Raw genomic sequence first — 512,012 nt, forward strand, 5'->3', positions numbered from 1 at the left:
GCCCCAGCCTGTCCTGGTGCCTGGGGTTGCTCCTCCCCAGGTGCAGGACCCTGCCCTTGCCCTGGCTGAACCTCATCAGGTTCCTCTCTGCCCAACTTGAACCCTTCCCCTGCACTCGGGATCGGGGTGGGACGGTGGAAACGCCCTGTGGCCAAGCATGGGGGGGACCCCACCACTGGCAGATTCAGCTCAGCGCCCCTTGGAAATGATCCCCCAAGAGCAGAGGCGCCGGCCGTTGACGCTTCCCTGTCTGGGTGCTCCCAGCCAGCTCCCCACCCTGCGTCCGGCCGCGGCAGACACGGCCACAGGCGAAAGCCCTCGGTGGAGAGGACGGAGGAGGGCGACGCGCCAGCCCCCCGCCCGCTCACACCATTTTCCAGGCGGCTCTGCCCACCGGACACCAGCGTTTCCCTCGCACGCCCACCCCACCCCGCTCGAAAGCGGGGACACACAGACCCCGGCTCCCGGTCACAGCTCCGACGCTCCCGGCCGCACAGCCCCGCGTCCCCTGCCCGGAGCAGGACCGGAGCACCCCAGCGCCCGCTGCCCCAAACAGCGTTGGGACGGGCCGTGAGCCCGGCCGTGGTCCCCGAGGGCACGTGCCAGCTCCGGGGACAGCCGAGCCGGTGCTGCCGCGGCCAGGACGGCCCCGAGCCAGGCGGGTTCGGGGAGCAGGGAGGATTCACCCGCTGACTGCAGGGTCCCCACCGGGGCCTGACCCCCACCGCCCCGGCAGCGCCGACGCCGAGCCGGGAGCGGGGAAGGGCTTCGCCCCCGGTCCAGCCGCGCGTCTCTGCGCCAGGCAGGGAGTCAGGGACCGTGTTCGTGGCACCCAGCGGGACGTGACTGATGGCGGCTCCGGCGTGGGCAGCGGGAGCCGGGAGCGAGCGCGGTGAGCCGGGGGAGGAGGAGAAGGCTGCTCCCGGCAGAACCGGGTAACGAGCGGCGATGGGAAACGAGAGAGGCAGGTGAGGGGCTCCGAGCCGAGGCTGCAGCAGGGGGACCCTGCGGGGACTGGGCCGCAGCGGGGAGCAGTGAGAGCCTGGGAACGCCCCCCCCACCGCCCCGCGTCCCCAAACCGCGGGGCAGGGCGAGGGGGGCTGCAGTGCCAGCGTCCCCCCCGGAGCTGGCAGCAGGCAGTGGGAAGAGCTGGCGGGAGGACGCTGACGGAGACACTTTTTTCCCATCCTAAAAATAGCAGCTGGCCGTTTCCCCAGCTTCCCGGCCTCGCCAACGCTCTTCCATTAGACGGAAAAAAACGCAGCCACCTTCCGTCGGAAAGCGCGCGGCGGCTGAGTGGAGAGAGGCGCACGCACGCCGCAAATGGGAACCGGGCACGGAGCAGAGCGAGAGCGGGCGGAAGAGGGAGCGAAGCCGGCCGTCCCCAGCTATTCCCCGAGACGTTTTAATTAGCACTCGCTCTGACTTTGAGGCTTCGCTTTCTGCGCCGCGCAACGCCTGACCTTTAGCGAAAAAAAAAAAGGGAATAGAGGGGAAGGGAAGAAAAAGGCACTGGAGCAGCTCGGAAACTGGGAAGTTGGCTGAGCTTCAAATAGGCTCAGCGTCAGGCACTCAGTGGCTTTTAATAAGCTACAGAGTGAGAAATATAACACCACAGGCACTATTTTTGATCACTTGTGGAGGGGGGGAGAGAAAGACAGAGCGAGCAAGAGGAGGGGGAGGAGGTGGTGGTGAGAAGAAGAGGAGGCAGCCAAGATTAGATCCCGGGTGGCAGTGCCGAAAATAGCCGTGCCCCGCTCCGGGGAGCCGAGCTCGCGGCCCGCAGGGAGGGCAGGCAGGAGGCCGAGCCCGCTGCCCACGCAGGCAAGCCAACGTGCGTTCCCAGGCTGGAGACGCAGGGAAAAGGGGACTGGGGGAAGGCAGAGGGCCTGCAGCCCCCTGCGAGCCCGCGCCGGGGGGGCTGCGCCGCAGAGGGAACCCGAAATCCCTCTGGGGAGGCCGGCACCGAGCGCAGAGCCCGGCAGCAGACGGTGCCGCTGGCGAGACACGCGTCCTCGGGTGTCTGGCACAGGCAGAACCGACCCCTCGCCGAACCCCCTCCGTCCCCGCGGTGCTGCTGCTGCCGCCCGAGGCGTGTGGGGACCGGCGAGCTCGCCGCAGACCGGCCAGCGGCTCCCGCTTCGTCCCGGCTGCGAGGAGCCCGGGCAGCCGCCTCGGACGGGGCCGCGGAGCAGCGAGCCCCAGGCAAGCGGCAGCTTCAGAGCAGCATCGTCCGCCGCCGCAGCACACGGGTTCGGGAAAGGCTCCCACCGCGGGCGGCATCGGCCTCCCGCTCCGCACCGAGCCCGTCTCCAGGAGCAGGGGGAGGTTTCCCGGCTCTGTGCGGATGAAACGCAGCGGCAGGGGCACGGCCCAAAGCCCGGGCGGCCGCTGCCCGGCTGCGGGGAGCACCGGGAAGGAGCAGCCCAGCCGACCTGAATTCCTGCGGCCGCGGGGCTGGGGGCTGAGCGAAGGCCAGCGCCGGCCGGGGCGGGGGAGCCGGGACAGGAAGCCTCTGGTACCGACCTGCGCTGCCCGCAGACGCCGCCTCCCGCGCTGCCGCAATCCTGCTGTCCAGGCGGATTATTCGAGGCGGAGGCGGCTGACAGCACAGGCGGAGGGTTATAAAACGCACCCGATAAGCCTCCCGTAGGTGAATCTCCCACGGGAATCCCCGGCCGAACCCCAGGGCAGTGCCGGAGGTACGCCCTCCCGAGCGCTGCGCCCCGCAGACCCCGGGCACCCAGCCACCGGCGCGGCACAGGCTGCGATTTGCTGCCTCCGGAGAAGGTGACAGGCTACGAGATGGGATTACGTTTCCTTTTAATTGATCGGAGCGTTTTCTCCGCCTCCGTTTGCCCCGCGCCATCTGTACAACCGGGGAAGCCAGGACACGCAGGACAGCCCGGGGTTTCTCTGCAGCGCGGCGGGATTCCTGCAACACACCGAAGCGGAACCGGTGTCAGCGCGGGGTGGGCTCTGCAGAGCGGCGGATTCCGACCCGAGGGCTTGGCCCCGGCGCAGGCTGTTAAACGGCGGCAACAACGAGAGCCACCGGCTCTCTGGGACCTGACCTCACGGGCCAAAGGGCGCGGGGAGGCAGCGGGGGGGCCGCTGCCCTGCTGTGCCTGCTCCAGGCAGAGCCCTGCGGGGACTCGCCGGCCCGGCACCGCGCGCACGCTGCGGCAGAGCGAGCCTCCCGCCGCCGGCGTGCAGGAAGCAGGGGCACGAGGCAGAGCCTCAGCAGGGTAAAGGGGCCCCAGGTACGCAGCCCGGCCTCGCCCCCCCGAGACAGACACTGTTTGGTTTCAGTGGAAGGGAGCGCACTCGGAGCAGAGGCCACGCACCGCCCTCCTGCCGGGGCACCCAGCCCGCTCCCGAGCTGCCCGCCGGCGTGGCCTGGCCCGCGGGGACCCACCAGCGACCGCAGGCTCCCAGCCTGTCCCGGCGTCTGGCTGAGCCCCGCGGCACGGCGCGGCACCGGGCCCTGCTGCCATCTAGAGGCTCCGGGCAGGGGCCCCCCACGAACCCCCCCGAGCTGACGCCTGGCCACAGAAAGGGACATCTCTCGTGTCACCGCTCCCCGAAACCCGGGCACAAACGCGTGCCCACCCCCGGGCAGCCCGGCAGGCCCGGCTGCTGCGAGAGGAGGCTCCCGACGGGCAGCACGGAGCAGGGACTCGTCTCCGGGTCTGGAAGTCGCGGCCAGGAGACAGGCGACGCTCACCTTCATTACTCCAGGGCTTTTACCAGGGCTTCGTTAGCTTCCACCTTAATCTGAGCTTCTGCTTTCGCTGCTTCATCGGATGCTGCGGCCATCTCGGAAACAGCCTTCTCCAGGTTTGATTTTGCAGTCTGAACACCAGAGCACAAGGAATGTGTCATCGAGAGACCTCCGCAGGACAGGTGACTTGTCCTACAGCCCTCGAGCCACCCCTCCCTGCCCCCTCCCCGCACCACGGTCCTGAGCCCCGCACACAGGCCCCACAGCCCTGCTCCCACGGCTGCACCGGCAGCAGCCGCCGCACCAACAGGCGCTGCCGGGGAAAAGCTGTTCCCGAGACCGGGAGGGGCGGGAAGGGGGAGATCAGCAGGGAGAGAAGCGGCCTGGAGAAGGGTTAACGGCTGCGCGGCTTCCTCTCCCCGCCGCCGGCGGAGGGTTCACCCAGCTCCGAGCCTTTGACCCCATCGGTGGGCGACGGGGAAGCTCGGGGCGAAGGCCCGGCCCCTGGTCCGGGCACGCTGCGGCTCCCGGGACAGCCCCCCGCCACGAGAGGAGAGCGAGCAAAGCCCGCTGCGGAGGGAGCGCGGCTCCCGGCCGGCCCGCGGGGACCGGGGTGCTCACCGCCAGGTCCAGCATGTCCATCGTCACCGCCTCCTCCGCCAGCACCTGCACGGTGGAGTCCGCGTGCACCGTGACGGAGCCGCTGCTCACTGCCAAGGGACAACAGCGGGGCCGCGTCAGCAGCGCAGGCAGCGCCTCGCCCGCGGCCCCAGGCACGGGACGGCGCTGCCGAGCTGAACCCCGGACCCTCCACGGCCCCGTCGCCGAAACAAAACCTCGACGCCCTCCCGGACCACTTCCCAGGCCCCCCAGGGACTCGTTTCCTGCCAGAAGGGAGGCAAAAGCAGGGGATGCTCCCAGAGGGCCTGAGCAGGACCAAGACCACCCGGCCCTCACACAGGGCCCCATCTTCCCGCGCAGCCCCCGGCCCCGCAGCGCAGCCGCCCCCCGGGAGAGCAGAAATCCCCGGGAGCACCGCGCTCGGCAGAGCCTCCCTTGTGCGAGCCCTGAGGAGGTCCCCCAAGCCCCCTCCTCCCCCCCCCCAGCTCCGTCCCCTCTACTCACCGAAGTACTTGGTGGCCGTCCCGTCCTCAGCGTGCACCGTCACCACCCCCGGCTTGAGGACCTGCAGGGTGGGGACGTGCGAGGCCAGGATGCCGAAGGAGCCGGTCAGCGTGGGCACGTCCACCTGCTTCACGCTGGCACCGTTGTAGAACACCTGCGCGGAGGGGAGGGGGCCGTCAGCGGGGGGCTGGGGAGGGGGGCGGCGGGCGCGGGGAGCGGGAGCAGGCGTCGAGCCCCCAGAGCGGTGCCGCGTGCCGTGGCGGGGAGGCGGCACACCAAGGCACGAAGCCGGGCGCGGGGCAGCGGGCGCGGGGCGGTGGGTGGTGGGCTCCGCCAGGAGACCCCGTCGGGAGACCCCGCCGCCAGCCCCAGCCGGGCCCGCATCCCGCCCCGGGCCGTGCCCCGCAGCCACCTCCCTCCGCCCCGCTCCCGGCTGCGGGGCAGACCCGCACTCCCGCAGAGGGGCCGGGCCCGGCGAGGGATGGCGGGGGGGGGGCGGCGGGCTCGGGGCCGCGGTCGGGGCCAAGGTCAGGCAGCGCACCCCCGCCACCCCCCCCCCGCCCCTCCCGGCCCCGCACCGCCCCGGGGCCTACCTGCGTGGGCGAGGCGAAGGTGAAGGCCATGGCGGGCGGGCCGGCGGCGGGCTCGGCATAGCGGCGGGCGGGGGGCGGCGGCAGCGGCGGGCGGGCGAGGCGGAGGAGGAGGCGGCGGGCGCGGAACATGGCGGCGGGCGGCGGCAAGGGCGAGCGGGCGGCGCGGGGGAGGGCGGGACGGCGCCGGGACTACAACTCCCAGCCTGCCCCGCGCAGCGCGACTACAGGACCCGTGGGGCGCCGGGCGGCGGGCCGGAAGTGGCGCGCTGGGGCGGAGCCGCGGGGGCGCATGGGAGTTGTAGTTCCAGCAGCCCCGCCCGCCGTTCGTCCTGCGGGGGAGTGGGGGGGGGCACACAGGGACGCGGCCCTGTACCCCCGGCCTGGGGGTCCGGTCCCGCCCCGCGCCCGGCTGCGGGGTCCGGGGGAGGCTCAAGCAGCGGCCGGGGGCGGGGGCGGTGGGGCGGGACGCGCTGCGGGATGCGCTGCTCGGGGCGGGGAGGGCTCGCGGCAGCCCCTGGCCCCACGTGACGCCCGCGCCGCGCGCGGGGGCGGCTCCGGTTCATTCATAAATCCCGGGGCCGCCCCGCCGCACCGAGCGCAGCGGCGGCGATGGAGCCCCGGCCCCGGCTGTAGGTGAGTGCCCGGCCCCGCCGCCTGGCGACAGCGCCTATCGCGACAGCCGGGGCCGGCTCGGCCGAGGGGAGCCCACCGCGCCCCGACGCGCGCGGGGGTCCCGGGGGCTCCCGCATCCCTCCCCGCACCGGCCCGGGGGGGGCAGCCGCGGGGAGCGGAGCGGGTCCCCCCGCCCCAGGGGCCACACGCCCGCCTGGGGCGCAGACCCGCACCGGGACCCCAGAGCCCCCCGGCCCGTGCCCCCACCCGCGGGGACCGGTTCCCACCCCCCCCGGCAATGGCCGTGCTGTTCCCGCCGGGTCGCCATGGAGACGGGGTTCCTCCATGATGGGGAGCGGGAGGGACCCGCTTCACCCCGGCCCCCCGCCTCGGGCCGGGGGTGCCCCGCAGGGACCCCACCCGCGGGGGGCCCGTCCCGCGCGGAGCCGCAACCCCAGCCCGCTCCCCGGGCCTGGGGACCCCAGAGGGGCCCCCCCCTGCTCCCGCCCCGGGGCTGCGTCACCCCGCTCGCCCCAGCAGCGTGGAGGTGCCCGAGGGGGGCTCTGGCCGGGGGGTCCCCAGGACCCCGCTGCCCCCGTCCCGCGGCCGCCCCCGCGCTGGCCCCCCCCGCCGGCTCCATTCACGTTTTTCGCTGACCCGATTCTGAGCAGTTTCTGAGCACCCCGGCCAGCGCAGCCCCCACCCCTGCCCCCCACCCCGGGGGTCCCCCGACCCCGCCGTCGCCCACCCCAGCTCAGCCCCAGCCCCCCCGGCAGCCCGGGACAGACGGACGGGGACAGACGGACGCGCAGCGGGAGCCGGAGCCCGGCAGCCCCCCAGGGCCGCGCTGGGTGGCTCGGGAGGGACAAGGAGGTCTCGGCCGGGGGGCCGCAGGGGTGTCCGTCCGTCTGTCCGTCCATCTGTCTGTCTGTCCGTCCGTCTGTCTGTGGCTCTCGCTCCTCGGGAGCTCGGCCCTGCTCCGTCACCCCGGGCCCCTCAGCAGCCGGCCGAGGCCCTGTCCCCTCCCGCGTGGGGACAGCTGGGGACGGGGCTCGGGGCGTCACCGGCCACGCTCCGGTGACCCCCACGCCCGTGCCGATCCCACGCGGCGTGGGGCCGCCATCTCCCCCCCCTCCCTGCCGGGGGTCCCGGGCCCTGCTCCCCGCAGCGGGGGCTGCGTTTTGGCCCCGTGCCCCCCGGGGATGGCAGCGCGATGTCACCTCCTCCCCCGCGCCCCCCCCCCCTGCGTGGGACCCCGGGGCAGGCTCAGCCCCCCCGGACCCCACCCCCCCCCGGGAGCTCCGGCCCCCAGCCCGGCGCGGGGTCCCGCGGGGTCTGTGCCCCCCCCCCAGCCCCGGGGCTGGGCGCAGGGGGGTGGCAGCGCCCGTCCCACCCCCGGGGCCGTGACCGGCGGGGGCGAGGGGGGGTCCCTGGGGGTGGGGGGCAGCGATCCTGGCCTCCCCATCCCTGCATCCATCCCTGCATCCCTCCCTCCGGAGCCGCCTTCCCTCCATCCCTCCCGACCGCACCCGCCGCCCCTCCCTTCCCCCCCCCCCCGTCCTCCCCCCTCCCTCCTGACCACACCCACCCTCCATCCCGGCCCCTCCCCCCCTCCATCCCTCCCTCCCGGTCCCTCCCGGTACCCCCGGCAGCTCCGCACCGCGGTGCCGGGCAGGGCCCGGGGCCGGGCCGGCCCCGCCGCCCCCCCCCCCGCCCGGCCCCGGCGCCTCCCGCTGCCCCCCCCGTCCCCCCCCAGGACGCGCTCGGGCCGCGCCGGACCATGAGCGATGCCCCGACGCCCTGGGACAACGCGACGGCGAGCACGGCGGTGAGGGGGCCGCGCCGGGGGTCCCGGGGGGGGGGGGGGGATGCCGTGGGGCTGGGGGCCGCGCCGGGGGTCCCGGGGGGGGGATGCCGTGGGGCTGGGGGTGGGGGCCACCCCTCGGTGCCCTGCGCAGCCCCCCCGGGGTGCTGGGGGTCCAGCGGGGCCGGGGTGCTGCCGGGGGGTGCGAGCACGGCCCCCCACGCGTGGGTAGGGCTGGGGTCCCAGCGCGGGGGCCGCTGTCTCTGCCCCCCCCTCCCCCCCCCGCACCCCCCCGCCGTTGCCGTGGTGCGGGTGGCTCCCGCAGCAGGCCCGGGGGCGGCCGGGGAGCAGCGCTGGACGCGGGGGGGGGGGCCCGGGGGGGCTGCACGGCTGCGGGGGGGCTGGGTCAGGGACTGGGTCAGGGGCTGGGGCTGGGTCCCCCCCCCGGCTCAGCCCCCCCCCGGCTCAGCCCCCCGCCCCGCGCAGGCACCCGGCGAGGGGCCCCCCCCGGGATGGCTACGTCCTGCTCCTGGCCCTGCTCTCCCTCTTCATCGGGGGCACCCTGGTCCTGCTCGCCGGCACCCTGATCCTCTGCCGCCGGTGCTGCCAGGCCGGCCGCCGGCGCTCCAGGTGGGCACGGGGTGCCTTGGGGGGGGCTGGGGGGGGGGCACGGGGCACCACTGACCGCCCTCCCCCCGCAGAGCCAGCGATGACCCCGAGAAAACCAACACCACGTACCTGGACGACTCGCAGCCAGCCCAGGGTGAGCGCCATGGGGGCTGCCCCCCTGCCAGGACCCCCGCCGGGACCCCCAGCTGCACCCCCAGCTCCCGGGGGGGAAGGCAGCTCCTGGGCCCTCCCCTCCCCCGGCTTCAGCCCCCAGCCCTGGGGCAGCGATGGCCGAGCCCCCCCTGCACCCCCTGCCATCCACCCCGGCGGTGCCTGGCTCCGAGCGGGAGCGGGGCTGGCGTCGAGGCCCCGGGTGCAGCGAGTTTGCCAGGGCTCAGCGTTGAAGCTGGCACGCACCGCGGGGGGGGGACGACTGCTGACCCCCCCCCCCCCCTTCTCCACAGACATCACCATCAAAGTGGAGGACCCCGACTGCCTGTCGTCCTCCAGCTACCGGGATGCGGAGAGCGAGCGGTTCCTGTCCTCCAGCTCCTCCGCCGCCCGCCGCGTCTCCTTCAACGAGGCCGCGCTCTTCGAGCAGAGCAAGAAGACCCAGGAGAAGGGGAGGAGGTGACGCTCCGGGCCGGGGGGGGGCCGGGGGGGCCGGAGCTGCTCCCCCTAACCCGGCGTGCCCGGCAGGTACACGCTGACGGAGGGGGACTTCCACCACCTGAAGAACGCCCGCCTGACCCACCTGCACCTCCCGCCGCCCGCCCTCAAGATCGTCACCATCCACGAGTGCGAGTCCAGCGAGAACAGCCTGGCCATGACCCCCCGCCTGCCCCCGCCCAAGCCCGGCCTCGCCATCTTCCAGGTGAGCCCCCAGCACCCGGGGGGACGGCAGGGACTGGGGGACAGGGGGGCCCTGCAGCACCCCAGGGGGGGACGAGGGGTCCTGCAGCACCCCGGGGAGGCACCGCTGGACCGGGGCTGGGGGTCTCGGGGCACTGCTAGATGCGGGGATGGGCGTTCCCGGGGCGTGGGGGTCCCCAACCCTCGTGAAAGCCCCCTGAGCGCGCTCTGCCCTGCAGCCCCCCGCGGGGGCCCTGCCCCGGCCGGCGCTCCCCAGCCACGCCGTCTGCCCCAGCTCGGCCCTGCCCGGGGACACCTTCAACTCCTCCGCCGACACCAGCTTCGCCGCGGGGAGCCCCTCCGCCTCCTCCGACTCCGGCGAGGGCCCCTCGGTGAGTGCCGGGGCGGGGGGCAGCGGAAGGGGGGCTCCAGCCCGATCTCCCGCTCCCCCAGTGCAGGGATGGCCCCGCACCCCGGGGGGGCTGCCCGTGCCCCCCGCCCCGTGCAGGGCTCGGGGGGGGGGATGGGGGCACCCAGCTAGAAACGGGCTCTGCCCCCCGCCCCGTCCCCTGCCCCCGGGGACATTCATGCATCTGCTGCAGCCGCGTGTGGCGGGAGCCGGACAAAGCAGTGGAGCTGGGGCTGGGGGGGTCATGCCTGGGGCCGAGCGGGCACTCACGGCCCCCCCGTCCCCCCCAGTTCGCAGCAGCGCCCAGGAGCGGGAGGGCGGCTGGGGCGGGCGGTGCCGGGCCTGGGGACCCCCCCCCGGCCCCCACGCAGGGCCCGGTGCTGCAGTTCCTGACCCGGCTGCGCCGGCACGCCAGCCTGGACGGGGCCAGCCCCTACTTCAGGATCAAGAAGTGGAAGCTGGAGAGCACCCAGCGGGCGTCCAGCCTGGACACGCGAGGTGGGGGCCGCCGCAGGGCTGCGCGGCGTGGGTGGGCACATGTGGGTGGGGGTCTCGCCGCGTCCCGTGGGCTGGTGGTCCCCCAGCCCTGCCCTGTGGCCCCCCCAGGGTCCCCCAAGCGGCGGCAGTTCCAGCGGCAGCGAGCGGCCAGCGAGAGCATGGACCAGGAGGACCGGGACCCTCACCAGACCGACATCATCCAGTACATCGCCCGCACGGACGACGTGGCCTTCCACCCCGCCGGCGGCCCCCTCCTGCCCCCCCCCGCCAGCCCCCCCCCCTCTCTCGGCAGGTATTTTTCAGTAGATAGCGGGGACAGGGTGGGCACCGGGAAGGCACCGAGGGACCCCACGCTGCCCCGGGCATGGGAGCTCCCGCCTTCCCGTGGCTGTGCTGGGGCGAGGGGGTCTGGGGGGAGCCGGTGACGGTGGGTCGGGGCACGGGCAGGGCGGTGGGGACAGCGCGGGGGGAGCGGGTGGCACCGCGGCAGCCGCTGCAAAGCCCCCGGGGCCGGGCTGGCGCTCCCCCTGCTGGCCGGGCGCGTCCCCGTCCCGCCGTGACCCCCGCGCGGTGCCCGCAGGGTAGAGCCGGGCGAGGGGGGCGCGGGCAGCCCCGGCGAGGCCGGCGTGGCGGAGCAGCCCAGCGCCTACCGCGACATCTGGAGCCTGCGCGCCTCGCTGGAGCTCTGCGCCTCCGAGCGCAGCAACGACCAGGACTCGGTGCGCAGCGACGGCGGTGACAGCGGCTCCTCGGCCGGCGGCGCGCCCCTCTGCCCCTCCTCCTCCCTGGACGAGGCCGAAGGCCCCGAGGAGAAGCTCTGGGGTCGGCCCAAGGCGGAGGAGTCGGAGCCCGGCACGCGCAAGCTGCTGCAGATGGACAGCGGCTACGCCTCCATCGAGGCGCCCAGCCGGGGGGGCGAGGAGGGGCCCCCCCAGGACCAGACGGCCTCTGAGAAGCGCATTTGCTTCACCAGCGCCGGGCGGAAAGGCACCATCTTTGAGAGCTTCGAGGGCCGGGAGCCGGAGGAGGAAGAGGAGGAAGAGGAGGAGGAGGAGGAGGAGGAGGAGGGGAGCACGGCCCAGGGTGCAGCAGGGGGGGGACCCCCCCGTCCCCACAGCCCCCTGGCCTGGTCCCCGTACGGGCAGATGTTCCCGGGGCGCGACGCGCTGCCCCGGCGGGACTACAGCATCGACGAGAAGACGGACGCCCTGTTCAACGCCTTCGTGCGCCACGACCCCCAGTTCGACGAGTCGCCGCTGCGGGGGAAGCACCGCTCCCGCGCCCACCTGCGCAAGCAGTGGCAGCACGCCAAGCAGTACAGCGACCCGGGCGTGCGCTACCCCGCGCTGGAGCGGCACCGCACGCCCCTGCGCCGCGGCGACAGCGCCAACTCGCCCTTGGACGCCCGCTTCCACGGCCCCCTGCCCCGCATCGTCAGCGCCGGCGACGAGGAGGCGGCCGAGGCGGCCGATGGGGTCCCTGCCGCCCCGGCGCTGCCCGACCCCGAGATCCAGGTGATCGTGGAGGAGCCCGGGGAAGCGGCCCCCGAGGCCAGGGTGGGCTTCGAGCCCCCCGGGGATGCCACCTGCCCCGGCCCTGGCAGGTGCCTGGCGCTGGGCTCCGGCTCGGAGCTGCTGGACAAGATCGCCGGCGGCCTCGAGGAGCGGCTCTATGGGCACCTGCGGCAGGCGGGCGAGCCCCCCGAGCGCGCGGTGGCCGTGGCGGCCAGCGATGCCCCCCCCGACCACAGCCCGGTGTAGGCCCAGCGCGGGGGGCAGCGACCCCAGCGCGGGGGTTCGGGGCTCCGTCCCCTCCTGCCGCCAGCGCGGGGCCGGCCGGTGCCCGGGGTGCCGTGGGCAGGGTGGCCCCAGCACGGGGAGGCCAGGAGGGCGCGTGGGGGCCCCTGGCTGAGTCCCCCCCACCGTGGGGGTCCGGCAGCGTGGGGTGGCCGAGCCCCCTCACTCCCGGGAGCGAGGTGCCAGGTGGCGGCAGAGGGCCCGGGCCAGGGGTGCCCGGGGGGATCGGGGCACAGAGGCGGAGGGGAGCGTTGGCGGGGGGGGGGGGGTCAGCGCTGAGGGACGTGGCTGACAAACCCCCCCGGCCCGACCCCGCGGCAGAGCTGCGTCGCGCGTTCCGCTCTCCCCGGGTGTTCACAAGCAATAATGGCTCCGGTCCGGCCGGGGCAGGGGGGCAGTGAGCTGGGGAGGGGGCAGTTATCTGGGGAGGGGGCAGCCGCCTCCTGGTGCCTGCGACCCCCCCAGCTCTGCGGGGAGCCCGGGGTCGCCCTGCGAGCAGGGGTCGGGGGCTGCCATGCTGGGGTGGGAGGATGCTCGAGGGGCTCAGATGAGCCATGGCCCCCGTAGCAGGGTCCGGGGGGGGCTGCAAAGGCACGACCGGCCCCAGGACCCCCCCCGCAAACCCTCCCGATGGGGTGGGGGCTGCCCAGTGCCTGCCCCCGGGCATTGGGGGGGCGAGAGCAGAGCACGGGGCTGGGCCAGCTCGTGCCGTGGGTGACCCCCAAGTGGTCCCCCCACCCTGCAGCCCACCATCTGGGGGGGTCACCGGTTGATCTTGCAGAGGTGGACGCTGCTGCTCCGGGGGGGCACTGGCTCTGTGTTGGGGTTTTAGTTGTGTTTCGAAGGATGGGTGAAAAAAGGGGACAAAAAAAAAAAAAAAAAAGATCCTAAGACGTCTTACGTGGGCGACTCGGCAGAGGGGCGGGCGGGGGGCAGGCAGGGCCCAGCCGGGGGTCCCCGTGCCCCCCACCCCCCAATTGCATGCGCGTACCGAGGCCGGGTCGCCCCCTCCCCTGCCAGGCTCCGGCCGAAGCAACCTGGCGCCGGGGTTTTTAAATCTATAAACAACGAGAAAAAACCCAACTGTGACTCCTCTGCGCCTGCTTCTTCCCTCCCGCCCCGGGACCGCGGCCCCCCCCGTCCCGTCCTGTCCCCCCCGATCGCCCCGCGGCCGCTCCCGGAGCAGCAGGGCTTGCCGGGGGTCCGCAGCCCCCGGGACAGGGGCTACGAGAGCCGGCCCCGCGCCCCCCGCCCCGCTCGCTGCACCAGGAAGGACACGAAACCCACCGCGCTGTTTGCACTTTATTTTTTTTTCTTTAAAAAAAAAAAGAAAAGAAAAGAAAAAAGACGACGAACGCCCCCTTCCCTTTTCCGAGCCCTTTTACAGCATGCAGGTTTATAGAGTTTCGCTTTGTCGTAATACCTGGTTTTTTTCCTCATCTGGTTTATTTAAACACATCACGATGTGTAGGAATCTCTAAATATACCGCAAATATAAACAAAACAAAAAAAAAAAAAGAGGAAAATATATAATATATAACAGTAGTCTAAAACATAAAGTGCACGGCAATGGCTTTGCACGACTTCTACAGCGCCCGGGCCGGGGCTCCCGCCGCCCCCCGGCCCCGCTCAGCCCCCCCCTCCCCATCGCAAAATTAAAACCCGAATCAGTGTCTTGATTGGCAAAGAGTGACTGGGGGCAGGGGCAGCATCTCCGCGGCGGCCGTCACCGCGTCCCCGGCGGCGAGCGGGGTCCGGCCGCCAGCTCCCGGGTCCCGGCGCTGCCCGGAGCGGGGGTCGCGGGGGTCGGCTCCTGGGGTGCGGGTGGGATCGCAAGCACGGGGCGCTCCCGGGAGAGAGGCAGAGCCGGGGCGAGGACGGGGGCCGCTGTTTGCGGGAGACGAGAGAAGGGAGTCAGGGAGGGCAGGGTGGGTGCCACACCGGGGGCGCAAGCCCCTGCGCAGCCCCCGGCCCCCGCCGCGGCCACGGGGAGGTCGCACCCCGCTCCCACCCTCCCTGCCCCGGAGCGGGAGGGCCGGGGTCCCGCTCCGTCCCGGGGAGGGGGGGCTTGCGCAGCCACCGAGCAGGCGATTTCCCACCCGGGGGTCCCTCGCAGGAGGGGAGCAGGGGCAGCCCCCAGGGACCTTCCCCATCGCGGTCCCGCGGACCCCCGCGCCGACACCCCGAGCCCCCAGCAGCCCCCCGCTCCCCGCCGTGGCTCCCAGATGGGAGCTGGCACCGAGCGGGGCCGGCGGCTGCGGGGGGAGGAAGGCGCTGTCATTCCCGGCCTCCTTCGCCCCAGAAGCTGGGGGTGCTCCAGGCCGGCAGCGCAGCGCGAGCCCCCCCGGCGCGGGGACGAGCCGAGGCCGGGGGCGGCCGAGCAGCGAGCGTGAGTCACTGCTGGCTCACTGCTGAATGGGGGGGAAGCAGGGGGGGCACCGAGCTTCCCCCCGGAGAGGAAGGGGCTCGGGCACGGTGGTGGTCCGGCCATGGGTGACATGGCCACATCCCGGGGTGGGGGACAGCGCTGGGAGCCCCCCCGGTGCTCAGCCCCCCGGTGCAGGCCCCCCCAGCTGGGAGCAGGGCAGGGGAGCAAGCAGGGGGCTGCGGTGCCGGGGGGGGGCTGTCCCAACAGGCAGCAGGGAGCACTGGGGGGGTCCCCACCGGGCTCCGCACCCCCCAACCATCACAGAGGGGGCTCTGGGGGCCAGGGCCAGGCGCAGAGGGATGCTGAGCCCACTCCCCTCCGCCCACCCAGGACTGCAGAACGCCCTTCCCAGCTCCCCCCCGCTGCCCGGGGCGGGGGCAGGCTCCGATGCCCCCCCGGCAGCGACCGGGCTGTCAGTACCTGTGCGGGTGGGGGGCTGCAGTACCTGTGTGGGCGGGGGGCTGCGGTACCTGTGCGGGCAGGGGGCTGCGGTACCTTGGGGGGGGGCTGCGGTACCCATGCAGGTGGGGGGCTGCGGTACCCGTGCAGGGGGGCTGCGGTACCCGTGTGTGGGGGGCTGCGGTACCCATGCGGGGGGGGCTGCGGTACCTGGGGGGAGGGGGTGGGGGGCTGCGGTACCCGTGTGGGGGGGCTGCGGTACCCGTGCAGGTGGGGGGCTGCGGTACCTGGAGGGGGGGGTGGGGGGGCTGCGGTACCTGGGGGAGGGGGTGGGGGGGGCTGCGGTACCTGTGCGGGTGGGGGGCTGCGGTACCTGGGGGAGGGGGTGGGGGGGCTGCGGTACCTGTGGGGGGGGGCTGCAGTACCCGTGCAGGGGGGGGCTGCGGTACCTGGGGGAGGGGGTGGGGGGGCTGCGGTACCTGTGCGGGCGGGGGGCTCCTCACTGCTGCTTGCAGGTGGAGAGCTTGCGGATCTTGCTGCTGGCCGAGCAGGCCTTGCGGGAGGGGTTGGACGAGGCGCTCGCCCGCCGCTCCCCCCTGGCCCTGGCGCCCAGCTGCCCGCTCTCGGTCCCGTTCATGCAGACGGCCTTGGGCAGCGCCGGGCCGCGGCTCTGCCCGTTGCGCCCGGGCTCCTCCTCAGGCACCTGTCCTGCAAGGCAAGGGGAGCGTGAGGAGGAGGAAGGGCCGAGGAAGAGCGGACGCTTCCCCTGGCGCGGGCCGCTGGCTGCTCCCAGGGACACCGGCCCGTTTCTGCGCCTTCGAGGAGCGCGGGAGATGCAGCCCGCGGGGTGATGAGCCGGGGAGCCCCAGACCGGACCCCCCTCCCGCTCCCGCCAGGGACGGGCTTCCCCCCGTCTCCCCGGCACAGAGCAGCCGGGGGTCCCAGCACGCCGGAGCAGAGAGAACGCGAGGCAGCGAGCAGGGCCCTGGCCGGGCAGACCCCCCGACCGCCGTGGCCCCGCTCCCCGAGCCGGCCGGGCAGCCACCGTGCCCCCCCGCAGCCCAGGCAGCCGCCCCGCTCCTGGCCAGGGAGCAGGAAGCAGCAGTGGAGGAAGGCACTCCTCCTCCTCCTCCCGATGCCTTCTCTGGAGGAGGGTGCGAGCCCAGCCCCGGGCACCCAGGGTCCCCAGGCGTGTGCATGGCGAAGGCGCTTCCCCGCAGCAGCAGGGGCCGGGGGTCCCTGGGGTGTGCCCTGTCCCTTAAAGGGGACACACGGAGGGGGAACGGCTCCTGCCGAGCCCCTCTGCCCTGCTCCACGTGCCCGGGCCCGGCTCACACCCACCCACCCACCCGGGGCGCGACGGAGGGTCCCGGCGCAGGAGGGGACACGGCCGCCGACACAGCCCAGCGCGCCCGGGCAGATGCTGCGAGAGGGTCCGGGGGGTCCCCGGCTCCCCCCGCCGGATCCAGCCGAGGCAATTTCCTTCCAGCAGGAACGTCACGCTCCAGGGCCCTTCAGTTATGACTCAGAGCTCTGAGTGGAAGCGAAGGCTGCAAGACGATTATGGATAATTTTCTTTAAAGGATGCTCAATCCTTTCTCCGCCAAGGCCGAATGGCACGTCATCTCTGTACGTGCGCCAGCGATCACCCCACCGCCGCCGAGCTCGGGGAGGGGGGCACGCGGGCAGGATGGGGGCGGTGGGAGATCAGTGGGGACCCAGCCCGGAGCCCTGCGCTCCCCCCATCCCTCCCCGGGGTTGCTGCGGGCTCTGCTCCCGTCCTCGTCCCGGGAACCCGGCCCGTCCTCCCTGGGGAGAGAGGCACTGGGGAAACGAACGTGGTCACCCTGCTCAGACACCGTCACCCTCAGCACCCACCTTCCTCCCCCCGGAGCTGGGCAGAGGGCTCGGCCTCGCTGGATGCTCAGCGGGACCCGAAGCAGCACAGGCGGCCGGAGCCCGGAGCCGGCAGAGCCCCCAGCCCCAGCAGAGCCCCCGGCTGCGGGAAGCCCCCCCAGCGCCGCGATGGGGAGCAGAGCGCAGGCTGCAGCCGGGCGATGCCCAGCAGCTGGGTGATGCCCAGCAGCAGCCCGAGCGCTGGCAGGGCCGGCCAGGAGCCAGGGCACTCGCTGGGGAGGGGTCTTCCCCGCTAAGGGCCGGCGGAGCTGTGAGGGGGGCTCCGGGGGGATCACCACGAGGAAGGACCCCGGGAATCGATCCGTAGCTCCAAGCAGGCGGCTCCTCCCGCGGGACTCCTGGCTGGCCCAGGGCTGGGGAGCACCGTCCCAGCGGGATCCCCCCGGTACAGGGAAAGGGGGGGGTCCAGGCGCCGTGATTCAGGGAGCTGCCCCGGCCCCCCTGCCCCAGGGCTCCCCCAAGCCCGGGCGCAGCTCCCAGATCGCTGCTGCTCACCCGACGGCTGCCTCCTTGCCCCAGGAAGAGCTTGGGAGCGGGGGGGCCGGGGCAGCCCCTGCCCTGCTGGGGGGGCTGCCCAGCCTCCCACCCCCCGGGACACACCGAGCCAGCTCCTCGCCCGGGATGGGGGCACCTCGGAGTCTGCCGCTGCCTCCAACACCTCCCGCAAGCCCCGGCGCGGGGGGGAGGCCCAGCACGCGGCTGGGCGCTCCTGGAGCTGCCAGCTCCCGAGCCCCTTGGAGGGGTGACCTGCACGGAGGGACCCCCGCAGACGGGAGAGGCCAGCCCCAGAGCCCCCCGGGCTGGGGGTCTCCCTGGGACTCGGGGCAGAGCACCTCGCCGGGGGTCAGGCTGCAGCCCCCGATCAGCGCAGCCCGGCCGTGCCCCCCACCCGCAGCTCGGGGTTCCTCCTCTCCCCCCAGCACCCCAACCCCAGCCTGCAGAGCCTCAGATAACCCTGCCCAGAGCCGAGCGAAGGCTTCTCCCTCCCCTCCCGCGGCTGAACCCAGGCCAAGTCAGTCACCATTTCTGACTGGGGAGGGGAGAAAAAAAAAAAAAAAAAAATATCCAAACAGTTCATTTGTCTTTTGTGTGACTCTTCCCTCCGCCCCCTCCCACCCGGCTCCAAAAGCAGAGCCCCAGGAGTCTATTATGGGTACCGAGGAGGGCGGGCGAGCTGCAAGCTAATTTTACCTCCTTCACCAATGACAGTTGCTGACGTTCAAATTAATGAAAATAAAAATTCAACACGGGATGAAGTCTTGGCAACTGTCTGCCCACGCGGAAGCCGGTGACCCAGTGCTGTGTCTGTTCGAACCGCTACAGCCTACCTTCCCCTACCTTCCCCTCAGCGGCTGAGCAGCGCCGAGAAGAAAATAACAGGAGGGCTGGGAGAGGCACTGAGAAGGTGCGTGTTCGTCCTTGCCCCCTCTCACATTTCTTAATGGCTTCACCCAGCTCATTCAGGCACAGAAACGGTTTCAAAATAAAACCGTGAAGAGCTTTTGAATTGCTGTGGTTGTCAGCCACGAGCACGCGGCCCGGCTCTGCAGCTGCAAACGCACCTTCAAGCCCCAGGCACCACGCAGAGGGGACTCCAGCCCCGGCTCCATTTTCCAGCCTCAGACTGAGCGCTAAGGGAGCGACACGAAGAGCCCCAGCACCAAGTCCCTTGGAGCAGGACTGGGCTGCAGGGGAGGAAGGGGTTAATGGCAGGGGAGTGAAAAGCAGAGCACAGCCTTTGAAACGCAGCACAACAGCAAGATGCTCGCGTCCATCTCTCGCGGGCGCTGCGCTCCCCAGACAAGGCGGCAGCCGCTCCTGGCGCGGATGCTGTCACCGCTCGGTGCCACAGCTACGCCCTGCGCAGCCCCTCGCGCCGAGGCGATGCCTAACGCCGATCGAACCAGGGCCACGGAACAGTTCAGGCTCTCCACAGAGCTGCGTAAATCTTTAAATAACCCTTTGAAAAGAAAAGCACGTTCTCCAAGCCCCTTCTTCCTCTGAAGAAGGCAAGATTAATGAGGTTCCCTCTTCCCCCCTCCCACCCTGCACACCCACTCCCACCGATGAGTCACTGCCGCTCCCGCTGCCCCGCGGAACCACAACTGCATTGATCAGTCACTTACAAGGGGGGGGTTTATTTTTTATTTTCGTATGGCGTCACTGTTAGAAACGCAACGCTCGCATGGAGCTCGGCAAGTGCCAACAGACCCTGCAGGAAGACTCGTGTAGAACAACATCCCCCCTCCTCCTCTGTGCAAGCTGCCCCCCGCCTCGGCCAACGCCACGCGACCCCCACGCCGGGCTCCCTCCGCGCCCCATTCCCCCACGGGCTCATCACCAGCGCCGCGCTTCGGCCAGGGGACTGCTGCCCGTCACAAACACTGAACCTGTACACGGGCCACCGCACCCCCACAGCCCCTCTAGCCCGTTCTTTCGTGAACAGCCTGATTTTCAAGGACTCTACAAGCCCTGCGAACAGCCTGACCCCCGTCACAGCCTGACCAGAAGTTGCAGGGTGACGTCGAGAGAAGGACCCATCGCAGGGGACCAGCTCCCAGCTGTCCAGTGCTGAAGTCCAGACTGGATCTTTTCCTGCCAGGTTTGGGGGCACACAGGACTACGCTTCCTGTCCTCTCCAGGGCAAGCCAAGCCAGAGGTGGTAAGTTTGAGGCAGAAGGATTTGTTCCATGCTCAAATACGTTCCCAAGTCAAGGGTGGTGAAGAGCCACACGTGTTCAGACTCCACGACCTACCTAAGGCAGGGCCCTGCCCGACTCGACGGCTGCCCGGGAGCAGCACGGGAACAGCCAGCACAGGGACCCCTCCTGCTGCTCCACGTGGCTCCCTGGGGACTTCCCGAGCTCTGGCGCACAGCTGGACTGCGGTGTTTGATACCCCCACAGAATCCACCCTTCGGGGACACATCCAGCGCGGTCACCAACGCTACGAAAGCGTAACACCCAGGTGCTGGGAAGAGGACAGTCACACCGGCTGGAAACAACGCTTTATTTCAGTGTCTACCTAAGCAATTAAGCAATAACTCTTGAAATAACTGAAAGGTTGAAACCTGTCACCATTCACCAGCTAAACCAAACCCACACCCAGCCCACCCCCCTGGCTAACACGGGAAGCGCTGCTCCACGGGGCCACAATTAACCTCCGGGTCTCCAACCCCTCTGAAGCAGCACAAGTTACACACAAGAACTTAAAAAAAATCTCCCAGTAACTTGCCTGTCGTCTTCCGCAGCGAGAGCTCTTCCCTGGGTCTGAGCGCTGCTGTCTGCAGCGCGCGCAGCAGCCGCATCGCTGCTGCGGAGATGCCCTGCCTGTGTGCGGGGCACGGCCCCCCGCGCCGGCCGGGGAAGCGCCCGCGCCGGCTCAGCCCGGGCTCTGTCACGCACGGGGCCACCACGGCGCCCGTGGGACGCAGCCGCAGCCACCCACGGCAGCAGCAGGCCTGGGAGTGGACATCAAGGTGTGCACGAGCTGGCACCACGCTTCGCACGCTCGCTGCTGAGGGCCTGGCACCAGCCCTCGGCTGATCGCGAAGAGGCTCTCGCTCTGCTGCTCTTCCTCGGAGGAAGGCCGAGCGCGGTGTTTTGCCAGAGGCAGAGGAGGAGGTGCGATGCCCAGCTGAGTGCCCCAGCCAGGGACCCTCAGCAGCACCCAGGGCAGACAGCTCTGTCCCGGCTGGACACACAGCCACTCCAACGCCGCAAGGCTGCCTAAGCTGCCGCTTTTTAATCATGCTGAAGTGCAGAAACCAGACGGGGACGCAGGCTGAACTCCACTGGAGAGGTTGAAAAGAACCAAAACATTTTAACCAGAGTGAGAACAGCCAGGAACGGGTCTTCTGTAGCAAACCACTCGCAGGGCAGGCCTGCAGGAACGGGCTGCGTTTCCCAAGCCCAGTAACCCACCACCTTCCTCTGCAGCGTGCTGCACCCCTGCAGCTACCCTTTGCTTAAAAACACAAAGTCAAAAACCAACAAATGATTCCCTTGCAGAACAAAGTTATCTGCTTTTGAAATAACACAACTGTCCTGGAGACAGGCAGGGTCCTGCTGCAGCCTGGGGGAAGCAAGGAGATGATCCCGCTCTCTCCAGCCACTGCCCTAGCTCAGGCCAGGGGAGGCCCAAGAGGGCAGTGGCTTTGGGCCTAGGCTAACCTTCACGCTCCTCTTCTGCGCCCGCGGCCGATGGGAGCACGGCTTCCTCTCCGAACAGCTCGTCACCACCGCTCAGTGCTCCGCTCTGTCCTCTAAGCCCTGCCTCAGCTTCCTGCTCTGCAGCTGGGAACGCACAGGGAAGCAACACAGCACCGTTAGAGACACGCACACACTTCTTCTCTAGCCTGGCACCAAAAAGGCAGCGACAGGCTGTGCCGCGGGCTCTCGGGCTGGCTGCGAGGCCGGCAGGCACGAAGAGCCACAGAGCTGCTCTGGGAGGTGACCAGCCTGGGAGGCTGGCCCTCCGCGGGAGGCTACGGGCAGACGCAGACCAACCACACCTTCCCGCTGCCTCTCGAGACCAGTTCAGAAAGGAAAATGTAAAATTAGAAAGAGAACCAAATGATGCTGGTGACGGATTTTCCAGCCTGGCAGCCTCATCACTGCGCTCAGGACCCAGGCGTGCTGGTGCTTCCAGCCCCAGTGCTTGTGCAGAATGAAGTCTCGGGGGCTCAGCACGGGCTGCTGCCAGCGAGAGCTCTTGCAGAGGAAAATGGCTAACCTCTGGCAACAGGGAAAGCATCCGGCAAGTCCTCTTCTCTCCTGCTCCAGTACTTAGAAAGGCCCTAGCAATCAAGTGTGTGCTTCAGCGAGCCTATCATCGCATCTTGAAGAGGATCCCTCCTTTTTAGGAGCCTCCACTGAGCTGTGAGGAAAGGCCTGGCCCTGGCCAGGTTCTAGCACAAAAGTCTTCAGGATGTAAGAAGGGAGCACAGGACAGAGCTCTGCAGGTCACCCAGCTGGCACTGGGACACCAGTTCTATTAGAAACGGTTATAAATTACCCGACTGCCACCCGTGAATCAGCACTTGGAAACAGATCTGCTCCACTTCACAGAGACTCCCCCCACCTTGGCAGCCCCCAGCTCCGACCCACCGACGTCCCCGCCTGGCCGGGCACCCACAGCCGCCCCACGGGGACCGCTCCCCAGGGCCGTCCCACCGCACGCCTTGGCGGGCTGGGCTCCGAGCAGCCTCGCCCCTTCTCCCCGGGGAAGGCGCAGCCCGGGAAGCCCATCCTGGTTCAGGTTGCTGCCCAAAGAAATTTTGAGCATTGGGTACAACTCGAGGCTTACGACAATTCAAGGCCTGACACTTGGTTCTTCCATTACAGCGCTTCAGAAAAGCAATTTCCACCTAACCAGGAAACCAAGAGAAAAACAAGGTCTTTGGGTGCAAGATTTGGTAAAACCAGACCTTGCTTTTGCTCAGCTCCACGGAAGCCCACCAGCCCACCATTACGGAAAAACTAAAGCTGTTTGGTCAGCGTTGAGCTACAGAAACTAGGGCTTTCCTTACCACCAGGAAAGGTCAGTCACAGGTACCTCTCATCACACTGCGGTGAAATAAATCAGCATCCCTACAAACAGTGCTTGAAACCTTCCCTCTGAAACCACCAGATGAGGCTGGAGCTATTGATCTAGAAACTTCTGTTGGGTTGATGTAGGCAGTGAGAACACAGGCAGCAGGACAGAGACGGCTGCCTCGATCACACAGTCCCACTGCAACGCTGAGCAGTCCTCATCTCGAGCCTCAGCACAGACCTGGCCTTCGGCCTCCTGCTCACCAGCGACCAGGCTCACAGGTACAGCGAGGCCGAAGGAGCAAAGCTCCTTGATTACCACCGCTTTGTGAGAGCTGCGTGGTGAAACCCACACAGGCCCCTGCACTTACTGGTCAGCTTACCTTCAAACAACAGGAAGCCCCTAATAAAGAACGAAACAATGCTGTGACCAGACAGTTACCAAGACCGGAGCAGAAAAAAGTCTCAGGGCCCTTCTCCCCTCAGCTACAAGCACCCTTCTTCCCCAGATGTGCCACCTACTCTGAACACTGAGTCATTTTAGGGCTCTGCTCCAAAACAACTCAGCCTAGCAAAACTGGCCAAAAGAATTAAATGTGCTCAATGACGGAGTCCAGCAGGAGCAAGCTGTTACCGGACGGAGGAAGGAAACTGGCACACGGGTGGCACGCGGGAAGGGGCACCCGGGTTGATCAAATAAAGGACCAAGGCATCCGGAGCATCAGGGCTCGCTCACTGTGCGTCACTCACACCACTTGATAATCAATAGTCTCCTCCACTGTTGAAAGGATTATTCAGACCTTGAGGCCTTTCCTAAAAAGCTTTAAATAGACAAAAAAAAAAAAAAAAAAAAAAAAAAAGCAGCCACTTCTGCCCTACCCATCCCAGCATCATTCTCTCCTACCTGGTACTGTGAAGTCCTGAGTGTAGATGATATCATCTTCAATGTCATACAAGTCATCATCTTCTTCCTCGTTGTAGCGATGCAGATCTTCCAGATAAGGCACCGCCGTCATACTTCTCCACCTGTCCTTTGTTTCTGGGCTGGGAGGTATGGGCACCAGAGCCTCTGCCTGAGCATGTTTCTTACGAAACCAGCTGCAAAGAGTCCAAGAGCAGAGTTTCATCAGTACAGCTTCACGTTTCACAAGGCACGGAGAAGTCCTTGACATTATGAGATGGTCCCATTCCTCTCCAGTACCCAAAGGTACGTGCAGTTTGTTTGTGGAAAACTTCCTAGCCAGTTTTAGGCCACTGGAGGTTTTTTAAAGTGCAGTAACCAGGAGAGGCAAGTGTCAAGAAAGGCAAGTCTGTCCTGCTGACAACTCTGCCGGGACATCAGCAGCCGCACACACCACTCCACGAGCTGCTTCATCCCCTGGGTGCTTTGTCAGCCAAGGACAAACTAACAGGTCTGCCCAGCCGCCAGCGTGTCGACGTCCGCTGCGAGACACACGGGAGCGTGGCCATCTACAGCAGGGCAGCTCAGGGCCTGGCAACGGAGCGCAGCAACACTTTCTCCACCACCACCTCAAGCCCAAACTACTTACCTATAAATCAAAACATGTTGTTAGAGCTGCAAGAGCTCCTGAGTCGCACTGCCAAAGCAAGCAGAGCAGGAGGAACTGCTGTCCTAAAGCTGAGGCGAATCCAGCAAAAGATGACAAAGAAAGTTTGCAGAACGTAAGGCAAAGGAGAGTGGTACTTACTTGCGAGTTCCTTTAATAAGCAGTTTGCAGCAAGTCCCCAGTAAAAATCTTGTGCTTTATCTTTTTATTCCACCTCTATCTCAGGGGACTTCTGTTACCACTAAAACCAGTAGCCATAGTGCTACCATCTGCCCAGTAAAGGATCTCAGCTCTGAAAGCTGTTCTGAGCCAGATCAGGAATCCAAGAGGCCTGCATCACACCAGCACCTCAGAAGCTGTAGGGGCAGCCTTCTACATTTTTATGGTACTTTCATCGCAGGGTTCCAACACCAGACTGTCTCTGGGACATCCATCAGCGCTGCACGTGGGCACTGAAAGCTTCCCAGAAGCACTGCTGGGGCCCCCACACCCGCAGCGACCCTCTCCGGAACGCGGGTGGGAACAGAAGCTGCTCCAGACCCAGGTCCTTCTAACACGCCGTGCCAGCCCACGCACCTCCTGCCACTCCGCGCTGCCCTGCAACACAGCTCGCGGCAGGGAGAGCCGGCTGCCCGTGGCAGCAGCCGCAGCGGTCGGGCGACGGCCGTCCCGTCGCTCCCTCCCCGCGGAAGGCGTCGTGCCGAGCAGCTGGCCGGCCCCGCTGCCAGGGAGGCTGTCCTGGAGAGGCACCTCACCAGGCTGCTTCCTGCCTCATTCTACACGAAGGGTGGGTCAGAAGGCATCAAAACCTCCCCCGTGCAGGACCACCTCCTGAACCGCAGCCTGCTTTCCTGAGCAGCTTTGCACTGGCACCGATACCAGCCGCCCTGTTCCTGCGCTGCGGGCTGGATGGCAGCTACGGGGACCTGCTGCTCCTGGTCTCTGCACAGAGGAAAGCCAAGCCTCACAGGACGCTCTGCACCCTTTGTGCTCACCTTGCTAAGTGTTACGGAGATGCCACTCACCCACACAAAGGGACGCTCCGGTCTTTCGCAGCAGGAGGCAGCCTAGAAAGCCTGAGCTTTTCTCCTGGCTTTCCAAGTTTCCTTTAGGCTACAAAAGGGTGCTGCTTCAGGAAGCAGCTGAAGGTCTCTCTGAACACACACCTCCAGAGCAGAGCAAGGTCTAAAACCACCCCCTCACGGCCTATTCGCTTCTCAGCCCGACAACTGCTGCCCTAGACGAGCCTGACATGACACGAGAGCCTCCCCCTCCCCAGCTCGCTTCTGGCTAGCAACACCGAGGAGGGCCTGATGCCAGTCACCAGAGAGCTCTTATAAACCTGAGCCATCTGGTTTTTATCACTCCTGTTCCAAAATCATTTTAGGAAGTAAGGCTTGGATGCACCTCCTGCACAGAAGAATTGTCATTATAATTTTGTTCTAGTCTTACATTGCTTTGACAGCAGGCCTAAAAAAAAGCAGCATTCTAACAAAACTATCCAGCAAACGCAAGGGGTTAGGAGATAAACAGATGAAAATGTAGCTACTGGGACAAATCAGCTAAGATTCAAAGGAGGAGGGAACCCTAATCCAGAAACCTTGCTTCACAATTAGCATCTTTAAACTGTTTTCTCTGTAGAGATTGAGTTTTGAAGTCAGTCTACTGCTCTGCGAGGAAGACAGCATCTTGCTGTTGGCAGTCAGGAGTGAAGCCGTCCCCACAGCCCGGCGTTTTAAAGGGAAATGTCTTCTGCTGAATCACAGAGCACGTCAGCGTCACGCAAGAACTCATGCTCCGTCCCCCCGTGCTGACAGTCTGAGCGGGCGGCCACCACCCCAGACAGCGGCGAGGCTGGCCCGCTCGAGACACCCTGGTGCCGGTCCACCGGCATCTCGCCCACGGTCACACCACCACCGTGCTGGAAGCCACGGTGAAAGCAGCACATTTTAGGGAAGCAACAGAGAACTGAATGTAGATCTAATTTGTCAAGTACGACTGCTGGGTCACGAAGCAGCATCCCAGGAGCTCAGGAAAAGGCCATCCCAGCTGCTGCACTAGCAGGACGTGAGCAGGGCCGGCAGAACTGGATTCTGCTCAACAGTTTCAGCAAACCCTGCTGACGGCTCCCTTGGAGATGTGCACGGCACACAGCAGTCCTAGGCTGATCGCTCGATTTCCTTTCCTGGGGAGACTGCTTTCATCAAGGAAGGGGCTGCCAAGAAGCACGCTCAGCCCAGGATGACCCAGCCTGGCAGGACCATCCAGCACAGGACGAAGAGACCCAGCACAGCCACCAGCTATTTCTGCTGGGGGCACTGGAGCTAGCGGGATCCAAACTAAACACCAGAGACCTACGGAGAATGGAATACACAGGGCAAGTGAGCTCACAATGACTGCCATTAGAAGGAGTATTTTAAAGGGAGAAAGCCTAGAAGCCTACAGCAACTAGTGTTTTTGTTTTGCTGTATTTCAGCTCTGCCTCTTTCTTTCCTTCTGTCCTACTTACCAGGAGAGTAAAAATAGGTTTTTATTAACAGCAGAAACCTGAATCACTGTACTCTAGTCATAATGACTCCATCCTCTGGGAGGTGATTTCAAATACTTGCATATGCATATATGGTAATGAGGATACAGAGCGAGAAGAGAAATTCATTGAAGTTCTAAGAAAATCAAAGCCCTCTTGGAAGAAGCCTCAAGCAATTCTGTATGGAGCAGCAGAGTATTTCCTGGCAAGCAATTTTCCAGCAGGGACAGAGCTTCTGCTTTCTGCGCTGGTGCTACACGTTCTTAGTGAAGACCTGCTCTTCAGCCAAGGACCACTGGCCCCGGCAAATGCCCAAGTCTGGCTCAGGAAGCTACTGGCCACTGACTAAGCCAAGCAGCAGCTGCTCTCCCACAGCGCAACTCTGCCTCCCCTCAGCCCGCGATGCAGATGAGAAAATCCCTCCCTGCCCTGCCTCCCCCACTGACCCTAAAACACAGGCTGCACCGGAGTACTGCGGACAGAGCGCCCTGTTTCACCAGTTGTTCCCAGTTGCACCGACGTTTTTGAGGCAGCCACCCTGGCACACACACAGCCGTTTACCTGGTGCTCAGACTGCCGCTTTAACACTACGGCAAAGGAGAAGCTTCTGCGGACCTCGAAAGCGCCCCGTGTCCACAACACCCCCTGAAGGGGCAGATTCCTCTCTGCTCTGTGAAACACTTCTCTGCCGCTCCCAGCCCTTTGGAAGGGAGGGAAGGGAGCAGCTGTAAGGGGATTATTTCTTGCTACTTTGCAACCTTGCTGAGAATGCCCACGAAGCACAAGCTCCGGACAGCAGCGGCACAAGTATTAGCTGCCAGTTAAGAAGTGGTGTCCAGACGGGTTGGGTTGCTGTAATCTACAGGGAGATAAGACAGCAAGGGTCAAGGACTGAATGAATAAAGGAATCTGGGTCGACCAATGCTTAATGAGCCTGTCTGGTTTGCAGCTTCCAAGCTCAAATTTTACATCAGAAGTCAGCACTCTGCTCTTTTCAAGTTCTGGTACAAGCAAGGTTAAAATAAGAATCAGTAAGCACAGCTGCAGCTTCCAAACACTTACAGCTCATTCACTTCCCATTCTAGGTCACAAACGTTGCAGCTTGCTTCTTTTGTGTTATAGACAATTTTCTCTGCAACCAGCTGCCAAGCTGCAGCTCACCACCCTGCCAGCGAGGACTGGCTGTGAACCATTCGCCACCTCCCGTGACACCATGTCGGGGCTTCAGGCTGACCAGAAGATCACCGTCACCACGCACACCCACAAAGGGCATTCCAGTTTCATTCAGTCCTCTCGCAGACGAACGGGGAGGCACACAACAGTATGCCCTGGGGAAAGGCAACACACACCAGCAATAAATCGATAGCGGCCTCCCTGCAATCACTGCTCCAACCCCTACAACGTCAAGAGATGGCCAAGTTCTGAAGCCAGGTTCATAAAAAGAAACAAACTAGAAACGAGCAAGAGAGCAGCAGTTTTCCCCAGCTGACGCCGGGGCCAAGGGTGGCGGCGCAGACTCCTGCGAGGAGGGGTGTTCTGTGCACAGATGGAGACTCGCACTCCTCCAACACACCACAGCGCTGCGTTATGAAACCGCCTCGCAGAACGTGGGCAGAAGCACCAAAGCTTCCTTCCATGTGCCTGCCACGGGGAAGGCAGGCAGACCCAGGTGCCTCGGAAAGGAGGAGAGCTTCAGTGTGTGTCCCACCAAGGGGAGATGGCTGCACGACACCACGGACAAGGGGTGGGAACAGCCCACGAGTACTCACACTGCAGAGCTAAAGGGAAACCCCTCTCGCTCCCTCAAATTCAGGCACAGAAGTCAAGGAGCACACTCAGCACCTGCAAAGGAATCTACAGTGGCAACACACAGAGATTCCCAAGGGCTTCAGCAGCCGGGGTTCGGCACGGCAGAGCACCCGACAGCCACCCTCCTACCCTCTCAGGGAGGACGCTGGGGTGAGGAAAGGCGCCCAGGCAGGCGGTGCGGCAGCCTCCAGGTCAGGGGGAGACACTGGCCCGGCAGGTTAGCTTGCACCTCCACTAATGGAAGGGCCTTCCCTTTCCTGCTATAAACTCTTGCAACCGTATCTATGACTGAACAAATTAAGTGTGACACTTCTGGAGAAGGAAGGCAAGATGGTTGCCTTGGAAACAAGGGACAGAGGTAGAATTCTGCATCCACTTCATCACTTTAAGTGCTGCAGCAGGGTCAGTGAATTAGTTACAAAATGCAGTGTACGAGCATTAAGCCCTTCAGCAAAAGCATGGGGTAGAGAGGAGACAGCGAGTAATCCATCGAAGCAGGCTGCTAACTCCCTGGCTCTTGGCAGCTTGTCTTCACTGCCCCGCACCCCCACCCCAAGAGCACCAAATATTCACAGAGGTGAACTAAAAGTGTCAGTTTTCCACTGAACACCATCCTACCCAGATCCTGCTGGGAAGAGCAGGTTTCAAGGCTCTTTCGCTGTTATTGAGGGGTCAGCTTCTGGCAGTTCATAAACTCCTCGACGACAGGCTGCGAGCGCTTTAATTCATTTCAATTTACAACTCGTAGGTCTGCACTGCACAGCTTGACTAGGTTTGAAAAGCCTCTGAAAGCAAAAAGGAGAATTCAGCTTTGTCCTGCTGAATTAAAACAAAAGTGCAGAAACGTGAGTTTGATGCAAGAGTTTCGCTCCAGAAACGAGGAGAGGAGGAAGGCAGCTGGCAGGTATAAACCTCAGCCGCCTCTTCTACCACGTTCTTCAGACAGGGCTGCCACTGCAGGGGGGCAGCGCTCGGAGGAGCTGGCAGGAATAAAGGGAGGAACGACAGAACTGCTGTCACTGGGCAATACACACGGGCCTGGCTGCCTCCTCTGCCTCCTGCAGCTCTGCTGCTTCACGGAGCGATGCTCAGCTCTTCCTCAGCGTTTCCCTGACCCGCTGATTAAGCCTTTCATCCTTGACCCCACTCCAGGAAGCATCCCCTCACGGAAGGTGAAGCGGGAGCTGTTTATCCAGCACGCGTGCAGCACAGCGCTGCACGGATCCTGAGCGCCCGGCCCCACGGCCGCAGGACCCCTGCTCCGAGACGCTTCCCGGGGGACCCCCCTTCCCCACCGGACAGGGGAGCACAGCCCCTCCCCGCCGAGCCGACAGGAGCCTGCTCAGGCAGCGTTTGGCTGCAACGCAAACCACGCTGCCCAGGAGGTGGGGGCTGACCCTGCTGCCTGCCAGGGCCCTTCGATAACCTCGACTGTCCCCATGAGCGAGTCACCAGTGGCTTCAGCTCAAAGACATAAAAGGAGACTTCCAGCAGCACGGAAAAGCACCGGGTAATTCTGGTTTGAGCCAGTATCCATCTCAGCAGGGCAGCCTGAGTAAGTCGCCTGACGTTTCTGTAGTCTAGTTCCTGTGCCGTAACACGTGCTTTTGTGGGAGGAGTGTAGAGAAACCCAAAATCATTAATGACTATTACTCCCCCATGCACTAGAAATCTAACGATTCTAGAAATCAAGGCTTTTCTTACTAAAATGCTTTCCAAAAACCCTCCAACAATATCTGAATGGCTACCTGCTGTCCTTCCGATTGCTTTGTTCAATTTAAAAATAAAAAAAAAATCAGGGCCAGGTTAAGCAGAAGGGCTAAGCTTCTCTTCTATTTAAAGCAAAGCCAAGAGAACCAAACGCTGGATTCTTTAGCACAATGCTGCTCCACAAAAAGGAGATGGACAGACACGTCCAAAGCCCAAGGCTGCAAGCTCTGCTGTGCTTGATGTAATTATTCGGATGCCACAGCAGGAGGAAGGAGGCAATTACTAACGGGGGAGAAAAGCCTGTTAAGAAGCACTGGCTAAGCTCACAGCAAACTAATAAGAGACTAAGCCCTGGAAATGCTCCTGTGTTTGCAGGTAGAGTCTTTCTTCAGCCCCTCTCAGTGGGTGAGATGAAAGCCCCACCGCCAGCGGCCGTGCCCAACTGGAGGGCAGGCTGTGCCCACGGCGGACGGGAGATCTGCCGCTGCCCTCCGTGCCAGAAGCGTGCTCTAGTTTCTCCTGCTTCCTAACTACAGGCAGGGTCTCTACAGAAACCTCCTTGCTTCCAGCTGGGCAAAGCTGACGCAAAGAACTCGCTGCCACAGGGGAGAAGTATCACATCAAGTACACAGAGCTGGAGAACTCGCTCAAATTCCCAGCAGATAGTGATGCACGAGAACCGACCACGCTGCCCGAGCTCAGGGGCAGTTCACTGCCGCCCTTGGACCCACTGCCTCGACAGGAAAGAAATTCCTTCCTGTGCTTTTCCCAACACCTCCTATATACTCTGTAGACTTCATTCCTGCCATGCTTCTTTACAGTGCGTGCTGACAAAGCATGGGTCTGCCTGTGTGGCAAGCTGACCACCACCCTGCCACGGGCTGTAACCAACAGGGGAACCACTGCACTGGGAAGCACAGAAGCCTACCGCGCTCCGCAGCGATGGGAGGACAGTCGGCGACAGCAGGAGCGCTTGTTTCCAAGACCAGCTCTACACGGTGCCTTCGATGCCACGTGGCATTGCAGAGGCCAGCCCCAAGCAGTCTCTTTTACGGCTCCCTGTTATTGGGAGGCACCTGCGTGGGGAAAGGCAGTCCTGAAAAGCAAATGCCTGCTCCCATCATCTCCCAGACCCGGTGAAACAGCCAATGCACAGTGCTTGGCTACTGTTAAAAGAGGCAGCCTGACTGCTTAATTAATGAACCAGGCAGCTGCACAAGACCTACCCCCAGCCTCTTTGATCTTCGTCAGGGGTAGGTCGTCCTTGCTCCTCTGCAGAACGCCGGTGCAGTTCAAGCCTGTCAGGTTTTGTTCTGCGGCTCCTGCAGATGCCTCCCATGCCGTAACATCGGCCAGGGATCATCATCGGACAGCACATGGCTACCACTGCCTTTATTTTTTTTTGGAGACAACAAGAAAAGAGTGCTCTTCCTGCCTGCAGGCAGCACGGAGCAGGCTCATCACCTTCCAGAATCAGAGCCTTGTTTTCACCAGGTTCCCCAAAGCTTTCTGGGCAAGCTTGCAGGCAGGGCCGCTGGCGAGCAGCTGCGGTCCAGCAGGCAGCTCTGCGTGTCCTCAGAAGCACTTCCTAGTCAAATAGGAGATAAGCTAATGCAGCCTCCGCGAGGATGCCTTGCGATGCTTTTTGTTCTTGTACTTTTATCCGCCCAGGAAATCTCTGCTCAGAGGCAGCATGTTCAAACAGATCCTTTAAAAAAAACCACTCCTCAGAGATAACGGGGCCTTCCCCCCCCCTCAGACAATGGCAAGGATAAAGGGGGAGGATATGGAGGAAGGAGGAGTAGGACATTAAAGAGAAAGAAAAAAAAAAAACCTATTGTCCTGGAACACTTCTCCACATACTGATTCCATATGGAGCAAATACCAAGGGATGCTTCTGTCACCAGGCTGTCCAGAAAACCAGAACTAACACACGTTACTAAGCAGTCCTAGTTCAATAACCCAGCTTTAAAGAACCCCTGGTCTTCTGCTCCATTAGTCCTAGCTGACCCCTGAAAAAAATTATCCAGAACCCTTAGTTACCAAGAACCAGTCACAGCAGAAATGTATTTTCAACATATTCATTATTTGCCGGTTAGCAATTCAAATGCTTTAACCGGATGCTCTAATAGGAGGGAAAAAAGCCAAGTAGAGGTTGCCAGAGCTCCAGCAGAGCTGGAGGAAGGATATCTAGCGACTTCCATGTGTCTGCTGTCAAAAGGAAAAATGAGTTGAGAGCAATAGCACAGGTACATTAGCATAAGAAGCAGAAAGAGAATGACTAATAGGAAGAAGCTGAACACTCACTTGTGCTGCCTTATCTGCTGTATTGAAAATCTCTTGGCTGGGTCGTATTCAAGCATCCCTGAAAAGAAGGAAAAAAAGTCCAGGTGTGATCACAGATGCTCTCAGCCAAGTCGAAGGCAGGAAGCACAAAGCTCTACCCTTCCCCCCCACCTCCCGCCCCAGCAGTGACTGGTGTGTCCAGTCCTCCGGGCAGCCTGGGGAGCCTTTACCTCCAGGAAGAATCCGCTGCATCGGTCACAGGAAGCTCAGCACAAAATCCCAAATCCATTGCTGGCTACCTGATCAAGTCTGCTCCTCAGCCTCCCCACCTGAAAAGTGGATATTGCCTTTTCCTCCTTCACACTGTGGGGACAGAGGCTTGTACAGCCCCGGATCATATGTCCCAGCATGTCTCTCAAGCATGTCTCCAGGCAAAGAACAGCACGACTTTGCATTTCACAGATAATGCTATTGAACTTTCTCTGTGGAAGAGCCAAAGCCTTAGGCACAGCATATACCCAGCTGCTCAGCATCCCAGGAACTCTAGTCTAGCGAAATTCTATTCCAGAGAGAACTGACAAAAAAAAAAAATCCTACTGTCCATCCTTTTGCCCTAGCCAGGAGTTTGATTTCTGGCATCATCTGCTAAGATAACTGGGGTGGGGAGAGGAGAAGTAGCTCTAAGAGAGAGGGAGGTGGATTCCTTAAACAGACTCCGAGATGCCCACTCCACTCCACTGCCTTTCAAAAGCTTCACAATTCAGCAGAAGGGAAGTAGCAAGTTTTGCCATATTCTTCAGAACCCAACCAATGGGACCAGACGAGTCTCACGCGGCAGCATCCAAGATACTCTCCAATGAAGGTTCCAAGAATATATTCATCTAATGAACATCAGAGTCTCACCGCTGTACGTTACAAGGAGTTTTGCTTTCAGTGGAAGATACCCCCGTGTTGCTCTTGAAGCACTAGCACTGTTGAGTCTTGCAGAGGTAGCACGAAGAGTAAGGTTTTGGAAAGAGGTGAGAGAACAGGAGGACCCCACCTCCAGCAACCAGAAGAAAAGAAAGGCTAGGAAGCAGAACAGACCATCAAACAGGAGTTCAGAAAGACAGGACACAGAGAAAACAGTGCAGAGCGCTGGGGAGACCAGCTCAAGGACACAGTGAAAAGACAGGGATGGGAGCTGTCGTGGGATGGACGCTCAGAAAGGGAGGGCTGGGAAGAGACTTTGTAGTTCAAGTGAGAAGCTGTAAGGGCCTTGCAGATGAGCTTCTGCAGCACTGTTGAACAAAGGTAATGGCAGAGAGAAATCACCAACAGCACAGGAGATAACAAAGGCTGGTGCAGAACACCTTCCTTGTCAGGTCAGTTTGCACCACATTACAACCAGTAATGCATATGGGCAAAGGAAAGGCCCAGCGTGGAAGGACTGAAGTTATTTGCCCCCCAGAACCCAAAACACAGTTTGCCATAGCAATTCGTAGAGATCTATCAGTGCTGCTGACAGCACTCACAGCTTTAAGGCAGACAGGGCCACTACTGATCCACATTATACCACTACGAAGTAGGCTAAAGAAACACGGGAAGACCTCTCCAGGCTAGAGAGGGTCGAGTGCACCATAAGCATCTGGCCTCCCAAACTCAGGGCACCAACGCCTTCACAGCTCTTCAGACAGAGCACACTGGAAATTCCTGCTTCCCTTGCCGAGACCATGAAACGCACCACACGGCTACGTTAGAGCTACTTGGCTGAGAGCTACAGCTCCAGCTCCCTGCTCAAGAGCTCTAAGCCTCAAAAGCAGGTCCTTCTCCTGGGCATCTGTCCCCACAGACAAGCAACCAGCAGCCCAGGCTGCAGCTACAGACCTTTAAAACCGTACGTGGCAGGAGGTGATTAACGCCAGCGACAGTGCCAACAGCGGAACGGCTCAGCTGCTGGCCTGCTACTGAGGAAACCACGGAAAGCGTGTCTGGAGATGGCCTCACAGTAAGGGTGAGAGAAGGGAAGATCTGGTTGAAGCATCTTCAGCACAGAAGGGATTTGGTTCTCAATCTTGCTGTCCTGCAAAGGGCTGCAACACTTGCAATATGACATTTAGCTCTTGCAGGGCTAATTCCAAGTTGTCCCCTCCCCTCAGACACTGCTAGTGAATGGATCCTGGAGAAAGCCCTCCTTTTTTCTGCGAGTACTACGGAACAAACTCCCTTGCAGTTAAAATAAAAAAAGTATCCAGTTAACACTGAACACAGCCTTTATCAGGGCCTTTCTCCACAACAACGGTCCTCGCAAGGCGCGTTCCTCCTTTCTTCCGCACTCCAGCAGGTGCCCAGAGCAGTCCCTGCCGCCTTCTCGGAATCCCAGCAGAGCCGAGCTTGGTAGGGACCTCAGGAGATCACCTCCTGCTCCAGGCAGGGTCAGCCTGCCCAGGGCTGTGTCCAGCTGGGTTTCGAGTGTCTGAGGATGGAAACTGCCCAGCCCCGCTGTGCAGCCCCTCCAGTGCTCAGCCACACCTGCAGTAAGGGAGCTTTCTCACATTCGCATGGAATTTCTCCTCACCTTACAAGAAAAGAAATAACAATTGGAAAACAAGATGGGAAGGTGGTTCAGAGATAAAAATCCCACACCTAATTAAATAACCTATTAAAAAGATTATTAGACAGTGTTTCACAGCTGAGCTGCCCAAATGCATTGGCTTTTTTTTTTTTAAAAAAAAAAAAAAGAAATAGGACTGCAAAGAGATCTCGTACAAAGTCCAGGGGACACCAAGGCAAGTACCAGCTCGGTTCTCTTATTAACATAATCAGAAACAGGCAAGTCAGGACACCACCCCACCCCTCCAATTTATCTATTCAAAGACCCCACTTCCAGCTGTTTCTGGAACCCAGGTTGTTCTCAAGTTCAGGATAAACTTCTACACATCCAAGCAGATACAACTGGAACCTCTTGACAGAAATCTGAAGTACAGTGGGACGGTCTCAAGGCTCTCGCGCTTTCCATTTGGGACCGATTTCACGAGGGTGCTGCGGAAGAGGAGCTGGAGCACCCTTATAAGCTGCTCACTTTGACCAAGGGAAAAAAATACCCGCGCAGCAATCCACATACTGCTGAAGGAATGACAGGGCGAACAGATTTAAGGCCCCCACCAGATGGAACCGGTACAAGCAGAGGATAAAGTGCTGAGGTAAATTATTAAAAGAGGCCTAACAGCACCAGTTACAAATAGCTGTGGTGCAGAGAGCTGTATTGTTCAGCCTGGAGAAGAGAAGGCTGAGAGGGGACCTTATAAATGCCTACAAATATCTGAAGGGTGGGTGTCAGGAGGATGGGGCCAAGCTCTTTTCAGTGGTGCCCAGTGACAGGACAAGGGGCAACGGGCACAAACTGGGGCACAGGAAGTTCCGTCTGAACCCGAGGAAGAACTTCTTCCCTCTGAGGGTGACGGAGCCCTGGCCCAGGCTGCCCAGGGAGGTTGTGGAGTCTCCTTCTCTGGAGATATTCAAGACCCGCCTGGACAAGGTCCTGTGCAGCCTGCTCTGGGTGACCCTGCTTGGGCAGGGGGGTTGGACTAGATGACCCACAGAGGTCCCTTCCAACCCCTACTATTCTGTGATTCTGTTTCCAAGCAATTCAAAAGGCATAAAGAAGATAATTAACCAAAACGAATATTTACTTTAAAAGAACCATATTTTGGGCAATGTTTGAAAGAAAATGGAAAGTCCAAGCATCGAACGTGTACATTCACGCGTTCAGCTCTGAGTCACTCACAGCAGCTCTGTGGCTGAGGTCCTGCCCCAAGCCCAAACATCATGTGCTGCTCACCAGTCCAGGCATCGGAGAGCGCCTGCCCACAGCAGCCACACACACTCGCTGCCATTTACGGTAAAGCTCCCCATGCAGCTCATCTGCCAGCAGAGATGAGACGCCGTGTAACAGGGCGATTCTTCAGAAGGACGCCTCACTCGCAAACCCCTGCTCCCGTGGTATTTCAGCAGGATTTGCTGTGCCCATACGTGGGATGTCGTGCCCACCACAGCACGCCGGCAGTCTCAGATCCCCTTCAAGTTACATCAAGTGGCAATCCGGAAACTGGAGACCACGAACCTGCATGAGCTGCTCACACGCTCCAGCCCACACACTTCAATACTCCTGCAGAAGCGCAGCGTTACATCACGCGGCAGAACATCTCGTTTCGAGCAGACAGCACAGCCTTAGGTAGGTTGTTTGAGAAGCAGGAAGAAATCCAGCAGCAAGAGTTAACGCACTCAACCTGAACGTCACTTCAGAGTCTCCAGCTTCGATCGACATTGCAAACCACCAATACAAAAGCAGTGTAAGTCCAGTCTATAAAACGAGAGAGGATTTTTTCCCCTCTCCTTCATGCTCCACAAGCACAGCCAAGCATTCTGACCAGAAACTCCCTCTGCAGGCAAACCTGGAGGCTTTGCTCAGACACACGCGGAGGACTCGCCCCTGGCTGGGTTACAGACCCCAGCCTGCCTGACCGCTGGCTCCGGGCACTCCCTGCTCTACAGAGTTCAAGCACCCCGCTGTCCTCAGAACGCACATCCTCTCCCCACCCCTGTAAGGAAAGGTCACGGCCGTTACGCAGAAGTGAGAAAACAAAACGCTGAGCAACTACTCAGCTTGTCCCTGGTCACAAAGTCTGTGGCAGAGCCTGGAAGCAAACCCAGGCGCTTAATGCAGAGACTGCACTCTCCAAGCTTTTGCTTTCAGTACAAGTGTATTAGAAGAGGAGGAAGAAAAGCTGACCTTGTGCATTTTTCTTGTCCAGAAGCAAACTGCATCAAGTTGATAAGCCACACGCGCATGGTGACAGAAGGACCTTAAGGCTATTTAAGATCTGACACATCCGTACTGGCTGTACACACAGAAGCCAGAACAGTACTAGCCCTTCTCTTTTCCAGCAGTGAAGAGTATAAATAAAGCTTCACCCCCGATTAGGGAGACAAAAAGAGGCGCAGCATCCCAACTAATCTGCTGAAACACACTGCCCACAAGTCTCGTTACAAGTCAAATACCATAGAAGCTTTAAGTCCTCTAAATTCTGCTTTCTTTGGAAAGAAGAACAAAGAAATAAAAACAAGCTCAAGAGGGAGGAAAACAAAGCAAAAAAAACCACTGAAAAAGCAGTCAACAGAAGAACAGAAAAAAACCCGTAAAAAGTGTACTCTCGCCTTTGCTTCAGAGCCAGCCTGGTGCTGTGGGCAGCGCAGCACTCGCGGCCGGAGAGGAAACGGGCACTTCGCAGCAGACCGAGCTCTTCCTCACAGTAACACCAGAACAAATGCTTGCAGCACTGCGGAGTGCTGTAAGTGTCTTCTAAAAGCAACGCAAAGGCGAACCAGAGTCTCCAGTGAGACAGAGCCGAGCTCATCGCACAGCACCAGCCAGCCCCTGACAGTATCTGACCCGCAGGCTTTGATTCAGCTTCAGCCTGCCGCAGAAGTAGCAGGCACCTACCAGGAAACGCAGATGTCCCGGAGGAAAAGCATGAACTAAACACAGCATTCGGGCTCTGTCACCACAGCTACGCAGCACGCCCGCTGCAAGGCTCAGCCCTCGTCTCCAGCAGCTGCCTTGCCGTCGGCGGAGCGAGCCGGGGCAATCCCGCTCCGTAGTTCAGCCACCTCGGGTCTGCTGGGCACTAACCACCAGACGAAGCAAAGCGTGTCAAGCCACACGAGGACAATACCCGGGGTCTTCACCAGCTTTTGCTGCGTAACAGGTGCATGAGACAGGATGAGGGCTGGGAGAGCGTTCTCGGGTGGGACGGAGGGAGGACAGCAAAGGGAACCCTCAGGGCTTCCCACCACCCTGGAAGCAGGGTCAGGTCGGCAGGGACACACTGACATCTCCTCCCAGGCACGCTCCCCTGCCCACCGACCGCACCCGACCTGCACCTCGGCGTGCGGACGCGGGGGGATGAAGCCAGGCGGCAGCCAGGATGGAGGCGGCAACGCGGACGGGCTGCGGGAGATGGACAACGGGCACCAGGCGCCAGGCTCCTGCTTAAAGTGAGGCCGAAGGAAGAGTGGGAGGCTGACTCCAGGTCTCATACAGCGGATGGAAAGGGAACTAAAAGGGAGCTGTTCTGCTAATGAAGCATGAGACTTGGAGCTATCGATATCCTCGGGACAAGGAAAGAGAAACAACTACCACACTCATTTTCCCGGGGGGACAGACTAAGGGCAGCCGAGAGGCTGATCACAAACCTCAGGCGGCTGCTGCCGGTGCCGCTCCAGCAGGCCCACGGCACGCGCTCCACTGGGGCAATTCCCAAGCTCGGAAAGAAACGCCGCATTTCGGGTCAGCATTCAGAAATCAAATGCCACATGCAGATCAGGACGCCGTTCCCTGGGGCACGCGGACACGACGCGGAGCACGCCGCAGCCAGAGGTGCGGGGCCACGCCAGCCTGGGCAGCACGGCCGAGACGCCAGCTGTGCCGAGAGCGGGCCGACGCGACGCCTCCTGTAAGGCTTCTTTTCTAGTTAATGGTTTTTGAAACACACAGAAATAACTTCTTTCCTAATCTGCATGGGGCCAGAGAAGCTAAAATAGTCTCCCGCGAGTGGGATGGCAGGGGGCTTGCCCTGTCCCCTGTGGCGGGGGGCAGTGGGGAGCCCAGCCGGAGGCAGGGGTGGGCAGAGCTCGGACAGACAGCCTGGACAGACAGCCAGCACCACCTGCTGCCACCCAGCACCCACCGAGGACGCCCACGTCCCCAGCAGCAGGGAGAGGTGCTGCAGCCCTCACAGCTGCCCCGCAGCGCAGCCTTTCCTGCAGAAACACAGCCGTTTGCAGCATGAAGCGCAGCTGTAAAACACCTCGAGCCTGTTCACCTTCTGGCTGGCCACAAGCTGCGGCAGCACCACGAGCAGGCAGCGGACACGGCGCAGCACGCAGCCCCCGGCTGGGCCGCATTACGGGCTGACTGACGAGGCTGCTGACAGGAGGAAGGGAAGCTGACTCAGTCTGCTCAGCGCCCCACAGCCCTGCGCCCACACTAACCTCCTGACCCCATGCAGCACAAGCACCAGAAAAATAAACTTCAAACAGGATAGTGTCATATTTGAGGTCTGATCTTTCAGAAACAGATGAAGACTAAGAAAAGAGAGCAAGCCTGTGCTGAGGGCTGGGGAGCACCACGCGCACGGCTGCTTCACTGCCAAGGAGGCAGCCGGAGCTCTGGTCAGGGGAGTTCTCTCCTCTCCCCTCTTCTCCCACGTGTTGGAATCACATCCCACCTGCTGCCAGACGGGCACCGCCAAGCTGGCTGCGACGCACAGCGTAACTGCTGCCTTGACTATTCAGCTTTCAAAAGTAGAGACTGTTCAACACTAAACCTCAAACTATTCCAGTAAGCGACGGAACAAAAACCACACAAACAAAACCCACAACTCTCTCCCCTTCTCCCCAGAAAGCGCCACTCCTGTTCCTACTGCAGCCCTGGTGTGAAAGTGGGCACCAGTCACTTCGCTCCGATATCCTTGCAACTCTAAATTTGGGGGCAACTGGGTCTGAAGCAAATAAATTCAGAGCAGAGGCTGACGAGGACAGACAGCAGAACCCGAGTAGTCAGTACTTCACTGAGAAAGCTTGGGAAGGAATTTAATTGAGTGTTCTAACTTGCAAAACCTGCAGCAATGCTACGATGCCATTTTAAATCTAACCTCGTGGGCTTTGTCTTCAGATTTAAAAGCTTCTCAGAGCAAAGAAACATAATGCAAGAACCAACTCTTTAAAGAGTGGTGACTGCAACCCATGCAGGGTTTAGTGTATCTCAGGAAAATGCCAGTGCTAAATACCTTTCAAAGCCTTATAAGGTTCATAAGCACAACCTTCCTTTCTGACAGGATCCTACATCTTCACAGGACACTGGGAACGAAGCTCTCCCCCGGCGCTATGCAAGCTGAGCGTTTGGTGCATCGATAAACTTTACCCGTTTAGAGTCAGTTGGGAGACTCACCTCTCAATAAGTCTGAGAGTGGAGGACCACAATCCTCTGGAATTGTGTAGTCACCTTTCCCGATGTTTTCAAATAATTTATAGATATTATCCCCTTCAAAGGGGTATAGACCCGTCGTAATGTTGTATCTGTAAGGGGAGAAGGAGACAGAACAGGTGTTCAGTTCTTCTGTGACTACAGAAACCAAAAGCAGCCACGGGGAAACCAACAGATGAATATTTGACAGTATTTGGAATGCCTCTTTAAACTTCGTCTTCCTTTATCACAGCCTCTTCATTCACATGAGTCAAAACCACCAAGACATCTCCCTGACAGGCTGGGATGGAAGAAACTTAAATACTAGAGATATTTGTGGTTTCTGTTATTACAGCAGCTGTGCATCTTGGATGCTGAGAAATGGCTGGCAGAGTTACTCACTGAGAGTAAAGATTATTTTCTTCAGAACTACAAGTAGTTCGGGGAACATGAGCCCGTCCAAAGAAGGGACCACCACACATACTCCCTCCCTGCCCCCCCAGCAATGTACAGCAGACTGCACAAGACTGAGCTATCTGGGGGCTTGTAATTCTTTACTGCAATTCCCGGATGCTGCGCTGGCACTTACAGCGTGACCCCCGCGGACCAGATGTCTACTTTAAAGCCTGAAAAGGTGTCAAGGCCATTGGCAATTTCTGGTGGCTGGAATGCTGGCGACCCTTGGCTCGTTCTGCACGTGTCGTCCTCTGCGAATGGATGCAACGCCTGCAGCAGAAGAGACCCTTTACTTTCAAGCTTCCAAGGCACACAAATTGTAACTTAGAAAAGTTCCACCCAGGGAAAAAAGAGGACAACTCTGCTACTGCACAACCACTTACACACCACGAGAACATGCCACTCCAGCAACTACGTGCCGACAGTGACAATTCCCGCAGCCCTCCGGCCTAGCTAAGACGGTCTTCACAGAACAGGCAGGATAAGGTTATGCACCTTACCGCCATTTCACCACCCTTTTGGGTTTCTCCAAGACTGATGTCTTCCCCTACACGCTTCCCCAATGGAAGTTTTGTGCTGTTCTCAACAAAAGTGTTTTGCCAATTGCAATAAATATTCAGAGTCACTCGAGAGCACTCTGCAAGTTTAACAGAACAAAAGCCTAAATGCGTAATAAATCAAGGGACACAACAAAGGTGACCTAAATCTAGAACGTCACGCTTCCCACATTCTTCACCTTGCTGCACTTTCTCACATACCTCTGCTACGCCTAAATCCGATATTTTTAGTGTCCCATTGGTTGTTAGCAGGAGGTTCCCCGGTTTTATATCCTTGTGGACGATCCCTTGGCTGTGCAAGTATTCTAAGCCGTCTATGAGCTGACAAAAGTACCTGCAGAAAGAGTCAGAGGAGAAAAGTCAAGCACTTCCATAGACTGAGACTCTGTGAACTACCGATGATACTAAAGCAAAGGGTGCTGTTACTGGAACCAAGTCGGAAATACATTCACGTCTGATGAGGAACTTGAGATTGGACTGTGGTGGGTAAGAAAGGGCACTTAACCTTCCGACAAAGTCAGAAGTTACCTGCCAGAGCTCTGCAGCAGCGTGCTAACCACTGCAGAGCCCGGGCTCCTCCACACCAAAGCCCCCTTCACGAGCCCGCGTATTTTGTAGGTGCTGAGCACCACGCTGGCACAGACCTGACAGTCAGTTCCGACGCCTGCTTTAGTCTAGGCTAAGTTAAGCTAGCAAAAGGCGCCCTTTCAACGGCACAGCGTGCTCTGACTGGGGGTGGGGAAAAAAGTTCCCTTTAGCCAGCAGAAAGGAGCACTTTGCTGTACTTGCAGTCAGAGACTACGGGCAGGCCATCACTGTAACGTAACAAACATTGCGCATCGACAGCCTGGCAACAGTTGTGCACGCAAGTTTTCATCTCATAATATCCAGAAATAATACTTGACTTCATGTGCCTGTCTTTCACTTAGGCTATCTGTAATCTCAGACACCTGTTTAAACAAAATGAAAATACAACCACAAAATGATGTGGTCCCCACAGATTCGACACACTTGACAATCTCCTTGCATTTATTTCCAGAATTCTAAGGTTCCTTTCCTTGCAGAGTGAAAGGGCCTTCAGATTAGCTTGTCTGCTAACTAAACAAGCCAACAGATCATGCTGGATATTGCCAATCCTTAATCCACCCGAAGACCTTTAATCTCTTTCCTGACACCGAACCGTATGGCCTGGCCCCGTTTAGACAGAGCACGTCCTCACGGATTCCTCTGCTGCTCCCAGCTTTGCTGAAGGGCTCAGCTGTAGGAAACGGGCCAGGAAGGGTCGTCACGTGTCTTGCGAAGCAGTAACAGAAAATTCAATAGAAAGATGGGTTTTCTTCCAAGAATCTAAGGGCTGTCCCTGCCACCACATCATTAGTTTTTCATTTTTTCCATGGGTGTAAAAGATGCAGTTATTATACAAAGCCAGTTTTACTTTAAAGTGCAGCCAACAGCCTCAGCAGAGTAGAACGCGCTCTTGAACTGAAGGGAGCACAGTGGTGAGAGGCCAGTGCAGCTACGGAACAAAACCATACTTACCCGTGAGCCTGAAAAACTGGAAACCTCTTTTCTGGGACACTGTCCAGCATCTCCTGCATCCCACACACACAGTACTCCATCACCATATACGTGAAGGCAGAGTTAAGGAAGCTTCAAGGTTAAACACTTCTTGGGCAAACGCTGTGTGAGGGCTGCAGGCCGTTCCAGCACAAGGGGCAGCCCCGTTACCTGCTACACACACACGCAGCAGGGCTGAAAGCAGCCACCCTCCTCCAACTGCCCAACAGGAGCTACGCAAAGAACCCACCAGAAAATTCTTCTGCTTCACGACCTGCTGCAACCCCGCGATCAGACCTGAAACAGGATACAAACTCCACAGAAATTAAGCTGGAGCCCTCAGCAGCACGACAGAAATAGGACAAGGCTCTGCAGGGGCGGCGCAGGAGGCCAGGGAACCCCGGGCAGCAGAGCCGTCGGCTGCAGCGTTTTCTCCCCATAGCCTGGCTGCTCCGCACTTGACAGAACAGTGAGCTCCCATCACCTCCCCCCAAAGTTTGTTATTCTTCATCTCGTGCTTCGAAACGATACAGCTGTATGCGCTGCTTACCCCCATCCCGATGGCAGTGCTTCCGCAGCAGGAGAAAGGATCCCTGGAGAGCTGGGAAGCTTTTTGGAAACCGCATGGATAAAAAAGGTTACAGCAGAACGCCAAGCACCGGTGGCACTTTTTAGCGCTTGTTCCCTTGCAGCGAATTCTCGTTTTCATCTCCTTAAGCTTTAATGTTGGGGCCATACAATGGGAACTACACAGCCACCTAAAGCAAGAATCGCCCCCGTTTGCTCCTCTCGCACGGCTCTCGTGGCCGGCGGCGCGCTGAGAGGGGCTCCCGAGCACAGACCCCGAGACGCCCGGCAGCGCTGCCACGGGAGCGCACGCTCCAGGTAAGAGCGGAGGAAAGCACGGCTGCAGGCAGCCCGCGTAACAGCAACACTGAGCATTGCTTCGGTCACCGATTATTCCTGGCAGATGCTTTCCTAACCTAAGCCTAAAATAAACTGCTTACGCCCCAGGATGCCATCTTAACTCCTGAGGCAGGAGAGGCTAAAGAGATGACCTGCGCTTTAAGTGGGATCTGTGCTAAAGACCGCGTTGCTCTTTTGTAGCACGTTTATCGAGGAGCTCAAGACACTGTCCAAACCCATTACACTTGTGCTACATCTCCCACGGGAGCCGCTCTTCCGAGGGACACCACAGCACTACAGGGTTCTGCGATGGGCCCAGTGCCACCCAGTAAATCAGCAGAAGCAACAACAGCAGCAAGGCAGAAAGAGCTCCCAAAATTCCTCCCTACCATTTCTGACTGGAAGAAATCTGTGAACTGCTTACATCACAGCGATGTGGAAGGCATCAACCCCCCGACCTCCGAGAGAACAACACTGACAGTGGCTTATCCAGACTAGCGTCCGGGAAGCAAAACCCAGGCCCCGTTCTCACCTACAAAGAACGGTCCGACTTGGGTTGTGCTTGCTGCCGGGCTGCTTTCAGCCCTGCTGCTGTCACTGAGCCATCGCTGGCCGACCAGCCAGATCACAGCACAGACTTCCAGGCTGGAGCAGATCCATTACAGGTGCCCCAACACGCCTGAGGCTGGCCGCTCCTCTCACCGATGGGGTTCTGCTCCCACGCACAGCCGCGCGCACTGGTAACAGACGCTGTCGAGAGAGGGGGCCAGCTGGGACGCTGCTTATCGAACTGGGTTTATTTTCTGCCTGGATTAGTTCTCCATTCATCGCCAGCTCTGCGTTCCCAGCCACAGCAGGTCATCAAAGCAGCCCATTAAACACAAAATGTAGCTGATAGTTTTAATCCAGTCATCACAGCTTTCCCCCTACCAAAGAAAATCATTGAAGGCTTTGACTAGGCAGGCACGTTGTTAAAACACTATCTGCCCAAGTATAACCACTGCTGGAGCCTGCAGTTCCCTTCTATCAGCAGCCAAAAAGCCAGGTCAGAACAGACTCCTTCCCTCTTCTGCAGGCCCGGTTTCAAATGCCACAACGGTCATTCTGAAACGAGGACTTTGTTTTTCATTAGCAAGGGGGAGGCTGACATCTCCCCTCCACACCCCATGCACCTTTCAGCTGCACTGCTTCCTGCGAGGCACTGCTGCAGACGTCGGCAGGACCCCGCAGGGACGCGGGCAGGGGAGCTGACCTACGGAGACGCCCGCCCACAGAGCGGGTTCCCTTTCAGCCGCGTCTGCTCCCAAGCCCGTTCACCGTGCGGCTGCACAAGCGTTCGTGCTGCCACATCCTCAGACGTGCTGGCAGCGCCAGCGAGACGCTGGGGAAAGGTCACGCACGAAGGTGATCGTGGATGAACTCCCGCTCCCAGCCCCAGCGAAAACACCGCCTTTCTCCAGCTGTTGCCCCCCACGTGCACAGAATAAGCAGGTACAGAAACAAACTTTCTAAGAGTGGGGAATCGGACAAAGATGAAAATAGTGAAGTTCATCTGTACTTGCAAGGGAAAAGTATTGGGAAACGATGTGTCGCTTTTCAAACGCTGCGGTTCGGAACGTGGAGCGAGACAGGACCCTGCGGGGAGAGGCGCCCGCTCCGGGTGCCATTGCCGCTTGCCAACACACGGGGTCTCTCTCGGGCTCTGTTTCCCGGCTCCTCCTTCATGAACCGGCGTCTTCCTCCGGGCGGCGGCGGAACCGCAGCCCCTGCGCTCTGCGAAGGCCACGGAACACAAGCAAAAAGTTGTCACACTTTTTTTATGCTAATAATTTGGTGGCAGAATATTTGATCTAATTAAAGCCCACAATTAAATTACTCGTTTTCTCAAGCACTGTAATTGGAAGACAGTATTTAGAAAACACTGTCAAAAATAAAAGCAGCCATTTATAACATGTACTACAACAGACCAGCTCAACGAACCTACAGACTGGTTCAAGTCAAAGTGCACTAAGCACGGCAGACTCCTGAGAAATCCAGCTACTCACCTGCAAGTTAAGGCACGTAATCACTCTGGGTGGTGCCTACGTGTCCCTGGGGAACGTGGCGCGCTGGAATAACGTCCCAAGCCCGAGAACTGCACGGAGGTCACGAGCCACAGCTTTGACTCAAGAACTGAAGAGTTTCGTCTCAAAAAGCCAGGCTGCAGGTCTTGCAGGAACAAGACGCTTTCCATCTCTCACAACTGTGAGGTGCTTTAGGTCACTTACAGCACCATCACAAGGGACTTTCACACAAAGCAGACCGCGGAGGCTTGGGCAGGTTCGGGAGCTTGTCTTACCTTGCTAGGGATAACCAGCATACCAGCTGCCCAGGGAGAGGAAGCACTGCAGCAGTACAGACCTTCCAAACCAAGGGAGAGAGCTGCAGGCATCTGGATGCCAATGAACGAGTAGATTTTTAATTCTTTTGAGGGAAAGAAAAAAAACCTAAACCATTGCCAAGGACTTAAAAGGAAAAAGCATTAAAAAAATTGATTTCAGACAGCATAGACAATAAAAGGTCCATCTTCAGGGAAAGCAAGCACTAACATACACCACAGCTAGGACAGGAGGTTGGCAATGCAGAGCCACAGCTTTTGGCATCTCCGAGTTGCTGAAGGTCACCCCATAAAACACAGATTTGAGGGTCAGTTCTCCCCTACCCCAGCCCCGCACCTGTAGGCTGGGGACAATACATCATTTCCTAACTGGGAAACTTAAGAAAACGTATTTGGGTGGAAAGTATTCCAGACCTGCAGTATGTTTAGCACCAATGAAAGCAGTTTCAAGCTTAAGAAACATTCAAAAGGGCCTTAACAAAAGCAGAACTGTGACAATTCATCACTGTAGCAGAGAACAACAGGAACTCAAACCTTATCAACAACCGCATGAAAAAAGGATATATTTTCTGCTTCTCTTCATTGTACAATACATCTACCAACTGGATAACATTTTTGTGCCGTAATCGTCGCAGGAGCTGAATTTCCCTGCAGGAAGAGAAAAGGAGAAAAAGTTATGTTTAAAAAGCTTATTTCCTTACTATGGAATGAAATTAATAATCTCTAAATCACACGGTTTTAAAGACACTTCAAACCATATTAGTGCCAGCCGCTTCACCTAGGACTACCCACGCACGCTGCTCGGCAGAAGGTCTTGTGTGCTCTTGAGCTCCTTAGTCCGAGCCTGGACGAGGGGAACACTCCCCGGCACAAAGAAGCGCCCTTCGCGTCAGCGCTACGCAGCCAGTCAGCGCGCTCTGGGCAGGAGCTGTGGGCCACTGGCAGATAAGAGCAGGAGAACTGTTCTCCAGAAGCAACCTGCCTTCGTGCCAGCCTTGCAGTTGGTGATAAGCGTGCCCTGTGCCAACGCTTCGGTGCCACTCGACACCGGCTGTGTTGCTCCTGCTAATACAAAGTTTTGTTCTGCACTCCAGCGTCAGCTTTAGTCTGGTGTTAGCCAAAGGCCTGGTGGCTATTTGACTGGTCAGCAGTAGGACACTGACAGCCAGACAGCCCCGTCCAAGGCAGCAGGAACAGGACAAGCGTGACCAGAAGTTCCTCACGCTGAGCCAAGCCACAGAAGCCAGCTCCCGGTGAGATCCAGCTGGACCCTCAGCCACCAGGCTGCGCGGCAGGGGAAAGCAGCCCGAGGCCACGCACTCCGCAAGCGGCACTGCCAGCAAGGGCCCGGTGCCGCAGTCAAGCCTCCTCCTCCCACCCACACGAGAGGGGCCCGCAGTGTCCCCCTCGGTCCCCTTCTCAGCTCACGCCCTTCCCTACGGCCCCAGGCACACACCTTGCCCTTCCCAGTTAACACCAGTGCTGACTACAGGAAAGGGCTTTCTCCTGCTGGAGAACTCTCATCAGAGCCACAGCCCACCCCGACTTGCTCCGCACGCCCAGGGTGCGGCTTTCAGCTTCCCTCCAACTGAAGCTTTTCGGACAACGCCGGCCTGCTGGGAGCTCAGCTCGCTGTCGCTGCCCCGTCACCCCCCACAGAGGCACCACGGTTGTCTTTGCCACTTCCAAGACAAAGCTTTTGTGTTTGCACTTCGTGCTTCTTTACACACAGGTCTCATGTGTGGTTACAAGAGCTGAAATAAATTCGCTTGGGCTTCCGGTCTTCACACTTCAGAGCACGTTTTTAATCGGCATCGTGAGCAGGAACAACCCCCCCGGTGCCAGTGCAAGGCAGGGCCCTGCAGCTGGGTCCTCCTGCTGCCACGGGCCGGCAGCGCCCGGTGCCGGACGCGGCACGGCAGCCAACGGGCTACAGCCCATTTCAGCACAAATTCTGTCATTCGGCTGGGAAGCAATCTGAACGTTAGTTACTTGCCAAAAAAAGAAATTAAAAGTTTCTATAGCTAACAAGCAATTCCCGCTGACAGTTGTACTGTGAATGGATAGAAGTCATTTAAACATACATATAAGAGCATCAGAAACTGGCTAATCTACTGAAGACGTGAACAAATGAAACTAAATCTTTTATAATACCACATGAAATTCATCTGAAAGGGGCTGTTCAGCAGAACACGATTTTCTACAGAACACAAACCACAGAACCACCAGGAGCCGCACCCCCCCAGCAAGGAGAGACAAGCGCGTCCCCGGCAGCTCGCTCGACGCACGAGGCATCAAAGGGAAGACGGCCACGGCGCCGGGGCTGCCGAAGGGGCAGCAAGCTCCCGACGGTCCCGACCCGAGGAGCCCGGCACCAACAGCTTCCCGTGCCTGGGAGACGCGGGCTGTCAGAGCTGTGGGATGGAGGAACTCCAGAGGTGACAACGGCCTCGCGGCAGTGCCATCAACCCCAGCTGGGTCCCAGCACCCCAAACGCTGCCTCAGCACCCCTTGGGCTCACCTCCGCGCTCCCGATGCGAGCCGTCCAGAGACTGACCGCAACACAGCCCTGCTCCCCGCCGCCCACCACGCTGCCTGGAAGCCCGGCACCGGCCGGCAGCCACGGCTGCCCGCCCGAGCACCACCAAACACAACGAGCTGCCCAGCGGCGGGCGCGCCAGCCAAGCCCGGAGCTGGGCAGCCCATCAGTCCTGCTGTGTGACCAGGCCAAGCGTCTTTACAGCAGTTAGCACAGAACTCGTCCTGAAGACACATCAGACTGCTCAGGTGCAGCAGCCAGCTGTGGAGGCAGCTCCACAGTGCCCTTTGTTAGGGCTGTAGCTTCCAGGAGAACTCCGCAATGAAGCAACCACTGTAAGAATTGCAACATTCGCCTCAAGAATGAGTCAAAAAAAGGAGTTCCCGCTAATTAACTAAATTTCTTCCAAACTTTAGTCCTAACTTAACCTGACTGAACAGTTCAGAGATCTGAACCGGATCCTCTGTTTGTGGAGAATAAATAAAGTAAAACTGAGTGAGGAGACATCTTCCCTGGGCTATGAAAACGGCCCCTTGTACATCATCTCGTATCAGCTGTTCTGATCTTTGTCTCTCGGGATTTTGTACTGTGCCCCAAACCACAATTTAGTATCTTTTGCATGAAACTCAGCCTGCAGAATCCCAAGGGATGCCGGCTGCGAGGAAGAGAAGCAGGAGGATCAGGACGGTCAGGTCCGGGCGGTTCCAGCAGTGTCTGGAAGCGCAGCTCCTGCTCTTCACTTTGCTGCTCCGCTGCTCGGTCCCCGGCTGCAGCTCGCTGTAACCTCTTCTCGCCAGCTCCTTGCTCCTGCCACTCGGAAAGCTGCTTTAAGAAACATGGTTACATTCCAACAGCTCGGACTCTTGGAAGCAGCACTACAGGGAATTCCGAGCACCGCCTCGGAAGCAAGAGCCTCTGCCCCAACACGACACAGCGGCTCAGAGCTCTCAGCCCCGGCCTGCGCAATCAGCCAGCCTCTGACAACCAGCTGTGGCCAGTACCAAGGCTGCTCCACGCATCCCAACTGGCTAACAAACCAGTAACTGCTCCTTCGAAGGGCTCCGGACGTGCAGGAATGCAAGCAGGGTTTTTACAGATCTTTTAAGGATCCCTGCGCAGTGGCATTAATTATTTCGCTGCCGAAGTGCAGGCCGGGCGCTTTTCCTCTGTCATATACGGCTTTACGAAAAAATCACAACAGCTGAGCAGAAACCTCGGACAAGAAGGCACAGCCCAGAAGTGTTTGGTTTAACAGCAGACAGATTTGCAAAGCGATGCAGCCACTCTAATTATAGTAATGACCAAAAGGCTGAAGTGGATTAAATTAGCATAGAAACTGCAGCCAGCACTAGGGCAGGTCTGAGAAGTCTCCGTGTACCGGAGGGAGACGGGCCGAGCGCTCGGGCCAAGGCAAGCCGGCGAGAGAGGGAGTGACCACACGCGTTTCTTTAAATAAGGCTACTGCGCTGTGAAGGCAAAGAAAGCTTCCAATATTAGGAACACATTTTAAATCCCGATCCCAACAGCTCATTCACTGTAATACAGCTTGAAAGCACAAATACTAATTCCTTCCACCTTTAACAGAACAATAAATATTTCATATTTCTATAACATTGGGGTTTTTTTTCCAGGACGACTTTGTGAACCAATCTCAAACGCCAGTGAAGTGCACCCACCTCCGGGGCAGAGGCCGAGCAGCCCATTTCCCAGAGGAAAGATTACTTCTATTTTTAACTACTCTTGCGTTCTAGAACGACCGAGGAACAGAGGCAGCCAGACCGCAGGCACCGCCGATCCCATTTTGGTTTTCAAACTTCACTCAGTGAACGCAGGCGCTCACCTCGTCAGAAGGTCCCCAAATTTACTTTTTTCAAAATCAGCAACAAAAAGCCAGCCCAGCCCACGGCTCGCTTTGGGCTTTGCCTGCAGTTTGTTTCAGCCGACAGCACTGGGAAGGACTCACGTGCCGACGGGCTGCTGCCTCCCCTCGCACCCGAGGCAAGGCGGCCTCCTGCCTGTCCCGCACCAGGCATGGGGATCTGCTCAGATTTTCAGGGTGCCTTCCAGGCTGCTGCAACTTTCCCCCCTTTCTCCTCGCTACCTCCACAACTTAAGGTGAAACGCAAACCACAGCAGTCGCTTTTGAGCCCAGCGCCCGCCCCAGCGCAGAGCCCCGGCGAGGCCGTGCTCTCCGCCGCGTGGTAACCGCTTCCACACCGCTGTTCTGCGGCCAGCGTAGTCTCCATTACGGAATTCCATTCCTAGATTTCCAGGCTAGAAAGCCCCCCAGTGTGCAACAAGACAGACCGTCAGAGTTTGGGGCCTGTTTCAAAGCATGACCACCTTCCGGGCAGAAGAGAAGAGAAAAAGCTCCGCTGCCTTGACGGTTTCCGTGTGGCTCTGCCAGACCCAGCAGGCTCGTCCTCACGCCTGAAGGCTTCTCCCCAGCAAGCAGCGGGGTGCTGCTGCTTGGAACTGTCCATAGCAAAGCTGCCTGCTTGCACCACGTGCTACGTGATTTTGGAAGATGCCAGGGACAGCCTGGGAAGACAACATTCCTTCCTGGACCGTTCCAGTAAGGGCACAGCTTCACCTTCAGATCTGGCTTGCTTTCTACAGTTTCTTTCAAGCCACAGTTTCACCAGAGCCATTCCTGCCTAAATAAAAGTGAGCAACAGAGCCAAAAGATCCCTTCCTTTAGTGGACAAGGCTCTTCCACAGGTCTAAGCCGTTAGGATCTCAGAGACACACGACAGCGAATCCTTCCCACGCTCCCCGCCAGGTCAGATCCCACGCCAGGCACCGGGTTGGCAGCAGGTCTGCAGTGGAGCCTCCAGCCCACGAGCTCGCCCTCGCCCACCCCCTGTGCCCCTCCCCAGCTCCCGGCACACAGCCCGTGGCTCTGCGGAACCAGGCACGGGGAACCCACACAGCTCCACGACGGCGCCGGGGCCACGGCGAAGGGCTGGAGACGTGCACAGAGAACGGCTCCAGATGTGCATTTTCCAGATGTACCCACTCACACCACTCCTGCTGATTGCTACTGAGGACTCAAGAATCACCCCTTCGGTCTTTACGCAACTGAACAACTACATTATGTATTTATTTAGATCGATTTTGTAACCCTGTATAGCTAAGCCAAATATAATTACAAGTCAGTATCCCCAAAATGCACAAAGCAAAGTAACTTCTTTCAGGCCTAGCCTGCGAACAGCTTTTCCCTGTTTATCTCACCTAAAAACCAGCCCTCCGCTTGCCACTGCCACCCCCACGAGAAGCTGCACCTCTTCGCTCTCGCCAGCACCAGGGACACTGCAGATAAGAGACTGAGCAGAGCTCTTCACTGTTTCCTCTTCACACGAAGCTTCACACACCTGAGCTCGCACCCGACGCGGGAGGGGGTGCCAGCATTGCGTGCGGAAGATCCCGGCGCTGACCGACAGCTTTCAGGTTTCGGTGTCCAAATGGCTCATCTCCAGCCGTCACCCCAAATCATGCTGTGAGCCCTCCGGCACCTCCACTGCGCTCCCTCCCGCAGGGCCACACCACGCTGAGACACAGGGACCCCCGCAGCGGCCCCGGCACCGCTCGACACGCACCCAGAAGCCCCCAAGACATTCAACGCCGCGGGCGCGGATCAGAGCGCATCCCTGCCACCAAACCCGGTGCTGCGAACGCCCGCAGCTCTCACCCTGCAGAAGCTGACCGCAGCGGGCCGGCCCCTGCTCCAGAACCGCGTCGGTGAGCCCGAGGGGCTGCCGAGGGAGGTGCCTGCCGCAGCACTGCTCCTGCTCTTCGCTCTGTCCAGGCCTCCATCCACAGCACGCTCTTCGCAGGGACGCCTGACATCACCAGCCCTACATCCACCAGATGCTCTTCCGCGGATCCCAGTTTCTAGCATCGCACCACTTCACCCCAGCAAGCACCCAGCTTCCCAAAGGCAGTACCAGAGCCCCCGGTGAGGTTCGGCACACCTTCCCAGCTGAGGGACAGAGATCGGACGAGTCGGCTCCAGCCCATCCCCGCCTCCAGCACTTGCCTCGGCCGCTCCCAACAAGCCCTGCCCTTCGGCAGAACTCTCCGTGTTGCGAGGTGCAAGACTTCAGCTGCAGAGCCAAGGAGCAAATTGTCCACGCACAAGCCTATTACGTATTTTAAACCTCTGAGGAATTCTAATGAGCATATATTCAAATCTAAGTAATCACTGAGCATGGTAAGTACAGTACAAGACACTTGGGATATGCACAGAAAGTCCCAAACACTTAATTAAAATGTGAGGCTATTAGCACACAGTTTTATTAAACTTGTGCTGCTAGAGACAAATAGTCTTCCAAATTTTCTTTCATCTTTTTGGCCATCCTACTAAACTCATTTTTTGCAATAACTGAAAGCAGTAATTAGCCATAGTACTGTCTGGTTGACTAAGCCACCCCCACTTTTCTCTGAAGTGACTGAAGAGCAGCGCAGGTTCCCTCGACTGATTCAGGGAAACGTGCATCTTCTAAGTCGAGACCCTCAGCATCCTCACCAGGACTCACAGATCCCTTAAGGGCTCATTTTCCGGGGGGCAGAACTGGAGTATTTTGAGGTAGAAGAGAATCATTCAATTTTATACAGTAAAAGTCTCAAACATACTTCAGTCACAATTTCCAGGTGCCCAGAACTCTGCTCCTGCACGGCAAGGCCGGGCTGGGGCGACCAGCCCGCGCGTGCAGGAGGCGGCCGCAGCCCACAGCGAGCGAGGAGCAGCGCAGCCACGGCCCCGGAGCCGTGGCCCCACGCACCCGGGGTCCCCAGGCACGGCACAGACCCGGGCCATCCTCCGCGGCTCGCCGCGCTCCCCCCGCTGTCGTTACTCCCTGTAGAGCACTTGCTCATGTCATTACCCGAGGGCCAACATCTAGGAACTGTTTTCTAGGGAACTCCTTTGCTGACACACTCTCAGCGCAGGTCTCGTCGTCACCCCGGCAGCAGCAACGCCGAGGCACCCTCTGCTAATTAACGGCAGAGGCACAAGCTCATCGTCATAATTCAACTGCATCTGTCACACAAACCGACTCACACGCGTAGCTTTTGCCGGCACGGTAAGAAACGCCGGAGGTCACTTTAGTAGGAACAGGCACTGTCTTTGCAGCTAAGAGAAAACTGTGCAACGAAGTATTTTGAGACTGAAACAGTAAACGGGCGCTTCCCAGAGATCAGCACTTGTAAACCAAGCCTGGACACACGCCCCACTTGCCCAGACCTGCGGCCGGGGCACTGCTCACCACGTTTGCAGCGCTGGACGAAGACATTAAGCGCCAGAGAGCAGACCAAGAGTTAAGACACGCAGCGATTCCACAGCAGAGAAAACAATTCATTAGGGATTCGGAAGACTCTCGCTCCTGACCATTTGCCACGAAAGCAAACGCCTTGGAAGAGCCTTCTGCTGGCACACACCCCTGGGGCGCTGGCAGGGAGCGCGAGCACCAAGCTGTGGTCTAGTTCTGGTCGCAGACGAGAGATTTTTAATCTCAAAGGGCACCAACTGAAGTTGGGATGCTGATGAAGATTAGACAACTAATCACACTCATCTCTCACACAGAATCACAGAATCACAGAATAGTAGGGGTTGGAAGGGACCTCTGTGGGTCATCTAGTCCAACCCTCCTGCCGAAGCAGGGTCACCTACAGCAGGCTGCACAGGACCTTGTCCAGGCGGGTCTGGAATATCTCCAGAGAAGGAGACTCCACAACCTCCCTGGGCAGCCTGTTCCAGTGCTCCGTCACCCTCAGAGGGAAGAAGTTCTTCCTCATGTTCAGACGGAACTTCCTGTGCCTCAGTTTGTGCCCGTTGCCCCTTGTCCTGTCACTGGGCACCACTGAAAAGAGCTTGGCCCCATCCTCCTGACACCCACCCTGCAGATATTTAGAGGCATTTATAAGGTCCCCTCGCAGCCTTCTCTTCTTCAGGCTGAACAAGCCCAGTTCCCTCAACCTCTCCTCGTAGTGGAGATGCTCCAGTCCCCTCACCATCCTTGTAGCCCTCCGCTGGACTCTCTCCAGTAGCTCTTCATCCTTCTTGAACTGGGGAGCCCAGAACTGGACACAGTACTCCAGATGAGGCCTCACCAGGGTAGTGTAGAGGGGAAGGAGAACCTCCCTTGTCCTGCTGGCCACACTCTTCTTGATGCACCCCAGGATCCCATTGGCCTTCTTGGCAGCCAGGGCACACTGCTGGCTCATGGTTAACCTGTCGTCCACCAGGACACCCAGGTCCCTCTCCGCAGAGGACATCCAGGTCCCTCTCCTCACACGCACCGAGCTGCGGAGGTCCTTGCACAGACCAGGGCAGGCGGGCCGGGAAGCGGGCTCACCGCCCCAGGAATCACGTACCCGCTCCTCGCTTCACGCAGCGGCGGCTTTCGGGGAGGTACAACCCAACAGCGCGAGTCCGTCCGCAGCCCGATGTTCTGCTGTGCTGTTACAGGCGAGCAGTTTGCTGGGTATAAACCACTCGGAGCTGCTCAAATGCAGTTGCAGAAAGTGAAATTTCAGTGGAGTCTGACCAAGCAATGTGACATTAAAAAAACCCACGTTAGCAGAGCACTTTCCTGCGCCACCTGGAAATCCAGCACTGGTTTGCTCCCCGTCCCTACTGACCAGTCAAACCATACAGGTTTGGTGACATAGCTCACCACAACAGGTTTATTCAGAGCCGAGACAGCTTTCGCTGCCTGCTGCAGTCGTGCCAAAGGGTGTTGGTTACGTCAGATCTCCATGGGTACCACAAAAATACGACATTTTGCCTTAAAAAAAACAAAAAAAAGATCATCACGGAAGTAGATAAAGCAAACCAACAGGTGGGCAAAGGGAAAAGGACACGGCGACAAAAACAGGAACTTGGACTAAAGTAAACCCTCGTTACAAGACAACATCTCAAATCTGCCTCAGTGTTTTGCAGCAGGCAGGGCTGAGCCAGAGAAACCTCCACAGCAAAGCGGAGCGGTGCCTGGCCCAGCTGCTGTCATAACCAACCTCAACGAGACCAACCCAGACCCTCACAGACCCTCACAGACCCTCTGCGCATTAATACAGCTTCTCCAGAGTTCGCTTCAGGACACAGGACCACTACCACGGCTCCGACACCAGGAAACTCTCCTGGTACCCATCGAGTCTCCTTCTCTGGAGATATTCCAGCCCCGCCTGGACAAGGTCCTGTGCAGCCTGCTGTAGGTGACCCTGCTTCGGCAGGGGGTTGAACTAGATGATCCACAGAGGTCCCTGCCAACCCCTGCCATGCTGGGATTCTGTGAGTCCTTTGCACTAAGAGGGAGGAAAAACTCACATTTTCACTCAGGAGGAAACAATCTCCTCCTCCTCAGGTAGAAGCTCTTGATGCAACTGAAGGAGGGGGCAAGGGTGGAAAGCGGCACTCAGGCCTTTACCAGAAAAACAAGAAACATTTTATTACATATTAACCAGCAGTTTACTCTGATTCTGAACTTGAGCCAGCAAAGGAGAGAAAGGGAGGTCCCAGCCCCAGGATTTGTGCTCAGCCTGCCACTGAAGGTTGAAGGCAAACGGGAACCGCTCGCTGACAGGAGCCCCGGTACAGGATGTGAAATATCTCGCAGCTGAGCCCAGAAACTCCAACCAGAGAAGCAGAAACAAGACCCTGTGAGGTCAGGGCTCTACGCTCAGCACGCTGCAGCTCACAACGCAACGCAAGAGTCTTCCAAACATCTCACCAGTCTCCCCTCCCCCTCCGAGATAAACCCCTCACAGAGCTTGTTTTGGCTGCAGCAGGCTCCCCTCCACAGCAGATAAACAACTCTGGCACAGGGCTGTGACAAACCGCTTGCTGCGGAAGGCGCAGCCGGCCACGAAGTCCCCGCACGCAGAGCACGGCCCCGGGAAAAGGGAAAGTTTCACACACCCAGCCCTGCAGATGAAGCATAACACCAGGCTTCTCCCACAGCTAATTTTAATTAGTTACTTCTGCCCTGACTAATCAGCATGTAACTGGCACTTCGAAAGCTTCCAAGCACAGATCTTGAGTCACTGAAACAAAAGAGGTTGACAACCCTTGTCCCCATTTTGCAGCTGCAGAAATCAGCCAAGGAGCACCTTCAGTTACCTCCCAAACTCGCTGGTTGGAAGCGCAGCCAAGAGCAAACCCCAGGACCCCTACGCCCGTTGGGTGCCCAACGCAGGGGATCCCACCCCAGGCACCGACTGCGCGGGTGGGAGCCGGAGCTGCGTCCCAAAGCGCCCCGGAGCCACCCCCCCCGGGGGTACACACGCAGCACAGGCTGCGGCCGCACCACGGCCACCTCTGCCCTCCCGGCCACACCACCTCCCGCCCTCCCAGCCGGCGGCACCACCGCTCACCTCTTCAACGCGAGATCTTCACGAGGGACTCCTTTACGAACCACTATTTTACTCCTGAAGCAACACTTACAGGAGCGGTGCGCGTTGCGGCTGCCTGCTCCGACAGACGGGCCGGCCTGCCCGGCCCTCGGGAACCGGCTCCCGTCCCGGCTCCCAACCCAACACCAGCGCTGGCTGCAGCTCAAGGGAAAGACTTTCCCGAATACCCACGGCCAGGGAAGCACTTCCCCAGCAGAAAGCCATGTTGCTACTGAAAACGACACAGAACTCCAGCTGGAAAACAAAGTTCAACCCCTCAGCTCCCAGCCACGGGGATCAGTTACTCACTTTTTCACATTTGCCTCCCCATTGGGAATTCTGCGTAGCTTCTTCTTCTTCAGAATTTTCACAGCTCTCCTACAGAGGGTTTCAGAGTCCAACATCTCCTTGACTTTGCCGTACGACCCTTCTCCAAGTAAGTCTCCCATCAGGTATTTGCCAATGAGCTTGGCCCTCTTCCGCCGCGGCTGGTAGATGACCTCCGTAGAGTCAATGCGATGGATGAACGTGTCCATCCCCACAGACATCAGCTCGCTCTCTGCAAACATGCCCAGCTGCTGTGGCTCCTGCATATCCATCCTGGATTAAGTTCCTCAACCTGTTTTCCTTAAGCGCTCGGGGTTTTAATCCTGTTTGTTAGTTTCCAACACTCCCTTTTACTCCTTCTTGAAAAAAAATATCCAGAAGATTGTACAAACATGAATAAAAAAAAAACAACACAAAACCAAAACAAACCTATGAGCTGCTTCCAGCTCAGCTGGATGCTAAAAGATCCAGGCCTGGCTCCAGTAACACAGTGTCTTTTAAAAAGAATATCTATCTTTGACCAGATACGCTCAGCTTGGGACTTGCTTTGCTTCCAACCTGGTCCCACCGTCTGGGTTCTTCCAAGTCAGCTCGGCCTTTCAGGAGGCCCAGTTTGATGTGTAAGTGCTAGGTCATCCTCTGGGAGTTCAGGCCACCACACAAAGCCAGACAATCGCCGAGTCTCTTTCGTGGCCTTCCATTCCGAGCAGCTCAGTCACCAGCTCCAAGGCGGGCGGGCAGGGGAAGCGTCTCTGCCCCGAGCGCAGACGGCGTTTGGTTTTCTCAGCCGTTCGGAAGCTGGAACCAAGTTTCTTTGAAGGAGGTTTCAGAAACAACTCTAACGTCTCCGCTTTTGACACCGACAAAAGTTTGAGTCCCCGGGTGCCTACGGAGATGTGCCAGGGGCATCCTTCAGCTGCCCGGCCGGCGCCCGGCGCATGGTGGGTCCCGCCGCGGGTCTGGGTGCAGCCGGGCTCAGAGGATGCCGAGGCCACCGGCGCTCCGCTGCCCACCCTCGCTGGGGACTTCAGGGGGACGCAGCGCTCCCCGCCAGGCACCCAGAGCCCGCCATGCCTGGCCCAGCCAGGGCAGAAGCAGGGGAGGCGGTGGCCGGGCCCTGGCTCCCCCCTTCAGCCCCTTCCCCGGGGGCCACCGGGGCGGGGAGGGAGCCCAGCAGCACCGAGCCCCCCGGGGAAGGCAGGGACGGGGCGAACAGGGGCTAAGACACGTGAAGTGCAACCAGACTGCGCCGGCGCCGGGCGGGAAGGGCCCGCCGGTGCCCAGAGGCCACCGGTCCCTCCCCAGCCGCAGCCCAGCTCCCCGCTCCCCCGGTGCGGCAGGGGGGGGCCGGCCCGGGACGGGCCCTGTCCCCGTGGGCAGCTCCGGCCGCTCCGCCGGCCCCGGGCCTCCACGCCCCTCTGTCGAGTCGGGGGAGGGGGGCGGGCAGCCGCGTCCCCCCTCCCCGCCGCCGGGCTCGGGCACCCGACCAGGCCCCGGCGCCGCGCCTCAGGCGGAGCCCCGCCGGTCTCTGCCCCCACGGCCCTGCCCACGGCCCAGCTCCAGCCGCCCGCGAGCCCTCCGCCCGCCGCCGCCGCCCCTTTACCGCCGCCGCCAGCCCCGCCGCAGAGCGCGCGCCGCCGCCATTTTGTTTACCGCCCGCCCCCGCCCGGCCCCGCCGCGCTCCCGCCGCGGCCCGCTCCAGGCCCCGCACCCCTCCGGCGAGCGACGTGCGCTCCCATTGGCCGCGGCGCCGGCCCCGCCCCCGCGCGCTCGCCCGCTGGTTGGCTACGGCGGCGCCATGAGGGGGCGGAGCCGCCGGTGAGGCTTTCGCTTCCGGTTGGCTCGCCGCTTTTCCAGCCCGCCCACGCACTCTGGAGGGCGACGGGGCGCTGTGATAGGCCGCGGGAGCTGTCCGTCATCGGCGGGGGGAGGGGGGCGCGGCTGACGACGGCGGGGCGGTGGAGGGCAAAGGGCAAAGGGCGGAGGGCGAAGGGGAAGTGGCTGCCATGGAGACGGGGCGCGGGGCCTGCCCCGCCGGGAGCCCGCGCCGCGGCAGCTCCGGGGCTGGACCGAGCGCGGGGCCGTCCCGCTGCCCCGTGCTCCCGCTCCCGGTGCGGCCGGCGGTGCTGAGCGGCCGCGGGGGGTCTTGCGGCGCGGCCCGGCCCAGCACCGCTGCCCACGCAGCCCCTCGCCCCACTGACCCCCTCCCGCCGCCGGCTGCGGCCCGCTCGGCCGTCCCGGTGAGGACGTTCAGCCCCAGGCCGCGTTTCCGTGCTCGGACAGCAGCCCCCGGGCGCGTGGTGTCCGCAGCCTCGGCCGCCGTGGGAGCCCCGGGACGCCGCGGCGGCCTCTGAGACGACGCCAGCGCCGGGCGGGGAGGCGGCCTCTGTTTTCCCTCCGCCGTGCGACGTGGACGTGGCACCGAAGCCTTCTGCTCCCGGCCAAAGACGCGATGGGGAAGGATTCCGTTGAGGCAGACGCGGCGTCCGAGCCTCGTGGCCCGTCTCCGGCAGCGCTGGCGGTTTCCGTCCGCTCGTTGCCCTCCGGCCCCCTCACCCTGCTCCGTTCTCACACCTGTGTGTTCGCCTTCCGCTGCGCTTCAGCAGCGGCGCCCGGGATGGCCCCGGGAGGCACACGGCGCCGTCAGAGGTGGTGCTGCCCAGCGGCTGCGCTCCCCAGCAGGCAGGACCGGCAGGGACAGGCAGGACCAGCAGGGACAGGCAGGACCGGCAGGGATGCTCCTCCCTGCACAGCCAGGCCTGGAAACGCAGGGACGAAGCGCGCTGCCGGGATCCCTCTGGTCCCGCCGCAGCAGCCTCCAGCACCGACCGCCTCCAGCACACGCTTTGAAGCCACCGCTGCCGGGGCGAGGGTTTGCCTTGCGAGAGCCGGTCCCGGCGTGCAGGCTGCCGGCGCCGTGCCGTGCCGGGGAGCTGCTGGCCGCAGATGCTGGCACACTCAGCCCGGGCAGCCACCAGCTGCGCACCCGCTTCCAGACACGCAGAGGAACCAAGACGTTCGCAGCCGCAGCTTCCTCCCCGGCCCCAAGGCGCTGGACATTAAAAACCCCCTCAGCCAAGGGCTCGAGCCAGGCTCAGCTGGGAATCACACATGGGGCACCAGCTCCAAACCTGGAGCCATTGTTTGGAGGCAGGATGGGACAAACCCACGAGCTCTGCCTTTTCACCAGAGCTGCTGCCACCGCACGGGATGACAGAGCCCAGCCAGGAGAGCCCCACACCTCTTTGGGGGGGGCCTGAGCCGTGCCCCAGCACATCCCCCCACCCCGGGATGCCCAGAGGCTCTGCGGGTCCCCAGGGACGGGGATCGGCGCACGGTGATGCGCCAGGGCTCGCCCCAGCTCCGCTGCTGGTTTGTCCGGGGTGCCCAGCCCCGCCACCGCAGGAGGAGACGGGGGGGCCTCAGGGCTGCGGAAGGGGGGTGCGCAGGAGCGGACTGCCGAGCCCCCAGGCCCCTGCCAGCACCGCATTTCCGTCCCACTCCCTCGCAGGCTCCTCTCATGGTAGCGCCCGGGCACGTGTGATTTGCTTCGATCTTGGCACCGAGTCCAGAGTGCTGGAAAGCGATCACCCAAATTCTGGTAAGCGCCGTGCTTCCCCTTCCCGAGAGGGACGGTTCCCAGCAGCGGGAGGGCAGGATCGATCGGAAACCGGCCCCAGCAGAGCAGCCCGGGCGGGAGGCAGCGCCCGTCGCTTCGGCTGCAGCTCCGGGTCGCCGTTGCATCAGCCGCACTCTGCTCCCTGCCGCTCCCGCTGCCCGCCCTGCCGGGAGAACAGGCTCCCGGGAGGCAAAATCCTGCCCGAGCCTCCAGGAAGGGGCAGCTGGAGTGGAACAAGCCAGGGCCTCACTGCAGGGCCCCCCAGCACAAGTGGGGTGTCCCCAGGCACCCTCGGATGCCCCAGCCCTGTCCCCCATCGTGTGGTGGTGGCTGCATCGGCCTTCCCACGCGTCTGCACCTCCAGCTGGAGGTCAGCCTGCCCAGCAGCCAAGGGGAATCCAGCTGAGACCTGCCAAGCTCATTGCATGGGGGCCACTGCAGTCCCCTCACCCCCCCACCGCATGGGGCAGAGCCCAGAGCCCTCGGCCCCGCTTCCCAGCCGGGGGCAGGGAAGGGTCTGCCCAAACAGGAGATGGCTTTGCAGGGCTCTGCCACCCGGGATGGCCCCCGTCCCTGCACAGCCCAGCCCCACACCCAGCGCAGCTGGGAGCCCCGGTTCCCTGGGGTCTGGGGCTCTGTGCCCGCGGCCGCCTCTTCCCGAAGCCGCGGGGCCCCTCGCTCCTCACCCCGGCAGAAAGTCAGGGGATTTCCAGGCTGTGGGAAAAAACAGGAACTGGCTGCGTGTGACAGCGGCCGGGCTCACCCCGACACGGCCACGCTGCCGGGAGCTGCTCCGTGCGCGAGCAGAGCCTGCAGGATCAGGGCCCTAAACCTCCCATCTCCGACCCCGTTTCCCGCGGACCGGGTGCCCCCCGGGACCCAGCTGCCCAGGAAGGGCTGTTTCTGGGGAAGGCAGGCTGCTTCCCAGGGGCATCCCTCCCCTGCTAGGGCCAAGGCAGCAGCGCGCAGCACAGCCGGGGCCCCGCAGACCACGTTTCTGCGCCTCGCATCCCACCAGTGCGGGCACAGCGCAGCCCCAGTGCCCCCGGTCGCAGCCCCCAGCCCAGCATCGCTTCTGCTTCACCCCCTCCTCGGGGTTTCCCTCCAGCCCATCGCAGCTGCCCGCCAGGGAGGTGTGGGGTCACCCCGGGGGTGCCACCCACGCAGGGGGGCCAGGGATGGCAGAGCCTCCATGGAGCATCCCTACTGTAGGCGACCCTGCTTGGGCAGGGGGTTGGACTGGGTGACCCACAGAGGTCCCTTCCAACCCCGACCATTCTGTGATTCTGTGATCCCTGCCTGCACCCCGACGCAGGGGGCTGCAGCTGGAGGCAGCCAAACCACGGCCGATTGCTGCCGACGGCAGGGGCTGTGCTGCAGCCACCCGGCTTTGGGTGCTGGGAGATGCCCGTCTCGCGTCCCAGCAGCAATGGGTTCAACAAGAAAAGTTGTGCTGGTGTCCCTGCCGAGATGCTGCCTTCTCCTCGCGCTGCTGGAGCAGCGCGCTTGGCAGGAGGAGGTGTCCCCCATCACCAGCCTGCACCCCACAAGCCCCATCTCTCTCCCTGCTCTCCCCCAGGCTGAGCCTCCCCACCCCTGCACCCCCCCAAGCCCCGCTGCCAACACAGCCCAGGGATGCTCCTACAGAAGCACCTGCAAGCCCTCCCCTCCCTTATTAAGAGCTGCCAATTAGCGCAGAGCCTTTATCTACAGCCAGGGAGCTGCTGTGGAAGCAGAGGGTGGGTTGAGGGGTGGCTCGCTCTGTGGGGCTCAGGGGTGGCTCTGTGGGGCTCAGGGGTGGCTCTGTGGGGCTCAGGGGTGGCTCTGTGGGGCTCAGGGGTGGCTCTGTGGGGCTCAGGGGTGGCTCTGTGGGGCTGGGTGCCCACCCCTCTGATGCGTGGCAGCACCTTGCAGGCTGTGCCCTGGTGAGGGGAGTGCAGGGGGCAGAGCCCACACCTTGGGGCTGCTGGTTTTGCGGGGGTCCCTTGGTGGGGACCCTGGGATGGGGGTGGTGGGGCTGGCGGGTTCGTGTCTGAAATGGGAACTGGGCCGGGCTGGGGAGGAGGTGATGGTGGCAGCAGCTGCAGGGGTGTTGGTGGCTACGGGAGGAGGCTGGCTCGTTGCTGAGTGGATCAGCACGCGTTCTTCCAGCGCATCTACTTATTCACAGCTGTATTGTACTAAATAAACAGCTTTAGGGGATTTTAGGCCCTTAAAATGCACGGCTGGCTGGGCTCCAGCTCTCGGAGAAGGTGGCCGGTAGCCTGGAGGGGCCGAGGACAGCCCTGCCCCTGCGGGAACGCTGCTCCCCCCCAGCGTGCCCCCCGAGTCGGAGCAGGGCGATCCGTTACCAGGGTGCGACTGAGCAGAGCCAGAGCCTCTGGTGTTCAGCTCTGGAGAAAGGAGATTTCAGAAAGTACAACACAATTGCTGTGATTAATTAACGCGTGCAAATGAATGAAGTCTTCTGGGAGCAGCGCTCCTTGATGGGATTAAAAGCCCAAACGTGACAAACTCTGTGCTTGGGTCTGAGCGGGAGCGAGCGAACCTTCCCCTCGGGGCTGGGCAGGGGCTGGGGGAGGCAGAGCCTGCGGGCCCCGGGGTGCTCCGGCCGGTGGGAAGGGGGGGCTGCCTTGTTCCCCAGGTCCCCGGCTGGTCTGGGGGCCGCGGCTGGGCTTTGGGCTCAGGCAGGCTGTCTGCTGACGGCAGCCGGTTGCGGGTGAGCGGAGGGGGCCTGGGGGGCTGGGGTTTCGCTGCTGTTGGCTCTGGAGCTCCCCGAGGTGGGCGTTTGGCTCCTGGAAGAGGTGGCGGGCCCAGCCGAGAGTCCCTGTGCCCGACCGAGCGCATGCCCGGGACGTCCCGGCTGCCTCCCTCCAGGGCCGCTGCCAGAAGCCCCCGCCCGTTTGTCCCCTCTGTCCTTTGCTGGCAGCTCCCGCGGTGGGCACGAGCTGCGTTTGATGCAAACCCCGTCAGGGCTGGGGTCCTGGCTCCTCGAGCCCCTTCGGTGGGGACTCCCCTCGTGGGAGCGGGACTCGGGGCCACCCAGCTCCCGAGCGGGCCTTGGCCTTGTCAGACTGCCAAGAAACCCAGTGGGATCCTGGGGTGCATGAGGAGGAGTGTGGGCAGCAGGTCAGGGAGGTTCTCCTGCCCCTCTGCTCTGCCCTGCTGAGGCCCCATCTGCAGTGCTGGGTCCAGTGCTGGGCTCCCCAGTTCAAGAAAGATGAGGAGCTACTGGAGAGAGTCCAGCACAGGGCTACGAGGATGAGGAGGGGACTGGAGCATCTCTGCTACGAGGAGAGGCTGAGGGAGCTGGGCTTGTTCAGCCTGGAGAAGAGAAGGCTGAGAGGGGACCTTAGAAATGCCTCTAAATATCTGCAGGGTGGGGGGTCAGGAGGACGGGGCCAGACTCTTTCCAGTGGTGCCCAGCGACAGGACAAGGGGCACCGGGCACAAACTGGAGCAGAGGAAGCTCCAGCTGAACCCGAGGAAGAACTTCTTCCCTCTGAGGGTGCCGGAGCCCTGGCCCAGGCTGCCCAGGGAGGCTGTGGAGTCTCCTTCTCTGGAGATATTCCAGCCCCGCCTGGCCGCGGTGCTGTGCCCCCTGCTCTGGGTGACCCTGCTTGGGCAGGGGGCTGGGCTGGGGGACCCCAGAGGGCCCTGCCAGCGCCTGCCATGCTGGGATTCTGTGAGACGAGGGCTCCCAGACGCCCCTAATCCAGGCTGCCCGTGCCGGCCCGCGCCTCTCTGCGGCTGCTTGTTGGGTGCTTCACCGCGGGCGCAGAGCCTGGGCCGTCTCCCGTGAGCCCACTGGGCTCCCCGTTACCAACGGGACCGTCCCCGTCCCGGAGCAGAGCGGCCGGAGACTGAAGCGGAGCACTGAGCCCGTGTGCTGGCGGCAGAGCTCCTGGGTGCACCGGAGCTGCGAGCTGGCCCGGCCGCGGTGTCACCGGCGAAGGGCCCTGTTCCCCCCGCCGGCGCCCGGTGCCTCGCAGGCCGAGCTGGCAGCCGCGGTTCAGTGGGATTCCAGCGCCATCCCAGCCCTGTCCCGTGTGACCCCAGCCCTGTCCCAGTGTGACCCCAGTGCTATCCCAGCCCTGTCCCGGTGTGACCCCAGCCCGATCCCAGCCCTCTCCCGGTGTGACCCCAGCCCCATCCCAGCCCTGTCCCGTGTGACCCCAGCCCTGTCCCGTGTGACCCCAGCCCCATCCCAGCCCTGTCCCGTGTGACCCCAGCCCCATCCCAGCCCTCTCCCGGTGTGACCCCAGCGCTATCCCAGCACTGTCCCGGTGTGACCCCAGCACTACCCCAGCGCTATCCCAGCCCTGTCCCATGTGACCCCAGCCCCATCCCAGCCCTGTCCCGTGTGACCCCAGCCCCATCCCAGCCCTGTCCCGGTGTGACCCCAGCCCCACCCCAGCCCTGTCCCGTGTGACCCCAGCCCGATCCCAGCCCTGTCCCGTGTGACCCCAGCCCGATCCCAGCCCTCTCCCGGTGTGACCCCAGCGCTATCCCAGCCCTGTCCCGGTGTGACCCCAGCGCTACCCCAGCCCGATCCCAACCCTGTCCCGGTGTGACCCCAGCCCCATCCCAGCCCTGTCCCGGTGTGACCCCAGCCCGACTCCAGCCGCTCGCCCCGGCCCCGGGGCCGCAGACCCAGGGCCCTCCCGTCCCGCGCTCGGCCCCCTCGCTCCGTCCCGGTGTGCGCGGCCGGGGCTGCTCGAGGGCGCCGGGTCCCGGCTCCGGGCCGGGAGGGGCCGGGGCAGAGGGGCGGGGGGGCTCCCGCAGCCCCGGCGGTCCCCGCAGCGCCAGGCCCCGCCCCCCGTTCCACCCGGCACCGCCCCCCGCCCACTTCCGGCCCGGAAGTCCGTGTCCCCCCAAGATGGCGGCCGCGCAGAACCCGGAAGTGCGGAGAGGCGGCGGCCGCCGGGCGGGAGCCTGAGCTCCCCGGACGCAGGTAAGGGCCGTCCGCGGCCCGCTCACCCCCCGGAGCCCGCCACGGTCCCCCTGCGCCGGCTGCCCCGGCTGCCGGGCTGCGGGACTTCCCCGGGGCCGCGGGCTCGGTCCCTCCGGGCCGCCGCCGCCTCCCGTCCCGGGCCCCTCCGCGGGCAGAGGGCCCCGGGCCCCGCTCCGTGCGGCCAGGCCGGGCTGAGGGGTGCGGCGGGGGGAGCCTGCCCGGGGGCGGCGGGCGCCGGGCCCCACGCGTGTCTGTCTCGGGGGGTCCCGCGGGTGGGGCCGGGGCGGTCGCCGGGGTCCGGCCCGTTGGGTGTGCGGGGGTCGGGGCCGCTTCTCCCGGTCCCGGCTTCAGAGCAAGGCCTGGGCCTGGCCCCGGGGCAGCCGGCGAGCTCCGGCCCGTCTGCCCGCCGCCTCCAGCCGGCCCGGCCGCCGGGGCCCTGCCCGCCGGGGCCCTGCCCGCCGGCTGCTCCCCTGACGGCCGGTGGCGAGCCCCGGAGAGGGCGGGTTGGGCGACAGGCGCCAGCGCTGGGAGCCGGCACCGCTGTGCTCGCTCCTCGACATCGTTAAATCCTGACGCGAGGCTCAGGAGCGAGCTCCATTCTCAGAAGTCGGCAGAAGCCCCGGCGCGAGAGCCGTGCCCTCCGGCTGCCGTGCTCCGCTCACAGCTGAGGTCGGGCGGCCCTGGGAAGGGCGGGCTCGGCGCTGGCACCCAGGAGCCTGTCAGGGTTTTTCTGGTTCGTGCGCTGTTACCGTTGTGAATTTGGTGGGCAGAGCCATCGGCCGTGCCTGCGCGGTGCCGCTGTCTGCTTCAGATGATCTGCGTGTCGTCCGAACGCCGGGCTCGCTCTGACCTCCGCGGGTGCCTCCGCGCGGCAGCGCAGCGGGTGATGGGGACGTGTCTGAGGGGAGAACCGCGTGCTGATCCTTCGGCTTGGCGCTCAGGGAGCGCTGCGCGTCCCGCAAAGCACTGAACGGTTTCGCAGGGTGCGTTAGGAAGGATGCCAGCTGGGGACTGCGGAAGCCCGAGTGCTGTTCTTGTCTCTGCTTGTTTTTTGATGGAGGCCTGTTCGCTTGACATTTGCACCCTTGCTTTCCCAAAATACGACTTGCACGAGTCGCAGCTCGGCTGAGCGAAGTCTCGTTCAGACGCTGGTGTGAGGACGCTTCAAGGGAAGAATACTTGGCTTGTCCAAAGAACTTTTTCAGTCCTTGCCTGAGTAGCAGCCTAAAACCGCCTGACATCTCCGTGCTTAGCACTGGTGTAGTGCGAAGCTGGCGTTACCCCGGAGCGCCTGAAGTCACCGTACTCTGTCTGCCAGCTTGCCCAGTGTTGGATGCTGGAGTTAACAGAGCCGTGATGGGCATTAGAGGGTCTTTGTCTAATTAGTCAGTGGCATTGTTCGTCTGGGGCAGTGTCACGCAGGAGCTAGGATGGCTGATGAAAGTGCGAAGAGAGAGGTGCGTTTCCCCTACCTGCTTCCCTCGAGAGTGTTTTTCCTGTGGTGGAATCGTGCTTGTGCTTCGGCTGGGCTTTCAGACCAGCTGAAAGAGAAGATCTTTCTTCTTTAGGAAGGAAAATGTCGTGGTAAGCCTGTGGAACCCGACAGGAGATGGCACAGCCAGTGCATTTCACAACTTTTTTTTTCTTTAATGATTAGATCTCAGGTTTGATTCTTTTAAAAGTGTTCTGAAAGATTTTGCTGTGTTCCACGTGTGGATTTTTCTTTTCTTATGTATGAGCTCACGTCTTTTAAAGAACCCCTAGAAATTCTCGATGTTTTGCTATACGCAGTTTCCTTCTGTACTTTGCCTTTTCCAGGGTCTGACACCCTCGGACGGGGACAGACCTGTGGAGAGTCGTGTGTCCCCCCCTCTGGCTGCCTGGCTGCTGGCTGCCGAGCGTCGCTGTCTTGCTTGGTGCTTGCTGAGCTCCCCGGGCCGTGGATCCCCCCACTAATCCCCGCCAGCTTCGGAACAAAACCAGCAGGCCCGAGCGTCACGTTCCGTCGTGTGCCAGACATGGGGCGGGCTGCGTCTGCCGGGCCGGACACTCTTTGGAAAGCTGCAGCTACTTTCGTCGCAGGTGTTTTTAACACAGAAGTATACATAGACAGGAATTTTTAATTTTGTTTTTTTTGTTTAGAGTAGTGAGTGCGTGGTGTGTTTGAGGGTTGTGTTTCCTGACCGAATAGGCCTTTTTAATGGTTAAGTTATAGGTCCCTGAAATGGAGGGTCTGTGATAAAAACGCTGACGTGGATTTAAAGCTTTTGGAACAGTGATGCAGTAATAAGGAGCTAACTGCGTAGTCACTGAATGCTGAGCTGTGATTTTTCATTGCGAGAGTCTGGTTGTCTCGGGAAAGCCTTCTAGGCTTGATTAGGAGGTTTACATTCTCCTGAAACATTTTTACACCTTAAAACTTCAAACTCTTCAGTCTATTTTGGTAACACGATCAAGGTCTGCAAACAAGTAGCTATGAAAGAGGCGAATACGTGCCGCTGTCGCAGAGAAGGTGTAGGCTGAGCATGCCCGAAGGGTGGCTGGCTTGAAGCGGTGTTTATGTGCTCGTGATCAGTGGGGAGGCAGGCTTTGATGTCCTGGAGGGGTTTTTCTGCCGTGAGTGGCTGTGTGACCTGCTCCGCTCCCGTGGAGAGTGTTTCTTCCGCCACGGCGCTCGCGATCGAGTGTCTCGGAGACTGGGGGTAGAGGCAGAGTGTAAAGAGTCTGTGACCCGTGGTTTCTTGGCTTCTGACCGTAGTCACCCAAGCTCTTTGTGCTCTTCTCTTTCCCTTTAATTAAATAGTGTGATAACGCACTTCTGCCTTGCAGGTGTGCTTCTGAGGGTGACTCCGTGAGTGCTCGAGCCGGGCCGTGTTAGAGCTCCGTCCGGGTCTGCCTCGCTGCGGCCGGACCCTGCCCGTGCTGTGCGCCGTGGCTGCCCCGTTAGCTGGCAGCCGGCACCGTCCTGCTCTCCCCGTGGCTTGTTGCCTTCCAGGACCCTACTTGTGGCAGGGTGGGAAGGGGAGCGGCCCCAGTGCTCCCAGTGCCCTGCCCGGGCTCTGCCCCGCTGGCGGGGGCTGCTCGAGCTGCTGCTTTGGGAGCCGTTCCTGCATCCGTTGCCTGAGCCGCGGGGCTCAGCCTGAGCTCTGCCTGACGGGCCTGGCGCGTTTACGCCGTGGAAGTTTCGGTGCGTGGTTGTGCGACGTGGTGCTCTGTAGATTTATGTAAAAGTGAGCAGAGTGTTTCTCGGCAGAAGCGTCTGTAGTGTGCGGGGAGGCACTTTTGCTCTGTCCAGAAGTAGTCATATCTGTTCTCCCAGGTGGAAGAGCAGCACAGATGGAATCTGTCTCTGCCCTACGAGCTTTGCTTCGAGTCTGGGTCCCTGCGGAGCAATGTTTTGTTGCTTGGAGCAGAACGTTTGCATTTGGAGACAGAGCATCAGGGTGAGAGCAGCCTGCGAGCGGAGGGGACGCCGTCTGCTTGATGGCCGCTTCATTGTGGGGAGGTAACGTGGAACTCGGAACGGTGAAGGGGGGACCTGACGGTGCAGAAGCAGCGTCCGGGGAAGCAGGAGGGGTGATGTTCTGGAGTCACCGTGAGTCTGCCTGTGTGGGACAGCTAATATTTTCTTGTGAAGAGGACTTTTCCCTCCAAAAAGCTGTCTTTGATTCTGCCCCCTCCCCATATGCTCTGAGCCTCAAATGAGGAGGGGCTAGCACTGCTTGAAAGGTAAAGCTTTCCCTTTTTATTCTTGAACCACCGCTGCCTTTGGAGGGCAAGTTTGCTCTTTTGCCTGCACCACCGTATATCTTGCATCGGTCTGGCAAGAAGCGTTGGAATGATCTCAGGTCTCCTTCCCGTTGCTCACGGACCGTCTCATTCCAGCAGTTAATGTGTCAGACCGCTTGTTTCACTCTGCCGTTCCGTGTTGACTTGCGTAGCCCAGGTAAGCAGCCAGGTTTGCCCCGTTTCTGTTGCAGTGCTGCTCCCGAGCCGGGCCAACGCGTTGCAGCTCGGAGTCTGTGGGATGGACACGCTCCCAAGTGCCTCCTTCCTCGCTAAGAGCATTCGGGAGATGAGGGTGGCTTCAAGTGCTGGGGTTAGGATGCCCGAAAGCGACTCCGTTTTCAGCGCAGAATAAGAAGTGTCCTTTAGCTTGGCGTTATCCTGTGTGCTTGTAGCTGGACAGAGCCACATTCCTCGTCTGCCTAAGGTTAGATTTTTCTCCCCTCTTTTCTGTAACTGTTTCCAACGTTGCTTTGAAGTTGTCTGCCTTAGGCTCGTTTTTTTCCATGTTTTCTAATATGCAAAGTTGGAGATGTGTTCTTCCTTTCCATGTTTTCACTGAGGTAAATGGGTGCAATCAGTAGAACTCTCTCTGCTGAGATTGTTCCTTAGCAGGAACAGACTTGGGATTCTTTGGCTTTCAAGAATAAATTCACCAGTCTCTTGCTTAAGAATAGCAGAGAGCTAGAGTGAGTCACCCACGGCATTTTCTGTTTCTGCCTTAACTTCTGCCTTCTCTGTAAATTAACGTAGAATTCCTTTTCCAGCAGTGTTTCACATACTTAAGCAGTCCTGTGTTTAGTTTTGCTCTGCAAAGAACTGGGTTCGCCTGATGAAAAAGAGCTAGGTTGCAGTTAGAGGAGAGAATGAAAAAATGGTCTTTCCGTTCATATTTTGACTTATCCAGAGGGCAAAGATCGGGTGCTTCTGTCTGTGTTGAACTTTTGTACTCAGATGCTGTCTTTTGTCTGCTAGTCCCTGTTGTAAATGCGATGGAGCCTCCTGGTAGCTCTGCGCGGGGCCCACGGCTGTACCGGGAGGGGGGATCCCAGCTTCTCTCCCTTGGCTTTCCTGCTGCTCGGAGTGAGTCCCTGCCACTGGCCGTGATGGGGGCTCGGAGTTGAACCCTTCCCTCCTCATCCCTCAAGGCAAAGTGTTGTTTGGTCCAAACTGTCCAAAAATATGGCAAGAAGAAACATTAAAGAGGAACTTGAAGCTAGCTTGGTGCTTGAGACACAAAAAATGGCTTTTAAGAGTTCCGTGGTATGAAGTTCCCGTTTCTTTGGGCGGTTCCGCACTGCCTGTATTCCCAGGGATTCCTCCCGCCGCAGCTCCCGTGGTGCCCGTGCCGATGGCTCACCCACACCTCGGTGGAAGGAGCGGGTGGGGGCTTGGGGCTCCTTTCTGCTCAGCGGGTGAGGAGGGGGGTTAATCTGCAGGCGGGAGGAGGAGCTGGGTCAGACTTCTGAGGTCTCTCTCTCATTATCGAGTGTGTGGTCATTTGCGATCAGCAAGTCTAGCTCTGACTGTTCCGTGCATGCCTGTGGTTTCCGAGCTGTCTTCATTTAGTGGAGACAATTTAAAATACGCTTGTAAAGACTGAAGCAGGACAGGAGGAAGTGCTTGATTTATGGAGGGCACAGTGGGTTGTTTTCCCCTCCCTTGATCGCAGAGCCCTGTGAACTGAGCACTTCCCCACAGCTCTGCCGATCCCGAGGATTGCGGGGCAGTTCATTATGTTTTTTGAAATTGTCTGCTACAGTGCTTGTCCATCAATTTCTAGAAAGCTCAAGCTGTTAAAAACTGAATTTTCCTCCGTAACCTTTAGGCGTGATGAATTCCACAGGAATTCCAGGCTGGAGCTGCCCCTTCCCACCTGGGCTGAAGAGCAAACCTTGAAGCCAACGGTTATTAAGATCGAAACTCTTCCTATAGCTTCATCGGAGTGACTCGTGACATAACCGAACTGCTCAGGGGCTTTATCACACTGCGCAGGGAGCCGGTGTCATTATGAAGCGTGGGCTGCTCAGCTGGGACGGAGCAAGTCCGAGGCTTGGTTTTCCAGGGTCGTGTGGTCGCTGCTTGAGTGCCAGCAGTCTGAATCTGGGGGATCGCTCGGCTCTGCTAGTGATGCTCGCGGAAGAAAGCTACTGAAGTTCTTGAAGTTAGGAGCCTGATCCTCATGTTGTTGGGGTTCACCTTGTGTTCTGCTGGGCTGCAAAGCTGGTGTTCTCCTGTCCCAGCCGTTACCCTTTACGTCATCTTTAACGTAACTACTGGTTATGGGAGCCTCAGCTCTGGTGGTTCTAGAAAATGTCTCTGCTCCGTTGTAAGCAGGCAGCTTCACAGATGCTGCTTTGAGGTCATTCGTTGTGGTTGTACTGCTTTTGTAGCAGGGAAATGAAAAACTCTGTTCCGGTGATTTTTAGGGAATTTATCCTTGCACTGTTTGGTGGTGTGGATTTTGTTGTTTGTGCGGTGGTTTGGGGTCGGCTTTTTTTGTGGATTCGTTCTTTTTGATCATATTGCTCCCTGAATAGTTATCATGGCACTGGAGTGCTTCAATCAATTAATTCGATGTGACAAAGAACCCATCTATAAAATCAGTCTAATTACTTTGCAGTTATATTTTGAAGCATAATCCACTTGGGAAGCTCTTTGAAATTCCTCGTTAGTGTTCGGTCCCTCCCAGTACTGACGACCGCCTCCTGCGCTCACGGGGATGTGACGCTGGCCGCGCGCCGCGGCTCGTTTCGCTAGGATGTCCTAATGTGGCTTCTGTCATTGAGTTCAAGGTCGCTGGTTTCTGTGATTGTACGTTCTTGATTTTCTAGCGCTAGGAAAATCTTGAGTCAATTCTCTGTTCTTGAATTCGGTGGTAGCACTCTGCTTGTTTAGGTTTTTTCTTTTTCCCCAAGTAGAAATTCTGAAAGTGAATAATCAGCAAACATCCCAGGTCTGGTAGTCAAAGGCCAACAGGACAGGGGAGAGGTTTTTTTAAAAAAGGTTTTTCGCCTGTGACTCAGGAAAGAGAGTTCTAACTCTGTGGTTTGAATCTTAGATGATACTAGAGGTTACTCTCAAACTTCAGAAAAAACAAGTATTAAGCTATGTAACTAGAGCCTTTTTTGACTGTTGAGATCAAAAGCTGGTTTCAGGACTTGAATTTCTGTTCACTGCTGACCCTGGAGATTCCAATACTCCCAAATCAAATTAGTTCATAGTGCCCTAGGGGTTTTTTATAATTTTTTATTTCAGATAAATCCTGGTGGATCACTTGCGTGCTTCCGTAATAGAAATGATCTCAAACTAGAGAGCTCTGATTTGCCTTAACGGTCATGACTGTCACTTTGTTGGCGTATATTTGGTAAGAGAAGTGGAAAAATGCTTGAGAAGAGGTTTGCTGTAACAGTTCACTTGCCAACCGTGGGCCTCTGTGCTTGTCAGTTTTTATTGTTACAGGGCAGGATGGGATGTGGAAATGAGAGCGCTTTGGCTTGCAAGGAACTTGCTGATTTTCATGGTTTTCCGAGCCGAGGCTGCCTGGAGGCTGGCGAGATGAGCGCGCTCCGGAGGCCGTTTCCACTTCTGTTCTCATGGCGGGTATCGCCCTGCCGTCCGCGGGCCGACGCTGGTCGCTGCAACGGGCCTTCGTCAGTTCTGCTGTATTTTTCTTAGAATTTGAGTGCAGAAGCCTGACAGCAGCCCCCTCGTGTCAGAGCAAGAGCTTACAGTGAGAGCTGTTACGAGCCCCACGTTTGTCGGGAATTCCGATGCCGCTGGCTTCCCGCTGCTGGCCGTGCTGGGACCCCCCCGTCGGCCGTGCTGGGACCCCCCCGTCGGCCGTGCTGGGACCCCCCCGTCGGCCGTGCTGGGACCCCCCCGTCGGCCGTGCTGGGACCCCCCCGTCGGCCGTGCTGGGACCCCCGTCCGCCGAGGCGACGGAGCAGGCCAGCTTTCTTGTGTCCGCGTTGGTGTTCACACTTCAGGGGTCTGCTCTGTACAAGCGCATGCTGACGGGGCGCGATGGCGTCCATCAGAACTGGCAAGGAGCTGGCGTGGGCGGGCAGCTCGTAGCGGCCTTGGGGTGGTGTTAGCTGCTGTGTGACGTTCGCTGGCGTGAAGGTCGCGTTTCCTCAGCCGGGCGCTGCTTTGTTTCGGGTTAACTAGAAAACACGGAGGGAATTTGTCCTCCTGTGGCGTGGCCGAGGGGACAGGAATGGGAGCGCAGGACATCTGGGTTTCATCCTTAACCGTGTTTGACTTGCTTGGTGTCCCCAGACAGAAGGTCTCTGGTTCTGGGCTGCCCGTCTGCCAGGCTGGGCTGCTCTTCACTTTACTCTCTGCAGAGATGTCCTGCAAATTCAAGGTGTTGTCTTGTACCGCCGGACCGTTGCTCAAGCGTAGAAGTTTGCAGTTCCTTAAGCAGTTTCCCCTCATTCTGCCAGCTGATCGTGTTCTGTTGTGCAGGAGTTTTCCTAAGGAACTGGTGCTGTTTTAGAGAAAGGCACTGCTCTGCGGAGAATCCAGCCAGTGAAATCCAGCGTTGCCAAGACCCGAGGCAATGTAGAGCAGGCAGGCAGAAATTCTGATATTGATTTTTACCCTTCATAAGTTACTTTGGATGTGTAAGTAAAGCTGTGTATTTGCTACAGCTGTTCCGGGAATAACTGCTGCCGATTTCCTATCGAGCGCTGTTACAAATAGGGGGAAGGAAAAAAGCAGCGAAGCCCCCTGAAGTCCCCAGTGAAAAGAACAGGCGCAGTGTTGTGAAGGCACCGGAGGACGTCGATGTCTCTAAAGCAGTCTGTGACATTGACCCTGAGGTCAGCAAACCTCACCACCTCTGTTCAGGAACGGCTGAGCAGTATTTAAAGGCAATCTGTCACAAACCAAAACCACCCCCAACCAACCAACCCCCCGAAACTCCCACCTTCAATGTCATGTGTTTTGTGCACTGGGGAGGAGTGGAGTCCTGATAAACCTTTGTCTTGCCTCTGATTACTTTCTTCCTCAGCTGTGCCTTACCATTTCATCGGCTCTCTCGTGGAGCACCCCGTGGCGCCGGAGGACGGTGTGAAGGAAGAGAAGGAAGCAGCCCCGAAGCCCCGCGCGGGAAGCGTCCACCAGGCCGGCTGCGCAGCCGTCGAGCTGAGGCACGGGCTGTTTCCTCACTCACTGGTGGAGCTTTTTACTGCATCTCCTCACGATGGGCTTGGGGTCAAAGTCTGCATTTCTGCAGCCCCGTTTGCGAGTTCTGTTGCAATAGATCACGGGGCGTGGGAGGAAGGATTCCTTGAATATTTTAATGTCTTCAGTCTTTTGTGTGCAGAGCTGCTTGGTAGGTGGGACGTCAGTGTTGGGCTGCCTGGGGAAGCTCATCTGCAGTCCTTCCTCTGCAGATGTCACATCAAGCAGGTTTTGCTGAAATGACATGCCTTCAGCATCAACAGTTAATTCGTGCGTGAGTGGGGCCGGAGCGCCCACCGGCAGTGCTGGTCCTGCGGCCAGGCTGGCCAGCTGACTGGTGTCAGGGAAGGCTGTGATTAAGCAGCTGCTAATGAGGCTTCCAGCCTACAAGTGGTCGACAGACTGTGTGTTGGGAACCCTGGTGCTAACGTTTGGCTAATAAATCAAGAGGCCTGAGGCCAGTGTAACAATATTAATTAGGATGCTGGGGTGCTCGCTGGGTGTTTTTTAGCTATTTTTTGCTCCTGGGCTTATGGACTATAAAGCCTGAGTGTGGATTTTATAGTGTAATAAAAAGAAACACTTCTGCTTGTAAAAGAATGAGACTGCAGTAAATCTCTGGTGAAATCAGGCCAGCGAAAAGGATCTAGGTGATCCCAGGCCTTTGTAAAGAGTATTTATCATGTTAGCAGTTAATTGAAATGGTCTGAGATTTTTGTAGCGTAATGATCTTTTCAGGTAGCCTGGTGTTACTGCCAGTGTATGAACTTCATTCTCGGAGGTGATGTTCCAGTGTGCTTTCCTAGGGACCACGCTTGCATCTTGCTCGGTCTCTTCTGGTTTTTTTACGGTTTGTCGGGCTGTGGGAAGCGGCAAGGGTGGCTGCGTTAGCAAACTGCCTCCTGCTTCAGCCCGCGGCTGCCAGGGCACCGGCCGCGCTGCTCCTGGGGAAGCTGCTGCCGCTCTGCAGCCGCACCCCGAGGAGCCGCAGCGTCCGTCCAGCACGGGCTTGTGAGCTGACGTAAACCGGGCGCACCCCCCGTGACTCCTCCGCAGCTGAGATTACCGGGGAGTGCTGTTTTACACCGCAAAGCGCTTGGCCTCTGGCGAATGGTTGAGTTCAGTCTGGGTGCCTGCGTCTTGTGAAGGCGTCTGTGCGCCCGCGGTTTGTTGGGGGAGCAGAGGCAGCGGGACCCTCGGACTCTGCTCTTCTCCCGGAAAGCCCCCTGAAAGCGAGGGCTGTGCCCGGTGCCTTCAGCAGGGCGTCGGTGTGGGGCTGGGCTCGGCGGGGATGTGGCCGCTGCCCTGCGGGTTCGGCAGCCCACACGCGCCAGCCCTGCGTGGGGCTCTCCTGGCACGGCTGCTGCCACCAGAGAAAGAGAGAGAGAGTCACTTTAATTTCACTTTCCATTACAAATGCAGAAATAATTTTATCCACTGAAAGGTCACTTATTTTTAAAGGGACTCTGACTCAGAAATGACTTTTCAAAAATACTACTTGTAGCAAATAGTATCTTCTAAATGATCAAAGCTGGCCTATTTTAAACTGCAGCTTCAGTTTGTGCTCCTTCGTTTCTCTGCTTGGCTAGCTGGCTCGATGGGAGTGCATCGGCCAGTTCCACTCCCTGGGCTGCCACGCCGCCGGCTGCTGGTGGCAGACAGGGTCATGGGAGGCAGAGGAGGGGCAAAGAGATGCAGTGGAAGTAAGGACATCACGGATGCTTTGCTCTTGCTCCTCTGGTTGTATAGGTTGCTTTCACCATCTTTTCTAATCCATTAAATCCAGTTGGAAATAGGTGTCCTTTGGGGTTATGGAGAATTTAGTGTGGGGGGGAAATAAGAACTTTGGAGGTTTTGACTGCGAGGCAGTGTCTTGTCATGAGGCTAATCCCTGCGTAATAATACTCTTGCTGTAGCAAGCAGGATTCGGAAATCTCATTTGCTAGCAACAGGGAAAACACAAAACAGCTGATAAATTCTTACATTTGTTAGATTAAAAGCATTAATGCTAAAAGCACGCTCTCCGGTTTGACCTTTGTGCACGGCAGTGGGGAGCAGCGTTAGTGCACGCTGAACATCTGCTGTGAAACTGGGGAGAGATCACGGCAGAGTGAGGCGAGAGGTGCGAGTGCGCTGGGACCCGGCGCGGTGACTCGCCCGTGGCTCGGCACGGCCCTGTGGAGCGGTGTGCCACCTACGTAGCGTATTTTCATGAAAACTAGGAATTTGGGGGAAATGACCATCATGAGTTTGCACAGTAGTGCAGAATCTTTTTGTATATTAGACAAGAAAGTTCCTCAGACTAAAAACCAGCTGTGTGTCTGCTGCCAAAATCGCAGGTGATGGTGACGATCTGCCAGACTTCCGCAGCATTTGCAGTAGGGCAGGAGAGGTATGTTTAATGTAAGTTCACAGGTCTGGGTGAATTCCAGGTGTGGTGATATTTGAGACCTCTGTTTCCCTGTAAAAAACTCTCTTTTATAAAGAGGCAGCAGGCATTTCACAGGCTGACGTCTGTTTACTGATCTCTTAGCTACATTTGGTCTTAGAAATGTGTGGGTTTTTTTGTCCTCCCCTTTCATAAAATTGAAATGCGTGTTTCTTTTCCACCCTAGGACATGGTGCAGGGCGAAGAGCACAGATAAAGAACTGTCCACCGCTGCCCAGCCTGTTCACCTGCCCTGAGGACTTCATGCGGCAGGACGCAGGCTGATGCCCTCAGCACACCCTGCCATGGACGGGGGGAAGAGCTACCCGCAGCACGAGCACCAGCAGCCAGGCAATGCACTCTACAGCATCCCCGGGCTCCGCTCGCAGCTCGCCATGCCGGCCATGCAGGTGAGGCTCCGGCAGCTCTCGGCGAGGCGTGGGGCCGGGCTGTTTGCACGGCGTCAGCAGGAGGGCTCTGAGCAGAGCCAGAGGTCCTGGGATCCTTGGGCGTGTTTGCGGGAGCTAGATGCCGGACTTCCTAGGCAGCTGTCCAGGGGCACGAGGTGTCAGTTGGGAATGATGCTGGGGGCTTGAGGTGACAGCTGTCTGGTGCCTTTGGAGTGGGAGGAGGAAAACAAGGCTGTGATTAAAGCAATGCCTCTCCCAAAGCTGGCAGGTGCCAGGCTCCTGGGGAAGGGACTAAAGAGTTTACGCAGAATTGCAAACTTCGTTGCTGCCCCAGCTTGTCTCTCTGAGACATACCAAATCTATTGCTGGGTCCAGCTGCGCCTTTTCTGAGAGTGGCAGAGATGAATAGGGTTGTACTTGTCCTGGTACGACTGCTAAAACAAGACCACATCCCTGATGCGTTTGTTCTCCACAGAGCAGAAAGCAAACCTCTATCCCAAAATAGCTTACGTGTTCCTGCAGCTTTCCGTTTCTAACGCTTGTCTGAGTTCTGTCGCGTATGGGAATGCTGAGGTTGAGAGGAGAGGCCCGTTTCACCAGTGCGTGAGGTATCGTTGCTTTGGACACAAAGAAGGACGGGTGAAAGACTGGTCTGTAGCTGAGTGACGAGATGCTGTGTTCTTTCCGTGTTTATTTGTAGGTTCTGAGCTGAAAGCTTCCCGGTAATGGTGGAGGCTGTTTAGGGAGGTGGGAAGACAGAAAGAAAAGAATGGTGTTTTCAGGTGCTTATCTGTGCAAGCCAGTTTCGAGTTAATGGATTGGTGCTCGCTTTCCACAGAGACTGAGGTTAAAGGGCCGGGAAAGGGGCCTGAGCCTTGTGTCCTTCTGGGGACGGTAACCAGACAGAGGGTTCGAAAGCTGAAAGTGGGGTGCAGCACTCGATTTCTCCTACCGTGAGAGGTTGAGCCGTCTCTGCTTGCGGCAGGCACTGCAGGGGAGAAGTCGTAAGCCCGGCCTCGGAGCTGCAGGTAACCGTGCCAGAGCTCTGCTGCTGTAACTGTTCTTGTTTCTCCTTTCAGAATTCCATGCTGGCTGCCGATTCATGGAGTAGCTGCTACCCTGCCTCCTTCCCAGCCTCATCTTTCCCAAGTGAAAACCAGTGAGTGCTCTTCTCCTTTGTATAATTCCCCTCTGCTCTTGCACACCCTGTGATTCAACTGTTTCTCTACAGCTTTCCTTGTTTACTTTATTTCACTAACTGATGGGGAAATAATTGCATCACACGCTGATCTTGTGGCATTTCATAAACTGCTACATCTTGGAAAAAGCAGCAAACAGCTTTTTTTAAAAAAATAAAAGAGAAAAACTTTGATTTCTGGTAAACCTGGAGGCTGCTCTAAGGGAGGAACAGCCTTGTTTTAGCCTGGATTTGTTACGCTAATGCAGTTGTTGAAACAGCCGTTAGCAAGATCTGGCTGAACAAAGAGATGGTGCAGTCTCTAGCTTCGTAGGGTGGTGCAGACAAGAAGGAGCAGGAGGTCTTACGGTACCAGGTGGCAGGCTTACGCAGCCAGCGAGGTGCTGTGTAGGTGCCTGGAGGCTGACTGACTGCTACCATCTCATCTCTGTATTGAAAAACCGTGCACAGCCCCTAACTGCGCAACCCAGAGTTCGTCAAGAGCCGTGACTCTTTCCCCTGGCTGCAGCTGATGTTCTTCACTGATAACCTCATCCTGCAAGGTGTGAGGGGGTGAGAATGGGCTTGTGTGAGAAATGGTGACTTACTTCTGAGTGAAGCTGCCTAGTAGACAGCACGGTTTAGTGCTGTAAAGTGGAGTCGCGATGGATTTCAGTGGCCCTGTCTGATGGGAAGAACGTCAGCCGTGTGCCTTCTAGATTCAGTGCAAAACCTTTTGTAGATTACGTGCCTAAAATTTTTGAGGGATCTTTGCATAGCAGTAAACGTTGTCCTTCCTTCTCCCCCTTTGTGATGAACCTCCATCCTTTATTGGAATGTAGGATATGACGGGAGGTGTTTGGGACAACATAAAGTGGCCTTGTGCCACCACCAAGTGACTTGGTTTAAGGGTCTGTTGGGACTGGGAGATGCGGACTGGGAGGGTTTGAAGGCTGAGGCGGCTGCTTTGGTCTCTGTGAATACAGGGAGTGGCACAGATACACAGGATGTGTTTTTATTTAGGTCAGAGGTGGGGGGAAGGAAAAATAAAAGGAACAGAGCTTGATATCATGTGCTCATAACTGTGTTCCAGGTGCCTGAGGATTTGGTTTAAGCCCCTTCCTAAAGGGATTTTAGCATCTTCATGGAAAACAGAGAGCTCCATCCTCTGGAGTGTCCCAAGTCCCAGCCTGGCTGTCAGCAGTGAGGATCAGCTCCTCTCCAGGGGCACGAGACGTGCTTTGTCTCTCTGTTAGTTCTGCTTGCTTCCCGTATCCCTGGTCCACCTCCGTCTGCGGAGTGAGCTGGCCAGCAGCGCCGGGCTGGGTGGAACAGGGCAGCTCTTGACGTCGGGTTAGCAGGAAGCTGTCCCACAGGTGCTGGAGGGAGCTCTGCCTTGCTGTTACTCCCCAAAGTGAGAGTTTGAGAGGAGTTATCTGATAAGCTCAGTATCTGAGCTCTTAGCTAGCCTGTCTCTGATTGGAAGAGGGTGTACTTTTTGAGTATGATTCCTGTAAATTACACTTGGTGAATCCTCGAGAGAGCTATAACAGAATTTCTGTTTTGCTGTATTGAACCGCAAGATTAGATTGTGTTTGTCTATTGAGTTGGGTTTTTTTTCTTTGACCATTTGTTCTGGTTTTGTCCCTCGCTTTTTTCCTCCTCAGTACTGCTCTGCTGCTCGTGTCAGCTCTGCTGGAAACGTTAGAGCCTTGGTCCTGCAAAGACATGCCTGCATTTAACCCAAATGCAAACTTGTTGACTTTGCTGTAGTTACTTTTGGAAATGAGGCTTGTTGTAGCAATTACTTGCTAGAGAATGCTTTAGCCAAGGCTGCACTTTTGGCTTCCTGTTCTCTAGATCCTGGTAATTGTAAAAATTGCTTTTCAGGTGAAACTTTCCCTATCTGTATTTCACGAAAAGCAGAGAAGTCTGTCCTTTTGTATTTGAAAGCTGCAACTGAGTCTTTTTTAGATGGATTTATAATTAGGAAGTTACAGGTAGGAATCCTGAAAGGGATGGAAATATTGAAAAATGGGATTTAAAGGCAGTTGTAATTAAAGCCCATGTTGTAAAACAGAAAAATGCGAATGGCGTTAGAGTTGGTACAAGTTTCTCTTCAAAATCCTTGCAGAAGAAATCTCATTTGCAAGTGGCTGTGTTTGGACATGGCTTTATTCTCATAGCAACAGCTTTGTACTGAAGCAGGTTTTTCCTGTTTCTTTTCAGTAGTCAACTTTCATGCTAGAGAATTTCTTTAAAAGACACCGAAGCTTGCCTCTTTGATTCAGATTTTCTTAACCTGAAAAATGTAAACAGTGTATTAAACCTTGCTGAAAGAACAAACGAGGTTCAGGTCCCTGCAGGGAGGAGCTGCAGCTCGGTTCATTTCGAAGGCGGTTATCCCTGAGGAGCTGGGCTTGCTTTGCAGCTGCGGGCTCAAGACGTTCCGTGCTTCAGGGAAGTCTGGGTCAGTCCAGTTGTGCTGTTGGAAGTGGTGTCACACATCTGCAAAAAGGTGCTTCTCAAAACCTGGAGTAAAGCTTTCTTTCCCCGTTTCCAAAACACACAACACCCTCTTCTGCTGTTTTCATGCCCTTTTCTACTTTGCCGCCTGTGCGTGGAGTATTGCTTACTGCAATAGTAAAGTAGGCTGTGAGAAACATAAATTGGTCTAATGACGGGGAAGAAGAGTGCCAGACTGGCACTGAAGCAGCCTGTGACCTCGCCAGCTCATCTCTGATCTTCTGCTGGACGTGGCGTTTGCGTCTCTGCACGGAGGGCTGTAACGTCAGAGCGTGAAGTCAGGCCAAAATACAGCCGGGAGCTCTCCAGTGGAATCGCAGCGTGGCCCCAGAAGGGCTGCAGATGCAGCGGCTGCGTGGCTGAGCAGCAGGCGTGAAGCACGCGAGGCAGGCGCGAGATCACAGCAGTCTGAAGAAGTGGTGTCGTAGCAAGGTCAAGCTGTCGGGTATGGAGACCCGTCCCCCGGGAGGAAGGGCATTGCATTGCTCGCCTCCGACATGAGGATTCCTGTCCCCAGGGTGTTCCTCTAGGTCCTGCTGTTGAAAGTCCCTAGCCTCAGGAAGAGTGAAGGAAGTTATCAAATTCTTTACAAATAAAATAACAAACCCCAAACCAAAAACAAACCAAAGCAATCCAACAAAAAAACCGCCCCCAACAACATTCTGTGGGAGCACGTGGATAGCCCTACCCTGAGACCCGCTGGCTGGACTGACCCCGAAAGGTTCGGGGAGTCAGACGGCAGCTCAGCTTTGCCTCGCACCAAACTGTTCCACTGCTGCTATGTGTAGAGTGGGTGGCAGCAAAAAAAAAGCACTCTTGCTCTTGAAAGCAATTGTCTGAACTTGATACCATCCAAAGATGCTCCCCAGCCGGCTCGTACCGGCCCGGGACTCGGGCGGAAGAGTGTCTCTGGGCCAGCCGCTTGGTTGCGCAAGGAAGGGTAGGAAGCGTCTCTGCAGTCGGACTGCTGGTGCCCGGTGGGTCGGAGCGTGCCCACCTTCGTGTCCCTCCCTTCACGTGGGCGTGGGGGTGCGACACGTTCACCGGAGCCTGGCTCTTCGTGGGCAGGTGGAGCATCTCCGCGACAGGACAGGGACTGGCGGTGCTGGAGCTGATGAACGCAGACGTTGTTCTCTATTGTCCAGGCCACACGTTCCTGCTTTAGTGCTGCAGCTGGAAGTCAGCTCTTAGGATAAGGTTGCAAATAGGCAGTCTTTTGTAAATCCAGTGTGATTAAAGCCAGTATAAATTTCCTTTCTAAACTGATTCTTAGTTACCCAGTGAAACACCCTCAGCCTCTGAGGGGAAGGCGTTGACCCAGTGCAGCTTCTGTGGAGCAGTTACCAGTGCCTGAGTCCTGGGAGGGTGAGCAGGTTTGTGCAGGATGGTCTTGCCATGAGGCTGCTTCACGTCCTTGCTATGGCAATGCAGCAAGGTTTCCAGACTTGATTCTTCCACTTGACAGGTTTTTTTTTGCAGTTTAATTCAAGCTAATGTGTCAGTGGCTTGATGCCAGCTCCTCAGATGAGGGTGAATGTGAAGTTCTTAGTGAAAGAAAGGTAAAGCACAGCACCAGAGGTACTAACGGGACTTGGCACGTGCTGTGTGTTTGGTGGCTTTCCTGAGAGGATCTCAAAGCAGCGCACTGAGTTGCTGTTGGCTCTTATTTCAGGCTGGGAGAAGAAAGTGCATCTCGCATTCGCAGAGTTGAAAACCAAGATTAAAGGAAGCAAAATAACATACCAAAGCTGGTCATTCCACAGCAGGCCAGGCCAGGGAGGCTGGGGCTGCCTTGGTCTCCTTCCCGCTACCTCAGCTGACTTGTCCGGGCCCGCGAGGTGCTGGTGAAATAGGAGGCGGCGCTCACTTTTCCGGTAAAAATAGTTTTCCCCTTCCCTGGTTAGTTCATTAGCGCTGTCCGAGCTCTGTCCTGGTGCAAGAGAGACGGTGAGAACGCAGCAGTTTCAACTTAAAAGCAGCTTAAACAAGCCTTTCCCTGTATGTAAATACATTAATTTCCAGAATTTATGCGCAGGTTTAATTTGCCTGACGAGAAGAGGACTCGAGTGTCAGCGCCGGACGGTCTGGTCTGCGGCCGTGCTCGCTCCACCGCTGCGGCCGCGCGGGCAGGGTCCCTGTGGCCGTGTGTCTCTGCAGTGGGTAAAAGCGTGCCAGCACTGGAGAGAGGGCGAGGGAGCTGTTTATTTTTGGGGGTGTTATCTTTAATGATGACAAAAAAGCAGGAAAAATGTATTTAGCAGAGCGAGAGAACTGTGTTTGCACATAAATCCATATGTATTTGTTAAGCATGGTGTATTAATGAGCTGCTAGCCACACATGGCATTTTAATTGCTCACTAATAGTTTGGCAGCGCAGTCATTCCCTAGCTCTGCTCCTGGGTAAGGTTCCTTTTTCAGTTTTGCTTCTCTCTCCCCCCGCCGGTGCCTTGTTAAAGTTTATTGCTGTGGGTTCTGTAACTCTGGCATTACGAAGAACGTACAGCTTGCCACGAGAGGAAACCAGTCGGATCGGGTGAAGCGTTGTAATGGTTCCAGCACGCAAACGTGTTGGGTGGCGATTGCCCAAGCAGCGTGAGTGCGCAGCCCTTACGGGAAAGATGACGAAGCACATTCCGTGCTCCTGCGGGAGGGAGCGGGCTGGCCGCTGTGATAGCAGAGCCGGGAGCCGGGCTGGCCCGCAAGGCAGGCCAGAGGCTGCTCCTGGGGAGCACGAAGGGAATGGTCGGGGCAGCTCTCGCCTCCTCTCTGCTGGCAGGAGGCTGGGGCTGGGGGAAGGGAGGCAGGAGGAAGCGCTGGCATCAGCCCTGCCCCGGAGGGAGCAGTCGCAAGACCTTGGCTTTTTTCACTTGTTAGTTCAGCAGAGATCTTGCTTTGTGACTGGGTATGGTTGGTGGCATCCATAATTCATCTCCGTCTGGGCTAACGGTTCTGTCTAGGGTTGCACGTCCCTAACGCTTCCCTTCTTGCCTGTCGTTACGCTCAGGTCTGTGAGCGCTGACGCTCCCTGTCAGGGCTGGGCGAGGAGGGTGGTTTCGTGCCCTGTCTGTGCTGGTTTGCAGGGCAGTTTCAGTTCTACAGCCCCAGCTGGCGCTCGGGTGTGCAGCTTGATGCCTGTCCTTATGTAGCGTGATTGTCAGGTTCCATCACACCCAGCAAACGCTTGGCGCTGGGGCATCGCAGAGCCTTAATTTTGCTTTGCTGTCAGGACTGAAATATTATTTGGTTCTGCAGACAATTTTTCTCTGTTAAATCCTTCCCAGTTTACTCAAATTGCTGAAAATTGAACTGTTAGTACAGCTTTCCAGACTCTTACACTGGTGAGTTTGGGAAGTAGGACGTAACTGATGGGTGTCGTTATTTTGCCTAGATATCTGCTGTGAAGAAACACATCTTTTTTAATATCAGCCTCCTGTATGTGTCATCCCACAGTTGCAGCTTCGCTGCTGCTGCTGGAGTCTGAAGCAACCTGAGAAATGCTCAGGACTGCCAGGAAATAACTGCTTTTCCCATTTCCTTACAGGCAATGTTTTAATTCCCCTCACGATTTTTATATGAATTCCATCAGCAGACCATATTTCTTGGATACAAACTATGCATCTGTGGACCCCACTGACTTCTTACCAAAAAATGGTGATTTTCCTCAGGTAAGTACATAGCTACTGGTGGCTTGGGGGGAGAATGGTGCTTAATCATGATGGCTTTTACTTTTCAGTGTTGCCTTATTGAGGGGAAAGGAAGAGATGGGCAATATCTTAAAAATTTGCCCGGTACCTGATAGCAATTGTGTGCAACTGGGATGGCTTCTGAATTGCTGTTGTCGGAGAAGCCGTCCCTCGGCGTGGTAGGAGCGTATCTGTGGTGCAATGGCTGCTGGCTGTGAGCGTGTGGTTACCCTAAACAGTGAAGGTGCGTGGGGGAATCCTGTTTGCAGGAGGGTGGGTGAGTGCCCATCTGACCGTGCCTCAGTCGGGTCAGTCGCTTGCCTGCCGACGCTCTCCTGGCTCCGGTGTGTTGCGCCTGCCGTCCCGCTGACTGCAGGCGGTGGATTCCTGAACGGTGAAGGCTTCGGGGTTACATCAGCGCAGTGCCTCGCAAACTGAGTCTGGAGCCAGTGCGTTTGCTGCAGAGCTGCAGTATGGGAGGACTGGATAGTCGCTCTGGTTCATTTGGCATCTCCAGGGACCAGCAGGCCTCCTGCCCTCGGGGAGCTCTGGGGGGGAAGGAGCTCTTTCCATGGCGTTTGAGATGATGCACTGGCTTTTGGCAGAGCAGATGGATCAGTAGAGACTGGAAAGCAGCTGATACGACAGAGCTGACGTGGAATGAAGGGACTCGCTAGATGCTTTCTAGGAGTTGATAGAGATGTTATCAGTGTCTGGCTGTGTATGTTCTTTGCATTAGGGTTTCCCCCAGCATCTGAAGATACACGGTGAGTAAAACTGCGGAATGTTACCCTGCTTTGACCTATCGAGGCCACAGCCAAGCTGAGTGAACTCCTCCTGTCTCAGTAAGTCACCGTTGTGGTTGCCTGGGAAGCGTGCGGGTGCCAGATGCGGTCCAGAGGGCACAGCCCGCCTGCGGGAAGCAGCTGGGGAGCGCAGGCAGAGCACCCCTTTGCTTCGGGCTGGTGTCCCGAGCCGTTGTTTGAGCACGACGCTCCCATCAGACGGGAAACACGAGGAGGAGCAGGGCTGTGGCAGTGCTCTGGGACGGGCATATGCTTCGAGCCACGTGCAGAATAGCTTTTTCGGCTAGACAGTGCTACAGGGAACTTATAGAGAAATTAGTGGTTTATTTTATTTTTTTTTTTAGCATGCTTGAGGTCTTCTAATGAGACCTGATTAAGCGGTTGCTTGGGGGCTCATTGGTTGATGATAGGTTGGACCTTCAAGCCTCAGGGGTGCTTGGAGGGTCTCAAAGGAACCTTTAAGATGTGCAAACTCTCTTCAAAATCTTCATCTATGTCATCTAGAAGTCAAACGTCTTTCACTAAAAGGATTGGGTTTTTTTCTGGTCACAAAGCACTTGCCAACAGAGCCAGGCTTCCTCTGAGTGTGGGAACGAGCTAATCTGAACATCACAGTTGGCTGCTTCAGGTTTGTGACTCGGTGCGATAGATGAGCGCAGGAGCACAGCTGAGCGTTGTGCGAGACGGAGCTGTGTGTGTTTTCCCCTTTTCTGTGTGCAGGTTTCACTGCTCATTTGAAGCACGCCTTACCACGGAGCCCCACGCCTTACCACGGAGCCCCACGCCTTACCACGGAGCCCCACCTTGCTGAAAACAGCACAGGGGAGACACGAGGATAGACTGGGGCAGTGCGGGTGGACTTTGTGCCAACGTCATGCTTTGCCACACCAAGAAATGCTTCAGTGGGCCCCGTTAAGCTGCTGTGTGCCTTTGAATGTGTTTTATTTTCAGTGGCTGCTGATTGTCAAGACACATGTGTAAACAGAAACTTTTTCCTTTGTAATCTTGTCTCTTCTTCCTGCATGATTAATTGATGCATCAGCAAATTGATGCGTTTTCCCATCTTCTTGAGGAGCACGTCTAAATTGTGCTTTTATTTTCTTGGCATGGCTAAGGAGAGGCTTTGCAGCTCCTCGGGGCTCTGGTTTCTGCAGGTGTGGGTGTGCGTGTGCTGGGATCTCGAGGTGAGCTGCTGGTGGGGCAGTCCACGTGCAGCTCCCCAGCAGCGCTGCTGGGAGTGCCTCCCGTCGGTGGCTCGCCCGATGCAGCGGGTCTGGTCGCTCAGCAGTAGCTGTTGACCAGTCTGCTAACTGGATAAAACCAGATAAGTAAATGAATTGTAATAGCATTGACCTTTGCCTCCCGCAGAATGAATTGCGGGAGGACTGAGACAGAAATGTGATCTCACCAACTTGTGGAAGCCATTTAACAGGCTGCGATGGGAAGAGGGAGAGGGGTCTGCTCCGTAGGTCTCAGCTTGCAGGTCTGGGGTAGTTTGGCTGATGGGTTTAACGGGAAAAGGGCTTAATTATTTCTTTAACTTATGTATTTTCTAGTATCTAAGTGGTCGATCAGCTTCCTTCCCCTGCTGCATCACAGAAATTGATCTCAGCTAGCGTGGAAGAGCAGGTTTTTGGAGATTCTTTGTGAAAAGGAGATGCTGCTTTGTGTCGGCTAGGTGATAATAAAGCAGGAGGGCTTAGAGACAAACCAGGCATAAAAGACCTCAAATGATTTCCAGAACAAGAAACAATTCTTGTGCCGCTCTCATCCTTGCAGAGAGGAAGTGACGGGTGGGAGCGAGGTGGTTGGGGGCAGTTAGGCTGTTGCTTGGACTGTTTCTTTCCAAGCCAACTGTTGTGAGACTGCACCTATTACAGTGTGCTTGCAAGTGTTCTGCTTCAAGTGTGGACAGAATAGAGTGTCCTTATCTGAATCTAACGCAGCCAAGCCAGTTCTTCTGCTTGGGTGTTGTACCAGATAACAGCAGGTAGTGCCACGAACGTTCCGTGAGGAACCAGAGCGTTGTTATGGGTGCTTTTCTGTCCTGTTTGGTGGTTGTCTGGGAGCCTTTGCACTGAGCACTGCTGCTTGGGGCTTTCTGGAGATTCCCACAGGTAACCCAAGGCCGTGATGTCTCACCCTGTGTGCTCTGAAACTGAGAAACACTGAATAAGACCTTGGTTACAGCTTTGTTTTCCAGTCACACTGATCTGATCGAGTTTGTACCTCAGAGGGATGGTGTCTGTCTGGGGCTGCCACAGGGCAGACGGACGCGAGTGCTCGCCAGATACCTGGCGTGACAGCGCCCGTGAGTGCGAGATAACGCTAGAGTTGTGCTCCGCTGTCTCTCAGAGACGCTTCCATCTTTAGTCACCCTCCAGCTCAAACGGCTTGTTCTGCCCAAGTGCGGAGCCAAATCAGCCTTTCTGAGCACCGGGCTTTTGGCTTTTGAGCTTGCTACAAGGTTTGCTCCTAGTGCTCTCGCGTGTTAGAATGCAGTGAGCACTAACATGGAAATCCATTGGTAAAACCTGGGGCTTTCTGAGCTACTGGTCGGTGCTCGTCTGAGGGAGAGCTGATGATTTTTTTCACAGGAGCCAGAATTGGAGCCTGGGTCTGGCAGAACAGCAGCTCTTAACTGGAGGCAGTGGCATCAGTCGGGAGTCATCCGGGAGCGTCCTGGAGCTTTTCCATCCCTTGCTTCAGCAATATTTTCCACTTCACTGATTTCCTGCTGTCCCAGATGCCAAACAGTTAAATATTAACGGTCTGCCTGGGAAGCTGAAGCATGCTGCTCAGAAGGTGTGGGAGCAGCTTGGGTGTTACGGCTTTCCAGGTGACTGTCTTGGAAAGCACCTATCTTTTCCACACTTGCCAAGCGCGGTGGTAGGAGTGGCAAGTCCCGCCAAACTCTGTGCCGTCACGACCATGCCAAGCAGAGGAGTGAAACCAAAGAGACAACATGAGGAGCTTGCTGCATGCTTGGGTAAGAGATTCTTGATTCAATCCGTGATCACTGGGCTGGCAAGGCAGATTGGGTGCTTATCTGGGAACTTGTGCTGCCTTCGTACGTGAGCACAGACCGTTCTCCTGCCTTTGCTCAGGTACCAAAACCCCGTCTGTGGTAGTTCAGCCCCACAGGAGGGCTCACAAACCCCGTGGGTTACAGCCCTTGGTGCATCTCAGCAGCCTGCCGGTGCTCGGCTTCTGCACGCTGTCCAGGGGACAGATGAGGGGGATGGGAGTGTTGTCTCTGACCTGGAGCCGTGGTTTGTGATCCCTGGGTGGCATCTGACACGGGCTGGTGAACGCCGCCTCCCTGGAACGTACCTGCAGCCGGTCTGGGCTGCCGGTCTGGGCTGCAGCGGGACTCCAGCCTGCCCGTGGACTGCGTAGCCTGCAGGCAGCTTGTCTGCTTAAAGAGTTTTCCAGGAATCCTGAAAACAGATTTAAAAGGTCTAAAGAGCAAATGAGGAATGCTTCCGAGGTGTTTGTGCAGTAAACGCTTTGTCGGTGGCGACGATTGGAGGAGCGTTCGTGTGGTCTGGGGGACTCGAGGTCCGGAGGGTGGGAGGGCTGGCGCGTTTTCCTCCAGCGCTGGCGTTTGCACGCCCCGTCTTCCCTACGTATTTTTGTTTCGAAGATCCTCAGCTGGACGTCAGTGTTAAAGCCGTTGCTGGTCTGAGGATGCCGTGAGTGGGAGTTGCCACATTTCTTAATCGCTCCGGGAATTTCTTTGTAGTTGAATCTTTCACCGCTGCCGCTTGGGTCTGGTGAAGAGCGATTTCTGCGTGTATCGCAGCAGCCTCGCTGGACACCGCCTGCAGACTGGAAAAGGTGCTTCACTTGCACGGTCAGAACAGCCTAATGTGAACTTGTTTCCTCCACAGTATTTTTGGGTTTTGGCTTGCTGTTGGGTGATTCATCCTTGCCGGTCTGCTGGCATTCTTCATATAAACAAGTGGCTCCAGCTGAGGTTTTGAACATAGTTCTGCGAGGCCGTGTTGGGGTCTGATAGCGTTTCTTCATCTTGGGAACTGTTGTCTAAAGCCAAAGTCTCGCCCATGCCCTGTGGTGTCGTCTCCTGGTGTAAAAAGCCTGACTGCAAACAAGTCCTTAGAAATCCAGGTCCAGAGGAGAGGCAGGGTTTGGTTTCCATTGCTTCCCTCGCTTTCTGCTGTTTATTCCTCAGGCCTCGGGTGCCGGTGGGCTGGAATCCAGTGCTTGTGCGCAGTAATTCTGCTGCAAAGGCATGTTTATGAGGTCAGTGCTATCTTGTGTCACTGGTGGTAAGAGCTGTTAATTGCCACAACAAAACCCTACATCCAGAGGCTTTAACTTCCCTTCTGGCACCGGCTGTCCCTGGCAGGGGTGTGTGGTGAGCTGTACCCACAGCCTGGTCTCAAAAGCAGAGCAGCCTGTTCTAGAAAAGCATACCTGTCACGTAAATACTTGCTGTTCTTAGCCACCACAGATTTTTTTGTCTTTAAACTTCACTGTTCTGTCCTGTTTAGAATTACTTAAAGCATAAGACGCTGCCCATTTCCTCCTTCCTTTTGTTACCTAAAATGATCCTGCCTGTTTCTGATACTCAGTCTGCGTTGCCCTTTGCTTGACTTCGTTTGCCGTGTTCCCTGTGGCTATCCAGAACAGGACTTTTCTGAACACACAGGAATCTCCTCCTCAGGCTTTGTTTGCCAGAAGTTACACGGAAGAATAAACCTGCTCTTCCTGGCGCGAGGGCGAGCAGCTCCTGTGGAGCGTGGACGTGTGGCAGCGCGGGCGTGCAGGGGGCTCAGCAGCAGCGCCCGCCTCTCCCCGGTGAAGCAGCTCTGCGTGTGAACGCCTCGGCGGGCAGCTCGGGTGCCCTTTGCAGAGCTGGAGTTGTGCTTGGACTGGAGGAAGGAGGTCAGTCCAGACGGAGCTGGCTTGTGGGCGCAGGGAGGAGCTGCCTGCTCTTGGTAGTCGTTTGCAGTAATGCTGTAGAGATGCAGTTACAGCCTTGTTTGATCTGCTGGTGGTGTGGGGGGGCTCGACCACACGTGTTAATCATAAACCAGCCCTCTTTTTGTTACCAGCCCCTTGCAGGCTCCTATTAATCTTTCCTGGTAAGGGGAGGGGGGGAGAAATTAACCTACGCTTTAAACAAGTATTAATTCTTGACAGCGCTGCAGTGCACACAGCAGTAGTGATTTAAGAGAAATCAATGTAACAGTTATTAAATTACATGAAAGACTTGGTTCTGACTGAAATGAAGAGTTTCCTGGAATAAGAAACGTCCTGGAACTTCGTATCGCTGTCCTGCAGTTATGTCTACGGGGAATACAGGTATTAAAATCAATTGGAGACGATTAACGGGCTCTGGTGCCTTTGAAGCGTTTTACGAACAAGTTGCTTTACATGCTCACGTCTTTGTTTTTGCACCCCAGGGTTGGGGTTTTGGCTGGCTTACTGGCACTGTATAAACACTTTCGGTGAGGTGCCTAACTCTTACTTCAGGCCTTCCTTTAGAAAAATGAAGGCTGTGCTTGTAGCGGCTCATCTGGCCCCGTTGCAGTAAGTACGGTGAAAGTGTCTGTGATGCCGGCGTGTGCTCCCCGGCAGGACGGCCGCCAGCGCGGGGTTTGTCTCTCTGCCCCTGCCCTGCTCTTGGCGTGGGCTCCTGCCTCGCCGTGGGTCACCGCCGGTGGGTGCCTGGGGGACGATGCATCCGATAACGCTCTTGGGATGACCCACCAGGAAACATGGCCGTGCTCCCAACTTGGAGCTGGGCAAGGACTGGTTTAGGTAGTCCCGCGAGGACCAGGGCGTTGGACTCGATGATCCTTGGGGGTCCCTTCCAACTTGAGATACTCTGTGGTTGCCATCGGTGGACGAGGAGACGGTGGCATCAGCCTGGGCTGTCGGCACGTGGAAGGGGTTTGGCTGCCTCGGCCGTGAGCTGTGCTGGAGCCGGGCGCACCGGTCGCTGGCCGGTGTCTGCGCTGGGCTCGCAGCGAAGGGCCAGACCAGGCAGGCGGGTGCTGCAGCCCTGTCCTGAGCGGCTCGGACACCAGCACAGGACTCACCGGCTGGGTGCTCGGTTTGCTCTGAGCCTCCGATTCAGCCACCCCGAGCTGGTTACCGAGGAGGAGGGGATGCAGCTGACTTCAGAATAAAGTAGCATCTCCTTTTGGCTGGATGAACCGTGCTTTAGGTGTAAATCTTCCTCTTCCATGTATACAAGGAACTCTTGGGAGTAACTCAGGTGGAGATAGCTGTGGTTAAATGAGAGTAATTCTGCTTTTGAGGCGTAATTTGTGGTCAGTTGTCCTGTGTGGATTGCAGGAGCCAGCTGAGACACCCGGGGCCCTAGGGAGGGTGTGTGAGGGCTGGGAGGACTCTGGCATCTTCCCTGTTCCAGAATTGCTGGTGTTCATCTGACAATGGTGCCCACCTCTGGGCAGGAGAGAAGGCCCGGGAGGCGGTGGAGAGCTGCCTCTGAGGTTCTTGGCAAGCACTGTGCCCTGCCTCCTCCCTTCGTAAAGCTAACAAAAGCGGGAAAAGTACTGGTCTGAAACAGAGTGCACTTGAAAAATGCTGGTAATATAATTCAATAGCAGACCACTGGGAGATGTTTTAAAATAGACGCTTTAATTCAAAGCAGCATCAGTCTGAGTCAGTCTGATGGAGTGAGTTTTCCCGTCACCAGTTCTGCTGGTGGTCACTGCATGCCCTGATCTGTAATGTCCTCAGGGTCCTGTTCCGAGGGGCTGTCTTCAAAATGCGCTTCCCAATGCCCCTGGCTCTGCAAAGTGACCCAAACACCAGTGGTCCTGCCCCAGCAGACGCCGCGAGCAGCACTGCCTCTGGCACGAACACCTTCTGCAGTCAGGTTTCTGGCCCTGGCCCCTGCCAGGGTTGTTCCCTGAGTCACAGCATCTCGCTGCTGCTGCCCTCCAGCTTTCAGGGTCACCTGAGAGTTTACTCTCTTGTTGACTTTCCTTTATGCTTCTCAAGTTTACCTGGTTTCTCCTTGTTTTAAGGAGGAGCAGCAGCCGGGGAGTTCCCCTCTGCGCTTGCTCCGTGGCAGGCCTGCTCCAGGTCCTCTCCCTGTTCCTGGACGAGCAGCGATCGCCTCCCAGATTTCCAGTCCTCCAGGGAGCCGTGTGCTGGCAGGACTTGCTGATCCACACACCCCCCTCATGCATGCTGAATTTCAGCTCTGGGTATAAGATACCTACCAGCTGCTTCGTTATCCTTGTTCTTAGTGTCTATTTTAAAAATAAACCATTTGTGGTCTCAGCTTGTCAAAGCCTCTCAGTGCAGTCACCACGCACCTTGCTTCCTCTCGCTCGCTTTTGAAACCAGAGCAGAGGCTGCCCTGTGTGTGGCACGAAGGGCTCTTGGTTCCCACAGCAGCCAGCGTGCGACGCGAAGCCTCGCACCCAGCTGTGGCGGGGGAAGAGGAAAAGCCAGGCTGGGTCTGTACGGTGCCGACGCTGCCATCTTTCATCCCTCTGAAAAAACCCCAACCCTGCTGGGACAAGCTGTGGTCAGATATTCAGTACTCTGCCACCCTTTAGCTTCTCCTAGACTTGTTTTTAGCTGTGGTCTGGTTGTATATCCCAGGCACTGCTCGGGTGTCCCTCCCGCATGTGCAGCTGCCTGCTCCGTGGGATGGCTGCGCAGCAGTTGGCCTGCAGGGACGTTCAGGGGCCTGATGGCTTTTTTCACACAGGTCTCACCAGGTTGGGAAGCCAAGCCTGGAGTGTCCTTGGACACGCCTGAAATCCCCGTCTTTTGGCAGCAGAGTATTTCAGGAAATCTAGTCTCGAGCTCTTTGGTTGCGTGAGGGTGACCAGCTGCCAGGTCTTCTCCTGTACAGGTGTTATTGATTTGCGTCTGTGCTTTCCTGGAAGTTCAGCGCCTGCTTTCAAGAAACCACGAGCGCGTTCAGGAAGCTGTCCGGTAGGTCAGTCGGCAGAGGATGCTGTGAAGGTTACCCAGCGAAGCACCTAGCCAGGCTGTACACTGCAGGTTTTGCTGGAAGACGGTAAGTGAAATGAATGTGAATGCTGGAATAGCTCTGCTTTCCTGTCGCTGTCAGCATGCGTGCTCGTGCGTTAACTGCGGAGAGCAGAAGTGCTGTGGCCTGCCTGCTCCCCTAGGACAGGCTGTTAAAATTCCCGCTGGCGGTTACTCCGTGGGTTATCTTATCTGCTGCCATTGTATCGCTGTGGTCTTGCAAAATGAGTTCAGCAGTCCTGGCTGTCTATACAATCTCATACATCGTGCTTCCTTTTGGTGGCCGTGTTGTTGCCTACGTTTTGCCCTGTTTGTCCACCAGCAGAAAAGGAAGAGGAAATAAACCACCTGCTTTGTAAAGGTTGCGTAAGTAGCAACACCTTGGTAGTAGACCTCTGGAGGTCCCTTCCAACCCAAAGCATTCTATGATTCTGAGTCTTAGGCATGAGTTGGTGGTTTAATCAAAGTCACACAGCAAGGCAGTCACCAGCAAGTCACTAATTAAGACATTTCAGAAATGTATTTGGTTTCTTCACTTCAATCATATCATTAAAGCACCTATCCCAAGCTCCAGGGCACTACCAGCTCGTTAAACACAATAGAGTTCAGATAAAAGCAGCAGTGAAAACCCACTGCGTTTCTCCACCCCAAACCAGCTGCCCACAGAAAGCAAACGCTTGGTTTGCACCATGGTTCCTGCGGATGCCTCTTCTGCAGCGGCACTCGTGCAGCTGCTGCTCGCAGCCTTCGCCGGGAGGCGAGAGGTGCTCTCACCGCAGGAGCCCAGCAGCGACGCTCCGGCTCCTCCCGGGCCGAGGGCTGCTGGGGCTGCCCTGTCCTCGCTTTCCCTGGCTGCAACCTGGCTGCCTGGGCAAAGGCATTTATTTTTTTCCCATTTGCTTATTGAAAAAACTCTTCTGGACTAGGTGTTTCACAGTACAGAACATGGATCCTCATTGTTAGGGGCTATTAACGTATTAATCCCCGTGGAGCCGCCGTGCCGCGGTGGGTCGGGCCATGCACCCGGCTGCCCTTGGCAGTGAGCCCGCGGTGGGCTGACGTCCTGCGGGTGCTTCTCCAGCCCCGGGACCCGGCGTGTCCTTGCAGGGGCCGGTGCTCCCTCCTCACCCCCTGTCGTAGAGCAAAGCGGTCCTGCTCTGGTTCGCCTCCCCTGATTCTCAGAGGGGTTGGAGAGCACCTTGCGTTCCGCTCTGGCCATCTCTTGCAGGCCTGCTAGGGGCTTTGCTGTCGCCTGTCGCTCCGTGGCTGTTGAGAAGTGCCTTGCAGCGTGGGATTTTCCAGCAGCTCTCGGCACAGGCCCCAGGAGCCCTTGCAGCAGCAGTGACAGCAGGTGCCAAGCGCCGGCTGTAGCGCAGAGCAGCGATGAGCTGCGTCTCGCTGGAAGCCGTGCCGTGGTTGTGTGGAAAGCCTCGGCGCAGGAACGGAGAGCGCTGCAGCCAGCGCTGCTCTCCCGGTCCTCGGCACGTGCGTCTGCGCCGTTGGACTTGTGCTCCGCCGGGGTCACCGGCCGGGTGCAGCGTCCCTCTCCCTGCCCTGCTCCCGTGGCATGGCTGCCCGCGAGCGTGCTGCGTCCCAAGGCTGCCGGACACGGAGCGGGGCAGCGTCCAGCCCGGGGCCGAGCTCATGGGAGCTGGGGGGACCAACCCCCCGGGCAGAGCCCAGCGCGGGCGCTGCCGCCGGCTCTGCTGGGGGGGGCAAACAGAAACCTCTTGTGCCCCAAGCAAACAGAAAAGTTCTCATGGTTTTTCTGCAGGGTGGGGGGGACTCTGGCAAATTCGCTTCCCCTCGGGCTGTGTTGGAGCTGGCTTTCCTTTGGCTTGCGATGACCAAACCCCTCTCAGATGTCCCGGTTCTGGGCCTGTTTGTCTCCCCCCTAAGAAATGTTGCTTGTTTCTGTTAACAAAACTGTTAAATAAAGTCAAAAGGGAAGGTCTTGGAAAAAGAAGGCAATGTTCCTGGACACAGAAAAATCCTAATGATCCAGAAAAAGTTCAGAAAATGGCTACTCCTCGTTATTTTCTAGTTGCAGTGTTTGGGGTGGGGCAGACCCTGAAGACAAAGGAAAGCACATGGCTGGTGGGGCTGGGGAGGAAGGCCGCGGGTGCTTGTTCGCAGTCTGTTTCGGTCTGATCACTTCATCGAGCCCCTGAAGTCGGGGGGCAGGACCCCAGCCCCAAAGCTGGAGCTGCGGGGGGAAGCGGCGGTGTCGCTTGGGTGGCCGGGGAGGGGACGAGCCGAGGGGAGCCGGGCTCCTGCCTGGACCCCTGCGGCCCCGAGCGCGGCCGCTGCGCAGCGCAGCTTTGTTTACAGTGTATCTGTGGTTGAGTTACACCACATACAGTAATTCTCATCGCATTGCCAGTAATTTTACTGACTTACCAAGCAGGCATCATTTCCTGAAAGTCAGCCCTGGTGCTTAGAGGAAGTAAGAGCACTCTGCGTGTGACTAAACACTCTATGCAAATTTCCCCAGGCTTAGGACAGCCGCGCTGTATGGCTGTCCTTTCTCCTCCATTTCCACTCCTTTCTTCTGCATGTTATTTTAAAAAAAAACCCTTGATGAGCTCTCTTCCTGGCTGTTGCTGCTGTCGCGGTCATGAATGAAGACCTTTCTCCATTGTACACTGAAAAATCTCACCTCGCCGCTTCGTCCACGTCCTGCTCTGCCGACAGCAAGCTGAATGCTCTTGTAAAATGTCCCAAATGCAGTTCTGGCTAAAGTTCCCGTCTCTTTACAAGGTAATGCCTGATTTTTCTTTTTTCCCTCCTGCTTGGGAGTCCTGGCTTGCTGTGCTTGTGAGGGTCCCCAGCCGCCCCCTGGCCCCCCGGCATGCTTGTGGAGATTTAGGGGCGATGAGTCCTGAGCGAGGCAGCGGGAGCGGACGGGGTCTGCGTTTTGCTGAAGCGTGTGGCACTTGGAGACTGCTCCTGTCAGCTCGAACTTGGTCACTGACTGCAGAACTTGGAGGAAAAGGAGCCGTGTGGAGAATTGATCGGTGTGTTTGTGTAGTTGTAGTGGCTTTCAGGGGGGTTATTTTTAAACCAGATGCTGTGTACAGAAACGCGAGGGAAATGCTTGCCAGCCAGAGCACCAAGCCCGTAAGACTGCAAGTTTATTGCCCCATATTCAGAAAGACTTTGGGTTTTGGCAGCTGAAAGATTTTTCTTTTGGTGATCGACTGCTTACATTGCAGCTGTTCATTCTTGTTTCTGCCTTTCCTAAAACATAATTTGCTTAATCCGTGATTTTTGAGACACCAGATCTTTCTCGTCTGGCAGCGTAGCTTCGTTCACGTGTGTATATTTATGTGTGCCTGTGCACGTGTATGGTTTTGTTGCTTGATTTTTTTAAAAACCCCTGTCAACTGTGTGCTGTGTAGAGGAGTAATCGATAGCTGCTGTGCAGAAGGAGTATTTGTTTCCTCTGTGTCTGGATTGTGAGCAAATAAACCATTTATATTGATGGCTTGATGGCCAAAAATATTTTTAGGATGCATACTCCTTCTGTATTTAGACTTCACCTGTTCTTTCATTATTTTTAACAAAGACTTTGTTTTGACTAGAGGAACCGAGCTGGTTCCAGTGGCTGGGAGAAGGAGGTGTAGTGTTGGGGTTGGTTTACCCTGATTCTTTTTCTGATCTTTTCTAGGGAGTTAATTCTTGGTTTTGTTAATTTTCTGTTTTGGGATAGCGATAGAAATGCTGTGTGCCACAGCAGCGTCGACTGCACTCACAGTCTAGAAGTCCAGCAGATGATTATTATTGATTTATCAAGTTACTCACTAGAGCATCTTCTGAGATGAAGACCAGACGGTGGTTTGTGACCTCTGTCTCCTGTTGTAGTGCGTTGCTGTTATTCCAGCTGCAATGTGAAAAAAGAACGTGGTGGTGAGACCCCGGCCCGCAGCTGCGCGCAGCCTCCGCAGCGCCGGGCTGTTGACCCCGTATGAAACCCTCCGTTCAGCGGTCACCCTGTGTCAGGGAATCGCCCTTTCACCAGTTTGTAACGGGCTGCTCCAAACTTCATCTCCAGTTTGCGCAGTCAGTTTGGACCGCGTTTTCACAGCAGGCTTCAGGGTCTCTGTTTGGGTCCGTCCGTCTGTAATGGGAGAAACTGGGAGAGATCTGTGCTGCGAGTTGCAGCGCTTGGGGTTGAGAGCTTCGAGCTGTGCCCCAGGCAGGTGCTCGCTGTCGGGGTGCAGGGGGCTGTTGAATGGAGCAGCTGAAGAGGTGGAGGCCGAGCAGGGCTGCCAGCTCCCTGCGCTAAAACTCTGCGACCAGTCGTGATCTGCAGTGTGCTCTCTGGCTTTTGGTTGCAGGCTGTGCTGAACTGGAGGCGGGAAAAAGCCTCAGAAAATCATCCCGCTCCCCCCCCAGCAAATAGTCTAATTCCAGAAAGAAGATCTACGTAGAGAGTGTTTGCAGAGCAGCATTTGGAATAAAGATCCTGCCTTGTGGGATAACTTTCATCTGTTGCAGAAATCTGACTTCCACTGAGACATAAAAAAAGTGCTATTACTGTAAAGCCCTCTTATTTCCAATGAGAAAATTTAAAAGTTCTTATTAATCAGTCTTAAACAGGGACAAAATATCTTGCTTCGGATCCTGCTGACGGAGACAGGGGACCCCTCTGCAGAGGTTTCACTGAGCGGCTTCTCGGGCACGTCGGACCCCAGCCGGGGCAGCTGGCTTGGCAGTCCCCCCGCGCGGCTCGTCGCCCTGCCCAGCGCTCGCTGCACCTGTAACCTTCTCGCTCTTCGTGGTTTCTTGGGCCACCTCCTGCACCCCTAACACCGTCAGCTCCTTTCCAGCTGCTGCTCTCTGTGTGTCGGGGCTCGGCACCTTTCGGCTGAGGGTCTCTGCTGGCTGGGGTCAGCGGCAGCCGCTGTCAGTGGGTCTGACAGTGCCGTTATCCCGTTGGGGAGTCCTTTAGCTCACCCTGGTATTTCATGAACCGATGTTTTAGGCGATGATCCTTTCCCTGGAGGAGACCAAGGTAGCTGCTCCTGTTTGCTCCATATAAACCAGTGGAATAATTAGTCAAGGCATGGTTCACGATGACACAGGTTGTAGTTATCAGTATGGCCTTGTATTAAACAATTACACTTCAATTTGTATATAAGCAAGTCTAATTTACTGGGGTTGCCCTGTAAGCCCTTCAGGGTGGGGCTCTAGCATGTTACTAGTTTTAGTGCTCTTTACATAGTGTAATTAGGCAAGACAAACGGGAGACTGAGGTTTGTGACTAATGCCTCGTAATGCTGCCGGAGGATGGGCTCACTGAAGTCATTTCCAGGACTGACATTGTCCTCCCTCCGCCTTGGAGCCTGATTTCCTCTTCCCCGCGTCAGCCCAGGGCCCTGCGCAGCGGGAGCGGTGGTGGAGGTGGTGGGGCTGGAGCCTTCGCTGGGGGATTCCGGGGCTGGGCTCAGGAAGGCGGCGGGCGCGTGCCGGGGTGTCGCGGGCTGCGTTACGGTGCTTTCACCCGTCCCGTTGCTGTTCCAGCCCGGCGCGTTCCTCTCTCCGGGACCCTGATGTGCAGCGGCCGCTCCAGTCTGCTCTGCAGCCTTCTTGCTGCCGTGCCCGTGTGCTTGCAGACATTTCCTCCGAGTCGCCTTCTGCCAGTGGTGTTTGCACGTGAGGAAAACCTGCGCAGAAGTGTCTCGGTGTGAGGAGAACCTGCGCAGAAGTGTCTCGGCGTAGCTCAGCGGTGAGACCGGCCGGGGAGCTGAGACCGTCCAGCTCCCTGCGATGCTGCTGCCGGTTAAAGGCCAAAACGCATCTGTGTAACGAAGTTTTTCGTAATTAAACAAAAAAAACAAAGAACCCCTGGCTAAACAAAGCTGGGTTTGCCTTGCAACTCCGGCCTTCTGGTTTAGCTCTTGCTTATCTGCAGCACAGCACCTCCCAGGCCTGCCCGTCCTTGAGAGAGGAAAGACGCACTTCTCCTCTCGGCATGCAGATAGTAGTAAACGCCTTTCATCTTTTAGATTTAAACTCAAGGATGATGATGTCTTGTTTGTTGTGAACAGGAGCTTGTTCTTGGACCTCGCCATGTGAGCTGAGCTCTGAGGGCTTGCTGCGAGCGAGCGTCTGCTCTTCCTCCTGCCCGCCAGGCGAGGTGGCCGGGCCCCAGGAGTGCTGTGCGGAGGTTTGCGTGCAGGATCTCCCCGGCACGCCTGTGTCTGGGGACCGGCCGCTCCACCAGCCGTTGGCACCGCGCGTGGACAAAGCTCTTGCACCGTCATGGGTTGCGGGTGGGAGCGTTGTAGCTCCAGGTCCATCTTGGGAGTTGTTTGTGTCGCTGCGTGGTGGTGGGTCCTTGAAGAAGATAATAGCTGTTTCTTCTGGTGCTGGGCTTTGAAAGCAACTTCTTCAAAGCAATTGTTATGAGCCTCTTGATGCCAGTCTATATTTATCCTCTCTGTAGCATCTGGACCCAAAGTGGAGTTTGCAGCTGCTTCGGGTCCTCTGGCTGCTGCGCAAGTCCAATGTGTCAGGTGCCAGAGCAGGCAGGCAAAGGAGCAGTCAGTCTTCTGTCCAGCTCCCTCTCCCTCCTGTCTGGGAATGGCCGGAAGAGCTGCTACAAAATTGATCTAAACTGTTTTACACCAGGTGTAACACGAGAGAGTAGTACTAGGTGACTTGTTACACTCTCCTCCTAAGGCCGGGTGTCAGTGCTCTCCGCTGTACCCCTGTCCCGGTTGGATCTGAAGAGGTGTGGTGGCACAGGGGTGTCGATGGCGGTGACAGTCCAGAGGCCGTTGAACTCCCAGGGTCCTGAGGCCCGAGGGAGCAGCAGAACGGTGGTGAGGACAGCAAGGGGAGACGATGCCCTGTGTCAGCAGCGCAGCGCTTTGAGGCGATCGGCAAGTGTCTCTGCAGAGGACTGGGAGGTTGAGAGAGGCTGCAGACCTTGGGGGTGGGAGTTAATAGGAAAAAAAAAATCTCAGTAGCGTGAACAATGTTAGCCTGAATTCCACACACCCACCACCCGTACGGTGCTCTAGGTCAGGAGCCTGAGCTGTGGAGGCAGGCAGGCAGGCTGCTGCAGGGTGCGCAAGGCACTTGCTCTGGCCAAGAAATGCCACAGTTACCCAAGTGTTTTCCTGCTTTCTGGAGTGTGAAACAGAGCCCCGTTTCCAGAGATCACTTAATTCTGAGATGATAAATCTAGGTGCCTGCCTCGGTCTCTGAAAAGCCTTGATTTCTGGGTAGTCCCAAAATAGCCGCAGAAGTGTCAAGAGCGAAGCTGCGCAGGAAGCGCTGCCCAGCAGCGGTGTCGCACACCGGCACCAGCACCCGGCGCTGGCAGGGGGGGTCCGCAGAGCCCGGCCCCGGCAGCAGCGCCTGCCAGCTGCCCGTGCTGCCCGCGCCATGGGTCCCCCCGCCTGGTTTTTGACGAGTGCGGGCTGTGCACGTCACGGCTGCCATCCCTGCCTCGGCTCGCCTGCGCTTCGGAGTCGGGGCTCTTGCACAGCTGCCAGCACCGGCACCTGTGGCTTCGGAGCAGCGACTGTCTGCTTGGGTGCCAAACGAGACATGGCTGGGAAGAAGGTGAAGGGATCACATCCCAGTGGTTTTAAACACTGCAAAACCATCGCTTCCGATAGGAGTCACAGAATCACAGAATGGTAGGGGTTGGAAGGGACCTCTGTGGGTCGTCTAGTCCAACCCTCCTGCCGAAGCAGGGTCACCCACAGCAGGCTGCACAGGACCTTGTCCAGGCGGGTCTTGAATATCTCCAGAGAAGGAGACTCCACAACCTCCCTGGGCAGCCTGGGCCAGGGCTCCGTCACCCTCAGTCGGGGGGTGGTCTGACCCAGCTCCTGGCCTGAAGCCCTTGGGATAGCGCGAGCAGGCTCAGCTGCTCGAGATTTTATGTCAGGCAGGGGCTAAGTGACTTTTAAAAAACCTTTGGCTGCCTTTCTGCCTTGTAGTAGGAAATTGGCCCTTAACTGGAAATGAACAGCGATTTGTGCTCGTATCAGACGCTGCAGCTCTCCTGGCAGCCGCGCTGCGGTAGGATTGCCCTCGTTTGGTTGTCTGCCTAGCGGAGAGCTCAGGCTGGCTGCGTGCTGACAAACCCACCGCGTGCGAGGAACCGCAGACCTGCTCTGTGTTGGCAGAGCCCTGCGGGGCACCGGAGGGTCCTGCTGGTCTGTCTGCCTGTCCCTCCGGGGCAGCGGCTCCGCTCCTGCAGGACCTGTGCGCGGGAGCCGGGCGCTTGGCCGTACGCTGCTCTGCAGGAAACAGCAGACAAAGTTTGTCTGCTGCGAAAAAGTTCGGAAGTGGCATTTGGTGTGGAAGGAGAGCTGGGGTGGTGTGAGGGGTCAGGGAAGGTGCAGTGGTCTGTGCCAGAGCTGAGCATGGAGAGTAAGAAGTGCTTTTCAGCTACTGGTTCTTGCCACCTGAAGTTTGAAAAACCAGATACGGAACTGATGGTAGGGAGGGGATTGAGGGCTCTTTCTGAGCTAGAGTCGTGTGACTCAAACCAACCTCATCGCTGGGTTGGCACTAAATAAAACAATTGTAAGCCGTCTCAGCAGAGGCACCAGAAAAAGAGCAAGGGCAGAGCCCGATCCTCGTCACTGCAGCACGTTCCCGTCCTGTCCAGACGGAGGCATGCCCTGGGGAGAGGGTTGGTAGATTTGCCAGGATTTATCTGGACGCAAATCCAGATGACACTAATGCGCCTTCCCCACTGCTCCTGGCAGCTCGTTTGTGTGGAAGCTGGCATGAGGAGGGTGATTTTTCTGGAACCTCCGGGTATTGCTGTGCTGTGGACTGCAGTGAAGCAGCTGTGTCGTTCTGGGCTGTGGCTGGTACTCTGTGGGCTTCTGTGCACGGGTGATATAGTTGAGGCCTTTGGGTGTTCGGCTGAGGACCCCTCGGCCGTCTTTTCAATCAAATGCAAAGCTGAGGTGACTGGTGTCTTACTGAACGCTTCTCTTTCTTCCACTTCTGTGTGTGAAGATGTGTGCAGTCTGAGTTAGTCCTGAATGTGTACCGGCACTTCTGTCCAGTCAATGTTTTTTCCTCTGTTTTCAAGAAACTGAGATTTTAAAACAGCTGCTTAGAGCACGTCCTCGTTTACAAGTTAATTTCTAAGTTTGGTGGAGCATGAAGTAACAGAGCTGCTCATTTAATAGCAAGAAGTTAAAACTTCCAGGATACGTAGGTGCGCAATGACTGTGGTCGTTTCTCCATTTCAGGATTCTTCTTACCTCGATGAGCTCTCCAACAACAACTCCCTCTTCTCCTCCCCTGCGGATTCCCTCTCTGATATCGCGGATCCGAAGGACTTCTTGTCTGCCGATAGTCTGAACCACGTGCCAACACTATGGGATGTAAACATGCCGCAGCAGAACCAAATAGAGGTATGGGCTGCTCCTCTTCCATCCTCCCCATCAGGCAGTCACTACCTCAGGCTTCATCTGGTGGCGTTTTCACCCAGGAATTAAGAGTCCAACCCAGTTCCCTTCAGGGGTGAAGCTGCAGTGTGATGATGTTATTTCACTAATGCCAAGTTCCCCTGACGAGGGAAGGGGTGAGGTAATTGCACACACTTTAGTCTCCTGGAAGCAGGAGCGATCCTGGACATCCTCAGAGGGATACGTGCGCTCCTTCAGAGTGTGGTGCAGGCACCAGCTCCTCTGAGAGCTGTGGCAGGTAGGTGTGTCAGGAGGGAGATGTCCCTAAGACATTCAGCAGGTCCAGGTGGCCTGTGACAGGGCGCTCAGGAGTGCTGAAGAGATGGACTCAAGGAAGAGCACCGTGACATAGATCATTAACGGTCCCCAGCAGCAGCCACCACCGTTTGTTTATTCTCCATGGCAAATATTTTAGTAACAATGACTAAAAAACAAACCCTGTCTCAACTTGAGACTAACCATTTGTGTTTACTTTGTGAGTCCAAGTCCCTGCAAGCTTTTACATCTCTGAATTTCCTGGGTGTGTGATCTCCCGGCAGTCCCGCAGCAACCTGTGGTTCTGTGCGGTTTGCCAGCCTGCTGCCATCTGTTTTCCCTCCTCTGCTGGGACCGATTACTCACTCTTGCACAACCTGGTATCATCACCACGGGCAGCCACCGGCTTCGCTTGTTGGTGGAACCGATGTCAGAGGCATCCGCTGAATCCCTGGACCTCGGCTCTCGCAGCGAGCGCCCAGCCGTGCAGTAGGTTTCCTTTGCAGGTCGATGCCTTATGAAGATCGTGGGGGAAACCCGTTCAACGTGAAGGCCGCAGAAGGCAGTCTGGCATGCTCCTGCCTTAGTCACTGTTGTATTGGGAGGTTCTGTCGTGTTTTTAGAGGCCACGTTTTGCAGTTAGTAGTGTGTCTGACTGTATTTCCATGATGAACGCTGGCTGTTTGTCACAGCTTGGAAGTAAGGAGTCTTGGCAGCAGTTCTGCTTTGAAATGCTGCTGGGTGGCTCAGCGACAGGTTGGGCGTTGAAGGAACGTGGCTTGGCGGCGAGGGTCCCGGCCTGGGGCTCAGGAAATGAAAGCTCGTGTCTGCCTTAGACCTTCTGTGAGATCTTGGGTCAGTCACGCAGATCCTCACATCAGACACCTGAGCTCGTGCTGAAATCAGTGAGATTTGGTCACCCTTATAGACCTTTTCAGTGTCTGCTTGGCCCTCTGCGTGTCCGTTGTCGGAGACAGAGAGCAGCACTGCGCTCCTTCCCGTGGATAGATGTGTTAGGGACCGAGGGCCGTGCCGCTGCGCTGGCAGCGTGGGTGTGCAGGCGAGCCACACGCAGCTGGTAGCCTTGGAGCAGCTTGAACTTGAGGGCTGAGACGGTTAGCAGGAGGAGAGCCGAGCTGTTCGAACCAAAGAGGGGGCTGAAGGCATCTCAGGCTTGTAAACCGGGTGATTAAAAAAGCTAGAAAACAGATCCATCCCTCGAGACAGAAAAGGCACGGGCCTTACTGCCCCGAGTCGCCTGTTGTGGTGGTTTTTCCGTAGTAGCCTAAAGCACTGCAGAAATAGTCGTGTGGTGTCCTGTTTCTGACCGCCTGAACCCTGGTCCAGATACTCAGTGCCTGAAAAAGCTGGTAGTTTCGTATCTGTGGAGTACACAGGAAAAAACATAGTGGGAAAAGCTGTTCTAAGGCCAGTGTAACGAATGCAAGTGCAAAAGGAAGGTGTGTCCTGTGAGTGTGAGGCTGACGGGTCTGACCGGAGCGGAGCCGCCGGCTCTGGCCTTGCTGCACGCTGTGCTTCACGTCCTCCCCTCGCCTCTTGTCCTGCAGAGCACTTGGGTTCAGACAAGGCCAATTAACTTCTTGGAATTCCATTTATAAACTATTTCCTTTTGGAAAGAATCCCTGGCTATTTTAGAAGTTGTCTTATCTGTGTTTTCTGAGTGCAGAGGTGGTTGGGATTTGGTTTGGGATTTTTTCCCTTTGCCGAGTTTGATGTTTCCTGACGAGGTGTCACTGAAGTACGACGTAGTCAGGAGATTTTGGTTTCGTTTTCGCGTGGGAGGTTGTAACTCGCAGGATACGAGGTAAATGGATTGACAGATTGACTGATGATTGGCAGCTGGTTTATTACCTGAATTTCAAACGTGCTTTTTTTTGTTGTTGTAAAGGAGCCAAACAAGTGATCCGTTGCCAAATCTCCAGGCAGTGTCAAAGTAAAGGTTCCTTACTGTAACCTGCAGCGCAGGATGGAGGCTGTGCAGATATCCTGCACCAATATACACCAGTTTTGATAAAGTTTCCCTGTCCCTTCCCACATCATCACACCACCATCATTTTCCATAAAATTGCAGGAATTTCGGCTTTTGAGTAGCCAGAGCAGTTACTCAGCTACAGGAGAAGCTACAGATTGTCGGTCCCGTTGCACCGTACGTCAGCCGGGCGCGTTCAGTCCTGTGGGTCCGGCACGTCCGGTCAGTTGGAGCCGTGTGGGCAGCTTTTACCCAGGAGCGGGGGTTGTCAGGACGGTAGCGAATTGCCCGGGACAGAGTCCGAGGCTCGGAGGTTCAGGCGGCGCAGAGCAGCGATCGCTGAGCAGCTCTGACACGTGGGACGTCTCGTAGGCGATGCTGGATGCGTCCTCGGTGTGAGACCCGCCTGCAGATCCCGGCTGCAAGAACGGCCTCGTGCCTGGTTCTCTCTAAACAAAGCAAAAAAAGAACTCCTGTCGTGCAGCAATTTGAAGATACGGCGTGGAAAAGGCGATGTCCGTGCCTTGCCTTCCCCCCTGCCTCCTCTCCGCTGTCACCAGCACCAGGGAAATGGGTTTACAGCGAGGGGGGCAGAGCGAAGCTGGGGAGAAGCGTGGCGGTGAGACGCGCCGTGCTGAGCAGCTCCAGCTCACCAGGAAACCCTGAGCGGAGGTGCCCGGTGCGGAGCTTTCCGTGGAGTCTGTGTGACTGGGGAGGACAGGGCTGGGCGCAGAGCTGCCTGCCCGGGGCGGGGGAGAGCTGGTGGCCGTAAAGAATGAGGCGTCTGTGGCGTGCTGGCTCTGTTTATCGTTTCAGGAATGGGCACGGAGGGAGGGAAGAGCTATGGCACTGTTAAATATTTGCAGGAGTTAGCAGACAAAACATGCTTGCTTCATTTGTAATCAAGTTGTGAAATACTTTTTAAAAATAGTTCATGTAATCCACTTGATAGTGGTGTGTTTTCTCACAAGTTTACAGAGTGTTTAAGACTGGGGAAGCAAAGCCCTGCCTCTGAAGCCTGTGGCTGGAATTTCTGTGAGCTGCTGATGCAGTTTTTTCTAACTCATTCACAGCACTTTAAAAATGTGAGCACCCTTCTCCTAGCTCAGTACATAGGGAAGGAATTCCTGCAGAGCGGGGCTGGCTTCTCAGCCAGAGGTGACTGTGTCTTTTCCCACGGGAGTCACAGCAGGATGGGGCAAAACGGAGAATAATGCGAAGGGGGGGAAAAATGGAAGCAGATCGAGTCTTTGATCGCGCAGTTGCCAGCGGCGTTGCTGAAGGAGTCTCCTGTGTACCTCCAGTGTTCTCCTGCGTGCTGTGTGTGCCTCTGCTGTCAGTGTTTTCAGACGTGTAGCACAGACGAAGGAGAAAATCAGACTGGGAGGTGAGCGAGAGTGGAGAAAGGAAGGAGCTGTACAAGCTCGGCCTGGGGCAAGATGGTGCATCGCCCGCTGTAGCTCCTGCTCCCACCTGGACTGGCCCTCGCGGCAGATCCTCGGCCGCGTGGCCGGTTTCTCAGTGCTCCAGACAGCCAAGGTGTCTGTCGCCGAGGGGAAGCGCTCCGTGCCAAAGCCCCGCTGCGGGAGCGGGGGAGCAGGGATTTCTGCTCTGAAGACTGTGATGCAAAACCGGAGCTGCCTTAGCTGCCCGCTGCCAGAACCGAGAGAAGCAAGTCCGGCCGTTCCAGCAGATCTGGGCCTTTCTCTTGCCTGAGGAGAAACTCTTCTACTGAGCTCAGATTTGTAGGTGGAGATGTTTCACCTGCTCTCCAGATTTGTTGGCACTGAAAATAGCTCTTCCGTCCAGATTCCTTCTGGTAATTCTGACTCAGGCTTCCAGTAATGGAGGGTGTTTTTTTCTTTTCTTTCCTTTTTTTTTTGAATATAATTTTGAAAAAAGGAAATAATTGAAGTGTTTATGCTTAAGAACTTCCCATCTTTCACTTCTGCTGGTGGAGCATAGGTCTCTTTGTAAGCCTGGCACTCTTTGCAGGCTATAGGCTTGAGGTAGTGCTGCTTCTGGAGTTGCCGATGGCTTTGGATGCCGTGAGCTGCTGGCTTGACCTTGCTGGCTGTTGGGAAATTGCAGCGTGGTTTTGTTTGTGTGGGGGCAGACAAAGGATCCCTCGATTGTGCCTTCCCGGCTAGGAGTGTCGTGGGAGCTCTCCTGGCTGCCTGCGGTGCAGCGGGCTGGGTGGTCCGAAGCCATCGTTAGCTGTGACGCAGCCGTGGGCGCCTGGCGAGACCCGGCCGGCCGTACGGCACCCTGACCCCCACTGACGCCGGCCTGGTGCGGGTCTCGGCGCGGTTTGAGCTCCTGGGCCTCGTGGCTGGTCTCCGTCGTGGAGGTCCTCACCTCCTGGTCTCTGCAAGGGGAGGTGCAGCTGGAAGCCTGCAGGCTTTGGTGGTCTCGGGCAAGGGGCAGCGGTCCTTAGCCTCGGGACAGGCGTTAGCTGGTGCTGAGCTGGGTCGTGTTCTGGTGCAGTTATGGGATTGCTCTGAGCAGCGGGTTTACTGCTGAAAACAACATTGCAGAATCGTTAAGTAAATGCCTGCCCCGAGGGCAGTTTGTAAGACGATGTGAGGTGTCGGGGTTCCGATTTAATGCGTGGTCCCTTCCCAGCGGTGGCTTTGGGGTGCAGTTCTGTTCAGCCTTTCCCATTCCCCCCGTCTGGATCTCCTCGGCTGCGCTCCGCTCTCCCCTCCCGAAGGCACGCCGTTTCTCTTCCGTTGGCAAATCCAGCCCAGAGCTCTCAGCTGGACTCGCCCGTTCAGAATAAAACGCGTGATCCCACCGTGAGAATCCACACAGCTCCTTTTCACGAGGACCTGCCTGGTCGGGAGCGGCAGAGCAGTTTGTACAGAGCTCCCTTCGAAGCAACTGGGAAGACTGGGTGGCTAATGGAGCTGCTCCAGTGCACAGCGGGTCCAGTGTCCTCGTAATAAACTTCTGCCAGGTCTTGACAGGCACTGCTGGCTGGTGAGAGTCCTTCGAGAGGGGCAGCGTCTGCAGAGGTAATCCACTCGTGCTGAGGGGAGAGGTGTGAAAGGCGGGCCTGCGCCGGGGATCCCACCGGGCAAGGCAAAAGGTGGCGTTTTGGGGTGACCCGGCTTGGTGCTGTGGAGTCCGGCAGAAAGCCTCCGTCCCGCGGGCGCGGGAGGACGAGTGTCCCTGCGGGCTGGCGTCACGCGCGGGCACCCGCGCAAAACGCGCACGCTTCTTGCAGGAGTGAGTTTACCTTGGCCAGTTCCTCCCTGTGTGTGTCAGCTGACAAAGGCATGTGCGGCATTTGCAAGATTTATTGGTTTCCAGAATTATTGCCCAGGGCGTTTCATTCACAAACCAAGGACTGAAGTCCACTGAGAACATCAAAGTGCAGGATCTGAGTACAGAGCACAGGAATCTGCACCGCTGTCGTGCTTTTGTGCTGCTGGGGTTGGAGGGCTGAGGGTTAAGGCTGCGTTCTCACCCGCGCCCTTTCTGTTCCAGCTGTTCTCACCCAGCAGATCCTTCACTGGCTTAAACAGCCCGAACGACCACGTTCCTGCTGTCCCCAGCACCCCGCTCCTCACAAGCTACCAGGTGAGAACGGCGGTCGGCTTCGGTGGGATCAGACACCGGGCTCTTGGTGAGGTCGCAGCGCGGAGGGGAGCAGTTCTGACCGTTTTCCCTTCAGAGGGAGCGAGGCAAGAAAATCAGCCGGATCGCAGTCCCTGCCCGTTCCCAGCAGTGTCGGACGTTTCCCTCGGTGGAACCTCGCTGTGCTGAGGAACGATTTGGGCTTTCTTTACAGCTGAACCAGCACAGACTGCAGAGGCTGCCCTTCCTGGGACTGCGTGACTTTGCTTTATGGTGCTGAGCACCATGCTGAGTTTAGAGCTGGTCTCGGTCCTGTACTCTGGGCCAGATTAGAGCACAGCTGGGCAGGATTCGCGCTAGCCCACAGCCCAGCTGAGAAGTGATGGAAACAGCTTTCCCTAATGTGGTGGGGACTGGGCGTTGGAAGTAGCTCTGAAAGCACTTGCTGCGCCCCCGGGCAGGTGGTTTTCCTTGTGTTGCTGTAGTCTATAATGAGATTAATTGTATTTGAAGGGTTTGTGAATTTGCATAGGGATGGTTTAAATGGTCGTTTCTGGCACTGTGGAGCACTGTGTGTGTCCAGGGTTGGAGGAGAACATTAACGTCTGGTTAATGCTGTGTTTCTTTTCAGTCTCAGGCTCCTGCAGACGAGGAGGATGAAGGTGAGGAGGAAGAAACGGAAGAGTTGGGGCAAACGGAGACCTATGCAGAATATATACCTTCAAAGTGTGAGTGTCTTGCCATGGCATGAGCGTGGGAAGTTCTGTTGACTCCATTGTGGACCTACTTAATTAACTGCTCCCTTATTTTCCTGCAAGCGGTGTGTGGTGTTTGCTGTGGCACATCCCAAGCTTGTGGTTTTCTAGAAGAACTTTACTGGGGTATTGATCCTCTGTTGGTGCTACGCTGATTTAACAGAACGCTTTTCTGTTGCTTGCTTTTGGGGGAGGCAAGACTTGGTTTTGGCAATCTGAAATTTCAATGGAATGAAAGAATGAATAGCAGACGTCGGCCTCATCTCTTCTGTTCCTGAGCAGAGGGCTATGGACCATTAGTGTGAGGTCTGCAGTGCTTTTGGGGGTGCCTGGTGGGAGTGAAGATCTCTAGTTATCTGTTTTCTGTGTTGCTGTTTAGCCAAGATTGGGAAGCACCACCCTGACCTCGTCGTTGAAACGAGCACGCTGTCCAGCGTCCCCCCGCCCGACATCACCTACAGCCTGTCCCTGCCGCGCTCCGTTGCCGACAAAGGGTCGCTCTCTGCACTACAGCTGGAAGCCATCATTTATGCCTGCCAGGTACGCGGCTCCACCTTGCCCAGCTTGCGTGTCTGACGCTAGAAGGAAACTGCTTTTTGTATGGACAGATGTTCAAGTGTGTTTTAAACCAACCGGTAATGTCGGTGCTGAAACTCGGGAAGCTTTGGCATGTGGCATTTTAAATGCATTTTGAAAGGATTGTGTGAAGCTGGGGCTGCTGTGGGGTCTGTTTCCCAAAGAGGCCAGAACCCTTGACTTCTGTTGCAGAGCTGAGTGCTTTACCTTTCAGGGGCCTAGGGGCCTTCTCCGTGAGCTGCCACTTGTGAGCCGGGCCGTGACACTTGGCTGTTCCTGCTGTGCTTTATCTGAGCAGGGCACGCACTTACATCGACGGGATATGTGAGAGGGTTAACTGGCACTCTTATAAGCTCACATCAAAGCTGCTGGCAAAGGCAAATCTAGTTTAATTTCCAGTTCTGTTCTTGATTTTGCAGCAACATGAAGTTTTATTACCCAATGGGCAGCGAGCTGGTTTCCTCATTGGGGACGGTGCTGGAGTTGGAAAGGGCAGGACAGTTGCAGGCATCATCTTTGAAAATTATCTTAAAGGGAGGAAAAAAGCTCTGTGGTAAGTTGTTGTGGTTTTTTTTCTCTTTTCCCGTAAGACCTTGGAGTTAGTTTGGATCTGGGAGTAAGGAATTCCTTAGTGCTGATGTTGGCTTCGTAGTTGACTCATGCTGTGGCCTTGGGTAAGTCGTTTCCACCTCTTTGTGCCTGTTTGCTCTCTGTGAAACGGGAATATTTCCCCTGCAGCGGTGATGGAGAATGAGTCACTGCGAAATAGCAGATTATGTGTACTTGGAGTGCAATGTCAAGCCTGTCCCCGCGCTCTCGTCGGCAGAGTTGGCAAAGGGGTGTTCATGGACTTCCCGGGTGCAGGCTCAAGCCCCTGGAGCGTGGGGCTTTGCTGCAGAATACACGCAGCGTGTCATAAGTGGCAGACTGGAGTCTGCTGTAGGATCTTGTGCTGAGGTGTGTGGGCAGTTGGCAGCGTGACAGTTTTGCACACCTACTCTTGCTTTAGTCAGAGCTATTAATCACTGTGCATGCCCTGACTCCTGAGGAGATAACCAGACCCACGTCTTGCTTTGCAGGTTCAGCGTCTCCAATGATCTCAAGTATGATGCTGAGAGAGACCTGAAGGACATTGAAGCCTCCCACATTCCTGTGCATGCTTTGAATAAGGTAGGGAGAGAAGCTGTAAAGGCGGTGTGGAAAATCAGCCTGCAGCAGCAGTTAGATGGGGCTGCCTTAGCGTGTAAAGCAGCAGTCGCTTCTGCCTCCGCGTGGCTGGTGGCACAGGCAGCAGCAGGCAGCAAGCTGCTCGCTCTTCCCTTCTCTCAGATGGCTCTCGCTATTTTTATACGCTCCGCAGAGCTGCACGGTGAGCTCAGAGCTGTTTCCTGCAGGGAGCGAGAGGTGTCTCCAGGCGAGTGCAAACTACAGCGGACTTGAGCCTTGCTCGCCAGTCCTGGAGAGTCCTGCAGAGGGAACAGCTCCTGCTAGATGAGGCCGTGCTTTGCTCTCCCGGGCTAGCGTGTCCCAGCTGTGCCCGCTTTTCACGGAACGGCTTTTCAGGGCATGCGAGTACGGGCGCACGTTTAAACGCCCAGATTGGTGCCTGGCAGGGGGCTGCAGACGCAGGGTGCCGTGGCTGAGCACGTGGGCTTTGCCCCCCAGCTGAGCGAATCGGAGAATTGTCAGACTCTTTTCCATTTGTTCAGTGATGAGGATGAAGTATTTCTCAAAAGAACCGACCGGCAGTTGTGTGGTGGTGGTTATTCGCGGGGTTCTTTGTAGCCTGTGCTGCAGCCTCTTGTCCAGTGCCTCGGCCTCGTCCAGGGTTGTGTTTGCCACGCCACTGCCCGCTCACTGAAACTGCTCTGGGTTTTACTGGTATTGAGCAACCAGCTCTTACGAAGTCAGTGGAAACCATGTGTGTTTGACACCTCTGAATGCTCTCCATTAAGAGCCTGAGAGGAATGCTTGGTGTCAGACCAAAAAGGCTTTAAATGGAACTTTCTTCAGATTGAGACCATGGGGTTTTTGCCCTACCATTTATTGCATTGCAGGTGGGACCATGACAGTAAGAGAGGCAGCAATCCCACCTGGTCAAAGCGAGAATTATTTTATAGAAGTAACTAAAACAGATGGGAGGGTTCAGAACAATTAAACGTTCTAAACTGTTGCTTAAATAAATGAAGCGACTTCAGTTGGCCAGAAAATTGAAGTCCTAGCGTGGTCTCCACATCTCACTGCATGCATCCAGATGTGCTGACACATTGGCTGGTGGAACTTACCCAGACATTTAAAGTCCCTGTCATCGCCGTAGCTCCATGCCAAAGAGCAGAGCTACAGACGTCAGCTACCAACAGTCTTTTGTCTGTTCTGCTCTCAGACTGGGGTTTGTTCTTGGAGGCAGGAGCGTGTGTCCTGCACAGGCACAGCACAATCGGCGGTGTTGATCGTGGGCAAAGGATGGGCGCGACGTACTGGGGACCAGCGTCACGAATGTGTGCGCTCTTGTTCTTCCTCTTTCTGCAGATTAAATACGGTGACACAGCTACCTCAGAAGGAGTCCTCTTTGCCACTTATTCTGCACTGATTGGTGAAAGCCAGGCAGGCGGACAGCACAGGACACGCTTGAAACAAATTTTGGAGTGGTGCAGGGAAAACTTTGATGGAGTTGTATCCTTTTAAAAAAAAAAAAACCAGCATCAAAACTGGAGAGAGAATTGCATGCTTGTGATTGTGCTTCACCAAGGAACAAAGAGCTTGGGGCCATCTGAAGTCGCTGGCAGCAGCTGTGCCGAGCAGCCTGGTGCCTGCGGTGGATATTTAAAAGCTGTAAGCACATACATCCCCCCACGCTGCGCTCTCCTCCTCCCCAGGCTGCAGCGTTAGTGGGAGGAGAGGAGGAACGCAGCTGGGATTAACCTTTTCAGCATTCATCTCCCTCAGCGCTGCAAGACAAGACACACCTTGGAAGTGAAGGGAGAGGGAGGGGGAAATGGCTTCAGGCTCTGAGGAGCAGAGGACTTGGCAAAACCAGCACATTTCATGCAGTGCAGGGAACAAGTCGGTCCTGTTGATATTGGGACTGGTTGTTCAGCTGAGTGGAGGAGGCTGGGTTGTATTTTCTGTCTGCTCCCATCCTCGTGATGAAAATAGATCCTGTCTCCTTAACTGATGTTCCCTTCCAGATTGTCTTTGATGAATGCCACAAAGCCAAAAATGCCAGCTCTACTAAAATGGGCAAAGCAGTGCTGGACCTTCAGAACAAGCTGCCTCAAGCAAGGGTTGTGTATGCCAGTGCCACAGGTGAGCTTCTCTTGGCACTGTGTGGGTGCCGTGCGTAAGCTGTCACCAGTCACCTCTGGGGCTGAAGGACGCCCTTGAGGTGTGGGCACGTACGCTCGGAGTACACGGTTGTGCAAGAGGTGAACGGTGCTGCAGTGCTAGAGGGGAGCCCAGGGCGCTAAGTTCTGCCCCGAGCCCCATCGCTGCCCATTAGTCATGACTTTTTGGCAAATCAGACTAATTTCTCTCCAGTTTAACTTGTTCCTGGCCAGCTGCTCAGCTGTATGGTGATGCTTGCCCGCTTCGTGTATGGAGGGCAGTGTCTGGAAGGGTCCTTGGGTCTCCTGAGGAGGCACGATGGCACACGACCATCCCCTTGAGTTCACTTTATGTGAGTCGAAACTATTCACAACTGCTGTGGTCTTGCTGACAGCGAATTCTGTTTGAACAGGTGCCTCTGAGCCAAAAAACATGATTTACATGAGCCGCCTGGGGATCTGGGGGGAGGGCACCCCGTTCAGAGCGTTTGATGAGTTCCTGCATGCAATTGAGAAGAGGTGAGTCAAGTCCAGCGTCCCTCTTCATGTAGCTTGCATTTTGTGGCAGCCTTTGGCTGGGAAGTGGTGCGGTGCCTGAGGACAGTGTCTGAGGGCTTGGGCCGGGAGGGGTGGTGGTTCTGCAGAGGCACCTACCTCCGGCTGCCCCGTGGCACAGGAAGGGCTCTCACAGCTGTCTGCCTCTCCCAGGGGGGTCGGTGCAATGGAGATCGTGGCGATGGACATGAAGGTCAGTGGAATGTACATCGCCAGGCAGCTCAGTTTCACTGGGGTGACCTTCAGAATCGAGGAGATCCCGCTGGATCAGCAGTACAAGATTGTCTACGACAAGGCGGCGAAGTTGGTGAGCTGGTCCCACTGCCGCGGGGAGACTTGGTGTTTCATCGTGCTTTGGGCACGGCCACTTGGTATGTGGGAGGGTTTGAGGACCCTAAACGTGGTGATGACCACAAACTTAATTTGTTTATAAGAAAGAAAAGGGGTACACACTCTCAGCTTATGTAAAAAAAAAAATCATCTTACGCTTTTTTGCTTCTGTTTGCAAGTTCCATATTTGCAAACCAGAGCTTGCAACATCATGCTAGTGCAGAAAGGAGAGAATGACCAGGCTGTTCATTCAGCCTGACACAGTGACACAAACACTGACGTTAAATCAGATTATCACACTGTGCTAATAACCTCCTGCGCAGCAGGAACGAAAAAGAACACTCAGATGTTAACTCAGGCTTTCTCGGTATTGTCTGCAGTGGGCAGAGGCCTTGATGGTGTTCCAGCAGGCAGCCGACTGGATCGGCCTGGAGTCTCGGAAATCCTTGTGGGGTCAGTTCTGGTCAGCTCACCAGCGCTTCTTCAAGTACCTCTGCATTGCTGCTAAGGTCCGGCGACTCGTTGAGCTTGCTAAGGAAGAGCTGACGAAGGATAAGGTGTGGTACCAGGGCCCCGCTCCCGTGGCAGCGGCCGTCAGTCTTACATTACAAGTGATTCTTTTTGTAGTCTGCAACCAAAGGGAGTTATTTATTGTTCAGCTTGGCTTGAAAGCAATTCCAAACCTCTTTAAGGCTGAATTTTTCTCCAGATTAACCAGAATAAAGTGCAGCGTCCAGGTTTCTGAGAGCATTCACAGTAAATGATACTGGGGAGTTAGCATGGCCTCACCTTCCGAGGCATTACCTGCTGCTGGTTTATGTTAGATGTGGACAAGCTGATCTGAAAGGGCGTTTTGAGTCATGTTCAAGCTAGAAGAGGTACCAGATCCTTCACCTCGAGCACAGCTCTGTCCTTTCATCCCTCTTGATGCAACTTGGAAATCTCAGGCAGAACCTACCTAGCAAAGCCAGTTAGCTTCTGTAACCAGTCCTCTCTGCGGTGTGAGCAGAGGTCCGGTTTGGATGCAGGAGGATTTGAGAGGCGGTTCTTCGTCAGGAGCCCTGCTGCAGGCCCAACGTGTATTTGGGACAGGGTCCAAGGGAAGTGTGCCTGGAGCTGTGAAATCCGGCCTCTGGAGCCTGTAGCTGTTTGCCCGATGCCGGCTGCGGTACGCCCTCCCTGACGCTGTGCCGTCCCTCGTGTTTCCCCGCAGTGTATCGTCATCGGCCTGCAGTCCACCGGGGAGGCTCGCACCAGAGAAGTCCTCGACGAGAACGATGGGCATCTAAATTGTTTTGTCTCTGCTGCAGAGTGAGTTAAAAATCCCTGGTTTCTTTCTGGGGGGACGCATGGGAGGCTGGAGGCGTGCTAGGGAAAAGCCCTGCTCTGCGGCCACTGGTCACTGGCCATTCTCGACATGCGGTTTCGTGACGCCTCGCCCTGCGCAGGCTGTGAGTGGAGAGGACGCTTAGCTGGGTCCTGGAGGTGCGATTTCCTCACTGCCACTTTGTGAGCTAGGTCCTGGATTTTGAAGCCCTCTGTGGTCCGAACTTGCGTGAACAGCCTGATGCGGCTCTGCACGCGTGAAGGAATTGGCGGGTGTAGGGGAGCCAGAAGTATGAGCTCAGCGGTAGTTTGTGTGGGTCTGACCCTGGAAAACGGGGCTGCTGACACTGAAGAAATGAGCAAGAGAGTCTGCCGTAGTGGCAGAGGCTGGGATGACAATGTGAGGCGGCACCGCTGGAGCAGCGGCAGGAAGGAGCGGTCCGAGGAGTTTAGATTCGCCAGTGCTGGCTTTCAGCACGTGGACGAGGCAGGACCAGTGTCCTGGTTGTGTTGCCTTCATTCCTAGCTATGAGGAGGGGTGGTTGTGCCTGCAGTGAAGCCAGCAGCAGGACTCGTGCCACCCTCTGAGCAGAGAATGAGGCTTGTGCTCCCCTCGTTTCTGCAGGGTGCAGAATACCAGCCTGTCCCACAACGGTGGCTGTTCCTGCGTGGTGGGTGATGAAAACCTGGGACGTTGGGCTGTTACTGTTTTCTTTTGAAGTGACTGCTAATGCAGAGCGATGCCGGAGACAGCCCGTGTCCAGTTTGGGCCGAGCTTTCCTCCCTTACTGGTGGGGTTTGCGTTGGTCTGTGTCACTCTGCTGTCTCCAGTCCGTTCCTGGAAAACGAATGACAGTTTGGTGACGGTGCGCAGGGCACGTCTGACAACTGCTTGGATTGGGTTGGTCTCTTGGGTTGGTTTTCATGTCCCAGAATTCAGGAACTCGGTCTAGAGGACTGCGTGGTCCCTCTGGGCCTTGTTCGGCTCTCCAGGGAGGAAGGGTCTGCTGGTGATCACACGCGCTGCGCGACTGCCCCCAGCTCTAGAGGCAAGAGCTCTTTGCTCAGCAGCATTGGCCAGAGCGCCGAGCGTCTTCTGGCATCTGCTGAGCCTCCAGATGCGGCGTCCTGATTTTACAGCGCTTCAGGGGATTTCTGGAGGGGATTGTGCTGGGAAGAAGCAGTTTAAAAGATGACGAGAAACGGGGTTAAAAATAACTGGACTGTTCAGTGCGTGAACCCCAGGCCAACCCTTTGTTTGCAGGCGAGCCGAGGAGTGCGAGTGTCAGGAAGGTGAGCGAGGTTTCAGGGCAGGGAGGCTCCAGGCCCAAGAATGAATTTTTGCCGTTGGAGCGCAGGGTCACCCCCACTCACCCTGCCTGGTGCCGTGGCGTTGCCATCGCGTGAGAGCCAGCGCAGGGCTCTGCCCCTTCAGGGAGCTGTGCTGTCTCTGCCTCCCTCAGCCCCGCACACCAGGGCCCTTAGGTCTCCCGCCCTGGTTCCCAGCACTCCTTTTTGCTCACACAGGCGAGGTGTCATGTCCATACCTCTCAGCTGTCGCTTTCAGTGTTTTTTGTTTGTTGTTTTTTTTTTTTCTTCAACCAGAGCTCATTCAGCACTGCCTTCTCATTGCACTGGGGGTTCATCCCCGCCCAACATGATCAGCATTTAAGCATTTGCTCTTTGGTTTGCAGAACAGCCCACAGAAACATTTGGTTTCCACCTCTTCTGATTTTTCCCATTCACCTGAAACCACTACGTATCTGTCTTTTGTCGCTTGGCTCTGTTCCGTCGGCGAGCGAGCCCACGTCCGGTTGATCAGAGGACTTGGTGGAGCACGTTTGTTGGACAGCCTGGTGGTGGTCTCTGCTGTCGGAGTGTGGAGAGGGGCTGGGACACTGGGACTTACTGGATTTTTCAGTAGTGATGTAACAGCTTCCCAGTATAGCGTTTCCCATTTAAAACTCCCTCTTGGTTGCTATATAAAGGTCTTCCAACTTTGGCGTGCCACGTGGTAGCGCAGAGCCCAGGGTCTGCTCTGCCTTTGTGGCAGTGTCTCCGTGGAACGGCCGTGGCGGAGCACGTTTTTCCTGGCGTTACAGCACTTTGGCTTCCCCAGCACGCCCGTCTGACGGCCGGGGGTCTGCTGGCGCGGCCACGCTCCCGCCGCAGAACCCTTTGGTGAAACGCCCGCTCCGAGTCGCTGCTGTTCTGGAGAGCCACGCTGTAGCAGCCGCTGGCTGATCACGCGCTGGTAGTCGTGGTGCAGGATTTACCCCCCTTTCATGAAATGTGGTGCTGTCTCAAATACGCATTGCTACATGATAACCAGCAGATGTTCCTGTTCCTGGTAGCTAGAATAAATTTTGCATCTTACTTTCAGAGGCGTCTTTCTATCACTAATTCAGAAGCACTTTCCTTCAACCAAAAGAAAGAGAGAAAAAGGAACTGGCATTAAAAGAAAACGTAAGAGCACACTCCACTGCCCAGCGTCTGACCTCCTGCCTTGCTGCTTCACCCCAGCCACTCAGCTTTTTCTTTTCCTTTTTCCCTTTTCCCTACTTCATGCTTTTAGCTGCTCTGCCCTGGTTTCAGTTTGCCCTCCCGCACATCTCCATCACCTTCTCTCATCTGGAGGACGGCAGCTCTAGGTCATCCACCCTTTCCTCCCTCTAACCCACTTCCCTGCCACAGCGTAGGTCCTCGCCTCCGCCACTTGCCCAGTAGCTCTGCCCCTCTCCCCAGCTGCTTGCCCGCCTAGGCTGGTGGGCAGGTTGCACAGGAGTCCTGCCTGCATGTCTGCAGCCCCCTTGCAGCAAGGGGGGTTTCTCCACTGCCCCGTAGAGCGTGGCAGGTGTCCTGGGGAAAAAAAAATCGCTTCCCTGCCAAATTACTGGCTGCGGCTGCAGGTAAGAAGAGTTTTGGGATTTGTCCTCTGGTGGGATGTGGGAAAGGGAAGAGGGGTCAGCAGCGCTGGCAGATGATGGAGGGTATCCTGGCTGGCTGCTGTTGCAGAGCAGCCTGTGCCAGCTGGTTTGTGAAACTCTCACGTAGCAGGGCCATGTCTTGCTGTGCTTGGGAGTAAACAGCGTCCTGAAACACTGGCACCTTCCCGTGCCCTGCACGTTCCTCCGGAGGCAGTCAGACCTGCGGACTCCTTGCCCCGAGGAGCTTGCACTGCTTAGAGCCGGCTGCGTCTTCGTCCTGACGTGTGCAACTAGCTTCAGCCCTGACAAAGATTGCCTTGTTCTTCCTTTCTCTCTCTTCTTTTCTGTTTCTCTCCCTGCCCCCCACCCCACCCAGAAGGCTCTGTCTTTGCAAGATTAGCCTTTCATTTGGGGCAATCTCAGCTATTTTGTGATTTCTCCTCCTCCTCCTCCTCTTTCTGAGCTGGCACTTGCTGTTCTGCATTGATGCACATGGCTGGGGACTCTGCCTTGACACCGCTCGCTCTCCTCTGCAGGGAAGCCGAGGGGCCGCTGTGCCAAGGCTCTGAAGGGCGTGTGTGACCCCGCGGGCGTGATCAAGATCAGCGATGACAGCAGCACCGACTCCGACATGGGGCTCGACAGTGACTTCAGCTCCTCCCCAGAGTCCATGTTTGAGACGGACGACGTCATCTTCGTGGAGCACACCTACAACGGCTTCGCAGCTGAGGGCAGAAGTAAGCACAGCAGCAGCTCGGGGTTCGCCGCTTCCTCGCTGTGGGGAGCTGGGAGCCAGCGTCACTGCGTTACAGTGCGTGGCTGGAGACGGGCACCCACCCAGCGCCCACAAGCACCGGCAGATCAGACGTGACCCTGTTGGGGAGGATCTGGCTAAGGGGACTGCAGAGTCAGTGAGCTGATGTGAGGAGGCTCTTGGTGTCTGCTTGGAATGGTGAAGCTGCTTCTGTGCTTGCGGCAGCCTTATGACCTTGGCTAGATTTTATCCTGTGATGATCAAAGTTGGGCTTGTGAGGTTGAGTCACGTCAGCCTGCTGTGATCAGTGAGCAGGAAGAATTTGCCCTGTGTGCTCCTTTCCCCACCGAAACAAGAGGAAGCACAGAGGGAATTCACTCTGTGCTCAGCAGCGTTTATTGCAAGTCAGGGTGTCTTTGCCTGCTCCTCAGATCGTGCCCCCAGGAGCCCTTTCCCCTCTCTGATTTGCAGCTACCCGGTAACTCCAGACTTTTGCATTTGCATTGCAGGTCATTTTCACATGCTGCCTGCTCAGAAGAAGATGCATGGCCTGAGAGAACTAGAACACGTGGAAAAGATGAAGCAGGACCTCCTAGCAAAAGTAAAAGCACTGGGCAAAGAGCTACCTCTCAATACCTTGGATGAACTGATCAATCACTTTGGGGGCCCGGAGCATGTGGCTGAGGTACTCCTCACAATCCAGAGTGTATTTTGGTGGCACTGGGTGGCAGGAAAAGGGGCCAGCAAAGAAGGTTCCCCCTGGAGGAGCGCTACCTCTGCTTCTTTGCAATCTGAAAAAGCAGTTGAGAATCACAGAATCACAGAATAGTAGAGGTTGGAAGGGACCTCTGTGGGTCATCTAGTCCAGCCCCGCTGCTGAAGCAGGGTCACCTACAGCAGGCTGCACAGGACCTTGTCCAGGCGGGGCTGGAATATCTCCAGAGAAGGAGACTCCACAACCTCCCTGGGCAGCCTGGGCCAGGGCTCCGTCACCCTCAGAGGGAAGAAGTTCTTCCTCGGGTTCAGCTGGAGCTTCCTCTGCTTCAGTTTGTGCCGTTGCCCCTTGTCCTGTCGCTGGGCACCACTGAAAAGAGCTTGGCCCCATCCTCCTGACACCCACCCTGCAGATATTTGTAGGCATTTATAAGGTCCCCTCGCAGCCTTCGCTTCTTCAGGCTGAACAAGCCCAGCTCCCTCAACCTCTCCTCGTAGGGGAGATGCTCCAGTCCCCTCACCATCCTCATAGCCCTCCGTTGGACTCCCTCCAGTAGCTCCTCATCTTTCTTGATCTGGGGAGCCCAGCACTGGACACAGCACTCTAGATGAGGCCTCCCCAGGGCAGTGTAGAGGGGAAGGAGAACCTCCCTCGTCCTGCTGGCCACACTCTTCTTGATGCACCCGAGGATCCCATTGGCTTTCTTGGCAGCCAGGGCACACTGCTGGCTCATGGTTAACCTGTCGTCCCCCAGGACACCCAGGTCCCTCTCCGCAGAGCTGCTCTCCAGCAGGTCCACCCCAAGCCTGTACTGGTGCATTGACTGTCTGAATTGACTTGCTGCGCCGTGCAGGTCTCTCCCCTCTGCTAACGGCCTCTCTCTCCCGCGCGGTGTGTGCAGATGACGGGACGGAAGGGCCGGGTGGTTTGCAGACCGGACGGCTCCGTCATGTTCGAGTCTCGTGCAGAGCAAGGCCTCTCTATAGACCACGTCAACCTGAAGGAGAAGGAGCGTTTTATGAAAGGGGAAAAGGTGAGTTGCGTTCGAGCTAAGGAAACCCCCAACCATCTGCCCGGGAGCGAGCGCACTGCGAGGGGAAGGAAAGGGAGGGTGCCTTTGCGTGCTGCTGCCTTGCCAGCCTGGCGCCAACAAGGCCCTGCAGCTTTCTGTTTGACAGAAGGTGGCTGGAAGGTGACAAGGAGTCCTGGGCCCCTTCGTGGGCTGGGGCTACCGCTGTGCTTTGGGCAGTTTCTTGAAGCACTGTGGCAGATGGCCGGGAGCCTCACTCTCCTTTCTCACTGGTTGTCTCTCTCCCTTAGCTTGTAGCAATAATCTCCGAGGCCTCCAGCTCAGGTATCTCTCTCCAAGCAGACAGACGGGTGAAAAACCAGAAGCGCCGGGTCCACATGACGCTGGAGCTGCCCTGGAGCGCAGACCGAGCCATACAGCAGTTCGGTGAGGGCTGGGGTCTTGATCGCTGTCCCCTTCCCCCAGCGTGGTGCAGCCCGGGGAAGGAGAGGCGTGCGTGGCCAGTGAGCCAGGCTGGTGCTGCAGCTGGGCCAGGCGTATTCTGCCCGCTGAGGTACAAGGTGCTCCTGTCTTTTGCCGGGATGGAAACGCAGCCACAAAGCAGTTGTGACTGATTTGTCTGGCCGGGAGGGTTTGTGTGGACTTCAGGAGTGATTTGCAGTGGGGGAAGGGGGAGCCCTCCCGTGCCTTTTAGCAGCGTCTCCGCATGAAACAGGGGGTGCCTGGGGGTTTCTGTTCCACCCTGCGAGGCTCTGTAGGATGGGGGGGCCCAGGTCCTCAGTATGTGAGCACCAAAAAAACAACGCACATCCTAGCTCAAGCCGGGGAGTCACTCCTCAGCCCAGGGGTCGAGGCTGTAAACTCAGCTCTGCCCCGGCAGCACCGGGGTGGTGAGTGCGCCCGTGCCTCTGTCCCTTTCCCCCAGGAAGATCTCTCCTTTGAAAGCCAGCCATGACATGGAAAGTTGTTTTGGTGCTCTCACCTCGTGCTCAGCTTCCCTTCCCGCAGCAGACAGGCTGTTCCAAGCTCTCCTTTCACCTCTGCTGTGTCCCCGCAGGTCGAACGCACCGATCGAACCAGGTTTCTGCGCCAGAGTATGTCTTCCTTATCTCTGAGCTGGCAGGGGAGAGGAGGTTTGCATCCATCGTGGCAAAACGCCTGGAGAGCCTTGTAAGTGCCCTGCAGCAGAGAGGTTAACGTGTCGGTTCCAGTTCTCGCTGAAGAGCTTCCGTTTCGGTGTTCCCGCTCGCGTGGCCGGTGTAACTAGGACGGGGGATTGCATCACCCCCGGCTGAAGGCGTCGCAGTTGTGGACGCAGAAGGCTTTTAGCATCCTGAGATTTGGGAAAGGAAGTGAAGAATACGTAACAAGGCATCAGGAGGAATTTCAGGGAAGCAGAACCCAGTTCCAGATGCTGGAATTCCCCCGCTGTTACTGGAGCATACACCCATCTGTTTCCAGAAAGCTGATGAAATAATTAATGGAATAATTAACTTGTCTCTATTTCATATTTCTTCACTTCTGATAAATTCCCAAATGCTTCTGCGAAGTCTCCATACTCCAGGGGAGCACTGCCTCCCCACAGCTCGTTCTTATCCCGCCCTCTTCCGAGAGGTGGCTTTGGCCATGCTTCTCTGGTGCGTTGCAACAGCTGAAAGTGGGAACTGTTTTGTTTCATCTGTCTTCCTAGGGTGCCTTAACTCACGGAGACCGCCGGGCCACTGAGTCCCGAGACCTCAGCAAGTACAACTTTGAGAACAAGGTAACTTCTGGCTGTTCGTAGGCTAGCTCAGCCAAGGAGGGCTTGAAGTAGGTAGTTGGCAAGTGCCTTTGGTGGGAGCCGGAGCCAGGAAGATCATTGCTGGCATCTGCAGGCAGGATCTGGCCTAGCAGCATCGGCACCGTGCTGCTGGCCCGTGGCCCTGGGCTGGTATCGGTACAGAACTGAGCTAATGTCAGCGCCGTGGATCAGAGCACCACGCTGGCGTGGGCCTTGTGCTCCCACGGGGAGCCGGGAAGGGTGCTGGAGCCTCTGCGCCCCAGGGAGCCGGTGCTGGGTGCGGACGTGCGGGTTGCTGAGCCCTGCTCCCCCGGGGACAGAGCAGGGCCCTGACACGCGGCTTCCCCCTGGGCACAGCCGCCAGGTCGGTGGCCTTCCTGGAAGCGGTGGCTTTCTCTGCAGTGCCAGGCAGCGAGTTGTGACACACCGAGTCCACTGCTGGGCTGCCAGCGTCGGTTCGTCCGTGCCTGACTCTCGTCTCCTTTCGCAGTACGGGGCTAAAGCACTGGACAGGGTCCTCTCCACTATCCTCAGCAACACGGAGAGCAGAGTTCCCGTGCCCAAGAGCTACGACGGAGGGGAGGCTGCGTTTTTCCATGGTAAGAGCGTGACCAGTTCTGGGGTTTCGTGCTGGCTGGGTGGGTCTCGGGTCTGGGATGCCTGAAGAGCTGAGCAGAAGAGCGGAGAGGGGGAACAGTGCACCGGGCTGCGCAGCTCGCTGGAGAGTGGGGCGACTGGCCACCCAGGTGCACGTCGCCCTGCCAGCCGTGGGGGAAAGCGGGCCTGGGACAGGCTTAGCTGTGGAACTGCGGGCACAGCTGGAGGGGAAAGCTGGGGGAGGCTTAGCCCGAAAATCCACGAGCCGTTTTCTGCCGTTCCAGAAATGAAGCAAGGTCTCATCTCTGTGGGGATCTGCTGCAATCAGATGAAGTATGGCACAGTGGCAGTGGAGAAAGGTGCGTCTCAAACTTGTCCTGCCCAACACAGGGGAGAACTGAAAGAGGCGGGGGTGTCACAGCCCGCCCGGTCCACCTGCACCGGCGCACAGCCTCGAGGGGTTTGCTGTGCAGCCGGGGCAGGGTGTTTGCTCCGGGGAGAGGGTCCTGTGGGGAGCAGCCCCCAGTGCAGGCCGCGTTCCCCCGCAGCAGCCGGGCAGCTGACCGCAGCCGGGAGCAGCAGCCCAAGGGCTGCTCTCTTGTGCCTTAGCGCTGGGCTGCTGCCGGAGGGCCCGACGGGTGGCTTGGTGGGTGGCTCTTTGAGAGCGTGCTGGGGGTGCCATGCCCAGCTGCGCGGTGTGCCCTGACCCGCCGCGCTCTTGCAGACTGCTCCATCACCAAGTTCCTGAACCGCATCCTGGGGCTGGAGGTGGACAAGCAGAACATGCTCTTCCAGTATTTTTCTGACACCTTTGACTATCTGATTGAAAAGGACAAGAAGGAGGGCAAATACGACATGGGCATCCTCGGTAAGGAGAAAGAGAGGTGGCCAGATCTCTCCCGACTGCAGCTCTGACGTTCCCTGCTCCTCCCTGTGCTGACTGACGGCTGTTCCAGCCTGCACCGACACTGTGGCTGTCTCGGGCACTGCGGTGTCCCCGCGCAGCGCAGATCCCAAGGCTCTTACAGGGAGAGGCGGTGGTACAGGAAGATGGATCTTACAGCTGCCGTGTGTTTTGGTCTTTCCTCCTGCTATAGATTTAGCTCCAGGAGTGGATGAGATCTATGAGGAGAGCAAGGAGGTCTTCCTGACCCCTGGGCACCCGCAGGATGGGCAGGTCGTGTTTTATAAGGTAGGCAGCCTGCACAGCTATCTCTGCGGTTCAGTCTTCTCCAGGGCTTCCCAGCCTGGGGCTGCGAGCTGCTGGGTCCCTGCCCCGTGGCCTTGTGTCATCTTTGTGTCATGGAGTTGCACAGAGGTGGCAAGGAGAGGCCCCGGGGGCTTGGGGCTGCCGTACCCGGGTGGGCAATCTGACAGTGCCTCTTCCAGGCTGCAGCAGCACCGAGTGTGTTGAGGGTGGGATCTGTGAGACAGACACTGATGCACGTGTCCTGCCCCGTGACATTACAGAATCCTCTTTGTCCCTGTTCAGATCAGTGTCGACAGAGGCTTAAAGTGGGAGGAAGCTTATGAGAAGTCTCTCAAACTGACAGGATCCTTCGATGGGTTCTACCTCTCCTACAAGGTAGGTCCCTGGGCTCTGCCAGGGTGGCATCTCAGCTTGGAGGGTGACTCCTAGGGAAGAAGATCTGCCACAGCTGTAAGAGGTCTGTGTCTGACCTCTTGCTGGGGACTAGGAGATGCCTCCAAGACCCTCCATCCTGGAAGGAAGAGGGTTAGTTTAGAGAAATAAGGGCTTGAGGAGAGAGGCTGTGACTGTAACCGTCAGCTCTACCCCAACAGATGCGAGGCTGCAAGCACACCTGTCTGCTGGCAGAGCAGAGCCGCGGGAAGAACTTCATCCTCTACAAGCCCAACATCGGGAAGCAAAGCCAGCCTGAGAGCCTGGACAGTCTGCAGAAGAAGTACCGGCGGGTAGGCGGGGGCCGCAGCCTTCCAGTGCGGGGAGAGGGAAAAGCCTCTTTAGGCGGGGGTGGCTGTGGAAGGACGTTTGCTGTAACCCCTTCACACCTCCCATAGCCCTGTTGTGGCCTGGGCAGAGCCAGCGGTAGCACCCGGGTGTCCTGGCTCCCAGCCCTGGATTTGAAGCCTCAGGTGCGTGTTGGACAGTGGAAGATCTCGATTGCTGTGTGTTTCTTCTGCAGGTGCTGCCCGAGGAAGCCAAGGAGCACTGGGAGAGCAGCTACCAGTTCTCCTTGAAGAACTGTAACCATGCCATCTGGTAAGGCACCCGCAGCCCCGACCTGTCCTGCCCTTCCCAGGGCAGAGCTGGCGCTGGGGAGGGGTCCCTGGCTGTGGTGGTGGGGAAGGACCGCGCCGGGTGGCTGTGGTGGGGGATCCCGCTCTGCTGGGGGAGCCTGTGCTGAGTCGGGTGGTTTTCTCGTGTCTGAACTGCAGGAACAGGACCTGCAAGCTGGTGCACGAGGGGAAGGAGTGCTTCCAGGGCATGCGCCTGCGGCACTACTACATGCTGTGTGGGGCCCTGCTGCGGGTCTGGAGCAAGATCGCCAGCATCATGGCGGACATCACCAGCACCAGCTACCTGCAGATCGTCCGCCTCAAGACCAAGGAGAAGAAGAAACAAGTCGGTGGGTGCAGTGCCGGGAGGGGGAGGAGGATGTTTTAGGAGGAGGAGGAAGGGGTCCCGCTGCCCAGTGCCAAGATTCCCTTCCCAAAAAGCGCCCGCTGCTTCGGTGGCCCCGTGGGAAGGAGGGGAGCTGGGGCTGCCCTGTGTGTTTGGGCCCCCAGCGGGGGTGAGCCGGGCCGGAGCTGTGCCCGCCGTGCCCGGGTGCAGCGGGGCTGCGGCTGCCTGCTGCGAGCCTGCCGCGTGCTGCCGCGGCTCCGGGTGCAGCTCCCTGCGCTGCAGCCCAGCCGAGGGGCGAAGCGGGCTGGGACTGTGCCGGGCAAGCGGGCCCAGCGCTGCCGCCCACCCCTCTGTCCCCACAGTGCCCCGTCCCTCCCCGCAGCGCTGCGGGCACTGATGCACGCTTCGCCCCTAGGGATAAAGATCCCCGAGAGCTGTGTCCGTAAGGTGCTGGAGGAGCTGAAGCGGATGGACGAGAACGTGAAGCGAAAGCACAGCCGACTCCTCCAGGCCCAAGAGCAGAGCCCGCAGTTCCCCCTGCCGCTGCCCATCCTGCCGCAGCCCCTGGACCTCGCGCCGACGGGGCCCGGGGTCCCCCTGCCCAGGCACCCCCTGCGCCCGGACGACATCCTGGACTTGACCTACAGCCCTCCCAGCAACAGCATTCCCGAGGTGGTGATGAACCCGGAGCCCGCTGTGCTCTGCTTCCCCTCGGAGCCCGTGCTCCAGCCACACCAGCAGCACCGGTTGCCCTTCGGCTTCAGCCACCCTGCTGCCTTCAAGAGCCCGGCCCCCGGCCTGGAGGGGAGCGTGCCCCCTCGCCCCGCGCTGCACAACTGCCTGCCCCTGCCTCCCCCGGGACCCTTGCAGACGCTGCCGCAGCAGCAGGAAGATTTTGTCCAACAGGATGGGAATATTAATTTCAGAGAGATCCTGGAGGACATGCTGAGGACGTTAAATGGGGCCCCCCAGGAGAACATGCTCCCCCAGGAGCGCCAGAGCGTGATCCAGTTCAGCGGGCCCTTCCCGGACTTCTGAGAGCCAGCGGGGCACGCCAGGCGAGGCTCGGCCGCGGCGGAGCCGGCTCCTTTGGCGCAGAGGTGAGAGCGGGGGAGCCCCGGCTTTTCTACTGGTTTGGACTGACCCTCTTCTGTTTTCGAGGGAAGAAAGAAGCCCCTATAGTTCCTTAAAGCAAAGTTTATTTATATATAACATACAGTCAGGCATGTATAGATTTGTATATAACAGGCGCTGGGGGGAGCGGGGTGCTGCCAAGTTCAGCTGATCTGGACGGGCCGTCCCTGCTGTGTTCGAGTCCTGCTCGAAGCCCAGAGCCCGTGCAGGACCGAGGCGAGACCCCCGCTCCTCCGTGCCCGTCCCTGCAGACTACTGAGCTCCCCAGCCCTCCGGCGCAGAGCTGCTCCCCGAGAGCTGGCTGGCCGAGCTGCCGGTCCTCCGCGCTGCGCCGGAGGCCGGGGGAAGGGAAGGGAAGGAAGGGAAGGGAAGGGATGGGATGGCTGCCCCGGGAGCCGCGGAGCTCGAGCGTCGCTCTGTGCGGGGCTGGGCAGGCGGAGGTCGAACGCCTGCGCCTGCTCGGCCCTTCCCGGGCAGGGACCCCGGCACCTCTGGGGCTGCCTGAGCTCCGCGGGAGAGGGCAGGAGCTGGCTGCACCCCCGCCTCGGCCGTCGGTGTCGTGGCAGAGCTCGGGAGTTTGTCGGAGCTCGGCCACGCCGGGACCACGGGGGGGTTCCCGGAGCGGAACGGCCGCGTCCCATCAGCCTGTCCTGCACTTTAGCCTCGCGCTGCGCCCGGCTGCTCGCTGTCGCCTGCTGTCCTTTCGCCCGGCCGTCGCCCCCGTCCTGTTCCGCGGGGCTCGTCCTTGGGTGACGCAGCCCTGCCCGGCCGCAGTGGGAGCTGCTCCCAGGCCCCCCAGGGAGCACCAGGGACGTGCGGTGTCGCCGCTCATGCTGCAAATCCAACCTCCAAAACCAAAGAGCTTTTTTTTTGCTTTGCAAAGCACTGCCCCAGACAAGCCCCTGCCCCTCGGCCCGCAGCGGCGGGGCGAGCTGCCCCCTCCCCAGGCCCGAGGCAGCCCCCAGCCCCTCTGCCCCTGTCCCAGCAGCGTCTCGCCTCGGCGGGTCCCGGGGAATCTGTCGCCGGTTTTCTCCCTGCAATCTGAGGAGCCTGGCAGGAAGCTGCCTGCGGGCAGGAGCGCTCCAGGCCCGGCAGCTCCTCCGCAGGCCTCCCCTGGGCTGCGTTCCTTTGCTCTGCCCTGAGAAGCGGCACCGGGATGTTTCCAGCGGAAGGACGCGAGACCCTCCCGGCTGGCCCGACCCTTCCTCGGAGAGGACCTGGGCAAGGAGGTCCAGCGGGAGCGGCCGCTGCTGGGGTCCCCCCTGCCCTGCCCGGTCAGTCTGGAGGGAGCTGGAGCTTACAGTGCCTGGTGGGGGAGTCCCCCCGTGTCCCCCCGGGAGCCTCGACACCCCCGTGTGCCCCTGTTTGCTGTTGGGAGGTGCCGTGGGTCAGCGCCCGCAGTGGTCGCGCTCTCCCTGACACATCCGGACCACGGACCAGCCCCGCGTGACGCGTGCGTGGCCTCGTCCTCGAGGTTGCTCTGGTCCCTGCCCTGTGCTGTGGGGGCTCGTCCTTGCCCCCCCCCTCCCCAGCCTCCCCCCAGCCCTCCCGGCCGGGCTCAGCCCCGCAGCTGGGACCGCGTTTTACGGCGTTGGAGGAAACCTCCCTACCTCAGCGCGAGCACCAAAGACGGGGAGCGCTTGCGTGCCCCCGCGCCGGGGCCCTGCCGCTGCCCGCAGAGGCTCTGCTTTTCCCCAGCTCTGCCCGTGGCAGCCGCGCTCGCCCCTCGCTGCGGGGCCGACCGGGGGTCCCCACATTCGCGGGGTGCTGCAGCAGCCGGTCCCCAGCCCCCGGCAGAGCAGGGCTCTCCCTCCCCCAGCCCCTCCGCTATTTAAAGTACGTCCCGGTCCGCACCGCTCGTGGGAGCCCCCGGCTTCGCCCGGGTCCTGGTTCTCAGCGAGGAGAGAAAGGGACCCCCAGAAAACCCGTTTCAGAGAGGCTTAAACTCAGGAATAGCGAGGAGGAATTCTCCCGCTCGGCCCCGCCGCCGGCCACTGCTCCACCGTCACCCGGAGCCTCCCCCGGGGCCTTTGATGTTGGTTTTCAGATATATGCAATCCTCCCTCCCCGACCTCCGGAGAGACCGAGAGCACCTTCGAGGAAGCCCTTCCCTGCCCCGATCCTGTGTTTTTGTCAGGGTTAATAATATGTAACAATATCTTTTAACTAAATTATTATGCAGTTGTCCTACTGATTGTATGTATTTTTAAATGAGTCCTTTTTTTTTTTTCTTACCTTACACCTTTTTGTTAGCACTTTTTAATCTGCTTGTTGTTTGCCTTTGTTTTTCTATGTGTATTTATAATTAATTGAGATGTATATATGTAAAGAGATTTTTTTAGAATATGTGCCTTTGACTAATAATTCCTGAATTTTCTACTTGCCTCAGAAGGATAATTTTTCATTCTGCTCAGTAAAAATGGAAAGGAAGCCAGCTACGAGATTTCTGTAAGTCCCAGCTCTGTCTGTCCGTCTGTCCGGAGCGTAGGCCTGCCCCAGGACCCCGTCTGGGCTGCGCTGGGGAGAGCGCAGATACTGGAGCCGCTGTTGGGCGCGACGGCCCAGCGCGAGCCGCTGCTGCCGGGACATCGCGCCCGGGCCCGGCTCTGTCCCGGCGGGACATGGGACCGGGCGAGCCACCGGCGACCGTAACGGAGGAGCAATCCGCTCCTCGCCTTCGCGGCGCTGCGAGGGTCCATGGTGAGAGCGCGGGGGGCTGCGGGGCAGCTCCGGCCCCGGGGTCTGAGCGGCCGGAGGGGCTGGGGCAGGATCCCCCAGCACCCTGACATGGCGGGGCCAGGCTCCCAGGGGCACCCAGCGAGGACGCGGGGGCTCCTCACCCTTTGTCCCGCAGCGAGGAGAGGGCTCCCCGTGGGGGCTGGGGCTGTGGACACCCAGCACCTCCCCCAGACCCTGGGGAAGAGGCAGAGCCGTGCTGCCACGCACACAGGGCCTGCGCGACGCGCGCTCCCCCTGCCCACGGGAGCCGCCCGGGGGGATGGAGGCACCCGGGGTCCCAAGGCACCCGGGGTCCCGCACGCTGCGGCCAGATGCGTCCCCAGTACCTGAGGTGCTTCACCGTGCCCCAACAGGGCTTGGTGTGGGTGTGCAGGGATCGCTGCTGGCCGTGGGTGCTGCTCAGCACCCAGACCGTGCCCACGCGCCCTCAGCCCTCGGCTGTGTTCACAGCACAGCCCCCCTGCCTCCTCGGGGCAGCCGCCCTTGGCGTGGGGCGAGGAGGGAGCTCAGCTGCGGTCCCGGAGGGGCCTTGCCCCCTCCCCCTGCTTGGCTTTGCCCGCGCCAGCACCGGCTGACCAGGATTTGGGTGCTGTTCCCCGCTCAGCACTAATGAGGATTATCCCTGCCGGGCTCCGGCGTTGTGTAAGCTCCTGGCTCCCCTGCAAAGCTCCACGTTCGCCCTGGGCGCGGCGCAGCAGACCCAGCCCCGGCTCCGGCCCCCACGCCCCGACACAGCCGCCCGTTTCTAACACGTTTATTGCAGGGGACCCCAGGGGCTGCTCGGGGCCCCTCGAGAAGGGGCTGCGCGGCCGCCGGCCCGTGGAGCCTTCTCCCAGCAGGTGCACGCCGGGTCTTCAGGGCTGCCTCACCAGCGAGCTGGCTTGAAGGCAGACCGTCATGGGGCTGGGCGAGAAGACCCCCGGGCAGGAGGCCGGCGCTGGGGCGGGGGGACAGCGCGGGGCGAGGTGAGCTCAGCTACAGGTAGGCAGGCAGGTCCTTCTCGATCACCTGCGAGAACGGGGGAGTGTCGTGCCACGAGACCACCGCTACCCCAAAAACATGCCCCGTGCCCCAAGCCCCCTCCGCCCCACCCCAGAGGGACTGCTCGGAGCCACCCACCCACCCTGGGCTGGGCGCCCGCCCGCCCTGGTGCCAGAGCCATCCCCCCAGCCCGGGGGGCCGTTCTGCCCCCCACCAAAGGAGCAGTGGAGCCGAGACACGGCAGCGGCGCGTGCTCGGCCCCAGCACCGCCGCGTTTCCCCGCAGAGAGCTGCGGGCACGGCCCCTTCCCCCCCCTCCCGCGGGTGGGTGACGGCAGCGGACTCACGTAGGGGTCCTCCATCGGGCTGTACCTCTTCACCACCTGCCCCTCCCGGCTGATAAGGAACTGCGGGGGGAAGCGGCACCCAGGTGAGCGAGCGCAGGGGCTCTGCAGGGGGCTGCGCGTGGCAGGGGCAGACCCTGCTCCCCCCAGGTCACAGCCTCCCCGGGACGGGGCTGGGGGGAGCCGGCAGGGGCTCCTGGGGGGGTCCCACCCCGACATCCAGGGACACGGCGCAGAGCCTGCACCTGCGGATTCCCCCACCCTGTGACACCCCCCAGCCCCCCAGGCCCTGCGACACCCCGGGGACTCCCCACAGCCCCCCAGGCTCTGCAACACCCCCCAGCCCCCCAGGCCCTGCGACACCGCGGGGACTCCCCACAGCCCCCCACGCCCTGCAACACCCCGGGGACTCCCCACAGACCCCAGGCTCTGCAACACCCCAGGGACTCCCCCCAGCCCCCCAGGCCCTGCGACACCCCGGGGACTCCCCCCAGCCCCCCAGGCCCTGCGACACCCCAGGGACTCCCCACAGCCCCCCAGCGAGTGAGGGCGCTGCCCAGGCAGGTCCGGGAGCCGACAGCCGTGTCCTACCTTAGTGAAATTCCATTTTATTGCACTAGGAGAAAAAAGAAAACAGCGGTGGGATTTTGGCAGAAAAAAAACCCCCTTCCTCCTGCTGCAGCCAGGGCAGCCGCTTGGGCAGAGCACCCCGGGGCTGCCCCCCCCCGCCTGCCCCCCCCGCCCCCACGCACTTGCCCAGGGTGCCCCGGCCTTTGGGCTGCTCCTTCATCCACTTCCAGAGCGGGTGGGCATTGTCCCCGTTCACGTCGATCTTCCCGTACATGTCGAACTTCACGCCGTAGCTCTCAGCGAACGCCTTAATCTGAGCGTTGTCCCCGGGCTCCTGGGGAAGGCAGCAGCGGGGGGGCTCGGGGGGGCTCTGGGGGGCCCGGCCGCCCCGCGCAGCCCTCGCCCCCCCCCCGCACCTGCTTCCCGAACTGGTTGCAGGGGAAGCCGAGGACGCGCAGCCCCCTCTCAGCGTAGCGGGCGTGCAGGTCGGCCAGCTGAGTGTAGTTCACCGGGGTCTTCCCTCATTTGGAAGCGACGTTGGTGACGATGCAGACGCAGCCCCTGCACGGGGGGAGGGGGTCAGCGCCTCTGCCGGGCCCCTCCCACCCCCGCACCGCTGCCCGGTTACACAACGCGCGGCCCCGCGCCCGCCTACCGGTACTTCTCTAGGGAGACGTCGTTGCCATCGATGTCCCGGGCGTGGAAGTCGTAGATGGCCTTGGCCGAGCGCCAGTCCTGGGCCTGGGCGCACTGCGGGTGGGGGGGGGGGGGCGGGGGCGATGGGCACCGTCAGCACCGGCCGCGCCCCCCCACCCCTCCCGATCCCCGGGACTGGCTCCGCGCCCTCGGCCCCCCCAAGCCCCGCGGGCCGCCCAGGGCGGGGGTTCTCTCCCGGCCCGGCCCGGCCCGACCCCCCCACCCCGCACTCACCATGCTCCGCACCGGGCCCCGCACTGCCGCAACACCCCGCAGCACCCGCCGCGCCGCCCGGCCCCATCCCATCGCGCCCCACTGCCCCCTGCCCCTCAGCCAATCGACGGCCCCGTGCGACAGGAGGCACCGCCCCCCGCGCCCGCTCAGCCAGTCAACGCGCTGAGAGGGCACGTCTGACAGGATGATGGATGGTAATCCTGATCAATGGAAGAGCGAGGTGGGCGGGGTGGTCGCGGGGATGTTGATTGGCGGGGTGGGCGAGACCACGGGGCGGGGCGAGGCGGGGCGGGGGGAAGGTCACGGGGCTGGGGGGTGGTTTCGGGGCCCTGCGGGCCAGGCCCTTCCCCCCGCGGCGGAGCTTTCCCGCCGGCCGGGCGCGCGCCCCGCGGCCTGTCCCGGGCTGGGCCGCTGAGAGCGGCGGAACCGTCCCGGTCGCGACAGAGCACCCCCCGACCCCCCCCAGCGAGCGGCGGTGGGCGGCCCCCGGCGCACTACAGCTCCCAGGAGCCCCCGCGGCTGAGGCCCCCCCGCGGCCGCCTCGGCGCCGCCTGTCTCCGCGCGGGCAGGCAAGAGCGCGGGCAGCCCGCGGGGGCCTCGGGCAAGATGGACGACGAGGAGGAGACGTATCGGCTGTGGAAGATCCGCAAGACCATCATGCAGGTGCGGGGGCCGCGGCGGGGCCTGCGGGGCCGGGAGAGACGGGGCCCCGGGCGCGGGGCGGGCCCCGGCGGGGTGCGGGGCGGCGTGGGCGGCGTGGGCTGCGCGGGCTGCGGGGCGGGCGGCGCGGCCTAGCTCGGCCTAGTTCGGCCCGGCGCGGCCCCGGGCCCCGGCGGCGCGGGGAGCGCGGCTCGGCTGACCCGCGGGTGCTCTCGGCAGCTCTGCCACGACCGCGGGTACCTGGTGACGCAGGACGAGCTGGACCAGACGCTGGAGGAGTTCAAGGCGCAGTTCGGGGACAAACCCAGCGAGGGCCGGCCCCGGCGCACCGACCTGACCGTGCTGGTGGCCCACAACGACGACCCCACCGACCAGATGTTCGTCTTCTTCCCGGGTGAGCGGGGCAGCGGGGGCCGGCGCTGGCGCTGGGGGGTCGGCGGGGCGGGGGAGGGCTCCCCGTTAACCCCGGGGCCGGCTCCTTTCGTGAACGGGGCAGCGGGGCCGGCCCTGGCGCCGGGGGGGGTCGGCGGGGTAGGGCTCCCCGTTAACCCCGGGCCCGGCTCCCTTCGCAGAGGAGCCCAAGGTGGGGATCAAGACGATCAAGATGTACTGCCAGCGGATGCAGGAGGAGAACATCACCAGGGCGCTGATCGTGGTGCAGCAGGGCATGACGCCCTCGGCCAAGCAGGTGCGGAGCCCCGCGGGGGGCGGCTGTCGCGGGGTTGGGGTCACTGTGGGCCGCGGGTGCTTCGCTGCTCCATTTTTCAGTGCCGCTGTAGGTAAATAAAAGCCAAGAATTTCCTCCCGGATCAAACCTTCCGCTAAACCCGGCTGTAGCTCAGCGCAGGCTCTTGCTCGGCGTACCGGCGCGTTTAACCTGAGCAACGTGCTCTGGTGCCGCCGGTGTCCGGGGGAGAAGGGGACGTTTGCCAGCGGTGCGGAGCTCTGTGTGCTCGCTGCCTGCGTTGGCTGTCTCTGCGTGAGCAGGCGCGCAGCCATCCCGTGCTCGCAGCGGCTGCGCTCGGCGAGGAGCAGGGCCGGGGGAGGCAGGGCCGTCCCGGAGCGGCGCGGCGGCTGACAGCGCTCTCCCTTTGCAGTCCCTGGTAGACATGGCTCCCAAATACATCCTGGAGCAGTTCCTGCAGCAGGAGCTCCTGATCAACATCACGGAGCACGAGGTGAGCGGCAGCGCAGCGAGGGGGCCGATCTTCCCGGGGAGCCGCGGCTCGGCTGCTCCGGCTGGGCCCCGTGGCGCGGTCATGGGTTTCGTCCTCGCGGATGAGTTGCTTCTCCCGCCGCCGCGCGGAGCCGGCACTGGCTGGTCCCGCAGTCGCTCCCGCTCTGTTCGCAGCTGGTCCCGGAGCACGTTGTCATGACGAAGGAAGAAGTCACCGAGCTGCTGGCCCGATAGTATCCTTCCCTTGTTCCCTCCCTTCCCGCCCAGGCGCGGGGCACCCTTGCTTTGGGCTGAGGATGAATACGGCCGCGCGCGGCAGTGAGTTGCTTTGTTCTGTGAGCCGGGCTGACAAAGGGGCATCAGGGCCGGGTATGGGTTCTGCTGCTTCTCCTTGACTCCCCGCACAGCAAGCTGAGGGAGAACCAGCTCCCGAGGATACAGGCCGGGGATCCCGTGGCCCGGTACTTCGGCATAAAGCGCGGTCAGGTAAGAGAGGAGCAGCCTCGGGCGGCAGCTCCTGTGTGCAGGGCGGGGAGGACAGATCCTCCCCAGCGCCTCGGAGCTCGCGGAGGCGGGAGGTGTCTCTCTGAAACGTGGAAGCTGCGGTAGGTTGGGTGCAGGCGCGTGGAAGCAGAGCAGCGGTCTGGGCTGCTGGCAGGCAGCAGATGCGGCCGCAGCCCTGCGCGCCGGGCTCGGCGCCGGCCGTCTCCAGCCGCTGAGCGCCGCAGCCACGCTGCCCGGGGCCGAGCGCGCCCGTGCCGGGCAGGGCAGCCCTGCAGGGAGATGCTACCAGCTTCTCCCCCTCCTGAGCCCCGTCCGTCGGCCTTGCAGGTCGTGAAGATCATCAGACCGAGCGAGACAGCGGGCCGCTACATCACCTACAGACTGGTGCAGTGAGGCGGGGCTGCCGGGTAAGGGGGTGCGAAGCCCTCGGGGCAGCGGGGGGCTTTGGGCAGGGCCCCAGGCTTGCGCCGGGGCGCTCCGGGGTTGAGTTGGAGGGAGCTGCCTACGGGGGAAGATTGTCCCAGAACTTGAAGTTGTTTGTGGAGGGAACTGCGCATGGGGGGACAGACAGAGCGGGGCTTGCCTGGCCTCGTGCCCGGTGTCCCCCTGGGTCGGGGTGTTCTGGGGGCTCCCGCCTGCCGAGCGAGGCGCGGGGCCATTCCCACCCCGCCTGCTCTTCCTGCCCGGCGTGGGAGGGTTGTGCAGCACCGCCCGACCTGCCCTCCCCCCAACACCCTGCGCCCTTCCTGCAGATGGCCCGAAGACCCCCAGTCCGTGCTGGCGCCCGTCGTGCTGCGTGGCCTCACACCCCGTTCTCCAGCCCAGACCTCGCTGCAGTTCCTGACTCCTCGTTAAGGACTCGAGCCCTGGAAGTGACCTGAAGCACCCGCAGCGTGCAGGGACGAAGCGAGTGGAAAAAGGCTTCTGCCTTCCTATCTTATTTATAGGATCTAATTTTTAATAAAGCTGTGTACTCACGCTGTCCCTCACGGGTGGTGCATTTCTCGGCCTCCCCCTCTCCCAAAGCCTTCCAGACTTTGCGAGTCCCCGTGGTTTTCGTTCTGCTCGGGGTAACGCGCTGCTGAGGCCCCTCCACCGCCGCTGGGCCGAGGGCTCGCCCCGCAGAGCTCGCTCCGGCTGTCGTCGGCAGTTTGGGCGGCGCCGTTCACGCTTACCTCGGTGCTTTCCTCATCAGTTCTGCCCTTGTGCTGAGACCTCGGCGGTCAGACACTGCCATGGAGAGCTGCTTATCACCCCCTTGCTTTCCCTTTAATCTTTTCCAGGTCTCCCGAGGGTTTCTAAACTTCCGTTCACTTGCTAGCAACCCGTGGAGCGCTTCCTTGCCGTGCTCAGCCTCCCGCGGCCTCGGGCGGACGCATCCGGAAGGCCCCGATCCCCAGGACAGACGCAGGCTGGAACACACCGACTTTATTATTTTTTTGGAAGCGTATCAGCCTGAGCGCAGCAGAACACGCGACGCAGCTTCGTACAGCGGCACCGGCACCTCGTAACAACGCGCTTTGCTCCTCCCACGCTGAACTGACGCGCAGGTAGAGGGGGGCCCGTCACCACGCGCAGCTCAAGCGCAGATTTTGTCCCTTCCCCCTCGCGTCGCCCGTCCTCGGGTACCGGCAGCGGGAGAGGCAGCCGGCCGGTGGTCCTGCCGCCGCGGCACGGCCTCGGGGAAGCCAGCAGCTTGCTGAAGAGCCGCGGCGCAGGGCGACCCGCAGGTCTCTGGCTCAGTGACCAGCGTTCGGCTGTGGGTTAGCCATGGGTTTTGTACCTTTAACCTGGTTTGCCGAGACGCGTTCCGCTGTCGCGGGGGGCTCTGGGAGCGGTGAGGCCCAGGCTCTCCCCTGTGCCGGAGGCTGCTCCTCGCAGGGGCCAAGCGCCCGGCTGGCGGCCCCGTCCCGCCGTACCGGGGTGCGCGCAGCCGGAGCACCGCTCCCGCCGGGCTCCCTCGGCCGGGGGTCTGCCCCCGCCTTGGCCCTCGGGCTGGGTGCTCCTCGGAGCTGGTGCGGCGAGGTCCGACGCGCGAGCAGCCGGGGCGGGAGATGGTCCCGTGGCCAGCACCCCGCGGAGGGAGGGTCGGGGTGATTATCAGAACGCAGCTTCGGATTTGTGCAATTTCTTCAATGTCCCGGCCGGGAGCTCTTGGCCTGTGCTGGCCGTGTGCCCTCCCGGGCCGGGGGGCCGGGGCACGCTCAGCGGCGACCGCAGGAGCACAGCCCACACACAAGCAGGGTAATGGAAGGAAGCAGCTTTCGGCTCTTTCTAAGCTGAAGATCTACTCGTTTCTCTATGCTTCAGTGCAGAAAAGTCTCGTAGCTTTAAAAAAAAATACTTTGGCTGGTCTTGTTTGACCCTTGAAGTTCCTTTGCCAGCAGAGGTAGTGGATTCGTGTCAAAGGGCGGTCTCTTTACAAAACAAAAAGCCTCGTACGCTGGCAGGGGCTGTGACTCGGCGCGGGCCGTGGGCCCTGGGGAGGGGGCAGCTCCCCTGGGGACCTGCTCGCTGCCCAGCTCCTGCTCGGGGCCAGCGGGAGGGGCGGAGGCGGCGTCCTGGCCTCGCAGCTTAGATTGCTGGAGACCAAATGTCTTATCAAGAAAAAACAAAAACCCTGAGAGATGAGACAACGCTCCAGACGCCGTCCCCTGAGCTGGCTCGCAGCTGGCGGGCTGCCAAGTGGAAAAATGCCCATAAATACCAGCAGCACCGCGGACCGCGCCAGCCGAGCCGGGGAGGGCACGTCGCGGCGGGAGTCCTGCGTCGCGCCGAGGCGCTGAGGCAGGAAATTCGTCGCTGGACTTTGGGTGCCCGGAACAGTCGGAAGTGATAAATGTACCTCGCGGGGCCTGGCAGACGGCGCGGCTCTGTGCGAGATGGTGCGGGGGGCTTCCCCCCGCTGCGCCAACCCAGCGCTGCTCTGGCCGTGGCCCCTTCCCGGCGCGCTGTTCCCAGGCCGGCACAACCAGCCCGCGTGTGCTGTGCTCGGTGCTGTCCGTCTGTCCAGGCTGTGCCCGTGCCAGGCTGCAGTGCCCTGCTCCTGCCCGCTGCGGGGGACGCTCCCTGTGTCACCTCCTGGCAGCCTCAGCTCCCTCTGCAGCCACAGCCAGCGAGCACGGTCGGCTGCTTGGACTCTTCGCATCGCAGTTGCTGCAGCAGAGGCGCAGGATTAGGGAGCGGGGCAAGAATTAAGCCCGTGACCTGGCACGGGCACGGCAAAGCCCTGGGCTCCTTCCCAGCCTGGAGGGTCTGCCCTGCTTCAGCTCCTTCCCAAGAGCCGATCATCGCAGGCTGCGGGGCCGAGCCGGGGCTCCCAGCAGCCGGGGCGGCCCGACCCGCTTTTCCCCGTCGGGGGCTGAGGGGTTTTGTGTGAGCGCTCCAGCCGCGGGCCAGCGAGGTCTTGCCTGCAGCCCACACACCAAACCCCCCGCGCCGCCTCTCCCCACCCCTCGACACCGCAGCGTCGCGGTCGCTGCGCCCGGGGACCTGCTGGGTTCTGCCCCTTTGCCCCATCCCAGCGTCCGCGGCGTTTTTGTGCGGTGGCTCAGATAAAGCGGGGCTGCTGCTCGCGGCCGCGCTGGCGCCAGGCAGCGGCCAGCACGGCCGTGTTGTTGGACTGGTTTGTGTTGTAGTCCGGGTCGGCAGCGAGGAGGCGGCTCTCGGGGGGCTCTTCTGCGTCGCTTTGCTCTTCTCCCGGGGGGCTGCGGCAGCGGGGAGCGCTGCCCTCCGTGTCCGACTGGCCCATGCTGCAGCTCCGGCTCCGCTGGCCCTCGCTCCCGTCGTCGCAGAACTGGGCTTCGTCCGTGCTGGTCTCGCTCTCCTGTTTGGTCAGCTGAGTCCGTGAGCCCTCGTCTGCGGCAGCCAGCAGCTCCCCGCTGTCCTCCAGCTCCGAGTCGGAGTCAACGGAGCGGTCACCAGGCTCTGCGGGACAGAGGGAGCCCGGCGTCACGCTCTCGCCCGGCACCGTGGCATCAGCGGGAGCTTTGTTCAGCAAACTTGTGGTCTTCGGGGGAGGGGAAGGGGTTCGTGGCCCTGCCACTGGTGCCCCCCTCGTACCTCCCGAGGGAGCTGTGCCCACCGCGGAGGAGGGCCGGGTCCCTTTCACTTACCTGCGAAAGAGTCGGCGCCGTAACCCAAACTCCCCTTCCCTGACTCGAGGTAGGGGACGCTGCCGGGAGCTGCGGGCTGGGAGCCTGTGCTGGCCTGGAGGGAGAGGTGCAGTGGTGAGGGCACGGAGGGGAGGGAAACTCCTTCACGGAGACGTGGTTCCAGAAAACGTTCAGGGGAGAAATGCCATCGTTCTGCCCCTGTGTAACAGTGCCCAGGCTCCGTCCTCCCACCCCCGCCCGTCTCGCCCGCTGGGACTCTTCCTTGGGGCAGGAAATGGCTCGAGGCCGCAGCGAAGCGAGGTGGGTTGCCAGCAGAGGCAGGGTCCGTCCTGGCTCCGCGCCCCGAGGCTGCTCCCTCCCCGAGACTCCTACCAGGTCCGGGCAGCCGGCTGCCTCCTCCTGGCCGCCTGTGCCGTATTTGCCGGAGTCACCCAGCACCGCGCTCTCCTTGGTCTCAAAGATGGTCGAGTAGAAGATGATGAGCGCCTCGATGATGCGAGCTTGGTGGGGGTAATCCACCAGCGAGGACAAGGAAATGGTGGCGTCCGTGGGCCTGGGGCGCATCAGTGTTGGCCCAAAGACGATGCCCAGGTTGCTTGAGGTCATCTTGTTGTCCTGTTCCACTTCCACGATCCTGGGGAGGAGGAGGAGGAGGAAGAACGCGTGAGAGGGTCCATGGGGAGGCTGCGCCCACCTCTCGCTCCAGGGACGCCAGGGAAGGTGCCCCAGCACCCGCCCGGGCTCTGGACCTGCCCTCCTCACCTTCTCAGGTGCTGCAGGAGGTACTGGAGCGTGGCCATGTTCTCCCAGGGAAGCTCCTGCAGCAGCTCCTTCAGCTTCAGCACCAGGTTCACCACCACCTTGTCCGTGTCGGCTCCTTTGTCCACCAGCTCAGGGCCCCCCTTCCCGCTCTTGCCCTTGGCCTCGCCGCCCTGCAAGCTCTCCTTGGCCAGGCCCATCAGCTCGTTGTAGATGCGGAAGGGCATGATGGGCTCCGGCAGCTGCACGCAAGAACAGGAGCGCCGGGTGCTGGAGAGCCGTGCCTCCCGCTCCGGGGGCACCTCACCCTCCCCGAGCCCCAGACCTGCCCCGTGCCACCCAGCTGAGGAGACCTGGGACCTGCCCACAGCACGGAACCAGCCCCGGTGCTGCCGAGGCACGCTGCCCAGAGGTAAGGCTTATTCATCCGCCGCCTGGAGCGCGTAAATCCAGCCTCGTTTGTCCTAGCTAATTAGTACCTGTGAAGTTCAAGCAAAAAGCCGCGTTTGGCCACCCCGTGGGCGCTCTGCTCGTCGGGAACCTCCAGGCCACGGGTAAGGGGTTCCCGCTTCTCCCTAGCAGAGCCCTGGGGTGGGCACGGCGGCAGCTCGAGGCGGCTGGAAAGGGGACAGGGATGGAGGAGGACAGGGCGGATTGTTCCGGGGCGGAGAAGGCCGGGCACAGCCCGCAGCAGGGGTGGGGATGTGCTTAGGTGGAAGCTCCTGCTCTGAAGGTTGTAGGAAGCAGCCAGTGCCGTGCGTTAACGAACTGGTGGGTGTGCATTAACGAACTGGTGGGTGTGCATTAACGAACTGGTGGGTGTGCGTTAACGAACTGGTGGGTCTGCATTAATGAACTGGTGGGTGTGCGTTAACGAACTGGTGGGTCTGCATTAATGAACTGGTGGGTGTGCATTAACGAACTGGTGGGTCTGCGTGGCAGGCGATGCTTTCGGAGCGGCTTAAACAGCCGCGTTCAGGCCCTGGCTGCCTCTCACGGCAGAGCCGCTGCCGCCAGCCCAGCGCTCGGCAGAGGGACGCGGGGGCCGTTTCTCTACAGTGTTGGATCACGGCTCAGGACTGATTCTGCTTTTCTCCTCTGGAGAAACCGCGGAGGCAGCTCCGAGCCCTCCTCTCTGTGCAGGGGATGCCCAGGAGCCCTTCTGCGGCGCGACCCAGCCCTCCAAGCGAGGCGGCACCAAAGGGTTAAGCGGGGAGGCTGCAGCGCGGAGGAGAAGCCGCTTCCTCTGCTCCTGCCTTGCGGTGGCTGGGGAGGATGTGGGTGCTGCCTTCGCGCTGGTTGTGCTGCCAGTTCTCCAGTTTGTGTAGGGGCGTTTGCCGGGGGTGGAGAACGGCCACGAGCAGTGCACAGCCCCCCGTGAGCCCACCCAGGGCGACCTGAGGGGCACAGCCCCCCGTGAGCCCACCCAGGGCGACCTGAGGGGCACAGCCTCCCACTGAGCCCACCCAGAGTGACCCAAGGGGCACAGCCCCCCGTGAGCCCACCCAGGGTGGCCCGAGGAGCACAGCCTCCCACTGAGCCCACCCAGAGTGACCCGAGGGGCACAGCCCCCCGTGAGCCCACCCAGGGCGACCCGAGGGGCACAGCCCCCCGTGAGCCCACCGCAGGGGACCCGAGGGGCACAGCCCCCCTGTGAGCCCACCCAGGGTGACCTGAGGGGCACAGCCTCCCACTGAGCCCACCCAGAGTGACCCAAGGGGCACAGCCCCCCGTGAGCCCACCCAGGGTGGCCCGAGGAGCACAGCCTCCCACTGAGCCCACCCAGAGTGACCTAAGGGGCACAGCCCCCCGTGAGCCCACCCAGAGTGACCAGAGGGGTACAGCCCCCCGTGAGCCCACCCAGGGCGACCTGAGGGGCACAGCCTCCCACTGAGCCCACCCAGAGTGACCCAAGGGGCACAGCACCCCGTGAGCCCACCCAGGGTGGCCCGAGGGGCACAGCCCCCCATGAGCCCACCCAGAGTGACCCGAGGGGCACAGCCCCCCGTGAGCCCACCCAGGGCGACCCGAGGGGCACAGCCCCCCTGTGAGCCCACCCAGGGTGACCTGAGGGGTACAGCCTCCCACTGAGCCCACCCAGAGTGACCCAAGGGGCACAGCCCCCCATGAGCCCACCCAGGGCGACCCGAGGGGCACAGCCCCCCGTGAGCCCACCGCAGGGGACCCGAGGGGCACAGCCCTGCTCGGGGATGTGAGCCGAGCCCCGGCTGCGCCGTGCGGAGCGACCTTGGCTGGGTCACTTCCCTGTTCGTGTGCCTGGTTCCCCAGCTGCAGAGGGCAGGGAGGGTTCGGGGCGCCTGCACGTGGTTGCGCTGCGGCTGCGAACGCCGGACGGGGCGATGGCGGCCGCGTTGCGCGGGGGCTCGCCGGGAGCAGGGGGCCCGCGGTCGGCTCAGGGGAGGCAGCGTGTGGGTGCCTGCACACGGTCGCATCTCCACTGCCAACCCCCTCCCCACGGAAGGGACCCCTCACCACCCACGCTGCCGCCGAAGGGACCCCTCACCACCCACGCTGCCGCCAAAGGGACCCCTCACCACCCACGCCGCCGCCAAAGGGACCCCTCACCACCCACGCCGCCGCCAAAGGGACCCCTCGCCGCCCACGCCGCCGTGCCGTGACTCAGCCCAGCTCGGGCACCGTTCCTCCTGCCAGGGCCGGCTCGGTGGAGCCGCGTTCGGTGCTGGGAAGGTCGTTCCTCCCACCGCCTCCCCCTCCCCGCAGGAGGCATCCCCGGCCCCTGACCTGTCTCAGGTAGAGCTTCAGGACGTTGCTGATATCATGAGGCGAGGCCTGGGACAGCTCCACCAGCTCCTTCCCGTTCTCAAATGCCTGGCAGAGCTTCTCCACGCGGGTCTTGACGCCGTTGACTCGGTAGATGCCCTGTGAGGGAGAGAAGAGAGGGGCCGAAGTGAGGAGAGCTGCTTCTTTGCGTGTTTGCGTGAGACGGCGAGCTGCTAGCTCCCACCCGCTCCTCTCGGGGCTGGAAACCCCCCCTCAGACACCGTTCTGGGACATCCCCTCCCAGCTCAGACGTGACGGCCGTTCCTGCTGCGTAGGAAAGAGGGAGGCAAGAGAAGTGAGTTTCCACGGTCAGAGTTTGGGGTATCAGGGCCACGTTTATCACCCGGGACTTTCTGGTTTCCTCCCTCCAGTAACCTGAAAACAGCGCCCGCTGGTCTCCGCGCCGAGGCGGGTCGTTTCCGGAGCAGGCACCCGAGCCAGCTCAGCTGGAGAAGGGGGAAGAGAGCGCGCGTCACCTTGGTTTTCAGCGCCCGCTTCTCAATCTCCGAAACGCACTTCTTGATGATGAAGGGGATGCCGTCCGAGCTGCTCTGAGAAGCCTTCGTGAAGTCTTGCCCGAAAAGCTGCAGCTTCCCTTGGAGCTTCTTGTGGCCGCACTGGATGGCCAAGGTCTCCAGGCACTTCTTGTGGCAGGCCAGGTAGCACTGGAAGAGACGGGGGAGTGGGTGGCGGTGGGAGACAGCACCCCGGGGGAGGGGAAGGGCAGCCATGGAGGCATCGCTCGGAGCACGAGGAGCTCGTGGAGCCGGGCAGCAGACAGGAAAAACGCCTTTCTTGGAGACAGCGCGGGGCCAAGCAAAGCACACGGACCCCTCCCCAGGGGAGGAACGTCTTCCCAAGCACGGTCAGAGCGGGGCTAACGCGGTCCTGCCCCAGGTGCCTGCTGGCACCGCTGCTGCCGCGGGAGCTCGGCCCTCCTGGCCACGGTTACGGCCGTGGGTTTGCCCACGCGTGGGCCGGGGCTCCTGGCTGCGCTTCTGCCGCCCGCGTGAAAAGCCGCACTGCGATGCGCCGCTGCCACGCGTGCGGGGACGCGGGGGACGGGCGGTCACAGGACCGTGGGCAGGTGGAGGGGGAGGTCACCCCGGTCCTGGGACGCATCCTCCACCTCCTCCACCCTCCGAGCTCTCTTCCCACCTCTGCCAGCTTTACCTCCTCGCACTCCGCGCCCTGGAAGTAGACGTAGCTGTTGCACTCGCGACACTTGGAGGGGGCGCGGAGCTTCCTCAGCCGGTGCGTCTGCGCGGCCCTGGACAGGCCGATGTTTCGGAAGGGCCCCGTTGGGGCCGTCATCTCGGGGCTGATCCCGTTGATGCCTACGAGCAGAGCAGAGCGCGGCTGCAGCCTGGCCCCTGCGGAGGGGAGGCTGGCAGAGCTGGAGCAGCGGGACCGCTGGCACGGAGCGGGCAAGCAGCCGGGTGCCCCCGTTCTCTGGCAGCACCGCAGGCAGCCCGCACGCCGGGGTGCTCGGCCCCAGCTCGCCTGTTCCCACCGCTCCGAGCCGAGCTCAGCCCCCGGTAAAGGCAATGCTGTCGGGCTCCTCGTGGGTCGCCATCAGGTACCCTCCCAGCAATCATTCCGTTTACCTCCAGAGCTACCGAATTCGGGGAAAGTCAACCTGCAGGGAGCTTTGCCCCGGTGGGGCAGGAGCCCTCTCACGTACCCTGCTCGAAGGGGGTGGCATTTTCCTCCTTCTCCTCCAGCTCCTCGCTGGAGGACATGGTGCCGTTGGAAGACAGCCGCTGGAGTTTGTGGCTGAATTCACCTGTCAGGAGAAAACCCACAAGCCGGTGAGATGATCGGCAAAGCCGTTTCTCTCCCAAGCGCTCTGACGCTCGTGGCTGAGTCCCACAGCGAGCAGCCGCATGCCCTGTGCGGCTGGGGCAGCTCTGGAGAAAATGGGAAACTGGGAGCTGTCAGGGGCTGTGTGTGCCCACAGAGAGCCTCGCCGGGGACTGCAGCCGGAACAGCGGGAAGGTTCAGTGGTCCCCTGTCCCGTCCCATCCCACCCTGTTGGAGACTGGGATCAGAGCAGTTATTTACAACACAGTGTGATTACAAGGCAGATAACAAAAAGAAGAGCCAGGTCGCGCCTGACTCCGACGCTCTGGGTTTGGGCTGGCTGACAGCAGCGGAAGGACTCCCTGCCCCGGGCTCTTCTCGGCGCCTACCTGCGCTTGAATCCAGGCTGCTGTCAGCTTCGGTGACGGAGGTTGGCCAGGATTTATGGACCTGGTGTCCCCTCCCACCTGCAGAGGAAAACACAGAGTCCGTCGGAGATTGCTTCCTGCGTTCAGGAGAGAAACACGGGAGAAGGGCCTGGGCTCTGGGAGACACCGCAGTCGCTGACGGAAGCTGCTGCGGGGCTGGGGAAGGGGCTGGGGGGGGCTGTGGTGCCTTCACCCAGCAAGCAGAAGAAGAGATGGGAAGGTGGAGGAGGGACTGCTAGGTAGCACCACACAGCAAAAGCGAAAAACCTGCAGCTCTGATTGCGTGTCCTTCAGGAAATTCAGCTCGCAAGGCTTGCTCTGCCAGCCCGCCCTGCAGAACCCCCACGGCTCCGGGCCGGGGGGCCGCAGCCTGCTCCGGCGCTGCGGGGGCTCGGCTGGGGCTCACCTCTCCGCTCGGCCGCCGCAGCCCCGCTCTGCTGCTCCCTGGCTCCCGCGTCCGAGCCGGCCCCGTCGGAGCCGGCGTTCGCTGAGAGCTCGCCGGCGTTGAAGCTGCCCTTCCGCGTCCGAGTAAAGGGGGACCTGGCGGGCGGAACGAGGGAGAGAAGGGAAGGTCTGAGTGCGTGGGGAGGATGGGTGCTTGAAAACCTTATCCATGGCCGCTGTCCCCCTGCCTCAGGATTTATGGTCCTCTCCCCCAGACACCAAGCAGCCTGCCCCATCCACCGGAGGCTCTGAGGGCGATTCCCAGCCCATCCAGCCCCGCTTTCCCAGCAGGAGCTGCCTTCGGGCGCGCTGGGCGCAGCCGGGTGCTGCGGGGATGCCCAGCGCCAGCGGCAGAGGAGCGGAGCATAGAGCAGCAGCGCCTTCCCCTCCCCTCTCCTACCAGGCGTTGTGTGACACGTAGGGCTCGAAGTCGTACTGGATGTCCGGTTCGTCGCCTCGCTGCAGCTGCTTGACGTGAGAGGCGTATTGCTGCCCGGGGTCGTAGAGCTTGCTGCTCTCGCAGAGCGTCTGGAAGTTGACGGGCAGTGGAGCCGTCTGCATGTGCATGATCTGGTAGAAGGAGATGGTGGCCTGAAAATGACGTAGAGAAAATGAGACGTGAGCTTTGTGAGGTGACATACACGAACGAGAGAGACAAGGAGCTTGGTCTGCAGCCTTGAGCCTTGGCTTTTCGGAGCACAAAGGAGCGAGGAGAGCTCTACGTCCACCTGCGCCTCATCTGAGATAGCAGCAGCTCAGCCGGGTCTGCTGGGGCGGCAGCTCTGAACCTCTCCTGAGCAGGACACGGCCACCCCCTGCCCCGGGGCCACCCCAAGCACGCCCCACTCACCGTCTTCATGACCTGGTCGCTCTGTTTGATCACTTCGTGGATCTGCCGCAAGGAGTTCACCTTGGTATCCTCCAACTCCTGCTTCTGGGTATTTGCATCCGCAACGCAGGTCCGGTACGTGGCCATCGCCTCTTCTGCCTGAGTTGGGAGAGCAGGAGAAGCAGTTCGTGGCTAAGGAGGACGTGGAGAACCACTCTCTGCGCTTGGACCGCGCTCCTCTAGGCATTCCTGCGCCGTGCCCGAGGATCCGTGGGGAGCTCGGTTCGGTCCCCATAGCTCAGGGCTGTCCCTGCGCTCGGGCAGCAAGGAGTGAGAAGGTTCTGGCCAGGCAGATGCTCAGCCCGAGTCCAGAGCTGTTGTGCTCCCACCTTGTTCTTGGCTTCCTCTTCCAGCCGCCTCTTCTTGTCCAGGGTTTTGGTGGTGATGCTGCTGGCGGTGCTCTGCTGCTCTTCCTCCGCCTTCACGGCCATGTACTTGGCCTTGTCGTGCTCCTCGCTGCGCTGCATGTAGGTCTGCTTGGCCTTGCGCAGGTTCACCTCTGCCTCTTGCTGCCGGGGAAAGCAGCGACCGGGGTGAGGACTGGACCCATCGCTTCCCCCGCCGGCTCCCCAGGGCCCCCTTCCTGGCCCCCGTGCCCCGTTTCTCCAGCGTCCCCCAGCACAGCAGAGGACAAAGCTCCAAACGCTGCTGGAGGGGGGCAAGGGGCCCGGCACCCTCAGAGGGGCACAAGCCCCGGGGGCACTCAGACCGGGCTCGGGCGCGCAAACCCAGCCGGGGCTGCGGGTCTGTTACTCACCAGCTTCCTCTGCGCCCGGTGCCACTGCTCCTTGATCTCCTTCCGCCGCTTCTCGTGCTCCAGGCGTCTCACTGTTAGCGGCTGCGTGGGGAGGGGGGGGACAGCCCCCACGGCGGTCTGAGCCAGACGCTCACCGCTCCTCCCTTTGCAGAAGGCTTTGCAAGGAGAAGTTCCCCGCGGCGGCTGTTATCGCTCCCAGCGCCGCTGGGCTCGGTTACGGCCAGGGTTTGTGCCACGGACAGAAGTTGGCAGCCTCCCTCCAGCCTGAGCTGAGCAAGAGCAGGGACAGGAGACGGGGTCCCCGCTCCCAGGCAAACAGCTCCGGAGAGCAGCTCGAGACGGGAGCGGCTTGGCGGGGGCTGGCGGGGAATGTGGGCACGCAGAGCCCTCGGACGAGGTGAGAGCGGTGAGGAGGTGCTGTTTGCTTTGCCAGACTTGGGGGTTTCTCCTAGACCCTGCGTCCGACCCATCCCCAAGGACCTGAAGCGGCTGAGCCCCTGGGCTCAATCCGCCGAGGCCAGCGCAAAGCCGGGGAACGCCGAGCCCGAGCGGGGCTGAGCCGAGCAGAGCCCGTTTGTGGAGGAGCTGCCTGGGGCAGCAGGACTGAGCAGATCAGTGGCCTCCTCACTGCCTGGCTGCCCGGGGAGGACCCTTCGAGACAGACGGACGGCCCTCCGTCCGCTCACCTGGAGGAAGGTCTGGTGCTGCAGCGTGTTGGCAGCCTGCAGAACCGACGTCCCGTGCTCCATGTCCTGCTCCAGGGCCAGCAGGTAGATGGACAGGAAGGGCATGTTGGTCTGAGAAAGGAGAAAACACACGGCCCTGAGCCCGGCACCGCAGCGTGAGCCGACGGAGACGCGTCCTGGGGGGACGGAGACTGCTGGGGGGAGGTTGGAGCATCGCCTGCCCAGTGCCCGGGCTGGAGAGCAGGGGCTGGGGCGCGTCCGGCGTGCGAGCCTGCCCGGGCTCTCCCTGCCGGCACAGCCGGGCAGAAGCACCAGCTACCGATGGAGGAGCTTTCGCAGGGTCTCGGCATCGTCCTTTGCTTTGGTTAGGACGTGGGAATTCTGCCAGGGAAGGAGCTTTGGAGAACTGCACGCCCGCTCTCCGGGGCCGGGCAAGAGAAGCTCTCCAGGGCCGCTGGAGCAGCCCGGATGGCCGGTGCCGTCGGGGACGCGGGGACTTGCCTCCTGGCTGATGGTTTGCTTGCAGCTGTTCGCCATCTTCTGCAGCCCTTTGGCGAACTCCATCTCTGGAAGAGAAAGGCTGAGATTGGAAGGACGTCCGAGCCGCAAGGGTGTCCCTGCTGACCGGGTTCCTTTTTCCAAATAAATCGGGAACTGCGGGGCTGGAGTTCACTGCAGCCCTTGCAGTGCCTGGCTCCCTCGGCCTCGTGCATGGGAGGACCTCGACCTGTGCTGGTGCTGCCGTAGGGGCTCAGCCCCACTCCGGAGAGGACCCACCCGCCGTCCTCCCCGCCTCACCCAGCATGGTCCTTTTCTCCAGGTATCCGATCAGGTCCTTCATGTACTTGGAGATGTTTTTGGCGTACTGGAGGGCAGCATCCACCCCTCCCTCGCAGCGCTGCAGCATCACGTCCACTTCCTCGGCCGGAGGGCGGCCTGCGGTGGGACGAGGGAGAGGGTGGGGAGAGAAAGAGGAGACCCACGCCGAATGTCTCAGCCCGAAATGCGCTCTCCAAGCGCCTTCGAGTTCCCAGGAGCACTGGAACAGCTGGGAAAACCCTAGGACAGCCTGGCGAGCCCCTGCGAGCCCCGTGAGCTTTCAGCGCAAAGCTCCCCGTTCCTGCGCCAGCATCGTGCTGTGCTGGGGTCCTGCCAGCCCCCCCGTGCCAGCAGCTCTGCTGCCGTGTCTCAGCCAAGCAGCCCTGCGTGGCTCAGAACCGCAGCAGCGGCGGGGAAGACGCCGGTTGGTGCCGGCCGGGCTGCTCAGCCGGGCACCCCACGACCCCAAACCGCGCGCCCAGACCCTGCCTGCTCACCTGTGTCGTAGCTTTGCACGCCTGGAGGCACGCTGGCCCCTCCGGCCCCGGCGATCCCCCCGCAGAGGCTCTCCATGGTCTTTGGGAACCGGGAGAGGAAAGGGACTGATCAGAGCCGGGGAAGGGGAGCAGCTGGAGGGGCTGGCGGCTGACGGGGACGCAGAAACCCGGTGCTGCCGGAGCCTTTCTGCTGCTGCTGGAAGCTGCTGTGCCCGGCCCGCGGCTCCGGAGGAAGGCCAGGAGCTAACGGGAGCGTTGCTGGAGAGGTGCCTTGCTCTGGGCACACACCAGACCGGGGCAGAGCCACGGAGAGCAACCAGAGCCGCTTTCTGCCCCTGCTGAGAGCTGCTCCGTCCCCTCCCGGCCACCCTGCCCTCTTGGTCGGGCTGCCAAGCGGCTTCTCCCCTCCTGGGGACGATGGTGAGGGCAGGAGCAAGCAGGCAAAGCCGACACGCAGCCCCGACAGGCTTGGAGGTGAGCTGGGGATCCCCAGGCGGGGGCGGGGGGCTCAGCCCCTTCCCGAGCCGGGTCTGAGCGCCCGGCACATCCCGAGCCCGGCGCGATGGGACCGGGCATCACTCACCTGGTTCTGGTCGCTGGGTGGGATGGAGAGGATGGTGCTGCTGTCCACCTCCCCCATGAGGAACTCGGACACGCTGTGAGGAGAGGAACGCGACCGGGCTCAGCGCAGGGAGGACGGGCAGTGACAAGCAGGGCTGTCACCCAGCAGCACCCGACCCGCGACCGAGGGACCGGGCCAGGGCCAGGGCGGTCAGGGCTGCAGCACTGGTGTCGGCGGGGATCAGCTCAGCTCCACGGGACCTGGTCTTGGTCACTCAGCTGGAGGAGCAGAGCTTGGCCCAGCACTGAACAGGGGCCGGGAGACAGAGCCTGTGGGCTCGAGCAGGCTTTGGGGTCCCTCCCCAGGGCTGGAGGAATCGCCGGTGAGAGCGGGAGGAGTCGTCTGCCCTCCCCGTGGGGTCTCCCCGTGGGGTCTCCCCGGTCCCCAGAGCAGTGGGGCTGTGTGGGGCTGTGCGTGGGCGAGGGGATGGGGTGAGGGGTGGAGGTGTGTCCTGGCCAGCGGGGATAACGCGGTCCCTCAGGGGACCTTCTCTGGGGGATCGCTGGCCAGAAGTCCCTTACGTGCTGCTGAAGGACACTGCGATGGTCTCCACGGCCTTCTCGAACTCCCGCTTGTCCGTCTCATTGTTGGATTCGTAATGGAAACCTGGAAACGAGGAAGCGAGGCAGCCCTGTCGCCACGAGTGCCTGTCTCGGGGAGAAGGAGCTGCCGGCTCCCGCCGGTCTCAGCCCTGCCGTGGGGCTGGGGCTGGGTCCGGGGAGGTGAGGACCATCCCTGCGGACGATGGACCTTCTCTAGGGCAGCGCAGTGCCTCTGCCCCCCTGTTTCTCCCGGGAATGACTCCCCTGCCAGCATCACTTGGCTCCCATTTCTGCTCACTGCCGTTACCCAGGGCTGCCGGGAAAGCGCTGCTGACTGCGGACCCGTCCTGCTGCCCCCCATCCAGACCCCTGCCCCACGGCGGGACGGCTTCCTCCGGCAGGGCTCTCGCCACGGCCGAAAGAGGAACCGCCGGCGGCAGCAGGGACCGGCGTAGACAGGCGCCCGGGCCGAGGGACACTCGCAGCACCCCGGTGCCTTTCTGCTGGCTCCTCTGCCCCGGTGGGTGCCGGGGACGGTGAGCCGAGCCCCCGGGCTGCGGTGAGGGGCTGGGATCAGCCCCCACCCCTCTGCCCAGGGACGTGGGCAGCTGGAGCTCACGCCAGCCCACCCAGCGTGGGCCAGACCTCCTGCCCCCCACCACGAGGCTTCCTCTCCCCTCGCGGTTGCTGCTCGGTGTCCAGGAAGCGGCGCGGTGACGCAAAATGTTGTGCTGTGCCTGCGGTTAGCACAGCCGTCCCGCTCCCCGCTGGTGTAGCTGCGGGCAGGGGGTGGTGCCCCGGCCGGGATCCGGGCTCCGCAGACCCCGCTCCGACAAACACGAGGTGCTGCCGGGAGCAGGATCCCATGATTTCAGCGTTTCTCCTGCGGCGGGGCTTGGAAGCCCCCAGGCAAGGATCTGGGCTCCGGGATTTCTGACACTGCATCGTCCTTAAAACTAAAACACCCCAGCAGGCAGCCGATGCTTTCGCCCTCTCCGGTGTCCGTGGGGCAGCTCCCGTCCCAGCAGCCCCCCCACGGGCTCCCCGCACCCCACACGTCCCAGCACAGGGCAGGAGGGGAGCGGGACAGAGCTGCCAGCCCCACCGTCTCACCCTTGACTTTGGAGATGAGGGTGCCGGCGGCCGTCAGGGTCTCCAGGGTGTTGAGCAGGGGGTACTTGTTGATGACCTGGCGCAGGATGCGCAGGGTTTCACCCAGGCACTCGTGGGCCAGCGGCCGCTGGGGCTCCTGGGGGTCTGCAAGAGAGGGGGGCTGAGCCGCTGCCACACATCCCTGCCCCGTGTCCCTGACCCACATCCCTGCCCCGTGTCCCTGCTCCGTGTCCCTGCCCCGTATCCCTGCCCCGTGTCCCTGCTCCACGTCCCTGCCCCACATCCCTGCCCCATATCCCTGCCCTGTGTCCCTGCTCCGTGTCCCTGCTCCGTGTCCCTGCCCCACATCCCTGCCCCGTGTCCCTGCCCCGTGTCCCTGCCCCGTGTCCCTGCTCCGTGTCCCTGCCCCACATCCCTGCCCCGTGTCCCTGCTCTGTGTCCCTGCCCCGTGTCCCTGCCCTGTGTCCCTGCCCCGTGTTCCTGCCCTGTGTCCCTGCCCCATATCTCTGCCCCGTGTCCCTGCCCCATGTCCCTGCTCCGTGTCCCTGCCCCACATCCCTGCTCCGTGTCCCTGCCCCGTGTCCCTGCCCCGTGTCCCTGCCCCACGTCCCTGCCCCGTGTCCCTGCCCCGTGTCCCTGCTCCGTGTCCCTGCCCTGTGTCCCTGCCCCATATCCCTGCCCTGTGTCCCTGCCCCGTGTCCCTGCCCCACGTCCCTGCCCCGTGTCCCTGCCCCGTGTCCCTGCCCCGTGTCCCTGCTCCGTGTCCCTGCCCTGCGGAGCCTCCCCGGGGCAGCCCGACCTTTCAGGCATTTTTTCCTCAGTAGTAACTTTTTCCCTTGAAAGCAGTTTGGGAATTTCCTCCTCATTTCCTCCCCTCCCTCCCCACCGGACTGGTGCTCCCAGCTGCCCAGAGGGATGTGGAAAGCCTGTCCAGCCGGGCTCACCGCGTCCCACAGGGTCCTTCCCCAGAACCGTCCCCTCCGCGGGCTCCAGCCCCCAGCCCGGGGTCCGGCCCCGCTCCCCGCCAGCCCGGTGCCGGGGCTGGGGCACGGGGCTGGGCGCTGGCAGCCTCCTGGGGTGCAGACCCTGCTGCAGGGGAGCGCTGGGGTGGGAGCCTGGCACCCGCTGCCCGCCCGGGCAAACCCTCCTCCAGCCCAGCCCCAGCTGGGGACCGGGAAGGGGTTTCCTCTGCTCCCTCTCCCATTCCAGGCCCCTTCGGAGTGGGAAGCGGGGATTGGGGCTGGGAATGGGGCTGGCTGGGCACGGGGGAGAGCCGGATCCTCCAGAATCACGGCAGGGCCCCGCGGGTCACCCCAGCCTCTCCCCGTCTCTCTGCCGCATCGGGGGTGGCACCGTCCCGCGGTCCCAAACCCACGGCAGTGGGGGGGTCACTGCCAGCCCCAGGCACTTTCCTCCTCACGCCTCAACGCCCAAACCCTCCCAGGGACCTGGAGGCATCGCGACCCCGGCTGCCATCCCACTGCCCCCCGGCAGCGCAGACCCCGGCCGCGCTCCCACCGCCCCAGCCGAGGATCCGGGCACTGCCCAGGCTGGGCGCAGCCGCTCCCCACGGCGAGCGGGGATGCGTCAACATCTTTGCAAAGCCAGCGCCGAAAACACGGCATCATGTGACCCCCCCCACCCCCCCACCGCAGCCCCACCTCGCCGCGGGGACCACGAGGTCCCCACTGCTGCCCTCGCCTCCTCGGGCAGGGACACCCACCCACGGCCCCGCAGCCCACCCGGCCCCGCGCCCACGCCAAGCCATCGGCCCCATCCCGCTGGCCGCCCCGTGGAGGCTGCGCTGGTGGGTCGGGGGGCCGGGGGGCCATGCCCGGTGCCCCGCGGGGCTCTGGGGGCCCTGGCAGGCAGCTGGCACCACCGCGCTGTAAACAGGAAAGCGGGTGGATGAAAATAGCTCGCAGGCAGGAAGCCACGTTATCCCGGCTCCGAGCTCCCGGCAGCCACCCACCACCCCTCTGCCCACGGCTGCCACGGCTCCACACGGCCCCCTGGGTGTCCCGGTCCCCTCCCGGCCCGGGCAGAGACCCCCACCCACGGGTGCGGACTGTCCCCAGGGAGGGGACGCTCCCGCGCTGTCCCCGCGGCGGTGGGCGGCAGCGGGGCGGCGGGAGCGGGGGGCACGGCGGAACTCACCGTCGCGCAGCACCACGTCGCGCAGGTTCTCCAGCGCGTCGGCGAAGCGGGCCACGTCCGTCAGCAGCTGGGAGATGTCCTCGGTGTCGATGAAGGGGCCCTCCCCGCCCTCCATCGGGCTGTAGGACGTGGGGGTCTTGTGGCCCTTGGGCACAGCCCTGGGGGCCGCCGCGGTGAGGGGGAAGCCGGCGGCGCTGGCATGGCGGCTGAGGCTCGTGGGGCGCTTGAGGGTGCCCACGGCGCTGGGGCTGGTGCTGAGCTTGGAGCTGGCAGGGGGCAGCTCCCCCAGGCCCGAGCCCGGCGCCTCCAGGCAGTCCTTGCGGGAGAGGTCCTGGGGAGCAGAGGCGAGCGTGAGGGCACGGCCGCTGCCACGGGGCTCGGCGGGGACCCCGGCCTGGGCAGCACCCCGGGACCCCCGTGCCACCAGCCTGGAGGGACGGGCTGCTGTCTGCGAGGCTGGCACCAGCCCCTGCCGCTGTGCCGTGCCTCAGTTTCCCCAGCCAGGTATCCTGGCAGAGCCCGAGGATCCAGCCCAGCCATGGCACGGGGGTGAGGCATCCCCCTCCCCAGCATTCCCAGCCCTTCGGGGATTTGGGGTGGGGGCTGGTGGGGACGGTCTCGGGGGGCAAAGGCAGCAAAGGGAGCAGCGGAGCAGCAGCTGGCAGGGGCTGGGTGCTCCCTGTCCCTGCCATGCGCGCCATGCCGTGCCATGCGTGCTGTGCCATGCCATGCTGTGCCATGCGCGCCATGCCGTGCCGTGCCATGCGCGCCATGCCGTGCCGTGCCACGGGCAGCCCCCGCAGCCGGCACTTCCCAAGGGTCCCGGGGACCAACTGCCCCAGCATGGGGCTTCCGCAGGCGGCCTCGGCTCCGAAACCACAGGCCAGAGCGGGCTCGGGCACCCCGTCTGCCCCCACCAGCCCCTCTGGGTCCGCTTTGTCATGGGGGGCACAGAGTGAGGGTGGGGTGACGCTGCCTTGTCCCCGGCAGCACCCCGACCCCGCGCTCGGGGTCCCGGGCACAGCCCAGCAGCAGCAGGATCGGGCCCCACGCGTCCCTTCCTCTTTCTCAGCCCGTCCCCGGGGGGGGGGCAGGGACGGGGACACCTCCCGCGCCGCGGGCTGGAGACTTCGCAGGCATTTTATGGCTGGGGGGACCCCCAAGTTCTAGGGGTAAAACTGCCCCGAGGGAGGGGCTGGGGCTGGCACCGATGGGGCGAACCCCCCGCGTCCTCCCCCCGGGAGCACCCACGAGGCTGCCGTGGGCGCGGGGCAGCCCTACACCGCGAGACCACCGCGGGGCTGCCCAAAGCCCCCCCGCCCCGACAGGGCCGCGGCCACCCGGCCCCCAGAACCTGTCCCCGGTCCCCCCGATCCCGTCCCCCCGTCCCCCCGACCCCCCCACCCCCCGGGGCCGTACCGTCAGCCGCACGGCGGGTGCGTGGGGCAGCGAGTCCACGGAGCGCGGGGCCGAGCGGGGCCCCCCCCCCCCGCCGGCGCCCGGCCGCGCAGGGGCTGTAGCTGTTCCTCCCCGCCGCCCGGCCCAGCATCCCCCCGCCCGCCCCCGCGGGGCCCTCGCCGGGGCCGGGGGAGGCGGCGGGGACGGGGACGGGTGCCGGTCCCCCTCTCTGCGGAGCCGCGGGCGGGCTCTCGGCCCCCCCCGGCCCGGTCCGGCCCCCCCGGCCCGGTCCGGCCCCTCGCTCCGCGGGCGCGGCGCAAGTGCGGGGCGGGCGGTCCCGGGGTGCGCGGGGGAGCCCCGGCCGCTGCGGGCCCCGTCGGGGCCAGGCGCTTCCTCCCGCACCCCCGGCGCCGGGGCGGGGGGGGGCCGGGGCAAGAAACGCATGGCAGAGCCCAGGCACCGGGGCTGCCCCAGCCCGGGCGGGGGTCCCCCGGCTCCCGCCCCCTCCCCCGGGCAGTTTGGGGGTGTCTCTGCCCTCCCCAAACCCTCGGCCGCAGCTCCCCGCCGCCGGGCTCCCCCCGCCCGTTGCCGCTCACCCTCCCGCTCCGTCCCAGTCGTCTGGGGCAAACCCCCCCCCACAGGCCCAGCGAGCAGGGTCCTTCCTCGGCTCCCTCCTCCTCCTCCTCGTCCTCCTCGCGGACCCCCCGGCCGGAGCCGGGACCCCCCCGGCCGGACCCGGGTCCCCCTTCCCGCCCCGCGGCCGCCGTGGCCGCCCACCCCAGCGGGGGGGGCCCGCGGGTCGCTCACCGGCGGGGTCTGCGGGACAGGGCTTCCCGCCCGGCTCTTCTTGGAGATGGAGGGGGTTTTGATCAGCTCCCGCTTCTTCCGGGAGAACATGGTTCCCGGGGGGGCCGAGCCCCGGCCTGGGGCTGCGCGGTGCCGCCGGTGCCGCCGGTGCCGTCGGGGCCGGGGCCGGGGCCGCGCTGTCGGGCGGGCCGTGACGCCGCCTCATTTCCTCAATCGCGAACCCGAAACAGGAAAAGGCGAACGCGGCCCCAGGGCTCCCCGGGCCGGGGGGAAGGGGGACCCCCGAACCGCTCCCCCCCCCCCCCGGGGCTCCCCGGGGGCCGGGGCGGTCTCCAGGCGGGCGGGAGGCGGCGGGGGTTTGCGGGGGGATGCGGTGCTGCAGCGCGGGGCTGCACGGAGGGGTGCGGGGGGGCAGAGAGCCCCACGCCGCGGGGCCGGGGCTGAACCCCGCGGGACCCCAGGCCTCTGTGGGGTGCAGCCCGGCTCTGGGGGTGTCCGTCAGTCCGGGGGGGACGAGCCCCGTCCCGCGGGGCATTGCTGGAGGCCCCGGGGCGGGGGGCGGAGCGGGATGCGGGGCTGCGGGGTCCCACCCGCGGGATGCTCCCGGCTCTGCCTCCCCCCTGGGCTCCGTGCCCCCCCGCGCTCCCCCTCCCGCAGCCTGCGGACCCCCGGCCGGATCCTGCCCTGGCCGCTGCCCACCGGGCTGCTGCCGACCCCCGAGGGGGGACCCAGCTTTGCCCTCGGGACCCCCCCGCGGGGCCTCGCTGCCGGCCGGGGCTCTCGCGGGGCGAGGGGCGGCCGTGGCGGGCACGGAGCGGGAGCTGGGGGGACCGGGGGTCGGGCAGCGGGACGGGGGGGGGGGGTGCGTGGGTAGGGGGGGTACCCGTGGGTCGGGGTGCGCGCATCCGTGTATGTGCGTGCACGGGGCGATGCACACGCGTGTGCCCGGGTACAGCTGCGTGCGCGTGGCCGTGCGGGGAGGGGGGGGATGCCCGCGTGTGCCCGGGACGTCTCCAGCCCCCGCGCCGGCCCTGGACCCCGCTGCTGCCAGTGCCCCCCGCTCCTCCCGGGTCCCGGTGTCGGGGTGCGGGACCCCCCACCCCACCCAGCCGCTCCTGCCCTTATTTGGGCATTTCGGCCCCGTCCAATCAGCGCGGGGGGGCCGGCCCCGCCCCGCCCCGCCCTCCGGCCCCGCCCCGCCCCGCCCGGCCCCGCCGCCGCTCCCGCTCCCGCACGGTGCCGGCTCCGCTCCCCGCACCCCGCGCCCCGCGCCCCGCCATGAGCAGCTCCCAGTTCAACAAGGGCCCGTCCTACGGCCTCTCCGCCGAGGTCAAGAACCGGGTGAGTTGCGGGGGGGGTCGGGGGGGCCCGGTGCCACCGGGCGGGGGGGCGAGGCGGGGCCGGGGGGTACCGGTGGTCCTGGCGGTCCTGGAGAGCCGGGCACCCCGGAGGGTCTGAGGGGTCCCGGTTACACCCCGGGGTCCTGGAGAGCCGGGGGGGCCCGGTGCGTCCCCGTGGGGAGAGTGGAGGAGTCCCAGGGGTGGAGCTCGGGGGGTCCCGGCGCCGCCGGCGGGCGCAGAGCCGGGGGTTGCGGGGGCTCTCAGGGGCGGGGGGTGCCGGGGCTGGGCTCCCGGTCCCGGGGTACCCTGGAGCTGCCCGCGGGGTCCCGGGAGGTGTCTCCGCGGCACCGGCGCTGGGAGGGGTCCCGGGCGCCGCTGCCTCGCCCACCCCCGCCCAGGCCCCGGCAGCGGCCGCTGTTGCCCCCCCCGCCCCCGGCAAATCCCGGGGCTCCGTTCCCGTCCGCACCCGGGGATGGGGAGGTGGCCCCGGCCCCCTCCAGCTCCAGACGCCTTTTGCTGCTGCTCCCCGCAGCTCCCCAGCCCCGCGGGGTACTCCGACCTGGCTGGGGTCCCTGCGGCCCTCGCTGGGGACAGGGCTGGTGGCCCGGGCTGGGGGTGGGCAGGGGCAGCCCCCGGCCACCTCCTGCCCCTCGGAGTGGGGGACCCCCAGCCGGGCGCTCCCGGGGCACCCTCGGCCACCCAGGCCTTGCCACGGCTCCGGAAGGGGAAAGGGGAACCGGTGCCTCCGGCCGGCGTTTGCACCCCGGGGAAGGAGCCGGGTGCCGCGGGGTGCAGGCATCTGCCCACCCTGCCAGCCCCCTCCTGCCCGGGCGCGTGAAGCCTCCCCTCAACCGAAATGCTGAGGATGGGGTGCGGGCAGCAGCGCTGGGTACCCGGGTGCACCCCATGGCTCTCGGTGCCACCGTCGCTGCCCTCACTGTGCTGCTGCGGCGGGGTCACCGGTGGGGTCACCGGGGTCCCGCGGGCCGGGGGAGTGGGGGGACGTGGCACCCCCTTCCCTTGGCCCCACTGCCTGGGTCTGTGGTCAGGGCTGGGCTGCGGGGACGGCTGCCACGCCGGCGGTGGGACGGGCTGCGGCCGAGCCGTGCCCTGCCCGGGGACGCGGGAGCTGCCCGGACGGGGCGGGGGAAGGGGTGCGGGGCAGCTGCCCACCCCGCTGCCGGATCTGGGCCGCGCGTGGCTGCGGGGATGTGGCAGCCAGGGCTGGGGCCGGGGTCCCCTCGCTCGGCCTCGCCGGGGGTTTGCGTTCCGTCGCCGGGCGCAGGCGGGTCGCGGGTGGCACGCGGGCTGAGCGGGTGACACGCGCCGGAACCTCGACGCTGCGCGATCCCGGGCGCTTCGCCTTGATTCAGCAAGACTCGAGCCAGTCTGACTGCCCCGGCGCGGCTGCCGGGGGCTGACATCACCGACTGGGAACCAGTTCAACCAGTGGCAGCCTCCCAGTCTGCGCAAGCCCTTGCAAACTGGGCCGTAGTGGGAGCTGGTCCCCTCTGCCCCGTCCCGTGCCTCGAGAAACCCCCACGCTGGCCGTGGGCTGGGGGGAGGAACTGGTGCCGGCTGCCCGAGCGCTGGTGGGGCCGTGGGGTCCGTGGGGTCCATGAGCCAGGGGTCAGTGGGGTCCGTGGGGTCCATGAGCCGGGGGTCAGTGGGGTCCGTGGCGTCCATGAGCCGGGGGTCAGTGGGGTCTGTGGGGTCCGTGGGCTGGGTGGTCAGTGGGGTCCTTGGGGTCTGTGGGCCGGGATGCCTGTGGGGTCCATGGGGTCTGTGGGGTCCGTGGGCCAGGGGTCTGTGGGGTCCGTGGGGTCTGTGGGGTCCATGGGGTCTGTGGGGCTGTGGGGTCCGTGGGCCGGGTCACCCATGGGGCCGTGGCTGTGTTCCTGCTCCGGGGGGGCCCCTCCTGCACCCCACGCCAGCCGAGCCTCCCCCGTGGGCCCAGGGCTCCCCCCGGCAGCGGGGCCGGGACCGTCGCGGGGTCTCCCGTGGCCGCGGTCCCACGGGGGTCACAGCTCCGGTGCGGGATGGGACGGGCAGGGGTGGATGGGGGGCTCGCAGGCTCTCCCGAGCAGCCCCTCCTTTCCCCCCCCAGCGCGGGGTGCCCGTCGGCCGCTCGCAGGCCGGGCCGGGGCCGGGGAGGGGTTCGGGGGGGCCGGGCTGCGGGGGGGCGGGCGGCCGGGCTCCGTTTCGGGGGGAGCGGCCGCATTCCTGGCATAGCCGCGGTGGCCGAGGAATCTGCGGCGGCGAGCTCGGCCCCTCCGGGACCCCCGGGCTCGGGGCCGGCTCCGGGGGGCTGGGGGGGGGCATCGCCCTGCGGGAAGGCTCAGAAGCTGTGGGGCAGCGGGCTCTGTGTGGGGGGCTGGGGGTCGGGGGCGATGCACTCCCCAGTGCCGAGGTCACGCTGGTTTTACCCCCTGCCCCCCCCCCCCCCCGGGGGGTTCCTGCGTGCCGGAGAATCGCGGCAGCACCGATACCCCCGGGGTGCCCAAGCCGCCCGCCGCACCCACCCTGCTCGCTGTGCCCACCTCGCCCCCGGCTCTGTGGGTCTGGGGGCTGCCGGGCACAGTCCACCGCCCTGCAGAGCCGGGGGACGGGGTGCCCGTGTCCCCAGTGCTCCCCGGGGACGGCGCTGGGGAGGGGGCCTCGCCGTGGGTCTGTGCTGGGGGGACCCGTCCCCCGTGAGGGGCTTGGGGTGCAGGCAGGGGCCACGCCTGAGCTGCCCCCTCGCCGTCCCCTCGCAGCTCGCCCAGAAGTACGACCCGCAGAAGGAGGCCGAGCTGCGGACGTGGATCGAGAGCGTCACGGGGCAGCAGATCGGACCCGATTTCCAGAAGGGGCTGAAGGACGGGGTCATCCTCTGCGAGTGAGTCCCGCGCCCCTTGGCCCCCGCTCCGTCCGGGTGGGGACGTGGGAGCCCTGCCCTCCGAGGGACCCCCGCCAGCCCTCGGGGTGGGGAGGGCGGGCTGGGTCGGGCCATGCCCGCGCCAGTGGGACCTGGTGGAGGTTTCTGCTGTGGTGCTGCTTGGCCGGAGTGGCCCCCAAAGTGCCTCTGGGGGGGCAGGGGGGAATCACCTCGTGCTTATGGGGGAGACCTGGGCTGGACCTTCGGGAAGGGGCCCCGTGCCCCGCTGCCGGCTGGGGTCTCTGCTCCCCGCAGCCCCCGCTGCCCCTGCCTCCCCCCAGGCTGATGAACAAGCTGCAGCCCAGCTCGGTGAGGAAGATCAACCGCTCGGCGCAGAACTGGCACCAGGTAGGTGCAGGCAGCCCTGCCCGCGACCCAGCCGCTGCGGAGCCCCGGCTCCGTCCCGGCCCCATCTGGTCTTACCCATCTCCCCTCCCCCCCCCAGCTCGAGAACCTCTCCAACTTCATCAAGGCCATGGCCAGCTACGGCATGAACCCCGTGGACCTCTTCGAAGCCAACGACCTCTTTGAGAGCGGGAACCTGACGCAGGTGCAGGTGTCGCTGCTGGCGCTGGCGGGGATGGTGAGCGCACAGGGACGGGCGGCGGGGGGGCACAGCCCCGCGGGGACCGGCTGGGCAGACCCCACGGCTCCCCCTGCCCAGGGAGAGGGGGGGAGGCCTGGGACCCCCATTCTTCCTCACCGCCCCTCCCCGGCAGGCCAAGACGAAGGGGATGCAGAGCGGCGTGGACATCGGCGTGAAGTACTCGGAGAAGCAGCAGAGGAACTTCGACGAGGCCAAGATGAAGGCTGGGCAGTGTGTGATCGGGCTACAGGTGGGCGGCCCCCGCACGCTCCCGAGGGCCGGGGTGCTGGGTGGGGGGGTCCCGTTTTATCAAACCCTCTGCACCATCATGGCTCCAAGCGCGGCTGGGGGGACCCGAGGGTCAAGGTGCCTCAAGTGTCCTCAAGATCTGGGACCTTCTCGGCTCCGTGCCCAGCACTCGGTGGCCGGGAGCCTGGAGGGGGTGCACCCGGGTTGGGTTGGGGAGCACTGGCTGTGCCCCCCGGGCTGTGGGGGGACGGGGAGGGAGGAGAAGGGGCACGTGTGGGGCAGCGCTCGGTCCTTACCCGACCCTCTTGTCAGATGGGCACGAACAAGTGCGCCAGCCAGTCCGGCATGACGGCCTACGGCACCAGGAGGCACCTCTACGACCCCAAGAACCAGATCCTGCCGCCCATGGACCACTCCACCATCAGCCTCCAGATGGGCACCAACAAGTGTGCCAGCCAGGTGAGCCACGGCGGCCGCGGTGGGGGGGACGGTGGGGGGACCACGGCTCAGCCCTGCTCCGTCCTGTCCTTCCAGGTCGGCATGACGGCTCCCGGCACCAGGAGACACATCTACGACGCCAAGACGGGGACGGAGAAGTGCGACAACTCCTCCATGTCGCTGCAGATGGGCTCCAACCAGGGTGCCAACCAGAGCGGCCAGGTCTTCGGCCTGGGCCGCCAGATCTACGACCCCAAGTACTGCCCGCAGGGCAGCCCGGGCGAGGTGGCCAACGCTGCCTGCGAGCAGAGCGGGGACCCCCCCGGGTACCACTACTACCGCGAGGAGGAGGAGAGCTACTGAGCGGGACGTCACCCGGCCCCGTCTCGCACCATCTCGTGTACAGACCCCGCTGCCAGCGACATTCCAGCCTCTACTTTCCTCATTCCCTCTCTTTAAACTCTTTTTTTTGTTATTAATTTTGAAATGAATCTATTTTTCTGAGCAAGGAAATAAAGACCCCGTTTTTACAGAAGAGACCGGCCGTGTCCCGCAGCCGCGGCGTTTGCAGCGGGAAGGCGGCGGATGCTCCAGCGCCGGCGGTGCCTCCTCTCGCCCAGCCGCGAAGACGCGCGCCCAGCCAGCGCCCAGCGCGCTGCCCCTGCCGTGCTGCGCCGCGTCCCCGGCCACGGGGGTGGGTGCTGCCCGCGCTGCCCCCGCCACCGCTCCTCGTCCCCGTGCCGGTGGGACGCGGCAGGAGCACGGCTGGGAGAGACCCCCAGGGGTGAGGGGAGCCCAGGGCGCTGCGGGGCGTCGGGATGGGGACCAGGACCTGTCTGTGTGTCCGTGTGTCTGTCTGTGTGTCCATGCGTCCGTGTGTCTGTCTGTGTGTCCATGTGTCCGTGTGTCCATGTGTCTGTCTGTGTGTCCATGTGTCCATGTGTCTGTCTGTGCGTCCATGTGTCCGTGTGTCTGTCTGTGTCTGTCTGTGTGTCCATGCGTCCGTGTGTCTGTCTGTGCGTCCATGTATCCATGTGTCTGTCTGTGTGTCTGTCTGTGTGTCCATGCGTCCGTGTGTCCGTGTGTCTGTCTGTGTGTCTGTCTGTGTGTCCATGCGTCCGTGTGTCTGTCTGTGTGTCTGTCTGTGTGTCCATGTGTCCGTGTGCGCCGCGCCAGCAGCCTCGCGCTCTCTGTGACCTCTGGCAGCGGAGCTGGAAATGCCTTTTCTGCAGAATCCGGAGGGACCAGGGTTCGGTGGCCACGGGGACGCGAGGGCCTGGGTGCCGGGAGCCATGGCTGGCACCGACGGCCACGGCCTGCGCCACGGGGCCAGGGTGAGGGGGGGGGGGTGGCCTCGACAGGCAGCCCCGGTCCCCGCAGCGGGGTCTCAGCCCACTCCAGGCCGGGCTGCAGTGCCCGTGGCGGGGGCTCCCGAGGGCGGGGGGGCAGGGTGTGGCAGGGGGCGTGGCGTAGCTGGGGTGTGGCAGGGGGCGTGGCGGGGTGTGGCAGGGGCAGGGCAAGGGCAGAGGCGGACGGGGATGGGGTCGGGCTCCCGCCCCTCGCACGCCCCCGTGACCCCCCCACGCCCCCCCCCCCCCGCGCTGCTCGGGCCCTTTAAGAGCCGCGTCCCATGACGTCACTGCCGCGGCTACTTTGTAGCGCGGGGAGGGCGGGGCCTGCGCGCCGGGTCTCTTAAAGGGGCCGCGCGGTGGCGGCGTCAGCAGCTAACGGGGGTCCCGGGCCGGGGGGCTGTGCCGTGCCGCGTCCCGTCCCCGCGGGGCTGTCCCTGTGTCCCAGTCACCTCCCCGCGGCTCCGCACCCCGCCCGGCGCGGGGCCCGGTAAGCGGGGCCGGGGTTGCCGGGGGCCGGGGCCGGGGGGTGCGGGGGGCCGGGTCCGCCGCGCTCCCGGTCGCAGCACCGGGCCGTGTTTTTTCCGCCGTGGATGAGCGAGCAGATTCCCACGGGAGGCTCCGCCGCGGAGGCGGCTTCGGGGCCCGCCCGGTGTTTTGGGTCGGTTTTGTCCCGAGAAGAGCCGCTCCGCCCCCGGACCCGCAGCCCCCCCGCGTCCCTCCGCTCGCCCAGTGTCACCCCCCCCCCGGCAGCCGCTCCCGGGGCCGCGGCGCTGGGTCCGGGGGGGGCGGGGGGGTCGGAGCTCTCCCCGGTTCTCCCCCGGGGGAATCCTCCCCCGCGGGACCCCCGCTCCGGCCCCGCAGGCCGAGGAGCCGCATTTCCCAGCCGGGAGCTCAGCCCCGCTGCGGGCGCCCGCTCAGCCCCGCTGCGCCGGGGCCCGGCTCAGCCGCGTCACCTGCCCGCCCGACCCCCTGCCCGACCCCCTGCCCCAGCCCCTTCCCATCCCTCTGCCCGAGCCACGGCCGGGGCCGCGGAGGTCGCGGGAGGGCAGGGGGCAGGCGGGTGAGCCCGCGGGGGCAGCTCCGGAGCGGGGCTCTGCCGGGGCGCGGGGAGCTGCGGGTTCGGTCCCGGGGCGCGGGGTGGGCTGGACGGGGGGGTGCCTCCGCTGCCGGGTCCCGGGCGGTGCCGAGCCGGAGGGAGCCGCAGAGCTCGCGCCCGATGTCGCCGCTTTTGGTTCGGAAAAGCGGCTTTGAGGGCTTTGCGCCGCAAAGGAGCTTTGCTGCGGGAGCCGGCTCCTGCCGGTCCCCTAGCTGCGGGGGGGTTGGGGGGGAGCCCCGAGCGCCGCCCCCGCTGCCCCCCCCGCTCTCCCGCAGCCGGAGCCGAGCGGGGCGCAGGGCGCGGCCCCCCCCCCCCCCCCGCCATGGCCGCGGGCTCCCAGCTGGGTCTGCTGCTCTGGAAGAACTGCACCTACCGCCGGCGACAGCGGGTGAGCCGGGCCCGGGGGGGGGGCGGGGGGAGCCCTGGGTGCGGGGGGGGCGGGACACCCCCCCAACCGTGGGTCTGCCCCAGATCCAGCTGGCCATCGAGCTCCTGTGGCCCCTCTTCCTCTTCCTCATCCTGATCGCGGTGCGGCGATCCCACCCGCCCTTCCAGCAGCACGAGTGTGAGTGTCCTCTGCCCCTGGCCCCCCCCCCCGTGCCCGCCAGGACCCTGCGTGAGAGCCCTGCGGGGCCCCGGCACGGCCCGGGCGAGACAGACCTGGGGGCGGCCGTGAGCTCGGGTGTGTGCGTGGCTGCAGGGGTCCCTCGCTGCCCCCGCGCCCACCTCTCCCTCTCCCGCAGGCCACTTCCCCAACAAGGCGCTGCCGTCGGCCGGGATCCTGCCCTGGCTCCAGGGCATCGTCTGCAACGCGAACAACCCCTGCTTTCGGCACCCGACGGCGGGCGAGACCCCCGGCCTGGTGGGCAACTTCGGCGGTTCGCTGTGAGCGGCGGGGGGCTGCGGGGCGGGGGGGCGGGCGCTGGGGCCGGGGTCTCACCGCCCGCCCCTCGCTCCCGCAGCCTCTCCCGTCTGCTGGCCGAGGGCCGGGGGCTCCTGCGCAGCTTCGCCCGGCTCCTGCCCGCCCTGCGCCGGCTCCGGGGAAGGGGGGCTCAGCGGAGGGGTGAGCACCGGGGCCGGGGGGGGCCGGGGGAGCGAGACCCCCGCGCTGACCCCTGCCCCCCCCAGCCTACCCGAGAGATGTCGAGACCTTCTGGCGGTTGCTGCGGACCAATGCGTCGCTGCCCCCCGCGCTGCTGGGGGAGCTGATGGGGGCCCGGCGCAGCCCCCCCAGCGTGAGTGCCGCCGGGGCCCGGGGCGGGGGGCCGCGGCGTGACCGGTGCCCTCCCGCCAGCTCCCGGTGCCGGGGGCCCGCCGCCCGCCGAGGACCCCGCTCCGCAACGCCTCGGACCCTGGGGGCTTCCCGGCGGGGGGGGGGGGGGGTGTCTCTGCGCCCTGCCCGGCCCCCAGCCCCGCGCCGCGCTCCTCCCTCCCCCGGCTGCTGGCGGTGAGCCCGGCGCTGGACCGGCCCCCCGGAGGGGCAGCGACCCCCCGGAGGGGCCGTGACCCCCTTCCCGTGCCCCCCCCCGTGTAGGAAGAGCTGGGAGAGGAGGCGGGCGGCATCGCCGGCACCCTGGAAGCCCTCGGCGCCTTCCTGCGGGATGCGGCATCTCTGATGGAGCAGGTACACCCCCCCCCGCCCCGCCGCCCCCCGCGGCCCCCCGGAGTGTCCCCGTCCCCCGCAGCCCCGCTCCGCTCCCCCCCCCCCAGGTCCCCGCCGGGAGCGGCCTCGCCGAGCTGAGCCGGGAGCTCCGCACCCCGACGGCCCCCGGCGCCTGGGCCGCCCTGTCGAGGGTCGCCTGCGGGCACCCCGAGGGCGGGGGGCTCAGGGTCCCCTCCCTCAACTGGTACGAGGACAACGACGGCAACGCCTTCCTGGACCGCGACAGCTCGGAGCGGAGAGCCACGGCCCCGGGCAGCGCCGGCAGTGAGCGGGCTGGGCTGCGGGGGGGGGCGGCCGGGGGTTTGCGGGGGCACGGCCCCCCGAGGCGTGGGGGGTCCTGGGGCCAGGGCTCGGCTCTGCCCCTGGCCAGGTCCCTTCTGCCGAGAGCTGGTCCGCAGCCTGGAGTCCAGCCCCCTCTCGCAGATCTTCTGGAGGGGGGTCAGGCCCCTCGTCATGGGGAAGATCCTGTACGCACCCTCCGGTCCCGGGCCCGACAGCGTCATGGCCGAGGTGAGCGGGGGGCTGCGGGGGGGCCGGGGGGTCTCGGCCCGGCCTCAACCTCCGCCTCGTGCAGGTGAACCGGACCTTCCGGGAGCTGGCGGTGCTGGGGGAGGTGGGGAGCGCCTGGCGGGAGCTGGGACCCCGCATCTACACCTTCCTCAACGGCAGCCTGGAGATGCAGCTCCTCCGGGTGCGTGACCCCCGGGCCTCTCCCCATCGGGGACAGGGCTGCGGGACGGGGCCGTGGTGGGGTGCAGCTGGGTCTCCTGGGCGGGACTGGGGTGGGCTCCATCACCCTGCGGTACCCGGGTGCTTTGCAGGAGCTGCTGCTGGCCCCGGGGATGGCCCAGCTCCTCGGTGGGTTCCTCAATGGCACCTCCTGGACGCTGCCGGCGCTGGCTGAGTTCCTGGCGGGGCCGGCGGCGGGGCCAGGGCTCACCTGGCACCGGGTGTACGCCGACGCCGACGCGGTCCTGGGCACGCTGTCTCAGGTCATGGAGGTGCGTGTCGCCCCGGCTGCCCATGCGGGCTGGCCCCCGAGCCCCGCTGAGCCCTGCCTGCGCTGCCCGCAGTGCATCTGCCTGGACAAGATCGAGGCGGTGGCCACCGAGGAGCAGCTGGTGGCCCGGGCCCTGGAGCTGCTGGAGAAGCAGCAGTTCTGGGCAGCCGTGGTCTTCGAGCCCCCCACCAACGCCACGGCCCCCACGCTGCCTCCCCACGTCCGCTACAAGATCCGTATGGACATCGATGACGTCACGAGGACCAACAAGATCAAGGACAGGTCGGGGGACGCCCGCCCCAAGACCCCCGACCATCCTGTGCCTGCAGCAGTGGGGGTCCCCTCTCCCAGCGCCGTGCTCTGCCCCCAGGTTTTGGGACCCGGGCCCCGCAGCCGACCCCTTCAGCGACCTGCGCTACGTGTGGGGGGGGTTCGTCTACGTGCAGGACCTGGTGGAGCAGGCAGTGGTGCGGGTGCAGACCAGGGCTGCCCCGCGGACAGGGGTCTACGTCCAGCAAATGCCCTACCCCTGCTACGTGGATGACGTGTGAGTGGGTGGTGGGGCATGGCGCCAGCCCCCCGGGACCCTCGAGTGACCCCGTGCTGTGGGGGACGGGGCAGGTCTGTGGTGGTCTCAGGGTGCCGGGCTGCGGGTGGAAGGGCCACTGCCACCTCCCCCAGGTTCCTGCGGGTGCTGAACCGCTCGCTGCCCCTCTTCATGACGCTGGCCTGGATCTACTCGGTGGCCATGATCATCAAGGGAGTGGTGCACGAGAAGGAGACGCGTCTCAAGGAGACCATGAAGACCATGGGGCTGAGCAACGGGATCCTCTGGCTCAGCTGGTTCCTCAGCAGCTTCATCCCCTTCCTCCTCAGCTCTGCCTTACTCGTCCTCATCCTCAAGGCAGGTTGCAGGGGGTGGAGGACAGCGTGGGGGACATGGGGAGCGTCAGGGCTGGGAACCAGCATGGGCAGCTCCGCAGGCTCCAACCTGCCTTGATCCGCAGCTGGGAAACATCCTGCCCTACAGCGACCCGGCCGTCATCTTCCTCTTCCTCGGCACCTTCTCAGTGGCCACCATCAGCCAGTGCTTCCTCATCAGCATCTTCTTCCCCCGCGCCAACCTGGCCTCGGCTTGTGGCGGCATCATCTACTTCTCCCTCTACCTGCCCTACGTGCTGTGCGTCGCCTGGCGCGACCACGTCACCTTCCCGCTCCGCGTCCTCATGGTGAGAGGCCATGGCTGCCCCCTCCCCGATGCCCCTCGGGTGCCCCGGGCGTGCTGCGTGGGGGGCTTGGGGGCTGAACCCCTCCAGGCCGGCCTTTCTGCCCGCACTGACGTTCTTGCCACCGCCAGAGCCTGTTGTCACCGGTGGCCTTCGGCTTCGGCTGCGAGTACTTCTCCCTCTACGAGGAGCAGGGGCTGGGCATCCAGTGGCACAACCTGGGCGCCAGCCCCGTGCCGGGAGACCCCTACAACTTCGCCATGGCCATGGGGCTGCTGCTGCTGGACGCTGCCCTCTACGGCCTGGCCACCTGGTACCTCGAGGGCGTCTTCCCAGGTGAGCGCGGCCCCCCCGGCCCCTGGCAGCCCCCCGGCCCCCGCCCCACTCAGCTCTCATCTGTTGCAGGTCAGTATGGAATCCCCAAGCCCTGGAATTTCCCCTTCCTGAAGAGTTACTGGCTTGGAGAGCCGTCCTCTGCCGGGCACCCCCCGTACCCCACCAGCCCCCTCACCACGCCCCAAGGTGAGCCCCTGCCCTGCCCACCCTGGAGCTGCGTGGCTGAGGGCTGGCAGCCACGGGGCTGGGCTTGAGCCCTTCTGCCTGGGCTTTGCCCCCCGGCGAGGGGTCCTGCTCCTGGCAGGGGGTCTTGCCCAGGGTGTGACCCCCCCGGTGGCTTCCAGAGCTGGTGGAGGAGCCGCCTGCCCAGCTCCAGCCTGGTGTCTCCATCCGCAACCTGGTGAAGATTTACGGCGACAGCAGCCACGTGGCTGTCAACGGGCTGAGCCTGGACTTCTACGAGGGGCAGATCACCTCCCTGCTGGGCCACAACGGGGCCGGCAAGACCACCACCATGTGAGCCGGGGGCTGGGGGCCACCGTGGGGATGGGGGCTGGGGGCCACGGTGGGGACAGGAGCTGAGCCTGGCTCTGCCCCGGCGCTGCCACATCCCCGTCCCGTCTGCCCTGACTTGACCAAGCGCTGAGCACCCTACGTAGGATGGGGCCCCCCTGGTTCTGCTCCCTGTGACCCCCTTTCTCCACCGGTCCCACCTCCAGGTCCATCCTCACGGGCCTGCTGCCCCCCACCTCCGGCACTGCCTACGTCCTGGGCCGGGACATCCGCTCCGACATCGACAGCGTCCGCAAGACCATGGGGACGTGTCCCCAGCACAACGTGCTCTTCGACACGTAGGCGGGGGCAGGGCCGGCCGGGGAGCGGTGGCGGGGGGCTGGCGTGGGCAGGGCTGCCCTCCTGCCCCCCCCCCCCATGCCCACCTTCCCCTGCCCGCAGCCTGACGGTGGAGGAGCACGTCTGGTTCTACGGGCGGCTGAAGGGGCTCTCGGCGGAGCGGGTGACGGCCGAGGTGGAGCAGCTGATCCAGGACGTGGGGCTGCCCCACAAGCGCCGCGAGCAGACCAGGACCCTCTCGGGTGCGGGGTCGGGGGGGGGCCAGGATCGTTACCCGAGTGGGGGTCCGCGGCCCCGGGCCCCCCCAACGCTGTCCCTGCCGCCCTGCAGGCGGGATGCAGAGGAAGCTCTCGGTGGCCATCGCCTTCGTGGGCGGCTCCCGGGTGGTCGTCCTGGACGAGCCCACGGCCGGCGTCGACCCCCACTCCCGCCGCAGCATCTGGGAGCTGCTGCTCAAGTACCGCAAAGGTCAGGGCAGGGGTCCCCGCTGCCCGCTCCGCCTGTCTCAGCCCCCCAGCCCCGGAGGAGCGGCTGCAGGGCCCCCGGGCGCGCAGGGAGACGGGCGGGGGGGTCAGCGAGGGGGTCTGGGGTCCAGCCGGCTGCCTGCCCCCAGGCCGCACCATCATCCTGTCCACCCACTACATGGACGAGGCGGAGCTGCTGGGGGACCGCGTCGCCATCATCTCGCGGGGCCGGGTCCGCTGCTGCGGGTCCCCGCTCTTCCTCAAGGCCAGGCTGGGCACCGGCTACCGCCTCACCCTGGCGAAGCGCGAGCGGGACGGCACGGGCGGCGGCACCGGCGCTGGCATCACCGGAAAGGTGGGTTCCTGGCCCTGCCGAGCGCCAGCCCGAGGGGCGGCCGGTGCCGCTGTCTGGGTATCGGGGGACACCGAGCCCCAGGCTTGGGGCCGCATCCTGCTGCGGGGGGCCAGGCTCCAGGTGTCTTTTTCTGCAGGGTGGCAGTGGCTCAGAGCCCAGCAGCGACACGGGACTGGGCAGCGAGGCCAGCGCCGTGGGTGAGGGTCCTGTCCCACCCTGCGCCCTCTGCACAGCGTCACCCCCCGGGTGATTTCTGTGTGTCCCCCGTTGGCCGGGGGGGGCCTGTAGCCACGCTCAGCCCCGCGCCCTGAGCTGCTGCCAGACCTCAGCCCCCCTGCGCTGGTGGGGCAGAAGGGGCTCCCTGCCCTCTTGCACCCTGCAGCCCCCCCAGGGACCCCCAGGCTGGGGTGCAGGGCACTGCACTGGCACCGACTCCTGCCCCGGGTTTCCAGCCCCCCCCGTCCCCCCAGATGTGGCCCAGCTGTCGGCGCTGATCCAGCAGCTGGTCCCTGGCTCGCGGCTGGTGGAGGACATCGGGCAGGAGGTGGTCTTCATCCTGCCCTACGGCGGGGCCGAGGACGGGGCCTTCGGGGACCTCTTCCGCGCGCTGGACGCCCGCCTGGGGGAACTGGGCATCTCCAGCTACGGCATCTCCGACACCACCCTGGAAGAGGTACCTGGAGGAGCTGCGGCTCCTGGGGTGCCCCCCATCCCTGGAGCCCTGCTGGGGGCTGGCTGCGACCCCCGGGATTTGCCTCGCGGGGCGGTGGGCGCTGGGGACTGTGTTTAACGCCAGCCCCCCCTGCCCGCCCTCAGATCTTTCTGAAGGTGGCCCAGGACGCGGGGGTGGACGCTGACACAGCAGGTAAAATCCTGGGTGCTGGCTGCAGCTGCGGGGTGCTGGGGTGCAAGGGGGGCCGGGGGGAGATGCTCGGCAGCCTGGAGCAGAGGGGTGCAGGTGTCCCCAGCACCCCGTGTGGCCCTTGCCCTCCCAGGGCTGGGGTCCCTGCTGGGAGCACCCATGGGTGCAGGGAGGTGTCACAGGCTGTGGCCGTGACCCCACGCTGGTGCTCTCACCCCAGACACCGGGAGAGGAGCAGCCCCCGGGGACGGGGGGGACACGGAAGCAGGCGACGGGGAGCTGGGTAAGGAGGGGGAAGCTGGGAGGAGGGACCCCCGAGCTGCCCAGCCGCTGCTGCTGGGTGCCCCCCACCTCTACCCCCTGGGCTGGGGCGGGGGCCATGGCGTGCGTCCATCGGGTGGGCGTCCATCCAAGCAGGCAGGGCTCCGGACACGCGTCCCGGCGGGCAGGCAGCGGGCCGGGGGGCTCAGGGATGCTCCTGCGGCTTCGGTCCCACCCAGCCTCGGGGTGTCCCGGGGCCTCAGGCAGGGCGAGGAGTGGGGACAGCGGTGGGTTTGGGGGACCCCAGCTCTCTGCGGGGGTTGGGATGGGACGTGAAACCCCAGGGGACATATCCAGGCCTCTTCTGCTGGCAACGGAGCTGGCGTGGGGGCAGCCGCGGGAGTCTGGGGGGGTCCACGGTGTTTGGGGAGCCGGCGGTGCCTGGCTCGGGGCTGACCCCGACGTGGGCTGTGACCCCTCTTTCCTCTCCGTTACGCTGAGCCCGAGGAGCCCGGCCAGGTAGGAGCGGGGGGGTGGGCGGGTTGGGGGTCCCGTTGCGTCCCCGCATGCTGAGCCCCGTCCCCGCCGGGGTGGGGGACCCCCTGCCAGCCCCCCCACCCCCACCCCCGCCGGCTCTGCCGGGGCCGGGGCCGGACCCGTCTCTGCCCTCGCAGCAGAGGAGCCCCGGGAGACCGAGCTGCTGCGGGGGGGCCCCGGGCAGGGCTGCCGCAGGGTGCGGGGCTGGGCGCTCCCCCGCCAGCAGCTCCGCGCCCTCTTCGTCAAGAGGATGCTCCACGCCCGGCGCAGCACCCGCGGCTTCTTCGCGCAGGTCCGACCGGGGCCGGGGGCCGGGGGACCTCCTGCGGGGGTGCTGGGGGTGCGGGGGGCCGGCCCTGACCCCCCCCGGGCCCCCGCAGATCGTCCTCCCCGCCGTCTTCGTCTGCATCGCGCTGCTCTTCAGCCTCGTCGTGCCGCCCTTCGCGGGGTACCCGCCGCTGCGGCTCCGGCCCGCCATGTACGGGCAGCAGCTCACCTTCCTCAGGTGCCCCCTCGCCCCCCCCCGGGCTCCCCCGGGCCCCCCCTGCCCCCCCGACCCCGCTGCTGCCGCCTCACCCCGCGTCCCCCCGCAGCGACGACGCCCCGGGGGACCCCGACACCGCCCGGCTGCGGGACGCGCTCCTGGCCGAGCCGGGCTTCGGCACCGAGTGCGTGCGGGACGCCGGGGAGCCGTGAGTGCCGGGGGGGACCGGGGGGGCAGTGAGTGCCGGGGGGGTCGAGGGGGGCCAGGGGAGCCGGGGGGGCTGCGGCTCGGCCCCCGCCCCGCTGCCCGCCTCACCGCAGGGAGCAGCTCTCCGCCCGGGAGGGTCCCGCGGGACCCCCCTCTCCTCCCCAGCCATCCCCGCAGCGGGGGGGCGATGGCGGCCGCGGGACCCCCCCCTCCTCCCCAGCCATCCCCGCGGCGGGGGGGCGATGGCAGCCGCGGACGGGTCCCGGTAACGGGGGTCTCTCTCCCCGCGCGGTGCCGGGTGCCCAGGACGGGGCCGTGCCCCCCGGCTTCCCACCCCGACGGCTTCTCGGCCCCCCCGGCCCCCCCGGCCCTCCTGGAAGCGCTGCGGGTCGGGAACTGGACGCGGGCCGAGCCGTCCCCCCCCTGCCGCTGCAGCGGGCCGGGGGCTCGCAGGATGCTGCCCGAGTGCCCCCCGGGGGCCGGGGGCCCCCCGCCGCCCCAGGTAACCCCCAGCCCCGAGCCGCGCTGCGGGGGGGGGGGGGCGCGGGGCCGTGTGTCCGTCCAGCCCATCCGTCCGTCCGTCCGTCCAGGTGCGGAGGGGCAGCGGGGAGGTCCTGCAGAACCTGACGGGCAGGAACATCTCGGACTACCTGGTGAAGAGCTACCCGCAGATCATCCGGGGGGGGTGCGTGCCGGGCCGGGGGGGCCGCGGGGGGGCCGCCGGGGGGGGGACGCTGGGGACCAAACCCGGCCGGGGCACCGCAGGGTGATGGGGAGGAGGGGGGCTCATGGCCGGGCGGGTGGGCGCTGCCGTAACCTCCCCTCGGGGGTGTTTGTGTCCCCCCCGCCATTTCTTTTAGGCTGAGGAACAAGAAGTGGGTGAACGAGCAGAGGTGAGCCCGGGGAGGGGCTGGGGTGTCGGGCAGGTTGGGGGGCCGGGGGCTCCCCTTCCACCGGAGCCATCCGTGGGCAGGGTCCCCGTCCGGGCAGCCCCAGCCCCTCGCTGCGTGCCCCTCGCCCTGGCGTCTGGGCCGGGGGGGTTTCCACGGCGCGGCGGGCGCGAAGGCCCCGTCTCTCCCCGCAGGTACGGCGGCTTGTCCCTGGGCGCGGGCAGCTCCCAGGACCTTCCGTCGGCGGCGGAGCTGGACGCGGCGGTGCTGGAGCTCCGGACGCTGTTCGACATCACCCCGGTACGGCCGGGGTCTGCGCCCCGAGCTTGGCCCCGGCGCTGGGAGGGCTCCAGCCCGCGCCCGCTGCTCACTCCGTGTGCTGGCACCCAGGGCAGCCCCTCGGACCGGCTCCTGCGCAACCTCAGCCGCTTCGTCGAGGGCCTGGACGCTCGCAGGAACATCAAGGTGCGCCCGGGGCTGGGGGTCCCGCAAGGGCGAGAGCTGGAGGCTGGGGGGATGCAGCTCCGGGGTCCCCGTCTGTGCTTGGAGCAGCCTGCGAAGAACCGAGCCCAGCCGGGGGGAGCGGGAGCCCGGCTGGGAGCAGGGTGCGGTGGGTGCAGCTGGCGGTGGTGCCGGGGTGGGTGGGGGGCTCTGAGCCACCGGGCTCCCCTGGGCTGCAGGTCTGGTTCAACAACAAGGGCTGGCACGCCATGGTCTCCTTCGTCAACGTGGCCAGCAACGGGCTGCTGCGCGCCTGGCTGCCCGCCGGGACCGACCCCGCGCTCTACGGCATCACGGCCACCAACCACCCCCTCAACCTCACCAAGGAGCAGCTCTCCGAGGCCGCCCTGTGAGTGCTGGGGACAGGGTGCCACGGGGCCTGTCCCCGTCCCTAGCTGAGCCCTCCCCTCCACGGCAGGATGGCCACCTCGGTGGACGTGCTGGTCTCCATCTGCGTGATCTTCGCCATGTCCTTCGTCCCGGCCAGCTTCGTGCTCTTCCTCATTGAGGAGCGGGTCAGCAAGGCCAAGCACCTGCAGTTCGTCAGCGGGATGAAGCCCATCACCTACTGGCTGGGCAACTTCGCCTGGGACATGGTGTGGGACGGGGACAGGGCCTGGGTGCAGCTCCCAGGGCGCCAGGTCCCACCTGTGACCCCCTCCCTGGCTTCTCCATGCCTGCAGTGCAACTACCTGGTCCCGGCGCTGCTGGTCATCATCATCTTCCTCTGCTTCCAGCAGAAGGCCTACGTGTCCTCTGCCAACCTGCCCTCCCTGGTCCTGCTGCTGCTGCTCTACGGGTGAAGGGCTGCTGCAGCCCAGCCGGCGCTCAGCACCTGGGGGCTGGATCCGGGGGAAGGGGGGGCACAGGGGGCTCTGAGCAGGGCTGGGGGCTCAGGGGGTCGTGGTGATGGGGGGCCGGGCGCTGGCTTGCCCTGCCGTGTCCCCCGGGCCGGGAGGTGCCCCTCAGCCAGCCCCTGCCTCTGTGCCCCTGCAGCTGGTCCATCACCCCCTTGATGTACCCGGCCTCCTTCCTCTTCAGCATCCCCAGCACCGCCTACGTGGCCCTGACGTGCATCAACCTCTTCATCGGCATCAACGGCAGCGTGGCCACCTTCGTGCTGGAGCTCTTTGTGGACCAGGTGAGCCCCTGGGCTGCCCTGGACCCCCCTCCCATCCCTGTGGGGCCGGCACCAGCTCCCCCACCGCTCTCCTCACCGCCCCGGCAGAACCTCAACAACATCAACCGCATCCTGAAGAAAGTTTTCCTCGTCTTCCCCCACTTCTGCCTGGGCCGAGGCCTCATCGACATGGTGAAGAACCAGGCGATGGCCGATGCCTTCGAGAGGTTCGGTGAGTCTAGGGGGGTTGGGGCTGCTCCCCCTCCCCAAAGCCTGGCCAGCATGGGGGCCTCCCCAGTGTCCCCCCTCTCCTACAGCCCCTCTCGCTGCTGACAGGGGACAGGCGCTTCGTGTCCCCCCTGTCCTGGGAGCTGGCAGGGAAGAACATGTTCGCCATGGCCGTTGAGGGCATCATCTTCTTCCTCTTCACCCTCTTGCTGCAATACCGGTTCTTCCTGCGGCTTGGGTGAGGGCTGGCTGGGGCGGTGTGGGGCAGCCGTGGGGCAGCCGTGGGGTGGGCAGCCCTGGGAGTGCCCCTGTCACTGTGTCCCCCAGCCCACAGTCTCTGCAGCTGCCCTCGCTGGGGGAGGAGGACGTGGACGTGGCCAGGGAGCGGGCGAAGGTGGGCAGCACCCCCCCACAGAGCCACCTCCTGCTGCTGAAGGACCTGACCAAGGTGCGCCATGGGGCCGGAGCTGCCCCGTCCCTCGCTGCGGGGCTCCGCTCTCACCCGTAGCCCCGCGTCGCAGCGGCGGGTGCCGGGCGGGGGGCACCCAGCAGCACCTCGGCTCTGCGGTGCAGGTGTACCGGCGCGGGAAGGCTCCGGCCGTGGACCGGCTCTGCCTGGCCGTGCCCCCCGGGGAGGTGAGTGCCGGGCAGCCGGGGCTCGGCGGGGCCGGGGCGCCCGGTCACCCCCGCCCGCGCCCCGCAGTGCTTCGGCCTCCTGGGGGTCAACGGCGCGGGGAAGACCTCCACCTTCAAGATGCTGACGGGGGACACGGAGGTGACGCTGGGGGAGGCCTGGCTGAAAGGACACAGGTGGGCGAGACGGGGGGGGACCCCGCCGCCGACCCGCTGCTCCCTCCCTGCTTGTCCCTGCAGCGCGCGTGCAGCCGTCCCTGTCCCCACCCTGTGCTCCTGCTTGGCCTCGTCCCTGCAGCGTGCTGATCGCTGTTCCTGCAGGGTGCCCAGCCTCGTCCCTGTCCCTCGAGTTTGTCCCTGTCCCCGCCAGGTGCTCAGCCATGTCCCTGCTGTGTGCTCAGCCATGTCCCCATCCCCGCAGCGTGCTCAGCCCTGTCCCTGTCCCCGCAGCGTGCTCAGCCATGTCCCTGTCCCAACCGCATGCGCAGCTGTGTCCCTGTCCCCACTGCATGCTCAGCTGTGTCCCCGCAGCGTGATCAGCTGTGTCCCTGTCCCCACAGCATGCTCAGCCGTGTCCCCGTCCCCACCGTGTGCTCAGCCGTGTCCCCGCAGCACACTCAGCCGTGTCCCTGTCCCCGCAGCGTGCTCAGCCGTGTCCCTGTCCCTGCAGCGTGCTCAGCCGTGTCCCCACAGCGTGCTCAGCTGTGTCCCTGTCCCCGCAGCGTGCTCAGCCGTGTCCCCGCAGCACGCTCAGCCGTGTCCCTGTCCCCGCAGCGTGCTCAGCCGTGTCCCCGCAGCGTGCTCAGCTGTGTCCCTGTCCCCGCAGCGTGCTCAGATGTGTCCCCGCAGCGTGCTCAGCCGTGTCCCTGTCCCCGCAGCGTGCTCAGACGTGTCCCCGCAGCACACTCAGCCGTGTCCCTGTCCCCGCAGCGTGCTCAGCCGTGTCCCCGCAGCGTGCTCAGCCGTGTCCCTGTCCCCGCAGCGTGCTCAGACGTGTCCCCGCAGCATGCTCAGCCGTGTCCCTGTCCCTGCAGCGTGCTCAGACGTGTCCCCGCAGCACACTCAGCCGTGTCCCTGTCCCCGCAGCATGCTCAGCCGTGTCCCTGTCCCCGCAGCGTGCTCAGCCGTGTCCCCGCAGCGTGCTCAGCTGTGTCCCTGTCCCCGCAGCGTGCTCAGCCGTGTCCCCGCAGCATGCTCAGCCGTGTCCCTGTCCCCGCAGCGTGCTCAGCCGTGTCCCCGCAGCATGCTCAGCCATGTCCCTGTCCCCGCAGCGTGCTCAGACGTGTCCCCGCAGCATGCTCAGCCGTGTCCCTGTCCCCGCAGCGTGCTCAGCCGTGTCCCCGCAGTATGCTCAGCCGTGTCCCTGTCCCCGCAGCGTGCTCAGCCGTGTCCCCGTCCCCACTGTGTGCTCAGCCGTGTCCCCGCAGCACACTCAGCCGTGTCCCTGTCCCTGCAGCGTGCTCAGCCGTGTCCCCGCAGCGTGTTCAGCCGTGTCCCTGTCCCCGCAGCGTGCTCTCCGACCTGCAGTCCGTCCACCAGCACATGGGTTACTGTCCCCAGTTCGACGCCGTCACGGACCTGCTGACGGGGCGGGAGCACCTGCAGTTTTACAGCCGCCTGCGCGGCATCCCGGAGGAGGACACCCACAGGGTAGGGCCCGCGCCCCGGCCCCCCCAGCCCCGGGGACCCTATCCTGACCCCCCCCCCCGTCTCTTGCAGGTGGCTCAGTGGGGCATCGCCACGCTGGGGCTGGGGCCACACGCAGATCGGCCGGCGGGCAAGTACAGCGGGGGCAACAAGCGCAAGCTCTCCACGGCCATCGCGCTCCTCGGCTCCCCCCCCGTCGTCTTCCTGGTGAGTGGGGGCAGCGGGGGGGGTCCCGCAGCAGCACCTGGGCCCTGCCCGGGCTGACGCTGCGCCAGGGCCATTGCAGGATGAGCCCACGACGGGGATGGACCCCCGAGCCCGGCGGTTCCTGTGGGACTGCATCCTCGGCGTCGTGCGCGAGGGGAGGTCCGTGGTGCTCACCTCCCACAGGTGAGCCCCCGCTCCGGGGTCCACGGCCCCCCGGGGGGGAGCACCCCTCTTCCCCGATGGCCCCCCCGGGGGGAGCACCCTTCTTCCCCCATGACATCCCCGAGGGGAGCCCCCCTCTGCCCTCACAGCCCCCCCGGGGGGAGCCCCCCTCTGCCCCCATGACATCCCCGGGGGAAGCAACCTTCTGACCTCTGGGGCATCCCCGGGGGGACTCCCCTTCTGCCCCCCCTGCCACCTCGGGGAGAGCCCCCCTCTGCCCCCACGCCCCCCCGGGAGGGGGAGCCCCCCGCCCTGGCCCACTCCCGCCCGCAGCATGGAGGAGTGCGAGGCGCTGTGCACCAGGATGGCCATCATGGTCAACGGCCGGTTCCGCTGCCTGGGCAGCGCCCAGCACCTCAAGAGCAGGTACCGGGGGGGGGGGCCAGGGGCTGGGGGGGCCGCGCCGGGCCCCTCGCCGACGCCGCGGCCCCCCCGCAGGTTCGGGGCCGGGTACGCGGTGGCGGTGCGGGCGGGCGGCCCCGGGCCCGGCCCGGCGGAGCAGCTGATGCGGGGGCTCTTCCCCGGGGTGGCCCCGAGCGAGCGGCACGGGGGGCTGCTGCGGTACCGGCTGCCCCCCCGCCCCGGGGCCCTCGCCAGCCTCTTCAGCGTCCTGGCAGCCCAGCGCGGCCCCTGCCACATCCAGGACTACTCCGTGTCCCAGACCACCCTGGAGCAGGTGACGGGGGCCGGGGGCTCGGGGGGGGCCGGGGGCTCGGGGGGGCCGGGGGTCCCGCCGGCGCTGCCCCTCACCCCTCCCTCCCCGCAGGTCTTCGTGCAGTTTGCCAGGGAGCAGAGCGACGGGGACCCTGGGGGGGCCGAGGCCCCCAGCCCCGGGCGGAGCCCGACGCCGTTCCCGGAGGACGAGCGGTACCGGGAGAGCTCGGTCTGAGCGGGGCGCGGGGCCGCGGACCCCCCGCAGCACGGCCCGGGGCTTCGGGCCCCCCCGGACCCTCCGAGCGGCGCGGGGCGGGGGGGCCTGGCCGCATCCTGCCCGCCGGCCCGGGGCCAGCCGGGTGCTGGGGAGGGTCAGCTGGACGGGGGGGGGGGGGGGGGGGGGTCTGCCCTGGTGCTCCCCCCGCCCCGGGCTGCTGCCGGAGCAGAGCCCGCTGTGCAAGAGCCGCTCAATAAAGACCGGGGGGCCGGATCGCCCTCGCAGCGCCGCAGCCCCTGTGCGGGACACGGGGGGGGCACAGCGGGGGGGGGCAGCGCCGCGGCCCCTCTGCGGGACACGGGGTGGGGGCACAGCGGGGCGGGGGCAGCGCCACAGCCCCTCTGCGGGACACGGGGTGGGGGCACAGCGGGGCGGGGGCAGCAGCGCGGCCCCCGCACGGGGGGCACAGAGCAGCCAGCACGGCCCCGGCCCTGCGGCCGAAGGTCATCCGGGCTCTTCCTCCCCGGACGGTCCCTGGGGGCAGGGGCCGGGGGTCAGCGGGGGGGCAGGGGTCCTTCCTCCTCCCCTCGCGGGTCAGGGGTCTCGGCCTCTCGGGCGGGTGTCCCCTGGGGGTCGCGGGGCTGGGCTGAGCCCCTCTGAAGGTTTCGGGGTGCCCATCTGCTCCCTAGCCCCTGCGACCGCGCTCCCATGGGGGTGGGGGGCACAGACGCTCCCCCCAGGCGGGCTGGCAGGCTGCGCCCGGGGGGAGCCCGGTGCCCCCCGCATCCCCAGCGCCCGTGGGCGACCCGGCTCGCGGCGGGGGCCAAAAAGGGTCCCCCGGGGAGTGGGGGGGGTGAGATCGAACCCAAAAAATATGGAACGCTTCACGAATTTGCGTGTCATCCTTGCGCAGGGGCCATGCTAATCTTCTCTGTATCGTTCCAATTTTAGTATATGTGCTGCCGAAGCGAGCACGAATCTGAGTGCCCCTGCGGCGGTATTTAAACCTCGCTCATTCGGTGATTTTCAAGGCATGGCGAGTCCTCCCTCTCAGACTCCGGCGCTTTTCCTCACGGCGCCGCTCCCTAAAGCGATGCCAGTTCTTCTCCATACTGAAATACTCCTTTTTCTCACAAATTTCGCGTTTCCAAGGATTCTGTGCAGAGAGGCTCCTCGCGCGCAGTGCATGGCGGGAGGGCTCCTACTTTGCATCCCATGGGCGGGGCGAGGCCGACGCGTGTCCTCCACCGTCCCAGAGTTCCCCGGCCGCGCTCGCGCAGGCGCGCTGCCGTTGTCGTCGGTGCCGGCGGAGGAAGATGGTGGCGGGGCGCTGAGGGGACGGGACCGGGCCGCTCCGCTCCGCACCGCGCCAGGAGAGCCGAGGCGCCCGCCGCGCTCCGGGCCCGGTCGGGCCGGGTCTCCCCGGTGACGGACCCCCCCATGGCCGCGGGGCCGGCCCAGCAGCCGCGTCCCCGCTGGGCCTGCTCGGGCCGCGCCGCTCCCGGGCCCCGCCGAGGCCCGCTGAGCCCCGGAGCCTGGCCTGGGCCCCGCCAGGCCTGACCGCCCCCCGCTCGGGAGGCGGCTGCGCGCAGGAGGCCGGGCCGGGCCGGCGCCCCCCGAGGAGGCCGCGTCTGACCCGAGGTGCCCTCCGGCGCGGCCGCCTGGCCCCGGGCCCGCTCTGCGGAGGAGGAAGGGCTGCTCCGGCCCGGGTCCGCGCCGCCAGCGCCCTTCGGCTCCCGGCCGCGGCGTCAGGATGTCGGAGAATCAGGCGAACGCGCCCAACCACCACCCGGCCAACAACAACGGGGGCGGCGGGGCTGCCGGGGGTAACAACCGGGGCGTCCGCAATCCCAACCTCAACCAGAACCCCCTGATCAATGTGCGCGATCGCCTCTTCCACGCGCTCTTCTTCAAGATGGCAGTGACCTACGCTCGCCTCTTCCCGCCCTCCTTCCGCCGCGTCTTCGAGTTCTTCGTCCTGCTCAAGGTGAGGGGCAGCTTCACGGGGAGGAGCAGCCATTCCTCTTGCTAGCCTGCAGCCGGGTGCTAAGGCACAAATTTGCTTGTAAACACGTAAAAGCGTGACTGCTGGAGGTCACAGCCTGTGTTTGGGCCACCTGCACCAAGCTGCCCGTTGAGCTCTCGTGGGCCTCTCTCCTGTGAGAAAGATGTGAATAGTTGTGAGGATCTGTGCTGGTTCCCGCACCACCGGAGCTCTGATACCAGATCTGGAAGCGAAAAGGAAATCGCTGAGCCAGCTTGCTGGGCAGCCAGGCTGGCGTGGGTCAGGTCCAGGGGTGTGGGCTCAGAAGGTTTCTGTTTCCAACCAGTCTCTCGTTTTGGATGCCTTGCATACGTGAGATACTTGCTTGTTGGAGTTTTGTTGGCATCTTGTTGTTTCTGGAAGCGATTAACGCACAACTCTGTTTTAACCCTATTTCTTTTTAGCAGTTGGGACCCTCAGCTATGTCTACACAACATCACACCTCTATGTAACAGGGTAAAAACCCACCCGCTTGCTTGCTGATGCGGGTGCAGGAGTGGAGACCCGCAGAGGGGTCTGTCAGTGTCCGCGGGGTGCACTGCCCTTAGGGTAAACCCTGCACTGCGGCTTCCGGGGCGCACGCTGACTTCTCACCAGCACCAATATGGGAAATCGGAGTCAGGGGAGGAGAGGAGAGGAGCGGAGCTTGCCAGGTGACAACAGCACGCTTCTGCTCTGAGCATCTAAGCTTCAGCCCCTTAAAGTGAGAAAATATTTAGAACAAGTTGTCTTATACCGCACATAGGTGTTTTCTGCCCTCCCAAGAAACATTCAGGCTTTTAACATCTCTCTCTTCTTACCCCCTCCCGACATCTAACTGGATTCAAGCAGACAGGGAGACTGGAACGGGGATGGTGCTAATGGCGAGGCTGTCGGGCAGAGCGAGTTGTTCGGCGGTAGCGGTTCTTGCTGGTGTCTGCTGCTGATCAAAGTGCACGTATTCACAGGGCATCTGCAGAGAGCAGCCTGCTCCTGCCCGCGGGGTTCGGAGTCAGCGCTCCAGCCTGGGCTCGGCTCGGCGCACAGGGTGCTGGCAGGAGGTGAAGCCGGACACCGTGGGCCTGCGCGCTGCTGTTCACGGGCTCCTGAAACGGCTCATGGTTCTGCTGGCTTCGTCATGGCTCCTCCTGTAACGAGGGAGGTCTTTCTGATCTGCCTTCCTAGCCTCTTCCTGCGCAGCTCCTCTGCAGAGGAGATGTTTACCAGTCTGTTTATTCGTAGCAAATAGGTCAAGAACGATGCGTAGCAAGGACAGCTAGTTTCATTAGGAATGAGTGTCTTGCTGTAGTTGGAAAGTGTGTGAAACTCAGCTGTACTGCTGACTGTACCAGCATTTCTCAGAGCTTTCAGCTGTGAACTTTGGACAGTGTTGGGCAATGTCGTGCTAGATTTACTATCTTCGCTACAGGGAACAAGTTTTATGAGTCCACTTTGTTTTGCTGTGGCTTTACAGCTGTTTTTTGGACTGAGCCAGGGCAAGGGAGGGGTGACGCCCTGGCAGGCCAGCCTGGCCTCAGCTGTGGCAGAGTCCATACCTCGCAGGGGCGAGTGGTGGATCCAAACGCAGAGCTGGTGGTTCTGCCGTGGGTTTGGGCTGTGCTGCTCTTGTGGCGGGCTGTCTTCTGTCCAGGTTTGCTTTATTCTGCCTTTGTGAGGTTGGGCAGTCTTCTCCGGGCTTCAACAGGAAAAACTTTGTGCTGGGGGGGGAATGGTTGAAATGGTTGAAAGCCACAGGCGTGTTTGTGTTTCTTTCGACATGCCTGGGAGCCTTGTCACACGTTGGTGCTGGGTTTGGTTTGCCTGTGGCGCGGTTGCTTCGGGGCCTGCGTGTGACCTGTGCTGTCTGCAGGACACGTGTACTGCGCAGGTATCGCTGGCGGCTCCGGCCTCGTGAGCGGGAGGAGGTCGCTCTTGGTGGTGCCTCTGCTCCGTTCCCCTGCTGAGTGGCACTGAAATTGCCTGATCCTGGGCTGCTTTATTGGTGATGCAGAGACCACCGGGGTTGGAAAGCATAAAAACTCTTGTCCACTTGTAAATTCATTTGTCCAAGTTAATCTGGTGCCTCTGTGGGCAAAGAAGAGGTGGTTAAAACTGGGGAGCCTGTAAACAGGCCAAGGCTGGCTGGGCTGATGGTCTCTGCTTTGTTTCTTTCTGTCTGTAGGCTCTCTTTGTGCTCTTCATCCTGGCTTACATTCACATCGCCTTCTCCCGCTCGCCCATTAACTGCTTGGAGCACGTGCGAGATAAATGGCCGCGCGATGGCATCTTGCGTGTGGAAATACAGCGCAACTCGAGCCGAGCTCCCATCTTCCTGCAATTCTGTGGTGCTGAGAAGTTCCCAGGAATGGTGGTTGAATCCACAGCTGAGGAAGAGGAGGAGGAAGAGGAGGAAATGACTGTGGATATGTTTGAAAACAGCTCTATCAAGGTAAAGACATGTTCCTTGTGTACACAGGAGATGGGAACCTGGTTGTCGGTCTGGGGAGAAGTGGTTTGTTAGTGGAGCCAGCTTAGGAATGCCACAGCCCCTCTGTGATCCCTCGGTCACCTGGAGACAGAGCGTGTTCCTTGGCTTTTCCTGAGTCTCCACGTTAGCCTCTGGTCATTTAAGATAGGGAGTAAAATCCGAGAAAGTGGCCTCTGTTGTCCTCCTTTTGGTGGTGGGGGCCGTCGCTGGGGGCACAGAGGGGGCACAGAAGACAGGAGCTGAAGTGACTGCTAACGTGACTTTCCCTGCTGTGGTTTTCCAACAGTTTGAGCTGGATATCGAGCCCAAGGTGTTCCTCAAGCCATCCCGGGTGAGCAGCACCGAGGTGCTGACCCACAATGAAAGCCAGGAGTTGTCGTTTAGTGAAGCAGCCACTAAAGGTATGCAGCCTCTGAGGGAGACTGTGTCCGAGTTTGAGATGCTAGCCAGAGCAGGTAAAGACAACTTACGCTGCTGTCTGCGCTCTCTCCTTCCCCTGCCCCTTGCATCTTCCCTGCACGTCTCATTCCTTCGGGCTTCTCTGGGCACGTGCATAGTTACCTTAAATGTCTTCCCTGATGCTTTCGCCCGTGGTTAATCTTTTCAGTACTAACGACAGATCCACAGCAGGATCATTCCTTCAGCTGGAGGGAGGCTGGGAGCTGGGGGTCATCTGGGCTGTAAAAATTGCTGAAGCCTCTCGGTCTGGGATCGTGTTTCTGTAGTGATTGGTGCCAGATATCTCAGATGAATGTGAACCTCCCTCTTCTGAGCAGTTCGCCACCCTCTTGAGATCTGCAGCGATCCCACCGACAGCGCACGTTCCTCCTCGCATCAACAGGCTTTGGGCTGCATTTTGGGTCCCTGAGTCAACACCAGTACTTGGAACAGCTGCTTAGTCCTGAAAGCCACCAAGCAAGTTTTAGTGGATTGCGAGACACAGCACGGCTGTTGTGCATCGTTCGGGATACCATCCTGCTTTATCCCTCCCCTTGTTGCAGCACGACTTAAGCTGCTCATGTCTCATAAACTCCAGAGGGAGATTTAGTGGCTTTGTATTATTTAAAATGGAATTACAGTCTTGGAAAATTCTCATGATTACGGGAGGAAATCTGTTAAAAGTATTTATGTTAAAATAGAAACACGGCAATTGTATTCTTACTTAATTTGCCTTTTTCAGCTACACTTTTATCCCTGGAAAGACTGGAATTCTTTGCTCTTCGGAAGTACTGGGAGTTCTGGCTGTGGAGGACTGTGAGGCTGGACGTTGCAGTGGCACTGTTCCCTTGGTCTTGCAGTGCTTTTGCTTGGTGCTGATCCAGAACTCATTAGTCCTGAATTTAAGATCGTTAGGTCGCATAAGACCAGAGAGCAGTAAACATTTTCTGGTGCAGTATGTTTACCGGTAGTTGTCTGAGTTGTGTCAGGGAGTCACGTTGTACAGAGCTGTGTGCCCTGGCGGGCTGTGCCTTGATTTGCCGAACGCCTGGTTGGAAATGAGCCAGCAGCGCGGTGGGAGAAAGAATCACGCTGCTTCCTGATGTAGTTGAATTATTCATCTTTTCAGACGGGGCCCAAATCCCCACATCCCTGGTTTTATTGTTTTTCCAGGTTTCTTGTACTATAACTACACCAAATGTGATGTCTGGACAGAATATTTTACCATGGGAAAAGGTTTTGTGATACAAACGAAGTAATTATTTTGTTGATATTTAAACACTTTATTTGAGCTTAAAACTGTGATGGTTTTATAATGGAAACGAAGGACGAAACAGACAGACCAGCCTGTGTTTGCTGCCTGGGAAGCGGGATCAGAGGCAGGGAAGTAAGGTGGGCGTTCCTGTCAGTGGTGTGTCGCTGTGAGTCAGAGGAGGCAGGTACATTTCTGCGAAGTGATTATCTCCTTCGCTGTTTTGCTGTGGTGTTGTGAGGCGCCTGACAGCTGCCTCCCACAGGTACGCTCTGACAGTTGGAAAGATCAGGGATTCAACTGCTTGGCTCTGACTTGGCAGAGGTTTTGTCTTTTTGTAACAAAAAGCATCTGTTTTTAACCTTTCTTTAAAAAAAAAAAGAAAAATCAAGGAAACTTCAGGCACCGCGGTTTTTTTGGAAAGCCATTATTGCTGCTGCCTTTAGTTTTGAGATTTGTAATTGCAGGAGTGACCTCTGTCTCCGGAGAAGCGCGGTGCGCTTGCCCTGTGGTGTTCAGCAAGTGTAAAGTGTATTTTCCTGCTGCTTCCTAAACAACATAGAAAGCAGAAATTGAACAGAGCAAGAAGTGGTCTAGGTCTCGCCAGGCAAAGCTGTGGGCAGACCCTGGACAATGCTCGATAGGGCCTGGAACTGCTGCCCTGAAGCTTTCCCAGAGGTTTCACGTTAAGGACTCATGTCAAGGGAGTAGGCTGCAGTTTCAAAGAATTTGTATTGATTTGTTTTAAATTGGTTGAAGGAAGCCCAGAGCCTGTGTTTGCAACTGCTTCTCTTTTCCAGAACGTGGTGGGAGGGAGGGAATCCAGAGGTGCTGTTTCTTCTTGGTAGCTGCTCGCAGACCCTGCTGTTCAGTCTCCCTCCCCCCTCTCTTGCAGTGTGGCCGCAGGAGGAGTACATTGTGGAGTACTCGCTGGAGTACGGGTTTCTGCGCCTGTCCCAGAGCACTCGCCAGCGCCTCAGCATCCCGGTCATGGTGGTCACTTTGGGTGAGTGAGGGAGCCAGCCCACTCTGGTGCAGGGGTGGGTGAGTGCTCTGCAGAGGTACCTACCTGCAGTTTCCTCTTTAGTCTTGTGGAGACTATTTATGACAGTTGATGGCGCTCATTTTCCACGTAGGAGAGCTTCTTTGTTGCTTTAGTAGGTCATACCTTTCGAGGAGGAGTAGTCTGAAATGGTGGAGCCTGTTTCAGCGAGCGCTGGTGTTACGTCCAGCGCAGTTTTCTCACTGAGGAAGGAAGAGTCTCGTAGTACTGAAGATCTAGGCTCAGTGGGGAGCAGCAGCAGCGCAATGTTAGAGCCCAGTGGCGAGAGCAGTTGTGCGTGTGTCAGGGACGATGCTGAGCAGATCTGCGTGGTGCTGTCCCAGCGTACCTCTGTGCCCCTCTCAGCACCAGCAGACCATTTTCCTGGACCAGTGTTCTCTTCTCCTGGCATTTGCTCCATTAAAACCTGTCCAGGTCAGGAATACAATCTCAAACCTTCTTATGCCTGTGAACTTAATTGCTCTGTGACAGGCTGTTAGTGCAGCAATCGGACTACTGTCATTACTTACTCCTAATCAAGCTGAAGTACAGCTGGGCTGAGCATTAAGCAGTGATCCTATATAGGTAATGGGCAGTTTCCATGTTAAATGACTGTTTACTGTCTTGGGTTTTCCAGTTGAGCTAGACAAATTTCTTCATAAGTATTCTAGTAATCCACTGAAAAATTTTCTGTTCATGCTTCCTGTTTTGCTTAGATGTGGGTTATTTTTGCGAGCTGGTCAGTGTTCATGCAGTAGAATGCAGTGCCAGCTTCGTGAGACAGAACTGAGCAGCCTTCCTTAGTGCCCCGAGCGGTGGGGAGGCGTTCGGTGTCCTCTGCCGCCGGGGGCTGGGGGGGTGAGTGGGGCCTGAGCCTGGCTGATGGCTGAAAAGTCTCGGCCTGGCCCTCTGAGTCTTGCCAGGACTTGTTTCTCCGGACCATTAGTTGGGATGAGCCTAGGGAGATAGTCCAAGCCTAGAAGGCAAATTCCCTTTATGTCGGTGCCAACAGAGAGTATGACAGGCCTGATGTAATTCTGAAGTCTTGATTGACATTAGCATTTCGACAGCGTGGCTAGATTTGTCAGGGTGTGACACCTTTAATGGCACCTTCAAGTTGCGTCTGGGCAGGTTTAGATTGGCTATTAGGAAAAATGTCTTCACTGAAAGAGTTGTGAGGCATTGGAACAGGCTGCCCAGGGACGTGGTGGGGTCACCATCCCGGGAGGGCTTCGAGAAACGTGTAGATATGGCACTTCTGGACGTGGTTTAGCAGGCATGATGGTGTTGGGTTGATGGTTGGACTTGGTGATCTTAGAGGTCTTTTCCAGCCTTAATGATTCTATGATTCGATTCTATGATTTTCCCTCCCAGTCCCACCCAGTTTATTTACTACCAAAGGTCCGAGCGCAGACACAGGTCTGCTGGCAAATGAGTCCTCAGAAGATGGTACGCTTGTCTTGCTGCCTCTGTGGCTTGAGGGACAAACAATCTGAGTGGGTTTTTTGCTTTCTCCCTAGATCCTACCAGGGACCAGTGCTTTGGGGACAGGTTCAGTCGCCTATTGCTGGATGAGTTCCTGGGTTACGATGACATCCTGATGTCAAGTGTCAAAGCGTTAGCTGAAAATGAAGAAAACAAAGGTAAGGCTTGGAGGAGTAGCTTTCAGCGGCTGTGCAGAGCAGTGGGTGTGTTTTCATGATGCGTGAATATCATCTTCTGACTGTTGATTAATGTCTAATGCGGGGAACACTTCCCTGTGTTATGTAGGGATCTTGTGGTCAAGGACAAAACGAAATGCGCAGGAGAGGAGAGGTGTCCGCAGATGTGACTTCCTGCGGCCTGACTGCACTGCATAACAATAAGAGTGCAGCCGTGAGGAGGTGCTGCCGTAGATTTACTTGGAGTCCTGTTCCTTTAGAAAGCACTGGAGGTTTGTTCTTGGTTTGTGCGTTAATCACACTGAGCTCGTGTGTCTTTTTTTTCCTCCAGGTTTCCTTCGCAATGTGGTGTCTGGGGAGCACTATCGCTTTGTCAGCATGTGGATGGCCAGGACTTCGTATCTGGCAGCCTTTGTCATCATGGTCATATTTGTAAGTCGATAGGAGCTGGGCATTGCCTGGACTCTGAGCCCGGTGCTGGTCAGCATATGTTTGACACAAGCGCAGGCCTGAGCTCTGGTCTGATTTTAAAGCTAAGCTGATGGAGTATGAGGTTCTACTCTGGTTTTTTGTTGGTTTTTTTTAGTGTGGGTTCTGAAAGTCCTAACAGTGAAACAAAGAGAGGAGCTGAAATAGAATGAAGTAATGGTTTTGTTGTGGCAAGGGAGATTCATGTTAGAGAGAGTCTCTAAGCGTAGTTAAAACACTCAGGCTGCCAAGGCACAAGGTGCAGAAGTTTGTCCTCTGAGACTTTTAAGAACAGGTCGAGCTAATTTGCCAGGAGTGATCAAGATAGAACCAAGTCTCCTGTGGTGATGTGTGAGACGAGGTGATTACAGAGAAGTGCTGGGCAAGATCCCAAGAGGTAACTGAGCCTGTGCTCATAGTCTTGGGTGACGGTCTCCCTTTGTGTCTGACCGTCCACTGATGCAGCTCCTTGTACAATAACAGCATGGCCAGTGAGAGGAGGAGGTGGGTGCTGGGTGGGTGTTGTCGGAGAGGCGTCAGGAGCTGCTGGGAGGAGCGCAGATGTGGGGCAGGAAGAATCCCTAGCCCCAGCTCTGCTGCTGCTGTTTGGTTTGGCCCCTGCTCAAATATTCAGAATCAGTCTCTTTACAAACAAATTACTTACTGACTATTTCACTGCAGTAATACAAAGATTAATTGGTGTTTGTGAAGTGCTAATTACTCTTTGGGAAGTCGGTCTGCGTAGCTCAGGCTAATGCATGTGGGATATGCACAGCGTGCCGTGCAACGTCGCAGGCCCAGGCTTGCCTGTCCAGGCCTCGGCGTGATTCCGGAGGCGACTCCCGGACCTGTGTGGCTCTGACGCTGGCTTCTGTTCTCGTGTTGCAGACTCTGTCCGTTTCGATGCTGTTGCGCTACTCGCACCATCAGATCTTTGTCTTCATTGGTAAGGATTTGCTGAGGGATTTAGGGTGTGCTGCACACTGTGCCTGCCCCAGCACAGTCTGTCACGTACATACTCTTGACTGTCATTGTTCAGAAGGGTCCTGCGTGTTGCTACAGCGGGAATATCCCCCCCCTCCCATGCCCCCGTCACCGTGCTTGAGCGCGCTGTTCTGTCCCTTGAGAAGTATCGGGGACAGGGACTCGCGGCGCTCTGAATGGGGACTGATGTGGGGGTGGAGGGTCCCGTGGCCCCACGTCCGCGTTGCACTGCAGTACGTTTTCCTTCTTGCAGTCGACCTGTTACAGATGCTGGAAATGAACATGACCATTGCGTTCCCTGCGGCTCCCCTCCTCACTGTCATTCTGGCTCTCGTAGGTAAGGACGTTAGCTCACTGCTTGTGTACATGCAGCAAGTCCCTGTGGGGTCCGTACAAAGTACAGCTCCCTGTTCTGACCTGGCTGTGGCGGGCGGTTTGTCTGTCCGCTCATCACGGGGGGAAGGCTCTGGAATCTGATGGCACAGTGAGCGGCATTGTCCTGCTGGGTCCCCTGGAAAAGCAGTTTGTTTGGAAATCACGTAAACCGAAGCTTTGTCTGTCACTGAGTTCATTTCGGATTCACACTGCCTGTGACCACCTGGCATTAGCACAGTTTGAATTTAAAAAACAAACGACAGCAAAACCCCAAAATCTGCGCTGCCTGGAGCCAGCTGCTCCTCTGGCCTGCGGCTGCAGTCAGCAGTGAAACGTGTTTGCCCTTCGCTGCTGCTCCGGACAGAGCAAACGTGTGCTGCTGTGCTCCCTGCTGTGCAGCCCTCCGGTCCCGGCTGCGGAAGGAGCAGGATCCCTTCACGTGCCCTTTGGGGAGCCCTTTGCCGAGCTGGTGCCTGTGCCCTGCGGCACGCTGATGCCGGACACTCTCTGTCCCGCAGGTATGGAGGCCATCATGTCGGAGTTCTTCAACGACACCACGACAGCGTTTTACATCATCCTCATTGTGTGGCTGGCTGACCAGTACGATGCTATCTGTTGCCATACCAATACGAGCAAGAGGCACTGGCTCAGGTGAGAGCTGGCTGGGACCTCGTTCCCCTGGGCCGTGTTCTCGCTGTGCGTCCCGGTCTCTGGTGGGAGGCTGCTTCGGGTCCTTTCCAGCCCTCCCAGGCAGGAAGAGCCTCTCTGCGCCTCCCTGGGAGCCGCTCTGTGTCTCACAGGGTCCAGAATGCGATTGCTTCCGTGTGGGGTTTGTGCCCGGGTATCAAGAATCCCTTCAGTCCTTTCCTTGCCCGTTGTTTTGCCCTGTTGAAGGCCTGTCCATAGCAAGGCAATTCTAATTACCTGGTAATGGGAGTCTGCACCACCCTGTGCCAGGTGCCCCAGCCCAGAGCGGAGCTGGGGTAGACAGAAACTCAGGTTTACCCTGTCCATTGCCACGTCCTGATATTCAGTGCCTTTCTGTCCAGGTTCTTCTACCTGTACCACTTCGCCTTCTATGCTTACCACTACCGATTCAACGGGCAGTACAGCAGCCTGGCTCTCGTCACCTCGTGGCTCTTCATCCAGGTGAGTAGCGGCCGCTCCCGCTGCCCGGTCGTGCAGCCGGCCGCAGGGAGGCAAGCGCCGTCGTGTGAGCTCGGCCCGGTCGCTCCACGCGCCGCAGAGCGGGGCGGCTGCCCCCGGTTTGAGCGGTTGCCTCGCTCGTTGCTCACACTGGCTGTGCTGCTAAAAAGTGTAGGAAATCAGCTGCCGTTCGGGCTCTATCGAACTTCTTGTCAAGCGGAGTGTGAGTAGCGATCTTTATTTATACACGAGATCAAAATAATCCCTGGTTTGGAAATGGAACAGCAGCAGGCTGTCAAGCAGCAGGACATTTTGGTCACTGGCTCACATCCAGCCAGGCTGGAGTCAGGTGGGTTGTGGAGGGGGTTCGGGAAGGATTTCTGCCCCGTCTTGCTGGAAGAAATCCCACCGAAGATCTGCTGTGCAGAGGCTGAGGAGAGGGTCAGGTCTGTGCAGTGAAGGTGCTGGCGAGACCATCCCCAAACTGATGGCTCCGATATCCTGGTTCAAGCAAAGCTCTGGGGTGTCTCTGGCTGTTGACCTGCCCCCTTCCTCTGCTGCAGGATGGAGACAGCGACCTGGGAGGGGGCCAGAGAAATGCCTTTACCCGGCTTGTTCCCAGCCCTTAAAAGGGAAGGGGGGTTGTACTCCATTGCCGGTCTTTGTGGAGAAACGATAAAAGCAGCTTTCAGAAATCGTAGTGGAGGGGTAAGGGGTCTCCAAAATTTCGGGTGGCCTCTTGGCTGTCAGAGCAGCCGAATTCTCCAGTCGCTGTCTTCGCAGCGAGAGGAAAGCCTGGCTTTCTTAAGGTACGTCTGGGCTCGCAGCCCAGGCCCGGTGAGTGACGCCTTTCCCTTTGCCTTCTCTAGCATTCGATGATTTACTTCTTCCACCACTACGAGCTGCCAGCCATCCTCCAGCAGATCAGGATCCAGGAGATGCTGCTGCAGAACCAGCAGGTAGGCCAGGGCACCCAGACAACGCTCCAGGACAACCTCAACAACAACACCACGGCTGCGCCGGCTGCGGCGGGGAGCCGCCGGGCCCACCTGCCCGCCGGGCCCTCGGGGGACAGCCCCAGCCCGGCTGCCCTGACTCCCAGCGAGGCCTCCAGCGTCATCGCCGCTGCCACGGCGGCCGCTGTTGGGAGCGACCTGAACTGGGTAGCGGAGACAGCCGCCATCGTTACCGAAGCCTCGTTTCTCTCCGACCTGAGCACCACCCTCCTGGAGCCAAACGTGGTGCGCGAAGCCGTGGCCGCCGGGAGCCCCCAGGACGCTGCCGCTGCCTCCGGTTTGGTTGCCCGCATCAGGGTCAGCAGCGACCACCCGGAGACGGCCATGGGCTCCATCACCATTGAAGTCACTTCGACACCCGTGGTGGCTGCAGCAGATGCTCCCCCCGCTGCGGAGGTGGGACCCGCTGCCCCCCTCACCCCGCAGCAGGAGGAGGGGGTCTCTGTCCCCAGCCCCCCCCTTCCTGAGCAGACTGAGGCAGCCGGGGGCTCGGACAGCCGAGCAAAACCCAGCGGCAAGAACTGCGTTGCCAACGGCAGCGTGGCCGAGAGCCCTGCGGCCTTGGTGGAGGCCGCTGAGCAGGACGGACGTTTGGGTGCTGCTGGGGACACTTGCCCAGCGCCGGTGGGCAGCGCACCTCGCTCCAAACCTCGCTCGGAGCCGGACTTGCGGAGCCTGTCGTGAGTCCCTGTGCCTGTGATTGGGGACTGCTGGGAAGGCACTTGGATTTTGTTTGTTACTGTTTCTCACTTCACCATCATCCTTAACCCACGAATTCCTCTCGGCTGGGGCAGAGCAGAGGTGCTGCCGGGAGCTCCCCTGGGCCGAGCGCGCGTGTGCGAGAGGCTGGTGTGCGAGAGGCTGGCAGCGCGGGGCGAGGCGCTCGGCTGCAGGGCCCGCGAGGCTCGGGGGCCTGCGAGGCTCAGGGGCCTGCGAGGCTCAGGGGCCCGCGGCCGCCCGCTCAGCCCTGCGCTCGGCTCCGCGCTGCAGCTCCTTTCGCCCCGGCTCTGCCCCCTGCGCTCACGTTGGCGGCCCGGGTGCTGTTCACAGGCGTGAGCTGGTTCGGGACAGGCCGGGGGGGGGGGGGTGTCGGCTTTCTGGCTTGAGTCCCGGCTGCGTGTGAGCAGGGAGTGTGCTCGGAGAGCCTTGGGAGAGCCACGGGAGGCAGAGGAGAAACCCTGCAACCTCTCCTCCGTGTGGGGAAGAGGAGCTTCAGCCCTTCCCCCGACGCCGGATCTGCTCGCGCTACGGCAAAGCTGGGCAGCAAACCAAGCAGGAGCTGCGCTTCAGCCCCGGATTTTCTGCCCTTGGGCTTCCCTCGGTCGTTGGGTTTGGGGGTAGGAGCTGCCGTGTCCCGGCTCGAGCTTCCACCCCAGGAGAGCCGCGTGGGGCTGGGGTCCGTTCCCGTGCCGCTCAGCCCCGGAGAAACGCCGTCCCTGCTGCCGCTGGTGACTCTGTGCGGCCTCTCGCCGGTGTTTGTGGCCAGCACGAAGCGGGAGCTGCGGGCGCGTGGCCTCGATCCACGCCCGCAGCGGGGGTCTCGGGGGAGACGTTTTGGGGGGCGGAGGGCAGCAGCTCTGTCTCCCCTCCCGGCGCCTGTCGCTGTGTGTGATGTAGTTTTGCTTTTCAGTGCCTTGTCCCCTCCGCGGGACGCGTTTGCGTTGAAGATCGGCCCCAGCCCCGCGGAGAGAGCGGCTTTTCCCTGGCTGAGCAGTTGCGTGAGGGGGGGGTCAGCGAGGAACCAAAACACTACAGCCAAGACATTTCAGCTCATTTTCCCTCCTTTCCCTGGCAGTGGAGGGGGGGCTGGGGGCTGCGCGGGGGCGGCTGGACCCCTGCGAGGTGGTGGGGGGGTTATGCTCGTCGGTGGAGCGGGGCGATGCCGGAGCGAGTGGTTTCAGTAGGGCTGAGGGGGGGAGCAGCTCGGGGGGCAGCGCTGGAGGGGCTGCGTGGCCCACCCTGCTCGGGGGGGGGGGGCAGCTGGCTCGCTGTAGGAGTGTCCCCGAGCTCAGCCCTGGCCCCCCCCACCTGAGCAGCAGCCCTGGCGTCCTGGCAGGGCTCCCGTGCGCGTTCCGGGGAAGGGGTCTCCATGTCAGCACCGCGGGGGGACTCAGCCCGGAGCCCCCCCTCCGCTTTCTCTGCATCTCCCACCCACGGGCCCCCCCCATTCTTTTCTCTTTTCTCTTCGTCTGGAGGAGCGCCGGGTGTTGCTCTGGGGAGGGGGGAGCCTGCTCGCACCCAGCGTGTCCCCTCCGTCTGCGGCCCGCGGTGCCCCCGGCACGAGGGAGCGGTGGGGGGCTTTGGGGGGGGGGAGGGGAAGCAAACCAAACGATCTGATGAATGAAGAGTAGAGTTCATTCTATTTAATTAATGTACAAAATGTGTTTGTATATAATAATAAATATTATATCTAACAGCTGCTGTGGCGTCCTGCTGGCAGTTGTGCTGGGTCCCTGCTGCAGGCCCGGGGGGGGGGTCCCGGGGTGGGGGGCAGCGCGTCCCACGCTCGGTGCCAGCGTCGGCCCCGTTACGGCTGGGGGGGGGGGGGCGGCAGGGCGGGGGGCTTAGCCCGGTCCCCGGGGGGGGTCCCCAGCCTCTGGGCGGGGGGGGATGGGGTGCGGGTGATGCCAGCTCCTCGGTGGGGGCTGGGGGGGGGGGACCGGGGCCGTCGGCCCGAGGAAGACTCCGGTGCTGCGCTGCGGGGGCTCTGGAGGTCAGCGCGGCTTTACCTCAGCGGTGCTGCGGGACAGGGGGGGCCGAGGGCTGCTCAGCCACCACCCCCACCCCCCCCTCGCTGCTCCGGGCCCGGCCGGGGGGTGCCTGCGGGGGAGGGGGGGGACCCTCGCCCAAGCCCGGCTGCGCGGGGGGGCTGCAGGAGAGCAAGCGACTTCGCGTTTCTCCATCGTCTTTATTTCGGTGGTCCGAGACCCCAGCGGCGCGGGAGGGGGGGGCTGCCGCTGCCCCCCGGCCTTCCTCCTGCCCCCCCCGCTCCTGCCCCCCGGCCTTCCTCCTGCCCCCCCAATCCTGCCCCGGCCGCCGGTCTGCCCTGCCCGGCCCGGCCCCGGGCTGCCTGCGGACCCCCGCCCCCCCCCGGCCCCGGCCCCCCTCACCGCGCCCCCCGGGGCCCCCCCCCCGCCCCCAGCCCCGCCACCAGCTCGCTCCTCCTGCCCAGCGCCGCCCGCAGCCGGGCCCGCATCGCCGCGATCTGCTCCTCCAGCGCCCGCAGCTCGCCCTCGCCGCCCGCCCGGCCCCGCGGGGACCCCCCGCCCTCGGGGGGGGCCGCCTCCAGCTGGAAGCGCACTCGGCGGGGCCCCCCCCGCAGGCTCCAGCGCCGGCCGCCGCACCTTGAGGGGGGGGGGGGGGAGAAGGGTGAGCAGGGAGCTGGCTGCCGGGGGTCCCTCCGTGCCCCCCCGGGACGGTGGGCGCCCACCGGGGGGGGGAGGGGAGCGGGGCAGACCCCCCGCCCCGGCCCTACCTCTGCTCCCCGCTCGGCTCCCGGCTGCTCCGCTGCTCCGCGCCCGCGTGCAGAGCCCGGTGGATTTTCTGGGGGGACGAGGAGGGGTGGGATGGGGGTGACGGACAGGGGCGAGGGGCTGGGGGCTCACCGGGGGTGACGGGCAGGGCTGAGCTGGGGGTGAGGGGCCGGGGGCTCACCGGGGGTGATGGCCAGGGCTCAGCCGGGGGTGAGGGGCTGGGATGAGGGGCTGGGGGCTCACTGGGGGTGATGGCCAGGGCTCAGCCGGGGGTGAGGGGCTGGAGGCTCACGGGGGGTGATGGGCAGGGCTCAGCCGGGGGTGAGGGGCTGGGATAAGGAGCTGGGGGCTCTCTGGGGGTGATGGCCAGGGCTCAGCCGGGGGTGAGGGTCTGGGGGTTCACCGGGGCTGAGGAGCCGCGGGCCCACCGGGGGTGAGGGGCTGGGGGCTCACGGGGGGTGATGGGCAGGGCTCAGCCGGGGGTGAGGGGCTGGGATAAGGGGCTGGGGGCTCACTGGGGGTGACGGTCAGGGCTCAGCCGGGGGTGAGGGTCTGGGGGTTCACCGGGGGTGAGGGGCCGGGGGCTCACTGGGGGTGACGGTCAGGGCTCAGCCGGGGGTGAGGGGCTGGGGGTTCACCGGGGGTGAGGAGCCGCGGGCCCACCGGGGGTGATGGGAAGGGCTGAGCCGGGGGTGAGGGGCGGGGGGCTCACCCTGCCGACGCGGGGCTGGAGCGGGGCAGAGGCCGTGCGAGGGAAGGGGAGCAGTGGGGGAGGGGCTGGCGGGCCCCCTCCCCAGCCCACCTGGCTGGTGTGCAGCCAGTAGCTGAACTTCTTCTGGCGCCTGATGCGGGGCAGGACCAGGCGGTAGAAGACGTGCTCGCCCAGCGAGGTGAGCAGCGAGCCGCTCAGCCCCAGGCACAGCAGCACGAACAGCCCCGAGAAGTGGTAGATGCCCATCTGCAGGGTCTGCAGGGAGGGGAGGGGGGTGTCAGCCGGGCTGCGGCGGGAGGGCCAGACCCCCCAGAGCCCCCCCCGCGCCGAGGGCCCGGCCGCCCGCACCTCGGTGACGGCGAAGACGCGCTTGCCGCAGGGCACCATCTTGTACCACTTGTCGTGCAGGAGGTCCATGAACCCCGCGGACTTGTAGCGGCTGATGAACCCGGAGATCCTGGAGGTCAGCGGCGAGTTCTGGGGGAGGCCGATGCCGTAGCCTGGCCCCGGCGCGGGGGGGAGAGAGAGCAGCAGCGCTGAGGTGGGGGGCACAGCCCCCCAGCACCCACCACGGAGCTGGCACCCTCCCCGCTCTACCCAGCCTGGCCAGGGCACGGCCCCGTCCCACCGCAGCCAGGGCACACGCGTGTACACACACATGCACACACACACACACACACACACAGCCCCCACCCCCACCGCAGCCCCCCCCCCCCCCAAACCTTCAATGGCGAAGGGTTTGCCCACGGTGAGCAGTTGGCAGTCGGAGTCGATGGAGACCTCGTAGTCCAGCAGTGACTTGTCCATGATGAAGGCGTTGAGTTTGGGGGGCTCCGTCCTGTGCCAGCGCAGGGGGACCCTCAGGGAGGGGGTTGCTCCCCCCGCCATCCCCCGGGGTCCCCCCGACCTGAAAGCCCTCCCTGGGGCTGGGGGGTGGGAACTTGTGTGGGTGTGGGGGTGCACAGGCTGCGGGGATGGGACAAAACCTGCCCTGGGAGTGTAAAAGGGGGCACCCCCCCCCCTCCCCATGTCCCCCCGCCACTCACTTGAGCATGGTGACGCCGGCGGGCGTGGTGGGGACGTTGAAGCGCCGCATGTGCTCGTGCATCTCGGGGAAGCTCTTCTTGATGTACTCCTCGGCGCTGCTCTCCCAGACGGTGCCGAAGCGGAAGCCCCGCGAGGGGTGATGCAGCTGGAAGGAGGCACCCGAGCATCAGCACCCCCGGCCCTGGCGGGAGCGGCCCCCGGGGGGGCCTCCCCCCTGCCCTGGGGGGGGGGGGAGGTGAGGGGGGGGGGCTGGGCAGGCCGTGGAGATGCAGCAGCTCTTGTGGGGTGTCTGGCAAAGAGCCCCGCCAAGGGCAGCCCCAGCGTGAACCCAGCCCACTGCTTCCCCACCCTGGAGCTGAGCTCAGGGTTAAATACGGGGACACAAAGCTTCCTGGGGAAGACCACCCCCACCAACCCCCCCCCCCCCAGCCTTTGGAGGGGCCGTGCTGTGGGACGGGGCCTGGGGAGACCCTTCACACTCATCCCAGCAGGGAAGAAACAGCAAGAAGGCCAGACACCCACCCCCCCACACCCCCCCCCAGCCCCTTCCCTGGACCTCAGCCCCATCTCACCCCACCTGAAGCAGCCCGGGCTCTCTCCTACCTTTGGGTCGTGGATGCCCGAGAGCTCCTCGAAGGTCTTGTCGCCCACCATGACGGCGGCGAGGTTGGCCGTGTAGCTGGAGAGCACCAGGAGGCAGAAGATGGCCCAGAGGTTCATGAGGAAGCGGCCGGTGCAGCACTTGGGCGTCTTGCTGGACACGGTGCGCCCAAAGAGGATGGCATAGCAGAGGTTGAGGGCTGAGGAGTAGGAGAAGATCTTCATGCGGTTGCGGCCGTGGGGGGTCATGCCGTAGGGGCTCTTCCACTCGTAGAGGGTGAGGAAGAGTGCGGTCATGTGCAGGGCCACAAAGACGCCCACCCACATGGTCCAGTGCAAGGGCCACATGAAGGCCCCGATGGGCGATGCCGTGTCCTTGGTCCTCACCAGGATGCCCAGGCTGGTGGAGAAGAAGGGGCTGGTGAAGTCAATGACTTTGCTCCGCGCCGAGTTGATGCTGAAGGAGGTGACGGCCATGTGGGCCGTGCCACTGAGCAGGTCCCCCACCAGCCCCGTCCAGCGCCCGTTCTTCCAGGCCCCGTATTTCCCATCGCCCACGATGTAGAGCTCGAAGTCGAAGGGCACGTCCTCGGCCAGCTTCTCCAGCAGGTCGATGCAGTACCCGTAGCAGCACTTCTTGTACGCCCGCGGCACTGAGCCGTTCTCAGCGCCGAGCTCCTCGAAGAGGGTGTCCAGCGTGGCCGAATCGTTGGTGCCGGGGTCCAGGCAGAGCTGCCCGGCCGGGCAGCTCCCGTCCTCGTCCGCCTCCCGGGTGAAGACGAAGGGGTGCTCCACCAGCGTCACCACGCGCAGCCTCGCGCGGGGCCCCTCGCCGGGGCCGCGGTGCTGGCGGCGGCTCTGCCACGCTCCCTCCTCCGGCTCCAGCTTGCCGTGCCGCCAGGCGCCCACCGTCACCCATGCGGGCTCGCCGCGCGGGTCGCGCCGCAGGCTCCAGACGCGGAACTGCTGCTCCCGGCGCACCAGCGTCGCGTGCTCCACGCGCACGGGCCCCGTCCGCCCGTGGAAGGACGTGTTGGCCAGGAACCTGCCGGGGAGGGGGGGGGGGTCTGTCACGGCTCTGGTGTCACCGGCTCCGGCAGGGGGTTTTGGGGCCAGGAGCTGGCGAGGGCAGGGAGGAGCAGCAGGATCCGGCCCCGCTGCCCCGCTGCCCTGCAGCTCGCTGCGCTGCCGGGGCCGAGTGCCATTGATATTTACAGAGCTCGGGCGGCAGGAGGGAGATCTGAAGTGACACCACCCCCCCCACATGCAGCTGGGCATCCCGGGGGTCAGTGGGGACGGGGGACGGGGGGGCTGAGCCCCACGGCAGCGGCTGCGCACAGCAAGGACCGCACCGGGCGCTGCTCACCGAGCCCTGCGTCCCCCCGCTCTGCCCTCGCCGCACCCCAGCACTGCGGCACAGCCCCCCCTACCCTGTACACCCCGATGTGATGGAGCCCGGGCAGGGGGAGGGGGCACCCCCAGCCCCCCCCTTACCGGGAGAGGAAGACCCCCGGGGGCTCGCCGTGCGCCCGGCGCCTGTCCTTGCAGTTCACCGTGGTCTGCAGGCGGGCCAGGTCGGAGCGGGCACGGGCGGCGCTGGCGACGGCGCGGGACACCAGCTGCACCGCGTCCTGGAGGAAGAGCTCCAGCGGCGGCCGGCTGGGCTCCCCGAAGGCCAGCAGCCCCAGGGGCAGCCCCTCGGTCTGCAGCTCGCCGGCGCTGAGCGGGGAGCCCAGCATCCAGTGGAAGTCCTGCGGCGGCAGCCCCGACGCCTCGGCCGCGCGGAAGACGAGGCGAGCGCGTCGCATGTCGCAGCCGAGCACCAGCGCGGGGCTGGAGAGGGCCCTGAGCCGCTCCTGGTGCCGCTGGAGGTGCTGGGCCACCCCGGGCTCATCCAGGTAGCCGAGGTCCAGGACGGAGCGGAGGAAGAGGTGGGAGCGGTGGGCCCAGAGGCCGAGGAAGCCGGAGACGTCCCAGGGGTGGCAGAGCACCAGGCTGGTCTCCTGCCAGTCGTGGGCCTGCAGGACGCTCGCCACCACGTCCACCAGCGTCTCCAGTGAGCTCTGCCGGTCCATGTGGAAGTGGAAAGGGCTCTGCCGACACAGAGGGGCTGTGGCTGTCCCCTGCCCCGCGCCAGCCCATGGGAACAGCCCCGAGACGGTGCCAGGCAGCGACCCTTCCCCGCCGGAGCCACCCCGCGCTCCCTGCCCAGCCTGGGGTGATGGGTCCCTCTGCCCAGCGCTGGACGGGCACCCACCCACAGAGCCGGAGGGATGCGCGGGGACCAAAGGGAGACCCCGGGGAGGAGACCCCCATGGCTGGGTGGGCGAGAGGGCTCGTGGCCATCTGAGCAGGGGGTTGTGTGTCCCCCTGCCCGCAGGCAGCAGGGTCTCGTGCTCCCAGCCAGGCGCTGCCCCCACTCCCCACAGCCGGCGCACCCCGAGGACGCGCAGCTCACCAGGAGCACGCGTGAAGGCCGCGTCCCCGGGGAGAGGCTGGCGGGACACGGGCGGCCGTGGTTATGCCACGCGCCAGGCGAGGCGTCACCACCGCCCAGGCACAGCCCGGGGTCAGCGCGCACGCGGAGGGGCCCAAATGCTCTGTGGCTGCGTGGGGAGGTGGTCTGTCCCCGGCCGAGGGGAGGGAGAGGGACAAAGCCAGCCACAGGGCCACAGCGCCAGGACAGGTCTCAGCGTGGCAGGGCTCGGGCTGCGGAGCGTCCGGACATCGCTCCTGGGGCAGCGGGGCTGAGCCGGGCGGAACAGGGGACTGTGGGGATCCAGCGCCAGGGCACGACCCCGGGGTCCTTCTGGGGCCGGCGCGGGGACAGGACTGGGGCTGGGGGGCCTGGGGGCTGCTGGAGGAGCCAGGGAGGTCGCCTTGGAGTGGGGCTGGGACAGAGCCGGGCTGGGGGCCAGGGGAGAGATGAGATGGGGCTGGGATGGAGCCAGGGCAGAGCTGGGATGGAGCCTGGGATAGATGGGGCTGGAACGGGTGCCAGGAGGGGGCTGGGACAGAGCTGCGAGGGGGGGGCCAGGATAGAGCCGGGATGGAGGCGGGAATGGGGGTGGGAGGGAGCCGGGATGGAGCCGGGATGGAGCCGGGAAGGAGCCAGGAGGGAGCCGGGAGGGAGTCGGGACACAGCAAGGATGAGGGGCTGGGGTAGAGACGGGACTGGGGCCGGGGCCGGGATAGGAGCCGGGAGGAGGACCCGCGGGGTAGAGCCGGGACAGAGGCGGGACAGAACCGGGACAGAGCCAGCATAGAACCGGGATACAGCCGGGAGAGAACCGGGACAGAACCGCAAACGGAGCCGGGACAGAATCGGGACAGAGCCGGGATGAGGATCGGGGCAGGAACGGGGACGGAGCCGGGACGGGCGGGGGTGGGGGGGCAGCGGGGACGGAGCGCTGTTCCCGGCAGTGCCGTGCGGTGCGGGTGCGGTGCGTTGCGGATGCGGTGGGGTGCGGTGCCGGGGCGGTGTGGGTGCGGTGCGGTGGGGGCGCGGTGCCGGTGCGGGTCTTACCTGGGCGCGGAAGGGCAGGGCCCCGCGGCCGTCGAGGAGGCTGACGACGGGGACCTGGAGGGCGGCGGCGAGGAAGTCGAGCTGGAGCAGCTCCCGGCGGGTGCGGGGCAGCGCCAGGACAGCGGCCACGCCGCGCCCCGCCACCGCCCCGCACAGCCACCGCGCCAGCGAGGCCGGGTCCCGCGCGGCCGGGCCCCCCGCCGCCACCTCCAGGCTGAGGGTGGGGGGCGGCGCCGCCCCCCCGGGCCCCCCCCTGGTCCCGGCGGTCCCGGTGGCCGCGGCCAGCGCGGCGCGGAGCCGGGCGCGGGCGGGCGCGGGCGGCAGCAGCACCGCCAGGCGCGCGGCGGGGCCGGTGCGGGGCGGGGGGGGGCGGCAGGGCTGCGGGTGCCCCCCCGCCGCCCCCAGCGCCGCCGCCAGCAGCCAGAGCGCGCGCAGCCCCGCCATGGCCCCGCCGACCCCCCCCGCCCCCCCCGCCGCTCTGCGCCCCGACGGGGCGGGCCGGGGACGGCTCTGCGGGTGCGGGCAGGGACCGCCGGCCCCCCCCGCCAGCGCCCGCACCGTCCCCGCGCCTAGCGGGGGCTCCCGGCGGCCCCGCAGCTCCCTACCCCCCCGCACTCGCCCACGCCCACGCCCACGCGCGGTGCGGGTCGTCCCTCCCCCCCCCCCCGCAGCACAGCGGCCCCCCCCCCGCCCGGTGCTGCCCTGGGGTCCCCCCGGAGGGAGCGCGAGGTGCCCCGGCACAGGAACTCCCGCGGCCTCCGGGGGGGTCCCGACGGCTTTCGGACCACCGGGACCTTCCTCCTCCTCCTCCTCCTCCGGCCGGGCGCTGACGGGCGGCGATGCCAGCGCTCCCCCCCCCGCCCCGGGCTGGGAAAAGCCCCCCCGGGCGGTCGCTGCGCCGGGCTCGGAGCCGCAACCGGCCACCCCCCTTCCCGCCCCGGTAAAGACCTCGACCGGATCCCCCCCGCCTCCCGCAACCAGAAGCGCAGCCTCAAACCCGGGGGTCGCGGGGCCGCAGGGTCCGTCCCGCGCTGGGGAGGGGGCGATCGGCCTCGTGCTGCAGCTCTGCAGCCCCCCGAGGGGTCCCGTGAGTGTGTGTCCCCCCCCCGCAGGGAAACTGAGGCCCGGCCCGGCGGCTCCTCGCCCGCCCCCCCCCAGCCCGCAGCGAGCCGGAGCCGCCGCGAAGTGAATCAGGAAAAGCGACGGAGCCAAATCCCGCTGGCACCAAGCATCCCTCCCCAGAAAATGTCATGAGTCACCGCGCACGAACCCCCCCGCGACGGGCCCGGAGGGGGGGCCCCCCCGAGCAGGTCCTGCCAGGGCAGCCCCTTGCTGGGGTGCTGGACCCCCCCCCGGGGCCGGATCCCGACCGCGGCCCCCCCGCAGCTCCTTCGCCCAGGGGTGAACGCGGCCCAGCACCCCCCACCCCGGGCAGGAGCTGGGGAGGGGGCCAACCGGCTCGTGGCGTGGAACAGCCCCCCCAAACCCCGGCCTCGGCACAGGAGGGGGCTCCTGCCCCAGCACAAACCCACGGGGGGGGACTGGGAAAGAGCAAAGGACGACTGGGAGGGTGGGCTGGGGTCTGGGCTTGGGCACCCGCTCCCCCCGCAGCCCCCGCTGCAGCCGCTTGACGGCGGGCGTCGGGGGGAAGGGGGGAGAGCGGGGGGAGTGCGAAGCTGAAGGCTTCACCTCGGGGAGCTGGCAGGAGCCCCCACGCTGTGCCCCCGCCAGCTGCGCGCCCAGGCCGGTGTGGGGGGGTGGGCCGCGGCCCCCCGCACCCGGGGGACCCCCAGCCCCGCGGGGCGCAGACGGGAGCAGCGCAGCTCCCTGGGCCACGGCGTCGCGTCCCCGCTGCCAGCGCCGCCGGGATGGGGGGCACGGAGAAACCTCAGGCATCTTTCACTATAAAAACAAATCTTTTATGTAAAAAATAAACCTAAACAAAACCCACAACCCCCGCTGCCATGCTCGTGACGATACAAAAGGCCGAATCCCAGAACACCGTGAAAACAAAGGAGCTGGATCCCAATACATATAAACTGTCACCGAGGAGGTTGGAAATAGCACCTTGCTGGCCCCCCCGCCCCTCCCCGGAGGAGTCAGCCCCGCACCCCGAAGCCACCCCCCCCGCTCTGCCCCCAGGGACACCCCAGCCCCCTGCCCGCCGGAGCAGGGGGATGGGTGGGGTGGTGCGGGATCCACCTCCAGGCTGGGCACCCCAGGGACCCCCCCATCCCTGGGCAGCACCCACACCGCCCCTGGGCCCCCCCCGGAGCAGCCCCCCTGTCCCCACAGCAGAACAAGCCCACAGCGGGGTCCCGGCTGTGAGGGGTCCGGCGATACCGAGCAGCGTCTCCCAGGGCGGGGTGGGCGGAAAGGGGTCTCCAAAATCCAACCTCAAACCGGTATGAAGAGAAAAACCCTTTTCTGTCTGCACTGCAGGGTCAGGGAACGCAAAGAGAGAAAAAAGGGCCAGGGGGAGGGACGGGGCAAGGGCAGGAGCTGTGTCCCGAGCCCCCCCCGGGTGCTGGCGACGCTCCTCCGCAGCCGGCCGCTCCGCGTCTGCCCCGCGGCACCCAGCAGCGATCCGGGGTGAGAACGGTGCCCGGGGTGTCCCGCACGCAGCAGCCCCGCAGCCCCCGCGCTCGTCTCAGTCCCGGGCCACCGAGCGGACGCCAGACCGAGCAGGCGAAGGCCCCGGCCTGTGCCGCGTGGCGGGCGCGGGCGAGGACGTGAGCCCGGCGTGCTCGCTCGTCTGCGTGTGCCGGCGCCCGCGCGCGGGCTGGTTCTTCCCCGGGAGCCGGGCAGGGAGAGGCCGAGGGCTGGGAGGGCAGGGGGTGCCTCCTCATTTGGCTGGTTTGGTGATGATGCGAGCCGAGAAGTCAAAGAGGTTCTTGTTGATTTTCCGGAGGGTGCTCACCTCCTCCTCCAGCTCGCTCACCTGGATCGTCAGGTGCTCCTGGTCTCCCACCAGGTTCTGCGACAGAGAAGGGCGACAGAAAAGCTTCAGGCACCCGGGTCGCACCCCTGGCGAGCGGCAGCCGGTGCTCCCCCAACGCAGCAGATCCCAAACCCCCTCATCCTCTCCCTCCTCTGGCCAGAGCTCGCCCCCCCGCAGTGCCCTGAGCACCCCTTCAGCCGCAGCGGGGCCCCCCAGGGGGTCCACCCCAGAAGGACGCGGCTCCCCCGCCCCGGCGCAGCTCTCACCTTTTCCCGCGTCGAGTACATCTGCGCGTACATCCTCTCCGCCTTCTCCAGGTAGCTCTCCGCAGAGTCCTGCGGGGCCAGACGCGGGACGTCGACACGCAAGCCCCGAGCCCCCCCGGGCAGGGCTCCCCGCCGGAGCAGCAAACCAGCCCCCCCCGGGCCACAGCCGCCCCCGAGCAGCGACTCCGGCGGGGTACGGCCAGCCCCGCGGCACCCGCAGCGCCCGGCTCCAGAACCGCGGGGCTGTGCCCCGGGCTGGGCAGGGACGGGGGGCCCAAACCAGCCCCCCCCAATGTGCCTCGCGCCAGGGCCCGCCGAGCTCCTCTCCCAGCACGGGCAGCGCCCGTTGCCAGGGCAGGGGGAAGCGCCGGGCTCGCTGTGCCCGCTGGCTGCTCCCCCCAGTACCGCGCTGCGAGGAGAGGAGCCCGACACTCCCGGGGCAGCAGCCGTGCCGTCCCCTCTGCCGAGCAGCGGGCAAACTGGACCGGCTGCCACCCCCCCGGCACGGAGCTCGTCCATCAGCCGCGGCAGGGCCGTCACTCGCCCGGGGACAGACGCTGACGGAGGGGAGCAGCTCTGGGACAGCCAGACGGACGGACAGGCCCGGCACGCGGCGAGCCTGTGATCACCGACGGTGCAGGATACGGCCCAGCCTGGGGACGGCCGCGCTGGGTGACTTCAGAGGGACACGCTGTGCCCCAGCCAGGACCCTCCTCCACCTGGAGACCTCGGTCTGGGGGCTCCTCTCCCTCGCCGAGAGCAGCCCAGACGCGGCCGAGAGCAAGGGAAGAGCCTGCCTGTGCCCTGCCTGTGCCCTGCCTGTGCCCTGCCTGCGTCCTGCCTGCGCGGCTCCCGCCTCACGTCAGCGAACCGGGCAGTTCCACCGCTTTAAAACCAGCACTCGAGGCAGCTCAGCAGCACGGGGGAGCCCAGCGCAGGCTGCGGAGCTGCTGCCCACCCGCAGCGGATCAGCACGTGCCAGCCAGCGCCGCTGGAGAAGTTTTGGACCCCCCGGCACAGACCCCCCCACCCGAGCTCCGTCCATCTCCCCGTCCCCAGCAGCCCCTCGTCCCCAGTACCTGCTGGTGGAGCCCGAGGCGCAGCGTCACGCCCTCGCTGCCCTGCTCGTCGTTGCTCTCGGTGCCGTGGAGGTGTTTGCTGAATTTGGGGAGAGGCACGCTGGGTTTCCCGTCCAGGTTGAACATGTTGGCTGGGGCCAGCACTATGAAGGCGTTCGTCACCGGACCTGGGACGGGAGGAGGGGACGGGTCAGACCCCCCCTCGGGCACACAGAGCCCAGCGCGCGGTGCGGGCAGCTGCCCGGACTCCTGCCTTCCTCCCCGGCCCCGGGCAGACGCAGACCCCGCTCCCGTCCTGGGCAGGGGGAGCAGGGGGCCCGGCCGCCCTCCGCAGAGCCAGCCAGCCTTCAGCGGCCGCCGCTCTCGCAGCCGCCTGCTGCGGTGACCTCGCTTGGCCGAGCTAATGAGCACTTTAATTACTGCATTTACCCACACAGGCTGCTGCTTCCCGTCAGCAGCCCCCTCCGCTCCCCTCTTTTGAGCTCATGCTCGCTGGCGTCCTCCCACCACTACCCCTGTGCCCCAAACCCCTCCCTGTCAGACACAGCGACCCCCCAGCCCCCCGGAGCCCCCCACGCTGCCTGCAGCCACCCTAACACCCCCCTGCCCACCCACCTCCCCCGGCCGAAGGCGACAGCGCAAAGGGAGAGGTGCAAGGCGGCAGAGGCTCCTCGGGGGGGGGGAGGCTGCCGCAGCGCCCGCCCTGCGTCCCCGAGGCAGCGGGGAAAGGTGCGGTATGAGGGAGGGGGCCTGGGGGGCCGGAGGGGCTCGGAGCCCCCCAAAGGCTTTCAGCCTCTCCAGAGGAGACGGACAAAAGCCCCTCTGCTGTGGACGAGGGCTCCCTCGCCATCGACTCCCCCTCCAGCCAGAGCAGAGCCTGCCCCGACGCCCGGCCCTCCCGGGACCCACGGCCGGACCCCGCTGGCACAGCCCAGGCTCCGCCGAGCGCCGGCTGCGGCAGCGGCTCTGCCAGCCGGCCCCGACGCTGCTCTGCTGTAACAAACCGCCGGGTTCACTCCCTCCCCAGCGAAAGCCTCCATTAGCGAGATGATCGCTGCTGGCTCCCCGGCAGTTCCAGGAGCAATTTGGAAGGAACAGAGAAAGGCAGAGAGGAGGAAATCTCACCAACCAGCCCAGACCCCCTGCTCTGGTCACACCCAGGCACAGACCCCAGCTGCAGGTGCCAGTCCCCTCCCAGCCCACCTCGCCACGGACGGCTCGGGCAGCGGGCGGTGGGTGACACGCTGCCAGCGTGGGCAGGGGGACTGGACTCAATGGGGGGAGAATAAATAATCTGGCTCCCAACGCTGGCAGAACAGATCGGCTGGAGCATCCCCGCGGCTCCCTGCAGGAAGGAGCCCCCGGGGTCGGTCTGTGCCACGCAGCCTTTGCAGAGAAAAGGACGGAGCTCGCGTGGCAGGACGGGAATCGAGGCCCGGAGGGATTCTGGGGCAGAGCTGGCTCACAGCCCCATCCCGGCCGTGCCCCGCTTCCCCTCAGAGCCACGCTGGGTGACCAGGAGCAGCTCTGCCTTGCCCGGCACCGTCACAGCTCATTACCCGACAGCAGCAGCCCAGCCTCTCAAAGTCCATCGGCCTGCCCACGCTCTGCCCGCCCCACCAAGGACAAGCAGACCTTGCCGGAAAAGCCCCCCGCATCCATCCTGCCTGCACAGCCACGCCCCAACCCCCGCGATCTATCCATCACGTGGGGAGGGCAGCGGGTTTGCCTTGCCCCCAGCTACGCGCTCAGCCCTGCGAGCGGAGGGACCTCGCTCTCCCGGCCGGAGGTTGCCGTCACGTCAGCTGCCGCAGAAAAGCCCACGTCATCCCCGCCTTGGGAAGGGAAAGGCTCAGGGAAGGCGCTGGAGCGACAAGCAGGGAACAGACCTCGCTGCGAGGCTCAGGTCACTGCTTGGAGAGGCGGGGAGCAAGGCCAAGGGCGGCCGGCAGCGCGCTGGAAAGCAGCGCTGCAGGGAGCTCGCTGCCCCGCTCGGACGCGGGGACCGGAGAGCTGCCGGTGAGGGAGGCTGCGGGGCGCCTGCGCTGCGCTGGGACCCTCCGCCTCGTGCTCCTGAGCCACGCACGGCTCCCACCCGCTCCCGCGCGCCCATGAAGCACGCAGCAGCAGGGTGGTGCTGGTGCCAGGGCTCCCAGGAAGCCCAAGCCCCTGCCTGCAGGAAGCAGCAAGCCAGCGGCGGCTGCAGAAAGCACCCTCACCTCACGGCCCCGGCACCCAGCGGCACGGTCAGCCTGGTCCTGCCCCTCACGGGAAAAGCTTGGGTCCATCTGCGCTCTGCTGCAGCCTCAAGGAGGGTTTTAGTGCCTGGCTTGCAAGGAAAGCTTGCCCCCCCACCCTCTGATGACTCACACAGCTCAGATTTTCTGTGCTTTCACCCTTTTAATGCCGGTGGAGCAAGGCTGGATGGGCGCTGTGGTAGGTCCCCGTTAGACACAGACCCTGGCAGCAAAAGGGAAGCAGGGAAGGGGCTGCAGGCAGCCGCTTGCCCACCTCTGTCCAGAGGCAGCACCACAGAGGAAGGGGGTCTGGCTCTCGCCACCGTCACCTTCCGCGAGGGTCTGGGCAGTGCCTGGAGAGCAGCGCTGCCCACCCCACCAGCGAGAGCGGTGTTACGAGGCTGGAGACCACCACAGTCACATCAGAAATCCACAGTCAGCAACAGCTCAAAGACAACAGGAGGGCGACATCGCCCACTGCTCCGAGGCACCCGACCGCCGACCTGAGCCTGCGAGGGTTTGTTTGCCGGCTTTATCGGGGCCATCAGGCTGCGATCCCAGACGGCTGCTTCTATCGGATTCACTTCAGGCCCCATGAGCTCACGGGTGCTCGCTGCTGGGGTCACGGAGACAGCCTCCTCTCCAGACACATCCTCCCCGGGCATTAGGGTGCGTGTGGGGCAACCGCTCCCTTTGGAAAACAAGGGGGAAGATCCCGGACGTCCTCAGCAACGGGGTGAAATCTGTGACTCACTCCCTGACAGTGCACAGAGGGGTTGTTGACCGACACGGGCAAGGTCAAAACACCACTCCAGAGAGCCGAGGCGTCTCTCCAACGCCTCTACCCTTCCTGGAGGCGTGAAGCAAGCAGCAGAGAAATGCCTGAAGTGCCCAGGGCAGCGTCAGAGCAGCAGAAGTGAGACAGCAGCAGCCTCTGGCAGTTGAGGAGGAAAGGAGCCCGGAGATGAGGGCATGCCTACCTTTGTGATTCATCGTCTTCAGGCACTGCTTGCTCTGGATGTCCCACAGCCGGACTGTTTCGTCGTGTGAACCGGAAAGCAGCAGGCTGCCATCCGTGGAGACCGACAGACACGTCACCTGGTTCCTGGAATGAGGAAGAGGATGTTCACACTCAGGATGACCTGCGGACTGCCAGAAACTGGTGTGGTGGGCAGGCAGGGGCACAGGAGTGTCTGGCAGTCTGTCTGGTCCCTCACCTGTGCCCTTTGAAGACCTTCCCGTTCTCCCGCTCTGTCTGGAAGGTCTGGTCTCTCTGGACCGGCTGCAGAAAGCAAGGGAGGAAGGGAGAGAGAGGTTTAAATCCAGGAAGACTGAAGCCAGCAGGTTCATCACCGTGTCTGGAGGGGGCAGAGGAGACCCAGGGAACCCAGGCCCTCCCGCGCCCTGGCAGGTCACGCCAGCCACACAGGCGTGGAGGTGACAGCGGCTCGCGGTGCCACGCCACGAGCAGCACCCAGCAGACCTGCGGCCTCACGCACTCACCCAGGCACAGAGGTCAACCTGGAAGATGGATCCGTCCATGCCACCGCAGAACATGTGGTACTCGGAGAGGTCAAGAGTCACAGCCATGATCCCCACATCGAAGAGGACGGAAACCAGGAGCTCCCCAGAGGAGATTTCCCAGAGCTGGAGTGACAGGGTACAGCAGAATGAGGGGCTTAAACGTTAACGACAGGAGCGGAAGAAGGTGCTGCTGCTCACCAGCACCTGCCCAGCGGCAAGCTGGCAGCACGTACGGGCATCCCCTCCTTCCTGCGGGTGGGGAAACCGAGGCCAGGGCGTAACCACGGCAGAGCCCAGGACAGGCTCTGCGTGAGCATGAGACAAGAAGTTTCCCAGGCAGCTCCGAAACGGCCCTTAACCCCATCCCGTGCCCGCCCTGCCCCCAGGGCAGACCCCTCCCTGCAGGGCAGGGGCAGGCGGCGGGCTCCGGGCTCCAGCCTGCTCCGCTCCTGGCCCTTCCAGACCAAGGGGAATCGGCGGAGCTGACCCCAACATTCCCCAGGAGCAGAGGGACTGCAAAGCACGCGGAGGCCCAGCCCCAGGGCAGGTGCAGAGAAACTGCTGGTGTTTGGAGAGCCAAAGCCCATTAGGTCTGGCAGCTCTGAGTCATCACAGAGACAGCCAAGAAATTCAGCTACTGCAACCCTCAGGACCGCCTGCCGCAGCCCAGCAGAAACTCTGCTTTAACCCTGTGGGGCTTGAGCACCCCTGGGGCTCGTCTGGTGGGACTGAGCCGAGCCTTACCTTCGCTGTCTGGTCAAGAGAGGCCGTGGCAGCTCGTGCCAAGGGCCCTCCGAAGCCGCAGCACAAGTCCGTGATGGGGAGGCTGTGTCGGGACCACACGTGGCGAGGGTCGGGGATCTGGGAGGGCTCCGCCTGCAGCACGCTGCACAGGAGAACAGAGAAACGGGCTGGCACGGCAGGGCAAATGCTGGGGATGCCAGAGCAAGGCGGCTGCGGGGAGAGCTGGCCAAGGCTCTGCTGCCTGCGGGCTCTCCTGGCTGGAAGGACCAAGCAGGACACAGAAGCCACCTGCGGCCACAGCACACGCCATACCAAGGATGAAGGCCACTACCGAGCTCCCCATCGCAGAGGGGACAGAGACCTCAGCTGCCACCAGCAGTGAAAAGACACAGTCCACCCTGTGTCAAGCAGGGAGCAGAAGTCAGAGCCACATGCCGCAGCTCTGGCAACTCAGATGAGACACTAGGAAAAACCTCTCGGGCACGAGGACGCCAGCAGCGGGCAGCCGCCTCGGGAGGACGCGGACTCTCACCGCCAGCAAGCTGCACCAACAGCTCCGGCACACGGCCGAGGCAGAGCCGACTCCGCTGCCAGGAAGCGGTGGCTCGTCTCTTGTTCCAATATTCCCCACCCAGATGCCCCCCGTCCGCTGTAGGAACGGGTCGAGACCTCCCCACGCGCCACCGATACCTGTAAAGGTTCCACACCAGGGCCAGACAGTCCTTCGCCCCCGAGAGGAAGTGGCTGCTGTCGTCAGTGAAGCAGAGGCACGTGAGGTCCTGGTAGTGCCGGTTCAGGATGGCCAGGAGGTTCCCGTTGGAGACCTAGAGCCGGGGAAAGGGCAGCGGAGCGTTAAGAACGGAGCACGGAGCTGCCTGGAGCACGGCAGCGCCCTGCCCTCGATGGCTGCGGCACGGCTACGCCTGCAGCTCCGTGCCCAGCCGGGCGTTGCGGTGCCAGGCGCGAGCAGAGCGGCCAGGCCCCACGCCGTGCAGCCGTGCGGGACACGAGGTGGAAAGGGAAGGTCGTGCCGACCGCGTGAGCCCTTTGGCACCTCACCGACAGCAACTGACACAGCCAAGGTGCAGCCAGTACAACCACAGACACTTAAGGCTGAAGGGAAATACAGCAGAATACAGTCTGAAGAGGTCCTGCAACGTTAACTCTGGAACCTAGTGATGCCAGTGCCTTTTCTCAGGTCAAGACACAAGCATGCAGTAAAGCTTTCCCACTGTCGTGGCTTTGGCTGGGATAGAGTCAATTTTCTTTCTGGTAGCTGGCGCAGTGCTGTGTTTCGGATTTGGGATGAAAATAATGTTGATAACACACGGATGTTTTTAGCTGTTGCTAGGCAGTCAAGGACCTTCCAGCTCCTCGCACTGGCCTGGCCTGCCAGGTGCACGAGAGGCTGGGAGGGGACGCGGCCGGGACAGCTGACCGGAGCTGCCGAAGGGGTTTTCCATACCGTCTGATGTCACGCTCAGTGCATGAGCTGGGGGACGGCGATCGCCGCGCGGGGACGGGCTGGGTGTCGGTCACTGAGTGGTGAGCAATTGCATTTGTGCACCCCTTGGTTCGAATGCACGTTATTATTACCGTTACCTCTTCCTTTGCTCTCCTGCTAACCTGCCTTTACCTTAACCCCTGAGTTTTCACTGTCTCCCACTCCCCTCCCCACCCACGGCAGGGGGAAGGGGGGGAGCGAGCGAGCGGCTGCCTGGGGCTTGGCTGCCAGCTGGGGTTAAACCACGACGCCCGCTCACTGTTAATATTGATCTGACGGCTTCTTCCAGCCTCCCACCACACCTAACGAGGCGGCTGCGGGCGTTACGAGGGCTGCAGGAGGCTGCGTGCCACCCCGGGGGTTGCTGCACGGCTGCGTGGTCCTGGGCCAACAGAGGCACCAGGGTGGACAGGGAGTCCCCTAAACCCGGAGCTTTTCCTGCTAACAGGCAACACCGCAGCTGGGGAGGGAACCAGGGAGGCAGCGAGGGAGCCCCGCAAGAAAGAAAAGAATCGACTCCCTCTCACTGTCTGAATCCTGCCTAAAAATAAACCCAAACTGCAATTCAGCGGAGAACGAGCGGTTTCACAGAGAAAGCACAAAACTAGGGCTCCCGGGCCCATTTCCCGCAGCCCCTCCCGGCCCCTGTTCCCGCTGCCGGGGGACAGTGCCGCCACCCACCCCAGCAGAGGCTCGGGAGCGTCTGCAAGGCAAGGCAGGCAGAAGGGGCCCCATCCTGCAGACGAAGTGAGCAGAGACCAGCTCAGAGCTCCACGAGCGAGTAACTCCGGCTGCTGCAGTCCCAGCCCACTCCCCTGTGAGGGCTCTTTCCCAGCACTGCCACCAGCACATTTTTAAACGAAAAATCTGATGGATTGAGATAGAGCCGCCCACACAAGAAGGCTCAGAACCCTCCCCCAGCACCGAGAGCTCTCCAGGTAAGACATCTCGGTGCCTGATCCCGGGGCTCAGAACAAGCTTGCTCTTGTAGTTGCGTGGTGAAGTGCTTAGAACGCAGCGCAATCCCCACGCAAACACACCACTGATTAAACATAGAGGGATGATGACCAGAGCACAGCAGTCTCTGCAGACATCCAGATCACAAGTCACACACAAATATTAGGCCAAAACGTGGAAGAAGTGCTAAAGGAAAACTACGTCCTGTGTTTCTGCTTCGAGGGAGCAACGCCCAGCCGGAGGCATCTGCGGCAGCTGGGGAAGAGCAGGACAGAACAGACCCAAGCCTCACCCAGCACCTCCCACCACAGTTTCTTCCCGCTCTGCCTTGACGAGCTGCCCCATGGTCTGCACGCCCACGGCGGCTGCCGAGCAGCCGGCCCCAGCCCCCCGGGGCGACGCGGAGCCCAGACCGCCCCGGGACAGCTGCGGCGTGCGGGACCCAGCACAGCCTTCGCCCCGCTGTGCAGCCCAGGTGATGCGGATTTTAGACGGGCCATGGGCACTCGCTAACCGTACAGGGCGTGATCCTCCGCATCCCCAGCCCCGCGCCCGCCGGCGGCCCCCTCACCTCCCACAGGTAGATGCTCTCAGCAACCCCGGCCAAGATGTAGAGCCCGTTGGGAGAAGCCGTCAGGCAGGTCACTGGCCCAGGGCAGATGATCTTCTGCTGGAGCTGGTCCTGGGGGCAGAAGGAACAGAGTGACCCTTCAGCGGGGGCTGGAGTATGGTGGGGGGAGAGGAGCAAGACCCTGGTTCAGTCGAGACCGGCCCCTGGGAGACGACGCAGCTCAGGCAGCGTCCGACGCGCTGCGGCTGCCTGCGACTGAGCCCTGCCCCCAACCCACACCAGCACGGCCGCGGTTCGGAGACTCCGTGCTGAAGAGGAAGATGATGGAGTAACACAGTCCATGTGTGCAAATCGCACGGAATCGCCCTGCATTTTCCTGGTTTTGTTGCAGTTGCTCTGTGTTCGCCCCGCAGGGAAAAGGTGAATTCCCCTCCAGCCACGCGCGGCAGGAGCGGCAGCGAGGGGTCTGGGTGCAGCCACACTCCACACCGGGGAACCTGGGGGACTCAGCAAAACCCAGGCTCACGAGATGACAGCAAAACAAAGCTGATATAAAAAAGAAAAAATGCAGGATGCGAGCTGGCAGCCTGGGAGAACGAGCAGCCGGTCTGCGAGCAGCTCCGCGCAGCCCGGGGAAGGGGACGAAGCAGACCCCGAGCTGCGGCAGAGACGGGGCTGGGTGTGCGGGACCCCCGGGGCTGCTGCCGCTCTCTGCGGCCACGCCGAGGGGAACAACGGGGAGCGGCGAGACCCCGGCTGCGCTGCTGCCGCCCTGCCCCGGCGTCGGCACCGGCGGGAGGCCGCTGTGGGAGAGCGGGGGGCACGGCTGTGCCGGGGCGGGGGGGGGGGTGAGGTCTGTCCGGCGACAGCTCGGCTGCCATTTTCTGGACAGCGCAGAGGGATGGAGGCGTCGAGAGGCGTCAGGCGGGGGGGGGCCCTGCCGTGGGGTGCCCACAGCCCCCAGCTCTGCCTCGGCGGGGCCGGCTGCAGCCCCGGGAGCCAGCGGCGGGGGCCAGCGGGGCGGCCGGCAGCCGATGCTCCCGCAGAAGCCCCCTTCGCGGCCGTTCCCCTGCGGCCGGCTGGGATCCCCGGGAAGGGAGCCGGACCCCACGGGACCCGCGGCCCCGGGGGGGGGGGGGGGGGGGGCGCAGGCCGGGCCCCCCCGGGATGGGGTCTCCGGGGCATCCCCGGGGGGTCTCAGCGGAGGGGGGGGGGTCGGCATCTGCCCGGCGTCGTTACGGAGGGAGGGGTCTGGGGGGTCCGGCCACGGGGGGGGGGGGGGGGCTTACGGGGAGAGAGCCCCCCCCCGCAGAGACGGGGGCCCTCTACGGGGGATGGGGGTCCCTGCCGCACCCCCCCGGGGCCGGAGGGTCCCTCCGCGGGGCCCGGGGCCGCTCCCCGAGCCGAGGCCTCCCGGGCCCGCCGCCGCGCCGGTACCTTCCTCTGCAGCTCCCAGACGTTGATGTAGCTCTTGCCGAGCTGGGCCCCCAGCAGGTGCTCGCCGCCCAGCAGCGCCAGCCCCCGCGGGCCGCTGTTGCCGCCGCGGTAGCCGGGCAGGGCCGAGCCCGAGTGCAGCTCCCACACCGAGCAGTTGCAGAGCGGCCCGGCGGCGTCCGAGACCAGCGCCACCTCCATGGGCGCCGCCATCTTCGCGGTCCGCCAGGGCCAGAGAGAGCGCGGCCGCCGCCTAGAGCGCCGCCCTCCCCCGGCCCGGCCAACCGAGAGCGGCGCCGCCAGGGCCGCGCGGCTGCGCGGGGCGGGGGCCGCCCACGCGGCAGGAAGCTCAGCAGGGCCCGCCCCGGCCTGGCGCGGGATGGGGGACCTAGTGCGCCGCGTGGGTCCATGAGCTCCGTGGGCACCGCGCGTCTGTGGGAGCACCCGTGGGGACCCCATAGGGACCCCATGGCATCCTGCAGCCCCTCTGTGGGGACCCCTGGACACCCCACGGCCCCGTGGGCACCCCGTGGGGACCCCATAGGAACCCCATGGCACCCTGCAGCCCCTCTGTAGGGACCGCTGGACACCCCACAACCCCGTGGGGACCCCGTAGCCCTCCAGGGAGCCCACAGACACCCCACAGCCCTATGGGCACCCGTGGGGACCCCATAGGGACCCCACAGCATCCTGCAGCCCCTCTGTGGGGACCCCTGGACACCCCACGGCTCCGTGGGCTGCCCATGAGCATCGTGTAGGCACCCCATGGACACCCCATATCTCTGTGGGCACCCCGTAGCCCCATGGGGACCCCATAGGGACCCCATGGCACCCTATAGCCCCTCTATAGGGACCCCTGGACACCCCAAAACCCTGTGGGCACCCCGTGGGGACCCCATAGGAACCCCATGGCACCCTGCAGCCCCTCTGTAGGGACCGCTGGACACCCCACAACCCCGTGGGGACCCTGTAGCCCTCCAGGGATCCCACAGACACCCCACAGCCCTATGGGCACCCGTGGGGACCCCATAGGGACCCCACGGCACCCTATAGCCCCTCTGTGGGGACCCCTGGACACCCCACGGCTCCGTGGGCTGCCCATGAGCATCGTGCAGGCACCCCATGGACACCCCGTATCTCTGTGGGCACCCCGTAGCCCTGTGGGCACCCCACGGGGACCCCATAGGGACCCCATGGCACCCTATAGCCCCTCTGTGGGGACCCCTGGACACCCCATGGCTCCGTGGGCTGTCCATGAGCATTGTGTAGGCACCCCGTGGGCACCCCATGGGGACCCCATAGGGACCCCATGGCACCCTATAGCCCCTCTATAGGGACCCCTGGACACCCCGCAACCCTGTGGGCACCCCGTGGGGACCCCATAGGGACCCCATGGCACCCTGCAGCCCCTCTGTAGGGAACCCTGGACACCCCACAGCTCTGTGGGCACACCGTGGGGACCCCGTAGCCCTCCAGGGACCCCACAGACACCACACAGCCCTATGGGCACCCCGTGGGGACCCCATAGGGACCCCACAGCACCCTGTAGCCCCTCTGTGGGGACACCTGGACACCCCACAACCCCATGGGGACCCCGTAGCCCTCCAGGGACCCCTGTGGGGACCCCACGGCCGTACAGGCACCCCACAGCCCTACAGCCCCCCCAAGACCCCCCAGGGACAGAAACCGCAGACAACACAACTTTGGTTTTTGTTTGTTTTTTTTTAATATTTCATCAACTTTACAGGGTTACAATTGTCTTAAATATTCTGAAGTTTAAATACAATCTGTATAATAATGTTATTATAAAATGTAAACTTTCAGTGTTTTTATTTTATTTTATCTTTTTTTTTTAATAATCAAAAGTTTCAATACCTGAATGTTTGCAAAACTGAAATATTTCACCGGGGGCTCGGGTGCGCCCGAGGCCGCCGCTCTCAGAGGTAGAATGTGGTTTTTATTCTTTTTCTTTTTTTTGTCTTTTGTGTTTTTTTTCTTTCTCGCTTTTTACCTGAGTTCAGATCTGCGCGCTGGGTACATGCGGCTGCAGCTGTGTCCGTTCCTTTTTTCTTTCCAAACCCCAGAGAAACTGATTTAGGCTTTTTTTTTTTTTTTTTTTTAAATCGATATGCAAAAAGAAAAATAAAGTGGAAGGTAATATGCTTTAAAAAAAAAACCACAAGAGGGGGAGGGAAGAGGAAGGGGGAGGGAATAAAAATAATTAAAAAAAAAAACCCCAACCAACCCAAAACAGTGACTGTACAAATGCAAAAAATCACTGAGAAAATCTAACGCCCACCCCGGGCACGAGAAACCCCCCCGGGATTTCTCCTTGCGGGGAGCTGGGCTGGATCCGAACAGCAGCAGGAGCCGGACGGAGCCCCCCCGAGCCCCCCCAAGGGATGGGGTCCGCGGAGGCACCAAGGGGCATTTCCAGCTCTGGAGAGAGGAGAAAAAGGCTGGGGGGGGGGGGGGAATAAATGCTGGAAAAACCCCGAATCCCCTGAGATCGCCGCTTCCCCAAGCGAAAAGAAAAAATGGGGGGGGGTGGGGTGTCCCACCAGCATGGGACCCCCCCCAGGCACCTGGGGAAGGGGGGAAAAAAAACACCCTGTGCTCGAGGTCGAAACCTGAGGAGTTGAGATACCGAGTTTGGGGGGGGTGGGGGGGTGGGTTTCGGTATCGGGTCGCGATTGTGTCTCACGCAGATGTGGAGGGGGGGGGGGGGGCCGAAAAACAGCCTAAAAAAATGCGAAAAAGTGAAACCTGGCTGGGTCGAGAGACAACGATGCTTAAAAGAAATCCTCAGCGCTGGGGCTGTGGGGTGCTCCGGGGGTCCCGAAGGACGCTCCCGCGTCCTTCGGGACCCCCGGAGCACCCCACAGCCCCCCCCCCCGAGCATCCCCAGCCTGGATAGGAGCTCCTGCATCCCACGGCTACATCGGATAATTCATAGCGGTCCCCTCCGGACCCCCCTCCCCACACAGCGCCCAGATCCTGCTCTTCTTTTTTGGAGGAAAATACGCCCGAAATGGCTTTGCACAGTAGTACTGGGGGGGAGGGGAGACGGGGGGGGGGGGGATAAAAAGCAAGCTTCGCCCGGCTCCCCCCATCCCGCGGGGATGCAGCGGGAGCATCCTGCCCGCGCCGGGCAGAGGGGAGGAAGGGGGTTACGCTGCCTCCCAGCTCCCGGTTCCCTGACGAACACTAATATAAATCATTTGCATGTTAAAGTTTGATTTTTTTCTTTTTAGAGAATAAAATAGAAGCTATTTACAACAAAGCAATCGAACAACCTCTGAAAATCCCAGATAGTGAGCGTAGTCCTCAGAACAAAGGGGGAGGGGGAAGGATCTACGTGAATAAAATATCTCCCCATTTCCCATTATTTTTTATCTTCTTTTCCTTTAGAGAGTGCCAGGGGGTTTCACTAAAGCTCGCGTCGGCAGGCGTCCGTGCGTCTGTCTGGAGGTAACACGAGTTAAAAAATAATAATAATAATAATAATAAATGTACAGTGCAAAGTGTGATGTGAGTGAGGTAAACGGTCCCGGCGCGGCGCGGCGGGACGGCCGGCGGCTCCGGCAAAACCCCCGGGGCTAAAGCTTTTCCGCCTCGCACAGGAAAACCCAAGCGGGTCGAGGACACGGGCAGAGCCCGGGCGCGGGGCTTGGCGCGGGCGAGGCCGGCGGCGTTAAGGCGAGGCGTTGGTGGAGGTAGAGCTGGGGGGCACAGCCAGGCTGGCCGGGGCCGGGGGGGGGGACGCTGCCGCCGCCGCCGCTCCCCACCGCGCCGCCGGCACCGCCGCCGCTGCCCCGGCTGCCGCCGCCGCCATTGCCTTTGCTGAAGGCAGAGGAGGGCAGCGAGGAGGAAGAGGAGGAGGAAGGGCCGGGCGTCTGGGCGAACAGCACACCTGGGGAGAGAGCGGGGGGCTGAGCCGGGGCGGGGGGCACAGCCGTGCCAAGGTGCCCGCGCACACCGCGGCGGGGGGCTGCGGGGACGGCAGGGGCCAGGCAGCCCCCGGCCCGGGCGGCCGCTCACCTGTGTAGACGATCCCGTTGATCTCGACCGACATGCTGATGCTGCCGGTGCCGTTGCTGCCCAGGCCGGCGGCGCAGTCCGCGCGGTTCTCTGCGGGGAGAGGCCGGGTTACGGACTGCGCCGGGCGCGGCGGCCACGGTGCCGGTGCCGGTGCCGGGACTGACCTGGCGAGCGCGTGCCCTGGCTGTTGATGCGGATGCTCATGGGCAGCTGGGCCGTCATGGCCAGGAGGTTCTGCTGCAGCGCCCGCTGCATCAGCCGCTGCTGCTCGTCCGACACCAGCGCCAGCTTCTTCTCCGGGGGCTCCCCCGACTCCAGCTTCTCCCGCAGCTGCTCCAGCGCCGCGGCCTGCGCTGCCGCCGCCACCTGCACCGCTGCCGCCTGCGCTGCCACCACCGGGTGCCCGGCCAGCGAGACCGGGAGCCGGCTGGGCACCGAGATGGGGATGGGGGGGTCCTCCTCTGCAGGGGCACAGCGGGGGTCAGCCGCACGGGGACAGGGACGATGGGTGCCACCACCCCGGAGGGCCCTGGCACGACGGCTGGGGGCCCCTCCGCGCCTCGCGTCTGTGCCGGGGGCTGCCCAGCACCTCCCACCCCTCCGAGGGCCAGAGCCGGGTGCCCAGGGTCAGGGTCCCTGCAAGGAGCCCTGGTGCAAGGAGCCGGGGGAGGGGACGGCAGCGGGACCCCCAGCCCGCGGCGCCCAGCTCTACCCCCGCTGGGGCTGCGTCCCCGGTGTGGGGAGGGGTCTCAGCCCGCAGCCCCGACCCCACGGGGGCCGTTACCTTTCTTGATCTTCTGGACAGGAGCGATGGACCCGCCGTTGGTGGCGGAGGCCAGCCCCAGCGCCGGCACCGGCAGCTTGGGCGAGGAGAGGAGGCCGTGGGTGCCGCCGGGCGAGTAGGCGAAGAGGGAGCTGCCGAAGCCCTGCCGGCGGCCCTCCCGCCGGTTGCTGTCGATGGCCGCCTGCAGCTCGTTGGGGTTGCTCAGCCCTCGCTTCTCACATTCGTAGGGGTACAGGTACTTCATGTACCTGCCGGGGAAAGGGACGGCGGCGGCGATGGTGCCGTGGCGGCCGGGCCCCCCCTCCCGCCGTGCCCCCCTCCCCGCGCCCACCCCGCCGCTCACTGGGTGCGCAGGGTGAAGGCAGCGCTGGTGATGGAGGTGGGCAGGTTCAGCCCCTTGGTGATCTCCCGCCACAGCTTCTTGTTGATGACCTCCACCAGGCCGCCCTTCTCCGTCACCAGCGTGTACAGCATGTAGAGGTCCAGCACCTGCTTGGCCATGATGGGGATCCGGTTGACGGGGGTCCCTGGGCGCGGGAGGAGGAGAGAGCGGGTCTGGGCTGCTGCCTTCCCCCCCACCAAGGGCAGGGGGGAGCCGGCGAGACCCCCGGGAGGCAGCGCAGAGGCTGGGGGGCTCCGGCTCCTCCCTCCCCTTCCACCGTCCCCCTCTTTCCCCCTCGGGACCCCCCTCGCTGCCGTCCCGCTGAGCGTCAGCCCCACGCACAAAGGAAACAGAAACTCGCAGTTCTGCGCCGCAGCCCCCGAAACGGGGCCGAGCGCGGTTTCTCAGGCCGAGGCCGGCGGCACCCGGCAACGCGAGTTATTTATAACGGCGGCGAGGGTCCCGCGAGCCGGGGGGTGCGCCGGGGGGGTCACCCCTCCAGCGCCGGGGCTGCAGCGTCCCCTCGCTCCTGACGTCTCTGCCCTCCCGGCTCCGGTGGGCTCGGGGGACCCCGGGGGACGCAGCCAGCGCCGGGCAGCAGCCCCCCAGCCCCCCCCCACACACACGTGCTTCCCCAGCCTGACAAAAGGCTGAAGGCAGCGATGCGTCAGCGTTTCCAGCCCTGTTTTCCACGCAGGAACCGGACCCTCGGCCAGGCGAGCGCTTCGCTTGCAGCCCTTCCCACCCCCTCGCCCCCCCGGCCAGCCGGGGCAGAGCGGGGAGGCAGCGGGGGGGGCTTCGCCCCTCGCAATAACCGGGGCAAAGGACCGTGGGGGGAGGCAGGGCCAGGGGCAACGCACCCAGGAGGGGTCGGACTCTGCGGGGAAGGGGCCGCAGGTCGCGGCTGCGATGGGCGCGGGGAGCGGGGCCGGGTGAGGGGGGGCCGCGGGCGCCGGATCCAGCCCAGCAGGTTTGAACCCGCTGTGCGCAGAGGTTAAAAATTAACGAGCGGCGCGGCCAGAGCTGTAACCGCGGCGCTGTAACGAGGGGCAAGGAAACGAGCCCCCAGCCCCAGGAGGGCGTGGGGGGAGCGGGGCCGGCGCGGGGGGGGGGGGCTCACCTCGCTTCTGCATGAAGCTGAAGAGGTCGTCCAGGAACTCCTTCCTCCTGGGGTCACCGTCCAGCTCGTACAGCTGCGCAACGAGAGGGGAAAAACGCTCAGAAAAGCCCCTTACCGGTGCCCCCGCCGGCCCCCTGCCCGGAGAGCCCCCACCCTCCCGAGGAGCATCCCCGGGGCTTGCGCCCGAGCCGGTCAGCTCGCCGGGCACCAAATGGCTCGGGGGGTCCTGGCACGGGGCCACGGGATCCCCGGGGTCCCCGCAGCTGGGGGCTGACCTGCGCCCACGCCCCGGCAGGATTCCTGGCACGGCGCTGCCGTGCCCCGCCCGCCCCGCTCAGCGCCGAAACGCCGGTGCCGACATCGCAGCGCTGCCCGATGCCTCGCCCGCGGGCCAGACGGCTCCCGCGCCGCGAGCGCTGCGCTCGGCCCCCGGCTCCTCCCGGGAACGCCGATCCCGGTTATTTTTAGCATCTGCCGCGCGCTTGGCACGGAGGGGAGCGACGCTTCGGCGTGACCCATCCTCCGCACCTGCAGTGCCGGAGGGAGCCAGGGCCGGGGGCCAGCGTCGGGAGCTGGCGAGCTCGTGTGCCACGGTGCCCGCTTGTGTGCCGCGGTGTGAGCTCCTGTGCCATGGTGTGAGCTCCTGTGCCGCGGTGTGAGCTCCTGTGCCACGGTGTGAGCTCCTGTGCCGCGGTGTGAGCTCCTGTGCCACGGTGTGAGCTCCTGTGCCGCGGTGTGAGCTCCTGTGCCACGGTGTGAGCTCCTGTGCCGCGGTATGAGCTCCTGTGCCGCGGTGTGAGGTCGTGTGCCTCGGTATGAGCTCCTGTGCCACGGTGTGAGCTCCTGTGCCGCGGTGCGAGCTGTGCCTGCCGCGGTCTGCTCAAAGGGGGTCCCTGGGGGTACAGCCCTGGCAAACGAGGGCCGCGACGCGGCGAGGAGGGCGGTCAGCTGGACCCTGTTCACCTCTGGAAAGCAGCAGACCTGCCCGGCGAGGCCGGCGCAGAGCGCGGGCTGCCCCGGCGAGGCTCCGTGCCCGTCGGGCGGTGGCCGTGCGGCCGCTGCTCCTGCAGGAGCATCCCCCCGGGTCGCCGCGCTGCCCGGGGCACGGCTGCCGCAGCGAAGCCAGCACGACGAGCAGAGCCGGCGCTGCGTGCCGCACCGCGCGCAGCCGGGACGCGTCTTCCTGCGCCGGGGCAGGCAGACCCCGGCAGGCTTCCGGCACGGCCGCGCCTCGAGCACCCGGGGCAGCTTCTCCCTGGCCCCCGCCCCGCGCCGACAGCCCCACACATTCCTGCCTGATTTATGGCAGCAGGACGGGCTGGCCCCCGCGCCCCGGCACGCAAGCAGGCCGGCCGGCCACGCCGCCTCGGCCGCTCCCCGGCGCTGGCAGCCCCAGCCCAGCCCGGTTTCTGCTGGGAGGCGGCAGCCGGCGATAATCCCCCCCCCGAGGGGTGTCAGAGCCGGCGCTGCCCAGATGCCGCGGGGATGGGACCCCGCAGCCCTCGCCCCGGTCCCTCGGCGCTGAGCAGCTCCTGCCTTCCTCTGCGACGGCTTCGCACAGGGGGCTGCGAACGCAACCACGTAACCCCCCGGTCACCGGTCACCGGCACAGTGTGACCCCCCATCCCCGGGAGGATCCGGACCCCACGGGGCCATGCTCCGGAGAACCCCCCATCCCCAGGAGGATCCGGACCCCGCGGGGCCATGCTCTGGAGACCCCCTCCCCCATCCCCGGGAGGATCCGGACCCCACGGGGCCATGCTCTGGAGACCCCCCGCCCCCCATCCCCGGAAGGATCTGGACCCTGCGGGGCTGTGCCCCCCACCAGCCCCGACCACAGGGATCAGCAGGGCCGCGCCGGTGAGAGGGGCCGGGAGCTGCGGGAGCAGCAGAAACCCCCAGTTCCCCGGCGAACCCCCGGACGGGGCAGCAGCCGCCGGTGGCGCAGAGGCCTCCAAGCCCCTCTCCCACCCCGGTGAGGGGTCCCGGGTGCGCTCAGCCCAGCCCGGGCGTTAAATACAGACCCGGGGAGGGAGAAGGGCCGTGGCACGGTGGAGGGGAGGGGGCTGGAAAACCATCCCCTGCCTCCTTGGGAGGAAGGGAGATGTGAAACCCCACAGGTGCTGGCAGCACCGGGCTGTGCCCCGGTCTCACCCGTCCCCGGGCAGAGCCGGCAGCGGTGTTGGTCTCGGCCCCGGTGCCGTCCCCGAGGCCAGCGTCCTGAACCGCGGCTGGGCACGGGCACGGGCACGCCAGCAGCGAACGCGGAGCCGTCCCGGCGCAGCACCCGGCACAGCGCGAGGGGAGCACGAGCAACCCATGAACCTGCAGAGCTCTGAACATCCGTGCGCCGCTGAGAACGTCGGTTCGTTCAGTTTTCATAAAGCCAGCTCTCCCACAACGCCGCTCTCCCCTGGCTCGGGCAGGGACGAACGCCCCGGCTCATTTACTGCCATGACCGCCCCGGCCGTGGGCCCCCCCGGGCTCAGTCCCGAGGGGAACGGATGCGTTTAAGAGGATGAAGGAAAATTAACCGTCAGCTGAGGAAAGCGTGTGCCGGCCGGGTCGTGGGATTAGCGGCGGCGGGCGGGCGGCTGCCCCGTGTGCCATCCCCCACGGCCATGGCTGCTCGCCCCCCGGGCCGGGGTGAAGCCGCAGGGGGGTCCGCGGGGCCGGGTGGGCAGAGGGAGCCCCGTTCCAGGCCCTGCCGGCACACCCCGCCGCCGCCGCCGGGCAAAGGACGTTTCGCAAGCTGCTGCTTGTGGTTACCGGCGAGATTTCGACAGCTCCGCCGCGCTCGGCTGCTGCTCGCCGGCCGCCGCCGCCCCGGAGCGGGGAGAGGGGCTCGGCCGGGCCGGGGCTCCCTGTGCCGGGCGCTTCCCCGGCTGCACCCCGGGAGCCCCCCGACCCTCGCCCGGCTCTGCCGAAGCACAGGAGCAGCTTCCCCAGAGCTCGGCCAGCGGCACTGCGGCCGGGACGTGCCCTGCTGGCACAGAATCACAGAATCACAGAATAGTAGGGGTTGGAAGGGACCTCTGTGGGTCATCTAGTCCAACCCTCCTGCTGAAGCAGGGTCACCTACAGCAGGCTGCACAGGACCTTGTCCAGGTGGGTCTTGAATATCTCCAGAGAAGGAGACTCCACAGCCTCCCTGGGCAGCCTGGGCCAGGGCTCCGTCACCCTCAGAGGGAAGAAGTTCTTCCTCATGTTCAGATGGAACTTCCTGTGCCTCAGTTTGTGCCCATTGCCCCTTGTCCTGTCGCTGGGCACCATTGAAAAGAGCTTGGCCCCATCCTCCTGACACCCACCCTTCAGATATTTAGAGGCATTTATAAGGTCCCCTCGCAGCCTTCTCTTCTCCAGGCTGAACAAGCCCAGTTCCCTCAACCTCTCCTCGTAGAGGAGATGCTCCAGTCCCCTCACCATCCTTGTAGCCCTCCGCTGGACTCTCTCCAGTAGCTCTTCATCTTTCTTGAACTGGGGAGCCCAGAACTGGACACAGTACTCCAGATGAGGCCTCACTAGGGCAGTGTAGAGGGGAAGGAGAACCTCCCTCGTCCTGCTGGCCACACTCTTCTTGATGCACCCAAGGATCCCATTGGCCTTCTTGGCAGCCAGGGCACGCTGCTGGCTCATGGTTAACCTGTCGTCCACCAGGACACCCAGGTCCCTCTCCGCAGAGCTGCTCTCCAGCAGGTCCACCCCAAGCCTGTACTGGTGCATGGGCGCGGCGGGCAGCGCGTCACCGAGCGGCAGCCGCCGAGCTGCCCCCGTGCCCCTCGCCCCCCGGCACAGCCCGAGACGCGGCAGGCGCAGAGACGAGCGACGCAGCAGCCCCTCGCAGCACCTCCGAGCACTGGCGGCAGCCCGCCACGGCCGGCACGCCTCGCTGGCAGCCCACGGCTCCCGCGCCGGCGAGGACGCGGCAGAGGCGCCGAGCACCCCGCAAACACCAAGAGGCAGCGTGGGCATTGCAGGAACGCCTAGATATTGGGTCTCAAAATAAAAATTGAGGAACAGAAACATGTTCTCGTTTCAGCAGCGTGCGAAACCGAGCGCGCAGCCGGGCCCGGCATGGACCGGCTGCTGCTGGCACCGCCGGACCGAAATCAGCAGGTGCCGACCCCCGGCTGGTGCTGCTGCCGCGGCGGTGCCGGTGCCCGGCTCACCGAGCTCGAGCGCGGCTCCTGCTCGGCACCAAGCGCGGTTCCTCGCCGGCGAAGCGCGGGCGGCGGCGGCAGGGCCCGGTGCGACGCCGGCCGTGGGGCTGCGAGCCGCGGGGAGAGGCCGCCTCGCCGCCGCTGAGTCAATAGATTTACATTTCGTAATTAGGGAGGCCGCAGGGAGGTGGAAACGACTTAATCTGTAACGCAGCTGCCCTGAGAATATCCTCTTACCGTGGGGAGGCCGTCCGCCACGGCGGGTCCCCACGGCGAGAGCGCGACGCTGGGGGATGCTGCAGCAGAGCTGACCCCAGCCCGGCCGGGGGGACAGCAGACACCCCCAGGACCCCCCCCATGCTCGGGGATCTGGCCCCGTGCACCCAGAGCTCACCCAGCACAGGGAAAATGCCTGGCACGGCCGCCTGCCCTGGCACCACCGGTACCGGTGTGCCGCGGTGCCCGGCCCCCCTCGCCGGTGCCACCGGCCGTGGCCCCCGGCCCGTCCTTGCGGGCGGCTGAGGACGAGGTGCCAGATGGCCGCTGCCAGCAGATAGATAATTAAGTGGAGGGGGAATTAGGCAGGCGGCGGGCGGGCGGTGCTGACCCCGCACCCCCGCGGCCCCGCAGGATGCCGGCCCGGCGTTTGGTGTGGATGACCGGATCAACGTCGCAAACCAGATTACGAGAAAATCCCAACCCGTTGGCGTTCAAAGGGCGGGCGGCGAGGCGGCCCCTCGGCCACGCCAGGAATGCAGCAGAGAGCCCTCGGCACGGGAGCGGTGCGTGCCGGCTCCGTCGGGAGGGACCCCCGGGACACCCCGCAGCACCCGCCGCTCCCCTGCCAGCAGCCCCCGCGCTGCGGCCGGGGGGGCAATTAGAGCCGGGAGGGGAAGCGCCATTTAACGAGGCTGCGGGAGCGCCGGGGCCAGGCGAGCGTCCCCATCGCAGGAGCCCCACGCCCGCTGTGCCAGGAGCCGCAGGGACCCCCCCAACCAGCGGGCAGGGGTCTGCGGGGCTGGGGCTGCCCCAGTGCCCGGGCCAGCGTCCTGTGTCCCAGTTCAAGCCACCCCCGCGGCCCCCCGCCCCGGCTCGCTCCGGGTTCCCAAGCCTCAGGGAACCATTTCCAAGTTTCTTCTCCATCGCCAGGAAGTCTCGGCGCTCCCGGCCTTCCTCCCTCCTCTCCCAGACCGGTCTGGGACGTGCACGCCGCGAGCTGGGGGGGATGGACAGACAGACAGACCCCAAGGGCTGCAGCAGTGGCGGGGGGGGGGGGCTGGTGACCCCTTTGGGGGGCTCGACCGCCTCACAGGGGCTGAAAAGCCCTGAATTTCTGCATTTAGGGAAAAAACACACCACAGGCAGGGGCGAGCCCGGTGCGGCGGCCGCGGCAGGTAGCTGGGCCCCCGGCCTCGCCGGCAGCCTCCAGCCCGGGCGGTGGGATGGGGGGCCGGGGGGCTGCTCCTCTTCTCCTGCTTTTCCCCCCTCCTTCCTCCGAGCCGCCCGGGACGCGTCGCTTTGTCCCGACAGCGCGGGGCGATGCCGGGGGGGGGGAACAGGACAGGGACCCCGCTCGCTGCCGAGGGATTTAACGAGGAATGAACAGGCAGGCGGTGTTTGCTGCCCTGCTCCCGCCCGGGCACGCAGCCCCCCGGGACCCCCCCACGCCTGGACCGCGGCGGGGGCCGGGGGGGCCCCTCCTCGGGGAAAGCAAGCGGTTTGTGGAGCCCGGAGCGAGGGGCTGGCGAGGAGCCCTGCGCCGCAGCGTCGGGGGGGATGCTGGGGTGGGGGGGTCCCGTCAGACGGTGGCTGAGCCGGGCCGGGGGTCCCCGAGGCCCCTCCCCGGGGGCTCCGGATCTGCCCCCCCCCGCGAAGGGTGCCCAGCCCCGATCCCGGCGCAGATCAGGCGCTCAGCTTAGGGACGGGTCACCTCCCGCCCTCCCCCCCTAATCCCGGGCGAGCCCCCCCCCCGCCGAGCACAGCCCCACCCCAGAGGCCCCGGGGCGGTCCGGCCCCCCCCCCCGCCCAGCCCCCCGACCGGCCCGGCGGGATTCCTGCTGCCCGCACGGCTCCCGCAGGGGGGTCCGGCCAGCCCCGGCCCCCCGGCCAGCCCCTGGACCCCCCGACGGGACCCCCCGCCAGCCCCGGCCAGCCCCGGGACCCCCCCCGGGACCCTCTGCCAGCCCTGGCCAGCCCCGGGACCTCCCCCGGGACCCTCCGCCAGCCCCAGGATATCCCCGGGACCCCCCGCCAGTCCCGGCCCCCCGGCCAGCCTCGGACTCCCCCCCCGGCCCCCCCGTCAGCCCCGGGCTCCCCCCGGGACACCCCGGCCAGCCCCGGCCCCCCCGCCGCCCTTCCCGCGGCCGCATTGTCCCCGCCCGTTCCCAGCATTGTCCCCACGGTCGGAGCGGGACGCGGCCCCACCGCAGGTGCCTCCCCCCCCCCGAGCCCCCTCCCCAGGCTGGGGGCTGCGGACCCCGCGAGCGGCACGGGGACAAGCCCGGTCCCGGTCCCCAGCCATTGCCCCAAAGCTCCGGGGGCCCCGGGACCACCCGGGCGTCCCCCGGCACCCCTCGAGCGATGCTGCAGCCACGTCCTGGCCACGGCCCCGCGGGAGCCACCCCACCGACCCCAGGGACCACGGCGAGCAGGAGCCCACGGCACCGCAGGCAGCGTCCCGTCCCAACCCGACCCCCCCCGGGGTGGGGGTCCGGGAGCCCCAGGCCCGGCCAGGCCAGGCGACGCGGAGGGACACGGGCCAGCGTCCGCGCCGACATGGCGGGTGTCACCGCGCCGACATGGGGGACGCTGAATGGGCGAATTAGTCGCCGTTTAACCTCCCTGACCCGCCATTGTCCGCATGCCACCGGCCGCCCGCGTGCCGCACTGCGGGGCCGCATGGGCCCGGCCACCGGCAGCCGCCGGGACGCTCCGCGGGGACCCCCGGCCACCATCCCGGCGCAGCGAGCCCCGGGGTCCGGACCGACACCCACGATGGCCGCGCCGCCGCTGCTGCTCTTCCCCTTCCCGCAGAGGAGGAAGCGAATCCTGCTGCGACGGCGCTTCCAGCCGCGGCCTCGCCGGGACCTGCGGGGCGGCAGCGTGCCGGGCTCCGGCTGCGCCAGAACCGGGTTCGGCGTCTGAACGCGGACGCGTGGCGCGGGCTGCCGGGAGGTCACGGCTGGGCGGTGGGGGACGGCGGAGCGGCTGCCCCCGCCAAGCCGAGCGCGGCCGGCCAGCAGCCAGCGCGGCGGCAGTGGCTCCCCAGCCCTCGCCGCGTGCGTGCCGGCGCATGCCCTTGACACGGGCTCGCTATCGCGCCAGACCTTCTGCAAATATTAATTCAGTGGAGTCAGGCGGTGTTGAGAAAGCTCGTCCCAGGGAGCAACACGCAGGGCCCGGCTCGCACGGCACCAGCACAGTTCCCACCGCCGGCACAGCTACCCATGACCGGCACAGCTCCCAGCGCCGGCACAGGTCCCCATGACCAGCACAGCTCCCACCGCCGGCACAGTTCCCACTGCCGCCACAGCTCCCAACGCCGGCACAGTTCCCCGTGACCGGCACAGCTCCCACCGCCGGCACAGCTCCCACCACTGGCACAGTTCCCACCGCTGGCACAGCTCCCATTGCCGGCACAGCTCCCACCGCCAGCACAGCTCCCCGCTACCAGCACAGCTCCCCATGACCAGCACAGCTCCCACCGCTGGCCGGGCAGACCCTGGTTCAGCGGCCGAGCCGCGGCCACGCAGCACAGACCTGGGGAAACCACGGCCTGCGCAGCGCAGCCTTCCCGGATGGAGCAGCATTGCAGACCCTCGGGCACGCGGTGAGCCATGGCCGGGGGCTGTCCCGCCCCGCGTGCCCCCAGCCCTCCCCGGGGTGAAGCCCCACAGGCCTGGCAGGTCGGGACCCCCCGGGTGCAGGGCAGGAGCGGCGGCAGCGCTGGCCTGTGCAGGCAGCTGGGGTTTAAATTCCACCACACGTAACCGCTCGCCTTCGACGGGGATCGCTGTGCGCCGGGGCAGATGAGTCACCGGGCTTCCACCGCCGGCCGGGGATTTGTCTCATTGCAAAGCTGTTCCTGAAATGCGAGGTCCCGCACCTCCGGCCGGCCGCCCACCCCTGGGACGGCTGCTCCGCCGACCCCGCCGGCGGTCCCGGCTGCGGTGGGGGCCCCGGGGGGGGGTCCCCCGCCAGCCCCCCACGCCCCAGCCCTGCCCGCGGGAGCTGGAAGAGGTCCAGGAGCCGCAGATGGGTTTGTCAGGCAGCCAGCAGCGGGCCGCCAGCGCTGGGAACCATCACCGCAGAGCTGCTCCGGCAGCGCCGAAACCTCGCCGCTTCCTCGCGCCGCCACCGCCCCGCGGAGGGCCCGAGCGATGCCAGCTCCGGCAAAGCTGCTGCGGCGGAGTGGGTGCAGGCACGGGGCGGCACGTCGCGGGGCTCAAGCCTCCGATGCTGCCCGAGCCGGGGGCTCCACAGTGGCCACGGGCAGAGGGGTGCATGGGCAGGTGGGGAAACTGAGGCAGGAGGCGAAGGCCTCTGCCAAAGGGATTTTGGGCTGGCACCTGCCGGGTGCTCGCGGCTGTGATCTGTACCAGGGCAAGACCCCGAGCCGGCTGCTGCAGGCAGATAGGGAAGCCCTTTCCCAAAGGACTGTTGTCACCACAGCCATGACAGGGCCACCCCCTCCTCATGGAATGTGTAGGGAGCGGGGACCCCCCCGGGGAGAAGCGCCCCGGCCGCTGAGCAGCCCCAGCACAGGGGGGGTTATCACGAGCTCCGTCCGGAGCAGGGCCCCGGGCACGGGCAGACGAAGCGACCGACGGGAAGGGCCAGGGAGCGGCTCAGGAGCTGAGCCGGGAGCTGCCCCCGAGCCCCGAACCGGCTGCCCCCGGGGCTCTGAGCCCGGCGAGCGGCCACACACGCAGCGCCGGCAGGGATGAGCCCAGGGGCGAGTGGGGGGCTCCCCCAACCCCCCTCCACCCCCCAATTGCGGCACATCCGGCCGGGCCCCAGGGCCAGCTGCCATTTCTCCTGCGGTTTGGGCCAGAAATAGGGCGATGGAGCAACGCGGCGCGCTTGCCCAACCGCCCCGCTGCCGGGCGGCTGTTTGCTCTGCTGACAAAGGACCTGCTCGACGCTCGGCGCTGCTTTTTTTTTTTCCCTTCTTTTAAATAAACCCTCACTCCTGTTAGTTCAGCTGTGCCGGGGCTGGGAGGCGGCCGCCTCCTCTGCAGCCCTTGAATCCGCCCGGGGGGCCGGGGCTCGGGGGGCTGGGGCTCGTGGGGGGACACCAGCAAGCGATGCCCAGGCTGGGGGGAGTCAGCCCGGCTCCGAGCCGAGGGATGCTGGGGGGACAGTCCCGGGAGCAAACAAAATCAGCCGGGCAAAGGTGCTGCCAGGGCACCCAGGGCAGGAAGGACGTGTCCCCCGTCCCCACCTCATTAATTATCCCGGCTCTCGTTGGGAAAACGGCTTCGCGTGGTGCCCGGACAGCGGGAGCGGCACGGGCACGCAGGCGTCCGGCTGGAGGAGGCACTCGGCCGTTAAGCCGCTCTCGCAGAGCAGTCCCTGACCCCCGGCCAGGGATCCGGCGGGATTACGGCTCCGGGAAGGCTCCCTGGGCGCCGTGAGCCGATTACCGGGCTGGATCCCCGGCCAGGAGCACCCCGCAGCGAGCCGCACAGCGGTGCGGGCGAGCCGGGCGATGGCTGCGGTGGGGTGGCCGGGGAGGACGGGGCCCTCCTGCCGGGGGGGCTCCACCTGCCACCGAACCACGGCCCCCGTGCCCCGTCCCGCTCCGGTCCCCCCTCGCCCCCGTTATCGGTCGCCGGCCCGGCCAGGCGCCGCAATCGCCTGCTCCCGGCACCGCAGGGCCCGGCCGGGGGCCCCAGGGCGCTGCCCCTTATCTGCGCACCCCGCCACGCCGCGGGGCCAAACCGCCTCTGCGGCGGGGGGACGGCGGCCCCCGGCCCGGCGACGACGCGCGGGAGCCCCCTCCCCGGCACAGGGGCCCCCGCGCCCTCCCCGGGGGCGGCTCATCCGCCCGGCTGGCTAATGCAATAAAGCTCTAATCAATATTTTAAAGAAAGTAAATGGACCCTCCCGCCCTCGCGAAGAGGCCGCGGGGTCCGCGCTCCCGGCCAGCTTTAGGCTTTTTTAAATAAAAATAATCCGAGAGAAAGGCGTTCAGGGCCCCGCAGCGGGGGCTCTGCTGCCCGCGGGGGCAGAGGGGACCCCCCACACCTCAACCCGAGCCTGGTGGGGGTTTCTGCGCGGCCCTCCAAGCCCCAGGGCTGTGGAGGAGAAATGGGCTTTTCCTTGGCCCCCCCAGACCCTCCCGCGCTTCCTCCGGGAAAACCCCGGCTTCGCCTTCCCGGGAGCCGCCGCGGCCCTGCCCGCACGCGCAGCCCCGCTGGCCCCCGCGCCCGGGAGCGGGCAGAGCTGGGGGGCCCGGTTTCGCCCCCGCCGCCGAGGCTGCAGGGTTGCTTTCGTTCTTCGTGGGGTTTTTCCCCCCCCGACCGCTGCGCTTCGAAACGCCGCACAGCTCGGGGCAGCGCTGCTCGGCGCAAGGTGAAGGCTGAGGATTTCGCCCCCCACGTGCCACCGGCGCGGGTCGGCCGTCCCCGGTCAGGACAGCTTCACGAACCTCGCGCCCCGTCAGCGTGCCGGCACCCCGCCGGCCCCCCACGCCGGGCAGCAAACGAACACGGGGTGCTGATAACGACCAGCGCAGCAGCCTCGGGGAGCCCCAGTTGTAATTAAAACAAGGCACCGAGATTAAAAAAAGCCTCCAACGCTTCCTGCGAACAGGAGCAGAGGTGGGGGGGTCAAACAGCACCCTGTGGCCCCCAAACGGGGCACCCCCAGGGAGCCCAGCGGCTGCTGCGGCCAAGGGGAGCAGCGGGAGCCCCTGGAGCCCCAGGGACCAGCCCCCCCCGCTGCCAGCTGGGGTGATGATGGGGTGACGGGGTGCACGCGCCCGGGCAGCGCAGGAAACTCCAAAAGGGGCCGGGGCCGGAAACGCCGTCCCCGCGGGCTGCCGAGGCGGCCGGGCTGCCGCTCCCGGTATTACTGGGGCGCAGCAATAGCAGGAACGAAACAGAAAGGTCAGGAGGGGGGGTTCTCGGCGGGGGCAGCAGCAGAGCCCCCCCGCTCGCTGCCGGGGCCGGGGCGCAGACGCCCGAGCGGGTTTCTCCCCGGCAGCCCCGCAGCTCACGGCCAGGCGTGACGCAGCCCTCCGCGGCGGCACGCAGCAGCGCCGGATTTTTGGCAGGGGTTGGTCGAGCCGCTCGCGCCGGGGCAGCTCCTCAGAGCCCGGCTGGCCCGGCGAGCAGCGCGCTCCGGAGCGGCCGCACAACGGCCAGTGCCAGCGGCACGAGCCCCGGCAAGCCCCAGCGCCCGGCCGGGGGGCCCCGGGGGTGGGTGCCGGGGCTACAACAGCCCCAAGATCCAAAGGGAAGCGAGCCAGCGCGAGGGGGACGTGGGGGGCACTGCCCATGGGGGGCATTGCCGTGGGGAGCCTCCTTCCGCCCCAAAACCGCCCCTTTCCCCCCAGCAGCCGTCGGACCCTCGGCAGCCGCTGACCCCCGCCGCGCCGGGGCCCCTTTGTTCTGCAGCCGCCGAGGTGACCTCTGCCTGCGCGGTGGCCGTCACCGGGGTCGGGGGGTGCCACGTGCCGGCTCCTGAAACCCCCTAACCCTTCCTTGCACCCCCCTCTTCCCTGCCCCGAACCAGGCGCCCTCCTCCTCCTCTCCCTGACCCCCCCGTGCGCCAACCCAGGTTTGAGGGAATCTGCCCCAGAGAGGTCAGCGAGACCCCGTGTGGGGGGTGGGGGACAGCCCCCCTGCAGGCGTGGGGCACCGGGGGTCTCGGTGCGGGGACTGGGACGGCAGCACTGCCCGGCAGAGAGCGGGGCGCGCCGCGGCTGAGCCCTGCGCCGGCTGAACCGCACCGCAGCCGCAGGGAGACCCGCAGAGCCCCGGAGGTGGTGGGGGCCGGGGCTGGACCCCCAGCCCTGCGCTGCCTGGGGGGGCCCGAGCCTGCGAGGAGGCAGGGAGAGAGAAACCGGAGTCACCCCCTCCCCACACCGAGCCCACGCAGCCGCAGCTCGGCCGCGGGAGGTGCTGGGGCCCGGTTCAGCCGACGGGCGCAGGGGGCCAAACGCTCCCCGCGGGCTCGTGGCAGAGCCGGGGTGCTCCCCGCCCCGCGGAGCTCTTGTGGGAAAAGAGGAACCCCGAAAGAGCCCCTTCCTCGGGCAGCGTTGCTCCACCGCAGCAGGAAGCCCCACACCGGGGCGGCCGCGCTGGCAGCACCGCGTCCCCGCGGCGGGACCCGGCCACGGCGCAGCCGCACCGCGGAGCTGCCGGGGTGTCCCCCGAGGCACCCCCGCCCCGGCGAGGGGGCGAAGCAGCCCCTGCCCCACGCTGTTTACGTTCCCGCTGCTCCCGCGCTGGAGCTGGGCCAGGGGAGCTCCCGGCCGGCGCCCGGCGAAGCCCTGGCCCGGGGCCAGCGGCCGCGATCCAAGCGCCGGGGCGCAGCGGGCCGACGTGCCGGGGAAAGCCGCTCCCGGGGCTTCGCCTCCGCTCCTCCGCCCACGGCGCAGCAGGGGCAGCCGCTTTCCTCCCCCCCTGCCTCCGGCTCTTTCCATGATTACCCACCGCGCCGGGAAGCAAAAGGGAGTGAGGGGAGGGGGCTGAGCCCCTCTCCCCGGCACAGCTCGGGGGGCGAAGGCACAGAGGCAGCCGGGGACGCGCCAGGGCTGGAGTCCCCGGGGCTGTGGCTGCAGCAGGGGTTCCAGCAGAGCCCACGGCACCCACCGGCGTGGCACGGGTCCTGCGAGCGCCGCCACCCACCAACCCACCCCTAGGTTTTCCCGTTGGATCCCAAGGGCTGGGAGCAATTGCCGGGCGCGCGGGTTCAGTACGGCAGCGACACGGCGACAAAAGGAACAGAACCACAGAACCCTTAAGGCTGGAAAAGACCTCCGAGATCATCGAGTCCAACCATCAACCCACACCACCACGCCTGCTGAACCACGTCCCAAAGTGCCGTGTCTACCCGGTGTTTGGACCCCTCCAGGGCTGGGGACTCCCCCACCTCCCCGCGCAGCCTGCCCCAACACCCGACCACCCTCTCAGTAAAGACATTTTTCCCCCGATATCCAACCCAAACCTCCCCTGACGCAACCTGAGGCCATTTCCTTTCGCAGGCACGAGATCGCGTCCCCGGCCTCTCGCTCCCCCGACGCCAGGAAGCACAAAAAGAGAGAAACCGCAAGAAGAGGAGGCGGCGTGGGCGCAGCGGCGCGAGGGACGCGCGGGGCAGAAGCATCAGCGTCGCTCCTTCCCCGCGGCCGCGTGCTGGGGAGAGCGGCCGCCCGCTCCACGCTCGCTTGTGCTTCCTCCACTGGCCCCCGGCGCGAGGCTGCTCCTATCCAGATGTGCCGGCGGATCCCGGCAGCCCATTCCCCCTTTCGGGAGGGATGCGACGGCCCCTGCCCCTTCCCCTTTGGGGAAGGGGCAGGGGCCGTCGCATCCCTCCCGAAAGGCCACCGTGCCCCGGCCGCTCCATCTGGGTCCCATCTGCCGCTGCTGGCTCCCGTCCCTTCCCCCAGCCCTGAACTCAGATGTATTTAAACACACACATCAAAGGCGCCGGGCAGCCCCCGGGGAGCCCCAGCTCGCAGCACATTTCCTTCTATTAGCCGAAAGCGGGGCGCAGCGAGCTCCAGCGCCGGGAGAGAGCGGGAGCGTGCCGGCCTCCTGCCAGCCCGGCTCAGCCGGCACGGGGAAGGCGGCGGAGGGGGCAGCCGGCGTGCTTTCACCCCCCCGTTTCGCTCTTCAATAGCATTTTGGCAGCGGGAGGGGGGCAGCTTTGTCCCCAGATGTCCGCGGGGACGGAGCGGTTCCCGCCGGGCATCACCCCTGCGGTGACGGGGAGCAAGCCACGTCCCCATCGGAAACGGCTCGGGAGGGCGGAGAAGAGGAAAACCAAAAGCCCCTTCAGATTTGCAAGTTTGGGGTGGGCTTTTTCCATCATTTTCACTAGGGATTCTCCCAGGTCCCTGCGGCGAACCCCATCGTACCCCCTGCCTGTGCCGGGCCCGGCCACGGTACCAACCAGAACAGAATCCCACCGGAGCCAGCGACCAACGCGACAGGGGAGCGGGCACGGCTGAGCTCAAGCACCAAAACCCCGGAGAAGTCCCACATTTCCTTAGCGGTGACAACAGCAGCTCGATCCAAGAACGGTGCCGGAGGCGGCACTGCCAGAGTCATCTCACAGCGGCTCTCAAGGACACCGGGACACGCGGCGGAGCCGGGGAGGGACACGCGTCTCGGTGGGCACCTACCTGCTTGAACTGCTCCTCGTAGGTCCAGTCGCCGTGGTCGGGCGGCGGCGGCGGCGGCTGCGCGTGGCTCAGTCCGGAGGGGAGCCGCTCCTGCCCGCCCGGCAGCCGCTGCGGCTCGCCCCGGCAGTGCTGCGGCGCCGGGGGCTTGCGGAGCAGCAGGGACCCCGCGCCCGGCCGCACCGCCTCTGCCGAGCTGAGCCCTTCCTCTCCCATATCTTCCTCCTCCTCGTAGTCTTCCTCTTCCTCCTCCTCCTCCTCTTCTTCTTCCTCTTCCTCCTCGCCCAGGTCCTCTTCAAAGTCATCTTCATCCCACTTGCCCTTCCTGGAGCAGGGGGGAGGACAGACTTGGTCCCACGCCAGGCAGGGGGTTGGGTCCCCAAAGCCGACCCCTCTCCCCTGCCTGCCCACCCCACAGACACCTCACGGCCGTGGGGCTGGGACCACCCGCCCGGCACAGCCACGTCGGCGGGCGGCAGCCCCGTGCGGCACGGCCGGCCGCCAGCAGCCCAGGACGGCAGCTCCGGCGGCGCGCGGGGCTCTGCCAGCTGGCTCCCAGCCCGCTCCGTGCCCCGGAGAGGGCTCGGCCGCGGAGGAGGCGGCTGCCAGGGCCCTGCATAATTGAACGCCAGACCCGGATCCTCTGTCACGGCCCCACGCGGCTCCCCGGGCAGAGACCGAACGTCGCCTCACGCCAGCCCGGCACGAGGAATCACGGCCGTGGCGCTGAGCTGCTGCTCTGGGTGGCTCCCGCCCCGGGACGCCCCGACGGCGCCGGCTCACCTCCCCACGCCGAGCTGCACGAGTGCGGCCGCCCGGCACGGCGCAGGCAGCCCCCGCAGCTCCACCGCCGCTCCCCAGCCCCAAGGGGAAGCCTCAGCCCCCAGCCAGCCATGCCGAAACCCCCCGGGGCCAGAGCCCACCCCTGCCCCTTCCCCTGAACTCCTAAGACCTGCTAGTCAGTGCTAGCGCATACTCACAGATCTTCCTCCTCCTCCTCCTCGGAGCCCATCTCCTGCTGGTACCCGCCATCCTCCTCCTCGCCGCGCTCCTCCTCCTCCTCCTCCTCCTCCTCGGAGGCCTGGCTCTCCTCCGACAGCCCCGGGCTGGACGAGTGGCTGAGGCCGGCGGCCGCTGCCCGCATGGCGGCCAGGGCGGCCATCTGCGCCCGCTGGATGTGCGCGCTCTCGGGCTCCGCTCCTTCGTCCGAGGGTGCCGGATCCTGGCCGCGGCCCCGGGCGCTGGCGGGGGTCTGTGGTGGGGGCTGCGCGGGGGGCGGCGGGGAGCGTTGCTGCTGCGGCGGCGGCTGCTCCTGCTGCCGCGCTTCCAGCGCCTGCTGCAGCCGCGCGCGCTGCTGCCGCTGCAGGTTCTCCATCACCGCCTGCAGCTTCATGGCTCTGCTGGCTGGCGGGGGGTCCCCGGTGGGGCGGGGGGCGACGCTCCCGGGGGGCAGCGCCCGGGGGGCAGGGGGGGCAGCGCCCGGGGGGCGGCCGCGCTCCAGCGGGGCTGGAGCCCAAGGCTGGGGAGCGCCGGGGGGGGACAGCCCTGCCAGGGGGCTGCTGGGGTCCGCAGCGCCGGCGGGTGGGGGCAGAGGGACCCCCGGCCCCCCGCAGCCGTGCCCCGACGTCTCCTTCGCTGGAGGGCTCCGGCGGGACCCGCGGGCACGGTGCCGCTCGCCGGGATCCGGGCACTGGTGCCGCCGGCCGAGCACCCCGACGGGCTCAGCAGGCAGCGGCGGGGGCCCGGGGCATTGCCCCCTCCCTCGCCGAGCGGGCTCTCTCCGGGGGGCGGCAGCCTGGGGTGCGGCGTCCCCCCGCTCAGCCCTAGGGCTCGGCCGGCGCGGATTCCGGCAGGCGTCGGCGCAAACCTGCCGGGAGAAGCGAGCAGGGGGTCAGCGGGAGCGGCGAGCAGCAAGGAGTTAAAGACGGCGCAGGAGCCTCATTAATCTCGAGCTAATGAGATAGGGAGGCCGGGCCCTGCTGCTGGAGGGGGCAGGGGCCTGCCGGACCCGATAGCCCTGCCCGGCCCCCCCGGCGGCGGGTACCGGGGTACCAGTGCCCGCAGATAAGGGCCCACAGGGAGGGTGCCGGGAGAGCCGCCCCCTGCCCCCACGGGGGACAGGGCCCGTCCCCCGCCCCGGGGGCGAGGGGAGCGCTGGGCTCAGAGGGGGGAGCGGGCAGGGTGGGGGCCCCGGCTCTGCGGGGTCTCAAAGCGGGGGGTCCAGCGAGTCCCTGGGGTGGGCAGGCAGCCCCTCGCCCGCCAACACCCCCGCAAACAGGCTGCTGCCCCCCGTCCCCCCCACGCCCTCCCTGTCCCCGGGGGCTGCGAGCCGCTCGCCTCTGCTCCCCCCCACCGGCACGCCACGACCGGACCCCGCAGCTCCGAGCCCCCCGAGCCCCGGTGCAACCGGCCCCGGCCCCCGGCCGGTCACCACCCCACTGGTGACAACGACGGCAGGACCCCGCTGCAACCCGGCCGCGCAGACACCGGGGCTCGAGGCGCGGGGCAGCGTGCGGAGCCCGGCACCCCTCTGGGACCCGGTGGGGGGCGTGGGCGGCCCCGCCGCGGGGCAGGGGGGAGTCGGCAGCCACGGCGCGACCCCGCGAAGCCTGGAACGGGGGGCCGGGGGTTCCCCCGCGCCCCGGCCCCCCGAGCACTGCCCAGCCTCAGCCCCTGCCTCAGTTTCCCCTCCTCTGCCCGGTGGCCTCCATCTTGCCTGCAGGGGGGAGGCGTTGGGGCCAGGACCCCCGTCTGCGCTCCCCGCCACGCAGCCGGCCCACGCCGTGCGCGAACGCCATCCCCCGCGCCAGCCCCATCCCCGCACGTGCTCCCGGACCCCCGAGCCCCGGTCCCTCGGCGCCGGGAGCAGGGAGCGGGCGGAGGGGCCGCGGCCCCCGGTGACCTTGAGCCCCTTTGTCCCTCCGGGCGCGGGGCCGGTGCCTCCCCGACGGGCGGGGGAACGGGGGCGGGGGCGGCTCCCGCAGGTGCCCGAGAGCGGCGGCGGCTCCGCCGGGCTAAAAATACGCGGCGGGGGCGGGGGTGGGCACGGCCGGGGCCTTTGTGTCACCAACGCCGGGTCCCGCCGGACACCCCCGCCCGCTGCCCCCGCGGCACCGCCTGAGCCGGGGCGAGGAGGAGGAGGAGAACGGGGAGCCCGGGCCTGGCGGGTGCCCGGCCCCGGGGACGGCCAGGGCCGGGGGGCGCGGGAGGGACCCCCGGGGGGGGCGGCCCCGGGACAGACCTCGGGCACGGTGGCACGTGGCACCGGCCGCGCCCGGAGGCCCCTGGCTGGACCCGGAGAGGGGGCGGCGGGGCCCGGGGGGGGGACCCTGCCCCGAGAACCGGGGGGGGGGGGGGGCCGGCCTCCCCGGCCCGGGGGACGAGGCCTGGCTGAGCCCGGAGTCCCCACCCAGCCCGGCCCCGGCTCCCCCCCCGGGCCGGAGCCCCGGGAGACCGCGGGCCCGAGTCTGCCCGGCCAGGGGCGCGGGGCGGCGGCCGCTCCGCGCGCTCCCGGCGGGCGGGGCGGGGCGGGGCGGGGGGCTCTAACCGGCCGGGCAGTAACGCCCGCAGGGGACCGAGGGGCCGGGCCGGGAGCGGCCGCAGGGGGGGAGGGAGCCCCAGCCCCGCGCGGGGGAAGCGGCCGGGGGGAAGCGGCACCCCCGCCCCGCCCCACAGCCGGTCGCGGGGGCCCGGCCCGCCCAGGAGACGCGGCCGGTACCGGGCCCCGGTCCCGCCCAGCTCCCGAGAGCAGCGGGGAGACCCCGATCCCGGTCCCGGCCGCGGGGAGGGGGGGGGGCGTCCCGCTAGGGCCCGCCGGGCCGCTGCGGCGGCGCGTCCCCGCTTACCCGGTGCAGGCCGTGCGCCGCGAAGCCGCATAGCAGCCGCGGCCCCGGGGCTCGGGCTCGGCGGGGCCGGGGCGCGCTCGCTGCCCGCTCGGCGGCTGCTCTCCCCGCGGGCGGGCGGCGGGGCCCGGCGCCGCCCCGCCCTGCGCCGCCATTGGTCCGCCTCGCCCGCCGCACCCCGCCCCGCGCCGCCGTTGGCCCACTGCGCCCCCGGCGCCCCGCCCCGCCTCCCCATTGGCCCGTGGCCGCCGCCGCATGCAAATGCAGCGCGCGGCGGGGGCCACAGGGGCAGGCCGGGAGCGCGGCCGCAGCGCCGCCTGGCGGCCAGGAGGGGCAGCGCAGCCGGGCAGGCCGCGGCCCCTTTAAGAGCCCCGCGGCGGCGGGGGGAAATTTAAAGGGGCCGCGGCCGCCGGGCTCCGCCAGCCGCCGAGTCCCGGTACTCACCCCCCCCAATGACCCCCCCGTGATCCACCCCGCGGCACCCCGGGGCGGGACTCTCTGTGGCCCCGCCCCCACATAGGACGCCACTTCCTGCGGGCGGCGCAGGCCCCGGTGCCGCGGGCCGGGCTGGGCCGAGCGGGCCATGGTGGTGCTGCGGAGCGGTGCGGGCCCGGAGGAGCCCTACCCGTGAGTGCGGGGCGGGGGGGGGGGGTGTCACCGCGAAGGTCACGGCGGGGGTCACCGGGCCCGGAGAGGCGATGCGGCCTTGGCGGGGGGGAACCGAGCCTGGCTGCAACCCCTAGGCCGGGGCCTTGCCGGGGGGGGAGAAGCGGGCGGGGAGGCCCGCTCAGGCCCCGGGCCGGTGGGCTGCGGTGGGGCAGCACAACCCCTCTGCCCGGCTCCTGGGGACGGCGGTGCCAGCGCCTGTTGAGGTGCCGGGTGTCCCTTGAGCCCTGAGGCACTGGCAAGGAGGGGACACAGTGGGGACAGCCGTGCCTGGCCCCGGGGAAGCGTCGAGGCCGTGGTGTGGCCGTGGCAGGGAGGACGGCGGGCAGCCGCGCTGGGGGGGTTTGCTTCGGTGGTGTTGGTTTCCTCGCCCACCTTCTGCTGCGCCGGAGGAAACCCGCACAAACCAGAGGGGAAGCTGCGCTGCGGAGACCTGAGCAAGCGGGCAAAGAACGAGCGAAGGGATCGTGAAACTTCCTGCCTCGGGCAGAGTTCTGGTGAACTTTGAAACCAAAGTGGTTGCGTTCAGTGCCCAGGGAGCCTCTTGCTCATCGCTCGGTTTAATTTTCACACAAAATCAGCTGAGCTACGGCCGCTCCTGCATTACACCTGCGCCCTGGCCAGAGAGCTGTTACTGCCGAAGCCCTCTGGGCACAGCCGGCAGCGGCGCCGTCTTTCTCCCGGGGGCCGTAGCTTTACAGCAGCGAAGGCTCCTGCTGCTGGGGCCGGCAGACTCGCAGCCATTGCCCGCTCCGGGTGGTGCCAGGGCAGCCGGTGCCTGCTCCCACCTCGTGCCGTGCCAGCTGCGTCCCCGGAGCCTGGAGAACCAGCGAAACCAGGCCTGGCTGGGGTGTGGGGTGGTGGGGGCAGCGGCGTAATGGTCCGGAGGGAAGAGCCGGCCCAGCCGTCGTTGTGTGGCCGGGGCCGGTGTCACCACTGCCGGCAGTGACGGGGCGACGGGGCCGGCTGCCAATGGCTGCGGGGGCCGCATGGCGGGATGGGGCCGGTGGCACGCTGCTGCCGGGCGACGGCAAACACGGCACACGGTGCCTGGCTGCACCTCGGGTCCCTCCCCGGCCTCCGCCGCCGCAGGAATGAATCCCTTGCGTGCTGGTGGAGTTAATTACCCAGATCGTCTGGCTGCTGACGCGCGGCTGCTTCGGAGGGGCCAAGTCCAAGAGCAAGCCGTGGTTCAGCAGCGTAGCGTGCTGTGAGCGGAGGGGCGCAGGGCCCCACGAGGAGGGTGTGCTGCCTCCCCCGTCGTCGTCCCCGCCGTGGGCTCTCACCATGCAGCTCCTCCTCCTCGCGCTGCTGTGGCTGCCCCAGGCGTGGGGGTCTCGGGGGGCTCAGTCCCTTCTGCTGTGTCGCTGCAGGAGGATCGAGGACTGCCTGCCCGCGCTGGAGGACTCCCCGTCCAAGAGGTTCTCCCCCTCCAAGCGAAAGCAGTATTACATCAACAAGGCCATCCGCAACTCGGACCTCATCCCCAGGGCCAAGGGGCGCAAAAGCCTGCAGAGGCTGGAGAACAGTAAGGCTCCAGGGCAGGGCCTGGGCGCGGGCTCTTCCCCAGGGCGGGCGGTCGCTGCCCTCAGCCCTCTGTGCGTGGCAGGCGGGGGGGGCTGGGGCGCAGGGCCTCTCTGAGGGTGCTGCCCCCCCTCTCAGGAGCTTTGCTTTTTCCCCCCTAGCTCGCTACCTGATGACGCTTCTGGAGCGAGACGAGTGTGGGAGTGACGAGGGAGAGCTCGCCCACTCCGCCACCCCGAGCATCTTCACCGAGGCCTGTAACAACGAGACCTACGTGGAGGTAGGTGCAGCCCCCCGCCTGCTCGGGGCTCGCCGGGGCAGCCCTGGCACGGTGCTGCGGCTCTGGCAGTGCGTGGTGTCCGTACGCCGTTCCTCCGACCCGCGGAGCCCGCTGCCTCCCCAGCCTGAGCTGCTGTGCCCGAGCTCCGGCCCGGAGTCGGAGTCAGGGCTGGCATCTGTGCACCCAGTGCCCGGCTGCTGCCGCGTGCGCTGGGGGGAGATCGGGTCCCGGGGCCCCCGGTCCTGCAGCCCATGGGGTGGGGATCTCCCGGCAGATCCGCTGGCGGAGGATCCGCACAAGCGTGTGGTGCCGGGGCCGGGCCCTGCTCAGCCTGGCCAGGCCAGCTTAGCGGCGGCTGCTGCTGCCCCAGCAGTGCCCGCAGCGCTGCCGAGCGCCGCGACCTGCAGCCTTGTGCCGTGGAGCTGGGCGAGCGCCGGCGCTTCCTCCGAAACAGGCCCCTGGCCAAACCCCGCTGTTGCTTCACGCTGCCCGGCCGCGTTGCGGTACCGGCTCCGTAACCCGGCGTTTTGAAGCTTGGCGTCTCTCCTGTTCGGGGCTCGGGCAGCCGAGCAACCTGCGTGGTCTGTGCAGAGCTACTGGAGAGAGTCCAGCGGAGGGCTACGAGGATGAGGAGGGGACTGGAACATCTCCCCTACGAGGAGAGGCTGAGGGAGCTGGGCTTGTTCAGCCTGAAGAAGAGAAGGCTGCGAGGGGACCTAATAAATGCTTATAAATATCTGAAGGGTGGGTGTCAGGAGGATGGGGCCAAGCTCTTTTCAGTGGTGCCCAGTGACAGGACAAGGGGCAATGGGCACAAACTGAGGCACAGGAAGTTCCGTCTGAACATGAGGAAGAACTTCTTCCCTCTGAGGGTGACGGAGCCCTGGCCCAGGCTGCCCAGGGAGGTTGTGGAGTCTCCTTCTCTGGAGATATTCAAGACCCGCCTGGACAAGGTCCTGTGCAGCCTGCTGTAGGTGACCCTGCTTGGGCAGGAGGGTTGGACTACAACCACAGAGGTCCCTTCCAACCCCTACCATTCTGTGATTCTGTGATTCTGAGCTCCTCTCGCTCGTTCCAGCCGGGCGTAGGAAGCCGGGCGTAGACCCGAGTCTGAGGCTGGGTTGCCCAGGCGGGCTGTTGTGTTGATGCTTGGACTCCCAGTAACCGTTAAAAATCCACCTTTGCGTGTCGGCTCTGAGTGTGAAATCTGCACCTCGTCCCAAAGCAGCTGTTACAAGCTGCGATGGACGCTCAGGAGCTGGAGAGACAGCGAGAGAGGTTGGCATTGCTGGCGTCCGTCGTGGTCTGCCGCTGTGCTGGCTGGGGTGGCCTCGCAGCTGCCGAGCTCTGCCCAGCGCCGTCCCTCCCCCTCTGTGAGCCGCTCTTCCTGCGGCTCCTGGGCCATCCCTGGGGATGGGTGGGTGAGAGGAGGCTCACGGGTGCCAGGTGGGGCTCGGAGGGTGGCTGTGCACCGCGGGGTGATCCCCGGAGACCTCTGCAGCGGGGCCCGGCGGCTTGTCTTGCCAGATCTGGAACGACTTCATGAACCGGTCAGGAGAAGAGCAGGAGCGGGTGCTGCTCTACCTGGAGGAGGAGGCCCGGAAGAAGCACAAGAGGAAGCTGCCCGTCAAGAGCGAAGAGAAGTGGAAAGGTGCTGGGAGGGGACGCTGGGCGGGGAGAGCCTCTCCCTTTCCTCCCTTGCGTGTGTTTTGGGAAGGGTGCTCTTCCCCGAGGGCTCCATCCCACTCCCTGCGCCATCCACCCGTGACGGGGCCGGGGGATGACAGCCAGAGCTGACCCCCCGGGTGCTGTGGCGGGGGGCTGTGCCCAGCAGACCCCCCACGGACCCAGGAGGGTTGCTGGGAGTCGGGAGCGGCTGGGGCAGCAGGCACAGCAGCCATCCCCCGATTGCAAACCCCCAAATCTCAGCCCCCTCCGAACGCTCCTTGAGTGGGGAGGGCGTTGCTGGTCTGGGGGGACTTCGTGCAGACCCAGGAGCGAAGGCGGTGGCCGGCTGGGGCCCTCGGGGTGCCGGGGGACGCTGGGCTCCTTCCGAGAGGTGCTGCTGTGCGGGTGCTGGGGGTGCGAGCCACGTCCCAGTCCCTTGTGTCTTCTCTCCGCCGGCTCCAGAGCACCCTGCCTACACGCCCAAGGAGTGCTTCCAGCGCATCAGCCGCCGCCTGCGCTCCACGCTGAAGCGGGGCCGGATCCCCATGGTGAGCGGGGGGCTGGGGGGCGGCGGGGCTGGGGCACGCAGGGCTCCGGCTGCCAGCACCCCACGCGCAGCAGCGTGCGGAGCCGTGTCCCCAGGGCTGTCCCCTGACCTGGCGTGGTCACCGAGCCGGGCGAGTGCCAGATTTCAGAGGAGCTCCTGGGAAACACACTCCAGTTCGCGTGTGACCTCTGCAGTGGGGGCTGGCTGCAAACAGCCGTTCAGCTGCCTGCGCAGACGGGTTTTCCTGGCTCAGTTCGGATTTTTCTGGTGTTTACAGGACACCTTTGCATGGTTGTTTCCCAATCTCTGCTCGAGGAGCAGCAGGCAGCAGGGGAAACCCAGCGTGTTGGCCCGGAGGGGCAGCAGTGGAGCCTTCGGGGTCTTCAGAATGGCCCACATGAGGCTATTTGGGAAAACTCAAGTGTGGTTTGAAAGGGCTCGAAGTGCATAAACCGCTGAGCAGACGGCAAAGCCTGGGTGGAGAGGCAAGCGTGGGCTCGTGCCGCCTGCCCAGCCGCTTGCCCCCCGGGGTGCCGGGCTCCCTGCTCCCTCTGCTCAGTGGTGCTGCTTCCTGCTCTGTTTGTTTTCCTTGCTCTAATTAGAGCTTCTAAAAGCAGCCTCTGCTCTTCCTGCCCGCTGGCTTCTGCTCAGTTTGTTCTCAAATGAGACTGGCTTCTGCTGCTCGTCTCCGGGGTCACGGTGCTCCGGAGAGCTGCACCGAGCTGAGCTGTGCCTGTCGGGAGGAGAGCAGGCGCGAGGCGTTCCTGGCTGCCGCCACTCCGAGCGTGGGGGACGGTGCCAGCGCTTGGCACACGCAGTACGGAGTTGGCAGGGGACGGATTCTTCCCCACCACGGGCGCTGGAGAGGAGCGTTGTCTCCTTGGCTTGTGCCTTCCCGCCGACTCTCCTGGCGGTGACGTGCCTGGCAGCCGCTCCTCGGCAGTCGGAGGCCGCGCCGTGCCGGGGCTGTGCGGACGCAGCAGGGGAAGCGCCCGTGGCTCTGCCTGACCCTGTCCGGGGCGGCAGCTCCTCGAAGGCGAGACGTGGGCGCTGCGAGGGGCGCGGAGCTGTACGGGGTAGGGGGCTTTGCCCACGTTGGGGTCCCCTCGCCTGGCTGCTCGCTCTGCCCCATTGCGGCAGGGTCTGAGCAGGGTCCGGGCACCGCTGCCCTCTCCTCGCTCATGGCCCTGGCTTCTCCTTGCAGGGGACGCTGGAGGGGCTGGAGGAGGAGCTGCTGGCCTTTTTCTCCGTCACCCCTCGCTCCGTCTACACCGCGCTGATGGACAACAGGTATTTCCCCCCTCCTTGGGCTCCACAGGTGTCGGCGCTCCCCAGGGAGCGGGGCCCGGGGTCCTGAGCCACGTCCAGCCCGCATGCGGGGGTTCCCAGCTCGCCATGGCCGCTCCGGCTGCACTCCCCACACCCAGCACTGCCCCAGCTGCAGAGGGGCTCTGGCAGCAAAGGAGAGCCCTCAGCCTCCCCTGCGGACCCCCGAGGAAGGGCTGCACTGGGGGATCCCTGCGCGGGGGCCTGGGGCACTGTGTCGCGGGGCTGCGGGGGGAGCCAGGGCAGGGCAGCTCTCGGGAGACGCTGGCCCGAGACGCGTCAGCTCTGACCCCGTTCCCCATCTGCCCCAGCTTCGAGCGGCTCCTGCTCCATGCGCTCTGCCAGTACCTGGACCTCGTCTCTGCCAGTAAGAGCCTGATGTTGGTTTGTTTGTGTTTGGTTTTGTTTTTCCCTTCATCACTATCTCTCCTCTCCAGCTCAGCCTCTTCCTCCTCCCGGCCCCACCTTGCGCTGCGGCCCACAGATAACCCCGCTCTCCTGCCGCCGCCGCCCGCAGCTCCCTCGGGAGCCTCGGCTGTGGTCACACCGCTTCGCTGGTGTTGGTGCTGGGTGGGCAGCATCGGCCGCGGCCGGGGAACCCAGCAGCCGGGGCGGTGGCCAGGCCCGGCTCTGCCCGGGGCTGTCTCGCTCACCGCAGTGCTGCCATTTCTCCCCTTGCTCCGGGCTCTGGGTGTCCCGAAGCAGGAGGCTGCTCACGGGGCTGGGAACCCGCGTCTGGGGCGCGCTGACGGCTCCCTCTCGCCCCCAGGTTCGGACATCGAAGGGAAACGTCAGACGAAAGTGAGCAACAAGCACCGCGTCTTCCTGCCCCCCGAGCTGCTGCTCTCAGACTACCTGGGGCAGATGAGCTGATACCCCGCGGGACGCCCTGCCCCTGCTTGGTGCGCCGAAGGCTGCCTTCAGCTGCCTCTGGCCTCTCCCAGCCCCGCTGTCCCTCGGTCCGGCCCGCTGCCCGCCTCTCCCCTCGCCCGAGCGGGGCACGGTGCGGACCAGCCCCCTCCTCGTCCCCTCTCCTCAAGAGCAGATGCGTGGCGGTGCGGAGCCGGGGGCTGACGGCTGCGCCCGGCCGCCTCGCAGGCCCCGCGTCACCGCGCTGCAGGCGCAAGGCGTGGGCGAAGTGGGTGCCTCTCTGTCGTGCTCGCCCTGTTCCCTGGGTTGCCGTGCTGCTTCCCGGCCCGAGCTGCTCTCCCAGGAACTCTGTGTGTGTCTATTTATAGCCCATATTTTAAAAATAATGGGGCTGGGCCAAACCCACCTCTGGCGCTGACGCTGGTGGGGTGATTGTGGGCCAGATTTTTCTGCGGTGAACCAGCTCGTGGCGGCTGCTGAGCAAACGCTGAGCGAGCGGAAGCGCCTCGGGGCCCGCGCGCTCCCCGGCTGTGCCCAGCGCCCGCAGCTCCGCGCCCGCCGTGGCGTATCTCATGGGGGGCTCAGCTCCCCAGGCCCAGCCCCCCCGGTGCTCTCGCCCGCTGGCGTGTGGGCAGTGCCCTGGGCCCTGCCTCCTGTGCTGGCCCGCGGCGTCGGACCTGCCTGGCCCACGGCACGTGGGCTGTTTTTAAATGTAATATAGCCTGTGTTTTTAAACGTGTGTATATATGTGTGTGTGTGTGTGTGCTGGAGGAGCGCAGCTGGGCCCCGCGCTCTGGCTGCTTGGGGGCGGACGGGGCCGTCGGTGGGTCTCCCCGCATCCCTGGCGCATGTTGGGGGCTGCTCGCAGGGGTTCTGCGGGGAGAGGGTCCCTGCGCTGGCCTGGGCCGGGACCGCTGGAGGTGCTGGCCCCCACTCTGGGGCTTCATCCCGGCCTGTTGCGGCGGCAGCCCCTGCCCTGGCCGCCTGCCCGGGGGCCTCTGCTGCTTGCTCTGGCTCTGGGCTCCTGCGGCCCCGAAGGCAGCACCGCCGGGACCCCCGGGGCAGGGGAGCCCCCAGCCTGTCCTCATGCTGCGGCAGCTTGTGTGACTGGGGTAGGGCGGTGTTCAGGAACAATAAAGCACTGTGCTCCCAGGCTGCGGCTGTGTCTCTGCGTGGGGAGGGGGCTCGGGGGGCCGGGGGTCGCGGTGCGTTGGGAGAGAGTAAAAAGGGAGCCGTAGAAGGGGGTTGCGGGCGGGTCCCAAAAATATGGAACGCTTCACGAATTTGCGTGTCATCCTTGCGCAGGGGCCATGCTAATCTTCTCTGTATCGTTCCAATTTTAGTATATGTGCTGCCGAAGCGAGCACGAATTAGGGAGCTCCCGCGGCGGTATTTAAGGTTCCGAAATGCAGCCACAGTCTGCGTAGGGTGACCGCGCTCTCCTGCGTGCCTGAAGGCGTTGTGAGCCCCCTGTAAACCCCCCCCACCTGGAACTCCCCGCTTCGCTTCTGCTTCCCCGGAACCCCCCGAATCTTCGGGTTACCCCTGCTGCCGCCGCCCCGGGGGGCTCTGGGTAGGCGCCCATGTAAATTACAGCCGCTGGCTAGCGCCCCCTCCAGCGCGGGGCTGTCCGCAGCGGTGCCTGAGCGCGCGGGGAGGGGCTCGGAGCAGGCGCGCGGCGGGCAGCCCGCGGGGGCGGGGTCCTCGCGCGCGGCGGGAGGCTGCGCGCGCCGGTGAGAGGGGTCTTCGCTGCCCCCGCGTGACCCGGGCCGGGGGGGGCCGGTACCGGCACCGGGACCCCGCGGGTAGCCCCCGGCACCCCCTCCCCCGCGGGCTCCCCCCGCCGCGCCCCCGCAGCAGGCCCGGTTATTCCACCCTGGGAGGGGCAGGGCAGGCCGCGCTCCCGCCAGGCCTTCCCCCGGTGCGGGGCCCGTCCTCGTCGCCCCCCCCCCCCCCCCGCATCGGGCCTGGGGTCCCCGCTCGCCCCTCGGCAGCCGGGGCTGCTGCCCCTTCCCCGCCCGGCTGCCGGAGTCGCCGGGCCCGTGAGCGGGGCCTCGGCCGCTGCTCGCTCCCGGGGCCTGGCGGGCGCCTTCCCCCGCGCTGCGGGGCCCCGGGGCCGCCGCCATGGACTTGGCCTACGTCTGCGAGTGGGAGAGGAAGCCGAAGAGCAACCACTGCCCCTCGATCCCCTTGGTCTGCGCCTGGTCCTGCCGCAACCTCATCGCCTTCACCACCGACCTGCGGAACGAGGAGGAGAAGGGTACGGGGGTTACCGGGGGGGTACGGGGAGCTGGGGGTGGGCTGCGCGCTCCGCGGACCCAGCCGCGCCGGGCGGCCGGTGCTCTGCTTCGGCCCTGACCTCTCCCTTCCGCAGCCGGCGATGCAGGAACCTCCTGCTCCTGCTTCTCCTTCCACCCCTCAGACCTAGCGGGGGTTTGGCTGGTGCGGGAGGGCTCCCGCTCCGCCGAGCCGGGGCAGGCGCTGTGTCGGCGGCCGCTGCCTCGCCTGCGTTGCCCAGCACAGTTGTTATCCCTCCCAAAACTGCGTGATGGAAAACGCCTTCTGCCTTTCCCTGGGTCAGCCGAGGCTCTGTGGGTTTGGAAGCGGCGGCTGGTGGCGAGGGACGGTGCTTCACCGCTCTCTCGTGCAGATCTCACCCACATGGTGCACATCATCGACACGGAGCATCCCTGGGACGTCTATTCCGTCAACTCTGGCCATGCTGAAGTCATCACCTGTCTGGAGTGGGATCAGTCGGGTGAGTGTGGATCCCTGCTCGTTGCCCCTCTGCCCCGTGCGTCTCCCGCAACGATGGTGCGCGATTTGGCGGGGAGAGGGAGTTCATCCATCGCATTGCAGCCATGGGTTGGTTGTCTCCATTTGAGCTCACTGGGGTGGTTTGATTTCTCGGCTGATTTTTCGGCTGAGCCCCACGGTGTTTACGAGGCGCCGCTGTCGCAGGCTCCAGGCTGCTCTCGGCAGACGCGGACGGCCACATCAAGTGCTGGAGCATGACCGACCACTTGGCCAACAGCTGGGAGAACACAGTGGGCAGCATGGTGGAAGGGGACCCGGTTGTGGCCCTGTCCTGGCTGCACAACGGCGTGAAGCTGGCTCTGCACGTGGAAAAGGTTTGTCCCAGCTCTGCAGGGAATCCGGTCAGGAAGGCTGGCTCGGGTCGTTAGCAAAAGGCCTGGGAAACCCCTGTCTGTTTGTCTCTGCTCGGGCTTCCTCTGTGGCCTTGGGTGAGTCGAGCAGGGGAATTTTTCCAGTCAACAAGAAAAAACAGGTTTATAGTTCCTGCAGAATTTCAGCAGGGGTTGGATCCCGTGTTTCTCTTGGCGCTTTAAACGCGTCGTCCTTAGTCTCTGTGCTTCAATTTCCTTGGCTATGAAATGGAGATAAAAGCGTTTTTTTTGCCTACTGGTAGTGTTTCAGAAGAGGTTCTGAGGTTTGATCCAGGGATTGGGGAATGGGAGCCGTATGGACATGGAGATAAGCTGTTTGTTCAGAAACGCATCTAGTTCTGTCAGACTCAAAAAGAGCAAGTCTGCCAAGGAGAAGTTACCTACTTACATGTTTTAAACATTGACTCTTACGGTGTCCCACGGAGAGAAGCCTTTCGCTCTCTGCGGTGCTGGAGGCCCGCGGCACAGGGACGGAGAGGGCTGTGCAGCGGGTTGGGGTCGGAGCTGGGTCTGCCCACAGAGAGGGAGACGAGGGGTCGGTCTCTGAGGCTCAGTCCCCACCCGTGAGGTCAGAGCTCAGCGCCTGGGGCGCTCCGAGGGCTGTGCTGAGGGCTTGGTGCTCGGGCACGGGGCGAAGGGGCCTCTCCCAGGTCACGCAGCTGCGCGGTGGGGTGAGGTCGGTGCCCAGACCCAGCTGAGCTCCGCAGGCGGGAGCGTGCCGCGGCGGCCGGGTGCAAACGTCTTTGTGCTGTTGATCTTCCTTCACAGTCTGGAGCGTCCAACTTCGGTGAGAAGTTCTCCAGGGTCAAGTTCTCTCCGTCGCTGACGCTGTTTGGTGGGAAGCCCATGGAGGGCTGGATTGCGGTGACCATCAGTGGGCTGGTGACGGTCTCTCTCCTCAAGCCCAACGGGCAGGTGCTGACGTCCACGGAGAGCCTGTGCCGCCTCCGCTGCCGCGTCGCCTTGGCGGACGTTGCCTTCACTGGTGGGGGGAACATCGTGGTGGCCACGTCGGACGGCAGCAGCACCTCCCCCGTCCAGTTCTACAAGGTCTGCGTCAGCGTGGTGAATGAGAAGTGCAAAATCGACACTGAAATCCTGCCTTCCCTCTTCATGCGCTGCACCACCGACCCTGCCCGCAAAGACAAATACCCGGCAATCACTCACCTGAAATTCCTTGCTCGGGACATGTCGGAGCAGGTGAGTGTCTGCTGTAAAGCTGGTAGGAGTTCAATGAAAAGCAAGGAAATCGCTGTCTGCCCCGTGCTGGCTTCCCCACGTGGCTCTACAGGTGAATGATCGTGTCCTGCAATGCCCTCTGCGTTTCTGGTTGCTGCTGGTTGAGAGAGTTCAGCGGAGGGCTACGAGGATGGTGAGGAGACTGGAGCATCTCCCCTACGAGGAGAGGTTGAGGGAACTGGGCTTGTTCAGCCTGGAGAAGAGAAGGCTGCGAGGGGACCTTATAAATGCCTACAAATATCTGAAGGGTGGGTGTCAGGAGGATGGGGCCAAGCTCTTTTCAGTGGTGCCCAGTGACAGGACAAGGGGCAGTGGGCACAAACTGAGGCACAGGAAGTTCCGTCTGAACATGAGGAAGAACTTCTTCCCTCTGAGGGTGACAGAGCCCTGGCCCAGGCTGCCCAGGGAGGTTGTGGAGTCTCCTTCTCTGGAGATATTCCAGACCCGCCTGGACAAGGTCCTGTGCAGCCTGCTGTAGGTGACCCTGCTTCTGCAGGGGGGTTGGACTAGATGACCCACAGAGGTCCCTTCCAACCCCTACTATTCTGTGATTCTGTGATTCTGTTTCTGGAAGTGCTGTTAGTTCAGCTTTGCTGCCAAGCAGGCTGCAGCTCAGAGGTCTAGGGGTGAAATGGCTGAGCCCTCCAGGTCATGGAAAGGCAGCCTGGAAAGCCCCATCCTTCATTAGCCTGATTATGCTTTGCTTTATTTATTTTCTGGCCCTGGTGGTTAGGGGAGCTCTGCCTGGCTGTCTGGGAGGTTCTAGCATGCGAAGTCTTCATCTTTTAGGTCTCAGCTTCAAAGCAGCCGCTCTCTGGAGCACTTAGAGCTCTTGAGGTGCGTGACTTAATTTAGTAGCTTAACTCTGTTTGCCAGGGGATGGACAGCACGATTCTGGAAAGCCAAGTGATTCAGGGAAGCCTGAGCTCTCTTCCTCTCCTCTGGTTGGGACAGAGCGCCTGGCTGGAGAACACAGCGTCGGCTGTGGCTGCAGAGCTGGTTCAGTTCCTGCCCTTCCTGTACGTTTAGGTTACGATGTATGTGCGTGACATCAGCGGGTCACCGGCTTGCGAGGGCCGAGATCGTTGGTGGCGTGGAGAGGCGCAGGCTGCGACAGCACACGGCAGAGTTCTGCCTCGCCTCTGGCTGGAACCTAGGGACCTCGCTGTTACGTCTTGCTGACACAATCCTCTGCTTTCCGCTGGTGGAATGTAAACTCCTCGGGAGAAGGAGCCTCCGAACGGAGGGGAGAGGGAGAGGCAGAAAACGCGACGGGCTGGGGTCTTCGCCTGTGCTAAAGCTTGTGCGTGTGGTTGCAGTTTGGGTCTCTGTTTTGCAGGTGTTGCTTTGTGCTTCCAACCAAAACAGCAGCATCGTGGAGTGCTGGTCTCTGCGGAAAGAGGGCCTGCCGGTCAACAATATCTTCCAGCAAATCTCCCCTGTGGGTGAGTTTCCGCACCGGATGCTCTCAAAATAGGAGCACGGTCTGAGCGAAAATGCACGACGGGTTCTCAAATCCATTATCGCGTACGTGGGATTATCCAGAATCCCGTATTTATTTCTCAGGGGCTCTCAGTCACACGCTCTGTTCCTTCTGTTTGCATCTGAGGCAACAAATTGCTGGTTTCCAGGAAGTGGTTTAATTGTTACTTTCACTCAATAAAAGACATTTTCTGCGTTACGCTGTGCAAGCGCTCTTCCCGCTGAGAACCGAGCGAGCCGAGCCTTCCAAAGGAGAGAGATCGTGCAGCAGAGCTAGTTTCATCAAGCTATCCGCTCTGCGTGTTTTTTCCACCTGATTTCAGATGTAACAGAATCAAATCTATGCCGTTTGTTCCAGTGAAATGTAAAGGATTATTGTACATTAGGATTTTTTTTAATCACCACCAGCAGAGCCTTCCATCAAAAGAGATTTAGCAAAACAAATCGTTGCTTGCACAGTTACTGAGATCAGAGAAAAAAACAGGGAAATAAACTGCTCTGGCAGAGCGAACAAACAGTGCTTGATCTCTAATCCTGCTTCGTTGGGGAGTGGGGGGGGAGGTATTTTCTGGTCCCTTTGGGGAGAGATGTCTCACTTATTTCCTTACTTTTCCAAGTGGGCGACAAGCAACCCATGATACTGAAATGGCGGATTCTTTCTGCCACCAACGACTTGGACCGGGTGTCGGCGGTGGCTCTCCCGAAGCTGCCGATCTCCCTGACCAACACCGATCTGAAGGTGGCAAATGACACCAAATTCTTCCCTGGGTTGGGTAAGGAGTTTCTGTTGTCTTTCTGCTAAAGATGTTGCTCTTTACTGAAACTTTACGTTCTTCACCTTCTGAATGCTGATAGGGAGCCTTCCAAAGACGTGGTATCTTCCTATTTCATTTCCATGGGAAGAGGCCTGTCTCTGGGGAATGCTGACCTGGCCTCGGGATCCGAACGTGCCTGTGAGCCCACAGCCCTTTGGGTGCCGTCTTCTTGCCTCCTGGGCTTTCAGTGGCGGCGGCTTCTCTGGGCGAGGTCTGGGCAATGCCAGGACGAGTGGCTCGCTCAGCCTTGGCTGTCTTCTCTCCCCAGGTCTGGCGCTGGCTTTTCACGACGGCAGTGTCCACATTGTTCATCGCCTGTCCTTGCAAATGATGGCCGTCTTCTACGGCTCTTCCTCCCAGCGCCCCGTGGACGAGCAGACTATCAAAAGGCAGCGAACTGCTGGTCCCCTGGTTTACTTCAAAGCCATGCAGCTCTCCTGGACATCGCTGGCCTTGGCTGGCATTGATAGTCATGGGAAGGTATCGGGCTCTCTTATGGGGGAGTGGGGGAGTTGTTCTCGTCCAGGCTCTCTCTAAGAGGCGATGGATCACTCAGAAGAATGCTGAGAATGTTACTGCCAGCTGTTTGATCCGTGTTAAACAAGAAGGGGTGTATCCTGTTACGGCAGGAGTTGTATCCTTGGGTCAGGAAGGAGCTGCAGTTGGCCCTGTCTGGTCTGACAGCTCTGCAGAATGTTTTCGTTGCAGTTCTTGACACGGATTTTCCTTTGCCTCCTCCCGTCAGCTGAGCATGCTTCGAATCTCCCCCTCCATGGGCCACGTGCTGGACATGAACATGTCCCTCCGTCACTTGCTGTTCCTGCTGGAGTATTGCATGGTGACTGGCTACGACTGGTGGGACATCCTGCTCCACGTCCAACCCAACATGGTCCAGAACCTGGTGGAGAAGCTGCACGAAGAGTATATGCGCCAGAATGCGGCCCTGCAGCAGGTCAGCGGGAGCGGCAGCTCCGTGGCTTACTGCGGAGCGCGGGCACGTGGAGGGCTCTCGGTGACTGGGAGGAGGGAGGAGGAATCGCCAGTGCTCGGCAGACGGACGGCTCTGACTGCCCGGCTGTGCTGTCTGCGAGTGCTCTCCTGGAGCAGCGTCTGAGGTGTGAAGAGCCTCTGTTTAAGCAGGCTTCGTTTTCGCTAACACTCATGGGTCTCTGCCTGTTGGAAAGTTCTGGTGAGATGGTGAAGTCTATTTCTGGCAGAGATTCTGGGGAGAGCAGCACTGCTTGTGCATGCACAGAACAGCATTCACTGTTCCTGTCATTCATGTGGCAGAAACGGAGAGCAGAGAATAAAGCAGCTTGCTTTAATGAGCTTACTCTAATTCTGCCCTTACTTCTGCGTTGTTCCTGGTGTCTCTCTGTCAATCAGGTCCTCTCCACGCGCATCGTTGCCATGAAGGCATCTCTCTGCAAGCTCTCCTCCAGCACAATCGCCCGTGTGTGTGACTACCATGCGAAGCTGTTCCTGATCGCCATCAGCTGCACCTTGAAGTCGCTGCTGCGCCCACACTTCCTCAACACCCCGGACAAGAGTCCCGGGGACCGACTCACCGAGATCTGCTCCAAGATCACGGATATAGGTAGCGATTGCTCGTAACATCTGGCGCTGCGTTCCGAGTGTTTTGTGTCAGATCGTTCCCCTTGTAGGTTCGATACGAAGCGTCGTGGCCTCATAGTAACTCCCTGGGTTTGAGGAGGAGGAGGGTGACCTCTCTTGGCACCACAGGGACAGGGGATGAAGTGTGGATCCGTTTTCTTCCTGAGCCAGGAGATGACTTGCTTCCGTTTCAGACATTGACAAGGTGATGATTAACCTGAAGACAGAAGAATTTGTCCTGGAGATGACGACGTTGCAGTCCCTGCAGCAGCTCATCCAGTGGGTGGGAGATTTTGTGCTCTATCTGCTGGCCAGCCTTCCTAACCAGGTGAGAGCCGCGGCCCCGGGACCGGAGCGGGAGGAGCAGGAGCCCTGTGTGCAGTGTGGGGCAGCTTTAGCCAAGTAACGCACGGCCCCGGTGTTCCTGTCGAAACAGGCGCTTGGGAGCGGAGTGTGGGAACAGCGGGAATGGAAAGCGGTGGTCCCAGTGTGGGCTGTTTCTCCCCTCGGCAGGGCTCCCCGGCACGGCCTGGGCACAGCTTTCTGCGGGACGGAGCGTCCCTGGGCATGTTCAGGGAGCTGATGGTGGTGATCCGCATCTGGGGGCTGCTGAAGCCGAGCTGCCTCCCGGTCTACACGGCAACCTCCGACACCCAGGACAGCATGTCCCTCCTCTTCAGGCTCCTAACGAAGCTCTGGCTGTGCTGTAAGTGTTTGCCAGTTCCCCCGAACAAAAGAGCCCTGCCTTAATGCGGATTGTGCCTGAAAGGAGTAATTGCAGGGAGTAACTTCTGAGTGGGTCTGCAGTGTTAGAAAGGGCAAGTACAGCTGCCGGGTTTATTGTTTTCTGTGCTGTGTTGGCGGGTGGAGGAGGAAGCTGCACGCAGTTCTCTCGATCTCTGAATGAGAAACACAAAGATCATGCTGGTTCTCTTTCTCTGCTCTATTTTCCATGCAGGTCGTGAGGAAAATCACATCACGGAGCCAGATGATACCCTGATAGACGAGTGTTGCCTCCTGCCCAGCCAGCTGCTCATTCCCAATATTGACTGGTTGCCCATCAACGATGGCATTATCAGCAAGCTGCAGAACAAACAGCTTGTCCGGCTGCAGTTCGGGAAGGCTCCTGGGCTCGTCGGTCACACGGTCTCCTCCCAGTTTGACGCCTTTGTCAGGTACAGAGACCTGAAACACAGAGGTGGGCTGGGGAGGAGGGGTGTCGGGAGGCGCTGGGACCTCTTTCCAACTCCGAGAGGTCAGCGTCTCTGGGACGCCCGTGGTTTTTGGCTCATCCGCTTGCTGGTCTGACCCGAGGGCAGTTTGTCCTCTCTGCCTGAATTCATGTCTTGACTTGCAGTGGGCTGGGAATGGAAAGTGTTGAAAAGAGCTGGCAAATGGAGGGAGGGGGGAATGCTGGTTGTGATGGGATTCGTGTCAGCGTGGCCTTGAGTCCCCTGGCGCTCGATGGGCAAGGTCATCAAAGCCTGTGTCGTGTCGGCCGCTGAACTGCAGCCCACTCTCCTGGAAACAGCAGTTCGAAAGCGATGTTCTAGAGAAGTTCCCATGCTTCTTCCTACCAGGGCACCTGGACAGCCCAAAATTGATCATTTGAGGCGGCTTCACTTAGGAGCGTACCCGACAGAGGAGTGCAAGTCGTGCACCAGGTGAGCGATGCCGGCGTCATCCCTTCAGTGCCGAGGAGGCCCTGGCAGAAACTCGGGCTGTTCTCCTTGCCGTTCGGAAGCGCTGTCCCTCTCCATTTCCCACCCTGGCTGGGATCCCAGTAACGCTCCATCAGTTGTGTCTGCAGCAGAAATTCTGCTGCTTTACTAAGGCTTCTGGTGCATGGCACTACCCCTTGCACTGGAAGAAAGCAGCTGGGGTTGCGTTTAAGGCGTCCCCAGTCTGGGAGACCGAGATCCTGACAGTGCTTGTGCAGAGCAGCGTCGCTGCCCGGAGATGGCTGCTGCTGCTGCATCGCTGCAGGCAGCTGCTAGATTGAAAATCTGACGACTTCGCGCAGCGCAAAGTCACCCCAGCTCTGCTGTGAGAGAATTCGCTGCGCTGGTCGTTGCCAGGGACTGAGCTACGTCTCGCCGAAGGGCTGGACGGCGCCTCGTGGAACATACGATATCGCTTCAGCAGAAGGAGCTGAGCGCAGCCAGCTGCACAGGTGGATGCAGACCAGGATTTGGCCCATGGGTGTCTGTGTTAGTGGTAACAGATCCCCAGCTTGTTCTGCAGGTCTGGCCCTCACATAAACCTGCCGGTGTTCCTGGAGAGGAGCTGCTGAGGGGAAATGAGCACGGTATCCATGGTGCCATTTTTGGGTCATCTTTCAAGCTAGGCCTGCGTTTGAAATCCCTTTGTGCTGTCCTCTTCATCCACCCTCACAAAAGAGCCTGGATTTCAAAATAATGGTGCAGGGAGCAAACATCCATCTAATCATGTGATTGAATTAGCTTTAATTATTGGTTTTAATAGAAAGTCTCTGTAGCAGATCATTTTTAAATGATGACTGTCTGCTGTTTCATGTACAAATAGCAGCTGGGGCTGTTGTCTTGAAGACAGCCTCCTGTTCCAAGAGAACTTCTCCTCATTCAGGGGAATTGCTCGCGTGGTTTCAGCTGGGGTTCGCTGCTCGCAGACATCACCTGCAAACGACAAAAGCCGGGTTCCCCCTCCGCTGCCCTGCGTGACCCGTGCAGACACCCCAGCCGCGCCGGGCTCTGCCCTGGGCTGCAGCTCTCCCTTTCGTTCCAGGTGCGGCTGCGTGACGATGCTGAAATCGCCCAACAAAGTCACCGCGGTCAAACAGTGGGAGCAGCGCTGGATCAAAAACTGCTTGTGCGGGGGGCTGTGGAGGAGGATGCCCCTCAGCTACTCCTGAGCTCCCCTCCGGTGGGGCAGGGGGGCTGCTCGCAGCCGCCTGCCGTGGGGCGTTTGGGACAGGGAAGGGCAGATCTCCTCCGGAGCTGGCGGGAAGCGTCGTCCCGGTGCTGCCGGTGGCAAGGGGCGAGCAGCTGCCCGCAGCGCTGCTGCCTTTCCTGCGCTGATCGTTCTGCTGGAAAACAGAGGGGAGGGAGCTCTTCCGCTCGGGCAGGGAAGAGCCAGAAGGGAAGGGCAGAGGCTGGGGGCCGGGGGGTAACCCCGGTGTCTTTGTGTCTCGGGGCTGGGCTGGCGGGGCGGCCGGACCCCGGCGTCAGGCCGTGCGTGGGCAGGGTGGTGACAAAGTCCTCGGTGAAAGGGGAGCAAAGAGCTGGTGCCTCGCGTTCGTCCTCTGCTGCGGGCGGCTGGGGAAGCGCAGCGGGGGCTGGCTGCTCCCCGTTCCCTGCGCTGCGCCGTCCCTCGGGCAGACCCTCGCACCTCGCTGCCTTCGGACGTTTGTCCCCTCCGGAGGAGCAGGCACGCGAGCCTTGCTGCCTGGAGCAAACCCCTGTTTGGCTCTCCCTGAACCAGCAGCTCTTCTGTAAATAAAAGTTCCCTTAATTTTGTACAGAATGTTTGGTTTGTTTTCAAAACTTCAGTGGTCTTTCGTGAGTTGGCGCACGAACAGAAGCGAAGCAGGAAAGCTCTGTTAATTGCAGCTCTCATCGGAAAGGAGCTGCCGTCGTTTGCAGAATTGGAAGGGGAAATGAGTGTTTTCAGGCTGCTGCCAGGTTATTACGGACACAAGAAGAGAAAATATCAGGGCGCTGGGATTGCTGTCAGCCTCCCGCTTAGCTCCTTCCGCGTGGTTGAGGAAGAGCGTTCGTGCTTTGCAGCTCTGCCGCTCCCACGCTCGGGCAGAAATCGCAGCAACCTCCTGCCCTCGGGTGCCGGCGTTTGCTCCCTGGGCCCTCCGACCCGCTGGAAGGGGCAAGGTTCACCTGCGGGACGTGGCCGCCCTTCCCCGGCGACGTTCGGCGGAGTGACCCGGGCTCGGTGTGCGCTTGCCCCGCTCCCTGCGGCCCTTGGGTGCTCGGGGTGGGCTGTGAAGTGCGTGGGGAGCCCCCGAGCCCCCGCCTGAACCGTGTGCCTTGGCGAAGCGGAGCTGCTTGGAGCCGAGCTGTGGCTTGGCCGAATTCCTGCCCCGCCAGACAGCTTCTGGGGGTCCCCAGAGACCGTTTAAGGGAGAGAACGAGCCAGTTTTTACATCTTCCTTTCCGTCTGGAACTGCGTTTTCATTTATTAGTGAAAAACTGAGCTGATGGCAAAGAGCTCATCTCTCAGCTCCGTTTAATGCATTGCTGTATGGAGCTGGTCTCTGCCGTGCTATTCTGCTGGTAATTAAGGAAAATCAGATGGCTAATTAGGAAACTACAACTTCTTCTGAAGGCTCTTTTCCCCTGTAAGTAAAACTGTAATCAGCCTGGGCCCCCGTTAACCTCCTTTTTCTCGGCGAACAGGTTCGGGGTTACTCAGTGTTTCCGTGCTGCTGCTCGGGGTCTGCACGGAGGTGGGCGCGCGCGGCCGCTCTGTGGAGGATGGACGCTCGCTCCCCCGCTGCGCCTCGGCCCGAGGGACCCCCGTGCTGGGGAGCAGCCCCCGCGGCACCGGCCGAGCCTGCTCCGTGCTCAGCAAGGGCGCAAGGCCGGCCTCAGAGCCCAGCACCGCCGTCTCCCCCTCCGTCCCTGACGCCAGGCCGCCTGCCCGCTCCTCGCCCTCCCGCCGTGTCCATCGCTCCTCGTCCCGCTGCCCCGGGACGGGGACGTTGGAAGGGTCTCGCGGTTCCCTGCCACGACGCTGCTGCCCCGCTCAGCCCCTCCGTGCCTGCGCCCTGGCCCTGCTCCCTCTCAGGGCTGGGGGTCCCCATCTGCGGGAGGGGAAGGGGCTGCTCGGGGCCAAGCTCCCGCGCTGGCCCCAGCGCGATGGGGGATGCAGGACCAGGACGGGGGTCCTGCCGGGTGCTGGGCTGCAGCAGGGGGACAGGGGCTCTGCCTCACCCCGGCCCCTCCGGAGAGCGAGCCAAGAGCTGGGTGCCTGGTCCAGCGCCCTTTGCCAGCCCGTGGCTCCCGGGACAGGCACCAAGGGTCACAGCACGGATCCTGCCCGGCCCCCTTGCCCCCCTCCCGTGCATCGGCCATTTCCAGGCTGCTGTGACGGATCCCGGCACAACGAACCCCAACGGAGCTCCGGGCCCGCGGCCGTGCCGCAGGACACGTCCCCTGCGTCCCCCACGCGCCCGGGGCTGCTGGGCTGGGGTGCTGGGCTGCAGGGTATGGGGATGGGAGTGGGGGGTGCCGGGGGAGTGGCAGGGTCCCCACGCCCCTCGAGGAGAGCCTGCAGCGGGGCAGAGCTGGGGCTGAGCGCCCGCAGGGGCACGGTTGGGGTCTCGGCATGCGGCCAAGGCAGAGGAGGGGACGTGGTCATGGAGGGGAGGACAGGGGTGAGAGCGAGTGGGGGGGAAGAGTGGGGGGTGCTGGCCACGTGGTTCCCATGGGCTCAGCCTCAGCATCCCCCTCCTCATGTCCAGCCCCTCCCAGTGCTGCCCACCCTCCCCCCGGGCAGGGGGCTCCCACGCAGACCCCCCCAGCCCCAGCAGCTCTGCAGAAATCATCATGGCTTTATTTGCAGCGGGTCGCAGTCAGCGTTGCGGGCGCGTTCAGCAAAGCCTGTGGCTTGCACCAGTGTGGGGGGCTGCGGCCCCCCGCCCTTCCCCAGCCAGGCCCTGTGCTTTGTGAGCAGGGGGCTGTGGCTGGGGACCCCCTCCCCCCGGTCTCTCGCTGGCCCAGCAGCCCCTGTCCCGGCGTGGGGGGATGCTCCGGGAGCAGCCCTTCCCCGAGCGGCAGCGTGGGTGCCGTGGCCGTGCCGGCAGCAGCGTGGGTGCCGTGGCGTGGAGCTGGGTCCCCGGGGAGGGCTCAGCGAGCGGCCCCCTCCCCACCCGCCGAGGCCATGACAGCGTCGATCCAGGCCGCGTACGGGGCGATGCGGGTGTAGATGGCGGGCTTCTTGTAGTTGCCGCAGACGCGGGAGCCGGCCGTGACCACCCCCTCAGCCACCCCACCGCAGACCAGGGGGCCGCCGGAGTCTCCCTGCAGGACCAAGGCTCGTCAGCACCGACAAGGGGCTGCTGCCCCGTCTCCCACCATGACCCCAGAGCTGGGGGTCCCCGCCTGAGCCAAGGCTCCGTGGGGGACAGAGCTTCAGCCCCGGGGTGCTCTCAGCCCCGGGTTTCACCCTCAGGAGCTGTAGGTTGGGGTTGGTCCCATCCTCCCTCGCCAGCCCTTGCTCCTCTCCTTGCTCCGCTGATAGCCCAGACCCCCGGCTCTGCTGGGACGTGGTGGGGCAGGCAGGGGGGCTGGCAGGGTGGCCCTGGGCGTCCCGGCAGACCCACCGGTGGATACCCTCGGGGAGCACTGGGCCATGCCCGCGGCCTCCTCCCTCTCTCCAGGCTCACAGGAGCTGCACTGGGCAAGGAGCCCCCACCACCCCGGGGACGCAGCCCCATCGCAGCCCCCAGCCCCACACCCTCGCCTCCTCCAGACTGCAGGCATCCTCCCCACCGCCCCCCCCACTCCCAGACCCCCGAGGGGATTCCCCAGCCCAGCCCGAGGGTCCGGCCGTGGTTCCGTGTCTGGGAGAGGAGGGGGCGGGAGGCCGGGGCCGAGCGGTACCTTGCAGGTGTCCTTCCTGCGGGAGTCGGTGCACATCATCTTCTCGGTGATGGTGCGGTCGTGGCGGGTGCGGTGGTTGCAGACGTCGCGGCTGATCACCGGCCGCTCCACCTCGTAGAGCTTGTCCGGCCGGCGGCCGCTGTGGCTGACGGTGCCCCAGCCCGCCACCTCGCACACCGTGTCGGCCGCCACGTCCCTGTCCTCCCGCTGGAACGGCAGCACCCGCACGTCCGCGCTCAGCTCCGCTTTCTCCTCCAGCTGCCGCAAAGCAGGAGGGAACCGGGGTCAGCGGGGACCCCGACGCCGGGACTGCTCCAGCCTCAGCCGCGCTCGGGGCCGGGATGCGGCCGGAGCCCAGAGCCGCCAGGACCGCGGGGACGACGGAGGCGTTCGGACACAGCCCAGGGGTCTTCGGTGGGGGAAGCGGGGATGGTCCCACCAGAGGGACGCGGGGCCGAGGAGTCCCAGCCCGGCCTTGATGGCTTCCCCCCGCCGTGGTCAGCGGGGTCCCAAGGGGCAGAGGGGTCTGCAGGAGTGGGGCTGTGCCCGGCGGGTGGAGGGAAGGAGGGTCCTGGCCGGGGTCCTGGCGGCCCCGAACCCACCTGGAGGAGGAGGAGGTCGTCCTTGTTGTTGTGGATGTTGCTGCCGGGGTGGGGGATCTGGGCGCGCACCCGGTACAGGCGTTTGTGGGGCTCCGGCTCGGTCAGCGAGTGGGCGCCCAGGAGGACCTGGAAGACTTCGCCGTCCCTGGAAGACAGACAGCGTGTGGGGCAGGGGGCTCTGCCCCCTCCGGGGCACGCGGAGCTGGGGGTGTCGCTGCACCAGCCACGGGGTGCTGTCAGGTGCCAGAGACCCCCCCATGGGGTGCCGGGAGCCCCCGGGGGTCCTGCAGCCCCTGCCCAACCCCCAGCACAGGGGGGAGCAGAGCCCTGGAGCTCCGGGGTCGCGGCTGCTGGGGCAGGGTTTGGCTCGGGGTCAGCAGCCCCCCCCCAGCACGGAGCCCCCCCCCCGGCACTCACGTCTCCTCGGCGCAGTGCGCGGCGCTCAGCACCCACTGCTCGGCGATGAGGAAGCCCCCGCAGACGTGCCGCCCACCCAGCTGCAGCGAGGCCATGTACGGCCTCCGGTGGGGCTCGGCCTCGCGGCCCCCCAGGATCCGGCCCCGGGGCTGCCCTGCGCAGGTGGGAGAGGGGCCGGGTCAGCGGGGGGCAGGGGCACCCCGGGGGTCCCCTCCCGGCGCGCCTGGACCCCTGCCCGTGGGCCACCACAGCACCCAGCTGCAGACGGAGGCAGGACTGGGGGGGCTGGGCAGGACCCCCCACCCTGTGCTGGGAACACCCGGGGGTGCGGGGTTGGGGGGGGGGGTGTGCTCACCGTTCACCGCAGCCCCCAGCAGCAGCAGCAGCAGCGGAGCGAGGGTGGGAGCGGGACCGGGGCCCATGGCTGTGCTGGAGCTCGGGGTGCCTCTGCCGCGGGCGGGGGTCTGCAGGGGTCCGCGGGGGTCTGCGGGGTCTGCAGGGGTCTGCGGGGTCCGCGGGGATCCGCGGGGGTCTGCGAGGTCCGCGGGGGTCTGCGGGGTCCGCAGGGGTCTGCGGGGGTCTGTGAAGTCCGCGGGGGTCCGCGGGGTCCGCAGGGTCTGCGGGGGTCTGCGGGATCTGCGGGGCGGGCGCTGCTCGGCCGGGCCGGGGCCGGGTTTTATGCCGGACTGCGGGGCGGGGGGGTGCGGGGGGGGCAGGAAGGGCAGCGCGGGGGCAGCGGGGGGGTTTCCGCGGCGGGGCCGCTGTTTGCAAACATTCCGCTCATCGCCGGGCCGGGAGTTCCCGGCACAGACGGCGTGGGCGGGGGAAGCGGCCCCGGGGGGGTGACCCCGCGCCCGAAGCTGAGCCCGACCCCGGCCCCAGCCCCCCCGCAGCAGGGACCCCCGCCCGGCTGCCCGGGGAGGGGCGGTGGGAGCTGGGCGCCGGCCCGGTGGGTGCCCGGGGCCGTGGAGCCGAGCATCCCGGACAGCGGGGGTCCGCAGGGGGAGACCCCCGCCCCGGGGGGAGCTCCTGCCAGGGCAGCCCCCGGCCCCTCTGCCCTGCTCCCCGGTGCCGCGGCGCGGAGCCCCTCACCCCGCCTGGGGACCCCCGGCAGCGGCCGCGCTCTGTGCCCGCCTGGGGCCGGGGTCCCTCGGTCCCTCCGGGGGCTGCTGGAAGCCGAGGGGACCCGTCCCCCCCCCCCACAGCCCGGAGCTCGGGGGGGGGCTGGTGCCCCGCGGCCCCGTCCAGCGCAGCCCAGGTGCGGCTGGGGAGCCTGGGGGGGGGGTCACGCACCCCCACCCTGCGGGACCCCCAGCTTGGCAGCCCTCGGGTCACCCCGGCCCTGGGGCGGGGGAGCTCGGCGAGGGAGGGGGCTCTGTAAGGCCAGGGGGTCCCCGCGGTGGGGGCGCGACCCCCACTGCCCCGCAGCACATGGGGGGACGGAACGGGGGAGGAGGGACCCCTTGGGACCCCCCCGGTGCCTGCTGCGGAGCCCGGGGTGCAGCGGCGCGGGGGGGTCGGTGCTGCCCCTGGCCCCGCCCGGCCCTTTGTCTCGGCCCCGACCCCCCCCAGCCCCCAGCCCCAGCCCCCCGCAGGGCTCAGCGCCCCGGGACGGGCAGGGGGCGGCGGGGCGGGGCGGGGCGGGGGGCGGCGGGGGGGAGGAGGAGGAGGAGGAGGAGGAGGAGGAGGAGGGGGCGGAGGAAGCCGCCGCTCCCCGCGCTCGGCCGAGGCAGGAGCATCCCGGGGAGCCCCGCGGCCGCCGCCCCCGGCCCGGCCCCGCCGCCCCCGGCCCCGCTTCGCCCCGGGGCGGCCGCAGCAGAGGTGAGTGGGGGGCGGGGGGCGGGGGGGGCCGCCGGCTGCACAAAGGCCGCTCCCCCCCCCCCCCCGGCCCCGACCACCGCCCGCTGCTGCGGCACCGCCGGGAGCGCGCGCCCCTCCTGCCGCGGGGGGAGCCCCTCGCTGTCCCCCCCTACCCCCCGTTAATGCCTCCCCATTATTCACCCCCCCGTTCTGCCCCCGCCCCCCGTTATTGCCCCCGCTCCCTGTTGCCCCCCCGTTGTTCCATCCCCGCTATCCCCCCCCACCCTTTTTTGCGGCCAGGGCTCGGTGGCAGTTTCGGGGGGCTGGGACCGGGGGGTGCCCGGGGACCCCCATCCTCGGCTGGGCTCTGCAGGCGGCACACCCCCCTCCCCACGCCCTCCGCAGCAGCCTCGTCGTCTGTCGCGGGAGTGGCCGCCTGTCGCGACAGCCGAGCCTCCACCCCACCTGTTGTCAGAGACCCCTGCTCGGCCGGACCCCCCCGGGGTGCTGGGGGTCCCATGGGGGGGGCGGGGGCACCCCCCGGTACCGGCATCTTCCCCGCGGTGAGGGGCGGGGGGGCAGCGGGGCGAGCGCGGGGGCTGGGGGTGACCCTGCGGCCCCCCGGCAGGGCGGGACCCCAGGACCATGCTCCCCCCCAAGGAGAAGGCGCGGGCCCCCAAGGACAGCATGACGCTGCTGCCCTGCTTCTACTTCGTGGAGGTGGGTGTGGGCTGCGGGGGGGGGTGTGGAACGGGGGGCTCCTTCCCAGGGTCCTGCCCCGGCGTGGAGGGGCCGGGGGCTTTGCCCCGGCCGGCGTGGGTGCGTGACGCTGGCGTAGCGGGCGGGGCGGTGGTCGCGACGCTCTCGCCCCCGCAGCTGCCCATCGTGGCCTCCTCCGTCGTGACGCTCTACTTCCTGGAGCTGACCGACCTCTTCAAGCCGGCCAAGGTGGGCTTCCAGTGCCACGACCGGGCGCTCTCCATGCCCTACGTGGAGACCAACGAGGAGCTGATCCCGCTGCTGATGCTGCTCAGCCTGGCCTTCGCCGCGCCCGCCGCCTCGGTGCGTCCCGGGGCTCGTCCCGCCGCGGGGCGTCGGGATGGAGCCAGCCCGGCCGCAGGGCCGGGGCGCGGGGTCCCGGTGGCGGTGGCACCGCAGGACGGGTGCGGGGAGCCCCGGCAGAGCGGCACCGCCGACAGCCCGGACCCCCAGCCCCCCGGGGTGACCCCCCCTGAGCTTCGGTTGCTCCCCAGATCATGGTGGGGGAGGGCATCGTGTACTGCCTGCAGTCCAGGCTGAAGGGGCGCGGCGCCGGGGCCGAGGGCAGCATCAACGCCGGCGGCTGCAACTTCAACTCCTTCCTGCGCCGCACCGTCAGGTTTGTGGGTACGTTGTGCCGCAGCCGGCGCTGAGCCCTGCCCGCCGCAGGGGCTGGCCCCAGGGGCCTGGGGCTGGCGGGGACGCAGAACGCGGACCCCCACCCGGAGCCCAGGCCCCGCGCTGGACCCCGTCGCAGCGCCTGCGGGTGCCCCGGGCCTGGGTGCGGTGTGCGGGGCGGGGGGTGACCGGCCGTCCCGCTCCCGCCGTCCCCAGGTGTCCACGTGTTCGGGCTCTGTGCCACGGCCCTGGTGACGGACGTCATCCAGCTGGCCACCGGCTACCACGCGCCCTTCTTCCTGACCGTCTGCAAGCCCAACTACACGCTGCTGGGCACCCCCTGCGACGCCAACCCCTACATCACCCAGGACATCTGCTCGGGCACGGACAAGCACGCCATCCTCTCCGCCAGGTGCGTGCCGGGGGGAGCCCCGCGCCACGGTGCCAACCCTCCCGCCCCGTCCCGACCGTGCCCCCCGTCTCCCCCGCAGGAAGACTTTCCCGTCCCAGCACGCGACGCTCTCAGCTTTCGCTGCCGTCTACGTGTCGGTGAGTTCCCGGCGCTGCCCGGCTCCTGGCCCCGCGTCTGCCGGCCCAAGGGCAGAGCGAGCGCCGTGCCCCCGGCCCGCAGCCCCTCTCCTGCCGGCACACGCAAGCTCTGCCCGACACGCGTGTGGCTGTGCTGGGGCGCGGGTGCCCGCACACCCGGACACGCTTGGCACTCGCAGGTCCGCGTGCACCCAAGAGCTCGCTGCGTGGTGGGGGGCCGGGGAGGGGGAGGATGTGGTGCCGTGATGGCAGCGGGTGCCGGTGCCGCAAGCCGCAGCTCACAGCCCGTTCCTGCCCCGCCATCCGCCGCCAGATGTATTTCAATTCCATCATCTCGGACAGCACCAAACTCCTCAAGCCCATCCTGGTCTTCGCCTTTGCCATCGCCGCCGGCATCTGCGGCCTGACCCAGATCACGCAGTACCGCAGCCACCCCGCCGACGTCTACGTGGGCTTCCTGATCGGCTCCGGCATCGCTGCCTACCTGGTGCGTGCTGGCCGCTGCCCCCGGGGCGGCTGCGGGGGCTCGGAGGGAGGGGGGCTCGGCACGGCCGTGGTCCCGGGGCTGGGCTGACCCTGCGCTCCCCTCCCGCAGGCTTACCACGCCGTCGGCAACTTCCGTGCCCCGGCGGAGAGGGTCCCCGCGCCGGCGCCGGCCAAGGACGCGCTGCGGGCGCTGACACAGCGGGGCCACGACTCCGTCTACCACCAGAACAAGTCGGTGAGCACCGACGAGCTGAACCCGCAGACGCGGCTGGAGGAGGCGGCGCGGCCGGTGCCGCGGGAGAAGAACTCCCTGGGCAGCCTGAAGCGGGCCAGCGTGGACGTGGACCTGCTGGCCCCCCGCAGCCCCATGGGCAAGGAGAACATGGTGACCTTCAGCAACACCCTGCCCCGCGTCAGCACCCCGTCCATGGACGACCCGGCGCGGCGCCACATGACCATCCACGTCCCCGTCGACGCCTCCCGCTCCAAGCAGCTCATCACCGAGTGGAAGCAGAAGTCGCTGGAGGGCCGGAGCATGACGCTGGCGGAGGAGGCGGCGCATGGCCGGGGCGCGGGGGACGCCGGCGAGGACGTCCCCCCCTCCCTCTACCCCACGGTGCAGGCGCGCTCGGCCGAGCGGGCGGCCATGGGGCCCCGCGTGCTGATCCAGCCCCGGCCGGGCGCCTCGCAGCTGGTGCACATCCCTGAGGAGAGCCAGGCGGGCGCCGGCGCGGCGGCCGGCGGCGGGGCGGCCGTGCGGGCCAAGTGGGTGATGGTGGCGGAGAAGGGGGCTGCGCAGCGGGTGGCCAACCCCCCGCGCCTGATGCAGGTCATCGCCATGTCCAAGCAGCAGAGCATCGTCTCCGTCACCCCCAAGCACTCGGAGACGTCGTCCTCCTCCACCAGCTCCGACTCCTCGCAGTACCGCTCGCCCTCCGAGCGCGACAGCTCCAGCATCATCACCATCGACGCCCACGCCCCCCACCACCCCGTCGTCCACCTCTCCGCCGGCAACGGGCCCTGGGAGTGGAAGTCGGGGCCAAAGGGGCCGGAGGGGCCGGACGCCTACGAGCTGGGTGAGATGGGGAAGGATTTCCGCGGCTTCCGCCCCGCCAAGAGCGCCGGCATCTCCCCCGGCTCCTCCGTCAGCGACATGGAGCAGGACGAGCCGCGCTACGGCAGCCTGGCCGCTATCCCGGGGGCGGCGGGGGGCGGCGGGGAGCGGGGGGACCCCCCCGCCGAGGGGCTGCTGGCCACGGCCAGCCGGGAGTCCACGCTGCGGAGGAAGCCGGCCGAGAGGGACGGGCAGGCAGACAGCGAGGTGGACCACTACTACAAGAAGATGCAAGCCAGCCGGAGGTTTAAGGACTGAGCCCCCGTCGCCTTCCCCGCGCCCGGACCCCCCGCTCCCCTGCCGCGGCGCGGGGGGCTCCGTGAGGCCGGGGTCCCTCTCTGCCGGGGCGTCAGGACGGGGCCGTCTTCGGCATCGGGGCAACCGAGCGGTGCGAGGACGCGGCAGAGCATGGTCACGCCGGACCCCGAGCCCATCGCGATGCGTGTGGGGACCGCCCGACGCGGGGTCCTGCAGCCCCCCTGGCAGCTGGGGGGCTCGGGGGGCTCTGTCCCTCCCGGGCGCAGGGCTGGGTGGCCCCAAGCGCTTTTGACTTTCTTTTTCTCTCTAACACAGGTGCTGACATTTCTGAGGGGTAAATTTATTCCGGCTGTAGAAGTGTACGTTGGGGGGGGGGGGGGGGGAAATGGTGCTGAAGGGCTTCGGGGGGCTGGATCGAGGGGTCCTGGGAGGGAGGGGGGCTGCTGTGGGGCAGCGGGTCCTGGTTTGCGTGGGGATTTGTGGGTGCTGGGGGTCCTGCGAGCACAGTGTGGGAGGGATTGTCGCAGGCTGTCGGGTCCGTGCTGGGGAAGACGTGGGGGGACGGTGCTGGGGGGGGGGGATGTTTGCCCAGGGGCTCTGGGCAGGTGGAGACTGTAAATACTGCACGGGCTGGAGCAGAGGGTGGGTGTTGGGGCGGGGGGTCCGGGTGCTGCTGGGGCTGGCACAGGGAGGGGGGAGCTGGGGCTGAGCCCCATCCCCAGGAGCAGCAGCTCTGGGCTGGGGACCGAGGACTGGGGGGGCTGGGGAGGGGCTCCAGGCTGTGACTCTGTCGGGGGGGCAATGGCTGGAGCTGCTGTGGGCTGAAAAGCAAATAAAGACGTGGATGTAGAGATGTGGGCTCCTTCGCTGGGGGGGGTGGGGGTGCTGTCCTGCGGCTGCTGGGGGGTTGGGAACGGGGCCGTGCTCGGGGGGCATCGGGAGAGCCCTGGTGCTGCCGGGGGCTGGGGTTGGTGTGAGCGGGGGTCCCTGCCCGAGCACCTCAGCTCGCGCCGTGGCCAAGCAGCCCAACGCACCGTGTGACCCCCCCCTTCCCGGGGAGAGGTGGGCGGCCAGGGCCCCCACCCCCCCGACGTGGGCTCAGGCTCCTTCTCCCCCTCCACGGGCCCAATTAAAGCCCTTCCAGGCTCCCAGCGCGTTCATCGTCAGCCGAGCGCAAGCAATTCCGTTACCGCAGGACAATGCGCGCCCCCCCCTCGGCTGCCCCCGGGACGAGGAGGGGGCTGCGGGCCGCGCCGGGGGCTCCGTCGCACCCTGCGGAGGGTGGGGGGGGGGCCGTGAGAACCCTCCTGGAGACCCCCGGGGATGGAGGGGCCCAGCGCCCCGAGACCCCCCCCTCGCCGTCCTCCGCCATGGGAGGAAGATGCCAGCGCTGCGGTTTCCCGTCGCGTTGCTGCGGCAACGGGGGACCCGGCACCCGCGCTGGGCTCCCGCGTGTCACCGCGGGCAGCGGCGCGGCCATGGCGGCCAGCGGGCCCCGGCGGGAGGGTGCCAACCCCGGGCAGCGGCCGGCAGCAAAGGCCGCAGCGGTGGTGCGGACCCTCGGCGGTGTCATTCAGTTCCCCCCCCACCCCGTGCCGCTGCCTCCCCCAGACCCCAGACGGCTCGCAGGGGGGTCCGACGGGGGCGGGGGCAGCGGGACTGGCAGCCCCGCATCGCCCGGTGCAGGGGGGTCCCGGCGGGGGCGGGGGCAGCGGGACCGGCAGCCCCGCATCGCCCGGTGCAGGGGGGTCCGGCGGGGGCGGGGGCAGCGGGACCGGCAGCCCCGCATCGCCCGGTGCAGGGGCGTCCGGCGGGGGCGGGGGCAGCGGGACAGGCAGCCCCGCATCGCCCGGTGCAGGGGGGTCCGGCGGGGGCGGGGGCAGCGGGACTGGCAGCCCCGCATCGCCCGGTGCAGGGGGGTCCGGCGGGGGCGGGGGCAGCGGGACTGGCAGCCCCGCATCGCCCGGTGCCCGCATTGCCCCGAAGCCGCCCCGGGTGACGGCAGCCCCAGAGCACTCGGGGATTAGCGGGTGGATCGCTGGTGGCAGCTTGAGGGGTGGGGGGCTGCGGGGGGGCCCCGGGGGGCTGCGCCTGCGCGGGTCGCGGGTTGGTTGGTGAGCGGGGGTCCAACGCCGCAGGAGGGCCGCGGGCTGGGGTCGCTGCCGCCGGCCTCGGCGGGTGACGCGGGCTGCGGGCAACGGGGATGGCCGGGGCAGACACCCCGCTCCGGCAGCCCTCGGGGGGACACGGGGGGCTCAGACCCCCAGCCCCGCCATGCTCATGGCTCATTGCGGTGAGCGATGGCGTCACACGCTGCCGCGCGCTGCCTCTGACCCAGTGGTTTCCATAGCAACTGCCAGCCCCGCACCGCTCCCGTAGCCCCCCCGGGCAGCCCCCCCCCCCCCCCCCGCTGCCGCATCGCCTGGGGACCCGCGGGCCCGGGAGGCAGCGGGAGCATCCTCATCCTCATCCCCATCCTCCTCCTCCCCCGGACCCCACCTGGAGCCCAGGCAGGAGGGAGCAGGGAGAGGGTCCCATGGGGGCTGCCAGACCCCGCCATGGGCACGGCGTGGGCACGGCTGGGTGCTGCAGTGGGGGGTCCGTGTGAGCACCCCAGCCCCGCGGCGTCGAGTGGGACCGATGCTGCCCAAGCCCCCCGGGAGGCAGACGCCATGCTGCCCGAGCCCCCCAGGGAGGTGGACGCCATGCTGCCTGAGCCCCGCGCCCCGGCTTCGGCCAGGCCCCTGCCTCGGGACAGCGGTGACCCAACCTTCCCCAGCTGGGCCAGCGCCTGCCAGGACCCCCGTCCCGTCCCCGTGACCCCCGGAGTGAGCGGGAGCAGGGCCCGGCTCGTGATGATGGGCTCAGCTCTGCCTCCAGCCTTGCCCCCACTCACCCCCTCCCCACCCTGACCTTCATTTACCCCCAGGCAGGGGCACCTGCTCTGGGACCCCCCTCCGGCTGCAGGTAGAGAGGGGGTGAGCGGAGGAGACCCCCACCCCATCAACCAAACTCCGGTTTGCGCCAGCCGGGGTTGGGATTCAGGATTGGGAGCGGGAGAGACCCCTTCTGCGCAGCTGCCGAGGGGGCCCAGCTCCCTGGTGTCCCCCGCCCCACGGGGGGCCTGCCACGGGTGGGACCCCCCTCCCGCCAGCAGCTGCTGCCATCGCCATGGCAACCCAGCCCGCAATCCATATTTGCTCTGCCTGGAGCTAGAGCTGGGAGGCCGTAATTACTGCACCAGGCAGCTAATTAGTAATTCCTGACTCGCCCAAGAGAGCCGGGGGGGGGGGGGGTCAGGGCTGTCACCTGGCAGCGCAGGGACAGTGCCACACGCAGAAGCCCTCGCCCGTCCTGGCGTGGGACCCCCCAGGCCCAGGCCGGGGGATGCTGGGGGGAACACGCGAGCCCCAGCAGAGCCCGCAGCAGCCCCGCAGCACCCGTTGCGGGGGCAGCGAGGCGGGGAGCAGCAGTGCTCCCCCCAGCACCCAGCCAGGCAGGACAGGGAGCTCCCTCAGCAGCCCCCGCAGTGACCAGGGGACAGCAGAGCCACAGAACCAACGGCCCTGCACGGTTACTGCTCCTGTCCCTGAAAACAGGGTGCCTGCCCCTGTGCACCAGCATTCCCAGTTCGCAGCTGCAGGCCCAGTGCTGGGAATCACAGAATCACAGAATAGTAGGGGTTGGAAGGGACCTCTGTGGGTCACCCAGCCCAACCCCCTGCCCAAGCAGGGTCACCCACAGCAGGCTGCACAGGACCTTGTCCAGGCGGGTCTTGAATATCTCCAGAGAAGGAGACTCCACAGCCCCTCTGGGCAGCCTGGGCCAGGGCTCCATCACCCTCAGAGGGAAGAAGTTCTTCCTCGGGTTCAGCTGGAGCTTCCTCTGCTCCAGTTTGTGCCCATTGCCCCTTGTCCTGTCACTGGGCACCACTGGAAAGAGCTTGGCCCCATCCTCCTGACACCCACCCTGCAGATATTTAGAGGCATTTATGAGGTCCCCTCTCAGCCTTCTCTTCTCCAGGCTGAACAAGCCCAGCTCCCTCAGCCTCTCCTCGTAGGAGAGATGCTCCAGTCCCCTCACCATCCTTGTAGCCCTCCGCTGGACTCTCTCCAGTAGCTCCTCATCTTTCTTGAACTGGGGAGCCCAGAACTGGACACAGTACTCCAGATGGGGCCTCACCAGGGCAGTGTAGAGGGGAAGGAGAACCTCCCTCGTCCTGCTGGCCACACTCTTCTTGATGCACCCCAGGATCCCATTGGCTTTCTTGGCAGCCAGGGCACACTGCTGGCTCATGGTTAACCTGTTGTCCACCAGGACGCCCAGGTCCCTCTCCGCAGAGCTGCTCTCCAGCAGGTCCACCCCAAGCCTGTACTGGTGCATGAGGTTGTTCCTCCCCAGGTGCAGGACCCTGCATTTGGCTTTGTTGAACCTCATCAGGTTCCTCTCTGCCCAGCTTTCCAGCCTATCCAGGTCACACTGAATGGCAGCACAGCCTGCCGGTGTGTCTACCACACCTCCCAGTTTGGTGTCATGAGCAAACTTGCTGCAAACTTGCTGAGGGTACATTTAAAAAGACGGGAAGAGGCACGCTGGAGTCACCCACAAGAACCAAATAATCCTTCCTAGGGCCTGTGCAGGAGCTGAACAGGAATCTCAGCTGCTGCCACGGGACATGAAACTGCGCTACAGCATCCAGCTCCGAGAGCTCCGACACACCCACAGCACAACACTACAGAGAGTAGTACATGTTTGACTGGAAAGTGGGTTATTCCACGGATATTAGCTAGAATATATGGAAAGTTTAGGAACATGAAGTAAAAAAGTGTTGGAGGGTGACAAAGGCAGAGCTGAACTCGCTGGGGCAGCGCAGGGCGGAGCAGAGCCGCAGCCACCGCTCCCAGGCTCGGCCTCGGCTCCTCAGCCCTCGCTCTGCAGACACGCACAGGGACAAACGCTCCGCCAGCCCAGAGGTATGTCAAGAGTCAGAGTTATACAACATGAGGCAGCTGGAATTACATTAGAAGGAAAAATCAGAAGCAAAATAGGCACAATAAAAAGATAGGAAAATCAGAAGCAAAGAGTACAGAAGAAATTTATTGAAAGCACAAGTACAGACTGGCCAATAACTGCTTTCTACAATCTGAACAGTAAATAATGGAGCTACAGAAAGGTACAAAGGTTGTTATAAAATAGTTTTAATTTCATTTCTTTTTGCATTACAAACATTCTCTGAAAGAGGCAATGGAATTCTGATGTTGTGTACGCTTACCCTCCCCACCCCACCTTCCACAATACTGAACCTGTAATAGCTGTTATCAAAATATACAATACATCTGTTCACCATAAAAAACTGGGTTTTGCTGCCCCCTCATGTCTTACAACAGGTATAAAAAAATTATAAATATGTACACCCTTTTGTTACTCACATTCTTTACATGCAAACACAGGGATCCAAAGGAAAAACCCACAATTGCCTGGGTTCCGGGGTTACCTCAACTCATTTGCTTGCATTTTGCAAAATACACATCGCTGTGGGCTGACCGGGTCAGCGTCACCGGCCACCGGCCCACAGCCGTCCCCTCGGGCTGCGCAGGGCTCGTCGGGTGGAGTGCTGCCTGGGGCACGCTCCGGAGCACCGGCCAGTGCTCCCGGCCGCAGGAGGAACGGATTTTTCGCTTGGGGAAGGAGATGAGCAAACTACCTCTAGCTGACAACAACTACCGACAGACCTGAATTCGCCCTCCCGACACAAGGTGCTGGCGAGGAAGCACGGAGCCTCCGGAGCAGCAGATCCCAAGGCCGCGCTCACAGGCACCCGAAACCAGCGCCCGCTCCTCAGCTGAACGCTCAGCTCACCCGGGGCAACGCTTCCACTGCGGATGTTCCGCACTCCTCGGCCACGAACCGAAGACCGAGGCCGACGAGGACCACCCGCCTCAGCCAGCAGCCCAAGTGGAACCCTCACTCGGCCCTCACACGCTTCTCCAGCACAATTCACATCCTCAGAGTTCAGGGAGGAACTAAGAAAAGTTAAGACTTTTCCAAACACTCAGTGCTAGGCAAGTCAAGAGCTCCCACACTAAGCAAGGAAATCGTAACTTGCAACACTAAGACAATTAAAAAACAAACTTTGGTCCACAATTTGCAGAAAAACCCTGAAAAAAAAGTACAAGATTCTTGTTATTTTGCATCCGAACAGGTTGCAGGTTAGAGGGAAATGTAAGGCAACACTGGATTACACAAAATAGAAGGCAGAATGGCCTGGGAAAGAGCTGTAAGCCAGAGAAAAAAAAAAGTTGTATCATTGGGAAAAAAAACGATCTGCTGCATTCTACTTTTAATAAATTCCCTTCCTATAGCTTAAGATCTGGGCTTATAGGTTAAAAAGGTAAAAACTTGAGCCTGGGTCCTTTCACTTCAATGCACAAGCTATTGGTGCTTGTTACCTCAAACGCTTTGCTCGACACGTTTAATCGGTTTCGTTACACTACTCGTCCTCAGTCATGACCTCAGCCTGGTAACTAAATTCCTGCCCTACAGTTTCAATTACAAAAAAAAAAATAAAATAAGAAAGTACAGTATACAAGGGTAATACCACAAAGGAGTAAATTTAGATTACGCTTATACCATCTTATCATTCTATAAAAAGGTACTTAAACTATTTCTTTTGCATATAAAGAGATTAGAATATTTGGTCAACTGGAAATATTGCTAGGCACAGATGACAGCAACGGCATTCAAAAAGTATAATACAAGAATTAAAACAAAAAGCTCAAATGCTGAAGACATGCTATAAGAATGATGGCAGAGCTACATTGGTCTTGTTAATCTCAAATTAGGGGCACGAAGGTGACTCCTGTGAACACCCTTCTAATGTGGGGTAGCCAATAACTCTTCAAATCCTAGCCAAGTATTTAGATATATATACACACACACAATTTTGACAAACTCTTAATGATTCGTCTTCACAAGTGTCCAACAGTGGTTAATTTCGTATCTTGATCAATGCTCTTGCGAAGGGCAGAGCCTGCTGTCTCGCTATCGACAAAGGAATGTAATTTGGTCTCGGGAATGCTTCCCCATCCAGACCTTTCTGCTTAGTCTGAACGTTACGGACAAAGGATCTTAAGCAACTCCCACCTGACGGTGTGCAGGCGGCCACACACCGCCAGCAGACTGGGAAGTGGCATGAAGACACATGATACTACGCAGATTGCGACATTTCACAGGCAGTGGGATACAACTGCCTGAAGAGTCGAAGCCCAATATTTTCTTTATCCACTTTGCCAGCTTCACTTGTCCTTCGCTGCACCCAGCTGATCAGTAAGCCGGAGCTCACTCCTTCCCCTCAACTCTCCCAATCCACTCCCTGCAGTTCAGATGTTTTCCCCAAAGAAACGAAAGGTTTAAGGCACAGGACAGCAGATGCACAGTTAAGGTAGGATCAATGCAACTTATTGTTGTGCTGGGCGAGTTGGGAGCTCCTGTACACCATGCATTTTGCAAAATCCTGACTCAAAGGCGCTAAAGTGAATTTACACAGTGGTTTTAGGTCTTTCAAGGCATGGATGGGTAAAGAAAATAAAAAAGGCATCAATGTGAAACCTGATAAACTTGTTAGGATCTGCTTTTTGGGGAGAAGGAGCAGGAAGGGAGGGGAATTTCCCAGAGCAGGTTCCAAAGTGTAAACTTGAACTTGTGATTTTTATTTGAACAGTCAAGATTGTTACCCATCACCGCAAGGTTAGCAATATGAATTAGACTTAATTTTTTTTAAAAACCGGTAAACTGATTTCTCTTTAAAAAAATAAAATCTCTGGTCTTTTAAGGTCACTTCAGCTGCATTTTTAAAGTGGCTTTTTTTCTGGAATGATGGAAGTTGAAACCCTAGTGTTCAGCCTTTCAAGGTCAAGGCTGAACCCAAGAGGTTTTAAGTCAAGTCCATTTTGTCTCACACCTTCCAAAGCTTTAAATGGTGGACTTCGAGAAGGACACACGCAGGTGATGATTCTCACCCAGGTCATGATTATGGAGCTCAATGATTGATTGAATGGCTTCTTCCACAGAGCCCATCTGGATCAGAGCCATTTTACGGTCCTTCCTGACAAGACAGAAGTTTGTCACATTCAGTACTACCACATGCAGAGCTTTCCCAACTCGACACAAGCTTTCTTATCCAGCACGCCAAGCCAGCAGAAGATTAACTACCCGCGCAATTGCAATACACGTTTTACATGGACGAGTACACCTATATGATAAACGTGCATACCCAAACTTCTCACTCGGCTGCCTTAGCTTTCTTCAACTCACACTCACCATGGACTCAATCCAGGGCTACTCTGGAATTCTTTACTCCAGAGAGTCAAAGGCTACATTACTGATGATTCTGCTCACCTTTCACTTAGCCCGAGTTGGACTTCGATCAGAACTAAGTACTTCTACCCTTCTCATACTGGAAAGCCCAGTTTAAGCACAGGATGTAAGAGAACACTTACTGGAAGAATTTGAATCCTTTGACCATTCCACCATTGCTTGAAAACAACATCTTAAGGTCTTCTTCTGTTACTGAAGGTCTGAAAAATAGTTTTTCCAGTCAAATGTACGTTAACAGACTAAGTTAATCTCTTAAAACCCATTCTCAGAGCCCTTTCTAAGTTCTCTGCCAGCAGCTTCTTGGACTAGAAACGCTATGAGGAACAGCGGGAAGATGGGCAAGCTTTCCCCCTGCTAGCAGCAAAGCGCTGACTGTATTTACTCTCACTGAATTTGCAAACATTTTTACACTCAGCCATACAGGAACGCTCCATCCAGGTACTTACGGAATATTGGACAGATGAAGAGTGGCAGAAGGGGGAAAGATGTTTTGGAAATTTTTGGAGCCTGGTTTCTTGAAACGATGGAGAGGGGAATTTCCATAGTCTTTAGTCAGACCTTGGTCTTCCTGTCCATCGCGGGGAAGCTGCACTGTCTGGTGCTTGGACAATGTTATACGGATCGGCTTCCCGTGAAGCTTCTGGCCATTTAAATGGCTCATGGCTGCAATGGTTAAAGACAGCACTGACTACAATGGTACTTCACGGTTTTGTTCAGATGTTTAAATCAAAGCTAGAACTTCATTCTACTTCTTCCCTATGCAGATACCACATCCTCCAGGAACTGCCTGTCAGGCACTGTTACTCTGCCTTACTGTATTGTTTATTCTGGTTTCCCTCTAGGTTATCCTGCACAAACGAACTGTACCTTCTCCCGAGCTGCCCCAAATCCACACAACATACAAAGGCGAGCAATTAAGTGCCAGGACAGGTTTTGGGTCTTTTTTTGACAGAGAAGAAAGCACTGCTGTTAGAGCCTGAACTACCCATTAGGTCCCTTAATGCTAACAGTTTGATACTTTTAAGCGTGCTTACCAAGCTGGGCCTGGTTTCCATCAGTCATCTGAACTAGGGCATTCTCTTTCTTATTAAATAAAATCTTCACCCTCTGCACATCACCATAGACTCCTTCAAAAAGTGAGGAAACAAAAATAGTCTTAAGTAGGGGAAAAAATGAAGTCTCATTCAACTTAGTATTAGCTAAGCAATCCAACAGCAAAAACATTCATTCACAACCAGAACTGATCTCATTCCAACCATGTTACTTATTCTGCTCTGATTAAGGAAAATTGTTATGTAGCAGAATAATAATGGAACAATACATTAAAGAAAAGACACTGGGTTTCAGCAAAAAGCAAAAATCTTACTGCCAGAAGACTGGACAATTTAGCATGCTATCACAATTTAAAACTCTTATAAAAGACATGCAAAGCAATAAACCATGCATAACTGAACATAAAATAAAGGCAAACTAAATTAAATAGCAAACTAAGTAAACAATGTAAAAATGAAATTACGCATTCAAAAAATGGCAAACTGCAAACTGTACATTTCTGAAGTACCAAAAAAGTAATCTCAAATAAATGAAAAACAAGGTAATAAAAAGTGTGAATAATAACATACCGAAAAGAATAAAGAGGCATTGGGGTGTAACTCTCTTTAGAGAACAGCAGAGCAAGGCAGCGGAGGGACAGGGAAGAGGTAAGGAATCGAAGGGGAGAGCGAGGTTGCACAAATCGTCCACAACGAGGAAGGGCAGAGTCCCCGCAGGAAATGGCGAAATTGGTTGATGGATGATGAAGTTTTCAAGATGGTTAATATTGAAGGGCAGGTTGGTTTCCGAAGAGCAGGGTTTTTTTTTTTTTTTTTTGGAAGGGGAATGTTTTTATTTTTTGTTTCAAGCAACAACAGGAAGCAGAAGTACCGTGCAGTCAGTTGGCAAAGAAATTCCGGATCAGGGGAAGAAAAAAAATTCAGGGATGGGGAGAAAAGAAAAAAAGTAGCAAAAAACACAGGTCAGTAAATACATAAGGAAATATGTAGTGTTCCATCAGTCAGATTTATAGAATTCTACATACAATAACTTGTTCACAGAAACAGTTAATAGGTTTTACCTAGTGGAACACAATGATACAGAAAAGGCATTTTTACTTAAGATATACAAAGAAGTACGAGACAGTATCACAACAGAGTGACTTCTACACGCTTTAATATTGAGTTAATTTGCAATGGTATTCCCTAAAATTTGACTATTTTCTCTGATTACAAGAATTTCTTAGAAGAAATGACTTTATGGGCCAAGTCAAAACCACAGCTGTATTTGCTGCTTTAGGACCAGTGACTACAGGAAGCAATCCCTCTTGCAATACTTAGCTGTAGCAAAACAAGGGAAGTCCAGTTTAGATACCGATCACTCTTTTGAAGCAAAAGATTATCCAGATGAGCAGTTAATACCACTACGAAAAACCTTGGAGGTCTGCTAGAAGCGCCTGCTATAAAGGAACTTGGTACCTCATTTGCAACAGATCTATTTCCTTCCATCTCCATGGCTTGACCTCGGAATACAGAAACCCAGAAGTGTTGTTACTTATCGAGAAAGGCAGGAAAAGCATCTCTGCTCCCAGTGACAACACTAACTTTGCATGCAGACAAAAGCCTGCATTCAAAGTAAAAGTCAATGCAAGCTGAGACACGCAGACTTCTTCCGCTCATCATGGAAAGGAAAAATGGGAGTCATTTCAGTTTCCATGATCCCAACTCAAAATAAACCTGACACGTCATCGCAGAGTAGTCACTCCAGAGAAATACTGTCTCTTAACTAACTGGTTGTGGCACAGGTAAGTTTCTACAACACTGATTATACAGGCAATGGAAAAAGTTTCAGGTCTGTTAGTTCACAGCTTCAGTACAAGTATCAAAGTCTCTCTAGCCCAAAGATAAGCTGGATGGATAGTGAAGAGTTCAAAAAAATACAAGGCATGAAATAACTGCTTGCTCCTACTTAAACAAGAACTGTGCCCACTGTTCAGCCACTGCTCAGAGCTGTGAGCACGTCCAAATCAGAGGTACAGCACAGTCCTGTCACTGCCATCCAGACAAGGCAAAACCATCCCAGGAAACACACACCGGACAGTACTACACTGGTCGAGAGTAATGACACCAGCTCTTTGTGTTTAAGACTTCTGTTTGAACGGCAAGCCACTGGGACCGAGCCAGAGACAGCAGCTCCCAGAATGGCAGAGGAGTTCCCAGGTAGCAAGAGCAACCATACTGCAGTCCCTGCCATTATTTCATGCCCTGAAGAAAACAGTAATGACAGATAAAAACAGCAGTCTGAAATGCTGATTTGATTGGTTCATCTCATCCAGAGTTAAATTTTTTTATCGTTCATCACATCCAGACTTCCCCTTTGATGCAAAAGAGCTTTTGCAGTTACTCTGACATCACTGGTGAGTTTTACAGCTTTGCAAAGTAGTATTAACTTGTGTGCACATTCCCACCAGTTAAAGGGTTTTTCAGCAGAGACTCCTCACACTCTGCTGCACACACTAGAAGATTCTACACTTTCAATCCAACAAAGAGTCAAAAGCCAACTGAAGAAAAATCCAAGATACCCGTATCAAATTCTCTCATTATGCTTTCATTCATCATTTTTGTTCAAATATTACTTTATTTTTAAAGAAACCCAAATATTTCAACTCACTAAGTAGAATTGAAAATGTAAACTGTGAGCTGTTAAGGGGTGTAGCTAAGGAAAAACTTCCAGGAATCTTGGAAAGGGAAAATGTGCAAGCACATGGCAGAGGAAATACTGCACAGGTACGAGGTCAAGCTGGCAGGGGTCCAGACACTACACAGAAAGAGCAGAGGTCAGAATGAACTCTCTCTGTAGTTCTGAATTAATTATTAAAAACTACAACATGCTAAGGAAAAGAGAGAATGGACATGACTATTCTGTGACCCAAATGACAACAGTCCATAGGAGCTGTGAGGGAGACTCCAAATGAGAGCGAGGAAGGGACAGGCATTGTAGTCTTTATGGGGCAAGAGCAGGCAGGCAGCATCCTTGGCTTTGAACCAAAGAAGAGCAAAATCTTAATCTGAGATGGGCTTTCTCATTTCCCTTCAGCAACTAGAGTACTGATCTGCTTTGAGTTTGAGCACAGCATCTGCTTTTCTCTAGTTTTGCCGTTTCCTTTAGGATACAGTAGGATTTCATTTTCAATGAGTTTCAGCACAATCTGTCTTCAGAAAGTGAAAGCAGAGGTAACAGGAAGGAGAAAACAAGTAAAGTTAGGACTCCACTAACCTCAGGACTCAGATTGCTAACCAGCAGAACAGAGTTCCCTGCCCCAGTGAGGCCGGGAATGGCAATCCGTCCTGCTGCAGCCGCTGCTGCTGCTGGGATAGCCAAAGGAGCTAGTGCTCCATGAACATTTGGAACTGGCAGGCCTGGAAATTAGAGAATATTAACCAGTAAAGAAATTAACAGCAAGTACTCTAGTGTATTCGCTGCACCAGAAGGGAGAACAGCACGCCTTCAGTAACATGCAAGTAACCACTCAAAACACAGTGACCAGATATCCTAAGAGCAACGGGAGCCTCCAATTCTGGTGCTGCAGGAAATGTTCTAATTTCTAACAGTCTTTGCTCTTGCAGTGCCTGGTGCTTAACAGGTGCCTCAGCACCATCTTGTTGACTACAATCTTTTTGCACGTTTCACAAGAAGCGGAATCAGCACAAAGCCTCGGCTCTGTTGGTGCAGGAAAGGTATCGCAAACAGTGCATCTGTAAGGGTCTTTCAACCAGTGCATGCCAAAAATGCTTGTTCTTTAACCATGCATAGAACAATCAGGTACTGTATGCCACCATCAGCTCATCTCCTCTTGAATGAAGAAACATTAAGGTTTTATTTACAGGCATTTCTAGGTCCCTCACAGTAACAGCTGGCACCTCACTGCATTAGCCCTCCAAAGAGAGGAGCTTGAGAGTTCAAGAACCACTCACTAGTGAGCACTGAAACGACCTGACTTCTTGAAGTGGCACTGTGCACCTCCCCAGCAGGACAGGGCATCAACAACGCATTGGTGGTTCAGTCTGATCTGTGCTTGTTTGTCATAAGCAAGGAATTCCATCCACTTACAAGAAAGTCAACATAGCTTGGTACACCACGAAAAACAAAGCAGAAATTGTTTAGTCTAGCACTCCAATGAGTGTATTCAGCACCTAAACCCCAAGTCTTTAATCTCCGACATTTGCCTACTTCTGGAAGTAGCAATAATTTGTTACCTGCAACATGAGCTGTAAACTTCGCAGTGCGACTGTAACACTGTATGTAATTAGGCTCATGTTTAATTACTAGCTTTACACAGAACATTTAGGAAAAAATGGACAAAGATTCCTTGCTTTTGACCATGTTTACAGCTGTCAAAGTGAGTTCCCTATCTCTGCAACCACACAAGGAAATTAAAAATACAAAAATTCCCCCCCCATTATTCTAAATACTGCCTTTACTGTCTCCCATCCCACTACTTGTTTGCCTCGTGTCACTGGGATATTGGCTAGCCAGAGGTGCTACAGCTGCACGCTCACATTCCTAGTTGAGATTATATACTGAAACACCATCCCCTTCTACACCTAAATCCCAGCATTTAGAATTTACACGACAATCCTCAACAAAACTAATCATTACAACGCTTTAAAACATCAAGATGCTTCAGCAATAGAAAACCCATATAAAATTTCAACTTACGAAATACAGTACCTGCAGCCTGAGGAATTGCAAAAGTAGGAGGAAAGCCAGCTCCTGCATACGGAGAAGCAGAGATTATTCCTGGGGCACCTGGGAAAGATACACACATTATACAGAGACACCCAACAGCAAGAAAACTCTCAGCTGGACTGTCTTGATCTGTCCTTCAACATCAGCATTTAGTTGAAAGCTAAACCCTAAAACAAGCAGCAATTTCAAAATGCCTCTAACGTAACACTGAACTTCAAGAAATTACAAAAGCTATTCCTCCTCTAACTCTGCTGTTCTGCAACAGCTCTTAGAATGCAGCTATTGACCAGAACACAAGCTAGTAGCTCCTCTTCACTGTTTAACCACACCATAGTTTTCAAAGTATAGGTCATAACATCCCAAATTATCACTGTGTCCACAGTGTAGGCAAACAGCAGATGGCACCAGAAGCACAGACAGCTAGAAAACCCCAAGAGTCCCCACCCAAACGGGGCAGAGCTTCCAGAGCAGCAGCACACACCCACACCCGTATGTTCCTATAGTATTTTGCAGTAGTCTGATTCAACGGTTCCCAAATCGTCCTCGTTAGTCACACTGTCATCCAAAATTTCCTATGACCAAACACACCGGGATTACACTCCCCCCCTTCCCCAACAGACACACACACCAGCTATATTTGTCCTGCTCCCACTTCAAGAATTCTCACCGAAAGCAGCTGCCATGGTCTGATCAAGAGAGGGCTGGTTATCCCCAGAAGGTAGGTCTGGTCGTGTATAATCTCTGCTCTTATCGTTATTGTATTTTACATTGAGACTTGTGAGCTTTGAGAAATCTATGCGCAGCGTACAACAGGCATTGTAGATATTCTGTCCATCTAAAGCCTGCAAGGAAACAAACCATTCTTCATCCAAGATGCATTTGCACTAAGATCACAGCAACAAATCTCTGGAGAGAGGAGGTGTCACGCCACCCCAGCTACCAGCGGGTATCTTCAGATGGAGCAGGTCTCTGGCTTGGTGCAGACAAAGCACTGCTTCATCCTACCCCCTCTGGCATTCCCGAGTTAGCTGCACCGCTCTTTGCGGGGAAAGTCCCTCCCCTGCAGACCCGTGATCTGCCATTAGGGCAATGCTCACCTTAACCTGGTACGACCAGCAAATACTCCAAAAAGCTAGTTTCCAACACCGATCCTAGATTAATAAAAGCAAGCCTAAAACTTAAAATAACTCAGGTGTTTAGCACTGCAAGCATACTACTCACCAGTTTGGCATGCTGAGCACTCACTGGGTCAGCATATTGCAACAGGGCCTGAAATTGGTTGTTCTTCGTGAATGTAATTATTTTCAAGACTGTACCAAATTTGGAAAAAATCTGCAAGATAATATTTGCATATCTTGTTATCTCATTCCCAGGAAGTTAATTTCACATTCATCTCCATTATTAGAAGGAGAAACAACAAAAGTTCTGCTTTTACCTTGTTAGCTTTCCAGATTTAAGGTTTAAAACAACACCATGGGCACTCTTTAGCTCACATCACAGACCAGACTAGAAAAACATCAGGATGACCAATCCACGCCTTTAAAGTTGTTTGTTATGAGTTCTTACATAGGAAGACTCACACACACCTTCACAAACTGGAACTTTTCCACAAATTTCAGGGATTCTTAAATGCAGTCAAGCTTGCATTTTAAACATGAAGACGAAGTGAAGCAACCACAGCACACAGGAGGAACTTTCCAAATAGGCTACTGCCTAAATGGCTCCTGGACACTATTTGTTTCCCCCTACCCTCACACATTTAGCAGCTACTTCTGCTAAACTCTAAACAGAACTTGAAGAGCTGTCTGGAAAACAAATATTTGTCCCTTGCACTGTACCAGACTAACCCAATTAAAATGGACCAGCAACCAAATCTCTGGAAATTAAAGTCTGGCCAGATTGGGACCAAAAGCAGAAGAATCTTGTATAGGTGTCAGGGTCTGCAGAAAGAAATTTGACAGCTACGTTCAGAACTTCAGTTATACAGATAAAAATACATGCTTTCAGAACACAGACATTGCAACTACAATGATTCAGTATTTGTTGCTACCCCTTCCTCCAGGACAATCTTCACGAAGTTGCAGCCACGTGTTTTACCTGATGCAGAACATCTAGAGTGACAGGATAGAAGAGATTCTCAACAATGATCCTCAGGACAGGGCTCTGGCCAGCCATCGCCATTCCTGCATCTACTGCTGCTGCAGAGGCTGACAGCGCTAGGTTTCCAGACTGAACAGAATTCACAGCTTGCAGAGCTGCTTGGGCACGCTGCAGAACCAAATATTCTGTTAGACTGACACTCCTACTTGCAAAATACACATTCGGCTCTTCTGGAGCTTCTTATCTGCAAACTACTAGGACAATACAGACCACCCCAATCAGTAAAAGCAATGCAAAAATACAAACTAAATAAAATATTAAGTACTTATGCTATGGCTAGAACCTTGCTCAGCATCTACTGATGCAGCAAGATTATTCCACTGTTCAGCAAAAACAAAAAACGAGGCTGTTCTGGTGTGAAGCACCATCTCCATCATACTACAGAAGCTGACAAGACTGACAGATTAATGTACATCTGCTGTAGGGAATCCAGGAGTGGCAAGTGACTTGAAGTTTTCCTGTAGAGTCCCCCTCACGCATATAACACTGTGATGTGTTCACTGTTGTGCACCAGATTCTGGCTTTGTTAGATGCACCGAACAGCAGCATTTCATCTGCACAGTATTAGATGCTCTGATCCTGACGAAAGCCAGCCTGAAAAGTGAGAGGCAGCAAACTGGGTGTACTCAGCAGCCATCCCTGATAAGGATGCACACAAGTAACTCGAACTTCTTTCCAGTGTTCCAGTCCTGAAAGATTGCCAAGAGCACTTGAGCTGAAAAAGGGAACTCTTCACCCCATGCAGAGCAGGTCTTGCACAGAAACTCTAGACATTCCAGACACAGCCTTAAGAACTGCTGTGTTCAAGTGCTGCCCACCTCAAAGCTAGCACTTACCAGCAGATTATACTCTGCTACAGACACAAGTTTTGCCCCATCAGAGCTTCATTTTACACAAATCTTTCAAATACTAGCAACAAACACCCTAAAGCACTAGACATTAACCAAGTCTTTGGATAGGTTACTGTTTCTAACTAAAGAATGCTAAACCCACCACTTCTCATGATCTCGTATTCACTACACATTTTCTTCCCCTCACATGAAAGCAGTTTTAGCAGCTCATTTAACAGTCTGCTGATACTTTAGGTAAAAGCTATTATAGGAGACCTTATTCCATAAACTAGAAGCTAGTGGTAGAAATTAAAGTAGCAAATGAAAACTTGTAAGCAAAAGGAAAGGCAATCAAAAGCCCTCTAGTCTGAAAGCCAGTCTATTCGAACCTAGATCAGAAGTGTTCATATTGAACCAAATTCACAGAAAGTACAACACGCTCCACTTGGCACTTTGGTAGCTAAACTGAATCCCACCCCCCGCCCCAGGCCTGCACCAACAGCACAAATCACAGCAGTGGCTGAGAACGCCCTGTCCCTCCCACCAGTAGGACAATGTAAAGAACAAAAACTAACTGCTTGGTTTGGAGAGTTGTCTGTCTTCAGCTCCTTGTGGTTGGAGAACTGAATGTAGATGGCCTGGCTTCGAAGGACTGGAGTGACTGTGGTGTAGTAGTTTACCATGGTGTTGGATGCCTCCTCTGTGTTCATTTCTATGAAAGCCTGCGCAGAAGTGAAATCCAACATCGACAGATTTATCAAAGCAGCTCACACTAGGGGACAGCATTAACACTTAACAGCATTACATGATTAATAACTTCAGGAAGAACTTCCAGCCAAATTGTAACTGTATTCAGTTTTCACAACTGCATTTACACGCAAGCACAGAATTGTTTAAGTACCGACTGTACACAGAACAAATGAAGATCTTCACTGTCCAGACTGATTTAATGTAATGTTTCAGTCTCATCCTAAGATCTCCATGCTACGTGTATTTAGGAAACTGGCAATGACAGAAGTGTCTGCAAGAACACAAAAATACAGTGATAATCCAGATTCTTAACACTTCTCCTATGACGCAAGATCCCATACTTCTCTACTGAGCAGCAAGCCCCCTCACTCTTCCGTACCTTTATGGTCTTCTCTACTTCAAAACAAAAACATAAGGGGGTGTAGCAAGTCATTATATTAAGTACTTACATATAATCACACCATGCAATATCATAGGCACATATTCGTAATTAAGATTAAAGACATAGTGTTTTAAGCGATGATTAAAGTTGGCTTGCTTTTTTACTCCTTAATTTGTAAGACAATTTTAGTTACCAAATTAGTGCACACCTTCTGCATTACCCAAGAGTGTTTTCAGCTTTACCCAGCTCCTTTATTGTCTGCAAAGGTGTCTTTAATATGCAAAGTTACACTGGTGGTTACTCAACCATCAAGGCGGCTTGAGTGAAAAAGGCCAACTCATATCACTGCTGTCCAAATAATTTACCTGGTCTGTAATTTAAAAACCAGGCATAATGCTAATTATAAGTGACAACCTACAATTATGGACTTAGCTCTTTGTACAGCCTGAAAATAGTATTTGCTACAGCTCATGGGATAATCACGGAAAAGTAAAATAATAGTATGCAGAAGTTATTGACTCCTAATACATGACAGCTGTTTGAACAACTTGGATGTGGTTTACTGACGACAAACTCATCAAGCCTTTGACATAATCCCTGCTTTCAATTATGGAGACAATACCTGATTTTTGCCTTTCAACATTAGAAGATTGGTGACCTTGCCAAAAGGTAAGCCCAAAGAAATGACCTCTGCCTCCGTGACATCACTGGGGAGTTTGCGGACATGGATTACTCGGGATGGGACCCCAGCATTTCTACTATCGCCTTTGAATTTTTTGCTGTCGTTTCCGTTAGCTGTAAAAAGCAAGAGTTACTACTTATTAGAGTGGGTTTGAAAGAATATGCACATATTTGTAACTTATGACATAGCTTGTCCTCCCCATCAGGTTATTGGCTCTATTACAGAGAAATTCCATAGTCCAATTTAACTAGAGTCTGAAGACACATGGTTTTACTTTTTTTTTTCCAAACTACACGATGCAAGTGACACAGCTGAATGCCACTGCAGTGGAATCAGCTCTCCAGTGGCCATTTTACAGCTTGTTTACACTACACACCCACCTGCCCTCCTTTCTACTTTGTGTAAGTCCAAGCCACTCATTCTCGGTTGCTGCGTTCTCCCTTCGCTTTGACTGATATTCTTGGCAATGCAGCAGTTTGAAGGGGACATTTTAACACAAGTGATATTAAACCAAATATGAACCAAACATAGTTTTAGATCAGCTGGATCATACAGATGGCAAAGCCTGTCAGCAGCTCATCACCAGAGATGTGAGCTGACGCAGTCTGGCAGGGAGGCACGGGCAGAACACGAAGCAGCTCACAGGACAACAGTAGCTCAAAGTAAGACAATTCAAGGCATTGACAAGCACAGAGGGCAAAATTCTGGACTGAGCACACAAGGATACTGTCTTGGGTGGGATTAGTAACCTCTAGATGGTGTAAGACTCCCAAATAGCAGCAAACTACTACAAATAGCCAACATAACCTTACGTGAAATTCAACTGTGCTTTAAGTATAACAGTTCACAGCAAAACCTGCATGTTCTAACTCTGTAAAATCATTTTAGCAAATGTCCTGCAGCAATTTTATTCAGCCTACTAACCTTTCTAGGGTATAGGGCAAAAGTTTATTATTAGTCAGCACTTTCCTGTAAAAGGCCTAATAAGTACTAAAAATGAAGTGATTTAAAAATTAAGACTAAGTGGGAAAATCCAGACCTCCTCACAGTATTTGCAACATTTATAAATTGCTATTCTTCTTTATAGGCAATATTACCTGCAGAGGAAGAGTTGCTGTTCATGATAAAGGGTCCGTTAGTAACACAAGCAGAGAAAAGCTCGTCAGATCCCCGCTGGAAAAGAAAAGATGAAAGGTAAACTGACAGCATTTTTACTAAGTTCTATTCTGGTACTCCTAAAGCAGAACAATTGAGATTAAACTGCAGAGAGCTGAACAGAAGTGTAAGTAAAAATATACTGACAGTGGGCAGTGAGCCTCACCTCCATAAATTAAATATAAGCAAGATCCAATTTAGTAATCGAGTAGCACTACCCAGTATCTCTTTTCAGCTAAGCATTAGGAATCTTTGGAGTTGAAGCATTGCTGAGCTGCCTGAAGCCACTAAATGCAGCGTTGTGCACTGATATTCATGTTCTCCTACTGTAGCTAACAAAACAGATTTCTGACTACTCGGTCTTTTCGGTTAAGCTAGAACAACACTTTAGTTGATCAGGAATAGCACCACAGATAGGCCTCCCGGTCATCATCAAGAGGACAGACATTATTTCACTGTGGGTTACTAGGAGTAAGGAAGTCTTAGGCAAAATACAAGTTATCAGAAGTTGGCCAAAACTGTTACATATGACTTGGCAAGTAGGAACTAAAGGTGCGTATTTTCCAGCTACAAACAGAAGACACAACTTTGAGAAACTGAGACCTGAAAGAAATTAATCTCTTCCCCTCCATACCCCCAAAAAAGGCAGATCAGCAAAGTAAAGCTACTAGCAAAAAGGGACTTTTCAAATTTTAGAGCAGAAATAGGTCCACATATAATATTTGGATTCTAGTACAAAACAGCCTGACCAGTGGATTGTCGTCTTCTAACCACAAACCCCCCAACAGCAGCACAGCTTTAGGACAACACTACCACAAAGTCTCCGTAAGCGCATTTAAATCAAAAGACAGACTAGCAAACCCGAGTACCACAGGCACAAAATCTTTGTGATGCCATCCTTTATCACCTTTTGCACTAGGAGTCATTCTGTGTTAAAGTCAACACAGCTACTTGCAAAACAAAGCTATGAGTAGCACAGCATACCCCAGCATCTTGATCCTGTGGCTTCTCTTACTGCAGCACTGTGCATTTCAGCTCTATGGAGGAGAAAACATTTCACAAAATCCTAAACCAAACTGCTCCTACTACAATTAGACTACCTAAGCAAACTGGCATTGCCAAATTCTAGAAGTGCTTTTATTCTAGGCTTTGAAGTAGCTGTAGGCATACTCCCATCCACTTGCACAAAGTTACTGAACTGCAGGAGCCTGGCACTTCTCCTCCATTCCCTGCAAACAAAGCTCAAGAGATCGGTGGAACAGGGTGCTGTACAGTGTCCGTGTTTCAACTGACTGCAGCATCCCCTGTAAAGTCACCCAAATCACCTCAACCGACCAAGACTAGTCTAACCCAAGGAGGAGGCATGGAAAACACAACCAAGACAAAAGCAAACATGACTTCTTAGCACAATCTATACTTATATACATAATACAGCTTAAAATCAGTATGGCTTAATTCGAAGTAAGTTACATAGAAGACCTCAAACCCCACTGTAAACTGTGAGCAAACATGATAATATAAATCCAACATAAAAGCACTTTCTCATTATTTTCCACCCAACTCTTACACAGAAATGCCACACCAGAAGACTTCATCAACAGAAAAAAAAAAAAACCAGAGCTCATCCCTGCCTTGGCAAACTCCCACCCATCGATGGAAACGTACCCTGCTTCACACTGTGGCCACCAGAAACTCTATCTTCCACCATGCCCTACATCTGGTGGCACCTGCAGAAACAGTATCTGCGTGACAACAAAAGCTCTCTGCTCACTTCCCCAGCAAACAGGCTGGAAAAGTAGGTCACAGGAGAGCCCCAGAATGCAGAATTACAGACACAGGTTTGGGCTTTTTTCTTTCCCCCTCAGATCTTGAATTTCTTGTTTGACTACTCACTGCCAGCTCTTCAAAGACAGGCTCAAGGACTTTGATGTGCTGAATATGGGAAATTAGGCCAGGTTCCAAAACTGCAGTTCCTGTGCTGCTGCTGGTCACCTGCAAGCACTGACCAGGTTCCACAAAGGCCACCAGCACCCAGCAAGGTTGTCGTCTTCTAACAGGGTGCAATAATTAGGAATAGGCCTTTTAACAGCTGTTCTAATTAGCACCTGGATTCCCGAGTACAGTGAGCAGCAAGTTAGTCTGGGAGGCTGTTAGACTGTGATCCCATCCTTTTGATGACTCAAATTAATGCATAATTCCAAGGCTAAAAAAATACACGAGTTTCCTGTAAAAACACTCTTGTGCCTGAACTGCTGCAAACACCACAGGTACAGCTCTGCGTTCTGTGGCCTGGGATACAACGGGCAGCTGCTTCCCAGAACCACCCACCAGCGAACAAAAGCCCCACAGATGCAGCCAAGGGTTTACTGGCCTCCTGAAACCCCTCACATCAGGCCCTAAGGGGTCTCCAGCTTTCTAGAGAATGTTCTTAAATAACAACTTGTAAACTTCTGAACATACAGCACTCCCAGCAGGAACCAAGGCATCTGCGCAAGCATACTCGGGCAGCCCCAGCAATCCATCATGGAAACTACCAGGAGAACAAGCCACATACTTGGCTCTCATGGAAGCAACACTAGGAAACTGTAAACTGGAAAAACAAACATTTATGCTATTACGGAAAGAATTTAAATTCCCTGAATTTAACTTTCCTAATGGCTTGTTTAAAATAAACATTTTCCCACATATTTTAAAATTTACTTGCAGGGCACTTTGACAAGGAATGCTCATTGCTGCTGGTTTCCACATGATGATGTTTCTTTAATGAAAGAGCAATTCCAAATCCACTCCCCTCTTATCTTGGAGACAGTCTATGCTGCCTGCTGTGACCAGAGCCAGGAGGCAGAGGGGGATGATTGTTCGACATCAAAAGAAGCAGCAGTCAATTTGTAAGCTTCCCAGCTGGAAGTACACGCAAATGAAGAGGGAAGACTGCAGCAGTTGGAAAACTACAATTATTCCACGGTCTTTTCTCTACGAAAGGAAGTTTTACAGACAGTACATACATAGTACTGTGCAGCTGTACCAAAATGTTTCCACGCAGACTCCCCGGGGAAGAACAGCTTTGAAGCACAAGCCTAGGAGGAGCGCACCCAGTGCAGTAAGGAGTTGCACTGGTTACGGGGTGCTGCCGTCCTCACACCGCTACAGCCCAGCACCGAGAGCTGCCTCCCACAGAAGGAGGGACCTTCGACATCAACCGTCACCTGTCATCAGCATTTGTTCTTCCTCCACTACTTCTGGAGCTGATCGTGGATAACCACAAGGAAACTCCATTGATGACTGCTTTTCAGAATGACCTGAGGCAAACCAACAGGCAGCACTTCATTCATCTGCACCCCTTACCTGGAGCTTCAGGAAGAGCTGGTATCAATCACCTGCCCTTACGCTCGCAGTGATTGCCATCATCTCTTTCCTGGCCAATGTCTCGTCTTTCTGTACATATTCTAAGCTATGAATAAGCTTTAAAGCCATGCTGTAAATTCAAATGCTCCATACCAAGTATCCTAAATCAGTAGAGCCAGAGGAACCAAAGCGAGCCTGGATGTTTTAGAAGGTTTGGAAGAGCTTCTCACCAACAATGTATGCAATGGGTATTTCGAATTATGTTGGGAGAGCCCGTACAAAGGCTATCGATTCTGAAGTATTCTATTATTTTATTTAAGTTTAAAACTATGCAAACCCAGCAATAGGGAGGAGGTGAGCAAACAGCTGTGTGGGTGCTCGGTTGCTCACCAGCATCGATCCACACCACTACTTCTCTACCTTTTTTTATTCTCCAGCTACCACGGGGAGGCCCAGCTGCACAGCACCTCGTTTGAGACAGTTCTTCAGATTCTGAAGTTCACATCCCTGTGCACAAGAGGCATTAATTTATGTTGCCTTTTCTGTTTAGCCAATTCTTTTGCAGCTGCTATTTTTTATGACAAGATTAACAGAAGCAACAGTGTGCTAGCAGTAACACTGCTCTACAAAAAATTCCTCATTTGAACTAACAGATCTCCTCTTCCTGCTCACAGAAAACAAACACCAGTTTTGAAGATGCGCTGCCAAATCTCACCTAGAGCAGGGTAAGGCTGTTTCTACCACCACCATCACCAGTCGGCACGCGTACCACTGCCAGGTGAAACGCTGCCTGGGAGCGTTTCTATGACAGCAGCCTCCTTTTGTCTGCCACACTCCTGGTTACAAAAGGTCTATTGCCCAAGCTGCATGAATTTAATAAAACCACCATGCGTCGTGTAGTCTTGCTATCAACAATACTTCAGTTCCCTTCTCCAAATTACAGAAAGGAAGTCTGCTGCCAGGCAGAATTCTAAGATTTCATACTTTTTCAAGTTATCTTTTCGACCACCCCCCAAACGTTAAGCCTTTTTCTGCTTTGAGGTTTTAACTATTAAGTTCTAAGAATTTCTAACTAGCCTAGGCTTTCACAGTTTAAAAAGCAACTGCTAATTCATATGAAAACTATAAATTGTCTCCTTTTCACTAGGATTTTACCTGAACTTTACTGCAGTTTAGAATAAAGCCAGAGTGTCTCAGTTTCTACCAACACACCCCTATACAATCTTTTAGCTACTTAAAATCCAGTCACTTCTTTCAAATGGATTACAATAAATCCACTGCATTCTGCCTGTGCAAAAGGTTAGAAACAAATACAAACTAAATGACCATAAAATTACGAATTTCAAGACAAACAGGTAATACTACAGGGTAACAATCAGCTTTCAGAATGCAACAAGTGTTACAGGCAGAAAGCAAACTTAAAGCACCAGCAAAAAGACTGCACACAGGGGAAGGCAGGCCAGCCAGTGACAGGCTAGCCAAGCCTAAGATACACAGAAAACTCTTTCCCTTACTCCCTGAAGAAGCAGCAGCATTCACTGCCTTTGGATATGGAGCACCCTACACTGCTCTAACAATTTTAAAACAGACTAAGGATAGCAGTATCCCTCCTCCTCATGAGGGAAAAGAGAGAATTAGGAGGCATTCAGGCCATCAGCTAACACACACAAAAAGCAAAGCAGGTAACAGCTTCACCTGGAAAACCCCCCTCAAAGTAAACCAAGAAAAAAATCTGTGCTGTTAGAAGTCCTTGGTCTGCTTTTAAGTTCAGATTAAAAAAAAAAAACTGTCAGAAGTCTTGTAACTCTGCCTGGTCAGAGCATGCAAGCATCGTTCTTCTACTCCACCTTCCCTACATTCGTAAAGAGATTTTGGACCCAGTAAAAGACCCCTGTAATGTATTACACATACAATGACACACAAATCATTGAGAAGCTCACTCAAACTCTTTGCTCTGATAACAGCAGCAAAAAAATTTCTTGGAGCACGGAAAGAATCGAGTGTCTCCAAAGCATGCTTCCAGAGCTCTGCACGAGTTCAACCCCAGGGGACTGGAAGAACGTGCTTTGATACTTCAGCCCACAGCTCAAATCGCTACACTAAGAACTAACACGAGAAATCCAGTCTGATGACATCATCATCATCATCACTCACGTTACATTCCTAAATTTTTTCCTGATAGATTCAAGAGCTGGGAATGGAACTAAATTTAAACTACTAGGAAGAAGGATGCCAGTTTTCCTGGTCTTCCACAGAAGACTCGCTTCTAGCAAGGCTCCCTTCTGTTACCCCCTCTGCCTCCAACACTCTAGTCGTTTAAAGGTAGAGCAGCCTGAAAAACATACCGACTTGGGTCACAAACAGAAAGCGTGAGCCAACTTTTTTGTGAAAACATCTCTGAAGAACACAGAACAACTGCATCCTCCTTCGGTCCTAGTAAAGTTGGAAAGTTAAGATCAACAGAAAATAACTTCAAGACACCGAAGATTGCAGCCTCTGAGGCGGCTGCTAAGCGAAGCACAACACTGCTGTCTGTCCGTCTGCAAGCAGCAGCCACGAGCTCAGTGCCACCCACCCCTCCGCTGCACCCTGCTTAAGACACAATTTGCAATCTGATCAGAACCCATAGCAAAAGGGAGGAGAAATCACCTTAGTTCAAATTGCTCACTGTACCCTTCTATCATTTATAAAATTAAATCCAACCCAGCCGTCAGCATATTACTTCGATAGCATGAATCTGTGGGGGGGGCACCAGCCTACCTGGCAGGCTCAGAGTAGGTATTTTTTTAAAAGTATGCTCTGTTCAGCTGGGGCCAGCAAACACCCATCACACACCACTTCAGGCTTTTTAAATTATTATAACCTAGTTCTTGCCTGGACAAGATTTCACCTAATACCTTTACAGAAGGGCCAGCACGGTAAACTCCCCACTAAGACTCTCACAACAGCATACTGGGTACACACACACACACTTTCGGCATCTTTGAATGTAGGTTAGTTGATCAGAGCATTGCAAAGAATTTAGGGCTTCGGAAAATTATTTTCCTACCATATATATACTGCCACAATAGCTGGCACTGTTTCTATAGTATACAGATAGATTTTTGAGTTCCTAAAAGACACTAGAAGCTCAAGCATTACTCTAAAGCAATGGCTCACACATCCCAGCGTGAGATTTCGCAATAGGGTGTATTACGAGCTCAAGCACAGACCAGCTTTCAAGCTGAGCCGGATCCTCAGCCCACTCATCCAGTCAGCCCCTCCCTGACTTTCTTTCTCAGCCTTCGCTGCTATGGAGACACCCTGAGAAACAAACCTGCCCTTTGAGCAAAGGCAAGGTGTGGCCATTTGAAATGGCCCAAAATTCCTCAACTCCAAGCACTGCAGAAATGCAGTCATTCTGGCTGTGTAGGGTAGCACACACCCAAGCTTTATGATGTACTGTTCCCAAGTTGAAACTTAACTAGCAGTCAGCCTTGAGCTTTCTAAATCATTACAGTAGAGCAGACAGATCCTTGGTAAAGCTCAACACAAACACTATCAGCAAGAAATACTGCTGGATGAGTCACTCCGGGAAAATAAACCTACAAAAGAACATTTTGTGATCAAATCTGTATGATGGCAAATAGAACATCCAGGTTCAGAAGGAATTTCACACTAATTCAATCTCATCTAAATTGGGGTTGTGTAATGACTACAATCTGCTTTGGCAAACACAAAGCAATCATTACACTGGGATTACCAACACACACTTGCTGAACTAAGCACAGTATCCGACAAGTTTTCATACGAAGCTTGAAAGACAGCTATACCAGAACCACGCAGAATTTGAAATTAAATAAAGCTTACTCTTCCTGCTAGTGTGAGATGGCACCAGCACATCTGTATTTTCTAGTTTGACAATACCTGAAACAGATGTCAGTGACAGAGGCCAGAGTCTACCCCTACACTTGTGGGATTAAAAAGATAAAACAAATTCACGTATATTAAATACTTTCTCTTCTCTTCAACCATCCCAGAGGGCAACACGGGCCTGAGGTTAATTCTACAACCATTTTATTAACTGATCATTCTCAAGACAGTCTCACATAATTTCATTTTCATCTACAACAGGAGTCACAGCTTGTTTCCTTTCCAAGTGCAAGTAATTTTGAGTTAGCTGCCTCATAAAAAATTGGTTTAGATGTGATGGAGAAATCACTTTAAACAGGTCTAATAGCTGATAAGCCTGTGGTAGCAATCTTGCTTAGCATCTGTGTTTCAACCAATAGTTTAAATTCCTATTAAGCTTCATACAGAATTTAAACAGCTTTCACTGTCCAACCAGAGTGCTCACAAACTGCCCTGCAAAGGACAGTTATCTATAAATCAAAGACACAAGTGCATAAAAACTGTGTGCAACACTAACACCAATTAGATCAAGCTATTTACCAAATCCAGCACACACAATGGTTGCTGAAAGACATCCATGTATCTTGGTGCCAACATGTGGCTTACACGTGTGATCATGCCTGTTACGGAGAGGCCACAAGAGCCAGCTTGTTGCAGCTTCTAACTAAAGCCATAGGAGGGGACTGGAATTTCCTCACAACATTCTTGGCCTGCTGCCTGAAGCCATAATTACTGTTCCCATGGCAAAGATCCTGGCTTGATCACAAATCACTTCTACGCAGTCAGCCTGTATCACACTCTGGCAAATCCTGTTTTAAAAATTAACTTCTGAAATGCCACAGAAGTGTACTTTTTTCCCTGGAATCGTATTTCCAAAAGAGCCCAACTTAACGAAGAAACAGTAAGATTACTCAGCACCTAAACTATTCTGAGACTTTTTCAGTCACTGAAATGCAACTTTACTTAAGAATAATGACTTACCATTCACACTATTTCTAGTGAGTCAGTCCTGCTCAAAGACCATTACAGCTTAAAGAGATAGTGATATCTAGGCAAATTAAAGAAAAGGAGGGGAGATAGAGAGATATCTTGATCAAATTACTTGGAAGAGGCAACTGCAGGGGTCAGACCCAATACCTCAGAGTTCAAGTACAGTGCCCTCCATCTTAAGGACATACCTCCATCCTTTTCAGACATCAATGAAATGATGGGAAAGAATAAATCTTAATTCATGTGTTTCTAATCTGCAGGACATTCCAGAAGGCTGTGCATCAAGAGCCCATACCAGACTTGTCATGAGCTTCCTAAACAAGTTCACACACTTTCAACTGAAGAGCCTAGGGACTAGATTAAATGTGAAGCCCAGGAATGGCTACTACAATTACCATCCTGATTAAGAACAAGACCATCAGGCAGTACAGTGCTCAAGTAGTAAGCCATGAGAACACCTGGGGACTTCCTAAGTTACAGAACATGAACATAATGAAGACCTCAGAACAATTAACACAAGCAGGTGTGAGCACCCTTAACACACAAATTAAGGATGGGAAAAAATCCTAAAACAAGGTGCCAGCATCCTGCCTTTTAAAACAACGAAGTAGCACAACCTGATACATACTTTCACAAAGTCCTCAATTTCAAAGGTAGATGTAGCAACCGGGAACACTTACAGCAGGAAGACCAACCAAGAGGCCACTGTAAAGGACTACTGGCACGTTACTCCCAGTAACATACTGCCTAAAATATGACAAGGGTTGACAGCTTTTGGGGACTCCAATCTTCTAATACCTTAACAAATTGGATAGAGTACCATTCCTACCTTCTTCGTACACACATGGCAAGAATGAGTAAGTTTACACCTCAGATTAAAAATAGTTTCCCAGCTCAAATTTTCATGTCCAATTTAGAAGCTCGGCCAGCAAGCTCTTGTGAACACAGCTTCCAGAACAGACACCAACAAAGTAGTTCTAGCTCCACCTCAATCTTGTTTCTATGAATATATTTTATAAAGTCAGCAGATCACAAAACTACAGTTCCACAGCATTAAAGTTATCAAGCAATTATGAAGAACATCTGCTTCTGCATGGGGGGAATCAGTCAATCCCTGAAGTGATCCCAGTGATGCCCCAGGGATCAAACAAATGCTGATGGACAGAGTTCTATCACCGTAGTTATTTCGGCAAAGACAACACTGAAATGCTGCTGTGATACCAAAGAAGCCTTCTGCAGTCCCTTCAAACCACACACTGGCAAACCAAAGGAAGGTAGCTTGACCTGGAAGCAGCACAAAAACAGCAGCAAAATTTCAGGAGAGCTGCAGCCAATAAGGTTTTACACTTAGCAGAGAAGTAAGCATTTTTAAAAAGCAAGTGGTACATGATTTGATCACACGGATGAAACAGATGCCTGTATCTCTCTCTCCATGCAAGAGTCCTGCAGTCACGGTATCTTCACTAGCACAGAAGCAGCGGAGTACAGGGAAACCATCTGGACACAGCTGACCCGCACACAGCCACGCAGAGGATGATGGCGTCAGAGAAGCCTTCACTTTGTTCCTAGCTGTGCGCAAACAGGACTCTAACTTACCTAAGCAAACCCACGACATGCATAACATGTCACACCATAACATTAAAGAATGTACTTCTATTACATGATCTACACTGGCATATTCAATGTCTTTTTTAAACATACTCAGATAACATGGCATGTTGAAAATGATTTTTAAAACTTACCTTTATCGAGATGGTTCAACTTTCATTTTTGCTTCTGCCCCTCTAAATTTTGATTCAACTTTCTCAAAATCTGCCTCCTCTGACTTGACAAGAAATCTCATTTTTGATGCTCGCTTTTGTCTTGCCACTCCCCACCCCGCTGTACAACTGGTAGAATCGTGGTTCCAGTTCTGCCCTGTGCTAGGAGTGAAAGCACTCGGATGGGATTTCTCCCAGTCCTTGTTTCAGACATCTGACTTCTGCACCAGGGACTGCAATCACCCCCACGGACAGGCGTGATGAGGCATGCAATACCACATCCTGAAGATTTTCAAGATTCACAGAGGACTACAATTACAGTTTCAGAAGCTTCCTGGTCAACTTTAGTTATGTAAAACCACTTCTTAAAGCTGCAGAACCCTAAAGCTGGAAATTACACATTGTCAAAACCAACTCAGGGGACTTTTACCTAGATTAATCAGTTTATTAGAAGCTGTTGTATCAAACTGCTCTACAGCAGCCAAGGGATGACTTGGTCCACCTTCTATAATGGCTATGAACTATTAACCAATCTTATCATCCAGGCTCAAGCCTTCCTCCTCCTCTGACAGCAAACTGAACTCCTTGCAGCAGACTCTGTTCTCAAACAGAACCAGACACTATCATCGCACTACACTTAATTCAAATTTCAGATTCTCATAAAAGGAGAATTTAAAATAGCCTTTTCACTACAACCATTAGAGTCCCTTCATTGTTTAGTGCTTCTCAGAAACCCTGAAGCACTAACAAACATGCCCATGCTTAACAGCACTCGCATCCAATTTTGTACATTCAATATAAAATCTATTTGCTGTCTAAGAGCAAATTCTCTCTAATGCTCCTGCTCACTTATGTAGACCTAAGAGCTCACACTACACAAGCTCAGCCCTACTTCAAATCAGTCCTGTCGCACACTGCATCACTTCACCAGCCCACTCAAGTTGTCGCACGCAACTCTTCCTCAGTTAATAATGAAGACGCTACCACCACGCAATTCGGGCCATTGAAAGAGCTGTCAGATTCCTGCTTTGAGGGCCAACATTCACACACCTACCATCTAATAAAGAGAACTCGCAGGGCTGAACTTACTGTAATCCTGATCCCAGAGCATTAGCTATAATGTTCATGAAGAAAAATGAAACACCTTTAATATACGAAGGAGCACCCGTCCATCCTGCACATTCCAGTTCAGCATTTCACAGGAATGAGCTTTTATCCTGTCAACACAAAGCCTATTACCACGCACAGCAGAGAAGGAGGCTCCTGTCAGCACTCTGAGTTTCAGGGCTAAGTCTGCACTTTCAAAACCTGAGACTAGAAGGGTAAAGGTCATATTTACTGTACTCGCAAGAGATAAAAATCAACAGCTAAACACTCAATTTTTTGTGGTAGAAGGATTTTTTGACATATAACTGAACAGGAATTCACATAAACAAAGGAAATAAAGTTCTCAAAAGGACCAATTTCTCCATTGAGAAGCACTGTCTAGCACACAAACAACAAGCACGGCTTGACATTTTAGTAGGGGAAAGGGCTGCTTCTAAATGTGATAAAGTTCTTTTCTAACAGTTGATAATCAATGTCCAAATGCCACGAGCTAACTGCTGAGCCATAAGTTTTAAATGCACATGAAACTAAATTACCTTCTGGTTAAAACCAATTTACATGGTACCAGAAATGACCCTTTAGAGCTGAAGATCTACTTTTGGTGAGGCTAAAACTAGGTCAGATGCTGAGCAGTGTAAAAAGAGAGAAAAAGTGAGAAGTGCCTACCTTTGTACCAACTGTTATATCTTGGACAATGCTGTAGAAAAAAGAAAGAAAAGGATTAAAAAAGTTAGATAGGTTTGCCACAAATATCCAGCATAGTTTACAGTAGTAAGAAAAAAAGCAAGTCAAAGTGCACAGTTGTCTTTGCAAGTGAACCAAGGACAGTTTATACAAAGAAAAATTATTAGATGGTGATGGTGGAGACCCAAGACCCAGCAGTGCCAGAAAATGGCAACTCTTCCACTTCCTATAGTGGAGCTCGCTCTTCTTACAAGGGTACCACAGGAGACCAAGGCCAAAACCCCAGAGTTAACACAGCCTAGCACTCTTCCCAGGAAAGCGATGCGACCAGAACACCACCTCTGACTAAACCAAGAGCAAAAGCACCAAGAGCCAACCCCATCACCGATACTCACTTCTGCAACTCTTCGCCACCTTACATTCAAAGGAGCAACCTCTGCTAGGCTGTGAAGAAGCTCTCTCTAGTGAAATTATCCAGTCAACAGCAAAGACAACTCATGCTAGAGCTCCAGTGGTACCACAGCCAGCCAGCACATCTCGCCAAGTCTGGGCTGTTTTCTCAGCCAAGCCAAGAGCCCGAGCCAGGCTTAGAGCAGCCTCCAGCCACGCCAGCGCCACCGGAGCCAGACCAGCGCCAGACTAAGAGTGCAGTTAGAGAGCAGTGAAGAGGACCAAGCAGCTCCCAGATTGGGGTATCATTCTGTACACGAGTCCTCTATCAATTCTTTTCTACTCTGGAAAACAACTAGTATTTTTCCCTAGCACAGATCTGAAGGAAAAAAACAGTTATTAACCTACCACATAGGCTTAAACCTCCTAAAATGAGACTTCCTGGTTGACTAACACGGAAAACAGTGTTAGCTGTACCCCAAGCAACACATGCTCGTTCTTGTCAACGGTGACCATTACATATCACAACATATATCTACTTACAGCAATTTCTTTCATGGATGGAATCAGAATGACTTGTCTATCGCTTGGCTTACTGTACCTGGGTAAACATCCGGAGTATTACAGTACCTGCATGTTACTCTTTTGTGGGAGTGCTCAACTCAGTCTAAGGATTTCACTTATATCCTTGCACTGAAGATAGTATCTTTTTTATGAACTCCCAACCATTCTAAAGCAGCAATGTAAAACCAAGAGCAGAAATTATCATCTTAGATTGACATACATGCAGCACTGCCTGTTTCAACTCCTATCTTTCCAACAGCTGACCATAATTTCAGGGTAAAGGATACAAAAGTGCCTGGCTAACAGACATGCAACAACTTTAAGGAAACACGGCAGAGAAGCAGAAGGCAGGACAGTCATTCTTAAAAGAGCAATATGCAATCTGAAGTACTCAAGAACAATTCTATAAAGTGATTTAATGCTAGAGAACTTGCATTTACTAGTTCGTCCTTCCCTACCCTCCTGCAGCAATTCATAACTTTTCGGAGAATTAAATACTGCTCAACCTTACTAAGTCATTCATGTTTCACCAGCTCCACAAATAGGCCGTAACACAAGTAGAAGCCAGCTCAGCTCCTCATACTTCCTCTTCAAACCCAACCTGCCATGTCATCATAACCCAGCCATTTACAGCTGGAGTTACAGTCTGATCCAATGGCTGCTGCCAGGAAGCCACGCGATAGATTCTTTTTTTCCAAGCGAGCTACTTAAAGAACACTACGAGAACACCGCGCTCTGCAAGCCCCTGCTGTCTGGTCACCAACAAAGACAGATGGGTTACGCTGCACTTTCAGGGCCAGCAGTAATGAACTAATTAAACCCATCTGCACATATTAAAGAATCATAATCATTCTATCAGCATTACTGAATATTCTAGGAGTACACATTTCTTTAGTTAAAATACATACGTTAAGCCAGTGACTTTCATAACCCTAAAAAAAATTATTTCCAACAAAGCATAGTGAGAACAGGGAATCTCCTAAGTTTCCAAAACTCTCAAACTTATCCCAGAGCAATTTCTCTTACTTCCTGTTCCTCTCGTGGGCCTCACGCACAGGAAATGTTTTACATAAAGTAGCCTTAACACGGGACAGTATTAAAAATTACCCATCAGGAAGAGCTTTTTTATTTGTCAAGAATTATCAATTCCTGGAATATTGTTGTCACCCATTTGATAACAAATACGACATGAAACAAGCAGCAACACTATTTAAGAACTTTTATTCAACAGATGTGCAATACACTTCTAGTTCACACACACGCCCTCAATAAATTATCATATCTTAAGCTTCATTCTCGTATGTCAATCTTCATAGGGGATTAAAATTTCTCTCCATTTCCCAAATAACAGGCAATAAAGCCTTTCATAAAAATAACTTTTTACATGGAATAGGTTCATTTCTATGCAATGAGGGGAAAAATTAAACAGCACCAGTAAAACCTCTCGGTCATTTCCCAAAGCAGCACTTCCCATATGAACTCCTCGCATGCTTTAACAAAGCAACTCAGACGGGAGCGTTTGAAAAGCACAGCTACGCATCGCTCTAGGTGGGAGCAGCAGCCTGGAGCCGGAGACGCCACTCGCTGCCAGCCAGGCAAAACTGGAAATGCAGCCTCCGAAGCAGCTTTCTAAGTCTCAGCAGGAAACAGCTTTCACAGGGTCAACAGATCACGCACCACCATCTCCACAAGATAATGGAGAATTAAGACTCATATGCTATTCTAAAATTTCTACATGAAAATAACTATTTTAACGTGAAGCAGCCTTCCTAGGAATTATAGCGAAGACATCCGATAAACTGATTTTTGACATCGATGTATAATCTCACATGCTGAAGAGCTGATTTTAAAGTATCATTCAACATGACGAACAACTTGTTAAAAGAAGCAGGGAAGCCTGAACCGCAGCCCGGGACTGTAAAAATTCATCGTAAGAAACACCATTTTTATGGGTTTTTAGATCAAAACAACACCGAGAAGCCACCTTTTTCAGCGTGTAGAAAAACCAGCCCTGTGCCTACGCCCCACTCCCCAGAGCCGTGCTGGCGGCAGGCAGCGAGGAGGCACTCACTGGGCTGCCCGCACGCACGGCTCTGCTGGGCACCCGCACCGCCAGCCCGGAGGCCTCCCAGCACCGCAACCGCCGCGCTCCGGCAGCGGCGAAAACCGGCGCACGGAGGGCAGACGGGGCCCTCGGTTCCCACAGAGCAGGCCCGCAGCAAACGCCTCGGAGGCGACCGAAGGGAAACCCGCGCTGCCCGGGCGGAGAGAGCCGCGCCCCGCACGCACCACCCGCGCCCCGCAGCCTCCGCGGCGGCCAACGCGCGGGGGGAGCCCGGGGCAGCCCCGCTCCGCCGCTGCAGCCTTACCTGCGGCCCCCGTGTGCCGCTGCGAGGGGAGCCCTGCGGCCGGCGAGCCGCCGGCCCTGCCGCGGGCCTCGGGGACGGCGGCGGAACCGGGGCTGCCCGACAGACCGCCCGCAAAGGGGAACGGGGCACCCCCGCCCCCGCGGACAATGGGAGCGCCTCCCCCCCCCCCCCAGGTGCGCCCGCCCCACGGGGCCGCGCCGCCCCCGCCCCCCCCCGCGGCGCTCGGAGCCGGCTGGGCCCCCCCGCGCGCAGCCCCGCCGGGACCTCCCCCCCCCCACGGCACGGAGCCGATCCCCCGGGGGGGAGGCGGGAGCACGAGCGGCGCGGCGTCGGGGGCGCGCGTCGGGGACGGCCGGCACGAGGCGCCGCGCGGGGCGGCGGAGCAGGGGCCGCCTCCGCTTCCCCCCCCCCCTGCGGCGAAGGGCCCCGGGGCGGCGGCCCACGCAGGAGGCCCCCTCCCGCACCGCCGGCGACCGCCCGCTCCCCTTCCCGCCTCGCCCCCGCCGGGCGGCCCGGCCGCGCCCTCGGCGCCCCCTCCCTCAGGTAACGCCCCAGAACCCGGCGCGGGTCCCGAACCCTGGCCGCCTTCTCCCCCTCCTCCGCACCCCGGGAAGGGTTCGGCAACGCCGCGCCCCGGCGCCCGGCGCGGTGCCGCCCGAACCGAGGCCCGGGCCGGCGGGGACTCACCCGTCCATTGCACACGGAGACCCGTCGGGAACGGAGTGGAGGCGCCGGAATAACAGGAACGAACCCAACCGCTCCGTGTTATAGACTCACAAAATGGCGGCGCCGCCCGGCCCGCCTCACCCGCGCCAATGCCCTATTGGCTATCGGAGATGTCATCTTGATAGCAGGGGCGGGGACCGCCCGCCTCCGAGGGTTGGCGCCCTGGCGCCCCTCACGAAGCCTATTGGCTGCAGGCGAGATGAGGGGCGGTGCACAGCGCCGGTGCGCGGCGCGATTCGGTAGGCGAAGGGAGACGGTTGGGAGGAGCCATCTTGAGAGCGGGAAGGATGCCGAAACGCCACACGGATCCACCATCTTGATTGGGGGCAGGGCATGGGACACCCGCGTTGGGCGCCATCTTGAATACGGGCAGGGGCCCCAACGTGCGCATTGTGTTTTTCACCCGCGGCGCGGGCCTGGACCTGCGGGAGCGGCCCAACCGCCGCCGCCATATTGGCTACGGGCAGGGAAGCCGCGCGCTCCGGGCCGTTGCCATCTCGAGTGAGGGAGAGCATGCTGCTCCCCGAAATTAGGTTAATGATTTAGCATTGCTAGTCTGGGGACTTTTAATGGCGCTAGACAGCACTTAAAAGTTTTATTTAAGATACAGGATAAAGTCTGTTTAAATGCAGTTAATGTCTTAAGGATAAAGATTACCCAGTGGGTGAGAGAGAGACAGAGACAGAGAGAGAGAGAAAACTTGTGAGGTAAGATAACACCTACCTGCTCTGCTTAGGCATCAGGATAATATTTTTCCTAAGTTAGAGTCCTGACTGCTGACCAAAACAGCTCTTTTTTCCAGTCGGACGGCCCTCAGTGGTTAAGTAGATAAGCTTGTTTCACTCTTAATGTGTGTCATTGCCTGTAGGTCTTACTTCTGCAGGGGCTCAGATAAAATCCACGGATTTCCTATCTTTGGGGATTCTCAAACCTCTAGAAATTTTCCTTTTCGGGTGCTGGGCCATCTATAGTAAATTTCAGCCTGCTACAAGGGACTTACTTGGGTTAGATACTTTCTGTGGCTCCCTTAAAAACGATTGTCGAGCTTGTTCATGTGCCACAAGATGAAGGCCCTAAAGGAAACCAGGCAGAGGCGAGCGTCTGCCTGGTGCCGGCTGCAGCTGGTGCCGGTGCGTTGGCTTTGTTCCTGTGCGGGAACAGGCACGCCAGGACCGGGATCCCGATGGAGCCGGGCAGGTCTCAGGGTCTCCCTCCCACCCACCGGGACATCGCTGGTTCCTCTCTGCTAACAGCATTCGGTAGAGCAGTTTGCTCCCCTAGATGAAATGCTGCGTGTCTCTGTTTAAATATAGACAGTATTTTCTCGCTGGGAATTCTACTAGCAATTACTCATTTGCCTTGCCTCGCTTGTCATAACCCTATCTGTTGACTGCAACACAAGAATTAATTGTCCCAGACCTTGCTACAAGTCCCTTGTGTAGCGTTGAATCAGATATCAAATGTCCAGTCCACATTGATCTTGGCTTCATTAGCTGCAATCCTGTTTTGAGAGTTTCTAGGCAACGTAATACTGGTCTTACTGTAGAAAGGATCCTTCGTACCTCACCAGCACACCCACTTTTGACATTTTTGTGAAAACATTTGTACAATTCTGCCAATCCGCCTGTGTTGTGCGTGGTAAACAGTAAAACACTAATATATAATATAGATCAGTCCCACTGATGGAAGCACCTGAGCTGTAACACAGCAGTGTCAGGGGTAAATACGTGAAAGTTCAGAAAATATTTTAAAAATACAGTGCAAATGAAATTCGGAGTCTTATCCTTGGGCAGTGTTTGTGCTAAAAGTCAGGTAACTGTGACAGGTACAGACATGCATTTTGTATTCTCATTTCTTTCTCAAGCGTACATCAGACACAGAAATATGGGGAAAAAAAAAGTTAAAAGTTAAACCATCTATTATTTTCTCCCATGCAGGTATTACTGTGTTGTTTCCTATGGCCAGATGCCTTATTTTCTCAGAGACTGAGGCAATGATTAGATATTTTGGTGGCCAGGACCAGACATCATTTACTGCCTGGCTCTTGTCATCATTTGTGTAATCCAAGAGTTTCCATCTACCTTGGATTTTACCAAGAGCTGGTAGCTCTAATTTCCGTATCTCTCGTTTACTGGGCTTCTCGGCCATTTGGCCCTTGTTCCAGCAGTGAAGTTTAAAATGGAGAAAAGGTATGTTCTTACCTACTGCTACAGGTGACTAAAGACCCCATCTGAAACCAAGGTTGTTTTACTAGGTAGTGCATATGAAAGGAGGCTCAGCTTTTGCCGCAGATAAGAGATTTACAAGGCAGATGAGGCAAAGAATGGGAAAATGATGGGATTATGTGATCTGCTTCAGAGTGGCTGAGCTGAGAGCCAGAGAGATAAAGTAGTTTGATCAAAGCAGAGCAGGAATTTAACTCCCACCTCACAAGCCACAATGCATTTTCTTGAACTACACCTATTTTAAACTCTATTTCCCGTGGAGGTGTTTCATAACAGAATAATCTGTTTTATATACTGTAACTAAGAAATCCCCCCATAGTAGAGGATGGCATGGAGACAGAATCACTCTTATTTTTTTTTAATATGGCATATTTCAGTCCACTTGTAAAGACGTGTACCCTAAAGAAAGGTACCCTGAACATGATGGAAAGACTTTGAAAAAATTCATTTATGCTAGATACTGATCACTAGTAAGACCAATATCTGATTTTTCTGGTGGCTATTGGTGACTTTAGTTTTTTGCATGTGCACATATCCCAGCTGCTTTTCAGGTATCTTTGGCGAAGCAAACACAGGTGGGTGCCATCAAAGAATTACTGCTTTTCAAAGACCTCTTCTGTGCAGTTGTGGTCTAGCTTAAAAGACTCTTTAAAGGTTCGTGCAAGCTCGCTCAGATTTTCCATAGTTCTAGCAGAAATGCTGATTATGCAACATTTTATCAGACATTTTCCTGTAATATTAACAGAATTTTTTAGACAGGATCTTTTCAGATACTATGGTAGCACACTGACTAACGATACTATTGGGTAAGACACAGTCTTTCTCCGGGCCAAACAGGGAAATGCGTTTAAGAACAAAATACTACTTTCTACAAAAAAAACAGATGGGAGAAGGACCTGCCTCTGTATATCTTTTTGTTTGTTTTTAAAAAGAAACCCACATGAAAATGGCCGTGTGAGGAAAAAAAAAAGAGGAGGAAGAAGGGAAAAAATATGAATCAGCTTCTTTTGTACAATCCAGCAATGGTCCCACCCTCCGGTTACTCACTTGCTAGAAAGGCCTTGGCGGGACACACCCAGGGTTTTTTCTGCTTAAGCCCTTCCTGCCTATGTTATCTCGTTGAATTTAATTTACCGTGCAGGGAGGAAAAACCCTCTGAAACAAAAAAGACCCTTTTCCTGCCTTTTGTCCTTTGTATTTTAAAATAGCTCTGAAGCCTGTACTACTTTCACAGGACACCCCTCTACGTAACTGTGTTCCTTTGCAAACTAGCTAAGTTTTTTTCCCTTTCTCCTTCCTCTTCCACCCAAGGTTTCTATCAGTGACTTGAAAACAAGAACCCTCCTAAAGTACAGTCTCTGTTCAGGAACCTGACCTGCTGTGCATAATGGTATATCCTAGGTGCTGTTTCTAATGACAATTGTTCTTCTGCAAGTTCCCCTCCTCCCCCATTATTCACAGTACCCTGCAAGGTCCTAAACCAGGAAACTCTTCATATATAACTTTGCTACCAGTATAGTCCCAGAGAAACTTGGGAGGCAGGGGCTGTTTCAAATTCTTTTGCACTTTTTTTGTTGCTTTTATTTATTTTAAACCCCTTTCAATTAACACGGCTGTTGTGTTTAAAAGAGTATTTGCAGCTTCAGCAGCATTTTAGGATGCCAGAACATTCTTTCGTGCATCATTCATGATGCCACATCACAGCTCTGGAAATGGTTAGTCTAGAGCTAGCAGAGAAGGAGCAAACTCGCTGCTGCATTTACCAGTCCAACAAAAAGACACATATGGCTTCTGATCGGCCAGTCAGTTCACACATGGCTCAAAACTACGGAGAGCACAGGTACCTTCTCAGGCCATTCCTGAGGGACGGGGAAAGGAGAGGAACCACAGCTATCAGGGGTGGAAGTTGTAACCTGCACGGGCAGAAGGCTGGGGTTACGGGAGGAAGAGGTATGGGTCTAACGGAGGATCCCTGGAGCGCTGGCTAGATTAGTTCCAGTGTTTGGGAAAAGCTCATTTCTTAACTGCAGATAGGTGGGTCTACAAGTAGTATACGTCATTAGCAAGGGGAGTATTTTTTCCACTGATCCCTAGGCGTTGGCAGCATAAAGTATTATCGAATAGGGTACTAATCAGTAATTGATAAATAAATTGGTTTGGAATTGAGTTTAATCTACTTTCAGTATTAAATAGAAGTAAATACTTCTAACCAGTCTACAAGTTCCCTAAGCTGGACTTTTATGACAGCTCTGCCACCACAGCAGTTTGCCTCCTTTCTGGGGACAAAGTTGAAAAGCACGTTGCAAGCAAGTGTATCTGCACTTGGAGCTTTTGTTAGTGTTGCCATTGCATATTCTGATTCCACCTTTTCACAGGACTGCCAAACTATATGTGCAGGTATTTTTTGTGCTGCAAGTAGTCAACTTAAAATTTGAAGTATAATCACAAGAGCTCACATTTTATGTTTCTTTCCTTCTTTCTAATCCGTGACAAAATGAGAGACTTATCTGTATGTTATTCTGTTGCTGTCGGTCCATGTTATTTCAGAACTTCCCTGTCTTCGCTGCTCCTCGCCGATGCTTTCGGGTGACTCATTTCCTGTGAAGGATGAACCAGCCATTTCCTGGCTATTCAACACAGGACTTTTTTTTCTTCCACTCTGTGTTGGAGTGGTGTGGATTAACCTATGGTTTGATTATACTCCCTGCCATTTACACCAGAACTGCGACTCTTCATGGCAGCCTTCTAAAACAACAAACTGTCAGCATGTGTGGCTTAGGGATTGTGGCTTGCCCCTGCCTACCTGGGCTGCAGGCTCTGTGGTTTTGGGCTGTGGAATTAAAGTAATGACAGAGATACAGATTTAACAGTGCCATCCTACCAGTCATTGCAACCCAATTCTTCTCTTAATTCAACCTATTTCAGGCTCATAATAAACAGAATGTTGAAAAAGCACCATAGGGCAGAGATACTGATCTTACAACACATATCTAAGCCCAGAAATTTTGAATTCTCCAATAAGTGCTACCAAGATTGCGTATTGGCATTTGAGAACTCCAGGTAATGCCCATATTAGGTTTTTTGGGTTAGAGATGGGTTACTAAAAGGCTGGGTCAGTTTCTGTATTGATTCTGTGCCCATAACTCCAGCTTCTTCCTCCAACCTGTGTTTCCAGTTTCCTGGCCCACAATTTATTCATACTTCACATTATGATTCTAACTGTTGTGGACAGCTTGCTTCAACAATGCCGCCGAGGTAAAAGATTGGCCATTGTAATGCCAGCCTGAGATATCGCAACTCTTTTTGAGCAGCTTTTTAAATTAAAATTATTCTTTTAATCTTACTTCCCATCATGTCATTTGAATATTTGGACTCATTAGCCTGTCATACATCTGTAATGTTTGGGAAGAAAACCCCCACAATAGGGATACTGCCTCTTGAGTCTGAATGTAGCACATGTTGTAAGGATGATCACTGAATAATTCATACCCGTAATGATTTATTCATGCCCAAAAGCTGGATACCTCCTCTGTGACTTTCCATTATCTCAAAGAGAATGCAAGTTCCTGCTCCCCCGTACTCAGGAGTGCCAGCAGCAGCCCCGACACTGGCACACGAAGCAGGGTGTCTGAGGCAGACGGAGCGGGTGTGCGTTAGAAACCCCTCCCGAATGGTGTTTCTGAAGCATTTCTGCTCAACAGCAAATGGGAAGCTCTTGCCGTTCAAATGCTGTATGTGTCACCCTTGACACAGAAACTAAAATGTAGGTACATTTTTTTACAAATTCTTCGGAAAGGAAGGTGGGCGAGCAAGCACGTTAAGCTCTTTTCCACTGGTACGTGTGTGTAAAGTGAGATGCTGCAGTCACGGTGAAGGATGTTGTGAGCACGGAAAACAGACAAACAGGCCATGACTCCACGATTTGATACCATAGAGATGATCTTATTTTCCACAAGAAATTTCAGTTTTGTCTTCCATTGTAAAGTTACAGATTCTGAGACAATTGATATAAACATAGCAAGATTGTTTTCTACCGCTTCAGGAAGCCTTGCAGGAAAGCCTGGACAAAAAGCAGCAGTTCGGACTAATCTCTTTCCTGTCTAACGTGGGCTATCAAAAAATACGCCTTTGGTAAAAGTTCGTAAGACTGCGACCTGAGTCTCCTGACCTAGGTGAAGATTTTGCAAGACAGTCAAATTCCATCTGTCTAGAAGGTATGAAAGATGATTCTGTGTTTCAGCAAAGTCGCCAGACCCACCGGCAACACTACCCCTAGCCGGCTGGGATGAAATTTCCTAATTGTTTATCCTGTAATCCTGACTTCTTTTGTCCTTGGAATAGGCTCTACATCAGCATAATTAAAAATGTCAAACATGCTTGAGAAACTCTCCGAGTTGCTAAAAATGAATGTGAATTTCCTCCCCGCAACCTCTCTTCATCTTTCCCTTACCCTGGCCTCAGCTTTACAAAGTGGTCTGTTTCCAGCCTTCAGCATAGTTTGCATTCCACTGCCAAGAATGAACATTTATTTATACAAACAACCGTCCTTACCAGCACATCTCCCGGTGCTGTCCTAGGGCAGGGAAAGAAACATAATTTCTGTTCTCTTCTGTAGCTGCAGTACTACATTTCTTTTTTCTTTATTCAGGGACACTTTTTGCAATGAAAGATTAGTGCAGTTCAGTCACTTTCCCGTGCTACAAATCTGCTCAGAAATGGACTGGAATTCTCTTTCATTTCCTTACAATGATTTTATTTTATTACCCTCTAATGATGGTGCAAGTTTCCTGATAAACCACTTAGGGGGTCTTGATGGCTCAGCAAGCAGGTCTCAAAGAGGTCTCACAGAAACGGAAAGCCCTAGTGCCTGTTTCTCTCAAAAGCCCAGCAGCAACCTGGTTTTCCCCAGTCCATTCTCGGGCTGCTGCGTTGTACGAACTCGGCAGCAGCGCAGCTGCCACGGTAAGAGAGCTCCACGGGAAATGCCACGGCAGCTACCAGGTGAGCAGCACTGCCCAGCCCGCTGTGCACGGGAGCCCGGCGCTTATGCATTATTGCTGAAGCTTCTCCATCACTCACCTGTCAGGCTGAGGGATTGTTCACTGAAATGCAAGCTCATCACCTGGGTCCTCTGTCGGCAGGTTGTCTCCCGTTGCATCTGCCGTTTAAATGGGTATTACACAGCTGCTAGATGACTCCAGACGGGAATGGCATAGTCTGAGCACCATTCATTTAAATGAAAAAAGGGGCCCTAAAAGAGATAGAGATACACACGCAGAGCATCTAGAAATTCTCCACTGGATGTGTATGTCTGCAAGCTGCTCACTCTCTTACTGTAAGCACAGCACGTCAGATTTTGCTGTGTGTGCCAGCTTCCATTTCTCAGTTGAGATAATTGCTTGTAGCTAAGAGTAATATTTAGATTGATAATGTTTACAATTACCTGCACCAGCAAATAAGAAAATGTGGTTTTGTTGGGAACTCTCTTACTTGCATTTCTAAAGCAACCTTCTAAGAAATGAAGCATTTATGTAGTTTCTGAAGGATCCAGGGGAATACTTTTTTAAAAAATAACAGCAAGATGGTATTTTAGAATATACTCCCAACACTGTCTTTTTAGGAAGAAAACACAGACCGCTTCTTTAACTGTATTGCCAAACCAAAGTCAGCGAACTGCTGCAAGTGAATGAATTAGGAATTTTTAGTGACTACTTTCCATGAATCAGTACTGACTATTGTATGGATCTTACTGCTTTCTTAGTAAGCTTACTGTTGCAAAGTTTTCAAAGGTAGACCTACTTTTGCTTCAGTGTAAGGTGTCAATCTTTTTCTTCTTTACTGTGATGCACAACGAAGGGCTGATGTGCTTTAAGAATATCCCTGTAACATGCCCGGGTGTGTACTCGGGTCTAAATAGGTATTGCTCTATCAGGAAGAGGAGCGTAATTATAATTAGGCCTTGTGCTGATTCGGTTGTACAGTATCATACAACCAATATATAGCAGGAGAGAAAAACCTCACAGCAAACATGCAGCTGCCAACATACCACTACTCCTCCTCACTAGGCTTCCATTCAGAGCAGGATTTATGCTAGTCTTGCAGGTATACTATGCACACCTGGAGCACACCAAAATGTACCCTTACTGGATTCTTCACAGGGCTTTTTTTAGCGTATTTTTCATTAAATTATATCAGCAAGTGTACTGGTAGAAATTTCAGCAACACTTTAAGAAGTGTTCTATAGTCTGAGGGTATATATGCACACGCAGAGACATAAGTATGTATGTGTGTATAGCACGATATTGGCCAGGTATATTCCTCTGTATTTGAGTATGCAACACCCTGATGAGTGCAGTAGTTCCCCCGGAGATAAGGGACAAACAAGTGACCCCAAAATGGCACGACAAAGCACAAGGACAGAAATGCAGAGACATACCAGCTCTGTTTTGGAACTGGCAAAAGTGCGCTTCCTCTCCCCGAATACTTCTTTTTGATGTCATGCGTGCAGTTTGTAGGCGCTTCAGCAGCACAGCTGAGTTAAAGTCCTTGTTTCCACACTGATTCAAGAACAAATATGTCCACATGCATCTGAGAAAGTAAGAGGACTGACGCACCAAACCGCTGTGCGCCTGCCATGAGGCCCGCATTGTCATACAGGCTAATAAAGACATCATTTTCCCAGGGCTTTGGCTCTATTAAACACAAAGCTCCAAATGATTTCCTACTTGGATCAAAGATGTGTTTGTTCCAGTGCCACTTAAGTTTAAAAGGCAATACTGGGAATGAATGAAATCTCCCCAGCGGCAGCTGCTGAGGTTCAATTGGTTTGTCAGTGCCGTAATTATGCAGCGGACGTCTTCTGTTTGCTGCCCCATATGTTCCTGAAGGACATTATGCAACGGAAACAGGGCAGGGAAGCCTTGCTCCCGAAGCTAAGGGGGTTTTGCTTTTGTGGTAGGAAGACTTGCTTGTGTTTCAGATGGTGAAAATGTTAAGAAATCTAACGTTCTGATTTCAGACTTAAAAACGGAGTTGCTCTCATTTGATCAAACTAGATGGAAGTGTATGAGAAGAAACAGCAGCCTGCATCCAGTATCCTAGAATGGAGAATGACCACTTTTAAACATTATTTATATACTTACGGGTGGCCTCTGAAAGGGAGTGCTCCCCTCAGCTAACGTATGGAGCTGTCACTATGATCAGTGGCAGGGTTTGGTGTGACCCGTGGTGCTAAGAATAAACGTGGTGGCCTGTCCAGCCAGTCCCCGCTGCGCAGCCCATCCGCCCCGTCCCCACAGAACTTCATGTCTCTGGAGGTTAGGGTCTGGATGCTGATGAGAAATGCCTGCTCGTTAAATAGCTGTCTCCTTGTCCACCGAATTTTCTGTGTAACAGACATAAGCGTGTAGTGAGAACTCCAGAGTATTAAATTAAGCATTAAAAGAACATTGAGACATGAACCTGCAAAATGTGAAGTCAGGGAGAACTGAGGGCATTCAAGATCTCAGTTGCCAAAGGAACAAAAGAAACACAATATCCTTTAGAATGTTTAATATTTAATTTGGTGAGATGCTCAGATACCAGGGCAGCAAATGCAGAGGGCGATGACAGGGAGCAGCGTGCGAGGGGTGCTTTATGTCAGCCACGGGGCCTCAGCGGCTGCGCCGAAACACAGCGGCACAAGAGGCTCCTTGTTTGCAGAGCTGTCGGTTCTGTGCACAGCTACCTGGTCTGCACACACCCCGTGCGTTTTCTAAACACCATTTAATTCATATGTGTTCTTGTTAAAAACACAGCGTCCACATTGTACAGAGGAGACTCCTAACGGCTGGGCTAGCTGGAAAGGAAAGAGCCGGTGCCACACCTCAGATCTGTCGCTGGCTGACTCCCTGCTGCTCATGTACAGAAAGCACCTAAAGCCAACGGGATGATTTTCAGGAACTGAAACAGTCTTCCTACAGACCTAAGTCTAATTCAGAGGGGCATGTTCAGCTACATTTTCTTGCTTTAAGGTCAGAAGTAAAAAAAAAAACGTAAGCAATACTTCATTTATTGAGAAAATACTTAAATTTCATACTGCAAGTTGACCAGTTACTTCTGCAACAACTAGATGGCAGCTAGCAAGATTCTCCCCTCTGCAGTTTTGTCATGAGGCCTTAAGTACACATGTGGTCACCAAAGGAACAAAAAGGATTTTATGTAAACAGAGCCGCACGGCTGTGGCTGTGACCAAGTCCCCTGATAGCTGGGCCCGTGCTCCAAAGCGCTGGCCACGCACAGACAGCTATTCTGAGGTGCCCGTTCAGGCTTCAGGCAGCCAGCAGCCAAGGTGGTTTTCTAAGAAGTGTTCACTGATGCCTCAGTCATCGGAGAGCGTCTGCCGGAAGATCCCCCAAGAGCCAGCTGGGTTTGTGGGGCAGGCTTGGAGAAGGGTTCCAAAGTGCCTTTTGTACACTCAGGGCAATTTCAGCCAAGAGCTCCAGATCCGAACCCACTGTTGGCTCAAGTTTTGCTTGAATCTGTAGAGTGGGCTTAATTGTTTGCTCATGCTCACACTTTGGAAAGTGTGTTATCACTGCTGCAGGACAAGGGTTGGCAACCTCTTGTGGATACTATGCCAGAGTGTATTTTTCTTTTCCAAATTAGCAGCTAGGTGTGCCAATGCTGGGTTTTGCTGCCTCTCCAAGAGGCAAGATGCCATCCATCTGTGGTATTTTTCATCTGTGAGGCTTTCGACTCCTGCTGAATGCAGCACTCAAGAAGTGGGAGACAGAAACTGGGAGCCACTGCCTCTTACTGGTGCCTCTCCAGATACTGCCGACCCCAGCTCCTGCCTCAAGCGTGCCATTCAGAAGCTACAAAAACTGAGTGCAGACTCAGCGCGCAGGGCACAGCCGTTTGCTTATCGCTTCCATCCCACACAAGGCATCTTCAGGTTGCTCTAAGATCCCTTTTCTAAAGAACTAATACCTTCTCTCTCTCCCTTCTTCCCTAGGCTTCCCTGGCCTCGAGGTGCCACTGAGATTCTTGTCCTTCTGCAGACTGCTGTGCTCCATGGGAGGCTTCCCAAAGCATCTTGCGTGACCTTGGAGGAGGTAAGGGAGAGAGTGGCACTTCAAAAGAAGGACAATAGTAGAAAATTAAACAGGAGCAAAGGCTCCAAAGGTGGGAAGCCTGCAAGGCTCCCAGACGTCCTCTCAGCATCGCCAGATACCATGAACTACTGAATTTGCCCGCAGACAGAATCCTTGGGCGCTGCTTGGTAAGATGCGTTTCGTGAAGGCCAAGCGCCTTTCCTTTCCATGGGCGCCGCGCCCCGGGTTTCCCTGCACTCCCTGTGCCAGCTGTGGGCAGCTGCAGCCGCTGAGAGACCCCAGAGGTTGTCAAAAGTAATCCCGCACAGAGGGAACCTTCCCTCCTCTGAAAGTTCCTTGTTTGCCAACAAAGTTACTTCTTCTACCTCCAGGAGCCATTTGCCATCACACCCTCAGCAAACCCTCACAAACACTCCAGCTGTGACGCGAGGGCTGGCTCTCTGCCTGTGGCCATCGAGACTGACTCCTGCACCCCCCGGGCTGAGTCACCACGCATTTACAGTGCTCTTAAAGAGGTGAAATCCCGCGGCCTGGGCCTGAGTTGAGGTGTCAGTCGTTAACATTGTTCTGTGTTGTGAGAAGGTAGGTCACTATGGCTCATGTGAGCAATTGCATCTAATTACAAGTCACAGATTCACCACAAATACTATTTAATAACAAACTCCTACCACACTTTGTCCGGAGCGTGTTACGAGGTAGCGCCGTACCGCCGGTTTGCGGACAGGGAGCGCGTGATGCGGGACGGAAGGGAAGAGTGGTTTGGCTGGGGTCAAACAGGAAGGGGTGCTGGGCCCCGACTCCCAGGCCAGCGGCTGCAGCCTCAGGTGCCGAGTCCTCCGGCTGCCAGCACGGGCTGTTTCATTCGGGTTTAGCAGATGGCAGAGAAAATGGCGCGTGCCACAGCATGGTTTCACTTAAAACTTTAAAAGGCTGCGCGGAAATCTATAAAGCTGCAGTAAACACTTTGACAATAAAACTAAGGAAGATTTGCAGCTTCCCCGTAGCAAACTCCCAATGGGATGTTCATTTTTGCATTTGATATAAAATAATTTCCATCAACAGCACAGCAATCGGAAGGCCCAGCGCTGCGGTGACACCCTTATCCCTGCCGCAGGGGCTGGGAAGGGAGACGCGGCTGTGCCGGGCATCGGCCCCGCACCGCTCGGCTGCCTTCCGCGGGAAGAGGGCCAGGGGCCGGCGCGGCGGGAGCGCGGCACGGGGGCAGGAACCGGGCCCGGCACAGCGCGGCTCGGGGCGGCGCGCTGCGTCCGTGCCGCTGCCTGCTCCGGAGCTCGGGGTGCAGAGGTCCTTGGGCAGCCTCGCGAGCGGGCCGGCCCCCGCAACGCGAGCGCGGGGGGACCTTGGCCGCGGCGGGGAGCGGGGAGCGGGGCGGGGCCGGCCGAGGGGCGCGGGGCCGCAGCGGGGCGGGGCCGGCCCACGGCCACGCGTGGGCGGCGGCCGAGCACCCCCTGGCGGGCGGCGGGCGGCGGTGCCCCCGGGCAGCGCTGCGGGCAAGCGGGGGAGCGCAGCCGAGTCCCGCGTCGTTCCCGCCTGAGGCGTGAGCCCGCTGCCGTCCCGCTGCCCCAGCCCGGCGGGGTGCAGAGGGTTTGTGGCGTGGAGGTGCTGCAGCCATCCCGTGGCGGGCGGAGCTGGGGCTTTCTGAGAGATACCAAGTGGTGAGAGGAGCAGTTGAAAGAGTAGCGAACACTCCTGCCAGTGCCTTCTTGCTAACAGGCGTCTTCTCCCGTTAATCAAGGGAAAGATCATTTCAATACTAATGGCCGCTGGGGAACACAGCAAGCTCCCACAGTCAGCTCTGTACTTACCGATACAATTAGATACTCATCCGTAGCGTAGGACTGAAAATAGAAAATCCCAGGAAAAGTAAAGCAGCCTGCATATAGAATTGTTACGGGAAATAGCGGCCGGCTCTCCCCAGCGGCACAAGCCCTGCGCGTGAGGGAAGCTGCTCACCAGTGGCAGCGGCGGCAGGGTAACTAACACAGCTGTTACGGACATCGTAGCATTTTCTGCCCAAGTAACAGACTTGCCCTTCACTAATTTCAGCTTTCCCACTTCTTCCTGGGGAATTAAAATATTAGGTTCTATATATAGAAGTGCATGGTTTTAAATTAATTTTTTCCTTTACTACAGCTGTTCTTAGTGGTTGATTACTGTTTGTTGGACCAGGCAATCCTTTGCCAGCTGGCTGCAGCTTTTATTCGCTCTTTTAAGAAGCCTTGATTTAGAACTCACAGTTACATTACAAGGACAGCAGCTCTGTAATGCAGACCCTCAAGAGAAGAGATAATTAGAGCTCATGAAAAAATTGTGTCCGATTCTTTGAACAAAAAAGCTCTTGTTTAAGGAATGTGGTGCTGCAGGCTAATACTGAACAGCAGTCTCTTCTCTCGCTCAGAGCTGGTGCCTGCTGTCAGACCCTGCCCTCCATCAGATATACTGGATATTATTTTATGGGAGCATCTCTCAAAATGGAGGAAGGCTGCCCTGTAGCAAGTACAGAATGTGTCTGGCGGATTGTATTTCTGCAAGGAGGGCAGGAGGTACTCGTGGAAGGATGTGGTGAAGCAGGAAAAGGGCTGAAGAGGTGCTGAGAAAGCTGTTGTACAGGGGAGGGGGAGGAGAGAAACAAACATTGCAGAGAGCAGGAAAAACGATGTGCTGGGAAATGATTAATCCACCCCAACGGCCCTTGCTAAGAAGTGGTGGGACAAGCTCAGTGATTTTTGGCAGTCGTGAGCTACTTCTGCTCTGCTGGCAACTCTCGTCTTGCAGCCAGATGTGTTTAAGTATGGCTCCGTCCCATTGCTGCCCCAGACACCGCGTCCCCGCCAGTGTCCGCACTCCGTTCCTGGCAGCTCTCCGGCAAGCCGCCCCCGCAGCTGTGTGTGTTTTATGGCTGTCCCCTGTCCCTCCACTTACTGGAGTAAGTGTTTCTCAAGTGAATGGGAGCACACAATCCAGGCCGGGGGACATGGGGCCAGAGTCAAGTTTAGGAACTGCTGTTCTGTATCCTGTTGTTTTCCTACCGGGATTGTTCCAGTTTCCTGCACTGTCTTATCTGGAGCTGAAAAGCCAAACCTCTTCTGTTTACTTGCTTTGTGCGTGCCTCGGGGTTCTAATCTGTGAACTAGATGTTGTAAGATGTTGTAAGACGTAAGAGAAACATAGCTAGGACTATTACAGGGTGGAGGCACAGGAACAAAGTGGTTAAAGGTTAAACACTGAAAGCAGTGCCTATACAATTAGTTTCTTTATTTGGTTATGCTGCTTGCATAAGCCTGTGTATGTCACAGAGGGTTTCAGAGAACCTTCGGCATACTGTAGTGCTGCACAGAGTCCACTGCAATGTAAAGAGAGTCAGATTCAGATGTTTACACTCTCAGGTGGCTCCAGGTACCGGGGTTCGACAGGCCTACAGGAGAATCACTTTCAGAAAGTGCTGAGTATGTGTTTTTCCCCCCAAGACACAGAAAAGTCTTAAAAGGGAATAGGCATTTCAATGGTTTTAGTCAACCTTGAGTTTTAAGAGCTCCACTGAAATGCTGTAGACTTCTTTGAAATTACTTCGCCACATTTTCTTGAATGGAGAGGCAAAATAAGCATACACTGTGCTGATATCTTGAAAGCTGACTATGTAGATCAGACTCATGAAAAAGCAAAAATCTTTCAATTTCTTTTACTTTTTCATCTAATAAGCATGAATTCACTTAACGGTAGATTACATTAATGCACTGAATTCCCTATGGGTTAAAAAAAATTAAAAGAAAACATTTACTGTACAGCTTTGGAATGTCCTGTTTTTCTGCACAAAGGTGTGGGTCCTGCATACACAGTGTCCATTATCAGATGGGAGCCTCTCCTGGAAAGATAATTAAAACTCTGCATCACTTGCAGCCATGCAGATACTGAACCAGACACAAGGTTTGAAACCAAAACTCAACCCCTAAGCCCCAGCCCCAGCCCACTCCCACACAGGGATACTGGTTTTGTTGGAAGCAGGTACAAATTGTGGCAATGATCAAGATGGATTTTTATTAATCGAAGGGATGAGGAGTATCTCAGTTCAGCCTTTGTGGGTAAATACATATTTCATTTTTTTCTGCTCAGTCGTAACTGTAAATTCAGACTCATTCCACTTGACAGTTTCTCTGGAGGTACTCTCAGCTGATGTAAATATGAGAGCAGGAGTGGGCTGAAGAAGTACCCTTAGCTGATTACCAGAGCCTTTATTTGGAACTAAATATGAAGAGAAAAAAGGCGTTTTTTCAAAGAGATCAGGAAAAGGAAGACATGTGCTTGGAGATAAGGAAAGATAAAAGCATTCCATTTAAAGACGCTGGTGATAAAAATCACGATGTTCATCTGCCAAGTCAGTAATTGCATGGCCTTATGACCATGCAGAGCTTCCGTTTCTGTTACCTTTTCCCACACTGACTGTGAGCACCAGTTTATTGGCATGAAACTTCCTTCTAGTTTGTCCGAGCAGCTCAGCCCTTTGGGAAGGAATTGCACAGGTTGAACTCAAAGATAAAACTCTTTGACTTCAAAAAACGGTTCTCCCATAAGTATATGTTCAGCTTTCTGAGGCACAGCGAGGCCCAGGAGCAGGCTGTGGATTCCCTGTCCACGGACGGTTTGCGGCCTTGTTAGATGAATACCTCTCAGGAGGAGTTTGGGTAGAGCTCGTTTTCCTGTGAGGAATGAGGGCAGCTGAAATGGGCATCTGAGGTGACTTCCAGCCCTGTTTTCTGTGATTCATTAGCCGTGAGGTCATGGTGACAGCAGATCCTGCACAACGCCTGGATTAACAGAGGTCAAGAGCTCAAAATGCATTTGCTGCTTTAAAACAGGGGGGTTTGATCTGTTGTTCGTTTAAAGCAAGCAGTAGATTTCAGTGAGAAAATTCTTTGAAAATCCTAGCTCTGCATGTTTCACAAGCTAGCATATGCAAACAACAAAGCATTCTAGGCTAAAATTACCTGTCCTATCATTAGAAAGCCGTAAGCAGGAACATATGGATTGATACTAGCAGAAGTGCAGACGGGCCTTCCCGAGCTGTGCTGCCGTGCAGCAGTTTCACCCCCAAACGGGAGCGGTTCCGATGCCTGCTGTTCGTTCCCCGTCGGGAAGCACAGCTGATGTGCTGCCAGAGGTTTGACCTGTGCTTTTCTCTTTGAAAAGGTCATTTCGCTCCCTGACCTATCTCCTGAGGTCAGAGAGGGCCCTTCCTGTATGCTTCGCTTTTGTTTGTGTCCTTTCCTCTTCGGGCTGTGCTTTGCCTACCTACCAGACACTCCTTAGCTGTCCTACGGGTGTTTGTCACCGCAGGCCTTACCCCGGCCTCGCTGGGGCAGCGGGCAGGCTCCCTCGTGCTGGGCATTGTGGGAGCCCACACCACTTCCGTGGCTTTTTTTGTTTTTTCTCCCCTTCCTGCTTGGAACAATTAAACTTTTGCCCAGAGATTTTGCACGCTTACTCGCTTGGGCTTCGCATCCTGCAAAGCACATATAGCTTAGGCATCAGCAGATCGAAGCATTCACTGAAAATTAAGCGGGTGTGTAAGTGCCTGGCCAGCCTCGGAGCCCGGCAGCCTGTGACTCTGCCGCCGCACGGTTTCTGCGAGCGTGGAATTGCAGGGCAGGGCAGACGTGGACGCGTTCCCAGAGGGCTGCTCCGCGGCACAGGAGCGTGGCCGAGAGGCGTTTCCCGACGTCTCTGCAGTACGGCAGCTGCCTCCTGCCTCTGCACTGACAGGCTTTCCCTCAGTTTAACTAGCAGACTCGTGAAATAAATCCCTGCAGACAAACCCCACATCCATGGATTACAGAGCAGCCGGGACGGGCTTCTCCCGTCTTCCACAGCTTGCTCAGAGAACAGGAGTGTGCGGAGCAGGAGACCCAGAGGCTCAAGCTCACGCACCCGGCGGGGATGTGTGCTTACGGTGTGCTGGGCTTCCGCACGCGCGTGCTCACCTCCAAAGCCAACAGGGGCTTGGTCTCACTGGGAAGCTGCGTCACATTTAGGCCAGAGCTGCTGAAAGAACCAGTTTAGACAAGATTCCGGCGTCCAGTGTTTTCAGTCTGGCTTCTTTTACCAGCACTAAATGCAAAGCTTTTAATTAATAATAGACTAAGATGCCTGGAGCAAAGACTGCCATTATGAGCTGTAAATGCATGCGGTATCAGTCACATAGCAGCGTAAGGCTTCTTGGCTCTCTTGCAGTATGTGTGTTGACGGTAAGTTATGTGACCGATCGTTCTTCTCTAACGTGTTACACAGAAATGATGATGACTTCCTAGACTACTACATAGAACACTTCAAAACAGATGGGAGAATTTCAGATTTAGTCTCTAGTAAATATGAGTTACATATGCAAAGAGTTCTTTAGTAAGGAAACTTCCTCTTCTTTTTACTATTTGAAAAGTCAGATAATGTCACAATCTGAACTAGCTTCACTATTTCTGGTATTTCTGTTTCTGCAGTTCAGTCTATTTGGAGAAGTAAAGATTGCTAACCACAGTCTGTGACAAAGTGCCAGTGCTGAAAGGAACATCTCGCAGAGTCTGGTTTTTAAAATTCTATTTTCAATATTTATATTTTGTTTCAACTTTGATTGGTGTGCTGTAGAGGCTAATCCTGCAAATATTTACTCAAGTCAAGCTTTCTGTATATAGTTCCTCGAGCTCAATGGGAGCTCACCTTAATGAAAGCACATGTTCTGCAGTAGCATTTATTTTGGACTGAGCATTGAAAAATTTAGTTGCATCTGCTAGCCAGGTATTTTTTTTAAGCTATATATATACACACACAGATATAGACACACACACACACGTATGATGATTATTTTAGGTTCCGAGAGAGAAAGAAAGAATATTCAAACAGTCACTTACTGATCTTCACCTGAGAGAAGGCTCAGTGAGACAGAAAACAGCAGCATGGTGAGTATTCTTTTATAGCATAAATAATACCTTAGACAATTGTTTCTAACAGAATCAATTATAACATTAAAAATTGTAGATTTTTTTAAAATGTGGTTTAGATATGTGGATGCAAGGTCCATTTTTTTGTTTCCAAAAAGCATCTGACAAACAACTTCTTCATCTATCCAATCTCCCTTTGATGCAAGTAGCGTTGCCCCTTTGAGAGATGAAAGCAGTATGAGCCCTGTTGGCCATGGGAAGGTGGGAGACCGAGAAGCTGGTTCCTGACACTTTCCCTTGTTATTTTCCATAAGTGAGGACAGAATTGTCCGTGAGTACAAGCGTGCTGGGATCACAGGTCTCAGGTTTGCAGACAGAGCACTACACTGCCCTCCTGTTAGCTGAGCTACCATCGTGGCTGGGGCGGTTCAGTGAGACTGTTAATCTCAGCTATGCTGTGGATTTAGAACATGCACGTGCACAGCTGCTGTGGCTCAGCTGAGGTGTGATAAATTCTTAAGCTGAGCTACTTGATCAGGCCTTAGAGCCCATAGGTACAGATAAACTATATAATAAATTCATAATTCCAGGACCATGCCCACAAACTACCCTCCAGGTCTTCAAAGTGGACAAATTTATTTATTTATTTTAAAGAATTAACGAATTGGGTTTTGAAAAGAATCATTGGAGGAATCACTGATAATCTACAATTACTGCTCTGTTGAGATGGGGCTAGAAACAGTCCCCAGGACTGCTATTTTATGGACATCCTCTTTCACTTAAATGATCTCCAACACGCTTTTTCAGAGTGAGAGTGTCGGTGATGGAAGGTGGATCGATGCCAGTTCACTTCACATGGATCTCTCCAATCTTGTGACCTGGGCACACGCTCATGGGACCATATGCAATCAAATCCCAGCCTTGGAAATTGTGCAGAACACGGGTCATCCTAGCAAGGACAATTCTCTTCTGTGGATATGTGGAGTTGGACATGCGTATCACTGGCAGTGTGGAAAATTATATGTCAGAAGCAGAGAAGTGAATGAAGATGCAGAAAAGAGAAAGAGGTCAGCATCTGCCGAGGCTTCATCAAGGGAAGCTGATTTAGATGAAAAGAGGTGGAGGATGACCCCATCTTTTGAGAGGGTGAAAGCAGATGCTGTTAGCACAGGGTGGCGTAGCAGATCTCCAGGGCTCACTCAGCAGAAAGACAACACAGTCTACATGATACATAATGAACCATCACCCAGAGAAAATAAAAAAAATAGCAAATGCATGAAATCATGCTTTGCAGCAGAGCAGCATTTGTCAATATCTGGTGGCGAAGTCAAAACTGACAGACATAAGGTGAAGCTAGCAAGCAACAAAGATCTACAAATTATGTCTGATGAAGAACTGTTTATATCAGACTCACCAATTAAAGGTGTAGGTGTTGAAGTAGACTGGCAAATGCATCGCAGTCAGAAGATGGCATTTAACAAGCCGACCACCACCCAAACATCTCGCTTTGCCCCCCCAGGAAATCTGCCCCTATCTCCTGCCTGCATTCTCAAATCCCCCAGCAGCAGTCAAGAGAGCCTGGACAGCAGCTCCTTGAGGTTAGGTCTGCTTAACCCTGCAGGGTCCATAACTGAAACTTCTAGAGCAAGAAATTCCTCTGGGCCAGCAATACCAAAAGAACATTTACAATCTGTTCCTGTCTCCAACACTGAAGTAAAGGCCCAGCTTGAGTCACCCACCCCTATGACATTCTTCGAGTTTGGCACTGCTGTAGATGTCCAGCAGCAACTCCAGCTGAGCCCCCCCGAGCATGGCACACCAGGAATAGGCTTAAGTGAGAACGTTACCAAGACCCCTAGAGAGGAGAGCAAGCCGTTGGGATCTGGGCATGCATCCCATCTTTCAGCCTCACTGACTCCGGAGAGCAAGAATGCAGACCATCCACCTGCATCTTCCAGCAAAAGTAAGAGTCTGGAGTTTTATTCCTGGAGGTGTTTGTGGGTGTGTGGGTGCGTTCTAGTAATCACTTTCCCCAAATATTAAAGGGGGGGGGGGAGTGCATATAGCATAGATTCAAAATCTGTCCTGTAGCTTCTAAGGAAATGTCTCTGTTTGGGGCACTCTTGTTCCTCCTAAAAGGGACGAGAAAGGTTCCCACCTTAAGCAGTCAGCACTTCACCAGATAATGCCGAGGCACCCAAATGTCTCCTTGACTGTGGCCCAGCCTTGACTACCCACTTTGAGTACTTTGGTCTTTCATTTTACTCAGTGTCACCGCACGGTACGCTGGCTGTACTAAAGAGAGAGTCCCAGTGAGAAACTGGAGCCGGAGAGGGGAACTCAGGTCTCAAGAGAAGAAAACAAGAGGAAGTAACTTTTAAAGCAGTGAAACAGAGAAACTGTGGCTAAAACTCTGGCTGCACCAAAGTCAATGGCAAAAATCCCAGAGATTGCAGTGGGAGCAAAGTTTCAATCCTGCATATTAAATTACACGAGCTAAACAAATTGCTGTAGTCCTTTTAAGAATTTTAAGATTTTCATACACTCTCTCCTTGGAATCCAGCTGGAGTGGGGAGAGTGGCAACTGCTCAGACATAAACTTGTAAGATGCACTGCTTGCTAGGGAACTTTGGATCCCAAGGCTAGGCCATGTACAGAGCATATTTTAACTGATTCCGTATCATAAGAACATGCTGTTTGACAAAGACTAGATGACCCACAGAGGTCCCTTCCAACCCCTACTATTCTGTGATTCTGTGATTCTGTGAATCCTGCTATAAAACAGACACCGCCCACACAAGAAGGAACAGCTGACGTACGGTGTGTGGACATCATCAGAATTATGCTAGCCTTTTGCAAGCAGTGGGGAAGCCGTCAATGAAATAAATGTAGTTTATTTAATAAATGATCATGTTTTAGGATACATGTGTATAATGCACTGGAGCCTTAGTGCCAGGTACATATATATTCTTTAATCTAATGATTAAACACCTCAAATAAAATGCAAATGTCCAGGTTTTTAAAGACGTTATAGTAAAGCCACAAAATTTGCATCTATAATGATTTGAGTGCTTGCAAGTGCTATTTCCCATTAATTCCAAGTAAACTGCTGTCTAGTCAGTTTGATGTTTTTGTCTGCTAGTGTCTAGGTGTAAATGTTGAGGCAAATGTTTAAAGTTTAATTCAAAGAGTAAATGTTTTCCATGCAGTGGCTTAATGCTGGGCTCCACCTAGCTGAGGCGCAGCCCAGCAGCGCGTCTCACTGCCATGTGCTCAGTATGAGCATCCCATTTCCAGTTCCCTGAAACCAGTTCTGGGCCCACAGTCACGGTGCAGCCCCGTGGCCCTGTCCGTGGCACGCCGGGCACCCTGTGGCCCTGTGGCCATGCCGGATGCCTCCCGGCCGACCGCATCTCCAAAGCTGCTCTGGAGCTGCTGGGCAGGGCTGTACCAATGCTGCCCCTCGTCCCACTGCCCCAGACATTTATAACCATTTCTCTGCTGGCATAATGCCCTATCTCAGCTAGCTGTTGCATCAGAGCGTGACAGCTACGGCAGGCTTCTGCAGTGCAGGGGACTGGACAGCGTCCTTGGAAAGGGAAGAGATTACTGCAGTAGTATTTTGGGGTTTGTCTGTCACACAGTGGATGTGCACTTAAAGCACCATTCGTGTGCCTGAATAAACTCTGTGTTACAGACATTTGTATTCCGTAGGTAGCCACAACTGTACAAACTGTCACAGTTGTTTTTTGTGAACATTATTTGACTATTTTTGTAATTGACAACATATAGCATCATCTGGGACTGGGAATTCATCTGGGAATGTCTGCGTAGTAGCCGATTCTGCCAAGATAAATGGCTCATGGCTCAAGTGAGGCCTCTGCATGTGTTGATTCACAAGCCATTCATCTTTTCACATAGATCAGTCAGTAACAAAACAAGCAAAAAACCCAAACCAGCAGCACAGGGACCAGTAGCCTCCACCTCAGTCCAGCCACGGCATTCTAAGGTAACAACCAAGCGTGTACAAAAGAACTTGGTGCAAGAAGGGGATCTCTAGATGTTGGCTCTAGAACTCTTTTCAAGCTACCCCTCTTCAGCCCTGGGAAAGTCACAGGCGAGCAGATGGAGCTTTTCAGCAATCCAGAGAATTAATTTCTCATGCTACATCGAGCTAGGTAGATGTGGTATTGCCATAGCAACTTCAGAGAGAACCCAACTGGAATCCTGGCAATCCTTGAAAAAAAAAACCAAACACTGCTTTTACTCATCTTTTTGTTCTTCCTTACTACCCACCCATAACTTTGGTTAATGTTTTTATTTCATAGTGAGAGCTCTCTTACTCTGAAAAGATTTTTGTAAAGATGAATGTTTTGAAATATATTTTGCATAATGCCTTGTACAACAATTTAAACATATGAAATGGATGCTCCTTAGTCCTGAGGCAGATCACAAGATCCACGTACAGGCCAACTCTCATCTATTTTAACAGAGCAGAGTTTGGCCCCTGCAGTTACCCCAAAACACACGCCAGAGCAGTTGCAAAGTCATCAAAGTGTATCAAGTCCACTCAGGGTTGCACGGGCTTCACAGCCAGCACCGCGGGCTCAGGTGTGCGGCCACTGGCTACACAGCTGGTGCACTAGTGGGGTCCCACGAGCGGGGTCCCACGAGCAGGGTCCCACGAGCATGGCCCTACAAGCAGGGTCCCACGAGCGGGGTCCCACGAGCAGGGTCCCACGAGCATGGCCCTACAAGCAGGGTCCCACGAGCGGGGTCCCACGAGCAGGATCCCACGAGCAGGGTCCCACGAGCGTGGCCCCACAAGCAGGGTCTCACGAGCAGGGTCCCACGAGTGGGGTCCCACGAGAGTGGCCCCACAAGCAGGGTCCCACGAGCAGGGTCCCACGAGCGAGGTCCCATGAGCAGGGTCCCACGAGCGTGGCCCCACAACCAGGGTCCCACGAGCGGGGTCCCACAAGCATGGCCCCACAAGCAGGGTCCCACAAGCAGGGTCTCACGAACAGGGTCCAACAAGCAGGGTCCCACGAGCAGGGTCTCACGAACAGGGTCCAACAAGCAGGGTCCCACGAGCAGGGTCCCACAAGCAGGGTCCCAGGAGCAGGGTCCCACAAGCATGGCCCCACAAGCAGGGTCCCATGAGCGGGGTCCCACAAGCAGGGTCCCACGAGCAGGGTCCCACAAGCAGGGTCCCACGAGCAGGGTTCCATGAGCATGGCCCCACAAGCAGGGTCCCATGAGCAGGGTCCCACGAGCAGGGTCCCACGAACAGGGTCCCACAAGCAGGGTCCCACGAGCAGGGCCCCACAAGCAGGGTCCCATGAGCAGGGTCCCACGAACAGGGTCCCACAAGCAGGGTCCCACAAGCATGGCCCCACCAGCAGGGTCCCATGAGCAGGGTCCCACAAGCACTCCGAGCGCCAGCTCCAGGATCAGCCGGGGGAAGTCTGTGTCAAGGCAAGCCCCCAGCGACAGTTCCACTCTCCAGCCCGTACTGCTCCCTGAGAAGCCCCGTAGAACTTGCATCACTGCTTTGCACATGTGCACCCCACAATGACACTCCGCGATTAAACCTCGTTAGGAACTCATTCTCTCCCATTTAAACGCAATTAAGAATGTCTTAAATTTACCTGCATGGTAGTATGCAGATTCACCAGTCAAGTGAGAAAGAACAAGAAGGGACGCAGTCCTTTCCCCATCTAGACTGGCGCTGGCAGGCAGCGCTGGCAGACTTGTTGAGAACGCAGACCTACACCGAAGCTTTGAAGGAAGGGGTCTGTGAAAGTCCCGTGATCTCTGAATTACTTTTAAAAGGAAGGTGAACATTATTCTGCATCCCCTTACATTGCACTGATCTCCTTGTAAGTTCTTGCTGTCCACAAAGCTGTGTTGTATCTTTCAGATGTGTTGAAGAAGTGGGAGAAAAAAAGAAACCGTAACGCTGGCGATATCAAAATTTTCAAAGACTGGCTGTTTTTACATCGCCCTTCTGAAACACGCGAGATCTGTAAGCTGCCACCCGAAGACCTCGATAATTACCTGGCCTCGTTCTACAGTTCTGCAAAGAGGCAGGACGGCACAGATTTTTCCGCCAGTTCTTTGCACTTCTTTCAGAGCAACATAGAGAGATACCTCAAGGACAACGACTACGGGTACAGCGTGGTTAAAGGGCTGGAATTCAGAGCGTCTCAGGAAGCCTTGAAACTGAAGCATCAGCACCTATCTCAAAAAGAGAGAGACGGAGAGTGGAGTGTTTTGGAGAACCTGACAGATGAAGATGTGGAAAGCCTTCGTAAGCAGGGACTTTTAAATAAGACACACCCGGAGGGCTTTTTGCACCTCATGTTCACAAACATCATCAGGGGGTTTGGGGCAGGTACACACCGTGAGAGCCAGAATCTGTACTGGGGACAGCTTGTGCTAAAAAAGAATGAGGGAGAGCTGGAGTACTTGGAGTGGAAGGATGACCTGAGTGCCGAGGTGAACACAGGGGAGTCGAGTCCGCGCCTCTGCGCCAGGCCTGACAACCCCAATAACTGCCCGGTTGCAGATTACAAGGAGTATGCTAAGAGGAGGCCACTGGACATGCTTCACGACTACGACCCGCTGTATCTGGCTCCCAAGCCTCTGTGCTCCGTCTGGGACCAGGCCTGGTACTGCAGGAAGGCACTGACAAAGGCCAAAATCGGAAAGATCGTGAAGGTGATTATCCAGCAAGTCAGAGGCTCGGCAAAGAAGGCCAGGAAATAGCGGAATGCATGCCGTGTCTGCTGTGCCGCTTGGTGGGAGCGCGTTTCCCAGCAGGCTCTGAGCGGTTTGCGTGGCGGCAGTTCGTTAGCGCAGGCTGGGGGGACATCCTTCGCTGCCGTTCCCCCCCGAGAACGTAGGTCAGCTGCAAGTTTGCGTCGCCTTAGCGTTCAGGTTAGGTGAAAACTCCTGTTGGTGTTAGTGTTAATGGAATTGATCGTTCAGTAAGTTACACAAATACGAGAATCTTCGGTTTCACGTTTGTACAACCAGTCAATATTCTGCTGTGTTACTCATGACATGATGCAAAGCCGATGTTAACGTGGACAGGGCTTGGTCGCGGAGCAGCTTGGCCCGCAGCTGAAGGCGCGCTCATTAGGGAGGGCAACGCTTGCAAACAGCGTTTCCTCTCTCGCATAACCCTCTTGTAAAAAGGCAAACTGACAAGGTGACACGGTGACAAGGTGACACGGGCGAGCTCTGGGGTGGAGGAGAGGGGTGCAGTGCCAGCTGCTGGCCCGCACCTGGTGGCAGCGCGTTCCACCAGGTTTCTGTCGTTTTTCTTGTTGAAAGAGTTGCAGGTTTCAGAAGTTGTCACTGTTTTAAAAAGTTATTTTAAACGGCCGACAGCGTTGGAGGGTTTTTGTTAAGCGCCTTCCCCGGCGCGCTCGCTCGAGCCGCGTGAGGCCGACGCGGTGGGGACGCGGTGGGGACGCGGTGGGGACAGCCGCCTTCCCCGGGCCGCCCGGCGCTGCGGGGCCCCGCTCGCGGCCGGACCCGGCGCACGAACGCTGCGCTCGCTCCGTCCGCTCCGTCCGTCGGTCTGTCCGCGGCGACGGGCTCCGGCGCCCGCCTGTCCCCGGCTGTCCCCGGCCCCGAGCCCGCCGCTCCCCGGCGCCGCGGGGCTGCCCCGAGCAGGCGCTGTGTGCGGCCTCGGGCCGGCCCCCCCGCCGCAGCTGGGCCCCCCACGCCGGAGCTGGGCCCCCCCGCCGGGGGAGCTCCGCCGCTCGCAGGGCCCGCGAAGGGAAACCCGCTCCGCCGGGCCGGCGGCTCTGCCTGCGCGCTCCCCGGGAGCCACCTAGCGACAGCGGGGTGACTGCGGGGGGACAGCGGGGGGGGGCAGCGGGGTGGCAGCGGGGGGGGGCAGCAGGAGGCAGCGTGGCCGCCCCTCCCCCCGTGCCTGCGGGCCGGGCGCGCTCCCGGCGCCTCCCCAGCACGGCAGCGCGCGGACACCCCCCCCCCGCCCCGCACCCCGCGCCCCGCAGAAGGCCCCGGTCCCGGCGCCGGGGCTCCGGTGAGGCCCCGCCGCGCACCCCGCGGTGCGGGTGGGCCGGGAGGAAGGAGGGAGAGAGCGGCTTTAATAACTCGGCGTCCGCGGCCCCGCGCGCAGCGGCAGCGCCCGCTTCCCCGCCGGGCGATGCCTGGCGGTGTGGGCCTCAAACACCTACACCCAGTTAGAAACGAAACAGCTTTTTTGCGAGCCAGATACGCAGCTTCCAGAGAGAAAGGGTTAAATCACCGTGGGATTTCATCTGGCTGTCTCCCTGCTGAAGGGATCAGAAGAAAGCCATCCAATTTTTCCCCTCTTCAGAAAAAAAGCGTGGCCTCACCGCCAAGGGGAGAGGAACAAACGAGCCCACGGAATGCGTTGGAAGGATCATCAGTTGCGTTAGACGGGCGCGACTCGCAGCGTACGAGTCTCTGATTCGGAGGATGACCGGGAGCTGAACCGGTCCGGGATTTCGACCGTGCATCGGCTGATGCCAAGCAGGGCGCGCGCACGGCGGAGTCGTCGGCGCGAGGGCCCGCTCAGTCCTCGTCCCTGACGTACTGCCCGGCCTCCCAGCGCTGGGCCATGGCGCTCTGGTGGCGAGTCACTCTGGTGCTTTCCACGACCTGCGGAAACCAGACGGCACCGCAGCTTTTCATGGAGAAGGTTTTCTTACAAACAGTCTTTGCTGCGCGACTCACCCCCCCCCAGCCTGAAGCCCCCGCCTCGGGTTGAACACGCGTGACAGCAGCCGCGACACGCTCTGCCCAACGCCATGCCCACCCGCGCGAGCCAAGACCCCCGAGCATCCCATCAGCGCTGGGGACCGGGAGCGAGGGGAGCCCGGAGGGGATGCCGGGGGTGAAGTCACGGCAGCCCGAGCGGAGCCCTCGAGCGTGTGAAGGACTTTACCTCCGTGTTGATCTTGTCAACGGGCTCGATGCCTGCGTACTGCGAAAAGGAGGAAAAAAGGGTCAGCTAACGGCAGCCTGGCAGGGGGATGCCCGGGGGCAGCTGGGTACGGCCCCCGGGGTGGTCAGGGTGCTGGGCAACGGGGGTGTGAGGTTGTGCCCTCCCCGGAGCGGGGGGACAGCTCAGGCCAGGACCAGCCCCCCCAGAGCGAGCTGCTGCTCCTCGCCAGTCCCACCCAGCGCTGGCACCCTGAGCTGTGGGACGCAGCCCTGGGCACTCGGCACAGCCGCTTGCCACCGCCGCCGAGCCCCCCACTGAGGACCTCCAGCCCCCCCCCGGCTGCAGCCCCCCGACCGCGTGCTGCCCGGCGCAGGGCGGGCGCATTCACCTTGCCGTCCTCCTTCACCCTCCTCCTCTGCTCCTCGAAGGGGCTGGAACGGGCTGAGCCGGGGGCGAGGGTCTCCGTGCTGCCCTGGGAGGGACCGGCCACTCTCAGCGGGGTGAAGGACGCCATCAGCCCCAGGACCCCGACCTGGTGCGAGGCGGGAGCGGAGACGGGAGACCCGGACACCGAGTAGCTGCCGCTGGCACCTGAGGCAGCTTCAAGAGAAAGAGCCGTTGGGGGTGAGGGACGCCAGGACCTGGGGGCCCGCAGGAGAGCAAAGCTCCTGCCCGGACCGGCCTCCTCGGCAGGCCCAGCGGCTTTGGTCACAGCGGGGACCCTGCGCCCGGGTGCCAGCCGGGGACTGTTGGGAGCAAGGGAAGGGAAACGCCAGAGCTGGGCACTTCTGGGCCCTTCCAGCGCTGTTTTCTGCAGTAACATGACACAAAGCCATCCGAATCTGAGCAGCTCTGGCATCCAAAGCTGTGCCACTCGCAGAGCCCACCCCTCGTCACCACCGTCAGCAGTTCCTCCATCTGCTCCCCCCGGCAGGCTGGGCTGCTCCACCTGGCTCCAGCACCTCACATCCAGCACTCCTGCTTGCTGGCCACAGAATTCCTGTCCAAGGAGAATTATTTCTCCCGGGACAACTTGGTTCCAACACACAGGGGTCCTTGCAAGCATCTCAGCAAATCCTTCCAGGGAGGAGCTTGGACCCCTTGCCTGCAGCCAGACTCTCCCGGGCCGGGCCCTGGTGCTTTCCACCCGTGACTCCGTCCCCTTGGTCCCTGCCGCAGCCGCTCTCGCTCTCACAGCGAGCCCGGGTCACCTCTGGCTGCCAAGCATCGCGTGCAGGCTGCGGACGCCGGTCGTAAGGGCTTCCCACGCCGGGGAGAGGCCCCCGCCAGCCTGCACGGGAAGGTCCCTGGGGACGGGCACCCCACGGTGCCGCTCCCGCCCCTTCCCACTGCTCCTGCTGAGACCCAGAGCCCCAAGGAACGGGAGTGACGCCCGCCGTAGCTCTGCCCGTCCCCAGCCCGCCGCTCCTCTCCTCCCCTTACCGGAGCTGTGCCGTGAGCGGGAGCCCTCCCGGGCATCGCCGTCGCTGCTGACCAGGGAGCAGCCGTCTATCAGCTGCCGCCGCCGCCGCTGCTCCTGCAGCTCCTCTTCCCTCTGCAAGTCGCTCTGGATCTCCTTCTCGATCAGCGCCAGCGTCTGGGGCTTCCAGGTCCTCAGCTTGTACTGCTCCTCCCGGCCGTCCTCCCTCCCGAGCGGGCTTTGCGTCCCCATGTCGTCCACGAAGGAGATCTTGGGCTTCCAGAAGGAGATGGAGAAGTACTCTCTGGGCAGGACAGCCGTGCCGGCGGGGCTCGGGGTGGAGCTGGGAAGCCTTCCTCCCTGGGAATCCTCGCTCCCCCATTTGCTGGCGCGGGCGGAAACGCGCTGGGACACCGTGGGCTGCTCCTGGCTCCTCTCGCTGGTGGTGAAGCGTGGCTGGGACATCTGGAAGTGTGTGATGCTCACTGTGTAGCTGGGCAGGCTTCTCCCACCCCTGGTGTCTTCTGCAGGGCTTGGGCCGTGGCTCGTGGGCTGCTCCACCACAAATTCATTAATCCAGCTCCTCTGCTCATCTGCCTTCCTCGTGGGGGTGGGCTTCTGCGGGGGGGCTTCCTCCTGCTCGAACACCCTCCTGCGCTTGTCCAGCTCCTGCTGCGTCCCCTTGTCATACATGCCCAGCAGCCTCCCTTGCTTCTTCAGATCTTCCTCACGCTTGGTTTCCTGCTCGATTTCCCTCTGGACGTAAAGGGAAGCGCGGCCTTTGTCCTTCCCTTTCCTGCCTGGGACAGGAGATGTTTGCATGGAGAGGAGAGGCTTGGTCTGGATCTCCACCACCTCGCTGCTGGACGTCGGCCGCTGGATCCCCCTCTCCTTCCAGAGGTTATCCTCCCTCTCCATCGCCATGCGGATCTCCCGCTCGATGGGCGTCTCGTTGCTGGTCTTTGTCTCCTTGTCCAGGCCATTGCTGCCAGCCCTCAGATCCACAAGGCCACTGTAGATCTCGCTGAACGTGCTGCCGTTGCTGGTGTAGCCTGCACTGGCTTCGTTATACATGTCGCCCAAGCCAGAGTCCAGGTCATCTCTGGAAGATGCTTTAGTAAAGCTGGACATCTTCCTGGTGGAACACGACCTTTCAGTATCAGCCCTTCTGGGAGCATAAACCTCCTCCTTCACGGGTGTCTTGTAGGACACACTATAAACCTGATAATCGGTCTTCTCCGTCCTGCCATGGGTGGACGTGCCAGCATTGCCGTAACCTCTCGCAGCCTTCGTGGCCATCTCGGGACTGGGCCACTCTTGCCTAGAGACTTTTGTCATTGACTCTGGCTTTGGAGACATGGCCTGTTGCCCTGGGCTGAAGAGAGAGCCTGGGCTGGTCTTTTCCAGCATCAGGAACTGCTGCCGAGCAGCGGAGAAGTTGATCTGCTCTGTGTCGATATTTTCAGGGTCGACAGCCGTCACCGCCCTCCCCGAGGAAGGCTTGTCAAAGCAAATGGCAAAGCCGGTGGTGGAGCCACCCGCGTGCCTGCCTTCGCCCTGGCCACCCGCGCCAGCGTTTATGGAGCTCAGCTCATCCATGGAGCTCCACTTCTCAGCTATGGTGGAGCTCTTCCTCACCACCTGGTTCCGGATGACCTCCCTCCTCTCGTCCTCAAGCTCCCTGGCTTTCTGGGGTGAGATGTTTGGTGGAGGAACCCTGTACTGTTCCTGCTCATCCTCATCGTAAAGCTTCGAGGGCTTCCTCTCGCCTCTGTAAACTCTGAGGTCGTACAAGCTTCCTGACCTCACCACCTCCAGCTTGGACTCCCTGTCCGGGGACGGGGTCCAGACATCTCTTCCACCATCCAGGAAGTACGAGGGTGACTTCGACCTCATTTTCCAGCCATAGCTGTTTTCCACCCTCTGACTGCTGTGTTGAGCAGAGCCAAATACGTCATCGTCGCTGTCGGCCCTCTGCTCGGCAAACGAGCCGGCTTGGTGAGCATCGCTGTACGTCTGCGGGAGCTGGAAGACCAAGTGCCTGGTGACTCTGTCCATCTCCGGGGAAGAGTCAGCACTCAGTCCTCTGCCAGCCTTGCCCTGGACTGGGGACGCTGCTCAGCTTTGACGTCGACCTCGGGCTCCTGGCTCCCCTGGGGACGAGGGGCAAGACCTGGCGGGCCCTGCAAGCAGGAGGGAGAGCGGCCGTTAAGAGCAGCAGAAGGAGCAGAGGTCGGGGCCGAGCAGCTCCCTCTCCCAGCCTGGTGCTCCGGTCCTGGCCGGGGGGTGACACCGCCGACACAAGCCAGCCGTGCCGCAGCAGCCATTCGCTCCGTTCACCCAGAAGCGCCGGGTCTCGGACAGCAGCAGCCAGAATCACAGAATCACAGAATAGTAGGGGTTGGAAGGGACCTCTGTGGGTCATCTAGTCCAACCCCCCTGCTGAAGCAGGGTCACCTACAGCAGGCCGCACAGGACCCCGTCCAGGCGGGTCTTGAATATCTCCAGAGAAGGAGACTCCACAACCTCCCTGGGCAGCCTGGGCCAGGGCTCCGTCACCCTCAGAGGGAAGAAGTTCTTCCTCATGTTCAGACGGAACTTCCTGTGCCTCAGTTTGTGCCCATTGCCCCTTGTCCTGTCACTGGGCACCACTGAATGGGAAGCACCGTTCCCAGCGGGAGCTGCCCCAACGCCGACATCCCCCTCCCGCCTCCATCCCCCAGCCTGGCCGTGTCCCCAGCCTGGCCGTGTCCCCAGCCTGGCCGCAGCTGCCACCGAGCAAAGCCAAACTGCCGCAGGCCGCCCGTGTCGCCCGCAGTGCCGTGAGGCCGCGGGGCTCTGGGCGATGCCGTGCCCGGCGTGGCTGCACCAGGCGGCTCGTGCTGGCTCCAACGCAGCCGCCCTCGCGCTGGGACACCGGGAGCGTCGGCCGGCGGCAGCGAGAGGCGTTGGCGGCACACGGCCCACCTGGGCCCGGAACCTCCTCGCACGTCTGCGGGAAGGAGGCTCCGAACAGCTGAGCTATTGAAACCGCGGGGATCGTAAAAACGGTTTCGTGGCCCATAAAAAGGAGGGGACTTTAACCCCTGCGTCACGCAAAGCGGGAGGAAACGGCCCTGGCCTTGGCGTTGGCCCCGCAGCGCTCCCTGGGCCGGAGCCGGGGGGGGGGGGGGTCTGGAGGGACCCCCGGGTGGGTCCCCGCAGCCCCTGCCGCACTGCAGCCCCCCACTCACCCCCCTGCCCCGCCGGCCACTCCCTCCCGGGGGAGGAAGGTGAGGGGGCCTTTCAGCCCCTCGCTGCGTGCTGCAGGGACGGGGCTGGGGGCTGCTGGGGCTGGGGGCTGCTGGGGTTGCTGGGGCTGGGGGCTGCTGGGGCTGCTGGGGCTGCTGGGGCTGCTGGGGCTGCTGGGGCTGGGGGCTGCTGGGGCTGGGGGCTGCTGAGGCTGCTGGGGCTGCTGGGGCTGCTGGGCCTGCTGGGGCTGCTGGGGCTGCTGGGGCTGGGGGCTGCTGGGGCTGTTGGGCCTGGGGCGGCTGAGGTTGGGGGCTGCTGAGGCTGCTGGGGCTGCTGGGGCTGCTGAGGCTGCTGGGGCTGGGGGCGGCTGGGGCTGGGGGCTGCCGCTCCCCCCGCGCTGCGCCCAGCTGGGTTCCCACCGCCTCCTCGTGTCCCTGCCTGGCATTCGCTGTTGCTCTTTTGCAGCCCCCCGTGACCCGGACAGCGGGAGCCGCCTGCCCGCACCCCTCACCATGCCGGGGGCAGCCGGAGGTCCCTGCCGGGAGGGGACCCCTCACCGGGCAGCGCCGGGGCGGTGGGAGGGGGGAACCGGCACGGCCGTTATCGGGGCGCCGAGCGGCACAGCCCCTCCCCAAGCGGCACCCAGAACTGTCCGTCCTGCTCAGCTCCACGGCGGGAGTGCGGGGGTCCCGGGCTTGTCCCCCTGTGCCGGGCAGCCCCCGGCCCGGCCACGCGTCGTGGGGAGATGCTGGGGAGATCAGGCAGCGTTGTGGCCCCCGCCAGCCTGGCTTGGCCCCCCCCAAAGTAAGGAGACATCTGCGGAGTTCCCCAGGGTCCCCTCACCCCAGGGGTCCCGCCATGGGCTGCAGACCTGCAGAACGCCTGTAACCCCCCCCCATAAGGTGCCACACTTACGGTCTGGGAGAGCCCTCAGGCCGGGGGTCCCCGTGCCGGGCACCCACCGGAGCCGCGTCGGCCAGGGAGGGGCAGGGGCGGCGGCGCGGGGGCCGCGGGGCTGCGGGGCCCTGATAAGCTCAGCCCGCGGCTGCGGGGAATTCCAAGAACCGCGCTGGGCTCAGCGCTGGCCGCGGTTCAACGACTCGTTCCTGACCCCCCGCGCCACCGTCACCCCCGCTGCAGCGGGATCCCACGCCTGGAGGGGCTGCCCTTGGCCCCCTGCCCGCGGCGGGCACCCACGCACCGACGCGCTCACCGACATGCAGCGGTGCAGCCGTGCACCGACACCGTCCCGCAGCCACGCTCTGCCTCCCCACGGACGAGACCGCGGCACTGAGGGGGTCCCAAGCCCCAGAGAGAGCCGGGGTGCCCGGCTGTGCCGTGACCCCGCGCCCCAGGCAGCCCGTCCCCACCCGCTGGCTCCGTTCTCCCCACCGAGGAGCACAAACGTGGCGCAGCGTCCTTGGGAAGAGCTCGAGCCGCTCCCTGGCAGCGCCAGGGTGCCCAGCCCGTCTGCCATCAGCATCCTTCGGCCCCGGGGGTCCCCCTGGGTGGCCCAGGGCAGGGCCCCCAGCCCCAGGGGACGCGGCGGAGGCTGCTGGGGAGCGTGCGGAGCCCGCAGGCCTGCGCGAACGCGGTGGAGCAGCCGTGCCAGGAGCCGCCGTGCTGAGCCTGGGCTCTCCCGGTTAGGGCACGGGGCCTCTCCCAGCCGGACAGCCCCGTGTTTGCGCGGGCAGGGCTGCACCGGTGCCCTCGCTGCCGTGGCAGCCCTGGCTCTGCCGGCCCCACCACCGCGGCGGCCATGGGTGCCCGCCCGGCACTGCCCACCACGGCCCCGGCTCCCGGCCAGCCCCTGGCAGCAGGGCAGCTCCCTCCTCCCCTGGGGACAAAAGCAGTCCCCTCCCAGCAGGGCCAGGGCTCTGCACCTGGTCCGGACACCTCGGGCACCCCGTTCCTGCCAGGCCAAGGTCAGGGCTGTGGTGTGGTGGCCGTGATGCCCGCAGCGCCCGTGGACACGGCTGCTGGACCCCGCGGAGCAGGCAGCATCACCAGCACCCAGCGCTGGCACCGGGCGTCGCAGCCAAGCGGGCGATGCTGTGCCAGGATGCTCAGCCCTTCGCCGTGCCTGCGCCTGGGGCAGGAGGTCCCTGTCCTCGTCCTCTCCACCCCGCCACGACCGCTCTGCTCCCCACCGGAGCCCTCCCAGCCCCCCTGCTGCCTGCGACGGCTCGAGCAGGGCGGCGGTGTCCGACCCCACTCACCGCAGCCACCTCTGCCCGGCCACAGGGTGCCCAGCGGTCCCACTCACCCCTGCCCGGCTCCTTGGTGCCCCCACCCCGCGCTCCGGGCTGCCGGCTCCGGCTCTGGATGGCCCGGGGACGGTGGCTTCGGTGCGGGTACCGGGTGGCTCTGCGTTTCCGGGCAGGAGAGCGGAGCCTGTTTTACCACGGGGCTGAGACAAAGTCCACAGGCGATGGCCGGGGAGCGGCAGGGCGTGTGCTCGGCTCCCTGCGCGGCACCGGGCACAGCCAGGGCCCCGCCGCCCCGGGAACGAGCCCTGCATCCCGGCCCCGGGCGGAAGCAGAACCCGCACCCGCCTAGGGATGGGCAGAGACCCGTGGCCACACGGCGAGGGGACCTGGGGGGCCCTGACCCCAGCGCTGCCCCTCAGCACAAGCAGGAAACCGGGCTGCCACGTCCCCGTCACTGGGCACGCCTGCCAGTGCCATGCCTGCACCCCTTGCCTCCCAGCATCCCGCTTCCCACCGGCCTCCTCCTCCTCCCCGCTCCTCCGGCGCGGCCCCGTGCCCATCACCCCAACACCAGGGCTGGCGACACAGCACCCCGACCGCGCTGCCCTTACCGGTGCCCCGGGCTCCAGGGTGGCACAGAGGACCTGCCACAGCGCGGCTGGACATCTCCCCTGCCTGGTGTCACCGGCAGTCTGGGGACAGGCACCTCTGGGGCAGCGTCCGGAGACACGCCGGGGTGTGAAGGTGCCGTGCCGCTGCCCCTGCCCGTCACCGCGGCCAGGCCTCAGGACGGAGCAACTGGGGGATTTCTTGTGCTGGGAGAGACCGTCCGGGCCGGACCCCAGCCAGCCGGGCAGCTCCGGCCTCTGCCCCGCGCTGGCCGGCTCCGGGCGGCCCAGGGGGAGCGGGGCGTTGCGTGCCGGCAGCGGCGGGTGAGCGCGGGCAGGCGGCGGGGAGCCCACGTGCTGCCGGCCATGGCGCTGGGCTGGCGTCGGCTCTGCTGGGGCTCGCGGGTGGCGGATGGAGCTGAGGCCGGGGCCGCTCGCTCGCGGATGGAGCTGAGGCCGGGGCCACTCGCTCGTGGATGGAGCTGAGGCCGGGGCCGCTCGCTTGCGGATGGAGCTGAGGCCGGGGCTGCTCGCTCGCGGATGGAGCTGAGGCCGGGGCCTCTCGCTCGCGGATGGAGCTGAGGCCAGGGCCGCTCGCTCGCGGATGGAGCTGAGGCCGGGGCCTCTCGCTCGCGGATGGAGCTGAGGCCGGGGCCACTCGCTCGTGGATGGAGCTGAGGCCGGGGCCGCTCGCTCGTGGATGGAGCTGAGGCCGGGGCCGCTCGCTCGTGGATGGAGCTGAGGCCGGGGCCGCTCGCTCGTGGATGGAGCTGAGGCCGGGGCCGCTCGCTCGTGGATGGAGCTGAGGCCGGGGCCTCTTGCTCGTGGATGGAGCTGAGGCCGGAGCCGCTCGCTCGCGGATGGAGCTGAGGCCGGGGCCGCTCGCTCGTGGATGGAGCTGAGGCCGGAGCACCGGGCGGCCAGAGCAGCACGGGCAGGTGCCAAGCGGCGGAGGGGCTCTGTCACCCCACGGGCAGCACGAATGCCCCCAGACGCGGCTCTCGCACGTCCGAATCAGCCAGAGGGGAGAGGCTGCGGGAAGCCTGGGGGCAGGGAGGAGGGGAGCCCCACCCCGGGCAGGGAAGGGGCAGCAGGGCCCGGTCCCAGCATCTCCATCCCCAGCACTCCCTTCCCATCCCATCCTCCTCATCCCCATCATCCCCACCACTCCCATCTCCAGCATCCCCAGGATCCCCAGGATCCCCAGCACCCCCACTCCCAACATCCCCAGCATCCCCATCCCCAGCATCCCCATCACCACCCCCCCCATCCCCATCATCCACCCCATCCCCCCCAGGATCCCCGCCCACCCCCCCCGCCGGTCGGGGTGCCGAGGGGGGGGTGCCAGGCGTCGGGGGGCCGGGGGACCCTGGCAGCGGTTGCGGGGGGGGGGGGTTGTTCACACCGTTTATTTGCTCGGTTCGGGTCTTACAAACAACGGGGATGGGGGGGGCGAGGGGGGGCTCGAACGGCTTCGGCAGGGTGGGCAGCACGGGAGCGCGGGCAGTGCACTGCGGCGGAGCCGGGGGGGGGGCGGCGGGGCCGGGGGGGGCCGGGGCACGGCCGGGCTGCTCCGCCTCTGCCCCCCGCCCCGGGCCCTGGCCCCGCTCCGGCCGCCGCGGGGGTCGGAGCCAGGCGAGGGGTGGGGGGGGCGGGGGGGCCCGGCTCGGGGCCCGGGGGGGGACGCGGGGCGGTCCGGGGCTGCGGTGCCGGCCCCAGCGAGGGGGCGGCGGGAGGTGCGGGGCAGCTCCGGCGGGGACCCAGCCCGATCCCGCACCGCAGCCACGGGCTCCGGCGATCCCCGTCTGCGGGGGCGGGGGCAGGACCCCCTCTGCCCCCCCTCGAGGTGCCGGCCCCGGCCCCCTCCCCCCCGGGAGGGCTGGCACGGCAGCACCACGAGCCCCCCGCAACCCCTCCCCTGGCCCCGCAGACCACAGCGGGGGGACCTGCAGCTGGGGCGGTAACTGGGGGGCAACCCAGCTGGGGTCGGGGGGGGGGGGTCACTGCTCACACGAGGGGACAGGGGGGAGCGAAGTCCTGGGGGCCGAGCCCTGTCCCTGGGTGCTCTGGCACCCGTGTCCCTGCGGGCTGGGCAGCGCCAGGGCTGCTCCGCACGCACTTTGCGGGGGGCTCAGCGGACCCCCGGGCCTCGCCCGGCCGCACGGACCCACTGGCTCGGTCCGGTGCGGTGCTGGCACCCGGGCTCTGAGCCCCGGCGCGTTTGGGACAGTGATGGCAGGAGATGGGACCCCCGGCAGCAGCCCCCATGCTGGGGCAGGCAGGGCCGTGCCCCCCGCCCGCCAGGTGGGCTCAGCGGCAGCCGCGTGCCCAACGCCCACGCCACGTCAGCTGCGGCAGCGGGAGCATCCAGGTTTGGGCAGTGCTCAGCACCCACGGGTGCCCCTGTGGGACCCCCCCCCGCCCTCCTCGCCTGCCCCAGTGGGTCTCAGTGGGGAGGAAACGCTGGTGCTGGTGGTGAAATCCCCGCTGAAGGGCTGGGGCGCGGGCTGGGGGAGCGGGGAAGGCTGCTCGCAGTCCCGGCATGGACACGGCGTCTTGGGGACGCCGTCTGTGGGACGTTGGACCCCCCCGGCAGCTCCCAGTGCCACCGGGTGCCAGGGTGAACTGGGCTGCCCGCCAGCCTGGGGGAGCTGAGGCTGCAGCCCCCAGCCCCGGCTGCCCTTCCCTCGCCCAGACACGCTCTGTCCCGGAGAAGCTCACGGCTCCGGGACCCTGGGGACGCAGGGACGAGGGTGCAGGACGAAATGGGACATCCGCGGGCAACCGGGGGGGAGACGGCCCAGGACCTTCCCCGCAGGAGAAGGGGATGATGGAGGTGCAGGGAGAGGGGCTGGCACGGGGCTGGCTCCGTGCCTGCCGCAGGCTGGGCCAAGCAGGGGTCCCACCGACCGCCGGCTCCCCGGGAGTCATCTACGGACACGGCCGCGTCCTCCGATCCCCCAGCCCGGCCGGCTCCGTCCTCCGGCAGCGCGTGGGAAGTTTCCGGTGAAGGAAAAGGCTCCGGTGTTGGCGGCGAGCAGGCGCCGTGGGGCAAAGGTGTCTCTAATAAATATCACGGGCAGCGGTGGTGGGGTGCGGCGCAGGGTGGGCGTCAGGCAGACGGGGCGAGGGGTGCCGCGGCCGCGGTTTGCTGCTGCCTGCTGCGGCTTCGCGGGTGCCGCGCTGGATCTCCCCGGCAAGAGGGTCCGTGTCCGGCGGGGGAGGCAGCCCGGCGTGCCGGGGCGGTGGGCCTGGCTAGCGGGGGCCGGGGCGGAGGGGGCTCGGCGGGGGCTGCCTGCTCCGGCGCGGGGCCGGCGTGGCTCACATCACCGTGCAGCACTTGCAGCGCTGCTTCTTCGCGTCCGTCTCCTGCTCGGCCTCCTTGGCCTCCGTGGCGTTGGCGCCCGGTTTCTGCCCGCCCGGGCCCTCGTCTCCGTCTCCCGGCGGCGCGGCGGCCGCCGGCTCCAGCGCGGTGCCGTTGGGCGGTGCGTGGTCCTTGCGCGCTGCCTCCGGCTTGCTCTCGGCGTCCTCGATCACCACCAGCTCGGCCTTGATGGTGCCCTCCAGCCCCAGCACCTTCTTGGTCTCGTCCTCGTCCTCCACGTTCTGGTAGCCCATGAAGATCATGGTGACGGGCTGCTCCCGGCTCGGCTCCATCCCCTCGCCCGGCGGCAGCACCACGGTGCTTTCCCGCGGCTTGGCCTGCATCCCCGTGATCTCCCGCCGCGGCGTCGGCTTCTGGCTGCCCGGGGCGCTGCCGACCCCCTCGCCCGCCCTGGCCGCGGCCTCGCGCCCGGCGGCTTCGCTCAGGGTGGCCTCGTCTGCCTTGTGCAGGAGCTCGTCGACCTCGGAGGAGCTGAGCGGTGTGGGCGCCGTTCTGCAGGGCCCCGTCCTCGGCGCTCACCGCGTGCACCACTGCGGGGACAAGAGGAGGAGCGTGAGGGGGGCTCGGCCGGCGGCACAAGCCCACCTGGGAGAGCTCCTGCTGGCACGACCTGCTCGGACCCAGCTCCCGCGCGGCCAGGGAGCGGCACCGTCCCCTCCCCAGAGGGCCGGCGCCTCGGCCGGGACCCCCCAGCAGCACCTCGACCCCTCCTTGGCCAGAGCTGCCGCTGCACCCCCAGCGCTGTCACCGCAGCAGACAGCGAGGCCGAAACAAAGGGACAACGCGAGGAGCCATTCCCGGCCCTTGGCACCTCGAGAGGCTCAGAGCCGGCGAGCCCGGCGGGAGCCGCGGCCGTCTGCCAGCCCGCCGACAGCCCGCCACGCCGGACGCGCCCGCGGCGCTGGGACGGTGCCCGGCTGCTGCCCGGCTCGGCCGCGGCCGACACGGCGCTCGGCGGCAGATCAGTGCAGGGAGTGACGGGACAAGGGGGGACGGCTTCAAGCTGAAAGAGGGGAGATTTGGATCAGATCTAAGGAAGAAATTCTTCACTGGGGGTGGCGAGGCCCTGGCCCAGGCTGCCCCCTCCCTGGCAGTGCTCAAGGCCGGGCTGGACGGGGCTGGGAGCACCCTGGGCTGGGGGAAGGGTCCCTGCCCGTGGCAGGGGGTTGGGACCAGATGATCTTTAAGGTCCCTTCCAACCCAAACCATTCCGTGATTCCAAGCCCCGCTGCCCGTGGCACCCGGTCCCCCTGTCCAGGAGCGGACAGGGCTCCCACGCCGCCGGCGTGCTCGGCACAGCTGCTGGCAGCGCTGGAGGCCGCAGACGTGCGTCACGGCGAGAGCGGCCTCGGCTCATCGCATTTTCCAGTTGACCCGGGGCATCATGCGATGATCAGCGCAACAGCCTGACGAGGCAGTCGATGGAGAGACGGACGACAACAGGCCAGGCACGGTTGGCCACGGGGAGGGTGCTGAGCGGGTCCGGCTGCCGCGCAGTGTCCTTGGCGAGGCGGTCAGTCCGCAGAGCCCAGGCTCTGTTCCGCAGCCGCAGCCCCAGCAAGGCGCCTGGCTCTGGGCCGATCCTCACCGCCAGCACAGCCGTCCCTCGGCATCGTCTTGGACACGGCAGCTCCTCTTTGCCACTCTCCAGCAGCACAGGGTTGCAACGTGCAGAGCAGGGCCGGCCCGTCGGGACCGTCCGCACCGCGTCGCTGGGACGGGTCCCACGCCGGGCTGGCTGCGGCACAGCGCTGGGGCCGGCGAGGGGTTGCCCTGCGTCATCTCCTCCACGGGGCTGGTGAGGACGGCCGGGAGCGGCCCCATCCCTTCCTAGCCCTGGCGCCTGCCGGGATGCTGGGGCAGCCGCTCCCTCGCTCCCTGCCCTTTGCTCCTGACGCCTGCGAGCGGTGCGGGCCGGGCCGTACCTTTCAGCTCGTCCTCGTACACCTTGACCCCCTGCAGACAGTGGTTCTGGGGGAGCAGGGTGGTGCTGGACAGGACCTTGGTCTCCCCAGTCACTCTGTCCTTCTCCACCGTGATCTCCACCGAGTACATGGCTGGGACACAAAGAGGACAGCGCGCGTTACGGCGGCCCCGGCCCTCCCCAGCCCCTGCTCGGTGGCCGGCGGCGGGCAGGCGCGTGGCGGCAGCGGTGCGGTGCGGTGCGGTGCGGTGCTGTGCGGCGCGGTGCTCAGCGGCGTTAGCGAGGCAGGAGGCGGCAGCAAGGAGAGGCGAATGGCAGAGGCAGGGCGACATCCCGGGCGCAGCCGCCCTACCGGGGCCCGCGGGCCATCCGGGCGCTGCTGGCATCCCCTGACCTCCCCCGGCGTCTGCGTCCCCCGCGCTGGGCCCGGCCAGGTCCCGCAGGCAGCGTGGCAGGCGGTGCCACGTCCGTCTGTCCGGCCGGTGCGCGGTGCTGCCCGCGGGGGCTGGGGCTCGTGGTCGTGGGACGCGGCGTCACGCCGAGGGTGCTGGCGTGGGGGCAGCCCCCCCGCCCCGGGGACGGGCGATCCTCAGCACCTCTCCTCCAGCTCCCGGTCAGTCCCCGCGGCAGCAGGGTGCCCTCGGCCGGGTGCTGCTTTGCCCGAGACGGGCTCTGCCCAGCGCTGGCGGCGCAGCCCGGTCCGAGCCATCCCCCCATTCCGGAGCAAACCTCTCCGGCAGCAGAGCCGGACCCCCGGCGTGGGCAGCTCGGCCCCGCGTGCCCCTCCAGGCTCCCCGCCGGCAGCCGGCTGCGGGGCCACGAGCGCCGACGCGGCGTCAGCCATGCCGGCAGCCGACGCTCCGCTCCTCCGCGCTACGAGAAGCCGCAAACAGAGCGAGAGGCAAAGGATGGCCCCAGAGCAGAGACACGGAGTGGGGGGGCGAGGGGGGCCCTGAGCCATGAACCAGCCGCGCGGTGGAAGCAAAACCAAACCCTCTGATTGCAAATAAACGCCGTTCCCTGCCTTGGGCTTGGAAAGCCATCGAGCGGTGGGAGCGGCGGCGGCGAGGCAGCGGCGGCGGGGCTGCGGGGCGGGCGGCGAGCCAAGGGCAGCGGGAAGGAGCGCTGCTCCCGGGGAACGGGCACCTACCTGCCTTCATCATGTCGGTGCCTTCCACCGCCTTCATGGGGCTGCTGGAGACCTTCTTCTCGGCTGGGGACAGAGAGCAGAGGCGACCGCCTGAGCCAAACGGCCACCCGTGGGACCGACCCCGGGGAGGGCGGCGTGTCCCCCCACGCTGGCACCTGGAACGGGCCCCTCGTCATGGGGCACCGCTGCCTGGGAGGGGACGGGGACACGGGATGGGGCTGCCCGGCTCCCCCCACCATCCAGCCCCAGCACCGGGGCAGCGGGAGGGGGCGGCGGGCGCTGCCCCCCAGGAGTGGGAGCCGCGGCCGAGGCGGGGATCACCTACCCTTGACTGTGCCCAGGGGACTCTGCAAAGCAGAAGGGAGAGGTTAGGAGCTGCCACGAGACACCACGCACCCACCATCCGCGCACCCACTGCCCACGCACCCGTCCCCACCGGGGCAAGGGACCCCCAGCCCGGGCCCACTGGCAGGGCACAGGCAGGGTGGGGGCTCTGAGGGTGACGGGGATGCGTGGGGTGGCCAATCCGCCCGGCACGGCCGTGCCCGTGTCCCGGCGCAGCCCCCAGCCGCTGGCAGCAGCTCCACGCGCTCAGCCCCTCCGCCAGTGCCACCAGCCCACCCCTGCGCTGGCACCCCGGCAGCCCCCTGCTCCACACCGGCAGCGAGAACCGGCTCCGGTCCGGGGGGGTGAGCAAGCGCCGACCCCCAGGCACCCCCTCTCCCCCTTCGCCCCCCCGCAGGCACCCTGCCGCGCAGTGCGGCCGTGCCCACCTTCTGCGGGTTGGCGATGGCCTCGGCCTTCTCCTCCTTGGCCACAGCCGCCAGGTCCTCCTTGGTGGACGCCCCGGAGCTGCCGTTCTCCAGCGTCTCCAGCTCCTTCTCCAGCCTGCGGACGAGCCGGGGCTGAGGCCGCGGGAGCCACGGTGCCGGCGGACGCAGCAGCCGGGGGAGCGCAGCGACACGGCGCAGGGGAGAGGGGAGGCACAAAGCAGCCCCCGGGCTGGCGCGGGACAGACGGACCGACCGACCTCTGGGACGGCCGTCACCGTCTCTTTGCAGGGCAGAAGCGTGTGGGTGCTGGCACAAACGCAGGGGCTGCACCCAGGGGTGCCACCACTGCCCCCAACGCGGGCGCCCGCCGGCCACGCGCCTCCAGCCCTCTCCAGGCGAGCGATGCTCAGGACGACGGCCCCGGCCCTGCGGCCGCTCCGCAGCCGGGGCAGCCGCTCCGCCGACCGGCTCGGCCGCACCCGGCGGAAGGAAGCGGTGGCGGGCAGGGGGCAGGGGCTGACCCCGCAGGGGACCCCAGCTCCGGGCGTCCCTGTGCAGCCGCAGCCGAGCCCCGCACGCCGCGGCCGTGCCCTCGCTCGGTGGCACCAGCCAAGGCGGCTCCGCCACGTTCGGCTCCCAGACATCGCCCGAAGCCTCTTGGTGCTTCTGAAGGGTGGGGGTCAGGAGGATGGGGCCAAGCTCTTTCCAGTGGTGCCCAGTGACAGGACAAGGGGCAATGGGCACAAACTGAGGCACAGGAAGTTCCGTCTGAACATGAGGAAGAACTTCTTCCCTCTGAGGGTGACGGAGCCCTGGAACAGGCTGCCCAGGGAGGCTGTGGAGTCTCCTTCTCTGGAGATATTCAAGACCCGCCTGGACGCGGTGCTGTGCCCCCTGCTCTGGGTGACCCTGCTTGGGCAGGGGGTTGGGCTGGGGGACCCACAGAGGGCCCTTCCAACCCCTACTATTCTGTGATTCTGTGATTCTGTGATTCTGTGACCGCCCGTTCCCAGCCACCGAGCCGCAGCAGGGCCCCTCCGGGACGCGGCGGAGCTCGGGGGGTCCCCGCGGATTCACGTCCGTGTAATGAGGCGGCCGCACGCCCCGGCAGAGCCCCCTGAACGCGCGAGGCGCCGGCGCAGGAACGCACCGCGCCATTAGACAGACACAAAGGCCCCTTCGTGCCTGACCCCTCTCTGCACGGATGCTCGGCAATGAGCGGCAGCGCCGTGACTGATGGCATTCTTGTGGGGGCTGCTGGGCTGCCCGGACCCCTCCGCACCGGCCCCCACGCTCGGCAGCCCAGGCACGGGGGGGCTGGGCAGGGGCTGAGGCTTCTCCCCCCGCAAGCTCCCACCCTGCCCCTTCCCCAGGGGCTGAGCCACCGCACTGGGGACAGACGGCCACGGGGAACCAGCCCCCCGTTTCCCTGCCGCTGCAATCACGGGTGCTGGACACCCAGCAGCCCCCCAGGGAACCCCAGCCCCCCACCCAACCCCTGCCCCCAGCCCCACGGCTCCCACCCTGTGCTGCAGCCCCGGGCAGAGCGCGGCGGGGGTGTCCGTGCTCAGAGGGGCTGCGGGGTCGGGCGGGCTCCGGGACCAGCCGCAGCCCCCGGCCAAATGCCGACCCCAGCCGGAGGGGCCATGGCGAGCGCGGCGCTGGCAGCCCCGGCAGCGCCATGGAGGCAGCTCCAGCAGCTCCGGGCTCCAGAGCGGACGCTCTCCGCCGAGCAGGGCCGTGGCTGAACCCCAGCAAGCGTGGCGGCACGGCAGTGTGCCTCATGCCCAGCACCCAGGGCCGAGCTGCATCTCAGCCTCCCATCTCCGAGGGCAGAGAAGGCTGGGGGGCGGTCTCTGGAGGGACCCAGGTGCCCCCCGAACGCACCCCGACACCCCGGCCCCACGCTGTCCCTGTTACCTCTGGATGGTTTCCTCCAGCTCCTTGGTCTTCACCTCATCCTCCTGCATCTGCTTCTTCATGGCCTCGTCCTCCTCGGAGGCGGAGGCCGGGGCCCCCTCCAGCAGCCATCTCTCCCGCAGAGCCTTGGACTGGGGAGCAGAGGGGGGGTCATGGTCCTGGCACCCCGCAGCCGGGGGGTCCCCGGCCCGCCCCTGGTGCAGAGGCAGCCCGGGGGTCCCGGGGACCCTCACCTTGAGATGCTGCAGCTGCCGCCTGTCATCCTCGAGCTGCCGCCGTTTGTTCTCGATCTCCGTCTGACGTTTCCGCTTCTCCTGGAGGGGCGAGAGCGGCAGAGCCGGGGTCTGCGCGGGGAGGGGGCACTGCCGGGGCGGGGGCACCTCCCTCCCAGCCAGGACAGCACCCCCGGAGCAGGGGGAGCAGGGGGCCAGGGGCTCCCAGGGCGTCCGACATGGGGACCCGGGGCTCCCATGGCTGCACGACTGGTCTTGGGGACAGCCCCCAGCCCTGCGCCACGTCCCTGCCCTCGCTGGGGGAAACTGAGGCACGGAGGGTGCAGAGCCTAGAGTCTGTTCACCGCCTCAGAATGTCACCGTGCCCTCGCCCGGCCCCACCGAGCGGGCTGGCCAGCGCGGGGGGAACCAGCCCCAGCAGCCTCCCCCAGCCCCCCCCTCGCCGCGCCTCTGCGGCCGCTCCAGACCGATTCAGCAGCGTCAGCCCCGGCCCCGGCAGCATCACCCGCTGCTTTCTGCTCTGGCCCGGAACAATCTGCCCTTTGTGCAGCGGAGACGGGCCGACAGCCATGGCGGGCAGGGCAGCGGCCACGGGGCAGCGACGGGGTCTAAACCCAGCGCAGTGCCCCGCTCCGTGCCGGGGAGGGGCTGCCCAGCGCGGCCCCAGCTGCTCACTAAGTGATTACACTACTGCTCGCAGCAGGCAGGGCCAGATCCTGCACGGTCCTCAGCCCTTCCCTGGGGAAGGGCGAGGGGGAACCACCACTCGTTTCCCTGACTTGGGGCTCATCAAGGCGTTGCTCCATTAATTACAACTCCCAGCCGCCCGTGGCTCGCTCTGTCCCCGTCCCAGCAGCGCAGAGCCGAGCCCTGCCGGATCCTGCGCCCAGGCTGTGCCACGTCCCGGGAGGAGCTGCCGCAGGGCAGGACGCCCGGCATGGGCTCCCGAGGGTCCTGGGTGGGCTCCCGGAGGCCCCCAGCCTGGGCTGAGCGCTCGCGGGGGGTCTCTGCCCCCAGCCCTGCTTGGGGCCGGGGGAAGGTGCTGGAAAGCGGCCGCACGGCACCGGCGCAGCCCCGCACCGGCCCCCTCCTCCCCGCCGGTGTCTGCCACGATGGCACGGGGACGGGGCGCTGCCGGCCCGCGGTCGGGCGCAGGGCACTCACGGCGATGGCCTGCAGCCTCTCCTGCTGAAGGGTGCTGGCCTCCACGACCCTGCAAGAGAGCAGAGAGCAGCCGTGAGCGCGGGGCCGCGCGCGGCGGCGAGGCGTGGGCAGGGGTGAATGGGGACATCGTGGCACCGGCGAACCGGACGCGGTGCACGGACAAAGCCTGAGCTCTTCGCTTCCGCCGGCTGCGTCCCCCGTCCCCTCGCCACCCCCAGCCACCAGCTGCTTGCCCGCATGGCTCCTCCGGGCGCCCCGTGCCCCCCGAGTCCCCGTGCCCAGCCCCGGGGGTGACCCGGTGCGGCCGGACCCGCAGCGGCCATGGCACCGATGGGGACGGTGACCACGGAGAGGCTGGAGCGGGCCGGCCCCGCTGTCCCCGCGGCCCAGCCTGGCTCACACTCCCCATTCCAAGCCCGATTCCTGGCTGCTGACACCTTTCCCGGGCAGTGACCTTCCCGGGCGGCGCGCACAGGCACATGTGCATGGACACACGGACACACATGCACAGACACACGGACACACGTGCATGGGTACATGGACACACGCGGACACACGGACACATGCAGACGCACGGACACGCGCAGACGCACACATCGCGACCGGCTTCGCCCCAGCCGGGGCTCGCGCTCCCGGCCCCTGTGACCCGCGGCGGCCGTGCCCGGGGACGCAGCCGGTGGCAGCCGCCGTGCCACCCATGGGTGCAGCGCGGAGGGGGTCCCCAGCCCCCCCAGCCACACGCCCGCCCTCCCGCATCCCAGCGGAGCGAGGGCTGCGGTGCAGCCCCCCCCGGCGTTGCAGTGCAGCCCCCCGGGGCCCGGCAAGCCCCGCCACGCCATGGAGCAGCAGGTGCGGGCTGGGGGCTGCGGAGCGGGGCTGGGGGGGGGGTCTGCCCGGGTCTGGGGAGCGGTGGGCCGCCTGCCAGGCGGTGCTAACGAAGGGCTCAGCTGTGCCGGTAATTGGGGCGGGAGCGCGGAGGTACCGTCAGGCGACGGATCGCTGCCGCTCGCTTCCCGGAGCCGCACGTGCCCCCTTGCACACGCGTGTGCCCTCGCACGAGTCCTCCACCGGCGGGGACAGCACGTGCCCACGCGAGAGCTGGGCTGCGCGGCAAACCAAGGGGGCTCTGCCAGGCCGGGAGGACCCCCCGCCCGCGTCCCCTCGAAGCCAGCGATCGACCAAGAGCTGCGCAGAGCTGCCCGTCCTCCCCTACCCGCGACCCCGGCTGTGCGGGGTCCGACAGCGGCAGCACCCGGCACTGGGACGGCAGGGTGGCAGGGGGCCGACCCTGCTCCCTGCCCAGCTGTCCCCAGCACCAGTGGCACCCGCAAACCCCCCCACAGCGACAGCCCTTCCCTCACAGGGAGAGGGGCCGGGGACGGTGGGCTTCCCGAGGGAAACCCCCTCCCCAGCCCCGTGCCCGGGGTCTCGCCTTCCTTCTCTGGAAAGACAGACGGCAAGCGGCTGTAGGGCTCGGAGACGGCGCTGGGACAAGGACGGTGACGGAGCTGTGACAGGGATGGTGATGGAGCTGTGACAAGGACGGTGACGGAGCTGTGACAGGGACGGTGACGGAGCTGCGGGGCCCCCACGAGACACCCCCAGCACGCGGGCGGGCGGCTGTGGGCACGCAGGGCCCTGGTGGGGGGAACACGGAGTGGGTGTCGGGAGCAGCACCCGCACCACGGCCCTACGCCCTGCTCCGGGCTCCGGCCCCCCCAGGGGTGACCCCTCCCCTCTCGCCCCCAGATCAGCTCCAGGGGGGACGCGGGGCAGCCGGGGCCGCTCTCTGCGGACGCTGCAGGGACCACCCGGCCCCCCCGTGCCCCGCGCCAGGGCTGCCCCGGCCGGCTCCAGCCCCACGGAGCCGGGGCTGCCCCTCGCCCCCGCACCTCCCTGTGCCGGGGGCAGGGGCCCCCCTGAGCCCGGTTCTCGGCACCCCGAGCTCGGGAGGCTTTGGACCGGGGCCTGCTCCCCTCCCGGATCTCGCCCCGTTCGAAGGATCCAAACTTTCACCGCATCCCTGGAGCGTTCGGCGCCGCGCTCCCCCTCCTCCATCCCCTTTATTTTCCACTCTCCGCCACAGTCCCCGCATTCCCGGGTTGGACGCCAGGAAGCTTCCAGGCCCAGGGAGAGACGCGAAACGGGCTGGATGCCCCTCGCTGCACCCCCCCAGGCGCGGGACCCCCGCCCCAGCAGCCTGCGCACCCCAGCCCCAGCTACTGCCCTGGCTCCCTGCTCCCCGGTCCCGCAGCCCCCGGGCCCCGCAGCCCCCTGCCCTGCAGCCCCGCAGCCCCCGGTCCCGCAGACCTCCAGCCCCGCAGCCCCCGGGCCCCGCAGCCCCCGCCCCGCAGCCCCCCGCCCCGGGGACCGACGGCTGCGCCGAGGCGGTTCCCTGGCAACGGTTCCCTGGCAACGGCTCCATGGCAACGGCGCGAGCCGAGGGCGGGGGCCGCGCGGCGCGGGCGGACGGAGCGGGGGCCCCCCCCGGGCTGGGCCCCCCGGGGCTGGGGGAGCGGCTCCCCGGGACCGGCCGCGCAGCCCCCCCCGAGCGACCCCGAGCCCCCCGGGAGCTGCGGCCGCGCCAGCGCCGGCTCCGGCTCCATCCTGGGGGCTGGGGGAGGGACGGGAAGGCGACCCCCGGGAACCGACCCCCCCCGGGAACCGACCCCCCGGGCACCGAGCCCCCCGGGCACCGACCCCCCAGGCACCGACCCCTCCCGGGCACCGAGCCCCAGGCACCTGAGCCCCCCGGGCACCGAGACCCCCAGGCACCGACCCCCCGGGTACTGACCCCCTGGGCACCGAACCCCCCAGGCACCGAGATCGCTGAGCACCGAGACCCCCGGGCACCGAGCCCCAGGCACCTGAGCCCCTCGGGAACCGAGACCCCCAGGCACCGGCCCCCCAGGCACTGACCCCCCCCGGGCACCAAACCCCCTGGGCACCGAGATCCCTGGGCACCGAGACCCCCGGGCACCGAGCCCCAGGCACCTGAGCCCCCCGGGAACCGAGACCCCCAGGCACCGATCCCCCGGGCACCGACCCCCCCGGGCACCGAACACCCCGGGCACCGAGACCCCCGGGCACTGAGCCCCCCAGGAGCCACGGGCCACAGGCCGGAGCTGAAGCCGACGGCGTGAGGGAAAAGCCCCGGGAATGCCGACCTGCCGGGGCCGCAGTCCCTGGGCACACGGCCGGGCCCGCACACGCGTGTCAGCAACACGCATGTCAGCACACACGCATGTCAGCACCCCCGTGCCCCGCGCCCGCGCGCTCTCCCTTGGCTCTCCGGCTCTTTCCGGCCCCGCTGATGCTGCCGTTCCCGGCCATCACCAGGGACGCCCGTGACCTTTTGTCTCCTCCCGCCTGGCAGGGAACAATAATGTTTATTTGCCTTCCTCTGGTTTTTCCCATTAGCTCATCCCAACGCGCGAGGAGCCCCCTCGAGCCGCTCCTCCGCTCCCTCCCCACCCTGCACGGGGGCACCGAGCCCCGGACCCCCACCCCGGCCACCCATCACCCCAGGGAGACGGCTCCGGTGCGGGCCCAGAGCCCGTGTGAGCGGCAGTCGAGGGACCGGGGCCGCTTCACACCACCGCTGCCGTGCCAAGAGCCGGGCCCCGCGGCCGGGCCCGAGCGACGCTGCCGCGGGGAGCGCGCCTGCGGAGAGCCGGCAAAGCCTCCGCCACGGAGCCCTCGGCCCCAACGCCCTCGCGGGCGGCGGGCGCGGAGGGCAGGGGGCCGCAGCAGCCCGGGGGCCGGCACGCGTCGCCGCGAAGGCGCAGACATCGGCGTCCGGCGGCTGGACGGGCGGGCGGGCGGGCGAGGAGCCGAGCGCGTGGCAGCTGGGCACGGGGTCCGAGCCGCCCGCTCGGGTCCCGGCGACGGGGGCTGCTCCTGCCCCCTCCCCAGAGCGGGGTGCGTCGGCCATGCCTGCCCGCGCTCCCGCTGCCTGCGCAGCCCCATCCCGCGCCGCTGCCCCGGGAGGGGACGGGGACCGCGCGAGGGGGGGGCAGGCGGGAGGAGGAGAAGGCAGCCCCAGGCCCCCGAAAACGCCCGAAGCATCAGAGCAAGCAGAGCTGCCTGATTGATTCTTCAGGCTGAGACGTGGGCTGGGAGTGCCGGGAGAAAATGGATCCCATGAATATTTGATGAAGAGAGGCTTGGGGAGGGAGTTTGATTGGAAAATTACAGATCTCTCAAACAACGGCTCGAGTGCCCTCCAAGCACTCGGGCTCCAGCCCCTTCCAGCCCGAGGAGCAAGGCTCCACCGGGAAACTCCCCACCAGTTATGAATGGGAGCGGGGCCGGGGAGCATCGCCAGCCCCAGCGCCGGCCCGGGACGCAGCGCCCGGCTCCCAGCCACCCCGGGGTGGCCCCGGCCGCGTCCCTTGGCCCCCGGTTCCCGTTGGCGCGAGGCAGCGCGGCTCTCCCACCAAGACGAGCACACGCGAGGCTGCAGGGAGCCGGCAGGAACGCGGCTCCTGCCCGGAGCGCGGGCAGGGGCACCGCGGGGAGCCCGGTCCTCGCCAGCCGCGCTCCACCAGCAGCCGCCCGGCCAGGGCAGCGTCCGCCCGGCTCCTCTCCCTCCTCTGGGGCGGCCGCAGGGCTCGTCCTCGCCCCGAGAGCGGCTTCCGTCTGGGGCCTGGGGCCTCGCTCGCCTCCGGATGGAGCAAAGACCGGCTCGGGAAACCGGGCTCCGGCACCCGCCTCTGCCTCCAGCCCCGAGCTCTGGCCGCGCGCATCAGCCCCCGGCTCCGCTCCTGGCCCTTCCTCGCTGCCGGAGACGGACCCCGGCCACAGCCCGGCCGAGCGCCGGCACGGCACCGATGGCGCGAACCCCCGACCCTGCCCGGGGAGAGCGGCTGCTCCTGGCCAGGAAGCAGGAACGCCGACTCCGGCAGCTTCCCAGGAAACCTGCTCCGGCTCCTGCCCCGGCCGAGAGGCCCCGTCCCACGGCGGTGGCCAAACTCTGAGCCCCAAGATCCGCCTGCCCCGAGCAGGGCCGGGCTGCTGTCGTGTGGCTGTCAGTGGCGGAGCTTCACAGCTTCCTCCGGAGAGCTGGGAAGGGCGACGGTGCCGTCCCCGGTGCCGTCCCCGCGGCTGCGCACAGGGACAGGGACCGACCGACCCGTCCAGGTCCCGCAGCCGCCGGCAGCCAGCGACGGCCCAGCCCGGGGAGCGCAGTTGGGTTTCACAGGCGGAGAGCAGGGTCCCGAGCCCCTTCCAAAGCGCTCCCAGGTTATTCCTCGGGCAGAAACCTCCCTCCTCTCCCTGGGAGCAGCCGCTGCTTCAGACCAGGGCTGGGAGCGCAGGACCAGGCGAGCCCCTCTCCGAGGACCCCCAGACCCGGAGCGGAGAGCAGCGATCTGCTGAGACAACCAGAGCAGCCAGGCGTGGAGACGCAAAATCCCAGCTGCTGCAGAGCATCAGCGGGCGCAGAGGGCAGGCGAGCAGCCCCGGGGGGACCAGCACAACCTTTGCAAGAGCTGGAAGCTTTCAGCCAACCCCCCCGGGCAGGACCCCCCTCCAGCCACTGCCAGTGCCACAGCAAAGCAGGAGCCAAAGCCAGGCCAGCGGCGCGGTCCCCAGCGCCCGTCACCGGCCGCAGAGCCTGGCCGACGTCGGGGAGCACCTTGCCGGGTCCCACCCGCCCCGGGGCTCTCCCAGACCTCCGGCCCCAGACCAGGCTCTGGATCAGAGCGGGGAGCACTGACCCGGCGAGACCCCGGGCAGGGGCACCGGAGCTGCAGGTCCCCCCTAAACCCAGACCCACCCCGGGGAGCACGTTCGGGCGTTGTGACCACCGACGACTTCTGCACGTTGATTCGAGCCCCTCCCGAAGCGCCGCAGCCGGCTGCGCGGCCGCAGGGGCTGCTCCAACGCTGCCCACGCAGCAGCCACGCGCGCCCTGTTTGGCTTCCCGGCTGCGCCCCGCAGACGGGGCCGCGGGGACGGCGCTGCTCCCGCAGCCGGGTGGGCGAGCCCCCGCCACGGGTCACTCGCAGGGTTCCACTCCAACGGAGGAGCCATCGGCGGGCGCAGCGTCCGGAGCTGGTGGGAGCGAAGCCCCCGCGCCGGAAGGGCCTGTCCGGAGCCTCGGCTGCCGCAGGAGCTCAGGGGAGCGCGGAGTGGGGTGGGGGGCAGCGCGTGGAGGGCGGGGGCAGGAGCCGCCATCCTGCCCGGCACCGTCCCCCGCTTCAACCCCAGCCCTCGACGCCTCCACCTCGGGGAAGACCCCGCGCCCGGTCCCTGCAGCCCCCCCCCCGGGCCCCTCCCCAGGGCGCATCGCACCCCTCGCTTCTGCCCCTTCCATCGCTGCTTTTCGGCAAACCACGCGCGCGTTCTCCCTCCCGAAGAGGCGCTTTCCGAAGGGGCCGACGCGCCGAGGGGCTGCCCAAAGCCGCCGACCCGCCTCGGCGAGCTCTCGCACCGCAAAGCCTCCGGCCCCTGGCAGCAGCGGGAGCCGCCGCGCTCCCCCGGCCCCCAAAACGTCCCCAGGCCCCTCCAGTGCCTCCCGCGCTGCCCTCAGCCCTGAGCCAGCCCGAGACCCCCCCCGACCCCCGAAACCAGCGCCCGTCCCTCGCGGCGCCCGCAGCTCCCGGGCGGCGGCAGCCGGTGCGGGCAGGACCTGTTGAGCGCCCGGCACCCCGTGGGCAGGCGGCCGGTACAGGGGTGCGAGGCGAGGGGCCCGCGGGGAGCGGAGCGTCGCTGACCCCCGGCCGGGTGGGAGACCCCAGTGCCAAGGCCAGGAAATGCTGGGGGGACTCCGGCTCGCCGTGGGGGGGACTGGAGCTGCGGGTGGGGGGCCAGGCCCGGGCGAGGCAGGGCCAGCCCGGCGCGGACGCTGGCACCCGGCGCTGAGCGGGCACCCAGCCCCGTGCCCCCCGCACCGGCTCGCCGCGGGCGGGAGCTGTGGGTGCCTCCGAGGGGTAAAACCAGTGCGCGGGCAGGATGGTCCCCAGCAGCCAGCCCCCCATGACCCCTCCTGCGCCCTCCTGCCCCCGGCCACCCGCGCAGCCCCCCGCCCAGCCCCCCGCCCCGCCGGGCAGGGCCCCGCCGCAGCACACAAAGGATAAGAGCGGGGACCCGGCCCCCAGGACCCCCCCGCTGCCGCCGGGGCCCTCGGGGGGCTGGGGGGGGTCGCAGGGAGGGGTCCGCGGCTCGCAGCCACCCACCCCCCCCCGCCACAGGCAGCAGCAACAACAGGTTCAAAACACGAAAATAAACGCCCTTCCCGCCCCCCCCCCCCGCTTCCCGCACCGCTCCCGGCGCAGGCTCGGCCCCCCCATCCCCGCTCCGGGGCCTCCGCCGCTGCACCCCGCACCCCACGGCGGGGGGGGAGGCCGGGGGGGGGGCAGCACCTGCTGGGCCGCGTCGGGGGGCGCCGGGCCCCGGAATTGGGGTCCTAAACCCCGGCATCGGGGGGATGCGAGCCCCCGGTTTTGGGGTCCCGAGCCCCGGCACCCGGGGGGCCACCCCACCCCCACCCCCACCCCCCCCGGTGCTGCGGAGCTCAGCCGGCGGCGGGGGTCCGCGGCCCGGTGCGGGGGTCCCGCGGCGGCGGCGCGCCCGGGTCGGTACTCACTCCATGGCGCGGGCGGGCTGGGCGGCGGCGGGGCCGGGCGGGGTGCGGCGGAGCGGTGCGGGAGCGGTGCGGAGCCGGCGGGGGCCGGCGTCCCGGCGTCAGGGCCCGGCGGGCGGCGGCATCCCCGGCCTCGGGGCTGCGGGATGCGCAGGGATGGCGGGGCCGCGCCGGTGCCCCCGCCCCCCGCACAGCTCCGTCTGCCGGGCGCGGCCCGCCACTGCCGCCGCCCCCCCCCGCCCGGGGCTGCGGGCCCCCCCGCCACTGCCGCCGCCCCCCCCCGCCCGGGGCTGCGGGCCCCCCCCGCCACTGCCGCCGCCCCCCCCCGCCCGGGGCTGCGGGCCCCCTCCGCCACTGCCGCCGCCCCCCCCCGCCGGGGATGCGGGATCCCCCGCCACCGCCCCTCACCCGGCCTCGGGGCTGCGGCTGCTCCTGGGGCGCGGGGGGGGGTCCCCAGAGCGGGTCCCGGCTGCGGGTGCCCGAGCGGGGCGGGCTGGGGGGGCTGCGGGCGCTGCCGGCCCCTCGCCCCGGGCAGCGCGGGCAGGACGGGTCCCCCCGTCCCCGGGACGCAGCCCCTGGCGCTGGCGGGGGCACCGGGGGGCGGGTGGAGAAGGGGGACCCCGGGCTGCGCGTCCCCCCGCGCTGCTCCCCCGTTTCCCAACGCCGCGGTCGCGGGCAAACGGACACGCGGCTCCGTTGGGAAATCTCCCCGCTGCCGGGGCCCCCGCTGGCCCCCGCACGCCCGGCTCTGCGGCGAGGGTCGCCCCGGCAGAGGGGCCCCCGTCACCCCACCCCGGCAGAGGGGTCCCGTCACCCCACCCCGTAGACCCCCACCCCGTCACCCCACCCCGGTACCCCCACACCCCCACCCCGTACCCCCACCCCGCAGACCCCGCAGCCCTTCTCGCGCCCCGGGGGGGGGCAGCCCAGGGCAGCGTCGTGCCCGCCCCCGCCCCGCAGCACCGTCCCAGAGCCGGGTGGTCTCCGGAGGGGCCGCAGGACGGTGGGGTCCCCGCACCCACACGCGACCCACGGCAGCCAGGCCGGCCAGCCCGGGGGACGCTGCCGGGGGTCCTGCGCTCCCACCCCGCTGCCGGGAGCAGGGGGGGGTTCACCCCGACGAGCTCAGAGCACGAGGCGAGCCGGGACGGGGCTGGGGAGCCCCCCTGCCCCCTGTCCCCCACCCCCAGCCCCTGTTCCCGCTGCCCGTGCCCCCCGCCCGCAGCAGTTGCACAAGGCAGCAGCACCCGAGGGGAGGAAGCGGGAGGGCGATACCGGCCGGCCCCCGGGCACAGCCCCAGCCCCCCGTTATTTAAGCACCCCCACCCCGGCGTGGTCCCAGAGGAGGTGGCGGTGGCCTGCTCTGTGCCACCATGCTCGCGGCGGGGGTCCTCATCCTCAGCCTGGGGGGCTTCGTCCTGCTCCCGGCGCTGGCCCCGGCAGGTAACGGGAGAGCGGGGGCTTGGGGGGCTGCGGGGCTGGTCCCCATGGCCGGGGGGCAAGAGGGGGCCTGGGGGGCTGCGGGGCTGGTCCCCTCGGCCGGGGGCCAAGAGGGGGCCTGGGGGGCTGCGGGGCTGGTCCCCATGGCCGGGGGGCAAGAGGAAGACCCCGGGCCCGAGCGCCATGGCGCAGGGGGGCTTTGCCCTGCCACGGTCAGCGCTCCTCAGCCAGAGCCGGTGCTCGGCCGCTCCCCGGCACCCGCGGGTGCTGCTGGGGTGCTCGGGACGTGCGGCCCCGAGCGGGACCAACCCAGGCGAGTGCTGTGCCTGGGCCCCCCGGCAGCTGGTGACTGCCCCACCCCCCCCCCCAGGCACCCATGGCAGCCGGATCATCGGGGGGAAGGCAGTGGCACCCCACTCCCGGCCCTTCATCGCCTCCATCCAGATGGACGGGCAGCACGTCTGCGGGGGCTTCCTGGTGTGGCCCAGGTGGGTGATGACGGCCGCCCACTGCCTCATCCCCAGGTGAGCCACGCGCCCACGCAGGGCACCCGCTCCCGGACCCCCGGGGCACGCTGCGGCCCCCTCAAACCGATCCCCCAGCCCCGGGGGTTACGCAGTCCTGGAGCAACCCCCCCCTCGCGCCCACCCGTGCCCCCCTCGAGCCCACCCTGCCAGCCCCCGTCTCCCGCTCGGCGGCTGCCCCCGGCTCAGGGCCCCTCTGCGCAGGCACAGCCCCTCGGTGCGCGTGGTGCTGGGCGCCCACCGGCTGCAGGACCCCGAGCCGTCCCAGCAGGTCTTCAGCGTCGCCGAGTCCCTCGCCCACCCGCGCTACAACCCACGCTCCGTGGACAACGACGTCCGCCTGCTCCGCGTGAGTCCCGCGGGCCGGCAGCGGGGTGCCCCGTGGTGGGGTGCGGGGGGCTGCCCCACGCCCCGTGGGGTGCGGGAGGAAGGGGGGTGCCCCAACCCCGGTGGGGTGAGGGGGGGGGTGGGGTGCTCATGCCCCACGGGGTGCAGGAGGGAGGGGATGCCCCATGCCCCATGGGGTGCGGGGGTGTCCCACAAGTGCCCGCACTGGCGCTTGGGGTCAGTGCCCCCCCAGAGAAGCGGGACGGCCCCATGGGGTGCGGGGCTGCCGGGGCTGCCCTGACCCCAGCTGGTCTGGCAGTCCCTGGCCACCAGTCCCCAGAGCAGACTGGGACCAGTGAGCGGGGGCTGGCAGGGGGTCCCAGCCCCTGAAGCGGGGACGGCAGGGCTGGGGGTGTCCCAGTGGGCAGGGAGCTGGGGCGGGTGTGTGGTGGGGTGCGGGGGGTCGGGGCCCCCAGGCAGGAGCTGCTGGGGAGCGAAGCCGCCCGCGCCCCCGGCTCCCCACCCAGCTGAACCGGTCGGCCACGCTGAACGAGTACGTGAAGCGGATCCGCCTGCCCTCGCCGCACATCGACCTGAAGCCCGGCACCGTCTGCTACGTGCTGGGCTGGGGGGACACCTCCAGCTACGGCGACCAGCCCACCGAGCTGATGGAGACCCCCACCACCATCGTCAAGCGAGGCATCTGCCGCACGCTGTGGAGGGGCAAGGTCTCGCCCAACATGCTGTGCGGGGCCAGCCGCAACGCCACGCTGCAGGGCGTCTGCACCGTGAGTGCCACCCGGCCCCTGCCCCAGCCGCCCCCGCCAGGGGACCCGCCAGGCTCCCCCCCACCCCTCTGCTTCGCAGGGTGACTCCGGGGGACCCCTGGTCTTCAAGGAAAAGGTTTATGGCATCGTCTCGTTCTCTGGGGAGAGATGTGGGGACCGCCGGTACCCTGACATCTACACCAAGATCTCCAACTACATCGACTGGGTGCACCGCACCGTGCAGGGGCACCGGAAGGGGCAGCCAGAGCCCTAGGCAGCGCTGGGAGGGGGTCCCGGGGCGGGTGGGCTGCGGGGAGAGGGGCCGGGGCATCTGGGCTGTCTGGCAGCACCCGGCAGGGGAGCAGAGGGCCAGGACCCCCAGCTGCCCCCAGCTGCGTGGGGGTGGGGAGCTGATGCTCGGGGCCCTCGACCCAGGGCAGGGCAGGCGCCCGGCTCTGCCTCTCGGCGGGGGGAGACGCGGCCCCCCACGCTGGGCAAGACCCCCCAGCTCCTCGCTCGGCCGCTTGCAGCAGCCGTTTGCCTTCCTCAATAAAACCTCGGTCCCAGGCCGCTGTCTGTCCACCTTCTCTCTACCCACCCTGCTCCCCCCCGATGGGGGGGTGACAGCCCCCGGCTCTGGGACAAGCAGGAGTCCCGGGGACCGTCACCCCCCACCAGCCTCTGCCCACCCTCGTACTGCCCCAGGGACAAGATGGGGAGACCAAACCCGCCCCCCAGACCCACCTGCCCAGGGAGCTGGGGGGTTTCAGCCCCCTTTAATCTCCTGGTGGGCAGCTGAGCCCGGGAGCACGGACTGGGGCCGATCCTTCGCCCCGCACTGCCCGGGCGGCTGCTGCCCGTCTCACGGAGCGCTGGCATGTCCCAGCTTTCCCCTCTCCTGTCCCTCCTCTGCCCCACCACGACCTCCTCGCTGGCCGTCCCACTGCTCCCCTTCGTGCTCTGGTCCCCAGCCAGACCCCCGGCTTCTCCTGGGCTGGGGGGGATGGAGCAGGGGGTGCAGGAGGGAAGCGCCAGCCCCCACTCAGGACCAGGCCCTGCCCAGAGGAGCCAGGATCTGCATCCAGGTGCTGCTACCCCAAGGAGCATCCCCAGCAGCGCTGGAGCTGCCTTCCCACTGGGGTGGGGCTCCCCAGCCTCCCCACCCCATCCCATTCCACCCCATCCCACCCCATCCCATCCCATCCCACCCCATCCCATCCCATCCCATCCCATCCCATCCCATCCCATTCCATCCATCCCATCCCACCCCATCCCACCCCATCCCACCCCACCCCATCCCACCCCAGCTCATCCCATCCCATCCCATCCTACCCCATCCCACCCCATCCTACCCCATCCCATCCCATCCCATCCCATCCATCCCATCCCATCCTGTCCCACCCCATCCCACCCCATCCCGTCCCACCCCATCCCATCCCATCCCGTCCCACCCCATCCCATCCCATCCCATCCCATCCCACCCCACCCCATCCCACCCCATCCCACCCCATCCCATCCCATCCCATCCCATCCCATCCCATCCCATCCCATCCCATCCACCCCATCCCACCCCATCCCACCCCATCCCATCCCATCCCATCCCATCCCATCCCATCCACCCCATCCCATCCCATCCCACCCCATCCCATCCCACCCCACCCCATCCCATCCCATCCATCCCATCCCATCCCACCGCATCCCACCCCATCCCATCCCACCCCATCCCACCCCATCCCACCCCACCCCATCCCATCCCATCCTACCCCATCCCACCCCATCCTACCCCATCCCATCCCATCCCATCCATCCCATCCCATCCTGTCCCACCCCATCCCACCCCATCCCGTCCCACCCCATCCCATCCCATCCCGTCCCACCCCATCCCATCCCATCCCATCCCATCCCATCCCATCCCATCCCATCCCACCCCACCCCATCCCACCCCATCCCACCCCATCCCATCCCACCCCATCCCACCCCATCCCATCCCATCCCATCCCACCCCATCCATCCCATCCCATCCCATCCCATCCCATCCCATCCCATCCCATCCCATCCCATCCCATCCCATCCGCCCCATCCCACCCCATCCCATCCCATCCCATCCCATCCCATCCCATCCCACCCCTTCCCACCCCATCCCATCCCACCCCATCCCACCCCACCCCATCCCATCCCATCCATCCCATCCCATCCCACCGCATCCCACCCCATCCCATCCCACCCCATCCCACCCCACCCCATCCCATCCCATCCATCCCATCCCATCCCACCGCATCCCATCCCATCCCATCCCACCCCATCCCACCCCACCCCATCCCATCCCATCCATCCCATCCCATCCCACCGCATCCCACCCCATCTCATCCCATCCCATCCCATCCCACCCCATACCATCCATCCCACCCCATCCCATCCCATCCCATCCCACCCCATCTCATCCCATCCCACCCCATCCCATCCCATTCCACCCCATCCCATCCCATCCCACCCCATCCCACCCCATCCCATCCCACCCCACCCCATCCCAGGGACCCCGCCGGAGGCCGCAGCATCTGGCGCAGCCCGGCCCGCTGCCCGCGGGGCGACGGCCGGGACGCGATGGCTGCGGCAGCGCAGTGCGCCGAGAGGGGTCCCGAAGGCTCCCCGGGGTCCCCACGCTGGGGGGGGGGGGCCAGGGGCTGTGGCTGCCCCTCCGCGCGCACGCGGCCCCGTCCGCTCCGGTCACAACCCTGGCTCCCGGCCGGGGCTGTGGACGGGGTCAGGGGGACGCAGCCGTGGGCACCGGTGGCCTTGGGGACACCCAGCAGGACGGGTCCCTGCCAGGCCGCCAGCCCCCGAGGCAGCCCGGACCCCGGGGGCTGGCAGCGCGGCGGCGTGGGGCAGACCCCCCCCCCGGGACACCGGGGCAGGGCTGCCAGCCCCGGGGCTGCCGCGCGCTGCCAGGACGCCCGGAGAGCCGGCGCCTGTCCCGGCTCGTCCCAGACCACCCAAAAACCGGCGGGAAGGAGCCGCCTGACTCACGGCCGTGTTTTGGAAGCCGAAATCTCCCGCTCATCGACGGACGCTGACGTCGTCGCCGCCGCAGCCCGTGCCCACGGGCTTGGCACGGGGCAGCAGCCAAGGGCTTCGGGGCCAAACCCTCCGGCCGGGGCAGGCGGAGGATGGCGAGCTGCCGCGGGGAGGAAGGCTCCGCGGGCGGGCTGCGGAGAATCCCGGGCCACACACACCACACGCGGCGAACGCCGGCGCCGGGGAAAGTCCTGGGGAGCGCTTTGGCAGCTCCTTCACCCCCGTCCCCAAAAGACGGGGCACTGCCGAGCTGGGTGGGCAGAGGGGGGGCTGCAGGAGCCCCACCCCGCTCCTGCCCTGGCTGAGATGCTGCTGCCCGGCTCAGCGCAGCTCCGAGACCCCCGGCTTCAACCCGGGCTGCAGCCTGGGCTGGACCCTGCGCGATGCTCCGCACCCTCCGGGACACGGGGACGGCTGCGGGCGCTGGGCAGGAGCGAAGCCTTGTCCCCGATCACCGCTTCACGGTGCCTCAGTTTCCCCCGTGTAAACCCCTCCCAGGTCTAGGGGGGTTCAGGGGGTCTCTGTCAGGGCCAGCCTGGCCCTGGGAGCTCCCTGCTGCTGTCGGGGCCGTGCTGGAGCCCATCCACGCGTGGGTCCTGAGCCAGGAACCGGCCGGGGAGGGCTCAGCGTGGGCTCGGCAGGGTCTGGGGGCTGCACTGTGCCTGCCCCCGGCGCAGGGTGTGCAGCCGAGGGGGGACCGGCAGCGGCTGCCGTTGAGCGGGGAGGGCCAAGCCGCAGGCTGCTGCCAGGGAAGCATCGCGCATCAGGACCCAATTAACGGCAGGAATTGTTTTGTGAAATACCAGACCCTCACGGCACGGCCTGATATTGGGAACAGATTTATCTGCACCGCTGGCTGCTCTTCCCCGCTCTCCCCCTTCCTCCCGCTGCAGAGAGCAGCCTGGCCGGGCTGGAAGCCCCCCAAGACGGAGCCGAAGCCAAGGCAGCCAGGGCGCGGGGCCGAGCTCCTCACCTGCTGCCGGGGGGTCTCCTGCCCAGGGCCCCCCACCCCTCTGCCCAGCGCGGCCGCCTCCCGGCCCCAGAACCAGCCGAACAAAACCGGACCCGCAGCACCATTGAGTCTTTTTTTAATTATAATCCAAATTGTAACACAGCCGTAAAATGCCCCTAACGATACCGAATAGGAAATGTGAACGTGCCCATGGCGTCTGCCGCGGGACTCGCAACGCAACCATACAAAAATAGAAAATAGGGTATTTTTATATATATATATAATATATATATGATATTTATATAAAGGCAATAGCTTCTCAGTGTCGGAGATGAGATGGTATTTACACAGGTGACAACACACAAAATGAGAGAAGTAGTAAAAATAAATACAGAGGGTGCGGACAGAGCGAGGGGGAGCCGGGCTGGGGGTCCTCGGGGCCATGGCCCCGCTCCTGTCCCCCTCCACCGCGCCCTGCTCCCCGCGGTGGCTCCGCAGCGGGGTCGGGAGCTGAGCACCGTCCCGGGGCACCGCACGGCTGCTTCGCCCAGCACGGCCCTGGCATCGCCCGGGGGCCGCGGGCACCCTCCCCCCTGGCTGCTTTCAGAGCGGTCTGGGCAGGGAGGGGTGAGGAGGGCTCGGTGGGCGCAGGGCAGGGGCACTGGCAGCAGCGGTGGGCTCAGCAGGCCTGGGGGGACAGTTGTGCCCCCCGGCCGGGGCTGCCAGGGCCAGTGGTGGGCAGCGCTGCCCGGCCACCATGGCACCAGCCCTCCGGACATGGGTGGGAGCCTGGTCTGAACCGGCCTGGGAAAACCTAAACTGAAATCCGTTTTAACAGACACATGCTAAAACTTTAGGAGAAAATAACATACTTATATATATATTTTATATATATATATATATATATATAAAAAAATATATCTATCTCCCATCTGATGCAGCGCTGTGCTGCCCTTCCTGCCGCTGGCAGCGGGGGCTGAGCCCCTCCGGGGAAGGGGAACGCGCAGATTCCCTCTAGACCTCGAGGTCCCGGCCAGAAACATCAGCAGAGTCCCAAGAATTCAATCCAAAAATAAATAGGCCCAGGGCTGCCGGCCAAGGACACGCGGGGGGCCCAGCGGCGGCAGCACGGTCGCCCCTCAGCACCGGCCGCCACGAGGAAGGGGTCTGCGGGCAGCGGGAGCGGTGCCGGTGGCACAGAGCCGTGCCGGGCACCGGAGCATCCCCGGCGTTTCGCAGCGTCGCTCCGGCCACGCAGGCTGGGAGCCCCCTCCCCTGCTCCCTGGCTGGGAGGACCGAGAGTCGGGTTCCTTGCAACTGCATAACATACACAGGTATAAATAAGGATCTTTTTATCTTAATAAATATCAGGTATATGGTTTGTACAATATACACATAATGCCCCTGTCTCCCGGTGCGGCCTCGCGGCGAGGGAGGGTTCACACGTAGTTCTCTTCCACGCTGTCCGTCTCTGCGGAGAATCTGCCCGCAGCTGGAAATGGAGCAGGAGAGGGGGGAGAGGCGGTGAGCGGGCTGCGACGGGCAGCCGGGCGCCGGGGGTCCGAGCCCGCTGCCCCCGCCACCCCCCCCCGGGACGCCCCGCTCACCCGAGCAGCTCCCGTAGTGGCGCACGCCGATGGAGCGGCCGCGGTGGCAGGTGGCCCGCCGGAGGTGGCACGCCGAGGCATAGGTGACGTTGTTGTTGCCGCAGAGGGCATGGTCCAGGCTGGTGGGCTCGGGGCAGGGGGCCGTGCGGCACATCACGCAGTGGGCGCTGCCCGTCTGGTCGACGACGCAGGTGTGGGTGCCGGGGCACACCACGCTGGAGCAGGACTCTGCGGGGGGGCACACGCAGCCAGGCTGAGCCTCGCCGGCCGGGGTGACCCGCAGACGGCCACCCTCCCCCCGCAGCTCCCAGGCTTCGTCCCAGGCAAACCCAGCGCAGACCCCGTCCCCGAGTGGGGCCGGGGGCTGGGGGGGTCCCAAGCTCCCCCATCACCGCTGCTCCCGAGGACGGGAACTGGCAGGGGCCGACGTCCCGGGTGCGAGGGACCGCACGGCCCTGGCCAGAGCCGCACCACGTGCCGAGAGCTGGCGTCCGGCTGCGAGCCCCAGCGCGTGGAGCTGAGCCCGGCTCGGCGCGGTGGGACGCGGCTGCGGCGAGCGGCCCCGCGCAGGTGCCTTGGCAGGGGAGCCGGGCTGGCAGCCGCCACGCCGCACGCCCCGGGGACAGGGGACAGGCAGGGTCACCCCAGCGAGGGCGTGCGGGGGGCGGCGGGAGCCCGCGGGGACAGGATCGGGCCCTGCGCAGAGCTCTGCCGGGCTGGTGCGGAGCGGGGGGCTCAGGCACCCCCCCCCATCCCACAGCAGACCCTGGGGGTCTGCGCAGCCGGACGGACCCCAGCCCCCCACCCCGGCACAGCCCCACGGCAGCAGCGGGGGCACGGCGGGACCCCCAGCACTCCCCGGGCACCGTGACCGGGCGGCCGCCTCCTGCCCGCTCGCTGCCGCACGGGAGGGGGTTTGGCAGCCGCAGCCCCCAGCTCACATTTCTTGCCTCACACTTCCCTGCGCAGTCCAGAGCCTGACAGGCAACGCATTTCGGAGAGGAGGGCTGGCAAAAATAATCATAATAATCCTGACAGCTCTTGGCAGGGCCAGGAGGATCGCTGCTCTCTTCAGCAAAACAACAAAAAAAAAAGGGCCTTGACGTTTGTAAGTGACATTTTACGGACTGTTATTCCTCAGCCCGTGGCGAGGCCAAACCCCCGCTGCGGTGACGGGCTGTGCCGCGCCACGGCCGGCCCCGCTGCCGCGTCCCTGCTGCCATGTCCCCGCCGGGGTGAGCCGGGCAGCTGGTGGCTGCCAGCCGAGCGGGTGCCAGCTCGGAGCGCGGTGAGGGCAACGCCGAGGACGCGACTGCCCCGCGGGCCGGGGGCTGCTGGCACCCACCAGCGCCGGGCTGGCTGCGGAGCGATGGCCGCTCTCCGGCACAGAGCCCGGGGTCCCGCAGGCATCGCCCTGCGCCGGGGCAGACCCTCCCTCCCGGGCGCAGCCAGCGCCAGGCACCGGCTGCCGACCCTCCGTGCCGTGCCGGCGGAGCTGCGGGGCGCGGGGGGCAGCCGGTGCCGGGGGTAGGACGGGCACAGCATGGCACGGTGACCCCCCCCCTCCACGCCAAGCAGCTCGCAGTGTGCCAGGAGAGAGGGCAGCCGTGGGCCCGGGGACCCGCGCTGCCGTTCATCTCCTTCCACGCGGCGCAGCTTGGATCGGTCCCAGGCGGAGCGGGGAGCACGAGAGCCACAGGGATGGGATGGGGTGGGATGGGACAGCGTGGGGGCACGAGAGCCACAGGGATGGGATGGGGTGGGGTGGGACAGCGTGGGGGCACAAGAGCCACAGGGATGGGGTGGGATGGGACAGCGTGGGGGCACGAGAGCCACAGGGATGGGATGGGGTGGGGTGGGACAGCGTGGGGGCACGAGAGCCACAGGGATGGGGTGGGGTGGGACAGCGTGGGGGCACGAGAGCCACAGGGATGGGGTGGGGTGGGACAGCGTGGGGGCACGAGAGCCACAGGGATGGGATGGGGTGGGATGGGACAGCGTGGGGGCACGAGAGCCACAGGGATGGGATGGGGGGGGGTGGGACAGCGTGGGGGCACGAGAGCCACAGGGATGGGATGGGGTGGGACAGCGTGGGGGCACGAGAGCCACAGGGATGGGATGGGGTGGGATGGGACAGCGTGGGGGCACGAGAGCCACAGGGGACGGGATGGGGTGGGGGCACGAGAGCTACAGGGAATGGGATGGGACAGCGTGGGGGCACGACTGGACCTACTTTTGCATTTTCCCTGGTACATCACTTGCAGGTCGGGGTGGTCTCTGCAGCGGGCCGTCAGCAGGTCGCACTCGTCTCGGTAGGTGTAGCCGTCGGAGCCGCAGACCTGCAGCTTGCGGGGCAGGCTGGAGCAGTCGGGGGCACAGGCGCACTGGGGACGCCCGTGCTTCATCTTGCAGACCTTGTCGGGGCCGCAGACCACCCCCTCGCAGCTCTCTGGGGACGGAGGGCAGCGGGGCGTGAGGACGCGGCCGCCCCGCACCATGGCAGGGCCCATCCTGCCCGGTCCCACGGCCACGGCCACGCGGCACCGCCTGGACCGGGGCGAGCCTCAGCCCCGGGGTGCCGGCCCCGCGACGGGTCGCGACACACGGGCTGACGCCGAGCCGCCCCGCGCAGCAGCTGGGGCTGCTCAGCCCCGCCAAGGAGCGGGTCGCTGGCTGCAGCTCCGCGCGATCCTCCAGCGCTCGCCCCAGCCAGAGCCCCGGCCCTCCGCTCCGCACCAGCTCACTCATTTCTATGTATTCATTTTTTGGAAGGAGAAGTTTCTTTTCCTTGTGCAATGGAAAAAATCTCTCTCTGCAAGGCCCCAGCTCCTCCCGCAGGAACCGGGCTTCGCGAGTCGTCTGGGCAATGGCGACCGCCGCTCCCCCCAGACAATACCCAGCCCTGTTTCGCTCCGGGCTCCGTGACTGGAACGCGAGCGGGACGCGGCAGCGAGCGCAGACCCCCAGACAAGCAGCCACTTTGTCCCCCGACCAGGCTCAGAGGGTCCCCCAGCGCCCGCCGCTGCCCCGGGCCGTGCCCACGCCGATGGGGACGGAGAGGGGACACCGGCTCCGAGCAGGGGCCGTCCCGGAGGCAGCTGCCTCCGCGGGGAGAGGCAAAGGGGTCAGCGAGGCAGGGACGGGGGCTCTGGAAGCCCCTTGCCCCCTCCTGAAGTGCACGCACAGCCCTCGCCCCAAAGGGACCCTTTGCCCCCCGAGCTCCCCGGGACGGGGCAGCGCTGGGAGTGGGGGGCTGCCCCGGAGGCAGGGACCCACCGGGGAGGAAGGCTGCGTGGGGCTGAGAACCTCCCGGAGCCGGGGAGTCCCCCGAGCAGGAGGGAGCCCCGCAGACAGGGCGGGGGCCGGGAGCTGTGGGGAGGCACCCAGGGGATTTCCCCGCGGGAGAGGGGTCACTTGGGGAGACAGCGGGGAGGGGGAGGAGGAGGAAGGGGAAATTCCCTGTCTGCTTGGCCCAGCTCTCCCCAGGGGAAATTCCCTGGTGGGAGGCAGTTTCCCAGTTTGGTTCCTGATTCCCATAGCTGGGGCCTGTCCAAGGGAAGTGGCCGGCTGAGCCCCAACCCCATCCCTGCGGAACGCTGCAGGGGGGACACCCCAGGAGAGAGGGGCACGGCCCCAGGGCTACCGGAGCAAGCGGGACCCTCGTCGCCCTCCACTCGGGGACACCGCGGCTGGCACGGCAGGGTCCGGCCCCCCAGGCTGCCTCAGCGAGGGAGGGAGGCAGCTGGACCACCCACCCATGACCCCGACCCCGCAGCCCAGCTCTCCCCACCGTGCCGGGTCCCCGGGGGGGACACTGTGTCCCCAGCAGCTGGAGCCAGGAATTTCACCTCCCCCCCAGAGACCCACTGCAGAGCCCCCGGGGTCCGGCCAGCTCAGTCTCGTGCGGGGCTGGTGGCTGCAGCCCACTCTGTCCTGGAGTAACCCTTCCCAGCCCCGGGACCCCAGGGAGCCGGACCGCCGCTCGCCTCATCCGCCCTTTTCCAAGGCCTCCAGCTCGCTGGAGCCCAGTGGGGAGCAGCACCAGCTCCATCTGGACGGGACAGGCAGGGGCCTTCTGCAGCGTGGGGAGCTGCAGCATACGCGTCGGCCGGGCTCTCCGGCGGTTTCAGCAAAGGTCCTGCTCCCAGACCCCGACGACCCCCAGGAGCCAGAGCCCCTGCTGCGGTCTGTGGCTGCCAGCAGCCCCCCGCGTCCCCCAGCCTCCCCGCAGAGGTGAGGGCAGACCCCTGGGACCGGGCTGCCCATCCCTGGGAACGGGGAGCGCCGTGCCCCCGGCCGGCCCCTGCGAGGGTCCCGGAGCACGCCAAGCAGGGCCAGCCTGCCCGGCCACCACGGCACCAAGCCCGTGACGGGAGAGGGGGCAGAAAGCCAGGGCCAGGACCTCACTCAGCCTGCAGCCGCACCAGGTGCAGCCCTGACTGCACCAGGACGGGGCCGCGGAGCAGCGAGGCGGCAGCGCCGGCGGGAGCAGAGGGGCTGGGAGCAGCGGTTTTGTTAAGAGCCTTTTCCCCCCCCCCTTTAAGCAAATAACAACGTGACCTTCCAAAGCCCTGCTCCTGCCCACTGCGGTCAGCAGGTCCTCGAGCATGTTCTCACACGGCCACGCAAGTGCGACTGGGGGATCCGCGCCTCCGGCGCACGCCAAAACATCTGGCGGGGCTGGAACTCACAGCTGGAGAGTTTCCACTTCTGGAACTGCCCGTTACATAAAGCCATTTCACACTCACGCTGGGAGGAGGCAGGGGGAGCGGAGGGGAAGAAATAGATCTTTTTTCCTTAAAAAAGCTTACCAAGTTTCCCTCTGAGCAGGCCTGGCGGCCCCAGCTGCAGCAGAGCTAACCCGGGAGCGGGGAGCCCCAGCCCGGCTCCTCGCGCTCGGGCTGCCCAGCCCAGGCCCAGGTCGGGCGTCCCGCTCCAGAGCGCGACAGCAACTCGCACGAAGCGAGAGCCCCCCGGGGACGGGGGCTGTCCCGTGAGCCCCGGCCCCACGGCCGCATCCGCCCCGCCGCTGGTGGTCCCATGTCCCCGTGCCATCCCGCACAGCGCTGCCTGGCGAGGGGCCGGGGGCTCGGAGCACCCCCGGAGCGGAGCTCAGCCCGCAGCAGCCCTCGCGCCCCGCCGCTGCGCTCACCTTTGCAGGGGTGGCAGGTCACCAGCCCCAGGAAGCCCAGCAGGCTGATCTTGTTGCCGGGGTAGGTGTAATTGGACCAAGCCACGTCCACGTTGCCGTTGGCACAGCATTCCTCCCACGTCACGCCCGTCTTCAGGATCATGGTGCACTTGGCCTCCTTCCCCTGCTGCAGCCAGCAGATCCCACCTGCGGGGAGGGCGGAGGGTGAGGGGTCCCCGCTGCGCCGTGCCAAGGGTAGCGAGACCCCAGCCGCGGCCGGGCCACGCGCGGGGTCTGCACCGGTGCCTGGGAAGGGTCAGCACGGGACGAGCCGGGGAACCTCAAGCGGCTCCGTGTTGGCTCCCACCTCTGCTGGGGCACCGGGGCTGTCCCGGCGCAGGCGTCCCTGCGGGCTCCCGGCACAGCAGCTCCGTGCCCACGCTGCCGTCCCAACACCCCGGGGTTCTGGCAGCCCGGCTGCTCTGGCCACAGGCTCCAAACCCAGCACGGGGACCGCAGGGACGCACCAGTTATCCCAGCGCCCGCAGCCGACGCTCTGGGAGATGCCCAGCCAGCGAGCCAGGATTTGGGCTCGAAGCTCACCCCTTGCCCTGCCCTCCCTGCATCGCTGCCTGACTCCTGCCCGGCCCTGCCGAGGGGAGGCTCCAGCCCCCCCACCACCACCCCCCGACCCCCAGCGCGGGGCCGAGGGGTGCCCAATCCCCGGCACTGGGCAGGGACCATCCCGAGCCACCGGCCAGAGAACAGGGCACTCGACACAGCCTTGGGACGGGGCCAGCCCGCGGCGTCGGATCCCTCTGAGTCAAAAGCCTGTTTGTTCCTTCACCCCACGAGCGAATCAGTTATACTTTTTTTTTTTTTTGTGAGTGATTCCTTTGCAATTTCCGCCTCTGCAAACCAGCCTCTTCTGACGCTTATTTGGGTTTCTGCTCTCGTTAGCTGCGTTTGAGGTTTGTTAAACAGCTAAAGATGCGAGGGAGGGATGGGGGAAGGGCCGGATCCTGCCGGTGCCAGGCTGGGGCTGCTCCCCCCCCACAGCAGGGAATCGCCCCGCTCCGCAGCGGCCAGCGCCCGCCTCGGGCCCCAGGTGCGGGTCCTCTCCCCCCGCGCCCTCCCGCTCAGCCAAACGCACGCGGGGCTCCGGGCCCGGCTGCGGGCAGCGACCGCTCCGCGGGGCGGCCGGGAGAGGAGCAAACCCTGGGGCTGGGGGACCGGCGGCCGGGGCACCGCTGGAAGCGTCAGCGGGGCCAACACAGCCCTGCCGGCGGTGGGTTCACCCCCCCACCCCCCGTGGATTTGTCCAATTGCTCTTTCAATCCCATTTTTCCTCTACAACACCCCGTGGCCCCAGCTCCCCCCCGGTACCAAGCTCCCCAGGAGCCGTGTGCCGGCTTTGGACCGTGCTCGCCCCACACGCTGCCCGTGGGCACAGCCACGCGCAGAGCAACCCCACCGGGACGGACCCCCGCACCCCCGCCCACGTGTCGCTGGGTTGCACCCCTGGCCGGTGGCAGGGGGGCACCCGCTGCCCCCCCAAGCTGCGCCAGGGTGCGGGGATGCTGGCAAGGGATGCGCCTCAGGCAGGGGGGACGGAGCCCACCCACCCCGCAAGCTGAGCCAGGCAGCTGCGGGCTGGAGGGGGCTGGCACTGGGCTCTTGGGGACCCCCATCCTCAGCGTGGCTGGGGGACCGGGACTCTGGCGGGGGGGACACACAACCTGTCCCTGCCCGGGGCCTTCCAGCACCTGCGCTCGACCTCGCAGCGCAGCAAGTGGAATCGGGCGGGCTGGGGCGATGCCAAGTGCGATGTCGGGGGCCGCAGCGGCACCAGGAGCTCCCCGCGCCCCGGGGCAGCCGGACCCTCTGCCCCCCAGGGAGCACAGCTCCTGCCGCGCTGGGACGGGGCGACAGGGCCGGCCAGGACCCTGCCAGGGGGACGGTGGCAACCCCAGTGGGGGGGCTCCCACGGCTCTGCAGCGCTGGAGCCCCGGCCTGGGGTCCCGGCCAGCCCGGGGGCGGGAGGGCTCCCCGGTGGGGAAACGGCCACCGAGCCCGGGCACCTCCGCAGCCCCCCAAGAGCTGCCGGCACGGGCTGCCGAACCGGGGGGCCCCCAGCCCCAAACCCCGCACCCAGACCACGAACCCGCCGCCACCCCCAGTCCCCCCTACCAGCCCCCAGCCGGGCAGACGGACCCCCCCGCGGGCAGCCGCCCGGGAGCGGTGCGGGGGCTGGCGGTGACCCCCACCCGGGGCGCGGAGGGGTGCGGGATGTCGGGGCTGGGCAGCAGCACCGCCACGACGCGGGACCCCGGGCGCGGAGACCGGACCACCGGGGCGGGACCGCCGAGCCCGGGGCACCCCCCGGGACAACGGGCCCCCCCCGCCGCGCCCACCCGGCGGGGAGGGGGAGCGTCAGCCCGGTAACGGTGCCCTGACCCCGGGCCGGGGGTCCCCCAGGCACCTGCCGGCGGGGCCGGGCCGCGGCGCGGCGGCCCCGACGGAGCGGGCGGGCGGCCCCGGCGGAGCGGCTGCCCGGTGCCCCCCCGGTGCCCCCCCCCCCGGGGCCCGCCCTTACCGTGCGCGGCGGCGGGGCTGCAGAGGGCGAGCAGGCAGAGCGCCAGCCGCAGCGGCATGGCCGGGCGGGCGGCGGGACGCGACGGGACGGGCCGGGCCGGGACCTGCTGCCTGCGAGGCGGCGGCGGGGCCGGCGGCGTTATAAAGCTGCGGGGCGGCGTGAATCACCGGGCGGGGCGGCGGCGGGGGGGGCCGCGGCGGGGGGCGGGGGCAGCGGGTGGAGGGGGGGGGGGGGGGGGGGGCGAGGGGATGGGGCTGAGAGTTGGGGTGCGGGGTGGGGGGAGCGGGGGGGAGGGTGGGAATGGGGGTGCGGGGGCGTCGGTGAGAGCGCGGGGGGGCGGGGGGGGGCAGCGGGGGGCTGCTTGTCCCCGCCTGCGGGTGCCGGTGGGCGGGGGGGGGGGGGGGTTCGGGTGGGGCTGTGCCCATGTGGCCTCCGGACAGGGCAGGGGCCGGGACCCCCGGCTGGAGCGCACTGGGAGGGGGGGGAAGGTTCGGGGTGCGCCCCGTGCGCGGGGTGCGGAGGGGCCAACGGGAGCGGAGATGTGTCCCGGGAGACCCCGAGGCGTGGGGGACCACTGGGGCCTGCCCAGAGCAGCCCCCCCGCCCGACCCTGTCCCTCCCGCACACCGCTCCTTCCCCACCCACCCATCCCGGCGTGACCCCTGCGTCTGCCTCCCCCCCCCTCCTCCTGCTCCCCAGCAGCCCCGGCTGGCGGCAGGGGCACGGGAGGGGCTGTGTCATGGGGCTCCTTTCATCTCTGCTCCCCAACACCGGCCCAGCATCGCCCGCACCGCGCTGCTGGGGAAACTGAGGCACTGCTGGGTCCCACTGCCTCGAGCCGCCCCAGCCCTCGTCTGGGTGAGCCATGCGGGGCGGGGAGGGGAAGGAGAAGAGCAGGGGGGATGTACCCCCCATGGCACACACTGTCGCTGTCCCCCGACGCGTCCCCATCGCTGCTAGGGCCGCTCCGTCCCGGCTCCCGGACGTGCGCCGGACCCTGCGTGGCCCGACCCGGGCTGGGGAACCGCGGCTGTGCCAGCGCTGCCGGGCGTCGGGGGGTTCCGGCAGGACAGGGGTGGGCAGGGGGGCTGCGGGGAGCCCGCAAGTTGGGTCTGGCTCCCCGCCATAGCCTGGCCTCGCTCCCTGCTCGGTGCCGCCGCACAGAGACCCCCCACCCATCGGCAAGCGGGGTGGGGGTGCAGGCGGGGCCCCCCCGTCCATCGCTCCGCTCCCGGGGCAGAGCGCTGGGGACGCGGGGCTCCCCGCCTGCCCCCGCTCCTCCTTCTCCAGCCCCGTGGACGCCTGTGTCCGTCTCCCGGCCGCGAGGCCGAGGAACGTTTCGCCCTCTGCGCTGGCCTCAGCTGAGGTCATGTTTTCGGCGTAACGGAGCCGGGTTCGTTCGGGAGAGGGGCCCCGGCCGAGGGCCTGGGGGACCTCGCACCACCCGTCCAGCCCGGCAGCAGCCTCCTCGCCCCGAGCCGGTGCCAGCAGAGCGTGAGGAGCTCGGTTTGGCGCGGGATGGGGCTGGATGCGGCTTTGGTCCAGTGAGTGGCGGAGCAGCCTGGGTCCCGCAGCCGGGGGCAAGCCGGGTGCGACGCCCGCAGCCGGCACAGGCAGAGCAGTGGTGTCTGCTGGCACCGCCATGTCCCCGTCCCTCCCTCTGTCCTGAGGACAGGTCCCAGGGAAGGGCAGCGGGCCGGGCTCCACCAAGGCTGATTTTCCCCCTCTTCACCCCACACAGCCCCTTGCAGCCCCAGGGAGGGGACGGGAATGGGGGGACGGGGGTTTTACCCCAGGCGGCATTGGTGTAACCCGCAGGGCTTGGGTGGAGGAGCCCCTGGGCCCCGCAGTGCCGCAGCAGCTCCAGGCAGCGAGCGCGTGGGGCAGGAGCCCCGCGGCGAGGGACGGCGGAGGGTCTGCTCTCCCGGGAGGAAGGACAGGACGGAGCGGTCGGCCCCCGGCTGCTGGCCCCGGGCTGGGCAACGCGGCTCCATTCCCGTCCCCGTCCCTCTTCCCGGCCGGCGTGACCCCTGGCTCGCTCCGCCGGCCTCGGAGCCGTTGCCCATGTAAGGGCAGAGGGCCGGGGAGCCAAATCCCCGAGCTGGATTTCGATGAGCGAGCGGGCGGTGATGCACTCGCTCACATGCTCCGGGACGCGAGAGGAGCTCGCGGAGGCCAGGGAGGGATTTTCCCTGGCTGCGAGCAGCAGCGTTGCACAACCGCGCGGCTCTGGCAGGGAAGGGGTCGGACCGCGCTCCGGAGCAGCCGGGCTCCCGCTCCGCCGGCCGCGGAGCCTGGGGGGACGCGGGTCTGGCTCCTTCCCCCGAGCCGGCGTGACTCGGTGCCGCTTTGCAAAGGCTTGCTGGTGCCGGGGGCTCGGAGCCCTGCCACGGCTGCCCCGCTGCCGGCACCGCCGTGCCGGGGGCTCCGCACGCCCCTACCCCAGCGCCCGCAGCCCTGGGAACCCCGTCGCGCCGTGGGGCAGGGACGGGACGGGCGCGCGGTCGCGCCGCAGGCGGGGGCCAAGGCTGGTTCTCAGGCAAAGCTGGGAGCGAAACTCCACCAACCAGTCTGCCACGGGCCGTGCTGCCGCCCCGCTCCCACCAGCAGCCCCGGTGTGACCCGAGCCCCCGCAGCACCCGCGGGGCGAGGGGGGAGCAGCCAGGCTGGGACCCGCGGGGAAACGGGCTCTGTCCGGGCAGCGGCACCCCGGGGAGAATCAAAGGAGCCCACGGGGTGGGCAGGGGGCCGGGGGAGCTGCGGCGGGGACAAAGGAGCCCTTTGCTGCCGCAGTGAATGGCAGCCTCACATCTGACCTTTCCGTCTGGTGCTGGCTTTGTGCTGGCGCGGGCGGCAGCGGCATTTCGGGCTGGGGTTCAAGAGCCAGCCTTTCCCCCCCAAACCCCGGCTGCTTCACGCTCCTCCTGCGCTGCCGGGCGCCTTTAAGGAGGGAATCTCACCTCTCTCATCAGTTCAGGCTAATTAAACTCTGCTAAACCAATTAGAGCTGCAATTTGCAACCCAGCATTCAGCGGAGAAGTGTTTCTCGCAGAGCCCAGGGTCAGGGCGCAGGCCACGAGCAGAGGTTTCGTGCTGGTGCCGTGGATCCACGGGCAGGCGTGGGGCAGGGCCTGGGTGGCTTCTGGTCGCCATTTTCCCCTCGTTGCACTCCAGTGGGTGCCTGAGATCCTCGGCAGCCCTGCGGCCCACGGCCCTGCGCCGCGGTGGGGAGCTGCCCCTCAAGGCACGGGGCTGCTGCCGCTGGCCGTGACCCCGGGGCTGGGTTCTCTCCACCGCGGCTGCTCGGCTCCCGCCGGGTAAACCGGAGAGATGCTTACGGCTCACGGCCGCATCGCTGGCGTTGGGGAGAGAGTGGTGGAGCGGCACGATCCGCACCTCGACGGCCCGGCCAGCCACACTCCACCCCCAGCGCTGACACGTAGCTTCACCCCACGCCCCGGGGCAGCAGCGTCACCGCTCCGTGCCTCAGTTTCCCCATCTGCTGCGGCGAGATAATGCTCCTCTGCTTGATCCTGCAGTATCTCACAGGAAGGCTGCAGGGATTAGTTAGCTAATGTTCGCAAGGAGCTTTGAAGATGAAAAGCCGTGAACAAATGCCAAGAAGCGCTGAGCTGGATTCTCCTCGCCGAGTAATCGTTTCATGTTCCTGGGACACTTCCACTTCTGCAGATGAAGGAGCGCAGGGCGGGAGAGCCTGTGTGTGGGGAGGGCGGGGGGGGAGGCTCGCACGTCTTCCCAGGACCTGCCCCTCCAGATGGGATCACCCGGCCCGTTTCACGCCTGGTCAGACCCGGGTGCCTCCTGCTGCGGAGGAACGCCTTCCCGCTGCGCCCCGCGAACGCCTTCCCGCTGCGCCCCGCGAACGCCTTCCCGCTGCGCCCCACGAACGCCTTCCTGCTGCGCCCCGCGAACGCCTTCCCGCTGCGCCCCACGAACGCCCCGCAAATGCCCCGCGAACGCCCGGCGCGGTGAGACGGCTCCTCGCGACGTGCCCTTCCCCGCCGGCCCGTGGCTCGGGCTCCCGACGCAGCACCCTTCATTAACGCAGCACCCTTCATTAACGCAGCACCCTTCATTAACGCACCCTTTGCCTCGGTTTCCAGGCTGCCGGCAGCAAAGGGGTTAAACGGGGCGGCCCCGCTGCCCCCCTGCAGCCCCCCCAGCCCGACTCCCTGCCGTTCGCTGATGATCTCCGGGCCGGTTTTCAGTGCATTGTAAAAGCGTGCATATCTCAGGCAATTGGATTTAATTATTTGGGGAAGATTTTACCCGGCGCTGTGTCAGGGCTTGACTGAATCCCAGATCTGCCCTGCTGCCCGCGCCCCCCCGCACCCCCAGCCGGGCCGGCTCTCCGCTCTCCGGCTTCGGCTGGGTGGGAGCTGCTCCCCGACCCCGCTGCTGCTGCTCGGGGCCCTCTCCCCCTCCACGCCTCTCCCTCGGGGGGTGCCTGGGGGGAGACCCAGACCCTGTCCTGCTGCTGGCACCCGGCATCACCCCAGAGCTGCGGGAAGCCTCGTCCCGGGGCGGGTTTGCTCCCTCTCGCCTCCTCAGCTCCCGCTCCCCAGGGCTCTGGATGCCCCCAGCAAGAGCCGCACTCGCCCGACGCCTCTTCTCTTCTGAGCACCTTCAGTTCTGGTGTCCCCAGCTCTGCCCCGTGTCGGATGGAGGACGCTCAGGGCTCCGTCCTTGCCAGGGAAATGTCGGTGCATGGCGCCGGGAGGTGCAGGCAGCGTGGAGCAGGGACTGGGAGGGCTGGGATGCGGGAACGCAGCAGCTGGAGCCAGGAGGGAGCAGGAACGTCCCATCCCATCCCGTCCTGTCCCATCCCATCCCATCCCATCCCATCCCATCCCATCCCATCCCATCCCATCCCATCCCATCCCATCCCATCCCATCCTGTCCCGTCCTATCCCATCCCATCCCATCCCATCCCACCCCACCCCGCAGGACCCTGCTGCCCGGCCCAGGAGAAGCAGCCGGGTCCGACGGAGCGTGCTTCCCCTCTCAGTGGAAGACCAGATGTCTCTTGTCTGTGGCCTGCAGCTGGCTCTGGTTTCCCTCCCTCCTGCCTGTGCACTCGCAGATTTACAGCTGCCTTCACGAGCTCCTTACAAAACGACCCCGCTGCCCACCCGGCCGGCTGCGCCTCGCAGGGGCGGCTGCGGAGGGGGGCTCGTGTCGGCAGACCCCGGTGCCTGCACCAGCCGGGGGTCACTGCCGGGGTCCAGCCCCAACCAGGCCGGCCGTCAGCGGGGCAGGAAGGCACCGGCTGCACCCAGGGCACGGCTCTGGCTGGGGGGGGGGAAACCGGGGGTCCCTGCCGCCTCCCGGCCCCGCACGGCCCCGCGCTGCTGCCAGCGCCGCTCCCCCTGCACCAAGCGCTTCCGCCTCCCGCTGCAAGCAGGGAACGCCTTCACGAGGAAGATGATGCCGGAAAACCACCGCGTGCACGCGTGCGGAGGGGAGAGCGGCCGCGCACCGCCGGGCGCCGGGAAGCTGCTGGGCAGGCGCGAGGACAACGCCGTGAGCGAACCGGGTCCTTCACCCGCGGGACAGAGGAGGACGGTGCTGCAGGCACCGTGGGGACGCTGCGGCAGGAGCCAGCCGAGTGCCCGGTGCCCGCTGCCAGCTCCTGGCCGGCCCCGCTCAGCCGTGCCCCGCAGCCGGCCCCGCGGGGCTGCGGCGGCTGCCGGGTCCCCGGGGCGCGTGGCCGGGCTCCGGCACGCGTGACGCTGCTCTGAGGAGCTTTCACGGGCACGCGGCGTAAACAAGCCGTGAGTCAGCGGCCGGGCCGGCCGTGCGGTTTCCCCAGCGTAAACGCTTCCTCTGCCGCGGTGGGAGGAAGGACCAAGCCGAGCCTCGGGGAACTGCTGGCAGCGCCGCAAAACGTAATGAAATCGTGTGGGGCTGAACTGGGGCCAGGGGAGCTGCGAGGCGGTGAAACCTCCCGGGTCACTGCGGCCGCGCGGGCTCCTCGGCGAGGCTGCGGAGGAGGGAAGGGCAGCGGCTGCCGCGCCGGCCTCCAGCCCTCGTTACCCGGACGGGGCGGCCGGGCTGCTGGCCGCCCGGCTGCGGCAGCGTCCGGCCGAGCGGGCACAGCGTCTGACGGCACCGCAGCGCCTTTCTGCCACCCCCCTGCCCGGGGGGAAGCGAAGGCGAGCGGGCGGTGGCTGTCCCGATCGCAGCCCTCCCGCCCAGCGCCAGCCCGGACCCTCGGGCCGGGGGAGAAGCCGTCGGACAGAGCCAGCGGAGCGGCTGATCCCGCACGAGGCCACGGATGCCGGCGGCCCAGTGCCGTTCCCGCGTCTGCCCTCGCAGCGCTGGCCTTCGCTGGGAGAAGGCGGCCTCAGCTGCGAGCTGCGATGACGGCAGCCATGGCGGCTGAGCACACGTCGAGCTGGGCTGAGCATCCCAGCCGTGCCAGCCCGGAGGGTCCCAGCCCCGCAGCCCCGCCGGACCCCGCTCCCCGGCTCTCGGCAGCTGCAGGTTCGGCCGGCGACGGGCAGGGCACGTCCCCCTGGGGAGCCCCCGTCCGCCCCACAGCCCTCGCCAGCAGAGAAGCTTGATTGCTTACAGAGCCCAGGCTTGCAGTTAGTAGAAAAACAAAACATGTTTTTCACATTAAAATTTCCCTTGAAAAACAATGGTTTAAATCAAGCGTAAGAAAAGAAAAGAATCCAAAAACAAAAAAGAAATAGAAATGGGAAATTTTTGGTGGAGCCCAACAGCCGTCCCCCGAGCCCCCGAACGTCCCCCGAGCCCCCGCGCCGCGGCTGCTCCCGGAGCCGCGGGCACTTCGCAGCGACGCTGCTGCCCCGCTCGCTGCCGGGGTCCCGGATCCAGGCGCTCAGAGCCGCGTGCGGAGCCGGCGGGACCACGCGCTGCCAGCGACCCTCGGCCCTCGCAGCCGGTCAGCGCGGCAGCGGCGAGGACGGGGCGCAGCCGGTGCCCGCTGCTCGCAGGCTATCGGGAGCTGCCGGGTGGCTGCCGGGCAGGATCCGGCCCCGCAGCCCGGAGGGACAAGGCTGGGGAGACGGGGTGGGGGATGTAAATCTCCTGATCTGTCTGTGAGGGAATTCAAAGGGAGACCGATTCAAATCCGCCGTGACACGACTGGCTCGGGGCTGGCAGACAATCCCTGCAGTGTTTGTAACAAATCTTGCTGCTTTCCTTTGAGTGGCCTCCAATTTATTAATTAAAATAGGCAATTATATATAATGTGGGGTGGAGGGGAGCAGGGAGACCAGCTGCACCAGTTCTTCTCACTTGGCAGGAACCGCGCTGGAAAGCTGCTCGGCTCCAGGAGGTGCTTGCGCTTTCCAGGGCTCGAGGCAGACCTGGGACGGAGCCCGTGCCCAGAGCTGCCCCCGGCCCCCCAGCCCCCCGGCCCCCCGGCCCGGACAGGCAGGCAGCGGGCGGGCTTCTGCTGCAGCGACCGCTTTATTTGAGAGCACAGGGCCCAGAGGCCAAGCCCTTTTGGAAAATGACTGCGCGGCGTCGCCGGGGAGTTGGCAGCAGGGATGGAAGCTGCACCCAAAGTCGCCGGGGTCTGCCGAGAGCGCTGGCTGCCCCGGCCCGGCGAGGCAGGAGCGTGTGGGGCTGCAGGGGGAAGCCACGTCCTTTTCTAAGCGTTGCCATCCGTCCCTCTGTGCTCACTGATGGGAATCACGGGGAGCCAGAGGCCCCGGGCGTCCGCAGCGCACGACGAGCGTGGTGCCGACGGCGGGGCAGCACCCCCGGCAGCACGCCCGGCAATGCCACGGCTGCGAGCGGCAGCGCCGGCGCCTCTGGGTCGATCTGAGCGCTGCGGGTCCCGTGCCAGCAGACGGAACTCACCCGGAGCCATCGGTGCTCCCGGCAGCACCACGCGGCGTGGGGCCGGCCGCGGCGCTGGGCTCCTCTGCACGGCGGGGGCCGGACCCTGCGCGGCCGGCACGGTGCCACGCGGCGAGTCTGGCTCCCGCGAGACCGCGTGCTCGGGGCGCGTGCACGCACACGCACACGCCCGTGCCGGAGCCTGCCGGCGGCCGCACCACCGCAGCCCGCAGCCATTCCCCGCCAGCGCCTGGCACGGTGGCACTGTCTGGATTAAGTAACGTCTCGGGACGTGAGCTCATCACCAACACCCAGAGCCCGGGCGATGCGAGCGGCGGCAGCGGGCGCTGCGGGAGCCGGCCCCGACTCAGCTCCACCGCATCCGCACGGGCTGCCGGGAATGCGCCCGCGTGGCACCCGCTGCTCCCCTCCTCCCGACACCGGCACGGCCCGGAGCAGCGCCGGGGGTTCCACCTTCCCTGCACAGCCCCGGCTGCGCCCGGCCAGGCTCCGTGCCGAGCCCCGGCTGGCGGGGGACGCTGCCATCGCCACCGGCTCTGCTCCCGGACACCCGCAGATATTGCGGTGGAGGCCAATGCACCCCGCGAGCCCGGGTCAGGGATCGCAGAGGGCCACGTGTCCCCCTCCACAGCGTAGCCCGGGTGGGATGGTGACTAAGAGCTGCCGGAGGAGCCTCCTGTCCCATCCCATCCCCTCGGACGACGACAGGCCCGGGACATTTTCCACTGCCCTTGGCCAAAGTCCTCCCCTCTCTCCCTTCTGCTTTCCCGGAGCAGGGATGGCTGCTTTGCCCTCCCGGCTGCCTGGGGAGCAGCTCTGCCTAATGACGAATCGATACTAATTCGGGAGGTGCCACCTCTTCGTCAGTCCTTTCGGAGAGGGTGCAGTTTGCTTCTTTCTACGGCACCGTGGGAAAATCCTCCCGGCCGCTGCCTTCCCGGGGTGACTCGCTGCTGACCGGACCCGGCTCCCTCGGAGGCAGCGGGCAGGCAGGGGACAGCCCAGCCCAGAAACCCCATTCCCGGGGCAGGCAGCCCCTGCCAGGGCACCAGACCCTGCCCAGGGACCCCCATGGGGCAGGCAGCCCCTGCCAGGGCACCAGACCCTGCCCAGGGACCCCCATGGCCCCGCCGGGAGGGGGACGGGGCTGCCCGGGGGCAGCGGGAGCCTCAAGCCCCAGGGAAGGGCTCTCACGTGGGATCCCCTCCCCGCGCTCAGCATCAGGGATGCGGAGGGTCGAGGTCTGGGCCGGGGACTCTGTGCGAGCCCAGAGGCTGCATGTCGTGGGGCACGGCCGAGCGCTGGAGGAGCTGCAGCCCTGACCAAGGATCTTTCTGCCTGCCCAGGCTCCCCGAGCCCGGGGACAAGGCGGTCCTGCAACGGAGGGTCCTCGCCCTGAGCCGCCCCTCCCCACGCAAACACATCGCAGTCGGCCGCGGGGCTGGGGGCTGCGGGGCTCTTCTCGACGGCTGCGTGTTGGCGGTGTCGGCGCGGCCGGCCGCAGGCAGCCCTGCCCGCCCCTGCCTGCACGTGCGTTCGTATCCGTTGCCGTCTGCATCCCGACGAGTGCTGCCAGGTTGAGCTTCTGCAGCTCCTGCGTCAGGGAATTCCAGAGGGACAAAGTCAGTGCAGCCGGATCCTTCCCTCCCCATCCCACAGGCACCCAGCACCCATCTGATCAAGCGGCAACTTGTCCTCCGACCGTGAACAGGGCGAGGAGAAGCGCGTCCACGTCCTCGGCGCGGCAGGGAGCTTCCCGTGGGCTGCGAAACGCCCGGTGCGGGGCCCCGGGCTCCGCTCTGCTCCGGGTCCGGGTCAGGATGTCCGGACCCACCTCCTGGGCACAGGCGCTGCGGGACGCGCTCTCCTTTTCCCCGTCGGTTGTAAAGCATCGCCAGCACGCGTCACCGGCGGCCGGGATCGTCGGGCAGCGACCATGGCCACAGCCTGGTCCCACGGCCGCAGACTGGTCCCACGGCCGCAGACTGGTCCGACGGCTGCAGCCCGGTCCCACGGCCGCAGCCTGGTCCCACGGCCACTGCCTGGTCCCATGGCCGCAGCCTGGTCCCACGGCCGCAGACTGGTCCCACGGCCACTGCCTGGTCCCACGGCCGCAGCCTGGTCCCACGGCCGCAGACTGGTCCCACGGCCACAGACTGGTCCCACGGCCACAGACTGGTCCCACGGCCGCAGCCTGGTCCCACGGCCGCAGACTGGTCCCACGGCTGCAGCCTGGTCCCACGGCCACAGACTGGTCCCACGGCCGCAGCCTGGTCCCACGGCCACTGCCTGGTCCCACGGCCGCAGACTGGTCCCACGGCCGCAGCCTGGTCCCACGGCCACAGACTGGTCCCACGGCCACAGACTGGTCCGATGGCTGCAGCCTGGTCCCACGGCCGCAGCCTGGTCCCACGGCCACAGACTGGTCCCACGGCCACTGCCTGGTCCCACGGCCGCAGACTGGTCCCACGGCCACAGCCTGGTCCCACGGCCGCAGCCTGGTCCCACGGCCACAGACTGGTCCCACGGCCACAGACTGGTCCCACGGCCGCAACCTCCGCGCAACGACCAGACCCTGCCAGCAGCCGCTGACCGGTCACCGGGCTGCGGGGTCTCACCCAAGTCCCCTGGCCCCTGCCCGTGTACCCTGCCCGTGTCCCCTGTGCCGTGTCCCCTGTGCCATGTCCTGTGTCCCCTGCCCCGTGTCCCCTGTCCCCTGCCCCGTGTCCTCTGTGCCCCGGGCACCGGCCCGCGGGGGAGGGGAGGGGAGGGATTCGCCCCCCGGACCCCGGGGCCGGGCCCCAGCCCCCGGCGCTGCGCGGCCCGGCCCGAAGGTGCCACCTGCTGGAAGCGGGGCGGGGGGCACCCCGCCGCCCCAAACCCCCCCTGTCCTGCCGCCCCCAACCCCCCAACGTCCTGCTGCCCCCAACCACCAACCCCCCTGTCCCGCCGCCCCAAACCCCCCCATCCCCCAGCCTCACTGCCCCACTACCCTGAAAACCCCCAAACCCCCCAGCCCCCCAACCCCGAAGCCCCGCAGCCCCACCGCTCTGCCACCCCGAACCCCCCAACCCCGCAGCCCCCCAACCCCGCTCTGCGCTGCCGCGGCGCAGGCCCCCGGTGCCAGGGACGCCGGTGGGGTCCCCGCGGACCCCCGAAAGCTGCGGCCTCGGGAGCGGGCCAGGGTCTTCATCACGCTCCCGAGCGGGCAGGGCCCTGCACATGCCGGTGGGGACCCGGACCCCCAGCTCGCTCCTGAGCCCCCCCAGGGAGCAGCCCTGGGGAATAACGACTCCATCCACCGCCCCCCGAATCTTCTCAGCACCCGCCAACGGCCGGGGGGGGATCTGGGGGGCAACACCCCGCGCAAGAGCTGTTTGCCGAAATTCAGCGTTCACGTTCCTCTGCGGTCGCTGCTTTTTTCTAAGCAAATCTCGGATTTTCGCTGGAAAACCGTCCACCTCGCCTCCGTTTCTTGCGGGGGCTCAGTCCCTCTCCAGTCTCTTTTTTCCCCCCTCTTTGAAAAAAATCACTCCTGAGCTGAAATTTTAAAGGCCCCCTGCCCGCAATTTTATTAAAAAGTAAGATGGGGGGGGGGCCTTCCTCCTCATCCTCCCCCTCCTCATCCTCCCCCCTCCCCACGCAGCCTTCCCCACTTCCCCACCCCCACAGCCCTGCTATAACCACGAGCCCGGGGTGCGGTCGGCCCTGAGGGACTACGGGGGTGCCGGGGGTGAGGGCCGGGAGCCCGGGGCCCCGGAATGGGGCACCCCGGGCTCCCGGCCCTCACCCCCCGGCCCCCCATCCGTCTAGCCCCACCCCTTCCCTTAAGCCCCGCCCATCGGCGCCCCAGCACCCCGCCCACTAGCGCCCCCGTGCCCCACCCCTTCTTCTCTTCCGCCTTCTCTCCTTTTTTGTCCCCGCTCGGCCGCCGTCGTCCTCCGCCGCGCGTTGATGGGCGGGGCCGGGGGAGGTTTGTGGAAGGGGGGGGAGGGGGTGACGATGGTGGTGGGAAGATGGCGGAGGCTTCGCCGCAGCCGGGACGGTTTTTCTGTCACTGCTGCTCGGCCGAGATCGCCCCGCGCCTGCCCGTGAGCGGAGGGGGGGGGCGCGGGGTGCGGTGGGGGACGCGGGTTAGGGCGGGGGGGGGAGGTCCGGGGGTGCTGAGCAGGCCCCGGGCCCTCAGGGCGGGCAGGCCCGGGGGGGGCTGGGAGGGGCGGGCGGCCCCGCGTGTGGGTTGGGGGGGGAGCGGGGAGCCCCCGGCCGAGGGGAAGCAGCCGGGGGGGCTCGAGCCCTCCTCGGCCGGGGGAGCCCAGCCGCGGGGGGGTTCCCGGCTCTGCTGGGCCCGGTCTCGGCAGCCACCTGCGCCGCCCCCCGGGCCCCGTTACCGCGCTGCCTCGTCTGGGGGAGCCCCGGGGGGTGGCGAGGGGCTGCTTTCTTTGTCCCTTTCGGTAGGGTTTAAGCGAGGAAGGCTCCGCGGGCGATCCCGCCGCGGCCGTGCGCAGGCAGGCGAGCGCAGGAGCCATGCTGGCGCAGGATGAGGCCTTGCTTTGCGGGCTCGGCGGGAGCAGGCGGGCTTCGGTCGCCGAGCGAAACCCCCGCCCGTCGGGAGCCGGGGTGTGCCGGCGTGGGTGGGCGAGGAGCGCTGGCTGCTGGGGGAGCTGGCTGAAGCGTCCCGGCGGGTCACGGCCGGGGGTCCTGGGCATCGCCTGCCAGGTGCTGCGAGGTCTCAAATCCGATGCGGGGGATCCTGCCAGGCACTGTTTGTCCTGAAGCTTTTCACCGCGTCTCGTCAGAATAAGGCAGTGTTTTTTGCTAAAGTTTGTTGAATTTCAAGTCACCCAGTAGCTTGGTTGCGAGCATAGGTGTCTCGCTGCCATGGTTAGGTGGGCTTTGCCGTCAGCTTGGTTTTGTGACACGCTCTTTGTCCTTTCCCCCTCTCCATCGGTCTTACTGGTCGAGCGAGGGTGGGCCTTGCGGTGAATCTCGCAGCCTGTGTGTAGGTGCAAGTACAAAACTCTCCATAATGCTCCTGCTGAGTACGGAGACCGGCTGGGGAAGGTGGCTCGGGAGCTGAAGGTTGTGGCCAAGAAATGCTGGCTGCTTCTTTCTGTTTGAACACCCTGTGTTGGGCTCGTGCCAGCAGAGCACGTCTGGCCGTGCACGTGCTGAGCTGTGGTAGGGAGCGGACACCTGCTCTTGTTGATTCAGGCCTAGTTAATTGCTAGTTAATGAACTCGTTTGGGGGGTCCGAGTTCACTCGGTTTCACTCGCTGTTTGCAGACCGAGCTCTGCAGATGCCGTAGCACATGCAGCGGAGTGATTCAGGCAGCCTGAGAAACAACAAACTGTGACATTTGTGCTGTTCCAGCTGCGGAGGAATTTGCTGATCGCTGTGTTCAGAGCTGTCTGCAGGCACGCGCACAAAAAGCCGCCCTTAGAGCGGAGAGTTGAGAGGAGCAGGCTGCTCACTGCTCTCGAGTGGCCGCCGTGCTCGTTACCCCAGCGGCGTCCCAGTGGAAAGTGAAACAGGGAGGGGGGGGTTTCAAAGGCAGAGGCAGTTGATCTGGTGTTCCGTGACTGACACAGGAGCTCCCGTGTGCCGTAACCAACTCTGGGAAGAACTTGGGTGGTGTAGAAAAGTTCTTGAAATCAAACGTTGTGTAAACTGCGTAGACGCGGTTATTTCACAATTGCAAATCTGAAGAGTCCCGCGCAGAAGGGGGAGCAGCGACTTCTCCGAGTCTCCTTCTAGGTCCTGGTGTTTGCTGCTTCCTTATCGTGCCGGGCAGGCAGGGCAGCGTTGCGTGGTCGCTGCCGTTGCCGCCTTCTGCCTGCGCCTGATCAGGTGTTTCCGCGGCGGCTGGAGGAGCGATCCCAGATGTCTTATCAGAGCAAACCCACGCGGCTGGCATCCTCTCCTCTGTTGGGGCGTCCATTGACTTTGTTTAAGGGCCTGTGCCAAGTCGAACGTAGCAGTAGTAAAGGGAAGCAGCGTTATTTTTAGAAGCCCTTAAACTTCTCACGTGCTGAGCGGGGCTGTGCCAGCGCGGGGTGCTGAGTGGTTGCGTTCGCCGCCGGCGGCTGTTCCACCTCGGCCTGGTTGGGGTTAGGTGCGGGGCCTGTCGCTTCCTCTGCTGACTCGGCGGTGCCGCTTCTTCTCGAGCGCTGAAAAGTGAAGTAATTTCCTTTCAGGATCTTAAGCGTCCTGGGCCGCTGCTCGCTACGACAGTGTGGTTGTGAAGTGTAAGCTCTCCGCTAACGCTAGGAATTGTGAGGAAAGGTGACGGCTGCAGACTCTTGAGGAGCCCTTCTCCTGCGCACACAGGCCGTTTCTTCCGACATATTCCGTCTTCAGCGTTAAATGCTGTGAGGGTGGCAGCAGCTCTCTGTGCTGAGCGTGGGACTGTCGAACGCTGGCATTGTGCGCTGCAGAATGACCCTCTTGTTTCTCCTTGACCTCTGCGTGGTGTGAACCCCGGGCCACGTTAGCAACGGCTTTCCATTCAGCGGTGACGCTGTAATGAGCCCGGGCTGCAATGCCCTCCTGGATTCTTTCACTGGGGCAGTTTGGCCCCTTGAGGGGGTGGGGTAGGCCCCCAAAACACGCAGCTATTTAAAAGCGAATGCGTGAGTGCTGCTCTTCTGGGAAGGCCAGTGGTTTTGCTTTCACTTCACCCAGAACTACATCAGATGTTATCTAATGCTTTGTCTGTACGGGGGGATTAATTAGTGCTATCCAAATCTTTTCTAAAGCCAAGTTGCAAACAGGCTCAGGCTTAGCAGTTTGCCTCGCTAGCCTGGTGAAGGCAGATATCAGTGTTTTGGGGTCCTTTTGGCTCTGTAATCATGCCGTGTGTTTGGGATGATGGGCTGCAGGACTCTCCTCTTCCACCCCATCACACTGAAGGCACTCTTGGCAGCTTTTATTTACCACTTGCTTTTCTCATTCAGTATTTCTTCTCCCGTAGGACTATATTTGCCCACGGTGTGAATCTGGTTTTATTGAAGAACTTCCTGAAGAGCCAAGGTAATGTGCTGCCCCAGAGGCTGTTGCTGGAATGAACTCAGTCTGCACTGCTCTTTCCCCTTTTTCTAGTTAAAAGGCAACGCTGTATACTAAATACACCGGTTTTATTACTTGTGCCCAATGTTTGGCTCATCTTTCCTCACTCTGGGTATACAGTGCTTAATTTGCATCTACAGGTAAATCAGCCATGGGAGTGCTGGGTGTCATATGTTGCTGGTGAAGCGTGGGGGAGGAATGGGTTGATTTAATACAAACAAACAAAAAAAAGTGGTAGAGAGGCTTTCCCCATGGCATGTGACAGCTGTGAACTGGTTGGAGTCATCAGGGTAGAGATAAGCCTCTGAGAAAGGAATCTGTGGAATGGAGAGTGTATCTGCTTCAGTGTATAATTTAATAACTTCGTTTAGAGTACTATCGGTGAAGCATTTTGACCAAGACTTTGTACTCTGTACTGGAGCAGCCGAGATCTGCATTCACGTGCTTGACTGCTGACTCGGTGGTGGGACTGCTCTGTGGCAGTGCCGGAACGGGCAAGAGTGGAAGAAATGTCTTAAAATGTTTCTGATGCGTTTGCCGGACCCTGGCTGTGACGGGCTCTGGGGCAGGCAGCGTGCGGGCAGGCTTTGGTGCCAGGGCACGCTGAGGGCACAGGGCTGTGCCAGACACGCGTTGCTGCCCGCGGAGAGAGGTGGTCTTCACAGACTGAGGTTTCTGTGCTGACAAGGCGACGTTTGGTCGGACTACACCGACCTGAGAGGCTGAAAATCAGTCCTGGCTAATCCGAACTGTATTGGTGATTTGCTGTGACCTTGGGAGAGTCACGTAATCGCTGAACCTTAGGTTTTTGTTTACCGTGAATGTCAAAGCATAGACCTGGCTACTGAGCTGTAAATGTTCCTGCAGCTCGCTAAAAGCAGAAGCCTGACAGCATGAAGAGTTTTCCTAATGATCTGTCCCGTGTGGTCACATGCCTCTGCAATAGAGAAGTTCCTTTGATTCAAGATTAGACTTAAGCATGTTTGGGTCACAGCGATCAGGGTTTGGACCGTAAGTCTTCTCTTCCTGGTGCTCCAGAGGATTAGCTGATTTGTTTGAGGTGCATTGTGCAGGGAATCCTTGCTTGACATCGTGGTTGGTCACTTCTGTGTAGCTTCATGAAATCAGAACCTAAAAGGGTGGCGAGAGATGGGTGAAGATGCGGGAGAACCAAGGTTGCAGGGAGGGATGAATGAAAATTGATGTGGGTGATTAGAGAAGAAGGAGGGCAGACTAGGTCCTGTGATGCGCTGACCCTGCCCCGGGGTGGACGGGAAGGTGGGCAGACCTCCGAGGTCCCTTCGAGCTCTGCCTCGGCACAAAAATGAATCGATCGCTTTCCGTGTGCTGCTGCCGAGCAGCTGTGGTGGCTGCTTTCCCTGTCAGACTCACGTCCCTTGCTCTGCTCTGCTGGGAAAAGCTTTTTGTAGCACCGTTCTGAGGCTTACCAGTGCTCTTCGCTCTTCACAGGAACGCTGACAGTGAGACCAGCTCCTCTACGTCAACCAGCGATCAGAGCAGGCATCCTTTTGAGGTGAATAAGCCCTTTCTGTCTGTCTTCCAACACTTCCTGCTTTGCCATTGAATCGCAGTGCTTTTTCACTAGTACATTGTTTAAATGTGCCCTGGATTATGACAGAATTTAGGAAAGGAGGTACTAATACCATCCACACGCTGCTCCTGAAGTCTCTGCATGTCGTATTTTTACTGCCTGTTTTAGATAGGACCGTCACTTGTAGCTTATTCTTGTTGTGAGGGGGCTAAGCTGGGATTTGGTGAGCTGCCTGGGTGTGTTGCTATGCAGTAGCCTCAGCTTAAAAGGCAGCAGTTTCATGCGGCAGCTGAAGAGAAAGTGGGGAAGTTGTGCTTCTTCCTTACCTTCGTGTGTAGCGTCGGTCTGCGTCTGTTCCTCACCGAGCGGCCTCTGAGAGCGCGCTGATCCGCCTGTGCCAGCCACGGCTGGCGAGTCGCTGGGGATCCGAAGAGACTCGTCTGCGTTGGAAGGCTGGTGAAATACCAGGCGTGAGAGCGAAGAGCTGCTTCCTCTCCCGTCACAATCTGTTCCCTGAATTCTCTCCCTCCAGAACGTCGATCAGCACTTATTCACCTTGCCACAGGGCTACGGCCAGTTTGCCTTCGGGATCTTCGATGACAGCTTTGAGTTTCCGTTCGGGTCCAATGTGCAGTCGGAAGACAACAGGGACTCCGAGAACCGGAGGGAGCGAGAGCATCAGTCTCGGCATCGATACGGCGCGAGGCAGCCCCGGGCCCGTCTCGCCACACGCCGTGCCTCTGGCAGGCACGAGGGAGTTCCCACGCTAGAAGGGTGAGAACAGCAGCCAGCTTCTCGCGGAGGAAGCCCCGTCATTTTTCACTGATGAGAGGTAGCTGAAGATCCGCCCGTCCCTCGTGCTCATCAGGTTGAGCAGCAGTCTCCTAAAGGCTGCTCCCGAGCTGGGCGCTGCCCGGCTTTGCCCCTGCGAGCTGGCGCTGCTGGGTGCTCGGCCTTCAGCCGGGCTGCGACCGCGGGCCAGCTCTTGCCGAGAGTTTGTGGGTGCCATTTCACCGGGGCAGAGCGGCGCGGACCGCAGCGTGGCTGGAGTTTGGACCGTTAAACCTGCAGTGAGAAAGCATTCCCTGGCCATTACCAGGCATTACCAAAACCTTGTACTCTGTGTGAGGGGAAACGAGAGAAAACAATCAGTTTGGAAGATGCAACTGCTACAGGATTTTTTTCCTTTCCCGCCGGTGGTGTGACAGTGTTTAGCCAGTCCTTCCACGTCAGGTTCCTGGGCTGGGAGCTAGCAGACACTGATGCTTACGTAATGCTGGTTTTCTTTTCTTTCAGAATTATCCAGCAGCTGGTCAATGGAATTATTGCACCTACAACGATACCAAACCTCGGACTAGGTCCCTGGTGAGTTGGAGGATGTGCCGCTCTTTCTGGCAGTGTCCTTGTTTGGACTCCCAGCTGGGTTTAATTCTTGCCCTTATTCTTACAGGGGAGTCTTGCATTCGAATCCAATGGACTACGCATGGGGTGCCAATGGCTTGGATGCAATTATTACACAGGTAAAACTGGCATTATAACGGAGTCTCCCGTCCTGCTGGGCAGTGCTGTAAGATTGTGGGCAGCTGTTGTGACGCAGAAGTGGGAGAGCAGGTCTGCAGCGCAGGCGGCGCAGGGTTCGATAGATGAACACGTTCTGCGTGCTGCTGAGCTCACGTCTTCCTTCTGCGGCCTGTTGTTTTTTCAGTTACTAAATCAGTTTGAAAACACTGGACCGCCTCCAGCAGACAAAGAGAAGATCCAGGCCCTCCCCACCGTACAGATCGCACAGGAACACGTAGGTACGTGTATCTCCTCCAGGGAACCGTTCGCAAAGAGCTCTGTGAAAGTTCTGTTTGATGTTTTCCTGGGAGTTTAATTTTGTCTGCTAGTACCTTCAAGGCCTAAAACATTTCAGAGAGGGGAGAAAACTGAAGCATTGCTCTGTTCTACACACACACACAAAAGAGCGGTGTAGACTGGATGGATTTGCCCTGGAGAGGCAAGCTGTTCTGAAAAGTTCAGTGTGGATAGAGATGAAAAAGCAGCAGGGAAGGGAGCGCTGAAGCAAACCCAGGGCAGCGAGAGGTGGAGTGGTGGTGGGAGGAGCTGCAAGGCAGCAGGCTTTCCTCTCCGCGGGGCAGGGGAGAAGCGGGGTGGGATCCCGCGCCCGGTGCTCGGAGTGTCGTTCTCTCCTGCATTGCTTTGCTGTGATTTGCTTTCCCCTTATGACACAGATTCTGGGTTAGAGTGTCCCGTGTGTAAAGACGACTATACAGTCGGGGAAAACGTCCGGCAGTTACCTTGCAATCACCTGTTCCACAACAGCTGTATAGTCCCTTGGCTGGAACAGGTTAGTGCCAGCGGAGCGGGCGACCTGGGTTCCGTAGCGCTCGGGGGTGCTTTCTGGTGGTGCTGTTCTCCCCTGCCAGTATTTCCGTAGCTCCGTGACAAGGCCCGAGCGTGAGCAGCCTTGGCCGGCGGAAGGAGTGTCATCCTAGCCCTTGCCTCGAGTGCTGCTCCTGTCTCGGTGTTCTAATCCTGTCTCCCGTATTTCTTGTTTTATTTCTGCTCTCCAAAGCATGACACGTGTCCTGTGTGCCGGAAAAGCTTAAGCGGACAAAACACTGCCACAAACCCCCCAGGACTCACGGGGATGAACTTCTCATCATCCTCCTCCTCCTCTTCCTCCAGCTCGCCAAGTAACGAAAACTCATCGAACAACTCATGAATCTTAATCCTACCCCCTGTCCCTGGGGCCCTGTCATTGTCCTTCCTCCCTCCCCAGCCACCGTAAGCAGCGACAGGGGCTCCCAGGGCAGAGCGAGGGGAGGGGAGCGAGGGGGAAGCAGCCCCCACAATTCCCTTTTGAGACTCTGGGTCCTTCAGAGATGAGAAGCCTCAAGTTCTGTGACGGGGGGAGAGAGCTGTCTGTTAATAAAATCATCCCTCAGCCGTGTGCACTTTGAACCCTTGCAGTGAAAGGCTGCTGCGCCCCGCGGCTGGGAAAGCCGAGGCGCTGAGCTAGCGGTTGCGATTCTGAATGGAAAGGTTGTTTGTATGGGTTTGAGTGTGAGATTCCTTTCTCTCGTTCTTCTGCTCCTCCTCCTCCCCTTGGATACCATCTCTTCTGCTTTGGAGGTTGAAGTCTTCAAAATGCGAGCGTAATGACACTGCCTCCCTCCCAGGGTCTCCGGCTGGGCAGGGCCACTGCTGTCACTGGAAACATAAACTCTTGAAACAGACCCCGTCACCCTTCCCTTCCCCAGCTCAAGTCCCATTTATTTTTCTTTGTAACCTCGCCCTTCTGATATTCGACACTGAAAGGGTTTTTATAATTTTAAATTATTACTGCTGTTAAATAAATGGACGTTTCAGCTCAGCGAGACGTTATGCATGGTTTGAGGATAAGTGCAGGGTGAGCTCTCTGGAGGCGGCTGCGCTGAGCCGTCCCGCGGGCCGCGCGCCCTGGGCACCAGGCTCCGCCGCGACCCGCGCCTGCGCTGCCGGCCTGCGGGGTGTGGGGCGGTTGGCTGCGGGATTGCGACGGAAGGCGTCCTCGCCTGGTCTTTTGTATTTTTTACACCTCGTCCCTGCTGCTGTCCTGCCCTCCTCTCGGCCTGAGTGGACTTCTCCACGCTATCGGGACTGGGTGTGCACCAGAGCAAGGACCAGCCAAATACCGTTGTGATCAAATACACAGGAAAAACAACATTTTGGAGAAAAATGTATTTCAAAGCTACATAAATACAGCTGATTAAAAAAGAAGAGAGAGACAAACATCCAGGTGTGTTTGTGACTCAGTTTTTGGGCCAGAGCTGGAGGTTGGAGAAGGGCAGGAGCGTGGCTGGGCAGTGCCTAACCTGCCCCGGGGACAAACGCCCGGGTCTGCGGGGCGTTCGCCGAGGGGCCCCGGCTCGGCTCTGCTGGCAGCCGTGCCGGTGCCGGGCTGTGTGCCGGGCAGGTGCTGTCCTCGGCGCAGCGTGCGCGGCAGGTGAGGCTTCGGCTCTGCTCAGCCCCACGGCACAGCCCCGCGCAGCGCGGGCAGGGGGAGCGAGGCGGGGGCGGGGGGCTCCGGGCACGGCCCCGTGCCATGGGACGTGGCAGCTGGTGCCAGTTTCTGCTGCAGGGACACCGGGCAGCCCGTGGGTCCCCCCAGCCCCCGGACCGGGTTCATGACAGCAGCGGGCGCCCCAGGCCGCCTGCCAGGCCCTTGCTGGGGCAGACACGGGAGCAGGAGGGGGAACGGGCCCCCGGGGGGGCTGCGGGGTGGGGTGGAGTGGGGGTTCGGCGCTTGGCAGTTTCCCTGCGCCTTTGGCAGCCCTTGGGGCCTGGCGAGCGGGCTGGGGTGCCAGGGAAGGTGCTCGCCTCCCTGGGTGCTCGAGGTCCGGGCAGCAGCAGAGCTTTGGTGCCGCTTCCGAAGCAGCCTCAGCCGGGGACGTGGCCCTTCCTCCCGGGAGCCTCCCGAGACGGCCCGTGCCTCCCGCAGTGGGGAAGGCAGGCGGCTTGCTTGGCATTTCCTGAGCCATTCTGGAATAGAAACGTCCCCGGCGTGGATGGCGAGCAGCCTTCGCCAGGCCTGCCGGGGCTGCGCGGCTGGCACCGAGCAGCTCGCCGGGAAGGTTTTTCCTCCTTGGCTTTGCCAGGGCAGCCCAGCGGCGCCTTTCATCGCCTGCGGGACGAGGGTTTATCATCTCGGGACCGGTATATCAGGGTTAATAGCTCATCCTCCGCCAGAGGCTGAGCCAGAAGCTTCTGCCACGAGGACCCTGGGCTTGGGAGGTGGGTGGCAGCAGAAGGTCTCCAGCCGAGCCTGCGTGTGCCAGCACGGAGGGAAGGTTTTGCTGTTCAGTCACCAAAATGCAGCCCTGAAGACCTGGAGAAACCTTCCTTCTCCCGCCACGTTTCAGCTGCCGGCTGCGGCGTGGGGTTCCCGGCTACCCTGGAGCTTGGGGGTCATTTCTTACACGTGAGCAGTGCTCGGGGTGGGTTTTGAGTGGGCGAAGTGAAGCCGTGGTGGGCGCATGGCTGCTGCTGCCCGCCTGGCAGGGGCTCCCGGCCGGGGCCCGCCGCGCTCGCCACACAGCCAACGTGGCGGCTGCTGCCTCTCGCAGCTCGTTTGGAGCTGGTTGGGTAAGAAATGGAACGAGTTTGGTGGTTTTCGCTGGGGCCATCGCTCACGGACGTGACAGTGACCAGGCTGCGACGCCTCGCCGCAGCGGGTGCGGAGGGCGGCGCAGGAACGTGCCCCGGCCGGGACGCCGAGGTGCGGGTGCTATTTCTGGCCGTGCCTCCCTCCAGGCAAGGGGCTGGTCCGCACCACCGGCCGCCTTCCCGGCTCCCCGTCTGCCGGGGCCGATGGAGGGAGCCGGGCGGGGGGCCAGGCTGGATGCCCCACCACCCTTCGCGTCCCCATCCGGGGGGTGGATCTGGCACTGGGTGCTTGGGCCGGTGTCTGTGGCCCGGGTGCTCCCATGGGGGACAGGTCTGGTCCTTCCTGCTCACGAAGTGCCAGCTCAGGGTCTGCACAGGGCTGGGGAGCAGCATCCCAGCCCCCCCCCAGCCCGGGGCTGTGGCTGCCCGAGGGTCCGGGCCGACTCCTGCGGTGCTGCCCAGCACCCCGGTCCCGCAGAGCCCACCGCAACGCTGCAGCGGGGCACTCCTGCCCCGGCACCAGGGACCCTCCCAACCCCTCGGTCCCCTCTGCCTCGTCCCAGGCCACGCATGCGAGCGCTTTCCTGCAGCAGTCGCGCAGGGCCGGGCTCTCTCCTGCCGGCAGCTGCTTTCTCCTGCTCCCCCCTCCGAGCCGCTGAACAACCATCGCGGTGTTCTCCTGCGGCGAGGTTTTGGGTGGGCGCATCACCCACACGCGGGTGGGCTGTGGGTCGACGAGGGGCTGGAGGCGGGGGGGACCAGCCAGGCTCCCCGACGGCAGCAGCAGGGATGATGCCGGTGGCTGCAGCCGCAGCCCCGGGGGGGCCAACGCTGCCCGGCCGGAGCCAAGCCCACCATCGAAGCTCCAACACTCGCTCCCCCTTCCGTACCACAAACACAGCTTTAATCGCCGTGGGTGCTTGGACACGAGACAAATGCGACCCGCCGGGACGTCCCAGCCCCGCAGCCTCCGTGCCGGCCGCAGCAGGGACGCCATCAGCAGAGCGTCGGCCGCACGGTCCGGGCTGCGCAGGCAGGGTCGCGACGCCGGCAGCCCCGGGCACACGGCGGCCGCGGGCTCCGGGCTGCTGAGCCGCATCGCTGCATGGCCTTCCGCAGCCATCCTCTGCCGTGCGTTTAAAAATAAAACAATAAATAGCAAAAAAATAGATATGTACATAAATAAAACAACCCTTTTTTCCCCCCAGGAGGGCCCGGAGCCACCCGCGGGGCTCAGCTGACGAGCATGGGGAGGAAGTGCGTGGAGAGGTGCTGCCGGCGCGTCTTGCCCCCTCGCCGCGGCCTGCCCTTGCTATTGAGGGAGAGGAACATGGGGCGGCCGCGGTGCCGCCAGCGCAGCGACGCGTAGGTGTTGTAGCCGTTCTCCTCGATGCGCTCCGTGAACTTGCAGTTGGGGCTGAACTCCTTCTGGCAGGAGAGGGAAGGGGGTGAGGGGCGGCTGCGCGCGGCCGGGCAGGACCCCGGCTCCCCCCCGGGTCCCCTGGGCAGAGGGGCTCCGGGCGCAGCCCCGCGCCGGGGAGCAGCTTGGGGCGTGGGGACGCAGGAGCCCGCTTCTGGGCACGGGTCCCGGCGGGTGTGGGACCCCCTGTTCCAGCTCTGCCCTGCGCCTCTGCCCCTGGTCCGGCCCCTGCCGGGAGGCAGCGTCCGACCTACCGACCCGTAGAGCCTCCCCTGCTCGTTCATGGCCAGGTAGAAGCCGGTGTGCACCGCCCGGATGGCCACGACGCCGACACGCACCGACCGGATCTCGACGATGCCTGCGGGACAGCGAAGCGCGGCGGTGAGCCGGGGACGGACGGGCGACCTCCTCGAGGGGCCCTGCCCTGACGCCGGGTCTGTGGCTGCAAAGTGGCCCCGGAGGGACGCGGCCGCTGACCCTGCCCGGAGCAGCCGGGGGGACGGGGGAGCGAGGGGAGGGGGAACCTCTGCTCTGGGGGGGTTGATCTTTACTCCTCTCCTCCCCAGGGCCCGGCTGCTTCCCAGGAGCGCGGCTGCGCCGGAGCGATGCCAAGCACGACCTCCGCGTGCCCGGAGCAGCCGGCCGGCCTCTGCCCGGAGCCGACCTCGCGTTTCTGCCCCCGCGTTGGCAGCTCTGCCCGTGCCCTGCCCCGAGCTCGCCGGCACTGCCCTGGGGACCCGGCCCCCCTCCCGCGGTGCCCGTCCCCCCACGCTCAGGCCACCGAGGCTGGCGTGGCCCTCAAGGGGCAAAGTGTCTGCGGGGCGGCAGCGACGACGCGCAGCCGCGTTACGGCGCACGGAGGCAGCGGGCAGAGCGCTGCGGGGCAGGAGTGGGGCCGGGACGGTGCCGCCCGCGGGTGCCAGCGCCGATCACCCGTCTGGCACGCGCACGGACGCGCGGCCCTGTGCCGGGCGTCGCGGGCGGGACGGGTGCGGCGGTGGAGCAGGACATGGGGCTGAGCCCGGGGGGGGTGGCTGCAGCCGGGCTGTGAAGCCACAGCGGGGCCCGGTCATGGCCGGGCTGGAGTGCGTGTGCCCGGCCACGGGCTCCGGCGCGGCGGTTAATGGGGAAGGCATGCGGTCGGACCAGCGGCTGCGATGGGAAACACCCAGAGCATCGCCAGGGCCGCCGGATTCCTGCCCGGCCTCACCAGCGCCCGGCCAGCCCCAGTGCCGCCCGCCACGCTGCGGGACGGGGAGAGGGGCTCCGCAGCGGGCAGAGGTGCGGGCAGGCTGCGCGCCGCGGCAGGAGCTGCCCGGGGCGCGAGGATGCACGGAGGCTCTGGCCGGCGGCGGCGCGCAGAGCGCAGGGGGCTGCAGCCCCCAGGCAGGGGCCGTCACCAGGCTCCGACCCCCGGCTGAGCCGGCCCTGCCGGGCATCGCCTGCCTGGTGCTGCGGTGGGCACAGCACCAGGGCAGCGTGAGGGCTGTGGAGCGTTCAGCTCCCCGGGGTGATGGGTACCAGCGGGATTTCAGCCCAGGTGCCCCGGTGCGGCCGCCAGCCCCCGGCCCCAGCCCCCCCAGCCCCCCCAGGACCCGCACGAGGCCGTCGACCGGCGGCAGCGTGGGGAAGGGCTGGGCGCGCGCCTGCGAGCCCGTCCCGCTCGCTCACCGGCCCGAGCTGCTGCTGTTTGTAACACAGGACTCCTGCCTTTCTAAAAACAACCCCTCCGATGTCCCCGTGCCCCGGCCGGCTCCGCCGAGCTCTGTCTGCCAGTGCCCACGCCGGGGGTGAAGGGTCCCTGCCGCGCCGGGCAGCAGCCCAGGGCCAGACAGCAGCCCAGAGGCAGCTCCCAGTGCTCCCAGTCTCACCCAGCAGGGTCCCGGGGAGGCCGGGGCAGATGCAGCGTGGGGGAAGCCCTGTGACAGCCCCCGCAGCCGCTGGCAGGGCTGGTCCGGCGGCTGCGGCCGAGGCCGAGGAGCAGAGCCCGGCCCAGCGCAGGCGTGGGTTATCCGCCGCGCCGATAACCGGCGCGAGCCCCGTGCGGTACCTGGAGCCGCCCCACCATCGCCACACGGGCGAGGGAACGTGTTGGGGCGCTTGGCGCTGGCATCGCGCCCGGTCGGGACTCCCGGCAGCCTCTGACACCGCGAGAGGGTTCCCTGGGCTGGGCTGGGCTCCCCCGTCCCGCGGCCGCCCGGGTGACGTCCTCCGGCGCTGGCTGGGAGACGGGGCACCCCGCTGCCGCCGGGACACGGGCCGGGGGCTGCTGCTCCCACCCGCAGCACCGTCCCCGCCCCGAGCCCTGAAGCCCTGCCAGGGCCCCCCAGGGATGCTCGGGCAGCCCCCCTCCCCCAGGCCCCCAGCACCCCCGCCCTGCCAGCCTGGGGCCCCCCTCCCTGTCACAGGGCTGGGACCCAGCGCCCAGGACGGGCCGATACCACGGGTGCTGAGCCTGGGCTCGCAGCCCCCGCTCTCGCCAGACCGTGACTCCCGCGTCCCCTCGGCGCTGTCACCCGGAGTGTGCCTGGGTGGGAGTGGGGGGCAGCAGGACCCCAGTGCTGGGAGCAGCCTCCCCGCTGCTGCGGGGTCTTGGTGCTGCCTCCGCAGCCCCTCTGCCCAGCGCTGCGTGCAGGGGGGCCCAATCCTGCCTGCTTGTTCCCCAGCTCCGGATCGCAGCTCGGCCGGGGCAGCACCCACCCCCCGCAGCACCCACCCTCGCCGTCCCCCCCGGACACGCTGCCCGGCCCCGCGAGCCCCCCAGGCCCTGCAGCAGGTCCAGCCCCAGGGGGGGCTGCAGGAGGTGACCCCAGGGCCCGGTGAGCACCGCGCCCCACGCCGCCGCGGGCTGTGCCCCTTGGGGTGCCGCGGTGGGGGCTGCCGGCTGTGCCCACCCGGGCCCCGCGTGAGCGGTGTCCCTGCGGCCCATGCCAGCCCTGGGGCTGTGGGTGCTCTGGTCCCCTCCGAGGGGGCTGCTCCGCTCTCCTGTGGCAGCCCCACGGGCGCTCGGCTCCAAGACCAGCATCACCCCGAAGCTTCCTCCATCCCTCCTCCTCCTCCTCAGCCTTCACCCTCCCCAGTGCGTCTGCAGGGAACGAGCTGGTCCCCCCAGCCACAGCCCCCCCGGGACGCAGGGCAGGGACGCAGCCCCCCCGGCCGCGCTGCAGGATGGGGTGGGACGAGGGGACCCCCCGGTCACCCCAGGCGCTGGGCAGAGCTGGCGAAGCGACGCGGGGTCCCGGGCCAGCGCACGCCGGTGCCCGCGCAGCCCATCGCTCCCGCAGCGCGGGGTCAGCCGAGCCCGGGAGAGGGGCTCCGGGGCCGAGAGCATCTCTGCCGCAGCGAGCTGCGGGCCCGGGCGGGGCCCGGGGGGGACGGGGGGGCTGCGGGTCCCGCACGGCCGGGGGACACACCTCGGCAGAGAGTTTTGCGGGGCAGGAGCTGCGGGCGCTCCCCGGGGGTCCCGCCGCCGCCCCTCTGCCCCGCGCCCGGCCCCGGCAGCGCCCGCCGCCCCCCCCGCAGCCCCGGCCCCGCGGGCGGGAGGGCGGCGGGACCCCCGGCCCCACTCACTGCCCGGCCGCTCCCCGCCGCGCGTCCCCTCCACGCCGCCGCCGCCGTCGATGCGCAGGAAGAAGCGGGTGGCGGAGAAGAGCCGCCGCCACCGCACGTCGCCCTCCAGGTGCCCGTAGCTGCGGGGGGGCCGCCTGCCGGCCCCGACGGCACCGCCCGGCCCCGGCCCCGGCCCCACCAGCACGGCCAGCGCCCCGGCCAGGCAGGCGGCGAGCGCGGCGGGGCCCCCGCGCCTCATGGCGGCGGGCGGCGGGGCGGCGGGGCGGCGGGCGGCGGGCGGGCCATGGCCGCGGCGGCGACCGGCCCCGACGGCGCGGGCGGCCCGAGCGCGGGGCGAGCCGCCGGGCGGGGCGGGGCGGGGCGGGGGCCGCGGCGGCCAATGGGCGGGGCGGGGCGGGGCCGAGGAGGCGGGGCCTCCCATTCATAAATCGGCGCCCCGACGGCTGCCCTAGATCCCCGGCCTCTCGCTCGTGCTCGCAGGGTGCCGGGGTGAAGGCACCGCGCGCTCCGGTCACCCCGGCTCCCGCGGCGGGTGCGCGGAGGACGGGACCGCGGAGGGGGGCGCGGGGCTGCCGGACCGCCGTAGTCCCGGGCCGGGGGGTGGTGTCCGTCTGCGGCCCGGCCCGAGGCGCGTCGGGGCCGGGGGGGGGGGAGCGCGGGGCAGCCCCGGGTGTGCCCCCCCCTTCGCGGGGTGCCCCTCCCCCGCGCCTCCCGCTCCCCACGGGCTCCGCTCCCGTCTCGTCCGTCCCGTCCCGTCGGGGCCGCCGCGGCCGCCAGGGGGCGCGGGGCGAGGCCGCGCTGCACCATGGGAGTTGTAGTCCCCCCCCCCCCCCGCGCCGGAACCTCTGCTCCCGGCGTGCATCGCGCGGCGCCTGCGCAGTGCAGCGCGGCGGGGCATGGCGGCGTAGCGCGGGGCATGGCGCTGCTGGGGCTGCGGGCGGCGCTGCCGGGCCCGGCCCGCCTGAGGGGCGGCGGTGAGCGGGGGGGGCCGGGGGTCCGACCCCGACCGTGCGGGTGGGGCTGGGGCCGGGGGGGCCGACCCCGACCCTGGGGACGTAGCCGGGGCCGGGGGATGCCTAGTGGTCCTGAGGCCCCCCCCGGGGCATGGCTGGGGCTGGGGGTGGTCCCTGGCGTCCTGAACCCCGCCCTGGGACAGAGCTGGGGGCTACGAGGGCTTTTTGCGTCAGGAGCCCCCCGGCAGGGATAGGGACGGGTGCTGCGGGTGTCCCGGGGCGTTGCCGTTCTCTCGGGACGGAAATGGGCGTCCCTGGGGTGCTGTCCCCGCTGTGGGATGGAGTCTGCCTGCTCGGGGGGCTGCTGTGCTCCCCCCGAGGGGTCAGAGCCGGGCTGAGGGGCACAGCGCTGCCCCCCCACTCTGTGCCACCGCTGCGGAGGCTGCTGGGACCCGCAGCTGAGCAGAGGAGCTCTGTGGTGAGGGGCAGGTCTGCGGGGCAGTGAGCACTGCAGGGGGCGAAGCCTCCTGTGACCTCCCGGTCTTTGTGTCTCCTGCTGCAGGGATCCCATGGAGTGTTCTCAGGACCTACTCCTCCGCCAGCCCCAAGGAGAAGGCGGCGAGAAATGCTGTCTGCGAGAGGACCGAGCTGCTGGAGGGTGAGTCAAGGGCACCCGGGAGAGCTGCAGGGCTTTCCCTTGTTTGGTGTCCTCAGGGGATTTCTAGAAGTCTTCCCATTCTGTGTAGCCTTAAAGAAGACACTTGGCACTGGAAATACTGGTAGCCTGGGCAAGGATGTGGGGCTTCCCATGGGCTTGCTGGCCTCCCTGAGCAAGTTCTGACCTCTCTTAAGGCCCTGGAGGCCCACCCTACCCACAGGGAGCACAGAGTTGCTGTAAAACGCAGGGTGGTCCTAAGGGATGGTAGAAGAGTCTGTCCAGGGTGTGCGAGGGTCCCGCAGACTGGCCTGGAGCGAGCACTGGCTTTGGGCTTTCTGCCCAGGTGAGCTGAGGGCATGAGGTCCTTGGGAGAGGCCCAGGGAAGTGGCCAGGCAGCAGGTTAGACAAGCGTGAGCTGGTGCTTTTTCCCTTGCAGTGAACCCTTGTTGGGTTCCCCGGGATGCTGGGGTGGTCTGGATCCCAGAAAGACAGTGGTCGAAGCAGGTGCTTGCAGAGAGGGGGGCTGGCCAAGGAGGGACAACTGGGCAAGGCCCTGGGGTAGGACCAACCTTGTGCCGTGCCTTGCATTCCTTCACCTCTCCCCGCCTGTGTGTTTCTCAGCAGTGCTGAAAGCTCGAGTGAAGCAGCTCCAGGCCAGTAACGTGCCGGAGGTGATGGTCAACAAAGTGGAGCTGGCCCCGCTGGGGAGTGACAAATACCAGGATCCGCTGGGGAAAGCGGTGGCCCCCGGCCCCACGGAGGAGAAACCCGCTGCCAGCGGACAGGGCGAGGGCCCGGCCCAGCCCAGCAGCTGGGTCGAGAAGTTGAAGAAGGAGATGTACATCCGGCAGCTGAAGGTGGAGCAGAAATTATCCATTGCTGCCTCCAGGCCAGCTCTGGAAGGCCAGGCGAAGGCCAAACCGAAGGGCAAGGCAAAGGACAAGGCGAAGGCCAAAGTTAAAGCCAAGAAGAGCCAGAAGAACCAGAAGAGCGCAAAGGCTAAGGTGGCTGCTGCCCGGAGCCACGCTGTCTCCCATAGTGTCTACAGCCCCAGCAAGCCCAGGGCGGTGGCAGTGAAGAAGGCTGCAAAGGCGCAGAGGTCTCAGAGGGTGCCAGGGGCCAAGGACAGCAACCAGTACAAGGTCCTGCAGCAGACCATCCTGTCCAACCTCGAATGCTTCCTGTTCCTGCAGCAGCCGGAGGAGGCCGAGCGGTTGCTTCTCTTGTACCACAGCTCCCCTGTGAAGAGACGGCTTTTGAACATCAGCGCGTACGACGTCGTGATGCGGAGCTGGGCCAGGAAGGTACCGAGCTGCCTCTGCTGCCCTGGTCTGCTGTCACATGTGCCTTCAGCAAGGCTTCAGGGAGGGCTTGGCCTCTGCTGAGAGGCAAGGAGCTGATATGAGGCTGTGGAATCAGGCCACTGGTCCCAGAACGAAGGGCATGGGGCAGGACAGACCTGGCTAAGTTTAAACAGGAGCAGAGGGGTGTGAAGCTGTGATTTGGGGCTGCTGATGTCTGTGTCCACAGGTCCCTTCCCTTCTTGTCCACAGGGCCACCTGCAGCGCATCAACCGGCTGTTTTCCATGCTGGAGTCCGTCGGCCTCCGGCCCAGCCTGGATTCCTACTCGGCAGCACTGGAGTGCATGGGCCGGAACCAGTCGTCCCCCAAAGTCATTCAGAGGTAACACCCTTCACGTGCCGAGCCCCAGGGCAGCGTGTCCCCAGCCTGCTGCTTCGCTGGGAGAACTGGGAGCTTGCTCTGGGAAGGAGGTGCACTGGCCAGGAGTTGGCAAGACCTGCCCCTGCTGCGTGCTTGTCTTCTCGTGGCCAGGTTTAAGGGCAGGCAGAGCTCCCACAGCGGGCTGTCCTTGCTGCCCCCAGCTGCGTGGGAGTTTATCTGAGATCTTGCGGGGAAGGGAGATGTAGGAGGTGAGAACAACCTTGCTTCTGGCCAGGGCTGTGTCTGCTCTCCCCAGAGCTCATGGAGCAGCTCCCTGGGTGGGGAGCAGCCTCTCTTCAGTCAGGTACCCCTTGGTTCTGCACCCATCCTGGGCATCGCTCTCCCGCCGGCCCCTCTGTCACTGCCCAGCAGGAATGGCTCTGGCGTTCGTTTTTACAGCACTTCCATGGAGTTTGCCCTTCCTGGTAGGCTCAGCCAGACAGCTGGTTTTGCAGGGTGCCAGCTCTCTGGGGGAGTGTGATCTGGAGATTCAGATGGATTTCGTGGCACATAATGGGCAGAACAAGTGTCAGACGCCAAGCAAGGAGCCGAAGGAGCCCCGCGAGTTCCTGGCTGGGTCTGGGGCCGGTGCTTGGTCTGGTAGCACAGCCAGCTGCCTTGCCAGAGAACGGAGAAAGCTCTCTGGGGATCTGCTAATGCTGCACAAACACTCTTGGCTGGCTCAGGGGTTTGTCACTTGGCTGGCTAACAAGCTCTAGATGCCTCTGAGTGATTGTCTTCTAGTCACCTGGTTTGGAAGTGACTGGCTGGCTGTGTGGGTGTTGCGCCAATGCAGCAGTGCTGCTGTAGGGCTGTCTATAGGCAGATGTTTACAGCACACCCGCGTGGATTTGCCAACCCCGAGCCTCGCCAGGGCGTGTGCGTGTGTGTGTTTCCCAACTGTTTCTGTTTGCGGGCGTTGGGTGGGTACGAGCCCTCATTTCCCTTCCTCTCCCCCATGTGCTCTCCCAGCGGGACCTGGCAGCGGCGTGGCCGGGAGCACTGAGCCTGTGCCAGGAGCGGGTGAGATGGGGTTGTTTCTCGCTCTGCTCCCAGCCTGCAGGGTCCCTCTGAGGCTGTAAGGTGGGAGCTGCTTGTTGTAGCTGGGCTGCGTGGGGTAGTTTTCTGTGGGGCTGGGGAGTGGGAGTTCTTGGTGTGGGATTCTGGTCCTCGGCAGCGATGGGGCTGCAGGGAAGAAAGCTTCCTCGCAGGGGCCGCATCCACTCCTGGTGCTCGGGCCATTCGTCCTGCAAGCTGTGCGCCGGTGCCCTCGCTCGGTGCACGACCCGCAGTCCCCTGTGCCATTGCCCAAGCTGTGGCCAGCCCCGTGGGGTCCCTTCTGCTGCCTCGGGCTGGAGGGGAGAGCAGGGTTAGTTGAGGGTGAAGGACCCTGCATCTTTTTGCTCAGTCTCACCAGGGCAGTGGAGCTCAGTCTCCTCAACCCGAGTGTGAAGGTGAAAGCCGCCTGCTCGGCAGAGGTGCAGGCTGGAGGGGTGGATAATTGATCGCTGTAACCTGAGGCAAGTGACCTTGTTGGGACAGCCGTGCTCTGGAGGCAGCTCCCACCCCAGCAGCTCCTGCAGCCCTGAGCTGTCTCCTGGCTGCGTGCGGAGCGCAGGGAGAGCTCCCGTGTTCCTGCAGCACAGCGTCCTGCTGCCCAGGTCATGCTCGTGGTGGACTGAGGCGTCTGCCTGCTGTGGGTTTCCCGGTTATGCCCGTTTCTGCTCCGTTCTTCCCCCGACTGGGGCTGGGCAGACATCGGTGCGGTCAGGCACAAGCTGGTGCAAGGCTTTGAGCGGTGCTGCGTGAAGTGTGTTTTGATGAGTGTGCAGGAGAAGGGAAGCAGCGTCCCAGGGCAAGCACATGGGGCACACCCCGCTCCCCCGGGCTCCTCTTGGAGCCTTTCCAACGAGCAGGAGAGGCTGCACCCTCCTGCAGCTGCCCTGGCGCGAAGGGTGGCACAGGGGAAAGCTGCTGGGAACCACCAGCGTGGGGAGGCCCCAGCAGCACTCCTGGGACGGCCTGGAGCCGTGTCTGTCTCCAGCCCTGTGCTTAGAGCTAATTCTTGGCAGGTCCCAGCCCCCAAGCCCTGCTGTGGCAGAGGGGTTTGCTCTTGTGGCTGCCAGGGATTTGAGAGCCATGGCGCTTTGTCCTGTGGTGTATCTCGCGTGGGTGATGCTGCTGAGGGCACAAGGGAGGAAGGAAGAGCCTGATACAGTCGAGGCTCTTGGATCCTCTAAAGGGGTCACCCCCATCTCCCTCCACTTCTTCCTGCTTCGTCTTCTGTGTAGAAACTTTGTTCCCTGCCTCACTGTGTGCTGATTTCTGTCCAACACTCACAGTCCCCCGTGAAAGATTAAGCCTATCTTATCTGCCCCTCTTCAGGTGTGTGCAGCAGCTGAAGAAAGATGGTTTCCATGTAGATGAGCTCTTCCAGCAGTGCTTGTTTGAGGAAGATGAAAAGGAGAAGGTGCTGAGCGCAATCAGGATTGTCCAGCCCAACTACCAGCTGCCCCCTCCACCCAAGCCCCAGACCTGCAAGGCCTCTCTGCTCCCAGACTTCTACTCCAAAGTAAGCCACGGAGCTCAGGGATGTCTCTGCAGCCCGGGGAGGTGTTGGAGCTGGCCAAGTGGTGGTCACAGGTGTCCTTGGGTCCAGCCCAGGGCTGTAATATGGGAAGAACTTCTTAGCCCGATCTCTGCTGAATAGCCCACGCAAGTCATCAGGCAGCTCTTTGTTCTGAGGAAGTGAATATCCTTACCAACAGCCTTATGGAGGAACAGAGAAGCCAGGGGCTGGCAGGGGAACTGGAGATGACCTTCATATGCTGGAGGAGGTGCCTGGAGGGATGCTTGGCCATGACACAGAAACAGAGCAGCCTCTGGAGAGGCCTGTTACTCCAGACTCTCTGTGGTTTGCCAGCCAGAGACCGCAGACCTCTGGACTCAGACGTCCCAGAGAAGTGCCTTCAGCAGGGACTCCTGCCGTGTGCCTCTTGCAGGGAAGCTGGGAGAATGAGCACGGCTTTTCTTGCTCTGGCTCTTGGCACTTAATGTCTTGCTCTTGTTGCAGGAGAAGATGGTGTCCTACCCCAAGCTGGATTTCTCTGTGCAGGAGCTGCAGGAGCGCTTCCAGCAGCAGCTGGAGATGGAGCTGGACAACACTGTCACCATCGAGTCAGTGGAGTCAGCCAAGCCTCTGACCCCACAGGCCATCAAAGCGGTAAAGCTCAGGGGGTCTGGGGCTGCACCTCTGGAGGGAAGGGCGGCAGTGCAGCCCTCGGGACCTGTGGGAGAGATGCAGGGGTCAGTGGGCTGAAGAGTGGGGCAGCTGCCTGGTGACACGCTCACTGCAGCCTTACTGTCTTGCTTCCTCTTCGGCGTAGCGCAAGGTGCTGGCCACCCTTCGTTCCCAGTGGCATGACTCCATCCTCCAGGCCCTGCAGAAGTCGAAGCGCAGCATGTCCAGGCTCAAGACAGCGTCGGGGTACAACATGCTCTACCCCTACCTGTACCTGCTGCCAGATGAGGAGTACGTGGGCATCATGCTGCAGGTAGGACCCTGCCCTGCCCTCGCAGAGACGCAGGAACGGGGCCACCTGGACAGCCGTAGGGCTGCCACAGACCGCTGATGTCCCGCCCAGACCAGCAGAATCAGAACATGAGCCTCAAAGTTTGCCCAAGTTATTGGGTACAGTGTGAGCAGCCAGAGAAGCCCCTGCTCTGTCCTGGCCATGTTTCCTTTCTCATTATCTGCTCAGCATCATGGGAATCATCATCTTTCTATGCTTCCCACACAGGGGCTTTAACTCCCACTTTGTCTTTCTGCTCCATCTTTCTGTTACTCCCTCCTTAAGACCCTCTTCGCCTTCCCCTTCTCAGATCCTCAACACCCTCTCTCCACAAGGAGAATCCCTGGCTGTCCTGGCCCGGGAGCTGGGCTCCAAAGTCTACAACAGGTACATCACGCAGAGGAAGCTGCGCAGCCGCCAGCTGGAGAAGGTGCAGGAGATCTATGAGGACTACATCCACCTTCTGGCGAAGGACAGCCAGGTGGGTACACCTGGGAGAGGGCCGTCCCTGGGGCCTGCGGGTTAGAGCAGCAGAGCGGAGACGGGGTGAGGCCATTTGTCCACCTCCTCGCAAGCACAAGGCCCAGGTTCCAGGTCGCTCCCGGCGCTGTGTGTGCGTGGCGGGGGAGGCAGATCTGCAGTCTGGGAAGGAGGTCAGGATGGTGGGGGACAGGGTGTCAGCACAGGGATGTGGCGAGAGGAAGGGCTTTGCAGCACCGCTGTCCTGGCCTGCAGCAGCAGCAGGGTCTCGCTGCTGGGCTGGCCCCAGCCGTGTCAGTGGTCCCTCCCCAAATCCCCCTGCCAGGGGGGACCTCACAGGGACAGGAGGGTCCTTCTCACAGCCATGTTCCAGGTACATAGATCCCATCCAGCAAACCCCTGGGAGCAGCGTGGCTGCCCCCTCTAGCTGACCCACTCTTCTTCCATCTCCCAGCCCGACGAGTACTTGCCGCGGGAATACTGGGAGAAGCTGGTGGCAGAAGCAGGTTTTGGGCCTTCCCTGAACTTGAAGGACTGCAGCTGGCCGTACATGCTCCTCATGCGCCTGGGCATGCACATGCTGGAACTCCTGGTGAAGGCTGTCAAGGTGCCCAGGAACATCCTCAATCCTCGCCTGGAGCCCAAGCTTATCCCCGTCCTCTACCACATCTACTCCTTCCGCAGCAGCTGGCAGGTGAGCCGTGTCCTGGGGGCTCTGGGACTGCAGGTCACCTCTCCACTGGAACCGGGCCTTCACAAGGCCCTTTTCCCTCCCTGCTGCCTTTTCTGCTCAGGGATGCTTAGAGGAGCCTCTGATTCTGTGTGGACAGTGTCAGTCTTTATCATGATCATCATGTAACAGCTAATGGACTACATGCACTCCCAGACTCCAGCCCTAATCCTCTGCTGCTGACCTTCACCTCTCTGATTCTCCTCTCCAGGTTGGGCTGATAAAGCCCCATCCCATCTTCTCCCAGATTGTGTCAGATGCTGCAGAGACCCTGCTGACCTTTAACTCCTCCGCCATACCTATGCTGTGCCCCCCTGTGCCCTGGACCTCCCCCCACTTCGGTGCCTTTGTGCTGAACGACACCAAGCTGATGCGCTTTGTGGATGGGGCCGTCCAGCACCAGATGCTCCTGGAGCAGTGTCCTCTGGTGAACCTCCACCCCGTGCTGGATGCCCTGAACCAGCTGGGCAACTGTGCCTGGAAGATTAACCAGCCGGTGCTGGATATCATCATCTCCATCTTCAACGACAAAGGCAATGAGAAGCTGGACATTCCACCGCCCATCTCTGAGGCCCCCAGGCCTCCTGCTGCTTCCAGCAATTCCTCTACCTGGAACAAGTCCCAGAAGCACAAGTTCTTGCTGTGTAAGAAGAAGGCAGCTGAAATGCACAGCTTGCGCATGGACGCGCTCTATAAGCTCTCCATTGCCAACTACGTCAGGGACAAGGTGTTCTGGTTTCCTCACAACATGGACTTCCGAGGCAGGACTTACCCTTGCCCACCTTATTTCAACCACCTCGGTAACGATGTCACGCGGGCCATTCTGCTTTTTGCAGAGGGAAAGCCGCTGGGGCCCAATGGCCTTGACTGGCTGAAGATCCACCTCATCAACCTCACGGGGCTGAAGAAGAAGAACGCCTTGCAGGAGCGGCTGGAGTACGCCAATGAAATCATGGAGGAGATCCTGGACTCTGCCGACCACCCGCTCACCGTACGTGGGGAACGGCTGGCAGGGCTCTGCTCGCTCTTGGGGTGGGATGGTGGGACCCTGGACCCCAGGGGAACAGTGTGGGCTCTGGGAGCCTGCAGCTAGCCCCAGGCGGGTGGGGAGGGTCCCCTTTAATGACCGAACTGAAAGGCAGCGAGGTCCCTGTGTTTGAGTCCAAATAGGAATTGTCCAAATTCGCTAAGGAAAAATGGGATCAGTGTCATCTTTAATTTGACTTAACAATTTCTTTTATTTATCATAGCTTCTAGAAAGTAAAAAAAAATGGGAATCAGATTGATTTTGCAACAAAAATATTTTGAAAGATAGCGCTTGGAGAGGAAAGAGGGAAACAAAGCGTTGCAGAGTTTCCCGAATAGCACATTTCTATCTGAAAACACGGTGAAATACAAGGAAATGGTGGGAGGAGGTGCCTTGCCCAGTATATCCCAGAGTGCAGGGGCTCCTGCCTGTGCTTTGGGGGCCACAAGAGCACTGCCCGCTCCTAGCAGCGTGTGCTTCCCTCTTCCCAGGGCAGGAAGTGGTGGATGAACACCGACGAACCCTGGCAAGCTTTGGCGTGTTGTATGGAAATCGCCAGAGCCTCGAGGTCCCCGGATCCAGCAGCCTACGTCTCTCACTTCCCAGTTCACCAGGTGGGAGCCCAGCGGATCCACACGGCCCACGTGGCTGAGCGGGGGAGGAAAACAGGCAGGGCAGAAGCATCCAGCTCTCCAGCACTGCACTTCCTACGCCATGTGACCAGGCTTTCTTAAGAATGGGAGTGCAGTGTACAGGCATCTTGGCTTGAGGTCTCCTGTAATTTGCTGCTGTGTGCAGCCCTTAATGAGCCAGTATAGTTAAGTGCTGTTTTGCTTCCCTTGGCTGGAGCAGAGCCTGTCTGGGAGATCGCCATCAGCTGCCCGCAGGGTGAGAGCTGGGCCAGTCTTACCTTCTCCAGCCATGGGATCAGGACTGGAAACCAGCCCGAGCCAGGCTGGGTGGGATGTGGCGTGGGTCCGGGGCAGCACCTGCCCGTCTGAAGTGCTTGGGGCTGTGCTGGGGCTCTGGGGGCCTTTTCTCCGCTCCTGTTCTGAGGCTGGAGCCAAGCAGCTCTGCAGGGGCAGACGATGGGAGGTCTGGAGCTCCAAGGAGGGGCACAGGGACAGAGCTGAATTGTCCCCCACGTTCAGTGACACGGCTGTCACTCACCATGTCTCGCAGGACTTGCCTGTCCCTGCTTGGTCCCCGCGCTCCGAGCAGGGCAGTCGCTCAGTGCCGCTCAGCCCTCTGCGGGCATCTGTCCATCTGTCCGTCCCGGCCGGAGAGAGGAGCCCGGCAGCCATTGCCCTTAGCCAGGGCGCAGCCCTCCCTGTCGCGTCCCAGCAGGTCTGCAGATCGCTCTGCAGCCGCTGCCCGGCCAGCTGTCTGTCTGCACTCATAAATCCCCTTGCTGCATGGGAGACAATGATTAATTGTTTTCCTGGTGAGAAGGGTTTGCTCGTTTATCTCGTTAGAAGATCAGATGGCCCTAATGGAGGCGGGGAGGGGGGAGAATGGGGATGTATTCTGTCAGTAGCAATGGTCTGGAATATATACGAGACCGTCTAAACTGATACTGTTATGACAACAAAAGATCAGGAGAGCGGCTGGGGGCGTGTGGAGGGTGCTGTTAATGAAATTAAAGCAAAGACTTCTTCTGGAGGGCACGCGAGTCTCCTTCCACCTGAGTCACCAGCGCTTGGTTAATCGCAGCAGCTCTTCTGCCGCGGCAGGGCTGCCGGAGCCCTGTCAGTTCTCAGCTCCGCAGCTTGCTGCGCTGCAGGACGTGTCGGGGGAAGGGGAGGCCTGATCCTGCCGCTGTGACCTGGCAGAGCCCAAGCACAGGTGGAGCAGGGACGGTCCGAAGCAGCAGCACATCTTCTGTGGGAGGCATTTCTGCTGGTGCTGCTTGGGGAGCGGCAGGGCCTTTCCACGCCGTCATGCAGGTCTTGCCCGTCTCGTTCAAGCTGATCGTGATCCTGGGAGGGCTGTCGGGGCAGCTGCTGTGACAGATCGGTTGGCATGCCTCTGACTGCCGCTTCGGGAAGGCGGGTCGGAGCCGCTTCTGTCAGAAGGATGTTTTCATCGGGCACGGAGCAGAGGCAGTGCAGGAGCTGGAGCCTCGGAGTCAGCTGTGCCTCGCCGAGGGGTCTTCAGCTTGGCCTGCCTCTGCTGACCCCACTCCTGGGCTTTCTGAGGCTGCTTTACTGTCGGCTCTTGAAGCTCCTTTGAGCGTCCCAGCCAGATTTGTCGTTTTCCAAATTTTCTGTTTTTCAGCATTTCCACAGAGCTCTGATGCTTTTGAAAATTCATGGAGGGGGCAGTGCGATGTGAGGTTTTCTTTTTTTAAACCTCATAGGCAGCGGTAGTTCGTGATGAGAGCTGGACAAGAAAACTAGCGAGAAGGAAAATGGAGACTGGCGTGACCCTGGCCACTGCTGGGAGCTCAGCTGCAAACCTGTCTGAGGAGAGGGGGTGACAGTGGCGACAACCTTCTGAGCCAGGAGTGTCTGTGCTGGTGAGCAGGGCTCCGTCCACGTGCTAACATCTTGTTTCTGCCCTGCTCTCTTCCCACACGCAGGATGGCTCTTGCAATGGTCTGCAGCACTACGCGGCTCTCGGCCGGGACCTTATTGGTGCCATCTCTGTCAATCTGATGCCCTGCAGCGTCCCACAGGATGTCTACAGTGCGGTAGCCCAGCAGGTGAGGCACAGCGGGGACGCGGGAGGTGTCCTCGGGGACCCGCCTCCACCTCTTGCCACTGCTGCACCAGGTCACCCCAGCTCCCAGGAAGAAAGGTCAAGACCAGTGTACAGAGGGCTGGGAAAGCAGGAGCTGGCCACAGACAGGGAGTCTGTCCTGCCCTGAATGGGAACCACTGCAGCAGCCGCAGCGGGGATCTGGCTGGAGATCTGTCCTGGCAGAGGCAGCTAGGAGAAATCCGCTGGGATTTCTGCTGTCCTCACTTCTCCTGAATGAAGTCTGGGAAAAGCAGGGTAGAGAGGTGGAAGAGAGCTGAGAGTGTTCATCTCTTGGTTGCAGCTGCCTGGCCTGCAGGTTGTGGGATTCTCTCTGCTGGAGCTGGGTAGGAGGGAGAGGGGAGAGATTCAGCCCTTGGCACTGCTGCAAAGTCTTCTATTTGCTTGGCAAGATGGGATGTGAAATGAGCCTGCTGGGAGCTGTGCTGAGACCTACCAGGCTCGCTCAGCTGGCACTGACCCCCTGGCTCTCCCTCTGGGTCTTGGTGTGTTCTATCCAGGCTACACCACACCAGAGTGCGGGAGGAGTACACAGAGAGTGTGTTCTTTGCTCAGAGTTATCGTTGGGGTGGCAGAGATGGCAGAACCTGAGTCCCGAGCCACAGTCCTTGTGTCATGTCCTTGTGATGTCCAGCACCACCGAGCTGCCGAGCGACGCGGCTCTGCTGAGCCAGCCGTGGGAGGCTCTGCGGGCACGGTTATCCGAGAGATGCAGATGATGCCTCTTGGTTCCTTCAGCAGATGATCTCTGTTAACCAGGGCTGGTGAAGATGGGCTGCAGGGTTTCTGATGGGAGCTCAAGCCAGGCAGCGCAGAGCTGGGAGGGTCTCGCATGGCCCCCCTGCCTGTCCCCAAGCCATGGAGATGGTGTGGGCCAGCGTGGCTCGCAGTGGGGCTGACCTTCCCGGTGCTCTCAGGTGGAGGAGTTTCGGAAGAAGGATGCAGAGCAGGGGGTGAAGATTGCCCGGGTGCTGCAAGGCTTCATCAGCCGCAAGGTGGTGAAGCAGACGGTGATGACGGTGGTCTACGGTGTCACACGCTACGGCGGGCGGCTGCAGATGGAGAAACGTCTCAAGGAGACTGAAGAGTTCCCTGAGGTATCGTGGCTGCCCTGGCCTTCCCCAGCAGCGTTTTGCCTAGCTCTCGGTCCCTGCTGGGAGAGGTACTGGCACTGTCCTTCCTGCGGGTTTCCTTCCTGCCTTTCTCTCTCCTTGCCCCCCAGATCTCAGCTAGCAGAGGGACGTGCAGGCCTGAGCCCTCGTGTCCAGCCTGCAGGATAGCTGTCTGCCAGCACTGGTGGGTGGGGAGGGGTTCTTCAGGTGGGGCTGCTCCTCATCCCTGCTGGGCCCAGCTTGGTGGCGTGGCAGCCTCAGCTGGTGTCTGAGATGCAGGACAAGGTTTGTGGCTGCCCTCTTCCCTCTGGAAGTGGCCCTTGCCTCTAGCAGAGCTCGTGGAGGTTTGCTCCTCCTGATGCCTGTTGCTTGTTCTGCGACCCCACCGTGAGACAGTCCTTGCTGAGTGGTGGCTTGCCAAGGCAGGTTGGTGCTGGGAGTGTTTCTGCTGTGTGTTACGTTCCTGGGGCAGATGAGGCAGCGAGAGCATCCTGTTTGTCCAGCGATGTTACGCCGAGATCAGCCTGTCCTTGGACAAGGAGCCGTCTGAAATGCTGATCTCAGCCTCCCTCCATCACAACCCACAGCCATCTGCAGCAGCGTGAGGCTTGGCACAGCCTGTGATGGAGGCAGTTTTGAGGCACCAGAGAGCAGGGAGATGCTCTTCTAGCTTACCTTGGGTCTCATCGCTAGGCTTCGCATCTTTTGCTGCCTGTTTGCCTGACCCCTTGCTCTGCCTTTGATCTGTGCAGGAATACTTGTGGGAAGCATCTCACTACCTCGTAAAGCAGGTATTCAATGGCATCAAGGAGATGTTCTCGGCAACTCGAGATATCCAGGTAAGGTGCCTGTTTCCTCGTATCTCTCTCTGCCTTTTCTTCTTCCCTGGCCCACCCATACATAGACCAGGGGATGCTCTATGGGGATAGATGGTTCTTCTGGGTCCTGGCCCAGAGTGGAGCCTCCTGTCCCAGCCCAGAGGTGTGGGATTGTGCCTGCTGCAGGGCCAAACCCCCCTAAGCGCTGGACAGTCACAGTTGGTGGCAGGAGTCGGGCTCGCCTGTGCTGGGAGAGGATGGCGTCTCCCAGCTGCCCGTACTAACTCCAGCCACTTTCTTCCCTGCTTCCCTCTGCTAAAGACCTGGCTGACGGAGAGTGCCAAGCTCATTGCCCAGTCGGGACAGACGGTGGAGTGGGTCACGCCGCTGGGGCTCCCCATCGTGCAGCCCTACTATCGGTCCAGGTCCACTGTGGTGAGTGTCTGGTGCGTGGGACTCGCCTACCCCTCCCTCTGCCCCGGGGAGCAGCAGGCTGGGAGGGGGCCGCTGCGCTGCGAGGCAGCAAGCTAAAGCCCAGCAGGCTGGCATCGCCTGCAGGTGAGCCTGCAGAGCAGGTAGGATTTGTGTGTGCAGGCACATCCTCCAGCCTCGCCGCTCCCTGCAGAGACCGGAGTGTGTGGGTGGGCTGATGAGGAAGCTCCGCTGCTCCCGTCCCACTCAGGCAGCTGGGGCACGGGCCCGTTCCCCACGCCGAGGAGCCTTCCTCAGGGCTCGCGTGATTCAGCCTCGCTGCGCTCGCCTCCCACGCGCTGCTGCACTGACTCACGTCTCCCCAGCCTCTCGTCCTCACCGCCGCTCACCTCCAGGAGCCCTTCTCTTAGCCCTCGCAGGGGCCAGTCGGCGTATTTCTGGGAAGGGGTGAAGGATGCCTGCCAGCATCCTCGGGAGGGGAGACAGGCAAGGTGTCACTGAGGAGTGACAGCTGCCGCGGTGACTGGGACGCCCTGGGAACGTCCCTGCCAGGCCTCTGGTTGCAGCCAGGGATGTTTCCTGTAGAGCAGAGTAGCTCGTGGTCGGCGCAGTCCTCTCCCCAGAAGTACCGGGCGGTGCCGAGTGCCTTGTGCCAGGCAGGCAGCGCGGTGTGACAGCCGGTCCCCTGTGTCTCTCCCCGCAGCTGAATTGTGGCATGCAGAACTTGAGTGTGAAAACCTCCACCACCAACCAGTAAGTATGAAACCACGGTCTCCACTGAGCCCCTGCTGTCCCCAGCCTGCGCTCTGGGGACAAAACCTTCCCATCAGTGGGGCCTGCCGATGTGTGCCAAAGCTCCTGGTATCCCCCTGAGCCGCAGAAAGCCGGCCGGAGGAGCAGGACCCTGTGCTTCAGCAGGGCCTTGGGGCCCTCCAGGGCTGCCTCACTCAATCCCCGGTCTTGGCTGGCGCTGGCTCTGTGCTGGCACGCTCATCTTTGGCCCTGGAAGTGCCCCAGCTCCTCCCATCTCCCGCTCTGTGCTGCAGGAAGCCTGATACCGTGAAGCAGAAGAACGCCTTCCCACCCAACTTCATCCACTCCCTGGACTCCACGCACATGATGCTGACGGCTCTGCACTGCCTCAGGTAGGGAGCGGGCAGCCGGGGCTCTGCCCGGCTCCGGGCCTCGCTGGCTGCTGGAGAGCGTCACCAGGGCACGGTGTGCAGCGTGGGAGAGGTTTCCCTGGTGGGAGGGCGGTGGGGGTTTCTGGCAGAGAAGGGCTGAGGGGAGGCAGCAGGGCAGGGGCAGGCGGATCGCAGCGTTCGGCCGTCTCTCTCTGAGGACCCGCGGGCGCTGTGCAGGGAGTCCCTGTCCTTGCGTGGTCCCTGATCATGTCCCAGCAAGAGGGTCTACATCAGAGACGGGGCTCTCAGCGCTGCTTCATGGCACCTTCTGCTGCCTCCCAGGCAGGGTCTGACCTTCGTCTCGGTCCACGATTGCTACTGGACTCACGCGCTCACCGTGGACGTCATGAACCAGGTAAAAGTGTCCTCCTGGGTCGCTTGTGAGCTGGGATCTTGCTGATCTGTCCTCTGGGCACTTGCCAGCCCTTGTCTCCCCTGGGCTTTGCTCCATAGAATGATTTATTTGCCTGGGCAAGGTAATTTGGGGTCCTTGCTGGTGGTTGCAGCTGATTTCTTGGTGCCATAGCCCCATCTCCTCCCACCCTTCAAGGAGCGTGCAAGGGAGAACGTGTGCCCACAAATCGGAGCTAAACACAGCGCCTGGCAGAGTCGGTGCCCCTGTCCTGCCCTGGGCTCCTTCCCCTGGAGTGCTGCAAGGGCTGTTGTACAGTAGATTGATAAATGGGGGTTGGCCTCTGCTTCCCCCCTCCCCAGCCTGATTCGCTCCACTGTTGTCTGGCAGCCCCCCCTCCCCACTCTTGCCTGCTGCCTTCCCTGCCCCTCGCCTCTGACCTGTCTTGGCTGAGAAGCACTGAGGGGAAGGAGGGGAAAACGCCTGTTAATCTGCAACTCACCGTTGCTCCCCGGATCAGATTTGTCGGCAGCAGTTTGTGGCTCTGCACAGCGAGAAGATCCTGCAGGATCTGTCCGAGTTCATGCTGGAGAAGTACTGCAGGTACTCCTTGGCTGGTGGTGAACCCCCCCCACGCTCCTTCCTACCTGCACCGATTCCCTCTCCCGGGGTCGTTGTGCCCCGATGCTCACGGGTTGTGTCGTCTGCCTGGGGGTTGCTCTGGAAGGACGCTGTGTTTCCATCTTGCCTGACGCCCAAATTACCTGAGACCTCGGTGTAAAAAACAAGTTGTCTGCATCCTGAATCCCTGGGTGGCCTGGGGTGGGCCATGATGTCTGTGCCTTGGGCTCCCCGCTGCGCGGAGGCACTAAGGAGCGGTGAAGACACTTTGGGTTGGCCCAGTGTGTGGTCCCCGGTTACCACCACGGAGCCAGACAGCACAGACCGACCCCGTCCTGGGCAGGGTCTGCAGCCCCCTCAGCACCTGCCTGGGGCTGCTGCAGCAGGGGCTGAGCTCTGCAGGGTGTGTGATGTGTGCTGGAAGGGGGTTGCGTGGGGGAGCAGGGGAGGGTGCGCCTTCTCCCAGTGCTCCCTTGCTGATTTGCTTTCCTTCTGGTTCATCCAGCCCTGGCAGAGAGACGAGAGCCCTCTGGCAGAAGAAGCTGATGGAGCAGCTGTCGAATGTCCCCAGGACAGGTAGGAGCTGAGGACAGGAACCGCAAGGCTCGGGAGCCGTTTGGAGGCAGGGGAGTGAGATGGGGAGGGGCCCCCAAACTCGCTGAGCTCACGTGGCGTCAGAAGCTGGACATAGCGGTGGTCTGTCCAGCCGTGCTGAAGCTGTCCCCGAAGATGGGGTTTGCTGCCTGTGCTGGGCTGCAGAGCCGTGGGGCAGCGCCTTAGGACGTTCGCCCGTCGCGTCCCTGGGAGCGATCCCTGCCTTCCCCAGAGCTGCGCCCCTGGGATTCTCCCCGGGCTGACCCAGCTCATCCCGTCCCTGGTCGCTGTCTCCTCGTTCCGTTTGCTGGGGAGGGGAGTGAGGCACCCGCACCGTAATTGCTGGGATCTAGATGATAGACATGCAATGGGATTAAGGCAATTAGTTTAACTCCTCCTAATCTCTTGTCCCTGCCTCTGCCAGACCATCTGGCTAACTTTTGTTGTGCCTTCGCATAACGACCAGGCCAGTGCTCCGCTCAGCAGCTCCAGCAGCTCGATGGTTTGTGCCCCCTTCCCTGCCTTGCTGCTGTTACACACGCCTGTCCTGCTCTTCCTACCCCTGTCCTAGATAAATCTGGAGGGACATCAGTTCCTGGAAGGCCCCCGAGATCCCGGCTGCCTCGACCTGCCCTGCAGCAGGGGCTGAGCTGATGTGGTTTTCTGCAGGAAGCTGAAGCAGGGCTTGGGGCAGCTTCTCTCCCAGTCGCCCCCATCTCCAGCTCTCCTCTGACCTCTCCTCTCCCTCACTTCCCCCAGGCGAATTCAACCTGAAGAAGGTGATGGATTCCACCTATTTCTTCAGCTGAGAAGAAGCAGGGGCCCCGGACTGTCTCCGGACTGCCGGCTGCCTGCGAGGCTGCGGTAGGCACCGGCCTGCGAGGCTCCTCGGGCCTGCGTCTCGTGGGGAAAGGGGGTACAGCTGCCAGCCCGGCGAAAGACCCCTCCCCAGCATTGACATGCTGGTGGCAACATGGAGCTCTGGGAGGTGGGGGATGGGGTGTCTGCACTGTTTGCTGTCACTGCCTGCGTCCCAGGCCAGGGGAGGGGGCTTCGAGCCCTGGGGAGGGCTGCGTCGCTCTGCTCTGGGGTGGAAGGGGCTGACTGCCTGCAGCCCTCGCGCGCTGTGCCTGCCGCTGCTGTCAGCTCCAACGCTCCCGTGGGTGCCATCGCTCTGCATCCCTCTGCGGGGCTCGGACCTCCCCGAGGGGCCGGCAGCCGGCTGTGGCCGCAGCAGGAGCCTCCTGCCCCGCTCTCGGCTGCGCGGTGGGCGCTGCTCCGTGCCCTGCTCCAGTGGCTGTAGCGCAGCCTCTGCGGCTCCCCACTCATTTCCAGGGATCGGTTTCAATTCTGCTCACGGGGTTCTCAGGTAGGGAAAACCACTGACAGGGGGGGGAGGTGTAGGATACTGTAAATAAAACGTTTTTTGAAATACTAGATGGGAACTCTGTCCTTCTCGGCATCTATTCCCAAAGTCTGCGGGGTGCCTGGGCTTTTGCCTCATCTTCCTGGGGGTCCTGGGGAGGTGGGACTGATGTCTCCCCAGCTTCCCAGTTATGCTGATGGTTGGGCTTCAGCTCTGCGCAGAGGTGTCACGTTGTGGAACTGCTTTCGTAGCAGAAATGGAGAAAAAAAACTGCTGCAGCGCAGACGGCCCAGCGCAGCTGCAGGGGAGCAGGGCTCTTGCAGCGAGCCTGCGGCCTTCCAGCCCTCCTCTCCCCACGCTGCTCCTGCAGCAGCCGGTGCTTGGAGATCCCGCAGCTGGAGCTGCGTGTTGGGCCCTGTACCCCCGGCTCCTGCTCGCAGGCTCCTCCCTGCTCCCTCCTTGCTGCTGCTGGAGCAGGGACCGGGCGCTGCCAGCACGGGGAAGGTTCTGGGAGGAGGCTTCACCCCTTGTCGGTTCTGCTGGCAGGGAAGCAGCTCGTCACAGGCTGGGGCTGTGCCCGGTGGCAGGGCTCCCAGGGCTGGCCGAGGGGAGCAGGAGCAGCCGGGGCCGCAGCAGGGAGGGACGGTGACGGAGAAGCAGAGACGGAGTCGTGCGTAGCTCTGTCAGTGGCTGACGTTTATTGCACAGGATGGGCTGGGGGCGAAGGCGGACGCTCGGAGCGGGGCCGGGGCGGCGGGCAGCCCCTCGCTCCCGGCCGCTGCGTACATTCACTGTGGAAGGCTCCGGAGCGCCAGGCAGAGGCATCCGTGCACGGCCCCTGCACACACGTGTCTGCAGGTGCACACACACACACACACACACACACACACATATGCACACGCCAGAGCACGCCCTGCCTGCCTGCGGAGCCTGGCAGCGGGGTCTGCCCGTGGGGCACCCCAGGCCCGGGCTCCAGCTCTGCCTCTGTCCTAGCACTGGCTACGGGGGGGGGGGGGGTCGGGCTGCGTTCGCCTCCCCCAGCCCCGGGCTCTGGCGGGGCACAGGGTGTGCGTGGGGTGCTCACGAGCCTCAGGGCCACCATCCCGCAGACCCCTGCCCCAACTTACCTCCAGTCCTGGGCCGTCACCCCTCGCCTGGGGTCTGTGGGGGGGAGGCAGGGACACGCGCGGGCGCCGGGGTGGGCCAGCGTGCCCGAACCCTGGGGAGGGGTCCTGCAGATGCACACACAGGCACGCGCTCGGTCATACAGATCATACACAGAGCTGGTCACGGGGACGATGCAGCTGTGGCTTCTGTGGGGCAGCCGGGGAGGCTGGGGGCAGCGGGGCTTCACCGCAGGGAGCGGGCGATGGGGACAGACTTTGGTCGGAGGTGATGCAGCCGGGGGCTCAGCCCCGTGGTGGGTGGGGGGCACGGAGCACCCGTGCCCACCCCGGCAGCTGCACCGCTCTGCGGCGTGGAGCGGGACGAAGCCGGGAGCAGGGCTGGCACCGTGGCGGGGGGGGGGGGAGGCAGCCGGTGGGGCGGCCGCAGCCCTCACCGGGCGCAGGGTGGGCATGGGGCGAGACGGGGGCTCACTGCGCAGCCCCTCCGGCACACGCGTCCCCGCGGAGGTCACAAGTTGGAAGACAGCCTGGACTTGGCCGGGTCCGTGTCGGGCGTGCTGGCCGCCGAATCCTTGCGGGCTGCCATCGAGTCCTGCGGCAGCGCGGGCGGCCCCGCGTGCACCGAGCCCGTGGGTGCTGGGTGGGCCGCGGCCCCCCGTGCCGCAGCCTGGCCCCGCAGCGCGGGTGGGGGGCCGGGGCCCGGCGAGGCGGCAGCCGGGCCCCCGCCGATGGAGGCACAGGACTCGCGGGCCGAGGCCGGGGGGCTCTGGGTGCTGCCGGCCGCCAGCCCGTGGGGCAGGGAGGGCTGCGAGGCCGAGAGCGGCCGCGACTCCTGGCTGAGGCTGCTGGTGTGCAGGGCCTGCGTGCTCTTGTGGGCGGCCAGGCGCTGCGGCGAGCCGGGCACCGGCTGCGGGCTGAGGGACAGCTGGGACCCCCGCTGCCCCGGCGCGCCGCCCAGGGCCAACGTCCGGCCGGCCAGCGGGCTTTGGGACGGCGGGCTGGCTGCCGCCGCGGCGAAGGCGCTGGTGGAGGCGGGCAGGGCCCCGGGCTGCGCCTGGTCCTGCGAGGACGAGGGGTTGGCGTGGGGCACGGGGGGCTGCGGCTGCGGCGGGGGGCTCTGCTGCAGCAAGACGGGGGAGACGGCGAAGGGGCTGGGTACGGCCTGGGCGTACTGCAAGCGGCGCATCATGCGGGGCGAGCCCAGGGCCATGGAGCCCACCAGCGGGCTGGCCATCTGCGGGCAGAAGCTCATGGCGACGGCCTGCTGGAGCGTGGCGATGGCGGAGGTGACCTGGGGCTGGACGGGGCTGTACATGGCCGTGTGCTGCTGCAGCTCCGCCTGCTGCACCATCTCCCGGTCGTACTTGACGATCTCCTGGATGATCTCGTTCTCCTGGTTGTTGAAGACCCCCGAGTTGAGGTCGTGCTGCACTTTGTGGAGCAGGATCGAGTTCTTCTTCCCTGCAGGGAGGGGGCCGGGATAGGGAGTGCCATGAGACCCTGTCCTGGGGCTACGCTGGGCCCCCTGCCCCAGCCATGGCTGTCTCCCACTGCTGGGACACCCCCCAGAGCCCCCGAGCCCTCTGCGCCCTACCGATGCGGTCGAGGCGGTCGATGGCCACGGTCTCGAAGGCCCGTCTCATCATGGGGTACTCCTCCAGCACCTCGTTGAAGTTGTCCACCGAGAGCGAGTAGAGGCGGCAGTAGGTGTCTGCCCGGACGCTGGCCGTGCGCCGGCCACGGGTCAGCAGGCAGATTTCTGCGGAGGACACACCGGTGCCAAAGTCAAAACACCCCCAGCAAGGACAGGACATGGGGACAGGCCGGGGCGAGGGGCGAGAACCGCTGCGTGGTGGGTGCCCAGGGACAGTGCGGGGGGTCCTGGTGCCTCTTGCAGACCCTGGGAGGGAAGCTGGGCTCAGCCCCACCAGCGCTCACCTCCGAAGTAGGAGCCATCAGAGAGCTTCATCTCCTTGTTGCCCTTGGTGAGGATGCTGACCACCCCGTGCTGGATGAAGTACATCTTCTTGCCGATGGTGCCCTCGCGGATGATGTAGTCGCCCGGCTGGAACACCTCGAACTTCAGCTTGGTGAGCATCGCCGTGACGAAGTTGGGGTCTGCGTTGGCGAACAGCGGCATCGAGGCCACCAGCTTGCGGCAGTTGAAGTTCACGATTTCCTGCAGGTGAAGGCGGTGAGGGAGCAGGCGGCAGGGACGTGGCTGCCCCCAGGACGGGCTCACGGACACCCCAGCGTGCAGACACGGGGCACACGGGCTGCAAGGCTGGAGCAAGAGGTGCTCGACCCCCTGCGAGTGCATTGCAGGAGCCGGCGCGACCCACAGCCCCCCCCCCCCCCAAGCCAGGAGCCCTCACCGCCGGGGCTGGGGGGTGTCCCCGTCCTCAAACAGCACCCCACGGCCGGCCCTGCAGCCCCGGGAGCCCTCACCTCACGCAGGGGCTCATTGAGCTCCCCCAGGATGCTGTCCTCGTCGAACATCTTGCCCTGGTAGCGGTGCTCGTAGTAGTCGTGGATCTTCTGGCGGAAGTCGGCGGGCAGCTTGTGGAAGGACATGTACTGCTCCACCTGCTTGTACTGCGGGGAGAGGCCGCGTCAGCTGCGGGGCCGGGACCCCCACCCACGCCTCCGCTCCGTGGGGAGGGTCCCGCTCCACCGCCCTGGCCCTGCCCCATGGACGGCGCCGACGCGGAGCCCTCGCCCCAGCGGCTGCTGCAGCGGCAGGAGGGCTGCGCCGGCCGGGTGCCGGGTGGGAGCCGTGGTCCCATCCAGCCCACCCTACCTTCTCCTGGTACTGGCGCCGGGAGGAGTCCAGCGACTGGATGAGGGCGGTGGCGTGGCCGATGAACATGGCGTAGCACGTGGCCCCCACGATCATGCTCAGCATGGTCAGCCAGATGTCCGTCATGCTCTCGGGCGCCTGCTTCCCGTAGCCGATGCAGAGCATGTGGCTCATGGACTTGAAGAGGGCGAAGGAGTAGAGCTCGCTCCAGGAGTCGTTCTGCAGCGACAGGGACGGCGGCGGCGCTCAGCCTGGCTGCTCGCACGAGGTGGGGCCGGTGCCCGGGCTCAGGCCTGGCATTCTGCACCCCAGCGCCCGCTGGCTCCGCTTTAGGTAGTCAGACATTTGATGTTTTTGAAGTCGGTATCAAACGGCGCGATGGGCGCAAGCTCCGCGTTGCTGCGTCACCGCGCCCCTCGCGCCCGGGAGCCTGCGGCCGTGGCCGGGACAGCAGGCAGCGGCAGGCAGGGACGGGTTGGTGGCTCCGGGCAGGAACCCCCCCAGCCCACCCACAAGCGAAGCCCCAGACCACCCCGCCCAGGAGTGAAGCAGTCGGGGAAGGAGACGCACGAGACGAGGATGAGAGGAAGGGGAGGAAGCCAGGCGGGGGGGGCAGAGCAGAGATGGAAACCCTGGCAGAACAGGACGAGACGGACAGAGGGAGAAGAGCCATTTGTAGCAGGCTGCAGGGCTGAGAGGGAGCAATTAGGAATGTGGTCCATTACTTATTAACAGCAGCTCTATTGCTAATGAGCAGGAGAAGGAGGCAGGGGACAGGGCAGAGTGCCATGTCAGCATCTCCTGCCCGGATCAATCTCCTGCCCTGGGTCCCACAAGACCTCGCCAGGGCCCCGCAGCACCGGCGTGGCGATGGCATCTCCTGGGGCAGTGGGGAAAGGCCAGACGACACGGGGCTGGACGGGGCCCGGGGGCAGCCGGGCAGGGAGCACCAGGGGTCGGCACTCACCACCATCCCGTTGATGGAGACCCAGCAGTTCTGGGGGAAATCCTGCAGCATGGGCACCAGGAACTGGAGGCAGCCGTCCCAGTGGCAGAGCAGCAGCATCATCCCGATGAGGTTGATGATCCTCATCACCGCGCTGGCCAGGTCGTAGGTCATGTGGAAAATCTGCGGGCGGAGGGGCCGGGGTGGGACAGCTGACGGTGAGCGCAGGGACTGTCCCCTCACCGCCTGGCCCCACTCGGGCCACCACCGCGAGGTCTTGGCCAAGAGGCTCTCACGGCTGGCCCTCGCCGAGGGGCTGCGCTCCACCTGCCCGTTCGTAGCCAGTGAGGTGCCACCACGCTGCCGCCGCGAAGAGCACGGACGGCTGCGAGCTCTGATGGGGATGAGCCAGCGCTGGTGGGTGCTCGGGGAGAGCCCAGTGCTCTGGGCACCGCGAGGGAGCGGGGCAGCCCCGGGCAGCGGGCACGGGGTCCCAGCCTCAGCCATGGGGCGGCTTTTGGTAAAGAGGGTCCGAGGTGCCCACGTTGGGGTGGTGCTGAAGGGAGACCCTGACCCGGGGAGAGCGGCCCGGGTGGCTCCACACAGTCTGCTCCGCCGGAGATCCCACCCCAGCGAGGACAGGGTGGTGACCCCCCAGCACTGGTGGCTACAGGAGCTCTGAGACCCATCAGAGACACCCTGGGCGAGACCCGGTGGGATGGGATGGGGAAGGAAGAAGGTGGAGGGTGAGGGGCTGGGGAAGGGGCAGCCTGGGGTGAGGACAGGCAAGAGCAGCTGCAGCCCCATCTCTGCCGGCCTCGGGCACGTCCCTTCCCCACTGCAGCCGGCAGCGACGGCCCCCCCGGGGCAGCCCCTCACTGCTGGGGCTGCTGGGGGCAAAACCAGGCCCATGCAGCCCCCCCAGCATCGCTCCCCCAGCAAATGCCGGCCCTGACCGCGGCGTCTCCAGAGCAGGCGAGGTCCTGGCAGGGATTGGGGCCGCGGCCCCTCCTGTCCCCGAAAGCGGATGCGATTGCCGGGACGATCTGCGCAGCCACGCAGGGGTTCAGCTCGACCCCGGGGCTCTCCACGCTCCGTCCCGTCCGAAAGTGAAGATGGCGCAGAGCCGGAGCCCGGGCAGCGGAGGGACGGGGGGACGCGTTGGGACGGGGGGGGGCTGCAGGAGGCTCCCGCAGCAGAGCCCAGTGAGCCCCTGCACAGCCACCAGCCCCCGCGCCCGAGCCTTGCGCCCGAGCCGAGCACACCCCAGCCCGGCACAAAGGCCCCACGCGCACCGAGCCCGGCAGCACCCAGCCTCCTGCCCGGGGGTCCCGCCGCCCCCGAGGGGCTGGGGCTCCTGCAGCCCTCCCCGCGCGCCCCGAGGTCCCGGCAGAGCTGGGAGCCGGAGGGGACCTGGGCAGGGGGACGCGGTCGAGCTGCCGGCAGAGCACGGGGCCGCACGGCTGCCCGCGCTGGCCATGCTGTCACCCGTGGGTGGTGACGTACGACGGCACCGGGACCGGCCATGCGAACCCCAGCACCCAGACACACGCGGGCTCGCCCACATGTGTGCACAGACACACACACACACGTGCACACACGTGCACAGGGCACGGCTCGGCTGCAGCCCAGCAGCCCGGGGAGCTGGGGCGGCTGCCTCCGCACCGGAGCAGACCAGGAGCGCTCTCAGGTCCCCGCTGTCCCCTGGGGACAGAGCGGGGGGGAAGGCGGGGGACGCCCAGGGACTCCGAGAGCCTCCCCCCTCCAGGAGGGTCACAGCACCCACCAGTCCCACCCACCCTTGGGGGGCAGCCCCGAGCCCCCCGCCCTCGCAGGGACCCCTCCTGGCTCCCGCGCTGCCGGCGCAGGGACCCGCGGTGGGGCTCGTCCCACGGGACCCTCACCTCCTCCCACTGGTGGATGTAGCGGATGAGCCGGGAGAGGCGGAGGAGCCGCAGGAGGCTGAGGATCTTGGTGAAGCGGACGATGCGGAGGGCACGGGCCGTCTTGTACACCTCCGAGTCTATGCCCTTCTCCACGATGAGGAAGACGTAGTCCACGGGGATGGAGGAGACAAAGTCCACCACAAACCAGGTCTTGAGGTACTTCTTCTTGATCCTCTCGGGGTCCAGGATGATTTCTGTGTTGTCCTCAATGACAATCCCGGTCCGGAAGTTCAGCACCAGGTCCATCAGGAAGAAGGTGTCGGAGACCACATTGAACACGATCCAGGGTGCCGTGGTCTCCTCCTTGAAGAAGGTGATGCCCACGGGAATGATGATCAGGTTGCCCACCATGAAGAGCAGCATCGTGAAGTCCCAGTAAAACCTGGGGAGCAGGAGGATGGAGGAGGGTGTCACCAGCGCCCCGCAGCCACCCCCGCACTGAAGGCACCGGGCCACCGCGCCCCGCCGCAGGGGACACACATTACCAGGGTGCCATCACCCCAGTGCCACCTTGGCCCCAGGGACACATCCTGCTCCCCCCAGCTGCCCCGGGGCTGATCCTGCAGCCCAGCGCAGTCCCTGGATGAGGCAGGGCTGTGCCAGTGCAGAGGAGGTGCAGGATGGGGCCGGGGGCTGCCCGCCGCAGGGGGGTGGGGGGGATGGGGGGGTGTCTTCCTGCACTGCTGGCTTGGCCGGGGGTCTTGCCTGAGCACCCAGAGCCTGGAAGCTCTGAGGGTGAGGGAGAACGATGGAGCCGGTGCGGGAGACCCTCCTGTCGAGCCGCCCCGGGGTGCCCATGGGCTGGGGACCACCCTCACCCCCAAACCGCCTGCCGTGGCCGGGCCATCCCGGTCAAGGTCGCAGGGGAGGCAGGATGGAGAGCAGCCCCCCTCCTCGCTCCAAGAGGGGGGACCCGAGGACAGGGGACGGCACCCTCGGGGAACCCCTGTGCCTCTCTGGACCAGGCTGCGGTCCCGGTTTCGGGGCTGCGTCTCGGACCCCGGCAGCGCGGCCGCGGTGGAAGCCACTGCAGGTCCCGGTGCTGCGGGTCACGTCCAGCTGGAGCCGGAGCCGGCGTCGCCCGCAGCCCGCTCAGCCGGCGGAGGGGTGGGCGGCCGCCCCGGCTTTGCCCCTGCCTGGGCCACATATCACCGCCGCCCTCTCCTGCCTCACCCTCCTCCTCCTCTCCTTGCTCCTTGTCCCCGTCCTCCCGGTCACCGATGACCTTCCCGAGCGCCTGCAAGGTCACAGCAGCCCCATCCCGGCAGGACGCTGTGGAGCGGACCCCGGCCCCTCGCTCCCCCCCGCCCCACGCTGGGGGGGCAGGAGGGGAGGGTGCTCCTCAGTGCCACGCACGCAGGCAGGACCCCTGCCCACGCATCTGCTCTCAGCCCCCCGCCACGCTGCCCGCCCCGGGCAGGACCCCCGGGAGCCGCACGCTGATGGGCAGGGGGTGCCCGGGCCGCACTGCCAGGGTGGGGGGACGAGACGGGGGGCACCTCCTGCACACAGGAGCGGGCGGTGGGCTGGCTCCGTCCGTCCCCCCCCCGCAGATTAGCGCAGGACCAGGAGGAGCGGAGCATCCCAGCTCCTGACCTTTCTCCAATGACACCTTCCCCATGGGAGACGTTGCCGTGGCAACCGGGAGTGATGTCACTGCTGCACAGCGATGACTTCACGCCCAGGGCCGTCTCCAGGGTACCCTCCCCAGCTGCCTGCCGTGAGGAGGGGGCCGTGCTCCCCCCGTGCCCTGCCGACCCCCACGGCCCAGCTCCGGCCGCCGGCACCGAGCGGCTCCAGCGCCCGGCGAGACCCCGTGGGCAGCGAGGCTGGGCCTTGGTGGGCTCTGCCGGACCCCCCGGCTCCACCACAACCCCCCGAGACGCAGGCGTTGGCAGAGTCGCTGCTGAGGTGGGGGCACCCGCAGCCCCGGGCGGGATCTGCCCCCCGACCCCCCATCAGATGGACCCAGCGAGGCTGGGGGGGGCACGAGCCATGCAAAGCTGTGAAGAACAAAGATTAAATAACCACGCCAGCTGGGCAGAACTCCCCACCGGCTCAAATCCCTTTGCAATCTGGCCAAGCCAGGGCAGAACTCAGACCACTGAGAAAGACAAACTGCTCCTGACCCCCCAGCACACACGACTGACTCTGTGCCATCTCTCTGGGGACCCGGATGCGATGCCAACGCTTTCCTCCTCAGAGGGCAGTGTGTGCATAGACGAAGGATCCAATCCATGCTACTAAAAATATCTGAAAACAAATTAATTAGGATCCTCGGTGCCCCCTCCCTTGCCTCTGACCCAGTTGAACGACAGCGATGATGCCGGAAGACGCCAAAAGCCCCGAGCGCGGGGGCTGCTGCGTTCCTGCTCCATCGCCTGCCCGAAGCCTGGCGCAGTGGCAGGAGCCAAGTCGGGGCCGAGCACCCCCACCCAGTCCCAGGGACCCCACCATGCTCCTGCCCCCGAGACCCCGGAGCACATCCCTCCACGGAGCTGCTGCCTCCCCAGCACCCCAAAACCCCAACGGAGACCCCAGTGCCGGAGAGGCACGGAGCAACCCCAACGGCTGCACCAGCAAAAGCCTCCCCGTTCACCCGCTGTCACTACGGGGGAGGGGGCCACGAGACCCCCCCGAGCCATCCAGGGGGCACGGCCACAGGGATGTCCCCTCTCAGCTCCATCACCATCACACACAGCTCCGGGGGCTGCCAGGGACGATCCAGCTGCCTCCGCACGCTGGGCGCAATGCGTCGCTCCCCTCCACAGCGTGCCCATCGCCCGGGCTCTGCGCTGCCCGCTCGCCCGCCAGCCTGGGCCAACGAAGCTCCCCAAGACCCCCGACCCTGCTCCGCGGGCTGAGCCCCTCACCCGGACCAGGGCCTTGGCTGCCCGGCGCGGGATCGGTGCGGGATCGGTGCGGGATCGGCGCGGGATCGGCGCGGGATCGGCGCTTCACAAACTCGCACCGAATACTCGTATTCTAAAAACGAGGTCGCTCTTGGAAGTGGGTTAAGAAGCCAACGGCAGAACTTTGCCCGAGCCGAGCGAGCAGCAAGGTACAGAGCCCAGCACGAAACCCAAACCCCCGCGTCCCAGTACAGCCAGTTGTGATGAACGACTGGTGCTGCTCTCCCCTGGAAAACCTTTAACCCCAGGGTCCCTGGGGAGGGGGATAAAGGCTTTGCAAACCGCTCCAGGACCCAGACCTTCCCAATCCCCCCAACAGCCGTCGCAGCCCTTCTTCGCTGATGACCGAGCGGTGGCTTCCAGCAGCCCCCAGCTCCCACCGCCCCACGCCGACGCGCAGAGGGGCGGAACAGCTCCCTGACACCCGCACCACGGGGAACGGTGACACCGGCACCAGCAGCCGCCCACGGGGCTGGCACGGACACCGGCAGCGACGGCAGCCAGCGTGCCCCGTCGCTCCGCTCGGGAGCCCCGACGGTGGCATCCACGCGGCGGTGGCAGCAGCAAAGCCCCGAAACCATTTTAAGCCCGGATGAGGAAGGCTCTGGCCCAGCAGCACTGGGGACGCGCGCTCTGGACGCGGCTTCGCCCCCGACTCGGGTGCGGGACTGGCTCTTGCAACAGATTCACCGGCAGCGCAGACCCCCGGCTCAGCGCCAGCCCCGCGGAAGGCTGCGGGCGCCGGGCTGGCGGGACGGGGTGCCGGGGCGGCCGTACCGGGCGGCCCCGCGGCGGTCACGGGGAGACCGGCACCGCGTGGCTCGCAGCACCGCTGCCCGTCCAGCCAGGCACCGGGCTGAGCCCCCCACCCGCGCTCACGCCAGCCTCTCACCGGAGGGATCGGCCGCGGAGCTGGGGCACCCGCTCCCCAGCACCGGGCTCCTGTGCCCCGGGAAGCGCCCGCTCCCCGGTAACGCCGCCGGGCTCCCCTCTGCCCCGGCCCCACGCGCGTCGCTGCCCCGAGGCCTCGCAGCACCCCGGCCCCGTGCACAGCCCTGCCTGCCCCGGCTGCGTACGGGCTGTCAGGGTGGGAGCCGGACCAGAACCGAGGCCTGGATGCGGCCCCCCAGCTCCCGATCCCACCCCAAGAGCGATACCCCAGTTGCAGAAATGCCAACAGAAACAACAACAGTCGATTCTAGCTGGTTTTCTTCCTCCTATTGATAAAGCTCAGAAGTGGCAAAGACAGAAGAGACATCCGAGCACCCACCCAAAAGGAGGAGGCTCAGCTCGACACCGTCTGCTTCAGTGCCCGAGGTCTCTCTCCTCAGATTTGCAGCTCCTGATCTCAACCAGCCACCCAGGCTGCTTCCGAATAATTCAATATTTATGTAAATAGCAGCCTCCGTTCCTGGAGCAAGTTGGCCCCTAAATTTTGCATGAATAATCGCAGCGCTGTGTCCGTGAGGACAGGATCTCTAAACGACTCCGATTATGAAATGATGTCACATGTGCAGATGGGTAATGCTTTTATCTCAAGATGGGAAAATGGGTTGTGCAGGGCAGATGCAGCTGGGTTCCAACACGACGACGTTCCACGACCATCACTAGACAAACGTAGTATTTTTTTAAGGCAGGACAGTGTGGAATAGACGGCCACATCCCCAACACGCCCAGGCAGAGAGGGCTCCTGAGGACCGGGCATTCAGCCCTGCGTCGAGCCGACCCTGCACGCGTGTGGACGCAGACGACGCTGCGGCTCTGCCTGCAGCCCCTCCCCGCCGGGCAGGGAACGCTCCCGCGCCGCCCGCAGCACCCAGACGCAGGCAGCGGCTCTTCCCAACGGCTTTCGAGTCCCGACAGCGGCTCCAGGAGGGATGGAGCCAGCGCCGGGCAGGCTGGCCAGGGTGACTCTCCAAGGTCACCCGGGCGCAGATCGGCGCCCGCCGCCAGCTCCAGCCCAGGGAGCGATGCAGCTGCGCCCTGGGGAAGCCTCCGAGGCCTCGCTCCTGCCGCAGGCCCACGGCAGGGAGACCCTGCTCCTGGCAGCACTGCGGGCTCTGCTGCCGGGACCGCGGCGCTGCCGGCTCGGAGTCGGCCGCAGGAGCGGGGCAGGTTCTGTCCCTGTGCTGTCGTGGGGGGGACAGCGGGGCCAGGCCATCGCCCCGCTCCCAGCCTCCCCCAACAGCCCGCAGCCGGACCCCCGGGTGCCACCGCCGCACCTGCCCCGTCGCAGCAGGGACAGCAGAGCTCCCTCGGCCACGGGACGGGCGACGGCCGCGCGGTGCAGCCGCCCCTCGCCCTGGCTCTGCAGCAGACCTGGTGCCCAGCTGGCGGGCCACGGAGGGGGCTCCAACGGATCCCCACAGCAGGTGCCCCACAGGAACGTCCGCTGCAAGGGCACAAGACCCCTGTGCGGGAGGTCAGTCCTGAGAGGGGGCTGAGGGCCTCCGGCTGCCCCTCTGGAAGATGCCAGATCAGCCCAGGACCTGCCATGAGGGCGGGAGCAGGAGGTGCCAGCGCTGGTCCCTGCTCCGAGCCCACCCAGCCAGGGCAGACCCCACCACCCTCACCGGGACCCCTGCGCCCGTGGTGAGCAGGTCCCAGGGTCTGGCTCAGTGGCATCCCCCACACGGGCACCCAGCAGACCCTCTCCGAACCGCGCACCAGAGCGACTCGGAACTGACCCCGCGGTCCCGCAGCCCCTTCGAGGCTGCTGGACCCGACGGCTGGCTCAGCGGCGATGCCGGCAGGGTCTCGGCCACCCACGCCGCGAGGTGCCGTGCCCCCTGCCCAGCCGGACGGGCGTCCCTCCCGGCTCCCCGCACACGACCGGGAAGCACCCGCCACTTCGGAGCTCCCCGGGGCTCGGGGTGGAAAAGAGACGGAGCTGCAGAGTCCCCCTGCCCGGATTCGCCGTTCCTCGTCTGGAAGCCCCCCGGGCGGGATCCCGGGGGGCTCTGCTCCTCTCAGGAGACGAACCCCTCCTCAGACTCCCTGAACCTCACGGGCAGGATCAGGCCCCGCCGGGAGAGCGGGAGCCTTCGCAGAGCAGAGAGCAGCACGTCCTGCATCCCGACCCCGGCCCTGGAGGGGAGGGGGCGGCCTGGGGGCAGAGGCGAAGCCCGGTGGGGGGCTCCGGGGGTCGCGCCGGGCCGAGCCGCCCGAGGCCCAGGAAGGGCGCGGGGATGGGCACCCCCGGGCACCCCCCCGGCAAAGCCGAGGGCTCCCGGCACCCCCGGGTCGGCCGCGCTCGGCTGGGGAGGGGGTGCCCGGGCGCCAGCTCCCTCCCCCCCCGCCGCAGACAGGCGAGCGGCATCCGCGCTGCTGCCGCCGGCACGGCTCAAGGTGCCCTCTCCCCGGGCACGGCACGGCACGGCCCGGCCTCCCCTGCCCGGGCTCCGTCGCCCCCTCGGGCCCCGTCCCCGCCCGCGCTCGCTGGGGCCGGATGCACCGGCCCGGCCCCACGTTCCGACCCCCCCGGGATGCACCGGCCCCACGTTCCGACCCCCCCGGGATGCACCGGCCCCACGCTCCGACCCCCCCGGGATGCACCGGCCCCACGCTCCGACCCCCGCGGGATGCACCGGCCCCACGCTCCGACCCCCCCGGGATGCACCGGCCCCACGTTCCGACCCCCCCGGGATGCACCGGCCCCACGTTCCGACCCCCCCGGGATGCACCGGCCCCACGCTCCGACCCCCCCGGGATGCACCGGCCCCACGTTCCGACCCCCCCGGGATGCACCGGCCCCACGCTCCCCGCCCCGGGATGCACCGGCCCGGCCCCACGCTCCCCCCCCACGCCCCGCGGGGTCCCGGCGCAGCCCCCCCACCTGAAGTCGCTGTAGGGGTGGATGATCCAGGCCCCCGCCGACTTGACGCGCTCCTGCTCCCGCTCCACCGCCTTCTGCGAGCCGAACATCCGCAGCGAGAACTTGTTGACGCCGGGCTGGAGCATGGCCCCGAACTGCCGCTGCATGAAGCTGGCCTGGCTGCCGCGGGCCTCCTCGCCCGCATCCTCGCCCGCGCCCTCCTCGGCCGCCTTGGCCCCGCCGGGGGACGCCGCCCCCCCCCCACCGCCGCCGCCGCCGCCGCAGGAGAAGGAGACCTTGGGCTCGCGGGGCGGCTCCGGGCCGGGGCTCCGCGGCGGCTCCCCCCGCCGGCACTCGCCGTTCGGGGACCCCTTCCCGCCGCGGCCCCGCGCCCGCCCCGCCGCCGCCGCCCCCCCCCCGCAGCGCTTGGCCGCCTCGGCCGCCTCCTCCTCGGCCGCCGCCTCCCCGCCCGCCGCGCCGCGGCCCGCCCGCATCCTCCCGCTGCCGCCGCCGAGGCCACCGGCGGGCGAGTGGGGCCCGCCGCGGCGGGGGCGGGCCGGGGCGGGCCGGGGGCGGGCGGGGGCCGGGCCGGGGGCGGGCGGCTCCGCAGCTCCCCCCGCCGGCACAGCCCTCGGCGGCGGGACCTGCGAGCGGGGCCGCCCCGTCGGGGAGGGAGCGCTCCGGGCGCTGCCCCGTGAAACGCCCGTTCGCTTCCGTGCCCCGGGCGGCCCGAGCCCACCCCCGGCCCGGGACTGTGCGCGCCCCCGGGACCGCACCGGGGCGAGGAGCCCGGGAGAGGCCCCAGCGCTCCCCATCGCCGGGCTCAGCCCCGGGGCCGCCCCGGCGCGGGGTCCCGGCTCCCGCAGCCCCGGCCCCCGCGGGCCGCAGCCCGGGGCAGGGCGGGCGCGGTGCCGCGGCCGCTGCCGCCATCTCCCGGCCGCGGCGCAGAAGCGCAGCCGGACGGCCCCGGGCTGCGCGGTGCCTGCGGGCAGCCCCCGGCCCGACGGGCGAGGCGGCGGCTCAGGGGTCGCCGGGGGGCGGAGCGGGGTCCCGGAGCCGCCCGCCCCGCCGAACAGAGGCAGAAGCAGCGCTTTGTGCCGGGCAGGGCCCCGCACCCGCACCCCCGCCGGGAGATGAAGCCACGCGTGGATCCCCCCGGGACCGCAGACGCTCCCGGGTGGGAGCGGGGCCCGCGGCCAGCCCTGCCCAGCCCCGCACACAGGGCTGCACCCCGCTCCCCCGCCCCACACCCAGGGATGCACTTGGCTGCCGGGCGATGCTGCAAGGCCCCGGCTCACGGGGAGCGGGCCAGGCGGGGGCACCTCGGGGCAGCCAGGAGAGTGGGGGGATCCTCTCCAGCCCACAGCCACCATGGCCTCAGCCCACAGGCTGGCAGCAGGGAGGGACCCCCAGCCCATCCTCCATCCCCTCCCCAGGCACCACACCACGCACAAAGGCAGCAAAGGCCTCGCACCTTCACTCTCCCCCCCCCCGAATGAGCAGGACCCCCTGCAAGGGCTCCCACGGGCTGGGGCTGATCCTCGACCCCAGAGCTCCATGACACCAAGGAACCATGCAGCATGACGAGGTGACACCTGTCCCCAACCAGGCAGCGAGGCCCCCCCACCCGTGCTCCTCTGGGCTCCACGGAGGGGGGAAGCACCCCCCTGCTCCTGTCGCAGAGGTCTGGACACCTCTCGAGCTGCAAACCCTCAGTGATCGGAGCAGTCAGAGCTGGCACCAAACCGTGAGACACAGCGTCGTGTCCTACCGCCAGAGATGAGTCAGCAGGTCAGGGAACCCAGGGGCCCAGCCAGGAGAGATGGGAGACCAGAGTCCAAACACGGATGGAAAAAAAGAGAGAGGAATCATCTTTATTGGTGAAGTGTGTTAACAGATGGAGCCGCTCAATGCTACCCAGCCATAAAGGTATTAGACTGCACCAAGTGTTCATCTGCTCTCAGGCTCCTGTCACACAAACACAGCCAAGGCTCAAGCACAAGAACAGACACTGTTCAGCTGCCCCCCGCCCCGCAGCCCCCGTTCGCTCTGCCCCTAACCCCACCGCAGCAGCTCGAGAAGAGATACCCACCCCCCCCTGCAGTAAGCTACCAGCAGTCGCTCACCCCGTGCCCCGCTCCAGCACTGCCTCCTGGTCACGCTTTGGAGGGTAGCAGCAGCCACTCTGGAGCTGGCCGGGGGGCTGCCCGGCGTGGAACGGCCCGGTGTGCAGGCCGGGTGGTGCGGCACACACCGAGGGGCGAGCCCTCAGCTCGCTCCTCCTGGGAGCCACAGCAGCAGACGTGCCTGGTGGCCCTGGCCGCGTGCCTTACAAGGACACACACTGCTTCCACGCCAGGGAAAGGTGCAGCCACACCCGGGACACACTGGGAATGACCCAGAGCTGCCTTCCCCAGCCCCTCGCTCAGGGCAGGTCATCTCCAGCCGGTCACCAAAGCAGTTTCTCCCTGACCCACACTCACAGGGCAGGAGGGACGCACTGGGAACATGGGCAGTGCCAGCCACGTCCCACGGAGCAGCACATGAGGAACCGCACACATTCCACTGCGTGTCCAGGTCTGGCATCCGCAGCTCCGCGAGTGGCCTCAAACACCGAGCTGGGGCCAGGAGGCCGTTTCAGAAGGGCCCTACCCAACACTGCTCTTCCCAGAGATGGGGAAGAAATAAGCTGACACCCAGCCACCCCCTCTATACCAACGTGAAGAAGCCTACGACAGACAGCCAGTGACCTAGACTACCAGAAACGGGGGATTTACATTTACAGGTAGAAAAACCCTCCCACATCTCTTTTTTTTAAAAAAAGTGTATTTTAGATTCTACAACTTAAGATTCTTTAGAAAGTGAAGTAACTGAATCGCAAGGACGCACTAGAATACTTCATGGTGCTATTTTACCAAGAAATTAGAAGAAAACAAAATTGTCCAGATGAGTTCTTCATCTACACGTCACCTGGCGGGAGAGAAATAAAAGCCAGTAAGACAACCCAGCTGCGCCAGTAAGGCTGCACAGTGCTGGAGGGGGTCGGTGGAGCAGCACAGGACCCTGCCCTCCGGTACAGCCGAGGGCTGGGACTCGTCCCCTGCTTGAGCCCAGCGCAGGCGTTACCAGGCAGTCCTGACCCTCCCATGCCTTAGAGCCCCGCTGGAGTCCAGCGCCTTCCTCCCCCTCTCCCCGGGCACACGGCTGTGCCCCACACGCAGCCCCAGCGGCTTCGGCAGCGCCTGCCGGGCTGCTCACGGCCAGCGGCTGAACACGAGCACGGCACGTCACCCCCCACTCCCCAAACCCCACCGGCGATGTCAGGCCGGGAGCCTCTGTGTCCTCCAGAGACCCTCAGCAGACAGCTCCTGCGGCTGGGACAGTGGGTGAAGAGCCCCGAGCAGAACCCAGGGGCTGCGAGGAGGTGACAGCCGGGCCCAGCAGCTGCGTCCCTCCCCCGGCGCCGCACTCACCTGGCCCCTGCTCTTAGTTCGCGTTTCTCTGGCGGACATTCTTGTCCTTGTGGTTTGTGGCGTTGCTTTTCCTGGGAACAGAAAAGGGGCAGTGAGGAAAGAAAAGGCACAAAGCCCCAGCCCGCCCACTGATGTTATTCTGGTCCATACAGGTGGTCAAGATCAGGAGAGACTGGTTACCAGAGGAGTGTCAGTTCTGGGGACACTGGTGCCACCCCCAGTTACATGGGGTTTATACAGAGGCCAGCTCAGATGAGCCATGGGGGAAAGTCCCCCGCCCAGCACGCTGGGGTGTTCTTCCCACACCAGCTCGCTTTTATACTGAGTCGATTCCCTGGAGGGATGTGACCCACCAGCACAAATCTGGCTAAATAGGAAAAAGCAAGGTACTTACAGTGGTGCAGAACCTCCATCGTCATCTTCACATGCGGGACAGCACAGAAAGAGAGAACAGTGTCAGGGAAGGGCATGTAAGCAATGATCTGTCACCCCTTCAAACTCCAGGAACCGGCATTCCAGACAGGTTACTGGGTACACTGGATCCTACTGCCTGCACGGGACTGAAGCCAACAGGTCATCTCACCCGCCGGGCTCCTGCTTCGCCGGGGCCTGGCAGAGCAGCGGCTGCCGCTTACCAGAACACCACCACTCCCCACGTGAGTCTTAAGCTGCTTCTTGTCTAAGCTTAGACAAGGCACAAACTTAGACATAAGCTCCTGTTACGCAGTTGCTTCTGCTGGCACAGGGCAGGCTCGGCTCGCAGGGCAACCAAGTGCCAGCACCACCCCGACCATCCGCAGGGGCCAGCGCTGGCCCCTCCTGAACCCACCCCAGGGCACACCAGAGACTGCCCCAGGCAGCCACAGAAGTGGAGTTACACAGGGAAGCATCCAGGCAGTTTGTGAAGCAGCACCACTGGCTGGTAACATCTGTTTTAACATCTGCACCCTGCGTATCCTCAGCCTACCAGCCGGTCTGCCCACCACCAGCAACAGGCAGAGACCCACAGACCCACCAGGCTGCCACCCACCCACCCGCAGCTCTCCCCCCCCAGCAGCACCACTAACGCAGACGGCTCCCAGACCTGAGCACAAAGGGAAATCCAAAGGGGATGTTCTGGGAACGGGGCGTTAAGCATCTCCTTCCTCCCCGTATGTTTTGTGAAATCAAAACAAACACACTGCACACCACATTCTTGCTACACCAAGAACCACAGCTAAGAAAACATCTCTGCCAGGGCGTGCCAAGCCCTGGGGCCTTTCACCAGCTCCTTGCAATCTGCCACCTTCCAACAGAAGGCTCCCCATCATCTCGTCCACAGTCCGGGCTCCCCTCCAACACCGCCGGGGCCCACGCTCCGGGCACCGGGACTGCCTCGGGCATCGCATACAGCTGGTGAGAGGACAGATGCAGAAACACATCTGGAACCATCTTCTACTTACCATTGGAGGTGACAGCCAGCAGCAGAGAAGGGAAGAGTGGAAAGATAACACCAGCAAGGATATCACACCTCACACAAGCCAGCCTCTCCATCCCAGGCAACAGGGAGCAGCCATGTCACAACCACAGAACAGCAGCATCTGTCTGAGCTGGCTCAGCAACACCTGACTGCTGCCTCCTCTGAAGGGGGGCAAAGCCACAAAGACTTCTGGGGGGAGGTAGCTACTTCACAGCAGGAAAGAATAAAGCTGGTGTCATACCTGTTCCGCAGGCATACACAATCTCACACACAAGCACTTGGGAGCCTGAGCTTAAAAGCTCTGGCCAAGGAGCATCAGGACGCTTCAGTACACACGCTCTGTCTGTCTGTCAAAGCATCTGCTGCAGCTCTGACAGGTCAGCACTCAACACGGTCTGGACCAGGCTGAGGCCATCAGAAGCCAGATCACACGCACACAGGCTATATGGTTTTTACTGGAAGATGCAGCTACCGCATCCTTAAGAAGACATCTGCCTTCCAGCCAAGAGAGCCAGAGGACAAAGCATCTGCTTGTACAACTGCCTCGAGTAGAGCTCCCCAAGCCCTGCAGTCAGGGGAGGGAAACTTGGTTTTAGCCCCTCAGCTGCACCTCACCCCACTCAGCCTGCCCGACCTGCTGTTCCTAGCAGAGGGCTCCGGGGCCTGACCCGGCAAGCAGGAAGGATACCGAGCATTTGCACTTCATTGTTAACGGGATCAGATAAGGGAGGAGCAGCTGGGCTAACACAATGCAGATTCTTACTGATAAGGAAAGGGAGGAGCTGGTATTTCCAGAACAGATTAAAGATAGCACTAGGCTTTGAGGAAGTCCCAGGAGGGTCATCATGTGTGAACCCAAAACAGATCCACGAACTGAACCTGAATTAAGCTAAGCCTGGTCTTACAGAGCCACTGACACAGTCCTCTGATCCTGCAGCACCAGAAGAGCTCTACCACCTATTCACAAATCAGCTTCTCCAGAATGTTAACTGCCAAAGAAAACCTGGTCCCAGCAACGCTTGCTTGAAACACTTGAGCAAAGTGCAGAGGAACCACTGAGACCAAGGGTCAGGCTGACCTGCACCGACTCCAGATCCAAAACACAGCTTGCTGAAGGACTGCCAGAAACAGCACCATTCCTTGCAGCTTCAAGGCTGAGGTAGCCTGGTAAAGATTACCATGGTTTTACAAGAAATGCCCCGAGAAGCAGCCCTCAAATTAACGCCCAGCTGATGAAGGAAACTCCAAGTTCTCTACCAGAATGTTTTGCCTGCACCCTACAAGTTACTTGGTCTCCCCAGAAAGATTTAACCCCAGGCACTTCTTACCATCAAGAACCTCATCCGGCTTCCTCCTCTTCTCATAGATGAAGATGATGGTGACAAGAACGAGGACTTCTGCCACAATACCCAGGAAGGGCCAGAGTGCTGCCAGGCGGCTGCGTACACGCAGGTTTACGGTAGCACCACCAAAGCCATCAGAGTTGGTGGCATTGCAGTGGTAGTCACCTGCATCCTCCTCAATACTCAGTTTGAGAATGCGTAACTCTGTCTTGTTGCCACTGGACTTAATGATGTATCGACCAGAACCATTGACGATGGGCTGGAGGGAGGGAGAAGGACAGACGGCTCTCAGGGCAGTGCCGGCGTGAGGGGAGCCGCTCGCTTGCCACGACCGAAGTCCTCCGTGCCGCGGCACCGAGGCGGCTACACGGAAACAGCCAGTTCTGATGGGATGGGGTCCTCGACCTCTTTGCTGGGAGGCAGGGTAGGCAGGAGGGGAGAAACAGCACCAAGCCACAGCACTTACCTCTTGCCCGTTTTTGTACCAGACCCAAGAGCTGACAGGGGGGAAAGAGGGATTCTTGCAGGTCAGCACACCGGTGTCCCCCTCATTCCCATGCTCAGACTTCTTATATGCCACCACTTGGGGTGGAACTACGGCAAGAGAAAGAAAACCAGACACTTTATTATAGAAGAGACAAGGATTTGTACTCCCTGCAGCCTGCCTAGCCAGAACCAAAGTCACCCATGCAGCTTGACTTCAGTCTAAGAAATGCATTAGTGGGTCCATCCCCCCGCTTGCCCATTGCTTGGCATTTTCAGAAGGGAAAGCACGCCAAGCCGACTCAGGAAAGGCTCAGATTTGTCCAGCAGGTATTATTCCTCTCCCATTACTGTTGTGGGAACATGTCCACACACAGCAGAAGGCCGATTCGAGGCACGGTCCAAGAGCTGACCCTACAGACACTTTAGCTGCCTGACAAAACGGAGCTCCCTCCCAAGCAAACCCAGCAGTAGACACGTGGAGCCCTGCAGCCCAGTTGGTGAGGGCTAGAAGCAGCTCCTCAAGCAGCTGAAGAGATACCACAGCACAGCGCTCAGGAGATCACAGCTTTCCCACTCCCCTCCTCAGACCCAGAGGCAAACATAGGAAGGTACCTGAAATATTCACTTGTCCTCTGATCACTGGGCTTGTTTTGTAGACACATTCATAGACACCAGAGTGCTCTTCCATCTTCCCCTCAATTCTGCCAAAACCCAGGATGTCAGATGAGCATTCAGCACAACCAGCTTACCCAGACACCAAACTCTAAACGCACAGGAACAGACACCCACAAGCAGCAGCAATCTCCTCCACGGGGAATTTCTCCCATTCCAGGGCCAGCATTTACACTGCACCGCATTGTACCCCCCAGATCAGAGGGAACACGTACCTACTGCAACCCAACTCCCCACCCTTCTCTCTCCACGCACTGGGGATGGCAGAGGACGATTTCCCCCACACCAAGTCTGACACGGGTCTGCCAAGTCAGAGATCAAGCAGACCTTGTCTTATGACTCCTGAAAACCGGCACCTTTAGCTCCCTAACCCTGGGAACTCCTGTCATCAGGGCCTCTACAACGGGAAAAAAATGGAGACCTAGACTGTTAGCTAGTACAGAGGAAGAAAACCAGGAGTACCAGGCCGATACTGCCCCATCACCAGCTGCCACGCCACATGTACGCTTCAGGAGCAGCCAGCTCCACGCTCTTCCCTCTTCCACACAGACCACGGCCCGTTAAAAAAAATGACACCCTACTGAGCAAAACCAGCAGAATCTGTAGCACAGCAGGAAAGTCCTCTGGTGAGCAGAGCCCAGGACACGGCCACACGCCAGCCCTGCAGCTCACCTCTAAGAGGCAGGCAAGGAGCTCAGGACAACAGACTGAGGAAGACTACTCCTCCCATGCAGGAAAGGCCACTGAAACACAGGGCAAAGCAGTGGCAAAGCAACACGCCGGCTGGGTTCCCCTGGACTGATCCAAGCGTAGGGAGAACTCTCCCACTTTCCTCTTTGCAAAGCTGCTGCAATGAGATTTAGTGGATTACGCTGCACTGCAACAAACATCTCATTCCCCAGCTTAGCAATACCCAGGCAAGGGAAGGGGCAGGCGAAGCTTCAGTCCCGTGGCTGCACGGGGACAACAGGCTGTTTGTCAGTTCTGCTGTGCACGGCGCTTCCCACTTCCAAAAACCACTCAGCTAAGGAATTGAGGTCACGCGAGGGAGGCTGGGTTATAAATACTTTAATCCTTGTTCAGCTCCCTGTTGCTATGGGGAGACAGGCACGTCGGCACTGCCACACAAAAGGACACGATGCCGGTACAGCTGCTGGGTCAGTGCCAGCCAGGCCTGACTGTAATCAAAAAGGAAAGCTGACTGCACTGCTACAATAAGGCTGGTATTCCTGCTTCTGCTCAGCTGCACCCTGCAAACAGCTTCTGAGCGCTGACCACAACTTGCAGGCAACCTCCCCGCTTGCTCTGGGAGAAGGGCTGGACTTTGGCAAGGTAGATAAAACCCAAAGGCAGAGACAAACACACTGGGGTCTCTCATTCCAGAAATGGCCTCAGGGAGCAGGGAGCTGATGTCCTGCCCAGACCAGAGGTCCCTCAGAGACAACAGCTCTGGCACACCAATGCCAGCGCTGTGGACAGACGGGGCAGAGGCCAGGCAGCAGGCACACGGCACCTTGCACCCGAGAAACCAACCGAGCCCAGCTGAACACCTGCATAAAAATACAAAGCAGCAGAACTTCTCTTACTGAGGGGATATTTGTGGCATATAACTTTCCCTTCCTCCTCCTTTTTGAGCCCTCTTCTCCATAAAGGAGAAAATGCTGAGCCTTACCAAAACTTTGCTTATCTCATGTTCTAAGGTTTAAACGCCTACATTATCAGCACGACTGCAAGCATGTAGCTTTAGACTCGGCCGATAGGATATATTAACTGCATCTGGTAAAAAACCCGTCCCGTGTTCAGATCCCGATCCGACCTTGCCCCTGACACTCACATGTAACTGGTGAAAGCACTGGAGTCCGTGTCTGTGTGCAGTATCTTGTCGCCATGCATCCACTCGTGGCCACTGATGGCAGGGTACGGTGCACTCATGTTGCAGGTGAGCATCAGCTTCCCAGAAACGCCAGTTACGTGGGCTTTGATGTCAGGGCCTGTGTTTGCACATAATTCAACTGAAGTTAACATGCAGTATTCCAGAGGTCATTTGCCTGCTCCAGAACCTTTAATGTGACCCAAACCCACAGCTCCTTGTCTCTGTCACAGCTTTCACTTACCATTGCAAGCAGTTTCCTACCAGAACTGATAATACAAGCACAGGAGAGACTCGAAAACCAGGCACCCGGGGCTGCCTGCGCCTACCGATAACGGACACGACCCTGCAGCAGCTCCCACCACGAGCAGGATCGCTGCCACGTGCTCGGGGCGGTTTTGAGCCTCCTGCTGTCCCCCAACGCGTGCAGCTCCAGCAGAGCTCAATAAGCAGTGGAAAAGGTCACACTGTGAAGGGCAGTTACAGGAGCACAGCTCTCTCCTTTTACGAGCCACTACAGCACTCGCTCTGTCAACAACTCCCAGAACCTGAGCAGATGCAGACGCCTCCAGGTGACGCAACCGATGGCAGCCAGGCCCTCCGTCGTGAGGGGCAGCAATCCAGACCTGGTGCGAGCGACGCGTGCATCGTCTGCTGCAGCCCAAGAGGTTACAGTCAGATTTACCCCAGGGAGAACACAGAACCAGGACTCCAAAAGGTCCTGGGCCTCCACAAGCCAAGCAGCAGTAAATTATGCAAGACAAGATGACTCAGGCTTTTCTACTTGTAGGAGGCAGCCCCATTACACAGCCCCGGCAGCACCACGGTTCCTACCCTTCCACCCAGCCTCAGTCTCTCGAACAATGTTTGCACAGGGCTGACAGGCATTTCGCTTCTCCTCCTACCCAGATTCCAGTGGAAGCAGGTTTGGAGTCCGGTATTCCCTAGCACGTTTATGCTGAAGGGACTGCTGCGCTGCTCTGCCAGCCTCAGCATTCACGGTGAGACCCTAGCAGGGTGCTGAACTCCCTCACACCGCCCGGGTTCCTACCGCTCGGAGCAGCCTCCTGTCCACTCCACAGCTCAGCTGCCACCTCCGAGCAGAGCGAATCCGGCCGCTTCCGCGGGACAAGGATCACCCCACACTCAGCCGCACACAGACACGGCCACTTCAAAAACGGGTGCATCTCAGGAAACTCAAAGCAGGTTTTGCTCCCCACAGCTTGTATCACCAGCAGCTTAAAGCAAGGCTGTGGACAGGAGCAGGAGCTGCACGGGCGGGAGGGAAGGGCCGGTTTGTCAGCGGTGGTTAGGGCAGAGGCTACCGCAGAACCGAGACTCTCGATTCCGCAAGCGGCACGGGGACTCGGAGGCACTCGGGAATAAGCAGCAGGCTCCAGGTCTTTGGCTCTGGAAAAGGACTCGGGACTGCCAAAGGGCGTTTTGGTTGGGAAGCCACAACCCTTTTTGAGCAGGGCCATTTCGGGTCAAGTCACGGGTGGTGAGGGAGATGACAGGGGGTGGGAGTCTGTCGGTTCTACAGCCGGGGTGGGGGGGTGAGGGGAGCTGTCGGGAGCCACAGGACACGGGTGCAGGGGTGAGCATGGCAGGAGACTCAAGACACTGGTGTCCGAGCAAGTGCCAAGGCCTCAGTGTGGCCACTCACGTTCGATGACAAAAACGTTCGCCTGGGAACGGATCCACTTGACTCTGGGGCTCTTCGACAAGTGGTTGCGGTCGGGGTCGCTGCTGGCCCGGCACTCGTACATGCCCGAGTCGTCGCTCGTGAGGTTTGCGATGTGGATGGTGCTGGTGGAGTGCCGGTTGTAGGTGGCGTTGATTTTGACACGGTCCTGCCGTGCGCCATCCCAGAGCTGAGCACAGGTCTCATTTGGCTCGTTCCCCTCAAACCACCACTGGATCTCAGGGATGGGATTGCCAATCGCCTCGCAGTACAACTCCACGCTGTCCTGAGTCAGTCTCTTTTGAGACAGTGGTGACTTTACAAAACCAGCTACGAGTTGAAGAGGTGTTAGTGCAGAGTGTTAGTGCAAAGCAAAAAGAGTTTCAGCCATTGAGCAGAGGCCGCACACAACCTGGGATCAGCGTTCTCTTCCCCCTCCCCCTCCACACCCTCTGAACTCTGCCCAGCTCGGACAGGGTTGTTCCAAATTGTCACATCTCCAGCCAACACCACTTCCCGCGACCCTGCTGCAAACCAGGACCTACAGCCAGCACCTCGCCTGTGCCACCACCCCAACAAGAAACCCACTGCAGCCGTGGCATCGCCCGCCGCCTGCGAGGGACAGCACTGCGGCAGACCCCGAGCCCGCCACGCTTCCCCCAGCGCTCGCTGAATGCTTTCAGTTCAGGACAAAGACAACAACAGATTTTTTTCCCCCCAGGGGCTTATCCAGCCTCCACAATCCCCACAGAGCCTCAGCATCCCCTGCACCCCGGCAAGGTGCCCCAGGCTCTGCCGTCACCGCGCCGCAGACGGCAATGGGGCGGCAGCACGGCCACGCCGGGAGCCCCAGCTCAGCCGGTTGCGAGAGCTGTGAGGGGAACAGCGCTTCATCACTGCCCTCTCACCTCGAAGGAACACGTCTGCTCGCCCCGCTCCACGCACCCAGTCGGTCGGCCATAACTGGGAGCCAGCCGGGCCCCGGCACGGTGACCGGACACCGGGCACCGCCGCGGGCACCGCCGCCTCGCCACGCTCTGCCCCGCTCAGTGCGTGCGTGCAAACGCAGACGGCGTCTGGCGGTCTGCAGGATGGCGCAAGCCGGGCGAGGAAACACGTCACGTTTGTTGCCATACAAACAGTGAAATCAGACTTTTCACCTCAGGCAAGGTAACTTCGCAGAGCTAAAATTAGTCATAAGGAGATTAAAAGCACGAGAAGCAGCTGCAGGATAGGACAGTATTTTGCAAGCTGCTCTCGCAGCGAGAGGCCGGGGGTTCAGCTTTCGAAACCAGCCCAGAGGCAGGTCTGCAAGCCACAGGCAGAGAGCCCAGCCGCCCAGCACCGTCGGGCCGGGCACAGCCCCAGCCCCGCAGCCGTCCCCGCGCCAGCGCGCGGCAGACGGAGCCGGGCGAGCCCCTCGCCGAGGGCAGGAAGGGAGGCTTCCAGCAGCGGCGCGTCCGGAAAAGGCACCGCTCGCCAGCCAAGGTTACTTACGTGACTCAACCTCCGAGCTAAGAGCTGGTCAAGCTTGCGACACGTCCTTCCTGCGCGCTGGCTGCACCCAGGCGTGCCAGCAGCGGGCTTACGAGGCACCCGTGCACCAGGATGGCTTCCAAGAAATTAATTTACTCAGTTATTAAGCACTTTATGATTTCATACAACCTCCCTACACCTACCACGGCACAAAGGAGGTGAGTCTGTCTGGGAGTGAATTTTTTCTGGTTTTTGAGTGCCTGAAGGCATTTTAATAAGAAATCCTACAAGCATTTTTCTGTGAGCGTAGAAACAAATCAGTATTATAAAACCAAGTTTGCCCACACTCAAAGAAAACCCAAGGAAGTCTGGAAGGTAAGCTGCAGAGTCCTAAATAAATCCATCCCACATTTCTCAAAAGGAAAAATCAGTTTTACACACTAAAGCTTTGAAAGCCTGGAAGAACAGACCTGCCTGGACAAGGAAGGAGAGATCTGACCCGGATCTGAGGCCAAGCCACTTCCAGGAGAAGGCTGATACCGAAAACTGAGGCCCCTTAAACCAGGGCTCAGTGCATAACTCGGGGGCTGGAAAACCGCAGCTCTTCCACACCGCAACGGCCGCACCACGGGCTGCCCCCCGCAAGGCGCCGTCCCGGTTCCCGAGCGACTCCGGCCGACAGAACCGCACCGGAGACGCCAGAACGACCGTCTCACACCGGCTCCAAAACCACGGGAAGGGACGGGGGTCCCGGGGGGGTCTGGGCACGTCAGCGGCAGGCAGCTTCCTCCGACGCCGAGCTTCACTCCCCGAGCAACCGGCCCGTGTGCCGGAGGGGTTCCCCCGCACCGCCGGCGAGTACGGACCCCCCAGCACCCAGCTCTGAGAACTCCCCCCGCCGACGGCGCGCCCGCAGAGCCCGTCCCCGCTCAGCCACCGCCCGGTGCGGGACGGGAGCCGGGGGGACCGAGGGCTCTCCACGGACCCGCGGTGACGGCTGCGTGCTGGCACGGTCAGCGGTCCCAGGGCGGCTGTGCCCAGCCGGAGGACGCTTCGCCCGGTTCAGACGGGCTGCGGAGCTGCAGCGGGCACCGACCGCGTGCGCAGCGGACGAGCAGCCCCCGGGCTCCCCGCACCGAACCGCCGGGGCTCCCGGCGCTCCCGCGGGGCTGCTCGGAGCCAGCCCGGGGACACGCGGGGTCCCCCAGCGCGGTGTCCGAGCCGCCGGGCATGGCCAGGCCAGGCCGGGCGCCGCAGCCCGAGTCACTGCCGGACCCCGAACAGCCTCCACCGGGCGGGAGCACGGCCCCGCGCCCCCCGCCGCTCCCACCGCGGCCGCCCCGCACCACCGGGACGCGGAGCGGGACCGCGGGACAGAGCCGCCCGCCACGGGGCCGCGCGCTGCCGGGAGGCGAAACCCCGCGCCCACCGGGACCGCTCCGCCGCCCCGCACACCGCGCGTGCGGGTCCCTGGCAGAGGGGCTGGGACGGGGCGCGGGGGGCTCGGGCTCGTTCGTGAGACGAACCCCGCGGTGTGGCCCCGGCACAAGGCGCAGGACAATCCCCCCCCCCCCCCCGTTAAATCGGGGCTCCGCCGCAGAGCAGCCGCCCCCGCCCCGGAGCCCTCCCGCTCCCTCACCCCGCCCCGGGGTCTGGCTCCGCGGCACCGCGAACCGGCTGCGGGGTCTCCAGCGCCCACGGCAGCACCGGGCCGGGACCGCGGGGGCTCAGCACCCCGGGACCCACCCCGGGGCCCCGGCACCGCGCGGCCGGGGCCCACCGGCCTGAGCACCGCGGGAACGCCGCTGCGGCGCGGGGCCCGGCGCGCCGGGAAGCGAGGAGCGAACCTTATCCGGCCACCGGCGCAAACCGGGCCGGGGCAGCCCCCGCCACCGAGCCCAGCCCCGCCCGAACCCGCCACGGAGCCCCGCAGCCCCCCACCCCGCCGTACCGGTCCCGCCGCGGAGCCCCGCAAGCCCCAGCCCCCCCCGCCCCGCCGTACCGGTCCCGGCCGCGCCGGCCGCCAGCCCGCCGAGCAGCACCAGCGCCACGAGGCCCCGCGCGCCAGCCGCCATCTCCGCTCGCGCCTCACGTCGCCTCGCGCCGCCCGCTATAAGCCCCGCGCCGGGTCACGGAGGCGGGGGCGGGTCCGGGACGGGCCGCGCCCCCTCAGCTCTCCCGACGGCCAATCGCGCGGCGCTTCGGAGATCTGGCCCGCCTACCAAGCCCGGCACGGCCAATCAGAGGGAAGGGGTGACACGGCGGGCTTCTCCGCCCTCTCATCCCCTGCGGGGAGAGCCGGTTCGGGCCGGTCCGACCGCGGCCACGCCCACCAGCCGGGAGGGCAGCCAATGGGGAGGCGCGGCGGGGTGAGGCGGACGGCGGGCGGCGGAGGACACGCGGCGGCGGGGCCGGGGGCGCGGGGTCCAGCGGGACGGCGGGAGCGGAACCGGGCGGCGCCCCCTCGGCGCGGGGAGTGGGGCGGGACGACGGCTCCGGCGAAAACAGCGGGGCCGGTGCCAGCACGGACGGGCGGGGCCTGGCCCGCGGCCGCCTCCGACCCCCCCAGCCGCGCAGCCCGGGGTGCGGGGCCCGATAACCCCGCGGCGCTGGGGCGGGCGATAACGGGCCCGGCCGAGACCGAGGGGCCTCCGCGGGGCAGCGGCCCGGCCCCGGTGGCTCTCGGCTGACCCAGCCCCGGAGCGGGGCAGCGCCCGCAGCCGGCGGGGCGGGCGGGGCGGCGGGAACAGCCCGGACAATGGGGCCGGCGGCGCCGGGCGGCCGCACTCCCCGCGGGGATCCCCCGCCGCCCGCAGGCTCCGGGGCCCCCCCCGCAGCGTCGCTTCCCCCCAGCACCGCGTCCCGCCCGGCCGCCCCCCCCGCGCTGGAGAGGCCCAGCGGCCCCGCACCCCCCGCCTGTGGCATGGCGGGGCCGGCGGAGGGGGGCCCCGGTGCCTCCCTGCGCGGGGCAGCTGCCCGGTCTGCGGGGCTGGGGCGCTCCGGGCCCGGGGCAGCTCCCGCAGCGGCGGGGGGGTGCCCGGCATCGAGGAGCCAGCGAAGACACGGGGCGCGGGGGCACAGGGAGCGGCTGGTGGGGGGGAAGCTGCTGGGGGCACGGAGCAGCCCCCCAGGAAAAGGGGGGGGGGAGGCTGACTTTGGACCAGCAGCTGGGGCGGCCGCTGCTGCTCGGCGCCAGCCGGGTGACCTTGGGCGCCGCTTGCCAGGCCGCAGTACAGTGACAATAATCCCGTTCACCTTCTGGCCTTACTTCCTCGGGCAGCACAGCACGTGCGCCGGCCGCGTGCCGTCGCCACCCAAACCCCGACCCCGGTCGGCCACGCGACCCCGGGCAGGGGCACGTTCTGCTCATCGCCCCTGAGCGAGCTTCGCCCGGGGTGGGAGTGGGGGCACGGCCCTGCGTCCCAGCGCAGCCGGGCAGCATGCCCCTCGGCTGCACGGCGGGAGCCAGCTCGCACGTCCCGGCCGGTCCGGGCCTGCGTGCTCGGGGCAGACGCAGCTGGGCCCGGATCAGAGCGGCGGTGAGGCCGCAGGCACCCACCGGCACCGCTCCGCGCTGCCCGGGCAGGTCTGCGGCTGCCGAGGTGCCGGCGCTCCCGCCCAGGCGGGCAGCGAGGCCGGGCACGGCCGCGGGGCAGAGGCAGCCAGCGCCGCACCCTCCCCTGCCCAGGAAGGGCAGAGATGTTCCCCGGGCCCAAGGCGGTTCTGCCCCGGCGCTCCTGCCCGCTCTGTGAGTTTGGGGAGGGGGGGACACGGGTTGCTGTGGCCCAAAGGCTGTCCCGGAGAGCAGCCAGCCCACCACCCCTGCCCACCCCCGACACAGAAACCCCCACAGCAGAGCCTCACCCCCGCAGCCGCTCCCTCAAAATACTTTATTAAATAGTTTCCAAAAAAAAAAAACCAAACCAGAAGCAGAAAGTCTCAGCAGTAGGGCCACCCCACCCAGCTAGTTAAAAACTCCAAACAAACCACCCCGACGCCCTGGCCCTTCGCCCCCCGAGCACGGCCCTGGCCCCGCGGGAAGGGGCAGCAGGGGGGTCCCATGGGGGCAGAGGACAGCAGCGCTGGCCCTGAGCGCTCCCTGCTCGGACACCTCAGGGCTGCAGAAAGCTGCACAACGCTCCCGTGCCTCCCCCCAGAGCGACCCCCCGCAGCCCCACGCACCGGGGCAGCCACCACCGGGTTTTGCTGTCACTCCTCGCCCAGCCAGAGCCACCAGCTCACCAGTTCCTGCGGATTCGTGAATGCTCCAAGGCAGCTTTCCCCCTCCCCACCTACCCACCATCCAGGAAGTTTATAAAATAGGGTTTGTTTTTGGGTTTTTTTGCTTTTTCTACAAAGATAGTGGTGGGTTTTCCTTTGCAACAGCAGAACAGTCTCCCTGCTAGGTAGAGTTAATTTCAGGGCTGACAGATCCTAAATGCAAATGAGTTTGTCCTAGTTGAGGTAAAATTCAGTAGTTTATAGCAAGTTTTGCAATGCCAGAGGGCCATCAAGATTCCTCATTGCCAGAGTCATCTTCATCACCGTAACAGCTGTCTGCTTCCTCCTCCATCTCATCATCCTCGTAATAGTCATCATAGAGCAGGTCAGAGCCCTCATCTGGGGCTGGAGTCTTGGTCTTCACGCAGTACTCTGCCAGCGTGGTGGGGACCTTCACGCCGTCCCGCTCAGCGTCCACCTTCGTGCCCAGGACTTGCTTCCTGGAGGGCGGGAAGCGGGGCATGAGGACAGAGCTCTGCCCGGCTCGTCCCCGGGGGGACACCCAGCCACGCAGTCCTTTCCTCTCACACCCCAGCTCCGGGTTGTTCGCCCGCACAAGATGGGCGAGAGGACGGTGAGGGAGAGCAGCACAGAGCAAACGTGGCTGCACTGTAACGTGCCCCCTGCTCCGAGGAACCGCTTGCCATGCTGGGGCTGGTCAGCCAGCAGCTCGGGAGCTTCACGCACCGGGCTCATGAGACAGCCCTGACAGCAAGGCCGTGCTGGCACCGTGTCTGCTACGAACCCAGATCCTTGGCGCCAGAGCTGAGCAGGGCCAGGGCTCAGGCCGAGAGCTAAGCTGGGCAGATAACTTCTCCCAAAAGCCACGCTCAGAGCCAGAACCCTCCCCTCCTACCAGCCCGCAGACGGGACTCAGTGGGGCAGGATACGCCCTCGGGATCCTGCCATCTGCTGAGACTTGCAGAGCTGAGACCTTGCAGGACACAGCGCAGGGCCTGGGCCCAGCTCAGCACGCACCTGATGATGTCCGTGTACTCCCGGTCCTTCCCTTTGCTCTCCTTCCACTTGCGGTACATCACGGAGGCATCCACGTTGGCGGGAGAAAACGTGTTGGGTTCATTCAGCAGCGAGATCACGCTCAGGAGAATGGTCCTGCCAAGCAACAAACAGGAGCGGGTAAGAGCCGAGGCGGCCAGCACTGCCCGCGCCCAGCCATGCCAGCAGCCTCCGTGTCCCAGCACCGTGGCGTCCCGAGGGTCAGGAGGGGGCCAGGTGCTGGCCCCCCGCGAGGCCACTCCTCAGCAAGGCGCAGGAGACGGCAGCGCAGAGGCTGTCGAGCTCACAGCTCCTGATGTTCTTCAGCAGAGCCCACAGCCCGAGGGCCAGCTGCTGCCTTCCAGCAGCCCCGGCATCTCCCGCAGGCTCCCGGCCCCCCGCGTCCCCGTCCCCGCAGCCCCTCACCGCACGTTCTGCGTGGGGTTCCACCGCTCAGACGGCAGCTCCCCGCTCTGCGGGTCGTCCACCGGCGGGTGGAGGATGGAGATGCAGACGTCGCCAGTCTGAAAGCACAAGTGAAACGGGATCCTCGGGAGCTGCTGTCCCAAGCGCGCTCCGGCAGCAGCTCGGTCCTCTGCTCCGGCAGCCTGCCCGCTCTTTACTGCGGCTTAGGCCAGGGGAGGCAACCCCAGCCCGTCCTTCTGGTCCCTAGGAAGGGACGGCAGCAGTGGTGATCCTGGCTACGCTGCCACAGCCTCAGGCCTCGAACACGCACCCTGTGCAGCCTACTGTAGGTGACCCTGCTTCGGCAGGGGGGTTGGACTAGACGACCCACAGAGGTCCCTTCCAACCCCTACTATTCTGTGATTCTGTGATTGCTGGCACGGCACGGACGAGGCTGCCTGGCCACGCGCTGCGCTGCCGGCGCAGCCATCCCCAAAGCACGCAGCCCCGGGGCCACGCACGTCGCTGCCCCGCACCCACCCCGGCATTGGCACGGTGTCCCCCACCAGCCCTCAAGCCTGGAAAGCCCGGCTGACCTGGACCCAGCTCCAGCACTGGAGAGCGGCTGTCGTCAGCTCGTTAGCGGCGTTTCCAGTGCCAGGCACCGAGCCTCCGGCGCCGTGCTCCAACGCCAGACAAAGGCCGGCATTTTCACCCCGTAGCACAGCAACAGACGGACGCGTGACCCCCGCCTGCCCAGGCGACCTACCTCGTAGATGTTGGGGTGCCACATTTTGGTTAAGAACCTGAAGGCAGGAGGAGAATAGGGGTAGTCGACGGGAAACCGGAGACGAGCCTGCAAGAAGGAGAAGTGAGCATCAGGCTGGGGGAAGGCAGGCACCGATCCCTCGGCACCACCAGGCAAAAGGAGCCTCTGCCAAGCCCAGCTGTGTCCCCGCAGACGGAGCCTCCGCACGCAGCGGCGAGCCGAGGCAGGCGAGCAGCACGGCCCGTGGGCTGCGGCAGCACCAGCTGCTCCTTCAGCACCATCCTGCCCCAAAATCGTGCCCACCCCTGCTAACCCCGTGCTCCCCGACACGAGGCAGCGGGCCCCGGGCAGAGCGCAGCTGGAGCTCACAGCGCCAGCCCGACATGCGCTGCGTGCGCCCACGGCCCCCTCGCACGCCGGCACCCACGATGCCGGGCGATGGCTCCACGGGGAGGCTGCTCCCGCACGGCAAACGGCGGTGGACGAGGCTGGGCCCCGGCTCAGGCCACACGCCTGAACCAACCGAGCGGCGCCTGGAGCCGGGCTGGGACCCCCCGGCCTGCGGCAGGGCACGGCGATGCCGCGCCGCTGGCAGGCTGCTCGCCCTCCAGAGCTCACGGGGAGCGGAGCGCCAGGCGCTCGGGGCTCCGATTAACACCCCGAATCTCTAAAAATAGCCCGTCACCACCGAGCGGAGAGACCGAGTCACAGCTGGCCGCAGCACGTAGCTCAGCTGCTAAAAATAACAGTGGAGACCGCGCCGCAGCCCCTGACCCCAGCGCCAGCAGGGACGACCGTCCTGCCGCCGGCTTCTCCTGCAGGCCACGGCCACACACACCGGGGCGTCACGGCAGGGCAAAACAACCGGCCCGCGGTCGGCCCCCCGAGCGCGCAGGCGAGGCCTGGGGTGGCCCGGAGACGAGCAGCAACAGCCTCCTCCTCCCTGAGAGCGGCTGCCCGGCGTCGCAGGGGACGGGGACAGCCTCTCCCCCGCTGCTGCACTGCCGGCAGCGACTGTTTCAGCTTTTAGGTGTCTCCAGGCTCCGGAAGCAAACGTCCAGACCGAGCTTCAGCCGCTGCTCCCAAAAAAGCCAACAGCCAGACACAAAGAAAACGAGGGCAAAGACTTAAAACACGCAGTAACTCCCTGAGCATCTCTTGCTCCCTCAGTTGGTGTACAGGAGAACTCAGACGCTGGATCCGAGAAGCGGCAGAGCGAGCTGCCGGCTCTGCCCAGCAGCAGGGGCAGGCACCCGGGATCAGTCCTCACCCGCAGAACGAGCCCGGCGCAGGCCCCGTTCGGGAGGGTAACGGCCAGGCAGGCTGCGGGTGCCTCGAAGCGGGCGATGCTGCCAAACCCAGTCCTCAGCTCACGGCCGGTAAGCGACGGGTGCAGAGAGGCTCTTCTCCTCCTCCCTGCCGTCCCGACCAGCCCTGGCCCCAACGCCCCCGGCTCCCCGTCCCCCCAAGCCGGGACCTGTCCCCTGCACAAGCTGATCCGACGGCAAGCCCAGCAGCCCCCGGCCCCAGCGGGTCTGTCCCTGCCCCGGCACCACCCCGCTCCACGCTGGCCCCTGTCCGAGCGCCCTGCCCTGCGGCGCGGGCCACGGGGGCACAGCAGGCCGGGCGAGGCGAGGCGGCAGCCGGGGCTGGAGCCGTTCTGCTTCTGCGTGGGGCCTCAGGCAGCCCCAGGCCGCTCGCACAGCACCACGCGGCCCCGAGCTGGGCTCCGGCCAAGCAGCTGAACTCCGCAGAATAATCCCCTTTGTTGTGTCCCAGGGGCTCGGAACAAAACCAGCCAGAGGCACAGCGCTCCCGAAGGGGGCTCGGAAAGCAGCCCCGCTTCGCCGCACGCGGACAGGGCGACGCTGCCATGAGCTGGAAGAGGACTTGGCCCCCTTCCCTCTCACACAGAGCATCTCATCTGCTGCCACCCAGCAGTGCCAAGCCTGGAAGCTCTCAGGCACAAGACAGGAGCTGCTGAGAGGGTGGGAGCTCAGAGTGCTCAGGGTCAGAGGGGCTATGGAAGAAAGACTCCATTTCAGCGCAGAGCTAAGACCTGTGACTCTGAAGCATCAGACTTGCCAGCCACTGCTCCAGGGGACAAACAAACCACCCAGGATCCAGGGCACCGCTGGCGCCGGGCTGACTCACCCGGGTGCATCTGCACAGGACGGAGGCAGGAGAGCTGGCAGTGGAGCAGGGAGGATGAGCGAGAGGAAGAAAACAGCCGCGCAGGTTGCACAACACCTGGGAAGGGCCCATGCACATCCCCCGACAGGGACGGCCGCCAGGCCTCGCACGCCTCCGCCCTGCCCGACCCACGGCCCCGCTCCCTGCCCAGCCGGAGCTGCGGCTCGCTCGGCCGTGCCGTCCGGCAGAGTCCTTCATCAGCCCCGGGCTGGTGGCGACGTCCCCAACCCCTCCCGGAGAGGGAACACAAGCGACCCCGCGCTCGCCCTCCTGCGCCCACAGACGGGGAGCTGGAGGAAGGAGGAACGGCCCTCAGAGGCAGAGCCCCGGGGGCCAAACCCCCTCCCAGCAAGGGGAACCCTCACCCAGCCTGGCAGCAGCCGCCCGCACCGGGCCCCTCCACGCACCCCAGCTGCGAAGCCCCAGAGCCCCCCAGGTGCCCAGCTACAGCCCGGGGCTCCCGGCCCTCAGCACCCCCTCGAGCCAGGCCCAACCCCGCTGTGCTCCCCACACCCACCCCAGCCCGGCCCCCCCCCAGCGCCTCCCCGCTCTCCTGCGGTCTCTCCCCCTTCCCAAGGCTTCGCCTCCTCGACACCTCGGTCCTCCCGATACCGCACGCCCCCCCGCCGCCCCCAGCCCCTCACCTTGAAGTACCCGCCCTCATAGTAGGTGTTCGGGGGGCCGAAGATGGCCACCTCCCAGTTGTAGAGGTCCCCCTCGTCCACCAGGTTGACCCGGAACCCTTCCACGGGCTCCTCCTGCAGCCCTTTGAGCTCCAGCAGCAGCGCCTTCTGAGAGCCGGGCACGGGGGGCCGCGCCATGCCGAGGGGCCGGGTAGGCCGGAGCGAAGCCGGGGGCTAGCGTAGGCGCGACGGCCGCTGCGGGGAGGGGGGGACAGCGGCTCCTGCTGCTCCGCGGCCGCTCCGAGCGCAACCGCGCGGGGCACGGCGGGAGCTGTAGTCCTCCCGCGCGGGGCGGGGCCGGCGCAGGCTCCCCCCCTACGGTCGCCGCTCGCCTATCAGAGAGCGCTTCCGGTCCGGGGGGCGGGTCAGGCAGGGGGCTCCTCCCCCGGGGCTGTCCGCCTATCACAGCACACCGCCGGCCAGCGGGGGCGGGCTCCTTCCCGGCAACCTCTACGGCGCAGCGGGCGCGCATGATCCCGGGCCGCGATGGCGGCGGCTGCAGCTGGGCCGCGTCCGCCTCGGGCCCTAGCGCAGGCCTCGCCGCCCCCGCCTCGGGCCCTAGCGCAGGCCTCGCCGCCCCCGCTGGCCGGCACCGCGGCTCGCGCCTCGCCCCACAGCCACGCCGCCGCCCGTAGCACGGCGACCGCACCGGCGCGTCCCGGCCCCGCGGAGCAGCTCTCCCCAGCGTCACCCGCTCCCCCTCCTGCAGCCTCCCCCGCGCCGGCTCCGGGCCGTGCCCTCCCGCCGCGGGGAGCGGAACGCCCGCTCGGCCACGCGAACGGCCCAGGGCGCGGCGGGCGGCCTCCCGGCTTCCCCCGTGCTTGGCAGCTGCGCTCGGTGCCTTCAGCCGGGCAGGCTGCTGCAGGCTGCCGCCATCAGCCCCCGAGGAGAGCACGCACCTCGCGGGTCGCAGCGCTGCTGTGGTGCGCTTGGCGCCGCCAGGCAGTAAAGAAATCGGCCACTAAAAAATAATAAAAAGCTTTAATGTCTTACAGTAAACCCATAATTGCACAGTATAAATAATTAACACAGACAAGTTCAAATAAATAACACATGGCTCAACACATCTCTCTGCTCAAAAGCAAACGGTGGCCTCAGGGGAGGGGGTTTGTCTCATCTTGACCTCGTGCTCCACGTCCCAGATCATTACGGAACCCGCAGTGCTCTGCGGCTTCGCTTGAGAAGTCATCACTCAGGAACGAGCTTTGATCCTGCCATTCCGGAGCGCAGCGGCCGGGGGCGGCGGGCAAACACCGGGCGAGCAGGCAACAGGCAGAGCTCATTGCCTCGCAGCTCGGCGGCCAGCAGGGGCAGGATCCCCCGGGCTCGCAGCCCTTCCCAGGGAGGTTTGCTTCCCAGCCGGCCGCTTCTCATCTGCTGTGCATTTGAAACATTTTGTTTAATAAAATAACACTTTATCTCATACTCCGTATCAGCCCCGTATTTACCAGCCGCAGGCAGATGAGCATCGCTCCCCCCCTGACAGGCTGGCGTGAAACAAACCCAAAAGCAGAAACCAAGCTCCCTGCTGAAGCTGCATGGCACGACATGGCCGGGGCTGGGATGAGACTGCAGGACATCCGGAGGTCCAGCCCCACATTTACTTTGTTCTGGCTCGTTTGTAATGACTAACGCTGCCCACACTTCACAGGCCTCCTTGCAAGTCCCCAGTTAACATCTGAAAAAGATCTACTAAGGCCGGCCGGATCGGAGGAGCTGCGGCCGGGAGAGGCCCAGCGGCCGGGCACACATCCGGAGCTGGAGGTGGCTGGGCCCTCGTCGCGCAAGGCGGGGGGAGTCGGGAATCTCTCGCTGGGCAGACCCGGGGTCTCCAGGCAGCGCCTGCCCCGGTGCTCGCCGTCCAGCTTAGCGCCGGGGTCCGCAGCCCCCTCGGCGTGAACGGCTCCGCACGGAGCACTTTGGAGGTTGAGGCAGACGCAGTCGGTGTTGCTCCCACCCAGATGCTACTCAACGGGCTTCACTTTCGCGACGAACAAGGCGGTGGCTTTCCTCAGGAACTCCTCCCGGCTCATGGAGCAGCTGAGCTTCCTCTCCTGCAGCGCCTGGTCCATGGCCAGGGCCAGGCCGTCCGGCCCCAGCTTGGAGCCCGCCTCCAGGTAGTGGCTGGGGAGCGAGAAGTGGCCGGCGCTCAGCGCGTCCTCCAGCGCCCGCAGCACGGCCTGGCAGACCCTGCCGTCGGCGGCACCGGAGCCGCTGTCCAGGACGCCGAAGAGCGCGTCAGCCTTGGCGGCGAACTCCAGCAGCACGAAGCAGGTGAGGACGCCGTAGCGGAAGACGTCGAAGGGCACGGCCTCGTGGTCGCGGCAGCGGACGCGCCCCAGCAGCGCCGCCGCCGCCTCCGCGGGCGCCGCACCGTGCTGGCAGATGCACCGCAGCAGCTCGCTGTACAGCCGCCCGTCCACGCCCGCCTTCCGCCGCCGGCCGCCGGCGCCCAGCACCTCGTAGGCCGCGCCGGCGTTGCTGTCGAAGGCCGTCCTGTCGCGACACGGCACAGACACAGACACTGGCAGGTGGCCTCACCCCCCCCGCCCGCCCCGAACTACAGCTCCCAGCGTGCCCTGCGCGCCCGCCCGAGCGCGGGGGGAAGCCGCGGCCGCGGGGCACGCCGGGAGCCGTAGTCCGCCGCGCCCGCCGCCGCCCGCACCTGTGGGAGTGGTGAGCCAGGCGCACGTACCACAGCGCCCGGGCCAGGCGCTGCGGCGGCCCCGGGAGCTCCGCGGAAGCCTCGCCCGCCGCGCCGGGGCCGCCCAGCACCAGCCGCTCGAAGTAGTCGGCCAGGAAGGAGATGGGCTCCTCGGGCCGCGCCTCCAGCACCTTCAGCAGCGCCTCCCGCACCATGGCCGTGACGCCGGCCCGCAGCAGGAATTCCGCCTCGCTCCCCAACCCGCCGGCCGCCGCGCGAGCCGCCTCCGCCAGCCCGCTGCCCGCCGCCGGGGCCGGGGCCGGGGCGGCGGCCGCCCGCCGCTTCTCGTACGCCGCCATCTTGGCTGCGGGCGGCGAAGGGCGGTTCCGCCCATATCGGAGCGCCTTTTCGCCGGGGCGGGAAGTTCCCGCGGCGCCATCTTTCACACTGGCAGCCAATGGGTGGGCGAGAAAGCGGGCGAGCTCTCACGCCATTGGGCGAGGCCGCGCGTCACCATCTTGCGTGCGGGCACAGGAGCCGCCCTGGCCGCTGCAGCGCGGCGGTGCGGCCCGGCCGCCATGGCCACTCCGGGCGGGTCCCGCCCTTAGCAACGGGCGCGCGGCGGTGGCTGCGAACGCTGCCCGGGACCCGGTGACCGGTGACCAGGGCCTCCGGCAGCGCCGGTACCGGGGCGGGGCCGCCGCGGCCGAGAGGACACGTGCTCAGGGGTCGACGCGAAACTCCCCTTTATTGGAGCGGCCCGCCCCGTGCTGCCCCCGGGCTGCTTCCGGCGCCCCTGTCGTGACAGACGATCGGCCGTCCCGCCGCCCCCCGCCCGCCCGGACCCCCCCGGCGCCCAGCGCCGGCCCTGCTGACCCGGCCCGGAGCCCCCCGGCCCGGCCCCGTCCCTGCCGCACCCCCGCGGAGCCCCGGGCCCCCCCGCGGGGCTCCCAGCAGCGCCCCCGCCCGGTACCTCCCGGCCCCCCCGCCCAGCCCCGGCGCCGCGGCAACCCCGGGGTCTCTGGGCCGCGGGCGCCGGTCCCGGAGCAGGGGCGGCTCTGCCCCGTCCCGCCGCAGCCCCCCGCGGCACTGGGCCCCCGGTTCCGGCCGTGCCCGGGGCCTGGCGAGGACGGCAGCGGGGGTCCCGGGGCGGGGGGCAGCCGCGGCAGCGCCCGCTCCTAGGGCAGCTCGTACCGGGACCTGAAGCGTCTCCAGAGCCGCCGGGACACGGCGCCGGCCACGAGCAGTCCCAGCAGCGAGGCCGTCGTCCCCGCGGCGACGGCGGGGCCTGCGCCGGATGCACCTGCGAAGGCACCGGCAGGAGCTGGAGCTGCGGCCGAGGGGCGAGCGCGACCCCCGCTCCGCGCACAGCACCGGGCGGTCGCTGCGGCCGAGCCCAAGCCACGGCGGGGGCAGGGGAGGGGGCCGCGGACCACCACTCACCGTCGGAGACGGTCAGCTGCAGACTGACCGCCTGGGAGCGGCGGCCGAGCAGGACGCACTGGTAGTGGCCCTGGTGCCGGGGCTCGGCTCGGTCCAGCTGCAGCGTGGAGCTGCTGCCCGCCGCCTCCTCCCGGTACTGCGAGAGGGACACGGGGGTCCGCAGCCAGCGCACGGTGGCATTCCCGGGGCACCGTGCACGGCACTCGATGCGCAGGGCCCTGCCCCGCGTCCCGTTGGGAGGCAGCGACCGGATCCGCAGGCTGCAGGTGGGCTCTGGCCCCGCGGACGGCCCCGTCCCGTTCTCTGCCGGGGCAGAGCCCCGGCTGGCGGTGCCGGAGCCGGGGAGCGTGGTGGTGGCCGGGCGTGCCGTGGGGCTGCCCTTGACGGCGTCCCGGGGAGCCGGGCGCTCTGCGGCGGGGGGCTCGGTGGCAGCAGCCGGCTCCAGGACGGTCTCAGCATCAGGCTCCTGCGGTGGGGTGGTCAGGGCTGTGGTGGGACCGTGTGCGGGGACACGCGGCTCTGCAGGCAGCGCTGTGCTGGTCACGGTTCCAGCTGTGCTGGGGCTCGCTGTCACAGCTGCCGCCGTCCCGGGGCTCCCCGTGGAGGTGGCCACGGCCACCGGCTGCTCCGTTGCAGCTGTGAACACAGCAGGTCACGGACGGCCTCGCTGCAGCTCGGAGCTGAGACGGGGCCTCTCTGGCACACGTTGTCCCCATTGGGTGACAGCCCCACAGCCCCGTCCTCCCCCACCCAGGGACACAGCCGGCCCTGGGCAGGGACGGGCAGTGACTGGGTGCAAACCGGCACAGCAGCAGGGACGGGGACACGGGTGGGGGTGGGAGACGTGCAGAGCGGTGCAGAGATGGGGGCTGCTCCTGCTCCAGCAAAGCTCTCTGAAGCAGCACAGGGCAGTGGGGGTTGGCCCCAGCGGATGGGACAGCGCGAGAAGCGGGGTCCCCCGCTCCCCCCAGCACTCACCCCCAGTGCTCGCCGCCACGGATGCCGCCCGGGTGAAGGTCTGCTGCCCGACGCTCAGCGTCACCTCGCACCTGAACTCCACACCTTCTCTCACCTCCTTCCCAGCCACGGGCAGCGTGGACACGATGTCGAAGAGCTCCTCGTCGGTCTCCGTGGCGTCGAAGTCTGCCTGCTCCAGCGCGCGGTGCCCCCGGTACCAGGTGAGCACCAGCCCGGTGAGCGGGTAGACGTGCTGGGCCGAGCAGCGCAGGCTGGCAGGCTGCCCCGGCTCCAGGGCACGGGGCTCTGCCTCCAGCTGCAGCGTGTCCGGGAGGGCTGGGAGACAAACGGCAGCGTCAGGCGGTGATTCCCAGCACTGCTGCCCAGGAGGGCGCGGGCTGCCTCGCGGGATGCGGGACTTTGCCGGGGAGGTGGCGTGGGACGGGCTGGGGGACGCTCACCATAGACCTTCAGGTCGACGGTGTGCTGGTGGTACTGCCCGTGGCAGGTGCCCTGGCAGATCTTGGTGCCCGCCGTGGAGACCACGGCGCTGCTGATGTGCAGGATGCTGTGGGTGGGGAAGGAGGTGATGCTCCCCAGGTTGGTGTCCAGCCCCTTCCACTGCACCGTGCCCCCGGCGCAGGCCAGGGAGCAGTTCAGCTGCGCAGAGTCCCCGTACCGCACCACCGGCTCCGCCGGCACCACGGCCAGCCGGCCCGTGGGCTGCCCTGCGCGGAGGAGGGGAAACCGCCGGGCTCAGGGGAGGGCACAGCCCCCAGAACCCAGACGTCTGCACGGCAAAAGGGGCACCGGTTCGGTCACAGAATCACAGAATCACAGAATAGTAGGGGTTGGAAGGGACCTCTGTGGGTCATCTAGTCCAACCCTCCTGCCGAAGCAGGGTCACCCAGAGCAGGCTGCACAGGACCTTGTCCAGGCGGGTCTGGAATATCTCCAGAGAAGGAGACTCCACCACCTCCCTGGGCAGCCTGGGCCAGGGCTCCATCACCCTCAGAGGGAAGAAGTTCTTCCTCATGTTCAGACGGAACTTCCTGTGCCTCAGTTTGTGCCCATTGCCCCTTGTCCTGTCACTGGGCACCACTGAAAAGAGCTTGGCCCCATCCTCCTGACACCCACCCTGCAGATATTTATAAGCATTTATGAGGTCCCCTCGCAGCCTTCTCTTCTCCAGGCTGAACAAGCCCAGTTCCCTCACGCTCAGGTGCGGCGTAGGCTCCATCCCCATCGCCACGGGAGAGGCACTGCTCGTTAGCGATGGCTCGTTAGGGGTGGCCGAGGCTTCCCCCGCAGTGCCGCTGTCCCGGGGCAGCCTCTTGCTGCATCACGAGTGCCACGGAGCCGACACAGCGGCGGCGACTGCCAGCCCAGGTCTGCCCTGTCGCAGGCATTGCCGCTGCAGCCGTCGCAGAGTATCACCGAGATTTTCCAGCTGTTTCTTGGTGCCATGAGCCCAGACACCCCTTCCCCCCAGCTGCTGTCCCTCGGCAGCATCGCTGCTGCTCCGGACGGCTCTCGGCCCCCGCGGCACTCACCGCTGCAGCCCCACAGCGAGCCGAGCAGGAGGAGGAGGAGAGGAGCCGGCTCCATCGCCTGCAGAGCCAGCAGCAGCGCAGGGCAGCAGCAGGGGCTGGTTTTCCTTCCTTCCCTCCTTCCAGGGAGCAGACGCTGCTGGCCGGGCCGTCTCCTTCTGGCCGCTAGCCCCGTCCTCAGCCCTTCTTAAGCTCTGCAGGAACCGCCCCTGCGAGCACCAGCCCCGGGGCTGCCGCGACCTTCCAGCCCGAGGGGTATTTCCAGAGGGAGATTTCTGATGTTCTTCCAAGTTCACCTCTTGCACAACACCCAGCTGTGCAGCCCAAGGCCACGCCAGCAGCCCCAAACCCGGGAGAGTCCTTGGCCCGAAGGGTCCCGGCGTGGCTGCAGGGTCCCCACCGCCCCTCCCCGGGCAGCCCTGCGCAGGCACCCGCACCCACAGCACGGCCGAGATCCCGTCCCTGGCTCTCACCGGGCTCCGCCGCTCTCCCCAGAGTCCTGGGCAAACCGGCCCTCTCCATGCCCCAAGCACCGAGAGCTGAAATGACCCATCTGCGGCTGGCTGGGGCCGTCTGTCTGTCTGCCAGAGAGAGAGGGGTTCAGGCTCAGGTGTTGCTCAGCAGGGCTGCAGACAGCATTTATTATCAGAAGAGGGTGAACGTAGGCGTTGCTGGGAGGGTTGGCTTTATGGTGTAGATGGAGAAGGTGTTACTGCGTGCAGGATGTTGATTACCCCACGTTATCCAGCCCCAAGACCCCGGCACAGCCTCAGTGCCTGTCCATGGCAGGTCTGGCATCGCTTCCTCGCTCCCACCCAGCTTCCCAGGAAGAGACGGGCCCAGTTCTGCCCCATCCCATCGCATCCCATCCCATCCCATCCCATCCCATCCAATCCCATCCCATCCCATCGCATCCCATCCCATCCCATCCCATCGCATCGCATCCCATCCCATCGCATCCCATCCCATCGCATCCCATCCCACCCCATCCCATCCCATCCCATCCCATCCCATCCCATCCCATCCCATCCCATCGCATCCCATCGCATCCCATCCCATCCCATCCCACCCCACCGGGCTGTGGCCGGGGCTGGGGAAGGTGCCGACGGGCCGAGGGAGGGGACGTGCCCAGCTCTGCACCTCGGGTCGCAGATGGTGGAAAGTCGGCGCGGTACTCGGCAGCTTCCCATCCGGGAACTCTCTGGAGAGGCAGCTCCCGGCACTGGGCGCGTTGTGCATCCTTTCGGGAGGCCGGGCAATTAATCCTCTGACAGTCTGGGAGGCCTCTGAGCAAGGGAAGTGCTCTGTAAACAGCCACCATCAAATATGCACATTCAGCTGAAGGCAAGTGATTAATGGCTGTAGGGTTTTTGTTCCTTCCATCCTGTGTTAACAGAGCCACTTCCCGGAGTTTCCAGCAGCCGCTGGAGCCCCCGGGCCAGCCCTGGCGTGGGACAAGCCATGGCCAGGGCTGCTCCCTGCGCCAGCCGGGCAATTCCCGGCAGCGAGCCTGGGATCACAGAATCATAGAATGGTCTGGGTTGGAAGGGACCTTATGGGCCATCCTGTTCCAGCTCGCTGCCGCATGCAGGGACCCCTTCCACCAGCCCAGGGTGCTCCACAGAGTCACAGAATCATGAAGGCTGGAAGACCTCTGAGATCGTCAAGTCCAACCGTCAACCCAACGCCACCGTGCCTGTTAAACCATGTCCCCAAGTGCAATATCTACACGTTTTTTGAACACCTCCAAGGATGGTGACTCCACCACTTCCTTGGGCAGCCTGTTCCAACACCTGACCACTCTTTCAGTAAAGAAAGTTTCCCTAATATCCAATCTAAACCTCCCCTGATGCAACTTGAGGGCATTGCCTCTCTCCTATCACTGGTTACTTGGGAGAAGAGACCAACCCCCGCCTCACTCCACCCTCCTGTCAGGGAGCTGCAGAGAGCGAGAAGGTCTCCCCTCAGACTCCTCTTCTCCAGACCACTCCGAGCCCCGTCCAGCCTGGCCTTGAGCACTGCCAGGGAGGGGGCAGCCACAGCTTCTCTGGGCAGCCAGGGCCAGGGCCTCACCACCCTCAGAGTGAAGAATTTCTTCCTTAGATCTGATCTAAATCTCCCCTCTTTCAGTCTAAAGCCATCCCCCCTTGTCCCGTCACTCTATGCCCTTGTCACAGCCGCTCTCCAGCTCTCTCGCAGCCCCTCCGGGCACTGGCAGCTGCTCTAAGCTCTCCCTGCAGCCTTCTCCTCCCCAGGCTGAGCAGCCCCAGCTCCCCCAGCCTTTCCTCCCAGCAGAGGGGCTCCAGCCCTCGGATCATTGCTGGGGCCTCCTTCGGCCCCGCTCCAGCAGCTCCAGGTCTGTCCTGTGCCGAGAGCCCCAGGGATGCCCGAGGACACACGCACGGTGCCAGGGTTTCGCCTCCCCATCCCGCTCCCACACCCACGCACCGGGTCTGCATACAGGGCAAACACCAAGCGATGAGTTACCTCATTAGCAGAAGGATTGCTTCGTAATGTCACCAAGTAAGAGTTTAAAGAAGGGAAATACCATCCTCACGCTGTCCTGCTCACTGCTACAGGATTTTGGGGTAGGACAGGCAAAACGCAGACAGCTAAACAGATAAATTACCCAAGCCCTGCCCAGGGTCCGGTGCAGCTTTCTGCTGGGGCTCCTGCAACGATGGACCAACACCGACAGGTCCCGGGGAGATCGGCACCCGCGGGCCGCGCCGGCTGCCAGGTCCACGGCAAGCGCCGGGGGCTGTGGAGCTGCACAGACCCCACCTGTGAGTGGGGGGCAAAGGGCCGTGGCCATCGGGGACTGGACGGACATTCCTGCAAGAGGTGGCTCTCCATGAGCCCTCGGCATCGCGCCCCGCGCGCCCCTCAGTGCGATGCTTCAGGTGAGAACAGAAGAGCCCATAAATCAGCGTCCACACCAGAGCTGAGCACTTACGGAGCAGACCTTTTTGTTAAAAAGCAGCTTTCCCAGATCAGTCTTCGGGAGATTAATAGCTGCCAGAAAGTCCAGCGCCTCGTGACGCATTTCCTCTGGTTCGGGTTCGGTTGATGCCACGAGTGCCCGGGAGCTGCCCCAGCCTCTGCCACGCCGGCAGACGGGCAACACAGGCCACAGAGGAAATCGGAGTTACGGGAACCCGGTAAACCCTCCGACGGCACAGGAGCCAGCTCTAACGGCACGGCTGCCGAGCCACGGAGAGCTCTGGGGACTTGTCCGTGCTCAGAGCAGTGTGGCAATGGCCCCCAAGGCAGGTCTCGCAGGTTTGGCCCCCAGCAGCCCCTTACCCCCCTGCAGCGACCCACCGCAGCCCCCTCCCCACCTCCGGCTCGGGGCCTCTGCTTTAACAGACCCGGAGGAGCTTCCCTCCATCCCAGGGGGGCACGGGCAGCCCCCCTGCCCCGACCACGGCGAGGCTGCAGACACAGGGCGGAAAGAGCACGCTGAGGCACCGGGACAGTTTTCCACCCAACAGGAAACCTTTCAGGTCAGAGCGAAGGGAACGACGGTTTTCAAGAATCAGAAGCCCAAACACTTTTCCTGGAAGCCGACGGTGCTTCCTCCTGAGGGGCAGGGGCAGGGGGCTCTGCCCGGCAGCGCTCGGCCCTGAGCCGTTTCTCCGGAAGCGAAACAGTTTGGTGGGGAGAGACAAACCGCAGAGGGACGAGCGCTGGCCCCCGGCACAGGATACCCCCGCGCTCTGCCGCAGCCCCTCGGGTTGGGGCGTAACCCCGGGCTGTCAGCACCAGCACTCGCTTACGCCCAGTGTCAGAAATGACAGGGCTGGAGGTGTAATGAGGACGGCTGGAACAAGATTTAAGAGTTTCTGCACGGTGCAAAACACAGGTTTCAGCCTGGGGAGGCTCGTCCCGCAGACTGGCTCTGCCCCTCGCCCGGCAGCGTCTCCGTCGCAGCAGTGCCGGGCTGCGCACGCTGCCCGAACGACCACCGCGCCGAGGAGAGGGCAGCCAACAACACACTGTACTGAAATACCTTCCCTTTATTCTCCTGTGATGCCAAGTGAGACAAGCTGAGGACACTTTCTCAACTAAAGATGAGAAAAATCAAATAAAAATAAGCTCAAGCCCAGAGGAAATAAATACAAAAGGCACCATGACTTGTGTTTCCAGCTCATTTCAGGATATCGGCCATCAAACACCAGATCCCACCCAAGACCTGACTTGGACGTGTTTATACTTCTTGTGATTGCATTGTTCACTTGGTACCATCCTCAACCACCAAAAGAAGTGTTTAAATGAGTAAGATAAGATCTAAATTAAGCCTGGCTGGAAATGAAGACAATGGAGTCTGGGCTGCTCAAACCAGCCCCGGGAGGCGGCTGCCGGGGGACGGTGCTGGCGTGGGGAGGCAGGAGGGGACCCGGCCCAGGGACCCGCTCTGGGGCTGGGGCAGGCGGCCCTGTCCCCGCTCCCACCAACCTGCCAGCACGGCCTCGCTGCTGAATGCGGCAGCCATGGCATGGTGGCAGCCATGGCATGGCGGCAGCCACAGCACGGCGGCAGCCATGGCACGGTGGCAGCCATGGCACGGTGGCAGCCACGGCACGGCAGCAGCCATGGCACGGTGGCAGCCACGGCACGGCAGCAGCCATGGCACAGTTTCAGCCTCGGCATGACCATAGCCGCCCGCTCCACACCGCAGACCGAGGGCTCCCGGGGAGCGCTTTGCAGCTCGGCGCGATGCCGTACGCGATGCCCGGACACGCTGCCCCAAGGCGCTGCCCCTGCGCAAGCCCCCGGCCCCCAGGCCGTCCGGCGAGCAGCAGGGTCAGGGCTCAGAACATTTCACACCTCGGCCCCGGAGACGTCCGAGCTGCTGAGGTGCTGCTATTTTAACACTCCAGTGGAGTCTCCTTCTCTGGAGACATTCCAGACCCCCCTGGACAAGGTCCTCTACAGCCTACTGTAGGTGACCCTGCTTGGGCAGGGGGTTGGACTGGGTGACCCACAGAGGTCCCTTCCAACCCCGACCATTCTGTGATTCTGTGAAACCTGGAGAGCTGTTTTTGGATCAGGGGTGAATGTGAAACGGTTCCAAGTACTTTTTTGCTCTAGAATAGTTTTAATGAATAGGTAAGAGTAACACCACAGCTCGTGCCCATTCGAGACAGGGGGTGGATTTACAAGGCCTGGCGCGGGGTCTCCTGCGACAACCCCTTCAGCACAGCTTACAGGGGTCGAGAGGCTGGAACGCGGTCTCCTAACAGGGGCTGGGGTGAAGGATGAGCACAGAGAACTTCAACACAACAGGGAAGCAGCAGTTTAATAAATAATCCATCAGAGGGAGAGATCAGCCAGTTCTGAACACAACCCAAACTGAAATAAATACATTTCATCATTAGCATAAAAAAAGAGAGATAAATGCACGCAATAGTAAACTTCAAGAGAGCAGAGGTACTGTTGTTCTTCAGGGAACGCGGGCTTGCCACATGCCCACACTTTTTAAAGAGAATCAAAGATGTTTGCAGCCACTCAAGTGCAGAGAAAAGAGTAAAAACCAGTGAAGTCAAAAAGTACTGCATTGCAAAATTAATGACAAAAGAGAAAGCAATGGTTTAACGCAGATATTTTTTTAAGCGACAAGATCCGTTTAAACTCACTTGAACTCTGCCATTAATACTGGAACTGCAGAAGAAAGGCAACTAAGCCACTTTTTGCCTTATGTTTGGGGCATTGCTGTTACTGACCGGAATGACAGGTCACTGCAGACAAATTGTGGGAGTACTGATGTTACACGGGCAGGCTCAGGCACTACGCAGCAGATCAAGGGGATTTTAAGAAAAGGCTCTTTTTAAAAAAGTTACATTTTCATACAAAGTAAGAAAAATTGGCAAAACTAGCTGAATGCCCCATACAGATTTTCCAGTCTCCACGTGGGACGCTGCAGAATCACCAGCCCTTCAGAATGAGCCATTCTTCATTCAGGTCCGGTAATTTCAGCTCCGTCACCGCTTGGCCTGAGTCCTCCTCTGTCACTCAAGGGCAGGTGGCAGCGGGTCCCAGCCCAGTGCTGACGGGGAGCGAGCTACCCGGGGCCGAGGCCCCACCAAACCAGGTGAGAGAACTCCGAAACCCTTGAAGGGAACCCTGCCTGCTCCCAGCACCAAGAACCCACAGGGAGCCCCGTTCCCAGAGCCGGTCCCCATGCCGCGGGTGCCAGGCTCGGGGCTACACCGCGTCCCGGGGCCACGAGGCCCCGTGCAAGCGCAGCGCTGGACTGGTGTACCAGTCCCTTCACGTTGGTAAAGGCGCTGGCAGCGGACCCTCGCCAGTGCCACCCCCGACACTGTGCCCCCCCAGCAGCCGAAGAGCCCTCGGCCGCGGCCGAGCCCTTCCAAGAGCCCGGCTGCAGCCTGCCGACGCGGCAGTACCCTGCGGCATCGCCGGGCCCCGAGCTCCGGGGCTGAAGTGACCGAGATGCTCCCCGTCCACTGCTTGCGAGCCAGGGGACGTCGGCATCGCTGGAAATCCAGGTGTCGCGTCGTGACGGACAGGGACTGAGGAGGGAAGCTCGCCCGGACAGTTCTGCTGCCTGAAGGGAAGGAGAGCTGAGACACCGCAGGCAGCAGCGGCGGGGAGGGAACGGGACTAGAAACACATCGGTTTCAATAAACTATTCAATAAAGGAAAGGACTTTTAAAAATATATATTTCTATCATATAAATTACACTCCTCGTTTTTGCAACGTTCCACTATATTCTACCCGTGAAGCTCCGAGCCCCTCAGTGTGAATGAGGTAACAATTCGGTGTTTCACTTCATTCCTGTGTGAGCGACAAACCTACTCCAGTTCCTTTTAATACAGTGTCAATAAATTAATCGCCAGGTGTACTTGGTAAAGCTCCAGTCTAAAAAAGGCATTTTTGTGAGCAATACAGAGTTGGGATTGCTGCCTGGAAGTTTAAGTGATGGGATTTGCTTCAGGACAGAAGTTTGCTGTGCACGCACGGTACAGACCATTCCGATAAGGTTTGGGAATTTGGAGCATCACCGCAGTGAGCCTGGGAAAACTGGAGTCACCACAGGTCACCACGACCTTCTGCAAGCTCTGTTCTCCAGTCCTGCCATTAGAACCACACCAGCAAGCCCTCAGTGCCCGAGGTGGCTGCCCTCTGCACGGACAATAACCCACTCACAGTTCTGATTACGGGATCTGGGTACCAGCCTGGATTAATGCGAAACAAACAGAATTATTTCACTTAAATGTCCACCTCCAATAACTAACTGGTCCAGAAAACTGGTAAACAGACATTAAATTATTAGTTCAGCCCAGTCTAGGCAGGCAGTGGCTCCGAGCTGTTAATATCTGACAGGCGTTTAAGAGACCTCCACAGAACCGCAGCTCTCGGTCTGTCCAAGGCCAACATTCACCAGCCCCCCCTGAAAGCTCACGAAGGGGTCAGATGCTGAACAGACCCGAGCTCAGGTCCCCCTGCACCCCGGAGCGGGGCCAGCTGTCTGGCCGGGCAGAGCAGGGGACGGGCACTGCTCTCCCTGCCCGGGCCGGTGCTGGGCCAGGGACTGAGCTCTCCAGGGTCGCCCCACGGGTGCTCTCCATGAAACCCAGAGGCAAATGGCATTTGCAGCCACTGCTGCACAGGCACAGCGTCGGCCACGACTGCCTGTTTGCAAAGACCCAAAGCACTAAGTGACATTGCTCCCTCCCCTTGGGCCTTTCTCCCCCACGTTACCTGCCCCAAGCCTACAGAGAAGGGATCCCAGACAGGGAACGCGAGCTGCTGCACACACCCTGCTCTGAGACAGGACTATTTTTGGCCACGGTATCCTCAATTCCCTTAACAACTGATTTCTGAAGTGTTCCCAGTTTGGTCTTCACTTCCCCAGTGACCGCTCAGTGCCAGTACTTCTGACCTGACTGGGATGAGAACAATTGTTTCCTGCCCTCTGCCACATCTCTACGTATCCATGAACAACCAAGCGTTCCCTACACGCTTGTCTTGGCTCCTTTCGCAACACCCAAGTTCAAGTACCTGCTGCTCTTTCTAAACAGAGCTGAACCCTGCAGCGGAGCAGCAATTTCATTTTTCAACAAAACGAAAGCCTTCATAGCGGGCTCACAAATGCTACGTGGAGTCCAAACCTGTAAGTTCAAATCAATTGCAATCATCACCGTCAGGATCTTTTGGACCGAGAATAAACAAGCTACAGTCATTATCCGGTTTTAATATCAGACGGCAAGAGCCTAGGGAAAAATCAACATGCTTTATAGAAGTGCTCAAGATAAACAGCTATTTCTTTGACCTTTCTCTCAGGAAACCATGCTTTATCAAAGCACTTAACAGAGTTTAGTTGTTTCTCCAACCTCTCAGAGAACTCTTTCCTAAACAACTCTTGCAGCTCCAGAAAAAGGTTTCTGAAAAATCCTTTTACCTACCACCGATGGAGGCAGCACCAGACAAACATCAGTGTAACAAAACAAGAAAAAACAAACAGAAATACAAACGTTGTTGACCATCTCAGCATTTGTATTTCACGTCGTTGCCCTTCTCTCATCCACCCGTTCTCCCCTGTGTCAGCTGCAACTTCACTCCTTCACTTCTCTTACCTTCTCAGAACACTAAAGTTAGTGGATTTTTTGGGGTCTTTCACACGGGCCAGAAAGGGCAAATCCACCAGACCCTCCAGCAGCAGGGACCCGCTCGCAGCCGTCTGCGCTCCCTGCTCTTCAGGCACGTTTTCCCCGGCATGTCGCAGCACGGGCTGCAGCCCCGGCGCAGCACAGCCTCTCGCGGGCGAGGTTCGCCAGCCGAGCTGCGACGGGGCCAGCAGCGAGTGCCAGCTGCGTGAGGGGAGTGGGGAACATAGCAGACGCCTCGGTTTATCCCGGCTGGCAGCGCAGTTCACACCAGAACGACGACAACGCCAGCCCCTGAACTCACTGGCGAGGCGAGTGTTTGGCAGGTCACACCATGACGTTCAGAATCCACGTACAAGGGCGGGTTTGCCCCCAAGAACTATCCCTTCAGCAGAGCAGTTCGGTATCTCCCCTCTCCACCGGCACCAGGTGACACAATCCCATTTTTGCACCACCTGGGTATATTTGGCTTGAAGGGAAACCCTGTCCCTTCTCAGCAGCTGTTAGCAGTACAGTCTGTCACCTCATTCCTCCCCGTCGCGCTCCCCGGGCTCCCACTGGCGAAGTCCATCCCTGGTCTGGCGTTGGGGCACAAGCCAGGTCCTTCTCTGCCAAGCTCACACGCTGCTGTCCTCGAGCAGGGGCTCCTTGCCGTCCGATCCGCCGGCCTGCGGGCTGTGGGTGTGGGTCTGGGCTCCGTTACTGTGCTTCTTGTGGCTGCCGGATCTCAGTGCAAGGTTGTGTTCCGGAATGAACAAGGCCACCAGCAGCGACAGCAGGACAGAACAGGCCCCAAACAGGAACGGAGGCCCTGGGATAATGCTGCTCTGCAGGGGGAAACAGAGGAACGATGATCGCTCAGGTGCAAGGACAGAGGCAGCCCCGCACAGGGAATGATAAAGCTGAACAAGTTACCTCATCTGTAGGGTTGGCCATGTTGGGTTTGGAGGCCTTACCCAAAGTCTCCACCTCAGCCATTTCATTCAGCTCCACGTGGAAGAGATAGAAGACAAAGCCATAGAGCGCCGGCCCCAGGCCGTTACACAGACCCCGAATGCCAGTGATCATCCCCTGCACCACACCTGGGGACAGAGCACGGAAAGCAAGAGAGGCTTACAGCTTTCTGGAGAAACCCATTTTATTGGGATTATTCGACCGGATCAAACACTCCGATCTGGACTGGCGCGCACTCTGCAGATGAAGCCAGTGATCAGCTTTGCTCAGTATCAGGTTTTACAGAAAATCAGTAATGCTGGGCTTGCTTTGGAGAATAAAACGAGCACGGGCACATCAAGCAACGATTGCCAACTGAGCCAGAATTTACGGCAGCCAAGTCTGAGGACTCAGGGCCAAGCCACGAAGCAGGCGAACCGTGAAGCAGCAGTCTCCTCCACCTCAGACGGGCAACACTGAACACCTACGTGCATAATTCAAGAATTCCCTCCCAAAGCATCAGCTATGGTCAAAGGCAAGAGTGCCAATACTACTGAGCACAAACCGACGCTCCACCCTCGGCACCGACGCTCCTGCCCACCCCTCCACCGCGCGCCAGCTCGAGCCCCCGCCGCGATGACCTCGCCCGTCCGACAGACCCTGAGGGCCTCACCCTGTTGGTCGGGGTCCGCGTTCCTGGACACCATGGCGCTGACAGCCGGGAAGGTGATGCTGGACATGGCGGCCACGGCTCCTGCTGCCCACATCATCCTGGGGGAAGAGGCAGCAGCTGGGCGGGCGCCCAAGGGCCAGCCCAGAGCAGCACCGTGGCTGGGCAGGACCTGCGTCCGCCGAGGCACAGGGAGCTGCCACAGAGCCAAGGGAGGGAGAAACCTGCCGACACCACGAGGCAAACGTGGGCAAACTCTTACCAAGGCTGCGATCCGAAGCCGTACCAGGCAAGCTGCAGGATCTGGAAGCCTAGTCCCAAAAGGATGGTGTTTTTATTTCCTATTGAACGCATGAGAATTCCCAACACTACTGTCTGGAAAGAAAAATAGATGCTTCCATAGTAAGAGACAACAAAGAAAAGAAAGTTGACAACACTGGAAAACCAGAGGACAGGAATCCGAAGGAACTCGTGCTGCTGTGAGACTGGCTATCACGCACACGCACTCCTCTACCCTTGTAATGCTGGGTCAGGAACCAGCACATCCCTGCCCATGGCAGCCAGAGCACAACCTACGGAGTTTCACAGAGTAACATGGGGTCACCCCACAGTTTACCACAGGTTGTTGTTCAACAAACAACAGCTACATTCAAAAGACAAGAACGAGGGACCACAGGGAGCCGTGCACGGGTCTGACAATGTCTGGGCGGCCACAGGGATGCCAACAACTCACCAGCCCCCATTATCTGATATTTTGGACGTTCTTGTAACCAGACTGCTAGAGCCAAGACAGCAATTGCTTCTCACCTGAGCCAGGATAGAGAGAATTCCAACCACACCTATAAAGGCTGCCACAGTCTCTGAGGAAAAACCAATGACCTGTGAAAACAGCAGAGCGACTTTTCAGGCAACAGATCTGTAGCACACAGGAGAAGCCGCTCCATCAGTCTCACTTGCGTTCACTGACATTGCTTATCAGGTACTTCATCAGCCGTACCTTCCACTACCTCCCTGCTCCCACAGGAGTAACACAGAAGATTTTCCTCTGGCTGAAGAAACAGCTTGAAATCACCCTAAATGCCTGAGCGTGGCATGGACAGGCAGACCACCAGCACAAATCCCAGCCAGGGTCCCGGCAACGCCTACCGAGCGGTCCCCAGGCTCCCGTGGGAAGCTGGAACATGTCACTATTTCTTATGGCTTCAACTTTATTAACTTTATTAATCTACTGGCAAAGATTAGCTTCCTCAGGACATGCAAGTGAGATAACATTTGCAGGCTGGGATTTCCCACCACCAGAGCCTTCCCTTGTCGCAAGAGACTGACCTGTCGCAGGTACAGGAAAAAGCTGGAGTACTGGCCGGCTTCGGGAAGGTAGGAGAGAAAGACGGTGATACAGATGAGCAGCACTGTAGAATCCTGACCCACTTTCCGCAAGGACTGTAGGCAAGGGGGCGGGCGGAAGGAGTTAAAAGGAGTTAATATCATTAAATGTTCTCCAGGCACAGAGACAGCAAAACCAAGTGCTTAAGTCACCACCTACTAGCTAAGAAGAGAATGCTTGAACGAAACCAGACCGGCATTTCAGAGGAAGGTGCAAACACTGCCACAACACACCAGACCAGGCGTACAATTGCACCAACTTACACCCTAGAAAGAGCAATTTTTACCTTTCAGTTTCTCAGATTTATAGTCAAATGCTTTTGATCAGAACTGTTTTTCCCCAGACAGCCAAAACCATCTTCCTAGCAAGCAAAGGTGAGGTGAAACTGTGCAAAGCTCATCATCATTAGCAAGAGTCCTGAAAAGCCAGCAACACAAAAGACCTCTCCTGACACAGCACTATTGCCAAGTAACAGAATTTATATTCAAACAACTGGCATGTTTCCGCCAAGAAATGCTCAGCTTCAGGACGTCTGCAGCTGCTTCTAGATGTTACGTAGCTCTGCGAAATCGGCTAGAAGCTGCTGGACAGCTTTAGCTACGCGCAGTCTGCCGCCAGTTGAACGCTGCACCTTCAACGGGGTTAATCTAAGCCTTGCATCCTTCGGCTTCCGTGGAATGCACTTTCCTTTTGAGAGAAATCAGCAGAACTAAAGCCAAAACCAACATTACCAGCACGTGGAAAAACCACAGCAAGATTACTTACAGCAAATGGGTCAGCTTGCTCCCAGGAGATTGGAGCTCCCCAAGAGACCGGGCGCATCTCCTCCGGCAGAGACTCTGGCACAGCCAGCAGGATGAAACCAATATCCAGCAAGGCAACACCGGACGCTAGCACAACCACCAGCGTATCGCCGTAGGCCTGGGAAAGGTACGCACCGATTGCCGGGCTTGTGACCAGACTAGCAGCAAACGTGGCTGACACCTGGAAGCATAAAACATGAATACAGCCTCTTCTTCCTAGAGCCCATTTTCTCCTCCAGAGTCACCCGAGGGCACCAGCTTTGCCACCTTTGATGGAGATAATCCAGGTGGACAGGGACTCCTGTAGACAGAACGATGACATGCTCTCTTGGGGCAATCTAGGCTAAGCTCCAGCAAAGGGAAATTAAAGCTACCCCAACAATTCATAGACGACACTTTCAGTAACCCTACAGAAAGGGCACAATCCCAGGCTACCTGTATGCACACCAGCACCACAGCCTGCCCGCTTTGCTGGTGCAAAGCAGCTCCCAGACCAGGCTGGTTAAAGGCTAAGCAACACCACAGCTGGTATTCAGAACCAGTCCCCTCCGCAGCGCGACTCCACAAACAGAACAGGGCGACTGGATGAAGCGCACGTCGTCTTTTTGCTGATGCTGTCCTCAGGCCTGTCAATGAATCTCCCACTCTGATTTTATACCTCTCCTGCCTGCAAAGCCCCAAATACTTCTTCCAGAGACAAGCCAGTTACTCAGCTCCTTACCAAGCCATACGCCGTGCTGCGCTCGTGCTCCTGCGTGATATCAGCAACGTAGGCAAAAATCACAGAAAAGGTGACAGCAAAGACTCCAGACATGGAAATGACAGCAAAATACCACCTGCAAGAGGCATTGCCAGAGGCAGAGTTAGAGAGCAACCACACGGTAGTCCACAGCTCCTGAATCACCACCTTAGCCTCCCTTCAGTCCATCGTACTTCATTGCACCAGAAAGCGCCCAGGAACACCGAGCTTCAGTCTGGTGGCCCGTGGAGTTTTCTCACTTACTTTCCCCACACCAGAAGGAAACATCAACATGTCCTAATAGCGACAGCGCACCTACCAGGAGAACACCAGGAGAGGAGAGACAGACTCCTTCCTGACACCAAGCCCTCCAGCAGAACCAGACAAGTAAATTAGTCTCTAGGCTGAGCATCCTTCTTCACTGGATGGATGCTTCCATCTCACCCTCAAACGCAACACCCGCAAATCCCCCATTGCTCAGCCTCACGCTCGTTCCTCTCCTCAGAACCCCTCGGTGACAGTAAGAGTAAACTCACCATGGACTGATCTTCATAAGGGGAATTGGTGCACATGTGAAGAAGACAGTGAGGAGGAGGAAGGATTTCCTGCCCCAGACATCAGAGAGAGCACCAATCAGTGGGGCACTTAGAAAGGAAAGCAGACCCTAAGACAGACAGACAGGGTGACAGAGAGAAATCCCGCAGTCAAATTCTGATTGTCGATAGTGAGAGCTTTTGACAACGTCATCTAAAGATAAAAATACAAGGAGACAACCCATTCCCGTTTTCTACAAGCAGGCAATATCACCAAAACATAACCGTTTCTTAAACTGCTCGCATCCTTTTAGGGAGAAAAAAAAAAAAAAAAAAAAGAAATCCCTGTCCAGCTCTGAGCTGCTGAACACTCCGGTTGCTTCCCACTCCCGGCAAGCGCTCGGCCGGCAGCTGCGGTCTCCCGGGCACGGCTGCGCGGCAGGGAGCTGCCCAGCCAGCGCCTGAACAGAGCCTGGCACAGCTCCACCACACTAACATCTGCTGCAGTTCCAGGGAAAGCTCTCTTCTAGATGGAGACGAGACAGACGCGATGAGATGCCAGGGCCATCAAGCACAAATAAAATTGTTCAGTGCCTTTCAAAGTCTTTCAAACCTGAGATGGGCAGGGAAGAGCCCTTCAGTGCATACAGGAGTGCCCAAGTCGCAGCAAAGCCGTTTCCTGAGACCCTCCTGCCAGAGCCAGAGCCTAAAAATCTGTTTTCCTGAGTCAGAACAGGTGGCTACTGCTTGTCCGCTATAGTTGCCTCCAATTTTGCTCGGGGAACGCTGGTCTAGCCCAAACTCATTGTGCCACAGCTCAGTCCCAACCTTCTGCCTCGGGAGAGCCCACTAAGGCCAGCTTAGCTCTGACTTCTGTTACTGATAAGTTCAGATGTCATTGATTTTTTTTGTTTTTATTTTGTTATGCTCCAGAATACAGGTGCAGGCCTGATCTCATGCTGATTTGGAATATTTTCAGCTGAAGCACACAACTATTAAGGCCCCAAACCCATGCCGTCAAGCAGCATGTTGTTAATAATGCTCAGTAAAATCGACTACACGAGCTACCAGATTTCTATGCTCCGTCAATTCTTTGTTTTGCATTAGGTTTGCCAGTGACCACCCCAAACTGAACTACAAACATATCTGTCAAACACTGCTTGACATCGGCAAATGACACAGATTCTAATGGCTTGCCACTTCTTGCACTGATTGCAGATTCAAACAAAAGCCTGGAAGGAATATTCCTCACCTTGACTCCGTGAATCAGGCCATTCATCAAGAACGTATGCTGCGGAAAAGTCTGGTGTAACACCTAGGGGCAAACCAAAGAAACAAAAACCAGAGCTAGCAACTTTTGCAAAATTTCCATTAATTTCTGCCAGCACCTGACAGCCAGACGCCTGGCAGAGCACGGCGGGGAAAACGGGAGATGCACGACCAGCAACGCCGCGGCTGCACCGGCACGAGGAGCTCCACCTCCCCTCCCCAGCACGGCCAGCCACTTTCTTTAACACTTCCCGGGTCTATAAATTATTCCGGCACACTTGGGCAAGGCTAAGATAATCAGAAACATGCCCTGCTCCATCCCCGCACCGTCTGGATTTCCGCGACCATGTAACCTGTCTGTTCTCTCCCCCTTTTGCACTGTCTATGTTTGACTGGCATTTCCTGCTACTAAGCTAACGCCACATTTCTAAACATCTTTGCATTAAAAAAAGACTCTGTAGTTACCTAGATATCAGAGATCAGATCAAAAACATGCACAGCACATTAGACTTCAATGTGACCTGGCATACCACCACCAGAAAATGAACATAAACAGCTGAGAATTCTTCCTGAAGTTCCCAAATAGAAGTTTACAGCTTCTTAACTAGAGAAGCATCTCTGGCTAAGTAGAGAAGAGGGTTTAGTCTCTCTAGTTAAGCAGACACGAGAGAAGCATCTCTAGTTAAGGAGAGAAGACAGTTTAGTCTCTCTAGTTAAGCAGACATGAGAGAAGCATCTCTAGTTAAGGAGAGAAGACAGTTTAGTCTCTCTAGTTAAGTACATATGAGAGAAGCATCTCTAGTTAAGTATCTGAGATGAGATTTTAATTTGCTTTAATAAAGCTGAAGTTCCTCAGCACTCAACTTGATTGTGAACTACCGGTAAATTCTAGTAATTTCAGGTCAGGTCCTTCAGTCCTGCTTTCTTGAAATCCTCCAAAAGATAACAAAAATCTAACTCATGCTTTGCTCCAAGTTAAAGTATAATAAATAAGAAAATAATTGCCCCACTCCATAAAAAAAAAATACTACAGCTCCAGCTTATTCACACAAAGAATTTTCAGGTACAAACCCTTACATGCTGGTTTCTACTCCCCGCACGCCAAAGGCCCGCGTTAAGGTCTTCCCCCTCGCCAGCCCCAGGTGCCCTCTCGTCGACCGGAGCCGGTCCCACCCCGGGTCACTCACCGTCAGCATCGGCGTGGTCAGCAGCCCCCAGGCAAAGAACTCCAGGAAGATGACGGCCACAGCGTGGTACACGCTGGGCTCCCCAACGCCCTGTCGCTGCAAGGCAGAGCCCCGTAAGCGGGAGAAACCCGCGGACCCCGAGCCGCGGCGGGTCCGGGATGCGGGGCTGGGGGCTGGGACGCTGTCCCCGGGGCGACGCACCGCTGCGGGTGCGGGGGAGCTGGTGCCGAGCACCTCTCCGTCCCGGCCCTCCCGCACAGCCGACTGCTGTCGGTCGCCGTCTCCAGGAACCAGCACCTTTGATACCACCCTGCTCCCTCCACACGCGACCACGCAGACCGCCCTCCCAGCCCTCGCCGTAGGCACCTGCGGACCAAACACCCCGACGCCCGGCGCATCGCGACAGCGGAACGCCAGCACCCCGGAAGGGACCCCGGGGCACTCCCACCCCGCAGCGCCCGCCCGGCGCGGCGGGAAAGGCTCGGTGCTCCGGCCGGCCGCTCCCCCCGAGGCCCTGCCCGCCCGTCCGCCCGCGCACTGCCACGGCGCTCCCGGGGCAGCGCTTATTCTGCCCCTGCTCCGCTGCCCGGTCTCAGCCGCCGGCCCCGCGCCGCCGGGGGCACGGCCGCGGGACACCGGGGTGCTGCGGGCGCAGCAACAACGCGCCCGGGGCACGGGGAGCCGCGGCCCGCGCAGGGACCAGCCCCGGGCGGGGGAGCCGGGCCGGGCCTCACCCGCCGCGCCCTGGCCCCACGGCAGCCCCCGCCCGCCCGCCCCGCCGGCCCCGGCCCGGCCCCGCAGACGGCGGCCGCCGCCCCGCGCTCACGCCGGCCCCGTCGCGGATGACGATCTTCTTGGCCAGCAGGACGCTGCGGTTCAGCCGCTTCTTCTTCTTCTTCTCGCCGGTCATGGCGCCGCCGGGCAGCTGCCGCTCGCCGGCCGCCGCGGCTGCCCCATCTCCCTGCGGCGGGCCGAGCCCGGGCCCGAGCCCGGACCCGCACCGGGCGGGGCAGCGGCGGGCCCGGGGCTGCCGGGCGCGGGGGTGGCGGCCGGGCTGGCGGCGGCGGAGGGCGGCCCGCCCGCAGGCCCCGCCCCTCCCACAAGCCCCGCCCCCGTCGCCCGGACAACGGCGCTGACGGGCGCTTCCGGCGCTCCGCTCCTCGCCGCCGCGCGCCGGTCCCTCGCGCCCCATTGGCTGTTCTGCCTCTTCCTGGTCAGACGAGCTGATCTTCGATTGGCTGAGAGGGGCGTGGGCGCGTCCTTTTCCGCTGGGCTGGTAGGGCGGAGCTGTGACGTCAAGGCACCTGCCGATGGCCGCGCAAGGCACGGTGGGACGCGGGGGGCGCAGCCGCTCCCAGCCGGGGCCGCCGCGGCGGAGCGCGGTGCATGCCGGGACGCGACGGTCCTCCCGGGTGGGGGATGAAGGGGGGCCGCCCCCCCCTCCCCCCCAGTGCCTCCGGCGCTCTGCGGGGACCGGGGCTGTGCCGGGCACCGGAGGGGGGCCCGTCCCGCCGCAGCATCTCCCGCCGGGGCGGCACCGGAGCGGCCCGGCGGCGGAGCCCTGGAGCGCGGGGGCTGTTCCGGGCCGGGGCCCCGCTCCCTGCCGGTAACGTCTGAGCCGGCGGTAACGGGTGACCCCGGTGCGTGGCGGCGGCAGGCCCGGTGCCCCCGGCCGCGCCCTCCTCCCGCAGCGGACCCGGAACCGAACCGAGCGGGGGCCGCGCCTCCGGTGCCCCCCGCCGGCCGCCGCTCCCCGCTCCGGCGCGGCTCGGTCTGCCCGGGGCAGGGGAAGGGCAGGCCCGCCCCGCCGCCCGCTCCTCGGCGCGGCGTCCCCGGGCGGGCCGGACCGCGCACCCCGGGGCTGGGGCACCGGAGGCTGCCGCCGCCGCGACCAGGCGCCTTCCGGGGGGGCAGCGGCCGGGCCCGGGGCTGCGCGCGCCCCTGTTCCCCGCTAATTGATCCCTCGGGGCCCGGGGAGCGCTGGGCGCTGCCCCCCCGCTGCCGGCGGTGCCAGGCGGTTAATTAGGCAGAGTTATGCAAATAGAGCGCGGCCGGGGCGGGGCCAGCCCTGCCCGCCCCCGGCTCGGTCTGAGCGCCGGGACTGGGAGGCGCGGGGGAGCCCGGCGGGGCGGGGCGGGGCCGGGACCGGGGTCGGCGGCAGCGGAGAGGAGAACGATCCGCGGAGAGCGGCTCCGTCTGCGGGGCTGCCGCGGGGTCCTGGTCCCTCCCACGCCGCGGGGTCCCGGGGCGGCGGCTCCCGCCACGGCCACAGCGGGGGTCGGTCCCCGGCCCGGGTCCATTGATCGCACCCAGAGCAGTGACACCCCCCCCCCCCACCGGGCGCGGGGCTCGGCCGGCCTCGGGGGGGGAACACACGACCCTCGGCAGCCGCAGCCCCGCGCGTCTGCCCCGCCGAGGGCCCGCGGTGCCGGGCCGGGGGGATGGAGCCCGGCGTGGCGGGAGGTGGGGCGGGGTGGGGGGGGCGGCTGCGGGGCCCCCCGCGCCCTGCCGGGCTGGGGAGGGGGCGGAGGAGCAGCCGCGGCCGGAGGGCGAGCTGGGAGCGCGGGGGGGCCCGGCCGCGGTGCGGGGCTCGGGCGGGGCCGTGCTGGAGCGTGACCCCGCCCCGCAGGGACCGGGGGTTCGGGAGGAAACCGCGGCGGGACCCTCGCTCTGCCCAGCGCGCACCGGGGGCTCGCCCCCCCCCCCCCAGCCCCGCGGTGCGAGCCCGGGGGTCTCGGGCCGTGGGGCCGGGGAGGGCGCGGCGGCTCCGGCCCCGGGGCACAGGGACGCGGCGGGGGCAGCGCGGGGGGGGGCCGGCCTCGGCCCCCGGGGCCGTGCGGGGGAGGGTCCGGGCGGTCCCGCTGTCCCCGGGGCCGTGCGGGGGAGCGGGGTCCGTCCGGCCCCGCTATCCCCCCACGCCCTTGCGGTGCCGCCGCCCCCGCTGCTGACTCGGGGCGGGGTGTGCGGGGCGGCCGCAGGACGCGGGGGGGGGGGGGTGCGGGGCGGGCGGCGGAGCGCTCGCAGCATGACATCAGCGCGGCGCGGCCCCGGGGGAGCGGGCGGGGGGCGGGCGCGGCGGAGCGGCGGAGCGGAGCGCGGCCCCGGGCATGCTCCCGGAGCCCAAGTATGACCGGTTCCGCGACGAGCCGCTGACCGCCCGCATGCCGTCGGCCGCCCCCGGGCCCGGCCCCGCGGCGGGCGAGGAGCCCGAGCCCGGCACCACGTTCTGCGCGCTGCTGCCGCGGATGCCGCAGTGGAAGTTCCCCGGCCCCGGTGGCTTCCTCGGCCGCGGCCCCGCCGGCCCCGGCTCCGGCCGGGAGCTCTCCGCGGCGGCCCGGGCGGGCGGGGGGGCGGCGGCGGGGGCCCCCTCGGCGCTGGCCGCCGTGCTGGGCGCCTGCGAACCGCTCTGCGCCGCGCCCTGCGCGCTGCCGGGGCGGCCGCGGGGGGCGGCGGGGCGGGGGGCGGCGGGGGGGCCCCGGCCGGGCGCGGAGGAGTGGAGCCGCAAGGGCAGCTTCATCCGCAAGCCCGCGCAGGGCTGGCTGCACCCCGACGAGCGGGTGCTGGGCTCCGGCGTCTGCTACATCGTCCGGGTAAGTCCCGCCGGACCCGGCCCCGCGCCTCTGCGGGGCTCGGCGGGTCTGCCCGCTGCCCCCCGGTTCGGTTCCCGTCCCCGCCCCGGTTCGGGTCCCCCCCCCCCCGGCGGCCGCATCCCCGCGCTCCCCCGGGACCGGCCCTGGGCGGTGTCACGGAGCCCGTCGCGACGCGGCCCGGGGCGGGGGGGGGATCCGGCCCGGGGGAGGGGTCCCGGGCAGCCGCCCCCGGCACGCGCCCCCCGCGGCCCATCCTCCCCGTTCCGCTGCCCGGGAGGGGCCGGGGGGGTTTCTGGGCCGGGCGGAGCCCCGGGAGCCGGCGGCGGCCGTGGCAGAGATGAGTTTGCCAGGTCTCAGCGCGGGGTCTGGGGGTGCAGCAGGCGCTGCGGGCGGGGAGCAGAAGGGTGCCGTGCGCGGGGCTGAGGACCCCCGGGCTGTCGAGGAGGGGCCCCTCTCGCTGAGCCCCGGCTCGTCCCCGGCTCCCCATCGCCTGCCCAGGGCTGGCGGCGGTCGGGGGGGGCTGTTCTGACTGTGGCCCCCCCGCAGTACATGGGGTGCATCGAGGTGCTGCGCTCCATGAGGTCCCTCGACTTCAACACCCGGACGCAGGTCACCAGGTACGGCCCCGCGCTCTGGGTCCCCGCGCCCCCAGACCCCCGCAGCCCTGGGTGCTCCTCCCCGGGGTCTGGGGGAGCCCTGTCCCACGGGACCCCCCCCCGTGCGTGGGGACGCGGCCGAAGGGCACTGCTGCGCGTCGGTGGGTGGAAAGAGGAGAAGGGAGGTGGCCCCGGCCGGGATTACGTACCGCGGCCGTGACGTGGGGCAGCACTGCAGGATGCTGCGGCGCTGGGGGCTGCGGGGGCTGATGCCCCCAGACCCCGCAGAGCCATGGGTGGGGGGGCAGCTGCGAAGGGGCTGGGGGTCTACAGCAGTAACCCAGCCGGGGGCCGTGGCTTGCAGGGAAGCCATCAACAGACTGTACGAGGCGGTGCCGGGTGTGAAGGGCATCTGGAAGAAGAAGGTGAGCTCCCACCCAGCCCGACCCTGCCTGGGCTCCTTCCTGGGGCGAGCTGGGGCTGTGGGGCAGGGGGCAGAGCCTGGGGTCTCTTGGGGCACCCCTCTTTGCTTCCTTCATCCCAGGAAACCTGGTCCTGGGGGTCTGCATCGCCCCCACGCTCCTCTCCCCCCGTCAGGCTCCCAACAAAGCCCTCTTCTCCATCCTGGGCAAGAGCAACCTCCGCTTCGCTGGCATGAGCATCGCTGTCAACATCTCCGTTGATGGCCTGAACCTCATGATCCCCACCACGCGCCAGGTGAGAGCCGTCCCTGGGGCCGTGGCCCTGCCACCTCCCTCCTCCCAGCCCTCTGCCTCCTGCTGCAGACCGGGGGGCTGGTGGCCCCCCTGCCAACCTCCCCACGAGCGTGTGTGTGTCCCCCCCCAGATCATCGCCAACCACCACATGCAATCCATCTCCTTCGCCTCCGGCGGGGACACGGTGAGACCCGTGCCCCAGCCCTGCCCTCGCAGGCAGCCCCAGCCCTGCTCCCCCCCCGGCAGTGGGACATGGGCCTTGAGGTCCCCCTGTGTCCCCAGGACACCACGGACTACGTCGCCTACGTCGCCAAGGACCCCATCAACCAGAGAGGTGACAGCCGGCCCCCGCGCCTGGGAGCTCCGCAGCAGAGGAGGGATGTGCTGGGGGAGGAGGGCTGGAGGAGGGGATCCCTCGGGGGGCACACGGGGTGGCTCAGGGTGGTCCCAGAGGGGTGGTGGGAGCACGGGGGAAGCGCTCGAGCTGTCCGTGCGTCCGTCCGTCCGTCGGCAGCCTGCCACATCCTGGAGTGCTGTGAGGGGCTGGCGCAGAGCGTCATCAGCACGGTGGGACAGGCCTTCGAGCTGCGCTTCAAGCAGTACCTGCACAGCCCCCCCAAGGCGGTGGCACCCCCGGACAGGTGAGGGGGGTGGGGAGGCCCCGCCACAGCCCCGCACCCCCATCCTGGGCGCATCCGCTGCCGGGCGTGGGGAGGGGTCCGAGCCGGGCAGGGTGCCCCCAGCTCGCCCGTCCCTGCTGCAGGGCGCTGGGTGCGGAGGAGTCGGCCTGGGGGGAGGATGAGGAGGGGGCCGAGCACGATTACTACAACAGCATCCCGGGGAAGGAGCCGCCCCCGGGGGGGCTCATCGACTCCCGGCTCCGGCACGGCGCAGCCCTGGGCCACGTCCACACGCAGCCCTGCGGCTCCGGCCCCCCCAGCCAGGTGAGCCCCCAGGGCCGCTGCCAGCCCCGCCGCGGGGGTCCCGGGCAGGTCCCCCCGACACCCTCGCTGTCTCCTCTCCCCAGGGTGGGTTTGCAGCCCGGCGAGACCAGAGTACCCAGCCAGGGCCACCCTGGGACCCGGAGAGCCAGGGTGGGTACCGCTGGGGGGGGGGGGACCCCGGGGGCCGCGAGCAGGGGTCCCCATGGCTGTGCTGCGCCCAGGCTGGTGGTGACGCCCGTCCTCGCAGGCCAGCCCTGCGACGGGTACCTGCAGGCGGACAGCCACGTCCTGGGGCCGCGGGACTACGAGGAGCACATGTACGTGAACACGCAGAGCCTGGACGCCTGGGAGCCGGAGGCTCGCGCGGCGCCGGACGAGAGCCCCAAGAAGGACCTCTTCGATATGAGTAAGCCAGCGGGCTGGGGGTCTGGCGCAAGCCCTGCTGCGGAGGGGCCGAGCCGTGCCGGTGGGCTGCCGAGCTGCGTGCCGCAGCCCTGGCCGAGCCCCGAGCAGCGCGGTGCTGAGCGCCGGGGGCTGCGAGCTGGGGCAGGGCTGCGGGCGGGCAGCCTGTCCACCCGCCCGGCCGGGCCCTGGGGAGGGGGCTGCCATGCCGGTGCGGGGGGCACCATCCCCTCCGTGCCGGGCGCAGGCGCAGCATCGTGCCCGGGGCGGCCGTGGGACAGCGGGGTCCTGCCCAGCGGTGGGTCTGGCTGTGACTGCGGGTCCTGCTGCCACCGCTCGGCCCTGTCCCCACCACCCCAGCCCTACGTCGAGCCCTGGGGGGGGGGTGACACCCTCGCACCCCCGGGCTCCCGCAGGGCCGTTCGAGGATGCCCTGAAGCTCCACGAGTGCATGGCGGGGGGCGGCAGCAGCCCCCCCATCGAGGACCAGTGGCCGAGCCCCCCCACGCGGAAGGCCCCCGTCGCGCCCACGGAGGAGCAGCTCAGGCGGGAGCCGTGGTACCACGGGCGGATGAGCCGGCGCGACGCGGAGCGGCTGCTGCAGACGGACGGGGACTTCTTGGTGCGGGACAGCCTCACCAACCCCGGGCAGTACGTGCTGACCGGGATGCACAGCGGGCAGCCCAAGCACCTGCTGCTGGTGGACCCCGAGGGTGTGGTAAGGGCGGGGAGCGAGGGCTGGGGGGGGCCTTCCATAGGGGTGGGGGGGTTGCGTGGAGACCCCACGAGGGGGTCAGCTCCTCTGGGCTGAGGACCGCTGTGCCCCCCCGCCCCAGGTGAGGACCAAGGATGTGCTGTTTGAGAGCATCAGCCACCTCATCAGCCACCACCGGCAGAACGAGCAGCCCATCGTGGCCGCAGAGAGCGAGCTGCACCTCCGCCAGGTTGTCCGGAGGAAGCAGTGATGCCGGGGGGTACGTGAGCCCCCTGACCCGCTTCCCTGGCACCAGAATCTCCCCAGCCCCAGGGAAAAGCTGGGGACCTTCCGTGCTCCCCTCCTCCGGCTGTGCCTGGCCTCAGGGAGACAAAGCCCCCCCGCCCCAGTGTTGGGCTCCCCATCCCCCTCCCCAGCGGGGCCTTGTGGTCATGAGCCCCAAGGGGCCCCCCCCTCCCCACCGCTGCCTCCCCTCCCTCGGCACGTGGGGCCCCTTCCCAGCTGGACACAAAGGCGTTTGCTCTGTGCGTGGAGGATGAACGCTGCCGGGGTGGGAGCTGGTGGGCAGCCTCACCCCAGAAATGGGGGGGCCTGGGTGGGCATCACCGTGGGGCTGCCCCGTCCCCCTCCTGCCCAGGACCCTGCACCCAGCCCCCGGTACTGCTGGTCCCCACTGCCCGGTGCTGCTGCCCCCAGGGCCGGCTCCATCCCAGCCCACGGAACTGGTCTCCGGACGATGACGGAGAAACGGGGTCGGGGCTGGTGCCAGGAGCCTCATCGGGGGGCTCCCAGGGTGGGACAGGGCGAGCAGGCTTGAGGGGGGGTGCGTGTGCATCCGTGTGCATCCGTGTGCATCCGTGCGCGTGTGTGCGTAGGTACATGAGGGGCAGCGCGGCACCAGCCCCCTGCCCACCGAGCCGTGCCTCTTGCCCAGTGCTGCTGCTCAGGACCCAGCTCCCCGCCTCACCCCCCCCCCGACATCTGGGGAGTGCTCCTGCCCGTGGGGTCCCCGTCAGCGGGGGCTGTGGCCCCCCAGCTTGGCTCTACCCTTGGGGCCAGGGACAAACGTCTCTTGGGGGCCGGTGCTGGTGGATGTCCCTGTCACCCCCCCATTTCCAGCTGGATTCTCTCCAGGAGCGGCTGCCACGTGGGGCTCCCGGCGGCCCTGAGCCCCCCCAGCCCTCCGCAGGCTGGGGCCAGGACAGAGCTGCTGCGGGGAAGGCGCAGGGCAGGGGTGAGCTGCTGGCACCGGCCCCGTGAGGCCAGGGCTGCCGGGAGGAGGGGTGTCCCACAGCCCCGGGGAACCCCCAGCTGGCGCGGGGCTTCGGCAGGTTTTTACGGCACACACGTCCCCTTCTCCAGCGTGTCTGGCTCTGGGTACAGGTTTGTAGTTTGGAGTATGTTTCTAATTAAACTTGGAAATGAGCAACGTGCCCGGGTTGTTCGTGCAGCCCCGGGCATGGTGCTGGGATAGGGGTGCTGCTGCTGGCTCCTGCGCCCGGGGGCTTGACGGAGCCGGGGATGCGGAGGGGGCCAGGACAACTCCGTCACCACCGGCTCCTGGCTGGTCCCGCACTGGCAGTGGCAGCCTGCCCCGTCATGGCTGCTCACGCTTGTCTCTGCCTCCCCTCCCGGGTCACGCTGTCCCCCTTCTGCACATGGGTCACCCCCTGTGCCCCTGGCTCCGGAGGGGCTGCAGCACCCAGGGCTTGGCTGCGGGGTGCTGTCCTGTGTGGCATCTCCCCCCTGCACCCAGCATCTCCCCCCTGCACCTGGCATCTGCCCACCGTGCCGGCTCCTGCTGCCGGCGGCCTCACCCCCCAGCCCTGCCCGGGGCAGGATGCGGCCGCTCGCCCCCGGGCCTCCCACCGAGCCCTGATCTGGCTCCTGCCGCAGACGGGCTGGGTCTGAGCAGCCTGGAGCTGCGCTGCTGTTCGTCGTCACCCGTTGATGGGACACAGCGGCTGACAGAGCGAGACCCCCGCGGTCAGCGTGGCCGCGGCTCCTGGCAGCACGGTGCAGCCGCAGACAGAAAAGGTTCTTGGCTGGAGTCGGCGGAGGTGAGAAAAGGCGCTGGAGCCCGGCGGTGGGAGGCTTTCTGAGCCGGTGGCACGGCCGGGCTGCGAACCACCGGGCACCTGCTCCGGGTGGGCAGCAGCCTCCGGCGGGTCTGGCACCAGCGCGGCACTGGTCGGCTCCGGGGTTGTGCCGTGTCCCCTGCACCGGGTGGGTGCCGCCAGCCCACCTCGCTCTGCACCACGCGCCTGGTGCCGCCGCGGGGAATGGGGACCCCCAGCACCCCCTGCCCCTCGCTGGGGACGGGGCTGCCGGGCTGGCCGAGTCAATGAGTGAAACAAGCCCCTAAATAAAGTCCAGTAATGAATGTGTAATTTTCCATTGGTGGCTGAATACCTACAGGGACGGGTGCTTCCATCTCAGCTGCTATTTTTTGTCACGTAGTAATGTGTCTGCAAAGACAATTGCACCGTTCCCTCACCAGCAGAGGCAAGAAAAGGCAGCGAGTTTCTTCTTTTGCCACCGGAGAACGAGCCCACGCCTTGCACCGGCTGCTGCTGGCTCTGCCCTGGCCCCTCGGGCTGGCAGAGGGTTTGTTTTAGGGGTTTAACTGCTTTGTTTGAGGCTGGTGCGCGGCGCCAGTGGCCACAGGGCGCAGGGCCACTGTGGGGGGGCTCGGGGACCCTCCCCGAGAGGGTCCTGCTGTGGAGCAGCACCCCATGGCCACTCAGCGCAAGGGCAGGACCCCACAGGGGGAGGCAGGCTGGGAGCCACACGGTACTGTTCTTGAAGCAAAAAACAATTAAAAAAAATATGAGGCCTTTATTGAGTTAGGTATGGACATGAATAATGCAGTCAGAGCACCGGGGAGTGCTCCCATCTGAAGCTGGATTTCCTGCTGTGTGCTCTGAGCCCCCCAGCATGGCTCCACTCCAGACTGGTCCTCGCTGGACTGACAGCGAGGGGAGAGAGGAGGGGCTGGGCGATGGTGGGGTGAAGCTGATGGTACATGTTCTGAAACCACTGGTGGCTGCTGGTGTGTTTGGAGTGGAGGTCTGTGGGCTGCAGAGTTAATGCCGGGCTGAAGGGGAGAGCATCTCACCTCTCGGTGCTGCTCCGTCAGCCCATGCAACGTTTGGAATCACAGAATCACAGAATCACAGAATAGTAGGGGTTGGAAGGGACCTCTGTGGGTCATCTAGTCCAACCCTCCTGCCGAAGCAGGGTCACCCACAGCAGGCTGCACAGGACCTTGTCCAGGCGGGTCTTGAATATCTCCAGGGAACGAGACTCCACAACCTCCCTGGGCAGCCTGGGCCAGGGCTCCGTCACCCTCAGAGGGAAGAAGTTCTTCCTCATGTTCAGACGGAACTTCCTGTGCCTCAGTTTGTGCCCAAAGCCGCAGAAGAGCAACTGCAGAGGAACGTGGCCTCCTTGCTCTCCCAGTGCCTTGGGGACCTCGGTGCCCAACTGTCCGTCTGTCTGTCTCCAAACTGTGCTGACAACAAACGCTGCCCAGTTCGGTTTTCCTGGACAGAGGAGTCTTTGACGTCGGCTCTCAGCAGTTTCGTAGAAATAACTTAGCAGCTGGAGAAGAGGAGATGTGTGCAGCACTCCTGCTCCAGAAGGGCTGCGGTGGGGGATCAGCCCCTTCCCCTCACCAGCTCTCTCCTTCCCAGCTTCCAGCAGGTGGTAGCATGCTGGCAGCTCCGCCAGACACATCCCCAGCCCTGCCGGCGAACCCCAACCCTGCCGGCATCCCCAGCCCTGCCAGCAAACCCCAACCCTGCCAGCGAACCCCAACCCTGCCGGTGAACCCCAGCCCTGCCAGTGTCCCCAACCCTGCCATCATCCCCAGCCCTGCCAGTGTCCCCAGCCCTGCCGGCAAACCCCAGCCCTGCCGGTGTCCCCAGCCCGGCCGGCGTCCCCAGCCCAGCCACCCCCGGCCAGGTGTCGCTTGCCTGTCGTGCCATGCCCAGGCCTTGCCATGTGCCGCACACCTCCAGCAGCCTCCAGCCCAGCACGAGGACTCCTCGTCCCTCTCGCCCAGCCCTTGCCGGCTCCCCGTCACGCTGCCTTGGAGGCGGCTCCGGAGCCCCGAGAGCTGTCCTGGCATCCCGCGATGCCCGGCTCCACGAGAGCTCTGGACGAGGGGGAGGCAGGCGAGGAGAGGGAACACTCCCAGCTCCATGCTGCTGGGTGCTGAGCAAGAGTCCAGAGCCTGTTCTGGAGGACACAGAAACCTGATTTTCTGCTGGCCCTGTGAGCATTTGTTCTCTGCTCATTTCCGTTTGGGTGCCGCAGGCAAGCACTGATCCTTGGCAGCCCCTGCCTGTGCTGCTGGGAAGGGATGCCCCCGGCACAGCCCACGACCCCGAGGTGATGGAGATGTGAGCACCCGTGCCAGCTCCGGCTGCCAGCGCGGGGTCTCTCCTGCCGTCCCTTCACTGGGAACTGTGGCATTCAGGACCCCAGCATCTCTGCCCGACCACTGCAGCTCCTCTCCTGCCTCACACCTGGAAGCCCTGTGCAAGGTGAGCCCAGGCAAGCGCAGTGCAGGCAGCTCCCAGCACCCTGCTCCCCTCCGTGCCCCAGCAATGGCTGGCCCAGAGCCGAGCGGGCAGGGCTGGCCCAGCTCCAGAGCTCTTTGTTACCTCAAGGGAACGCAACCGTTCCTGCACCTTGTTTACCCACCGTTGTGCAGGGTGGGGGAAAGGCAAACAGCGGCTTTTTGTTCACCAGCCTCCTCCTCCCGTGAGCCTCCTTCTCTCCCGGGCTCCATCTGCCCTCCTCCTCCCCACGGGACCCAGGACTCAGTGCCCTGCAGTGCAGAGCCCAGGGTCCAGCCCCGACACCGCTGGCCCCCTTCCCCAGCTCTGCCCCCAAGACATCCCTGCCCAGACCCCTTGAGGTCCTGGCTGGTTCCTGCTCCCCACATGCCCCATCCAGAGGGTCCCGGCACCTTTTCCCAGGTCCATTTCTGTGCCGGCGAGGGGCAACTGCACCGAAGGGGCCACCGATGGTGGGGGTCTGCAGGTGGCCTGAGCCCCTGCTCCCAGCCAGGCAGAGCAATGTGCCAAGAAAGTCCATAAATCCGAGCGCTCGCCCTGCCAGGGAGAACCTGCTCACTGCAGGGCACGGAGGGCAGAGGGCACGCAGTGAAACCGGGGGGTGCAGGGAGAGCAGAGGGAGAGGGAGGAGGGCTGTTCCCCGGGCCCTGGGGACCTTCTCCCCTGCTGCCTTTCCCAGGCGCTGGCAGAGCTGGCTGCTGGCCCTCGGTCTGGCTCGGCATGGCCGGCCACCTCTTTCTACCAGCTCGGTGACGGGACGCAGAGGGAGCCGAGACCTCTCGCGGTGGCTGCCCGGCCGCAGCAGGCCCTGCCGAAGGAGCTCACCGCGCCGGGCTCTGCTCCCTGGGGTTCCCCCCAGCCCCGCAGTGCCATGGGATGGCGGTGCCTTCCCTGCAGCCTCACGGCGTCCACGGGCCAAGCCAGGGAGGAACGGCTGCTGGTCCCCGTCCCACCACCACCCCGCCCGTGCCCCCGTCCCCGAGGCTGCAGATCCACGCAGCGCCCGGGCTGGGGTCTCCCGTGCCCCTCGCAGCGCTGGGGCCTGCGGGGATGCTCCGTGGACCCCCCGGTGCCCCCAGCGCCATCCCCGCCACGTGCCGGTGAGACGGGAGACACGCGGCCCCGTCTCCCCCCGCCACGCGAAGCCCCCAGCTCCGGAGGGCCGACGGCTCTGCCCAGCGCCCCGGTGGGCTCAGGGGCCCGGAGCGGGGGGCGGGCAGCGCCCGGCGGGGCACCGGCTCCGTCCCGCCAGCCCCGGTCGCGCTCAGGGCGGGAGGGGGTGGGGGGGGGCGCACGGGGCTGCTGCCGTCCCGCTCCCGGTCCCATCCCAGCCCCGGCGCCTCCGCGGGCAGGCGGCCGGGTGTCCCGGGGCCGGGCCCCCGCAACCCCCGAGCATCAGCACCGCGGGGGCGCTCGGTCTGGCCCGGCTCGGCCCCGGCCCCGGTCCCGGTCCGGCCGGGCGCGGCGCGGGGAAATGCGGGGGCGCCGCGCTCGGAGGATTACGGCGGCGCGCGGGGAAGGAGCGGGGCCGCCGCCGCCCTATAAAAGCGCGTCCGCGCGCGCCCCGCCCGGGCTGCGGCGGCGGCGGCGGCGGCTCCGCTCCAGGCGCGGCGGCTCCCGGCGTCCGGTGCCTCCGCTCGGTGCGTCCGTCGGTCCGGGCATCGCTCCCCGCGCGCCGCGGCCGCCCTGTCCCGTCCCCCGGGTCCGCGTCCGCGTCCCCCGGCGCGGCGGGTCCGTCCCCGGCCCCCACCCTCGGGCTGCCGGGTCCCGGCACCCATCGGCGCGGCCGGTTCCTTCCCGTCTCCCGGGGCTGGTGGGTCCCCGGGTCCCTCGGCGCGGCCGGTTCCTTCCCGTCTCCCGGGGCTGGTGGGTCCCCGGGTCCCTCGGCGCGGCCGGTTCCTTCCCGTCTCCCGGGGCTGGTGGGTCCCCGGGTCCCTCGGCACGGCCGGTTCCTTCCCGTCTCCCGGGGCTGGTGGGTCCCCGGGTCCCTCGGCGCGGACGGTTCCCTCCCGCCCATGTCCATGACCCCCCGGGCTGGCGGGTCCCCATCTCTCGGTGCCGCCGGTTGTCCCCCAGGCTGGCGGCTCCCGCCTGCCGGTGGCCGTCCCCGGTGACAGCGGTGCCTCTCGGGTCTCTTCCAGCAGCAACATGTGGCTCCTGGAGCGGCTGCGCGGCGTGGCCGAGAACGGCGGGTCCCGGGGCGCGGGGCCGGACGAGTCTCCACGGGGGTCCCGCTACAGCAATGTCCTCACCCCCGACAAGATCCCCGACTTCTTCATCCCGCCCAAGCTGAGCGCGGCACCCGCCGAGGCCGAGGGCCCCGAGCCCCCCGCGGCGCCCGCCCTGGGTCCCTCGGCCTCGGAGCAGGACCTGGCCGGGCGCAAGCCCCCGCGCAGCCCCCGGCCGTCCAGCCGTCCCCGGCAGCGGGCTGCAGGCCGGCACATTATCCAGATCGAGAGCGCCGAGGACTGGACGGCTGAGGGGGGCTTCGGCACCAACGCAGACCCGCAGGCGCAGACAGCCATGTCGCTGCCCTACGTGCCCAAGGCGCAGACGTCCTACGGCTTCGCCACGCTGGTGGAGAGCCCGCACACGCGGCGCAAAGAGTCGCTCTTCCACAGCGAGCACAGCAGCCTCTGCCCCTCGCCGGCCACCTCGCCCAGCGCCCAGCGCAGAGCCAAGCTCAACGGTGAGAGCGGTCCCCGGGCGCCCACCGACCTGGGCGCAGCCCTCATGCACCCTGGCCGCTACTTCAGTGGCGGCGAGAGCGACACGTGCTCCTCGGCCGAGTCCTCACCCTTTGGCTCCCCGCTGCTCTCCCGCTCCGTCTCCCTGCTGAAGATCTTCAGCCAGGAGAGCCAGTCCAAGGTCATCAAGCTGAAGCACTCGGTAGCCCGCAACAGCTCTCTGTCCACTGACGACAGCTCGGCCGACACCAGCCCCAGCGCCCAGCGCCGCGCCAGGAGTGCCCCGGCGGGGGGGCAGCCGCCCACCGCCCTGCTGCCCCTGGACCTGCCGCCGCGCCGCGACCGGGAGCACAGCCTGCGGCTCAGCCGCGGTGGGAGCCTGCGCCTGGCCGCCGAGTACGACCCCTCCAACGCCCGGCTGCGCGTGCGGCTCGTCTCCGCCGAGGACCTCTACGACGCCCTCGTCGACCTGCGCAGCATCAACTGCTGCGTCTCGCTGTGCCTCAACCCCGGGAAGCTGCAGAAGCAGCGCAGCACCATCGTCAAGAACAGCCGCAACCCCGTCTTCAACGAGGACTTCTTCTTCGATGGGCTGGGCCCCGGCCATGCCAGGAAGATGTCCCTGAAGCTCAAGGTGGTCAACAAGGGCAGCAGCCTTAAGCGGGACACGCTGCTGGGGGAGAAGGAGCTGCCGCTCACCGCCCTCCTGTCCGGCCTGTAAGCCCTTGCTGTCAGCCCCGGAGGGAGCTGCCTGGCCGGGGGGCTGGGGTGAGTGGGGGGGCCCGTCCCCGTCCCCCGGCCTCGCTGGAGGAGGGTTTGGAAGGCCCCCTTGGAGGAGGGACGGGGCCGTGGGGGAGCGTGGGGGTCCCGGGGGGCTCTGCCAGCACCCGCCCTCCTGCGGCGCGGCAGGCAGGGCCGGCACCCGCAGCTGCGACCCTCTGCTCCCTCCCTGCTCCCTCCCGGGGCTGCATCTCCTGGAGCCCTGCGGGCAGCCTCCAGCCCCGTCTCCGCCGGGAAGGATGGATGTCACCTGCTGGGCTCTTCCCTTCCCGGTGCCCGTGGTCGCCAGCTGGCCAGCACAAAGGTTGGAGGTGGGTAGATCTCTGTAGCATACTTACTGCCACCTCTCTCAAAGCCCCAGCTCCTGGAGTCAGGTGATAGCATTGATCTCAGATCTCAGCTTTAATTTGAAAGACTGGTTTCCAGTCTTGGAAACTGCAGAGAAAATACTGCAGAGGTGACCCAAGAGCGGGCCAAAGGAGGTGACCCTGGGGGTGGGCCAGGACTGTGGGTTTTGAGCCTTTCCTGGACTCTGCCCAGCCTTGCAGGACTGCACAGATGTGCAGGTTGGCTTGGTCTGACACCTGCAGCTTCCCCAGACGCCCTCCCTGCCCACCCCCAGTGCTGTCCCCCATTCCTGACCCCCCTCAGGAAACTGCTCACAGAGCTTCAGAGGCTTTGGGTTTGCCCAAACCCAGGAGGCTTCCTGTGCCCGTCCCCTGCCTGTGGGAGGGAGGTGCTGGGGGCTGGCACAGCCGTGGGGGGGCCTGGCACCCCTCACCCTGGGCACACAGGTGGTCCCGGGCAGTGTCCCAGCAGATGTGCTTGCTGACAAAAGCCGAGGCGGCAGGAGTAGCCCTCACTGGGTCGTGACGGTCTGGCTGGCGCTGGGGACATCCCCGGGTGTCGCTGGGCAGGGGTCAGGCTGCGGCTGAGGCTCCGCTGCCCTCTGCCCTCCCCGGCGGTGGAGGCTCAGGGGCTTGTGAACGGCTGCACGAAACCCCTGTACCCAGTGGGACCGCGCTCCCGAAGGGCCTGGCCTGGCTCTGCCGTTCCCCTTTGGGCTGGAGCGGGGTGCTCCCCCCGCTTCCCGTCCCGCTCGGGCGGCTGGAGGCACCGGGGCTGGGGGAGATGCCAGCCGGGCGTCCCTGCGGGTGGCTAAACGGGCGCCTTGTTGTTGTTCGTGGTGTTACCCATCGCGTCGGGCTCTGCATGTTTCTCTGGAAGGGAGCGGAATTCGCAGTGCTCCCGTCCCTGCCTGTTGCAGCACGCGTGGACACACGCGCACACACGTGTCCCTCTGTGTTAACCTCTGTCGGTGGCAGTTGATGTTCCTTCCTTGTCCTTTGCAGCAGATGGCAGATTTCAGTGTTGGCTATTTATATCTGAGGCTGATCTTTCCCAGCGTGTTTTACTTCTGTCTGTAAATATGTTTCAGGTACGCGAGGCATGGTTCCCATAGCGTGGTGTTTGCATGCCGGGGGGACTTGGGGTGATCGTGGCTGTTTGTCGAGCTTGTGGCTGAACCGTGCAGGACATAAGGAGCAGACACGTTCCTGCTTTGCGGGGAGTTTCCCACCTGAGGCTTCCCACCGCTCCCCCAGGAGCCAACACAGGGATGCTCCAGCCCTGAGTGCCCAGGCTTGGGGGGCCTGGGGAGGGTGGGACAGCGAGATGGGCCACGTCCCTGGGTGGGGGGCAAACGTCCTGCCCCCGGCAGACCCTGGGAGGGAAGGGGACTCTGCCCAGCCGGCTGCTGCGTGGCTGCCCCATGCACTCCTCGGTCCCCAGGGTGCTGCGCCTGCAGAGGGGCTGGTGGGACCCAGGCGTTGCTGGGGGTGGGGGGCACCCAGCAGGCTGCGAGGGGAGGGGGAACAGGAGCTGGGCAAAGATTTCTGTGCTCTGAGAGAGTTGGGGGGTGATGCATCCCCCGCAGCAGAGCTGTGTGCCTTTGGGTTTGGGGAAGCGGATGCTGAGAGCAGGGCCCTGAGCTGCTCCTTGGGTTGGGGCTGGCCCTGGGGGGGACCCAAGGGCCTGGGGGCTTGTGCTGCGTCCCCCCAGCCTGTCCCAGGGCTGCCTTGCTGGAGTCGAGCGGTCCACGGAGCCGTGGGACGTGCTGCCTCGAGCCCCCTCCCGCGATGGGCGGGCGGCGTGGGAGCCAGGACTGTGGCCCGGCTGGGTCTTTCCTTCCCTGTAGCTCTTTTCTACTGTTCCTGCTTTGATATTTCTGTGGCTGGATATAACGATGCATTTTTTGGAGTGAAAAAAATATATTAATACCTGAATGGAATGTTTGTTTACAGATGACTTCCCGTTTTTAGTGCAATAAAGTCATTTCTAAAACAGATGTAGGTGGTGCCCGGCTGCTGGTTTCCCCGAGGCGTTCCCTTTGCTTTTCCTCGCCTGGCTGCAGCATCCCCCGGCCCTGTTGTCTTCCCTGCGGGCTCCCGGTGCTGTGGAGGGCTGGGGGGCAGAGCCGGGACCCCGGGGCTGCCCAGCCGCAGAGCAGCGATGGCTCTGCCGGGTGGGCTGCCGGTTCCTGACGGCCTCGCCGGGGCTCAGCACTTCGGGAGCTTCGGCAGCCGTGGGGCGAGGCGGGAGCGAAGCTCCGGGGAGAACGGGCAGGGGGGAGAGGGGCTGTTCATGCTGGGGGGGGACCCAGGGCCGTCCCCTCTGGGGCATCGCCTGCATGGGGACGGGGCTGGGGTGGGGGAGAGCCTCTTCTTGCGGACCCTTCCTCCTCCTCCTCCTCGCCAGCTCCGGCAGCCTGGCCCCTGGGCTCCCTCTCGGCAGTGCTGGTGCTGAAGGCTGTGGCGATGGTTTTGTGCTCCCCGCCAGCAGCGGCTGTGGGGACCGGGGCGCAGCACCCCCAGCCCTGGGGCTGCCCTCACGGGGGGGCTCTGAGTGCCAGGGGACCCTTTGGGGCACAGCTGAGCTGACCCCACGGCAGCACAGGGGTGGAAGCTCTCCCTGCTGCTCTCTGAGCTTTGCAGCCCTTTTCCCCTCAAAACCCCGGCTGCTGCTCAGCGACGGTGATCTGCTCCAGCAGCGTTTTGGCACGAAAACAAACCCGCTGCACGCTGCGAGCGAGGTGGGTGTCGGATGAGCTGCTCTCGGGGTGTCCCCTTGACCACTTCCCTCCCCTGCCCCACTCTCAGTATTCAGCCGATTACCCTGTTTTTTGCCCACCTTCCATTTCCAAATCTACTTTTAACCAGGTGCTGCTGAAGAAAGGAGGGAGGTTTGTCTGTTACCTAAATGCCATTTTTGCAGTTTCCACCGTTCTAATAATTTGTCATTTTTGGTAGAAATAAAGGCTGGGAGCACTAAACAGATCCGCCCTCTCTCCTCCTGCCCCCACAAGGGCAGAGAAAGCAGCGTGGAGAGAGCTTGGCAGGTGCCAATAATTTAAATAGTGCTTTTTCTAGGGGTGTAAAGCTACAGCAGTTAGCAATAAAATGAGGCTGATTAAGTTAGTCTGAACTAGAGTGGATGGGGTCAGCCTGCACGCACGAAAAATCCCTGGAAATTGTTCAACATTCAAAGTACTGGAAGCACTCGGAGGGATGGAGAGGGCTGTCTTGTGGGGGAAGATTTAACTCTGAATTTCTAATCGAGTCGCCGTGGGAAGGAAATGCAGCTGCTTCGCTGAACCCTGGGCTGGCCCCGGGAGGGCCGGGGTCGGGCTGAGATGAGCCTCTGAACTGGGAGATGCTGGTGGTGGCTGGGGCCGGGAGCAGGGGGTCTGTCCCCTCTCCACAACGCAGCCCCTCGGGACGGAGGATGCTCGGATGAAGGTGAGAGCCCGAGGGCGGCTCTCCCCGTTGCTGGCGATGCCCACGCCGTGGGATAGTTGAGTCCCAGGAGTTTTCCCCTGCACGGGGGTTCCTCTGGCCGGGGGGTCCCCGGGCTGATGCAGCCACACGCGGGTTGTGCGGGGGGATGGCACGGCGCACGCTGGGGCGGCAGGGTCTGTGTGGGGAAACTGAGGCAGAGAGGGGAGATGGCTGGGTGCGGGGGAGATGGTGGCAGCTGCTGCCTCCTTTACCCTTATCTCCAGCGCAAGATTCACCTGGGCGAGAGGCGCACGCAGACCTCGGCTATTTTTAGTCCTGTGTTCCCACAATGCGAGGACTCAACTTCTGAGAAAATTGCCTGGAGCTCATTTAGCTGCGTGCGTGACGGCTGGGGAGGGAGGGAGGGAGGGGGCAAATTAAGGGCTCAATTTCATACGGGGCGTGCGGCGGGGCCGGGGCTCCCCGGGGAGGGTTTCCCAGAGAAGAAGCCGTTGGGGCTGTCCCCGCAGAGGACACCCTGTCCCTGCCCCTTCCCCTAGCCGGGCAGGGGGGGTCCTGGGGCCGCATGCTGTTCTCGGCCGATGCCCGGGGGTCCTCGGCAGTGGCTGGGGCCGGAGCAGCTTTTGGCCGAGCAGGGCCGTGACAGCTGCTTCTCCTCTCCGGATTTTTGGGTGCTGTTGAGGCTGGGGGAGCCTCGAGTGCCCCCCTGCGCAGCCTCCCCCCCCCCCCCCGACCTGGCTGCCGATTTACCAGTTTGGTCAGAAAAAGCATCTTCCCGTTGCCTGGCAACCCTCGGCGCCCAGTCCAGCGGTGGGTGCGGGGCGGGGGGGCTCTCTCCCGCCTGCAGCCCCCGCCGAGCCGGGGCCGGGGGCCACGGGGGCTGCTTGGGGCCGGAGGTGGGCACGAAGCCGCCACAGCGTTTCGCACGCTTGGGGTCTGCACCAGGGCATTTTGGGGGGGGAGGGGGATCGCTTGCTCCCAGCAGTGCTGAAGCACGGACCCACCGGCCGCCATGGGTGCTGGCGACCGCGACCTGCCGCCCTCGAGCGCAGTGGGTCCCCGGGACGTGATTCCCCTGGCCACCAAACAGGAACCGCACCGAGCTGTCAGATGGCACAGGAAAACCTGGCTCCCACCCAGGGCGAGCCCCCCGCACCCCTCGCTGCCCTGCCGCAGCCGCCCCCTCGCCCCCCGGGGCAGCCACAGAGGCCGAGGCTGGTGGTCCAGCAGCCCCATGCGATGGCCGGCCACCAGCCGGGCTGGGGCACGGGGGCTGCGCGGGGGTCCCACCTGCAGTCACCCTGCCCCGTGGCCCTGGGCAGCGGCGGCCGGCGGGACGGGGCGTGCGGGACAGGGCGATCGGGCACACGGCTGCGAACGAAGCGGCGAGCGGCCCCGGGCAGTGCGGCTGCACGCGAGCGTCGGCCTCCCCGGGCACACACACGCCTGTGCTTTATTGCGAGCGTTTGTCTTCCATGGCAGCACGTCTGTTTTGAAGCGGAGAGGAGAGACTCCCACTGTTACCGGGAGGAAAACAGAACTTAATTGAATCCCGCAATCCTTGTAGTCACGTCAGGCGCGAGGGAGCCAGCGGGCAGCGACTGCCCCCCCCTCCCCGCTCTCCGGCACCCGGGGCCGGACACGGGTTGTGCCATGCCAGCCAGGGTCCGCACTCCCCAGGGCACCCAGAACCCCCCGGGCTGGGGACGCAGGGGTCTGCCGGGAGCGGGGACGGCCTGCGGCTCCGTGTCAGCCCCGCGGCGCCTCGGGGGTGTCCCCAGGGCAGGTCGTGCTGCCTGTCACTGCCAGCCCCGGGGCACACGCTCTGTGAATTTTGCTTTTCCATTCGAGCTTGGCTCTCCTGCTTTGAGGGTGGCAATCCAGCGAGGACCTGGGGCCAGATCCTGCCTCCAACGCCAGGGAAAGGCAGCGAGCAGAGGGAAGCGCTGCCTCGGGCTCTCCCTCCCCACCTCCTCTGGCAGCGGAGAAATCAATGCAAGCCCCTGGAGCCAGCGCAAGCTTGGCTCAGGCCTGGGGCCAGGGTGGGCGTACGGAGCCGGGGGAGCGTGGGGAGCGTGTGGCTACGAGGATGGATGAGGGCGAAAGCAGAGGCTGCTTTGCAGGGTGAGGGATCTCTCCCTGCCTCTTCTCTCTGTCTCCAGTGACCTGCTCTTCGCTAGCTGCCTGCTGGAGTTTTAAACGTTGCCTCGAAAATGCTTGCAAAATGCCCAGAGCATCAAATAGGCCCAGGTGGGTGGGAAAAAAATGGCATAAACAAAGCAGACAGGAGGATTTGTTAAACGCCAGCAGCTGCTGGCGAACACTTTAATATCAGTGCAGACGGGCGCCAATCGATACGGCATTTGGGGCCGCGGGCTGATGTCGGCTCTGTGCCCGCGGGCCGGCGCTCGCTGGCTCCCGTGCAGGGCGTCTGGCAGAGCCCCGGGTGGCCGTGCTGCACAGGGGTCCCGCGGCGGCGGGGACCACCCAGCTGGACCCCAAGCACCCGGGCAGGGAAGGGCTGGGAGATGCTCTGCGTGCCGGCCAGGGCAGAGCTCCATCTCTCCCTCTGTTTGCCCACCCGGACCCCAAGGCCCTGGGCAAGAGGACATGTCTCCATCTCCCCCCTGGCTCTCCCGTCTGCCATCCCACCCGCGTCTGCCCGGCCGTGGCAGTGCCCAGAGACCTGGCTGGACACGCCACGGGGAGCTCGTCCAGCATTGCCATGGTAATGGAGATAACGGCCGCTGCCAGGAGGAGAGCAGGGAGGGCAGCGAGCTCCAGCAGCCTGAGCTCACCGGGGAGATGCTGCCAGCCACGCTCGTCTGTGCTGGGAGTCCCAGCGCAGAGCTCGTCACACCGGTGTCCCCTGGCCGAGCCCCATGACAGCCCAGACGGCAGAAAGCACATCCTGATGAGAGTGAAGCCCTCAGCACCCCTTGCACCTGTGACAAAGCCAGAGGTTACGCTGGGCCATACATAAAAATGTATATTCAAAACCTCCAATCTCGCTGCTGCCAGGTTATAATTAATTCCTATTTGCAGCTCCGTCCAATTTCCCTCGCGCAGCTCCCAATTCAATCCAATTGCCATATGAGATTTCTGTAATCACTAATCTTATCAAGCACATCAGCGTGAAGTGAGAGCACTGCAATTAGCGGGAGCGGGAGCAGCAGGTGAACTGAACACCGCTCGGCCAGGGTTTATTTCACCTGTGCCAGGGGAGGACATGTGCTGGGTCGAGCACTGGCTGGGGCCATCTCTTGCCCCCCTCGGGCAGGGAGGGACGCTTGGGAGGGCCAAGGCTGCAGCAGTGCCGGAGCCACCGAGCACCAGCAGCCATCGGGAGCTCTCCAGGCAGCCGGCCGATCTCTGCTGGGGATGGGGCTCGCCTCTCCCGGCCCCCCATCCCCAGGGAGCTGCCGGGGGAGCTGAGAAACCCGGAGCAGATGCTGGCAAAATGTCCTTACGCAGCGCTGCCTGCGCCTCGGCTTGTCACAGCAGCAGGAGCTGGAGATGAAGCGTCAGCCTTGATTCCGGGTTTCCTGGCTCCTCTCGCTGTTGCTCCTGGCACCACAGCCTGGCTCCGTCCCAGCCCGCTCGGGTGCCCCTCGCCGAGCAGAGGCGCGGGCTTTGGGGGCAGGGGGAAGGTGCTGGTAGCCTGGGCACCAGCAAAGCTTCACCGTCCCCTTGGCAGGTCTTCCTCCCACATGGCCACAGGGGAGGCAGCTCCTGCTCCCCATCCCAGTCCGGGCAGCACAGGAGGGACCCGCTGGCAGGAGGCGAGCCGTGCATGTGCGCCAGTGTCACCGGACCCCAGAGGAGCTGTGCGAGGGACACTCTGTCCCCAAACCCTCCCAGCGGGCTCAGGCAAGCCGGGTATAAACCTGCAGGAGATCCTGCTCGGAGCTGCTGCCTGGGGACTGACACTTTTTTGCGGACAGCCTGTTCCCCTTCCCACTGCCACTGGCTGCTGGCCCAGAATCACAGAATCACAGAATCACAGAATGGTAGGGGTTGGAAGGGACCTCTGTGGGTCATCTAGTCCAACCCCCCTGCCGAAGCAGGGTCACCTACAGCAGGCTGCACAGGATCTTGTCCAGGCGGGTCTGGAATATCTCCAGAGAAGGAGACTCCACAACCTCCCTGGGCAGCCTGGGCCAGGGCTCCGTCACCCTCAGAGGGAAGAAGTTCTTCCTCATGTTCAGACGGAACTTCCTGTGCCTCAGTTTGTGCCCATTGCCCCTTGTCCTGTCACTGGGCACCACTGAAAAGAGCTTGGCCCCATCCTCCTGACACCCACCCTGCAGATATTTAGAGGCATTTCTAAGGTCCCCTCGCAGCCTTCTCTTCTTCAGGCTGAACAAGCCCAGTTCCCTCAACCTCTCCTCGTAGTGGAGATGCTCCAGTCCCCTCACCATCCTTGTAGCCCTCCGCTGGACTCTCTCCAGTAGCTCTTCATCCTTCTTGAACTGGGGAGCCCAGAACTGGACACAGTACTCCAGATGAGGCCTCACCAGGGCAGTGTAGAGGGGAAGGAGAACCTCCCTTGTCCTGCTGGCCACACTCTGCTTGATGCACCCCAGGATCCCATTGGCTTTCTTGGCAGCCCGCAGCATCTCCTGGCGGAGGCAGGGGTGGGAGTGGGTCTGGCCCCAGGGCCGATTCACTGAAGGCCCCCGGGTGCAGCAGAGCCGGGCTGGGCTGAGCGGGAAGCTCCCTGCCAGTCCCCGGCAGCAGCGGGGTCACTGCCTGTGCTGGCAAACCCCGGGGACAGCCAAGCCTGCGGAGCAGCAGCCAGCACTGGGGAGCAGCCCTCAGCCCTGCTCCGGTCCTCATCCGGATCGGGCGGGTGGTCCTCAGCTGGGGCGGCTGGGCTCACAGGGCTCCGCTCGTTTGCGAGCAGCCAAATTATCTGTGGTTTCTGCACAGTGTGGTGAGGCTGGGGGTGCCTCGGCCCCGGGCACCACCGATGCCAAGCGTCCCCGGGGCGCAGGGCGGTGGTTCAGACAGCCCCAAGCTGTGCCTCGCCGGCGCCGGGAGAGCATCGCCGGGAGAGCATCGCCGGGAGAGCATCGCCGGGAGAGCATCGCCGCGCGCCGGCCCCTGCGCATGCGGGTGCCCCCCCGATGGCACACGGTGGGGGGTGTTGGAGTCCCCACCCTCGCCGCAGCTGTAGCGTCCGTAGGGTGGTGTTGCACGGGCACCTACCAAAATCTCTCGCTTCGCCACCCCCAGCCGTCTGTCGCTGCTGACACTCACCGACAGGAATAAATTCCAACACCTACCATATGCTTTGCTACTTCTGCTGCCTGTGCTCACTTGTTACTATATATTTCCAAAGCCGGGGCTGCCTCTGCGCGGGGTGGCTGGCGGGCCGTGCCCGGGCGATGTGGAGACAGCGGAGTTTCTGGCATCCCTGTGGCAGATGAGCTCAGCAGGTCTCTGCCCCGCAGGGGCTCAGCCCCGGCTCCCAGCGCTTCCCGCACAGCACCAGCATCAGTGCTTGTCCAGGGCACGTCTGGCTGCAGCTGCCGAGCCGGTGGCTCGGGCGCTGGCGGGGCTGGCTGGTCCTGTCCTGCGAAGGAGCCCAGCACGCCGGCGATGCAGCCCTTCCGCAGCAGGATCCGGCCCCTCCGGGCGCTGCGTGGCTGGCTCTGCGCCCGCTGCTGTGCCTCACTGCGCACCGACAACGCGCCCGCCCGGGCCGTGCCACCGAGCCTTTGTCCCACAGCCCCGGCCGGCGTCAGCCCGCACCCGAGCTGGATGTGGCAGCCGGCGCTGCGCTCGCCTGGCTGGGAGCAGCATGCCGGTGACAAGGGCTGTCCCCGGAGTCCTTCGCTGGGCTGGGGACACAAACCAGCATGGTGGCTCCGGGTTCTGCCGGTGGGAGCCACATCCCCAGCACTGTCCCGAAGGAAAACCACTGGGAAGGGTGCAGCGAGCGGCCGTCAGTGTCTGTCCCCTGGCTGTGGGGGCTGGAGGGTCCCGTGAAGGGACGGTCACTGTGCTGCCACAGCAGCAGGGACATTTAATCTCAGCGTAAAGGCGCTGAGCAGAGCTGGTCTCTTCTGTTCCCTCAGAGCTGCTCCATATGTTTAATGATCCTCACAGCTGGGAGCATTCATCTTGCTTCAAGAGTGGATCCATCTCACGCACCCTCCAGGCGCCGGAGCTGGTGACACAGCGAGCAACAGAAAGACCTTTATGGCAGAGCTCAGGTGGCTCAGCCTGCGCCTGTCCCGCCGCCTTGCACCATCATCACCCCCCACGCCTCGCACCGTCATCGCACCCCACGCGCCAGAGAAGAACCCTGGGGCCAGGGGACGAGGACGCCTGGGTGAGCGAGCCCAGCCGAGCAGCGGCTGCCTGCTTCCCCGTGGCATCCCGCATCCTGCACGTAGTTTTAATTGCACCATGCGGCTTTGATTCCTGGTTTTAATTGCAGCCTAACGAGGCAAGGGCAGCAGGAGAGGAAAACATCAAGCTTAAGGGAAACAAATCGGGAGAGAAAAGAACATTTACTGGTGACTAATAGGTCCGTGGCTCGGTGCGTGTGTGTTTGCCTGCCACAGTGCGGGATGTTGCCAGCGCGAGGAGGAGAGGGGATTTCTTCCACGCACTTGGCAAGCTGAGCTGCGCAGTGTGGCGCGAGGAGAGCAGATTTTTCCTGGGCCCGTGCCGTTTCTGCTTTATTTTTAACCCCCATTGCAGAAAAGCTGCTCCCCCCCACCCCAGTAAACAGTGGATTTTGCCTGCTTGCACAGGCAGGCTCGGGGCTACATCGTCTAACAGTGACAGATGGGCCCGTTTACGCACCGCGCTGCTCTCACCAGAGGAAATCGAGACTAATTTGGTGTAGAGGAAGGGAGGAGAGTTTCTGGTGCTGGCACCTGGAGCCCCAGGGCAGCTGCCACCCTGACCGAGTGCCGCTGTGCCGGGCGAGGACAGGGCAGGTTGGAGCCAGCGCGGCACAGGGCTCCCCGAACCTGAGCCAGATTCCTCAGGGGGGCTGCAGGACTCCCCCTCGGGATGCCCTGGGCTCTCCAGCCCCAATCTGTGCCACGGGGCCCAGCAGTGGGGGACCGAGCCCAGTGTCCCCAGCAGCCCCTGCTCAGGTGCCGACGGGTTCCCTTCGCAGGCGGGGGCCAGGCAAGCTTTGCTGTCCCGGCGAGGGACGCCGGGGAAAACCCTGCGGGCAGCCTGGATGGGGCAGGGGAGTGAGGATGGGAATGGAGCCAGGGATGTGGCACAGCTCAGTGCCGTCCCTGAGCCCCACGCTGCTCAGCGCCATCCTGCCCCTCTCCCTCTGCTGCCGGGGCCACCTCTGCGACGGGGCAGGCACTCGTGCAGCTCCCGTGTGCCGGCCCAGGCTGTTCTCCCCATGCCAGTGAGGGCTGGGATCTCGTTACCAAGCTCTTTGACTTTGAGCATCTTGGAAACCGATGCTTGCTAATAAGACAAAAAGAATGACAGAAAATAAGCCCAGCCGCAGGAATGTGGCCTTCTCATCCAGCATTTTTTATTCCCCCACATTCTCCCCCTTTCCTGCTTTGCCGATGGATTAAAGCCACTGTAATAAAATTATTAAATAAAAAAAAAAAGCGCTGTAGCCCCCACCTCGATGCGGCAACCATGGAAACTGGATCAAGGGGACACCTGTACATTTCCATTCTGGGCTCCCGCTATCTGAATATACAGAGGAGCGCTAATTAAAAACCCGGTGCGAGTGCAGGCGGAGGGAAGCAGCTGGCCCCAGGAGAAGGGGTGCGTGGTTTGGCGGCACGCCGGCAGGCACAGGGACGGGGCCTGCCAGCTCTCCAGCGAGCCCCAAACACCACCCGACACATCCGTCTTCCTCCGGCTCCCAGATGCCGAGCGGGCGCTCGCTGCCTGCCAGCTGCGGCACTAACGAAGCGGCCCCGGCCCCACGGCAGCCCTCGGCACCGAGGGGCCCCGGGGACCCCATCCCAGCCCCGGGGACCGTGCCCAGCCGGGCAGAGCCGGGCCGCGGGTCGGGGTCTTTGCCCCGTGCCAGGAGGAGTCACTGTCCTGCACCGCGGTGCCGGGTCCCGCTGGGGCACAGCCCCGGGCCGGCGCGGGGGGCCGTATCGCCCCTCCGCGAGCTCTCACGCCCGGGCCCCGCGGCGGGGGGCGAGGCAGCGGGCGGCGGCGCGGGGGCGAGGCGAAGCGTGAGATCTCGCACCTCCCACCGCGAGGGCGAAGGCTGCGGGAGGCTGCCAGCCTGCGCCGCCGGCTGCTCCGTCCGCCGGCACCGGAGCCAACTCTGCCAGCGGCACCGCCAGCGCGGCCCCAGTGCCGGGCAGCTCCCGCGTCCCCTCTCCTCCCCGGCTGGAGGGTGGCTGGGGCGGGCGCAGGCGTCCCCACGCACGGCTCCCGGGCTGGCGCAGCGGGGATGGTGCTTCAGGGCCGTGCGGGACACCCGGGGCCGGGCTGCTCTCCCTCCCGTGCCACACACCTCGGGGCTGCTGCTTGATTTTTGACTGTTTCACTGGGAAGAAGCTCTCCAACCAGGCACGTGAGCACCCAGGAGGAAAAGGCTGTGTTTAACCTGTAGATTTATTTTTACCGACAGTGAATGGCAGCGCCTGGAACATTCCCCTGCTTGGAGTTAATTTTTGCTGCAGCTCAGTTTTAGTCATTGTTGTCTAAACCTGTCTCCTCCACATTTATCCCATGGAGAAGCTCCCAGAGCTCAGTCCCAGGATTTCAGTGGCCTCAGAGCCGGTGCCTGGCCACCTGCTCCCACCAGCCCAGGGAGAGGTTGGGGCAGCCCCCAGCTTCCACCGGCCGAGACCCCCGGCTGTGGGGACAGCAGCCCTGTGCCTGCGTGGGGGACACGGCCCTGACGGCCGCCGCCGCAGCGCTTCCTGGGGCTGGCGGATGGCGAAAGCTTTTCCTCTCATCAGCGCAGGCATCAGGCTCCTGCAGGAGGTGAGCAGAGTGCCGAAACCTTCTGATTGCTGATGGATGGGTCTCAAATCGCTCCCCACGCGTCCTTCCCAGCCCGTGCCAAAAGCGGAGCTGGGTCCCCCTGTGCGGCCATCGCCCGCGATGGGGATGGCTGGGGCAGGAGCGAGGGCTCGCCAGTCGCTCTGTCGGCGAATTTTCCCAGCAAGCTGCTCGTTTTCTCTGGCCGAGCTGCGGAGGACGGCAGGGTACGCTCAGCAGGAGATGTCAGGCCATTCCGATCGGCCGAGGGGAGAAAGCCACCGCAACGTGCAGCGCTCCTGCAGTGCCAGAGGGTCTGCGCAGACCCCTGCGCTCCCGCTCTGCAGACCCACACCCCCTGTGCCAGCAGCGCGGGGTGCCCAGACGCACCGCACCAGTTGAACCAGCAGCTCCCAGCAAACGGGTTGTCCCGTGGGGCTCCAGCACCCCCGGGGTTGACCTGGGCAGACGAGGGCTGGCGTTGCTGGCTGCCTGTCCTTGCCTGCTGCCGGCCCGCAGCCCCACAGCCCGCTCAACTTTGGGGAGAAGAAAATTCCTCGTTTCCATGGGAACTAGAGGAGGAAAGTTTCTGGGGCTGCAGCTGGGATTGTGCCAGCCAGGAGAGGCAGCAGGACCCCAGGGCCAGCCGTCTCTCCTCTCCGCTCCCGGGGAAGGCTGGCACCCGGCCCCCAGCCCCGCTGCCCACGCCCCGAGAGGTGCCCACGCCGGCGAGGGGTGCGCGGGGCTCCCCGTCTCCGCTGCCCGTGCTGTGCCAGACACGCTCTGACATTTAGCTCTGCAGCTCGGCGCGCTCAGATGCAGCGATAGCTCTAATCTGCTTTTCTCCTCCTCGCGCTCTCCCTGGAGGCAGATGCTGCTGCTGGGAGACGCGGGGGGCTCTGGCAGCCGGCAGCCATCCCCCCGGTGCCCCCCCCGGTGCCCCGGGGGTCCCCACGGCCAGGAGCCATCCCGGCAGCCCCGTGCCCTCCTCGCTGCGGCCCCACGTCAGGCAGCAGCTGCCTGGCAGGGGCTGGGTGCCCGCAGCGCAGAAAGCCGGGGCGGTTTCGGAGCACCCAGGGCTCTTCCTCCTCCTCCTCCTCCTCCTCCTCCTCCTCCCTCCACTCCCCCGGCTGCGGCTCCGCTCCCCCGCTGCCCCCGGGACGCCGGGGCCGGTGGCAGCGAGGGCACCGCGGGGCACCCGGGGGGGGGGGCACCGGGGGGATGGCTGCCGGGGAGATGGCTGCCCCGGGGGGCTGCGAGGACAGGGGGACCCCGGGCCCTGGGGCCGCCCCACGCAGCCCTGTGCCCTTTCCTGGTGGCTCAGCTCCAATTAGCGAGGCCCCTGTTAATTTTTTCCGCTCAGCAGCTCCCGTCCGCGTCCGACGGGCAGCGCGGTGCGGGGGGGAGCGCCGGGGGGAGGGTGCCTGCGGGGACCCCCGGGCCGGGGGGCAGCCCCCGGGCAGCAGCAGCTCCCGCCCAGGACCCCGCTCCGAGCCCTCCCGCTGCCGTCAGACCCCCGGCCCCGGGTCGCGGCGGGTCCCGGCTGCCCCCCCCCACGCCGGGGGCTTCGGAGCGGGTCAGGGGTCCGTGCGGAGCCCCGGGCCCGGTGCGGGGGGTCCCAGGGCCAGCCCTCGCCCCCGGGCTCCGCCATCCCCCTGCTGCGGGTCCCACAGGGCGGGGCCAGGACCCCCGCGACCCCCGCGACCCCCGGCCCGCGGAGCCTGCCTGGAGCGGGGGGGCAGCGACCCTCCAAGCCCCAGCCGATCTTCCCACCTCCCGGCCCTCCGCCTCTCCCCTTCCCTGCCGCCGTCCGCACGCAGGCCTGTGGGGTTCATTTCCATATTCATGGTGCTTTAATGACCCTGTAATATCTTTATGTTCTGCAATTAAATGTGGAATCTTTCTTTCTTCCTTCTGCAGATTCGCATCTGCATCGGATCATTTGTGGCATTTGAAGGGACGCTGTGCAGGAGGGAGACGGGGTTAATTAAACTTCAGCGATCAGCAGGGGTTAATTAAACTTCAGCGATCAGCAGGCTCCGCTGCCAAGTGCCCTTCGCGCCCCACGGCCGGGCCACCCCTGGGGCAGCTCTTGGTGCCCTCTCTTGGGGCAGCTCTTGGTGCCCTCTCTTGGGGCAGCTCTTGGTGCTCTCTCTTGGGGCAGCTCTTGGTGCCCTCTCTTGGGGCAGCTCTTGGTGCTCTCTCTTGGGGCAGCTCTTGGTGCCCTCTCTTGGGGCAGCTCTTGGTGCTCTCTCTTGGGGCAGCTCTTGGTGCCCTCTCTTGGGGCAGCTCTTGGTGCCCTCTCTTGGGGCAGCTCTTGGTGCTCTCTCTTGGGGCAGCTCTTGGTGCTCTCTCTTGGGGCAGCTCTTGGTGCCCTCTCTTGGGGCAGCTCTTGGTGCTCTCTCTTGGGGCAGCTCTTGGTGCCCTCTCTTGGGGCAGCTCTTGGTGCTCTCTCTTGGGGCAGCTCTTGGTGCTCTCTCTTGGGGCAGCTCTTGGTGCCCTCTCTTGGGGCAGCTCTTGGTGCCCTCTCTTGGGGCAGCTCTTGGTGCTCTCTCGTGCAAGCACAGGTAAGCCTGCACACACACGCCTGCACACGCGTGGCTCAAAATCTGCGTCCAGATCCCTGGCAAGGGGTGCAAACCGCGCCTTAAGGGCTGCTGGTGTCACCCCACTGCGGGGGGTCCCGTCCCCATCCCACCCCATGGGACCCGTCTCGGTCTCGTCTTGCGAGGCTCTGCACCACGCAGCGTGCTGTCCGTCCATCCGCAGCTCTCAAGGGCAGACAGGCAGACGGACGGACGGTGTACGGGACGAGAGGTGTCACCAAGCGGGGTGGGGAGCTGGGGGCAGCCGGGGAGCGTGGGGGGCTGGAGGTGCCCCCCATGCCCGCAGCAGCCTGCCAGGCCTCGGGGCAGCCAGCCTGACATCAGGGCTCCCTGGAGAAGCCATCAGCGCTCCTATCGCTCCATCTCCATTCCCGGAGCTAATGGGCATCTCCACCAGCAGCACCATCCCCCTCCCTGCGATGGTAATTGGGTTTCAGCCCTGCGAGGTGGATGGGGCTGGGCTGAGATCGAGCAGGGAGGAAGAGGAGGGGGCAGAGGCAGCTCCGAGCGAGACAGACCCCCTTGCCATCCACACCTCCTGCCCCTCTGCCCGGTGTGGGATGCCGCCAGCCCCAGACCTGCTCGAGGGGTCTCACAGCCTTGGGGGGCGGCTGGGGACAGGCAGGTCCCAGCAGCACGGCCAGCGTGGGCATCCCGGGGGAGCGGAGCTGGGCTTGTGCCCCGGGGGTCTCAGCTCCCCCTCAATGGAGGACAGTGACAGCAGGCTGCCCAGCGCGCTGCCCGGCTTCGTGCTGCCCCTCGCAGCCTCCTCCTCCTCTCCCTTGCTCCTTTTGAAGCCGCAGCTGTGAACAAGATGTTTGCAAGGCCAAGGCGCAGGAGCGGCGTTTTCGGCACACGGAATAAAGATGGGGGCTGACAACCACCTCCCCGCGTGGCCGTTTGACGCGAAGGGCAGCGCGGCATTCATCGGGAGCGCTGCCAGGCGCGACGCGGGACCCCTGCCCACCCCGCAGCCCCCCCCCACCCCTCCTGGGGGCCCCCCACGCTCCCCCGATCTGCCGGGGCAGGTGGGGGGGCTGGATGGAAGAGGGACAGCCGCAGGAGGGGTGCAGGACGGCCAGACTGCTCCCACTAGTCCTGCCGCTGCGTCCCGCTGCTCCAGGAGGGTGGAACGCTTTATCACGTTGCAGGGCGACAGGCACCAGAATTAATGAGGTGCTCATCAGCGCTGCTTCATTTAGCTCCCTCCCGGAGTCGCCAGCACAGGGCGGCACGCAGGCAGCCCCCACGCAGGGTCTGCGGCCGCTCCCTGGGCAGCAGGCTGAGGGGGGGAGTGTGCGGGGGGTACCCAGGAGTGCGGCACAGGCATCGCGTGCGTGCATGGGCCAAGGGCTGGCAGAGCCAGGCCCCAGGCTGGGAGGGAGGCGAGCCCCCCGCATGCGGGGTCCTGGGGCCGCTGTGCCCCATGGCACAGGGGACACGGGGACCCAAGTCCAGGCAAGGCTGGCCTCCATGCATCCCTCCTCAAGCACCTGCTTCTAACTACTTGCCACCAACAAGAAACACTTGTGGGCAGTGCTAGCGAGGCAACACTGAAGGGAGAGCATCCTCTGCTGATTACAGCTTTTTAATTCTGTGATTAGCCCCCAGCATGGAGGGGCTGCTCTGGAGAGCAGGTGGGGCAGGGTGGTCTGGGATGGGGGCACCCGCAGAGCTTTTTTAAGCCCCTTACGCCAAGGGGCTGACTGCTCTGCCAGGGCCACCATCTGGGTGGAGCTGGGCAATGGGATCGGAAGGGCGCAGGCAGCCCCGTCGCTGCGTCTCCCCTCAGCCCAGCGCTTCATCTGCTCTGTGCAAAGGTAGGATGAAATGCTGCAGGGAGGAGGGATAAACCATGAGGACTTTATACTGTCTTGCCCCTGTTGGCATGGTCCAAGTTTCTTAGCAGGCTTGTCCCATGCCTCCTTGCTTCAGAAACAGGCTTGGGGTCCGATTCTGCTCACCAGAGCCCACCTAGGGCCATGCCTTTGGCTGTAGGGCAGTGATGCTGTTATGAATGAAACTGAAGTGGAGATTTAGATGGCTCTGGACGCTATCTGTGTACCCATGAGCATGTTTCTTCTCTGGTTTTCTGTGCAAGCAGCAGCTATAGCTGTTACTTACGCAGCACTTCAGTGCAGGCAATTAGGCTGGGAAATCATGGGACAGCAATTTGCCCTCAGTGCATATTTCAAACACAGGAGCTCCATCAGATGCAGGATCAACCCCACCAGTGCCAAAGCACAGGGTCTGTCGGGGAGACTGGGATCTGGGAAGGTCAAGAGAGTATCGTGTGAGACCCCTCTAGCTGATGGCATGTCCCTCTTGTTGCAGGAGAAGGTTTGTGCGGCTTTGCCGTTCCCCTCAGCTCTAACTCTGGCCGCTATCGCACCCGTGGAGCGTGACAGCAAAAAGAAAACATGCCTTGTCTGTTCTGTCGGCACTGGCCTTTTCAGAAAGTCGACATCTTGAAAGGCTTTACCATCGCGCGGCAGATCTATTTGGCGGACCACGCCGACGTGAAGGCTGCGTAACTTCAAGCCCTTGACTTGGCTGCTCGTGCTGCTGTCAGGTTACATCTTCCTGCCCATACCTGTGATGCTATTCTGTACTCTGGCACACGGGATGGCAGCCTGGGTATTACCTGACTCGTGGGACTAATCCCCCATGTGCAAGCCTGGCGGCTGCACCGAATTACCCACTCCCATGGCAATGTCATAAAACCAATAGTTTGCCAGGAAGGTATTGAAGGTGAATTCAGAAAGTTCTGGATTGCTGCAGGAGGGAGGAAAGAGAAAGTACTATCTATCTGGGATGCGAATGGAGGCACAATAATTCTGGAAGCTGTGAAGGGTGAGGCCCCAGCCTCGCATGGGAGGTCTCTGCTCCAGACATCATCTTTCCAAAACCTCCTAACTGTCAGAAAAAGGAATTTTTTCCTCTCCAGAGGAAGAGTGGCCTGATTCACAAGCCACTGCTACGGGACTACCGACACGAGCTCTGTAAGCCTGGCCTGGTATTTGTAAAGGGTTCTCAGACACTGGTGGCCGATATAACCATCAGGTACAAAAGATTCTACTTCTGTCTGTAGATATTGCACGCATTTTTGTGAGCCCCATGCAGACTATTATATAATAAGTATTTTGACTGTAAATAAATCGTATTTGTGGGTTCTGATGACTTGAAGTGGAGGTCAGGAGGTAGAGAGGACAATAGGTACAAAAAGCGAACTCTGTAGCCACGATGCGTCACCTTAACCCACCCACCCTGTCGACTGGCCTGACTTGGGTGGACAGGCTGCCTTAGCTAAGCTGGAAAAGGACCGCGTGAATTGTAGGTGTTCAGTAAACAGCTGACAGCACTAGTGGATCCTGAGAAGGCAGCATGTTTTAGAAGTATAAACACTTGTTCAAAAACCTAAACTAGGACGTTATTTGCGAGTAGCATAGCTCCATCTAGCATTCAGGAAAACTGATGCGTCTCTAAAGCTTAATTCATAACTACTTTGGTAAAGTGTTAAAAGCTGTTCTTGTGGCTGTTAACAGACAGAACCAAGAGGAAACCAAGTGTTTCTTTATAGTCAAAGCTTAGACATACAGCTCCATCACCTCCTCTGCATTTAGACCATCCTTCACTCCGCAGATGCCTGCCTTGCAGCAGGACACATCCAGACACAAACCTTGGCTTTCCCTAGGCAGGGGTCAGTCCTTTCCCAATACTGATACAATTTTATTCCTATCAAAATGGCTTTTTGAACCCATGTAAACTTTTTTATATCTACAACCCCTTGTGGCTAAACACCTCATTGCTGAACTGTATCAGGTTAAAAAGTACTTGCTCTTGGTCTCAGGGCTGTAAAGCTTTTCCAAGAAGCAGCATTGCTTACCAGGTAGAGCACAGGTGGAGGAGAGAAAGGAGAGCAAGAGCTCAGGTCCACCCTAGTTTTGCAGGCAAACCAACCCTGGATTTGGCCAAAGCCACTTCACCCTTCTGTCCTTTGTCACCTTCATCCACAGAGCAGCAATTGTAAAGCAGCGTGCTGCTGGAGTGCCATGACTGACCACCTGCAAACACCTGAGAGTCTACGCCAGCCCGTATTCCAATGCCCTTGTCCTGGTTTCAGCTGGCATAGAGTTACTTTTCCTCACAGTAGCTGCTGTGTTTTGGATTCAGTAGGAGAAGAATGCTGATAACACTGATGTTTTCAGTTGTTGCTGTGAAATCAAGGACTTTTTCCAGTTTCTCATATTCAGCTCAGGAGCAGGAGCCGAGAGGGAGCGCAGCCAGCCAGCCAAGCTGCCCAGTGGAAATACTCCACACCATGGGCATCACGCTCAGCTCCTGAATGGGGCTGGCCGGGGGGCAGGAAGCTCTCTGCACTTTCTTGTTTCCATGAGTTTGAATCCTCCTTTGTCCAGGAGCTCCAACTTTTTCAGGAATTTTGCAAATTTGCCATTTTGGGGTTCTGTCCTTGCTGCTCAGGGACTGACTGTGAATTGGTCATCGTGTGGTGAGAAAAATTGTATTGTGTATAGTTTGTTCTGCATACTCATTATTATAATTATCTTAATTAGTAGTATTAGTATTTACTTTGTTGTCTTATTAAACTTATCTCAACCCACGAGTTTTCCCCTTTTGTCCATTTCTCCCCCACACCCCACTGCGCTGGAAGGGGAGGGCTGAGTGACCGGCTGTCTGGTGCTGAGTTGCTGGCTGCTGGGTTAAACCCTGACACTCTTCAGGTTTTTTAAAGGCCTTTGAAAATTTCAGAATATGGATGCCAGATGCTAAAATCTCTGACTGTGCCAAGGTGGGGCTGCCTTTGCAGACACACTAACTGCTCTGCAGCCCAGCACCACAAACGGGCTGCGTGCTGGCTCCAGCCCGGGGGCAGCTGCAGGATGGCGAATCACTGCAGCCGGTCATTCTGAGACAGGAACCAACACACTGGGCAACGGAAGGGTCTGCTGAAGTGTTTCACCACTCGCTCAGGGAAGCGCAGCCACTTGCAGAGACTCAGCCTGGCAGTTGTCACCGCAATCATTAAACAGAGCAGCACAAGTTGGCATGGACACTGCTCCAGGTCAGCAGAGCTGAGCTCCTGGCACAGCACTCAAAGAATGAGTAGAACCGGGCAAGTCTCACAAAGAATTAAATTTGCTGCAATGAGTCCTTCCCCCCAAACACTGGGGAGAGCGAGGCTTGCTTTGCAAGGCCAAGGCAAAGCAAACAGCAAAGTGTGAATGTGAACTCGCACTAGACCCTGTGCTCTCTGCAGGTCTGGGTGCTGAGCACCCGTGGGGCGGGCACAGCGATCTGTGGACAACCAGGCCCCCGGGGTACCTGAACCGCTTCCCAGAGCACGCTGGATACACAGCAGAGCAGCAAGGCTGCTCCTGGAGCAAACTGCTAACAGGCAGAGGGCCTGAAAATTCAAGGCACAGAGTAGTTCACTTGCCCCAAGTCTTGACCCCACATCCAGGCCTTTCTGCTTTTTCTGGTGACAAAATACCTGGGCACACTGTTGGGGACAAGGCAGAAAAGCAGCCGTTTTTGTAGAAATTTCTCTGAAAGCTAGAGGCAAGGTTCCCTTCTTAATTGAATACGCAGCATCTGCAACCTGTTAGTCCTCTGAGAAGAGCTAGCCAGATCCACGCACGGCAACAAAGGCTGCTGAAGTGCTCTGGCTCTCAGCTCAAGGGCCACAACCACTTCAGCAGCACTTGATAACACTTTGCTTCCTGAGCTCAAACACGCGAGCGAAGCCCAACACGGAGCAAATCGCCGGGCGCGGATGCTGCTCCTCGCGATGGAGCCCCGGGCACAGCTCCGCGCTGCGTCGCCGCTGTCGGGGGCAGAGCTGGCCATGGCCCGGGCGGCTTCAGCTTGAGCCCAACGATGGCGAACGGCGAGGTCTGGGGGCAAACCCTGCCAGCCGCGCTGGCAGCTCGTCACGGGCCGCGGGGTGCCCGGGCATGGCGGCGGCTGCGGGGAGACCCGCGGCTCTGCGGGCAGAGGAAGGCTGCCGGCCTCCAGCAGCGGGCGGCCCGCCGCCAGCCGAACCCAATGGCCAGACCCCTCCCGCAGCGGCCCCGCTG

The 512,012-nt window shown here is 62.7% G+C and overlaps 34 protein-coding genes and 2 non-coding genes across 53 annotated transcripts; 15 read left to right on the plus strand and 21 right to left on the minus strand.

Moving 5' to 3' along the window:
• Window positions 1–2,806: 2,806 nt before the first annotated feature.
• Window positions 2,807–5,586, minus strand: ATP5F1D (ATP synthase F1 subunit delta). The gene is made up of 5 exons (XM_075444248.1): window positions 5,443–5,586; window positions 4,850–5,003; window positions 4,346–4,434; window positions 3,728–3,855; window positions 2,807–2,935 (listed from the first exon to the last, which is right to left on the minus strand). Exons 1-4 carry the CDS (start codon window positions 5,569–5,571, stop codon window positions 3,733–3,735), a joined length of 495 nt encoding a protein of 164 aa, XP_075300363.1. The 5' UTR covers window positions 5,572–5,586; the 3' UTR covers window positions 2,807–2,935; window positions 3,728–3,732.
• Window positions 5,587–5,971: 385 nt separating this feature from the next.
• On the plus strand, window positions 5,972–13,111 carry CBARP (CACN subunit beta associated regulatory protein). Its single transcript, XM_075444222.1, has 10 exons — window positions 5,972–6,075; window positions 7,811–7,882; window positions 8,345–8,488; window positions 8,560–8,621; window positions 8,932–9,097; window positions 9,167–9,341; window positions 9,559–9,711; window positions 10,019–10,226; window positions 10,335–10,518; window positions 10,807–13,111. The coding sequence occupies exons 2-10, from the start codon at window positions 7,842–7,844 to the stop codon at window positions 11,984–11,986; spliced, it is 2,313 nt and encodes a 770-aa protein (XP_075300337.1). The 5' UTR covers window positions 5,972–6,075; window positions 7,811–7,841; the 3' UTR covers window positions 11,987–13,111.
• Window positions 13,112–13,304: 193 nt separating this feature from the next.
• STK11 (serine/threonine kinase 11) lies at window positions 13,305–58,858 on the minus strand. Its single transcript, XM_075444233.1, has 10 exons — window positions 57,298–58,858; window positions 46,623–46,706; window positions 42,758–42,847; window positions 41,420–41,552; window positions 40,795–40,931; window positions 40,191–40,318; window positions 32,222–32,279; window positions 23,205–23,398; window positions 15,329–15,557; window positions 13,305–13,909 (listed from the first exon to the last, which is right to left on the minus strand). Exons 1-9 carry the CDS (start codon window positions 57,585–57,587, stop codon window positions 15,349–15,351), a joined length of 1,323 nt encoding a protein of 440 aa, XP_075300348.1. The 5' UTR covers window positions 57,588–58,858; the 3' UTR covers window positions 13,305–13,909; window positions 15,329–15,348.
• Window positions 58,859–65,806: 6,948 nt separating this feature from the next.
• Window positions 65,807–130,028, plus strand: SBNO2 (strawberry notch homolog 2). 4 transcript variants are annotated; one of them, XM_075444214.1, is made up of 32 exons: window positions 65,807–65,888; window positions 77,480–77,702; window positions 78,782–78,861; window positions 84,946–85,069; window positions 103,140–103,304; window positions 109,096–109,188; window positions 109,817–109,913; window positions 110,320–110,480; window positions 110,936–111,069; window positions 111,596–111,686; window positions 113,046–113,189; window positions 113,705–113,822; window positions 114,253–114,358; window positions 114,548–114,701; window positions 115,105–115,281; window positions 115,938–116,035; window positions 118,434–118,516; window positions 119,514–119,714; window positions 120,241–120,416; window positions 121,348–121,479; window positions 121,767–121,902; window positions 122,534–122,646; window positions 123,167–123,238; window positions 123,747–123,855; window positions 124,138–124,212; window positions 124,578–124,721; window positions 124,951–125,045; window positions 125,346–125,438; window positions 125,657–125,788; window positions 126,019–126,095; window positions 126,272–126,462; window positions 126,874–130,028. In XM_075444214.1, the coding sequence occupies exons 2-32, from the start codon at window positions 77,577–77,579 to the stop codon at window positions 127,494–127,496; spliced, it is 4,320 nt and encodes a 1,439-aa protein (XP_075300329.1). In that variant the 5' UTR covers window positions 65,807–65,888; window positions 77,480–77,576; the 3' UTR covers window positions 127,497–130,028. The 4 variants fall into 4 exon arrangements, with proteins under 4 accessions (XP_075300329.1, XP_075300330.1, XP_075300332.1 ...); XM_075444215.1 differs by lacking the exons at window positions 65,807–65,888; window positions 77,480–77,702; window positions 78,782–78,861 and adding an exon at window positions 84,151–84,306; XM_075444217.1 differs by lacking the exons at window positions 65,807–65,888; window positions 77,480–77,702; window positions 78,782–78,861; window positions 84,946–85,069 and adding an exon at window positions 88,691–88,882 and having other exon boundaries at window positions 126,874–130,027.
• Window positions 130,029–131,070: 1,042 nt separating this feature from the next.
• On the minus strand, window positions 131,071–133,238 carry GPX4 (glutathione peroxidase 4). Its single transcript, XM_075444246.1, has 7 exons — window positions 133,156–133,238; window positions 132,881–132,975; window positions 132,642–132,786; window positions 132,408–132,559; window positions 132,247–132,271; window positions 131,659–131,718; window positions 131,071–131,339 (listed from the first exon to the last, which is right to left on the minus strand). The coding sequence occupies exons 1-7, from the start codon at window positions 133,225–133,227 to the stop codon at window positions 131,307–131,309; spliced, it is 582 nt and encodes a 193-aa protein (XP_075300361.1). The 5' UTR covers window positions 133,228–133,238; the 3' UTR covers window positions 131,071–131,306.
• A 435-nt stretch (window positions 133,239–133,673) lies between these two features.
• POLR2E (RNA polymerase II, I and III subunit E) lies at window positions 133,674–136,337 on the plus strand. Its single transcript, XM_075444245.1, has 8 exons — window positions 133,674–133,818; window positions 134,035–134,209; window positions 134,388–134,503; window positions 134,913–134,993; window positions 135,167–135,225; window positions 135,400–135,478; window positions 135,824–135,903; window positions 136,249–136,337. Exons 1-7 carry the CDS (start codon window positions 133,762–133,764, stop codon window positions 135,887–135,889), a joined length of 633 nt encoding a protein of 210 aa, XP_075300360.1. The 5' UTR covers window positions 133,674–133,761; the 3' UTR covers window positions 135,890–135,903; window positions 136,249–136,337.
• Window positions 136,338–136,915: 578 nt separating this feature from the next.
• On the minus strand, window positions 136,916–156,286 carry ARHGAP45 (Rho GTPase activating protein 45). Its single transcript, XM_075444220.1, has 23 exons — window positions 156,135–156,286; window positions 153,930–154,260; window positions 151,773–151,916; window positions 150,639–150,723; window positions 150,079–150,151; window positions 149,496–149,574; window positions 148,978–149,115; window positions 148,681–148,745; window positions 148,180–148,290; window positions 147,494–147,574; window positions 147,066–147,245; window positions 146,698–146,835; window positions 146,248–146,438; window positions 145,810–145,943; window positions 145,365–145,442; window positions 144,857–144,958; window positions 144,346–144,509; window positions 143,649–143,837; window positions 143,134–143,271; window positions 140,374–140,612; window positions 139,984–140,245; window positions 139,612–139,705; window positions 136,916–139,423 (listed from the first exon to the last, which is right to left on the minus strand). Exons 1-23 carry the CDS (start codon window positions 156,222–156,224, stop codon window positions 139,047–139,049), a joined length of 3,483 nt encoding a protein of 1,160 aa, XP_075300335.1. The 5' UTR covers window positions 156,225–156,286; the 3' UTR covers window positions 136,916–139,046.
• Window positions 156,287–157,353: 1,067 nt separating this feature from the next.
• CNN2 (calponin 2) lies at window positions 157,354–162,199 on the plus strand. Its single transcript, XM_075444240.1, has 7 exons — window positions 157,354–157,475; window positions 160,231–160,352; window positions 160,673–160,739; window positions 160,837–160,974; window positions 161,111–161,227; window positions 161,539–161,685; window positions 161,761–162,199. The coding sequence occupies exons 1-7, from the start codon at window positions 157,413–157,415 to the stop codon at window positions 162,025–162,027; spliced, it is 921 nt and encodes a 306-aa protein (XP_075300355.1). The 5' UTR covers window positions 157,354–157,412; the 3' UTR covers window positions 162,028–162,199.
• A 2,235-nt stretch (window positions 162,200–164,434) lies between these two features.
• Window positions 164,435–178,773, plus strand: ABCA7 (ATP binding cassette subfamily A member 7). 9 transcript variants are annotated; one of them, XM_075444207.1, is made up of 49 exons: window positions 164,435–164,500; window positions 164,584–164,677; window positions 164,856–164,997; window positions 165,075–165,175; window positions 165,241–165,347; window positions 165,647–165,736; window positions 165,823–166,039; window positions 166,146–166,285; window positions 166,350–166,466; window positions 166,597–166,776; window positions 166,849–167,057; window positions 167,146–167,322; window positions 167,457–167,679; window positions 167,783–168,004; window positions 168,133–168,337; window positions 168,407–168,523; window positions 168,682–168,853; window positions 169,057–169,188; window positions 169,292–169,431; window positions 169,520–169,657; window positions 169,803–170,008; window positions 170,145–170,205; window positions 170,461–170,681; window positions 170,825–170,873; window positions 171,091–171,153; window positions 171,633–171,650; window positions 171,806–171,960; window positions 172,049–172,173; window positions 172,262–172,360; window positions 172,666–172,861; window positions 172,950–173,044; window positions 173,220–173,252; window positions 173,444–173,549; window positions 173,640–173,714; window positions 173,930–174,099; window positions 174,169–174,346; window positions 174,434–174,549; window positions 174,747–174,891; window positions 174,979–175,102; window positions 175,207–175,336; window positions 175,426–175,546; window positions 175,672–175,734; window positions 175,802–175,908; window positions 177,240–177,381; window positions 177,451–177,585; window positions 177,665–177,768; window positions 178,081–178,173; window positions 178,246–178,483; window positions 178,574–178,773. In XM_075444207.1, the coding sequence occupies exons 1-49, from the start codon at window positions 164,435–164,437 to the stop codon at window positions 178,694–178,696; spliced, it is 6,480 nt and encodes a 2,159-aa protein (XP_075300322.1). In that variant the 3' UTR covers window positions 178,697–178,773. The 9 variants fall into 9 exon arrangements, 7 of the variants coding, with proteins under 7 accessions (XP_075300322.1, XP_075300323.1, XP_075300326.1 ...); XM_075444208.1 differs by having other exon boundaries at window positions 171,809–171,960; XM_075444211.1 differs by lacking the exon at window positions 178,081–178,173 and having other exon boundaries at window positions 178,405–178,483.
• A 773-nt stretch (window positions 178,774–179,546) lies between these two features.
• On the minus strand, window positions 179,547–179,653 carry LOC142364615 (U6 spliceosomal RNA). Its single transcript, XR_012766311.1, has one exon. It is a non-coding gene; the product is annotated as a U6 spliceosomal RNA (small nuclear RNA).
• Window positions 179,654–180,212: 559 nt separating this feature from the next.
• TMEM259 (transmembrane protein 259) lies at window positions 180,213–193,385 on the plus strand. 2 transcript variants are annotated; one of them, XM_009942968.2, is made up of 11 exons: window positions 180,213–180,665; window positions 182,884–183,150; window positions 183,476–183,590; window positions 185,775–185,885; window positions 187,442–187,564; window positions 187,914–188,014; window positions 188,939–188,996; window positions 189,288–189,371; window positions 189,928–190,060; window positions 190,459–190,558; window positions 191,425–193,385. In XM_009942968.2, exons 1-11 carry the CDS (start codon window positions 180,432–180,434, stop codon window positions 192,253–192,255), a joined length of 2,157 nt encoding a protein of 718 aa, XP_009941270.2. In that variant the 5' UTR covers window positions 180,213–180,431; the 3' UTR covers window positions 192,256–193,385. The 2 variants fall into 2 exon arrangements, with proteins under 2 accessions (XP_009941270.2, XP_075300338.1); XM_075444223.1 differs by having other exon boundaries at window positions 180,253–180,665; window positions 183,476–183,644.
• Window positions 192,318–201,373, minus strand: GRIN3B (glutamate ionotropic receptor NMDA type subunit 3B). Its single transcript, XM_075443933.1, has 12 exons — window positions 200,930–201,373; window positions 198,898–199,898; window positions 197,407–198,448; window positions 196,803–196,948; window positions 196,479–196,594; window positions 196,105–196,256; window positions 195,847–196,011; window positions 195,047–195,114; window positions 194,682–194,915; window positions 194,103–194,216; window positions 192,821–193,070; window positions 192,318–192,716 (listed from the first exon to the last, which is right to left on the minus strand). Exons 1-12 carry the CDS (start codon window positions 201,371–201,373, stop codon window positions 192,318–192,320), a joined length of 4,131 nt encoding a protein of 1,376 aa, XP_075300048.1.
• A 1,857-nt stretch (window positions 201,374–203,230) lies between these two features.
• Window positions 203,231–214,443, minus strand: WDR18 (WD repeat domain 18). Its single transcript, XM_075444234.1, has 10 exons — window positions 214,190–214,443; window positions 212,753–212,863; window positions 210,411–210,544; window positions 209,721–209,862; window positions 208,956–209,099; window positions 208,670–208,734; window positions 208,433–208,557; window positions 205,216–205,382; window positions 204,137–204,205; window positions 203,231–203,906 (listed from the first exon to the last, which is right to left on the minus strand). The coding sequence occupies exons 1-10, from the start codon at window positions 214,397–214,399 to the stop codon at window positions 203,775–203,777; spliced, it is 1,299 nt and encodes a 432-aa protein (XP_075300349.1). The 5' UTR covers window positions 214,400–214,443; the 3' UTR covers window positions 203,231–203,774.
• Window positions 214,444–217,690: 3,247 nt separating this feature from the next.
• Window positions 217,691–238,955, minus strand: ARID3A (AT-rich interaction domain 3A). Its single transcript, XM_075444227.1, has 9 exons — window positions 238,873–238,955; window positions 236,008–236,894; window positions 235,031–235,352; window positions 220,514–220,586; window positions 219,355–219,538; window positions 219,012–219,259; window positions 218,392–218,688; window positions 218,228–218,317; window positions 217,691–218,099 (listed from the first exon to the last, which is right to left on the minus strand). Exons 2-9 carry the CDS (start codon window positions 236,418–236,420, stop codon window positions 217,786–217,788), a joined length of 1,941 nt encoding a protein of 646 aa, XP_075300342.1. The 5' UTR covers window positions 236,421–236,894; window positions 238,873–238,955; the 3' UTR covers window positions 217,691–217,785.
• A 383-nt stretch (window positions 238,956–239,338) lies between these two features.
• R3HDM4 (R3H domain containing 4) lies at window positions 239,339–246,898 on the plus strand. Of its 2 annotated transcripts, XM_075444237.1 has the most exons (8): window positions 239,343–239,496; window positions 240,909–241,063; window positions 241,221–241,339; window positions 242,867–242,990; window positions 243,470–243,555; window positions 244,759–244,844; window positions 245,192–245,247; window positions 245,650–245,853. In XM_075444237.1, the coding sequence occupies exons 1-8, from the start codon at window positions 239,453–239,455 to the stop codon at window positions 245,751–245,753; spliced, it is 774 nt and encodes a 257-aa protein (XP_075300352.1). In that variant the 5' UTR covers window positions 239,343–239,452; the 3' UTR covers window positions 245,754–245,853. The 2 variants fall into 2 exon arrangements, with proteins under 2 accessions (XP_075300351.1, XP_075300352.1); XM_075444236.1 differs by lacking the exon at window positions 243,470–243,555 and having other exon boundaries at window positions 239,339–239,496; window positions 245,650–246,898.
• A 112-nt stretch (window positions 246,899–247,010) lies between these two features.
• Window positions 247,011–247,117, minus strand: LOC142364616 (U6 spliceosomal RNA). Its single transcript, XR_012766312.1, has one exon. It is a non-coding gene; the product is annotated as a U6 spliceosomal RNA (small nuclear RNA).
• A 337-nt stretch (window positions 247,118–247,454) lies between these two features.
• On the plus strand, window positions 247,455–257,583 carry MED16 (mediator complex subunit 16). Its single transcript, XM_009932295.2, has 14 exons — window positions 247,455–248,010; window positions 248,401–248,508; window positions 248,712–248,881; window positions 249,707–250,138; window positions 251,517–251,622; window positions 252,277–252,432; window positions 252,743–252,954; window positions 253,220–253,426; window positions 253,861–254,071; window positions 254,283–254,416; window positions 254,602–254,794; window positions 255,047–255,263; window positions 255,669–255,752; window positions 256,852–257,583. Exons 1-14 carry the CDS (start codon window positions 247,875–247,877, stop codon window positions 256,976–256,978), a joined length of 2,493 nt encoding a protein of 830 aa, XP_009930597.1. The 5' UTR covers window positions 247,455–247,874; the 3' UTR covers window positions 256,979–257,583.
• Window positions 257,584–259,613: 2,030 nt separating this feature from the next.
• On the minus strand, window positions 259,614–262,388 carry LOC142364553 (complement factor D-like). Its single transcript, XM_075444243.1, has 5 exons — window positions 262,059–262,388; window positions 261,704–261,857; window positions 261,287–261,431; window positions 260,685–260,942; window positions 259,614–260,102 (listed from the first exon to the last, which is right to left on the minus strand). Exons 1-5 carry the CDS (start codon window positions 262,123–262,125, stop codon window positions 259,929–259,931), a joined length of 798 nt encoding a protein of 265 aa, XP_075300358.1. The 5' UTR covers window positions 262,126–262,388; the 3' UTR covers window positions 259,614–259,928.
• Window positions 262,389–263,468: 1,080 nt separating this feature from the next.
• PLPPR3 (phospholipid phosphatase related 3) lies at window positions 263,469–267,650 on the plus strand. The gene is made up of 8 exons (XM_075444224.1): window positions 263,469–263,524; window positions 264,132–264,223; window positions 264,380–264,565; window positions 264,757–264,889; window positions 265,097–265,292; window positions 265,372–265,429; window positions 265,743–265,916; window positions 266,025–267,650. The coding sequence occupies exons 2-8, from the start codon at window positions 264,149–264,151 to the stop codon at window positions 267,285–267,287; spliced, it is 2,085 nt and encodes a 694-aa protein (XP_075300339.1). The 5' UTR covers window positions 263,469–263,524; window positions 264,132–264,148; the 3' UTR covers window positions 267,288–267,650.
• A 4,714-nt stretch (window positions 267,651–272,364) lies between these two features.
• PTBP1 (polypyrimidine tract binding protein 1) lies at window positions 272,365–303,292 on the minus strand. Of its 2 annotated transcripts, XM_075444228.1 has the most exons (15): window positions 303,191–303,292; window positions 299,163–299,193; window positions 287,346–287,421; window positions 286,189–286,361; window positions 285,010–285,156; window positions 283,542–283,712; window positions 282,666–282,776; window positions 282,112–282,286; window positions 281,427–281,504; window positions 279,972–280,114; window positions 277,286–277,319; window positions 276,698–276,790; window positions 276,110–276,326; window positions 275,786–275,863; window positions 272,365–275,391 (listed from the first exon to the last, which is right to left on the minus strand). In XM_075444228.1, the coding sequence occupies exons 1-15, from the start codon at window positions 303,196–303,198 to the stop codon at window positions 275,259–275,261; spliced, it is 1,668 nt and encodes a 555-aa protein (XP_075300343.1). In that variant the 5' UTR covers window positions 303,199–303,292; the 3' UTR covers window positions 272,365–275,258. The 2 variants fall into 2 exon arrangements, with proteins under 2 accessions (XP_075300343.1, XP_075300344.1); XM_075444229.1 differs by lacking the exon at window positions 299,163–299,193.
• An 11,762-nt stretch (window positions 303,293–315,054) lies between these two features.
• Window positions 315,055–328,827, plus strand: LOC104334296 (uncharacterized protein KIAA1958 homolog). The gene is made up of 4 exons (XM_075444225.1): window positions 315,055–315,131; window positions 321,423–321,511; window positions 322,301–323,456; window positions 327,417–328,827. Exons 2-4 carry the CDS (start codon window positions 321,509–321,511, stop codon window positions 328,262–328,264), a joined length of 2,007 nt encoding a protein of 668 aa, XP_075300340.1. The 5' UTR covers window positions 315,055–315,131; window positions 321,423–321,508; the 3' UTR covers window positions 328,265–328,827.
• Window positions 328,828–329,503: 676 nt separating this feature from the next.
• MISP (mitotic spindle positioning) lies at window positions 329,504–336,085 on the minus strand. Its single transcript, XM_075444221.1, has 5 exons — window positions 336,010–336,085; window positions 331,887–334,046; window positions 330,832–331,043; window positions 330,444–330,482; window positions 329,504–330,157 (listed from the first exon to the last, which is right to left on the minus strand). Exons 2-5 carry the CDS (start codon window positions 333,919–333,921, stop codon window positions 330,071–330,073), a joined length of 2,373 nt encoding a protein of 790 aa, XP_075300336.1. The 5' UTR covers window positions 333,922–334,046; window positions 336,010–336,085; the 3' UTR covers window positions 329,504–330,070.
• A 5,060-nt stretch (window positions 336,086–341,145) lies between these two features.
• Window positions 341,146–356,209, minus strand: PALM (paralemmin). The gene is given in 10 exon segments (XM_075444235.1): window positions 341,146–341,776; window positions 341,778–341,827; window positions 343,223–343,354; window positions 344,372–344,434; window positions 344,697–344,718; window positions 345,145–345,259; window positions 347,065–347,195; window positions 347,298–347,378; window positions 348,462–348,510; window positions 356,053–356,209. Coding segments are annotated over 10 exon segments (1,191 nt in total). The 5' UTR covers window positions 356,058–356,209; the 3' UTR covers window positions 341,146–341,233.
• PRSS57 (serine protease 57) lies at window positions 356,056–359,381 on the plus strand. Its single transcript, XM_075443934.1, has 6 exons — window positions 356,056–356,486; window positions 357,392–357,492; window positions 357,860–358,013; window positions 358,218–358,362; window positions 358,868–359,128; window positions 359,208–359,381. The coding sequence occupies exons 1-6, from the start codon at window positions 356,056–356,058 to the stop codon at window positions 359,379–359,381; spliced, it is 1,266 nt and encodes a 421-aa protein (XP_075300049.1).
• Window positions 359,382–364,467: 5,086 nt separating this feature from the next.
• On the minus strand, window positions 364,468–372,565 carry FSTL3 (follistatin like 3). The gene is made up of 5 exons (XM_075444244.1): window positions 372,466–372,565; window positions 369,891–370,076; window positions 366,972–367,187; window positions 364,739–364,966; window positions 364,468–364,623 (listed from the first exon to the last, which is right to left on the minus strand). The coding sequence occupies exons 1-5, from the start codon at window positions 372,521–372,523 to the stop codon at window positions 364,571–364,573; spliced, it is 741 nt and encodes a 246-aa protein (XP_075300359.1). The 5' UTR covers window positions 372,524–372,565; the 3' UTR covers window positions 364,468–364,570.
• Window positions 372,566–384,319: 11,754 nt separating this feature from the next.
• RNF126 (ring finger protein 126) lies at window positions 384,320–392,318 on the plus strand. The gene is made up of 9 exons (XM_075444239.1): window positions 384,320–384,412; window positions 387,293–387,351; window positions 388,858–388,921; window positions 389,472–389,713; window positions 390,236–390,304; window positions 390,390–390,459; window positions 390,645–390,738; window positions 391,174–391,289; window positions 391,518–392,318. Exons 1-9 carry the CDS (start codon window positions 384,338–384,340, stop codon window positions 391,665–391,667), a joined length of 939 nt encoding a protein of 312 aa, XP_075300354.1. The 5' UTR covers window positions 384,320–384,337; the 3' UTR covers window positions 391,668–392,318.
• A 2,902-nt stretch (window positions 392,319–395,220) lies between these two features.
• On the minus strand, window positions 395,221–399,318 carry FGF22 (fibroblast growth factor 22). The gene is made up of 3 exons (XM_075444247.1): window positions 399,081–399,318; window positions 395,765–395,868; window positions 395,221–395,518 (listed from the first exon to the last, which is right to left on the minus strand). Exons 1-3 carry the CDS (start codon window positions 399,316–399,318, stop codon window positions 395,324–395,326), a joined length of 537 nt encoding a protein of 178 aa, XP_075300362.1. The 3' UTR covers window positions 395,221–395,323.
• A 652-nt stretch (window positions 399,319–399,970) lies between these two features.
• On the plus strand, window positions 399,971–417,528 carry POLRMT (RNA polymerase mitochondrial). 2 transcript variants are annotated; one of them, XM_075444218.1, is made up of 21 exons: window positions 399,971–400,054; window positions 400,596–400,691; window positions 401,313–401,995; window positions 402,245–402,375; window positions 404,800–404,986; window positions 405,488–405,637; window positions 405,801–405,968; window positions 406,297–406,467; window positions 406,921–407,160; window positions 407,408–408,187; window positions 408,715–408,837; window positions 410,805–410,927; window positions 411,901–412,080; window positions 412,848–412,934; window positions 413,235–413,348; window positions 414,049–414,098; window positions 414,392–414,490; window positions 414,812–414,884; window positions 415,402–415,484; window positions 416,008–416,078; window positions 416,856–417,528. In XM_075444218.1, the coding sequence occupies exons 1-21, from the start codon at window positions 399,997–399,999 to the stop codon at window positions 416,903–416,905; spliced, it is 3,717 nt and encodes a 1,238-aa protein (XP_075300333.1). In that variant the 5' UTR covers window positions 399,971–399,996; the 3' UTR covers window positions 416,906–417,528. The 2 variants fall into 2 exon arrangements, with proteins under 2 accessions (XP_075300333.1, XP_075300334.1); XM_075444219.1 differs by having other exon boundaries at window positions 401,316–401,995.
• Window positions 417,529–418,155: 627 nt separating this feature from the next.
• HCN2 (hyperpolarization activated cyclic nucleotide gated potassium and sodium channel 2) lies at window positions 418,156–431,535 on the minus strand. Its single transcript, XM_075444396.1, has 8 exons — window positions 431,029–431,535; window positions 424,240–424,663; window positions 422,357–422,518; window positions 421,390–421,608; window positions 421,038–421,184; window positions 420,528–420,768; window positions 420,184–420,348; window positions 418,156–420,050 (listed from the first exon to the last, which is right to left on the minus strand). Exons 1-8 carry the CDS (start codon window positions 431,499–431,501, stop codon window positions 419,098–419,100), a joined length of 2,784 nt encoding a protein of 927 aa, XP_075300511.1. The 5' UTR covers window positions 431,502–431,535; the 3' UTR covers window positions 418,156–419,097.
• A 1,322-nt stretch (window positions 431,536–432,857) lies between these two features.
• Window positions 432,858–445,582, minus strand: BSG (basigin (Ok blood group)). Of its 2 annotated transcripts, XM_075444242.1 has the most exons (9): window positions 445,473–445,570; window positions 441,977–442,324; window positions 440,275–440,431; window positions 438,381–438,469; window positions 437,749–437,876; window positions 437,268–437,541; window positions 434,875–434,899; window positions 434,481–434,551; window positions 432,858–433,977 (listed from the first exon to the last, which is right to left on the minus strand). In XM_075444242.1, the coding sequence occupies exons 1-8, from the start codon at window positions 445,543–445,545 to the stop codon at window positions 434,494–434,496; spliced, it is 1,152 nt and encodes a 383-aa protein (XP_075300357.1). In that variant the 5' UTR covers window positions 445,546–445,570; the 3' UTR covers window positions 432,858–433,977; window positions 434,481–434,493. The 2 variants fall into 2 exon arrangements, with proteins under 2 accessions (XP_075300357.1, XP_075300356.1); XM_075444241.1 differs by lacking the exon at window positions 441,977–442,324 and having other exon boundaries at window positions 445,473–445,582.
• A 1,759-nt stretch (window positions 445,583–447,341) lies between these two features.
• Window positions 447,342–453,063, minus strand: CDC34 (cell division cycle 34, ubiquitin conjugating enzyme). Its single transcript, XM_075444406.1, has 5 exons — window positions 452,759–453,063; window positions 449,922–450,008; window positions 449,174–449,271; window positions 448,730–448,864; window positions 447,342–448,191 (listed from the first exon to the last, which is right to left on the minus strand). Exons 1-5 carry the CDS (start codon window positions 452,933–452,935, stop codon window positions 447,981–447,983), a joined length of 708 nt encoding a protein of 235 aa, XP_075300521.1. The 5' UTR covers window positions 452,936–453,063; the 3' UTR covers window positions 447,342–447,980.
• Window positions 453,064–453,759: 696 nt separating this feature from the next.
• Window positions 453,760–455,800, minus strand: TPGS1 (tubulin polyglutamylase complex subunit 1). Its single transcript, XM_075444161.1, has 2 exons — window positions 455,463–455,800; window positions 453,760–455,293 (listed from the first exon to the last, which is right to left on the minus strand). The coding sequence occupies exons 1-2, from the start codon at window positions 455,798–455,800 to the stop codon at window positions 454,762–454,764; spliced, it is 870 nt and encodes a 289-aa protein (XP_075300276.1). The 3' UTR covers window positions 453,760–454,761.
• Window positions 455,801–456,619: 819 nt separating this feature from the next.
• Window positions 456,620–459,449, minus strand: MADCAM1 (mucosal vascular addressin cell adhesion molecule 1). Its single transcript, XM_075444479.1, has 5 exons — window positions 459,395–459,449; window positions 458,303–458,569; window positions 457,863–458,177; window positions 456,885–457,520; window positions 456,620–456,744 (listed from the first exon to the last, which is right to left on the minus strand). The coding sequence occupies exons 1-5, from the start codon at window positions 459,447–459,449 to the stop codon at window positions 456,620–456,622; spliced, it is 1,398 nt and encodes a 465-aa protein (XP_075300594.1).
• Window positions 459,450–464,667: 5,218 nt separating this feature from the next.
• Window positions 464,668–476,554, minus strand: LOC104335867 (hippocampus abundant transcript 1 protein). Its single transcript, XM_075444031.1, has 12 exons — window positions 476,370–476,554; window positions 475,544–475,639; window positions 474,340–474,402; window positions 473,091–473,218; window positions 472,537–472,651; window positions 471,778–471,996; window positions 470,955–471,068; window positions 470,436–470,507; window positions 469,891–470,003; window positions 469,632–469,729; window positions 468,941–469,107; window positions 464,668–468,852 (listed from the first exon to the last, which is right to left on the minus strand). Exons 1-12 carry the CDS (start codon window positions 476,451–476,453, stop codon window positions 468,643–468,645), a joined length of 1,479 nt encoding a protein of 492 aa, XP_075300146.1. The 5' UTR covers window positions 476,454–476,554; the 3' UTR covers window positions 464,668–468,642.
• Window positions 476,555–478,568: 2,014 nt separating this feature from the next.
• On the plus strand, window positions 478,569–483,935 carry SHC2 (SHC adaptor protein 2). The gene is given in 14 exon segments (XM_075444376.1): window positions 478,569–478,615; window positions 478,617–479,133; window positions 479,680–479,750; window positions 480,094–480,154; window positions 480,327–480,446; window positions 480,576–480,629; window positions 480,728–480,779; window positions 480,960–481,086; window positions 481,209–481,389; window positions 481,473–481,539; window positions 481,637–481,795; window positions 482,208–482,509; window positions 482,628–482,765; window positions 483,626–483,935. Coding segments are annotated over 13 exon segments (1,887 nt in total). The 3' UTR covers window positions 482,757–482,765; window positions 483,626–483,935.
• Window positions 483,936–488,675: 4,740 nt separating this feature from the next.
• C2CD4C (C2 calcium dependent domain containing 4C) lies at window positions 488,676–490,614 on the plus strand. 2 transcript variants are annotated; one of them, XM_075444280.1, is made up of 2 exons: window positions 488,676–488,732; window positions 489,234–490,614. In XM_075444280.1, exon 2 carries the CDS (start codon window positions 489,241–489,243, stop codon window positions 490,498–490,500), a length of 1,260 nt encoding a protein of 419 aa, XP_075300395.1. In that variant the 5' UTR covers window positions 488,676–488,732; window positions 489,234–489,240; the 3' UTR covers window positions 490,501–490,614. The 2 variants fall into 2 exon arrangements, with proteins under 2 accessions (XP_075300395.1, XP_075300396.1); XM_075444281.1 differs by having other exon boundaries at window positions 489,237–490,614.
• The last annotated feature ends 21,398 nt before the right edge of the window (window positions 490,615–512,012 follow it).

This window comes from Opisthocomus hoazin, chromosome 27, assembly GCF_030867145.1.
Source record: "Opisthocomus hoazin isolate bOpiHoa1 chromosome 27, bOpiHoa1.hap1, whole genome shotgun sequence".
Lineage (NCBI taxonomy): Eukaryota > Metazoa > Chordata > Aves > Opisthocomiformes > Opisthocomidae > Opisthocomus > Opisthocomus hoazin.

Bases quoted from the DNA above. Each gene is read 5' to 3' on its own strand.
- PTBP1 (XM_075444228.1), bottom strand. The intron at 280,115-281,426 runs GTACTGTATTTC...TCTAATTTCCAG, and splicing joins TGCAATTCCTCAGGCTGCAG to GCCTGCCAGTTCCAAATGTT. The intron at 276,791-277,285 runs GTATGTTATTAT...CACTTTTTGAAG, and splicing joins ATGCCTCTTTATTCTTTTCG to GAGTCTATGGTGATGTGCAG.
- GRIN3B (XM_075443933.1), bottom strand. From the start codon at position 201,373: ATGGCGGGGCTGCGCGCGCTCTGGCTGCTGGCGGCGGCGCTGGGGGCG. The intron at 199,899-200,929 runs GTAAGACCCGCA...GTGTCCCGCCAG, and splicing joins CCCTGCCCTTCCGCGCCCAG to CCTCTCCCCGGGGACGCGGC. The intron at 192,717-192,820 runs GTAGCGCGAGCA...GGCTCTCCCAAG, and splicing joins GTTTGCTGCCCAGCTTTGCC to GCTCTCCGAGCACACTCCCT.
- RNF126 (XM_075444239.1), top strand. From the start codon at position 384,338: ATGGCGGAGGCTTCGCCGCAGCCGGGACGGTTTTTCTGTCACTGCTGC. The intron at 388,922-389,471 runs GTGAATAAGCCC...CTCTCCCTCCAG, and splicing joins AGAGCAGGCATCCTTTTGAG to AACGTCGATCAGCACTTATT. The intron at 391,290-391,517 runs GTTAGTGCCAGC...TGCTCTCCAAAG, and splicing joins TAGTCCCTTGGCTGGAACAG to CATGACACGTGTCCTGTGTG.
- LOC104334296 (XM_075444225.1), top strand. The intron at 323,457-327,416 runs GTAAGAGTCTGG...TGTATCTTTCAG, and splicing joins ACCTGCATCTTCCAGCAAAA to ATGTGTTGAAGAAGTGGGAG.
- ATP5F1D (XM_075444248.1), bottom strand. From the start codon at position 5,571: ATGTTCCGCGCCCGCCGCCTCCTCCTCCGCCTCGCCCGCCCGCCGCTG. The intron at 5,004-5,442 runs GTAGGCCCCGGG...CCCTCCGCGCAG, and splicing joins CCTTCGCCTCGCCCACGCAG to GTGTTCTACAACGGTGCCAG. The intron at 3,856-4,345 runs GTGAGCACCCCG...TCTGGTGTTCAG, and splicing joins TGGACATGCTGGACCTGGCG to ACTGCAAAATCAAACCTGGA.
- PRSS57 (XM_075443934.1), top strand. From the start codon at position 356,056: ATGGCGCGGGCGGGCTGGGCGGCGGCGGGGCCGGGCGGGGTGCGGCGG. The intron at 356,487-357,391 runs GCGCGGGGGGGG...GCGTGGTCCCAG, and splicing joins GGGCTGCGGCTGCTCCTGGG to AGGAGGTGGCGGTGGCCTGC. The intron at 358,014-358,217 runs GTGAGCCACGCG...CCCTCTGCGCAG, and splicing joins GCCCACTGCCTCATCCCCAG to GCACAGCCCCTCGGTGCGCG.
- BSG (XM_075444242.1), bottom strand. From the start codon at position 445,545: ATGGCGGCTGGCGCGCGGGGCCTCGTGGCGCTGGTGCTGCTCGGCGGG. The intron at 442,325-445,472 runs GTACGGCGGGGC...TTCAACTCGTAG, and splicing joins GGCCGGCGCGGCCGGGACCG to CTGGTTTTGTAAAGTCACCA. The intron at 437,542-437,748 runs GTAAGTGCTGTG...CCCTCCCTCCAG, and splicing joins GGTACAAAAACGGGCAAGAG to CCCATCGTCAATGGTTCTGG.
- WDR18 (XM_075444234.1), bottom strand. From the start codon at position 214,399: ATGGCGGCGCCCATGGAGGTGGCGCTGGTCTCGGACGCCGCCGGGCCG. The intron at 212,864-214,189 runs GTACCGGCGCGG...TTCTGCCCCCAG, and splicing joins TCTGGGAGCTGCAGAGGAAG to GACCAGCTCCAGCAGAAGAT. The intron at 208,735-208,955 runs GTGAGTGCGTGA...TGCTTTCTGCAG, and splicing joins AGGTTGACCTCTGTGCCTGG to CCGGTCCAGAGAGACCAGAC.
- R3HDM4 (XM_075444236.1), top strand. From the start codon at position 239,453: ATGGTGGTGCTGCGGAGCGGTGCGGGCCCGGAGGAGCCCTACCC. The intron at 242,991-244,758 runs GTGCTGGGAGGG...TTCTCCTTGCAG, and splicing joins GAGCGAAGAGAAGTGGAAAG to GGGACGCTGGAGGGGCTGGA. The intron at 245,248-245,649 runs GTAAGAGCCTGA...TCTCGCCCCCAG, and splicing joins CCTGGACCTCGTCTCTGCCA to GTTCGGACATCGAAGGGAAA.
- CNN2 (XM_075444240.1), top strand. From the start codon at position 157,413: ATGAGCAGCTCCCAGTTCAACAAGGGCCCGTCCTACGGCCTCTCCGCC. The intron at 157,476-160,230 runs GTGAGTTGCGGG...GTCCCCTCGCAG, and splicing joins CCGCCGAGGTCAAGAACCGG to CTCGCCCAGAAGTACGACCC. The intron at 160,740-160,836 runs GTAGGTGCAGGC...TCCCCCCCCCAG, and splicing joins CGGCGCAGAACTGGCACCAG to CTCGAGAACCTCTCCAACTT.
- ARHGAP45 (XM_075444220.1), bottom strand. From the start codon at position 156,224: ATGTTCTCCCGGAAGAAGCGGGAGCTGATCAAAACCCCCTCCATCTCC. The intron at 149,116-149,495 runs GTGAGCAGGCAG...GTCCCACCGCAG, and splicing joins CGTGCAAAGCTACGACACAG to GCCGCCCTCCGGCCGAGGAA. The intron at 140,246-140,373 runs GTGAGGAGGGCA...CCTCCTCCCCAG, and splicing joins CTCCTGCAGCACCTGAGAAG to GATCGTGGAAGTGGAACAGG.
- C2CD4C (XM_075444280.1), top strand. From the start codon at position 489,241: ATGTGGCTCCTGGAGCGGCTGCGCGGCGTGGCCGAGAACGGCGGGTCC.
- LOC104335867 (XM_075444031.1), bottom strand. From the start codon at position 476,453: ATGACCGGCGAGAAGAAGAAGAAGAAGCGGCTGAACCGCAGCGTCCTG. The intron at 474,403-475,543 runs GTGAGTGACCCG...GTTTGCCCCTAG, and splicing joins TGACCACGCCGATGCTGACG to GTGTTACACCAGACTTTTCC. The intron at 471,069-471,777 runs GTAAGTAATCTT...CCTTGCCTACAG, and splicing joins AGCAAGCTGACCCATTTGCT to TCCTTGCGGAAAGTGGGTCA.
- MADCAM1 (XM_075444479.1), bottom strand. From the start codon at position 459,449: ATGGAGCCGGCTCCTCTCCTCCTCCTCCTGCTCGGCTCGCTGTGGGGC. The intron at 457,521-457,862 runs GTGAGTGCTGGG...CTGTGTTCACAG, and splicing joins CGTGGCGGCGAGCACTGGGG to CTGCAACGGAGCAGCCGGTG. The intron at 456,745-456,884 runs GTGAGTGGTGGT...GTGCCTTCGCAG, and splicing joins GCAGCTGACCGTCTCCGACG to GTGCATCCGGCGCAGGCCCC.
- ABCA7 (XM_075444207.1), top strand. From the start codon at position 164,435: ATGGCCGCGGGCTCCCAGCTGGGTCTGCTGCTCTGGAAGAACTGCACC. The intron at 165,348-165,646 runs GTGAGTGCCGCC...CCCCCCGTGTAG, and splicing joins CCCGGCGCAGCCCCCCCAGC to GAAGAGCTGGGAGAGGAGGC. The intron at 170,206-170,460 runs GTGAGGGTCCTG...CCGGGTTTCCAG, and splicing joins CAGCGAGGCCAGCGCCGTGG to CCCCCCCCGTCCCCCCAGAT.
- FGF22 (XM_075444247.1), bottom strand. From the start codon at position 399,318: ATGAGGCGCGGGGGCCCCGCCGCGCTCGCCGCCTGCCTGGCCGGGGCG. The intron at 395,869-399,080 runs GTGAGTGGGGCC...GCTGTCCCGCAG, and splicing joins CGGCGGGGAGCGGCCGGGCA to GCATCGTCGAGATCCGGTCG. The intron at 395,519-395,764 runs GTAGGTCGGACG...CTCTCCTGCCAG, and splicing joins AGGGGAGGCTCTACGGGTCG to AAGGAGTTCAGCCCCAACTG.
- HCN2 (XM_075444396.1), bottom strand. From the start codon at position 431,501: ATGCGGGCGGGCCGCGGCGCGGCGGGCGGGGAGGCGGCGGCCGAGGAG. The intron at 424,664-431,028 runs GTGGGGGGGCTG...CCTGCTCCCCAG, and splicing joins CACCCCTACAGCGACTTCAG to GTTTTACTGGGACTTCACGA. The intron at 420,349-420,527 runs GTGAGCGCTGGT...TGTCCTCCGCAG, and splicing joins TGATGGCTCCTACTTCGGAG to AAATCTGCCTGCTGACCCGT.
- MED16 (XM_009932295.2), top strand. From the start codon at position 247,875: ATGGACTTGGCCTACGTCTGCGAGTGGGAGAGGAAGCCGAAGAGCAAC. The intron at 252,955-253,219 runs GTATCGGGCTCT...TCCTCCCGTCAG, and splicing joins GCATTGATAGTCATGGGAAG to CTGAGCATGCTTCGAATCTC. The intron at 254,072-254,282 runs GTAGCGATTGCT...CTTCCGTTTCAG, and splicing joins CTCCAAGATCACGGATATAG to ACATTGACAAGGTGATGATT.
- FSTL3 (XM_075444244.1), bottom strand. From the start codon at position 372,523: ATGCCGCTGCGGCTGGCGCTCTGCCTGCTCGCCCTCTGCAGCCCCGCC. The intron at 370,077-372,465 runs GTAAGGGCGGGC...CCCTCCCCGCAG, and splicing joins CAGCCCCGCCGCCGCGCACG to GTGGGATCTGCTGGCTGCAG. The intron at 364,967-366,971 runs GTAGGTCCAGTC...GCCCCCCCGCAG, and splicing joins GTACCAGGGAAAATGCAAAA to AGTCCTGCTCCAGCGTGGTG.
- SBNO2 (XM_075444214.1), top strand. From the start codon at position 77,577: ATGCCCTCAGCACACCCTGCCATGGACGGGGGGAAGAGCTACCCGCAG. The intron at 120,417-121,347 runs GTACTCCTCACA...CGGTGTGTGCAG, and splicing joins GCCCGGAGCATGTGGCTGAG to ATGACGGGACGGAAGGGCCG. The intron at 126,463-126,873 runs GTGGGTGCAGTG...CTTCGCCCCTAG, and splicing joins GGAGAAGAAGAAACAAGTCG to GGATAAAGATCCCCGAGAGC.
- PLPPR3 (XM_075444224.1), top strand. From the start codon at position 264,149: ATGCTCCCCCCCAAGGAGAAGGCGCGGGCCCCCAAGGACAGCATGACG. The intron at 265,293-265,371 runs GTGCGTGCCGGG...TCTCCCCCGCAG, and splicing joins CACGCCATCCTCTCCGCCAG to GAAGACTTTCCCGTCCCAGC. The intron at 265,430-265,742 runs GTGAGTTCCCGG...ATCCGCCGCCAG, and splicing joins TCGCTGCCGTCTACGTGTCG to ATGTATTTCAATTCCATCAT.
- TMEM259 (XM_075444223.1), top strand. From the start codon at position 180,432: ATGTCGGAGAATCAGGCGAACGCGCCCAACCACCACCCGGCCAACAAC. The intron at 180,666-182,883 runs GTGAGGGGCAGC...TTCTGTCTGTAG, and splicing joins AGTTCTTCGTCCTGCTCAAG to GCTCTCTTTGTGCTCTTCAT. The intron at 188,015-188,938 runs GTAAGTCGATAG...CTCGTGTTGCAG, and splicing joins TTGTCATCATGGTCATATTT to ACTCTGTCCGTTTCGATGCT.
- ARID3A (XM_075444227.1), bottom strand. From the start codon at position 236,420: ATGAAGCTGCAGGCGGTGATGGAGAACCTGCAGCGGCAGCAGCGCGCG. The intron at 219,260-219,354 runs GTGAGCGGCGGG...TTTCCCCGGCAG, and splicing joins GCCTTCACCCTGCGCACCCA to GTACATGAAGTACCTGTACC. The intron at 218,100-218,227 runs GTGAGCGGCCGC...CTCTCTCCCCAG, and splicing joins CAACGGGATCGTCTACACAG to GTGTGCTGTTCGCCCAGACG.
- MISP (XM_075444221.1), bottom strand. From the start codon at position 333,921: ATGGACAGAGTCACCAGGCACTTGGTCTTCCAGCTCCCGCAGACGTAC. The intron at 331,044-331,886 runs GTAAGGGGAGGA...TTTCTCTTGAAG, and splicing joins CCGCTCACGGCACAGCTCCG to CTGCCTCAGGTGCCAGCGGC. The intron at 330,483-330,831 runs GTGAATGCGCCC...TCCTTTTCGCAG, and splicing joins GGGTGAAGGAGGACGGCAAG to TACGCAGGCATCGAGCCCGT.
- TPGS1 (XM_075444161.1), bottom strand. From the start codon at position 455,800: ATGGCGGCGTACGAGAAGCGGCGGGCGGCCGCCGCCCCGGCCCCGGCC. The intron at 455,294-455,462 runs GTGCGGGCGGCG...GTGTCGCGACAG, and splicing joins CTGGCTCACCACTCCCACAG to GACGGCCTTCGACAGCAACG.
- CDC34 (XM_075444406.1), bottom strand. From the start codon at position 452,935: ATGGCGCGGCCCCCCGTGCCCGGCTCTCAGAAGGCGCTGCTGCTGGAG. The intron at 450,009-452,758 runs GTGAGGGGCTGG...TCCTTCTTGCAG, and splicing joins ATGAGGGCGGGTACTTCAAG to GCTCGTCTCCGGTTTCCCGT. The intron at 448,192-448,729 runs GTGCGTGCTGAG...CCCGCCCTCCAG, and splicing joins GAGTACACGGACATCATCAG to GAAGCAAGTCCTGGGCACGA.
- LOC142364553 (XM_075444243.1), bottom strand. From the start codon at position 262,125: ATGGGCCCCGGTCCCGCTCCCACCCTCGCTCCGCTGCTGCTGCTGCTG. The intron at 261,858-262,058 runs GTGAGCACACCC...CCACCTGCGCAG, and splicing joins GCTGGGGGCTGCGGTGAACG to GGCAGCCCCGGGGCCGGATC. The intron at 260,943-261,286 runs GTGGGTTCGGGG...GCTTTGCGGCAG, and splicing joins ACGACCTCCTCCTCCTCCAG to CTGGAGGAGAAAGCGGAGCT.
- POLRMT (XM_075444218.1), top strand. From the start codon at position 399,997: ATGGCGCTGCTGGGGCTGCGGGCGGCGCTGCCGGGCCCGGCCCGCCTG. The intron at 401,996-402,244 runs GTACCGAGCTGC...TCTTGTCCACAG, and splicing joins TGCGGAGCTGGGCCAGGAAG to GGCCACCTGCAGCGCATCAA. The intron at 410,928-411,900 runs GTGAGGCACAGC...CGGTGCTCTCAG, and splicing joins ACAGTGCGGTAGCCCAGCAG to GTGGAGGAGTTTCGGAAGAA.
- POLR2E (XM_075444245.1), top strand. From the start codon at position 133,762: ATGGACGACGAGGAGGAGACGTATCGGCTGTGGAAGATCCGCAAGACC. The intron at 134,210-134,387 runs GTGAGCGGGGCA...CTCCCTTCGCAG, and splicing joins GATGTTCGTCTTCTTCCCGG to AGGAGCCCAAGGTGGGGATC. The intron at 134,504-134,912 runs GTGCGGAGCCCC...CTCCCTTTGCAG, and splicing joins TGACGCCCTCGGCCAAGCAG to TCCCTGGTAGACATGGCTCC.
- CBARP (XM_075444222.1), top strand. From the start codon at position 7,842: ATGCCCCGACGCCCTGGGACAACGCGACGGCGAGCACGGCG. The intron at 9,712-10,018 runs GTGAGTGCCGGG...CGTCCCCCCCAG, and splicing joins ACTCCGGCGAGGGCCCCTCG to TTCGCAGCAGCGCCCAGGAG. The intron at 10,519-10,806 runs GTATTTTTCAGT...CGGTGCCCGCAG, and splicing joins CCCCCCCCCTCTCTCGGCAG to GGTAGAGCCGGGCGAGGGGG.
- STK11 (XM_075444233.1), bottom strand. From the start codon at position 57,587: ATGGATATGCAGGAGCCACAGCAGCTGGGCATGTTTGCAGAGAGCGAG. The intron at 32,280-40,190 runs GTGAGTCTCCCA...CCTTCTTTTCAG, and splicing joins ACTCTCAGACTTATTGAGAG to GGATGCTTGAATACGACCCA. The intron at 15,558-23,204 runs GTAGGAGAGAAT...CTTGCCTTGCAG, and splicing joins TCAGGACTTCACAGTACCAG to GACAGGTGCCTGAGGAGGAG.